The following is a 487,464-nucleotide window of genomic DNA, read 5'->3' as shown; positions in this document are numbered from 1 at the left end:
TGAATTTTAAAATTATAGAATGATCCATGCATCGTAAAAGTTAAATTATAAAATTGGTCTCTCTAACTTTAAAAGAAAGATTTTAACGGTTAGGTAAAATCTGTTTATGAAGATTTCATAAAACCGTAAAAAAATGAGGTTCTAGTTAAAATTTTCTGAATAATCTATAAAAATGTAGACGAATATATAGATATCAACGAAAATTTAATATCGAGTAAATATAACTTTATAATTGTTAAATAAAAATTTGTGTTAGAAAAACATATAAGTGTTTGGTGATTAAAATGAATAAATATGAGAAATCTTATGAACGAAGTTGAGAAGAAAAAGAATCAAAATGTAGCAAAATATATCGCACTCTATCGTAGATATCGACATCGACATTCATACTTTAAAGTAAAAGGTTGTGAAATGAATTTGGAAGCAACCAACTCATGCATTGATTGAGTGTGGGATTAACAAACTTTGTATGGCAGTGTGAGTTTGGAAAAAAGTTATATACAGCAATAATACTATACCTTTGAAGCTTTTTAAAATTTTGTAAAAGTACTTTTAAACTCGAGAAATTATTTTGAGTATAAAACTTTTAAAGATATTTACAAATACAACAAAAATATTATAATCTATTTTTGATATATCAAGATAGGTCAAGATTTACTATCTTTAGTTTTGTTTATCATCGTAAATAGATTGTGATATTTTCTATATTTTGTAAATATGTCGGTTTGTTTTGTTGTATTTAAAAAAATATAGCCCTATAAAAAGTTTTTTTACGAAAAGCACTTTTGAAATTTACAAAATCAATTTTGACTATGTAACAAAAAATTATATGTAAAAAGTACATCTTTAGCTAGGGAAATTGCATCAAATGACAAAAAAAATTAATAAAAAGCAGTTCATAGCATTATTTTTTTCATATTGCAAATATGACATTAGATAAATCAAAGAGCTATTAGAGAACTATCCATTTTTAAATTTGTTATTTTTGCAATTTAGAAAATGTAGTAATATGGGTTCTATTATAGTAATTTCTTTGTTATTTTTGCAAACGTCTCTTTTAGTTTTGTACTTTAAAATTGGTTCAATTTTAGTCTACCTAGTTTTTCTAAATTTTGTAAATAATTTACAAATATGAAAATTACTATTATTATTTTAAGAAAATAACTTTTAAGAACTAAAATTTAAGATTTATCAAGAAAATGAAGATTAAAATCGAACATTCTAAAACACATACTAAAAAATTGAACAAATTTAAGAAATTCTTATATTGTAATAGTATTTTGATATTTCAAAAGTGCTTTTCACTTGTTTAAAGAGAATGGTAAGAGAAAAAAAATATGAAAAGATAAAAAGAAAAAAGTCTACCTTAGCATAGCTCTAACAAGTTTAAACAAAGAGACTATTCGTTTGAATTTTTTGGTTAAATTATAACAAATACCCTTAACTTTTCAAAAAGTTTCCTAAAACAACATGATGGTTCAAACTTTCGTTCTTGTCACCTACACATCATTTCATATATCAATTTTCATCCAAACTCTAAAGATATTTTTAAAACGTTTATAAAAGTTCAAAAGAAATAATGTAACCTTTTAGAGCATAAGAGTATTCTTAAAACAAATAACGAAGTATAATTATGTTATTTAATTAAAACCCAAATTCTTATTACCACCAATTTTTTTTTCACAAAAAGATAAAATTTAAAAATAACCCTGAAAATAATATGGTAATGGTAAGTAAACCCTCAAACTTTCAATAATAACAACTAGACTCTCCAAGTTTACCATAATCACGTCGATTTTCCAATTTTACAAATGAGTTCAGCAAAAGTTATAAAAAAAATGATTACAAGGAAAGAAAGAATGAGAGGAGGAGGAGGAGGAAGAAGAAGAAGAAGGTGGTGGTGGTGGGTACACTTTTTAGAAAAGTGAAGTGTGAGAGTGATGGAGGGCACAAGTGATTTTTGTAAGTTCCTTTTTCTATAATATAAGTGGTCCAAAACTCCAAACATTTTAATTCAAAATTCTAATTTCTAAAATCTTTGAGCTGTAAATGAAGCCCTAACATTGGACAATGGACACACCATTCATTCAATGCCTTTGATTCTTCTCATGTTTCAATAATTCCTTAGTTTTATTGTAAAACTGAGCACTCAGTTCCCCTTTTTTCTTTCTTTTGTTGTATGAAATATGCTTATCAAACAAATTGAAAGGAATAAGCCTTAGGTTGGCCCCTCCAATTGCAAAGCCAACCCCCCACCCACATGATCCTCTAAAAAGCCATTGCCTTTTATATAATATCCCATTTTGTTCATAATTCATTCATCTCTTCAACTTTTTTTCTCTTCTTCTTTTTTACCTGTAGCTGAGGTAATGTAATAAATGGTTCATGTGATTGCGTGTTAGAACGTACTCGAGACAACAAACATCTCTCTTGATTGATTGAAAACAACAACACATAGCAAGAATTGAGGCGAAGTTTGAAGGGAAGTTCATGTGCTTGAACATGTAGAGATAGGACAATCACAACGACAACTTTCACAAGAAAAATCATATGGTTTAATGATTATGATCGAGATCGGAAGGGGATAGTTCCAGTTCCAAGTACTAACAAATTTGATGATTGAAGCTTTTTTTTTTTAGACTGTTTTGGTTTGCATTGTTTCAGAACAGCATCATCAGTAGAACCATATAAAGACAACATAACATAATTCAGAGAGAGACATATATGTGTGGCTGAGAAATTCTTCAGCAAATTCTTGGTGGATATAAGTGAGTTATTTTCATAATTAATGGGGTCTCTATGTTCTGCTACATATGTTATAACATGATAAAATAATATGGCAAGCAAATATACAAAAAAAAAAAACATAACAAATCTAACAAATGCATGTGTGGGTTGACATGTGATGAGTACCCCCTTAAGGAGAACAAATGAATAGCTAAAATATGAGATCTAACATGTTGTTAGGACTTCAAAACAGTTCCTTAAAACGAAAATATAGAATCGGAAATGGACGGTGAAGTTATAATACATTGTCGATGCTTCTTTGTCAATCAAACAAAATTACAGAAGTACGAATCGACATGACCGGGATTCCGATAGGAAATCCATCATCCATAGACAGAAACAAAAAGGAGAAGATAGAAGATAGACTTCACCTTGTAGAATTTTAGTTGGAAAGACGGTTATAAATGGAGGCTTTGTACGTATACACAAGAGAGGAGGGGGAGAGGGAGAGAACCTGACAGCCAGAATCTGCCTAAAGTTTGCTGCAACTCACTAATATTACTACCCAATTTACAATAATTCCAATTTATGTACTCTATTTCCGAGATATCGCAGAACTTCTACCATTGCTCAATCCAACGACGAACTGGTATCTTCAGCTTCGTCAACGGTGAAGCTGTACGGCATCTCCGTTATAGGCCTACATGACATGTGTTCTTTGTTAATATTTAGTTCATTGAGAATCTTCAAGGAGATGCAATCAATGCTACAGTACAGGAAATATATGTATTATGCAGCAATTTAAACCACATTATCTAAGTGTTTGGCCCACCAACTTCACAAGTCAAGTCGGTGTTAACTCAACTCCACCAACTTCTTCAATAGTGTTGAAGTTTGCACATTTATTAAGAAACTCCCTCTTTCTTTCTTTCTCTGTTTTGCACATTTATCAACAAACTTCAAATAAACAACTTTGCACCCTTGGTCAAAACAGAAAGATAAAAGCACTCTGAGGTGGATCTAGTTGTTTGCCTGTTCTATATATGACACTTCAAAGTGGATCTTAAGGAAGGTCACATGCAACAGGTTGGCAACAAAAGCTTCCCAACTTTCCAAAGAGATTCGATTGTTTGGGACCTGGGGTTTAGGAAAATCTAGATGCTATTTTTTTAAGACTTTTTGTCACTCATTAATTCAAGATAAAAACTCGCAAAGTGTGCCACCAAATCCATTTGAAAATGGTGAGGCCCTGAAAAGATATAAATTATCCATGCGGTCCTTAGTTCTAAGGAGTTCAAACACCAGATAACAGGATCCAAACAACTATTCTTATTGCTAGAGCACTGGTCCAGGTTGTTTTGGTCTCTATTTCATGCTTATCTGAATAGGCTAACAACCGTCTAGAATAAATTTTAACAATGGCTAAGACGGTTTGGGAGTATGTTCTGATGCCTTGCTATGAGAGAAACCAGATCAAAGATGGTAATGTCTTTGTTTTTTTCTTTTTCTTTCTAGTTTTAATTTTATTAACTTACACCAATTGGAACTCCTCTTTATAAAGTCACAAGCACATGGGATGATACCTTGTCTTCACCTTCTACAGTATGTATTCCCATTCAATGAAAAACTTCCCTATTCCAGAAAAGAAATTTTCTGACCACTAGCAACAAAAAATTGATCAAACCATCATCAAGATGATTTTTCGATACTCAATAAATTAGGGATTGGGTCATAAAAGCCTCAAACAAGGACAGTATAAACGAGAAACATTTGCAGATACTACAAATGCACAATAGTTTGCCTGCTACTAACAACAGTTATTTGAGCTGACCTTCTAGTAAGATTTTTCCGCCCTGGTTTTTCAGAAAAGGACGCTTTTGCTGCATAGTCTGACCGAGGAAAATCCAGCTGACATCGATTCACAACCTTGATATACGAATAGGGAAAGTGTAAGCAACAAACCACAATACCACAAATTAAAACATTATGCAGAACATGAAACCGCTTGAACTCACAGCCAATTCATTTGTTGGTGGGATCTTCCCTCTAACTGGATCACTACTTTCATTTATAGCCTTTTCTTCTCCGCTGAACATTTCCTAAACAAGCACAAGAGGATTAAAAAAATGAAAAATATCAAAGTTGATCCTTGGGGGAAAATAATTCGAGAACATACAATAAAAAGGTATGAAGTACAAACCTTTGGCATCTTTTTAGGATTATAGTCCAAATAGCCACTCCTATAAAAACTCCTTGAGGCTACACTACCGTGGTTATGTAACTGCATCTCTGTTGGTTCACTAACAATTTTTGAAGAATAGGAGCCATGATTGTTGGAAACAGAATCAGATCTGCTTCTAGGAAAGTTATAGCTGGGGTTCATTTTGTGATCTCTTTTACTACTACTTGAAAATGTCAACCCACCAGATTCCTCATACACATTCAAGGGAGAGTTCTGGCGGGGAAAAGTATCGGTTTTGTTGTAATAGTTGGAACCTTTCTTTAACTGGTAAACAGAATTCTTTTCCTGACTCTCAGGTCTACATGTAGTGCCGGTGGGAGCAGCCTCCTCCCTATATGAGTCCTGAGAACTCATATTTGAACTGTGCACTTCATACCTCTGTGGAGCAATCAAAAAGAGCAAGAAAAAATTAGGAGAAACTACCATCTTTTAAATCTTTTTATTTCATGATAATCTTTGATAACAGATCACAGGTAATCATGAAAGATCAAAATCATCTCAAGTGCAATGTTAAAGTATGATTTTAAACTGGAGCAGAATTTCAAACTTCATATTGAAGCACTAAAATACTAGTATTTCGTCATTGATGGTAATAAGTGTTGCATGTCTAAATAAAAGCACAAGAGAGAGTAAACTCTATTCATCAATTAATAAGAACATCATTGTTTTTCCTCATTTGTGTTTTCTTCCTTGCAAACTATGCTGTCAAAATATGAAACTTGAAAAGGACACCCTTTAAAGCTAGCAGAATAACTACATAAATGAGAGTTATTTCAACTCTCAAGTTTCTCCAAGTGTATGCCTTGATTCTTCTAACTTGGGGCCTTGAATGTTTCTCCAACAACTGTCACAACTTGTAACCAATGAAGGTTGTGGGAATTTCCCTCTTGGAAGTGACCAACACTGTAACTTCTCCGCACTCACAGATGAAGAAAAAATTCATTATCTTCACTTCAAAATACACGAATGAAAGATCCAGATTCAGCAAGAACACCAATGTGTGTACAGGCATGTACATATATCTATGGCTTATTAAATTGATTGCACGGTTGTCAGTGATCCTAAAATAAAAGCATATAAAAGAAATATATCCAGATTCAGCAAGAACACCAATGTGTGTACAAGCATGTACATATATCTATGGCTTATTAAATTGATTGCACAGTTGTCAGTGATCCTAAAATAAAAGCATATAAAAGAAATATTTGGGAGGAACTAGAGGAGATAGGAATGCGAAATAGCAGCATAAAACAAAGCCTCTGAGTTCCACACAGATCAAATCAAATAGATTATCAAATTCGATACCATCTTTTAACTCTTAACATTAGAGCCGTATCAAATAAAAAACCCATAATAAAACAACATATTAAGAAAGCTAATCAAGGTTCACTTACAGAGCCAACAGCTCTTTGTTTCTTCAATGTCAATATGTCTGGAGAACGAGGAAGTAGCGGATTTCCAACATAGTATGAATCTGTTGAGTATCCATAGAAAAAATGATGCTGAATGAAAGTTTGATGTAACAGAGATAAAAATCATAGGAGGTAAAATACAGAAGAAAATAATATTCTGATGCATGACAGATTCTGCATTGGATGAAACGCTTAAACTAAGAGTCATCTCTACTGACAGACGCACTGTAAGTTTATGACATTGTGTTCAGTAAAATCCATGATTATTACTTTAAAGTTTAAATATTACCTAATATTCTACTATCTTCTGATTCTACACCCTCTTCCTATTTCTATCTATGATATCCTCCAACCAGTACCCACCATCCTGCGTAGGAGAACTGAATTGATTACAATGTCACTGAATCTGTGATACTGATTATTCTTAGTGTCTCACTATAGAATCATCTTGAGTCCCATCACCACACACACACAAAAAAAGGAAAGAAGGAAAGGTAAAAGTGGACTCGTTATGTAATTTTCAATTCACTTGAATTTATCTATATTTTGCTTTTCCATGACAGGGACAAGGTTTCAAGTTGATAGCATGCCTCACAAATGTCTGTTCTTTAGATTTTAAATCTTCAGCAATCCCTAGAATAAAAAAAGGGGCATCCACACTTTATCAATCGCAAACTAATCTTATTGAAGTTTTTTTTACTCCATCTATCATCAGAATTTAGAAGCCTATCATCGATGACCAGTTTCACTAATGATAATACTAATTCAGAATAAAGGGGAGAAAAAATGGGAAGAAAGGGGAAAGAAAAACCTTAATAATGGTGAACCAATTAATATTATTCAAGTGCATAAAATAGTAAATACAATTTTTATTGAGCATAACAAAGTAAAAACATTTTCATTTACAAGTGCAAACTCATGTGCCATAAGAAAAAGACTACTGACAGAAACTAGGAACATACAATAAAATACATTTTAATGTTTACCATGGCTTGGACCTTTAGCAGGGGACTCAAATGCACCAGGAGGAAGTGGCTGGAATTCGACACCAAGAGGTGGACCATCCTCCCGATATTGCACACCTAACTGTCTCTTAACAGCAGTAATAGCAGCATTTTCAACTTCACCCTTCACTTTTAAATAGCCAGATGGTTTATATCGCAGAGAGCTTAAAGCCTTTGGATTTGATGGTGGAATAGCACCCTCGTGTGTTAAATACCGAGAAACTTCTGTATCGTATGGATTCTCACTTTGAGATAATAACCTATCTTTTAAAGAAGAACTGCTTTCCGAAGATGTATTTTCCATATTACTAACATTTTCTGTATATTGACTCCTACGCTCAAGGACGTTGTCTGTAGCTAGTTCATGACCATAGGGCTTTTGGCTTTCAACTTCACGTGGATCAATATGCCAATAGTCTCCATTTTTCGTGCTACCACATGAATCTTGTGCAAGCCCACTGCCATGATCTTGAATGACACCACTTGAACGATCCTGTCGTACACTAGTATATGTATCACAAAATCTTTTGTCTTTTAATCTTCTGTGGCAAAACCATCCAGATATTTGCTTTTCAGTCAAACCTAGCTCCTCTGAGAGCTGTGATTTCATTTCCTCTGTAGGATACTTGTGTTCTGGAATGGGCATTATAAACTTTATCAGATTAAAGGAAGAACAAAGAATCTATAGGACGAGTTGACAAGAGAATGTACTCTTACCATTATAGAACTTCTCTAAAGCAACCAACTGAGAAGGTGTCTTGAGCTTTCGTTTCTTGTTCTTCTCGGTAGAATCTTTGTTCTCCTCTGAATGCATAGCAGTACCCAACTCTGAGTTCAAGAAAAAAACAATAAATCGCTAAAAATCGGTCATAGAAGTGATGGTCATGCATGGTTCCAAGTTCATACAGTGGAAATCTACAAACAAGCCACAGCTAGAGTTGAAGAATCATATAGACCATGTATAAACATCAAAGCATCAAAGATTTAAATGTTTTTATTTCCTTAGACATCGATAATAGATGAATGTGGGATCATACAACATTAAAGCAATAAGCCTGTGCAAACACCATAATTTCATACTCGAGATACACTTACCATTTTGAATAAAATATAAAGATGTCATTACAATTAACACATAATAACATGTCTTTGTATGATTGTAGCAAATGTCAAATATACATCATTTGTATGTTTGATTCATGAGGTACAATCAATTGACCTTCATTGACTTCAATGAAAGGACATGTAAGTGTCAGTGGGAGAATTTGAAACAATGGAAACCTGGGCATAGCCAACACCTTCATGCTGTGAGCATGAAAATTATCGTCCATTTGCCACTGAATAGCTTTCTTTTTTTTCTTTTCTGGAAACTGAAAATATATTAGAAAGGAGGAAGTAATAGCCTAGGGGCAAGGAGCTGTGAACAGACAATAGATATTCAACTCAATTTTTTGGCTAATTCCAATAATTGATGAATCATATATCCCAACACTCACGACTCAGAAACGAAAGGTAAAGATAAAAAATGCAATACTTATAAGAATCAAAGAGAGGCAATTGAGATGTACATGCACCCTTTGTAACTAAATAAAAAGGATAAAGGAGAATGAGAACTGATTAGATGTTCTTCCATGCAATCTGATGGGAAAGAAATATTTTGCCTCAGTGACCACCATAACCACACCTAGCCAGGCTTCTGGCAGGACAACATTAAGCAACTGTCTGTTTGGTTGTTCGTTCAATTGATCAAATGTATTCTAAGTTTCTAAACTCAGTTGATACTTCCATTACCATGGAATCAAAGTTATGAAACTACAAAATGTCTAAAGTAACCAACTATTAAAACTTCTAAAAACGGAAAACAAAACCCAAAAGAGAAAAAGGGAGTCAAACGGGATTGATCCCTCCTTAGCCAAGCTTCTTGCAGGACAACACAAAGCATTTGAATGTAAATAAATCAACCCACCACAAAATCGATTTTCTATTTGGCTGTTCGTCCGATTTATCCAACCAAGACTAAGTTCCAGACGAAACAAAGCAGCAAACTCAAACTATTGCCACAGAACCAAAATTATGTACCCACGGATGGATACATCCCTAAAAGCAACCGTCTCTTAGAACTGATGAAAACGACAAACAAAACCCAAAAGAGAAAAAAGAAAGAATCAAACATCAAGAAAAGCAAGCATGTAAAATCATCTGTTCAACTCAGTTCTATTGTTAACCAAACACCCATTTTGCCATTGCAGAAGAAAACTTCAGCCCAAGCAAACAAAATGAAACATCCCAACCCCAAAACAAAACCAAATCCAATTCCAGGGTTGTGAAACAAAACAAGAAGAAACCCACAATGAAGAAACGAAAACAGAACCGAACCAACGATTAGAACGATCTGAGAAGAAGAAGAAGAAGAAGAAGAAGAAATACCTTCTTCCATGGCGAAAAAATTCTTCGATTGCTTATCTCATCCACCCCTGTCTCTCTCCTCTACTCTGTCCTCCTACTGCTACGTTTTGGCATCTATTGACCCAAAAAGAGAAACCCATCTTGTTAAGAAGATTGAAGCATAAGACAATGTGAGATGGGTTGCATAAATTTCCTGTTTTTGGTTAATTAACACATAATTAAAACAAAACCCAAATAGAAAAATGGGAAATTTTAGGATGAAGGTGAAGAGACAGGCAAAAGGAAGAATTTCTCTTTGGAATTTGCGTATGGGGTTTGTTGTTGCAATAACTATTTACAGCTAAATTTTTTCTTTTGCTTAGAATTAAATCCAATTTCGGGTCTTTTGTCATGTATATCTTCCTCCAATGTGATTCGTACGAGTATCTTCAGCAAAACAAAGCAAATTTTTTAAAGGAAAAAAAAAATAGTGACGATAATATATATCCCACCCCCCCTCCTTTTTCTTCAAGCACATCCAATTCCAAATTCCCAGTTTCTTCCAAAATTCATCTATTTGGGCTGGATTTTCCTCTTTCTTTGGGCTGTCTCCTCGTCTTTTCTTCTCATCACAGTGCCTCATCTTCAAATTCAAAAACCTTTAATTTTAGTTTCTCTAGTGCATTCTTTTCAGTTGTGGATTCATATTTTTCGTTTTCTTTAACCCTTTTTCTTCCATTTTTCTGCTCTCTCAAACTGTACAATCAATAGTGCACATATGACATAATATTTTCAAAATTTTAGTAGATCCAAAGTTTCGTTCTTTTATCCATATTTTCGATGGTCAATGTCAAGATGTAGAACTTTTACAAAAAAAAAGGTGTTATACCTTTTTCGAAGTATATCCTTTTGTTTTAGCAGTTGTGTCAATTCGATGTTAAACTTTCATAAATATAGAAGTTTATATCGCATTCTACAATTGGTTAGAGTGGAATTTATAATTTGAATCCATTAAATTTTTGTATTTCTATAATTCAATCAGTTTAGACTATTCATTGTAATTATCTTTAAAATATCATTTGTACTTTAATTCCAAAACATTGATGCATTTCTTTATACGACTATAAATAGGTTTATTTATGAAAAGTAGAAAGATTTAATTAATTACAAATATGATTTTTTCCATAATAGAATCATAAATTATGCCACTTATGAATTTTTCACGATTTAGATAGTAATTATTAGTTTGAATTTTAAATTGATACATTTGAATTGGGAGGATATAAGTTAATTTTTGAATTATGCTAAAATATATGAAAATCTATTGGTTTAATGTCAGCCTTGAAAAATGAGATTCTATATAAAATTGTTACTTAAATGTCTTTTTTTTAACACGTGGGTTTAATATACTCTTCAATATCGATTGTACAGTTTAATTGTGACCAACGACTTTATTTCATTTAACTGTGGTAGGACAGTTTAAATTAAAAATATCGCAGTTGTTAATACGTTATTATATCAATCAAATTGTGCTTTCGACAAATGTAGCATTGAGTTAACCCTAAAAGCCTGTAATAAAAATCGAAATGAAATATCCAATATTTATTTTATTTATAAAAATAACGTGTGAATGTGTTACGAGCAAAGTAGGTCTGCTATTTGATTGTTTTAATAGATCATTTAGTATGTTCTTTGGATAGTATCATGGAAGATAAGTATTATGTTGTTTATTTTTTAGTATAAAAAAGATGAATAATCAAACTCTAACTTTGAGATTGATAATAAAAGTTAAAATAATGTTACTGTTTGGTTTATGGTTTAACAACGTGGTGGAGTCCATTTCTTTAATATTTTGTGATAGTATAGTCTTGATTAATATATTATTAAAGTCTTTGCATTTTTAGTTTGATTACATCTTATACTTTCAATTTTACAACATTTGTTTGTATACTTTAAATACTACATATAATCTTTTATCATAACAATAAACTATACAAAATAACTTTAGGGTTTTGAAACCGTACGAGGACGAAAATATAACCAAAGCTAAAGTATAAAAATTAAAATAATATTTTATCAAGTTCGACGACTAACCCGACAACAATAACAAAAGTGGTAGAAGTCAGTGGATTCACCGTTAATGATACAATCAACCAATGAATTGTAATTTACTATTTCATCCCTAAGATTTATCCAACTAGAAATTACGAATTGAAGCAATAATATTATTGAATCGTCCCAACTACTTCATCTGGTCCTTTGTATTGAAATTATATTTCCAAAAGGTCAATTCAATCGGAAAATTGTATCTAATTACTAATTAGCTCACAACCAAAGTTGGCGTCGTACAATTATAACACAACAACCTAACATATTTGCACTAAACTTTAATGAAGTATGCATACACACATTTAAAACAAAAGTGAAATAAGTTAACTGCTAGTATAAACACAACTTAACCCGTTAAGATATATATTTAACTAACTACCACATTAGCGGTAGTGTTTTCCAATACCCTCGTACTTTCTGGTATTTGAAAACGTAATTGTAATTCTCGTGAATGTAGGAACTATTGTGCAAATACAATATGAGGTTTATAAACGGAACCATTTTCGTAGATTTATCAATTTCCAATTTGGGCCAGACATTAATGCCCGTAATTATAAACCGGGCCCAACTAATCATTGTCCATTGGACTTTCTAATGGCTTTTCTCGGACGTAAACAAGTTGAAGCGAGCCCATCGATAAAAGTTTGAAAAATCTGCCACAGTCCAAAACGGACCATCCTTCTTTCTATCCACTCTGTGGAAGATTACGTATTTAATGTTAGTTGAGTTATGATTATATCGTCCATTTTATTTTGATAACACATATTTGAAGAATGATTTTCAAATTTAGTCAAAGAAAAAAGATCTGATATCAAATAGATAACTTTATACATTCACTTTCTAAAATAGTTGTAGAAATAAACATAGTATTTATTGTTCGTCACTCCAACATATTTTTACAATTATTATGAGATCTATCGTCATTTAGTATTTGATAGAAACAAACTATATGGCGTGTATGATATTATGATGTTAGGTAGGAGTGCAACTAAAATACTCTAAACCAACTCCAAATAAATTAATAGGTTCGATTTAGTTTTGTAGTAGGAAAATTGGATAGGTTCATTTGTGTATAGAGGAAATAAAATACTAATCAGTTTGGTTTTAGATTTTTTATTATTAAATTCTATAATCAATTAAAACCGAAATGAACCAATAGTACATGTCAAACACCAAAAATAAAATTTGAGAGAGCGTATTACTGGGATTTTGTATCAGTAAAAGGGGCCCATTTTGTAAGAGGAGGACACAGCCCAAGAATACACGCGGCCCATTTAATACGTAGATTGGGTCCATGGCATTAGTAAACGGGCTCATTAGTGGGCTTTGACAACGAGTGGAATTCACAGGCGTGGGGCCATCAAATATTTCTGGAAGTGAAATGAAGTAGTAATCGATGGTTTCACAAAAATTAAAAAGAAAGAAAGAAAGAGAAGGGAATATAGAAAAGAGAGGAGGAGTTTGAGGAGAATGTAGGGGTGATTTGAAGTGATATAGGGGAACGTGAACACTGAACCTCGTCTCTACATAAAATTTAATCCTTTTTTTTATTTCTCAGATCTGGAGCTACCGTCCGTGACCATTCTAGATTCTCAACCACCACGCAAATCCCGCCACGTGTCCCCTCCCTTCCAAAACCCTACTGCCCTTCTGCACTCTAGGGTTTCCTTTTTACTACCCTAACCTAACCTACCACCCTACTCTCCTCTCCTCTCCTCTCCTCTCTCTCTTCACAACTTTTCTTTTCTTTTCTTTCATTTCTTCTAAACAAAATCCAACAGTTTTGTCTAAACACAACACAACAACCCCCTTTTTAATTCAATTAAGCAAGCAACCAACCAACCTTGAACTCATGTCCTACATAAAGCCAACACTACCACCATGGTCTCTTACTCGCCACCATCCAATGGCTCCTCCCTCCCACTTCTGTTTCCTTATTTCTCATGCCTCGTCTCTAATGTCGTCTAATCACACTGCTTCTTACTTACTTTCTTGCTTGTGTGTTATCGTTGCTGTGGTTGAGTTACTTCTTGTAGTTCTTCTTCTATCTCACGGTGGGGACAGCTTGCTTTCTGCTATATTGCTTTCCCTCAACTATTTTCAAGACGTTGATTATTACAAGTATCCATTTATTTAAAAAAAAATTACTTCATTCCATTTATTAAATAAAAGTATATATTTCCTAAATGTTGTAAATATTTTGTGATATTTGTTATTTTTTACAATTTTTATTAAGTAAATATAATATGTTGATATTTTTCTAAAATTTGAGAGTAAAAATGCTAATAGAAAAGGTATACAATAAAAGTTAGTATTAGGGACTAAACTTAAGATTAATTGAAAGTTTAAGGACTAAAGTTGAACATTTGAAATTAAAGGCACTAAATTGAATAAACACCAAAGTTTAAAGACTAAAATGATATATGTTATTTTTTTAATAAAAATGAAACCAAAACAATGGCATAGGAATTCATAATGTTTAGGAGGAGAAAAATTTAACCGTTCAAATTAATATTTAATTACTCCTACAAATTTATGAAATTATAATAATTTATTCTAAAAATAATAATAGCTCTTGAATGTGTTATCATGAAAAACACGTTTTATATACGAGCACTTGCAAAAATAGCAAAAATATTTATGATAATAGAATTTATATCACAAAATTTTTTAAATTACAAAAATAACAAATTTAAAAATCAATAACCTTATTATATACGTCTGATAGCCGGATGATATCACTACTTATTTATAATATTTGCCATATGTAGAAAAATATGTCACAACTGTTTTTTTTTAAATGTTTTTATCATTTGATGCAATTTTTCATTTTTTGAAATGCTCTTCTTATTAACATATTTACATTTAAGAGAAGAAAAATCGAATGCAGTACATTACGTGGTTTTTAATTTTCAACCAAACAAATAAATAAGAAAGAAAGAAAAAACTCAAAAACATTACAAATAAATCTTATAATGAAATCCCAGTGCACAATTATAGGTTTAAATTATTGCAACAAACCCAAAATGCATAACTAAATTGTCACCATCTTATGCAGTAATTAATTGATAATGATCAAAGCCATGACCAAGATAACAAAATGGTTTTTTTGGTGTAAATTAAACATTTTTACATTTAGAAAAGATAATGCTCAAAGCCAAATGCTTATAGCGTAAATGAACTTCTCACGGTTGGTTTTGATGTCGAAAGATTAATCTATTTTCTTGTAGTATATGATAACTAAAATATCAAAAGAACGAATAATGTAGGATGTGATTAATACAATAATAAATTTTATATTTTATATTTATGAAATTTATAGACTGATTTTCAAAAATAAAAAATAAACGTAAAAAATGTATTACATTAATGACTAAAATATTAAAAGAATAGACTATGAGTAATTTTAACCCAATGTTTAGAAGCGGACTAAAAGTTTGAAGACATTGTTACAAATATGGAGGTGATAAATTAAAATGAAAAGGAAATACTTTTTTGGTGACTTAGTTTTTTATATATTTTTTATTTTATAGTTTCTATATAGTTCTTATGTTTGAAAATAATTTAATTATGGAGTTTTTATTTTGGTTTCAATTAAGCCCTAATATCAAAATGTTACTTAATGGTTATTAATCAATTAATGTTAAGTAAGTATGTAGTAAAACTTAAATTTAATTCAAAAAATGTTAAAAAATCGTGAAATTTAATTAATTATCCTTAAATTAACTAACCTAATATAATAACAATGAAGATGAAAAACAAGTATTTAGTCAAATAATTAAATTTAAAAGATCTAAACATTAGAATACATTGACCAAATCAAAAACAAAATTCAAACATCAATACAAAAATTGTAACATTTTCAACCTAAAATTTAAATCCAATTCGAATTCATAATCTAACATTTTGGAAACCATAAACTAATTAAAAACTACTTCAAAAATTAATAGATCAAAAGTATTTTTCACTATTATAAAGTGGTTTTTAACTGTATATAAATAAATGGCAAGATAGATTAAAATATTAAAAATTATAGTAAAATTTTAAATTTTATAAAGAATATAAACTCATATCATTAGTGATTATCAATAGAATTTAAAATTTGTACGATAAGTCATAAATATTTTCTCTAATTTTTTACTTTTTTTATTGGTAATCTTATAGTGTAGGAGGGAAAATTATTTAAATTATTATTAAATGTAAAATTAAAAAGAGAGAGGGGGAAAAGAGAGCATAGAAACACAACATAGATTTGAAGAATAGAAAGAAAGTAGGAGAAGAAGAGGATAGGTATAGGGGAATGGCAAGCAATAGAGTTTACCTACTAACCCTACCCTTCACTTTATGTTTTATTTTACCCAACCAAAAAATCAAATAATAATTAAAATAAAGGCAATACTTGTACTTATAACTTTAAATTTTCAAATTTTCAAACTGAATTTTTACATTTCTCTCAATTTCAAAATTAAACCCTAAAAAACTGGTATAAATTGTGATCATTTATTGATTTTGAAATTTTTATTTTTACATATTTGTGAGTTTATTTTTGTTACAAGTATTATAAGTTGGAGAGTCTATTTTTCACATTTATAAACTAATTTTAACAAATTACAAAACATAACATAATTCATCCATATATATATATATCGTGCATTTTGTTTTGATGCAATTCCCTTCTAAAATAATTTCAAATTATCTATGATTGAAGTTTTGCAATTTGATGTAGAAATTAAGTTTTTTTTAAAAAGAATAAAGTGGGTCCCACACTTCCACGTAAGCGTGTTGCGTGGTAAGAACCCAAAAAAAGAAAGAGAAAAGAAAAGGCGAGAGAGAGAGAGAGCATAAAAGAACAAAAAGTACGGGAATTGAGATGAAGATCTCGGCCACCTCGCGAGGGGTGCAAAAAACTGCAAAAGTCGGTTTGGAGGGCTCGAGGCCGACTCCGTGTCCCACATCCTTTTACTTATTCTACACTCTCCCCCACCCACCACTCTCTCCTTCCTTCCTCTTCCTCTTCCTCTTCCCTTCCGCGTGTTCTCCACGTTCTTACTTTTCGATAAGCGCCTGCTTTTCACATGCCGTAGAAATAGAGTGAGAAGTTCCTGGGTGCTCCCCCATCACTGATGATTCTCACACCGCCGCTTTCCTTTTTCTCCTTCTCCTTCTCCTTCTCACCTTTTCTTTTTCTTTTTCTTTTCATTGTTTTTTTATTATAAGTGATAGATGTGAACCAATTATTGGACTCTTTCTTTTGTTTTGGAATAAAATAATAATTCCATTCCTTTTTTTAATCAACTTACATTCATTTAATTAATACAAACTTTTTAATTATATAATAATTTAGGTCCATGATTAAAATCTCCCTTTACTGAAAATAAGTTAGATTAATTCTATGACTTGTTGTAGTTGATTTAAGTTTAATGTGTGTTTCTAAAGAATTATATATTATGTATTTAGTAATATGAAAGTGTACAGCTCATAAAGCAGAAAGAAAAATGAGTGAACCGATAACAAAAAATTCACCATTTATTTATAATTACCATTATTGGATTAAGGGAAAAACAAATGCATTTACTTGACAAATAATAATAATAAAAATAAAAGAATTATAGAGAGGTTTCCGAGAGAGAGAGAGAGAGGAAAAGGGTGGGAGGGGCCATCCCAAGAAATGCGCAGTGAAGGACACAAGAAGCCAACACGGAGCTCGAGTGAAACAATTCAATTATACACACCATCGTGAATTCTTTTTTATTTTAAACATTTATGCATTATATACATCTAAACATCTTTTTACTTTTCTTAGTTTTTAATTTCTCAATTCAAATAAATCCTCTATGAATAAATTTAAAAGATTTAGATTCTTTTGATTTGTTTGTGTTACTAATTTATTCGTGATCGTTCAAATAATTAAACAGACGTAGTTGATTGTAAGGTTATTTAGAAAAGAAAGGAAAGGAAAAACTTGATGTGAGTTGGGGACTGTTGATGAGTCAACGATGAGGTTAGGTTGGGCGGTGATTAGATATGTATTTGTCACCTCTTTGATCTGACCGTTGATGTGACGTCAGACAAAAATCTCTCAATTTACTCACAAACTTATCATTTATTTGTTTTCTTATTTTTTTCATTTCTTTTCCACTCCATTAAATGACTTAATAATTAACATCATTATTTTCTATTCATTGTTACTAAAATATTATTTTAAAAAACCACTTTCTCAAAAATCAATTTTCAATCTTACTTAGATTCTAATAATCACGTTGTTATCACAAATAATATATTGAGATATGGCAGATGTTATAATAGGACTAAAAAAATATGTGTCTAGGGAGTATCTAGGTATTTACATAGAATTGAAAGGTGTTTTTACAGTTAATGTTTATTTCATTTTCGGGTAATTTGATATGCATTTCAACCCTTAGTAATATCTAGTAATCCTGATTATATTATCGCTCTTAACACACTTTTTTAGAGCCTACTGTTATAAGATTCGTGAAAATGGACTCTAATTGAATTAAACGTTATGATTGGTAGACCTCGACTAATACATGAAATAAAAACTTTTTTTAAAGTTATGATTTTCAATGAAAAGGTATATATATGATTTGTTGATGAATTTGTTGTAATGTTTTATGGGTTTCTAAAGGATGCTTTCTAACTATGTTGCTATCAACCTACCTATCTATCTATTTATTTTCTAAGACTTTTCATTTGTTTGTTGCAATCTTTGAGGGAGAGAAATGTCACTTTCTTTAAGCTAAGAGAGGCCTTTTAAGCTATGAGTTTGGGATCACAAAAGATTGAATTGGTAGGGTTGAACAACTATTTGATTTAATAATAGCTTTCCATTTAGGCCTTTCTTCTTTTAAGTGTGTTTAATTGGCCATTCAATAGATTAGATAATGACACTTGATTGTATTTTGTCACACCTATTTGTTTCTAATTTAGCTCCTATGTTTAGTTTAGTTTAAACCCTATTTTAAAACTACACTTTTTCTTTCTTTTCACTATTTTTACAGGTGGATGACTTTTATAAACAAATTATATTATTGACAATATTTAAATATACTAAAGAGTAATTACAACGGATATTAATTTTAAGGACAATAAAATTATTAATATTTTAAAAAAATACAAATATAGAAATTTAAGTTTACACCCACAGGCTCCTATCATTGCTAAACTCCTATGGTCAATCTATGTGATAGACTAATGTTTACTGCAATGTAGTTTATAGAGTTTGACAGGTTTTGCTATATTTATCACTAGTAGACTTTTAATCGATCTATCAATAAATTAATGTTTTTGCAATGTGGTTCATCGGTGATTGATTTTTATCGTTTATAAACTCTGATGAATTTTGCTATGTTTATAATTATTTTAAGAAAAAATTGCTACTTATGTTAATATATACTCTAAATATAATTGCTACATTTGCAACTGTTATGATATTTAAAGTGAATGTGCTATCTATTTCCTCAAACTTCCTTCACTAATTAATTTTAGCCATTTAAACGGTTCGTTATCTATCGAGAACTTTTATTTAATTAATAAAAACAAATATTTATTAGTGATAAAATCCAAAATTTTACTATATTTTCAACAATATTAGCATTTACGAGGAATTTTTAAAATAAATAAATAAATAAAAGATGCATTTTTATAAATAACAAAATAAATTAAAGTATTTACAAGCTATAACAAATTTTTGGATTCTATCACTGTAGCGACTATCAGTGATAGAATTTGTTATATGTTGTAAATATTTTTGAAAATTTTCGTAAATAAAACTATTTATCTCACACAATCCAAAATATCTTGACGTTAGGTTATTAACAAAACTTGTTTTAGGTTACAATTAGGGTTTAGATTATATTTTGATAATTAGCCTTGTGATACACAAATAAAGAATGGATACAAAGATGAAGCATTAAAATATAGGATTCTAAATGAAGCGCTATAATTACAAGTTAAGATTAAAGTAAATATTATATTTTAAAATAATGATGGAATTATTTTGATTAATAATAATTAAAGCAAATGGATGAAGATTTTATTAAAGTAATAATTAATTTGTTTGCAATTAGTTAATTAATCATAAAAGTAGATTTGCTTAAAATATTAAACAGAATCATCTCGTTTTATATTCTATTTTTTTTTGTGTATATATATATAATATCGTTATATACTTTTATTTTTTTTCTTATAGTTCCCTTTCTCTTTTAATATAAAAATGGACACTTTTCCCTCATTTGTACGGACACGCATTGGAAATGCACACTGTCTCGAACTCACACATAAACACCACTTTTCCCCTAGTCTTTTTTTTTCCCTTTTTATTTCACTTTAATATTATTATATGTATATGCATGTATGTATGTGTGTATATCTATGTGTGTTTTTAATGTTTAAATGTAGTTTCAATAATGACACGTCTTGATTTAACGGTGTTAGACGAGTATCGTTAGTTGGGTTATTCGTGACTCCTCAGGTCTCCTATCTTTGTCAATTGCAAGCTGAGAAGTTAAAGTCGTCTATACATATTTTGAAAGCTTTTGCTCTTAATGAATGAGACGTGTCTCTAATTGTCTTAGTTTGATGGTGTTATTCATTTTTTTCCAGTTGAGTTACTACGTTTGGACTTTGTTGTTTGACCTCACTCAGATAGATAGTTTTTTAGTTGAGATTAAGGGTTTGTTTGTTGCAGTTCTATAGTAACTTTCAGGTGGTGTTCGTCTAATGCAAATGGTATGGTCGTTGGGAGGTTTGTTTTGATTCCCTCCCCTTCCTAATTCTTCTATGGAGAGGTTAGTTGCGATAGGGTATGACATGGTTCCCCTAATCTACATATATCTCAAGAATCGATAAATAATATTGATTAGCTTTCTTTAACTTGAACAAAATTATAATTTAGACATTGGTAACTTTAATAACGACTACAACCGTAACAATTCTATATAAATATATGCACAATCCATTCAAAACTTATAATTTTATTTCTCACAATTTTAATAATTGTCAAGGCTTAGCCCACTTAGTAAAAAAAACTAATTTGAAAAGAAAAAAGTGTTGTAAATAGAGAAATTAGAAATAGAGGAAGGAGCATTATTAAAGCAAAGTTGACTTTGAGAGGAAATGCAATGATAGAAAGAAGAAGAACATTAGGATTTTGAAGTATACACCATGAGAGAAGAGTAGGCTAGTGGTTGGATGAATACCCAAAAATTGGAATGATAGAGAACCAATACCCATAAGCACTTCCATTGCTTCAAACAAATTATTTATACAACAAAAATAATAGTGGTCCATTTTTTGTAATTCTCTCAAAAGTCCCCCAAAATTGGACCCAACTTCCCCAAATTGCACCAAAAATATGTCAAATTTGTACAAAGGTCCTTTTTTATACCTTGTTAGAGGAGAAGTGTGGTTGATGATGTTGGGAATCTTTGGAAAACGACCACATCCAAAATTCCACACGCAATTCAATTCATATTTGTGTGTATGAAAAGTTTGGATTCCAAAATATATATCAATTTTTGTCTAGACATTCCCATATAGTTCGGTTTGGGTTGGTTTAGTTGCCAAACCGAACCGTTTCCATTTCTGTAAAGTAGTATTAAAAATTTTCTATTACTAGCTCCGTATTTTGCTTGCTACCTAATAAATTTTTAGAACTGCGATGTAATGTTGTGACACTCGAAGTTTTTCTACTACTTGTACGTACCTTATGTAGCGTTGAATCATTACTTGTTACGTAATGAGTTTTTCTTTAAAAAATATTTGCTCGACTGTTACAGGTATGTATAGATCACTTCACTCAAACATTATGATTAATATATTTTATACGGTATTCTTTTAAAAAAAAATTGTTGCTCTTTCTTGTCTTACGTTTAGTCTTGTATACGTGGTCGTTTGAAGCAAAGGCTATGCAAGATTATAACAACTACTCAACACTATTTCAAAACCTTCAGTTTGTTATAGTTTTTACTATTTGACATTTATAGTTTTTTTTTTTTTGTTTAGGGTTTACTACAATGTGTTTCCTATTTCATTTATGAACTAAAATAAACTACACTACGAGTACATACTATTATAACTCAAATTAAAATCATATATGTCAGAGCATGAACTATTATAACTAAACAATAATGACTTAAGACTATAATAACTCACTTCAATTATCCACTATAATTTTTTTGTTACAAAGAAAAAGAATGAGTTATTGATACATTGTGTTTAAAATAGGATAATTATTGTAAATGACAAAATTGTCGAAAATATTTATTCGATATAGAAAACTTTTAGTTCTAAGAGTCTATCAATGATATAAACATTGATAGACGACGTGTCTGAAATTTTGCTATATTTTGGTTCATTTTTTTTTTTTTTTGAAAATGATTCTTCATACTGATTAATTAACATGAAATGTTGTGAAAATGTATTTATATCGATTTTCATGTTATGTTTTGGTAAAGTGATCATTAATTTGAAGTGTTTGTGGTATTTTACAATACAAAGTTGAAGCTAAGTTTGGATTTTATAGCAAAGGGGTGTGGTTAATAAAAAAAATTGAAATGTTTGATTCAAACCTATGATATAGAACTTAGGTCATGAAAAGATATTGGAATAAAATGGAAGAAGAAATAAAAAAGAAAAAGAAAACCCAGTTTGAAGCATTGGTTTTCTTTAATAATGTGAAATTATTCTTGGGAGAAATTAAGAATTCAACCATATCTCTCAAAAAGTTGAAGATGCTCTACATATATGTTTGAAAGTGATGGGAGGGATTTTCTTTCTCTTTTTTTTTTGTTCATTCAATATTGAAAAATATAAATGAAAAATGATAGTTATAAACTAAGTTAAACTCTTTGATAAAAGAGAAATTGCATCTGATGATAATAAAATTTAGAAGAGAATGACAGTCTATACAACTTTTTTTTTTTTTTTTTTTTGCATATGGTGCATATGACAAATATGATAAGTAATTAATGATATCAAATAGTTAATAGAGGATTATCTGTTTTTAAATTTGATATTTTTACAATTTAAAAAATGTAGTGACACGAGTCTTGATATTGTAAATTTTCTTTTTCCTAACGCTCCTTAATAATTAAATTTTAAAAAATTCATTAAGTGAAGTGTCAATGGTAAAATTTTGACGAAATAAATGAGATAAAAAAAAGAGAAAATAATTAGGATTATATTAAAATCATCTTTTTTGTAAGTAGTGAAAGTATATACACAACGAATAAATAAAACAAAATAGACGATAACATTTAATAATTAACATAAAATATATATAAAAAAAAAAGAGCGTTTCCAAAAGCAACAAAATATAGTAAAATCCATCTATGTATCTATTTCTTTTTTTTTTTCTTCTATATTTTGTAAATAGTTTTTTTTTCTATACATAACAATTCCTTTAATAAAAAATTATCTAAAATTACAAAACAATATCATAATCTATCTATTATAGATCGAGATAGACTATTATAGATGTATATCTTACTGGTCTGATTGGATCTATAGTATATTTTGTATATATATATAAATTTGAAAAATGAAAGAAGTGGAAGAGAGGGAGTAGGTAAATAAATGAGGATGAGAAGTGAGAATAAAGGAGAAGAGAAGAGGAAGATTCGTGGCCCCAAAGCCAAGCCAAAGGCCCTAAAGGTGCGGCTAAGGTCATTAGAGCTTTTCAGCTTTCTCTTTCACGTTCTCCAACAATCTCTATTTACTCTCATTATCATTCTTCATTTTTTCACTTTTTACCTACATCAAATTTTCATTTTATCGATTTTAATTACTCTTTCACTTTCCATTTCTTACACGTTATCGTCATTATCAATCCGTCGAACTCGGTATTTCAATAATAAACATTCAAAAAACCGATCATTGATTGGTTGATTGGTCAATTTAAACCTTTGAAACTTTTTATAAATGTTGTTTGCTTGTACTTTTTCAAACCAACAACAACTAAACCGTCCTTATATCTTCAACCGACTATCTTCGGTTAAATCAATTTTGACCGATCAACTCAATTTTTCTGTCTATCATACTCATCCTCAATATGTATATTTGAATATTGTTTGAGAAGATGTAGTAAAAATTTTGTCACATTTTTAAAAATAGTAACATGAGTTATATTAAGTATTATAGATCTAAATTCAAAAAGGCATAACATTTAAAAGTACATTTTTATTTTTTAGTATTAAATAAATAGCAATAGTAAAAGATTAGTGTAAATTGGAAAGTGTGTGAATTTATAGATGGATTATAATAATGAGACATTGATATTTTTATCATTTTATATGATCATACCTTTAGTAAGAAGAGAAAGTGAAATCATTTCTTCCCCATAGGCTACATCCATTGTATGGACAAATATATCTTTAATGAATTGAGACTATACTTTTTAATGGTACACATATATTTATTTATTTTAAATGTTATTTAAACTAATGTAAACATGTGAATGTGATTCCCTTATAATATATATTAACTTTTGACAAATATAACTCATAATTTTTCTTTTGGGCTTATGCATGTTTGGATTATAGATAGTTGCAAATATAACAATTACATTCAAAATAATTAAGTATAGCAATTACATTCTTAATATTAATTCTAAAATACAAAAATCAGGAATATGGGAGCACGTGTCTCAATCCCTTGATAGATCCACCCGTGGTTAGAGTTACCGTGGCTTGATTATATACGAGAGATTTTTTTACTAGAAAATGTATTAACTTATACTTCTATAGATAAATAAAGTCTTATACAAGTAAAATAGTCCAGTGCAATGGTGAATTCTAAATATACTTTTTACAAATATTTATTTATAATAATTTAATGGCAAACAAGTTATATATTTTACACTTTATTTTTTAACTATATATAAATTTGAAAAAAATTATCATCATGGTTAAAACATTTCCATGGATATATTCATTTCGTCTCTTAATTTTAAAAATAAATATGAATAGACTCGTATTTAGTAGTGAGTTTTTAAAATGTACAATTTTTTAGTCCTCACCTTTCAAAATTATGTTTAAAATATTATTCAAATAACTTTATACCTTTATTTAAAAATATTACATGACATTTTAAATGAGAAAAATAACTTACAAAACTTTATATTCTCCCTAAACTATTTTTAAAATAATTTAAACATAATTTATATTTTTAAAAAAATCAAACATAAAATACTTTTAGGATATTGTAAACCTACTACTTTTTAGGGCCTGAGATTAAAAATGTACGTTTAGAAAGTCGAATTTCAAATAGTTCTATTGTTATAAACGTGAGGACTAAAAATGTCTATTTTTAAAACTTAATCGTGAAAATTTGGAGACTAAAATTTTAGTTTTCTCCGTAAGTTTTTTATAATTATAAAAGATTGGATTTATATAGATATTTTTAATAGTTTATTAAATTGATATTTTGTTTCTAAAATTTAAATAATTGCAAACAGAGAGTATCCATTTAAATTAATTATATTTTAGTCATACACACATATTTATATTATTGAATTTTAATACAAAAAAGTTAGAATGTTTAAAATGATTTAGCCACATAAATGTATCAAATAATTTTCTCTCACACCAATTTTAATTAATTTTTGTAGTCACCCCTAAAGTAAAAAATATCAATAATACCAACCCCTCGAGAAAACTCAATTAAAACAACATTTAATACCATAAAAAACAACCAACATGAACAACGTAGTATAAGACAAAAGTACTAACGTGACAAGACCTATTCATTAAATTTAGGCTAAGTTGGCACGACAATAAAACGATTGACCGAATAGAGTGCTGCATGCATTGATTTTCAAACGTGAAATACATTGAATAAAATACAACCAAAATCTCTTAGAACGAAAAAAATTATCCACACGAATCACATCATGTACACAAATGTGATAGATTACAAAAATAAGCGTGATCAACTCAAACATGTATACGTTTAAATTGACCTAATTGATCATTTCTAAAACTCTAGGGAAAAAAAGAGTGACACAACACAATCCCTAAACTTTGACAACGATATTTAGATCATTTTAAAAGTGGATCGAACGCAAATATTTTAAAAACCAGTATTATATGATTTTTAATGTATAAAAAAAAAACATTAAGAAAAATTGTCATGAATGACAAATTAAAATATTAACAAAATATAGTAAGATTTTAGACTCTATCAATATATCTGTCATTGATAGAACACTATGTTTTGTAAATATTTTAGTTCACTTTGCTACATTTAAAAATATCAATTTCTTAGTATTTAGAACATCATTTTAAATATATATATATATATATATTTATATTTATATTCAAGCCTATTGTTTACTTTAAAGCTAACATGAACATAAGGTAGTCGATATAAAACTTGTAGCGAATATAGTTCAAAGTTACAAACTTGATTCCTTTTGCTTCACGTAGCAAGCGGTGGTTATATAATCCTAGTACTCGCTGCCTCAAACACATATTCCTTAAAATTCATGAAAAAATAAAATGTAATAGATTTTTGTCTCCAGTGATATTTTTCTATGATGGATAGATAATTTATGTCTATCATACTCATCCTCAAAAAAAAAAAATAACCGTTTTTAAAATATAGTAAAAAAAAAGTCGAATGACTATAGAAAATTTATGGGGTGTTTGGCCTTAGGTTTACGAGGGAGTGCTCCTTGTTCGTGGGAATGATTTAAGATAGGTTTTCCATAATACTTATTTTCTCTCTTTTTCACTATTTCATTTGTTCCCTAATCCTCCCTAAAACATATACTATCATAACATTAATTTCATAATTCTTCCTCCAAACACATACTATCATAAAACTACTTATCATAATTCTTTTCTGAAATGCGTACTATCATGATATCATAACACTAACCCTCTCATAAATTATAGTAACCCGAACTCCAAACACAGATTATGATACCAAATCCACGTCCTAAATTTCTTATGAATGATTTTTGTTATAGTTTTAATTTTGTTGGTATATTTAAAAACGTGTTTTTTTTAATAAAAATAAATAGAGAAAGTAAATAAATAATAATAATAATAAAAAGCATATGTAGGGTTTGGGAGAAATAATAAAATGGAATGAATGGAGAGAGGAGAAGGATTTGGGATGACTTTAGCCGCTCTTCTGACTACCTCTTTTTTTTTTTTTTATAAACTTTCTCTTTCTTCCATTCTCATTTCTCACCACCCCCTTACACGACGTGCGTCTCCATGACGCGCCCATTTTTTATTCAACTTTTACTTTTTCTTTTAAAAAATTTGTATCATATTACAATTTTTTTTTTATAAAAATCCACAATTACATTTATTTGACTATAAAAATGTGAAAAAAATCATGAATTCGATTCATATAAAAAAACAATATATACATGTTAATTTTTCAAATTAAAATAGAAAATAATTTTATTTGTTTTTAATCGATTATAAAAAAAGAAACATACTTCATGAAATCAAGCATTAATTATGGAGGAGAAAAAGAGTAGATCTTAAGTGTGTTTTGAAAGTGATTTTAGGGAACCTCAAAATCATTTTAAACACATTTTTTTTTGTTTCAAACTAATTTATTAGAATGGATGTGAATTTGATGAGTTATTTTAGCAGTAGCAACAGCAAGAAGAGATTTCAAAGTCTATACTAAATTTTGTTATACTTTTTTATTGAAAAAAATTACAATAATTTTCATTTATTTAATTTAAAAATTGGTAAAAAATAAAACATTTGAGGAAGTATTATGTAATAAAATTTATTTTAGTGGTTTTGTTGGGTGTAATTAGTTTGTTTTATTTTTTTTTTAATTTTTAATAATTAAAAATATTACATAAAATAGAAACAAACATTATTTTGAAAAACACAGAAGTAAAATCAAAATAATTATAAAAAAGATATTAATGGTTTAAGAATAAAAAAGTGTTTTCGAAGGAGGGAAAATAAATAGCACAAATACCCTATATTCAATGCCACAATCATTTGAACCCTAACCCTTCAAATAAAAAATATATATTTAAAATAAATAATAAGTTTTCGCAACACTCATTCAAGTTTTTAAATTGTGAAACTAGTAAATTTAAAGGTCGATAATATAATTACTATCTAATAGTCATCGTGTCATGAGCGGACTTTTTTCTTTTATTTTCCTATCTCAACTCCTTGCTTAATTTTATAATTAAAATTTAGTTCTTAAACCTTGATAAAAACTTCATCAATAGCCCTAATTATAAGTACCAATTACCAATCGAGCTAAAACACTCATGGAGTATAATTGAAGTTATAATTTGTCATTAGTCTCACTAATTAACTCACAGATTATTAGTTTAATCTACTGTATCTAAGCAAGAGTTAAAGCTTTTTTCCCTCTTAATTTTCCTCCGAGCAATTGTGAGTATTATTATTGGAGAGAGAGAGAGAAAAACCCCACTTTCATATTCTCTTTCTAGCAAACATATTCACAATAGAAAGAGAGAAAAAAAGGGATTATTTTTAGTTTTTAATTTTTGTAAAAAAGCAGAAGAAGAAGCAGAAGAAATGGAAGGTGGAGAAGATGATAAAATGAAAGGAAAGAAATGAATCTCCTAATTAAAACTCCACTTTCTTTTCTTTCCCTCTGCTTCTCCTAAAAGCCAAACTCTCTGTCACACTCTTCAGAACCCAAAGCAGAAGCAACAGCAGCAGCCATAACAGAAGCAGAAGCAGAAGCAAAATTATAAAATCCCCTTCAAGAACAAAAAAAATTTTAAAAAAAGGAAAAGGAAAAGAAAGAAGAAAAACAAAATCTCCCTCTTCTTCCCTCCCTTTTTCTGTCTACAAAATCTCTCTGCTACAAATTCAGAGAAAGACCCCACTTCCCATATAACACCTACATAGATTGTGTTCCACCTCCCTAAATCTTTTTCCCTTCAAACCCCATCTCAGTTTAACTCCATTTCTATTCATATATTCTTTCAAAATTTAATTTTTTTTTGTTTATATACATATTTACATATATATATATTTCCATATTTAACCCCATCCTCCACCTTCAGTTGTGGCTACTACAAGGCGGTTACCTTCAGATTCCGGCGCTTTTGCAGATTGGGCGGCACCCTCTTCCTCAGCCGCCCGTGCTGCTCCTCCTGATGATCTTTCTCTTGGTTTCAATGCTGCTCCCTCCGCCGCACCTCCTCCTGGACCTCCTGTCTCCATGTGGTCCGCTGCTGCTCAGCGTTCTCTCAATTACGGCTTTGGATCCGAGATGGGAATGGTTGGTCTTCGTGATGTCTACGTCGTTGCTCCGGCTTCTTCTTTCAACCAAAATCCTCAACAACACGATGTTAATCTCCTCTCCGATCCTCATTCTCTCGCTGTTTCCAATCCTGCCACTGCTCTCGGCGTTGGTGTAGGCGTTGGGGTTATTCCGCTACTTACCGCCGGTCCCTGCCTTGGAGTGGAGGAGGAGAATTTTTTCGGTAATCGTAGTAACAGAGGTGGAGGGATTCAGTTTCAACAATCGACGCAACATTATTTAAAGAAAACGCCGTCGGGTTCTCTCGATCATGTTTCCGGTACTAATAACGAGTTAATCGGTGGTGGAATCGGGGGTTCTGGTGGTTTGGCTTCGTCTTCGTCGGCGACGACGACGTGTCAGGACTGTGGTAACCAAGCCAAGAAAGATTGTAGTCACAGACGGTGTAGAACTTGCTGTAGAAGTCGAGGGTTCGATTGTGCTACTCACGTGAAGAGCACGTGGGTTCCTGCTGCTCGACGGAGAGAACGGCAACTTATGGCGGTTACTGCTACCGCTGCCGCGGATGGCTCCTCCGCGTCCACCTCCGGCGCGAAGAAACCCCGGCTAATTCCCTCGCAAACGACTTCTCATACCTCCACTTCCAACACCACTCCTCCGAGAAGCCTCGATACGAGCTCCAGTCATCAAGGTAGAAGGAAATTCTTCCAAATTTAGGGTTTCGATTTTTTGTTTCTGTCGAAATGCCTTTCAATCTGTTATCTATCGGTTTCGTGAGCCTAACATTCGGCTAGTGAACGTGTGTCGATTCTGCTCTATTTTGTTTGTCAGATTCGTAACAATTTTCGGCGTTTAATTTTTCTTTCCCTCAATTTGCTTTGGTTCAGATGCTGGGAATAAAGAGGCACTGCCGGGGCAAATACGAGCACAGGCGGTGTTCAAGTGCGTGAGAGTGACGGCTGTGGACGACGGCGACGACGAGTATGCGTATCATGCGATGGTGAAAATTGGGGGCCATGTGTTCAAAGGATTTTTGTACGATCAAGGCGTTGAAGCAGGAGACGGATTTCCTAATGTATCAGAATTGCATTTAGGCGACGGTGGCGGTGGCGGTGGAACCATGAATAATCGGAATGGTTCATCTTCTTCCCCGCTTGTTGATCCATCGGATGTTTACAATACTGCCGGCTCCGGCAGCGGCGGCGTCCCGGGTTTTCTTGGTGGATCAAATTATGGTAATCAAATTAGTTGATATATATATATATTATTCTGATTTTCTTAACAGTTCAACATTCTTCCCCAAATCAATGGGAAGGGAACTAACCAATCTTATCTTTAGAAAATCTCATTTTATTTATGTCTAATCTGATTGTGTATAACTAATTTCTCTCAACTCTGATCTTGCAACTTTCATAATGAATCGAGTCATTTACAAATCTGGGGGCATCTGTTCTTGAATATGTTATGAGGATTGGTATCTGTTCTTGCATGCTTCTTATTCTTTTCTTGACTTACAAATCTTCTTGTCTATGCTAAATCTACAGTGTTTGTTGCTTATTTTATTGCTAAAAATTAAATGAAAATCATAGGGATGTGAGTCATCTTATCTCTTGTGTTCATATTTGTCTTGTGTGCTCTTACTGTTCACTCATGTGCCTAACAAATTCTTGTTTTTCAAAGCAATCTCATTTGATACTAGCTGCTTTTTTGTTTAAAAAAACTTGTAATAGTCTAGTTTAATCATGTGGGGGTTTCTCTTGATGGGTATGGAAATATATTCCTAACCTCTGTTGGGTTGGCCTTTTTCTTTTTGGTTGGTTCGCTTCTTCGGGAGCTGGAAATGCTGAATTTCATTGTTCGGTGATGGATTTAGTCTTTGGTTTTTTCAAGGCTGCTGAGGTGTCACAATCATAAGATGTTTGAGAAAACGATAACTTTGAAAATGATGTCTTTTTCGCCTTCACTATTCCACTTCTTTTAGTCCACTAACATGTCTTGTTCATTCTTGCTTCTGTTGTATATCTTTTGTGTCCAATTTTGATTTATTGATTGTAAGTTTATGTTTTATGTCCTAGAAAACTTTATAGTCTGGCTACTAATCTTTCTTCCCTCTCTTCATAATCTACTGTTTCTCTCGTTTTTCGTGCACCTGTTTCCATTTTGCTTCCTTGTTTACAATACCATTTTGCTGGGATCATTGCCATTATCATTTCATGTATATATTGTTTGAAGATACGATATTAAATCTGCTTTCTCACGTTAGCTGAAACTTTTACATGGATTTTATATATATGATTGATTTAGAATTAATTTGGCACACCATGTTGTGTATTTATTGTTGACATTTTAGCATCTGTTTTGTCTGATGCTAATAGGGCAACAGTCCTTTGAACAAATGCTGAGTAAGCCTTTTTGTTTGTTTTAAATAAAAAAATTGGAATAATCCATTGTTTCTTGCCATTGTTGACCTAATTCATTTATTATTATAAAGTGGGCTTCACATTGAATGCTTGCATTGCGCTTGTTTTAAATGCTAAGGAGTGGATAGATTTTCTCCTTGGATTTCTTCAAGTATTTTCCCAGTGTTGGTACCTTTGGGAACAATCTTAACATTTGCTACACCTGCACATTCTGATTGTTCTGTCTGTATTTGAGCATTGAGATGCCACTGCCACGCTTAATGGATTAGGAAGCTTAATAATCCAAGCTCCATAATGGGAGGATAAGTATTTGTTTTTCTTTTTTGGAGTTATTTTAAGTTAAGGTTTAAATATTTGATTGATCAGTTCCACTTGTGATTTCTTTATATTTTGTACATGCATAAAATAGTGGCATTATCTTTCCTGAATTTCTGGTTTCGGATATTAATATAGTCATGGGGTGAAGATTTTTCTTGAAGTATAGAAGAACTAATATTTATCAAGGAATTGCTATTTTTTCTCTTTATCTGTCAGTATTTGGGTTGGGTTAGGCTTACCTTAACTAATCTCTCTTGACAATGCAATACACGGTGTCAATGAAACCTATAAGATATTATTGACTATTTGGTCCTTTAGATCTTGATTTATTTGAATTTATATTTATAGGCTTTCAAAGATATTCCTCTTCGCTTTGAAGACTCATTTATTATACCCTTCCCTTTACATTTTATTGTTTATTTTATTTCTTGTGTGTATTTATTGCCTTTGGTGCTTCCATTTATTGGTGTGTTCAGTGTTTCCCAGTTTAGCTAGTCTAAACATTTCGCCTACTCAATAAAAAATTGGAGAGTAAGCCTTTTTGTGTTTTTAAAAATTCCTCTCTTGAACATAGGATGCCAACCAGTTTCATATCATATGGTTAGATATCAATTTCATTCCATCCCTTAGCCAAGGCCTATCGTTTACTTTGGTCTTACTCGTTTTTAATGCTCGTCTGATGGAAATTTCAGCCTGTAACGCATCTGCATTTCGTGTTATTTCTACCATGTTTAGTTTGTTATTTGTGATGCTTTGAGTTTTTGTTGCATCGTAGTTGTCTGAGATTTGATTTATATGATACTGGAATTAGTTTTTAAGTACTGATGTGATGATAGTTAAGTTTTGTGTGATTTTATGTATGTTTTTGAGTTATTTTCTTTCTTGTTTGTAGTAGAAGAATTGGGTTTATATTTGTTTCGTTTTTGATTGAGACACTATTTTGCTCTTAAAATGAGAGCTTTGTGAAAGTCTTAAAGAAAGGAAGAATGAACAAAAAAAAAACAAGAATTCCATATTTGCTTCTCTGAATTCTTTTTCCATCTTCTTACCTTTTTTGTTACCTCTTAGTTTGAGTGCAAAATTGACTCATTTCTAGCCTTCTATTCCCTAATTAAGATGAAGAATCTTTCTGTATTATTGATTATTACCCGTTTTTCGACTTTCAGATATTTAGGGTTTTAGTTGTTTAGACTAATCGAATCAATTTTGATGATGTGAAAATAACGTACAGCTTTTGGGATGTACTAGTAGTCAAAGAGTCGATGTTTATTAAATTATCCAAGGACTATATTTTTGTTTTAAGCATATGGGTTTGAAGGATTCGATTGCATGATGAATGGTTGATGTTGCATCTCTTTGTGAATGACTTTTGTATAAACTTTTAAACGTAGTCTATTATTCTCTTCTGTAGCTGAATTGACTATTTGCTATTCTTTTGTTTTGTGTTCTATGAAATTTCTCTGAACTTTTCAACTGTTGATAAAGTGTTATGGAAGACATTTGATTGATTTTTTAGGCTTTTGTTTTATTTTTATTCTCTTCTTGTATAAGCTGTATGTGTATACATATACTGCTTTTATTTATTGGTTTCTTTGTATTATTGTCTTTTTGAAAAGTGTTTTCATAAACAAATACCGCTTTTGAATAACATTGGAAAGTCTATCGAAGTTTATTTGAGGTTTGTGTGACCAAGTATTGTTCGTCTTAATTTGGATAATTTCACCTTTGGACTCTTCTCCTGAAAAATTGGTAGAAGTATAGACGACAATTTGGTTGGTTCAAAGTTCGTGGTCACACATAGCTCTAAAGATACACTAACTTAAAATCTTAAGCCTTGTTTTGTTTGCGATTCATTTCTTTTTTTCGTCTTCAACATTCAAAAAGTACGATAAAAAAGCGTAAAACATGATTGGTATGCTTGTTTTAAAGACGATTTAAAAAGACAACAAGCAAAATAGCTCATTTTTATTTTCGTTATTTCTAAATTCTGTTTTTCAGAAATTGTAGACATTGAATTTTCAAATTCACACCTAAACATAAATTTGAATGCTTTAAATGGAAGAAAACATGTTTTTGTATATTATGAAAAAGTAGAATTTGCTTCTGCTTTCCACTGAATTCTTTGTTTTTCAAAATAAATGTTGAATTACAATCTTGTTTTGTTTAGCAAGTGAAAGTAGGAGCGGAAGATACAAGCTACAAAGCTACAAATTTTCGTTACTAACACATGCTATATCATTAGAGCTATGTTATGAACGTCGTAAAACATTTACAAGTCGTGCTAACACGTAGGAGCATTCAAACGGTTCGGTTCGATTTTCTTACCTACATGTGTTTTGAAGAAACAACAAAGAGATTAACAATAAATTGTGCCCGCTTTTCAACGTAATATCATAGTCTTGAAAAGCCGCTTCTAACTTCAACATACATAAAGAAAAAATAGTATTATTCATTTATAAGAAGAAGAAGCTTGGGATAAAATTATATCAAACTTCAATTCGCTCGTATTTACATAAACCTATTCTCTCTCTCCCACTCTAACCCTACACATCCCTTCCTTCTCCCCACATTTCTCCGATTCCGTAACAATCTCCTCTTCAGATCCACTTCTCATCTCGCATGATCCTCATTTCCATCGCGATCTGTAACGCCAAGTCTCGATCTCACCGGCGAGCGGCGAGGTTAATTAATGTACTTTCCAGGTACGCTTTCTCACCCGCGCGTAAACATTAAGCAATTAGTATGTTCCATTTTCGAATATCGAATCGGTTTTGGAAGAGGTTTCGTAAGCGAGTAGAGCTAGTAGGAAACTAGGGTGAAAATGAAGTTGAATCGTCGGCAAAAGAAAAAAGGAAAAAAAAAAAGGTAGGGATGAGAAGAGAGGAGGTTAAGTTAAAGTAAAGTAGGAGTTGAGACTGAGAGAGAGTGTATAAGAAATTGTCTGTTTGTTTTGTTTTGTTTTGTTTTGGATTATTGGAATGAGATTGTCATCAAATCTGCTCCCTGACCATCAGAATCTTCACTGCTTCCCTTCACTTTAATTCATCGCCTGCACGCTACCATTAACTTTTTCTTCTTCCTCTCTCTCTCTCTCTCTCTGGAAAACTTCAATTATAACCCTACTCTACATGCATGAATCCGTAAAAGGTGTATGAATATATATATATTTTTAAAAGTGAATGTATAATGTTGTAGTTATTGGAGACAGATAAATTATTGTCTCTGTATACCTTCTTATTATATGGGTATCAAAAAGTTGATACTTCCCTTACTTTTGTATTTGGGTCTTTTTTTTATTGAAAACTTAAATAACCTAAATGCATTGGGGATGTAAAAGGGTTGAGAATGTCTATACCAAATAGTATTTTCGGATTGGTTAAGTCAAGTCCACAAGTCAGATTAATTAATATACAGTGTAAAGAGGTAGGTTTTTTCACGATCCACAAATTACATTTCATAGAATATACACTATTTGAATTTTAAATATTTTGTCAAACGCCATATCTTTTAATATTTTTCTAATATATATTAATTTGGGTTGAATTGATTTTTCTAAATGTATATTATTGTAACTCAAACATAGGAGTAAGTTACTATTTATCATAAGTGATTAATTTATGTTTGAAACATTAATTAAATACAACTGTGGGTAATTTAGTTACAGTTAAATATATAATTAAATACAACCATTAACTACAAAATTTAGACTAGATTAAAATAGTTTGCATCCTTGGTTAACTACCATAAATTTTTTTTGTTCATATGTTTGTTTGGATTGCTTAGCTTATATGTATCTTGACTAATTTCACGGGACATACTAACCGACTATATAATATATGAGTGTTATAAAGTTAATTTCTAGGCAAGTGGCTACTATAAGTTGAACCCATTAATTCTTCTTTTAACACTTGGCCCAAAACCTAATAATTTTAATAATCAATTGAGTGTTCTAAAATCTTCATAATTTTCTCTAAATTTTAGTTCCTAAAGTTTTAAAGTCTATTCACTCATATTTTTACAATTTAGACCCTATAACTAAGTATATAAAAAGCTGTAATTCTCCTTTCAATTATTTTGCAACAAAAAAATACAATATCTTATTAAAAACAACTTTGCTAAAAATTTGTTTATTTCATTTGGTGTTGTATGTTTGATTAACATTTTACTTTTATTACTTCCATTTGCATATATATTGTTCTAAATATTGTGTTCTCAAAATTTGGAAGTAAACTAAACGCTTTTACACGTATTGATATTATTGTGAAATGTATGAAAAAATTGACAAACAAATTTGTCTCATCGCACTTTTTTGTCAAACTAAGAATGTAATATCATGTTTAAATCTTAATTAAAAGTGTAAACATGTTGGATTGTGAATACTCTTAGGGTTGTCAAGACCCAATCCAACCCAAAAACGCCAAAATTTTAAACCCACTCAACCCTTGTAACATGAATTGAATAGTTTAGATTGTCGGATTATGTCGGATTATTATTACCCCTTTGGCTACCTTCGAAAGCAAAAAGTGCTTTTATTACTATTACCAGCAAAAATAAGATCCAATTCAGCAATAAAGAAACATCCAGAACCTCATTTCAATCCTTATTTTAATCCAAAATTGAAAGAGAAGAAACTTAATTAAGTCTAATAATTAAGGTCGAATCAACAAACAAACCTAAATTTAAACCACACAATCATCGAGATGAAACCTAAATTAAACTCCAATTTACAGAAACTATCACTAAGAAATTAAATGACATTACAAGGATGACTATTTCAGTAAACTCATCTTATCTGATAAAAGCAATGTTTGTAAGAGTCATAATTTATCCAAACACATTAAGCCAATAGATCAAAATTATGATTTCCCTCAATTATATTTCCACGGTTGAAACATTAATGCCAGTGAGCTCGATTTGCGCAGCCACTGTGTTGATCGCGTCTATGACATCCATTTTCCCCCGAGTCAGAGCTTCGTCCACCGGAGTTTTCTCATGGCTATACACAAAAGTAACATTTCAACTTTTACGACCCGACAAAGATTATTGTCACAATGTTTGAATTATAAATCATAACAACGTACCTGTTCAACAGGCTCAAATTGGCTCCTGCCAAGATCAACTTCTTCACCACCTAAAGAAATGAGTGAATACAATTAGGTTTGTGTAACAATTAACAAATCTAACTAATTAATGAACTTACAAAACTTTTATTTTTGAACCTATTAGAAGATCGATTAAATATCGACAGTTTATGAACCTATACAACGTGTTTAAGGGAACACTCCTAGTAGATCAATTAAAAGTTTGGAAGCCTGTGATAGATGAAAGCTTATAAACTAAAGCTAAAGTTATTAAGAAAATTGGAGCATTACCTCAATATGCCCATTCAGACATGCCCAATGCAGTGGTGTATTCTTCTCTGCATTCAAAGCATTCACATCCTGCGCGCACTCACAAAGGTTAAAGACATAATGGGAGGGTCCAGATTGCACAAGTAAGCATTTGATAAATCCAGCCAAAGTTTTTAAAATGAAAATTGCCAACTGACCCCTTCATGAAGCAGAAGCTGAAAACAGAACAGAAAAGTAATCGAGCTAGTTGGTGATGTTTATTCAAGCTAACAAACCGAAAGGTTAATTAAGTTGGAAAGCTTAATTAAGTTGAATTCAATCAAAAAGGGAATTGTAGCAGTTCAAATTTATTCATTTCATAGTTCAAGCAGATTGACGACAGGATCGATGATAAAATTGGATAACAAGAAGCTGTTTCTTGACAAAGACTCCTCTGTCAATTATTAGTCGGTGGGAAAATACATAGCCAAGCAGCAGATAAAATTACAAGAAGTAGATATCTCACCACTCCTCTATCTATGAGAAACTCCACTATTGAAAGATGTCCATTGGCAGCAGCCATGTGTAGAGCTACAATCAAATAACAAAGATTACAATAACGAGGAAAACTTGAATGCCATGTCTATGTATGACTTCATCTTCAAATGGTCTAGCATTTAAATTAGAAATATATTGTTAGACTTAGATCACATTTGTATTGATTCCCTACATGTTTATTAAAAAAATTTGTAGGACTTAGAAAATCATTCCAAATAGGTTCTTGTGCAAAAACAAAATCAATTAAGTTCTAACTTGAAATTTTTTACTAACTGTATTAGTTAATTGTAGATTGAACAACTAAAGATAGCAGGTGTGAGTATGGGTATGTTTAATAGAGTAATTATGCTTTCTTAATATGAATAGAAGGTTTCATTGAAATCTGTGTAAATCTGAAGAAACATATGTATACGTTGGAGACTAAACTCATAAAGTCTTTAAAATCCCATATCAAATGAGTGTGATTTATGATGAACACAAAATTCTTGTTACCAGTTCGGCTCTCAGAATCCGTGGAATCGAGACAAACACCAGCAGAAGCAAGCCTTTTTACATCATCCAAATCGTTATATCTAGCAGCCTGTCAAGTGACATGGAAAAACCTAAGTTCTTTATTGCTGAATCCTTAACTCCCCAATATATTGATCAATTTCTCAAGTATGATGTACATGAATGATTTGCTACCCGCGAACTTTTCAGAATTCTAGTTGTTCATATATTTCCATAGTCAAAATCACAATAGCAACGTAAGTGCAATCCATCACGTTAAATGACCTGATAATAACTTCAAATTGTAGAATGAATGCTTTTACAAAGGCATGACAGGGCAAGCAAGTGCTTAATTTAATTTAGATTCATCCGAATTTTCGAAAAATTTACTCGATATGATTCAAGCCAAAAGTTTCATTGAATCACAAACATTGTTCAAAACCTGAAAGAGACAACCTCATGCGTATCCCGATAAATGATTGGTATAGACATACTAAGCGAATTTTATAGCAATTTAAACATATGGAATAAAAAAAAAATCTATGGTTCACTGAACTTCAACACGATTTTATTGAAACGAACCATCGAAAAACTTTGTGAAAGATCGACAAGAAGATGAAAAGATGTTCTGCAATGAAAGGAAAAGTGAACAAACCAGAAATAGATGATTCAATAAAGCAAGAGATTGAAGATTGTACATCAACGAGATCCTCGATGTCATTCATCGTAGTTTCCACGGTGCTCTGCTCTTCTGATTGATTCGCATCCACCACCATCGTGATACAGCCGAAGACTCCACCGGAAAAAAAAATCCTTCAAAATCTGAACTGCAGCAGCGCTTGCCGATCCCCTTATCGCTCTTACAGTGTAAAGAGAGTGAACCAAAGACCACAAGAAAACCCCTAAATCGCCGATTGTAGCCGAAGAGACTGAAAAAGCAATTCCGTCCGGTGTTGCTTTATTTCTTTCGGGTCAATTGATCCAATTACCGACCCGAACACGTCGGCTATTACCATGGGCCTTGTTTTATTGGGCCCATAAATAATGGTCCTGGGCCGCAATTTGATGTGCCATCGGGACGCCCAGCCCAGTTTGGGATGATTTTAAGTTAAGATTTCGATAGTAAAATAATTAACTGTTTAGGAGTTTTGTTCGCACTAAATGTTGTACGATCGGTGGTTACTGGATGAATAAACGAATCTCCCATTAAAAAAACGATGAACATCAATAACTCAAATGGGTGTATACATCAATAACTCAAGACCGATTTGTTTTTTTACCTATTTATCCATTCATGTCTCGGAGATATAATGTTTCAATCAATTCTTCTATATGTATGAACCAATGTTATTACATTACAATTCCTTTTCGATACCTAAAATTTCGAATTGGATCCAAAATTGACGGATTAGTGTGAACTTATCCATGCGATTATGCACTCTTCGAATAGAAAATCCATTTACTGAAAGATTTTGGCTTTCGTGCTTCGGTGGGTCTCGAAATCCTTTCAATGACCTATGGTGTGTTGAAGGGATATATTGATTGCATAAAGTCCACGTTAGCAACAAAATTGAGGGAAGGATACAAAAAATACAATTCTTTTCTATTCTATTAGTATTAGTTAGTCATATCCATTCAATAATTCTTTTTTTTCTTCGGGATGAATTGTTGTCACAAGTTCTCTATTTTGTATGGATCGAGGAGGAAAGGGCTAGGTGGGAAAAAGATTGTGTAAAATTAAAAACTCATAAATTAAATTGTTAATAAAAAAAATTAAAACTTAAGAAATAAATGGTTAGTTATAAATAAAAAATCGTTTCGATATTGGATTGACAAATGTAAACTACGTACCCAAATATAAACCATCGTATTCCATATAATACCTCTAAACGATCGTATATAAAAAAATATTGAAAAAAAATGATCGTATAGAGAAAGAATAACCTTGTTTTCCAAATATCATCCATTTCAAATTCTTTTTAAATATTTTGTAGGTTTTGTTGTATTTTTTAAAAAATCCCTTAGAAAATAAAATAAAATAAAGTGTAAGGGCTAAAAAGTGATTTCCAAGAAATAAATTTATACGACCGAATGAAGGGAAAGAAAATCCCCTTTGGCGGTGAAGATAATGTACGCAACAAAGTTTGAATATAAAAAAGATAAATAAGTAAAAACGAGCCCTAGATTTTGTATAAAAGGGGACTTGCAATTCACAACTTGTAAATTTTCTCCTCAAGAACTCTTAGATCGTGAGTAGAGAATATTCTCGAGCATCGTTTCTTTTCTTCTGGTTCAGAATAATTCCCTTCAGCATCTCTGTTCATTTCAAACTTTTGATTGATTTTGTGCTGAACAACAAACTATTTGGGGTTCTTGTGTAATTTAAGAAGAGCGAGGAAGATCGGAAGGACAAACCCCTCGTGTACTCGCTATGTCTTCTTCCGGAATCTCTTCCCAAAGCTCCGAATTGACAGATGCGGTTCAAGGACTAGTTCTTTGCGATCAGGTTTTATTATTTATCTATTCATTTTCGAAGTTGATGTACTTTTACGCGCTTTCTTTATTCAAGAGAATCTTGGGGGTGTGTGAGAAATGGTTGTTTTCGATTTGTGTTGAGAGTTCTTATTGATTTAGTCTTGGTGTCATTTGCTTTTCAAGATTTGCGTTTCTTGGGGGCTAATTAAATAAGTCAGAGATTGTTGGGTTAGTCTTGTTTTTTTCATCATCGAGATTATGGACGTCGGGGTGATTGTTTTCTGCGTTTGGATATCTAGGGGGAATATGGTTCAATCGAATTGAATTGATTTTTGTGGTTGGTTGTATGGGTTTGGGGAATCATAATAATCAGAAGCTATTGTTTGTGTTCACCCGTTTGTCAGTAATGGTTGTTTTTCTTTCGCGAAATTGGTTGGTCGCCTGGGAATGAATTTCTTTATTCTTTAAAGAAGATAGTTCTTTCCTCTCTTTGAGTTCGAGTTGCATAGCCATGATTTTGTCTAAGTGTCTGTTTTCTAATTTGCTGGACTTGTATGTTTAGTTGGAAATGTAGATCTTTCTTGCTTTTGGTTCAGAAGAATTCTTTAGTCTCTCTCTCTCTTTTTTATAAGTTTTGATTTGTGCTGAACAACTATTTGGGTTCTGTGTTTTTTAGAGCGATAAAGATCGGAGGGCTATGGCAACTTCTTCCGGAATCTCTATCCAGAGCGCTGAAATTTCAGATGCTGTTCAAGAACAAGTAACTTGCGACCAGGTTTTATCTATCTATTCATTTTCGAAGTCGATCTACTTTCGCGCACTTTCTTTTTCCTAGAGAATCAAGGGCGTAAAACTCTGCTAGGAAATGGTTGTCTACAATTTGTTTTGATAGTTCTTATTGGAAATATAGTGTTCTCAAATCTGAAATCGTTAATCTAGTTTTGTTGCCCTTTGTTTTTCAAGATCTGTAACCGTTGGGCTAATCTTGTTTCTTTCATTGTCAAGATTACGGATATCAGGCCCTGCGATATAATATCTAGGGAGAATATGGTTTATTTGAATTGAATTTGAGATTGGTTGTATGGCTAGATACTATTGCTTATGTTCATCTTGTTTTTCTCTTGCGTGTGCTTGTTTTTCTTTATTCTATCAGGAAGATTTCCTCTCCTTCAGTTAGAGCTGCATATCTATGATTCTGTTTGATTGCTTGTTTTCGAATATTGAATATTCACTCCATACTTCAAGGATCTCTTATTTGGTGGATTTGTATGTTTAGTTGGAAATGGGAAAGAAAGTAGAGATTCAAGGAACGGGGCATGGTAGTCACGATGGGGCTTGTGCAATCTGCTTAAATAAGATAGCACTTCAAGAAACTGCTTTAGTAAGAGGCTGTGAGCACGCCTATTGGTTTGTTCCTATCGATTCATCTTTCATCTACTTATTAATATTTTCTATGGCATGACTTATTCATTTCGTTGTCGCTCTATGCTTGTATTGGAGATGGAGTTTTAAGTTGTTGCGAACGTATTCCTGGGAGTCCGCTAAACTTTGTAGGAGAAAATTCACTGTATCCATATTGCCTTTGGTGCAATGTTTCTAATTGTACTTGCGGTTGCTCGGATTTAATTGGAAGAGGTATGCTGTTTTAGATTTATAACCAAAACATCTCGGAGTTATGGAGTCGATAGATAATTTGTTATTTAAAAGATACATCATGAACTAGCCGAAGTCTTGTCTTATATAGTTTATTGATCGTTGAACTTAAAATGCTTGCTTTGTGGCATTTGGACCAAATTAGTTTGGATAAGGTGTTTGTATTCTGCATATGTTAGATTGGCAACTGCTGTTTAAATTATTATGACATGTTGGACACGCTTGTTGAACTTGACACATCAAACACCGTGTTGAATATTTGATGGGTACAAAGTACAATAGACACAGAATGAAGCACATATTGATGTTGCATTTTGGATTTTTGAACACATGTTGGAACAATTATTAGCCATTTGGATATGGATGTTTGAAAAATGGCATGTCAGCCTTTTTGGGAAGCGAGCTACCCTTTCAACTCCTCCAAATTATGTATTTACATGCTTGGATGCATTTTATTTTCTTTATTCTTTCTTTTACTTTCATGAAGTGCAACTTGCATCCTTCGATGGGCATCATACACTAAGAAGCCGACTTGTCCACAATGTAAACATCCATTTGAGTTCTTGATCGTTCATCGTTCTCTTGATGGGAGGTTCGTCCATTCATCATTCTATGGAGATATTTTATAGATTATAGTTTAGATTTGTGAACCCTGTTATCTTTTTAAATTACTGTTCTTATTATATATTTCCTTTGCATTGTTAGCATCCACGACTACATGTTTGAGGAGAGTGTATGCCTGCTTCTGAGAGCTTCGTGGTATAAACCTCCAATCATTGAAGAACGGGAGGAAACATATGATGATCCTGAGGATGACCAATACTATCCTTATGAGGATGATGATGAAGAGTTAGAGGATGCTTACTTGGGTGAATCACCATCTCTTCGCATTGGGAATCGAAGGTGGGGATACAATGGTTATGTGAGGGCAGGTAGACAGGAAGCCCGACCAGTTCTTAGGCAGGAGTTTACTGGACCTAGTTCATCGAGGGAGCCCGTAACAAAACAGGCTTCTTCCAAGGACAAAACAGGCCGACGTGCTAAAAGGGCCTTGAAACGAGAAGCTGCAGATAAAGCAGCAGCAGCCAAGCATCAAGAGCATCTGGCTAGGTTTGGCCGGAAGTGATTTTTATGTTTAAAACTCCTGTATAGAACTAAGCTCTGCTCTTTTCTATCTGTACAGCTCTTTGATTCAATCTTCTTTCCTAGCTGATGCACCTTACTAAAGGCTGGTAGCTCCCAATGAAAAACTAAGATAGAGATCATAAATGCTGATAAGGTTGTACATGAGGCCAGCGAATTCTTTGTATAAAATTTGTCTTTTCAGGTGAACAACTGAAGATGGCCTACATGGGTTTGGGTTCGGGTTGAGTTGGTGATCGATTTGTTTTTGCTTTTGTTTTTAATTTTATTTTGAGTAATTTTCTAATGTTAAAAAATTGTGAAATCAAATAGGAAAGAAAGCTCTCCTTCAAGGTCCAACACTGCAATTACAAGGGAAAGTCTTTTGCCTTTTAACGTCGATCCATCATATGGGTTAGTGGCTAAAATGTTAATCCACCATATGGTTCGTTCTAAAAATATAATTATATATGTATATGTTTTTTTGTTAGGTTAGTGTAGAAAACCTCTCTTTAAAGTTAGAAGTTTAATTTAGGTGTTGGAATTTGAACCACTTAAAACCTAGGAATGTTTTTTTTTTTTGGGTTATAATTAAGAAAATTAGAAATACATATATGTATATATATTGTACTTTTAGAATTTTTGGATTTTCCATTAGCCACCAACCAATATATACATCAAAAGGCAAAAGGTTAATTCCTTTAGCAGTTTCAATTTCCAGCTTGCTTTTTTCTCGATATCAACTTTTCCCATGATTTCACAATTTTCTAATGTTAGCTCATATTTTATATAACTAAAAACAGAAGGCAAAAAAATAAAAAACTCGACGTTCAATCCAAGCCGATTAGGCCTTTGTATAGGATTGTGATTAGGGTGGAAATTTTTGGGTTGGTAAAGGAACACAAACTCTATCAGATGTTGAATAAGGTATTAGATGTTAGAGTTGAATATTAGGTTTGTGATTGCAATTAGGTTTGGGTTTTTTAGGTTGCTTTAGGAACACAAACTCTATTAGATGTTAGAGTTGAATATTTATTAGATGTTAGAGTTTTTTTATGTTGGTTTAGGAACTCAAACTCTATTAGATGTTAGAGTTGAATATCTATTAGATGTTAGAGTTTTTTAGGTTGGTTTAGGAACACAAACTTTAGATGTTAGAGTTTTTTAGGTTGGTTTAGGAACACAAACTTTATTAGATGTTAGAGTTGAATAAGGTATACGATGATTAAGTTGGTCGAAAATAACACAAATTCTATTAGATGCAGAATAAGTTGCTAGCAATAACAATTCATAAACTTGTCATCAGCCAACAGTGGATTATAGTAGAGAATAAACTTGTCATCAGCCAACAGTGGATTATAGTAGAGAATAGTTTGAGTCTAGAATTTTGAAATTTTTTTATGCAAATTTTAAGATCTTATATTTATGCAAATTTTAAGTGCTTGCTGCTAACAATTCTTTTCATTGATTTTAAGATCTTATATTTATGCAAATAAGGCGATGGCAATCATTTAAACCTTCTAAGTATTTATGATCACTATCTTAAATTTTATTAAGAACTGCTAGACTTTCGTAGGATACATTAGCTAGGAAAGAAGATTGACTCAAAGAAGTGTATGTATAGAAACGAACAAAGCTTATTTCTACACAAGAGTTTTAAACATAAAAATCACTTCAGACTAAACCTAGTAGATATTTTTGATGCTTATTTGTTGCTGCTTTATTAACGGCTTTTCTTTTCAAGGTACTTTTAGCACGCCGACCTGTTTTGTCTTTGAAAGCATGTTTTGTTTAGGTTCCTTCCATGAACTACTATAGCAAGTTCTGGCCTAAGAATTTGTCGGACTTTTTGTCGATCTGGGCTCATGTAGTCAATTGAATCTTCCACCATCAATTGTTGTGCAAAGGTTTGATGATGTCCCTATGTTAGCACCCACAATAGAAGTCTCGACATTACAATTGTCTACTCATAAATAACGACATACTAAGCAATGGAACGGTTAAGTAAACAAAATAATAATTCATGTAACATTAACTCGATATATTTCCTAAGAAGTAACTTATATTGGATGGAGATCTAAGATCTTAATATAGAACTTAGACTTCTAACTTCAAATTCATTCTAACTTTGGCATCGGAGTACTTTTTTTTGTTTTGCAGGTCATCTCTTCTTCAAATTACATATTTACTATTGTTGTGTGAAATTCAGGTGCGTATTCTTCCATTTGGATTTTGTCATCAACAAATATTATATACCTATACATATATATATATGCCTAGTATACATGTTTAGACTGTAACACTTATCTTTGATCTTAGTTGTTTTACCAAAAGTTTCAACTGAAGTCCTTAAACTTCGTATTATATTTATCTTAGCTCTTATTGTTAAAGTTGGTCACATCGTGATTTATAAGTGAACTCAATCTATTTTTGCATGTGATGAGTTGTCTTAAACCACCAAAAAGCTTTTGCAACGAAAGAACGGAAGTTTTTCATGAAAATTAACCTTTGACTTAAATTCATATAAATTGAATGACAACTCTTGACTTGCAGTCAAATTTGTACGAGGGTAAAATTAAATATTTAAACTTGTATAATGGTATAAATTATAATAATTGCTATAAGTTTGAGTATTTTTTTAAATATAAGTTTGGGTATTTTTTCAATATAATTATGGGTATTTTTTTTTAACATAAGTTGTAGAGTTCTATTGCATCCAACTAGTTTGGGATACTTTCGTAATTTTTCGTTTTTCTTTTTAACGTCGATCTTCCGTGCAAACCAACTCCGAAGACTGTGTTTGGCCTTGCTCGGCTGCAGCCTTCTGGATCCTAAAAAAGTTAAAAGATTTTAGGCCAATTTTTCTGGAATTTAGAATAATTCCAAAGAAAGTCTTTCCTTCGCAGCGAATGGTCAATATACATTTCTGCTCACCAACGAGACCAACTTCTCCATCACCAAAGATCTAAATATCACCTGAAAATTCTTGTCTTGCAATCTACCTTGGTTGGTTCAACTAATAATCTCAAAGCACTCAATATCTGCATTCTCAGGCCTTCTTCTCTCTCAATGAGGCTTGTAGTTGTTGTAGCCATGGAAATCTCTGCATAAGCGTGAGCTTAACTTCTTGAGCCAACAATGGCGGTTTGCTTTCAAAAACGTTGCATTGCAGATGATACAACCACCCTCTTCTCAACATCGAACTCGCCGGAGGAAACCACGAGCCTTTCGTCCTCTTCTTCTCACCACCACTCCCCACCACTTGTCACCACTAAGAAACTCTCTGTCAGAAATGTCTCATTTTCTGTTCTTCCAAACAGATCCATACCCACTTCCTTCTCCGAGCTGATTCGAAGACCAAAACCCATTAATGTTCTTAAGTCTGTCTCATTCGTGGCAAGAAGTTCTCAAGTGCTCGCTATTGTTGGTCCAAGTGGAACTGGCAAATCTTCTCTGCTTAGGATTCTATCAGGAAGAGTGAAAGCGAAGGAATTTGACCCTAAAGCAATCTCCATTAATGGCCAGGGGATGAAAAGTCCTGAGCAGCTGAGGAAGTTGTGTGGGTTTGTGACACAAGAAGACAATCTACTTCCTCTTTTGACTGTAAGAGAAACCTTGATGTTCATGGCCAAGTTGAGACTCAGAGAATTGGGTTCAGAAGAAAAAGAAGAAAGAGTAGAGAGATTAATGCAGGAGCTTGGTTTGTTTCATGTGGCAGATAGTTTTGTCGGAGATGAAGAGAAAAGAGGAATATCTGGAGGAGAGAGGAAAAGGGTTTCAATTGGAGTTGAGATGATTCATGATCCCTCAATTCTTCTGTTAGATGAGCCAACTTCCGGCTTAGACAGCACTTCTGCTCTTCAAGTTACTGAGCTTATCTCTTCAATGACTAGAAGTAAACAAAGAACTGTAATTCTTTCAATCCACCAACCAGGCTACAGAATCCTCCAGTACATTTCCAAATTCTTGATTCTCTCCCATGGTTTAACAGTTCATTTTGGAAGCCTCAAATCACTGGAGAAGAGGATTGGTGAAATGGGAATTCAAATCCCAATTCAACTAAACGCACTAGAATTTGCTATGGAAATCATAGATAAACTGAAAGAAGATTCAAACCCCCCAACTTCTCAGGTTGAAGAAGGAGAAGAAAACCAGCTCTTCTCCGCCCCAATTTGGCCAGAAGAAGCCATTGAAATAGCTCAACAACAAAACAACAACAGCAAACAGATAGGAATCTTTTCCACATCACATTTCTTAGAGATTATATACCTTTGCTCAAGATTCTGGAAGTTATTATACAGAACAAAGCAACTATTTCTAGGCAGAACATTGCAAGCCATTGTTGGGGGAGTAGGGTTAGGAAGTGTTTACCTGAGAGTGAAAAGAGACGAAGAAGGAGTTACAGAAAGATTGGGCCTCTTTGCTTTCAGTCTCAGTTTCCTTCTCTCCTCCACAGTAGAATCACTCCCCATTTTCCTGCAAGAAAGAAGGGTTCTAATGAAAGAAGCTTCAAGAGGAGTATACAAAATCTCCTCTTACCTAATAGCCAACACCATCATTTACCTCCCATTTTTGCTCGCCGTCGCGATTCTCTTCGCCGCTCCAGTCTATTGGATCGTAGGGTTAAATCCCTCAATCCAGGCCTTCGCCTTCTTCACCTTCGTCGTTTGGCTCATCGTGATGATGGCGAGCTCGTTAGTGCTTTTCCTCAGCGCCATTTCGCCGGATTTCATCACCGGAAACTCCTTAATCTGCACCGTCCTCGGCGGATTCTTCCTCTTCTCCGGTTACTTCATTCCAAAACAGAACATTCCGAAATTTTGGATGTTCATGTACTACATTTCGCTGTATCGGTACCCTTTGGAGGCGATGCTGGTGAATGAGTATTGGAACGCGAAATCAGAATGTTTTTCATGGATGGATCAAGGGCAACGGCGGGTTTGTGTTCTCACGGGCGGCGATGTGCTGAAGAACAGAGAGCTTGATGGGGATCTCCGATGGATGAACATTGGGATTATGATTGGGTTTTTCGTGTTGTATCGATTGCTCTGTTGGATCGTTCTTGCTCGTAGAGCTTCAACCACAACTATATGAACTTTTGGTTAATTTTTCACATCAATTGAAATATAATGTTGAAGTTCATCAAGCAAAGGTTCTTTCTTTCCTTCAAATTACAAAAAACGTATTTGATATTTTTTTCTCTAAAATTATTATTCTTATGATAAATTGATTTCTACACAACCCAACCTCACCATCTTAATTTGTAACTATTCTAGACTTTGGCATTGGAGTTTCTTTTTTAATTTTGTACGTTTCCTCTTCTATAACTCACAAATTCACTTACCTTATTTTTTTTTTAAGGTTAGATGAGTTTCTCGAGTTCAAATTTTGGCATCATCGAATATCATGTTCATACATGTAAATAACATTTTATCTTTGAAATTAAAGAAAATGTTTAGGGCAAAGAGTTTGTTGTAATTTTAGGTTATTACAGTAGTCAATGTGAATTTAGCTCAACCAACACATGTATGTAGTAAGGACAAGAGGAATGAGTTTAATTCCTCCCACCCAAGTTGTATTACAATACCTTTTTAGAAAAGAAAAAAAAGATTTGAGATGTAAAATATTTTTATTTGAGAAGGGAATGGTAAATATAGTAAATTGTTATGATTAAGTTTTAACTAAAGTTCTCAAACTTGTACCAATATGGGTTAGTTATCTTCTTGTTATTAAAACGGATCAAATTATAACTAGAACGTATGAAACATTTTATAACTTTTCAATAAAGGAACATGGGATTTTTATGAAGATCAACATAAGAAACTCTACCTTTGACAAACTTTTTAGAAATATAGATAACTTTGATTAAACTTAAGTAAAAAGAAAGGGTTAGCAATTAAATAGAGTCTACAATTAGGTTAACAAATGGGTTTGAAATTGGATGGTCCATTGGATTTGTTTTAATATAAATGATGTGCCTAACTCTTGACTTTGTATTTTAAAATTATATTTAACTTCAACAATGGTCATATGAGCAACCAATTTGAAAATCATACAATTCTTTTTTTTGTAATTTATGTATATGTTTGACTTTCAACATTTCTACTAAGATATCAATAATAAACGACAAAATTAGTAAAATTTTAAATTTGATTAATGTTAAAGATAGACAACCACATACCTAATGTTTATCGATATCTTTGGTAGACATTGATGGATACTAATAAAAATTTATATTTTGTAAATATTTTGGTCTACTTCGTCATATTTAAAAATAACTTTTGCTTTATTTTTGTTTTACTTTCTTACTTTTACATAAATATTTACCATTTATTTTATTTATATTTGTATTTATAGTAAAACTCATTATAATTTTATTTCAATTGTTAGAATATATTGTAAATTTTACTTATATATATTTGGAGAATAATTTAATACATTAATTAGAGGATAAGATAGGGAAAAAAATTATTTACATACTATAACAAAAAAAAATCTTAAATATACGATAAATTTAATACACTAGTTAGAGGATAATTATTATGAATAGAAAAAAAAATTATTTACAAAATATAACAAAAAAAATGTTAAGTATACGATAGAGTTGAACGGATTTAACTCTACTCATATAATTTTTTTTTAATATATAGAGTTTAAGAATTTAATGTTTAACGTCTAAATTTTCAACTCAATTGAGTTATGCTATATATGTATGTATTACCAAAATGATGTTAAGGGTTGAATAAATTAATGATGGGGCAAAAGAAGAATGAAGCAATAGTTCAATTATTGTTTGCCAAACATTTTTAATGCCCAACTCAAGTTGAGGTTTGATGCTAATGAGGAGAAAGAGAATTCAATGAGTTTTGAAATTTTTGTCTCTCTTCTATTAATTAATTTATTTATTATAGTAATAATTTTAGAGAATTTCAAAAAATAGAAAAAATTGGTCTAAATATTTTGTCAAATATTATATTTTTTACTATTTTTATTTTTAAATTTTAAAACCAAAATCAAGTAAAAAAAATGATGTTTTTAGTTTTCAAATTTCTATTTTTTTTAGTGATAACAAAATCCAAATGAATTAGGGGTTGATGGAATTTTCACACTTTTGATTTTGATAAATTAAGTTTTTAAATACTATTTTTTCTATGATTTTTATTAAAGAATAATAAATAAATAAATGGAACAAAAACTCATTACATAATTTTGTAGATATTCTATCAACATTAGCATTCTTGATAATTCTTTTATTTTCTTTCGAAAAATGAATGATATGAACACAATTTGTTCGAGCTTTGAACTGAATCCTACATTTTAACGAGTAATAGACATTTTACCACTAACTTAACCTAAGTTGTTCATAAGCTAATTTAGCACAAAACAATGTAAAAGGCTTCACAAATTTATTAATTAAAAGTTTAAAAAATAATTCTTCAAAATTTGTAAAATCATTCGTTACAAATATTTATAAAATATAAAATAAGTTACAGCTTTCAAATTTTCACTCTATTATATTTCGTGTATATTTTAGACTATTTTGCTATATTTAAAAATGTGTCATATTTTTATTATTTTATTCTATTACTTAAATAAATACACAATAATTTTATTACTTTAGAAACCTCATAATTTTCTTATTGTCATAAATTTTGGACCTAATTAACGTGGGATTGAAGATTAAACAATACTTATAAGGGAAGAATATAAAATTAATGCTTTACCAAACACTTTTCAATGATACCCAAAAGTCAAATTATAGTTAGTCAAATAGAATAGGTACTTGCCATAATTTAAAACTTTTATGATTTTCAAACCGTTAAAATTACTTGTGTTATTTTTTTAAAAAAAACATATGATAAAAATATTTTTTTAAAAATAGTTAAGGATTGTTTTGCATATTACAAATATAATAAATATAACCACAACTATCGAAAGGTTATGGACTTTTAAATTTGATATTTTTTGCAATTTATAAAAAATAGTTACATGAATTCTATTATCACAATTTTTTCTTTGTTATTTTTGGAAACGCCTCTTTTTAAAACCTATTTTATCGAGCTATAAATGAATTGAGCATAATTAAACCTACATATGAATATGTTAACAATGTGAGATGTCCGTCGTTATCTATGTTTTATTTATTTTTAAATAAATAAATATTATATACATATAAATAAATTAAAATTGAAATTGAAATTGTGTAATAGACTTATGGAAGATAATTGAAATTGTATACTCTTATTCAAAGTTAGTATTATTAGTGTTTATTTATTTATAAAATATTATATATATATATATATATATATATAAATAAATTGAGTTATCGTCGATTCAGGAAAGGTCGGAATTAAAAGTCCACTAGAATCTTCTACTCGTCATAACTAAAATTTTCGATTCTATAAAATCGTACATATTTATTAATTAATTGAGTTGTGCGATGTTGATAAAAAAAAGTCGTTAGAATTAGTATATATATAACCCATCAAGAGAGTATTCATCGTTACTAACTATGTGAGTGATATTTCGTTACATACATGATCTTAAATTTTGATAGACAACATCGATCAAATTACTCGTATAATTATTCTCAAATTTCAATCTATATAACATATACATATTATTATCATGGTTAATAAGCTACTTCCAAAATTCCAACCGCCTTCATTTAATAACAAACAATAATTATAATCATAGAAGAAATATATTTTTAAATACAACAAAATCAATCCAAATATAACAAATTTTTAGATGATTTCTATTTAAATCCCAAATTTTTACTATAATTTGCAAACATTTTTAACAATAATTTTCCAAAGAAAAAAAAAAAGTAGGATAGAGAAAAAGAAACAAGAAAATGGATCTTAGAAAATGACAATAAAGGGTAAACTTTGAAGGGAACCAAAAGGATATTCTCAAATAAAAAGTGGCTTCAAAGATTTACTTTAAGTACATAAAAAAATGTGCATTATTATTATATATATATATATGAGGAAGAATGATTAAAGGCATAAAGGTATGTGGGGTTAAGAGCTAAACCATTGGATAACAAAGTTGGATATATACAACAAAAGTAATGGATCTTTATTATGCTCTCAAGGTCTCTAATGTGAAGTGGATTTCACTTTTTCTTCATTTTATAATTTACTTTTGTTATTATTATTATTTTAAAACAATAATCGTTTTTTAAAAGGATATCTTTAAAAATAGCAAAATAAATTAAAAAATATATAAATTATAGCAAAATTTTGAATTATATAAATAATAGTCATTGATAAATTTATATCATATCAGTGATAAAATTTAAAAAATTTGCTATAAGCTATAAATATTTTGTAAAATTTACTACTTTTTAAAAGAATTATATTTTAAAATTTTAATTTAGTTTTATTTGATTCCTAATATTTTAGAATGTTATGTTCTTAGTTTTTCAATTTGATTCGTAAGTTTTAAAATGCTATAAATTTATCTTAGATTCTTAAATTTCAGGATTTATATATTTTATACTCCATTTTATTATATTTTTAAAAAATGGGAGTTTGTAAAAATAGCAAAAAAAAAAAAAAAATTATGATAATAAAGTTTATGTCACTTATATTTTTAAAATTATAAAAATAGTAATTTTAAAAGAAGATTACTGTTAAATTATGTTTTTTCTATTTTTTTCATCTAATGCAATTTTTCTTTTAAAAAAATTACTAAATACTGGTTTTTAGTTTTTGACTTTAATGTTTATTATATAATTTAAATAATTATTTTAAATTTGATTCCAATAGTGATAAAAAAGAGAAGCAAATTTGATTTAATTATAATTTTTGTAATCTTTCCCACGAAAGATGAAAAGTTAACATTTAGTGAAAAAAATTAAAATTAAGAGTGAAATAGTATCAATTGAAGTAAAATTCAAATCGAGAAAGTGTTAAATTATAATATTTTGAGTCTTATAACCTAAAACTATAACATTTTAAAATTTGTTGGACGTTTCCAGCAACAACTATTGTAACATTGTAATACTCTAATAATTACTTATACACTAAATATGATCTCGTAGTTTTCAATTTACTATCATCAAAATTTTGTAAGATCCTAATTTACAAACTAAAATAGTTTACACTTTAAACAAAAACTATTATAATTTAATTATAATAACAAATTTATTATCTCAAACTTTTTATATAAGATCTAATAGAAATTAATATTTTTTTAAAAAATTATATATATTTAACTTTTTTATAAATGACAAAAAAAATCTAATAAAATATTTATCAAATATAACACAAATGTAAGATTTGATTGATAAAATCTTAAATTTCGTTATATTGGTTAAATATTTTGATTCATATATTATATATTTATATTAAAGAAAAAAGTTTTAAAATTGATCCATAGGAGTTTGTCGCAATCCAAAATGCGGCACCCGAAAGATGGCCACATGTATATTTATATATATATAACAAGGGACAAAGGCTGGCTACCACATCGATTTCCATAAAGATTTCGACCCACAACCTTATTTTTCCTTTTAATTTTTTAAGTGACTTCGAAAAATTTTGAGAAGCCCCACTTCCCCCTGAGTTTTTTTTTTTGTTTTTTGTTTTCTTCTTTGGTCTATAGGCTTGGCGTTGAAAATTCCCTTTTGAACCCAAAATCCCATTGCTCCTAGACTTTTGTTTCTCAACTTCCTTCTGGATTTCTGGGTTCCTTTGTTTTTTGTACGTTTTTTTTCTTCTTATTATACCATGAATCAATGTCGTTTCAGCTACCTTATGGTTCCCGTTTCTTGACTGATTGATTTTCTCATTTTCCCATTTCCATTTTCATCTGGGGTTGTGTTTTTTGTTTGTACTGTGTTGAGTTTTGACTGTTTCAGCTCAAATTTTTTAATTCCAGATCTGGGTTTGTTATTTCACATTATGATATGTTTATATACATGCTTGTCCTTCCTTTTTTGGTGCTGTGTTGTACTCTGGTATTCCTCTTCTTGTGTTGAATTTAGTTGAATGTTTGAGGATTAGTAGATTGTGAAGTTATTGTGCTGTGCTGTGCTGCCGTTGATGTAGCTTCATTAGTTTAGTTGTGGTGCTCCTTACATTTTATCTGTTTGATTTTCACATTTTCATATGCTTATATGTGCATGTTCTTTTTTCTTTGTTGCTATTTTGTTGATTGGTATTATTTTTCTTGTGTTGAGTTTTGTTGAATGTTTGAGGATTAGCAGACCGTGAAGTTATTGTGTGTGCTTCCATTGATGCAGCTTCCTTAGTTGTTGCGTTCCTTACATTTTTTCTGTTTGATTTTCTGGTGTAGAATTCTGTGAAATGAAAAGAAGCTGCTAAGGTCGAGAAATTGAAACCAATGATAGGGAGAAAGACTTCACCAGGTTTTCTGGTGCTTTTGGCTCTTGGGTTTTTGCTTGCTTCTTATAATTTGATCACCATGTCTGTACACTACAAAGCTCCGAAAGGAAGTTGGTTAGCAGAACGAGCAGGGAAAACCAATTCGAAATACCATGTTGCTGTCACTGCAACTGATGCTCCTTATAGTCAATGGCAGTGCAGGATCATGTATTATTGGTATAAGAAAGTGAAGGATTTACCTGGCTCTGACATGGGAAGCTTCACTAGAGTTTTGCATTCAGGAACTCCAGATAATTTAATGAAAGAGATTCCAACTTTTATTGTTGATCCTTTGCCAGAAGGATTAGATCGGGTGAGTTTCTGATGATTCATGTTCTATTTTTAGTAGTTTCTCCAGTGGTTCTGCTACAAACTTAACTTGTTTGTCTTAGTTTATGTCAGCATCGTTTCTTGTGTTCCTTTTCACTCTTCAAGTTCATTTAGACATTGGATTTTGTCTTGTTGATCTTATATTCTGTTCGGTTTTGGTTTTTTTTTCCCCGGTGGCTGAACTTAATGCATTGAATTTCAATGAAAAATTCAGGGCTATGTTGTTCTAAACCGACCGTGGGCTTTTGTGCAATGGCTAGAGAAAGCAAACATAGAAGAAGAGTGAGATAGTTTCTGAGTTTTTGCTGATAAAGCTTTTCTTTTCCTTCTCCCTTTGATGAAATCTGAGGACAGTTGACTATTTGACTGATGCAGGTATATACTAATGGCAGAACCCGATCATATATTTGTTAAGCCGTTACCAAACTTAGCCCATGGAAAGAATCCAGCTGGATTTCCGTTCTTCTACATAAAGCCAGCTGACCATGAGAAGATCATCAGGAAATTCTATCCTGAGGAGAATGGTCCAGTGACCAACATTGACCCCATTGGAAATTCTCCTGTTATCATTGAAAAGGTAAACTTCTGAATTAGTTTAGACATATGAACTTCCTGTCATTCATGCAAAGCCAGAATTAGAAGAACAACCAAGAGAATTACCTTGCATGAATTTTTTTTACCGAGTTGAAGTTGCTATAGTACAGCTTAAGTGATCATTATATTGACCTGCTTCTTCAACTTCTAAGATGATTGATAATACTGAATCCACTGACTAAGTTTTCTACATTAGACGTTGCTGGAGGAGATTGCACCGACGTGGGTGAACATATCCTTGAGAATGAAAGATGACCCAACTACTGATAAAACATTCGGTTGGGTGCTTGAGATGTGAGTTCTACTGAGATTGTTCATCAAATGGCACTTGGTAGGTCATTGTAACAGCTTTTGACATCTGTATGACTTTGTTCGTGTAGGTATGCTTATGCTGTAGCTTCTGCATTGCACGGTGTGCGGCATACGCTCCGCAAAGATTTTATGCTGCAGGTTTCACCTATTTTGATAGCTCTATCCATCCATTAGTGGTTATGTTTTGGAGCTCTTAACAGATTATTGACCTCCTGTGCTTAAGTGTTTCAGCCTCCTTGGGATTTAGAAGTTGGTAGAAACTTCATCATTCACTATACCTATGGATGTGATTACACTATGAAGGTACAGATTCCTCTCCAGTCTCCTGGCTACAGTAAGAAAAAGCTAGAATTGAAATAGTCATATCTTGCGATAGCCAACTATGGAAGATTCTTTAGTTATCAAAGAAGTTGACTTTGTGTTTGTTTGTTTTCTTTTTGTTTTTTTTTCTTTTGCTGTATTTGATGGTGTAGATGAGCATCGTATCCGAGTATTTCATCAGTTATTCTAAATTGTCTATATCTTAACTCATTTTTGATGGCCAGGGAGAACTAACATATGGTAAGATCGGGGAGTGGCGCTTCGACAAGAGAACGTATCTCAATGGTCCTCCACCAAGAAATCTTTCCTTACCTCCTCCCGGAGTTCCTGAAACCGTAGTAAGTATCTGTTCCTGGAATCCTATGCTCTCTTGATGTTTCTTACATCTATATTATCTCATTTTCTGTAGAATTTATTTGATAAACTATGAAAGAAATATGAATTAATAACCTGTTTCAAACCTATAGACATAACCGCCATGATCATCTGTGCAGTTTAGCTGAATAAATAGTATCATATGAAGATTTTATCTATGTTCTAGTCATAATCCTTCCATGATAAACCATAGTTTTTAACCATTGATGTATTTTTCCCACACAAGGAGAACAACTTAGCCAATTTAGACTATGCTTTCATCAACGACTCTATCTACTGGTGTGAAGTTTTCACTTTATGTTTACTTCTCCCTAATCCATAGCTTTCATCCCCCCCCCCCCCCCCCCCCCCCCCCCCTCGTCGATTTACTTTAAGATGTGCTTATGAAAACTCGGATGTGAATCAAAACCCTGTTTGTATAAACATTGTGTGCCTAGTCGGGATGAGATTTGCTCGATTTTTTTTTATCTCAACTAGGAAAATTGTGTGAAGTCTTGGTCTGATTTTGGTTTTGCAGGTAAGGCTTGTAAAGATGGTAAATGAGGCAACTGCAAATATACCTGATTGGGGGGAATCATAAACTGATATGGGAAGTAACAACAACAATCAAACCTCTTTGGGTTTTGGTAAATAGAATACAACTATGGTGGGTTTTGTGATTAAAGTCACCAAAATACCAATCAGCTTGAGCAGAGAAAGCAATACAGAGAGAGGGAAGTGTAACATGGGAAAATAAATGTATACTTTTTAATACTAAACTTTTGAGAGAAACTTAATAATATACCATTAGATTCTTTAGCACAAAGTATATTCTCGTGATTTGTAGCACGAAGATTCAAGAATTTTGTCATGTAAAAAATATACTATTATTATTATTATTATTGAAAGGTTGAATGCATATGTCAACCCTTCATTGCAATAGTTTGGGTATAATGTTAACTATATACCATTACTTTTGTTTTTTTGGGTTTGTCTTGGACATATCCCATTAATTCTACTTGTTTCTTAATATAAAAGCCATGCTACTTTTAGTTTTTATCATCTTTTAATAAGTATCAAGGATAAATAATGTTCCACTGGTTTGTTTGTAAATATAACAAAATAATTTGGTTTGTTTGTAAATATAACAAAATAATTTAAAGTATACCAAAATATCTTATATAAGTAAACATCCATCCATCTAATAAACTATTAAATTTTACTATGTTGGTAAATATTTATTAGTAGTTTTATTATTAAGAACCATTTTTCTAGATAAAGAAATGATATAAGAAAGTTAACTTGATGTACAAAAAAAATAATTATTTAAAATGATAATAAAGAAATTAAAACCTTCTTAAAAACCAAAACTAACAATAAACCTTTCAAGACTTGAAAACCAAACCAACAAAAGCAAAATTTTCCAAATATTCCTTGCCTTAATTTTCTCAAAATATTTCTTTTTTTCTTTAGAAAACCTTGACTTAAAGCAAGTTATATATGTTAGCATTCTTGCTTCTCTAGACATCATATCATAGAACGAAATAATGTTCAAACATCACCCACTACATGGCAACAACATGAGAAGAATTCAAGGATTGTTAGAAGAAAAGAAAAGATTGCTCGAGGAAATTCTCGAATCATGTCTTTCTCGTATGAATTTTGAAAAACATTTTGCAACCCTTATATAGACCCTTTTGTATTTCTTTTGAACATTTCATTCCTCCAACAAGAGAGACAAAAACAAAAAGGGGGAAATTCACATGATACTTTGGAAAGCAATAGAGTACTTACCATTGTTGCATATGTAACAAGAACCACATGGATCTCTTAAAATATATTCCTAGTGACAAATATTAACATAATCATACTTCTAAAGGACACAAGTATGAAGCAACGTGGTGTGACAATATTCAAATAATAAGATAATACCATAACTCTCAATTTTCATTTAACTAGGAGATTCTTACTTAGGTAGCAAGGATTCACAGAAGCCTTTGCCAATACTCCATACACAAGGATTCCTATGGTAGAATACGTGTTAGCTCTAGCAATTACCAGAAATTTAAAACTGACCAATTTACATATATGTGCTATACAAAATAAGCCATATGTATGTATATACAGGACATGGTTGCTCGGGTAAAATGTGGCGATGGGGAGAATAACTTGTATGGTACTGCCTATCAAATTTTGGGATGCTTTTGTTCATCTCTTTGCCAGTTCCAACCAAACCATTTCATATTGCTAAGCCATCCAAACTGAATTGCAGGTTGGTAAGGGAAAGATTGAAGATGAATAAGTTGCCTTCTATAAGGAATTAGCAAATTCTTCAGACCTGTCACATTCAGCATATATTAAAGAATTGTTCCAAAGTGCAATATACAAATGTTTTCCAAAAAACACCCCACCCTCCTCACAGAAAAAAGAAAAAAAACACACACTTAAGTCTCGTTGGTATGACTTCTACGTGCTTAAAAACATTTCTGTCACACTCGAGACTGTTGTTAAGTACTTCAAAAGTCATTCGAAATAAGTTCTAAGCTTGAATCCTTTAAACTTCCAGTGTGTGGAAATGTGGAATAGGAGAATATAAACACACAAACGAAATGTATTGGCATACCTGTGATACACATGGTTCGGTAAAGAGTAGCAACACGAGCATCTCCTTTCGTGACCATATTAGGCCTTTCTAAGCACTCAAGAAATGCCAAATCAGCCTTCAACAACTCTCCTTGACTATGAGTATCATAACCAATATCGTGGCAATAACAACAGAAATCCAGCCAATCAATTGGTCGTTTATCCCAAACGAGAGACCCGTTGTCTTTCCCACTAGACCAATTTGGACCACAGTAATGTCCATAACGTGGAAACAGCTGAGAAAGAAAAGCCCTTGCACCCGTATGCCATGGAACCTTACACACATATGGTTTGAACCGTAATGCCGTTTCTCCAACACCGCTCTCAATTGCTCTACCACGCTTCGCTTGCCTTCTCAAGTTTCTATTGATAGTTGTTTTTGCTAAAATGATATCCTCCCGAGCATTGGCATTAGCATTGGTTTCCCAAGGAATAAGTGAAAGTAGGGAAAATCCCCATATCCTGATATCAAAGCAAGTATTATGATGCCCTTGGTCCACAACGGCGGTAGAAGGTTTAAGAATTGGACCCAAATCATTGCTTCTTTGAGCCCTAAACCAGGAAATATTACGAAGAAACTCCAAGTTCATAGCTAAGATCTCAAGAACTCATTGCCAAATTAACCTGCCAACCATTGAACACAATTATCAACTTCAAATAATCAGCATACAACTTCTAATCCTTTTAAACGTCAAACCGTTCAACATTATCGCATCAAAAACAAAAATCTGAGTCTATATCGTCATCACCAGCTTCAAAATCCAAACCATCCCAAGAAAAGACAGTGTAAACATTTCAGAAGTAAATCATCACTTCACGATAGTAATAATTCAAAGAAATTAAGGAACGACCCAGTAGCTTTCAGAACTAAAATTGTTGAAATTCCAGTTCAGTAAGGTTCAAGCAACAGAAGAAGGAATAAGTATCACCAAAACTTGGTTTCAATTCACTTTCCAGCGCTTTTCTTGACACCCAAACAGATATAATTCCAATTGACCAAAAAGAAAAATGAAAGTTATGAACAGAGAAGAAGAATTACGTACAGAGAATCCAGAAAGTGGGGAAGAGACTTGAAGGAATCTGTCAAGTAGATAGAGAATATTTGCTAACAATTGAGGATACCGGAGAGAAGATTGAATGAACAAAAATTTCCCGAGATAATTCGGTTCCATGAAGATTGAAAATTATTGGTTCCTTCCAAGATTATCCCAATTTGCAAGCCCTACCGACCACATGCATTAATGGAAGAACTAGAAGTTACTGGGGCGGGTAGACCCCACAAGCAGCTGCTCTCCAAATTTAAACCCTATTTTTTGGTCAAATACTTAAATTGTAATTTTTCTAACCGAGAGAAAGAATAAAAATTGCGAAAAAAAACGTATAACATTAATTGATTTTGTTTATACATATTATATAAAAATAATAAGGTTGAGGAGACTCAAACTTCCATACCTATACTAAATTCGTTCGTGTTATCAAACACAGTAGTTTACTAAAAAACTAAAAGGAGAAAACTAGAAACGGAAACGTTAATTTTTAAAGACTATTTGCAACAAATATTATCTACAACTACAATAATCAATTCTTGTAAACACTATTTAAAAACTCCTAATTTGCTACCCTATTTACTATTTGACCTTCATGGTTTTTTTATTATGTGTTAAGGTGTTTATTATTTCTTTATTAAATTAAAATAGTCTATACACCAAACACATGCTATTATAGCTCGAACTAAATTAATCTACATCATCAAGTATAATAACCTAGTATTATAATACGTCGTTCTTTTTACCCTAAATGCCTTCTTAGTGTTTAGTCCCTATAATTCATAGGTAGGAATAGAATATTTGAATTACAAACTTTTTTTTTAATCAGAAACTCTATCAAGTATACTCTATAGGTTCAGTTGGTTGAATGAGATGATCATCCTCTCAATTTAAAGTTTTTTCTCGTAAGTTTTGACCTTGTTAACTATGACAACAATAATGACTATAAACTGATACATTTGTTTGATATTTGAGTTATGTGAGGCAATGCCAATTATTTCATAAAATCTAAATATTTTAAATTTTATTAGATCATATATCGTGAGATTTCATTGAGTTATCCAACTAATTTCAACTTGGAAAAATGTCCATTTATGTCACAGTTTTTTTCATTGTATACATTTAAATTATGAACTAATAGTTGCATTGATTTAAATGCAGTGTCTTTTTCTTTTCTTTTTTATGAGTATAGCAATTTATATTTTCCCTTTCGTTTTATGTGAATAAACATCACGTGAGACTTAAATTTATTAAATAAATTTCTATAGTTAATCAATTGATACTCTCAATTAAGATTTCATTTGATTTTTTTCATGCATCAATTTCTAATTACAACCCGCAAAGAAAATAATTGTATTCAGGATAATGCTTAAGTATGCCTCGAATCTCGAAAGGTTTTGAGGTTTTTTCTTTTTTTTCTAGTTATTTCCATATTTATGTCTTGTTAGTCCACTTTACACATGTTTGAATCTAAATATTATGTATTAAGTGTACTGTTCTAGCTGAGAGTGTATTCAATACATACACGCATGTATATTCATATGTATATGTGTATATATATATATGATAGTATTCAATACATACACGCATGTATATTCATATGTATATGTGTATATATATATGATAATTTTTTAATAATAATTGAAATTAGTATATTTGCGTTTAAAGCGTAGAGTTATAAACATGTGAAAAGTAGATAAAAGAAAGAAAGAAAAAAAGTTATTCCATAAATATAAAAAGTGAGATAGAAGGAACCAAATTCCAAACCATTTTGGATATCCCTTCACTCATCTTGGGCCCAAGCTTACAAGGGTCACCTCCATCAGCCATTTCTGTCAGCCCCATCCCTAGTTGAGTCCAAGTGTGTCACTTGGGCCAACTCTTCCGTGGCTCTTTCGGGTGTGGTTGCTTGCTATTTTCTTGATCTTGTTGCCTATGTTTTAACGAACAATACCAAGCCCAAAATCACACAAAAAGTCTATAACACCCTCCATGGTTCACAACTACTAAGTTTTGAAAATCTAAAGCAAAATACATAATTGGTTTCTTTGTTTCGGAAAATTGTCAAAAATATTTACATAAAAAGTATGTGAAGTGAATTTTTGGCGTTTTCTTTTTTATAATTTATTATTATTTTTAAAAACTTTTTTTATGTAATAAGTAGAATGAATTTCCGTGGCCATCAAAAGTTTAATTCAGCTGACACATGTTTGAATCCGAGATCGATCTCAAATCCAAATTCTCACATCTTATTTGTAATTAAATTAGAGGATAAAATGCATTTTTTTTGTCCTTGTGGTTTGAAGTTCAAATTTATTTGGTCTATAAAGTTTCAAAACAGACATTTGCTAAATACTTCTGAATGATCGAAAGTTCTAAATACTTCTAAATGATAGTAAGTTAACTTTTAATTTTGTTATTGAAACTTCCAATATCCAATGGACATAATCTAACCTTAAACACAAATACATTTCATCCAAAATTAAGAATGAATTTTACAAAGAGAATATTTTAGGGAGCATTGCAAAAGTAGCAAAAAAAAAAAAAGAATTGTGACAAACAGAGTCGGACTTCGTGTGTCTAAACATTTTCTAAATATTTATCGTCTTTTGCTGAAAATTTTCATTTTTTTAAAAAAGTTTTGTGGGTCCATGTCTATCCCCTATGGCAATCATGTAAAGACTATCTTACCCCAATTCCAATCATATTCTGCGTTCATCATCGCGCCCGTCGTGATTAAATATCTGACGGTCGAAATTGCACCCCTGGCGTTCCACGAAAAGCTCCTACCCCTGTGGATTATTACCACGTGTCCATCATGATCAATTCCTCGAATGATGACAAGAATCGCTTTTGAACCAACTGCGCTCGTTCGCATCTCATCGCTTTCCTCATATAATTATTTTATTATGGAGCGAAATTCGACGAGCCTTTAAACCATTCAAGGGAAGCAAAGAAGAACACAGAGCACCGCGAGAGCGATACAATTGAAACGCGGCTCCCCTCTCTTTGAATTTTCCGGCCATAAATTCACCGCTAATTGTATTATGACATCATGGTCCCACCGGTTCTCCGCCGGTACCGCCTCATTCGGCGGTCCTTTCCGACTACGGCAACGACCGCGAAGCCTCCCGGAGGTGAGCATTTATAGAAACGATGATTTACGGTCCGGGTGTGGATGTGTAATTCTACGTGCTCCGAAGCACCGGCGGCTGGAGGCGGTGGCGCCGTCCGGAGCTTGGGATCTATCGGATAGCGGAGAGGAGGATAGGGTGAAGCCCTGTTCGTATGCAGTGGGAGATCAGAGGGTGGAGGATTTAGCGGAAGGGAAGAGCGGCGAGATCTTGGAGAATATTAGGGCGGAGAAATTGAGGAGAAGCGATCGGAAGGTGGAGATAGTGGTAGCGGCGGCGTCGACGGTGATTTTCGGTGTAGCCAATCGGGTGTTGTACAAGCTCGCTTTGGTTCCTCTAAAGCACTACCCGTTCTTTCTCGCTCAGCTCGCCACTTTCGGGTACTTACCGTCATTTTCTCTCCATTTTTTCTCCTCTGAATCTTAATCAGTACCTTCAAAATTACATTTCCTATTCCATTAACTTGATTTAAACCTGATTATCGTCAATTTTAGTTAAACATATCTGGTATCTGAATTTAGTCCTTTGATTTGTGATTCTTCTTTGAATTCGGTTGAGTCATTTTCGGCGATCAAGCCAATTAAATCCACTTTCTGTTCTTCATTCCTTATCCTGTTCTTCAGTTTTCCAATTCAATCATTGACTGTAACAATGTGGTGGATAATTTTACAGAGTCAAGTTGCAAAATACGTTTCGAATTTTTTGAATACGACGGTTTACAATTTACATCATTTCGCCACATTTTTCAAATTAAAAGAAAATTGTTCTTTAGCGACTCCGTCGTTTTCTGAAAGATTTGTAATTACATTTTTAATTTAGTGCAAATTTATTCAAAACAGATGAATCTTACACAACTCTGGTTGTAAAAAGGAACTATTCGATTGAAACACAATTTCTGGTAAAATTCTCTAATTAAGGAATTGAAACTATAAAAAGCCGTGGCGGCTTACTGTTTGATAATTTTCGTCTTTCCATTCACGTTGGGTCCTTGAATTTTTGAAAACAAAATAGTAATAATTTGTTGAAGTCATTGATCTAAGAGTTTGTTTTATTTTAGTTATTTTCAATTAATTGTTCGATTATGTATTTTCCAAAAATTGTAAATCTTAAATTTGGTTGATTTTTTTGGGTTCTTTCAAAAATAGAAAAGAAAAACCCCACTAATATCAAAATTCTTTCTACTTTTGACAATTTTACTTTTCATCATAAATTTTGAAAACTTATTAATGTGTGGTTTTTTTCTCTACATTAAAGGATTCTTATCATTATTTAACAGTAAAGATTAGATTTGTTGAAGAAGTGTTAAGGATTAAAATTGAAATATGACTAAAATTGAAACAAATTCAAATATGAATATAAAAAAGGAAGATATTTTAACTTTAGTAAATAATCTTATTCTTTCAATTATCTTGTGCCTTCTCTGACTATTTCAAAACCACTTTTAAAAGTAGAAATTTGGAGGAATATAATCTTACTTTTATGTATCTTTAAATTTGAAGTGGATGGGTTTGAGCACTTTTTAAACATAACTATGATGGGGTTTATTAAAAAGAAAGAAAGAATAGGAATCTAAGAACTAAACAAAAAAATCATCCTGAATTCATCTAGTGGCAAAAGATGTTATAGGATGATGAGTAATCCATTTTCTACAAATTTTTCTTTTAACATCCAAATGTTTTAGGAATGGAGGTGATGGAACATTTGTGATAAAAGAAAAATTGAGACTCAAGAACTGTTGTAGATACTTATTTTAGAAAGGTGGAAAGATTAAGCTAAAAGTGGTTAAGTGTTTTTAGAATAAAGATACGCAAAGCATGACGATATCTTGCACTTTGGTTACAAATTGGGTTTTGGCAGTTGAATAGTTAATGTTGAAACTTAAAACTGACCCCACTTGTCTTGTACTAAAGGGAAAAGAGAATTCAAAGTGGGGTAATAAATAATGTGTTTATTTTCTTTGATCTATCACTATTAAATAATTGAAAGGTTATTCTAACTGATATTTAAGCAATAAACTATATATTATTATATTTATAAATATTTTAGTTCATTTATTATATTTAAAACAATTTAAAATATATAAAAGTTATCTGTAAATGTTTTTATAAGTCTATCTTGATCTATTCTAGTCTATCACAGGTAAATTGTAATATTTTACGATATTTGTAAATATAGTAAAATAATTGTATAGCAAAATTTCAATTTCTATAAATAATAATAATTGATAGACACTAATATGTTTCTATTTGTGATATTGATAGACAATGATAAAAGTTAGTTAGAATCTAAAATTTTAGAGTAACTTGTCAATATTCTAATTTATTTTATTATTTTTTAGAATGCATTTATTTGTAAATATTTTTAAAAATTTTATTGTTTAAAATAACTTCACTTGCAAAGAAAAAGCTTTATGTTTGAATGATATAGGGTTTTTTTTTATATAGAAAAAGTAAAGCTTTTGGCAAGGTTGGATGTATAATGGTGGGTCCAGTTTGAATGTGCATCACACTTTATATGCTCATTATCAATCATTAAAGGTGGAAACGATGTCGTGTTAGTAGTTTGCTTACACGAAAATATCTTTTTCAGTGATGCACTTTTCCATTTTTCTGTCACACCGAGGAGTCTTTGGCGATTTTTGCTTCTTCCAATGTGGTCCTGAGAAAGACAAATTCGCTTTTCATGTCAATTTCAAATCGTTTTGTTGCATAATATAGAAAACCTCCCATCTTGTTGTTGTTACTATTATTATAATATAAAGAAGATCCAAACATGAAAAGAGTTTTTAATTCATTTGCTTTCTAGTCCCACGGCTGCCCTCCAATTTAAATAACTTTAACTTTAATATAGCTCACACCCCACCATTTCCTTCCCTTTTCCCTTCTCCTTTTTCTATCTTTTTTTTCTAATTTAATTAATGAAAAATAAATGGATGAACCAACATATTGCAAAATTTCACTATCTATTATCATGGTCTACTTCTATCTATAGGAAATTTTATTATATTTTTAAATATTTATGGCAGTTTGGACATTTAAAACAGTTGATGAAGATTCAGGAGATTTTTCATTTTCGTTCCATCAGGAATCCACTTTGATCTTCACTGAACTTGTCCATTACACAATATATTTTTCTGATCAAATTAGTACACCAAGTTTTCAGCTTTACTGTTTCATATCATACCTATATTTTACAAACTACAGCAGCTCTGTATGGCCGACTGTGCAAATCGTAATTGTATTGGTTCATATCATACCCACATTTTATAAGTTGAAGAAACTCTCTATAGCCGACTGTTTTTTTTGCTGATTATCATATCACTGCTGCTGCTTCACTGAACTACATATATGCTTTGCATTTAAACTGTTTAATTATCTATGTATTGTTTCATACATTTGGCTCTTTGGTTGGCACTCATTTGTATCTGCAAGCGTCTTGATTGGTTAAATTGATTTCTTACGATTCTGTTCTTTTCCAGGTATGTAATTGTTTACTTTTCTATTTTGTATCTACGGTATCACGCTGGCATTGTTACGGATGAGATGCTTTCCACACCGAAGGCCCCATATATTGTTGCTGGTCTCTTGGAAGCTCTTGGTGCTGCGACAGGGATGGCAGCAGCAGGTAATGCCTTTTATAACAAGTTCCCTCACCTCTACGTTTCTTTTTAATATATATAGGCTTCTATTTTATGTATATATTAAACATTAGCTGTCTATTCATCTACTGTTAAGTTTTTGATTAAAAAGGAGGAGGTCATGACAGATAAAGATTAGTGATTAAATTGCCTTGGTCAACAGTATATCACATTACCATGAACCTTTCGAAGTTGATATTTTTTTGTTATAGTAAATTTACCTATTTAGTTAATTCCTAACATTTTTGCTCAATTTCAGCCTGTATATTACATCTCCTTCGTAATTGTTACAATTTTCAATTTTGTAATTAGATAATTGTATCCTTGTTTAATTAATCTAACTTGTGTTATTTTCCTTGGATTAGCCATTCTTTCTGGAGCATCTATTCCAGTATTGTCTCAGGTACAGCAGAGCAATCATTTCCCCTTTAATAATAAATCACTTCACTCATTTAAAAGACTGCTCGTCCTAAATTAATCCTAAGAATGGAGCGTGTACATTCTTTTGATCGGATTATTAAACAAACAAGAGTTTTTCCTCTATACATAGAGTCTTAAATATATAAGTCGAGTAAATCCAGTTACTACTATTATTACAAATATTTTTGCATAGCCTTCTCTTTGTTAAGCATGCAAGTAATTACAGTTCATTTTGTTTGCAGACTTTCCTTGTGTGGCAAATTCTCTTGTCAACTATTTTCCTTGGGCGGAGGTACAAGACCAGTCAACTTTTCGGATGCTTTTTTGTTACCATTGGTGTAATCATCACTGTTGCGAGGTAATTTTCATTATGGGCCATTAGTACTTGCTCAAAATAACAATATTATCTTAGTTGCTCTGCTCAGAGCTCGAATAAAAAGCATAGCCCGTTGAATATGATATGAAGGAATAAATTTGATATATTTCTGAACTCATTTGATCAGTTAGCACATCGCATGTAGCATCCGTTACTGGAACTATGTTCAATATGATATCTACCAGTGTAGCTTATGAGCAGGATATCTTTAATTGATGTTAAAACCACTTTCATCCGGTTAAGCAGTCTTGGTGTAACCATTGCTTGCACGAATTCCGTTTTAAAGTCATGCTGTCTTAACGATTTTTTTACAGTGGTTCCAACGCTGGGAATTCCTTGAAGGAAGCCGGTATATTTTGGAGCCTTTTGATGATAATCTCATTCTTGTTCCAAGCAGCTGATACAGTTTTGAAGGTAGTTGTTGCCAAAATATCAACTGGTGTCCCAACTTATGGTGCATTTTTTTCCCTCACTCTCTCTCTAATAACAAGCAACAACATCTCTAATATGTAGGAAATCATCTTCTTGGATGCTTCCCGTCAATTGAAGGTATATTGGGCAGTATCTCTTCTTTTCTCTTATTTGATAAGATACAGTTCTCCTTTCTGTTTAAATTTCTTACAGTGTTTTGAAAAGAATATTCTGTGTATGCTGATCATTAATTCTATATAAGAAGGTTTACCCGTAAATCTCTCATTATCCGAAAATCAGGCATAAGGCCATTCTTAAACCAATTTCGTGCACTCAAATTATTGTGAGAGCTTGGTTAAATTGCATCTCTATACTTTTGTTATCATAGGAATTTCAAAATGCATGCTGTTGTGGCCTGAGTTCATTCTACATATGATCCTTAACGCACTGAATTGCTTCTGTACAGGGAAGAACGATCGACTTATTTGTTGTAAATTCCTTTGGATCTGCTTTCCAGGTAGGCAATAGTTAACGCCATCCATTAAATACATCTGTTCTTGATCCCATTTTTCCATTTGTCTACTGTAAATTAAAAGATTAAGAATTTATTTATTTCATGTTAAGTGCAGGCAGTTTTCATACTCGCTCTCCTACCGTTCTTGTCTAAATTATGGGGCATTCCATTTACTCAACTGCCAAGCTATCTTAGAGATGGCGCGGCCTGTTTCCTAAATTATGGTTCTTTAAGCGGTAAGTATGTCTTCTTCTTTTATTTGTTTTGATTATACATATAGTACTCCTCTTTTATTTCCCGAATGCATGTCCATTTAAATAGTTTTTTAGGATATTTGCTCGCTTGAAATTTCAAATGCTGTCATACATTTATCATTTTGAATGTGGTTTGTTCATTCTAACCACTAAAAGGATATTCTGATCGCAGGATGTGATGGCGCACCATTGCTACCTCTTCTTTTTATTCTTGTAAATATAGGGTTTAACATTTCATTGTTGCATCTTCTCAAGATCTCATCTGCCGTGGTTTCTTCTCTTGCATCCACATTCTCAGGTATTTTCTCGCTTCTGTTCTTATAAGAAATCGAAAATAATTTCTTCTTTGATAAATGAAGGATCCTAACTCCCTGACGAACATTTCTTGTCTAGTAAGATTTTAATTCAGCTATAAGGGAAAGTTGGAAAGTCCATCTAAAATTGACATGTTCATGTCCTTCCACGTAAAGGTGGGAAGACATTATCAAAGTCTTTATGCTGAATTAGGCCTTCAATCAGCTCCCTTAACCATGTCCAATATTTTAACCAATCTTCTAACTCTTAGAAAGCTACCACCGTTTTCCTTACACTTTTTCTCATTTACACATTACTTGGATATCCTTTAAAGAAAGTCTGGACACTTTTATATCTTTGATAACATTTTCATTTTCACGAAAACAGTGCCAATATCAGTCTATATGTTCACCTTGCCACTCCCATACATCGGTGTCGCATCCGCTCTTCCATCAGGGTTCGTAGCTGGAGCTGTAATTCTCGTTTTGGGCTTGCTTATCTATGCATGGACACCATCAGGATCATCAGATACTAACAATGCCACCCCTCACGTCCCAACCACTTAAAATCAAAATATAGAATATCAACTTATGCATCACTGCCGTGAAGATGTGCAGTGGAGCTGGTCGGTGAGTTAGAACGAACATCGCGTTCTTCTTGTTCTCCCTTCTTACATTCATCCAATAAAAGGTCTAGTCCATTGCTCGAGTGGCAGCATTTGGGTGCATGTTTCCATAATAATGAAGTAGAAGAGGGTCATTTGTAAGTTAATTAGGATCGTAGAACAGAAATATATATTGTGATGTGATAGTCTGTACAATTAGTGAGTTCTTGTGATTTATGAAGAGCAAGAAATTTAATTTCAAGGTTTGATAGATTAAAAAGAACTGCTGGGGAAGCTATAGATATGTATATTGTACCATTATATTTGTAGGCACCACAATCCTCTTGAAGTTTTTGTATAATAAGTCATTTTGTAACATTAAATCAATATTGTGTACGTGATTTTCTTCTTGCTGATATTTTGCTGGCTTTACAATAAGAATAACACTTTAGCATGGCCTTCATTTGTGATAACTATTTCTTATTTTTTGTTCGATGTAACATGCTTGAATAAGTATTTTCAAATGAAAAAAGTGTTCTCATACAAATGAAAAGTCATCCAATATTAAAGAGCTTTTAATACGGCTTTTTGTATGTACAAGTCTTTTTGTATATCAACTAAGTTATACTTAATATATTTGACATATGTGCACTTTTTAAATAGTAAATAATATGGGCACTTTTTAAATAGTAAATAATACGGGCACTTTTTAAAAATTTTATAAATAGTAAATAATAGTAAAAGTCATCCAATATATTTATATAATATTTATAGCTAACCATCATGATTGTCTTCTACTATGGAAAACAGTCCTAATATCCAACTAAGAGATCATGAATTCAATACATGGTCGTCATCTAATTTTCTAGAAGTTCTTTTAACACTAAAATGTTGTAGAGTCCGACAGATTGTTTCATAATATCTATAGTTGATATAAATCATGTCAAATCACGTAGACTTATTATTGTATATGTGACATTTAATAAATAAGTGAGTATCACTACAACCACCTTCAAGTGTAGATAAATCGTTCAATAGCATCCAAAGAAATATGTCAACCTCGATCCCGTTCATTCAAGATTAAAGCTTACTACTTCTAATCTGCTACTATGAAACATTAATTTAAGCTTAGTTACACAAAAAAGAAAAAAATTGACCACATGTTTCTTGATTGCTAACATATTTTAGCTCTAACTTACTTTGTGGATAGATTCTTTTAAAAAAAATAAGATGAGAGATTCAAATTTAGGACTTTTCTGAAGGAACCAAAGACGCAAGAACACTAGAAGAATAATAAAACATTAGTTTATATAACGATTGGAAAATTATATGTACATATGCAAATAATATATCAGGCCTCGAATAACTAAAGCATTTCTTTATATAACTCAACTTTATCTACAAGCATAATGATATATAGAAAGAGACCTTATCAGTAGATGATATGCCGTCGTATGATAAAGGGGCATTGATCCTCTGTTTCTTGCAAACTAATTATGGTCCACATCTTCATCTCCAACTGCAATTCTTGAAACCATTTACGAGCAATACTCCACACACTAATGTACATGGCGTAACATGCCGTTTCGAATCAATGAATTGCTTGAGTATCCTAACGTTCCACTCGTGGACCGTTTGTTACTGAAGCGTTGAATTGGTATGTAGACCTTTAAATTTAGAGTCCTGGGTCAAGAGATCAAGTAGTATTGTCAAGAACAAGGTCAGCAGGGTCCCCGATCCATGGACGTCCTTCCCTCCACCTAAACCTAACTCTTACTTTTCCATTTGCATCAACGCCTACTACTTGCCCTTTACTAGCATGTGTTTCCATTCCCCATCCCCATCTAGGGATTTTTAATCCTTCTCGAAATCTCACTGTGTCCCCGACTCTAAAGGGTCTCACCTTCTCCATCTCTGAGTCCTTGCACATCCACAGCTGCTCCATAAAGCAGAAGGCAACCCAAAGCTCCCCATCTTCCATCTTGTGGATCACACCGACACTTTGACGAGTAACGTCACCCCAATGGTAAGCAGGCATTACAATAGATGGCTTGATCTTCACCCAGTCTCCGATGTTGAGTTGCTCTTCCTCTACCATAACAACTTCTGATGGATCAAGTATCCATAGCTTCTGAGGTGATGAAGAAGATACTTTAATTTTTCCATCCGCATCGATTGCTGTTATAGAAACAATGCTGGCGTGAGAGTGGCCTGACCAGCCGAACCGTGGATTTGGTATGGAAGGTTTCACCTTCACATGCTGTCCTATATAAAATCTTTCGGTCTTTTCAAGTTTTGAAGTATGTCCCACCCACAACTCCGGTTCTCTACAGAATCCTACCAGAACAGAACCGTCCCATTCATTTTCTTGATAACTTAATCCTTGTACGACACCAATACTCCCAGCTGGCAATGATTTTCGTCCATCGGTATAATCTTCTTTTAATTTCACCCATTCTCCTACAGCATACATTTGTTCTACCTCAAAATCTGCAGGATCTCCTCGCCACCATCCGGACAAGCCAAACAGTGAAACTCTTATTTCTCCATTAGCATTTACAGCAGTCACAACACCCCTTGAATTGGGATTAGCACCTCTCCATCCCCATCTCGGTATAATCAATCCAGCACGGAAATGCACATACTGGCCGATTTTTATCGGAGGAATTTTTTCGACTTCAGTGCAGTGTACAGGAAATTTCCCCTCACGAAAACAACTCGCCAAGTCTACATAAGAGTAATCTTGTATACTATAAACTACAGCTATATTTTCCTTCCCAGTATTGTTGGATTCATAATTTGATCTTGCTCCCAAACACTGCTTTATTCTGACCCAATCACCCACTGCCAATCCTGATAGCTTTTCGGCATCGCCCGGAGCAACTCTCCACAATTTTTTTCTTCCAGATACTCTCACCTAAAAATAAAAAATAATAAAAGTAACTTTTAACAACATTTTAATGTTCAATATCACTATCTCGAAAAATGCACAACTCCAGGAGAAAAAATGAAGTAGGAGAACTAACGTTTAGAGTTCCATCCATATCAATTCTTTCAAGTTTTCCTGAAGAGGCTGGGGTTTCATCTGACCATCCAAGTAACGGCTGAGTAACAGACGGCAGGATGTGAACCTCTTGTCCCACTTCAAAAGGTGGCACTTTTTCAATGTCTGTAACAGAGCAAGGAAAAGTTTTACTTCTGAAGCAAAATGCTACATCTACGTCTCCATCCTCTTCTAAGGAAAAAATTATTCCAATGCTGCTTCGAGGTACATCATCCCACCCATATTTTGGAGAGGGTACAGATGTTTTCACCCTAACCCAGTCACCGACCTGTTTGGGCAGAAGCAAAAAGAAAATCAAGCGACGCACATGCTTGACAAAAGTGTAAGTATTTATATGATGACTTTAACAAAAAGAAAATACCTTAAATTTGTCCACCTTCTCCATGTCAGATGGATCTACTTTCCATGGTCCATGCCGATTTGGTAAATCAATTATTAAGAGACCATTACTCTCAATATCACAAACTTTTCCAACACTATTATGTGTCTCACCATCCCAAGGGTATCTAGGTTCAGATATAGAGCGTTTAACACATACTTGGTCTCCAATCTACAGGGAAATAAGCATATCAAGTTCGCTAAGGATAAAAGAGATGAGGCTCAGTTTAAATTTAAACCATACAAAATAGGGAGAATGAAGCACTTGCCTTGAAGGGGACAACAGGTTCAATCTCCTCGGGCTCACAAAGCCAAGGGCTTTGCACGTAGCAAAACTCTATCAACAAACTACTGTCTGGCCTGATACCATACACAACACCAATACTCCCTGGAGTTACATCTCCAAAGCCATGTTTTGCAGCGGGCAAAGTATATCGTACACGAATCCAATCACCAACTTTGAATTCTTGAAGTCTTTGAAAATCTGCAGGGTCAGCTTGAAATCCTCTAGATGCACCAGTAAACCCAATCCGTATAATTCCTTCTTCATCATCAATACACAAGACAGTTCCAATGCTGTCACGTGATTGTTCAAACAACTTAAACCTGATACCAATTATGTAAATGATGAAACCTTTTTTGGGGGGAAGCAATGTTTCATTGATAAGAAAACATATGCATAGCACAAGGCAGGTCACAAAATGGAGAAGTTGTAGCATATTTATATAGTTTATGTGCCACTAGATGAAATGCTACATTATCTGTTTAGCAGTTGAAGAAGGTATCCTGGCAATGCAATGCAGTGCCCTAGTACAGTAGCACATTAACATCGTTACCAACACTACTTTCAAAAGAGGAATAGAAAGGGAAAAAAACCGTGCATCAACTTGAACATTTTACCAATAAGTGAAAACCTACAAAACATCTAACCTTGGCTCTCTCACGTCAGGTTTAAGTTGCACAAGCTGTCCCCGATCCATAGGAATGACTTTGATAATCTCATCTGCCAAGACATGTGCGACACCAGAGCAAAATGATACAGAAAGACCATCACTACTTTGGGAACCCTGCACAAATCCAACACTCCTGGGCCCTGCACCTTGCCAACCATATGCAGGATTTGTCACACATCTTTTGAATTTCACCCAATCACCCACTTGAAATCTAGAAGGGGGGAAATCCAAAGTTCATGTCGGTCAGTGAACTCAATGATTGCAGAAATTCTGCAATGTAAAGATCAGTATAGTGAAACTTCACTCACATCGTTGGGGACAAATGAATACCCTTCTCTTCTAGCGCATCCATAAGCTCTTCAAAAATCCATTCTCGGGGCAGCGCTTCCAACAGGTCACAAAATGTCTTACCACTATTGTGTAGTCATTAAGAGGGTGGGGTCATTGATAAATTAAATTAAATTAATACAACCTAACGTGAGTTATCCCAAGTACATCAATTGTATGATGTATTAGTGAAGAAAAATAAAATGAAGATGAAGATACTTATTAGAAGAAAAACTTAGCGGCTCTTAAAAAAATTCTTTGAAAGTAATATATTAAATAATTGTATAAACACAACACTTGCCTGTGGTTTCTTACGCCAATAGCAGCACCCGGATATTTTAATATCAATAAAATGCAATCAAGGCATTCACGTATGTACTTTGCTGCATCTGCTGCTAAATGGAAGGCATTGTCACCATCATCATCCTGATTACAATGACCCAAAAAGTTTAATAGGGTAGCTGTCCACCAAAAAATTTAAAGATGAAAATACACAAAACTTAGACATATTTATATTAAAGGCGTTATCCCCAAGTTATCTTCAACCATCCTCCCTATGAAGGAATGTCATCAAATCTATGGCCCACAAATTTAACTATCTCCCGTAGTGCTTCATCCTACGTATCAGAGTCTCACAACCTCATTATTGCACCTGAGTATGGATTCCACCTCTCAAAAAGATTCGATGTGATGGCTTCATTCACTTTTTCCTTCAATCCACCACAAATATCATGTGAATTAAGATGAGATATGATCCTGTGATTACCAAAATTTTCTTTTTCTTACTTCATTAAATTACTCGTTAATCAACTCATCAATCTTCTCTTATTCCTTTTTCCTCACCCTGTACCAAACTTTTACTCCCTTTCCACTATCTTCTCTTCTTCTGTTCTAAGTAAACCCACGTTAGTAATCGTACCTTTCCCACTCTGCTCAATTTTGATGGAACCTATTGTCATTGAGAATAATTTTTACCCTACTCATTTTTGTCAGTGCAAACAATGGAAGTTTCTACCAATTATTGGTCATCAGAATATTTTCACATGCTGGATTCTGCACATAATGAGTTGCATTTCATCCCTCAGATTCTTGTATATTCTTTAAATCCATTTTAGCATTTTTCATTCAACAAGGGTAGATACATCAAACAGCTAACCTTTTTCCTAGCATGTAATTTTTGTTTTCAAAGTCACTTTTGATATCCACACTGAACTCTTAATACTGCATGTTTTCCTTGTTTTCATCCCTTTCTGCCTCGTTCAAAATCAGTTTCCACTTTCAGGATCATTTGAAAGGTTACTGTTTCTCTACTGTATTATCTATTAGCTACTAAGCATTTCTACAGTTCTCCTAGTACAACACAGCCGTTTGAAACATTGTTTCAAGTTTTATTCAATTACATTAAATGCCATTTAGTAACGCACAAAGAAGGCCAACCTGTAAATTACAGTTTGCTCCAGCAGACAAGAGTAACTGAACACATGGTTTTGCACCTCTTGCCAGTGCCAAATGAAGAGGTATTGTATTGTGTAAGTTTGTGATGTTTACATCCACTCCAGCATTGAGAATAATCTAAAACAAAGAACGGGTAGCCTTAGAAACTTTAAGACACAGTTTTGCCAGTCTCCAGCAAGCTGCAACCATGAAATAAATTCAGGCATGTAAAAGATAAAATTGTAATATCACCTTCACCAACTCAACATCGTTAGCCATGGCAGCTGTATGCAGAACTGTTCGGCATTGTTGGGGATCTTGGGCTGCTGGGTCAGCTTTAGCCTTGAGCAGAACTCTAACAAGTTCTCTTCCCTCTACAGTGGATAATAAACAAGGAAGTCAGATAGCAACAAAAGTAGATAAAACAATTGATTTGATACTAAATGTGCACGTTAGTCATCTATCCAAAACCAAACCAAACATTCATTTGCCTACTCCAATTCCCTTCATGTGTACTCAAGTGTCAAAAGCATCGTCAGTTTTCAAAACTTTTCATGAGTATCATCCTCCGTGAAACCATTCAGAATAGAAGAGATTTCAAGATCAAACATCGGAATTGTCAGATAATGGAGTTATTTATGAGTTATTATAGAAAAAAGAAAGAAATGTTTTTAAACAAGGATAAGAATAGATGTCATATAAATAGGTTGAAATCTGAAGACGTGTCTTTATAATGTTTCTTTTCGTAAACTAATAATTGCATTGTCCATATCACCACCAACCTTAAAATGGTGCATGAATTTTATGTTTCTCATGAAAAATATGATCATCAAGGAAATCCAAGGGTGTATATAGCGGTTTTAGTAGATATAGTTTCCATGGTATTTTTATTTCTAGGTGGGATGAAACATAGGCGTCAGAACAGCCTCTAATGTTATGCCTCCTACATTGCAGAAATCATATAAAGAAAAGGCTGAAAGAGAGTGTGGTTAGAGAAATTCCTGGTGAACAGTTTACCTATCTCACGGTCTTTCTTAAGAGCAGCTGCCATGCATAAAGCGGTTCCTGTGGAACTTGGTATATCAATAGCTTCAGAAATCTCCTCAGGTGATGCAAGTTCAACCCACCTCTTAACAACATCTACGTTTAAGGATGTGATGCACATATGCAGAGGTCTGTTGATCAAAAAAATAGAAAATGTTTGGTAAGCAACACACTTATTATTAGCATGGACCGACAAAACTACAGCTTATGGGACAAGACCACTTCATATTAAGAACGTATCCCAAGAAAAGTTCGATAGTACAAGAAAGAGTGTCAGAGTTAGAATCTTTGCATTGCTCATTAAATTATTTTTAGAGGAGGTGGGTAAGAAAGTACCATCTAAATAATAAATATTTCATGAGATGCATCCTTATAAAAAGAGGAGTAATACTGAAATGTTTAAAGCAAAAATCACACATGTCAACTAATCTCAAGGCAGTGGTAATTCCAGTAGGCCACCAACCTGACCAGAATAGCCCAATTGGTTAACACATATGCCATGACTAAAAGGTCAAAGACGCAAATCCCCCCATCCCGACCCACATATCTTTGAATTCAGAGGAGAAAAGCAAAGGAATTATAAATATTTCACAACAGAAACAGTTTCAATCTTACGTTAAATTTTTTGAATTGAGAAACCCCATTGATTTGCAACCCCCATGCTCCATAATTACAATTGCACACGGAGTAAATTTCTTTGCAATAGCCACATGCAGTACAGATTCACCATTATCATCAACCGCATTGGGATCTGCCCCTGCCTGAAGTAGTTCCTGTAATCAACACAATACCCTGACTGTCTGACAGTATATATCAAAAAAGAAAACAAACAATACTTGCCTAAATGGTAGATTTGTAACAACTTACACGCATACAATCAGGTTGTCCATAATATGCACAAACATGAGCAACGGACCGACCAAAGCCTTCCATCAACCTAAACATACCATTAGCAGATTTCCTGATAAGAGCACGCACACATTCAGCAGATCCAACAGCTAATGCAAACACTATTGGTGGATTCCCGTTTTCATCAGGGGAATCTATATCTGCGTCACTGTAGTCCAAGATTGCATCAACCAGTTCTGGAGAACCCCTTCTACATGCCAAGTGCAAAGCAGTTTGCCCTTCCGAATTATGAGCTTCCAGCAGAGAGATGACAGAGCTGCTATTGTTCCCTGATGCAGACTTGGAAAGAAGATCTCTGCAGATGTGGGTTAAATGAGTCCAAGATCTTAACAGCCAAAAGTATTCCTAAAACATTTAATAGAATGGGAGAACCAACATGACAAAAGAGCCTAACCTGACACCGTTAACATCTCCTTCAGATACAAGTTGATGAAGATGGTTGCTTTTAACCTGAAGGATGTCCAAGACAGAGGTAGGGGATTGTTCCAACCTATCAATACGAGGAGAACTTGCCACCTCACTGTATTCCGAAAAAGCAAATGAATTAAAATGTACGTCTCTTTTTCTGTTAGATAAGTAACTGCTTCATTAAAAGCATGATAATAAAACATAAAAAGGTGAGGACTAGGAAATCCTTAGTACTAGCTAAGCAAGCTACAAAATAGTTTCCAATCAGCCTAAATCAAAACTATCTCTAACTCTAAGCTGTAGTTAAACCAAATATATATTTAAGCTTACACAAAGTAACAGCTACAAAAACTATCTTATAACACCAAAGAGAGAAGGATGTCTTGTCTCCACATCCCAAAAAACTTTTTTAGAGAGTGGCTAACCTTGTGAAATTGACACAGAACAGGAAATCTGAAGATAAATGCAGTAAAAGCCTTCATATGAAATATTAGGATTAAAAATCCACCTGAGTATTTAATGTGAAGATGAAAAACTGTTAGAATGTAGCTAACCTTGTGAAGTTTCATAGTCTTCATAGTGCTCTAATACTAATTCTTTTTCTAATCACTCTATTATTGAGATGAACGCTAAGTTGGTTTTTTTTTCCGATGAGGCTCCAGTATAATTTCCTTCTAGATAAAAGGTACAGACGTTGGGAATGATTCAACACAAGAAGGGGTAAAGGATTATAAATAGAACTTTCAGCTAGTCAAAAACAATAGGAAGGGTAACAAAATTTAATGTTATTACATGACCAAATAATTCTGTATTGCCAAAGAAGAAAAGAAAGAAGTGCTGTGACAAATTCAGGAAACTCACGCAGTAGGTCGAGTAGGGGGCCGGTGAATCCCCTGTAGATGTCTAAGAAATACGGCAAGCATTGCATGGAAAGTCGGTCTTTTCAGTGGCTTGTATTGTAGGCACTCACCAATCATCTTCCATAATTCTCTAGGAATCCCAACGCCTACAATACTAGCATACTGTGGAGGTAGCTTACCTTCTTTGACGACAGAACGATAAATTTCTTCTGTGCTCAACCCAGCCCACCTGAAGAACCAATCTTCCATTAGCAAAGAGTACAAATAGCGATAAAATATGGAAGTAAAAACTAAAAAGCAACATACGGAGTGGAACCAGTGCACATTTCAACAAGGGCACAGCCAAAGCTCCACACATCAGATTGAGTGGATATGCCAATTCCGTCATCCCTGAACAAATGCAATGGTCTCTTCAAAGGCTCCCATGCCTCCGGAGATCTATAATGTGGACTCAGAAACAGGCATTCCAAACACCAATGCTGTCTTGATGACTCATGTTCTGGTGGAAAAATGCCCGCTCTATGACAAGGTTTTTTCAAAATCAATGGAAGCCCATAATCGGAAACCACAGCATGTCCATTTGCATCCAAGAGAAAATTGGATGGTTTCAAATTCATACACAAAACATCAGCTGCATGAAGTTCAACTACTGCACGTGCAATATCTGCTCCAAATCTGAATTCATAAATACATATTACAAGCATGCACAGCAAAGAGTCTCTAGAATAATTACACATACAAAAGTTGATATCAGAATATCAGATATTGTGGTGAAGTGACTATTAGTCCAATTGGATTCCGTTCTTTATTTTAATTTCAGAAGAAGGAAGAAACTAAAACTCCTTAAACCAACAATAGTATCAATGTAAAGCACCAAAGAGGGTGCAGAATATTGCTATGTATTTAAAACCACTACCTTCTCATTTTAACTGTGGATCTCAGTGAGAAAATGGCTTTGGAGATTTAATTGTGAAGAATTTATGCTCTGAAAGCAAGTTATTGTGGCTAAATTAGTGTCCCTTGAGGCGATTGGTGCTTTAATCTTACAAACCAATGGCACTCTAAACGCTGCTGAAAATACATCAACAAAATGCAAGACCTTATGATCCCTATAGTGACTTGGAAAACATTATATTCTTCAAAGACATATGGTGGGGGAATAAACCTTTCCCTTTCAAATTCTCTAGAATTTATATGATCTCCAAAAGCAAAGATCCTCATAACAGTGAAATTTTAAATCTAACCTCCCCTTTGGGGGTGTACAATACAAAATAAGCCTCGCGGATTGGGAAACTTTGACTTGATATCCCATAAGACAAGGGTCTACCCTGGCAATGATACTAGGAACTTTAATTACAAATCAACAGTGAAAGAGCTTTAGAGTGACCTAAATTTAATCTCCTTGACAGGGATCATTTCAACTGAATTGGCAAGGAATTTTGACCCGAACTTTTTTTAGAAGTTTTCATTTGGGAACTTCTTACACTAACTACCAACAGCAGTAATAAGGTTCGAGGAAGGAATTATAAAAGCTGTCCATTTCTAAGTTTCCTGCTCAGAAAAGTTGTCCTTTTCTCAACTGATGAATCATGTGCAAAGACAACAGTGGAACCAAATAGTTGAGGACATTTTCTTATCACCGCCTTATAGCCTCCTGATTTGGAAATACTTCTTGGGAGTTCCCAGCAAAAACAGTAGTCTGCTTCCTTGTAAGACTAAAGCTAAAATATTGTGGCTAATTTCATCCTAGTGTTTTTAAGGACCTTGTGGCTAGAAAAAAAAAAAAAAAACAAAGTCTTCTTCAGAAAAAAAGAGAGACTCTTCTCTACTTTGGGGGATTGTGCATTGATTACATAGCTATGTCTTGGTCCATGTTGTCCAAACCTTCTTATAACAATGACCTACTTCTCTACGAACTGATTGGAAATTTTTTCTTGCCTAACTTCCTTAGCATGGCTTGAAACTTTTTTCCTTCTTGTATTTCATTTGATCAGCGAAGTTGTTTCTTATTAAAAAAAAGTAATAATTACAATTGAAACAGAGGAAGGCAATAACAATTTTTCTAACTAATGGGACGTGTCAAGGTAGCCTATCCTTCAAGATAAATAAGTTTGCGGAAAAACAAAAATCCAGAAAGAAAATGATAGTTTTCAAAATGCGTTTTGATGGCGATCTGGCAAGTGATTAAGTCTGAGCAGCTCTGTAAACAGAACGCTGCAGATTTGTGCTTCTAAGGAATACAGAAACTTCCTCATCCTTCTTAATGCAGAACAACGAGATGAGCATCAAATTCTGGAGTTCGGATAGATAACAGTTGCTGCAGAACAATACTTTTGGTGAATCTGGACATTAAACCCAAGCTTTACCGAAGCTAAAATAAATTATAAAGTAGAGTTCATCAAGTAAAAATGTACAATAAAATGAAAGCAAGCTCAAGACGGGGAGAAGGGTCACCTGAGAATCTGCTCGAGGGTGAGACGGCCGCCACTCCGCTGCATCTCCGACTGAACCGACCCAGGGAACCAGTCCATAACAATGCAAAGATAATCCTCCACTTTCATCACTCCAAGAAACGAGCATACATTCCTACACCAAATCGACGCACGCCTCAGCTTCTCAAGCTGCTTCTCCACCCAATCCAAATCCCCAACATTCCCCATCTTCACCCGCCTCACCACCACTCTATGCCGACACCCACCAACTCTAGACCTCAACCAAGCAAACCAAAGCTCCATCTCCTCCCTTTTCCCTCCATCGATCTTCCTCACCAACTTCAATTCATGGTCCCCAAACCCCTCTCCACAACCATGACAACCAGAACTCCTCCGTCCCCGGTCAGACTCATCAGCCCCATCCTCATCAGCTCCAGCATCGTCGTCATCGCTATCGGTAACCTCAGCAGAGTGAGAAACGGAGGCAGGGGAGATCATGGGTAGTATAGCAAAATTCTTTGGAAGAGAAAGCACGGAATTGCCGATGGTGGAAACATGGCGGCATTTGGGACATGTAAGAGAAGGTTTAGGAGAAGTTGGAGCAATGATTTGAGAAAGACAGTGTTTGCAGAAAGTATGGCCGCATTGGAGCAGAAGAGGGGATCGAGAATCTTCATCGAAGTGAATTCTGCAGATTGAACAGCTAGGGATTCCGACTTGCTTCCATTTCTTCGGCATGCTGGTGGTGATGATGATGATGATTATGCTATGGGGTTTTTGGTTTCTGGTGAGAGAAATGAAATGAGAATCTAAAAGGAAAGTTTTTTTTGAAGAGAAGGGCGGAGGAAAATGAGACGAAAAGCCGTAGTAGAAGATGGACTATGACATTATATATACATTATTAGTATTATTATTACAATTACTAATTTACTATTATTATTACAAATTTCTAATTCCAAATTCTCAATACAAACTCAATATCATTTATAAAAATATATCAATTATTATCACTATCTATAATCGATCGAATTTGAAAATTACCTTGTTATATTTTAAAATAATAGCTTTGTTATATATTTTAAGTTTTGTTTTTTCTTTTATTCATTTATTTAGCCTTAGGCTTTCTACGTTTCAAACTGACCGTTTGACTTTGGCCTACACAAAGGGATACGTGTATGCCACGTAATCATGACTCTTTAACAAATTATGGTTTTTCTAATTTATCTAATTTCTATGGGTTACTTTACTTCGTATTGGATTTCCACGTAGGCTCCGTATTTTTAGAGATATTTTTACAAGTCTTTGAATACAATAAGTTACGTGCCAACATGTGATTGATTTACATATTGGTTGAGAAAATTTTAGGAAATGGTAAAAAAATTATTCAAAATAGCAAATTTGATAAAATATTTACGAGCTATAATAAAAAAATTTAGATATTGATAGTCACTTATATGTTTCTATCCGTGGTTATTATTGATAAAATTTAAAATTATAAACTTGTAAATATTTTAGTTTATTTTTCTATTTTTAAAAATGTATAAAAAAAATATATCTAATTTTTAGAATCTATTTAAAATAAACATTGGTATATTTTTATCAATATTTATTGGTGACAATAATAGACAGTGGTTTAAGTTTATCAATATCTATTGTTAAAAAGTTTGGAAATTTGGATGTCTTTTGTAAATATTTATTGTTTTTTAACTACTTTAAATGATATAATTATTAAAATTATTTACAGATATAGGAAAATGTCACTACTTTTCATGATAAATTTTGATAGACTATTGTTACAAATCACCAGTGGTTACTAATAATAGTCTATTATTAATGGACGGTGACATCTTGCTATGGTTATAAGTGTGTTGATATATTTGAAAAAACAAACAACTGAACTAAACTGAATACTCAACGAAACCGAAAATTTTCAGTTCAGCTTGGTTTAAAGAAAATTGAAAACAAACAATTTTTAACTATTGTATAGTTTTTTCTAGATGTTTCTATAAAAATAAACTAAATAGTTTAATGGATGTAAATAACGTTATAACGTACGTCAATTCTTTTTCCCTCAATTTTTGTTGGAAGAAAAAATAGTGTAATTAATATTAATGTAATTGGGTATTAAAGTGACTCTACTCATTGAACCATCTAGGTGTGAGTTCACAATCTCACCAAACAAACGTTACAATACGTTAGTTGCAAATGATTGTGTCGGAAAATATCTAACCGCGATTGGTCGTGTGTTAAAGATTTTGTCACATACACGACAAACTATTCACTTTACAACCAACAACGTATTTAGTTGTAATGATTGTTAAGTAAGTTCCTGTATTAATCAAGTTAGATGATCGGATATAACAATAAATATAAACCGACGAATATCAAATTTGGAAAGGCAACATGTCATAAATTTAATAGTAATGCATTAATAAAAAGTAAGTAACTCTGAGCAATGTACTATTTCGCTCAAGTTATTTAATCGTGAATTACATTGTGACACGTCGATTGTTTACATCATAACATATTTCAACAATGTCACGTTGCACACTACTTAGATAAATCTTGTTATTTTAAATTCGACACGTGTTATTCAACTGTAGCATTTGCTATCAAATATATAAACTATCTACTAAAAACACACGTTTACCAACTATATTTTACCGTAACTCAGCTTCAACATTAATTAATATTGTCTTATATATTCATCGAAGGTTTTAGGTTTGATCTATATCACCATAAGTCGTTACACAAAAGAAAAACTGCCTTTCGTTTTTTTTACAACTTTCACCCTATACTAACAAATTTATATTTTAAACAAGTACGAATTTTAATATTCCCTTTTCCAAAGAGAAAAAGAAAAATGAGAAAATAGGAAGAATGTGGGTTGTTAATCAACAATTACATACAAAATTTCTCTTAGCACGATATTATTTTGTTTGTCGAGTTACTCCAAACATATTAAGATATTTATTATTGGGATTTTTCAAAGATTGATAAAAAAATACAAACTATTTTACATTTTATGACAAAGAACCACTAAATAACAAAAAAATGATTCATTTTGTCATAAAGTGTAAATAGTTTGTCGATTTTGCCATTTTTACTGTTTATATTAAATGTAAGCACATTAAAGTTAATATAAGTATAACTGATTATTTTGTTCATTTGTTTATTTTATTTATTGCTTTGATGAATGTCTAACTTGAAAAAGAAGAAATTATAATGGTTGCAATTTTAGGAACATTAGCATTTAAACAATATTGTAGTTATAGAAACATTTATCGAAAATAGACTTCTATACATAATAGATTTTTATGATGGACATACTATTGTTTGAAATATAGTCTATGTCTTCCACTAGTAGATATCTGACGAATTTTGTTATATTTATAATTTTTTAAAGCGTTGGTATATATATATATATATATATATATATATATATATATTAATACTTTAAATCTAATCTGTGTGTTTAGAACTGTTCCTAGATAAACCATGAGCTATCATAACCTTTATTGTATTTGGTAACTGTTATGTTTTTATTTAATTCATAGTAAAAATAAATACAAACAATTAATGTTCTATTTGGTAACTGTTATGTTTTTATTTTCTTACCATTATTGTAACGTTTTTAAACTACAAGGATTAGGTCTTTTTTAGGTAAGTTCGAAAAAGAAAACAAAAATTTAAAAACTATTTTTTCAAATCATAACCATTTTTTTTTTCCAAAAGAAACTTGTTTTTTCTTAAACACAATGATTTAATATTTAGCAAAATTTCACTTGATTTTTAAAAGGTTTGAAAAAAGTAAATAATAAACTTGAAATATATGTTACAAGCTTCAAACAACCTAAAAATCAAATATTTACCAAACCAAAATTTAATTGTATGTTTAGTATAATAGGTAAAATTTAGAACTTCAAACGTTACATTTTATCCCTACAAAATTATTTATTTTTGAGATAGCTGCAAATATAGCAATCAAATTCAAAATATGTCAAAGTATATAAACTAGGGAAGTTTATAGCTTACCACCGAAAGATAAAATTCAATATAATTTTTATTTTTATAAGAATATAAATATTTTATCAAATATTATATTTTTGACAGTTTTTTTAAAACGTCAATATATACTTGATTGTTATTCAATTATATTTAACCGTTACTTTACTCATTAAATTTCTTTTGGTTAATTTAAGTTAGAGTAGGTATCAAACTTATTTTGATTAAAACTATTAGTACTCATTAGCACCCTTTTAAAGGAACCAAATGATAAATTAAATTAAAATATTTATAAGCTATATCATAATTTTAAATACTATATAGAAACTGATAGAATTCTATTAATGTCACTCGTTAAATTGGCTGTTTTTTACAATTCAAAATAGTAACTTTTGCAAAAGTAGTAAAAAAATTACGATAATAGAACAAATGACACAATATTTTTTAAATTTGTTAAAGTAGCAAATTTAGAAGTGATGATTCCTCTCGTGGCCCTATGATTAGCGTGATAGTCGTATGATATAAAAATTGTGTTGTGAACTATTTTTTAAAATGTCTTTTAATTAAAAAAACCTAAAATTCAAAATATTAAATAATTTGAATTTGTTGTTTTTAAATATTTAGTTAAATTGGTTGTTTTCTACGATTCAAAATATTAAATATTAATTAATTACAGTAAAAAAAAAAAGCCGTAAAATTCAATGTTATATTGGATAGACATATTCACTACACGGCGAAGATTCACTCGCGAGTGAGGAGCTGCCAAACAGGAGCGAAATTGCATCCGCGGGCGCCGGCTACGGCGGCGATAAGCATTTTTTTTAAACTGAGACTCGCCGGAAATTAGAAGCGTCAGTGTAGTTAAGTGAAACATTCAATGATGAGGTGCAGTCGTTTGCCTCCATTAGCATCTCCGGTTTTCAACGCCTTCAGGCAGTGTTGGATTCCCGCTATTTCCATTTCTCATAACTTGAATCTTCATTCTGCATCAATTTATGCTTCATTTTCGTCGTATGTTAGCAAAAGCTTCAAACACGTTAAACCTCTCTGGATTCGTCCGATGTCTCTTCATCGTCCAAGCTTTAAAGTAACAGGTCAGTTCCGCTGTTTCTTCAGAGATTCTATCTATCCTTTGTTGATTTTAAGGTTTGTAGAAATGCGCCTGGAATTTTAGTTTGTTCCATCTTTGACTAGTAGGAGAGATGTGTGTGGAACAGTTTTATTTGTTTCACACTTGGTTAGAAGTGTTCGTTGTGTTAGCTCATTTCCAGAATTGCAAACATATATTAGTTTTTTGCGTTGACCTAAGGAGTAATTGATGAACGGATGAAGTAAAAAATATTGCATAGTGCTACTGAATTTAGTAGATGAGATATCGGAGAACAATATCAAGAAGATTAATAATATCTCTGCACTATCAGAAGAAGTACAATGAAGAGCTTCGTTAACATAAGATAAAACTATTTTTTACATTCAAGTTGTCGTCTTTAAAAAATATTGACTTCTGTGAGACCTGATGGGTTTGGAATTAGTTCACATTCATGGTCCGTGTGGAAATTCAAGCAACCTTCGATGAACAGTCTTTTTCCACAAAGAAAAAGAGGCAAAACTTCTTCTCACAGATTGAGTGGAGAACGGCTGGAAAAATTTATGACCACAACTAATTTTGTATTGGAAGTTTCTGAAGAAGTGCAGAGAAAATAAATTGATTATTAAATCGAACACTTATTTTGTTGATGCCATCCCGTCACAAGATTCCGACTATTAATGGGTTTGAGGAAATGGGAAGGAATTGTTTGGACTATAGACTTGTTATGATACTCTTCATCTTAGAAGCCTTAAATTTACATTAATTTGTCCTGCAATTTATGTAATGGAACGAAAGTGTTGTGGTAAAGGGAAATTTCCAAGAATTTGAGTATTTACTGGCAACGGAAAATGGACACTATTTGACTAGGAATATAATATAGTGGTAGGTTGATGAGGACATATTTCTTTAGGCAAAAATTTGTAGTTATTTTTATTATTGCTGACATTTTTTGTACCTGATTCTATTTCCGAAGTAAAATTGGTTGCTTATGAACTCCGTTTTCATTTAGAAGGAAGTGGCCAAGAAAGAAAGAAATTTAATTATTAGATTGTAAATGGAAACACAACAATAGTTTTATATTCATATTTTGATCACAATGGTGCCATCTAGCAGTTTAAGGTTCCAGTAAAATCGCATTTCTCTGTTATTTTTATTATGATTAAGCAAATTCAACTAAAGATATTATTATGTTTCAATAGTCAACTAGATTTCGTTGAACAAAAGGAATGACAAGAAATAATATGATTTGATTATTAACAAGGTTGACTACCAATTAAGTCAGTGTAAGATGGTCAAATTTATCTACTATTGTTGTGATTCTTTTAGCAGATATGTGTATGCTAGATGACTGTTTGTAGTATAATAGCACGTACGCTAAGAAGATCTCAGCTTGACTATACCTGCCATGCCCTCGCATAATAGTATCCATCCTTCAATTCATTTGTCTCAGTATTGTTGGATGTTTTTTGTTTATGAAAATTGAAGTCATCTCCTATAACATATTCCAAATATACGAGGAAAGTGAGTTAAATAACTAAAGTCAAGTGCTTAATTATTCGCTCGGAGAAATAGATGCAATGTAGATCGTATGATTTATTTTGGTGTTCATTTGCTTTATACTCGTCATTTTCAGCTTCTTTTAGTTCCGCTGGAGGCAGTGAAGATGGTAGGGAATTATTGGTCCAGCACTTGCTTGTTAAAGAAGATGACATTAAGCTCTTATCGGAACTTCAGCAAAGAATTGCCGGCGGTTAGTACTACCCTATATAAACATTATATAAATCCCTTCATCTTATCCCCTCCTAATAAGAGTACTGTCAAGAGGACACTCGAGAGTCTATATTACAAATATTACATCGTATGGACATAGTTTTTGATCTTTTACATAAAATTTTTGTTCAGACTAAACAATGTCTCTGTCCTTTTTTCCTTTGCTGCATTCAGGTGAAGATCTAAGCGATCTTGCCGTGGAGTACTCACTCTGTCCATCCAAAGAAGAAGGGGGAATGCTTGGATGGGTGAGGAAGGGGCAAATGGTACGGATTATGATGTCAAGTGATGATTTAATTTTCTGCCACATTCTTATATATTAAAGAACTTAAAACAATGATTATTTTTCAAACGATGTGTGGTTATGATCAATTCTTCCGATTTCATAGCTATGGTGAAAGAACACTCCAACGTAAGATTGTAGTTGGTATTTCCTATCCCTTGTGTTATAGAGATGGTTAAGCTTTTTACATTTTTTTGCTTTTTTTTCTTATGGGATTCTTCATCCATTTTTTTTCGTGTCTGAATTGCAACATATGCTGCTGCTCATTCTTTATTGTTTTTGCTTTATCGTTTTTCTTTATCCACAGCTTGATAGATCTTTTGTGATGACGTCTGTCCAGGTACCAGAGTTTGAGGAGGCTGCCTTTAATGCACCCTTAAACAAAGTAGTAAAATGTAAGACAAAGTTTGGATGGCATTTATTGCAAGTTCTATCTGAGAGGTATGCCATCAAGACAAATTTCTTCTTGAATTTCTTGAAAACCTAGACCGCGAGATTGCGTCATTGTATAATATTTCGCACATTTGCAAATCTTTCTCTTAGAGAGGGATCAGTACTTCTGGACATTCAACCCGAGGAGCTTCATTTGAAAATGCAAGATTCAAATTTCCTGAATGATGCACAGTTGATTGATGTCCGAGAGCCTGAAGAAGTGTATGTACTTATTCCTCTACATTTTTTATATCCGCTTTTCCTTGGGTTCATGTATTTTTTTAGGATCCCCTTTTGGCTTCCAACAAAAATGGAAAAGCGGCTCATCTAAATTCAAACATTTGATCTGACCTTAGTTGAAACAAATAGACTTCGATTACTTTATACCATAAAAATTATACTTGTCAAGAAACTATGGACTTACCAATAGGTTCGGGAGTGTTAGTCCGAAACCATGAACTTGGCCATTATTGAGAGTTGTGTGTGTGTAATCTTATTTTGTGTACATCATTATATCAATAAAAAATTCTCTTTCCGTTCTAAAAAAATACCTAAAAATCTTTACACACACAAAAAAATAAGACTATAGAAACTAAAATACTTAATTGCATCGAAGAAATAAAGCATTCAGACTGAGGCATTTGAATGAACCAAAAATGCATATACAACTTATTTGTGTAGTGCCATCTTGATCTTGCTAATTATGTCTGATATTTCTAAATTGTACGGGAAAATTTATTTTCCTCTCATAGATTGTCTCGTAAAAGGAAAAGAAATAAGAAGAAAAAGAGACATTAATTCCATATTATATGAAACTATCCTGAACTCTTTTTCTTTACAGGGACCAGGCTTCTTTGCCAGCTTTTCAGGTACTACCTCTTCGCCAATTTGGAAGCTGGGGTCCAGAAGTAGCTACGAAGTTCGATCCTGAAAAGGATACTTACGTGTTGGTATATGATATATTTATTTTCTTTTAGAAAAGTTGTCTTTTTTTTTTTTTTGTTTGAAAATAAATAATTGGCCCTGCATTACCTCAAAAAGATATCAGGAAAGCCCTCTTTGATGGTTTCATAGCTATAAAAAAGAATGAGTAAGAAAGAGATTTTCCACTATGTTCTAATTGGTTTCTGACTTTCATGTTACGAGGGACAGATAAGCAAGTGGACACGATTTCCTGGATTCCTTTTAAGTTGATGTTTGCATGTCTTGGTATAATTATGAACCATGTAAAATATTGGATGTGTTTTTAGGGTGAAATAGGTCAACACACCATCATTCTATCTTAGATATATTTGAAACTTGTAAATTTTTTTACTAAGTTTAATCTGATTGAGTTTCACTACGAGTTCAGGTTATAATCTATAAATTTATATCATTCAAAATCTTAGAATTAATACAGATAATTTTTTTTTTTTAAACCATCATGGGTAGGCCTAATAGTAAATATGGGGCATGACCTTCATTCATATAGGGCTAAGAGGTCATACGAGGATTACCTCCCACCCCTTTTTTGGCCTACTATTTTGAAGATCTATCGTTTCTGTATGAGTGAGATTTTTGAAACTTTGTTTGCCAATGAGTGCAGTGTCACCATGGAATGAGGTCGATGCAAGTAGCAAGATAAGTTACAAACGCAGGTAATATCAAAATTTCCCCTCAATGCATTGTAGAAGTTGACAAATGTCATTTATATACTTCATTGGTTGTAATTCTTTTTTGTCTCTCCTTCAAGCCTTGGAACAAATCACATTTCTCATAGAACCATTGAGATGTAATAAAGACTCGGAGGGAATGAATCAAAACTATAGTAGTCACCTACTTGGTATTTAATATCCTACGAGTCTCCTCGACACTATAGTAGAGTTAGACAAGTTGTTCAATGAGTTTAGTTGAAGTGCACCCAAGCTTCACTGTCAAAAAAATTAAAAAACAACTAAGTTTATCAGCTTCCTATTGCATCTCATAGTCTATGATCACAAGATATCGATAAAAATTAGGTATATGCTAGACATTAGCTATTTAGATTGTTACAACGATATTTGGTTATAAATAGCAAAGAAGAGGAAGGGACTTTAGAGCTAATTCCGCAAATTACTTAGGTTTATCTCAGTTTTTACCTTTTTATTTACATATATGTATATACACATAATACATATACATATATATGTAGATACACATACATACACATATTGAAAGGTATAGTAACTTTATTTAGTATTACTTCTAATATTCAGGGTTTCAAGAAAGTCTACAATGTGTGTGGAGGAATTCATGCATACTCTCTCAAAGTTGATCCATCCATTCCCACCTACTGAGATACTGCCCCTTTTCCTTCTCTCCAATTTATTTTTCAGTTTAATAATTGTATGATCTAAAATTTGAATATTCCATTTTGAAACTGTAATATGTCTAAAATATGTGTATTAACCTCTTTTTTGTCTCTATCATGTTAAATTCATTTGCAACTTTGTATTTCTGGGTCATTTCTTGATTTGCTTTGTTTTATATTGTATTTGAGTAATTGTTCTTAATATCGTATGCCTTACAACCTTGTTCTTAATATCTTATTATGCCGACCATAATGACAATGTTTTGTGTAACAAAATTGCTATCTTCAATTGATATAACTGATAAACAGTATCAGTGAACTATGTATATTTGTGTGTCAATTTCCTTTTGTGTTTCGGTACAAAATATTCATTAACAAGAAATTTACAATTCAATAAAAATAATAGGAAGAAAAATTGAAGGAGTTGAACTTAAAAGACAAATTTACCACTAAGCTAACTACTTGTATTGATATTATTTCAATTTATATGTATGAAGAACGTAAAGTTGGAGGTCGAGCCCCTGAGCCTATATTAAATTTGTCGACGTCTATGTTAGTGTTATGATAAACACGGGCTAGCGAGAGCACATGTCTCCCTTACATTATGGGTTTTTGTATTTTATTATCAAGGGATAGTTGCAAATTTAGCAATTAAATTTAAATTAATTAAGTATACAACACAATTTAAAAAAATTTGTAAATATAGCAAAATTTGTCAAATTTTATCAATGATATAAGTCTATCACTGATAGACCATGTCGCAAATATTGGTCTATCACTGATATACCATATGAAGTCTATTAGCGATACAAGTCTATCCAATTTTTTTAAAATGTTGCTATATCCTTAATTATTATTGTTAAAATAATAATTTCTCTATTATTAATTCTGAAGTGTCAGACTATGATATATTCTAAATAATGCTTTATTTTTGACAAAATATGGTTTAAATTCTACATTTGCAAATCTCAATATTTAAATCTTATTAGCACTCACTATATAAAATTTTTGGATCCACCACTAAAAAATAGATTGTGGTATTTTGCTATATTGGTAGATATTTTTGTTTAGTTTTTTATATTTGAAAACGACCTTATCATTTACTCCATGCCATTAAAAAAAGAAGAGAGACATTACATTATATCACAAAAAAAAAAAAAATTATAAAAAAAATCAATCCATAACACTTCTTCTTTTCATATTACAAATTTGAAAAATATAACTAGTAATTGCGGCTATCGGATGGTAATTAGATAGTAATGATTAGGTAATCAGATTTTAAATTTGTTATTTTTACCATTTATAAAATGTAGATAAGATGGACTATATTATTATATTTTTTTTACTATTTCTCTAAACTAAAAAAAGATAATCTTTAAAAAAGTTAATTTAAGATAAATGTAGGATTGACCCAAAACCCTAAACCAAAATTGAAGATAGAAAAAAGAAAGTTACAAATTTCAACATACAATACAACACTATATTTTAACCAAAAGAAAAAAGAAAGAAAGGAAGAAAGAAAGAAAGAGAGAAAACGTTAAAACAGAAAAGGGAAGAAGGAAAAGAGAAAAAAAAAAAACAGTTGAAAAGGAGCGGGAAAAGCTGAGAACCTTAGAAATGGAAATGGAGGAAATGAGAAGACAATTTCAATGGGTTCTTCCTAAAATCGCTCTCTATCAATCCTCCATGTTTGGATCAGTTTCTTCCAACCTGTCTTCTCCTCAATTTCCACCATTTTTCTTCCTTCTTTTTCTCTTTCTTTCTCATTCTCTATACATGGATTTTTCTCTCTCGATCACCTTTGGTTCTCCCCCAATTCCCCATTCAATCCTGTCTCCTTCAATTCCTCAACCCTAGCCCACCGCCACCGCCACCTACCCCTCCTCCCGCTCCTCCGCCATGGGCAACTGTTGCTCTCGTGAAAACCCAGAAGAGGCTCCTGCCACCAGCGTCAAGGAAGGATCCAACGACGCTGATAATTCGAAGGATGATGGAGGAAATACCAATCACGGAAATTCCATTAATAACCCATCTAATAAAACTCCTCCTTCTGCCTCTCCGGCGGCTTCCACCAAACCTTCGAAGCAATCTCAGATTGGTACTGTTTTAGGGCGGCCGATGGAAGATGTTCGATCTACTTACTCCATTGGGAAGGAGCTGGGAAGGGGTCAATTCGGGGTAACCCATTTATGTACTCATAAGGCTTCTGGGGAACATTTGGCTTGCAAAACCATTGCTAAGAGGAAACTTGTAAATAAAGAAGATATTGAAGATGTTAGAAGGGAAGTCCAGATTATGCATCATTTAACTGGTCAACCTAATATTGTCGAGCTTAAAGGAGCTTATGAAGATAAGCATTCTGTTCATTTAGTAATGGAATTGTGCGCTGGAGGAGAGTTGTTTGATCGTATCATTGCTAAAGGCCATTATACAGAACGAGCCGCGGCTTCTTTGCTCAGGACTATTGTCCAGATTGTTCATACTTGTCATTCCATGGGGGTTATTCATAGAGATCTTAAGCCTGAAAACTTCCTCTTGCTCAGTAAAGATGAGGATTCTCCGCTTAAGGCTACCGATTTCGGTTTGTCAGTGTTCTATAAGCAAGGTTTGTTCAATGATCTGATTGTTTCTATTTTACTTATATGTCATCTTGCAATGCCTGACTTATCACGTCCTTGTTCTGGTATGAATGTTGTTGTTCTGTAGGAGAGGTATTCAAGGATATTGTTGGTAGTGCATATTACATTGCCCCAGAAGTGTTGAAGAGGAGATATGGACCTGAAGTTGATATTTGGAGTGTTGGAGTTATGCTATACATTTTACTGTGTGGTGTTCCACCTTTTTGGGCAGGTAGTTTAATAGTTTTTAATCTCTCTGCTGGGTTTTTCTTATCAATAGTAATTATTTGATAAGTGAAAATTGGATGACAGAATCTGAACACGGGATATTCAATGCGATCTTGCGTGGTCACATCGATTTCACTAGTGATCCATGGCCTACAATATCACCTGCAGCAAAGGATCTTGTAAGGAAGATGTTGAATTCAGACCCCAAGCAGAGATTGTCAGCCTTCCAAGTTCTAAGTAAGTTCATTCTTGCATAAAGTCGAATAAGATGAAAATATCTATAGGATGGTTGAGAAACTATGGAGGAAATTTAGGAAGAGAAAAGGCAGCAGCTTTTTGAATTATGAGTCATGACCATCAAACAATGCCTCTCACTATATGACTACCAATTCCTTTTTCTATCAGATCATCCATGGATTAAGGAGGATGGAGAAGCACCTGATACTCCACTTGACAATGCGGTGCTCAATAGGCTCAAACAGTTCCGTGCGATGAACAAATTCAAGAAAGTTGCCCTTCGGGTAAGCAATAATGAACCCTTTGTTTCAAGCTAACCAGCCCCCACAATAGAGAAAGAATAGATGAAAAGACATTAACAAAGCATTTTAGGATTATAAATAATGTGTGAAATGGGGCAGGTGATTGCGGGATGTCTATCAGAGGAAGAAATCATGGGGCTCAAACAAATGTTCAAGAGCATGGATACTGACAACAGCGGGACAATAACGCTTGAAGAGCTAAAGCAAGGACTTGCAAAACAAGGCACAAAACTCTCTGAATATGAAGTTAAACAATTAATGGAAGCCGTAAGTCTTTTGTGTCTGTTCCCTCTCAATACAAAATGAGTTTTCTTGCTTGAATCTGAATTTTTATTTGCTGGTTTATATAGGCTGATGCTGATGGTAATGGAACCATAGACTATGATGAGTTCATCACAGCAACAATGCACCTGAACCGAATGGATAGAGAAGAACATCTTTACACTGCCTTCCAGTATTTCGACAAAGATAACAGCGGGTAACAGAATCACATTCAAGTCAACTATTGCTGAAGCTTTCACTAAGAAATGGATAGGAAAGTGGTCATTGATGATTTAACTTCGAACTTTGTTCTGTATTCAGATTTATCACTACGGAGGAGTTGGAGCAAGCTCTTAGAGAATACGGCATGCATGATGGAAGGGACATTAAGGAGATCCTTTCTGAAGTGGATGGAGACAATGTAAGTTACTAAATCAACAAATCAACATTTTCATACTGCTCTATGTCTAGGATCCCATGTTCGAAAAAAAAAAAAAAAACCTCACACTTCTTAGTAGTTCTAGATGAACTACTCTCATGATGAAACCTAATGCTATCCAATATGGTATCATAGCATAGAGACCAAACAACCATTCGGTCCAATAGAAAGAAATTGAAATCCGATCAAGAGTGATGAAACCCAAAGAAGACATCATCTTGAAGAACTAAAGGATCTCATATTGAGGATCTCATATTGAAATCCGATCAAGAGTGTTGAGGATCTCATATTAGAAAAACTAAAGGATCTCACACATCTTATAGAATAAATTTACTACTCCTCCCTTTGCTAATTGATTTTGAGACGGAGTTTACTATGCTAGAAACTGACCAAACATAACATGTATATGGAATAATTTGTATAGGATGGTCACATCAACTATGATGAATTTGTGGCGATGATGCGAAAAGGAAATCCAGAAGCAAATCCCAAGAAGCGTCGCGACGTTTTCGTTTGATTTTGGTTGTTGGGAGTGAAAGTGGAGGAAATGACAAGAACTACCACCAAAGTGTTTTGTTCTTCAGAGGAGAAATTGACGTGAAGGTGACGTTTACAGATGCTCATTGTACATTATTTATGTAAAGTGAAATGGGAAGGGTTGAAGCAAAAGAGTGTTTTTTTTTCTTTTATCTCGAGCATGCATAGATTTTAAGTGCAAATGGTGGTTCCTTTCAGAGATAGAAAATCGCCTTTACAAAGAAAAAAGAAAGGAAAAGGAAAAGAAAAAGGAAAAGGAAAAGGAAAGGTTGACATCTTACCTCTAATTCTTAGGATTTAATGGTGATTTTCTGATGTTTTTTTAACTGTTCCTGTCCACTATTAGACAGGATAATTATTGATCTTGTGATTGACTGACGGATTAGAAACATTAATTCGTTTGAAATTTGTCTAATTGTATTCATTCAACAAAGAAAGCTAATAGTTCCGAAACCAGTTTCTGTACAATATAAATATATAAAGATATCTTTAAGATTGTTCAGTTCAAATTCCTTTCTAAGAATGATGGGATGTATACGTAAAAATATATGGAAAGTATTGGATAATTGTATTGTGTTTTATATCAAACTTTTATTAATGGCTTGTGTGACGATGATTTGTTAATTCTACCTTTTGAAGAAAGAAACATAAGCAGTCAAACTCGATCAAATCTCCCAATGAATGGCCTTAAAAAATAGTCGCTAACCTTGATAATTATTATAGGGTAAAATTAAAAAGATAAAGCATTTCAAATATAGAACCGAAACATTTACAAAATATAACAAAATTTCAAATCTATCGTTCATTGGTTACTACTTGGATTTCTTTTCAAATCAATCACTTACTAAGTAAAGCACCAAAAAATCACTGCCATTATTTTCTAACATACATTAGCCCTTACAAATTACAACATATGAAAGTTATACATTAAATCTTGCAAAACAAAATAAAATTGAATCTATAAATTAGTTAAATATTAGTTCTAAATTTAAACTAATACAATTATCGACTTCTTTCCTAAATAATAATTGGGGATTTGGTGGTTTGTAGAGCAAATCATACACAATGAGGGGGTTTGGTGGTTGGTAGAGCAAATCATACACAATGAGCACATTTCTAACACACATTAGTCCTTTACAGGACGATCCCACAGATTCGAACAATATACTTTCTTTTACTAAAATATACTCGAGGATCTATCATAGTTGTTGACACTCTGAATGTGAAAATACAATCCAAATCCAAACACAACATAAACAGAAACTTCAACAAAATTGTAATATAAAAATAAACATGAAAGGGAAACATTTTAGGTAAGGGCGAAGAAGACGCCTTGCTTTCTAAACCATCATCTTCAAAGACACTCTTTTTCTGTTCAAATGGCCCCATAGGAATTCGTAACAACGGCACAAACGCCATTTTTGTACTTAGTATCTTCGAAACTTTGATACTTCTCCACAAGAATATGCTGAATGCAAAAAGGTATAGACTTAGATTGAAATAGAAGATAATGTCAACATAAGTGAGTGATAGATATATCCTCACTTTCACTCTTATACTATACGTAGTGTACTAGTTTGAAATGACTTTCTAAATAGTCGGACAGAAAACCAAGGAAACCTTACTCAATGCATGATTTCAATATAAAGCATCGATTATGAAAATAAAATTTAAGATACTTGATGTTGTGCAAGGGCTATTCAGATGGCAAGAAGCACATATCTTTACCTATCCCACCAAATTGTCTAATCATTAATTACCACCGTGACAAATTCCTCTTACTTCTTTATTTGAAATATTTTAATTCATTTTTCATGTGTAATGAGACTGCATAAAGATGGGTGTATCATCTTGAGAAGCCCTAAGAAAAATAGCATAAATCTTAAAAGCATATGAATATTGCAAACTAAAAAGTTTCCATCATAGAAAGTTACTTTAGAACAACCAAAGAATGAAAGTAGAGCTATAACAGATTCATACTGTCTACTCATAGGTTGGTCTCTAATTTGCCAAAACTTCCTCCATTATTACTCTCCCAACAATTACCTGTTGAGCAACAAACTAGATTTAATCATGCAAAATGCAAACAGATTTCCACAAAGACGGCCTGAATTTCAATTTCTAATGCAATATCATAGTCATTTCTTCCTAGCACACTGACAAGCACAAACAATGATCTACCATTTTATCAGCTTCTGAAAGAACAGATGATAATCCCAAAGTATATATTATACTGAATGCTTTATGCTCTGTTATTCCAATTAGATGAGAGCCACCATAGAGGGGGTGAGTGTGACAGACCGAAAAACTGAGACAACCAACTGAAGGAGGTTGGACGGAGAAGAAAGAGGTCGGTTGGTGTTGGTTTGGGAAAAAACAAACTGGATTCTTTTGGAAAATGTTTTAAAGAATATAGTTGACCGACTTTTACTTCTTGATGCTCGAGGTCGGTTTACTACCGTATTCGGTTCGGTGGCAGTTCGTGGTTGAAAAAATGGTTCCGACCAACGGCTGCACACCCCTGACAGATACCAAGCTTACTACACACTCACAAAGTAATAACTTCCACATTCATATCTTAGAACTTAACTACTACCCAAGCACTCCAACCATATAAGAGAATTGAAAAAAGCCAGATAGGTATTAAGAACAAATGCTTACAATTTAACTATAATTAACGGAAACAGATAATGACATGATCAAAGAATATAAAGACTAAGAAAAAAAAGACAATTTAAGCAAAAATAGTAAACCATTGCCCACTCATGACCAGCAATTAAAAACATCGGTACAGCTATTAAACCCTAAAAAGAGAGAACTTCAAGTAACAAACAATTCGACTCAATTCCAGGATTGCTTAAGAAAATCCTAAGAAAAATAAGTTCCATATCACACCTTTTACTTATCTTTCGTGGAAACACCGTACTTCTCCTGCATCCTAGCGAGTTCATCCTCTTTCTTCTTCTGGTCGAATTTTTTACTCATCTTGGCTTGCTGGTAGTACAACACGATCAGATACCGATTCGCAACATTGAAACCGGAGAGATGATCCACCGCCGTCTTAGCATCATAGATATCTTCGTAAACGACAAAGGCGGTACCTCTAGTATCCTTGTTCGTACCAATCCGAATCTGCCGTATCGCGCCGTATTTGCCGAAGATATCGTACATCTCTTCGCTGGTGATGTTGAAGGGCAAATTTCTTACGAACAAGACTCTGTTGACCTCCGGCGGCAGCCTCGTATTTCCCTTGCGGGGAAGGCTGAATGTTGCCATGGCGGAAGGTTTCTTTGGAGCCTGCTTGGGGAAAGAGAAACTGCGAGAAAATTCGAAATGCTGGAAACTGCGGAGAGAGGATGGTTTGTTTTGTTTTAATTTGGTATGTATCTACAATGGGCTTCTGCGGCAGGCCCATTCAATTTTTATGGGCTTGGATATCTAAGATAAGCGGGATGGGTTCTACTTCGGTCCATTTGGTAACTGCCGGTGGATGCATCTCGCCTGCACTCATTTCTAGGGTTCATTATCAGTCGGGTGCGGTTTTGTAAAAAAAAAACTGCAATTGAAAATCGACTCGATCAGTTTACAAGATCAGATATCGACCACCAACTGCCAACAGTTTTAACCGAGCAAACTGCTGATCGGTTTGGGTCCATTCGATTTTTCCCGTCGAGATGAAGGAAGAAGTGAAATCTCAAGCTAATATATATAATTATAAAAATTTTAAATTCCAATCGGGTTCTGTCGGCCAGAATATAAATTCGATCGGTTGGTTTATTTTTCAAAAATCTCTTAAAATGCTGATCGTTTTTCATAAAAACTTACCGTTGAGTATCGGGTTGTTTGGTTTCAGTTTGGATGTTAATGTTCACCCCTACTCATTTTTGTACCTCACTCAACTACCTAATCACACGTCTTTGTTGAAAAAGATTATATTTAATATTTTTCTTACCACAGAATACGAATTTACCATAGAGTGTATTTATGTTAAAATTGGAGAAAATAATTGAAGTATGTGTAGAAAACCAAAAGATGTTAGCCAAGTTCAAGCAACAGTTTTCTGCTCAAACCTCAACATAAAATGTTAAGCAACAGTGAATCAAAGATATACAACAAGACGAAGTTATGTTTAAGTTGATTTATTCGTTAGATTTTCATTGATATCACATAAAAAAAAACTATTATATAACGGTTAGATAAACTAGATACAAAGAAAACAAATATTACATGTATATAACAAGTGTACTTACTATAATGGTATTATTAGATAACAAAAGTCTATCCTTTTTTTGCCCTAAGAAGAACTCTCTCTCTCATACTAAATAAAGAAGAAACCTATTTTAATGAGGAAGTGAAATCAGAATTAGTTTTATCTTTTGGTTTTGGTTTTGGTTTTGATGGTGTCTAATTTGGATATCCCTATATTTGAAGTTGTTTGTATTAAGAACAAACATATATATGGTTTTTAATTAGAAGGATGATTTCTCACCTTCGTTTTCCCTTTCTGTTGGAGGTCTCCCACCACCTCCACCTCTCCTCTTTGAGTCCCCATGGCTGCTCGGAAGGAGGTAATTTAATTCTTCTTTTTCCCTCTTCATTCATTTATTTTATTATCATGTAATGATTATCCCATGAGTTTATTTAAATTTTAAATGTTTGAATTCTGGAGTCCAATCTGGGTTCCTTTTTTTCTTTTTATTTCTTATCAAATCTCATTTATGTTAAATAGTATATTTGTAGTAATGTTGTATTGTTATTAAGAAAAAAGAAGCATTTAGAGGATGGTGGTGCTTTAGTTGGTTAATTAAATATGGTGGTTTGGCTTGAAACTATGGGTGTCTTTTTTGTATCCAATAGTTCAAAATTTTAATTACAAGATCTTGAATCTTCTAACATTTTGAGCTAAAAAATTAGAAAGAATTCACTTTGAACGTCCAAAACGATTGCATTTATGAAGGATAATGATTAGGTGCATCTTCGTGCTCCCGATTCTTTACAAGAATAAAGAATAATGTTTTTAGTACTAGTCCAAGTTTTTTTTCCTTTTCTGAAATAGAAATAGGAAAAGTTTTCAGGAAAATTTTTGAATTTCTTATCCTAATTCAAGAGAATCATTGTATTTGATTCTCTTGCATCTGGAACAACTGCTGGCAAAAACAACCATAATGAATAAATAAGAAAGCAATCAAAATCATAAAAATTGGTGATGTGAGGAAGAAAAATATGATGAATCTATTTGAATATGCAACTAAAAGTTTGGTTGGTATATTTGTGTGTTTATGAAGAACAATAGGTGGAGGTCAGTTCCAGAATTTGGGGGTTGGGATCACAATGCGCCAGGAGCAAGCAATTATTCTGTTGTATTTACTCAAGCTCGAGCCGATAGAAAACAACAAAAAACTGATTTAACCGAGTTCAAAAAAACCAGCCTAGGGAATGAAAAGGAGTTAATGGAAGCTGTGGATAAACATCATCGCCACCAAAAACATCGCCATCATCGTCATCGCCATCGCCATCACCACCACCACCACCATGACCATGACCATGACCATGAACACCAACACCATCACCACCAACATCATCATCAATCACCACCAGGAGATGACTCTGTTGGCCCGGTAAGTACTTTCACCCATTCTTTTCTAAGTACAAAATATTGAGAAAATGAGGATTTGAGCCTCCGACCTTTAGAGAACAAGTACTTTTTTCATGTCAATTATTATAATGAGTTATGTTTATTTTTTGCCAGCATAAGTTGTACTTCAAATAGATTTTTTTTTTTTTGGGATAACCCTCCCGACAAGCAACAATTGGATGTCAAGAAAAAAAAACTTATAGAATATTAAACCCCATGCAAGTTTAACCACATATTAAATCCATTATCTCTAAGCTCTTTATCAAACCCATGGTCCTCCTCAAAAGCCTAATCAAAACTTTAAACTTAATGAAGAAAACCTAAGTTGAACAAGAATTCAATGTAATATTTGATTACAGAAGCTGAAAAAAATTTGTATAGAAGAAAGTACCTGTTGGATACTAAGGCTGAGGAACAGATTCTGTATCTATTCCTCAATGGGTGATTATTTTTATGCTATTCATGATGGTGGCAACTTCATTTATAGCCTTCTGTGAAGTTGCACTTCCAGTAATTAGAGATTTTCCCGAAGTTTAACCACAGCTGTAACTTTAAAGTAATGCGCGATAATCTTAAAATAACAAGACTACAGTTCTTATCTTACTAAGTTAGTATCTTGTTCTAGCATATAATGGACATAAGCATATTTGTAATAGCATGTACAATAAAAGGCTTTGTAACGATCATTTCAAGATGGATTCTATACTGAGCTAAAAATTTATAGTAAAATAGACAGCAAAAAATCTTATACAGTACAGTATAAGAAACGTGACTGATTGCAACATAAATTTTGTAGAACATATAAATTAATATAAAGATTGCAAATCTAATGCTTGCTCTTTTCTTTTTTCTTATCCAGGAGAAGAAAAAGAAGATTCTGACCTACATCAATTGTTGTATCAGGCCTTGATATGGGACAGAAACCCACTCCTCTATGTTTTAGTCATATCGTGCTGTTTTTCTGAATCCTTTTTTTTCTTGGCATGGTAATGTAAATGAGACACGTTCATCGTATGGATAATTTCACCTTCCCTGCATCTTGTTTAGGCTCTTTAGCTTATAAAACATGGAACCTTGAAATTTATTTTCTTACTTCACGGAGGAAAACAAAGTAAATAAACTATGTAATAACATGATATCCTGTCCAGTATCTTAAAAAAGAAGTTACTATAGATCTACATGGTGGATACAGGCCATGCAATCTCGGTTATTCCATCTGTAACAACTATCTATCGTCTATTCTACCCGGTTTCATAAACTATGATGATTGAAGGTTTAAGTTGAAGAATGAAAACGTTTCACCGGAGCACGAGTCGAGGACAGGTACTGAGCATCTGCCTTGTAAATTCCATCAAACAAATAATTAAAAGCTGGCATCTCTATGTACTTCCCAGCACCTGGAATAACCCTTAGCTCATCGTTTTCCCAAACAATCTTTCCTCCAGAAATTGTCACTTCAACCTTCCCCTGTGAAAAATATACACGTTCTTAAACATAGGCAGATTACTGTGTCTAGAAAGTTGTGTAAATATTCATGTGATGGTGACTAGAAGAAATCGAACTGTTCAAATACATTCACATGTTGTGTACACCAAAAATGATCTATTGGACAAGATTTGAAAAGTAAGCAATTATCTACAGTTTGAATTTTAAAATGCGTGCACGTATAATGTTGAAAATAGGGCCAATGCACAAGTATAATGTTCATCATCGCATGAATATTTACACAATTTTCTAGACACCGTAATCTGCCTATCTTCAAGTTGTTTGTTACTCCTAACTAACAAAGTATTTGCGCCAAGTTGTTAAAAGAAATCCACACAAAATTCTTGAGGTTATTAAGCAGAAAACCTAATTCAAACCTTCCACCATAATAACCTAGTGAAATGGTAGACCAACCAAAGGTTATTAGAAATGTCACATAAGTTAATCATACCAAAACTATGATTTATGACTAAGTTTTTCACGAGGACGTTGAAGTTAATTTAGCACTCCATGGTCTGTTGATTTAAAGGGCAGTAAAGAGGTTGTGAAGTTTGAAAGATCTTCCTTTCCATGTTATCCTCCTTACAGCCGAAAAAAAAAAGTCATATGCAAAGAAACATTTTGAGTTCAATTCAGATGGCTCTGCAGGAGTCCTATGTCTCTTCATAGAAGATTCACAGCTGGTTGACAATTTGCATCCTTTGCCTCTGGGTTCAAATTGTAGCCAATCGGTCATTAACATCCCAACATCAAATAATTCTTTTGTTAAAGAAGTTTGGAGTCATCCACCTCCTAAAAGCAATCTTTCTAGCTATGATTCTGACGGAGATTCAATTTGTCAGTGTTAGTAGTGAGGATATTGTGTACGCTCTAGCATAAGATGATTTTGTTGAGGAGAATTGAAAGATTTACTTTGCAGATGATTTTGATACCTTATTCAAAATGGTGAAAATGTTCAAGCAGAAAGTCACACATAATCCCTGTCAAATTCTCTGCTTTGAATAAAAATGTGGCTAGCAGATGAATCAAGTCTATCTTATTCACCATAAGTTAAAGTTTAGCTTAGTGGATTGGTCCATGACTTGACCCATTATTGCGGAATTCTTGTGTTTTTGCAACTTAGCCTTATTGTTTTGCTCTTAAGAAGTTGCAATTTTTTTTTTCATAGTTGCAAGCTTGGAGGCAGCAGTTTAGAAGTTGGTTTACTTTGTGGTTCGATCCTTGCACTTTAGGTCTCAAGGAACTTCTTTCTCTTGCCTGCTTCTGCTCAATGGTCTATAGTTCACTTTGGCTTTAATGTTTACATGTTTTCTAGATTTTGTTTCTTTTCTCGTGTTGGTATGTAAGGCTTTAAGTGTTTGCTTATTGGTGTCTTCACTTCTTTGTATTCCAATAGCACCGTCTTCTTTTTTCTCAATTTCTCTCCTCTTCAAGTCTTTCATTTATACGATGAAAAGTTATGTTTCCTTTCCCAAAAGAAATAGAGATATTGAGGCAGTATTGTCTCTTAAAGCCTAACCTTAACTAGGTACCCATCATCAATTCATACCTCTTAAAATTATGTAGCACAAAGTAAACATAAAGAAATCAAAAAGCACAAAATTATATTGTCATAAGAGAACTGCAGCATGGTTTTGAAGCTTCTACCTTCCCTTTCTTTCCTTCATAGACATTTGTGTCAGTTCTAGAATGATGATGCTTTGAAGATATTTCAAAACTTGCATTTGGATTGAGTATAATTATGTCTGCATCAGACCCAGCAAGAATTGCTCCTTTCTTTGGATAGATATTGAAAATCCTAGCACTGAGAGAATAGTAAACCTTACAACTCCTTGGGTAATGTAGGCAGCAAAAATTGTTTAGCAGTAAAACTTCAAAAATTGTATTTGACATTTTAGAGTGGTATTTTTAAGTTTGGCACTTCATCAAAGTAAAACAATAGGAGGTAGAAGGATTCAAACTTCTAACCTCTTATTTGAAGACATATGCCTTAAATAGTTGAGCTATGGACCTATGGTCGAGTTATCATGCGACCAAAATACTATACGAAAAAACTTAAAGAGTTCAAAAATTATACAAAGCCACACTAAAATAAAAATGGACAAGAAGTTCCTCTAGAAGTCATACAATAATTACAAGATCACATACCATTCTTACTTTTTCTTTTTGGACAAGAAACAGTTTCTTTTCTTTACATGTTACAAACCTTCTATAGATTAATGAAAAGAAAAAAAAGTGTTTCAAACAAAACCACATACCATTCTGTGCTTGTGATTCGAACATAATCACGGACAGATATTTGACCAGATTCCTGAACGTTAGAGATTTTTGGATGAGATTTGTAAGGAAGTTCAAACTTAATTGTCTATTCTAAAAGAAGAAAAAAAATGCACGTACAACTTACCACCATCGTATTCCATACCAAATGCATTCTTTCTTCGATGCCTGAAGATTCCAAGTTGTCAGACATCGACGCAAGAAAAGTATCATAATTGAATTGGATATGCATTATAATCAAGCTCTCAAGTTCTCACGTTGATTGCTAATATAGAACACCTATGAAGAAAAGATGAGGAAGAAAGAAGGAGAGAGGGTGAGAGAAGGTAGCTATAGCAATTACCATTGACACCATTAGGAATTTTTCGAAAGTCATCAATTCCTATGGATTTCTGTGTAGAATTAAAAACACAGTGATCGGTTCCCACAAGCTGCAAATTTAAGCACGTTGAGAAATAATCATCATCTTAACATGGAAATTGAAAAATGTTGCAGTAATGAATCCACCTATTAGAATTACAATACTAAAATAGTTTTTGGAGATCTTAATTTTTCATAAATAGCTCACACATGATACATACATTCACAATAAGAAACCAAAACTGAAGCTGTAAATAATTGCCTTCTGAAATTTGAATGATAGCATTACTAAATTGATTTGTCAGGAATTTTCAACGACAGTATGGCAAATGCTTCATTTTCTTAGTTATAATAACCTGCAGAACTCCAGTTGAAAGTGCTGCTTGAAGGGCCTTATCATGCCCCGATGATCTAATAGGAGGACTCATGACATACCTGACGCATGATACATAATGTATTAGACTTTTTACTTGAAAGACATAAAATCATGATAAGGATAAGGTTGTAAAAGAAATACTAGAACAGCTAGTTACTTTGCAGCGGTGACAAAGTCAGGATCCCAAAGCCCAGATTCATCTAGAACTAACCCAGACACAACTGGCTCTCCAATCACCTTCTGCCCTGCAGGTCAAAAGAAAAGTGATCTGTCTGCCCAGGAAAATAGAGTATCATATAGAAGAAGAATAAATCCAACGGGGAAGGATCATTACAGTTTGTGAGAAGGAAAAATAGAGTCAGTTACAGATGGCAGCAAAAAAATAAAGGAGTCAGTAAAGTTACCATGTGAGAAGACAAGTCAAACATTTCAGTCACGTGAATTGCATTTGATTCAGCGAACTAGGGGATAAAAGGACATTTTTAAAATAATGACATCAAATGCAAACACACAAAGGTTTCAAAAGGAAAAATATTTTCCTAGCCCTAAAAATGATATTTTTCCCTTCTTTAAAAGCCACTCTTTCACGCACAATGCCAGAGCCCTTAAGTGCAACACTACTTGTGCACCCTTTTGGAGAATTGGGTTGCACAAAATGAAAGAGCCTTTGAAGATGTTCGTAGACCCATTGGTTTCCAGCACTCATAAACCAATAGACAAGGTACACTATGATATTTCTGATTCATTAACAACAGTAAGTTAAGCAAACCATAAGAAGGCATTTTAAAACATAGAATAGAATATGGCACCTGCTTTTCGAGCTTTGGCTATTTCTTCCATTGCATCAATGCTCATAACATGAACCACATATAGAGGAGTGTTCACAAAACTAGCCAGACGTATGGCTCGGGACGTTGCCTCTCCTTCTAACTGCGTTAATTTCAAGCACACACAAAGGAAGAAATACCCATGAATAGAGAAGGGCAAGTGAATGACACAGACACAGACACACAAACATATAACAATGAGGAGCAAGTGGTGCAAATGAATTCGATAGAACTTTTTCTTCTTGTTTAATTACCACAGCAGGCCGTGAAAGAGCGTGTCCCTCTGGACCAGTTATACCAAGTTCAATCATTCTCTCCTGTCCTTCAAATACAGCATCACCATTTTCAGCATGTACCATGGCCAAGGCACCAAGAGATTTGCACTTCTTCAATCCTTGTAACAAGAGCTCATCACTGATCATTAATGCCCCCTTGTATGCCAAGAAAAACTTAAAAGAATTTATCCCTGAAAGTCAGAATATGTGAAGAATTAATATTGATCAGAAAATTTGTAATGATATTCAAGATGAAGGCAATATGATCAATGGTTTATTGGCTTAAGATGGAAAATAATAACCCTTCTCCTTCACCATGATTTCCATTTCCTGTGCAACAACTTCATCCCATTTTGTGATCGCCATATGAAACCCATAATCCATGCACGATTTCTTTGCTTTTTTCACATATGATTCAAACCCTGCTGATAGGCTTCCATTCACTGGAATAACAAAGTCAATGTGCATTGTGGTTCCACCAGCTAATGCTGCAGCCTGACCAGTGAAGAAGTCATCAACCGTCTCAGTACCCATGAACTCGAAAGCTAGATGTGTGTGAGGGTCAATTCCTCCTGCCAAAAATTTCAGGGGAAGAAAGTTTCGATCAACCACATCAAAGTGTACCACGTATTTTTCTGATTCTAACATTAGAAATTAAATAGAAAACTGAAAGTGAGCTGATTCAAATACTCCCGATGGAATAAAACATCTATTTTATGCATGTACTGAAAGAATTTACTAATATTCACAGGAAATGTTTGAGAATTAGGTATTGAGGACAAGATTCGTAACTCCTCTCTCTTCCCAGAATCCTATAGACTAAGCCAAAAAGTGCCTATAAGCATGCACGAAACTACATCATTACAACACCAGACTCACACTTTCACCCCGCTTCATGTCAAGCTAGGCATATTGCATTCATGAAACTTTAATGAGGCTATAAATTAATCTGAAGCAGTCTAATGAACAAGATTTCTTGAACAATTTACAATAAGAGAGGCATTGGGGATGCAATTCACTGCAGTAGCTGAGGGAGGTTGAAGTGTCTAGGCATGTCCTTCATTAAAATTGATGTCAATACCCATTAAGGCGTGTTTTACAAACTTAAAAGCAGGAAACAAGCATCGTTTGTAATTTAACCTGGCATGACATATTTTCCAGTGGCATCTACGACTGCAACATCATCTCCAACCTATTATTGACAATTAAACGACTTAACAGTGGATATTAAAACATTCAACAACACAGATCAAGAGCAACAGCGATTCATAACCAAAGCTTTTGAAGTCACAAACTCACACCACAGTGGAACTGCTTCACCGTATTATTAATAAAACTTACCTTGATATTACGCTTCACAGCAACAATAATCCCATCTTCCACATAAACATCAGCAACCTCCTGGTGATGAGCATTCACAACAGTCCCACCCTTTATCAGTAGCTTCGACGACGATGTTATACCACATGTTGACTTATCAATTCCAATACCGGCGTCACAAAACTGAAATATGATTGAGAATAGATACCGTAAGAATGGGATTCGTGTTTCCATAAATTAAAATCGCCAATCCAATCCATCGTAACACAAGGAAGATCGTATTTCTCTTCGCCGATGAATTTAACATCCCATATTTCTTCATTTTTTCTGGTATACCAATGAGAAGTCAACCGTAAAATGAAAGTCGATCAACGGTTCGAAGTACCTGATCGGATTCTGCGATAAAACAGAGTGAGGAAATGAGGATAATCAGGAATAAGATCTGAGGTCGCTCCATGAATTTCAGTGCACCGCTGAAGTGAAAGCTTCATCAAACCTCACAGAACTACTTGAGTGAGAAAGAACTGACGACAGCCAAAACTCTTTCCCGGTAATATCCCGTTTTGTAATATTTGTTGACTTAATAAATCATATTCTAAAGTTAACTTTTCGTTATTAAAAGAAAACGAATCAAAACATTTATAATATATATATATATATATAAAAGATACGGGCATTTCTAAAATAGAAAAAAATACAAAATATATAAAAAATACGGATTTTTTCTATGGTCGTTTGAAGAAATAGTAAAAATAATAATGATAATAAAGTTATGTCATGACACTTTTAAATTAACATCTTTAAATTTACAAAAGTAGAAAATTCGAGAGTAACATCTTATAGCCTTATGATAATTTATGATTAGCGATAATCGTTTGATATAACTAATTTTGTCGTATTAGCAATATACAAAAATAAAGTGGTGTCATGAGCTGTTTTTTTCTAAACTTTTTTATCATTTGATGTAATTTTTCTTTTTTTCTAAAATAAAAAAATTTAACAAAATACTTACACTCCCTATATAACAAAATCAGTAAAATATCAAATTTATTATATGAAGTGTACATATTTCATCAAATAATACAACTTTTTCTATAACTTTTATAAAAATAATATACATTACAAATAAAAATAAATTGTTTCTATCATAATAGACATAGATAACTGTCGTAAGGAGATTGTAACATTAAAATTCAACCGTGCAAATATTTGGGTTAAAATATATATATTTTGATTTTTTTCTAATTTTAGTTTATGTGTGTTTAATAATTCTTATTTTTTAATTTTAAAAAATTAATTGAGATTGATGAAATAAAATCACCATTATACATAATTAAAAAAAAGTAGAATGTGTTGAGTCATTTTTAAATATAGCAAAATGAACCGAATTCTAAGTATTTAGAAATGTAGTAAAGTTATTAATGTCTATTTGTGATAGACACTAATACACTACTACTATCATATTCTATCGTAAATAAACATTGACATTTTTTCGTTTGATTATATTTTCAAGTTTTTTCCATTTCTCAAATGTTTATATATATAATCTATAATAAAAATGTTTTGGATGATAAGAAATCAACCAAAAAAAAAGTCAGATTTAAGATTTATTGGATGGATATAGACTAAAATTAGATAATTAAAATGAGTTTTGGAGGTCATATAGACTAAAAATATAAAATTTGACAAAATTAATTTAAGATTGGAGGCATATTAACTAAAACTAGAAGAAAAATTAACGAATTTTTGCACTTTATATAGCAAAACAAAATTAATGTGTTATTTCGTTAAATGTTCTATTTTTACTATTTATTTGAATAAAAGTATAAAGATTTATTGTTTTAATCTCGTAACTAAGTTGACATATTATCAAACTATGCAAATAAATAAAAACATCTAACCTTTTATTTGAGAACTTTTTTTTGTTTGAAACAACTTTAAAAAAGAACATTTGTTAATTTACAAAGCACATAAAGATATGGAAAAACATATACATTTTTTAATAATTTAAAAAAATTAAAACTATTTACAAATATATCAACGGCTCTAAAAATTTATAATTCATTTAAGTTTTTTAATATGTAATCTGTGATAATACAAATTCAAAAAGTTATCAAACCAATATAAATGATAATAAAAATAAAATTGATCAAAATTGACAAAATATTTGAAATTAAAAAATACAACAAATTTTATTTTTTAGGGATTTTTTTATAATGCGTAAATATTATTTATTTTATTTTTTGCTTGAAAAACTTACAAAAATGTCACACCCCGTTGTAGGTTTTCCCCCCTAACCTAGATCGTGGCATGAAACACATTTTGAACACTTATCAACTTAGCATCTACAGAACTCATAAAATGAATTTCTACCAAAATTCATTTCCCCTAAAAATGGATTAGCCAAATCTGAAAAAGAAAAAAAATTCACTTCTATATATGTGCAGACAGACTTCATATTCCACGATGCAAAATAAGTGTGTCTCACCGCACACATCCAGACAGTTCCAGAGTTTCAAGCACAGATAAAATCCAAACAATATATTACACACAAAATGATCATAGACTAATGAGGGACCTCTCAAAACACACGTACTCAACATGACTCTCGATACTTCTAATCACCCAAATAGCAATACAAAATTTAAGTATATACATAAATATGTTTCATACTTTTTCAAGCAATTCAAAGCTAAAACAAAGTTTTTTTAATAAACAAACAAAACATTTTCACTGATGAAACCAGAGTAAACATATTATATCAACCCATTATAAAACAAAATTTGATCATAACTCACGCAGATCATAATTAAATAAAATTATGTTCAAGAATACATGTTACAATTTCACATTGTAAAGAACTAATGAAAAGCCAAAAACTTATTGTAAAGAACTAATGAAAAGCCAAAAACTTCCGTTAGAGATCATTATCGATAGTACACTTTTATAAAAGCAAGTTATACCAACACTTATACACAAACTAAGTTTAATGATACGTTTAAAACAATTTTCATATCAAATGTTTGAAAGTAACCACTCACCTTAATAACATGATCCCCTAAGATTATACGCTTTCCCGTTTCAATTTGGCCATGTCACTCGCATCAATTTCCATTTATGTATATAAATGTAATGGTATGAATCACCAGTAATCTCCACAAGAGCAACAACCCCCTTTAAAGTGATGAAACCGATTGATATCTCTAACAATGACTTCCCGCCCATATATCTCTGAAATGAACACCATTGCAGTGTGGCAGTCCCCACAAATTCTCAAGTTCTTTGTCACCCGGAGAACAGTTTCAGCAGGAGTGTTAAGAATCCCGAATGCAACGGCGAGCTTCTCACTGTGTGCAATGAGGTTGAATTCTTTCTCTTCCTCGCTGATGTCGTGCAGTACATAGCTTGTATCAGGAAAATAGCCAGCTGCCTTCATCTTCTCTGGCAATGCCTCCAAGAACATGTAGATTTCTTTGCCTTGAGGGTGAGATGTATCGCCACCAAGAAACATATGTGCTTTGCCATTTATCTCGATCCAACTGCAACCTGGACTTTTCTTTGTCCCTTGGGATTTCACAATTGCTCTCAGTTTGTCAACTTCCTGCCACCTTCCGGCTTCAGCATACATGTTGGAAAGTAGAACGTAGTTGCCGGTGTTTTCTGGTTCTAGGACAAAAAGCTTTCTTGCTGCAGTTTCTGCCATTTCCAGATTACGGTGTTTTCGACAGGCAGCTAATAGTGAACCCCAAATACTTGGTCCTGCAGGCATTGGCATTTCGCCTACAAGTTTACTTGCTTCAGCTAATCTCCCTGCTCGACCTAAGAGATCGGCAACACAGGCATAATGCTCAACTCTGGGATTGATCGAATATGTGGTGCTCATGTGATTGAAGTACTTTAAACCAACATCAACAAGACCTGAATGGCTGCAACCGGATAACAATCCTGTGAATGTAATATCGTCCGGTTGAATGCCTGCTTGGATCATCTCCCGAAAGGTTGACACTGCTTGAAGCCCATGTCCATAGGACGCATAAGCAGTTATCATGGTATTCCAAGCAATCAAATTCTTTTCATTTCTATTAAGCTTGTCGAAACAGTTGCGAGCATCGACTAAGCTTCCACATTTTGCATACATTGCAGTAAGCGCAATCAGCACAGAAGCATTTGAATTCAAACCCATCCGACAAGCCAACTCATGAATCTGCCTTCCGCGTTCAAGTGTCGATAATTGTGCACAAGCTGGGAGGACGCTCATTATAGTCACCCAGTTCGGTCTTACTCCTGAATCTTCTTTCACCATTTCATCAAACAAACTCAATGCCTGCTGTGCCAAGCCGCTCTGTGAGTATCCAGAAATCATAGTCGTCCAAGAGACAATATTCCTCCATGGCATTCTCTCGAAAATCGCCAGTGCAGCATCAATACACCCACTCTTCGTATAACCAGCAAGTAAAGCATTCCAAGATGAAACATCTCTAATAGTCATATTATCAAACACCTTACCCGCATCATTTATTTCACCACATTTCCCATACAGAATAATCAAAGAAGTAGCCACATACAAATCAAACTGCAACCCAATTCTCAAAATCAGCCCATGAACACATTTCCCCATCCAGACACTCAACAACTCCACAGAAGACTTAAGAACAAAAGGGAAAGTAAAGTAATCCCCTGTAAAGCCCCAAGAATGCATAGAAAAATAAGTGGCAACAGTTCTCTCTGCAAACCCATATCGAGCATAAGCTCGAATCATGGAATTAAACAAGAGAGAGGAAGGCTCACCAATCCCATTGAAAACCGAAACAGAGGAATCAATATCACCCGAACTGGCATAAAACGCAACCATCTTGGAGCCAACCAGCGCAGTGGGCTGAAGGCCGCGGAGAAGCATATGGGCGTGAACTTGATGGCCCAATTTCAACATGTTTAGGCCAGTAAGGAACTGGAAAACGGGGGCATAAGATAGAATCGGAGGTGGGCCCGGCGCAGAGAGCGGCTGCAGAAGGTTTTGAAGAGTCGCAGAGATTGTAAGGGGAGAGATTGAGCATTTGAATGGTGGAGATGATGGTGGAGGGACAGTGTCGATATGAGCGGAACCAGAGTAAGAATGAAGGATTCGAAAGAGGAGGTGACTAGGGGTTGGAATGGAGATTGATAACCGAATGCCATTGTGCATTGGCAGTCCTACGGTTCTTCCACGGTGGTCTTTGCAAAGGAGAGGAATGGAAGAAAAGGAATTCTTCGCTTTTACATCACTTTTTAAATTCCCAAATCAATATCAAAATAAAATTGCTTCTAACAATTTTTTCATAACAAGATTCAACCAATAACGAATTTACACTCAATTTTAAACTTGCTTTATACAACTTAGGGGAATTTTAATATACATAGTAGGAGAATAGAAGGACTTACCAAAAAAAAAAAAAAAAGTGTCTAAGAAAATCTTTATATATAGTTGGAATTTTATTTTTATGTTATTAGATTTTCAATGAACATAAACTTGGTAGATGACAATACACATTGGAGTTTTGTGGCATAATACAGATCTCTAAATTAGTTGCTAATAGTACATAATCAACTTAACATTCGGTAACTATACACGTTTATAAATTAATTATCAATAGTTTAATTAAGTATGCGAGTGAAATTAACTGAGTAGTTCGTGACTCATTTGTATCCCTCATCAGTAACTTTGAAATCATGCTCCAACGAGAGGTTTAAGTGCTTTTGTTGATAGCCTTGCTATTGGGTCTCATCCTTAATCTCAATTGAGTTTGACTACAATGATATTACTAGTGCTTTAACTCATAAGAACTTGAATACGTTTGAGTTGTCGGGCATTGTTGATTATATCGAAGTCTTGATTATGTCCAGTCGTATGTTTGTCTTCTGTATGGTACTCATAATTTGCAAATAGGTTAGCTCACTTGGACTACCTTAATGCATGGTATATGAGGATTTTAGCTCCTTGTATCTACGAAGAGAAGAGTGAGGTTTCTAGTGTTATCTTAAATAAGTTTTCTATATTTATTAGTGGAGATTGTGACTCTAGTTAGTTTTTAAAAATTTTAATTTATGATATTTTTCTTAAAAAAAAATACTATTTTAAAATTTATAAAACGAACTTAAATATTTACAAATTATAATAAATTGTTAGTTTTTAAAAGTTTTAATTTATGATTTTTTAAAAAAATATAAAATGAATTTAAATATTTACAAATTATAATAAATGGTTAGATATATCATTATTAATAGATTTTATCAACCTATATAAACTTTACAACAGATACATATAAAATTTAAAATTTGTAAATATTAACATATATAAACTTGTGTAAGATAGATACACATAAAATTTAAAATTCGTAAATATGTACAATCTAAGTGTTTTAGAAGAATTATAAAAAATAGAACAAGTAGAACAAGTAAAAAAATAGAATATAATGAATTTTGTATCTGACTGATTTTTGAAAATACATCAAATGTTTTTAGTATATTTTCAAGAATTTTGTGCTTTGCGTTAATTAAAAACAAAGAGGTTTCCCTCTTTCTTTTCATTCTTCACAATCCCCCGCGTCAAGTTCACAGCCGCCTGTGTTTCTTCTTCAACTCCGGAGATTCTCCATAGACCCACCATACCCTCCGCCGCCAGCAGTCATCAGTGCGACTCCGACCAGCGACCGTGTCTCACCTACACTATTGACGACTGTTTGCTGCTCTTCTACAGTAGCGACTAGTTGCTATTCTACACCCTTGCAGACGGAGACACACGGCGCACGACGGCGCAACATCCTCCGGCACCGAAACCACGAGCTCCACATTTTGAATTCTTCTGTTGATAACTTTGGACTGATCCAACAAGATTTAACGGCGAAATTGGGGTAAGAACTAGTCGGGAACCCTCCTGATTATCTTGTGGTTAGACTAATAACCATTGAATTAAGTTTCAGCAGTAATTTTAGTTAATATTGGAAATTTATTGTTCTCAAGGATTTTCAAATCTCATTAGCAAACGTCTGTGGGTAGTTGTTATCGGGTCGTTACATGGTCTCTCTGCACTTTCTTTCTACTGTTCTCTGCGCCATGATTTTACGTGAAAATACTAAGTTCTTCAGCTGCAGGTTTCGATGGATTCGCTGTTAGGATTTGAAGAAGTGCCGGGAGAGAATGAAGAAGAGAATTTGTCGACGTACAGCCGCAAATTGGTACCCTGGTCAACTTGGAACGAATGGCTTTTCGTTAGTCAGTCACTCTTCTCTGACTCTCCAGACTCCGTCGCCGCCGCTCTGAGCAGAGTAAGCTTACTTATCTCCCCCGCATGTTTATGCTCCATTGTGCTAACTTTCGAAGAGTGACTATGATGAACTTTTGTGATAAACTTTGAGCACCTTGGACTCTCCACAATGGCATGTACCATAGTTTCCTTGCCTCAGTACTTCCTATCCAATTCTATTTTTGTTGTCTGGATTGAAATTGCTTATTTTCTGTTTTTTTTTTTTTTTTTTTGCTTATGTTTTGTGATTTTGAATTCAGATATCAACATGGAGAAGCAAAGGATGTCTTCCAGTTGTCATTGAAGTTACAGCATCGATTATCGAAATCCAACAAAAGGATCCTTACTTCATGTAAGCTTCAAGTTCCAGTTCTTACTATCTTAATTCATGGTAATATTCACTGTATTTTCCTGCTCGAGCAATTTTTTCCCCTAGTTCTTCCATGCCGTGTTAAAAAAAAAAAGAGAATGAAAGTAGAAGCATGCATTCTGAGATTGGAAATTACGAGAATTTGAACTTCAAAAGATCTACAATCTATCAAATGGTTTGTTATCTTAAAGATCGCAAACAATCAAACTACGCATTGACTATTTCCTTCTATTGCATCTCTCACTAATATTAATGCTGCCATGTGTTTGAGTACAAATATTCTTTAATATTATATAGTGTGTTTTTTATGTTCAATATTTTCGTGTGCAAAAAAAACTCTTTATGTTCAATATTTTCATTTATTCATTCATTGCAGAAAGAACCAATCAATGGATGCTTCAGTTCGTGGTACAGAGAACCAATTAAATCTTGTTTCACTTTCAGAGGAAGCACTAGCCATGTTATATTGCATGGCCATTATGAGGTATATTTTCTTTTTCTTTTATGGTAAAGTACCATGCAAAGCTTTCTTAACTTGTTACTTGTTATTATAACCCTCTAAGCATGAATATTAAGATTGGTTATCATATGGTGAAACTACTTTTCTTTCTTTGGTATTACACATTTACAAAATAGTCTTGCCGTTGGTTTTGAAAGAAATACTGAAGTATATTTATTGGTGTAAAGTTCCTATTTCCTAGAATGTCAATGGCCATGTTCATTTATATTACTTAGTTTCTGGGATGCACTTACTATATTATGGCCTTGAACTGATTACATGAACTCAGGTTTGCCATATAGAAAAAAGGTTAATTAGAATATTGGAACATGCCTTCCACGTTAACCTATTTGCATTAACTGTACAAGTTTGAGGTAAGATGTTTTATAGCCTGGAAATACTCATTCCACACGCTTCATTATTTTACTGATTAAAGATCAGATGGAGCCAGCTAGCTGTTATGTGGACCTTTATATTGATTTTAAACAAGATTGTGGAACAGAAGTTAACTTCTTCCGAAGAATTGCAAACTGCTCACTATATTCTTGATTTGAAGGCTTGTAAATGGTGTTGTCGAGAAGACACGTAAGAAAACAGAAGTTTCAATTGCCGTGGCAGCTGATGCTATTGGTTTACCCCGTTTACTGATTGATATTCGTCATGGTGAGTATCATCAAACATCATTTTGTATGCTATCATTTTCTTTTTTCTAGTTTTATGAACCTTTTTTGTAGTCTGCAAGTTTTATCACCCCGAAGTTATATATTGCATTGAGATTATTTTTCTTTCTTTCTTTTAATATTGTTGGAGCTTACTATGATTGTGTGACAGTTTATTGTACATTTGTTCTCACTGCTGGGCTATCTTACATTGACTGATTGTAATTATTTTCTCGTTTCTCTTGGCATTGGTTATAGAGGGTTCTCATCGTGAACTTCCAGCTCTTCAGATGGTTCGGCATGCCTCAGCCAAGGTATGACTATGAAGTATGAACTCTCAACATTTTTGCTGGTTCACCATTTGATAGTTTTCTTCATTAGCGCCTTTTCTTTATAGTGATCTGTTTCTCTTTAAGATTGTTTCATTTGACATCATTTGAAAAGTGGAATACGATATCATTCGCGAATTTTCATCACTTGTCTATTCTATCCTTCACATATTTTGTTTACAACATTTTGTACTTGAACATAACACTTTGCCGTAGAAGTATTTTAAATATTATTAGATTAACTGAGTTGGGAGGTAAACTGAAACCTTCTTGAATTTGGTGATTTCAGGCGCTTTGTTGGTTGAAATCTTACTATTGGGAACCTCAGGAGAAAGCTATTCCGTTTCAAGGTGATATAAGTACTTCCATTAGAAAGGAAATCAAATCCAAACTTCGTGGTTTGGCTTTCAATTTAGAAATGAAACAAAATCCTCAGCTGGAATCTGCCGTGGTCAAGCCAAAGCGTATGTATTTAATTTCTCCCTTTCTCATGACCACATTTTATATATCCTTTAAACTTTTTTGTTATTTTGTGAAGCTGTCTTGTAAATGGTCTTGTTTCTATCTTTAACTAATTTGTGGGGGCATTAACTTTATCTTAAATGGAAGATCTTGAGATGAGACAGGTCATTCAAAGAAGGCTAAATTAATATTATGCATCCAACATAATAGACAGGATCGAGAGATTTTAGAACACGAGTCCTGCTTTCTAACATGGTCTTTTGGTTTTTAATTTTGTTAGAATAAGGTTATTTGCTAGGCTTTTTTTTCCTTGTTGAAATGAATTGGGAGTTTTCACTGAATAAGTGCAAATTAAAAGTTTAATCAAACAGTGCTTTAATAATCAAACCAAGAATCCTCACCTTACCTTCTGTGGGTAGCTCTCTTGCTTTCTTGAGAACACTTTGATTCCTTTCTATCTATAGACCCAAACAAAGCTTTTGACCATGTTGACCCATAACACTCTTGCTTTCCTTTTCCCAATTTGTCACATCAAGGACGCCGATTGTATTTATTCTTTTTGTCAATCAAATAAAATGCACCCAAACATCAAAACTTAACCTCCCAAGTTCTCATCTTGGAGGAATAATGGAAAAAGAGGAAACCAGGAATATCCTCCTCTGCAACCAAACAGAGCACATAACCATTGGTACTAAATGTCCAAAAAAGTTCCCCTTGTACTTCGATCACCTATCGAAGTCTTTAGTGTTACCTGACTAATAGGCGATCTATAGTTTGTCATTCGATTTTCTCTTAATCTCAATGACTCTGTACAAATAATTAAACGCTGTTTTACTATTCTTCCTCACTGTTGATTCTAACCGATAGATCTTTAGATTTAGCTGATAAAATGTAATACTAACAGATACCTTCCTGGTACCTTTTCAGGTTTGAAGACAAAGACTGGCAAGACACTGAAGGTTCTCATTCAGTTATATTCTACTTTCTCTTCAGAATTTGTCTCTGTATTGTTGGAATTCTTGCTAAAGGCGATGAGGTCATCAGACTTGGCATTTCCCAAAAATTCCAAAAAATCTAGCAGCTCTGTATTGGATGGTTGGAAGCTTACGGTTGCTAAGATCTCAAATAAGGAACCAGAATTGCTTTTAGATCTGCTTGAGGCAGTTCTTGAGAAGATTAAGACTCAAGTAGCCTTGGAATATGGTATGATTAAATTTCAACTTTAGACTTTACAGCTTTGTCCTTTTCTAATTTTCTGATCCTTGAGGCATATAATATACTTGGCCAGTGACCGGGTATAGCATTACTTCTAGGAGATAGCTATTGGACAATTATAGAACTACACGTATAACATATTTTTATTGGGAACTATTTACTTCCTTTTGTTTATTGATTCTGTCTTTGTCCTCATATTTTGATTTAGTTTGATTAATGATACCGGTTTGCTAACAAGTTTGTTTCTTCCCTCACTCTTCACGCTACTCTTTCGTATGAGCATGGTTTTCTTATTTGCTTTTTCTGGTTCTTTCAGAAAGTCAGTACTTCTTGCCCTCAGACCACAAAATGGAAAGCTGTCAAGTGGCACAACTTTCCTCTTTGTTTGCATGGCTCGTTGACAAACTTAATGGAATAAAACTTAAGCGCAAGGGAGAAGTCTTCTCCGGGAAACACATTCCGAAAGGTGTTCTCATGGAGTTGCTACGTAAATGCCTTCTGGTTTCAGCTCCTTGGAACAAGCGGCTTCTGGATTCAGCCACCAATCTTGCACAGTTATTGGACGACGATTCTCTAGTGAAGAAACTGAACAAGCTATTCTTTGTGAATGCACCGATTTCATCTATCCCAGATGAAGAAAATCCCAACCATTCCGCATCTGAGGACAGTTTTAATCAGGCAGAGTCGCTCCGTGAAGCAAGTCGGAAACTAGAGACGATTAAACTCCGCAAAAGAAAGAACAACTTGGCATCAAATCCAGTAGACGGTAATGTTGGAGGTTCCAGTAGATGGACTGTGGTAAGTTCATGGACTCCATGTCCAATTGGTATGTTGCCTCGTTCAATTGGCTGTTCTGGTCGGCCTTCCGTTCTCGATCTCAATCCCGAGAACGAACCAACTTCAGAAGAGCTGAGAAGCAAAGAGAAGTGTGAACTCAACAACTCTAGTCAGAAGAGGGAAGCCAGTTCTGATATTCATCATCTTGATAACTCCATTGTCAAGAAAATGAAGGATACAAATGATAAATCTCAGTTGGAGACCGAAGATGTCGAGTCACCTGAAGGTATCAAAGGGCGTTTGTTGATAGGTGGAATATGGAAGAATGTTGGGGAAGAAGAATTATCTGCCATTCAATCTGCGGTAAGGATATTAATATAAATTCTTCTACAATTTTTGCTTTTAAAATCCAAGTTCCAAATAGCCTGGATGAAATTTTGTTCCATTTATCTATGTTGAGAGAGAAAAGAACAGAAAAAGAAAGAAAAGAAAATTGTATTCTGTTCATCTCTGTTGTGAAAATTCATGCAGTTGTAATGTAACCATTTGAGTTTGATTATTTATATTTGAGTGTTCGAGGAGCTTTGTTGGACCAGATAGGCCCATTTCTTGATTCTATTTTGGGCTAGCATCAAATTTAGGCCCAAACTTGAGTTAGAAAATGCACAATTTGGGCGACCCGATTAGTTCAATCTCTTAGGACCCAATTGGAAACCTCTCTTGGTACGTTGTCGTACCAATTGAACTATGCTCATATTGATTGTTTCAATATTTTTATATAATTTATTTTGAAGATTAGGGATAGTAGTCACTTTAACCCGTATTTATATCACACCGAGTAAGTTTTAGGTGCATGACCTATAAGATTGTTAGTTGATTGCATGACCTAAGATTGTTAGTTGATTCTTGAAAATTGATTCATATCATTCGTTTAGGTACGAACCCTCAAATTCTAAGTATAGACGTATTTTTGAAGCCTCCACTTCATAGCAAAAAGATAAAGAAAAAGGGAATTATCTTTATCTTGTAATAATTGAGAGTTGAAATGGAAGTTAATATCCCAAAATTCTCTCTCTATAATATAAAGAAAGATAGAGGGAAAAAAGGTTGATGGCAATGATAGAAGTGATGTTTAAACTTTAGGAGACAAAGGCATTGGAAAGGAAGTGAATGGGTGTGTGATCATCCCAAAGCAAATCACAACCCAAACAAAATCTGCCAACTCCCTCTTCTTTCCTCCATCAACCATTATATATCATTCTCAATATTCTGTACCTTCTCTTTTTCTTTAAATAAAAATCAATTTCTTTTCTCCATGGTCCATGGAGAGAGAATTTATAATATATATATATATATATATATATAATTCATAATATATATATAATAGTTCATCAAATTACCAGTTTAATTCTTAAGTTTCAAGAATATAAGTTTTAAAAAATATGTGCATTTCAATCTTGACTTTGTCAAAAATAGAAAATTTGACCAAATATTTTAATAGTTTGTTGTCTTTTGATGGTTTTTTTCTCTATAAAGTGTAAATAGTTTGTTTTAAAAAAAATCCCTTTCATCATTATATTTTCAAAATATACTTCTTTTTTTATGGGTTGTTTTAAGAATAACAAGGGTTGGAAGATATTTTTCTGAAGAAAAAACTAGAACAATTGTATGATAAAAAAATTAGATAAAAGATATTTTAAAAGAAAAACTAATGATTTCCTATGATAAGTTAAAATAATAAAAATAAATATTCCATAGATCTTTCAAAACAAATTCTTAAATTTAAAGACTAAAAACATACATTTTATAACTTAAAATACCAAACACACCAATTATTAAAAAATCAAAGACTAAATAGTTATTCTAAAAAACAAACTTCACCATTATAAAAGTCATCATGTTCTCCTATATAAAAATTACTCAAATTAGTTTTAACACACTATCATGTAAGATGAATTTGGATCAAGTCAAATAAGGGTCCATATATTATTAATTACCAATATATATAGAAATGAAAAAGACTCACACACCAACATCACCCATAACCATATGCAAAGAAAAAGTACAAAATACAAATGATCATCATCCATATCATATACTACATGTACTTCCATTCAAATAGACATCATTGAAAAAAAGAAAAAAAAACCATTATTCAATGGTAGACTAAATTTATATACACAAAAGAAATAACTTGTTTAATATTTTCTTTAATTAAAAAATCATATCAAGATGAGCTGAGCCCACCACCTCAGTTTTCTGTGGCTGCTCAAATTTCTGGTGGGTTGGTTGGGTTTTCTTTTTCTCTTATATATATATATATATAAAAGAATGTATATGTGTGTATATATATAAAGCAATAAGAAATGCTTTTGAAAGGTGTGCCAATCTTAGAGGCCAATTTGTATATCAAAGGGATCTTCACCTTTAGCCACCACCACCAATCATTCCTTCAACCAAGCAACCTTCTTGATTGGACTCTTAGAATACATTTTCTTTATTATAGGATACCTCATCTACTTCCATTCCTCTTTCTTAGGGCTATTGGGTTTGGTTTCTTACCTTTCACTTTCATATCCTATTATTCTTTATTCTACCCAAATATATATATATATATATATACACGTCAAATAAAATAATCGGATTTACGTGATTCTAAAGAATGCATTACCATTTTTCGTGACTCTTTTTTATAGTAATGTAGTTTACATGATACGTGAATATGTGACATAATTGGTTGTTTCATGACACGTCATTTCAATCAACAATAAAGTTATTTGGTAACAAATAATATTTATTGTGATGTTTTATATGTCAACAGATTGGAAGTTAATCATTTTCTCTGTCGATTAAACACATAGTTTAATGTTGAAAATGTGATACAAAAACATTAATGATAATATATTTACAGTGTTAGTAACATGCTTTTGGTAATTGACGTTTATTTGTAAAATTGTAAAAAAAAAAACTACTTTTTTAATGATGGATACGTGTTTGTTTCATAAGTGTTATTAAATCTATGCTTTTTTTCGATTTTAAACTGTCTAATTACTTTTTGTATGTGTAGATTTAATTTTACTTCTTTTTTGGAATATGAGTGCATCCAAATATTACTCTTTTTTAAATTAATTTTTTTTATTGAATTTAGGATGTAAAGACTAAAATTGTAATCTAACTTTTTCATTATTTATTTGGGAAGAAATTATAAAATTTTATTATGTTTTTTAATATAATTTTCCCCCTATACACATAAATATTTTCTTTTTAACACCATGTATATAACGAAAATTACTTTAAACTGCAACACTATCGAAGATATTTATAAATATAGCAAAGTTTCTAAAGTTACAAATATAACAAAATTTTGGAATCTATAAATGATAGGTGTTGATGGACACCGATAAACTTATTAGTAGTGACAAATCCAAAAAATTTTAATAGAGTTTTTATAGTTGAATAAATATATAATATGACAACTTTACCACTAAACTAGCTTCAAAATTATTTTAGCTACACATATATAAAGAACATAAAGTTTAGGAGTTGAATTAATTCTAAATCCGTCGATACCTCTTGATGTCTATGTTATGAAATTTTGTTATATTATGCTATAATCGAAAACAACGGTTTATACACCTTTTTATTTGTTTCTCTCTTGTGAACTTAATGCTATATTTATAGTTATAGAATAGTTCTTATAGCTTTGAATTAATTAGCCATATATTAAGAGGAAAAATCAATAGAATACATGTGTGGTTAATTAAAGCTTATTAAATGTAAATTGATTGTATAATTGGGTAGATTTTTTTTTTTTGCGTTGGATTTCCCTACGTGTCGATTTAGTGTCGGATGAAAAAATCGAAACTTTTAATACATATTTAAAAAGCAAGATGAAATACTTACCATATATAACAAAATATCATAGTCTATTTACGATAGATTACGATAAATAAGATAGATTATTATTTGTGTCTATCTGTGTCATGATAGACTCGTACAACAGTTTATAATAATCTATCATGGATTGATTGTGATATTTTGTGAATATTTTTTTAGAAATTTTGTCATTTAAAATAACTTTCCTAACTTTATGTTAATTAACCTATACAACTAGATTTTTTTTTTCGCTCAAATTTGACATAAAGATTAAATTTCTAATTTATTTAGAGTTCATTTAGATTGACTAAAGAAAAAAAATATTTTTAAAAAATCGCATTTTATTTAAATTGTTTAGATCAAAACGGGTTAAAATACAATTCAAAAGCTATTTAGTAATGTTGTCAAACGCTTAATTTTTTTAAAAAAATTCCAAATGCACTTAAAAATAGTTATATATTTTCCATTTACTTTTTCTCTATACTTTAAGAATGGAAAAGATACATTTTAGTCGCTAGTTAAACTAAATATCAGCTCTTACAACGTGTCCAACAACGTTTTCTGTCATTTTTGTATTGAAATTGTCCACGTTTTTTTTAAACATCTTTCAAAGAGACACGAGACACATCCTAATAAGACAAAAAAAGAAAGAAAAAAAATCCTATTTTCTTAAATATTTTCAAATATACTTGTTTTGAATAATATCTTCTAAAAAATCTAAATATAACATTTTACCTCTAAAAAATAATTATATCGAATATTATTGAGCTAAACTCACCTTAACAAAATTTCAATCCGAACAAATTGGATCCAACATCCATATTATTGCCCACACCATGTTATAAAAAGGTCTTCAAATTCATCATCATTTGATACTCTTCCAATATAGTTTTTGAGGAGCAAAAACGAGAATCTCTTACATTTAATACACAAAAATGAGACAATCATGTCCAATGTTTTTTATATTTTAAAAATGTAAAATAAGATCAATATAACTTTATGTTAAATAATTAAATATGATGGTAACATATATGGATGTATTATGTATGATTGGTCATGTCAATAGATGGACATTGCTTATTGTTATTGTCCATATTTTTTTTCCCACATTTTTTTCAACACTTAAGAATATTTTTTTCTATAACTAAAATTTGGCCACTAATTCCAATCTGTCATTGTTAATTTTGTCCCACAATTAATGTTATTGTACATTTTGTGGTGAAGTAAATTCATAATATTATTTAAATAATCATTGGACCACAAGTTTATTAAAATGAAAATGAAGATTACATCGTCACATCATTTCACGAGAGTGTTATCAAATCATCGGGATTAAGGTCGTCACGTTTATTAAGCCGTGATGACAATTGATGTAACCACAATGAAACTTTTTATTGATAATAGGGGTGGACATGATAGATCGAGAAACCGAGTTGACTGACCAAACCGAAGTTGGTCGGTCGAAAAACAAGAGACCGATCGAGGTCTGTTTCAGAAAGTTTCAAATAGAGAATTTCTAACAAGTATTTATAAGTGTTAAAATACGACCGACCAACTCGACAAAAATTGACTGACCGACCAACCCTTATTTATCATTGTCGATGTCGGTTTGAACATTTACTAAACTGACTATGGTTGGTTCGGTGACGATTGTGTAAAAAGAACTGACTCCGACCGACCGATGATCATCCCTAATTAATAGATAACAATTGTAGTGAGTTTGAGTCACATACCTAATTTAATTGATTTCGACTGTAAATGATTTGTTTTATTATAAATTATTGAAAAAAGAAAGCAATATCATTTTGTTAATCTAATTACAAAAATGACAAATATTTTAATGGTTTGACATAAGCAACCACCTATTAATTATTACATTATCTTATTAGTTACAAATTACATAGTTTCCTTGTAGTTTCTTATTGTTTCAACGAAAATTAAAAAAAAAAGAGAGAAGAATTGTGATATCATATTAATTATATTTTTATCTCTAACAACTTTGGTTGAATGGGTCAAATTTAATTCTCTATGGATATAAAATTTGTTCCTTACATCTAGCCGTCCAAAAACACGTTATAGTTACAACAAAAATACGAGTTTTGTAGGGTGATAATTAACATACACTCGCTCATCCAAGGTTTAAAAGATTTGATCTCTCATTCATTTAAACAATAAGTTTTACCAATTGGTGGGACTCCATTTAATATTTAAAATATAATCCTCGTCTTTACGGTTATCTTACTAAAAATATTACAAAACTAAAGTATATTTAAAGAGAGTAAAGTTTTAGATTTTCAAAGATATTTATTGAATATGTTTTAAATTCTCAATTAAATGAATTAATTATAAGCCTTCGAGCACACGACTATTGAAATTAAAAAATATATTTTAAATAAGAAAAATTTTAAAAATTATTTATAAACACAACAAAATATCACCATCTACCTCTCGCTAATATTTTGTTATATTTAAAGATGATCTTTAAAATTATAAATTAACGTTAAACATTATTAAATATTTTATCTCAATCTTTTCTGAAATTAATAAATATGTATGTCTTGATGGGACACTTTTGGGATTAGAATATAAAATTGAATTATCATAACTAAAATATTAAACTCTTAATATTGTGTTTTATTTAAATATTTTTTAAAATAATTATAAATATAACGATTACATCCCAAAAGTATTTACAAATACAGCATAATATAAATGGTATTATTCATAGGAATATTAATATAGATCATATCACTGCTAACAATATTTCTAAAAGTGCTACTCAACGTCATTGCTTTTTTAGTCTAATGATTTAAAAATAATATAAAATAACTTCTATCCCAAATCCAAATTAAAATAATAATATACTACTCCTCAAACACATGTTATTACTATACCTTATAATGATGCGTGTGACATTATTATATTATCATTATCATTATGCATGCTTGTGACATTATTTAACAATAGTATATGATTTGATAAGATAGTTGCACCTACTACTATTATATATCCAATCTCTCAAATAAAATTATTGTCCCAAATTTTGCACGTGTATTAATGTGTCTTTTTTAAATAGAAAAAACAAATAATGTTTTTAAACTTCTCTTTAGAAAAATGGTAAAATTGGCCAAATATTTGTATATGAAAATGTATGTAATAAATGGCATAAATATTTGGTTTTTGTTTACTTATTATTATTCTTACAAAAGAAAAAAACTCCTTATTTTTGTAGAAAGTAAAATACTTGAAAACTTTATAATGTTTTTACTTTGAATTAGTAAAATATTTGCATCAAAATTCTATTTTATTTTATACAATAAATTTTCGTTGATCAATTTTATAGGAAAAGGGAATTTAAGGAATTCTTCGTAATATTATTTTATAAAAAAATCATAATAATTTTATCATACTAAAATTAAATATTCAAAATTATAGATATATTAAGATTAAAAAGTAGCTAAATTAGAGAATGTAAAGTGGTTATGAATAGAAAAAAAAACTATTTACAAAATTAACAAAAAGATTTTAAATGAGCTTTAGGAAATTTGGTGGATTTTGTAAACAATGTCGATATTTTGATATTTTTTAAAATGTTCGTTTTTAAATGTGCTAAAAGTAATTTAAAATCATAATGATTTTTCTAAAGTTTCAAAACTATCATTAAAATCCTCATTTTCTTGATTTATTTAACTAATTTCAAACAAAATAAACTATAAAACAACTTCAAACATTTTACATCCTGAATTTAACTCAATAATACATAAATCCAACCGTATCAAATATCTTGCAAACAATTAAAAGAAATACAAAAACGAACAGGACTATATGACCAATAGCTCTATTACATATTTCTTACCCTAAACTAAGTTCCCAAATCTCTAATATGAATAGAATAAAAAAAAGGAGAGATTTAGGTTAGGCATTGGCATCATTAACCCACAAATCAAAAAGGATGGGACTGCTGAGGTGTATTGACTCTGTGACATGTCAAGAGATAATTGGGTAATGAAGAAAGATTGCAATAAGTATAGAAGGAAGAGGAAAAAGCCCAAAACCCTCATAGCATCCAATAATATCACGCGATCGAAAATGTTAATGTTAGAAAGAGATGGAATCTTGGAAATGGTGCTGTGAATGAAAGAGAGGCATTGGCTTTTGAGCCTTAATTATGAAAATAAATATCTCATAACTTTGTATTTCTTTTAAAAATTACTCATTTGTCTAGAAATACTTTTATTATTATATTTATGAAAAAAATATATATTAGTTTTTTTCATCGAATAAATTAAAATATTTATAAATTGTAGTAAAACCTTTAATTTTATTAATGAAAAGATATCCGAAAAATATATATTAGTTTTTTTCATCGAATAAATTAAAATATTTATAAATTGTAGTAAAACCTTTAATTTTATTAATGAAAAGATATCACTCAGTGTGATAGTAAGTTTTGTTATTGAAAAAATATGAAATTTTGATATAACTTATAAATATTTTATCAAATTTGCTATTTTTTATCATTCTCTTTTTTTTATATGAAAAAATATTTGAGACATTTTTAAAATAGCAAATTTGACAAAATATTTACAACCTATAGAAATTAACAGACTTCTATCATTGTCATAAGTCTGAAAATTTTGGTATATGTTGTAAATATTTTGTCAAATTTACTATTTTTTACTGTTTTCCTTGCAAACAAAAATATAAACTATTTACAAAATATTGTAAAATGTATACAATTCTTTGTAGTTCATTTAATTTTTTTTTTGTTATATTTTGTAAATACTTTCAATATTTAATTATTCATAAGAATTCTACTCGATTCACATGCATTAATAGATAACTCAATAACTAACATTTAATTTTCTCAATCCATAGGATGATGTTGAAATTGACAATTTAATCATATCTTTTTAATAATAAATGAAAGAGTTTATCTATGTCCATCACCTAAGAATGAACATTCAGGGTTGACGATTAAACCGTTACTGAATCGATTATGTTCGATTTAGTGGATGTTCAAATTGATCCTAACTATAAAAAAAGTACAAATTGACTAGTAGATGTTTAAATTGATCCTACCTATAAATAAGTACAAATTGTCCGTGATTTAGTAGATGTTCAAATTGATCCTAAACGGTACAGAAGTAATTGATCACACGATTTAAGTCTGTTAAAGTCTCAATTTTAGTCGGTTGGTTGGTTTTTAGATGCATAATGCTCACTACGGCATCACCTCCTTTAATCAACAATCTCCTTTACTTCATTTAAAACTTTCTGGTTAAACGGATTTTGCTCACAAGTTGTTAGAAAGAGATGGAATCTTGGAAAGAGAGCGTAAGGAAAGAGAGAGAGGGAGAGAGAAATAGCTTTTAATAATTGAGTTTTTAAGGTTTTAAGGTTTTAAGACTTCCTTTGATTGATAACCACACAATAACACCCTCCAAAAATCTATTTCCCCTTCTTCTTCCAGCCTTGATTGCCTATTAAATACTTGGGTTTCTTCTTCTTTTGTTTTTGCACACAGCCTGTTTGATTATTTGCCCAAGAGAAGGATTGAGGGGGATTGAGAGCTCTGTGGGTGGTGGTGAAGGATTTGATGGTCCTTTATTGAAGAAGACGACATCGTTTTGAGGTGAGAAGAAAGGACCCCAAATTCTTCATCATTTTCATCATCATCCTCAAATCCCATCTCTTTCTTTTATCTCTTCTTCTTCTTTGCCACTAATCCAAGATCTCTCCCTGTCCTTGTCTCTTTGTGTCATTTCTAAATTTCTTACAATTTCAAGGTGTTGGGTGCACCTAATTGTGGGTTCTTATATATCTCAACAACCCCGATCTGTTTTTCCAACTTATTCTTTTGGTTTAAATCTTTATTAAGAAACAAAAATTAGAGATTTTGGAGATATGGGTCATTGCATCTAGACTCTTTAGATTCATTATCCTTAATTTTTTGGGATTCCAGGTGTCAGAAAACCACAATAGATTTGAGACTGCCCCACCCAATCGACAAGCTTCAATCGTGGGTTCATCCAATAGAACCTATTTAACTCATCTTCCCTGATTTTTATTTCAATGACAGCTGGGTTTTGGCTTCTGTACGTTTGAATGCTTTAAAGGAAGAAAGATTGAGAAACTGAAGAAGCTGTACTAACTCTCTTTTGGTTCCTGGATTGATTAAGCCAAATTTCCCCACCAAAGTTTGTCTTTTGAGGTGGCTTAAGGCACCTCTAGTTTGCTCTGTTAGAAGCTTTGACGAGGAGGCCCACCGTTGGGGTTGGTGGGCTTCTTTCAACCAATTAAAACCCACATTTGAAAGGTGCCTAAGGTTTCCATAACTTACTTTTTTTTTCTCTTTCTTAATGATATAGGAGTTTGAAGAAGTAAAAAGGATTTTCTTTCTGTATTATTCCCTTTAATAACCATTTGTATTTCCTCAATTGGTTCCTTCATTGATCTTTTCTCCTATCTTTTATTGCTAAATCCATTTTTTTATCCATAAGATAATACCTCGTTTGTGATGCTTCTTTGTTTCTTCCTCACATGTATTTCCTTCATTCTCTTTTTAAAGTCCCTCTCTCTCAAACCTCTCCCACTATGGGCAGATGAGATGAGGTTCTTGTCCCACTGGTTCTGGAAAGAACTATCATTCTTTCCTATCTACAAGGTGATCAAGAATAGTCTTTGTACTTATACTTTTTGTATTTCATCCAAGATGTCCTTCAAGAAGAAATATCTTTCAAAAGTAGAGAATGTTGAGGAAAGTGGTGAGATGTCGGTGTTGGACTTGCCAGAATTGGCCTTAGAATGCATTCTAGAGAAACTTCCACCTGATGCTCTTTGTAGTATGGCGGGTGTTTGTAGTTCATTGAGAGAGAGATGTATAAGTGACCATCTCTGGGAGAAGCACATGAAGAGAAAATGGGGTAAAGTTATTGGTCAAGCTGCTTACAGAGAGTGGCAATGGCATCTTGCTTCTAGAGCGGGTGAGAGTAACCTCAAGCAAAACAAACAGAAGAGCTTAATTAGACTTTTTTCTTTTGGTTGGTCTCTTTCTTGGATTAGATCAAAGGTTAATGAAAATAGCAACACGCCACGGACTTTTCTACCAGTCGATTCCATCATGGCTTGGTATCTTGCCCTTGAGACTGGCAGATTTTGGTTCCCGGCTCAGGTCTATAACCGCGAGGTAAACAATTCGTGGTCCTATGCTTCCAGTTGTAAACTAGCTTCTCTTTTATGTATTCAGATTTCACCCTTTCCTGATCTGAATACTATACAGTTGAAAACAGTATATTGGGCTTGTTTTTCAAAATTATTTTATCTGACATCTGAGGTATTCAATTGTGCAGAATGGCCATGTTGGTTTCATGTTGTCTTGTTATGATGCGGAACTGTGCTATGATCTCCGCACGGACACCTTCCAAGCAAGGTGATTAAGTAAACTGCCCTTGTCTAACTGGATGGCACTAGTATTGTGCTGTTACCATGCTTTCTTTTACTTATTTTCATTACTTCAGTAGCATATCAGATTTTTCATTCAGTTGAGTAAATAGAGTGTTGGTACTGTTAGTTGTTACTATCTTCCCTTTACTTGTTTTCATCATGGTAGTCAGTATTCGTAAATCTCTCATTCACTTATGTGAATGAATTGTTTGTTACAGGTATCCCCCACATGGTAGGCGAGCAATCGCAATCGAGAATGGTGTGCAATGGGAGAGGCTTCGATCACCACCCATTGATACTCCTCCACACGATCTTCATGTGTCCGACTGTTTGAACGAATTATGGCCTGGTGACCACATTGAGATACAGTGGAGAAAAAACAAAGATTTTCCTTACGGTTTGTTCTTGAGCTTTGATCTATTTGGAGCTTTTAAACTTATCTTATAGAATTTCTAACTGTTTTGAGTCCTAGGTCCAACCATATCTCTTTTGGCTTGTTTGCATATCAAGAGCTTACAATTTGATGAAAGGTCATAGAAGCAAAAGGAAAATATTCACTGTGAACTTGGAAAAGGAAGTACAAAGTAGCAAAATACTCAGTCAAATGTGTTTCAAAGTCTTTTTTATAATAAAAGAATTATGTTTACAATAAGACGATCTAGGCAAGTTAGGGGAAAAAAATCTGATGCCACCTAATTAATATACTTACAACTGGTGATGAGAAAAGTAACCACTCAGAGATCATAGAAGCCTCGACACCCTAAATGAAAAGATAAATAAGGAAGACTATTGTTGTAGTAAACTTTTTATAGTGCTGCTTTGAATGATTAATTAATTAATTAAGGTGTCGTAAAATGTGGCATGTGCACTGCAGGTTGGTGGTATGGAGTTGTAGGTCACTTGGAAACATGTGATGGGGATGCTAATCACTGCAGCTGCCATTATAGTGGTGAGTTTTATTCAGCACTTTTAGTTTATGCATTCATTTGGATTGTTGTTACTTGTTATGTGTGGAACTTAGAAGTGAAAGTAGATTCAGAATTACTGGAATCTTGATTATGTGATTCGACTCGAAATAGAAACCAACTACATGAAAGAATAAAGCATAAAGAAAAGAATAAAGAAAAACCCACAAAAAGAGTTGACGTAGCCAAAAAAAGAACAATACAAAGAACTTCAATATTTGATAATAAGAAACAGAGGTCAATCACAAAGTAAATTAGACTGAAGAACACAAGATTCAATTCTTCCCCCCCCCCCCCCCCCCCCCCCCCCCCCCCCTGTCTTAGAAGTATTTGTTATTTGAATCTTTATATTTGTAGAAAATTATTCTGATAACTGTAGGTCTAAGTATTGGAGACCCTTTCTATTTGCAAAATCTCAAAACCCGAATGCTGTTTAGAAGATTAGGCATTACTTGAAACGTGGATGAAATGAATGTCGACTTTACTTGCACTGGCATAGACTGAACCAGTTTGTCTGGGTTGCTGTTTCAGAACCCTATCAAAAAGCATCTCATTTTTAAAATGTGGACCAAACTTTTTATGCTATTTGATTGGTCCCCTAGACATTATTGTCAGTATGTTATAATTTCTACCAACATATTTATAGCTTTTGTCTGAGTGGAATACTTGTGTCCAACCACTGATCAATTGAATTGTCTTAGTGGAACATTTATGGCCAACCACTGTGAGGTAACTGAATGTTTCCCCAAGCCTTCTGTTATTGGTTTGAGTCGGTGTTGTTCTTAACAATTGGGAAATTAATGAATTATTGAACTTACTTTTATGGTGCACACTTTTCAACTGGATGTATATAGCACTAGATATTGATTTTACTGCCTTTTAGTGTTTTGAGATTCAAACTCCTAACCTTTTCGTCCAAAAAAAAAAAATGTTTTAACCAATTGAGTCATGTTTTGGTTGACATGGCCGTTTAGTCCTTTTTGTCTTCTTAGCAATGACTAACTTTATTGATACTTTTTAAAAAGAAACGCTACTAATCTATCTCTGATCTGATCAATTTTATGGGACAATTACCCTATGGCAATAGTTGATATTAAAAAACTAGTAGGATGTTTGATATTATAATAGGTTGCCTCTGCCTTGCAGTTTGAATCTATGACTTCAAAACCATTTAGGTCCCATCAGTTCAAGATTTGTAGAACATCATTTCTGTTGTGAATATTGACCAACGGTTGAAATAGTACATGGTTCAATTTTCTTCCCTAAATGATGAAAAAGTATGTGGAGATATAGATTATGAATGCCTCTTAAGACAACACGTCGTTCAAATTAGTGATTTCTTCCATCATCAAACTTTTCTTGCATAGTGTTCAACTTGGTTTTGTCATTATCATGTAGAAGATTAAAAGTCGTTTATATGTAAATTTTGTCCACAGACACTGTGGTATTGGAGTTCAATCAATACACCCCTGGTTCGAGATGGAGACTCGCGATCATTGACCGAAAAGACCATCGAGAGGAAGGCAACGAGGTTGATGGGTTCTACGGAGGAATCAGAAAGCTTTATTCCAACGAAGAAATTTCAATGTGGAAACAACTTTGGCCTACAGATATCTTGGAGTAGGTAGGTACTTAAGAGATAAAGTCTAGGGAGCTGGGTGGTTCTTTATAGTTTATACCTCTTGAACTTGAAGGAAGCCTATGCTTCTTCCATTTGTATAAACTAATTATTCTGTTTCCACTATATGAAAAGTGATTTTTAGAAACAGCAAAAAGATATAGGCTTCTGTTTAGATTCATTAATATGAAGACCATAGGCTGTCTACTCTCCTTTTCTTTTCTTTTTTGCTCACTTTGATATTCTAACCTATTGCTTTAAATGTTATTTTATTTCTTGTTCTTTTATGGTGGGAATCTCATCACTTTAATGTGATTTGTGGTCCTTAGTAAAAATTGCTTCCCACTGATGATGGCCTGTAAATTGATGTGTTGCACAAAGAAAAGAACCCATGATATTATACTACAAAGTTTGAAGTAGTTGAGAGTCTATTTCTTCCTTTTTGTTGTTGTCATGGGAGAATTTTGAAGGAATATTGTAGCTTTCCCAGTCATATGACTGACATCATTTAATCTCTCTTTCTCTCTCTTTCTCTCTCTCTATATAGTTCAAGCTGATGAAAGGAAGATTTAAGGGCTACAAAATCATATGCTTTTTTGAAATAAAAATAACAACATATGCTAAGATTCATTCTTATGATTGCTCATCATAATGCAGTGAAATCTAGCCTCTCGACATTAAGAATATATGCATAAATCGATCAATAATATCAAAATTCTATGACTTGATCTAGGTTAGCTTAGTAATAATAGAAACTAGCATATGAGTTTCAAATGATTTTTATTAATATTTGACTTGAACCACTAAATGATTAGATGATGCACTTGAAATATAGCTCAAAAAGTCAAGAGAATGCTTGGATAATAATTGGTTTATATAGAATCCTTTTCGGCTGTGACCACCATAAAAATGACATTACAATAAAGCGACAAGATAATATTTTCATTTATTAATTAAAAATGGTAGAATTGAGCACGATAGACTAAAAAACAAAATCAATTGAATAGGAGAGATTTGATTGGTGTCTATTTGAAAAAAATCCAAAAATTTAATTGACATAAACCGTTCAAATGATCAATTTTGTACTCCTTCAAACTTACCATAGTCAGTTCGATATTAGTTTTGGTCAGAAGACCATTAATTGACTAATGGTCACCCCTAAAAAGTGACGTGTCTTTTGAAATCAGAATGGATTTTTCTTATGTTTGTAGAGTTAGTTTCTTCCTCATACTTCAAAAGAAAAATAAAAGTAACCAAATGAAACTTACCATGACCATTATGGTCACTAATAACCATTTCGTTTAAATTTATAATAATTATTTCAAGATTTAAACAAACTTTGTATAGTAATAGTTATGTGTGTGAAATTAGGATCTCGCGAACTTAAGGCCGAGTTTCCCAAACAAGGATAAAACTTTCCTTAGCTTATTTCTCTTCCATGTAGAAAACCGTCTGCGATCTTTGCGGTTCCCGTTCGACTTCATAATGGGCCCTGACATTGTTAACCTGTTGAACCCCGTTCCGGTTTCAAGATCCATATTCGCAACTGCCCTTGCAAATGCCAATCCCTTGGGCTCAAGGAACATTTTTGGGCTTTCTATTGCCCCATTTTTTGAATTGGGCTGCCTATGGGATAATATAAGGCCCATCATTTGTTCTGATGAGTTATTCGGCCTAGGTGTAAATGATGAATGGGCCAAATCCGACCCATCTCTGTTTGCTTGCGCTTTTCCCGCTCCGTCTTTCTTCACACTCTGTAAGGCTACCAAGAAAGGATCAAATTCATCGTTCCATAGATTCTGATGAACAAATTTGATTTTGAGCGCCGAGACTGGCGATCGAGGCGACGACACGGTGGAGCTTTTGCCGCTGCGATTTTCGTTTAGACGTTCATGAGACGGAGGGATTTTGAGCCGAGGAGGAAGAGGAAGAACCTTTCCGTCTGAAAATAATTCATCGGCAAACGCCATTACAGGTAAAGATTCATCTTCGAATTGCATTCTTTTCTTGTTTTGTTGCTCTTTTCGATCCTCTAGATCGAAATCGACATCGTTGAGATTGAAACGGCAGCTAGTTCCGAATTCAAACTCGTCTAGGGTAGAATTCGGACGTGAATGTCCAATCGGAGACTTACACTGCTTTGGACTTGATGGAACACTATGAAATTCGATGTTCTTGATCTGCATTTTCATTTGGCAGAAATGATAAGGTTTTGGATGGAAAGTGTTTTAAAGGAGAATGAGTGGGTAGCTTAGAGAAGAGATTGAGTGTAGAGGAATTTGTCCAGAATTGAAGGATGAAATTGTGATGTTTGTGAAGAAATTGAGTTCTCTTCTTCGAAGCTAATCTTTAGAGATGAAATTATGGAATAGAAAAAGAGGAGCAAATTGCGAGTTCATCATGTTCATATGTTGTCAAATCATCCGGATTTTCTGCCTTTTCCATTATTCTATTTGCTGAATGAAGACTAAGACAAAGCCTATAACATTATTTTCCGTTCCAAATAAATTATTAAAACAACCTTCCCATTTAGAATATGTTCTACAGGAATAATACCAGACTTAGTTTAATGCATTCACTGCAGTCTTGAGTTGACTGATTGCAACTCTGTTATGAAATTCATTAGACTTCGATTCTTGATTCGGAACATAACATATTAGCTTGGTTACGGAAGTAAGGTCTCTTTCTAAACTTTAAAGACTAAAATTGGAGAAAATTTCATGAGAGAGAATTGCTTATGAAGCTCTCTTGTTCAAGTTAGTTAATTACGAAGAAAGCATATTCATTCATAGAGCCATACAAACTCTACATGAATGATCATATATCATTGATTCCAACAAAATATATCAACATAGTTAATCATGTTCATGTTGCATGTTTACTAAAACGGATGAAATTAACATCATGTTTATTAATATTGCTATTATTATTATTGTTTTGACATTTTAGAAGTTTGAAATATTGTTTAGACATGAGAACAATCAAGTCAAGTAAAGAATAAAAAAGATAGCTCTCATGTTTTTTAGTTGTGTAGTCCGTGATTTCCTTAGCAAAATTAGCAACTCCAACTTCTTTTGTCAAACACTCTATCTATGGGTAAATCGAGTCTTTTAGATGGAAGACCCAAACATTGGATATAAAATGTTGTATGATCCATTTTTCTAAATAGGAGGTTGACCCTTTACTTCCGTAAAATTTGAGAAAATTTATCAAAATAAGATCGTGTGCACGCTTCTGCAATTCCTTCCATCTCGCTCTTTCATGTCTTGTCCATCTCACTCAATCTTTCTTAGTCTTCTATGTTTGGTGTCGCTTTCGCTTAGTCTCACTTGGTTGGTATTGCCCTTGTCCATCTCAATTAGTGACGCTCGATGTTGGAGAAGAAGCTAGAGAAGAGAGAAGAAAGTCATGGGAAGTAGAGAAGAAACGTGCAACTGAGAAGAAAAAAACCTTAAATCAATAAAAGTGAATAATAATATAGTAATTCCACACTTCTAAAACAAGTCTTTTAGACAATTAAATCGGATAAATGCTACCACCAAAAGGAGCCATCAACAACACCAACTCTGCCTGTTCTTATACCTTGTTGGAATGTTTATCGTACATGCATTAATTCTTCCACGGTTGTAGTCTTTTTTTTTAAAGTCAAATTAGCAAAATATACTATTAAAATTAATCCATGAAATATTTTTCAAAAAAAGTTTAACTAACAATATAAATTGATTCATTTATCATAGTTTAGATTTTTGTTAATAAAATTAAAAGCTTTACATCATAATGTAGAGCAGAGTCCGTACACTTACGAAAGTTTAAAGTTTAAACTAATATGATCATATATTTATTTATGGTTTTAATCAAAAGGACCCTCAAAGTTGTGTACGAAAGTTTAGAGTTTAAACTAATATGATCATATATTTATTTATGGTTTTAATTAAAAGGACCCTCAAAGTTTAGGAATATGAACAATGTTTATTCCACGAATGTTTAATTTCTAGTGTAATAAGTAGATGTTTATTATAACATATCCTTCTTATTACTTGAACTTTTAAAATATGTGTTAAAATAAGGACCAACATACTATATTTAATGACTTTAAAAGTTCCATTCTCTCATCCTACTTATTTAAAAACAAAAATTCAAAAAATCTCATTTTAAAATCTTCATTTCAACTTTTATTCTAAACCTCTATAAAAATTGAAACATTTTTTTTTGGATGGAGTTGAAGATTATTAATCTTTAACTTAGATTTGTTATAACACTTTTTTTTTTTTAATTCTTCAAAATAAATGTGTATATAAAATTTACTATAAAGATAAAATTGGTAAGGAAAAAAAGACTAAAAATAACAAAATATCGAAATTAGTTTTATTTTATCCTTCCCTAAATAACAAATTTTAGAATAAATTATTTTTAAATATAGTTAAATGAAAAAAAATTATTATTATAAAATATAATTAAATTTTAAATTTTGTTAACGATTTTTAGAATCAAATTTTAGATTCCGATAATAATAAAATTTAGAGGTGGAATCATTTTGTAGGTATAAATACATACGTCTCGTTTGTAATTGGAAGTGAAAATTTTGAATTGATGGAAGGGCTTCCCTTGCAATCTCACTCCAACTCCTTCATGAACTCTCTGCCCTCTTCGAAGCTCAAACTCAAACTTCACCATTTCAGATTTCTTTGTACTTCCTCTTTCTCTTCAATTTGTTCTTCTGAAATCTCTACTATATCTTCTTCTTCCGTTCGGAAAGATAGCAGCGGCAAAGCTAAATTGGCAATCGCCCACGCTCAACTCAAGGACAACTGGTTGGCTTCTCTTTCCTGTCCTTTTCCTCTTGGTCACGATTACTCCTCCAATTCTTCCTCACCTGACCGAAATGCGGCTTCCGAATGTGTTATTGGCGTCGATCCCGATGTTTCTGGTGCTGTGGCGCTCTTGAGAACCGATGAATCGATTTCTTCGGCTCAGGTAGCTGGTTTTGTTTTCGCGTTTTTTGTTACTTTTGTTTAAGTTTAGGGATTATAGTGGTATGTGTTTGTTCTTATATGGCTTTGTTGTTCATGTTTGGCTATTGGTTGTATATACTTGGCTGATTTTGTCTTTATGATTGAGGGATTAAAAATAGTAGGTGACTGATAAGGGGGGAAAATTGGAAATCGTATTTGTAATTTACTTGTCTGCAAGCATGGTTGAAGTTTTTCCCCTTTCAGTAGTACTGTTAGTGCATAACTACATTGTTAGAAGCTTTCCAGATATGGGAGATGCTTATCCATCCAATGTAAGACTAAAGTGCTGATGAAATGTTAAACCTAAGTACAAAACAAGATCGATACAATTCTTCCTCTTTTTTTTTCGTCTTTTTATTTTGTTAATGATCGATGCAATTCAAAGTAAAAATAGTTATTACAGTTTGATTTCTTTTTAATCTTTTTTGTTTTTCAATTTGTTAGGTGTATGATTCTCCCCACGTGCAAATACTAGTTGGTGGAAGGAAACGGAAACGGTTAGATGCTAAGTCAATTGTCCAACTTCTTCACAGCTTTAATGCTCCCATTGGTACGAATATGATTGTATTTCTGTAGATTATTGTCTCTGAATACTTTTGCATACCGTATGTCTGTACTGGGATTGGGTGTTTTGTATAATTCTCAACTGACATAAATGTTTCTGGGTATGATGACTACGATCAAACGAAAATGAATATTTGGCTGTTTATAGCCAAAATAATGGTAAAGAAATTGGGTATGTCCTTTCATCTCTCTGTCTTTCCCCAGCAAATATTTTCATAGAGTTTACCTAAAGACAGGAAATGCTATACCCAACATATTGAGTTGAACTTCTTCACCCGAGGCTCTTTAGTTCCACACATTTGGCTGTTTATTTTTTTTAAATGTTGGTTTAGTAGGAAAATGTATCGATATCCTTGTTCCCTTTGTTTTCATCTCCCTATTTTAATGCATACTTCTATTTTCTTCATTTAACATACAACATGTGGGTCTGTTTTTAATGAGTTGATGATCCCAATTTTTAGGTACTACTGCATATCTGGAGCAGTCAAATCCATTTCCAAAGGATGGAAAACAGGTATGCCATTGATTTTAATTAGACTTCATTACAAGGAGGAATATAATTAGTTGGAGTATTTCTTGGATTATCTTTTTTTTATTTCTTTTCCCCACTAATTTCATTTTCTTTCTCTGAAGGGGTGGTGGGGTGGAGGATTTGGTTATGGATTGTGGATTGGCGTATTAGTTGGGCTAGGATTTTCTGTTGTTCCTGTGCCACCCCTTGCGTGGAAAAACAAATTTGAGCTATCGGGAAAGGATACTTCTAAGGTAAGTTCAGCCAATTGCCAACACTAGTCTAGGTAGTTGTCTCATTCACATATAGATCAAACACTTTATAATGTTCAATAGCCCTTTATCGTTATTACTGATCTCAATCTTTAGTGTGTCATTACCAATACGTAAAAAGTTAACCTAGTGGTAAACAAAGGGCGTTAAGTCGAGATGTTCAAGGGTGGGGCAGGGAAGGGGAAGTGGAGCAGTTCCCCATCCTTTAGTCATCGGGGAAAATTTTCTCCCCACTCCTTCCCCAATTCTCGAGGTTAAATGAACATCTCTAATATTGAGTTTGATAAAGGGCTAAGAGGGAATGAGTTCAATTCATGGTATATATATATATATTTAATATCTAATGAATTTTTTGACACTCAAATGTTGTAGGGTTAGACAAGTTGTCTTGTGAGCTTAGTTAAGGTGAGCTAAGCTGGTTCAAACACTTGCAAGTATCTAAACAAAATAAAAAAGTTTGTTATAGAACATATATTAGTGGCTAAAATCCGCGTTAATTTAATGATTTTATGTTCTTTAACTACCATCCCATGTTTCATTCTGAACAAGGGGAAAGGACTTCCAATCGTCTTATGCCACAAACATATTTATAAGACAGAAATAGCTGAGGGATAACAGATTCCTCCCAGAACTAAAAACAGAGCAGCCATTTATCTCAATAATGGTTATATTTCTGTTTAGTTTTAAAAAACTTGACTTTTGCTGATATGTGAAGAATTATACTCGTACCACCTCTCACACGGTTACAGCCTTTTCTAGCCGTGGCGATCCATAAAATTTATTGACAGGGGATTTTATAGTTTAATAAAAATAATAAGAAAAAATTGAACCTATGTCTAGTGGGAATCAAGAGATAGTCTTACCACTGGACAAACGTTTTGTATTGGTGTTTTTTCAGTTTTTTATATATATATTATATAAATAACATAAAGTTAAGGAGAGCTCGAGCCCTTAAATCTACCCTGTCTTCTTGTATACCAACTCTTATTGGAATTAATGTTTTAGAAAGTGATGGATTAATACTAGAAGTTAAAGCCAAAGGATACTGACTAAATGTGAACTCTATACTTTATTAGTTTACCAACGAATTGTTGGTTCGTCCTGCTTTCTGCTATTATTGTCTGCTCTATTGTATATTTTGTTATCTAGAAGTATTCTTTCTTATACTAATTTTATTTTGAATATTTTCATTGTAGGATGACAGTCGGAGGATTGCATCTGAATTATTTCCATCTCTAACCCCACTCTTGAAGAGGAAAAAAGATCACGGTATTTTATTACGTATTTTGTATGCTGTATGTTTCAAAAGTTCGTTAATTTTCAATTTTTATATTTGGACAAGAAGTTGGATAGATATCATATCTCACGTAACATACATAAATTTAGCATTTCTTTTAAAACAAAATATTGGGTGAAAGAGTCGAAACTCTTGACCTTTATGATTAAGTTCTATGCTCATTTTGATGACATTTTAGAAATGAAAGACTCGTTCTTTTAACTCATCTCTACAAAGTTAGGTTGAGGGCAATGATGAAGCTCTAAGTGAAACAAACACTTATTTTGTTATGGTTTTTCACCACTTGGAGGAGTTGTAAAATTCTTGTAAATGTACTAAAACCCATAAGCTTCTTCCAAGATTTGCATCTTCATTTCATTAACAAGAAGAAAACAGAGTTGGGTGTGATATAATGAAAAATTATTCTTTCATGTATCCCTTAAAAACATTTGTGCCTTTCCTCGTGTTTGCAGGGAGGGCTGATGCTTTACTCATTGCTGCTTATGGAAAAGGCTTGAAGTTGAATTCGAAAACACCATTGACTTAGAGGAGTCGATAGCTTTGGTTGGTATGGCAGATTGTCCTGATTCGATTCTTCCAATGAATTCAGGTCAAGGTTTGGCATTGAATAGAGTGAATGCAAGTGATGGGTGAGAGAGTGTATATTCCACATTTGATGAGTTCATTTGCTTTTTGATTATTTTGATTAAGGTTAACTAACCATTCGATCATGTTGCTAAATTAGAAATGAGCCTTGTAGCATTAGTAACTCGGTAACGAAATGAAATTGTTGTAGATTAGAAACCTTTGTATTATTAGAGATTGACATAACTTAACTATATTTTTTGTATGCAGAAAACGATTTTGGGTTGTGTTAGTTTTCTTTTGGATAATTGTAATGGATGGTAATTTGAAAATAATAATTAAGTATATAAGATTTTTAAAAAATTGTAAATATAACAAAACCTCCTTAAAAGGATTTTTTTTTCGCAGTTCAAATGAGACTCCTTAGTCGAGGACAAGGAATAGAACAAAACATGGCAAATGCATATTCTCTCTTTTAACACTTGAAATCATTAAGATTTAAAAAAAAAACTATAAAGTTGTAAAGCAAAAATAATAAAGGTTTCGAACTTTTTTTTTCGTGGACCTATTAAACAAAATATTGAAAGTTAGCTAATAAGTTTTTTTTAAAAAATCAAATATATTAGACAACCAAGAAAATGATAAAAAAAAATAGAACATTTTTTAAAAATCCTTAAAAAATGTATTGGACACAAAATAAAAAATAATCAAATACATAATTGTTAAAAATCTTTCAAACAAACATGAAATTTCATGAACTGTAGTTCCACCCAAAAATAAATCAAGTTACCACTTACCAAGCACGTTTCATTTAATAAAGAAAAAGTCACCACTTACCAAAAACATTTCATCTTCTTGAATTTAAGAATGAGAAATGGGAAACCTATAAACAAAAGTAGATTGTCATATCCATGGTGTGATTGATTAAAATTTTGAAATTGATATGAGCCATAGAAAAATTTATGCTTTTGAAATTTCAAAATCAAAAAGTTGGAGAAGAAAATAGAGAGCTATTAAATTAGAGGATGAATTTTGACAAGAAATTGTAGGTAACAGCAAATTTACCTTCTCCAACTCCTTCATTGGCCTGACATCTTCCAATAAAATTTGCGCCATCCAGCCTTGAAGTAAAAAAGATAAACACATCAAGTCTAATAAATTTAAGGCCATATGTCATCCTTTCCCAACAAAAAAAATGGTTCTTTTGGTAGTAAAAAATCTTGCAGTTATGTCCAAAGCATCTAATTAAGGGTAATCTCATAGATGACTCCTTGAAGATTCCCAACCACAGATCGTGTTCCATCTACTTCAATCATTCGCATCCCATGCCGAGAAGCTTCATCAAGTATCAGTGTATCCATGCTATAAAGTAAATGCATGAGAAACAACTTTTAGTAAATAGAACACAAACTAGCATTTGTAGTAGTAGTAGAGTCTCCTCTTATTGATTGTATCACTAAACAAACATGCATTTGTGATAGTGGTTTCCTCTTATTGATTGTATCACTAAAGAAAAATTGCTCAAAATCCATGGAATACCAATGATACACGAGAAAAAAGGTGAAAATTGTTGAGATCTTGTTTTGTAACCATTTAGTTTTTAGTTTTTGAGAATTAAGCTTACAAATAGCAGAATCCTCATGTTTGTGAAGTTCCAAAACATTTGAAGTTTTTTGTTAAAGAATGTAGGATAATTTTTTGGCTGAGTACTTGAAAGTAGATTTCTTTTTGTTCCTGCTTCAAAATTTTGTTTCTGGCAGTTTAGTGAGTTGGTTGTTTGCTTCATTATTTCTTGTTGTGTGCAAGAATGGTTTCCTCTTGTCAAAGAATTTAATGTTATTTCACAATTTGTTGGTTTGAAAATTGTTAGCAAGTCTTCTCGGGCTCAAGATCGATTTTGTGGCTTCTCATTAAAAAAGTAATATTTTGCTTGGTAGTTATTTCTCCATTTTTGTTTGAGTTATAGAGGATTTTGGCTTGTTTGTGTTGTCATTTTGATTGTCCTTTTAGTACTTTTTCTCCTTTTTCTCTTAGTATATTACTTTTACTTTGATTTGAGCATTGATCTCATTTATTATCATTAATAAAGAGGCTCGTTTCTGTTTTTTAAAAAAATTTAGCCTATAAATATCAATTCCACCCTTACCGATTGTTTTTGGAATTTGGAATTTGGCGAAGGATTTAAGTCTTTCACATAATAAATATGCAAATAATTGTTAAAATGAAAGCAAATAGAATTAATTTTTAAGAAACAAATGGGCCGAAGTCGTGAAATGAAAGGTGCTCATTCCAAACACAAAACCAGGAAGATGAGAAGAAATACAGAAGGGTAGAAGAGGAAGGAATTATGAAGCCTAAGCTAAATTTTGATGTTATACTTTGGAGAATGACATCCTATGGTCCTTGACTAAATTTCTAAGGTTCTTACTGTCTAGAGAACCTTCTGGAAATCCATATCAATTTATGTTGTGGTCTTTATCACAAAACAGACAAATTCTATATAGATGCAGAGAGATTATTCAGTAAAATGGTAAAGGAACAGAATATTCCTATTTCTAACTTTGTCAACAAAGTAAAAAGTTGAGAGGTTTCTTCAGATACTGGAAACATAAAATGATAATAATAGCACAAAGCCAAAGAGCAACTCACCTCCTAGCTCGGGATACATATGCTAGAATGAATTTGCATTTTCCTCTTCCTCTTACTTGGAGGAGCCGCTCAGCCGTTTTGAAAAGCAAAGGTACACTTGATTGTTGAAAGCTTAATAACTGTCAAGGTTCCTTAGAGACAAAAAGTGCAACATTTCCTGTACAAACAACCTATACCATATTTGCATGCTCGTTGCTTCATTCTTGCCTAAAACCGAGTGAGGAAGTGTTAGCCTCTTCTTTTGTCTTCTCGGTTAAAATTTAGTAAAGCTAAGAGACAACTTGAGCTAGCTAAAAACATATTCGAAGCTGCTTTGTTCTTATATTCTTTATATTTGGTAGATGCTATCAATTAGAGAAAAAGTAGAAAAAAATTAGTGAAACCAAACAGCTAAGAGTTTTACTTTCACTTCTTCTGCTATTCTATATCTGCACGGAAATTCTTAGCCCTGATAAAATATTCAATACAAAAGTAGAAATGAGGGAAAGAAAAGCTAGTTTATGTGAAGGGAGTAAAAGAATTAAAATAGAAGAAAACCAATTGTCTGACCTAATGTGGCAGGCAATTGCTTCCATATGTGGAAACACAATTTGATTACGATATGAAAAGTAAAACCATCATACCCTATCAGTATTGCTACTTCCTAGGAGGTTAGGATATGTAAACATGATTGCCCTCACATTTTTCATTTTACCAATTAGCAAAGGCAGGAATTTTTGGTGAGCTTTAGAACCTTAGGATCATTCTATATCTCTGCTGTTTAACACCAAAACTGATTGTCAATTTTACGTTTCATGAGAAAAATGAAGAAGAAAGAATCAGGATATAGATATCAGCACCGAGGATTAGATCAAATCCACCAGAATGTTTGTCCATAACTTGGGTTATCTGATCAGAATTTCCCCATTCAAGCTTCTCAGCTGCTAGTTCTGCATAAAATTTTAAATATCAGTACATCCAAACAAGTAACTTATTTTCCATCTTGTTTGCCTCACCAGCAGAATTTCCAAGTGATTCGGGAGATGCATGAAGCTCTATGTTTTTCTTCAGGATCTGTGACATAATATATACGAGGTCATCAAACAATAAATGGGGAATAACCTCTTGTTATATGCATATTTTAAATTTATCCAGATTTCTAATGACCTCGCCTTTAGAACTTCCTCATTATGGTCTGTCAACACCACTTTGTGGCAAAACTTGCTGCAAAGTATTCCAGTTATACCTGTATACAAGACAATCGCCCATGTCATAGCATGTAGAAAAAAGTGATACAATGCAAAAATAATGTTTTTGTTTCATCTTCATGGAATATCATGGACCGTCTTGTTAGTTATATTTACACCAGGATTTGTCTCACCTAGAGGTCTTCACTAAATCCCCGACTTTTGTTAACTTTGTTGACTTCATTTCATTTTTAGAATGAAATTGGTATCGTATAGAAAATTCAATCTCATTTCACATTAAATCAAGGTGTTTCTTTTAGAATTACCACTAAAACATTGTTTTCAGTTTTTAACACACTTTTGTTCTTAACATAAAAAGTTTATTTGGATGATGTTTTACGTTGGATTGTTCTCAAGGTCGTCCTTAACTTGAAGAGAACTCTCAGTTTTGAATTTACTCATCTCTGAGCCTTACAAAACAAGATACTATATCATTCAAAGCAAGTGCTTCATGCACGTTTTAAGTTGCTTGATTATAACCTAAGAATTATGCTCTCTTGTATCTGCAAATTTTTTTTATCTTACCAATTGGATTGAATTTTCATAATTTACTATAGTTTAGGAGCTTTCACCTCTTTCATACTTTTCGTAGTATCAACGAACAGCTGTTTCTTGTCCCAGGGGTCTGAAGTTTTATGTTCTAAAATAAATTTGAGCTAGTTTAATCTTGTGTTCTGGGTTAGAAGTATCGGGGACAGACAAAATGTTTGTCTAAACATAAAATATCAATGTATACAAAAGCGAGTTTTTTCATTTCTATTCTCTCTGTGCCTTCCTCTTATAAGTATGCTACCCAGTGAACATTACCGTACAGGACCTGTCACTCTGATTGACACGTGCGAACTATGCAATGTATCTCTGTTACAGAAGTCAGAAGGGGAAGGAATCAAATTCAGTCACAAAGTACATACCGACACCAGATCCTAATTCAATGATAGAACATCCTTGAAGCAGGTGAGCATGTTGGGACAGATAATTATTCATCAGCAAGGCACCAGGCCACACTAATTGCCCCGTTAAATCAAAATCAGCTGTTTCAATATAATTGTTAGTTCAACAAAGTTTCCAACAAGTCCTATAACTTTGATGTGCTCGTATTGAGGGAAAAAAGAATTGGAATAGTTCAATGAAAATAAATTTCAACATTAATATACATTATAGCATGTATAGCATCTTTTAGCAGCTAATGTTTAAATATTAACCAGGAGCAATTTTAACATCTAAGTTTTTAAAAGGTCAAAACACCAAATCTTTAGAGGTAGAGAAATACACAGAGAAATTCAAGAAAGACATCATATAAACCTATTCAAGACATTCTGGGGACACATTTGAGCAAATAAGGAACGATAGACTATATTTTAACATCATTGATAACTTTAAAGCCATAAAGGGGATTCTATTGTCCAACTAATACATGTGACGCAATAATTTAAATTCTTTGAAAAAACAATACTTGATAAAACCTTTTGTTTCATACAAAGAAAAGTTATTTGGTGAGCACATTAATTTCTTTAAGGGTTCAATTTTTTCTAAGATGAACATATCTATCTATGATCTATACTAATTAGTAATTACATAAAATCTAATGCATTTAACAAAATTTTCCAGACCACTAACTTTACATCCCGATGCCAATGCATACTAAATAGGTCTTCCCATGAACAATGGCACATGAGTTACAGTGATGAATATAAAGGGCAACACTAGAGGATGAGCATCAAAGAACAAAAAAGCGAGATGACCGAGTTTGGTCAGTCGGTTTAAGGGCATAATTGGTTGGAACAATTTTACATCTAATAAAACCAACCAATTAGAAGATCAGCAATCCAACAAGGGCTCAAATCGACTGATCGATGAAATATATATTTTTTATATTTATATAATATGGGATGTCGCTAGCACGTGCAACGCTGTAACAACTTTCCTTGGAAAGATCATTGCTAATGGACATCCCAAGGTATATTTACTTGTAATTAATTAAAAAAGCATTTTTATGTTTCTTCCAATATCTTTTTTTTCAATACATTTTTCCTTCATTCTCCGTTTCTCCCTCTCTCCTCCTGCTTTTTCTCCCTTTCTTCTCTTCTCCTTTTCTTCTTTTATTCTCCATTTAGTACTCTTTTTTTACCTTTTTCAGTTCATCTAATTTCCAAAATCAACCAAAACCAACAAACCACTGATGTGGTTGGTCGGTTGGCGTATGCAAGCTGTTCACAACCAACAGCGAATGACAGATGAAAACCCTTAGAAAACACTGATATTCTATTTTTGATATGACAGTTCAAACATCTTTCCCCTATAAATGTGTTTCAAGGTGTGAAGCGAGAGAAAAGTTAGGAGAAGTACATTTCTATTCTCTCTCTGCCGTCCACATATGAGTATGCTGCCCATTTAGTACATTTCTAAACATTTTACAAGTACTTCTCAATTAGCATTAACAACAGAGAGCACGGTTACAGAAAGCCTTAGTTCAAGTTTATCTTAACCTGATTTTAAAAATATCCAACAGGACCAGCATTAACTTATACGATACTTTTATTGTAATATCTATCAATTTCAACATTTGAATGAGTTGAAACCCTAATACTTCCCAAAAAAACCGAGACAAATAACATTGATCACTCTTAGAAATGATCTTAGTAATCTGATACATTTGCGAACTGATGTATAAATCTTGCTCCCAACAATCACTCGATAGTTTCCTTCAATTAAAGTAATTAATATCATCCAAATTCACATCCATAAACTTATCCGATTAGCCTAAATCAACTTATGCAAATCGTTTCATTCAGCATCGAAATGTACAGAGAAGTGAATCCAACAAGATTATGTTTCGAAAATCCTCAAGTAATCCGAGAAAAAAAAAACTTAGTATATAATAACTCAACGAAAAAATCACGTAAAAACGGAACATATTCACCAAAACACGGAAGTTGAAAAAGCAAACTCACTTGAAGCAGACTGAAGGCAGAAGAGTTCAATCTCATGGGACCCAAATGTAAAGGTAGTGAGCTGATAGCTGCATGTTCGTATACCAGAAACCATAAGATTCTCGAAGAAAGAAACAAAAAAGAAAAGAAAACGATAAATGAATTGATAAAGAGAGAATTACTCGTTGTTCATAAAGAACGAGGGATCTAAACAAACTATGTCTTCTTCTTCCTCTTCTCTCTCCATCTATCGCTGTCTTTGCAAAAGATTTGACGGTGGGAAGGTCTATGACTCTGCAGCTCTCGAGTTTGGGTTCAGCTCCACAGCACAAAAATGTCCGCCTCTGTTCAATGTGAGAAGAGAATCCCATTTCGAACTTATGTGAAATACAAATATTTTGAACTTTTTTGCTTCTTTTTTTCTCATTCAAATAAATCAAAATAAATCCAAATATTTAATTTATGAATAGAGCAAAAGTTTTCTTTTGATTTTATCCACATCACACTAATGACAATCAAAGATAGATATAGATAGTTTAGTAGTATCGATATTAAGTAAAGTTAGTTTCTGTGAATCGATATAATATGAAATTTTGTTGTATTTTATAATATTTTCATAACTTACAATAATTTTATTTTTATAGTTTAAATTAATTTTATGACATGTTATTGAAGTAAAGTTATCAAAATGGAACTTTGTGTTTATTGGTCTATTGTTTGCTTGGTTTGTTGTCTTTGCTCTCCTCACTCTCTCAACCTCTTCATTCTCTTGATTTCATCTCTCTTACTAGTCTCATCTAACCTACTCAGTCTTAGTTTTCATCTATCTTTATTGACTCATTCCACTAGATATAACACTCCAAGTAACGCTAGATGGCAAGTGACAACATTTCGATGGTCAACCACAAATAGAGAAAGAGAAAATGGAGAATGGTTGGGATAGGCCGAGGAAGGAAGATCGGGAAGAATAAGGGGATGGGCAAAGCAAAATGAGAATAATTTTATAACTTTGACTAATGTAAATGGAAAAAGTAAATTTGAAAATGCAAGAGTAAGTACCATTTCCGAGTTTGAGATAGTCTTTTAAATAATTATCTCATATATTTTATGCGAATAATAAAACATTCTACCTTAAAAAATATATTAATCTAACTTTTAGAAAAACAAGTTCATTCTAAAAATAGCATGTGGTACACTATAATATATATTTTAAAACGTATAAATTATGAATGAGAATAATAAATACAATCGTATCTCTGTACGAACTACTTTAGATGAGTTCTTATTTATTTACGGATCATTTTCAAATATAGCAAAATATGACAATTTTATACTATTATCATCCATAGATATATACAATACTCTATTTTGATTCATCAGTAATACATAGTGGTATTTTGATATATGTAAGAAATTTGGTTATTTATAATCATTTATATTTATTTACTGTGTTACTCAAATTGTACAAAGAAAGTTTAATATTTATGAAAACAAATGTGAAAGCAAAACAATATGATATGCATGTGGTACCTACTACTTACTACCTACTGAATAGTAAAGATTATTTCCTAAGATTTTTGTGGCTTATAATACGGACGGTGGTTCCATTCCAGCGTGTCGTTTTCGAAATAGAAGGCAAGTATTGTATTCACGTGTTGGGTTAATAAAGGCATTAAATTCTCACGCCTCAAAAATGGAGTGAAGCTGATTGACTCCACGAAAGAATATGGGCCAACCACTTGACCCACCGGCCAAATTGATGGTGCATCTACACCTGCACGCCCGAGCCATTCGTGTAGCCACCGTGTCGGGTTCGATACGACCAAAGCAGGATGCGCCACAACCCCTTCGACCCCACGCCACACTGATTCTGGTCCGCGTTTTATCTTCTCCATAATTTTGTTTGAAAAGAAAAACGATTAATTACGGATTGTTCTTAAAGATATAGAGAAACAAATAAAAAAAATTAAAGGATGATTTTTTAAAATAATAAAATAAATTAAAATATTTACTACTACTAAATTGTGAATTTTATATATGATAGTGACTAATAGATAAATATTTTGTAAAATTTACTAATTTTGAAAATTCTTCAAAATTGAAATTATTTTTTGTAATATTTTATAGAAAATATAAAACTAGTTTCGTAATATTTTATAGAAAATTTGCTATAGATATAGAAAAAATGAAATTGTTAAAAAGGGGAGTTGGATAAATTTTATTATATTTTGTAAATAGTTTCGATATTTTACTATATTTAAAAATGCGTATAAATTTATCTATTTACAAACGTGTGAAGACAAAGGTGAATTTTCAAATAGAGTAAAATCTATCCAATTTTTCGTAAACTATTTAAGTTAATTTTTTAAAATGAAAATTAATTATGCTTATTTATATCACCGTTTATTTTATGGAATTAATATTTTAATTATTGTGGTTTAAATCTATTCTCGTTGTATTTTGATTCATAATTTTTTAAATGTATATTTTAGTTTTTAAACTTTTTAAAATATTTTACTCTATTTTTGTTGGAATTTTATAAACTCTTTAATATTAAAAATATGATATTTCTATATTTAAATGACTAAACTCTAAACTTATCATATAAATTAAATTAATTTTTTTTAGTTTAATCTATAAATGTTTGATGTCAACACAAAAATATAATTAAATTAAATGAAATAAACTCAAAAGCTAATTTTGTTATTTATTTTCTCCAAAACTAAAGTCGTTCCCTTCCATCCTCGACACCCTCGTCCTTTATTTTTATTTTTCTTTTCAAACTACAATCTTGAAGCATATCATAAGGGCGTTGAATATAATAAAAGTAAAAAAAAAACTTACACACTCATGTTAACATTATAACAAAGTGAAAACAAACTAAAACAGTAATATAAGGACAGCTCATATAGAAAAATAAACTCTACAAAATTGTATACAAGTATTTCACACGAAGAATTAATTTAGTTGATGCAAAAGTCACCTCATTATTTCGATAAAGGCTTAATGTAATACTAATGCCAGAGACCCTATTAAGTTTTTATTTTTAAGCTTATAAACTAAAACAAACATTTATAAATGTTTAGGGATCAAAATATAGCAATATACACAAATTTATGAAACTAAAATAAAATGTAAAGCAGGACATTTATTTAGAAAAAAATGTCTCAAATGACAAAAATATTTAGAAAAAACAATTCATGACATAATTTTTTTTGCATATTGTGAATATGACAAAATCATTGATGTCAGACGCCTATCAAATAATAATCACATAGTTATTGAATCACTATTAGACGATAATCATAAAACTATTAGAGAGTCATCATTTTTAAATTTGCTACTTTTGCAAATTTATAAAATGTTATGACATATACTCTATTATCATGATTTTTTTTATTACTTTTGCAAAAGTTCCATTTATTTAAAGTGTATATATTTATTTATTGTTAATATGACTATAATCCCATGTCGGTTAGATAATTAAATTATATTGAGTATATAAGTGAGAACAACCATCTCCATTGGTTCACACCTCTGATTTTTGGAATGGTACCAAAATAAAGTCATGATGATGTATATCCAAGGTGGACAATATCATATCATTGTGGATATGTTTGAAGAGTTTTTTATTCTAACACACGTATATATATATATATATATATATACACGTACACATATATGTTTTTTTTGTTTGTCACTAATTATATAATTAATGAAATTGGTTATATTTTGGTTTGAAATTTCATGGGGTTTATAAATCCATCTACATGTGACTTTAGATTTTAGCATATAGATTACTTTCCTTGGAAGGTCTAACATTATTATTATTACTATTAGTTTTCTCTTTTTTATATTTGGAATAGGAAGTGTATAATGTTTAAATTTCCAAGTTGACAACAATATTTAAACTAAAGTTATTTAAAACGTTTCTTTTAGCTTTATAGCTTTATTGACTTTGAATTTTCATCCTATCAATTAAACTTTTTATCCATTCGTAAAAGATTGGGTTATATTATTTATTTTAAATTGTTATTATCAAAGTTGTTTTTAAATATAACAAATTAAAGTAAACTTTATAATATACTATTACACATATCGGCGGTTTAGTATAGGTCCAAGGAACGAGCCTCATCAACTTTATTATCTTTATATAATATGTATAAACAAAACCAACTAATACTCAATATTTATAAACAGTTTAGTGATAATTATGCTTGTTAGCCCCATTTCCAACTAGTGTTTAAGTTTTATTGTGTAGTTTTGTTTTCTATTTTTTTTTCTCCAAGTTACAACTCCAAACCCCCTGTCAATAAATTTTATGGATCCACCATTGATTATACATGTATACATGCCACATATAAACATAGATAATAGTTTATTGCAAATGAGTTGTGATATTTTAGTTGTATATATAAATATTTTGTGTAGTTTTGTTATTTAAAATAAGACAGTAGTACTACAGATTTGTGCATTTTTGTGAGACATGTTGATGAGTATACTTAGAGCCTGTGATGGATCCATAAATGTTATATGGGGGCACTGAACACTATATACACACTAAAAATGTTAACAAATATTTTGACGTTTCACTAATACTCTGATAACATTTACTACGTTATTTTTTGTAATGTAAATATTGTTGAGGGAGTGAAAGTTTGGATAATTGACTTTCTTGCATTTTTTTTTTTAAATTGTTAGATAACAAATGAGAGCTTTTACCTTAGATAATTTTTTTCCTCTTTTTAAAAAACTATATTTGTTTTAGGAAATCATTTAAATTTATGAAGAAAATTCAAATTATCTTCCTTTTAAGAAATCATTAAACTATCATACTTTTAAGAAATCACTCAAATTTAGGAAGAAAATTGAAAGGAAATTATTAAAATGGAATTTGATATTTAAAAAAATAAAAAAACTATTGATATTTATAATAAAAACTATTTCATAAAAATAATTGTAGTAGACAATATTTGAACTCAAAAGCAAAATGAAACTAAATTTAATATATATTGTAATACAACACTTCAAAACTAGTATTAAAATACAAAAATCGATAATGTTAGGGACACGTGACCCTAACACCTTAATAAATCCGTCCATGCTTATAGCCATACCCTAATCTATTTATGTTCAATAATATACATACAAGTTATTTTTTCACGTTAAATTAAGATTTGAACTATAATAAAAAACTTTTAAAAATCAATACCTTGTGTTATTGTGAATTAGTCATTTGATGAGAAGTGGACAGATTCAAAATTAAGAAAATCTATAAAAAACAATAAAATTTACATAATATTTACCTTTCATGATAAAATTGTGTACGGTCATTTTTTTACTTTAAAAGTGTAAACATTTTATTTCCTTTATTATTCTTATAAAAAACGTTTTAATTAACTGATACATAATTTAAAGTCAATATTACAATACCTTTTTAGTATTGATTGAACTTTAGGCTAAATGGTTTTTAGAGAAATTCTTATGAATATTAACGTAACATTTATAATTAACATATAATAGTTATTAAACTAATTCAAATAATTTCATCAATATTTTAATTAAAATTTATTAAAAATCTCACATTAAAAAAATAGAAAACCTAAATAAATATATTACTTCTCTAATTTGATAGAAATTCATAAATTAACAATAAAACAAATTTATTTACAGTTCAATGAAATAAATATACTAATTAGTATGTTAAAGTTGATAGAGATGAACATCAAAGACAACAAAATTAATTAATTAGCTATACATATACTTGAATTATTATAGAAAAGAAAACATTGCTTTTGGTTGATGAAGACAAATTAGAGATTATCTCAATGGAAGGAATTAAAAATTTAATATGAAGAGAGAGGGAGAGAGAGAGGGGAATGAAGAAGTTACCAACTTCTAACTGACAACAACCTACCACCTCTCCTTCTTTACAACACCATAAAGCATCCTTTATTAATATTGACTTAAATTCTAAAAAGAAAAAAAATACAATAAAAAGAAAAAATAAATTTTGTTCATATAAAGGAAATCGTTTGTAATTTTTTTTTCAATTTTAAAAAGATTATTTTCATAATATTTTCATCTTTCACTATTGATATTTAAAATAATTTTTAATATAAAAAGAGAAATGTTAGGAACCTCTACGCATTAACAACGTCCACCAACCCAACAAACATGGAAATTTCGATTTTCTTTGTTGTTTGCTTATTTAAGAGTGATTGCAACGCATTTGGTTGCTTTTCAATTCCAAATTCAATTCCCATATAATATATATTCAATCTCATCGGTTACAGTTTCATTATCTCCACCGCGCAATAGTGTTATTCCCTGTTTTCCCGCTTTAGGTTCGATTCTTTTCCTCTCTTCTATGGCTTAACTTTTTACTTTTGTTTTTGGATTTTTTTTTTTTCTTCTTCTGGGATTTCTCTTGCTTGTGTTTGGCTGTTCAGGAAGTATAGGTAAGATGAAAGGGCGTGGTATAGAAGTCATTGACTGTGTTCATAAATTGTGTAATCTGTACGATAATTGGTTTTTGAAGGAGTTATTAGTTGGTTTCTTTAATTTGGTTTTGTCTTTGAAAAATTGGGTTGTGGTAATCGCCTGCGAATTTTCTTTAAATCGTGAATTTCAATGGGTTCTTTTAGTTATTCTTTTTACATGTTTGTTTTGGAGTCTTGGTTGCGGCTGACTTTTCGGTTGAGTACTGTACTTGGTAACGGAAATTTGATGAAATTCAGTCATTATATGGGTTATAGTTATTCTTTTACTTACTTTGAGCCCTTTGTTGTCTGTTATCTGCCATCTCCTTTCTGGGTTTTGGTGCTGTACTGAATTTACTCAGTGTTAAAACTTGTGATGGATTGCTATAGGCTGCCCCTTTAAGCTGTGATTTTAGGGGGAGGGGGGAAATGAAATTTATCTCTCCTTGTATGGGGAAAATCGTGAGATGTCCTTGTTATAGTGTGTTTCAAGAGAACTATTGTGCTATTTGCTGAAATTGGCCGATGGATTTTACATAATATATCACGAAGTAGACATCTCTGCCCTGGCGATTTTTTGATGGCAAGAAGAATAGTTCTTCATGGATTACACCCAAGATCAGTACGAGCATGGCGGTGGGCCTTTGTCATTCAATTCTTGAGTGAGTTCAGTGTACAAAAAATTATAGGGAATAACTGTTTCTGTTGATTGGTATTTCTCTAAATGAGAGACGCTTGGGGAGTGCAATCTTGATATATCATGGTGCGTCTCAGTACAAGATTGAGTATTGGAGGAATGTGCATTTAGGAATCAAATATCAATGTGCAATGGAAGATTTACGAAAGAGGAAATTTTGGACTTCAATTAGGAAAATAAAGCTCATTTCAGAATTTGTGGCTTGGCTTCTAATTGTCCACACTGTTTTTTTTATAATAAACTTTTAATCTCATTGACCGATAAAATTTATCAGTTTCACTCTTACAAAAGGTCAACTATACTATTTAATGTGGTGGATGGTGTAGATACAAAATTATTAGAAACTCTTTTAACTATGAAGAGTAAGATCAATGAATACTTCAATATTGGTGCACCTACAACTTACAGACAATTCAGTAAGACCTGCATTTTGTCTGATGTTGGAGTCTGTATCCTGTTGATATTGGGAGAAGTATTTGAATCTAAATCTATTGTCTTGCTTTGCCTGCTAAGTTTTGTTGTTTCATAAATTTAACTTCATGATGAAAGGTAGTTAACCAAAGACATGGAACGGTGGTATTCTTCTATCCTTGCAATGCCTAATCTAGTTCTTACCTCTAAAAGATTTCTTTCCTTATTGACCTTCAGGAATTTTAATACATGAATAGGTCATCCACTGCATGAAATTTGGATACTGTGAAATATCATTATATATTGATCTTCTTTACTTATATATGAGAGGCTAAAAGAATAAATTTAATTATTGTTTGCTTCAATTTTCAATCAAATAATATTACATCGGTAGATAGAAGAAATTATAAAAATAGATTTGACTAGTCTATTATTAAGCTTTCATCTGTTATTGGTCTTCTGCAAGTGAATAAGCTATTCCACCCTAGATATGACAAAAAACTTATTTAGTTTTTTCTCAAACTCAGTTTTGGTTTTTGCTTCTTCCTCCACAATGTCGAGTTTGGAGGAGCCCCTTGGTCTTGACAAATTGCCAAGCATGAGTACAATTGATCGGATACAGAGATTTTCATCTAGTGCTTGCCGACCTATAGGAGATGACATGGGAATGGGGATCTGTTGGATTCAAGGGGGAAGAAGTAGCTCATCCAATAGTTGCAAGTAAGCAGAATATTAATTTCATTTTAATAGAAAAATTAATCATTCTTGATTTGTTTTCAGCTTGCTTTTGTGTATTTTGGTTGTGCAGTTCTTGGGCATATTGATCTTTCTTTAGTACTATACTGTTATTTTTGTAACTAACTCGGTACACTTTTCCCCAATATGACATAAGTAGATTTGTGCTTCTTCTTCTTCATTTTCCGTTTTTAATTTTTTTTAATTGTACCATTGTGCTATTTTTAAAATTTTTCTTTCAACAGGGAATATGATGAGAATGGTGGAGACACATTCCCTTGGAGAAGGCATAGGAAAAACACATCCCAAAATGGCTTCGTCAATAGGAGGACAACAAGTGCAGGCTCGAAAATATTTGCATCTGAAAATTTTTGCGAGTCACATTGTTCTCCAGGTCATGAATACAAGACTAAGAGTACTAGCGACAACATACAACATATGACAAATAAGGTGATTTGATTCTCATTAGGCCTGTATAGTGTAACCACTTCCTTTGAGAACCTTGAAACAGTCTACAGCTAATAGAGAGGTTTCCTTCCATTTTCATTTGATTTCCCTGTGTCTATGTGTTTCTATATCCCTTTAATTGTTTTACTTGCTCTTCCTAGTGCCTATATTCTAGATCCTTGTGAGCTTTCATCTGATGATTTGGTAATCTGTCAAATCTCTCTCTGAGTGGCCTTTTCTGATCTTATTTTCAACATGGGTCTGCAGTTTTTGAAAGATATACCAAAGTTTGTGAAGATAGTAGAAGTTGGTCCAAGGGATGGGCTTCAAAATGAGAAGAATATGGTTCCAACATCTGTAAAGGTCGAATTGATCCATAGACTAGTATCCTCAGGATTGCCTGTTGTTGAGGCTACCAGTTTTGTGTCGCCTACACGGGTGCCTCAGGTAATTTTGTCATAAGTTCCCTTTGACCTTTTTAGTCATGCTTTAAAATTATATTGAAAGTACTTGTTTGGATCTCTTTTAAGTTCATAAGGTATATACTCATTGGTGACTGTGTTATTGTGATGTTCAATTGGAATACTTTGGTGGGAACTACTTATGGAAATTGTGGGTGTAAATATTACAGGCACTATACTATATATATGGATAAAAAATCAAGCTTTTATTAAAAAATGAAAGAGAAATACAACATATTAACTTAATAGAAGTTACGAGGAAAGTTGCCACAAGTCTCCTAGATCGCATACACTAAAGGGAGATGTTAAACTTAGTGGCTATTTGTACTTCATCGAGTTCTCAACCCTTAAAGAGAAAACTTTCTTTGAGCTGAAGGTTCTGTAAGACAGCAGAAAAAATTCAGCAGACCGAATGGGCAACCCGTGTATTGAAATGGATGGTGGCATATGTTATCATCTTTCCACTTATGTGTTTTTGCCTTCACTGTTACATCACCTGCTTCCTACCAAACGGACTAATGTCATATTTCCTCTGTTTCTTATATAAAAAAAATTTCTTATAAACTTATCATTTAGGATTTCTAAGTTCGATATCAGATGATAACTAAATAGAGTGGGGGCTGGGTTGATGCTTTTCTCTCACCAGATGATCAAATGAAAACATTGTTCATCATGAATTTTTAGATTTAACCGTACTTTATATCACTAGTGCTCAAACATTATTCATTCCTTGTACAGTTATCTGATGCAGCCGAAGTGATGGAAGCTGTTCGGAATTTGGAGGGTGCCAGATTGCCTGTTTTAACACCTAATTTGAAGGTGGATAATCTTTTGAAATGATGTTGTTTTTCCCCCCACATGGACAGATCAAATTCTCTATTCTAAAATTTCACCTTCTTCCAGAGTTTTCGAGCTGCTATTGCAGCTGGAGCAAAGGAAGTGGCAGTCTTTGCATCGGCCTCTGAATCATTTTCAAAAGCCAACATCAATTGTAGCATTGAAGAAAGTCTTGATCGTTACCGTGCTGTAACTTCTGCTGCCAAGGAACTTGCAATCCCTGTTCGAGGGTATGCTTAAATAATACCCGTAACTCCACAAATATCTAACATTAAGGAAAAAGCATGTTTCAAGATGAAAGAAAATGAACTTTATTGATTCAAGCACGTTTTGAGAATAATTCCTGTAACATGCCCGAATCAGTTAAGTTCTTTTCTTTGTCATTATCGCTTACATACGAAACCTTCTCTTTGATTATAAAGAAACAAGACCAGTCGTTATTCATCTTATTATTATTTTTAAATAAGTTGAACAATGTAACTTAATTTTCTATTAGGTCTGCATGGCTAATAATCCCCAAACCACCGGTGACGGTTTCTAGAATCTGTTGCCACATTAAATAAAGTACAAAGTCAATCATATTGTTTTAGTGATAGTTTAGGAAGCTTATACCATTTACTTTGCGAATAACCACTAATGGTTATTCCCTCTGGAATTTGGTTTTAAATTTTGACCATGACTTATTTTCTTGAATTGTTCTCTACATTCTGTTCTTGAAGGGTTTTCTAATTGGTATAACTGGCTACGGATTTGTATAGGTATGTATCATGTGTAGTTGGTTGTCCAACAGAAGGAGCGGTTTCTCCATCTAACGTGGCTTATGTAGCGAAAGAGCTTTATGAGATGGGTTGCTTTGAAATTTCTCTTGGAGACACGATTGGAGTTGCCACGCCTGGTAACAATTTAAACCTTTTTCCTTCTCATAATCAACATATAGATTATTTAGGCACCAACAAATTTTGTTTTAGTTTTCTATTATGAAATTCATGCCTTTTTCCTTCTAACTTCTTTAATATGCTTTTTGCATAAACATTTAAATACTTGGTCAAATTGCAAATGACAAAACAAACTTTTAGAAACAACCTCTCTCTTCTTTTTCTTCTTCTTTTTTTATTCTTCTTTCATCTCTCTAAAACTTACCTTGATTTCTAAAAATTGTCAATAAAAATGGATAACAAAACAAAGAAATTTATGAGTGAAAATAGTGTCTATTACAAACTAAATGGCTATCAAATAAGGTTCTGATAGCTTGCATAACCCGCAAACTTCACGTTTAATAGCATATTGACAATTGGGTTATGTCGTTTGTATTTAATGCAAATGACCCAAGTAAACGTATAATTTTCTTAAATATTTGTGTAATGGATTCTACCCCTACTGTTTTCATCCTTTTCTCTCTCTTATTTCTCATGTATGTTTGGCACAGGAACTGTTGTTCCCATGCTTGAAGCTGTTATGGGTGTCGTTCCCGTCGACAAGCTAGCAGTCCACTTCCATGACACTTATGGGCAATCCCTTCCAAATATTCTCATATCCCTCCAAGTAAGACAACTGTTTGAAGTTGAGTTTTGAGTCTGCTTAGAATGACTTTCTAAATTACTTAAAAAGTACTTTTTACCACTTTGAAAATTTATTTTCCGATGCACAGCACAAATTATTTTGCAAGCTTGCAACATCTTCTCCGAAGACTTAACTAATGCTTTGGTTTTCTTCTTTTTTGAACAGATGGGGATTAGTACGATTGATTCCTCTGTTGCGGGTTTGGGTGGATGTCCATACGCTAAAGGAGCTACAGGGAATGTTGCAACTGAGGATGTGGTGTACATGCTCCACGGACTTGGTATAAAAACCAATGTAGATTTGGCAAAGGTCATGTCTGCTGGAAATTTCATCAACAACCACTTGGGGCGTCCGTCGGGTTCGAAGACTGCCATTGCCTTGAACCGAGTTGCAGCCGATTCTTCCAAGATGTAACACATCTTATTACTCATTTACTTCTTGCATTGATCAAGTAAAGAAGGGTTCCACTTCAAGAAACTTTCTTATAGTATATATGTTATGCCCTATCTGGCTTGATACATTGCAGCCATATACCGGAACTCAAAATTATATACAATCATAGTTTCAAATTTGTGAATCTGAATCCCCTCCATAACTCATAGAGATTTAGTGATGCCATCCATCGTTGAGAACTTTATTGTCTCCACCTATTCTATTTTTCAATAAAATCTTCTCTTGTAAAAGATATTCTCATGTCTATTGTATTGTGTAAAGATAAAAAAAAAAAAAAAAAAAAACCTTTCTCATACTCCAAATTTTCTCCTCACAATTAACTGTATTGTTTCTTTCATTTGAATTTTGTAATTGAGTTGTCTGACTTGTTTTATTTTATTTTCCTTTTAAAAATAAATATGCATTAAATCAAACTTATGCCTTACAAGCTGGTTTCGAGGCAAGACTCTAACATGCAACCTCCAGCAAAGGCTTACACTCTCAAAAACACATGGAGACTTGAAATTTCTATGTTTCGTTTAATGGTCAAATTTGTGTCATTCTTTAAAAATGTGTATGTTTGAATTGTAAAAATTTAAACTATTACTACTTTTTCCTAATTTCTGTGTAACTAACTATTATGTTCAATCACAGAAATTTAGGTTTTCTACAATGTTTTTAACTAAAACAAGCCTTGTATTTGCTTCATGTTTGCGCCTCGCCCCTTCACAGAAAAAGTCTGAAGGCCACCTTTAGCCTTCTAAAACATTAAGGATGGTAAAGTAAAAGCAATAAATGTGAAAATACAAATCTATTTATAATATTTAGGCCAAGTGGAAAACCCAATTTATCTGAAAGACGGTGTCTGCAATTCCCTCAAAACAAAACTTATCTGTTCCAAATCTTAATTGGTAATCGAATCAGATTCTTGCAAAAGGTGGTCAATAAAGGCAAAGATTATATATCAAATACAAGACCCATGAAGCAGAAAGCCATACTATTCCTCTGTGGAACTGCAACTGAATGAGTCCAGAAAGCTCCGGGCAGCATCCAAACTTAGTTCTTCGTTAACCTGTAGTCAAAATGATTATATGATTTTAGTTTGGAGGAAGAAAAATAAAATCTAATTGCATGATATCTTCTGAATGACATACAAGTTTATTGTGTATCTGTTGAAATGAGTTAAAGAATCTCTCTGCTTCAACCTTTCCCACCTGCGTGGAATGAGCCAACAAGTTGTGAGATGCAAATATGAACACTGTTCTATTCACATTCATACAAAATAATAATGCATGCATCATTAGGATGGAATGTTTTGAGAAATCTAGATATTTGCATCTAAGTTGAAGTGATGATTTAAACATTTATCTGTAATAAAAAATCAGAAACTGAATATACAAATGTGAGTCTTACAGCACCTTGAGAAAAATGTAAATAATCATTGTTTAGAATTCAGTTTGACACAGAACGGAGAAGATCAGATCAAAATGTGACGATAAATTAGGAAGATAAGAAGGCATGACAAGAATTTATGTAGATGAAAAAATTTGTTGGAATTCCATATCACATGAATTGTAACTACTGAGTTATAAACATAATCACGAGGACTTGTAACAGAAAAAGATAACTGATAAACTCTAAGGCGTTTATGCCCTAATTTAGACTAAAATTCCTTCTCACAGCCCCAGCAGCATATTGATCTCAAATGATTATCATACTTAAAAAAACATAGAAGTTCATACCTTCTGCTCAGCAGCTAACTTTAGCTTCGTCCAGAATGCATCTGTAAGCAGTCATCCAACAAACGCAACATTAGCTTAACTTCTATTTAAAAGTACAAAGGAAAATTAGAAGCTTTCCTTATAGGATTATTGAACAGAAAATATCTACTAAAACCAGAAAGGATAGCTTCATAAGCGATTTAAGAACCACACTGTCCCATATAGATAACATTAAGAAAAAACTAGGTACAAAGGAATTTCAACATATGGTTCCTTAAGGCTAATTCCAAATAAATTTTACAACCACGCCTGTTTAAAAAAGTTGATCAGGAATGAAATATAAGAGAGTAATATTTTAAAGATAAAATACGATGTAGGGCAGATCCTTGATCCTTTGGTTTTTCTCCATCTTCATTCCATGGCTCTTGCCGTTCATTTATCTATGAACAAGACAACATTCAGTATTTAATTAAACCAGCAAAAAGAATATGCAAGGACAGGAGGTAAGGGCAAAGCATTTAACCTCACTCTTGGGTGACTTGGATGTTGACTGTCTAGATAACTCTGTCTCCGCCTGAAAATTGTATGAGATTTTTAACAACCTTGATCGATGGGACGCCTATGCTACTAATAATTGCACTCTTCATGGGAAGAGAAACAATGGGACAGTTAAGTTCATAGAGCTTTATACATATCATTCAATGAACTTTTTGAACTCCATATTAGTCTCAGAGAAGTTATTGAAATAGAATTAAAACCTTCCCCTAGTCTCAGTTAATTCTTCTTCAAAGATTGGTAAAACATCGAAATAAAAGACAAAATATGAAAATGCAAGAAATTAAGGTCGTACTTGATCAGCTCTATAAGCCAAACCAGTTTGTATCCCAGTACAATCTCTTGTATTTCAATTATAAGTAATCAATCCAAGCAGATCCTTTCTTCAAAAGTAATCAATGACAATTTGACAAAAAATAATTTTAAAAATAATAACACCTCACTTTAGAACCCCACAACCAGTAATCAAGTTATCTCACAAAAATAAAAAGAGACCCATATAAACTTCATTCAATAAGGGCTAAAACCTACAGACACATATAACTCTGCCAAAAATGGCCAATAGAATTTTGCCATATAAACCATCCACCAAATATTTCCACCACTTTTAGCCAATATCTTGAATTAAATCAAAGAGAACAAAGCCAAAACAGACCTAATTCAAGAAAAGAGATTTATTCAAACTATGATGATCCAACCACTAACAAGAACACCCAAGTTTGTCCTAATCGCAACATTGTAGCGGGAAGAAGGTCTAAAAACATTAAAATCGAAATAGAGAACTCTTATAACAAAGAACAGATTAGCAATGGAATAATAACATGAAATGATGAGGAAAATTTCTAAGGTGATTAGCAGAAAGAGATGAATGGTACATGATAATCTCGAGATCGAACAACGGGAAATAATTGAAGAAGCCGATGAAATTCGAACTCGTCCATAGCTGTTTTTGGATCTACGTGATGGTGAAATGAGGTTTTGAATCCCTTACGCTCAGCAAAAATCGGGAATTGGGTTTCAAAATTCTGGAATAACAAAAAAAGAGAAAAGAAAAGAAAAGAAAAAAGCCCTCAGGGTTTTTCATTCATAGTTTCATTATTAGTTTCTTGTTAGACCGGTTCTTGGACCGGAATGGGATGTCCTCGATGTCTCTTGAAATAACAAATTACCTTTTTTTTTCAACCTCTCTCCAAGAAAAATGAAAAACACAAGATTGTATTTAGGCTTGGTTGTTGTTTAATTTTGTTTACATTCTTTTTTTTTTTTACAATCGTGAATGATCGGACTCGTTTAATGATCGGACTCGTTTATGTGCATGTTTACTAATTTCACGAAACAAATTATACGATACTACAACAGTTGAGTGTAAAAATACATTAATTTTTACTTACTCTTTGGTTGGTTACGGAGATTATGTTTCTTTTTTTAACCCTCAACCAATTCATGATTGTTAATTTATTTATATTCTTGATTATTAATTTGTTTATATTCTTAACGTTCATTAGCTAATTTGAATGAAGGTAAAAAAGTTAAAATATATGTAGCTCAATTAATAGTGCGGGTTAATTTTACTATCAACCTTATCAACCTTAAAATCAGAATTTAACTTAAGATTTTTTTTTAAAATTAAAAAAAAAAACAAACAATTTATATACTCATAAAAAAACAAACAATTTATACTTCATCTAAACTTTTACTGAAATTTTACTGTTGAGTAGTTTTGATTTCACTATGTTATATTTGAAAATGATGAAAATATTTTCAAATAGATGCACTCATAAAAGCAATATGAGAAACATGAAAATGCAAAATTTCATTGAATTACAACAAATGTGACAAAAAAAGATATCCATATTCTCATTGTAAAACTATAATGTTCAATTTCAATGGCGTTTCTTACCGCCACCCTTTTTCTTACTTTTGTTATTCTTCTTTTTTCCTCCTTTTCTTCTACCTAAACCGCCCATTTCATTTCCAAAGTCAGTGTTCCTAAAAGGATCACTATTCCTGGAATGGCCATTATTTCTAGAAGAAGATGGGCGTAGTAAATGCTTCACATCAAGCACACCATGTTTAAAAAAGCCTTCACTCGACTTTAGAACCTGCTCCTCCGGCCTACGCTTCCCCGAAGATTTTCTCGAATTGCTACTACTAGCCATCCCACCAAATTGTCTAACACTAGAGTGCTGCAAATAACAGAAGATGTAGGTTAAGAAAAAAAGAAGAACGAAAAAACATGGTTGAACTAATGCCTTTGAACTTTGCCATTAAACTCTTATACTTCCGAAAGTTGCATATAAACATTCCAAAAATACTCTTGGAGTCAGAAATTTTTAAAATCTTGGACAAAAATTTAGATACCAAATGGTGTGCCAACGACCGATAACGAAAAGTTTAAGGGTATAAACTGATATTTATCAAACATTTAACCACGGAAGTCACCTATCATATGGATTTCCTTACCTCTTGTACCATCTTTTGTTCTCTTTCCTTCTGCTTCTTCATGATTGGTCGTGCTACACTTAAAGGCAGTCTTTGCTTCTTTTGAGGCTGCAAGATGGTAAAACAAGATTGATGGTCTAAAAGCAATAGTTGTAAGACTTTAAAATTACATTCATTCAGGATCCCATAATCAATTGAGCCTACAGAATGCATATGACATATCCATAGTTGAGTTCGTACCTTTCCACCCAGAGAAACAATTTTTCTACTCTCAATCTCCTTTTTGTCTTTCCATGACATATGAGAGGAGGCTGAAATAAAGAATACAAAAACAAATAAGCTGCTTTATACTTTCACATTTTTTCTTCATTACCTTCTATTCAACCCTCCACACAAAAACACAACACACAAGAGAGATTTTCTAGTACTAGAGTCTATGCTAGTAGTGTCAATTTTTTCCATACAATCAATATTCGTTGCTTTCCATAAAGGAAGCATTTAAAAATGGATGGTGTGGGACCTATGAATGGATAATACATCATGTAATGACATGTCAATGCAAAATTTAAGGAGTATATAATACCATAGAACTAGACATTTTCTCCAAACAAATGGTGAGGATTAACCAACTAACATTAGTTAGACCAATCACTAAGACCTCGTTTGATAACCATTTCATTGTTTACTTTGACTTTTCGAAAAATAAGCATACAAACACTGCTTACACCTTAAAGTTTCTTTGTTTTCTTATTCATTTTGTGCCGATGTAATAAAAAATAAGTTCTTTGAAAACTAAAAGAAAATAGTTTTACAAATCTTGTCTCCAACGGGTCTAAATATTTTGGTCAATAACAATTGGAACAAGGCCTGAGGGGGAACTAAGAAAGCAAGGTAAACTGCCCTATGAGAAGGTGTGATCATGAAGATGGTCTAAAAGAAGTTTGTACACAAACAGAATCTGAAAGGAAATGTGATTATGCAAGTTCAATACAGTTCCAACCAATGGCGGATCCAAAAAATTGTTGACAGGGGCTTCATAATACAAAAAAAAATAATCTGAAAAAAATGTAAGAAATAGGCTTGAACTTGGGTCTAACAGAGGCTAGAATCCATATGTACTAGTCTAGCCAATGGTGTTGGTATTATGTTGGATTTATATACATATATATCATATAAAGAGCATACAGTTGAGGGGGGCTTGAACACGACTGGGCCTAGGGTAAATTTGCCGGTGTTTCCAACCTCTATTCGATTTCTTTGGAGCTTGACCTTACATCTCATGTATGATTGCTAACTAAAATCACACTACCAAAGCTCTTCACTATAATCCTCTTACACTACAATAATTAGTATAGACATTCATTTTTCACGGGCTCAGAGGATTCACTGCACTACAATTATAATAGAATGCTAAGATTTTTCAACTAAAAGAAAAATTACTCCGTTGCTTCAATTGAAATAAAGTAGTCTGTGTTTTGCATCAGAGAACACAAAATAGAAAAAGGCAATGTGGGTTGTTAATACAATACAGCATCAAGTTTTGTAGTACATTTTTCGCATGTAAAATTCTTTATGTATCATATATGCACAGATAAATAAGCTGAATTCTGAGGGAAAAAAAGAAATTACTGAGGAATTCAATTTCTTTCTTGATATTTCTCATTTTCATTTGAGTTTCCATATCTGTCGAGTCCCTAGATGATCCTGCTTTTGCCCTTTTATCCCTGGAATGCATCTTGTTACTGCGAAGCAAAGAACATTAAGAGGGGAAAAATAATCAGAAAAAAAAAGAGATAAAATTTAAGACAAATGCCGGAAAAAAAATAAACAAAAATTTTCCATTAAAAAAAGATCGGTTTTGGCAGGAATTTCAATCAAAATTCACCTGATAACAATGTAACCTACTTAAAATCAAAGTAAGTTGAATCAAAGAATTATTCCAATGAACCAGGCAGATGCGGAAAGCAACCTACCGATTGACAGAGGATTGCAGCGGAAGAAGGAGTAGGCGTGGCAGCCGGAGGTTGCAGCAGAGAGTGAGATAAGAAGAGGAGAAAGGAAAGTCGGTGAGGGCGTGACGGTGATAGGCGACGGCAATACGGAGGAAGATAAGATAGAAGAAAACTAAAAACAGAGCAGCTGATCGGACGTGCGGCCGCTGGTCGAGGGAGTAAGCACAAGTTGGGAAGCAAAGATGGAGCGTAGGGTTTGCTTATTCTTGTTAATATTTTTTAAATTTTAAGTTTTTTATTATTGTTTATTTAGCAAAATTGTGAAAAACATAATATTTGACAAAAAATATTTACGATTCAACGAAAATCAATTATTTTATGTTTTGTTTAAAATAGTTTGTAAAAATGTTTCTATCTTTAAAACTTTTATATTTATTGCTATTATTTCTAGATATAAATAGTAATTTTTAAATATAACAAAAGAACAAAAAATATTTATAAAATAGATTTATATTGTTATTTAAAATAGTTTTCTAATTAAATATGGTAAAAAAAGCGAAAGGTAAATATGTAATTTAAAGATGAAAGGCTCAAATATTAAACTATATGGACCCATTTTCTTTTTTCAAAATAGGGTGACTTTAGCTTTGGTTTTAAAAATTAGTTTACAAAATAGAAATACTCCCAAAATTAAATTTGTGATAAGCAATTCAATTTTAAAAGTATACTAAATAATTTCCTGAACATCTCCTAGAAATTTTTTAAGTAAAACGATGGGTAGTTAAATAGATCAATTTAGAATAATTTGATAAACAAGGTTAATTTGATTTTCAGTTTGAGCGTTGTTGGATTAATTTTTAAAAAATTTATTACTTAGTACAATTCGTACCTTTCAACTAGTATTCTCAAGCTCGTTATTTAAAAGTTCGGGTTAACACAACAATTTTTCAATACTATTAAAATAAATATTATGGTTTATAGGTTGAATTTTAATATTTAACATGAAATTTTAATTATCAATACATGTAGTTGACAAATTTACGTTAATAAAAAATATAATTACAAAAGAATTACAAAAGAAAAAATAAATAAATCTACAATTCAACCCAATCTCAAATTTAAGAGTTGAATTGGAGATCATATTTGGGTCATGATCATATTTGGGTCATTTAGGTTCAATTTGGCCAACCGTTGGTCAAAAAAATCTCCATAACCCAAGCTAACTCATTTACATCCCGATATTAATATAACTTCATCAAATTAAAAAAGAAAAGAAAAAAACCTTCATCCACCTTTTATTTTTAAAAATACAAAAATAATTTTTTGAGTCAATAAAAAATAATTCAAATATTTCCTGAGTTTGGAATTTATGTTATTTTTTAAAACTATCAAAAGTCGATCAGCAAACCAAAATTACAATTTATTTATTATTTTCCATTTTTTAAAGAAAATTCTCAAATTTAATTATGAATTTTGCATAAAATTAAAAAACCATATTAACAATTACACTTAAGTTAAATGTAACAAAAACTTCCCTACGACCTTGAAAATACATAAATTTTTTTTTATCAAATTCTAATATATTGAACCAATATCTTAGCTCAAAAATTGAGCTACACCTCGTATTTTTTGCTCTTGAAATCAAAGGTTTAATCTTCATTCTTGCAGGTTACAATTTTCATACTAAAAAGACATGTTCACACATACATATATACATACATGTACACGTGCATGTGTGTGTCAGTAATGGTGTTAGTTAGGTACCCTTTGGCCTTAGCCTTAGGTCCCTAGTTAATACCCAACATATTCGAAACTTCTTATATAGCATTGAAATTGAACTTTGTAATGGCTCATGACTGACTAATCTGTCTAAATATCTAATAATATAAATTCACAACTTCGACTGTTATCAAAGATCAATGAGAGATCCATAGCTTTACAATTTTACAAGACACCTGAGAAACAGCTCCCTTTCATTGCAAGAGCTGATCTTGATACATTTGGAGATAATGATCTCTAAAAGTCCAAGGTCCAAGCTCTAGTAAAACAAATGTAGTTATTAAAAATTCTAACTCTATGAAGCATTGAGATGGGAATGAGGGGCAAAACCTCAGTTAAAAATAAGGACCGACCCAGATGAAATGCAATAGAAGAGTTTAATCCGCCGCGTAAGATTCTTGTGTGGATAATGCAAAGAGTGGCGTCTCCAGCTTTGGTTCTCTGTGGATTGTTTTGTGTGAAAATGTAAATTTATTGTAAGAGTAGGAGAAACTATCTATAAGACTATAACCAACCAATTCTGTTGTGCTCAAGGGTAGCGAAGTGTCTAGTCTTCCTGGATCTTATCTTGATGGAGGTTTTCAAGATTCTCAATGCATGTCTTCAATAATGATTTGGCAACTTCATTTTTCTCAATCTCGGACAGATGAAGAAGCTCTGCTTTGATTCCGATGTCAGTCCGATGGACAGACGGCAAGTCAGTACACAGCTTTATGATCTCTAATAAGCATTCTGAAGCACTGATGTGAACCTAAATTAGAAATGAGATTAAACTATAAGATATATGGTTGAATTAGCATAAAATTCAAATTTTAATTTTTTAGAAAATAACAATAATAGCACACCTGAGCAATCTTAACCGTGGTTATGCACTGAACTACTAAAGGCGATACAGAATGAGATAACTGCAAATGAAAGAAATTTTTTTATTTTAGACGTTTTACAGTAAATTATATATTTTTTTTCAAAAACACAAGCAATCAGTTACCTCAAGTACAAAAGAAATAATGCTATCAAGTTCGGTTCTCCCTTGAGAACCATGACACAGGACCTCGTGGAACCTTGAGCAAAGTTCATTGACCGATAAAAAAGTCGAAGTTTTCACTGAAAGTAAAAGGTACAGTTTCAACATTAGTGAAGGCAACCACAGGCTGAAACAAGAAGAGAGACAAGAAGTAGATACCAGTCCATCGAAAGCCGTTGGACAACGATGTAGTAATCAAATACAGCAAGTTCTTTTGTTGTTCAACAACGTCATCTAAATTAGCCACTTTGATGGAAGATGTTAAGCAATTTAAAATTTTCTCTCGAGGAACTGAGGTTTCTCCTCTATCATCTGTGTCTGCATAAATTAAGTCAGATCACAGTGCAATCAAAACCTGTAAACACTCATACTCAAGTTGAAGAGCATAAATCTGTGGTCATATAAAGAAAACATGGGCAACAATATGTGGCAGCAATGATAGGAAGAAACCCTCCATTTGTTAGCTTTTTACTTTTTAGAATAATTTTGTCTTTCCTTGATCGATTAAGAAACTCATTCAAACTCTTTCGTAGTGGTTCCCTATTCAACAAGAGAATAAAACTAAGTGACTGAATTTAGCAAGCAAATTTGTAGAAAATTAGGTTGGAAAGAGTTGGAGGATATGTTCTAGGATAGAAACAGAAATACTAGCCAACCTCAAGGTATTAAGGCCTTAAGGCATATATCCTCGAGAACTAAAAAATTGGAGGATATGTTTGAATCTCCATCTCTGTATGTAGTTGAACAAAAAAATGTAGGAGTATTAAATGATGCTATAGTTATTGTAGTCTACCCTCCTCTAGGAGCTCCCATGTCATATCTTTCCTTTTTCTAACATATTCACATAAACTTGTCTCATCACAAAAACTTAGAATGTGTTTCTATCAAATATATACAGAATAATTATCTACATAGACAGAGGCACCAGAATAACGATCTGACTTCCACTCATGGCGGGAGACAAATTTATGAAACAAATCAACTTACTACAGAAACAGAAAATTTGGTAGCAAGTAAGAACCTGTTTTAGTGGCAACCCCTCCCAGAGATGCCTGTCCAGAATCCGCTGATTTACAAGTCTCAAATAACAATGGGAAGACCATATTGAAGAATTGGGGACTGCCAAAGGCCTTTAGAACCTGAAAAAGCACCGATGGAAGATAAGTGTAGGCTAGCCACTCTGTTTTAAATGCACTAACAATATTTCAGGACCAATGTATAACTAAAACAGATAAAGGTGCCGTTGAATAACGTAGGAACATTATGTGTTAACGTCTTTTGTTCTTTAATTGTTCAGCTTTTCTAGACAATAATTTTTAATAACTAAAACACAAAGAAAGATGCAGTAAGGTGCAATTAATGAGTTTGCCCAAAAAGCATTTGACCTTTTTGGTTCATAGAACATCTGACAAGTGATAGGGCAGAAAGTACTTATTCATACTTAATAGTTCTAGGTAGTTTTCCATCTACAGGAACTTCCAGTTCAAATGAAAAGGTCTGGTCGGAAGAATGGGGGTGAGGAACACTATGCACCAATTAACCACCACAGGTTACTACACAAACCTAACTCGACATTTTGACCCATTCCCATAATAGTCTGTTAGGACCCCAAACCTGAGAAACAGAAAAATCCCAACAAGCCAAAATAGAGAAAGTACCCTCTATATTGATATCATAAACTCAAAGTTCTAACAAACAACCAGAAATATCAAGCAAGGAAAATGAAGGCAACAAGGATAATAACTCAGCTCCTTCGAGAAGACTGGAAACATCTCCTAATAAAGCCTACAGCAGCGTTTCCAAAACAAAACCTAAAAATGTTAATCCCCAAAACATTCTCTTTATATGTCCCCTTACAAGTGGGCCTTCAGGTATATATCACTCCCCTCCCAGTGGCTCTTTCATTCCCCATCCAGTGCATTCCCCTTTTTGCCTCTTCCCTTATATGTGTGTAAAATTGGGGGTCTACCATTACCTCTTTCATTCCCCTTTTTGCCTCTTCCCTTATATGTGTGTAAAATTGGGCGTCTAACATTACCGGCTGGCTCAAAATGCACCTTGTTCTAAAGGTGAAAAGAGGGAAATTGCTAATGACTTTGTCTTCAATGAGCATTCGATCATGGTTAATGCAGGGTCTCCCTTGAGGATAACGGTTTTGTTTCCCATCATGAACACTAATTACTTTGAGGACCAATGCACCCCCATAAATCCTGTCGAGCACAGCCATGGGATTCCTAAGACCACATCCAACCTGCCCAGGTTGATGGCTAAGAATTCCATCCCAATGGTCAGCTCGGGAAGTTCCAACTCAATTCTTTGACACGTCTCTTGCGCTTCTATGACATTGGCCGTTCCATCTCCTATGGTCACTCCAAACTTGATTTATTGCTCTCTTCAAATTAGGTGATGGCAGCATAACTCTATTTTGGAAGCACCCATGGATGAACAATATCACTTTGGAGTGTAAATTTCCAATTAGGATTGCACTCAATCCAAATGCGTCAGTTTCATATCATTGGGACTCTTCTACCAGCTCTTGATCATTTATTTCAGAAGATTGCTTAATGATGAGGAAATAATAGACTTTCAGCCCTTGTTATTTTAGATCTCCTCCTCACAGCCAGCCTCCTTTCCGGATAGAAAATTTTGGTCCCTTGAAACCTTAGGTTCCTTCTCGATTAAATCATTGGTTAAACATCTTTCGACTTCTTCTCCTTTAGAAAGTTCTTTGTACAAAAGGCTTTGGCAATCTAATAGTCCAAGAAGGGTAAATATCTCCATATGGATTATGCTGTTTGAAAAATTAAACTGTGCTTTAGTACTTCAAAGTAAACTTCGCTCCCATGTCCTCTCACCTCATGCCTGCCCCCTTTATGTTGGTAACATGGAAAATATTCAGCACCTTTTATTTGACTCTCTTTGCATCTAAATGTTGGTTCTGTCTTCTCCAAGCATTCCATATTTGTTGGGCTTTTGATCATGATTTAAAGAACAATGTGACTCAAGTTCTTGCCGGTCCAGCCTTGAAGAAGAAGACATCTGATTTATTGTGGGTAAACGCAGTAAAAGCCCTCTAATTTGAAATCTGGTTTGAAAGAAACCAAAGAGTTTTCCATGATAAACCTTCAATTGGATGGAACGTTTTGATTCTTTGAATGCATCTTCATTGTGTTCTCTACCCAAAGATTTTCAGGATTACTCTTTGGCAGGAGATTGTGTTAAATCGGCCCGCCTTTACTACCTCTCCACCTTGAAATCCTTGATCATCAAAACTTCCAGATCAGCCCTTTGCTTCAAATAGTTTTTTGCTCAATCAAGGCTTATTCTTCTTTGTTCTCGGCCTGCTGTCTATGATTTATGATTTTGTTTTGGACAGATTATTTTATCATTTTGTTTGGCCTTGTATTTGTGGCTTTTTGTTTTGATCTTGTATTGTTGCTTTTTGGATGTGATGAGGACGCTAAGAGAGTATCAATCTAGTTGAGATGCCCGAGTGTGCCTGCTGATCCTCCCTCCCCCTATTGCTCTTTGTATAACCCCTCATGTACATTGAGCTTTATCTCTTTATTTTTCAATATTAATAAAAGTGATTTTTGTATCATTTTCAAAAAAAGAGTCACTCCAAACTTCGTTCCTTTTGTGACAGGTAGTTCAAGTTCCTTTACTATTTTTTGGTGAATGAAGTTGTGGTTGCCCTACTGTTGATCAACACCACTGCCTCTCTCCCTTGTATCTTCCCCTTTATTTTGATGGTTCCTTTCTCCGTGAAACCATGAAGGGTGCTTAGACCAATCTTCGTTTGATCTCCCACTTCCATCACCTTCAACTCAACGGTCTCAGTTTCTCCAGTTTCTTTTTCTTTTTGAAAAGGTATTGTAATACAACTTGGGGGTGGGGAGAATTGAACTTGAGACCTCTTGTTCTCGGATACATACAGTTGCCGGTTGAGATGAGCTCGTGTTGGCCAGTTTCCCTATTTCAATTGTTGGTTCTTCTTCCAGATCTCCTTCCTTGTTGGTAATGAGCAACACCAACTCTCTGTTCTCTCGAACCTTACATCTATGGCCATGTGACCACTTTTCATTGCACCAGAAACACAGTCCTTTATCGAGATGTGTCCTTAGTTCACTGTTAGATAACCTTTTGACCGCAGTTCCCTCTTCTCAAAGTTCCTCTGTGTAGTTATAATAACCTATCACATTTGATTCTTATTTCCCTTCACTCCACTTTTTTTTTCGTATGGGCCAACTAGGCCCTGTTGGGCTGGGCCTCACTCTTATTTGATCTATGGATCCCTAATTCACTCAAAGCCAGCTTTAGGGCAACATTATGGTCATTAACAAGTTGGGCTCTCTCATACACTCATCCAAGTTTCTTAGATGATTGCTAACCACATCTGCCTTCAATTCCGATGCCAACCCCACCACAAAGGCATCCATCAACACACTCTGCCATTTTCAGTTGGGAAGGGGGGATAGTTCAAAATTTCTTCATATGGCATAAGTCCCATCTTGCGTGATTCTGACCAATCGAGCTCCAAGGCTCCCTTCTCCCGTTGGTTGGAAATGATCAAACATCCTCTGTTTTAAGTCTCCCCATGAGGTTACCTTTTTCTGGTTGTTACTCCATTGGAACCCGCTAACTAACCACTACCACTTTCACTTTCTCATTGTTTGCTAGCTCATTGATCTCAAAGAAATTCCACACGGTATACCTAGAATTCACCCCATTGAAGATCGGCATCTCCAGTTTTCATACTCGCTCTTGTTCATTGACCCCTGCTCACCGGTCTGACCTGTTTCCACTTCCTCCGTTTTCCCTTTCATTTTGAGTACCAAAGCATCAGACATCCTCGATTCCTCCTTCCTTCCACTGGAGTTAGTCTCTTTCATGCCATCCACAAGCTGCTCCACACTCTTCTTCAATTCGAGTAAGATCTCTTTCAAGTTACTGATCTCTATGCAATATATTGATATAATAAACTCAAAGTTCTAACAAACAACTAGAAATATCAAATAAGGAAAATGAAAGCAACAAGGGATAATAACCCAGCTCCTTGAAGAAGACTGAAAACCTCTCCTAATAAAGCCAACAGCAGCCTTTCCAAAACAAAACCTAAAAATGCTAACCCCAAAACACTATCTTTATATATTCCCTTGCAAGTGGGCCCTCAGGTATATATCACTCCCATCCCGGTGGCTCTTTTATTCCCCATCCAATGCACTCCCCTTTTTGCCCCTTCTCTTATATGCGTGTAAAATTGGGGAGTCTAACATAGTCATGGTTATTGAGACCTTACAAATAGAAAAAATACATTTAGTAAACAAAAAAAGAAAAAAAAATCTCCACAACCAATTATCGAACATCTGTAAAACTTCATCATGAAAGTAACATCAATGCCTCATTTTTAGCCATTTTGGGTGTTCAAATTTTTGCTCTGGTTTAAAAAAACAAACAAACAAGTCTCCATTTCATTATGTATTTCCTATGAATTGAATTCCAAGCTAAATCTTAAGAAATTCTAACATCTGTAGATGACACAACACAAGTAATAACCAAAATGGAACGAACATAAGCAATACTTTTGAGATGTTGGGACCTCTATTAATAGAAATAGTATGCACCTTCTCAAGACAAGCAAAAGCGGCTTCTCGGAATTTCTTTGCTTTCTTGGAGCAGGAGGAAGATACCAGGTTTACAATGGCATTGGGCAGGGCAGGATCTGCAGTAGAAATTAATTTGTGGCAAGCAGTTGAAATAGCACCAAGTGCATCCAAGATGGTTTCTTTTCCCTGTCACAGCAAGAAACAAAAACAGGACCTATTAGCTCAGATTCTTTTTCCATTATTCTATTAAAATACCAGAACCCTCTTCAACCTACTCCCGCACAATGAAGTAATTTCTTGCTATGTTTGTCAAATGCAAAAAATATCCTAGAACTTTAAAATTTCATCATTAGTTTTCTTCAACATTGGACCTATTCCTGAAAATCAAACAGCATATTTCTTTTGCGTAATAAAGTAAAATCGTACAACTGTACCTCCCATATATGACCAGAAACTTCTTTCATAAGAGATTGGAGCAGTACTTGATGATAGGATGATATGGACTCCCCCAAAACTTCACAAAGTTTGGACATTGCTTGTGCTGACTGCAAGATAGAAGCAGAATGAAAAATGGAGAAGACAAAACATCAAATAATAAAAAACAAAAGAGAGTTACCGTTGAAAAGAACATTACTTACTTTCTTTTTACTGCTCCATGATGATGATGTAATTCCATTGCATATGAGAGAAACAATTTCTCCCAGATATAATTGAAGAGTAATACGTTCACCACTAGTACTTTCTTCCCACAATTCCTCGAATAATCCAGAAACATGCTTATCATCTTCAAATCTAAATAAGAAAAGAAATGATCATAAACTAACATTTTCAATCCCAGAGTAAATAAAACCTAAATGATTACAGGAAGGATGAACCCATCAATTTCCTTAATCAATTAAGACAGTAAATCTCTTATCCAAAAAATTAAGATGGTAAATCTTATGGCGCACAAGCACTACAATTTTTCTATTAAAGTAACATCACTCTCTTTATAATAAGAGGATATGAAACAAATAGCATATCCAACCAACCAAAAACGTAACTGGAAAGTAAATGGAGAAAACCTAAACCCTATTGTTTCTCTGATACAAGAAAGGCATAAACAAATAATACATATCGCATTAGCTCTATCATCTATGCCATAATAAATATATATATTGGAGGCCAAAAACTTCATAGTTAGAGCATAGAAAATTAAGGTTTTCCTTTTTCATTCTAAAATATTTGACAGAGGGGTCTACTGGTAAATTTGGGTTCATCCTTCAAGAGAAGGTATAGTTCTTCCTTGCTACAAAATTATTGAACCGGAGCAGTGACATATAGCTCCTTTAGGCACAAGTGTTGCCAAAATGCACCATATGAGGAATGAAATCCCTTGGCACTTCGGCATCCGTGTCCAAACAATACATGAAATGTAGAGTAAATTGAATACTGCTTCATCTCTCTATTTTTCAAAATTAAAATAGCGAGACTTGTTGCCTTTTAAAAAAGAAAGAGTAAATTGAATACTAGCATGCTTAAGGAACACTACCTGCTGGGTGATCGCAAAGGAACATTAGTTGCCATATTATGTCAAAAGAACATTGATATTCTTAGTGAGAAACAGCAGATGAAACTCGTAATAGGTAAAAATTTGACTAGGCTTCACAATATTTCATTTGGCAAACCAGTTTAGATAACTCCTTAATGCAAATTGATATTAGTCATCATTTAGATATTAAAGCAGCTTATTCTTTTGGCCAGGCATCCTTACAGATTCTCCAAGCAATGTTATGCTATGTACATTAGAGTATGAATTAACGAAACAATATGGAAAACGAAAACCAAGATGATGTTTAGCCAGGCTACTCTAATAAAAAAAAGTTTCCTTCAAACCTTGAGACAAAAATAACTGGAATAACTGCTGCAAGATATCCACTCATAACGTCTGAGGCCATGGATGAATAGCTTTTCAACAAAAGAGCACAGGAAATTTGGTCATTCCTGTTCCCTGTATGAAGAGATGTACTATCTTCGACTAACTTCTGAACCTGAGACTGTGCTGAAAATTTCATGATGACTGCACAGGCAGCAGCAAAGGCACGTTTTGCAGCAACACTCTTCTCCTCCTTGACCACCGGAAACAACAACCTCAATAGCATGTTTGTATATGGTTTGATATCAGGACCAACCTTTTGAACCAATAAGGTCATGAAGTTGGCAACACCAACCCTGTTAAAGAAAACCAAAAATTAAAAAAAAACACGCATGCATACATACACACACAACAATACCGAAGGGCAATGAAAATGACAAAGTTCAGTTTTGGGAATTGTGAACTCTTTATTCCTCCGCTATCCTCTATTATTCACCATACATTATTCAACTTCTTCCACACCCCTACTGCCATAACTTTATGTACAGATCTAGTTCACGCTTCTCATTCCATAATCCCATCCACTAGATAAGGTATTAGCGACTTCCAAGTATTTTGAACATAAGACTAGAAGGAAAAAAAAAAATGCACCAACTAGAAGGAAAGGAAAAACTCAAACTGTTCTTGAATAAAAGTTGAGATGTTTTGCATCATGCAGACCTAGTGTTGAGGCCTACTCCAGACCGAATCAAATGAGCAAGTCGAGGAATCAATGAGTTTAGTGATTCGTCATCCACAACTTTTATGCATGTGTCTAGAGTTTCCCACATAGGAGATCCCTTTGCAATTGAAATTCTGAGATTCTCAAGCTTATCTGTTTGCACTCCAACATTTGCTGCATGCAACTGTAAAGAACAAGAAATTGAGTAACGCTACCAAAAATGGAAAAAATTAAACGATCCTAGATTTTGACACTGAACTTAATCTATACCCACTCGAATATTTCAATAAAACAATTAAATTTTTTCTTTTTTCTTTTCTACAAGAAACAACTACCCAATAAAGAAGAGGAAATTGTACAAAAAAACTTGTTCCTCAATCCAACATTTTTCAGAAAAGATGTTTAATGTTAGAAACCAAAGGAAAAGGACTAGCAAGAAAATTTCCATAGAGCTTTATGTTCATGGAAACCATATTACCAAATGGATACAAGCTACCATGCAAGACATTAGAAAAGTTGAAGGATAACAAAATGGTGAAATCTGTGAAACTAAAGCTATCAAAATGAGTTTCCAGCCTTCAGAAAACTACCTGTTTCTCCATTGATATAATCTTAAATCCATTCTAGGTAGACAGAAACCTTTTTAACTTGAGATAATATCCAGCAAAAATTGATACGAAATGTACACTTCTTTTCTTTTTTTAATTAGCGTTATATTAAGTTGGTTTGTTACAATAAATGATGACAAATATAAATTTGGTGTAGCTAGGTAGGCAAATGTGTGTTTTGGCTTGTGCTTTGCTCAAGAGTCAAAAGGGAGACATAATTTCTTCAAATCAGTTGGGCTTTCATTTAGGTGCTGCTTGTTCTTATAGAAAATGATAAATTTAATCCTCTTTCACGTTTTCTAAAATATTTTCCCAAAAACGTGAGTGGAGGCTAAATCGTGTGTTAAGTTTGTCCGCGACTTGCGGATTTTGATCGGCTGACTTGTTGAAAGGATCGAACAAGTGCCGCACAATCGCTCATATCGTGTTTGGAAGGTTGCGATTGTGACAAGTGGCTTGTTCTTATAGAAAATGTATTATACACTGATAATCAGTAGGCACCCATGGTAATTGATTGATCTCTTGCAGTATAGACGACTTCTTAAATTTTACCCAAAGAATGTGTAACAGAAACTTTCAACTCTATTAAATCGACCGTCATGGATGCTGAGCATCTTTTTCAAAAAAACAGAAATGGATTTACTGACACCTTGGAATATCTGAACTTTATCCTAAATTCCTAATCTCTTCTGCTTCTGCTATTTTTATAGAAATAGCGACTGGCCAAAAAGCAAACAAGAGAAAACTCCCATATTATAATAGTAATCAAGGGGAAAAAAAAAGATTTTCCAACAATATCTGAGTAAAATGCAGCAATTATGAATAGAAAAAGGGAAACAACATAAAACAAATAAATGCAACATTAACCTCCAGATCTGTTGCCTTTCAGATGACCCCCTACTCCTAGTCTACTAATGCAAACCACCCAAGCATTCCAAAGGGAATACCTCAATTCTATAATCCAACATACACCAAGTATTTCAGCTTTCTAACCTCAACTTCTGAATTAATGCCTAAGCCACATATCTAGAGAAATAGAGCTTATAAAAGAATTCACAGTCATACATCTAAAGCAATAGAGCTTACAAAAGAATTTGTGCCAAACAATTTAACCAAACCAACCTCAATATAGTTGAGTCCCTGATCTTCAAGGCTAGATAAGCTTTCGAGCATGCAACAGACCAAATCAGATAACTGTGGACGAATAGCAATTCCTGCACCCTGCAAATAAGGAAAAGGGAACAGGGTCTTCAGAAAAGAAGCACAGCCTCACAAATGTTCAAGAATTAAAAAAGAAAAAGAAAAAAAAAAGAAGAAAAAAATAGCCAATAATATATGCCTTCGTTGAAATGAAGAATCAAATCCTAATCTTTGAACATTGACACATCAAGATCAACTTTTTCTTCCTAGGCTTAAACTTACGATACTGCTGGAAAAGAAATATAAAACACAGAAAGAGGAATTCAAGCAAAACTAACCTTTGCAAGCTTCATCACTACACCAATGGATGCTTTGCGAATGCTATCAACTTTGCTCATTATTCCTTCTGAAAGAAGAAAAGGGAGAACAGTGTTCATTGCCTTACTAGCATCTGCCAGTCCTGTTAAAGAGACATCACAGAGTCTTATTGTTAATGAAGTAATGGCACGACATAGCTTGTCTCCAGAGTTTCGAACAGTCTCCTTAATATCATCCATGGCTCGAAATGCTACTGACCATAACTTTTCCAGATGCTTCTCTACCTACATGTAAAAGAGTTAATAATGTATGCCATTTAAAATTAAAGAAGAAAAGAATGCCACACCTGCAAGCCTTAGAAAGATTAATAATGAGAAAGAAATTATCCATAGATCTCATATGACTAAACGGAATTTTTTAGATTGATGTTGAGGTATTTTGCTTGATCTTCAATGAGAGATTTGTTATATCCAAATTCTGAACCAAATTGTAAGCTAAAAAATTTGAAGAAAAACGAGTGTCCAAATCTAGGAAAATAATTAAAATGTTGAATAACACCAGATAAGTCGCTGTAATATATAAAAAAATTTAATTCATATGTCATTATATTCGTTAATATATGTTGTATATGCTATTGTCAAATCCTGCTGGAGAAGAAAACATAATTCACAAGGTAAAATCCTTTGTTCAGTTTGAGCGACCTGCAGAGAGCACCCATGGAACTTGAAGACTTTTACACCTCTGAGCTAAGAACCAAATTTCATCCACTCTCACTTTCCATTAAACAAGCATGCCGACATGAAGAAACTCATGTTGTCAACTAAAATGATTCTTAGGATATCTATAGCCAATATGATAGCTACCTGACTAAATTTTCGTCCTTGTATAATGTCCGCAAGGGCAAGACAAGATGCTTCTCGTGACCGCCAAAGCCTAGATCCACTTTGTGTTATTAAATCAGTTATTATAAGATCTAAATTTTCATCGATTGTTTTCTTCGAGTCATCCACTAGTGATTTCCAAATATGTGCCATTGCATCCTAGAAAATCACAAGAATAAAGATTATTTTATGCCAAACTTTTGAGGATGGTAACTTAATGAAAAAGTAGTGCACACGTTGGACTAATGAAACAACGTATGCTAGAAACATATTAACTTTCATCTCACCATAATGAAGTGATTTAAAAGAGGCGGCTTAAAGTCGATGCATTACCAAATATATGAATTTAGCATGGACAAAAGCAAATAGAAAACCAAATTCCATGTTATAGAGTCATTATTTTTCTTATAACTATTTGTGTAATTCAGTTCTTTTGTGAAACACGATTATAGAGTGAATGTATAAATAAAATTGAATTTCTTTATCATGATTTCTGCATTATCCAAAAACCTCTGTCCCTAATGAATTTAATAATAACAGGTGGCTATCTTTTTATACAGATACTATAAATATCTTTGGTAGGACTTCTGATGTAAAATGGAAACAAAGCTTTTTATTGAAATAATAAGTTCTAATTACTATTTTGTCTTAGGGTTTATTCTCTTTTTGTAATTTCATATCATCAATGAAATTGTTTCTTATAAAAAAAATTCACATAATTTGAAGTTTATATTTATCTTATTCATAAAACTTCAATAGCATAGACTTCTGTCCCTTATATATTGGCAAATATAAATTCTAAGGAATAAAACTCAATTTGACTCTACTAAATTAGCGAGTCCACTTCATCCTTTTAATTTCAGTATATTGAACTCGGACCTTAATATATTCTCCAATAAAGACAAAAAGTTACCTATGAACCAACTAACCAACAAATCACACAAAATTCAACCTACAACATACCAAACATCAAGTAACAAAATGCCCAACTACAACCACAATAACACTTAAACTTCACTATAAAATAAAGTAGTAAAAAACCCCCTACAATTCAACCACAACATGCCCAAATCCAGTTACGTTTAGTATAGGAGTGTATTAGTTTCAGATTTTATAAAAGGTTAGATAGACAAAAATGTAGTTCCAAAACTCCTACCCTAAAGCCCTTCCACAGATAATATATATTTCTATCCTTTAATAAATAATAAAACGATTATGCTATTTGCACGGTTAAATCATGTTGATCAATACTTATGTAAAATAATATTAAAGCATACACTTTGTTTAAAAAATTAACAACAGAGGTTTTTCTCATCATTAATATTTTAAAGTATATTTGCACATGAAAGAATACTGTTGTAAGCTCACACTATTTGTTAATATATATAGTTATAATAAAACTAAAAGGGTAGTTTAAACTTCAAATAATATGAAAATAGTTTGAAGGGAAATTTGTGTAAATGGTAAAACTTTTGAAAATATTTACAAATATAACAAAATATCATAGTCTGTCTATTTGTGATAAACCAAGATAGACCACTGTAGATGTCTATCATCTCAATCAATTGTAGAAATTTTTTCTTATGATAAAAATATTTTGGTTCATTTTACTATATTTAAAAATAGCCCTAATTTTAAAGCAACTAGAAATTTTTTCTTATGCTATTATTTTTTTCAAGTTTTGTTAATTACATCAAGAAATTGCACTACATAAACAAAAACAACCAGTTTGCTATATATTAACAGATGGGATGAAAAGAAAAAAGCGTAAAGCTTCCTGAGCAGTTAGTACCACATGTCATTCAACCCCCTGACCAAACAAAATTCCATATAATAAAGGAAAATTATTTTAAATGACAAAATTTCTAAAAATATTTATAAATATAGCAAAACATATAATTTTGATAGACCTCGATAGACTACTTGTGTGTCTCTCTTGATAGATAGGTATGGATAGTGGTTTATCTTTGGTTTATTGTGGTCCATAATAGATAGACTGATATTTTTGCTATATTTTGTAAAAATATTTTGGTTTATTTGGCTATATTTGCCCTATAATAAATCATAACATTGAATGAAAAACACTATGATCAATTGTTAACTCCTGAACTAGATTTATTGTTGATTTCATCAAAGGCATGTGAGGTTGCATATGAAATACCTGCACATTTTTGTCAGGATCATACTGGTATCGAACAAGCCTTGGAATCAATGAATGCAAATAAGGCTTCAACGCATCCTCAGCTTGCTTTGCTATCTTAGAGAACCCAAACGCAGCACCTCTCTTGGAGTTTAATGATGCTTGGTGGTTCGCTAGGTCCATAAACTTATAAATTAAGTCTGGTTGTCCCATCTCATTCGCCAAACTGCAAAGTTCTTTATAGGTGCTTATTTTTCCCCCACTAGGATTCTCACCGATTGATTCTTGAAAAACTTCACTGTCTTCAACAAGCTGATAAATAAATATGTGAGTCTCTGATTCACACCACCAAAAATAGAAAAGGGAGTACCTAAGGAAAGGAAAAAGAAAAGAGACAACAAATATAGAGATCAAAACACTGGCTTACTTTAATTGCTCTTTTTTTCTTCCCTGAACCAGTCAGAGTGCCGACAAGAGCATTTACCAAGTTTGTCTTCATTGATGAATCACCCAATTCATACACAATGCTCATTCCTTGTGAAGCCAACTCCTGTACAAGTTCATTCTGCTCACCCAATAGATGGAAGAAGGCTTCCTGCATACAGGTAAACACATATATCTTTTGAATCTGGAATGGACAAGATATTCTAAAATCATCAAGATTAAATTTTTTCAGTGCCAAGTCTAAAAACTAAAAACACGTCAGAGATGCAACTAATAATTCATAAATTAAATTTGCTGATTTTACTGTGACTTGAATTATTGCTTTCATTTCACAGGCCAGTTTGTAGCAATGGAATAATAATTAAATTGAAAAGTCAACAAAATCACCAAATTCAAATACTGTAGCGAGAAGTTCTACATCCAAACATCTGGAGCGAAAAAGAGATCTATCTCAACCCCAAATGTTCCCTTAAATATGCTTATTAGACACAGACCTGAATTTTTGGAAGGATTTGCTGGATGGCTGGATGATTACCACAATACATTGCAAGTGATACAAGCCAGACTGCTCCAGCACAGCGCTCTTCTTTCCTTGTACTGTATAAGAGATCATCAAACAGTTTTTTGGTTATCGAATCTCTAACCATAGCATGAAATTTTTCAGTGGTTTCATCTGTTCCTGCTACATTGCACTTATATTTTAGCAAATATGAGTTCACATCTCCCCCAAGAAAGTTTGATGCAGAAGAAAGAGATGCATAATTGGTTTTGAGAATCACATCAGCAGTCACAGGAACACCACCCCATAGAAAGGACAAAGCCTCCCCAGCAGCAAAAAGAATATCTTCAACCTGAAATTGGCAGTGCACGAAGTCATAATGTATAAGATTTGATCATATACAAAATAGGATGTTACAAGGAAGAACTTGCCATAAGTTGTCCTCAACTAACAAGGAGAACTTTACAGCACAACTATTAGCGCGGGGGAGAAATCATAAGAATCAAGATTGAATGAAGATTTGATTCCGACAAAATTTTACTTTTTCTAAAAAGGGAAACAACATTTTTTATTAAAGAAGAAAAGATTATCAGAGAAGAGAAATAATAGACTTCATAGGAGTAGACTGAGAAAAGAAAAAAAGAGCAAAATAGAAATAACACCCAAGAAATAAAAACAAATAAAACACAAGGATACAATACAAATATGAATAAAATTTGTCCTAAAAGTTTTAGTTTGAACTCCTATCTCATATTACTTACCTAAAAGTTCAATGTGATAATTATATGATCACATAGAATGGACACAATGAAGTTCCTACCTTTCTAATTAGATTAGGATAAAAGAAAATACGATTAAATTACACTAGTTGCCCATTTGCTAAAAATAAAAACAAGCTTAGGTAAGTAAAAATAACAGGTAGATCAAATTCACCTTGCACCGGCACAGATGGAAAATTAAATCCAGGGCAACATTTAGACATGTTGATGATGATTCCTTAAAACATATATGTCCAATGGATAAAAGAATCTTCTGAATTGCATTAATATCATCACCCAACAATAGCTTGCTCAACTTGTCACGTAAAGTCATCAAAACATCAACTGCATTCACTTTAGTCAAGTATATAAGTACATAGAAAAAAACCACAAAGCATGAACAACAAAACCCTAAAACTCCCAACTGGGATAACTATGATTACCTGTCTCAGAATTACTACTAAGTGGTGGCAATGGTATACGCAACCCTATATGACCAATGGCCTGCATTGCCACCGACGATATTACTGCAGTCTCAGAATTAACAATGCCAACCAAACACTTGAGCGTATCCTCAAGCAATGTCTGAGTAATCTGTGAAAATGTTAAGGTTAACGACTGCATCTCTAGCCAATAAATAAACTTGAGACGAGATCTAATTAACATAAATATAAGTAGAATCTATTGGTAATAATCTCTCTTATTCAAAATAGATATGGCATAGCATATGATATAATAAACGGGACCAATAAATATAAATATGACAAAATGGTGAAATTTATTGACGAGTATCTTGAATAGCCTTATCTGACTTCTGGTTCTAAGCCAGTCGTATATTTGGTTGGGGAAAAAATATTTATCTTTTAAGGATAATGTTCTGAAGAATTAAATATTGAGCACCATAAGCTTTTATTCTAATATCTGGGTTTCTCCTAGCAACTAATTTTCAAGGCATCTGTCATTTTCTTACAACTAAGGATAAACTTGTCAGATGGTTCTGCACCTTTTTGCTTGAAGGTGAAAGTGATAGCTGGAGCTGGAGCTGGCAATCTAAGCATTTTCAATTCCTAAATTAAAGTTAAGCTTTTCATGAAAAGAAAGAAAGAAAGGAACTAGAGAATATGTGGATATTGATGAGAATGTACAAATAACATAGGGCCTAACTAAAAACAAGGATTACAAAATGCAATAAGAAGTCCAATCTTAAAAGAAGGAGAAAAAATTAAAACAAACTTTCTATTGATTAATAAAGAAACTGAAAGAATATATTGACACTCTTCTGGAATAAAAACCCACGATACAGAGGTAATTTTATGCAACACGGAAAATTCATCTCCCATCCAGCAACAAAAATTTATATCTTCCTGTCAGAAGAAAGAAAGAAGGAAAGGGAGGAAAAGCGAGCGAACACACAGAATAAAATATTGACAAGAAATTTGGTAGGGAGAAAGAGAAATTAATCAACTTACTATCGGTGTTTTGGAAACACAGTCTGCAGTAACAAATCCTATAGCACATAGCAATCCATGCTGAGTCTCAAACCTGCAGAATAAACAAATCCAAGAATAAACTCAACATACAAAAGACAGAAATATAACCTTTTTGTTTCCTACATAAGAAAGAAACATGATTATTAAATCTCCATTTCCATCTAGTACTGCTTCCACCTTAAATTATGTGCTCCATTAATTGTGGTCAATAGTTCTTCAATAACAGATGATGATGCCGATGTTGTCAGTGCAGAAGAAGCTATTCCAAGTAAGCGTGCTGCAGATTCACGAGTATTGATATCTATGTGACTAAGAAAACTCTTTATCCAGGAAACCTTCGATGCATAATGTTTTGATATCACCTGTACAGAATAACCACACCACCACAAGAACATCAAGCAAAGTGAAGATGAATATGGCCGAAGATAGTTTTAAGAAAAAGCAACCCACCTCTGGTAAATAAGATCCAATGGTAATCAATGCCTTGAAAGCAGTAGAATGCAACTCAACAGAGCCCTCATATGCCATAGCATGTTCTAAAAATAAGCACATAGTTTCCACAGAAGACTCATAAGTAGATAACGGTTCAGAAGAATCATCATACTGCAACTCTGCCTCAAAGCATTCTAGCAAAAATTTTATCATTGCGATGTACGTTTGAGATGAAAAAAGAAGCCGTTGTTCCCTCAACTCAGTTGAACATAACAACAATGGCTGCTGCTTAATAATGTAATCTAGCATGACCCCAAAATTTGGATATTTAACGTCATGAGTTTGAGTTGTCGTTCGGGCTTCACCTTTTGCTCCAAAAAGACCCTCAAGGGCCATTTCCCTAAAACAAGAAAAGAGTAATTTAAGAAATTGAGTCCCATCAATAAACATCGAGAGAATGGGAAAAGAAAGAAGCTAAGAGAAAGGAAATAAAAAAAAAAAAAAGATGATAAGACAAGAATGTGAAAAGCGTACTGCATGAAACAAATGTATCTCTGGTTTTCGTTTGATAAGAGAGAAAAACATTCATTATAAAAAGAGTGAGAGAGCATGCGAGGAGGGAAAATGGGACCAACTGAACAAGGAATCTCCTCCCGAGCACTCAAAAATGGAAATTTACAAAAGGAACCAAATTGAAAATAAGGGCATTTCAAGGGAGCCTCAAAGAAGTTTGTGTTAGGAATTGAAGCCAAAACTCCAAGCCCACATTTTGGCCCAACTCGTTTACTTAACCAATAAGCTTGCCAATTAAAATTGAAGGTGATTTTTCCTTTTAAGTAAAAACAGATAAGTGTGGTGGGAGAAGAAAATAAAGTTGCTTATCTCTCTTCTAATAAACTTCCATAAGCAAGTATTCTAATGGGTTAATTTAAAGGTTTTAATTGAAAGAAGATAAATTTTAGAAGAAATTTTGTGTACATATTGTGTGTCATGAAGTACAGAGCGTAAGCTTTTCTTGCCTAAAGTTGAGAAATACAACCCCACCAAATTTTAATTCCAGTGTGTTATTTTAGAGATATCACCAGACTGAATTTTTCCAGTGTGTTATTTTAGTGTGGGAGTGAGAAATTGGGTTTAGGGTTTCTTTTATTGTTTATTTCAAGTTACCAATTTGTTAGTACTTGGTTATTGTTGGGTTATTTGGGAAGAGAGATTTGTAAGCATGTTTGGGGTGTCTTTTCAATCTGCATTATAGTAGAACCTGCAGTTGCAGAAGACCGAACGTAGTCACGATATAGTCGATTGCTTATTTGGCTCTAACCTATGAAATGGGAATTTGAAATATAATTTAGTCTATTCCGCATTTATTTATATCTCGTGTAAATTCCCAACAGTTTGGTGAAATGTTACTCAAGAGAAAATGATGTGCTGTACCACTCCTCAATACACGTTAAGCTCTCTTTCTATCTTTAAGAGCCTATTGATTCTTTTAATCTATAGATCACAGAGAATGGTTTCAGTTGAAGGAGTCCACAAAATGCTAGCATTTCCTTAAATACAGCAACTGGGTAAGAGTTTTGGAGGGGTAATATTCATATTATTGTGTATACTGTATACATTAAGTCTTATAAAAAACGTTAGAGTCTAGACCAACTAACTGAAGCCAAAGACCATCCCAGAAACAAGCGATCAGTGGATTCTTCCTCGCTACCACAGTTTAGATATACCTGGGAGAATAAGAATGAGAAATTTTCTCTGAGTCTATCTTCAGCATCTAAACAGAAAATAATGTATCTCCTCTTTGAAGCATGAAATTCTAAATCAAATGGTCAACTACAGGAAAATCAATATTTTCAATTTATAACAGTTCCGTGGCAGAATTGATTGGGCTAAATGAAGAGGAATTGGGTACTAGAACAGCTCTGCAAGCTGAATTGCTCAGTATTTACCAAAGTGAAGAGTGCAACTACATTTGAAAAACCAAACTTAATTGGTTGACTTTGGGTGATGAGAACACAAGTTTCTTCCACCGCTTTTTAAATGCAAAGAAAAGAAGGAATCTCATTACAGAATTAAAAGATGATAATGGGGTTGTGTCATTTTTGTTCCACAATATTGAAAGGCTGGTGCTAGATTTCTTCAAGACACTTTATAAAAAAATTCCAGGGGACAGATTCATTTCCATTAACAGCGAATGGCCTTCTGTCTCCTCAATTCGGAACGTAGCTCTTGTTGCTCAATTTTCAGTGGAGGAAATTTAAAAGCTTTAAAGGCACTTGGCAGCAATAAAGCTCCGGGCCCCGATGGATTCACAGCGGAGTTCCTTCTCAAACATTGGTCTATTTTCAAGGATACTTTCAAATCCTTAATGGATGATTTCCACAAAAATGGAAGATTAAACGCTTGCATTCAAAAAAATTTCATTTGTTTAGTGCAGAAAAAAGAGAACGCGACTCTAGTCAAGGATTTCCGCCCAATCAGCCTTACTACCTTAACATACAAGGTAGTTGCAAAGGTTCTCTCCGAACGTTTGAAACAAGTTATGGATGCAATTGTAAGTCCTTCCCAATGTGCTTTTATTGAAGGTAGGCAGATTCTTGAGCCTATATTAATTGCTAACGAGGCAATGGAAGACTACATGGCAAAAAGGAAAAAATGCTAGATTTTAAAACTTGATCTTGAAAAGCCTTTGATAGAGTGGATTGGATTTTTCTAGAAAAGATATTGTCCCTTAAAAAATTCAGTTCCACGTGGATTTCATGGATAATGGGCTGCATAAGAAGTCCAAAATTTTCAGTATTCATTAATGGTAAGCCAAGAGGCCGAATTACAGCATCTAGAGGTATCTGCCAAGGGGACTCCTCTCCCCCTTCCTATTTCTCTTAGTAAGCAAGGTTCTAGGAGGAATCATAAGCAAGCTTCATAGCAGCGGTCAGTTTGAAGGTTTCCTTGTTGGCAAAGACATTATCCATCTCTCTTTTCTTCAATTTGCCGATGACACTCTTCTAAAGTATGATGGGAAGATGATTTTTAAGCTTAAGGAAGCCATAAGTTTACTCAAATAGTGTTCAGGGCATAAAGTAAACTAGGAGAAATCTGCCCTTAGTGGTGTTAACGTGGGAGAGAATGATTTGATTCAAACAGCAAATCTACTAGGGTGCAAGGCATAAAAGTTACCGATCTTATATTTAGGTTTCCTTTTGGAAGGCTATCCTCGACAAAAGGTGTTTCCGCAACCAGTCATTGATTGAATTCACAAGAAACTAGATATGTGGAAAAGATACATCTCTAGAGATGGAAGACATACCTTATGCAACTCAGTTCAGGTTAGTCTTCCCACTTGTTACCTTTCTTTATTTTCAATACCTGAATGTGTGGCTGCCTCTTTGGAGAGAATCATGCGGAACTTCTTTTGGGAGGTCATGCCGGTAGCAAAATCAACCACCTTGCTAACTGGAACAAGGTTTCATCTCCTCTAGAAGATAAGGGTTTCGGCCTAGGAGGAATTAAAATTCACAACACTGCAGGCTTGCTAAATGGGGTTCAAGATACTCGAAAGAAGAATCAAATCTTTGGAGGAAAATAATTAGCAGCATCCATGGTAAGGAGATCTTTGATTGGTTCACTCAAGAGAAGTCCGATAACAGCCTAAGATGCCCTTGGGTCAGCACTGCTAGAGTTTGGAGGTTGGTTGACTCTTTAGCCTCTTTTAATCTTGGTAACTGTCATAGAATTGATTTTTGGTCAGATTCTTGGGTTGGTAACACCCCTTCAAGGAGCAGTTCTCTAGACTCTTTAGAATTGCTCTTTTGCCCTCCGTGTCAGTAGCAGCACATCGGGACCATGATACTTCATCTTGGTCATTGGCCTTTAAAAGAAGCTTGAAAGATGAAGAAATCAAGCTTGAAAGATGAAGAAATCGCAGAATTTCAGTTACTTCTACCCTCCTCTCAACTGAAAAAGTGGTTAATTCCAATGACTTTAGATCATGGTCCATTGATCCCCATGGACGATTTTCCATTAAGTCTCTTTTGGCTCACCTAAAAACAGCCTCCCAGATTGATAAACTTCTTTTTTCAGCAATCTAGAAATCAATCAGCCCTCGGAGAATTAACATTTTGATCTGGACTATAGTCATCGTGTCCCTCAATAATTCAGAAATTTTGCAAAAGAAATCCTCCAATAAATGTCTCTCTTCTTTGATTTGTCCACTATGCTTGAAGGCTAGTGAGATCCTTTATCACATTTTCTTCTACTGTCTCGTCTCTTCCTTTGGCAGGGAATGGATTTTCACCTTGTTCAATTTAGTTTGGACTTTTGATCGTTCTCTAAGCACTAGTGTGGTTCAGCTACTGTCGAGTCTGATTTTACCCAAAAAATCTCGAGGGCAGAAATTATGCGTGCAGTAGATCTTAATGCTGCAGCTTGGTGTTCCTTAAAAAAGGAGTTCGCTAATTATTCCATTCAAGATATTTACCTCAACCGAAATGCCTTTCTTAATCAAGCCTAACCGTTGCTGTATCAATTTCTCTGCATTGCAGCTATCACAGTCTAAAGCTTTGAAGCGTTGAAGTTTTGGCCTTGTTTAAAAAAAATTTTGAAAAGGAGACAAGCTTTTTTATTATTAATAAACTCAATGTACAAGAGAGCTATACAATGAGAATAATAGGGAATCCAAGAAATGAGGGGGAGAAAGAGAGAAAGGATCAGTAGGTGTGGCCATGTTTAAATTTTAATTTTGAGATTGTATTTTTGGATCTTTTCTGCATTTTCTAGTCATGTTTTTCCAGTTTTTCTAGACCCTTGTATTAGGTTGATTGTTATTAGGTTGTTTCTTTGTTGGTTTGTTTGCATTGAAGTTTATTTTTTGGGATGATGCTTGGCGCTACGGGGGTGTCAACTTAGTTGAGATGTCTGGGTGCATCTCCTGATCCCCCTAGGACTCCCCTGATTATTTCTTCTTTATTGCTCTCTTTGTATAAATCTCTTGTACTTAGAGTTCTTATTAAGAATCGCAAAACATTTTCCACACATCATTTAGCATTCCATGCCATAGAACTTTAATATTTCAAAATGGAGTGGTAAGGTACCTAATGTCCAATTTGGAATCTGCTGCAGCAAGCATACAAATAAACCGACTTGGACAGTGTTGCAAATGAAATAACCTTGTAGCCCATCTCACAGCACAAAACCTCACTTCACCTTCTTCCTGTTTAGCATTATAGAATTAGAAATCGATTCAGAAGCAACAAGAAACTAATGAGACTTGATTACAAGAAAGAAAAAAGGGAAGCAAAAAGTAGATGTAAACTTGTACCTCCTGACAATTTTTAAGAAGAAGGGTCTCTAACTCGTTCAACACTGTAGTTGGAGCCTCCTGTGGATCAGATACGGAATAATGATATGATCTTTTTTGTTTCTTTAATGAACAGCCACACTTTCAATGAGGAAAAGAAAAAAATATACAAAAGCATCCAAAAAAAACCATGCCACAAAAAGGTAGCCAAACTAAAGAAAATAGCTCCCGTCAACTAAAATGATACCTAAAGAGTAATTAGTCATTTCCCCATCAGACAATGGACAACAAAATCCTTCCAATAATGAAGAAGAGCTCCTAGAAAGATATATGAAAACTGCCACAAAATGATTTGAGCATAAGAGTTTATCTTTGATTCGAGCACAAGAGTTTATCTCCAAACCACTTATCGAACAAAATAAGTATCTCCAATCACTCACTTATGCAAGTAATTGCATGCTAAAGACTATCTAATGACGGACCATTTATTAATATCTTAGAGCAAACCTTATAAGCAGCAGCAAGCAAATTGGTCGCCTCTTGAACAACAAAACGAAGAGATGGGGCCTCCATTTTCAAAGCATTAAAAAGACGAACAGCCATGTCAATTTTATCTCTGCAATTAGTGAAGACGAAAATCAGCTTGTTAGGATACCTTCTAAATAGAAAGCTTCTAGAACACAAGAAATGCAAGAGCATCAAGTGGTGGTTGGGACATAAAGTGGACTTGTGAACTCTATAGAATTATGAAATTTAGAGAGTTGTGAACTCCTAGAGGCCCACTGGCTACGTAAAGAGTTAATATGGTATGAAATGATGTTGTTTCATGGTGGGACCTGCGAACTCCTGGACTGAAACTATGAGTAGAGCTCACAACTTCACTCTCCTAAACTCCCTACTTCCCAAATCCTTGGGCCAAACACCTCCTATAACTAATGAACCTAACAAACTCCTTGGCTAATTACTTATATGCCATTACTAATAACCATGCTAATAAATAATAATCATAATATTTCCCTAACTAGAAAGATTTATTCCGAACTGCTGAAATAAAATGCACAAAAGAAACATAAATGAAATTCAGACAACCAAGCACTAGACAGGGGCTAACCTAAATAGTTGAGGCATGCGCTGAGCAAGCAATCCAATTGCTTGAAAAGCAAAGGTTTTTGTGTCTCTGGTAGTAGAATCTGGTAAAATGCGTGGATCAGATCAATATAGTTATGGTTCTACTACAATATCAAATATTAGAAAGGTGTGAAAGACACAAAAACATAAAATATGATAGATAGCCTCATAAGTATGGACCTGATGCTGAATTTGAATACCCGTCAAGTGACTTCAGAATTCCGTTGAGTATAACAGGGCTCATAAGCTTAAGTTGATCGCCATTTGCCTGCAACATTTTCTTATACATACTAAATCGGACAAAATACAGTACAAATAGAGAAGCAATGAAGAATAAGAGGTGGTGACAGATTCCAGTATCAAGAGGTGAGAAATCAGTCTCTTAAATGACTCATCTTACCGTCAGTTGTTTTTATCAATTTAACAAACTTAAAATCCTATGAGTCAATCATTTGTTTCTTATTAAAATAAACAAATAAAATCACAACGGATGACGGATCCATGTTTCACAATGACAAATGAAAGGTTGAAAGTATAAGAAGTGCAGCTGGCGTTGTATACAGGCAGTACAGTGTGAGTGTCACATGTGAAGAGAAATCAGAAGTAGCGCTAAGATTCGAAAGGGGTAGACATGATCTACCATTTGTCTTGAGGATTGGAATCAGCTCATTGTTTTGGTAAAAGCATGGAGTTGATCTTTTCTTCTGACCAGTTGTATATGCAATTGCCAATTTAGACCAAACTATGTTTTTGCCTCTTGGACAGAAAAAGAGAATGATAGGAGTTATCCTAAAGATTTGTGAAAGTTTGTGGCAATAAAGCGCAAGGAAGAAAGAAGAACGGGAATACTACCTTCCGTTGGGGAGAGGATGAAAAATGATGGAAGAACTTAATCTATTAAAAGAATCTTCTGACAAACATAAAAAGATGTAAAATAAGATTAGGAATTAGAACAAATTGTTGTTGAAGTGGTGAAGAGAAGAAGAAATCTGCAAAGTTGTCTTGCTAAAATAACTGATTCCACTATGAGGAATGGAGTACAAAAAGGAGTTGCAAAAACCCAAACAAATTGAGATGTGAGAGTCACCAAAAGTCTGAGACAATATGATAGTTACTCTACATGAAAGTTTTTCAATCATGACTCGTTGGCACAAGAGACACCAAGATACTGCATAGATGATGGATCCTCTTTTAGACAGACAATATGGCACTCTTCAGCGTGGTGGAGAGGTTGTGGTTACAACACTTGATGTGAGTAAAGGTCGGCTGAATCTTAGAGGGTAAATATTAAGATGGCAAGATGGAAAAGATCTGTATGAAGGAGGAGGGTGGCGATATCTTCTAGGTCGGCAAGATACTGTATACAAGAGACACCGATTTTTTTTAATTTTCCATTAACCATGCTGCAAGATGAGCATTATTTTCCTGTGTTGTGTTCTTCTTCCCATGAATATTATTGAATTCCAAAAAAGAAAATAGAGAAGTGAAAACAAGCACAAACAATAGTCCCTATGTTTCTTTAAGATAAGAAACATTTAATTGACAAATGAAGTCTCTAGGACTGTATTTTTGGAGCCAAGATCATCAACTTTCAATAGACCCAACATATGAAATTTTTGTTGGAGAAACTTCAAACTATCATGAGTTGGCCTGGTGGTAAGTAGTAAGGCATAACCTTGATAAAAGGACTAAGATCGAGGTTATAGGTTCAACTTATGGTGGTCATCTATTTAGGATTTAATATCCTACATGTTTCTTTAACACCTAAGTGTTGTAGGGTCAAGCGAGTCCTCTTGTGAGATTAGTTGAGGTGCATGTAAGCTGATCTGAATACTTAAGAATATATAAAAATAAATAATATGAATAATAATAAAAATAATAATAAAAATAAAAATATGGCACAAACCTTAAATCACATAAATTAGAGTTTCTTTTTCTCTCAAATAAATTCCAACTTCTAAGATTTCAAGAAAAAGATCCTTACGTGTTTAAATACCCACACAGTGAATTCCATACCCAACTGCTTCAACCTTGATGTGGTGCCATCCCCTACATATGAGATTTAGAACCCGTAAAGAAATGAGTATCTTTTTTATTTTCTAAAACAAAAATAGAACTTTTCATTGATGAAATGAAATGAAAAGAGGTCAATGCTTAAAATAATGACATAAAAGAGCAACAATTCAGAAACATAGAAATTTGGAATCAGTAGATGCACCCAAATATCTCAACTAGGTTGACATATCTATAGCACCCTCAATAGTCTAGAAATGAATATATCAACAGTCTAGAACACAAAATCTAAGAGTGATAAATAACCAACATAACATGGAAAAACTATCAGGAGGCCAGTAAAAGTGAAAATGGAGGAAGTTTGAGGAATATGCAGATTGAATGCTTCTGTTTGGGTTTTTAATGTAGCGATAGTGAATATCCTTGAAAGTTCCTTGCTCTACTTCCTGGAGGTCATTCATTTTTCTTATTTTGGCCTTTGGGTGCCCGAATACATGACAAAAAATATACTGATATTATTGCCAAATGAGATGATTTAGAAAAATTAACTAATCAAAGATAGAATATCTAACCATATATGCAACCAAAAATGCACTGCAAGGTTGACGGGAAACTATTTGCTGCTGTTATTGATCGACAAAAAAGAGACATAAGTTTTCCTTTCAGAGCAATACTCCCAGGTTTCACCCGAGATTCTGAAGCACTATTTTCGGCACCTGTAGAACCTACATGTATTGGAACATGTATTTGTAGCTGATTTTAGCTCATCAGAAGAAATATAAAGCAGAAAACTAGGACAACATTTATAAAACAAACTATAATCAGACCAAAAAAATGCTTGCATGACTGTTCTTATTTTTAAAAATCATGTTTCATCAAGAAAAAAAATTATGTGGTATATTAGCTGGAATTACTAGTTGCAGCCGTCAGTTAATTCCATCTAATTGAACTAATAAACAAAGTTACTTCCCATACCGTTAAATAGGAAAAATAGTTTGTTTATAAGACGTCGATCATCCAAATTAGCAGCGGAACCCTTCTTCTTCAGAAGCTCCTCCCCTCTCTTGACAACTGCATCGTGACTTTATTTAGGCAAACAGAGAAACAAGGTCAGAGGAAACATGAATGCAAAGATAAAAACAATTACAGCAAAAGGACTAGAGTAAAATTAAGACTACAATCTGTTCCAAACTTTGCCTCATTTTTTTACCAGTTTTCTTGAACGCAGTTTCTCAGACCTAATAAAAATTAATTTGTAATATCCCAATTGTATTTAAACGAAAAAAAAAAGATCATTTATCTTTTCTTTTGAGGCTTGGTTTATCTGTTGAACTATTTCAGTGGATCAGAATTCAATGTACAAGATAATTGTACAAAGAGCGTAATAAAGAAGTCTCGACAAGCGAAAGAAAAACTAGGGGATCAGAAGGTGCACCCGGACCTTGACTAGGTTAACACCCCCTAAGCATCAAAACATATACATACCAGTCAATTCTTATAGGGAAACAAATACATACCAGTCTACACTTGCAATCATATATATGGGATAAACAAGCTCTGAAGCTGGCTCCATGGCTTCTAGAACATTCAAAATGCCCAACTGTTGGGAAAAAAATCATAAAATATCTTAGCTTCCTCATTGATTAGCAAAAAAATGCATAAATAAATGCATGGGTAGCCATGTAATTTTCAATTATTACAATAGGAAAAACCATTCAGGTCAACTGGTCAAGTTTCATTTAGACTAAACCACCTTTCTCAATAGAAGTGCATCGTTGTTTATAGGATTTTTTCCAGTAACACGTTTCATTTGAGCAATTGAAAGTCCAGGCGGGCATCCTTCACTATAAAAAATCATAAAGCATAAGTTTTATGTAATATTTCATTAAATTAAAGTATTTAGATGCATAAGTACAAAAACTTGACTCAAAAGATTTCAAACCTTTCAGAGTAAGGTTGATACATCATTGTGTGCAGACAAAAGTCAAGGAAGAGCAATTGATTCTGGGACATATTCAGCGCTCTATATTTAGCAGAAACTTCTTCGTCAATTTCACGGGAATGACATTCACCCATCACCTGAAAACAGGAAATAACCCTCGCTCAAGAGCAGAAATGTCTCAGGGGAACAATTCAAAGTACAAGGAAAACAAATTATGCCAAGTGGATTTTCCAATTATACCAATAAAGAACAATTTTCCACGGCAAGTACATAGAAAAGGAACGGAAAAAAGGACTAAGAAAGAAAAATAAAACCAATCCATTTCAAACGTGAAGAGGCTTGATCCCATCATAAACCAAAGTGAGCAATTCAACGAAGAAGCAGAAGAAACTCCTTAATCAAATAAACAAGATCACATAAAGCAGTAACATGGATTTTATACACACTTCAGCCATATTTTTATCTCATTCAAAAATACGTTGTTCTTAACCTTCCATATGGCCCAAAAATCTACAAGTGAAAAAATAACGAAATGCTAGGCAGTTGAAACAAGATGGATTTCTCCCCGAAAATCCACAAGTAATAATAGTTTCAATCATCTTGTCATGTAAATTACAATGTGGAAAACCTCACTAAAACTACGTTTGAAATTGAAAACAAGAAAAAGGAATGAAAAAGTAAATCAAATTAGTTTCCAACAAAAAAAGACATTTTTTTAAATTGACAAAAGATGATAAAAAGATTATAAATCAAAATATGGTAAGAAACAAATATCAGCCAAGAGGTCATCTTATTAATACAAAAATATAAAAATAAGATACATTTATAGATAATAAAAAACATTTAAAAAGATATAAATATGAACAGCAGTATATTGCTACAAACCCAAAGGTATCGATAGAATAGTCCACCTTAATAACAATCCGCAAAACAATATCTTGATGCTGAGAAGGTAGCTTCGAAATATTTGCCAAAACCATAGGGGCCATGTGCACCTTTTCCTGTGCAAGAAATGTCAGGAACTTGATAGCACAACTAATTCACCCAACTACCAATCAACAAAATAAAATTCGAAGTGTCGAATGGACAAGATAAATGCATATACCTTTGGACCTAGACGATCAAATGCCATCTCAATATACACAATGCAGAAATTCCTGACCATTGACGTAGAATTGGCCTCCAAATATATGTTCCACAACTCCAACAACGGCAAACCAATGTGAGATTGGTGTTTCACTCTCTTATTCACATGGCTCAAGATCTCCAGAACCTATCATGTTCAATAGGCAAAAGGGAGGTTAATACAGAAATGACAACTCAGAAGGAAATTGATATCACATGGACAACAGCTAACTCTTTGGGCTGTAATGTATCATAAACAAGAAAATGCAGCAAGGAAAAAGACTAAAACAAATGTTGATAAAGACTCTTAATATTTGAAAATTCTTTCATTTTTTGACTACCTAAAACCCTTCAAAAGAGAGACTAAAATCAACCACTTTCATTGAGAAAAAATGAAAGAATTTATGTTCATATAAAGCCCACGAAAAAGGGGAGCTTCCTTTAAAAGAATGGACTCCAACTAAGTGAAATCCCACTTATAAAATAGCTATAAAAAGTCTTCAAAATCAAAGCACAAAGAGAGACCTGAGAATGAACTACGGACCATAATTCCCAAGTCCCACATATCCCTCTCCACTCTCCTAAAAACCTTACAATTCCGCTCACCTCACAAGACCCATAATACCACGCACACCCTAGCAAACCATAAAAAACAACCTTTCTTTCTCCCTAAAAGGTGAATTGAGGAGGAACTCCTCGATCATAGCACTAATATCTCTGTGATGTACATACATCATAAAAAACCTCTATGTGACGAACATGTTTAAAAAATTGTGGAACCAAACGACCTTAGTAAAAGGGAGCCACAATGTGAGTTCACTCGATTACTAAATGTCTTTTCAAAACTATTTTAAAGAATCATCGCCTAGCTCGATATGGAGCAACACTCTGGCAGGTTGGAGAGTCACACGCTTTTGGCACCATAGCCCCCAACACAATCCTACATGCATCCTTATCCATGCCTCAAACCTCTACCACCTGCCTTAAAGCAAAAATTGAATTGAGTGTTGGGCAGCATTGCAACCTCTTGTATCCAATGAGGTTCACAGTCATGCCCCCATAGTACTCAACCTTAATCCGAACAGGCACATTTCATCGTCGTGTTCCCCACCCTCCACGGCCTCTAGTCATCGTCCACACCCCAAGTGTATGCCCATGTGCATTGCACTGTATTTGGGATGTGGGCGCACAACCACAGGGGTATCGCCATGCCCCAATTGAAATCAACACTACTGATACTTCTTTCTAAGCTCATTTTGTAATAAGAATACAAAATCCCAAAAGAAATTAACCTGGTTTACCAAAATTTCTTATATTAACGAGACTCGTGTATACAGTCCATTTGAATTTGGCTGCTCCAAAAATAAAAAAGAATTCGGTTGAAATAAATTCATAGCACTCACGAGCCTGAAGAAGAGTTGATAATGTGAAGATTGAAGGTATCTTTATCAAAACAAGATGATGTGTGTGCAAATAAAAGGGCCAATGAAAATTCATCATAATACATGCCAAATACATAGCTCATTGTCAAACGCCACATATCTCGTGAAGGGGGGAAAATCTAACTGTGTATCACACCAAACGCTTATAAACTAAAAAACTTACAATAACATCATTTTCAACAGCACAAACTTCAAAATTGAGCTCAACCCAGTAACTGAAAACACACGAATTTTCAAGAGAAATAACAGCTATAAACAATTTACAAAACCTTGTTACGGACTGAGATGGCCTGCGAGGAAAGGGATGAAATTGTGGCAGGAAGAACTTTCAAAAGAAGGGATTGAAGATTGGAGTCGTCGCACAAAGCCAAGCGCGTCAGTATTCGATCCAGCATTTCTTCTAATTGCAAATCGGACTTTGAAGTGGACGATGATTCCGCCATTTCAGAAGATTGTGGAGCTCTTGTGCAGTGATGGTTGAAAATAAATAACGCGCGAAACGTCGGGTGGTTGACACAGATTGCGCTTACACAGAGGAACAATACCTTTGTTTCGGCGCCGTACTTTTTTCTTTTTTCTTTTGGCCTTTCAAATGGTTTGTTTTATATTTATGGAGTGTGAGATTTTTCTTGAAGAAAAAGGTAAGGTATTTACGTGACTAACACTTCATTGTTTAGAAGTTTAATCTTCTCAAGTTTGTTTGCTAATTAACCATTTAAATTTTCTTCCTTTTTTATGTCTGAGAATGTGTTATTAAGTTAAACTAGTGGGCGGGGATTTGAATTGAGATCTCTTGTGCTCGTAAACATATTCGATACTCGATACTCTATAGATTAAGTTAAATAATTAAAAATTTAAATTTAAATATTTAGAGAGATGATGAAATAAAAAATTAACTAAAATATTATAAAATTAACACAGTATTGAAACAGTTTAAAAAACGTACCAAAAATCTATCCATCTTTTTATATTCAATTAAAAAGAATGACTTTGTTTTGTAATATATATATATTGCTATCCATAGAAATTTCCTATAAATAGTACAAAAAATGGAAATTGTTTTCAAATATAACAAAATGAACGAAATATTTATATTGCATTCTACTATTTATCGCGATAAACTAATATAGACAACTATTTGTTGCCAAAATATCTACTCAAAATAAACTTGTGATAAACACAGATAGTGGTGGTCTATCATAATAGATTATAATATTTTACTATATTTATGAGTAATTTTGTTATTTAAAATAAATTATCATTTTTTTAATTCTATTTGTTAAGATTTGAAATCCAACTTAATATTGACATGGTTTATGTTTTTGAAGATTAGAGATACAATCCTCCAACTATCATTAGTATATTAAAAAACTAGCTAAAGTTTATTTTCTCTAACTCCGTATGTAGATAATGAACCATGTTTTCATGTCCTTTGTCAAATATATATATATTTTATGGGTAGTTAAAATCGATAAACATTTTAGAAATAATAATAAATGATATAGCAACATTTTAAAAAAATTGCAGATATAGCAAAATCATCGTTTATAGACTTCTATCACCGGTAAATTTGTATAATCTATCAATGATAGACTTATATCATTGATAGAATTTGACAAATTTTTCTATATTTGTAATTTTTTAAAAATGTTACTCCTATTTTTATGGCTAAATTTGCAACCTTACCTATTTTTATTCATTTAAAAAAAATCAAAATTTGGGCCTATTTATTTAGAAAAAGCTCAAAAAGTATGAAGAAATTGGGCCTTTTGACTCACAGAAATGACCTAATGGCTCTAGTTTTATGGGCCCATTTATACATCCAAATCATTTCAGTCCAGCCCACAAATGCCGCTACAAGAACAAGGGATATGTAGATATTAAATGCATTTTCAAAATTGTCCAAATTTTGGAGTATTTTCATTAATAGGATTAGTTGAAAATACCTTTTTGCGACGGCGTTGAAGGTTGAATATTTCCATAATATTTCTAATGTTGGAGGGAAGATATATTCAGTGTAATTGCAATAATTAGTTGAGATTCATTCTTTAGCATTTGGAGAGAAACAACGTTATAGCCAATTTTTTCTATTTATGTTAGTTTTCTCTTCAAATCACTCTTCATTTGACGTTACATGATAAATTATTTTACTTTATTATTTAAAATATACTGATATAATGCAGGTTAATATCACACATTTATATTACATATATACTCTAATATTATTTATAACATATAGGGTATAATGTATCTTAGTGTATATTAGATGCATAACTGTGATATATTGATTTCATCAACCATATACCATACTATTTATTGTATGAAATGATATCATTTATGTTTTAATATATATCTAGGTATGTTGATTGTATATGATGGTCTTTTCAATGAAAGAGAACAATAATGTTAATTACAAATCTACTAAGATTATATGGTGTTGCATTGTGAAATGACAACGATTGAGTTCGAAGAATCAAATATCCTAAAAATATAACCCGAAAGACAACATATCCTAAATTATGAATAATGAATGTAGGTAGTAGATTACCTTCAATATATTACAATATATTAAAAAATCAAATGTGGTTTTGGTGACTATAGTGTATACCTTAAATATAGTGCAATGTATTTATAAAAAAAACAAAGAAAGAAAGTAAAGACAACTGCATTGTGATCAATTGTTTTTTTGGAAATAGTGAAAGAAGAATGGTAGGTTTCTTTGCAAATCATATTAATTATTTTAAAATATTCGAAGAATAACCAAATATATTTAAAATAGGTGATTTTCGAGTTTCTTAATTTAGTTAGAATATATATCTTTTAATTAATTGATTTTGTAAATTATTGAAGAAAGAAAGAGAATGGGTGTAACTAAAGTAAAACATAATTAATTGGATTAGATCTTGAAGTGTCTAATTAAAAAATAATAAATTGTTTTGAAATAAATTAAACGGTTTGAAAGCTACTCAAAATAGTTTTTTAAGTGTATTTTAAATAATTTTCACAAAAAAGCTTAAACATAAATTAGTTTTTTCACCAAATATTTTTTTTTAAGTCAATCTAGGTACGTTTCTTATTAGAGTCTAATGTGGAGAAAGCTCTAAGAAGAAACTGCCCCACACGTGTAGTTCCAAGTTGCTTGTAATAAACTATATGGTTTAATTGCACACTTGTTTTCGCCTTCATCTCCAACCACAGTAGAAAAAGCTAATAAAGCATTTTAAAATCAAATCAAGAGTTTGACACAAAACATGCTATACATTGGACCAAAAGTGTTGGCCTAGAGAAAAATGTACTATGGGATTCAAGTATTTTACACAAAGACATCGTCACATGGCATAAATGATGGATGATCCTATGTGTCATGTAATATATCCTCGGACCCTAGCAAGGATCCCCATATGACGTTTTAGGTCTCCTAAATATTATAGGTGATTTTAGATAAAAATATACATTTAACGTAAAATAAGGATGTAAGCAACATAGCCAATAAAATAACAAGATCACTTGTCCAAAAATAAGTATCCTAGGGGAAGGTTGCAAAACAGAATTAACTCAGGTCATGAAGCCCAAATCAACACGATCGACCTTGGTCGAAACCGAAACAAAATTAACAAAATAACTAATGAAGCATGTCTCGACCTAAAGCATCACAGTAGGACTAAAATGGGCTAGGAGAAGGTGCATGCTTAGTCGAGGCAAACCTTTGCCTAACATGAAATTAGATATACACCTTGTGCAGGGAGAGATTGTTCCTAAGCTACTTTGAAACAATATCTTAACAATATAATCTAGGTCATAACCACATAACTCCAAGGAAGATAAGTTCATTCTTCCACCCACAAATTGCACTTATACTACTCATACTTGTATATCAATTAAGCATCATACTAGTGTGCAAGTTTTACAAATAAGGTTGTACTAATCTTTCTCTATCAAACAAATTTATTGTTGCTACTTATACTTGTATGTCAAGCATCACATTGGTGTGCAAGTCTTACAAATAAGGTCGATCGTACTAAATCTTCCTCTATCAAACAAATTTACTGTTGTTATTACGTGAAACCATATATGATTTTCCTCTATATATACGAATTTTGACATCAAGTAATCTTATACATATGCTATTTTTTCTCTAAAGGCATAACCTCCCAAATAAATGTATTATCCTTCTTTTTAACAAATAACATATATCCATATATCTTAAATTAAACAGACATGAATGTTTGAAACATATATTGATTAATTAGCATCTATAACTTAAACCCTACAATTCAAGAAGTATTATTATTGATCACTCTAGGCTGTTTGACTCACAAACTCCATGAAGTCAATATATGTTAAATCAAAGAATAGTGTGTTAATGAAAGCAAAATTGAGAAAAATGATTAAACCTTGAAGAGAAGGTGCCAGTAGAGAGAGAGAGAGAAAAAAAAAACATAAAATGGTGTACTCACACTCTCAATTATATGATCAATCCATTATTACATTATATAATTTTGTATATAAATGCACAAAAAGAGTGAAGAAAACCCTAAGGAAAACCTACGATAGAGCTAACTATATATATATAGTATGTATTGCTTGAACACCAAGAAAAGAGAAAACCCACATTATTTGAATATTGAAGAACGTAACAATTAAATAAAAAATAAATATAGCAATAAAAACAAAATCACTCAGTACAAAGACAAAAAGCAGGCAGAAGCAATACCAACTAACAAGAACAAAAACTCATTAAACTTGAAGCAATAAATAAGCGATAACGAATTGGAGCCGGAAGATTCCTTATCGTTATTATTATCGGCCACATCGTTTCGAGGATTGTCGAAGCTGGAAGGGATAATGGTGTCTGGTGCAGATTCGGTTTGATCGCCGGTGTCAGGAACTACCGGAGCCGGAGCTTCCTCCGAAGGATCTCTCATGCTTTTAGGGAGGCCCTGTCCATGGGTGACATTTATGTTGAACTGTTGCCCATTTTGGCACTGCTCTCCGTCGTAGTTGCCAGAGAAGAAGTAGTTGGGGCCTTCTTTAACCAAGGGGACAGCCACCGTGACGGGGTAGGGAGTGGTTGCGGACGGATCAGCGGCAGACCATTCCGTCGTATCGTGATCTGATGCGTCGTCGTAGTCACAAAGCTTGTATGTGGTGACATTGTATGTTTGCACAACCGAGTGGTTGTTGTCCGTGTTGAAAACTGCAAAATAACGAATATCATAACGTTTTTGTAAATTTTGTTTTCAACCCTCAAATAATCAGTTTATCCAAAAGAAGAAGAAGATTAAGATTAAGCATTACTACTTTCTAAAGAATAAAATAAGCATATGATTATTAGATAACTAAAAAAATAAAAACTAAATGATTATGGGTTATGAAATAAAGCTTTTAATTTTCTCAACTTCACGATTTTCTCTCTCCACGCAATAGACATGAAATTTGATACAATCAATGAATTACTTTCAACTCTATTGGATTATAACTACGTGATTTTTTCTCTGTGTATGTGTGTTTGTTTTTCCTAGTTCTATATATTTTCTTATAATTTGTTTTAATAATAGTATTTTTATAAAATAGACTTTTTTTTAGTTTTCAAAAACTTACTTTGTTTTCAATAGTATCTCTATATTTTTTGTTTTTGTTTTGAACTAAGACTAGAGAGGGAAGTAATGTTGATGAATTACTAGCTTATTTCTGAAAAAACTAACTAGTTATCAAATATATTCTTCATATTTCAAATTCACAACACCTTCTTTTTAGTAGACATAAAATTTGATATCAAACACTAATAAAAACAAAAGCTATAAAATTAAACGGGGTCTCTATAATTGTAATAAAATTGTTTTAAATTATAACTTAGTTTTTTTAATTTGATAAAAGGTTCTTTTTTTTTTAATTTGATAAAAGGTTCTTTTTTTTTTTTAATGGAATTCATCCTCAAGTGTTTTATTTTTTAAAAAATGTCATATTTTAGAAAAATAGTGTATTTTAAGCGGTTGAACAAGAACATTTAAATAAAAATGAGTTTTTGAAAAATACTTTTTTTTTTATTGATTCCAACCTACCTAGATCTCTACGAGACAAAATTTGCAATTTAACCAAACAATTATTTGTAAGATTTAAAAATTCACTAAATGTTTGTACTTCAAAGAAAATTAAGGGATGAACTTTCGTACTAAAAAAAAATCAAAATAAGTTTTTACGGCATTCGAAGTTTAGAGCTTTACAACAAAGCGGCACATGGATGACACGCAATCACATGCATGTGCATTGCCGACATTTCTCTTTAACAACCAATTGTATCCCAACACGTGGTACAAGCTAGCTTAAGAATACCACAGTTGCGTGCATGGTGCAAACATTAGAAAAACAAAAAGTAAAATTAAACAAAAAATTTATTTTTTTTAAAAAAAGATAAAGTCAAATTAAAAATTTAGTCCACTAATTGTAGTCAATTTCTTTTCAAATATTAATAGACCTCTAAACATTTAAATTGATATTAAAACTATTTACGATATCTTTAAAAACTTTGAAATTGTATATGTAATTTAGAAACAAAAAGTAAAGTCCAATTACAGTTTTAGTCCACTAATTGAAATCATTTTATTTGTTTTAAAATATTAGTGAAGAATTGTGAAAAAAAAATATATCAAATTTGACAGAAAAAAAAGTTAAGCATATAGCAAATTTTAATATTCAATATTGATAGACTATGTGATAAAAATCTATGGATTTTTGTCGTTCTATATTATAATATAACATGTAGATATTTTATTTTATTTTATTAATTTTTAAAAATTTCAATATTAATAGTCGAAAAATTTTAAATCAAAAAAGTTCATTAAGGAAGTAAACTAACAAACTAATTTTTTATTCTAGATTAATTTAAACGTATATCAAATCGACCATAGTTTAGTTGGTTCGATGTGTGATTTGATAAAAAAATCGACTATAATCAACAAATGTTTACTCCTAATATTTATGATATGTTTAAAGTTTTGAAATTAGTATGAAATTAAGATACAAGTTCGAATGCGATGTTTAATGAAAGTTCTAAGCTTTTAATTAAAAAGAAAATAACATTGAACTATAAAGTTGGATGATTAAATCTATAATTTGAATAAAATCAATATGGAAATAGGCACCGTCATGTTAGTTTAGCTGTCAAAATCATTCTCCAAGAAAAAAAAACAACATGGGGTACGTACGGTTGGTGCTATCTATTTATTTATTTCTTTAATTTTTGACTTCGATAATATATATAAAAAAATTTAAAAACAAAATAGGGTTTCTCTTTGTATTATTGAACTTTCTCTTTTCAACCATTTACTATCCAAAACCAACTAAAATCGAAACTCCATTTTCAGAAAATAAACCATGTACTTTTTTTTTTTACTTACTACATTTATATTTAGAATATTAAATATACAAAATTCAACCTTCAAAGAAAAGTTACTCAATAAAGTTATTAGTTATTATGATGTTAAAATTGGTTGTGTGGATATGACGCAAACATTATAAAGTATAGAATTAATGCTAATAATAGAAATCATCATCGCGTTATTATTGTTATTTGATTATAACAATGTAATTGCATGAGTGGAAATTATTCAAATCAATGATTTAAAACCGCCAAATTTCACACGTTAGGTTAAAAAGTGACGTACCAAAGTCAAATTTGTTCCATTGTGATTTGTTTAAAATATTGGTTGAGTTTTTGTTATTATAATCTCAATCACTATGAAATTAATTTTTTTAAAGAAATGTACTTTAAAATTAAGAACATTATTGATCAAACTATATAAATTTTTTAGTTATTTACTATAAATAATTTTTTAGTCATTAATTATTAATTACTGTTACAATAAATGTGAATAGAAGTCTATTAGAAAAGTAGTTTATAGAATGATTATTTTTAATAAAAGTTGATGAATATGAATATAAATTTATTATAAACAAGAATATTTGTGTCTACCAATCAATTTTTTTTTTACTATATTGGTAAATAGTTTGATATTTTTTCTGTTATGCTAAAATTTATCATAGTTTATGATGAAAAAAACACAAAAGTTATATTTAGAGGTTTTTTCTAAAGGTAAAAACAATATATATAGAGAGAGAGAGGAAAACTAACAAAAATTAATTAATTAGGTAAGAATTATATCGATACAATAAAAAGAAAAACACACGAAAAAGAAGTAAAGAGATCGATTGAAACAACAAGAAAAATTGCACAAGGACCACACATTTTCGAGAAAACGATAAGCAATAAAAGTTTTAATTCAAAACCAAAAACATAGATGCTAAACTTGAACGAGAGGATTCACAAAATCGAATCACGTGAAATTTACGAGTTCTTAGAAAAACCGCGATCCGAATTTTCAAGTTCGTGAAAAGATGAATCAAAAATCAAAAACAGAGAATTCGAAATATCCAGAGAGAGAGAGTTTACGAAATCAAAACAGGAATTAACAGAGAGAGCAAAGAGTCATTGCGAAGCATGATTAATTAGAGAAAACAGGGGAATTAGAATAACTTACTTAGAAAATCACCGAGGCCGAAGGTTTTACCGGCGGTCCATTCCTGGTAATCGACGGCAGGTTTCTCCAATTTGTCGAACCAGCCGAGGGAATCGCCGACGGTGTGGTTTTTGTAGGCGTGGACGGCGGATCGGCCGGAGATGGAGAGGAAGAGGAGGAGGAGGAAGGCAGGTTTGTACTTTCTGAGTTCCATTAAATTCTTCTAGGGATTTGTGAATTATTGGAAGGGAATGAGAAGTACTGAGGAAATTTGGGTGTGCTGAAGAGGATGTATGTAGTCTTCACTTTAGTGAAATACCATGCTTCTCTTGTGCTGCCAGCTATATACCATTTGCTAACATACCCTTCATTTATCCTCTAATTGCTCTCGCTGATCATCACTTTTGCTGTTATTTTTATATATAATGAAATGAAGTAAAATAATAATAAATATAGTAAAATATCATAATCTCGATTGTGATAGATTATTGTTTCTTTCTATCGTGATAGGTAGTATGTTTAAGTTTATCATGGTCTAACATTTATAAATTGTGATATTTTGCTATATTTGTAAATATTTTCATAAATCCTCTAAAATTATATATATATATATATATATATATATAGTGGTAATGAGAGATTGTATCTTTTACTATAATATCTTGTTAATAATATTTTTTTAGTATAACAAATGTGGAACAAGAGGTTGGAGGAAAATTGGCAAAAGTAACACGTTGAAGGAAAATTGGCAAAAGTAACACACTTTTTGTTTTACATTTTAAAAGTAACATACTTTTAGAAAAACTCGTAAATTTGTATTTTATTAGTCAATTTCTGTCGACCTCGACACTGAGATTTTGGGTTTTTTTTTTTAATTTTTAAAAATAAAAGGTATTCTCGAATGACCAAAATACTCTAAACCCGAACGTTTGACATTTGTAAACCCCGTGCTCATTTTGACCGAGATGAAGCATGTTTGCTCTCAAATTGGATAGATTTGACTGATTTTTGCACGCCCAAATTTCAAGAGAAGTCATTCTCAACCTTAAATCTGTGAATTTAATTTATTTTGAACGACGTTATAGTTTATGACTGGATTTTAAATTTTGTTATAGTGCGCTTTTTTTGTGAAATGAGGTGGATGGAAAAATATGTAGTTGGATATAAAACTATATTTTAAGTCAATACACGTGGTTTCGTTTGATAAATCTTGACAATTTCATCCATCTATGTTCGTGTAGATGAAAATCTCAAAATGAAGTTGTTCCAACGATTTGTTACGTTCCATATGCATTTTGTATTGTATTCTAATTCAAAAAGCTGACAGAAATGACAAAATAGATCGACTATTTACAATTTATGGTAAAATAAGGTGTAACAAGTTTTTGTTCATAGTGGATTTTTTTATCATAAAATATAAATAGTTTGTATTGTTTTTATTATTCTTCCAACAAACTCATTTTAATTCTACGAATATTGTGTTTTTTTCTTCCATTGTTAACCCCAATACCAGTATTCAAACTAGCATAAAATAAAATATATATTGGGACATAAAAAATGGAGTATCAAAATTTTGTTTTTGAGCCCTAAGTCAAAATAATAAAATTGCCATTTCACAATATATATAAAAGTACATAAGGAAGTGTTTGTATCTAACTAATGCATATATGTTATGTTAATATTCCTTTGTCATTTTCCAAGGGATTTTAAAAATCTTTCCGTTTGAAGAAACATTTTACCAAAATAAACGTGTAAAACATTGACAAATATATCATATAATTCAATTTAGAATAAGAGACAGTCATTTTAGTGTGGTTTTGACATTGATTTATACCAACTATATCGTTTCATTTATTTATTAGGGTCGAAATCATATCATTTGTTATATTAAATTAGGTGTCTTGATATGTATTTTCAATACATATTTTGGATTATGTTCGGTCCATACATACTTTGGATTTGTTTAATTTTAATTATTGTATGGTAAGTTATAACTTAAATATTTTTCCTCAATGTTAAATTTAAACTAATCAAGATTAAAATTTATTGAAATTGGTTGAGGTAAATAGAGTGGTAGTTATGTCTATCATTTTCCTCCAACAAACATATGTTTAAAGCTTGGTCTTGGGTTAACTTTAGGAAAGTTTGTTTGGGTGATAGTTTTACTATCGGACTGATTTTGATACAATCTTGTTTACTAATATAAGTGTTCAAAATGCACGTGTATTTTAATTTATAAAAACCAAAATAGAAATCTATTTTTATTAGTGTCTACAAAATATTATTAATATTTATTTTAAAATTTATCTTAATTCATTATATATATTCTTATAATATTATTTTATTTTTTTAATATACTTAACCTACCGAGTGAAAATTAACAACCAAAATGTTAGGAACGATTATAATCTTCATCTTTATCTTCAAATTAGTTCAATTTCATCTTCAATCTTCAATCTTGAAATTAAATAAAAGATAGTATTGATCTACAACATGAAAAGTGTCAAAGAGTTTCGTACTTACCTATTAATTATTAGACGTTTGTATTTTAAATAAATTCCGATTTATAAATCAATTTACAACAATAATAAGTAATAACTCACAAATTTAACACATTTAATTTCAAACTTGTCGTTTATTTCAATTAAAACGAATGTATAAATTTAATTAATTAAAATGATGAAAAACAAAATTGTCTAGAAATATTTTTCTTCGATTTTAACTTTTTATAAAAAAATATATTCTATATATTATATGAAAAAGAATAAAGTCGAAGAAGGTTTCGAACCTCTAGACTTCTACCACCACCCTCGTATATATCTAAACTTTAAAAGACTTTATAAAGATAAATATAGAATTAATTATCAAAGAATGATATTGTTTTTTTCCAATAAAATATAACATTATATATAGGTGCAAATAGGGATACTCATTTATAATATCCAGAAGGGGTAATAATCAATGAACTATTGCCCAATTTTCAAAAAAACAAAAAACAAAAAACAAAAAGCTATTATATTGCTCACTAGTTAACCAGTCAATGAAGCAAACGATCTTAACTTGGAAAAAATACAAAAAAAGTAATTAAATATTCTGTTGTGAGTAAAGTAGAGTGGGAATCAAATTCCAAAATAAAAGAGAGAGAGAGAGAGAGAATGAATAGCATAAATATTTTTTTTCCAAAAATAAAACAATAAATAAAGAACATCTAATAAATAAAATAAAGCAAATAAAAAAATAAAAAAAAAGGTGTCGGTTGTGAGAATATGAAGATATTTCAATATTTATAAGTGGAATGTTAAAGTCTGATTATGTCGCTTAATCACCTCCTTAATTTTTAATTACTACACTTCTACTTCCACCAACTCCCATTATTTGGAGCAGTTGAAACACGCATATATACTATTAAAATTAATTTTACACAAAAAAATTAATGTAAATTATAAAATGTTAGTACAAAATATAATAAAATTTTAAATTTTATCAATAACACGTGAATCCTCTTTTGTAAATAGAAGTTTATTAACATCGACAGATTTAGTATAGGTCTAAGAGGCTTAAATTTCCTCTCAGACTTATGATCTTTATAACTAATTTAATATTAATACCAAAAGTTAGTCGAGTGGTAAAAACGTCTTCTAGTCCTATTGTATTATATTTCTTTTCATATTATTTTTACTAATTTATAAAGTTTCATTAATAATTTTTTTAGATTCATCACTGTTTATTAGTGTCTATTATAGATCTTAAATTTTGTTATATTTGATAAATATTTTTTGTTAATTTTACTCTAATTAAAAATGTAAAAGTAGATCGATTAGAATAGTATATTTTATGATAAGTCTTACATGATTGATATGCAGTTTTATTATTATATTCTATTTTAAATAATTAATGTTTATTTTAAAAGTAAATGTTTTTCTATTTCAGATTTGATAATATAAACAAAAGCACTTCTAATAATGAACCACATGAAGACATGAGTATATTCTTATATCTAACTAAATTTAAAAGTACTTTACATTTACATTTTATTAAATAAAAAATTTAATATTAAATAAGAAATTATTACAAGTCAAAGTATGTATAGCGTAGCTAATATACGTTATATTATGGGATCAATAGATCATCGATATAATATAAGTTCAAAGTCCGGAAGCTCCTTCAACTTCATACTCTTTATATAATATATATTTAAAAATCTGAAATAATACTCACACCACTAGCTAGTCTAATGATCAACCTCATATAAACTTAGGTTACATTATCGAATTATAAAGTCATTCGTCAACAAAATTTTTGGATTCACTACTTTAGATAATATAGTTTGTATCTCTCATTCCAATTATAGTTAAAAAGAAGGTAAGAGATCATATTTATTATTGATGTCTGTTGGATATTTTTGGCTTAATAATATAATCAAGTTTGTGGAGTTTGCAAACTATTTTTTTAAGAGAATGTCAAAAATCAAACAAAAAAAACACCATAAGGCTCAATTAAAAATGGAAAGAGGGAAGTTCAAGTCAAGTTCCAAATTGAACTTACTTGATCTCAGCTTGACCAAGAATGAGATCAACGTCAACCCTCACCGTTAGATGAATGAAACATACTACAACACATGTGGACCTCAAGAAAAAGATAGCTCGAGTCAAAAGCCCAAACCAACTCTCTTTCTCTTGTACTCGCCCTCAACTCAACTTGCCCAAAAATTTGATAAATAACACATGCATGATGCATTTGACTCAAAAATCAACCGAATGTTATGTGATTTCGAGAACCTTGATGTGAACACCAAAGATTAAAATTATGAGAAAATAATAAGTTTATTATAAATATATCGATAAGCATTATTAACGTGCATAAATTTACCATTTTTTTTTCTATTCAAATTTGTTTTTCTCCATTCAAATTTTGATATATGTTAGAATGCGTATATGTATAGTAGTCTATCGACGTCTATCTTATTTTTTAAAATAATTAAAATAAAATTTAAATATCTATGTAATATTTCGTACTTTTTTTCCCTTAAGAACACCATAAGCTAACCGTAAAGTAATTGGCAGGCTGCACGGCGACGAAATACACTATGTGCCGGCCAACAGCCGCAACAAGCTCTCTTGTTTTCATGAATTTGCCATATTCTTCACCTTAAATGTTAGAGTTTTGCATTCGAAGCTCAATCGTCTCACCATTGCCATTCCCATTCCCTTCTCAAATCATTCGATTCCAATACAGAAATTTCCTTCAACCCATACTCGTTTCCGCTTTACAATCCCCACTCTCTCCTCCAAGCAGCAGTACAGACCCAAATTCTTACATTCACATCAACCTCCTCACACTGTGCTCCAAGGTTCAATCACTTCTTCAAACAAAACAAGTCCACGCCCTTGGCATTCTCAATGGCTTTCTTCCTCGTAGCGTTTCACTTTGTGCTTCCCTTATTCTCAATTACGCCAAGTTTCAACACCCAGGATCGTTTTGTTCTCTCTTCAATCAAACTTTCCAGAATTGCCGCACTGCGTTCCTGTGGAATACCTTGATTCGGGCTCACTCCATTGCTTGGAATGGGACGTTTGATGGGTTCGAGACGTACAACAGAATGGTTCGACGCGGTGTTCAACTCGATGACCATACGTTTCCTTTCGTTCTCAAGTTGTGTTCTGATTCGTTTGATATTTGCAAAGGTATGGAGGTTCATGGGGTTGTGTTTAAGTTGGGTTTTGACACTGATGTTTATGTTGGCAATACCCTGTTGATGCTGTATGGGAATTGTGGGTTCTTAAATGATGCGCGAAGGTTGTTCGATGAAATGCCTGAGAGAGATGTCGTCTCATGGAATACGATCATCGGGCTCCTTTCGGTTAATGGGGATTATACGGAGGCTCGTAACTATTACTTTTGGATGATTTTGAGGTCTGTGATTAAACCAAATTTGGTGAGTGTTATTAGTCTGTTACCGATTTCTGCTGCGCTTGAAGATGAAGAGATGACAAGACGAATTCATTGTTACAGTGTGAAAGTTGGTTTGGATTCTCAAGTAACCACTTGCAATGCACTTGTGGATGCATACGGGAAATGTGGGAGTGTGAAAGCTTTATGGCAAGTTTTTAATGAGACAGTTGAGAAGAATGAAGTTTCATGGAATTCAATAATCAATGGTCTAGCTTGTAAGGGTCGTTGCTGGGATGCCTTGAATGCTTTCAGGATGATGATCGATGCAGGAGCCCAACCAAACTCCGTCACCATTTCGAGCATTCTACCTGTGTTGGTTGAACTGGAATGTTTCAAAGCAGGAAAAGAAATTCATGGGTTCAGTATGAGAATGGGAACAGAAACTGATATTTTCATTGCAAATTCACTGATTGATATGTATGCGAAATCTGGTCATTCAACTGAGGCATCTACCATATTCCACAACTTGGATAGAAGGAACATTGTTTCTTGGAATGCTATGATCGCTAATTATGCTCTAAACCGGCTTCCATTGGAAGCGATAAGATTTGTTATACAAATGCAAGAGACTGGTGAATGTCCCAATGCAGTGACCTTCACTAATGTTCTTCCTGCTTGTGCGCGTTTGGGTTTCCTTGGTCCTGGCAAAGAAATACATGCCATGGGAGTTCGTATAGGACTAACATCCGATTTGTTTGTTTCCAATTCTCTGATAGACATGTATGCGAAATGCGGTTGTCTTCATTCTGCTCGGAATGTCTTTAACACATCCCGTAAAGATGAAGTTTCTTATAACATATTAATCATAGGATATTCTGAAACTGACGATTGCTTGCAGTCTCTAAATTTGTTCTCAGAAATGAGGCTGCTTGGTAAGAAGCCTGATGTTGTTTCTTTTGTGGGTGTCATATCAGCTTGTGCAAATCTAGCTGCACTCAAGCAAGGAAAAGAGGTTCATGGTGTAGCATTAAGAAATCATCTTTACTCTCATCTTTTTGTCTCAAATTCCCTTTTAGACTTTTATACAAAATGTGGAAGAATTGATATTGCTTGTAGACTCTTTAACCAAATTCTATTCAAAGATGTAGCCTCTTGGAATACTATGATTTTGGGATATGGAATGATAGGAGAGTTGGAAACTGCAATTAGTATGTTTGAAGCCATGAGAGATGACACTGTGCAATATGATTTAGTTTCATATATTGCAGTTCTGTCAGCTTGTAGTCATGGAGGACTAGTTGAACGTGGCTGGCAATACTTCAGTGAGATGTTAGCACAACGTCTTGAACCAACCGAAATGCACTATACATGTATGGTTGATCTACTCGGCCGTGCTGGTTTTGTAGAAGAGGCAGCAAAGCTTATTCAGCAACTTCCCATAGCACCTGATGCAAATATTTGGGGAGCTTTGCTCGGTGCGTGCCGAATTTATGGAAATGTTGAGCTAGGGCGTAGGGCAGCAGAACATTTATTTGAGCTAAAGCCTCAGCATTGTGGATACTATATTCTTCTTTCAAATATATATGCAGAAACAGGAAGGTGGGATGAGGCAAACAAAATTAGGGAACTGATGAAGTCTAGGGGAGCCAAAAAGAACCCTGGCTGTAGTTGGGTCCAAATTTATGACCAAGTGCATGCTTTTGTGGCTGAAGAGAGAGTGGAGGGATTTGAATTAGGTGATTGGTTAGCAGAATCAGTTTGATTCGATAAATTATTCCGACGAAAAATTCATAAGTCACAATCCAAGATGATTAAGAATGACGAAGGCAATCCTTAGAACTCAAGGACACAAAACTACAACCTGTTAGACAGATCCCGTTCGAGGAAGGTTGTGATAGGCAGCTTCAAAGTTCATCTCATTACAAGGAAGGTCGTGATAGGCAGGTGGCAACTTCAAGATCATCTCAGTACTACTTCGTGAGCACTCAACAGCTCAAAAGTAGCTATGTACAAGAATCCAATCTCATCATACTGTCAATTTATTGTTGTAAAAGTGGTAAAACATAAAATGTCTATCGTTCAAATTCCCTTCTATTCATTTGTAACTTTGCGAGTCTAAGGGCATTTTGAAGTATATGCTTGCAGACAGACTTTCTATGGGAAATAAGATAAGTATTTAAGTTCCTGCAACATTACTGGACAAAAACCAATCTCTAAAATTTCTCATTGAAATAGTATCTTGTATAGAATTCATGAATATTGTTTGTGCATTACTAAAGATAGAATGCTACAATCCATTACAGTAAACAGCTTTGCAAGAAAGATCACCATCAATGATCCAAAAGCCCACCTCCTCAAGCCGTTTCTGTACGTCATTATTACTCGTTTCAGCTGGCCAAAACACCAACCTTTTTCCATCACCTAACGATGTGTTGGCAGGATTGTTACCAATATTCACACCAAAGCTCATCTCCTCAGCTGTTTTGAACTTAACACCATGTTTTTCTAATAATTTAGTTGCTATGCCTACAAAACTAATGCCGTCAAGTGACGAGGAACCTTTACTCATCAAAGACTCTAAAATGGCTTCGGCCTCGACGACCATATGGCTAGCCCACATCTTCTGAGAAGAGGATGAGCTTTTAATGAAGAAAAGTTCGTAGCTCTGCCCAGAAACGATATCATTAGCAAGACTCAAGTCTGTGAATGTATTGCCATTAACAAAAAGCATGTTTCCATCTACCAATCCAGGACTGTACCCAAGTTCTAAGCATGACTTAATAACGTAGAACTTTGCTAGAACTAACTTCACCAGTTCTGAGGTGGTACCTTCAAAAGTTGTAAATTTGGAAGTTATGAGAGTCTTCAGAAATTGGTCTGCATAAATTACTGGGTGTCCCCTCCTTGTTAAATCATTGAGCAACTCAGATTCGTGGCCCAACAAAATGTAGTTCTTTATGTTTAACCTCTCAAAATGACAAAGAAAATTCCTCATCGTGGACTCTGAAACCCCAAATACGCTCACAATGACTATGTTTTCATGTTTCTGAACAGAGTGAAGCACAGAAACAAGCTCGCTCTTGCTTTTAACAATTCTTTGAGGAACAACTTCTCTAAAGCAGAAATCATACCACTTCAGATTGCTTCGAGGCTTCATCTCTAGGAGATTGAAATCTAGTGAGCTTTCGTCCAGTAAGTGTGAATCAGGACCAGCTGTTTTCCCATAATTTACACCAGCATCCCTGTGAGAAGTACTCAGCGCTCTTTCATGTAAGAAATTGGTGTAGATATTGAAATAGCCACGAGAATGGATAAATTTAATAAACCAAGGGGTCCATATTCTTTCACCCAGCTTCTTGTACCATCCTGTTGTCACCTACAAATAATCCACGAACAAACTTGAACAGAGAATATCTTAAGAACAAAATATCACCTAATAAAGCAATAACTATGTTAAATACCATGCCGTCAAGTAGTGGCTTAATGCCCATCGCCTTGTGCTCATCATACCACAATCTAAACTCCTTCCAAGGCCTTGGAAAGAGAAGCTGGCCCCAAGTGCCAACTATTTGGTACAAAAACATTCTGGTTCCTTCATCCAGCTTTATTTTATTACCATGTTTACCTATGAGCAAAAAACAATGAGCATGGCTTAGGTTCAAAGGAGAAAAGTTGAACAAATGTTTCAGGAAACTTCCAACCATTTGTGCAGAAAAAGAAAACATTTCCTCACTTCTACTGAACTTCTATAACCTTGTTCTGAACAGTGGAATTTAGGACGCACAATTCTATTCAAAACCAATGGCACCTCACACGAGAAAAAATTTATTGTGGAACCTCATACAGATTTGTAAGATCACTAAAATGCTATCTGCATAAGCCTATAAAGAGCATGCAAAGCAATAAATAAATAAACTATGGAACTGCTCTCAGAAAGGGAAAAAAATCTCAGCATTCAGGTGGATTTATCTCTATATGAGGTTTTACTTTATAAAATTGATCAATCAAATTCTAAGGATCAAGCTGGAATCAGGGTCCACTTGGTATATTACTTGTTTAGGAGTTGGATATAAAAATTACAATTATGCAATTCATTCAGTGATGACAAAGGATCCAGAAAGCAATAGTTACAGTTGTGAAGTTTGCAGTCCCTTAACCTCCCATCTACACAGATTTATAGGCAAGTAACTATGTTGGAATTTGAATAAAAAAGAAAAAGGAAGGGGAAGAAAAAAGAAAAAGAATCCTATAATCTTAGAGTGTGAACAAAAGATTGGTTTATACAGGCTTCCATCCATCAAAAATCAGTTTAACCGCAAATCAAGCCCCACATGTGATTAGGAACCATCATCTTGTTACCCTCGTATCTTTCGCAGGATATCCCATTGAACCCACAAGATATTTGGACCAAGAGACAATTATAATATAACCAACAAACTTCTGTAACTAAGCGAAAACCTTAATCTGATATTCTATCATACATGTTACTAAAAATTTGATCAATTATTTAAATGAACTATCTAAGCAGCAACATATGGTCTATGAAAAAGTATAATTTGAATGAATTTCAATATGTACAAACAAACAAGCTATATCAGGTTGAGCCCTATTGTCGTCTCCTGAAAAATTATATCCGAAGAAGCACATAATTCTTAGAGAAATTAACCAGTGAAACGTACTACTCTCAGAAGGCATTATTTACAGTTATGGATGTTAATAGCAAGAAAGCTTTGAAACTTCAATCAGCTAAGAATTTCCCACTACTACTATATTAAAGCAGTAAAGAAAAAAGACAGTCAAGTACAACCCAACTATATGTACATATATTCTACAGATATTCTACAAATCCATACACAGCAACTTTGAGATTTAGTGTTCAGTTAGCGCACACAAACAAAAAGAAAGTGGTACCTGGCACAAACCTTGGTCGCTGCAGCGAAGCTCCGTATATCGAAGGATCATAATTCGAAGTATTATAATAATAATTCACAATTAAACTTCTCAGGAACTTATAATAAAGCGGCGACAACTCCAAATCATCCTCCACAACGAATGCAAACTCATTGTCAGAGCTCGGCCACCAAGCTTCCAACCACTGCGCTTGCAATCCCACGTTCCCCGTCCGATAATGCACTATCTTTTCCCCAAAATTCCAAGCAAATTGATCAACGAATTGCAAGATCCGATGCGACTCATTGAGCTTAATATGTGCATCATCGTTAGGGTAATGATCAATGTAGACATGGAGATGGACGCGGTCAGAAAGGTAATCCGCATTGGCGATGGACCGAAGGCATCGGGACACGGAATCGAGGCGATTGTAAGCAAGAACCTTCACGATTAGAGTGAAACCAGAGGTTTTAGGGTCGGTAATTCTCCTGGAGAGAGCGAAATCAGGGTTAGGGTTCGAAGGGAAGGAAGGTGGAATGGAGGAGTAGAAGTGAGTGAAGAAGAAGAGGATAGAAACAGAGACAAGGAGGAAGAGAGGAAGAAAATGCCTCTTGTGACCGACCATGGTTAGAGAGATGAATAGAGAGCAATTACAGAATCATGGATGATAAAGTGGCAGTTCCGTCCTGATATCGCCGGCGCTGGGGAAGACGATGAAAGATCCGGTGTCAGCTCGCCGGAGAGTGAGGGCCACGATACTCTCAAGTCTTGATTCTAAGAGTGAAATGAACAGAAGATCAGTTAAGTCGGGTTTTTGCCCAAAGTGAAATCTGACCCACCGTTCCAATCTTATAATAACCTTAGTTGGGTGCAAATTTTCTAAAACAATTCTTTTGAGTATGCAAGGCCAGTCACTTTATTTTTATTTCTCTTTCGTGAATAACTTTTCAGTTCCTCCTTCTCCTTCTCTATGTTTTTATTCTTTGTTCAATTTCTTCTTTCTCTTTCTAACTTCTGCAAAACCAAGAAAATTTTGTAAGTTTTTTTTATCCTCCTTCTCTATGTCTTTGTAGCATGACTAAGTCACTCATTTTGTGTTTTCAAAATTCTAAGATGAAATTGATTTTTCTTTTGAAATAATAGACATGTAAAAATGTTACAAAAGTGCTTATATTTTAGTCTTTACAGGTTCCTACTATATAAATTATTTATAAGAAAGTAAAAACTTATCTCCATATGAATTTTACTTGCACACACCTTAGCAATAACTCAACATTAACAAATTTCATACCAAAACGTAAGTTCACCACCTAGCTAGCTTTATGAGATTTAGTTTGTTTTGGTAAACAAATTTGAAACAAGAACGATGAAGGTACTATCCGACTTATGAAGAAAGTAGAGATTAGCATATAATTATTTAATAGTGAAGTGAGCGGAAGACTTAAGTATCGAAAAAGAAAGAAGAATTCATAATTAACCAAGACATGTTTTTAAGAATCACCATGAAGACATGATGCAAAAGACTCTCAAATGAGAAATTAAGAGAAAGCTTGTGACACAATATTACCAAGAACTCGAGAATAGTTAATTTGGTTAATAAAATTGACATATAAATAGCCAATCATAACGTACAAGTAGATAAAACAACGTAAAGATATAACATATAAGATCACATCACGTAGTCAATTAAAAACATATTCTAATTTTCTAAATCTTCGTGATTGGGAGGAGGAAGTAGCCATGTATCACTCTTCAAGTATTCAAGACTAACAAACTGCTGCACTTTTTCATCACTCAATTGCTTGCCGTATTGCACACGCTTGCTAAAGTTCGAACCCAGCCCCGAACACTTGTATTCTCCGAACGAAACCGTTCTGTAAAAGTAGAAAAAGGAAAAGTACGTATCATTCAATGTAACAATCCCCAAGTACTTTAAATCATATTTGTCCTAATTTTAATCTTTAGAAAAGAAATGAAGTAAAAAGAATGTGAAAGCTGTTACGTACTTGTCGTAACCAAAATTGTCCATGTCGTTCCAGCCTTTGGGATGAATAATATCAGCCATTGTAGTGTAGGCAAAAACAACTCTAGATCTTGGCCTCCAAGCTCTTCCCAAATAAGTGTTTCTTCCGCCAGTTCCTGTAATGCTACAATGCACAAATGAGAATCCACTGCACTCAGATTCTTGTTCTCTTGAATGGGCTGCTATCACTCCCAATCCTCCATCGACCACCACATCCAACTGAGTGTTCTGTAATGAATCATTTTCTCAAAACTAAAATTATAATATTCGTTTTAAATATCTATACAAGAACAGTAATTATAATATAATTAAATTATACCAAATAAAGGGAAGTTCCTCCTCCGAAAATGAAATCAACAGTGCCTTGAATGAAGCAATCTTTGTAGAGATGTAAACCCCGATCGTCGCAAAGGGTATCTTGAAATCCAATGAATTTGCAATTATAAATTGCGACTTTATTTCCCCAAATTCTTGCTGCTAATGCTTGCTCTCCTTTTCTTTTCCCATCTGGCCTTGGCGATGAATTCTGTTCATGTGTATTGTTTTTCAACAAATATGATTTTTATAAAAGGGTTATATTTAAGTTTAGTTATTGATAATTTCTCATTTTCCTATTCATCATAATGAAATAATATATATATATATATAAAGTAACTGCATATATAACTTCACAATTGATAAAATATTAAAAAGCTCACGCCTACCACAAAAACAAGTAATTGGTATTAGTGATAACTTTCATTTTTTACTACTATCGATTGCTCTAACTGATAACTGCTATTAGTGGTAGCTTTGATCAATTTGAAAAACGTACTATCAGTTGCTATCAATGAATATCACTTCATTTGAGAAATGTGTTTTCTGTTGCTATCAATGAATATCACCGATATAACTGCTATTAGGGTTAGCTATCAATTTGAAAAACATGTTATTAAGTGTGACTATCTATGGTTGCTATTAATGATGGACACACGTGCGCTAAAGGGAAAACTTAGAATTTCAAAAACTTTACAAATTGACTAGTCAATATTAGTTATATTTGGTAAAACGTGATAAATAATAGTATCTCTTCTATCCAACTACAAGAACTAAATTCTAATTTCTTAGAGTTATAGAAATAATTTTGTTAATTATTTAACCTTAAAACATATTTAATAAACAAATTATACCTCAATGATGAGATTAGCTGCAGTGAAATAATCAGCTTCAACCGTCAAGGTAGCACTATAAACGGTGCCGTATTTGCTAGCATCTCCATCGAAGGTCAAATTAGGCATATTATTAGGAGATCCATAAAGAGTAACGAAAGGCTTATTTCTATCAATCTTAAGCTTCTCTTTATAAACTCCTCCTCCGATCCAAATCACTACACGTTTCGTGTTACACGCTGGCACGCTTTCAATGGCTTCAGTAATTGTCTTGAAATCTCCACTTCCATCACCCCTTACCTTAATCACGGTGGCGTTTTCTTCTGCAGCCACCAGCTCCGAATCAAGCTTCATCTTATCACGTTTGTTAAACGACTTCACATGCTCTGAATACCAACCGTCTAGTTCAGACTTCTCGGTTGGAATCATATGCGATGCGGCGAGGATTATGGCTGCAGAAACTTCAAGAAAAAGTATCCATCTTGTAACTCGAAGAGCATTATTGCAATATGTCATATTTAATTTCTATGGGTTTTTCTTAACTTTTTTCTTCTTCTTTGTTTGATTGTTTGAAAAGGTTTGAGTGTTTGATTGTAATGGAGAAAGAGATGATTATATAGAGGAGAAGGGGATGTTAGTGAACCATAAGAACATACACATATGATATGATATGGAGTGGTTTAATTTTTGCTGTTTGTGTTTGGTTGGATATCTATTTTTAGGAACGATGTTTTGACTTTTTGTTTCAAATAAAAGGCTTAAATTTTTTTCTTTTAATAAATTATAATTCGGTTTTGATCTCAATAAAGAATGTTTTAGTTTTTTTTTGTTATTTTGTTAAATGTTTTCTGTTAATATTATTGTTATTGTTATTTGAATTCAATCATTTGATTGTAATTTTCTCTATTTTTAGTTTTTTTTAAAATCTATTTCTTTACATATATTATTTTTAAAATTCAACTAACTTAGAAAAAAAGAAACAAACAATTGACATTGAGAAAAGAATGTACAATAATGCCTTAAATTAATTTAGCTACTTTGTTTCCTCTCAAATTGTTTGGATAGATTTTCCACTTTTCTTTATTTGTTTCTCTTTTCCAAAAATTACCATTTTAGTCTCCACGTATTTACATGTATTTAGTTATTGCATTTTAAAAATAGACATTTTTAATCTTAGGTTTATAAGAATAGACTCATTTGGTTTTCGAATTTTCGATATGTACCTTTTTAATCATCGAGGGACATTTCAGAGAAGAGTTTGATTTATGTGAAAGGAGGGTTAGTGTTATGATAATTCTCGTATTATGATATAGTATGTGTTTATAATAGATAGTGTTATAATATTATGTGTTTAGGGAGGATTGGGGGAAGAGTGAAACAGTGAAAAAAAGAGAAAATTTAGGTTTTTCACGATCCTTCCCCCAAAACGTGGAGTAGGTTAACATAACCCATCTCACTCCTCCATAGTACTCGGCCCAAACGCCAGTTTTCTAAAATAAGTTTAAAAGACCATTCAAATAACTTTATGCTTTTATTTTGAATAATTATATGACATTTTAAATTAGAAAAATAACTTCTAAAATCCATACATTCACTTAAACTATTTTTAAAATTTTTATAACTCTTTATAAAATTAAACCTAAAATACTATTAGAAGGAACTTTATAAACATATCTTTTAAAATTAAGGAACTAAAAATGTACATTTTGAAAACTCGAGAATCAAGTGAGTTTATTATTATAAACGAAACCTAAAAACATATTAATTTTAAAACTCGTAGACCAAAAACACATATGGCCTAAAAGGTAGCTTTTCCTCGTGTTTTGTTAAGAATTAGTTAAGCACTCGAGGGCATGTCACGTTGTCCACTCAATTGGTTCGGTTTTTTTTCTTTAACAAAGTGAGACTTTATTGTTAAATTTAGCTATAATTAAGCTATGCTTCCCTGTAGTTCATTACTATTGAGCGTCTTTGCTTCAGTTGCTGTAGGTTGTCATAATATTATTCTCTTAGTTTGTGGTCATAGGGTTCTAAGTTTGCCAGAAGATATGTAGTTTTCTTCTAGTTAGTTTATAAGTTTTGAAAAGTGATTAATGTATAAATTCTTAAACCTTTCGATTTTGATTCTAACAACTCACTTAAAAATGTTCGATTCAAACGTTTAACTCCCAATTTTAAGTTTAATAGATCTAAAACGTATTTAACATGTTTAAGAACTAACCATTTTTATCAAAATTTTCTTTCAAATTTTCAACTAAATAGAGACATTTATCTTTAAAAAAATCTCAAATCATTTTTATAAGACGCAAAGTTAAGTTTAGTATTTACTAAACAATAATTTAGTTTCTAATAATTTGAATAGGCAAAGATTCATAGAATGAATATTTGATATTTTAGGCACAAAAATAAAATTTCATAGGTTTATTGGAAACTTTTTAAAGTTAAAAATAGATATAAATTAAAAAATTCATGCACTATATTATTTATTTATAATGTTATTTTGTGCATTCTTCCATTTTAAAAAACCTCTATGCCAATCTTTGTTTAGTAGTGAGTTTTTCTTCAATTGTTGGTAATTATAAAATGATAATTCTATGTTTTTTGTTGAATTTTTTATTAAAGTTCTTCAATACTATTAAGCAAAGTTTGCTGACTGAGACTGTTGCTCTCCTAAACGAGATTGTTAATAGTCGAGGTCGAAGAGATTTATACTTAATAGGTTGAAAACGTATTCTATGATTCGAATCTCTACTGCTTACTTGAACGTCAAGACTATTTCAACAACATAAGTGGTCCAAACCTTCGTAATAACATTTGAGCTTTTTTAGTATCATTTTCTAAAAAACATTTGAGCTTTTAATTGATGAAGCATATAGTATCTTAGGCTGTTTCAATAACAAATGTTATGTACTAGAATTTGACATATGATATTTTAGTAGGGATTGTTAGTAGGTATTAGTCCAATCTCAAATGTGATCATGGAACTACCGTTAAGAATATCCTAAAGTATCGTCTTAGAAGAACAAATAACTAAAATGCGATTTGAATTTTGAAAAATGAATGTTGATTTGTGTTCGAAAGGTCGAAATTTGTCAAGACAGAAAAATTGGTAAAATGTCGAAATGTTGAACACTTTGACTTTGACTTTTACCTTTTGTAAGTTAGTGGAAAAAATCGAACATATTGTTAAATAATTTCACTAACTCTTAGTATCCTATGTGGAAGCTCGTTGTAATGACGCTAAACCTACTAAGAGATAGTGCAATGTTGTATAATTTCACTAACTATCAATTAGTGGGTTAAGTAGAATTAAGCTCATGATGATGACACCAAACACACTAAGAATTAATGAAATGTGAGGTGATGGACTTGAGTGAGTTTAAGACAAGCAATAGTTGCATGAATTTTGTCTATTTAAAGAGATGATATTCACATTGATCAAACTTTTGAGACTTTAAAATATTTTTACTTTGAAATTAATTTCTAATTTTTTTTTTATCCAACTCTCAACCCTAAGACCAACGACCTCCCTCTCTCTCAAATCATTCACTCATCGGGTCCCACAACTCGATTATGAGTTTGAAGAATAGAAGGTCAACATAACACTAATGGTGGTTCGGTTCAAATTCGTAAAAAAAATCAAACAAATTAGGACCTACAAAAATATAAACACTAAATCCTAATTTGATTTTAGTTTAGGGTCAATCACTTAGTGTAATTAGGGTAAAAATTAATCCAATTTCCACTATACATACTTTTTCCTTCAAAATTAACCCTACGTAGGACCCGTGAGTGGGCACGGGGAGAGTTGTTATTATCATTACTTAAAAAAAAGTCATAAAATAATTCATTTTTCCCTTTTCTCTACTACTTTTTATATTAAAGATTATATTATCAATTTATTCTTATCATTAATGATCTTTTAAAGACATTAATAAAATTTTGAATAAAATATTTCAAAATTTCCCTAATTTATCCCTTCTTAAACATTTTGTAGCACAATACTTAATAAAAAAAAATAAATGCTTTTCTAGATGAAAATTATGTAATATTTTCTAGCTAAATGAAACAAAATATAACAAAATTTTAGGTATGTGTTTGAATATCATTAAATTTCAACCTTTTTGTGATAAATTAAAATAATTGTTCTAAATACTTTAATGATAAATAATGAATCAAGTTTAATCTTGAAAAAAGAATATAAAGATTAAAAGACTTAGTAAATTGGTTGCCTAATTTAGAAATTAGGTATAGTTTTATTTTAACAATTATCATCAACCAATGGGTGACAAAAATAGAAACCTAAAGAGCAACACGAAACTTACTCCAATTCTCACGTACAGATCTTATGGTTCACTATCATCCCATTTTCTCTATATAAATAACCCATCATCTCCATGATTAAACACACACTCAAACAAATTAAAAAAAAAAAGAAAAAATATATATATATATAAAAGAAAAAAAGATAAAAAGAAAATATGAAACTTCGCATGGATGCACTCGCCATTACAACATTGGTAACTTTCCTAGCAACTTTTACTGCCATCTTGGCCGTACCATCGCCGATGGTCCCGGTCGATAAGGCACAATTAGAAGCGTGGTTTTCAGAAAATGTGAAGCCGTTTGCCGACCGTAATAAGGCTGAGCTTGATCCAGCGGTGGTGGCTGCAGAAGGAAACGTGACCATAGTTAAGGTAATGAGTGATGGAACGGGAGATTTCAAGACAGTCACTGAAGCTATTGCGAGCGTGCCAGTGAACAACAAGAATCGTGTAGTAATTTGGATTGGAGAAGGCGTTTATAAGGAGAAGCTTACCATTGAGAAAAATAAGCCTTTTATTACTCTTTGTGGCACTCCTAAAAACGTACCTACTTTGACATTTGATGGCGTTGCATCCAAATATGGCACGGTTTATAGCGCTACCTTGATTGTTGAGGCTGATTATTTCGTTGCGGCTAATTTGATCATTGAGGTATAGTTTGTTCATTATTATGTTTTAAGGTTATATTAGCAAAATGGTTCCTATAATTTAAAAAAAGTATATATTGTATTAATTTTGTTGAAAAATAATATGAACAGAATACATCACCAAGGCCAAACGGGAGAAAAGAAGCACAAGCATTAGCAGCAAGATTTAGGGGAACTAAATCCGCGTTTTACAATTGCAAATTCCTTGGATTTCAAGATACCCTTTGTGACGACGACGGTTTACATCTCTACAAAGATTGCTTCATTCAAGGCACTGTTGATTTCGTTTTTGGAAAAGGAACTTCCCTTTATTTGGTATAATTTAATTATGCTGCTTTTTTTTTTTAATTATCATTGTTCTTGTATAAATATTTAAATGAATATTGTCAATTTTGTTTTTAATTACAGAACACCGAATTGAATGTGGTGGGAGAGGGACAATTCGCAGTGATAACAGCTCATTCAAGAGAACAAGAAGCTGATGCTAGTGGATATTCGTTTGTTCATTGCAGCATTACCGGAAACGGTAAAGACACATTTTTGGGAAGAGCTTGGATGCCAAGATCTAGAGTTATCTTTGCCTACACTTCAATGATTGATATCATTCATCCCGAAGGCTGGAATGACATGAAGCATGCCGGTTTCGACAAGTAAGTAGTAACTTTCAAATGATAAAAATTATAATTCAAAGTTACATTCAAAATGCACGGTGGTCACATTGAATGCTTTTTTTCTTGTATTTTTGCAGGACGGTTATGTTTGGAGAATACAAGTGTTCGGGGCCAGGATCGGTGTCAACTGGACGTGTAGCCTACGGGAAGCAACTGACTGAAGCAGAAGTGAAGCCATATCTTAGTCTCGAATTCGTGCAAAGTGCAAAGTGGTTGCTTCCTCCTCCCAATCCTCAAGCTTAGAGATCTTAGTAATGGCGATTGCAAGAAGTGGCGAAGAATGTGAATGGCACTCGGCAATCAATTGGGCTGATGAGTTCATTATTAGCTCATTGGTTTTTTATTTTGATTTTCAGTAATGATATATATTTTTTTATTTAAAACAATTGATGCAATCACACATGAGGTTGTGTATTTTGAATTTGTAATTTGATTCAAAATTTTCACATAATAATATTTCGTTTTTTAATTCGTTTAAGTACTGAGGTGTTGTGTGGAAGAAAATTAATAAAATAATTCTAAATATTGTAGGGGAAAATGTAAGTCAATAATAAAAAATACACGTAAAGCACCACTTTGGTCTTATGATTTTTTAGTAACATATTAATTTTGTTTCCATATTTTTAAAATCGTTCCTACTTACTTTTAGGTTTAATGGATTTTCCCATTTTCTTACCTTCTTCAAAGTCTTCTGGAACAGAAAGAAAAACCCTTTTGCACTTTGAAGAGCTTCTTCATTGTAACCTTTTCCTTTAGTAAAAATCTTATTTACAGAGTTGTATTACATGCGGAATAAAAAGAGAATTAGTGTAGAATATTATTTAATCACCCAATTAACCTTGATTATAATAGCCCACTCTTTGTTTCTACTCTTTGTTTCTGGGTCGGGTTATAAAAACCCTAAGGTTTCCATAATCCTTCTCGCTCCCCCCAACTCCCTCCTGAACCCCTTCTCTCAATCCGGTGTAATCTTCGTTCTTTTCTTGCCTTCTCGGCCGCCTAATTTTTTTTAGTTATATAGTTAGGGACTGAACATGTTTCATGGTGACTTTATGGGCACACGACTAGGTTGGATCAAGTAAGAGGGCATGAATGGTTCGAGCGGAAGCAAGAGGAAACAGGGAGGACAAATGGTTGAAACGACCGAGAACATTTGCAATATATGAAATTTGCAAATGACCAGTTGAAGGTCATTGCAGAATGATCGAGAAAGAGCAACATCAAGCGAATGGCGATAATACGGTGCAGAATGTGTGAAATAATTGCAAGATATTTCAGAATTTAGTAGTCGCGATAGGGTGCAACTAAGCGGATCATAATGCTCAGTGTCCAAGACATGAAAGTGATCGTGAGGATACCCACCGAGCTTAATTTAATTGGATATTGCACCGTGCTCTTGGAAGATAAGGCTTAACAGATTGTCGATCTTTTTTTTTTCTTCCTTCTGTTGGCTGGTTCTTATGTTTGTATGTGTTTGTCTTTATTTGTTAATGTATTGTAAACTCTTTTGTTGGAAAGCTGATCTATGTCAATGAATTTAATAATATCAATTTCGAATTATGAGTTTTTCTTTATATGTGTGAGAAAAAAAAATGTAGTGAAAAATAAAAATTGAGAGTAAATTTATGAAACGAATGTCATAGTTACGAAGATTTAAAAAAAACCATATATATGCATGCAAAAATACGGGTAGTGGAAAAGCAAGATATTATTGAAGCTAAATTTATGAAATGAACATCCTAATTAACAAGAATAATAAATAAAATCATGCGAAGATAAATGTTTATATAATGTACCATATGCATGGAGAAAAATAGTAGTGAAAAATTATGATCGAGGCTAAATTTATTAAGGGAAATTTTCAAAAGCAATCTATAGCAAAAATAAATTTAATTCTATCACTAATATGCTATAATGATAGATGTTTATCTGATCGATAGAATTCAAAATTTTGCTATAGCTGGTAAATATTTTAATTTATTTTGCTACTTTTAAAAACGTCACATTTATTAAATGAATATCATAATTAAAAATATTTAATAAAACAATTTTTTTAAAAAATGTGTATTTCATGTACAATATATACGTAAAAAGAATGAATGGTGAAAAACCGAGATTATAATAGTCTCCACCCAAACACAACTTATAATATAACACAGATTATCGTAGTCTACACTCCAAACATAGATTATAATAATACAGACTATAATAATCTTCACAAAAAATACAAACAATTATAATCCCTATACTATAAGTCACTCCTAACCTCAACGTCCACTTTGTCTTCTCACATCAATAACCAACTATACTTGTATGTGAAACTATAAGTAGAGTTGATTGATTGTTACCAATTTGAAGATGGATATAGTTAGACGATGACATTATCCTCCTAAAGAGAACACACATATGAATTCCATATGCTCGCCATTGATAAAATCAGATTTAAACATTATATCACACATCAACAGATTTTTACTTTGAAAAAAACTTTAAAGTCCATCATTGCTAACTATCAACAACACCCTACAAGAAGTTGGACACTATTTAAAACCCTCCATTTACAAGACATATGCCTAAAGTATCAGCCCAATTATGGACGTGATGATTGGACTGTTGTTATGAATATCCTAAAGTATCTTACGAGAAAAGGAGGACTAAAATGTAATTTAAATTTTGAAAAAAATGAACGTGGATTCATGCTCACGAAGATCGAAATTAATCACCGAAATTTTGGTAAAATGAATATAATAATTGTTCTAAATATTTTGATAATAAATAATTAATTAAATTGAATATCGATAAAAGCATAGGAAGATTAAGAGCTCATTTTGGTAACGTTCTCGTTTCCTGTTTTTTGTTTTTGTTTTTATTATTTTTAAGAAATAAAGATGTTTGGTAATGTTTCCTGTTTCTCGTTCTAAAAAAAGTTAAAAATGTTTTAAAAAAGTAGTTTCTACGGTTATGTTTCTCAATTATTTTTATTTGTTTCTTTTTCCTTTTCTTTTTCTCAATTATTTTTATTGGTTTTCTTTTACTTTTTCTCAATTATTTTTATCGGTTTTCTTTACCTTTTTCTCAATTATTTTTCTTGGTTTCCTTTTCATTTTTCTCATATTTTTACTGGTTTCTTTCTTCATTTTCTCAATTATTTTTCTATTTCCTTTTCTATTTTCCCATCTTATCTCCATCATCTTCCCCAAATAACCATCATCTTCCTCTTCGCCAGTTCTTAGTTTTCCTCTTCCTCTTCACTCGAATCTAGACTTTCGCTGTAGGTTTTCATCATGAATTTTCGTCTTCCTCCTCGCCAGCTCTATCCTTCAGTTCTCAATCTTCATAAGTTTAATAAGGTGGGTGGTGTAATGTTTAATAACGAATTATATGTGAATAAAATAACATGAAAAAAAAAAAAACAAGAAACAGTAGTCAAACACATTCTCTGTTTCTTTTTCTTAAACAACACTGATCAAACACATTAATGTTTTTTTGTTATAAGAATACAAGAAACACTGAACAAGAAATGGAGGAAAATGAAAACGTTACGCCCTAAAAAGTTCAGTAAATTGGTTGCTTAATACAGGAATTAGGTCTAATTTTAGCTTAACAAATCTCATCAACTGTTGGGCAGCTAAAATAGAAACCTAAAGAGAACGCGAAAATTACTCCAATTCTCATGTACAGATCTTATGGTTCACTATCATCCCATTTTCTCTATATAAAAAACCCATCCTCTCCATGATTAAACACACTCAAACAAATTAAAAAAAATTAAAAAAAATAAAAAAAAAGAAAAAAAAAGATAAAAAGAAAATATGAAACTTCTCATGGATGCACTCGCCATTACAACATTGGTAACTTTCCTAGCAACTTTTACTGCCATCTTGGCCGTACCATCACCGATGGTCCCGGTCGATAAGACACAATTAGAAGCGTGGTTTTCAGAAAATGTGAAGCCGTTTGCCGATCGTAATAAGGCAGAGCTTGATCCAGCGGTGGTGGCTGCAGAAGGAAATGTGACCATAGTTAAGGTTATGGGTGATGGAACAGGAGATTTCAAGACAATCACTGAAGCTATTGCGAGCGTGCCAGTGAACAACAAGAATCGTGTAGTAATTTGGATTGGAGAAGGCGTTTATAAGGAGAAGCTTACAATTGAGAAAAATAAGCCTTTTATTACTCTTTGTGGCACTCCTAAAAATGTACCTACTTTGTCTTTTGATGGCGTTGCTTCTAAATATGGCACGGTTTATAGCGCTACCTTGATTGTTGAGGCTGATTATTTCGTTGCGGCTAATTTGATCATTGAGGTATAATTTGTTCATTATTAAATATGTTTTAAGGTTATATTAGCAAAATGGTTGCTATAATTTTAGAAAAGTAAATATTGTATTAATATTGTTGAAAAATAATATGAACAGAATACATCACCAAGGCCAAATGGAAGAAAAGAAGCACAAGCATTAGCAGCAAGATTTAGGGGAACTAAATCCGCATTTTACAATTGCAAATTCTTTGGATTTCAAGATACCCTTTGTGACGATGACGGTTTACATCTCTACAAAGATTGCTTCATTCAAGGCACTGTTGATTTCGTTTTTGGAAAAGGAACTTCCCTTTATTTGGTATAATTTAATTATTTTATCAACATAATGTTATTTGTTTTTTTTTTTATTATCATTGTTCTTGTATAATTATTTAAATGAATGTTGTACATTTATTTTTAATTACAGAACACCGAATTGAATGTGGTGGGAGAGGGACAATTCGCAGTGATAACAGCTCATTCAAGAGAACAAGAAGCTGACGCTAGTGGATATTCGTTTGTTCATTGCAGCATTACCGGAAACGGTAAAGACACATATTTGGGAAGAGCTTGGATGCCAAGATCTAGAGTTATCTTTGCCTACACTTCAATGATTGATATCATTCATCCCGAAGGCTGGAACGACATGAAGCATGCCGGTTTCGACAAGTAAGTAGTAACTTTTAAATCGATATATTATAATTCAAAGTTACATTCAAAATGCACAGGGGTCACATTGAATATTTTTTTTCTTGTATTTTTGCAGGACGGTTATGTTTGGAGAATACAAGTGTTCGGGGCCAGGAGCGGTGTCGACCGGACGTGTAGCCTACGGGAAGCAACTGACTGAAGCAGAAGTGAAGCCATATCTTAGTCTCGAATTCGTGCAAAGTGCAAAGTGGTTGCTTCCTCCTCCCAATCCTCAAGCTTAGAGATCTTAGTAATGGCGATTGCAAGAAGTGGCGAAGAATGTGAATGGCACTCGGCAATCAATTGGGCTGATGAGTTCATTATTAGGTCATTGGTTTTTTATTTTAATTTTTTTAATAAAGTAATGATATATTTTTAAAATTTAAAACAATTGATACAATCACATGAGGTTGTGTATAGTGAAATTGTAATTTGATTAAAAAATTTCACAGAATGATATATCATATTTTAATTCGTTTAAGTACTGAGGTGTTATGTGCAAGAAAATTAATAAAATAATTCTAAATGAAGGAAAAAAGTAAGTCAATAATAAAAAATACACGTAAAGCACCACTTTGGTCTATGACTTTTGAGTAACATATTAATTTTGTTTCAATATATTTAAAATCGTGCCTACTTACTTTTAGGTTGAATGGATTTTCCCATTTCCTTAGCTTCTTCAAAAACTTCTCTAACTATGTGAAAACCCCAAAGAGAGAAATACTGTTTTGCAGTTTGAAGATCTTCTTCTAATTTGTAACCTTTTCCTCGAGTAAAAAATCTTATTTATAGACTTGTTTTAGGTTTTCCATAATCCTTCTCACTCCCCCCAACTCCCTCCCTAACCCCTTCTCACTCCCTCTCTCAATCCAACGTAATCCAACTTAATCCTCCTCCTTTTGATTCACGCGTAATCCCTTGCCTTCTCATCTCTCGTCTTCCTTCTTTTTTTTTTTTTTTGTTTTTATCTCCGAATTAAATCCCAGCAAATCCCTTGCCTTCTCATCTCTCGTCTTCCTTTGCTAATGTTGGGTTCAATGGATTTCCCGTTGATGATGCCTAACTATCCAGAGATCCCTATACATAGGCACATGACCAGGTCGATCGAGTAAGAGGAGAGGAATGCTTTGAGCAGAAGAAAAGAGGAAACGAAGAGGACAAATGGTTGAAACGATTGAGGTCATTCACAATGCAATGGAATTCGCAAATGACCAGTTGAAGGCAATTGCAAAAGGGTCGAAAGAGCAACCTCAAGCAGAGGACGAATACGGTGCAGAAAATGTGTGAAACAGTTGCTTATGATATTTTGGAACTTAGTAGTCGCGTGCATTAATGCAGACAGATCATAATGCGTAGTGTCCAAGACATAAAAGCATTCTTGAGGATACCCACTGAGCTTAAATAGAAGTAATGCACCATAAAATCATCCTTGAAGATACCCACTGAGCTTAAACAGAAGTACTGCACCGTACGTGCTCCTGGAAGATAAGGCTTCACGAATTATCGATCCATTTTTTTGTTTCTTCTGCCTACTAGCTAGTTCTTATGTGTCTTTATTTGTTAATGTATTGTAAACTCTTTTGTTAGAAAGCTGATCTATGTCAATGAATTTAATAATATCAATTTTGAATTGTGGGTTTTTCTTTTATGTGTGTGGGACAAAAAAAAAAAGAAATAGTAAAAAATGAAGATGGAGGCTAAATTTATGAAATAAACGTCGTAATTATAAAGGTTAAAGAAATCATTGGAAGAAAAATTATTAATTCATGTACCATTTATATGCATGCAAAAAAGAAAAACGGATAATGAAAAAGCACGATTGAAGCTAAATTTATGAAATGGACATTACTAATTAACTAGAATAAATAAAATCATGTGAAGATAAATTTTTATCTAACGTAACATATATATGCATCGAAAAAATAGTATTAAAAATTAAGATTGGGGTTAAATTTATTAAATGAATATCATAATTAAAAATATTTAATAAAATCAATTTAAAACAAATGTATATTTCATGTCTAATATATATGTAAAAAAATGAATAGTGCAAAAATCAAATTATAATACTCTCTACTCAAACATAGCTTATAATAACACAGACTATCATGAGCTACACCCAAAACACAAGTTATAATAACACATACTATTATAAGTCACTCTTCGCCCAAACACCAATTTAGTCTTCTACATCAATAACTAACTATATTTATATGTGAAACTATAAATACAATTGATTGATTGTTACCAATTTGAATGGAAGATGGATACTTAGACGATGACACCAACCTCCTTGAGAGAACACATATGTGAATTCCATATGTTTACTATTGATAAAGTCAAATTTAAACATTTAAATCACATATAAAGAGTTTTTTTTTTCTTTTAAAAAAATGTAACTTTAACTAATTATCAACTATACTCTACAAGAAGTTGAATATTTAAAACTCTTGCTCTACATTATATATACCTAAAGTATAGTTCAATTATGGACGGGATAGTTATGAATATCCTAAAGTATCTTAGGAGAATAAGAGACTAATGTGATTTGAATTTTGAAAAAATGAATATTGATTCATGCTCGTGACATCGAAATTAGTCCAAACTCAAAAATTGGTAAAATGAATACAATAATTGTTATAAATATTTTGATAATAAAGGGTGAATCAAATTTAATATTGATAAAAAGAATATGAAAATTAAAAGATACAGTAAATTGATTGTCTAATTTAGGAATTAGGTATAGTTTTAGTTTAACAAATCTCATCAACCTTTGGGTGGCTAAAATAGAAACCAAAAGAACAACACGAAAATTACTCCAATTCTCACAAACGGATCTTATGGTTCACTATCATCCCATTTGCTCTATATAAATCCACCTTCTACAAACAATTAAACACACACTCAAACATTTTCAAAAAGGCCCAAAAAGAAAAGAAAAAACGTAAAAAGAAAACATGCAACCTCGCATAAATGCACTCGCTATTACAAGATTGGTAACTTTCCTAGCAACTTTTACTGCCATCTTGGCCGTATCGCCGCCGATCCCGGTTGAGAAGTCGCAATTAGCCGGGTGGTTTACAGAAAATGTGAAGCCGTTTGCCGTTCGTAATAAGGCGGAGCTTGATCCCGCGCTGGCGACTGCAGAAGAAAACGCAACCGTAATTAAGGTAATGAGTGATGGAACGGGAAATTTCAAGACAGTCACTGAAGCTATTGCGAGCGTGCCAGCGGACAACAAGAAACGTGTAGTGATTTGGATTGGAGTAGGCGTTTATAAGGAGAAACTTAAGATCGATAGAAATAAGCCTTTTGTTACTCTCTATGGCTCTGATCCTAAGAATATGCCTAAGTTGACTTTTGATGGCGATGCTGCTAAATACGGTACCGTTTATAGTGCTACATTGATTGTTGAAGCGGATTACTTCACTGCGGCTAATCTGATCATTGAGGTATAATTTGTTCATTATTAAATATGTTTTAAGGTTTGATTAGCAAAATGGTTCCTATAATTCGAAAAAAATTAGAATTTAGTTCTTTTGGTTTGATCCGATCGTTGTCACAACAACAATTTTGATAGTAGAGATTATCTATGTTATTTTTTTACAAATCAAAATCTAAGAACTATTTATCATATTTTATTGATGACCATTTATCATATTTTATGAATTTAATCCATTAAAAATTATCAGGCACGATTTAAATTTATTTCTAACTAACTATTTATTTGAATCCTTATGTATGATAGATTATCATAATTCTTTATCCAAATGGTTGAATTCTTAATTTAAAAAAATTAAATCTTTTTAAGTTTTCTGAAGTTGAAAATTATAACAAATAACACCTAGAAAAACAATATAAAAACAACTTAAAATTATTTAAAAGAAATTAAATCCGTAAATTTTTTAGAATTTTATGATTATTAATGAATAGCAACCATCAACCATAACCACATTTTTCAAATTAAAAATTATTACTAGCTATGGAAGGTAACTATTATATATATATATATATATATATATATATATATTTCAATTATTATTTATTTTATGGTTGTATTATATATTGTGTTATCTAGGTTATATATTTGTTGAAAAATGATATGAACAGAACTCATCACCAAGGCCAGATGGGGTAAGAAAAGGAGCACAAGCATTAGCGGCAAGATTTATGGGAACTAAAGCCGCAATTTACAATTGCAAATTCCTTGGATTTCAAGATACCCTTTGTGACGATGACGGTTTACATTTCTACAAAGATTGCTTCATTCAAGGCACTGTTGATTTCATTTTCGGAAAAGGAACTTCCCTTTATTTGGTATAATTTAATTATCTTATTAACGTAACGTTGTTGTTGTTTATTATTATTCTTATATAAATATTTAAATGAATATTCTAAATACTTAATTACAGAACACCCAATTGGACGTGGCTGGAGATGGAGGATTGGCAGTGATAACAGCCCATTCAAGAGAACAAGAAGCTGACACCAGTGGTTATTCGTTTGTTCATTGTAGCATTACTGGAACTGGCGGTAAAAACACTTACTTGGGAAGAGCTTGGATGCCAAGATCTAGAGTTGTCTTTGCCTACACTACAATAGCTGATATCATTCATCCCGAAGGCTGGAATGACATGAAGCATGCAGGTTTCGACAAGTAAGTAGTAACTCTCAAATTCTTTTTACCTTTTTTCAGACTAAGATTACATTATGCTTAGTAATGACATGAAGCATGCTAGTTTTACTATGTTTGTTATTCTTAAAAGTTATACTATTATGATCAAAATTATAATTAAAAGTTAGATTCAAAATGCATGGGGTCAAATTGAATGCTTTTTTTTCTTGTATTTTTGCAGGACGGTTATGTTCGGAGAATATAAGTGTTCAGGGCCAGGAGCTGTGTCGACCGGACGTGTAGCCTACGGCAAGCAATTGACTGATGTAGAAGTGAAGCCATTTCTTGGTCTGGAATACGTGCAAAGTGAGAAGTGGTTGCTTCCTCCTCCCAGTCCTCAAGTTTAGAGATCTTAGTAATGAAGATTGCAAGAAGTGGCAAAGAATGTGAATGGCACTCGGCAACCAATTGGGCTGATGAGTTCATTATTAACCCATTGGTTTTTCATTTTAATTTTTAAAAATAGAATATTGATTTTTTTCTTTTAATTTAAAACAATTGAGGTTGTGTATTTTGAATTTGTAATTTGATTCAAAATTTTCACATAATAATATAGAATTTTTTAGTTCGTTTAAGTAATGAGGTGTGATGTGCAAGAAAAGTTAATAAAATAATTCTAAATGTAGGGAAAAAGTAAGACAATAATTAAATAAATAAATATATATATATAATTTACGACAATTTTAAAAGTAATAATTAAATCTCTTTATAAAAAAACACAAAGAGAAAAATATCACGTTTTGAGGGGAGTGAAGTTGGCTACTCCACTCTTTGGCACACAAACTATCCTAATCCTAGGGGTAGGTTTTTGGTAATCCTTCTTTCACTCTCCTCTTCTGGAAGTCGGCTGCCAACCCCTTCTCCACTCCTCTTCGTCATTGTTCCTCACTCTTTCATCACTTCTTTTGGTTTTTTCCGTCTAGCAAATCCTCTCCATTTGACAAATCTTTTTCATCGTAGTTTGTGTCTGACCTCTTTTCACTATAATATTCTACGCTTCAAACGTTATTATAATACACTCCTTGCCTACCTCTACGTGAAACTAGAAAATAGATACTTGGACGACGACAACAACCTCCTCAAGAGAACACACGTGAATTCCATATACTCACTAGTGATAAGTCAAATTTAGACATTATACATATATCAAGAGTTTTTTTTTTAAAAAAAAGTTTAAACTAAGTCAATCGACTGACTAACGTTAACAACACTTTTCAAGTTGTTTCACATTTAAATTTGTAACTTTTGATAAGATATATATTAACTACCAAAAAGTTAAATATTTGAAACTCTTCCTTTAAATGTTATTGAATTAAAAAAAATCCTACTATACATAAGATTAAATTAAAAGTGTCATATCAAGCTTAGTTGAATTGGAATATAAGTACGAATAATCTCAAATGCAGACCATTAGTAATTTAATCGAATAATTGGTCAATCTCAGAGTTGAAAAGTGAGAGAATAGAAAACAACGAATGCAATGGCCCAAGGCAGCCCGTTCGATTGGCGCTCTTATCTCACTGGGAATCATAGCCCACACACACCGGAAAAATCTCTACGGGCCGGATGATAGTGGATTTCGGATTCTTGCAATTGTAGAATCATCTTCATCTTCACCGCTTATTGCAGATCATCCTAGTTTTTAATTCGTACGCAGTTCAGGTATCATTTGGATTCGAAGAACCGTGGTTGCTGGATTTCATGGACCGAAGCTCAGAGTAGAGAAGATTCCTTTCTTTTCATGAACTGAACACGATCAGGTTCGTTTCTATCTTTGATTGTATCGCGTTTATGGTTGACTTATCTTTGAATTTCAAGTCAATTTTATATTTCAATCGGTTTTTGTATCGATTTTTACTCTTCTGAGTCTCCGTTGCCGGGTTCTCGTCCATTTCTTTGCTGTCTGCTGAGATAAGTATCATGCAGCAATGTCTCGGAGTCTATTCGCTATACATTTTTATGGTTTATATGAACATTCATCGATTCGGCTTCGATTCAATCGAAGTCCGAGTGCAAACTTATCGTGTATCGATACACCTCGGTTGTACTCACTTTCCGATAATTTCTCCCTCGATTTTTATAGTTTGGGATATTTGATTCAATTGATTAATTAATAACTGAATCTAAAGAAGAAATTAGTACTTCTAACTCCGGACGGCGAAGAAGTTTGATGTCGATTTCTTCTATGGTGAAACCGGTTTATTGAATTTACAGTTGGAGTTGAAAGAAATCATAGCAGATTTGGTGAACAATGACTTCGGAGGAGAGAACTTTTGTTGAAATTTTGGAAGATAACATTCCAATAGACATGGCCAAGTACATCACGTTCGTTAGTGCTCCCCAGGCTGGCGCTATCTCTACATTTTCAGGTACTACTCGGGACAATTTTGAAGGCAAGACGGTGGTTGAATTGCGGTATGAGGCTTATGTACCAATGGCTATTCGGAGCATCAAATCCATATGTTCATCAGCTAGATCGTCTTGGAACCTCCATTCGATTGCAGTTGCCCACCGCCTAGGTCCTGTTCCTGTTGGGGAGATTAGCGTTTTCATTGCCGTTTCAGCTGTTCATCGTGCTGATGCAATGGATTGTTGCCGTTTTGTGATTGATGAACTCAAGGCTTGTGTGCCAATATGGAAAAAGGAGGTTTATGATAATGGGGAAGTTTGGAAGGAGAATTCTGAGTTCATGGATAGAAGATTGGAGCTTGTGAATAAGGAAGGAGATGATCACAATGAAAATGAAACTGCAGTTGTAAGGCATAACAGGAAAAGCTGCTGTGGCTCAAAGGTTAAGGTGATGAATGAAGAACCGTCTAAGTGTATTATTAGTTCAGATCATGAAGAAGGCAACCACCAACACAATGTTAAAAATGAAAATGAAAATGAAAATGAAGAAGCTCAACTTCAAAGGAATATCAGGAAAAGTTGTTGTGGTTCAAAGGTTAAGTTGAATGAATGAAGAAACTTAGACATCCGATGCATTAACTGTTATGGGGTCTTTTAGGATTTTATTGTATTTAGTTACACTGTTAAAACTCTTGTTATTCTGTTATTGGTGGTTTTTCTCTTGCCACTTCACTTACGTGTAATCCCATTGGCTATTTATATCGCCCATTCACAAAAAATAAAGTTTGAGCAAGTTTATTTACTCTATGAGCAAGTCTAATCTTGTATTCAATTGAATTTCATTAGAAATACTCTGAGAATTTTACCCTTCAATGGCCCAACAACGATGAAGAAATGCTTCTGCCCAACCCACCTCCATTGAATTCTCTTCACTGAATTCTTCCGCTCAATCTACCGTTGAACACTGTGCCAAGCAAATTCATATTTCCTTCTTCATTCTGATAGCACCTACCTAGTTCTTGCTTCAAATCCTCTCACTGAAACAAACTACACCTCTACCCACGATGAAGAACAAGCTTGGAATTGTTGATGGAACAATTACTTGGCCTACAATCTTGGATTATTTGCAATAGCATCACAGTGATGTCATGGTCTTGGCTTGACCTACAAGAACGTTACAAACGCAAGAGTCTGTAGCGACAAGTTTATCAGATTGGTCGTGAATAACTACTCTCACACTTAAGATCAATTCACTCGCAACCTATTATGCCAAACTCAACTAATGTGGAATAGAGTCGTATTGTTCAGCTTTGCTTGCTCTTGCGGAAAGTGTACCTGTGGTGGAGTAAAAGATGCAAGAGAATTTCTTCTCTCTTTCTCATAATGAGTTGTTTTCCTTTTCTGATTCAAGAGATTATTTGTTATTCCATTTTAAGGGTCACAAAGGGAAGGCAGGAGAAACCTTTGTTTGAAGAAGGATTCTCTCTCTCCCAACGTTACATTTTGGAGAAGTATTTGAAGTATGAACAACATCCCAAGGACAAAAATATATTTAGTGAAATCATGATGTCTTTTCTTCACACAATTGTAAGAAAATGTTAAAGGAATCAATAGAGCAAGAATTTAGGAGCTCTAATAATACACAGAGCTATAGCTAAAGCCTAAAAGAGATCATTAACAGTAAAATGATCTCCAACACAAAAGAGTTAGAAAAAGAACCCAACCCCCAAAAGAGTTAGAGAAAGAACCCAACCCCCAAAAGAGTTAGAAAAAGAACCCAACCCCCAACACTACATTACTAATCTTCATACTTCTGGACTGCAATCTGGAGTTGAACTTTTGGCTGGGGGAAGAAGAGAAACAGCACGACGATCTGGACTTGTATACTTTCTATACACAGCCTTGAGCTTGGAATCTACAACTCCACGGTGCAGGTTCACAAGGAGTTCTGCACATTCCCTGTCATAGAAATTTACCATTAGATCATATTTTGAAGTTACTGCTGATTTAGACAGAAAAAAAGAAGGAACTTCCAGGGAAGTTTGTTAATATACTTCAACTCCTCTTCAACATAGCCTGTATGGTGATGCAAAGTGGCTGTCCAAATAGGGTTCTTTTCAAGTGTACATCGTGCAACATAAACAGCGGCTGAAGCAATCGTTGAAGGGCTATATGATATAGATATTTGATAGTTCATCAAACCAAGCTCAGCCAGAAAAAATACCATATTCTCCATCTGCACATTCGGAGGAGAAGAAAAAGAGAAAAATGAAACCAATTTATTCCATACTGACATTTCTTCAATCAAAGAGAACAAAAAGTTGTAGAATCCCACAACTCACCTCATCATCAGATGGCTCAGAAGCCTTTACATATCGAACAAGAAAAACATAAGGTGTAGGAACTGTTAGAAGCCATTCCAGCCTACCCAAGATTACTTTCTCCATCACCAGAATTTGTTCTCTTTGATAAGTATTTGCAGATATACTTACAAAGTCATTGACCTACATTTCCAAAGTCCAACTCTTTAGGTAGAACAAACCCAATACAGTCAAGGCTACTCTAAAATGCTAATCATTCATGTCAAAGAAAGAAAGAAAAAAGTTTACCTCTGGGGCCCAAATCTCTTCATATTTGCACGCTATCAGCATAGAGCTGATACCTACCAATTGAAGTTCCTTCCTTGGTACAGTCTTTAAGGAAAGAAATCGATCGACGATGTTTACAGCGAGATAAAGGGTTTCCGGCATCAATTCAAACTTTCGATGGACTTCTATCAACCAATCTATGAGAATGGATCTCATCTTTGCATTCAAATCTGGTTGTGTTCCCATGTAATCTGATACTATGCTCTCACCCTGAACCCAAATAAACTTCAAAGGTTACAAAAAAGGAAGAAGGCAACATATACAAAGATGAGAGGGCGCAAAAAGTGGCCTACTTCTGCAAGCTTGTAAAACTTGTACATGTCATCGATGTATTCAACTACGGCCAATTCATTGTTGGCATCTGCTTCATCAATATTAGTTACTGAAGAATCCAGCGGTTTATTGGTGATTCCACAAGCAGCCTTTTGAATCAAATTAAATTGACATTAAAAACTTGGCATAAGATTAACCAACACAATATTACAAAGAACGATTGAGAATAGGGTTAGAAATGGATGTTACGATTACCTTGCTTCTAGCACTAAGTGTTGAAGTCAGAGATTTCTTATTCTTGTCCTTTGATTTAGTATCTTTGATGTTGATTATATGTCCCTCATCGGCCAAGCTGAGTAGAGTCTTCGGTTTCGGTTTCTGTTTCTCAGTAATTGCGGCCTTCGTTACATTAACTCCCTTCCCAACTCCTCCATTTATTTTTTTGGTGATTGCTCTCTGTAAAATGCAAATATAGTTATCTCGAGGATTTTCACTGAATCAATATTTATATGGAATAAAATGACAGAATTTACTAAAGTTACTTTATTCTTATCTGGTGGTTGGGGCCCGTGTTTCCCTTCTACGGCTTGATCAGGCACGAGATTGCCTATGTCTTTGAGAATTCTTCTTGTTCTTCCTTCGGCTGCTACCACATTCGGCTTACCTTCATCTTTCCAAAGCCAAATAATAAAATGATAAGTGGAAAGTTCAAAGAAATTTCAAAACCAGTTTCAGGGAATCAAGAACAACACCCTAACGCTTAGAAAAGATTGAAGAACTGAAATCTAGGTAAATCTACAACATCAATACTCGTGAAATTAACCCATTGAAAACAAGAAAGTTGAAATTTCACAAAAGGAATGGAAATGGAAGAGAAAAGGAGTAGATTCGGACGAGAAACACACCTCTGATTCGTAGTTGTCTTTGAGGAACAACAGCTCGAGCCGCCATTGATTCTTCTTTACCACCGAAAACTCCTTCAAGACTTGGAAACAGAGTGAAAATGAAAAGTTGGAGACGACTGTTGAACGTCTCTCCTTCACTGTTTCTTGTCGCCACTTCGTCAATCACATACACTCCTCTTCTTCTTTCTTCTCTCTTTCACGATCCTTTTTTGTTTGGTTTGCTCTGAGAATTGCGCTGTTTTAGTCTTTGTTTCTGTATCGATTACTCTCTCTACGGCCTGTTGTGTTTCTTCTTTAAAGCTGCGCGGATGCCCTCTCCAACGGTCTACTTTTTGTGAATTTATGATCGTTGGATTATCATCGTATCCAACGGCTGAGTGCCGTTTCATTGTAATTTGGAATTTTGTAGCCGTTAGGAGTACTTTGAGGACAGGTTGGAGTTGGACGCTCCAGTTTGTTTAGTTTGGGCCTATTTACCCTTTTATTGGGCCGATTTGGGCCAGCCGTTACGGTCCGACATCCCGGTCCTCTTTTTTTTTTTTTTTCTTGTTAATACTGATAATTAATGTTTTTATATAAAAAATTAAAGGTTCGTTTCAAATACAATAACAAGAAGAAAAAGATAGAATACACTTTTTGGTCCCTAAAATTGAATCTATTTGGTAAGTTTCAAAGCAGATATTTTGGTTCCCACTTTAAGTGCTCAAATAGTGAGTTAACTTTAATTTAACTGCTTGTTAAATCATTAAATACTGACTGGGTATATTTGATATTCCTAAATTATATTGATATTTATAATAATATTATTTTTCTTAAATTTTCATAAATATAACAAAAACATAAAATATTTATGCTCTATAACAAAATAAAAATTCCATGAAGCCAACCATTTTTTTTATAAATACTAAAGTTTGTTCTTCCTTACAATTTCTTTTCCCTTTCCCTTAAGAAAAACAATTTATGACCAAAACATTTAAAAAAGAAAAACAACTTATGACAACAATTTTCTTGCGTATTGCAAATATGACAAATATACTACTGATGGTAATCGTATGACTACTAGAGGATCATCACCTTTAAATTTGCAAATTACTTTCAAATTTGCTACTTTTGAAAATTTAAAAAATATGTAACATAGGTTCTATTATCATTTTTTTTTTTTTTGCAAAAGCCCCTTTCCTTTACTTTTTTTTCTACACGTTTCTTAACAAAAAAAATAGTTGGATATTGGTACATGCTACAACCAAATCTAACAAATATAAAAGATTTTGAAAAAAAAGTATTTTGGTAGTCAAATCTAAACTCAATTTTCTACCAAATATATTAGATGTTCTTGGTTTTTTTTGTTTTCACAACTGTATAAATATATTTTGTGGTTTGGTTATATTTTTGACAAACCCCTAAAATTATCTTTCGTTTTTATATTTATATTTAATATCCAGGCTTTCTCTAACACTCCTTGAGGTAAGTATTTGAAAGAGAGAAAAAAATTTAAAACTATTTACAAAATTATTTTTTCTTCCATCCATGATAATGCTCCACTAAAATGTGGTCTACTTAGTTTATTACGAGTTTATGACTACTAATATCAATATCTATAATTTAGTTTCAGAGTAATAAAACATAAATCTAAATAAAATTTATAAATTTCATAACTCAACATATCCGTAAAATTAAAATTTTGACACCAATATTTCGATTCTTTTGTTGATTTTTTACCCCTCCTAGATGCCTTTCATGAGGTATTTTTAAAAAAATAAAACAATAGAATAGAAAAAGCAAAGAAAAAGTAAATCCCTCTCTAACCTAATTGCCTCCCACAGCTTCTCGAAAAGGGTGGGAAAAAGAGAAGTCTCCACCCAAAGCTTACATATCCGTATCAGACAAATCATTGTTTATGGTACACCCAATTTGGGCGGCGGCGATGACCGCGTTTCTCACCGGCGTCTGATTGTTCCGACGCTCTAGGTTTCATCACCACCATGATGATCCTTTCAACTCTATAAGCCTTTAAATAAACGCACCTATATTTCAACTCATCAAGATACACATTTACAGAAATATCCGTCGCCGGAAGAACCACCGCCCCGCCGCTTCTAAGAACACGGTCAACAAATCGGGCTCCGATCTGCCCTACCGTGAACACGATATCGAATTCATTCTCAAATAATCCCCCTGGCAAAAAACTGTTCTCTATTACTACATCGGCTCCCATTCTTCTCAAATAATCTGCATAATCATTCGGAGCATCATCGGTGTTTAAATACGAAGATTCTGGAATGAACACAAGGCTTTCTTTATCCTCTGTGAGAATTTCGGCGGTTTTCAGCTCGTCGATTAAGTCATGGAATTCTTGTTTGGTTATGGAGTCAGGGTATTTGGAGTCGAATGTGATGAATTTTCCTTGGTCGTTGAATACTGGAGTGATTTGAGGAATCAAGATGAGAATCACACCGAAGAACAGTGATCGAGAAATTACTCTTGCGATACTTAATTGAAGAGGTGTCAAAACAGGTGCGTTTTGGTTTAATCTTCTTCCGTTTAATTCACTTTGAGTTCGATTAGAATCCATGGATGGTTCGAGTTGAAGCTTCCTCCTTTGAGACTTTTCAAACGAACACAACTTTGATTGGACGGAAACTTGAAGATGGAATCACACCTTGAAACTAAACAGTAATTTGAGACCTTAATACAAAAATTTAATAGATTATGATCGTAATCTAATTTGTAAATAGTTTAATATTTTATTATTTTTAAAATATCTTACCTAATTTTTTTTAGAAAAGTTATAATAGATTATGATCGTAATCTAATAGATTATGATATTTATAATAGTTTATGATATTTTGTTTTAGTTATAAATCTTTTTAAATGGTATTGTGCTTAAAATAACTTTTCAATTAAAAAGTAGAATAAAACAATAATAATAATAATAAGACTCTTCCTCTCAGGTTTAGGAATATTCAATTTTTCTTATACTCTCAACAAATATTAGAAGCGAGATTCTTTTTTAAATCTAAATCGGTTAAATAAATAATTATGATAGTTTCTCTGAAAAGATATACAATATTTTAATATATTTCACATATTTTTCAAAGTTTATTGTAAAAGTACTAATGGATAGCAATGGTTTGCGTTTTACATCATATTATTCTATTTGTTACGGCACTTCTTTTTATTTGGATTGATATTTTTTTTTTAGTCAAATCCAATTTATACTCTTATTCATTTAGTTTTGGAAGCACTTTTCATAAAATCTCACAAGTTTTGTTCAATCCTTGGTAGAACAAAACATTATTTCAAACAATTTAGTTTATATTAATTTTATAAATATATCATTTTATCAACAAAAAGAAAAAAAAATCAAATTTTATAATAGAGTATAACTGTTGTAATTGGTATTAGAAGATTTGAATACAATTAAATAATTAACCTATGATTGCTAGATTTTGAGTATATTTAAACAATCAGCCTACTCATCATGTCATGAGTCCCTCCAGTCTACTCAACACATTCACTATCTCTAATCCCTTTATTTAAAAAGGGAATTTAAAAAACTATATGTATACGTATACAAGTATAACTGTTATCATATATTAGGATTAGTTTTTTTTTTAATCTCTTCTCTCAACTAATCACGAACCACAATCTATCTTCCCACCTTCACCAGTTAGCAGTCCACCTATGTCTCACATCTGTTACTCTCATCTTACTCTTAGACTCATATTCACTACTTCATGCCTTAACCAGCTAATGGTCCACCTACGTCTTGCATTTGTTACTCTTATCTTACTCTTACACTCATATTCAAGGCTTTACGCCTTCACTAGCCAACACTCTCACCTACATCTCGCACCTCCAATCGGCGGTCACACCACGTTCAATCTTACAAATCTAGTTGTAAGTGATCCACGTCATAAGTTGATAAAAGGTGACCTACATCTCGCACCTCCAATCGACAGTCACACCACTTTCAATCTTACAAATCTAGTTATAAGTGATCCACGTCGTAAGTTGATAAAAGGTGAACTGAGAAGCCAAACCAAACCACATAATGCAATTCAATTTTGGTCTAGTTCGATTCTCCAAACCAAACCGTGAACACTCCTCGGGTAAATTTTAGTTTAGTCTCCTTTTTCACTTTTTTTCCCCCAAAATATTTAATAACAAATTCTAAGTTATATAAGGAAAACTATCGACACTATTAGGTCAACCAATAATAATAGCAATAAAATTTATAGCTACGTGATTTTATATATCAATAATTCATCTAACATATTTGTGCAACCATAAAATATTGCTTATGTTTATGGATGTCTCTTGGCAATTGCCAAATAACATAGCTAATTAAGCAATAATTAAAATCTCGTATACGTTCAGCGAGTCACTATAATTTTTTATCCAAGGAATTTGAAACTTCTGTATTGAAACAAAACAAAGGCAGGTAAGTGTCGACCATCAATAACTATGGAGAGAAAATGTAGTCCATGAAACCCATTGCTTAATCAAATAATTTATAAATACACTAAAGTCTAAGAAACTATGAGAATTCTATGGTCTTACAAGGAAACTATATGCACAAGGATTTGATAGTAAATGTGACGCTGAAGATGACACAGAGAATCTTCTTCAAAGCGAAAAACATATCATAATCCTTGCGGTCTATTAAGTTCGAGCTGTGGAATGTCGAACAAAGGAGTTCAGTATTACTGGATCTCTTTACTTGAAAGAGTCGAAGAAACTTACGGTGTCGTTTAGAGCCTGGATAAAGTAGTCCACATCCTCTTTTGTGTTGTAGAAGTAAAGGCTAACTCGAGCACTTGAGCTGACACCGAGAGCCCGATGGAGGGGCTGCGCACAGTGATGTCCCGATCTGATGGCTACACCATGCTGCATTAAAATATTTTAAGAATCCAATCCATAGAAAGTAGATGATTCAGTCTAGCTACAAAGTCAAGTACTGATATTAGCTCAAGTCCTTGAGACTGAAAAGGGTTAATGAAAGGAATTAAATCAAATTCTACTTTAGTTAGAAACTTTCATCATTATTTGATTTTGGTTCCTTGGCTCTTAAAGATTTTGTTCAAGGATTAAAAAAAAATTCATAGGGACCAAATTCTGAGACATACCTGTTGATCGAGAAATGTTGCAATGTCCGTTGGATGAATGTCTCCAATATTGAAAGAACACAGCGCGGCACGTTGAACATGTGCTGTGGGAGCTGGGCCATATATCCGAATGTTAGGGACCGCACGAAGATTTTCATATAGATAATTCGCCAATTCTTCCTGTTAGCAGACAGCAGCTCCTCGTCGTTAGACTAAAGTCTCAAAACTCGTAAAACATATTTATCATCTCATTCTAAATTTTCAGGACACCAGGTAACCAAGTTGATAGAAAACCAATACCTAAATTCTTTGATTAAAGAAAAAATTCCATTACTAATTTACTATGAAGGTATTTAGTTGAAATCCTGATTTAGTTGCTTCACACATTATTGACTTTTTCACCGCCCAAAAATTCTCACACAAAGAGTTATTTATATACCAAATTTCAATCAACTCACTTCATAACTATGAATTTTTTGCATTCCGATCCCGGATAAATAATCAATAGCAGCTCCCAAACCAATTGCTTCTCCAATTGCCGGTGTCCCAGCTTCAAATCTAACAAAGGGGGAAATGAGTAATTAGTAGAATTAAGGACAAAAAATTGTCCTCCAAAAGGATTTTTTAATGTAAATATCAAAAGGCATCTGGACAGGAAGAGCTTACATAGAAGACATAAAATGATATGTAAAAGGGCATCAATTAATGAATAGTTCAAATAAAAACGCCATCACAAAATTTTAGCACCATTCAAGAAGTGATTTATTTAGATCTCATAATGACTCCAAAAAAATGATTGATTAAGTGTCAAATACTATGAGAACAAATGAGCAAACAAATAATACTAAATAAACGGCAGTTATTTAGATCTCTTGCGATTCTTGAGCCCTATATATTGAACGTTCTAATTTTTCAATATCATATAAAATAGATACAAAGAGAAGATTGTCATTTTTAAGTAACAAGAAAAGGACAAAATTGCACCCTTGCAGTCCACTAACCTGGAAGGAGGTTGTGCAAATGTAGAATGGTCCAGAAATACATCTGAGATCATCTCTCCACCACCTAGAGCCATGTAGGATCAAATATGAAAATAAGATACTGACTTCCTAAAAACGAACTGATGCAATTTTATTTTCATAACCTATTTTTTCGTCGGACATACCTAAGAATGGAGGCATTGCAGACAGCAGATCGATCTTTCCATACAAGAATCCGATGCCTGTAGGCCCACACATCTGAAGCATGTTTATTCCTTAACTTCATATGCACAAATGTAAGGCTCACCATTTAATTAATAAGAAAACAGCCTAACCTTGTGAGAAGAAGCAACAAGAAAGTCAGCATCAAGCGCCTGGACGTCAACAACCATATGCGGAACACTCTGGCATGCATCTACAAGCACTTTTGCCCCAAAACGATGTGCCAAGCCAACTATTTCTCCAATTGGAAGAACAGAAGCTGCAGAAAAAAATCAAATCAAGCTGAATTCCACTATGTGCATAGAGTTATTATTAGAAAGATATCAAGAGTGACCGGACACAGATCAAGAGAAGGAAAAATGTCCGAAAGTTTTTTCCGTTCTTCATTCATTGGACTTTATTATTTTTATTCAGCCGCACACCTTTCCACTTGAAGTGGGATAACTGAAGTAATATGATAACACTTCAGTTTCAAATATTCACCTACTACTTGTTTCATTTGAGTAATGTTTACAAATTGAATGGTAAAAAAAGGAAATAGATTATAAAAATGCTAAGTATCAAATAGAAGAGTGTACCTAGTACATTTGAGACATGATGGGTAACCACAAGCTTCGTTTTTGTTGAAAACATTTCCTTTAAGTCTTTCAAGTTTGGGACATCATGTTCACCTAAATTTACAAACTTCAGAACAGCACCAGTCCTTTCAGCTACAAGTTGCCAAGGAACAATGGCACTATGATGTTCAGCAACCGTAAGTATGATCTGCACTGAAGGAAAAGATTGTTACAGTTAGAACTTAAAGTTAATGCAAAATGAGGCTACACACAGTTAAAAAATAATGGATGCAACTTCATGATGTAGGAATGGAAAACACTTTTATTAACTTAATTAAATCTGACATCAGAATCTACACAAAGAGAACCCTGAAGCCTACAACTTAGACAACCCTGAAGCCTACACCTTAGACAATCAACAAGAATACAAACAAGTATAGAATGTAAACCCATTGAAATTTACAGATTAGAAATGAGAAAGACAACAAATAGTCCTGACGGTTCGATAAAACTTCATTAGTAGTCCCTATGATTTCATAAAAATTTCATAGATAGTCCCAACATAGGACTGAATTCTAACTTTCTTCCAACCATAGAAATTAAATCTGCAATTTAACCCCACGTGGAGAATACCATATCCCACAGAGTCAGTGCTTATACATGCATTAAATAGTACATATATAGAAGAAAATCACTTGCGCTAAACTACTAAGATCGATGCAGTAGCCTAAGACGCTACGCACCTCATCTCCCGATTTCAGATTCGCTAGGCCCCAAGAATAAGCGACTAGATTGATAGCTTCAGTTGCATTCCTGGTAAAAACGATCTCTTTAGCATCTCCAGCATTGATAAAGGACGCAACTTTCTTCCTTGCCCGCTCATACTCATCAGTTGCTTTCGCACTACATTTACAAACGGTTTCAAATCAGATAGACATCGTTTTCTTTCACGTTTCATACCAAAGTCTAAATAATCTACCTCAAAAAGTGTATGCCACGATGAACATTTGAGTTGTAAGCCTGATAATAATTCTGCAAAGCATTTAAAACAGAAATTGGTTTCTGAGAAGTGGCAGCGTTGTCTAAGTAGACAAGCTTGGAGCCATTTACTTCCTGCAGATAGCAATACAGCCATTAAAACCACCACATGAAACGCCAATAACAACGAAACAGACGACAAATGGGTTAACATAAAAATCGGCCAAATTAGCAAAGAAACAAAAAAAATCAGAGAATAAAAAGTGAAACAAGAACCTGATGAAGGATGGGGAAATCAGGGCGAGTTGTGTGGCCAAGCGAAAGAGAGTTGAGATGCAAGCTGTCGGTTTCCTTGGCGGTGGAAGCAGAAGCAGAAACTGAGAAGTGAGAGGGAAGTCTGGGATTACGGAAGCGGAGAAGAGGAGAAGAGGAAGCACGAAGGGTGGAAGAAAAACAAGAAATGCAACGATTAGGGTTCATGAATTGGAAGTGAAATTGGGAATGGAAGGATGGGGACTTCAGAACCATCCCTTCCATCATCCTCTGTGGTTCCCTGAACTTGAGAATCCAAAAGGCTTTGGAATAATGGATTTGGTATCGATGACCGTACCAATCATTCCATTTCATACCGCTCCCTATAAATACATTTTTTTTAGAAATGATAAAAAGACAGCAAATTATATCAAATATTTAGTAAAATTCTCCCAAAGTCTATCAATTTTTATTAGAAATAGAATTCAAAATTTGACCCATAAATATTTTAATTTTTTTGTTGTTTTAAAAAATATTCGCTTTAATTACCGTGAATAAATTAAAATATACAAAATATCACCCTTCGATGCCATACATAGATAGGTAATTTATCCTATTACATATACATGTATTTTATTTTATTTATAAATATTTTGAAAAGTTTTGTTATTTAAATAATTAAATGTTTTTTCTTTAATTTGAAAACGATGTATTTGTTTTTCTAAAACAATGTCCGTAAGTTAAATTCGAACGGAGGGGAGAGATGGAATTGTGAGGGGAGGAAGATCTTTTTTTCTTTTCATATTTCTTTAAAGGAAAAAAGTACTAAGTTATAATTTCGTTGCATCTCACTAGATTATATAGTTCTAGTTTATAATGTACCATATTATTCCGACGATGTATCATCGTGAGCCTAACTTTTACCAAAAATACACTTAATTTTTTTGCCCTCTTATATTAGTTGTTGACCATAGGTTCATCTTAGAGGTCATGGGCTCGTAAAAAAGAGAGCTCAATGGAGAGGAGGGTAGTGAGAGCAGATTAGGATCTTGGTAATTTCACATATGATGGAAGCAGAAGGTTTCAGAAAATAAAGAACTTTATTTTTAAAAAGTACGACATATTTCACTCATTTTCTAAATTTTTTGATGACCTATGATATGGTTTGAATCGTAGATATTTTGGTGACTAAAGCAAATAATCAAACGTGTAAGTGTAAGCCACTGTACTGCAAGGGATAGTCAGTAAAAATCTGTGTGAAATTCAATAAATTGTTCATGGGAAATACAAGGCTACCGTAACTTTTAAAATTTGAGATGTACAGACCACTCGAAGAGAAGGTATAGTTCTATCAAATACCAATTTGGCTTATAAGAACAGCTTATTTCGTTCCTTTGAACTCTTATAGTTGATTGCTAATATTGAAACCTCGGGAATCACAAACCATTTCTCTAGGCAGTTCGTTGGGCCATGGGGGGTCTGCAAAATTTCACTCCTGCCTCTACTTGTTCAAATGTATACAGAAAAGGATAGAGGTAATGACTATATGCAAAAACACGAACCTCCGGTTAAAAATCGAAGCTTCGAAAAAGTGTTCAGAGAGGTGAAGACTATGATGTGATTTCTGACAGGTAACAAGTAAAAAGAGAAACTGCATCCTGCAAGTGACTTGAGCGAAGATCCTCTCGCATTGGGGCAGAAAATATAGTGTCAAAGCAACTCAACTGAGCATCACGAGTAGAACCCTCCCCAATATCTGATAGAAGTAATCTACTTATCTCCTCGGCCATCTTGGAGTAAACAACTCTGTATAGATTAATAGATTACTTAATACTAATCCCTTGATGTTACGATGCTATAAAAATAACTAAAGTAACCAAAAAAAAATGCACATATGAAGTAAAAAGAAAAGGTCTTGTCTAATTGCAGTTCATAAACAAGATATATGATACACACAGAATATAAACAAACTTCTTAAATCTCTGTATTATATATACTGCCGTATAAAGCTTGAAATACCTTCGAATTTCACATGAAAATTTCCTAGTGAATTTGTCTACCTTCACCAAAAATAAATACATTCAAATTTATAACTAATTTTTCTATTTTACTTTTACTCCAGTAAGTACGTAAATACTACAAGGAAACGCTTTGTAATCCCTGTATGTCTATCTTTCATCTAGTTGGATAAAAGCTCAATTCACTCTTCTCCCAACCTAAAAAGCACATACATTCCATTTTAGGCTGGGTGTCCATGTCGGAAATGAACAAGCTCTTTTCGTGTTTATTTTTAGTTTTAGATATGCGGAGATATTTTTTTATATCTGAAAGTGTTTGTGCCAGCTTACATGCACCTCAACTAACCTCACGAGACGACCCACATAACTCCACTACATTTGGGTGTCAAGAAAACTAATTCGTCGGTAGGTGGTCATCCATAAATTGAATCACTGACCTCTTAGTTGGTTATTGAGACTCCTGTTTTTCTTTTACCACTAGGTCAAATCCATGATAGTTGCATGTGAAGACATGTTTAGACACTTGGACACATCTAGGATTTTTTTTTTCTGGGAGAGAAAATCGTCCAAGCTTTTATGTTGGACAGAAATTTAAAGTTCAAATCAATTATATGTTAAAAGAATAAAAAATAAAAAACCAAAAGGAAAGCCTTTTTTTACCAAAGATAAAAAACATAATCATAAAAAACTGAAGTTAGAAATCTAAACGTTTCATCTCTTATAATTGTCAAGTATTTTGTGTTATATATATCCTAAAATAATGATAAAAAATAGTGAATCCCCAACATGTGTAGCCTAATCTTTTTGAAATTGACGCATCGCCGTGTAATGTCATATCTGTGTCCATGTCTTGTGTTTGTGTCCACACTTCTAGCTCCTAATTTAAGTTTATACAAATAATGTGTGTGTGTGTATGATACTTTTATATGCATAATTCTAAATATTAAAGAATCCAAATCAGGTTTGTATTTGCATTTTGTCTAATGACGTTGTGCAAGGTTGTAGGACTTTTCAAGTAGTCAAAGTGCAGAAATGGGTTGAAGGATAGGAGTTTGATGGAATCAATACAACCCAATAAAAAATTAAGAGATTGAGCATTTTATTCTAAACAAGTCAGAAATACAACCGAATTAAATAAAAGATCATATTTCAAGATTGAAATGTCGTAGCCCAGGATTCTACATACCTTGCCTGAACTGGTAATCTGTCACCCCAAACTGCCAATGATTCATTAAGTCGACCAAGAAATTCCCCACAAGCAGCATTTCTGCTCTCAAGTGAATCCTGCAGTATCATTATACCTTAATAAAAAGGAAGACGAGAACATAGAGCGAATTCAAATGACCCAAAATTTTGGATCTAAAACTCATCACCAGAGTTAGAATATTAGAAAATAAAAGCTTGGGCGGGCTTACCAGTTCACTCCCTTCAGTGTTTTCCTGCAAAGAACTCCTCAAAGAGTAGAAGGATATATAAATTCCAGCACCGAATTCCCAATTTTCTATTTCAGACTTGTGCATCTCCATTGAAGTAGCAAACTTCCATATATCTGAGTGCTCAGCTGCATCATTGGAAATAAAAATCAACAGATTTTAGCATCAACCACTTTTCCCATCATTAGAAAAGAAGACCTAGTATCACGTGACTTATAGATGAAATTTAAATCTAACATAAAACATTAGGAACTACAATTTGTTCTAAACCAAAAAACCTGAATTTTACATTCCTGTCACATTAAATAGATACAACAATGGCAGATCTGAAACCATCTTACGATTTTCACATGTAAAAATCCAAGCTACGTAATGAAAGCGTACATTGCAAAAGCAATGTGAACAATTACCTGAAAGGAATAATTTATGAGCAACTGAAGTTGTAAAAATAGTATGAGCTTTATGCCAATTTCTACATTCAATGAAATGTTCGAGGGCCTCTGGTAGATTCCCAAGGTAACTGAAAAAAACTGCCTGAAAAAGTAATATCAATAAATTAATTTAGATTGTAAACGGACATTTAAGACAACAATTTTAATTTCCAAGATTATATACTGAACAAAAGCAATGGGGAATTATCACCACAGAAAATCAGTGACTGAAAATTTCAGCCAATTGTTTTTCTTATTCTTCAGCAATACCGTTAACTTTGTAAGAGATAGCAGAACACAAGCACATATATATACATTAAAGATGACAAGCCCCTCTAAAACTAAGGCCAAAACAGTGATAACAACAAACCATTAATTTCACCAGCATAACTAAAAGGCACTATATTTCAGTCACTTGGCAGCCTGAAATTGTTATATAACTTTTTTTATATCTGCAAGTGCATGGCCAGCTTATGCACACATAATATAATCTCACCAGATAACCCCTTTTGTCATTAAGGAATGAAAAGAGATTAATGCTTAAAATACAATAGAAAGTAGCAAAAAAATTTAACAACTAAAAAGCCTTAGTACAAATAAAAAATACAAAGCAAAATATCCCAACAAAAGAAATAGGTAACATAACATTAAAAAGGGAAAATGAAAGCTCCCCCACAATGAGAAATATGTTGAATTGAAAAACCACCCAAGGTCTTCGATAGAAAACACCAAGAAGAAATGGATAACAAGGCTTTCTTTTGGACTCTTTGGTTGGCGAGAAATAGGTGAGCTTTCAACAAGCACTCAAGTTTTGATTATTTGATGGATTTTTTTTAATTAAATCATGGTTTGTATTGGTGTCAATGTAAAAGAAGAGAGAAAGAGAGGAGGAGAAGAAGAAGAAGAAGAAGAAAGAAAGAAAGAAAGAAAGAAAGAAAGAAAGAAAGAAAGAAAGAAAGAAAGAAAGAAAGAAAGAAAGAAAGAAAGAAAGAAAGAAACAAACAAACAAACAAACAAACAAACAAACAAACAAACAAACAAACAAACAAAGAAAGAAAGAAAGAAAGAAAAGAACCCAAAATTACCAATATTGTAAGCTTAAACCAACTTAGTATGTATCAAACAGATTATTTCACAGAAAATCTAATATAAATGCCCCATTATCAAAGGATAATTGTTAGTGATAAAATTTAACACAATGATCTTAGTGGAATATCCAAGATTTGAAAAGGTCCCCAGACATCTCAATGAATTCTTCCACAAAGAGTCAAGATAATAAACAAACAACACTGACGGTAAAGTTTCTTCAGATGAATTGTACAAAAAATATGGAGTTCAGGAACTTTTTTTGTCTTGACACTAGAACGCACAGTTCACAAGAACGAGCCATCTGGCATCCAGGAAAAGACAACTATTTACTAAGAATTTTACAGAACTTATGACATGAGACCAAAAACAATCAATTGGTCAGTTCAATTATTTTATTCCAGGTGCTCCTCAATAGTAACAATATTTGACCATGTGACTGGCACAAAACAATTTTAACAACAGCAACAAAGATACATAGTCTAGCAAATATTAAAGAAGTAAATTCATGGTACATGTAATAAATCTATAATTGAAAATCCTATGCATGCAACTCCAAACCAATAAAAGAAGAAGAGCAGTTTTGAGAAGTAAAGATAGCAACCATGGGAAAGGGAGAATATAATATACCATAGCCTCATGTAGCCATATTCTTGGAACACCCAAGTTCTCAATAAATTCAAATTGTGATTCCTGTGAACTCCATATTTCACAGTATTGGAATAGTATTTCCTTGATTACTTTAGCCTGAAGGTGTGGAAAATCATCACGGAAGGGCATATGAAGGACCACATAGATGGCCCAGTGACATTGCCCCAAACACAGCAATTGAGAAACGAATCCCATATCAAGAATATGCAGATCTTTAGAACTGATTGCACCAATAGCTTCCAACACTGCACGCTGGTGCCAGATCATGTGATAATCAAGTGGGTCATCCGTTGATGAGAAGGCACTAAACATGGTCTTAAGAAAGCCAAACTCAGGATCTTCATTAGCATGAAGCAGCATGAGAAAATATGAGAGGTCAAGACATTCATTTGTATTAGACTTCAAAACCAGTTCTTGAGGCCCATCAGCATAAACTGGAACAGGGAGTGGAGCCCTTCCACTCTTAAGAAGATGCTGATAAGAGTGAAATATTACAGGAAGAGTGGTATCTGGTGGTAGACGATACCACATCAATAGCCCTAGAAATCTCTTCCAGTCAAGGTCAAAGTCATGCAAAGCATCAAATATATTCCCTGCCAGCAGCTCATATACCTGTGTCCGTTCCTTCTCAATAAAGTTGAAATCCAATCCATTCCTTCTCCAAATATCAAGTTGTAGAGCAACATCATTGCGCTTCACGGTGGATCCAACAGTGAATCCACCAGCCTGGCTCAGCAAACAAGCAAGTCGCACATCACCTTTAGAAGAAGCAAGTTGCACGGCTGCATCCAGCTGCCGCCCAGTCATGAGAAGAAATATATGTTCAAGATAACTGGAATCCTTTAATGAACCTAATTCATATTGCACCTGAGGAAAAACACTCTCTTGTAGCCAACAGCTGAATTCAGCCCTCCGGATAAGAGGGAGTGCTTCCAAGTCAAATTCCGGTGAATCTTCTTTTATATCCTGCTCCTGCATCATGTCTTCCTCATTATCACTGTCCAAACTATTCCCAACATTTTCCCTTTCAGAAAAAAGAACTTTTATCAATTCCCAGACCATTATCTGGTGTGTCAAGACTAAACGAGCGGAAGAAGATAATCCAGGAACTTCAAGCTGTCTTTCAACAATATCTATATAGCTCCTACAAATATCTGAAAGCATTAGACGATTGAAGACAACCTTTTGAAGTTTCAAATTGAAGGATCCCACTTCTTCTTCGAATTCATGATTCATTTCCTTGTGTAAACTTAAAGGAAGATCAAAAGCATATTCAACTAATTCTTTACGCATTTTACGATTTTCATCTCTCACCACATTGTCGATGGCAACTTTCTCTACATTTATTATGGAAGAAAGGACCCTCTGTGAATTCTTACTCCCCACCAAATTTCCAGTATGAACTAGGATGCCATTAGGGCCCCACCCTACTCGAAATGACCTACCCATAAACAAACCTGCATCAACTATGTTGCGAGAATGATCTAGAGTAATTGGAGTTTCATGTGTGAGGTCTAGCTTGAAACCTTCTGCTTTCGAGCGCTTAACAGGAGTAACCTTTTTTGGTTGGGACATCAAAATGGAACCAGGAGAATTTGAGTCAAGGCTACCTTGATTGTATTCAAGTAATGCTAGTGGAGTCTTTCTGACAACTAGAGAATTTAATTTTTGGTTTGTCCTCTGAGAAGAATCCTTAAAAGGAGTTGTTCTCATATATTCTCTACCTGTAAATGATTTTTGAAATTTAGGAGATTCATTATAATCCTCAAATTCCTGCTCGTTTTCAGGAAATATAACCATTCTCATTTCTTTCATCTTTACTGGATCAAGCCCAAGATGTGCAGGAAGGGAATGACAAAGCACAGATTCGGTGAAGTCCATAGGGCTGTTTTCATTATTTTCAGATATCTCGTTGCAGTTGATCTCTGCAGGTTCTTGCACTGCATTTGGATCGTCCATTACAACATCCTCTTCTTCATCTTCTGTCAAGCCAAACCGGCTGAAATGGTTAACTGAGAACTTCCATTCACAATTTTCTGGTTCAAATGAAATGAAGTGAGCTCCCTGTCTCTCAGTAAAGTATTTCAATTTCTTCACAACATTATCAAATTGCCTCCCTAAAAAGCTGGTTGTTATTGACTGGAGAACCAAAGTAACTTCAGCAGGCTTGTTAAGGCCTTGACCAACTATAGGTTTGGTAGTTTCATCTTCATACACAATTACTTCATTCTTATGAAACTTGACAATTTGGTCTAAATCTAAGCATCTAACGTCAGTCTTCCCAAAAAACTTAACAGATCCATAACCACAACGTCCTATTGTAAAATCTAACACTTGACTAGTATAATTAGGATCTTTCAGAACATGGATAGACATCTCCTCCAAGCTTGGAGAAATATAATAATCAGGAGACTGCAATGTCGGAAAGGAATTTTTGTGCTCCTTCAAATGATCGTGAGATGAAAAACCAGCATCAGAGGCAATTTTTCTTCTCTTGTGTTGTAAAGTAGCTTGATCTTCAGAGGTCATAGCATCAAGATCCGGCCTCGAACTCATAAAGGGTGGTAGGTAGCTTTTTCCATCGTGATCTTCACTGAAATTCTCTGAAGTAAAACATATCAAAATTAATTTTGAACGAATATACAAGCAGTGCAATTCGTCAAGTATTAAACTGGAAGACAAAGTAAATAGTTTGCATTACTGAATTTGTGGTGAAAAAGAAAAAAGCAAAAAAAAAAAAAAAAAAAAGAACTGACAAGAATGACAGCTCGGGATTCGTTGAGACAAATGAGATATATAGTTCGAACTCATTTTAATGTCATTTCGGCTACTACGAGTAGACGTAATTCAACCCCAGTCTAGTAGCATTAGAGAATATTCCATGAAAACCATTTTCCCATACAAAACAAGCCAGCATTAACACAACCAGTGATACAAGAACTAACCCAACTGTACAAATATCCTAAAATCCCTTCAAGCACTCAAACAGAATCAACAAAAGCACAAAAATCAAAGCGCCCAGTGTATTAGATGGAATTACCAGAAACCAAAGGAAGACAAGAGGACGACGCCATGGGGAAGAGCTAAGAGAGAAAGAAGGGTTTAGGGTTTTCGCGAGGAAGAAGATGCCAAACTTTCCGCACCAACTCAGCAGTAATTGGAATAAGGAGATTTGGCCCCCGATTTCACAAAAGTGCCAATCCCCATTTTTTCACTATAGACAAAAATAAACTTCATCAACGATCATCATCAGCTTCAAATCTCCACCGTTGCGCCGATGGTTCTTATTTCTCCGACAAGCTTTCTCCGGCGAAGAGCCCAAAAAATTTCCCGCTTCCTCCGTGTGCGCTCCTTTTTGTCTTAAATAAATAAATACATTTGGAAAACTAAGACCCCACCACCCACCGAGCCACCATCTTTGTAACAATTCTTTTGAAAAATAACTCGACGATCATCGGTCTAATCAGTGCTAAAATTATGAGAAAAATTCATTTTTAGTTCTTCAATTTTAGGTCTACTTTCATTTCATTTTTAGTTCTATGATGTTATATTGTCACTCTTTGTATAGTTTCAAGATTCACATGTTTACTATTGTTAATGAAGTACTCGCTTTCAATTTTTTTTGTCTATTAATAAATTTTAAATGGTTGTAAAATGAGAAAAAAAAAGTTTCTGATTATAGATGAGTTTGTCTAGTTGGTGGATAATGCATCTCTAGTTAGAAGTGTTCATTCTCGTATAAGTGGAATTTAATTGTTTGGAGGTGGCCAACCTGATAAATTTTATAATCTAAAGTATCCGACTTTCATTAAAGAAACTTTTGCAACAAGGATCTTAATTGAGAGATTTTTTTATATTCTACTTTTCCCTTTTCCCAATGATTTTCATTACTTATATCTTGTGGTGTTCTATAGCTTCTTCTGTTATCTTGTATACAAAAAAAAAAAAAAAATGGAGACTGAAGTTGAACCGTAATTTAATTATAGGATTAAGTTTGTGATTCACCTCAAATTAATGAGTTATAGCAATTTTCCCAAAAGCCAAATGTTATGATAGCCCAACCAAGTTATGGAACCTCCTTTTGAGACATGTATGTACAAAAGTAGCAGCACGTGCATTCTTCATATCACGCGTGCAAGTAAAAACGATCTAAGCCGACCAAAATTGTTGATCTATTCGAGTTAAAACTTGATTGTTTTTTGGGTTCGGATTGATAATATATAAAACGAGCTACTTGGTCAGGTCCAAGTTAGGTCAAAAAAGCATATTAAAAAACCGAGTTGTCCACTAGTGATAACATTTAATATTAAAGTGCTTATGTTGTGGTGAGTAGGCGCAATTGGGACATGAGGTCATGAAATCAATTTCATTGTTAATATTTTGTTTTATTTTCAGAATTTTTGATAGAAAGTTTATCCTAACCCATAAAATTTCACACGTGGTTTATTATTTCGTAAATTGAGATTTAAACCATCTAAGTTGTAGGTTTGGACGACACAATTTATATATGATTATGATTCAGTTTCAATTGCTCGGTTTCACTAGTTGTTTAATCGATTTGATTTCAGTTTTCTCCAAAAATTAAGAAATATTTGTTTTGATCACGATTAAGTTTTTAAAAATGTCTTATTAAGTTCAACCTGAGGTTGAAGATTTGAACCAAAATCTTATTCTCAAGAACAGAATGAGAGTTAAACTGAGCTCATGTTGACAATCATGGTTAAGTTTGATCTACAAACAAAATCAACTGAAGCTCACAAATTGTTTAAAAAAACAAAACGAGTATCTTTTATAATTTGTTGAACATATGATAGAATTTTAAACAAAACAAGTACGTTTTATAATTTGTTGAACATATGATAGAATAGAGTGATCCAATTACACAAAATCAACTGTAAAATAGCAATAAGTTACAGTTAACTAGATTTATCTTACCTAAAACTAACGAGACATCCAATTTAAGTGCCAGTAATATGAAAAACATAACTATTATGCTAGGCTGAGTAGCTTAATTAATAGATTAAGGATACAAAAAAACTCATTTTTATTTAAATTCTTATAAGAAAACTTACTTATTTTAAGTAGTTGTTAAGTATGCCAATTGTTTCAAAATAATTTTATATTTTAGATTAAACAGTTGAAAATGTGTTCCAAACACACCAACAAAGTACAACCAAGCAAAAGGAGGGCTCGAAGAGGGCTTTAAGATTACTTTGCTATTGGTGGGTTCCTGAGATTATTATCTTTCACAAAACCAAGTATAAAAACGAAACTACACTTCTTTTTTCCTAAAAACAATTATTTTCTATAATAGGACTAAGGTTGCTAGATACACTCATGAATCCATCAATGAATTTGAATTTCAACAGTTCTTTCATTACTAAAGAGTATTCTTACAGAGTTCAAAACTGATACGAAGACAAAAGTTATCAGGACAATAAAAAGAAAAACGCCAGACATCATTGTGCATCTTTCTTTCTCAACAACAAAAACTAGGTGGTTTAACTGAGGCCGAAATGCAGGTTGAAAAAAGCATTAGGCTTGGAAGTGGGAGCAAAATACTTCCATTCAGTAAATAATAATAATAATAAATGTTCTGGAGAGTTGAATAGAAGAAAAAGTTGATCGTTATGAACGTTTCAATGCAGGAAGTAAACAATCGTATACCCGTTCCATGCGCCACGTAATTCTGAGCTTATCTCTTGTTGGAAGACTGGGCTTTCCCAGGTCCAAAATATCCTGCCTCAAACTGTTTATCAAGTTAGATATCAGCTTACTGTAGATGTACTACATTATGGAAAAGCACAATAACCAAATTTAATATTTTTACATTACAAGTAACTATTAAGTGCTCAATTTAGTGTGCACAACAACAAACAACCGCTTGCTCTGTCCATTTCCCATTAAAAACTCAAGCGAAGAGCAGAGTGAATACAATCTTAAGATGTGATTTATCTAAAAAAGCAATAGCTTTTACGTAAGGTCAAGACCAGGATTTTGAGAATGAAAATTCAATAAACCACAAAAAGAAAAAGAACACGAAAAGGGGGTTGATAAAGAACGAGTGCAACAAGGAGATGATAATGATAGACGATGGTCAAAGGATTCCTTGTTTTAAAGAGGATATTTGCTTCTTCTTTTTCTTAATGATAAACTAAGTTTTCATTGAAAAAAAAAAGAAAGAATAAAGGACATAAAAAAAATTCACAAAAAGAGGGAGAGCCAAGCAACAAACTGCAGAAACAGGTTTCAAAGAAGATATTTGTTTCCTACTTCACGTGTTCTCTTAATCTCATTATGTGTCCGACTTATTATTCAACCCAAAATTGTTTGATGTTTTGTAAAATTTCATCAAATTGCTCCTCCTCTTAACTTATCTTGAGTAAATTTACTTTGATACCTTTCTTTAGTTAAGCATATTAAAAGTCGCCCTGTGAAGTTCTTCTCAAGTAAAACTATTTCCCTTCATTTAATCTCTACTCCTATCTTTTCTAATCTCATTGTGGCTAAAGGTTCCAAAGATACTAAGTTTTGAACTCCAATAATGGCTCATGGGAATGATCCATAGTACAAAAGTGATTTCTCACAGTTTTGTCATATCCCAAGATCTGTTCCTAGAGTGGTCCCAAGGAGATGATATTGATAAGTATAAAAGAAAAAAAAATCTCACTGCTACCCTTTCTACTATCAAAATCTAAAACAAAAACCTTCTGTTCTTCAGCACGTTTAACTGCTACGAGGGAAGCAACCATTATGAGAGTTTTGAGCAAAACAAGGTCGTTAAAATGACATAATTTTAAATTTACCTTCACCCACTAGCTTAAGCTTTTGGGTCAATTAGTGCATTTGTAGATGAGGATTTATGCAAATACGTACTAACATCCCTTTAATTTTCAATTCAAAGGATGGGATGTTCAGATGTATTTGGTTTTTTGAGGTTTGTTCGAAGTTTCAAGTTTGGTTGAAACTTGAAACCTTAAGCTATTTGCAAATCTTTCGGTTCTTTTTTTCGGTTTTAGGCACTTTTCTTTTTTATTTTTCACTTCTGGTCCTTTTTCCCTCCCCTATAGTATGCATATATTTCACCATTAGTATCTTTTCATTAAAAAATCTAATTTCTTCTTTAATGTAGAAGGTGTTTTGAGGGACATGTTAGGATTGTTTTAGCCCCTCCTTACTCAGAAAATTTTTCTCTTTAAAATAAATTCCTGGTTAAGATCAGTGAAAAAAGTAAATATATATGAAAATGCTATTCCTCATGACCTAGAAGATTGTCACATGTTTTCACGTCAATTTTCAAACGATTATTTTCTATATAATGCAGGACATGTTATTGCATCTTTATCTTTCTGGAACACATGCTGATCGGAAGTATTCCCTAGAAAGAGAGAAGAAAAGCCGAACTAAGACTTACTGTAGCCATTCACCAGTTGCTTTGGCATGCTTCTCGGAAGCATGGTACAACCGACCCAAACTATACAACAGTAACCCAAATCTACATTCAGCATCTTTTACCTGCAAATCAGAAAAATGGGAACATTTTCATTCTTCTCTCAGGATACTAAATGCCAATAAAGCAACGTGAAGAAAAACAACTTATTCTTCTGTATGTTGTGTTTGCCTTTTTAGGATAGAGAAATACCTATTTTATATACCCATGACTGGCCAAATGAGGAACGCTACGATATTTCTTCCGCTATCTTTCATGATTTTCTTATGTTTTCTATACCATGTCTGAGATGGTTTTATTATGAACATATTGTTTTCATTGTTTTACTTAGGGCCTGAACAACTAATTCCTTTTAATGGTTTTTTGGTTACTTCTGTTTTACAAACATCGTTTTTGAGGATTTGGCATTGTTTTTTACTTTTGAAAACGACCACAACTTAGTTTAGAAAAGCTAGGTCGTTACATTTGTTGGCTTCTCTTCAAAGGTTATATGTAATATTTGGAATGCCTTGTATCTTTCATTGTAACTGTGGATCGTTATTTTTCTTCTTTTATCACTTTTCTTCCTCACTCCCGTGTAGAATCTCCATCTTTTGAAGATTAGTCTCTTTTCATTTTATCAATAAAAAGTTCTGTGCTTGTTTAAAAAAAAATTAGAGGAAGTGAAATTACAAAAGTTGAAACACAGGACCTCTGGTTCTAATATCATATTAAGTCACTAATCAATCTAAAAGCTTAATTTGGTAGATTATAGTAAATTTAATTTTAATAATAATAAAAAAAAGTCAACTTAAAAGAACCAAATCAAGAGAATAGTTACAAAAAGTCGTAGTCATTAATGGCCAAAGAGAGATGCTAAACCCAACATCGACCACAACTCCACCCAAGTTTTTTCAAGCTCTTAAAACTTTTTCCCGTTTCCCTTCAACCATAAAAGTAAAAGAAAGAAAATGCCACGCGGCATTGCCCCTTGTTGTGGAAGGTGGGGATGGAGGAGCACCTCCTCCCTATCAATAATCCTACTCTAAAGAAAAAAGCCAGGGTCACTAGAACAAGTTCAATGTTTTACATTTTGTGGGAGATTTACCCAACCCTAAACGCAAAGCTAAATCATCTAGACAAGTGCTATGTTTTGACTATTGACATTTTGTAGAAATTTAGGATAGTAAGAAAGAGGGAACTTTTTTCAGATAGAAAAGATTTCTACTGAGCATGCGTTGGCACCTCTCTCTAGGCTGCGAATTAGTATATATTTTCTCTACCTTTGTTTGATTAGAACCAATGGGAAGTTCTAATTTAATCCCCTTAATTTTGAAGGTTGATTTAGATCACTGGTCCGTTCTCCTCTTATTTGATATTCTCTTTCCTAACTAGTGTATTGTCTAATTTCTATAGCAAATAAAGAGTAAAAACTTGTGGCTTAACGTACTAGGTTTAATTATTCCATAACGTTTACATTCACATGCTGATCTGCAAACTAAAAACAATTCTTTTATAGCAACAAAATGTCAACAAACAGAGAAGAAACATGTTGAGAAGCCAACAAGTAGAATGAATGCCTTACACGTCCTTGGTCAACAAAACTCTGGTATTGCATTATTGCTTTCTCCACTTCCACAACTAGTAGTCTTCTCTGAAGCCGAGCAGCTCTTCCCTTCCCTTCAGCTCTAGTATCCTAAATGTCATAATGAGTAAATAAACTGACTTTGTCTCCTTTTATGCAAATAAATTAACATAGAGTGATATTAGACAAAGAAAAAACTAAAAACACATGTGAAACAACCCAAAATTAATCAAAATGAAGTTACAAAATTAATGCTTCATTTAGTAAAATTAAGGCAAATGTTGATCTAAAGATTCGATTGGAGAAGGGTCATCTTCAACATGAGTGTGCTATGGACTTCCTCCTTGTTTGTTTCTTGAACTTGGTCGTTTGGGACCTGATTTTTTGGGCTTTCTATCGTCTGTCATATTCCAACATGTGCTTCCTTGTGGTATTACATCAGATCCCCTGTGGTTTTGTTTTCTATCTTCAATTTGGTTGTAAATCTTTAGTTCATCCCATTTGCTTATTATCTTTATCGGTTGTATCTTTTCCTGTGTTTTGGGCATCTTTTGATATTTGGTGTACCCTCCATATTGTGCTTTTTGGATATTTCATTCATCAATCAAATGTTTCTTATCCCCGTATAAGTAACATTAGTTTGTATTTATTTTTTTTAAAGAAATTATTTTAAATTACAACTTCTAAAAATACTTACAAATATAGCAAAATATCACAATCTATATGTCATAGACCACGATAGACTACCATCTGTGTCTATCAAATAGTAGTTTATCTACTAGTTGGTCCATAGCAGTCCATCGTAGATAGACTATGATATTCTATTGTATTTTGTGAATATTTTGGTTCATTTTGCTATATTTGAAGATAACTCAAAAGGTCATGATCCTCCTCGCACCACCCTTAAGTTTCTTTGTTTTGTCATCTACTTTCTAATAAGATTTCAAAGTTCATCCCAATTTTAAAAATTGTGTACAAATATAGATATAGTTTTTATAATCTTGTTTTTGCTTTTGAAATTTGGCCTAGATATTAGATGTTTCATAAAAAGAGGGGAAAATATAATAAGAGGATAGAGAAAACTAGCACAGTTTTCAAAAACAGAAAACTAAAATTGAAATTGTTATGAAACAGGGTCTAAATAAATATGTATTTGTATTTTTCTTTTAATATCCATGAGTGTCCTAGCTTACGCGCACCTCGACTAAAATAAATACGTATTTGTATTACTTTCAATAGAAAATAAATTTCAACTAAAGGATGCTCAATTTTAGCTTTTGGATTCTTCTGGTAGATGAATTGTAAAATTTAACTTTGTCTGGTTTCTTTTGGGTCAAAGAATTATTAAAGCTCAGATGATTTAAGGCAATTTGGAAAATATAAAATATCTAAACACCATAAAAGAATGTTTAAATGTATTGTGGGCTTGGGAGTTTCGATACTTGACCAAGTTTAAGAGTAATCTAAGTAAGTTGATAGCCCCACTACCCACTCAACTTAACGACTATGTAACAGATGAAGGTATCAGCACTCTAGTGTGACTGTCATACTACAACATCTTTCCGGAATGCACAACATCAAACTTTAATTTAACTTTAAAAGATATAAACTAAACTTGCTTTTAGTGCACATACCTGTTTATACCACGTACGCAAAAGCATCAGCAAAAGAAGTGAGAGAAAGAATGCGGGCAATGCAGCTAGAACAGCAAAGTTGATTTCATTTGCCTTGAGAATCTGGTCAAGCTCAAGCATAGCCCTGTTTAAAAGCCATCATAATATGAACCACAAATGGAAGATGAAGATTTAAAATGTATTGCGTGCCAAAAGTTGCAACTTATTTAACTTACGTCTCAATATCTAATTTTAGCTTCTGCACCTGCAACAACACAAACAGAATACTATCAAGTATAGTGTATCCGTACATATAGAGATAATAAATGAGCGTGTAACAACCTGGATAAGCAAAGCACGGGCCAGCTCTCCGCTAAGAAGATTTTGAATGGGATGCATCAGTTCTTTCTCATACCTATATAGGAAAAACAATTGATATCCATCACTGAAAAAAATTATTCATTTAGATGAACGTTGACATTAGAGTATTACAATGTTTTTTCATAGGAAGCATGATTTTAGATATCGCATTAATATAAGAATAGTTGTGAAATTTAAGTGAAAGCTCTCTGTTAGCGACAAAATACACGCACACACATAAAAAGGTTTCTTTGTAGAATTTCTGAAAATATTTGTGTTTTTCTAGCAAAGCATTCACATGACACTTCTAATGGTACAGCCAAAGGACTTGCCGTTCTATGTATACAGATTCCACAAAACAAGCTGTCTTTTCGTTTACCAAAGTAGGAATAACCAAACCAACACCCACAGAACCTAACTATCTTCCACGAAATTTGCAGAGAGAAAAAGTGAGAAAAGAAAGGTGTCTACTGTCAAACAACATTTGAACCCCCCACATAAGAGAGCAATGAAGTAAGACGAAACATGCGTGTTGATAAATATTACCCAAGCTGTTGATATAAACTTCAATAGAGCAAACAGCAGTGTCCCAATGTGATTGAAGAACTCATTAGAAAACCAAGAGGAGAAAGTTGAATTTGGGACATAATATGAAGAATGACACAATATTCGATGTTTAGACCAATTATTTGTGAGATCAGTGTTCAATTGCCAATCCACTGATTACGGAATCAAGAGAAATATGGTCCAAAGAAGATCCAATAACACTGATTATAAGAAATGCCAGCCCTATTCAGTTTTCAAGAACAAATGCATGCACCTTGCAACGGCAGATAAAACAACAAACAAAATATGAAGGATAACCTGGTCATAACTATTGCAAGCATTTCTTGATCCGATGCATCATCTGGAAACTTCTGGCCTTTTGTGTGCTCACTGAAAGCAAGTAACATTCTGGAAAGAAGAGAACAATTCTTAAATTTTTTTTTTCTTCATATATATGTGTGTGTGTGGATGTTGCCGTAAATCTAGGGCTTGTATGAGAATTGTTTAAAAAATAGTTTTGTTTTCCACAAAACATGCTAGTGAAACATGTTTCTGATAACTATTTTATTAAGTTTATGATTAAATATTAGTTTTGTTTAATGTGTTCCAAATTACCATTTCATAGAACAAGTAAAATTATTCTTTCATCCAAATTATAGGCTTATGAATTGCAGTTTCAATATCCGCAGAAATATTTATAGTGCATCACATATCTTTGAAAAATTTAGGGAAACGATCACCTACAGCTGCAAAATTAACAATTTTTCAAGACAAATTCGTAACTTTATCAACTATTAGTCTAAAGAAAAAATCAATGTGAGAAGAAACATCATATGGAAAGAATAAGTTAACTAAATGTCATCAACCTCCACCATATTGACACGGATCAAACTCAACCCAAATGGGTTGGTGACTGAGGGAGTGTTTGTTATGACAGAAGATTCTGCGTTGTGGCGACCTTATTCCAGAAACTTACCCTTCTGCCATTACAAATCTTGAAAGGGGTCAACATTTCCACCTTATTCCATTCTCTAGATATACTGGTCCACGGACTTCTTAAGCTATTTCCTGATTTATTTAAGGTCTGCCACTCAAACTTTTGGCAGCCATGAATGCTTTTAATTACTTGTCAACATGAATACTTTTAATTACTTGTCACCACAATGCAGAATCTTCCTTCATAAATCTCGCTGCACAACTTATTTCTATCACCAACGTAGGATATGAAGCTTTTCATTAAAACAGTTTTTCAAAAAGTTCTTCATTTTATGATTGGAGATAGAAATAAGTTGTGCAAGACTGACATTTCTCATTTCCAACAATAAACTGGAGCTCAGAGTTGGAGAAACATTAAGTCAGTGAACGACAATCACCTGTGCAGCGAGATAGCAGTTAACTGAACTTCTTGAACCTCCATCACACCTTTATGCCTCTTTCTAAATGTATCAAAAAGTTCATCTCTAATTGAAATAAGCTGCAAAATAGGGAGTTGGAATATCAGTTCCAGGAATTTTTTAATTGTCACTTCAGTTAGAAATCAATCACGATTAAGTTACAATAATGTAGATTTCATTGCACCCTAGCATGGACATCAAACCTATTTTGGTAACCATTTTAAGGGTTCATCTTAAATCAACGATTGACCCAAAAACTTAAGTTGATAGGTGAAAGTAAATTAAATATTATATCATTCAACACCCCTCCTCACTTGTGGGCTTGAAATATGTGAAAGATCCAACAATGAAAATCAATTTTAATTGGGGAGGAAACAACATTTGGACTTGAACACATGACATCCTGGACCACATCTCTTTGATAATATCTTAAATTATTGATTGAACCAAAAGCTTAAGCTAATAAGTGAAGGTAAATTTAATCTTATAACACTCAACATATCACTTCTTGGAAGGATTGAATACTAACAAGCGGCAAGCCTTGTGAACCTAGTCTATGGAGAAGCTCTAGGGAAACAATCCTCAAACTAATTCTACAATCCCTAAGATCCAATGCATAAGACAACCATTTATCAAACAGAAACCAACCAAGCCAAAGACAACCACAAGCATCAAGAAATCGCCCAAGAATTCAATATTTCTAGTTCTTCAACCATCATCAAACTTCTCAACTCAACCGGCATGTTTCATCCATCAATCCAAGAGCTCAAGCTGATGGCTTATGATAAATTGTAATTATATCAATATTTTAACGATCTCCTTCACCTGTGAACTTGAAAATTTGTAAGGTCAAACAAGTGAAAATCGCATTAATTCGAAAGAAATGACATTAAAAGAGTTCGAACACAAGATCTCCTACTCTAATAATATATTAAATTGGATTATGAAATTTTTTAATTATATCTGCTACTGATTGGCCATCCATTCAAAAACAAAAAAGAGGCCTTCTGGTGCTTCATTGTAAAAGCCTTCTTTTGGCTCATCTGGAACGAATGCAGCCATCGTACTTTCAAAGATAAGGAATTCGACTTCACTCACTTTTTCAATCATCTTTTGTATACAACCTTGGTGTAAATTCACCCCACACTTATGTGATTACAACCTTACTTCTCTTATTTTCACAATGAAATAGTATTTTGTAATTTCATCCCATCAATGAAATTATTCACAAGTCTCTCATTAAAAAAGATACTTTAACAAAGCAACATTAAAGACCCTTGACCCCTCCAAGAAACCAGTAATAATTATTAGCATGCCCAAAAGTTCTCTAAGCACACCCATAGATCCTTTATAATGGATACATATGACAAGAAAGGTCATTGTGCATAGAAAATTCAGTAGGAAGAGAATACCCTTGATCACCTCCTTGGCCAACAAACACTCAAAACACTCATATTGGGAAACAAAGCACGTCTTCTCACAGTTGATAAATTAAAAAAGTATTCATTATGACATGAAGAGAGACTTTAAAGTTATTTAAGCCTAATAATCAACCATACTGAAGACCAAACCCAAGAAAAGTAAAATACAGTGGTAAAGAAAATAAACAAAGGTGCTCCAAATTTCCAATCATGACAAAGGAAACCAAATTCAAATAGTAAAAATAGTACCGGTTGTTCTACATGATCCTTGAAAAAACTAGCTGCTGAATTATGTGCTTCGCGAACCCAATTATCAATGTCATTGCTCCCCATTAAACTACTATGTTGAACAAGCCAAGCAGAACAGATTGAAAGACCAATTGCACCACAAGAATATCCAAGCCAGTATTGAGTTAGTTTCCTTGGCTTTCGATGTTTACAAACCTAAAAAGGAAGATGAGTACACATCAGAACACAAGGAAAAACACAAAAAGAAGCATCAGCATACAAGGAAGACACACATAAATGAACACTTCTTAGTGAGTATTCATAAACTATAAAAAATAAACACATCACTGTAGGGAGTAACTCATGGTGCTCCGTAACTTCGTTTTCAATACTGACCTGAGGAGGGCATAATAGTATTTGTATTGGTATTTTGTGTTGAACTATGAATAAAATTATGTTTAATGTCACCCATCAGCTTAACTTTGTTTAGATTGGTTAATGATTTAAAATGGCACAAGAGTCCATATATTCAGACAACTATCTTGAAGGTCATCTCCTGCCAATTAATATTCATAACCACGTTCTGACCCTCATCGCCTCATGTCAATTTCAAGCCCAAAAGTGAAGAGTGTTGTAGTATGACTAAAAGGTAAATTTACCAGAAATTCAGGGGTGATTTACACTATGCCCTTCATTAGCTTCCACTACTTACCTTAGATAATCCTTGTACATGTGTCTATAGCATATGAATTCCGAAATGATTGGAATACAATATATTGATTCTCCCAAATAATCTTTAGTGATTACGATCCATATACAGAGGTGTGGGGACTGTTTTTCCTAAAAGGAGACAAGACTTTTCATCAAATTGATTGATAAGCTTTTTCACTTCAGAGGAGTGGGCACTGTTCAGTCAAGTTTCCACTAAACTGGTAGTAATAAATGAGGTGAAAATTTGACTCAACAGTGCCTTATCACCCTAGCTTTCTCATGACCATTCCTGACGAAAAACGATTACTTGGCCCCTAAAGTAATGCTGATATTCGATCCACAAACGAGTGAAGGTGAGACTCAGCTAATGAAAGAATCTTGTTAACTTCCACATCTTCAACGAAAAACCACCCGAATCAAACAAAATTCATAACTGACCGTTCACCTTGCAACTGACCACCTCCATAGCTAGTGACTATTATGTGGGATGAGCGAACCACTGGGGAGGCAGCTGAGTGTATTGAAGTAACTAATGGAACCGGCAAACGGATAGAAACCCAAGAAGGAAAGTCACCAGAGGAAATTGTTCACAGGTGGAAGGACGGGGTGGGGAGAGGAGAGAGGAGAGTTCCTATAGACTCTCGTCCTCAAAAGCACCAAAGAGAGCTCGTTGAATCTTGTTGGTATGAAACCCTCATTTCTTGTGGTCTTGATTCAAGAAACGAGGGTTTAGTGAAAATTTCTCCCTCGCTTTTTGTACCGTTTTTTTGTACCTTAAGCATTATTGTCATTTTGCTACTTCAATGAAGAGATCGGTTTCCTTTTAAAAAATAATAACATTATTAAAATAAAAATATATAAATAAATAAACTCAGTGCAAAGAATTTTACGTTGTAGGTGATAATACTATTTCTTAATCTCAATTTATCAAGCTGTCACCATAATGGACAGAATCATGACAACATTAAATGAGCTATATTTCCAGCAAAATGATAAATGTGCTTATATAGTGCAGGCTTAAAGGTGAGTTGTAAATCATCAAACGGTTATGAATAGTAGTAGCAATATATTCCCTTTGATCTGAGAATTCGTGGCCACAGATCTTGAAAATCAAATTGGAAGTATTCTTCTTGACTACAAAATTTTTCAGGTTGTGAAATTAAATTAGTAATAATAGGAGCTCTAAAATGAGATCTTACAAGATTGGAGATGAAAGAGTCCAACTTATGAAGGTTCTGATAAAGCAAGTTGATAGCATCACCAATTTCACAACTTGTCCACTGAGATCCCTCCTTGTTCACATCTGGTACTTTTTCAAATAGAGGAAATGAAACGCTGTCATCAATAAAATCCATCTGCACAGTCAATTACAAAGTAAATATTGGGAACTGAAATGTGAAATTATAATAATTTCTGCTTCAGCATTTTTCACAATAAAGTTAACAAATAATGTCAAGTTACATGAGGTGTTGCATGCAGTTGACAAATGGATGCCTCTAGATCGAGAAATAAGCCATTCAATGTAACCAACAATGAAGGTAAGGAATTTTCTTGACCATCCACTGCCTCTGCCCCTATTTTGTCAATTTCCATAAAGACCTACAAGAACCATAAAAGAACAAAGTCAAAATAACCCAACAAGAAATTGAGAGAGAGCTAAAATTCAAATGTGAAGCAGTTAAACTGTTATTATACCGCAGGAGGGAAAGGCAAAAGACAGGGAGAGATGTTCTAAAGCGATCAACAAGTTTTTATATGAAACACTTGCCAAATGAAAATATGAAAAACCTCATTAAGTGTATGAGTGAGCCAACTGTCTTTTCAAGGATAGAATAGAACCACAAAAATGATGAGATTGCGTTTGAAAAAGTAAGTATTGAAAAGGGCAACCAAACCTGAGCCACAAAAACTGCAAGATGACATCTTAGGTTGCTCAATATACTTATCCGGTGAGCTATGTAAAGAGATGCCTCACGAGCTACATGTTGCAAGGAAAAACCATCCCTAAGACTTTGGCGCATTAACTGCACTGTTCCACTGAAAAACGCCCTTGGACCTCTCTCACAAATCAAAAAGTAAACCTTTTGAGCATTTGTACCCTGAAATTTTCATCAAAATAATGACATAAGCACACACAACCTTTCATTCAATCATATGCTTTGCATTAAAAAGTCAGTGAGCACAGTGAACTGAAGAGGATGGCAGGCCCCTTTCATCAAATCATGAAGGAAGGACTTTCAACAAAAGGAATTTTCCTTGTAGTTCCTTCTTCATGTTCTTTACTTTAGATTACAAAAAATTGATTTAGATTTCTTATAAAAATTCATTACTTAGATTTCAATCAATTTAACCCCTTGAGCATCGCTCAGAAAAAGATTGTTACTGAACATATGTTGCAGGAAAAGATACCTCTATTATTTGTCTCCATGAAAGTGTGTGGAAAAAGAGGGGAAGCTTTCATCATTGTTCCTGACTACTCTTGGGGGGGGGCACGTTGTTCTCAGTTTTAACAATTTTTTGGTACTTTGGGTAAACTAAAGCCCATCTACACTCATTGGATGTTTGTGGAAGAAGATAGAAACTTAAAGGAACAACTGGAGTATGACTGATCAGTCTAATCTTGGTTGTAACGTTGAGATAATCTAATTTTGCATTTTGAAAGAAGGATGTCGCTGGATAGCAGCTCTTTTGAAGACACAAAAACAGTTATATTGGACCTATATTTTCTTCCACGCATCTTTGATATATGCATAAAATAGATTGGTTAAAAACACAAGGGAACAAAAAGACTTGCCTCCGCACGAGATTGCCAGAATTGCAGGTTCTTCCAAATGCTATGTAAATTTGAGAAACAGTGCTCTAAGAGATTTCCCAGAACATCGTACAGTCTAGAAGCCTCTGCTGGTTCCCAGCCAGTTACTGTTAAACTGTTCACAGTTTCCATGAACGGATCAGATAAGCATACAATCTGAATATCATAAAAATTTACCAAATGTTACTACTAAGATGGGTTTCGGGTAACTGGCATTATGACTTGAAAGAAAAGCTCAAGCAATACCAAACATTTGAAAATCAGGTTATAAATAAAGCGGGCCAGATTTACGAATGATCCTACTTGCCTTCTGGCAAATAAAAAGTAACCTTTCATTGAGCGTTAAGCTAATAGCATTGGGGGAGGGAGGGGGGACCATTAACACCTGTATCTACTTTTTTTCTTATGAGAAATCGTATGTTCATATCAAATTGAATAAATAAATAAAACAACCTAGTGAAAGGGGTTTTGAAACCCCACGAAGGAAACCCATTGCAAACAGAACCTGCCAATCAAGCTGCTGAACAAAAACAGGGTAGTCACCGAACAATGCTTTGTGAAGGCCTGAAGGGCACAGTCGAAATGCCATAAAATGAACAAACTCACAATATTTGTATCTAATTTGTGTACACTCCTTGGTATTCACTTCCACAATAACTAGCAAACAATTACAGAGGCAAACCTCATTGATCGTCTTCAATGGCCAGATGGCCTGAGTGTGCAACTTGAGAAGAATTAAGAGCATCCAACAACCAATTAAGATTTGGCATAAGAAGACCCAGACAAACCAAGCTCCCAAGTTGTTTTGTTCAAAATAATTCACCCATGTAGTAGAGAGTGCAAAGGGCAAGCATAAAAATGTTCACAGTGCTCAAAGCAAGTCATAGATAAGAGACCGGTGATAAAATTTATGCAAAAAAAAAAATATACAAACACCACGCTCTGTAAATTCTAGAAATCATGTGGTTCCTCAATAGGAACTTGTGTCATTGACATTGTGGTTGACTTTTATTTTTTTAAGAAGAAAAGGAGCTTTCATTTAGGAGATATGAAATATTTACAAGGGCATACAAAGACAAGTCTACAAAAGAAGTCCATTGCTAAACAAGAAAGGACTCCAAGCTAAAAGAATAACACCAGGCTGATAATTATAAAAAGACTGGTCAACAAAAGCGACTATTCTTCTCCATCCACACTTCCCATAAACATCCGAAACGAATGACTTCACAGGAGAATAAGCAAACTGGCAATAGAAATCCCATATGAAGGTGGTCAAGAATCAAGATCCTCTTCCTTCCAATGACACAGGGCACACCAATGCAGACATTTTTTTTTATGAAATCACACAGCTTTCATTGAGAAAAAAATGAAAAAAATACAAGGGCATACAAAAAAAACATCCCACCAAGCCACCCCACTTATAAAATGGGGGACCAACTAAGTAAAATATTATCTATGGAGAAGTTACAAAAGTTCTTCGAAATCGAAGTCCAAAAAGACACATGGAATCTAATTAAGGACCAAATCTCACTAAGATCCCTCTCCATCTCCCCCGGAACACCCTATCGTTCCTCTCACCCCAAATGTCTCAAATAACCATGCACACCCCGACAAGCCATTAAAAACAACCATTTATCTCTTAAAGGTAGATGGAGGAGGAACTCCTCAATCATCACTTTGATGCTACGTAAACCAGCAAAGCTAACACCGAACACCTTAAGGAAGGAGCTCCACATGGCCCTTGCAAACTGGCAATCCCAAAAAAGATGAACAAGATCATCCTCCGCCTTCCAACACAACATGCAACAAAAAGGCACAACAAGCAAAATTCTTCTCCTATCAACGATATTAACCCAACCAAGAAAGACGTGCCAGATAAAGACCTAACTTTCTTAGGCACCTTAGTCCTCCACACCACATCAAAAACCAACTCTTTAGGGAGTGCGGGATCCAACAACAGACTTAACATAGACTTACAAGAGAAACCTCGACTAAGATTAAGATTCCAAACACGAATATCCCTTCTCCCCTCTCTAAAAGAGCATCCCTCAAGTAAGGATAAAAGAGAAGCCACCTCCGTCATCTCCTTATTGGTCAAATTACGACGGAATCCAAAAGAGAAAGACATGGAATTCTCATATCTCACCAAAAGATTCGAGGTAGTGCAATTTTTGGAAGAGGATAAATGATACAGATGCAAAAAAATCGAACATAGGAAGTTCTCCCCTACCCACTGATCCTCCCAAAAATAAGTGTCCTTACCATCCCCCACAAAACAACTAGAAAACTCAAAAAAAGAAGGGAGCTCGAAAGAGATCCTTCCAAGGATTTAAAAAAGTGTCTTTAACCCCAAAAGCCATCCATTCAAAAGGATGAGAGCCATGCTTGCTCACAACAATCTTATGCCAAAGAGAATCGGATTCCAGATAGAAACTCCAAAGCCACTTTGCCAACAAAGGTTTGTTCTGGATTCTAATGTTACCAATCCCTAACCCTCCCTAACTCACAAGATGCCCTACCAACTCCCAACTAAGCAGATGGGAGCCATGCCCCACCAACTCACAGGCCATGCTTCTCTTTCATGACACTCCCCCACACCAATGCAAACATAGAGCGAAGGAAGAATGTCGTTGCAAATGATCTCGAGTGTTCACTCTTCCATGTAAGACTGGCAAACAAATAATTTCACTTTCTTAGGAACTTTCACCTTCCATAAAGAGAAAATTTTGAGTTTTCTTAAATGGGAGAAAGGGAACAAAAACAAATAGAAAATAGTGATATGAGAAACGTTTGGACGGATTAGGAATCCAAAAACAAACATCCCTTCTCCGTTCTCCCAACAAAAATCCTCTTATTGAAAATAATGGAAATAAGACTCGCTATCTCCAAAGACTCATGATCGGTGAGAGGACTACAATGATCGGACAATACTACGCGATGTGTGGGGGGGGGGGGGGGGAATTCATATCTAGTTGTGGTGGCATTGTGAATTTCATTCCATTTCATACAACATCATAGCCTCAGCCTTTTATGAAACTTCAAATTAAGGATATCTCCATATCCATTTCACACGGCACAACCAGACGATAACTTCTGCCACTAAAATAGTTGCAGTTGTGTAGACTGTAAACTACGAGACAAATATAGACTTCCAGAAAAATAAATATGCTATGTAGAATAAAATGGAACAAAAGATAAAGGAAAATAAATAAAAAGTGTAGAACTAAAGCGACTTACACAGAAGAGTTTATCGAGTTCAAAGGTAGAGGAAGAGGAAGACCAGTCTTGCGTCTCTTTCGACGAAGGAGACTCGAAAGCTTCCAAAGAAAATTGGAATCATGACGAGATGGCAAAAATGATACAATTTGGTTCCATAAATGAAAGGAGTATAATGAAATTGAGGATCCGATTCCCTTGTCTTCGCTTTCGTTTGGCGTTGCCTCCATTGGAGCTGTGCTTCTCTTCTTCAACAAATTACTGTTGAAAAAGATATTGATGGAATTCCAAATAAAGAAACAAATTTTATGCACAGTGTCTTTTCATTTCCCGTTAGAACTCTCCGCTTGCCATTTTGTCTGCTAAATATTAGGATCATGGTGAAGTTCCTCAATATACATATAAATACACATAGATATACATATACTCGTAGATATGCATATATATACACATACATATACATAGATATCTACACATACATAGACATACATACATCTATATATACACATATACATATATACAGATACATATGCACATATAAACATATATATACACACACACATACACATACGAGACAAATGAGATATATAGTTCGAACTCATTTTAATGTCAGTTCGGCTATTACGAGTAGACGTAATTCAACCCCAACCTAGTAGCATTAGAGAATATTCCATGAAAACCATTTTCCCATACAAAACAAGTCAGCATTAACACAACCAGTGATACAAGAACTAACCCAACTGTACAAATATCCTAAAATCCCTTCAAGCACTCAAACAGAATCAACAAAAGCATAAAAATCAAAGCGCCCAGAGTATTAGATGGAATTACCAGAAACCAAAGGAAGATAAGAGGACGACGCCATGGGGAAGAGCTAAGAGAGAAAGAAGGGTTTAGGGTTTTCGCGAGGAAGAAGATACCAAACTTTCCGCACCAACTCAGCAGTAATTGGAATGAGGAGATTTGGCCCCCGATTTCACCAAAGTGCCAATCCCTATTTTTTCACTATAGACAAAACTAAAATTCATCAACGATCATCATCAGCTTCAAATATCCACCGTTGCTCCGATGGTTCTTATTTCTCCGACAAGCTTTCTCCGGCGAAGATCCCAAAAAATTTCCTGCTTCCTCCATGTGCACTCCTTTTTGTCTTAAATAAATAAATACATTTGGAAAACTAAGACCCCACCACTCACCGAGCCACCATCTTTGTAACAATTCTTTTGAAAAATAACTCGACGATCATCGGTCTAGTCAGTGCTAAAATTATGAGAAAATTTCATTTTTAGTTCTTCAATTTTAGGTCTTAGTTCTATGATGTTATATTGTCACTCTTTTAATAGTTTCAAGATTCACATGTTTACTATTGTTAATGAAGTACTCACTTTCCATTTTTTTTTTTTTTGTCTATTAATAAATTTTAAATGATTGTAAAATGAAAAAAATTATATAGTTGGTGATTATTGATGAGTTTGTCTAGTTGGCGGATAATGCATCTCTAATTAGAAATGTTGATTCTGATATAAGTGGAATTTAATTGTTTGGAGGTAGCCAACCCGATAAATTATAATCGATTTAGATCTAATCTAACTAAAGTATCCGATTTTCATTCAAGAAACTTTGCAATAAGGACCTTAACTGAGAGATTTTTTTTATATTCTACTTTTTCCTTTTCCCGATGATTTTCATTACTTATATCTTGTGGTGTTCTATAGCTTCTTTTCTTATCTTGTTGTATACAAAAAATAATAATAATAATAGTGTAGACTGAATTTGAATTGTATTTTAATTATAGGATTAAGTGTGTGATTCACCTCAAATTAATGATTTATAACAATTTTCCCAAGAGCGAAATGTTATGGTAGCCCAACCAAGTTATGGAACCTCCTTTTGAGACGGGTATGTACAAAAATAGCATCACGTGCATTCTTCATGTCATGAGTGCAAGTAAAAATGATCTAAGCCGACCCAAATTGTTGATCCATTCGAGTTAAAACTTGATTGTTTTTTGGTTCAAATTGATAATATATAAAACGAGCTACTTGGTCAGGTTCAAGTTAGGTCAAAAAAACATATTAAAAAACCGAGTCGTCCACTAAATATATATTATTAGTGATAAAATTTAATATTAAAGTGTTATGTTGTCAAGATGGTGAGTAGGCACAATTGAGACATGAATTTTTTTATAGAAAGTTTATCCTAACCCATAAAATTTCACATGTGGTCTATTACTTCGTAAATTGAGAATTAAACCATTTAAACTTGTTGTGGGATTGGATGACGTAATTTATCTATGATTTTGATTCAGTTTCGATTGCTTAGTTTCACTCGTTGTTTAATCGATTTGATTTCAGTTTTCTCCAAAAATTGAAAATTTTGTTTTGATCAAGATTAAGTTTTTTAAAATGTATTATTAGGTACAACTTGAAGTGGAAGATTTGAACCCGTGACATATTGTCCTCAAGAACATAATGTCAGTTGAGCTGAACTCACGTTAACCATTTGATTCACGAACAAAATCAACTAAAGCTCACAATTTGTTTTAAAAAAACAAAAGTATGTTTTATAATTTGTTGAACATATAATAGAATAGAGTGATCCAATTACACAAAATCAACTCTAAAATGGCAATAAGTTATAGTTAACTAGATTTATCTTACCTAAAACTAACAAGACATCCAATTTAAGTGCCAGTAATATGAAAAACATAACTATTATGCTGGGCTGAGTAGCTTAATTAATAGATTAAGGATACAAAAAACTCATTTTTATTTAAATTCTTATGAGAAAACTTATATTAAGTAGTTGTTAAGCATGCCAATTGTTTCAAAAATAATTTTACATTTTAGATTAAACGGTTCAAAATGTGTTCCGAACACACCAACAAACTACAACAAAGCAAAAGGAGGGCTCCAAGAGGGCTTCAAGATTACTTTGCTATTGGTGGTAAGTTCCTAAGATTATTATCTTTCACAAAACCAAGTATAAAAACGAAACTACACTTCTTTTTTCCTAAAAACAATTATTTTCTCTAATATGACTAAGGTTGCTAGATACACTCATGAATCCATCGATGAACTTGAATTTAAACAGTTCTTTCATTACTAAAGAGTATTCTTACAGAGTTCAAAACTGACATGAAGACAAAAGTTATCAGGACAATAAAAAGCAAAACGCCAGACATCATTGTGCATCTTTCTTTCTCAACAACAAAAACTAGGTGGTTTAACTGAGGCCGAAATGCAGGTTGAAAAAAGCATTAGGCTTGGAAGTGGGAGCAAAATACTTCCATTCAGTAAATAATAATAATAATAAATGTTCTGGAGAGTTGAATAGAAGAAAAAGTTGATCGTTATGAACGTTTCAATGCAGGAAGTAAACAATCGTATACCCGTTCCATGCGCCACGTAATTCTGAGCTTATCTCTTGTTGGAAGACTGGGCTTTCCCAGGTCCAAAATATCCTGCCTCAAACTGTTTATCAAGTTAGATATCAGCTTACTGTAGATGTACTACATTATGGAAAAGCACAATAACCAAATTTAATATTTTTACATTACAAGTAACTATTAAGTGCTCAATTTAGTGTGCACAACAACAAACCGCTTGCTCTGTCCATTTCCCATTAAAAACTCAAGCGAAGAGCAGAGTGAATACAATCTTAAGATGTGATTTATCTAAAAAAGCAATAGCTTTTACGTAAGATCAAGACCAGGATTTTGAGAATTAAAATTCAATAAACCACAAAAAGAAAAAGAACACGAAAAGGGGGCTGATAAAGAACGAGTGCAACAAGGAGATGATAATGATAGACGATGGTCAAAGGATTCCTTGTTTTAAAGAGGATATTTGCTTCTTTTTTTTCTTAATGATAAACTAAGTTTTCATTGAAAAAAAAATGAAAGAATAAAGGACATAAAAAAAATTCACAAAAAGAGGGAGAGCCAAGCAACAAACTGCAGAAACAGGTTTCAAAGAAGATATTTGTTTCCTACTTCACGTATTCTCTTAATCTCATTATGTGTCCGACTTATTATTCAACCCAAAATTGTTTGATGTTTTGTAAAATTTCATCAAATTGCTCCTCCTCTTAACTTATCTTGAGTAAATTTACTTTGATACCTTTCTTTAGTTAAGCATATTAAAAGTCGCCCTGTGAAGTTCTTCTCAAGTAAAACTATTTCCCTTCATTTAATCTCTACTCCTATCTTTTCTAATCTCATTGTGGCTAAAGGTTCCAAAGATACTAAGTTCTGAACTCCAATAATGGCTCATGGGAATGATCCATAGTACAAAAGTGATTTCTCACAGTTTTGTCATATCCCAAGATCTGTTCCTAGAGTGGTCCCAAGGAGATGATATCGATAAGTATAAAAGAAAAAAAAAATCTCACTGCTACCCTTCCTACTATCAAAATCTAAAACAAAAACCTTCTGTTCTTCAGCACGTTTAACTGCTATGAGGGAAGCAACCATTATGAGAGTTTTGACCAACATCCATGGTTACGAAAGGAGGTGAGAAGGTAATTTCGGCTGGGGAGGAGGGAGAGATGGGATATGCCACTTTTCTTCTAGAACTTGCCTAAAGACAAAAAAAGTGCCTCCTGACATGTCATATTGGCTGACATTCATTGCAAGTTCCTATATGTCAAAGTCTATCCCTCATTAATTTGAAGATAGAGCACAACAAGGTTGTTAGAATGATATAATTTTAAATTTATTTTCGCTCACTAGCTTAAACTTTTGGGTCAATTGGTGCATTTGTAGATGAGGATTTATGCAAATAAGCACTAACATCCCTTTAATTTTCAATTCGAAGGATGGGATGTTATGATGTATTTGGTTCTTTGAGGTTTTTTTGAAGTTTCAAGTTTGGTTGAAACCTTAAGCTATTTGCAAATCTTTCGGTTCTTTTTGTCGGTTTTAGGCACTTTTCTTTTTTATTTCTCGTTTCTGTTCCTTTTTCCCTCCCCTATAGTATGTATATATTTCAGTATTAGTATCTTTTCATTTAATTAATAAAAAATCTAATTTCTTGTTTAAAAAATGTAGATGGTGTTTTGAAGGACATGTTAGGATTGTTTTAGCCTCTCCTTACTCAGAAAATTTCTCTTTAAATAAATTCCTGTTTAAGATGAGTGAAAAAAGTAAATATATATGAAAATGCTATTCCTCACGCATGTTTTCACGTCAATTTTCAAACGATTATTCTCTAAATAATGCAGGACATGTTACTGCATCTTTATTATTCTGGAACACATGCTGATCGGAAGTATTCCCTAGAAAGAGAGAAGAAAAGCCGAACTAAGACTTACTGTAGCCATTCACCAGTTGCTTTGGCATGCTTCTCGGAAGCATGGTACAACCGACCCAAACTATACAACAGTAACCCAAATCTACATTCAGCATCTTTTACCTGCAAATCAGAAAAATGGGAACATTTTCATTCTTCTCTCAGGATACTAAATGCCAATAAAGCAACGTGAAGAAAAACAACTTATTCTTCTGTATGTTGTGTTTGCCTTTTTAGGATAGACAAATCCCTATTTTATATACCCATGACTGGCCAAATGAGGACCGCTACGATATTGCTTCCGCTATCTTTCATGATTTTCTTATGTTTTCTATACCATGTCTGAGATGGTTTTATTATGAACATATTGTTTTTATTGTTTTACTTAGGGCCTGAACAACTAATTTCTTTTAATGGTTTTTTGGTTACTTCTGTTTTACAAACATCGTTTTTGAGGATTTGACATTGTTTTTACTTTTGAAAACGACCACAACTTAGTTTAGAAAAGCTAGGTCGTTACGTTTGTTGGCTTCTCTTCAAAGGTTATATGTAATATTTGGAACGCCTTGTATCTTTCATTGTAACTGTGAATCGTTATTTTTCCTCTTTTATCACTTTTCTTCTTCACTCCCGTGTGGAATCTCCATCTTTTGAAGATTAGTCCCTTTTCATTTTATCAATAAAAAGTTCTGTGCTTGTTTAAAAAAATTTTAGAGGAAGTGAAAATCTAAAAGTTCTAATATCATATTAAGTCACTAATCAATCTAAAAGCTTAAATTGGTAGATTATAGTAAATTTAATTTTAATAATAACAAAAAAAAAAAAAGTGAACTTAAAAGAACCAAATCAAGAGAATAGTTACAAAAAGTCTTAGTCATTAATGGCCAAAGAGAGATGCTAAACCCAACATCGACCACAACTCCTCCCAAGTTTTCTCAAGCTCTTAATTTTTTTTCCTGTTTCTCTTCAACCATAAAAGTAAAAGAAAGCAAATGCCACACGGCTTGCCCCTTGTTGTGGAAGGTGGGGATGGAGGAGCACCTCCTCCATATCAATAATCCTACTCTAAAGAAGAAAGCCAGGGTCACTAGAACAAGTTCAATGTTTTACATTTTGTGGGAGATTTACCCAACCCTAAATGCAAAGCTAAATCATCTAGACAAGTGCTATGTTTTGACTTTTGACATTTTGTAGAAATTTTGGATAGTAAGAAAGAGGGAATTTTTTTCAGATAGAAAAGATTTCTACTGAGCATGCGTTGGCACCTCTCTAGAGTCCTAGACTGCGAATTAATACATTTTTTCTCTACCTTTGTTTGATTAGAACCAATTGGAAGTTTTAATTTAATCCCCTTAAAATTTTGAAGGTTGATTTAGATTACTGGTCCGCTCTCCTCTTCTTTGATATTCTCTTTCCTAACTAGTGTATTGTCTAATTTCTATAGCAAATAAAGAGTAAAAACTTGTGGCTTAACGTACTAGGTTTAATTATTCCATAACGTTTACATTCACATGCTGATCTGCAAACTAAAAAAAATTCTTTTATAGCAACAAAATGTCAACAAACAGAGAAGAAACATGTTGAGAAGCCAACAAGTAGAATGAATGCCTTACACGTCCTTGATCAACAAAACTCTGGTATTGCATTATTGCTTTCTCCACCTCCACAACTAGTAGTCTTCTCTGAAGCCGAGCAGCTCTCCCCTTCCCTTCAGCTCTAGTATCCTAAATGTCATAATGAGCAAATAAACTGACTTTGTCTCCTTTTATGCAAATAAACTAACATAGAGTGATATTAGACAAAGAAAAAACTAAAAACACATGTGAAACAACCCAAAATTAATCAAAATGAAGTTACAAAATTAAGGCTTCATTTAGTAAAATTAAGGCAAGGTCTAAAGATTCGATTGGAGAAGGGTCATCTTCAACATGAGTGTGCTATTGACTTCCTCCTTGTTTGTTTCTTGAACTTGGTCGTTTGGGACCTGATTTTTTGGGCTTTCTATCATGTGTCGTATTCCAACATGTGCTTCCTTGTAGTATTACATCAGGTCCCCTGTAGTTTTGTTTTCTATCTTCAATTTGGTTGTAAATCTTTAGTTCATCGCATTTGCTTATTATCTTTATCGGTTGTATCTTTTCCTGTGTTTTGGGCATCTTTTGATATTTGGCGTACCCTCCATATTGTAATTTTTGGATATTTCATTCATCAATCAAATGTTTCTTATCCACGTATAAGTAACATTACTTTGTATTTAGTTTTTTAAAGAAATTATTTTAAATGGCAAAACTTCTAAATATACTTACAAATATAGCAAAATATCACAATTTATATGTGATCACGATAGATTACCATATGTGTCTATCAAATAGGAGTTTATCTACTAGTTGGTCCATAGCAGTCCATTGCAGATAGACTATGATATTCTATTATATTTTGTAAATATTTTGGTTCATTTTGCTATATTTGAAGATAGCTCTTTTGAAAATTAGGTCATGATACTCCTCGTAACACCCTTAAGTTTCTTGGTTTTGTCATCTACTTTCTAATAAGATTTCAAAATTCATCCCAATTTTAAAAATTGTGTACAAATATAGATATAGTTTTTATAATCTTGTTTTTGCTTTTGAAATTTGGCCTAGATATTAGATGTTTCATAAAAAGAGGGGAAAATATAGTAAGAGGATAGAGAAAACTAGCACAGTTTTCAAAAACAGAAAACTAAAATTGAAATTATTATGAAACGGGGTCTAAATAAATATGTATTTGTATTTTTCTTTAATATCCATGAGTGTCTAAGCTAGCTTATGCGCACCTCGACAAAACTAAATAAGTATTTGTATTAATTTCAATAGAAGATAAATTTCAACTAAAGGATGCTCAATTTTAGCTTTTGGATTCTTCGGGTAGATGAATTGTAAAATTTAACTTTGTCTGGTTTCTTTTGGATCAAAGAATTATTAAAGCTCAGATGATTTAAGGCAATTTGGAAAATATAAAAAATCTACACACCATAAAAGAATGTTTAAATGTATTGTGGGCTTGGGGGTTTGGATACTTGACCAAGTTTAAGAGTAATCTAAGTAAGTTGATAGCCCCACTACCCACTCAACTTAACGACTATGTAACAGATGAAGGTATCAGCACTCTAGTGTGACTGTCATACTACGACGTCTTTCCGGAATGCACAACATCAAACTTTAATTTAACTTTAAAAGATATAAACTAAACTTGCTTTTAGTTCACATACCTGTTTATACCACGTACGCAAAAGCATCAGGAAAAGAAGTGAGAGAAAGAATGCAGGCAATGCAGCTAGAACAGCAAAGTTGATTTCATTTGCCTTGAGAATCTGGTCAAGCTCAAGCATTGCCCTGTTTAAAAGCCATCATAATATGAACCACAAATGGAAGATGATGATTTATAATGTATTGAGTGCCAAAAGTTGCAAGTTTTTTAACTTACGTCTCAATATCTAATTTTAGCTTCTGCACCTGCAACAACACAAACAGAATACTATCAAGTATAGTGTATCCGTACATATAGAGATAATAAATGAGCGTGTAACAACCTGGATAAGCAAAGCACGGGCCAGCTCTCCGCTAAGAAGATTTTGAATGGGATGCATCAGTTCTTTTTCATACCTATATAGGAAAAACAATTGATATCCATCACTGAAAAAAATTATTCATTTAGATGAACATTGACATTAGATTATTACAATGTTTTCTCAGAGGAAGCATGATTTTAAATATCGCATTAATATAAGAATAGTTGTGAAATTTAAGTGAAAGCTCTCTGTTAGCGACAAAACACGCACACACACATAAAAAGGTTTCTTTGTAGAATTTCTGAAAATATTTGTGTTTTTCTAGCAAAGCATTCAAATGACACTTCTAATTGTATTGCCAAAGGACTTGCCGTTCTATGTATACAGATTCCACAAAACAAGCTGTCTTTTCGTTTACCAAAGTAGGAATAACCAATCTAACTCCCAAAGAACTTAACTATCTTCCACGAAATTTGCAGAGAGAAAAAGTGGGAAAAAAAAGGTGTCTACTGTCAAACAACATTTGAACCCCCCACATAAGAGAGCAATGAAGTAAGAGGAAACATGCGTGTTGATAAATATTACCCAAGCTGTTGATGTAAACTTCAATAGAGCAAACAGCAGTGTCCCAATGTGATTGAAGAACTCGCTAGAAAACCAAGAGGAGAAAGTTGAATTTGGGACATAATATGAAGAATGACACAATATTCGATGTTTAGACCAATTATTTGTGAGATCAGTGTTCAATTGCCAATCCATTGATTACGGAATCAAGAGAAATATGGTCCAAAGAAGATCCAATAACACTGATTATAAGAAATGCCAGCCCTACTCAGTTTTCAAGAACAAATCCATGCACCTTGCAATGGCAGATAAAACAACAAACAAAATATGGAGGATAACCTGGTCATAACTATTGCAAGCATTTCTTGATCCGATGCATCGTCTGGAAACTTCTGGCCTTTTGTGTGCTCACTGAAAGCAAGTAACATTCTGGAAAGAAGAGAACGATTCTTAAATTTTTTTTTCTTCATAAATATGTGTGTGTGGATGTTGCCGTAAATCTAGGGCTTGTATGAGAATTGTTTAAAAAATAGTTTTGTTTTCCACAAAACATGCTAGTGAAACATGTTTCTGATAACTATTTTATTAAGATTATGATTAAATATTAGTTTTGTTTAATGTGTTCCAAATTACCATTTCATAGAACAAGTAAAATTATTCTTTCGTCCAAGATTATAGGCTTATGAATTGCAGTTTCAATATCCGCAGAAATATTTATACTGAATCACAATTCTTTGAAAAATTTAGGGAAACGATCACCTACAGCTGCTAAATTAACAATTTTTCAAGACAAATTCGTAACTTTATCAACTATTAGTCGAAAGAAAAAGTCAATGTGAGAAGAAAATATCATATGGAAAGAATAAAAGTTAACTAAATGTCATTAACCTCCACCATATTGACATGGATCAAACTCAACCCAAATGGGTTGGTGACTGAGGGTGTGTTTGTTATGACAGAAGATTCTGCGTTGTGGTGACCTTATTCCAGAAACCCACCCTTCTGCCATTACCAATCTTGAAAGGGGCCAACATTTCCACCTTATTCCATTCTCTAGATATACTGATCCACAGACTTCTTAAGCTGTTTCCTGATTTATTTAGGTCTGCCACTCAAATTTTTGGCAGCCATGAATGCTTTTAATTACTTGTCACCACAATGCAGAATCTTCCTTCAAAAATCTCGCTGCACAACTTATTTCTATCACCAACGTAGGATACGAAGCTTTTCATTAAAACAGTTTTTCAAAAAGTTCTTGATTTTATGATTGGAGATGAAATAAGTTGTGCAAGACTGACATTTCTCATTTCCAACAATAAATTGGAGCTCAGAGTTGGAGAAACATTAAGCCAGTGAACGACAATCACCTGTGCAGCGAGATAGCAGTTAACTGAACCTCTTGAACCTCCATCACACCTTTATGCCTCTTTCTAAATGTATCAAAAAGTTCATCTCTAATTGAAATAAGCTGCAAAATAGGGAGTTGGAATATCAATTCCAGGAGTTTTTTAATTGTCACTTCAGTTGTTAGAAATCAATCACGATTAAGTTACAATAATGTAGATTTCATGTATGCACCCTAGCATGGACATCAAGCCTATTTTGATAACCATTTTAAGGATTCATCTTAAATCACCGATTGACCCAAAAACTTAAGTTGATAGGTGAAAGTAAATTAAATATTATATCATTCAACACCCCTCCTCACTTGTGGGCTTGAAATATGTGAAAGATCCAACAATGAAACTCAATTTTAATTGGGGAGGAAACAACGTTTGGACTTGAACACATGACATCCTGGACCACATCTCTCTGATAATATCTTAAATTATTGATTGACCCAAAAGCTTAAGCTAATAAGTGAAGGTAAATTTAATCTTATAACACTCAACATATCACTTCTTGGAAGGATTCAATACTAACAAGCGGCAAGCCTTGTGAACCTAGTCTATGGAGAAGCTCTAGGGAAACAATCCTCAAACTAATTCTACAATCCCTAAGATCCAATGCACAAGACAACCATTTATCAAACAGAAACCAACCAAGCCAAAGACAACCACAAGCATCAAGAAATCGCCCAAGAATTCAATATTTCTAGTTCTTCAACCATCATCAAACTTCTCAACTCAACCGGCATGTTTCATCCATCAATCCAAGAGCTCAAGCTGATGGCTTATGATAAATTGTAATTATATCAATATTTTAACGATCTCCTTCACCTGTGAACTTGAAAATTTGTAAGGTCAAACAAGTGAAAATCGCATTAATTCGAAAGAAATGACATTAAAAGAGTTCGAACACAAGATCTCCTACTCTAATAATATATTAAATTGGATTATGAAATTTTTTAATTATATCTGCTACTGATTGGTCATCCATTCAAAAACAAAAAAGAGGCCTTCTGGTGCTTCATTGTAAAAGCCTTCTTTTGGCTCATCTGGAACGAATGCAGCCATCGTACTTTCAAAGATAAGGAATTCGACTTCACTCACTTTTTCAATCATCTTTTGTATACAACCTTGGTGTAAATTCACCCCACACTTATGTGATTACAACCTTACTTCTCTTATTTCACAATGAAATAGTATTTTGTAATTTCATCCCATCAATGAAATTATTCACAAGTCTCATTAAAAAAGATACTTTAACAAAGCAACATTAAAGACCCTTGACCCCTCCAAGAAACCAGTAATAATTATTAGCATGCCCAAAAGTTCTCTAAGCATACCCATAGATCCTTTATAATGGATACATACGACAAGAAAGGTCATTGTGCATAGAAAATTCAGTAGGAAGAGAATACCCTTGATCACCTCCTTGGCCAACAAACACTCAAAACACTCATATTGGGAAACAAAGCACGTCTTCTCACAGTTGATAAATTAAAAAGTATTCATTATGACATGAAGAGAGACTTTAAAGTTATTTAAGCCTAATAATCAACCATACTGAAGACCAAACCCAAGAAAAGTAAAATACAGTGGTAAAGAAAATAAACAAAGGTGCTCCAAATTTCCAATCATGACAAAGGAAACCAAATTCAAATAGTAAAAATAGTACCGGTTGTTCTACATGATCCTTGAAAAAACTAGCTGCTGAATTATGTGCTTCGCGAACCCAATTATCAATGTCATTGCTCCCCATTAAACTACTATGTTGAACAAGCCAAGCAGAACAGATTGAAAGACCAATTGCACCACAAGAATATCCAAGCCAGTATTGAGTTAGTTTCCTTGGCTTTCGATGTTTACAAACCTAAAAAGGAAGATGAGTACACATCAGAATACAAGGAAAAACACAAAAAGAAGCATCAGCATACAAGGAAGACACACATAAATGAACACTTCTTAGTGAGTATTCATAAACTATAAAAAATAAACACATCACTGTAGGGAGTAACTCATGGTGCTCCGTAACTTCGTTTTCAATACTGACCTGAGGAGGGCATAATAGTATTTGTATTGGTATTTTGTGTTGAACTATGAATAAAATTATGTTTAGTGTCACCCATCAGCTTAACTTTATTTAGATTGGTTAATGATTTAAAATGGCACAAGAGTCCATATATTCAGACAACTATCTTGAAGGTCATCTCCCGCCAATTAATATTCATAACCACGTTCTGACCCTCTTCGCCTCATGTCAATTTCAAGCCCAAAAGCGAAGAGTGGTGTAGCATGACTAAAAGGTAAATTTACCAGAAATTCAGGGGTGATTTAACAATATGTATTATTGTTAATATCTTATACACTATGCCCTTCATTAGCTTCCCCTACTTACCTTAGATAATCCTTGTACATGTGTCTATAGCATATGAATTCCGAAATGATTGGAATAAAATCTTTAGTGATTACGATCCATATACAGAGGTGTGGGGACTGTTTTTCCTAAAAGGATACAAGACTTTTCATCGAATTGATTGATAAGCTTTTTCACTTCAGAGGAGTGGGCACTGTTCAGTAAAGTTTCCACTAAACTGGTAGGAATAAATGAGGTGAAAATTTGACTCAACAGTGCCTTATCACCCTAGCTTTCTCACGACCATTCCTGACGAAAAACGATTACTTGGCCCCTAAAGTAATTCTGATATTCGATCCACGAACCAGTGAAGGTGAGACTCGGCTAATGAAAGAATCTTGTTGACTTCCACATCTTCAACGAAAAACCACCCGAATCAAACAAAATTCATAACTGACCGTTCACCTTGCAACTGACCACCTCCATAGCTAGTGACTATTATGTGGGATGAGCGAACCACTGGGGAGGCAGCTGAGTGTATTGAAGTAACTAATGGAACCGGCAAACAGATAGAAACCCAAGAAGGAAAGTCACCAGAGGAAACTGTTCACAGGTGGAAGTAACTAATGAAACCCTCATTTCTTGTGGTCTTGATTGAAGAAATCAAGAAATGAGGGTTTAGTGAAAAACTTTCCCTCGCTTTTTGAACCGTTTTATTGTCATTTCATTACTTCAACGAAGAGATCGGTTTCCTTTTAAAAAATAATAACATTATTAAAATAAAAATATATAAATAAATAAACTCAGTGCAAAGAATTTTAGGTTGGAGGTGATAATACTATTTCTTAATCTCAATTTTACTTACCACCAAAATGATAAATGTGCTTATATAGTGCAGGCTTAAAGGTGAGTTGTAAATCATCAAACGGTTATGAATTGTAGTAGGAACATATTCCCTTTGATCTGAGAATTCGTGGCCACAGGTCTTGAAAATCAAATTGGAAGTATTCTTCTTGACTACAAAATTTTTCAGGTTGTGAAATTAAATTAGTAATAATAGGAGCTCTAAAATGAGATCTTACAAGATTAGAGATGAAAGAGTCCAACTTATGAAGGTTCTGATAAAGCAAGTTGATAGCATCACCAATTTCACAACTTGTCCACTGTGATCCCTCCTTGTTCACATCTGGTACTTTTTCAAATAGAGGAAATGAAACGTTGTCATCAATAAAATCCATCTGCACAGTCAATTACAAAGTAAATATTGGAAACTGAAATGTGAAATTATAATAACTTCTGCTTCAGCATTTTTCACATTAAAGTTAACAAATAATGTCAAGTTACATGAGGTGTTGCATGCAGTTGACAAATGGATGCCTCTAGATCGAGAAATAAGCCATTCAATGTAACCAACAATGAAGGTAAGGAATTTTCTTGACCATCCACTGCCTCTGCCCCTATTTTGTCAATTTCCATAAAGACCTACAAGAACCATAAAAGAACAAAGTCAAAATAACCCAACAAGAAATTGAGAGAGAGCTAAAATTCAAACGTGAAGCAGTTAAACTGTTATTATACCGCAGAAGGGAAAGGCAAAAGACATGGAGAGGTGTTCTAAAGCGATCAACAAGTTTTTATATGAAACACTTGCCAAATGAAAATATGAAAAACCTCATTAAGTGTATGAGTTAGCCAACTGTCTTTTCAGGGATAGAATAAAACCACAAAAATGATGAGATTGCATTTGAAAAAATAAGTATTGAAAAGGGCAACCAAACCTGAGCCACAAAAACTGCAAGATGACATCTTAGGTTGCTCAATATACTTATCCGGTGAGCTATGTAAAGAGATGCCTCACGAGCTACATGTTGCAAGGAAAAACCATCCCTAAGACTTTGGCGCATTAACTGCACTGTTCCACTGAAAAACGCCCTTGGACCTCTCTCACAAATCAAAAAGTAAACCTTTTGAGCATTTGTACCCTGAAATTTTCATCAAAATAATGACATAAGCACACACAACATTTCATTCAATCATATGCTTTGCATTAAAAAGTCAATGAGCACAGTGAACTAAAGAGGATGGACAGGCCCCTTTCATCAAATCATGAAGGAAGGACTTTCAATGAAAGGAATTTTCCTTGTAGTTCCTTCTTCACGTTCTTTACTTTAGATTACAAAAAATTGATTTAGATTTCAATCAATTTAACCCCTTGAGCATCGCTCAAAAAAAGATTGTTACTGAACATATGTTGCAGGAAAAGATTCATCTATTATTTGTCTCCATGAAAGTGTGTGGAAAAAGAGGGGAAGCTTTCATCATTGTTCCTGACTACTCTTGGGGGGGACACGTTGTTCTCAGTTTTAACAATTTTTTGGTACTTTGGGTAAACTAAAGCCCATCTACACTCATTGGATGTTTGTGGAAGAAGATAGAAACTTAAAAGAACAACTGGAGTATGACTGATCAGTTTAATCTTGGTTGTAACGTTGAGATAATCTAATTTTGCATTTTGAAAGAAGGATGTCGCTAGATAGCGGCTCTTTTGAAGACACACAAAATCGGTTATATTGGACCTAAATTTTCTTCCTCGCATCTTTGATACATGCATAAAATATATTGGTTAAAAACACTAGGGAACAAAAGGACTTGCCTCTGCACGAGATTGCCAGAATTGCAGGTTCTTCCAAATGCTATGTAAATTTGAGAAACAGTGCTCCAATAGATCTCCCAAAACATCGTACAATCTAGAAGCCTCTGCTGGTTCCCAGCCAGTTACTGTTAAACTGTTCGCAGTTACCATGAACTGATTATGATAAGCATAGAATTTAAATATCATAAAAATTTACCACATGTTACTACTAAGATGGGTTTCGGGTAACTGGAGTTATGACTTGAAAGAAAAGCTCAAGAAATACCAAACAGTTGAAAATCAGGTTATAAGTAAAGTGGGCCAGATTTACGAATAATCCTACTTGCCTTATGGCAAATAAAAAGCAACCTTTCATTGATGTTTAATCCAATAGCATTAGGGGATGGGACCATTAACACCTGTATCTACTTTTTTTTTTCTTATGGGAGATCGTATATCCATATCAAATTGAATAAATAAATAAATAAGCTTAGTGAAAGGGATTTTGAAACCCCACAAAGGAAACATATTGCCCACAGAACCTACCAATCAAGCTGCTGAACAAAAACAGGGTAGTCACCGAACAATGCTTTGTGAAGGCCTGAAGAGAACAGTCGAAATGCCATAAAATGAACAAAATCACAATATTTGTATCTAATTTGAGTACACTCCTTGTTATTCACTTCCACAATAGCTAGCAAACAATTACAAAAGCAGACCTCACCGATCGTCTTCAATGGCCAGATGGCCTGAGTGTGCAACTTGAGAAGAATCAAGAGCATCCAACAACCAATTAAGATTTGGCATAAGAAGACCCAGACAAACCAAGCTCCCAAGTTGTTTTGTTCAAAATAAGTCACCCATGTAGTGGAGAGTGCAAAGGGCAAACATAAACATGTTCACAGTGCTCAAAGCAAGTCATAGATAAGAGACCAGTGATAAAATTTATGGAAAAGAAAATGTACAAACACTACGTTCTGTAAATTCTAGAAAGCACGTGGTTCAACTCAATAGGAACTTGTGTCATTGACATTGTGGTTGACGTTTATTTTCTTAAGAAAAAAACGAGCTTTCATTTAGGAGATATGAAATATTTACAAGGGCATACAAAAACAAGTCTACAAAATAAGTCCATCGCTAAACAAGGAAGAACTCCAAGCTAAGAGAATAACACCAAGCTGATAATTATAAAAATATTGATCAACAAAAACTGACTATTCTTCTCCATCCACACTTTCCATAAGCATCTGAAACGAATGACTTCACAGGAGAATAAGCAAACTGGCAATAGAAATCTTGTATGAAGGTGGTCAAGAATCAAGATCCTCTTCCTTCCAATGACAAAGGGCACACCAATGCAGACATTTTTTTTTATGGAATCACACAACTTTTATTGAGAAAAAAATGAAAAAATATAAGGGCATACAAAGAAAAAACAGCCCACCAAGCCAACCCACTTATAAAGTGGAGGACCAACTAAGTAAAATATTGTCTATGGAGAAGTTACAAAAGTTATTCGAAATCGAAGCCCAAAAAGACACAAGAAATCTAATTAAGGACCAAATCTCACTAAGATCCCTCTCTATCTCCTCCAGAACACCCTATCGTTCCTCTCACCCTAAATTTCCCAAATAACCATGCACACCCCGACAAGTCATATAAAAAACCCCTTTATCTCTTAAAGGTGGATGGAGGAGGAAATCATCGATTGTCACTTTGATACTACGTAAACCAGCAAAGCTAACACCGAACACCTTAAGGAAGGAGCTCCACATGGCCCTCACAAACTTGCTATCCCAGAAAAATGAACAATATCATCCTCCGCCTTCCTACACAACATGCAATAGAAAGGCCCAACAAGCGAAGTTCTTCTTCTATCAACGGTATTAAGCAAGACTTGACAGATAAAGACCTAACTTTCTTAGGCACCTTAGTCCTCCACACCACATCAAAAACTGACTCTTCAGGGGGTCCGGGATCCAACAACAGACTTAACATAGACTTAAAAGAGAAACCCTGACTAGGATTGAATATCCATTCTCCTCTCTCTACAAGAGCATCCCTCAAGTAAGGACAGAAGAGAAGCCACCTCCGTCATCTCCTTATTGGTCAAATTACGATGAAATCCAAAAGAGAAAGACACGAAATTCTCAGATCTCACCAAAAGATTCGAGGTAACGCATTTTCTGGAATAGGATAAATGATATGGATGCAAAAAAATCGAACATAGGAAGTTCTCCCATACCCACTGATCCTCCCAAAAATAAGTGTCCTTACCATCCCCACAAAACAACTAGAAAACTCAAAAAAAGAATGGAGTTCGAAAGAGATCCTTCCAAGGATTTAAAAAAGTGTCTTTAACCCTAAAAGTCATCCATTCAAACGGATGGGAGCCATGCTTGCTCACAACAATCCTATGCCAAAGAGAATCGGATTCCAGATAGAAACTCCAAAGCCACTTTGCCAACAAAGGTTTGTTCCGGATTCTAATGTTACCAATCTCTAACCCTCCCTAACTCACAAGATGCCCTACCAACTCCCAACTAAGCAGATGGGAGCCATGCCCCCACCAACTCACGAGCCATGCTTCTCTTTCATGACACTCCCCCACACCAATGCAGACATAGAGCGAAGGAAGAATGTTGTTGCAAATGATCTTGAGTGTTCACTCTTCTATGTAAGACTAGCAAGCAAATAATTTCACTTTCTTAGGAACTTTCACCTTCCATAAAGAGGAAAATTTGAGTTTTCTTAAATGGGAGAAAGGAAACAAAAAACGAATAGAAAATAGTGATATGAGAAACGTTTGGACGAATTAGGAATCCAAAAACAAACATCCCTTCTTCGTTCTCCCAACAAAAATCCTCTTATTGAAAATAATGGAAATATTACCCGCTATCTCCAAAGACTATGATCGGTGAGAGGACTACAATGATCCAAGGAAGACAACCCAGAGGACAATACTACACGATAGAAGCCACCGAATGTAAGATCGGACAAAATAGGGGAGGAGGGAATTCATTTCTAGTTGTGGTGGGCATTGTGAATTTCATTCAATTTCATATAAACATCATAGTCTCAGCCTTTCATGAAACTTCAAATTAAGGATATCTCTATATCCATTTCACCCGACACAACCAGACGATTACTTGTGCCATTAAAACAGTTGCAGTTGTGTAAACTCTAAACTACGAGACAAATCTAGAATTCCAGAAAAATAAATATGCTATGTAGAATAAAATGGAACAAAAAATAAAGGAAAATAAATAAAAAGTGTAGAACTGAAGCGACTTACACAGAAGAGTTTATCGAGTTCAAAGGTAGAGGAAGAGGAAGACCAGTCTTGCGTCTCTTCCGACGAAGGAGACTCGAAAGCTTCCAAAGAAAATTGGAATCATGACGAGATGGCAAAAATGATACAATTTGATTCCATAAATGAAAGGAGTATAATGAAATTGAGGATCTGATTCCCTTGTTTTCGCTGTCGTTTGGCGTTGCCTCCATTGGAGCTGTGCTTCTCTTCTTCAACAAATTACTATTGAAAAAGGTACGGATGGAATTCCAAATAAAGAAACAAATTTTATGCAGTGTCTTAATTCCAAATAAAGAAACAAATTTTATGTCGTGTTTTTTCATTTCCGGTTAGAACTCTCCGCTTGCCATTTTGTCTGCTAAATATTAGGATCATGGTGAAGTTTCTCAATATACATATAATCACACATAGATATACATATACTTGTAGATATGCATATATATACACATACATATACATAGATATCTACACATACATAGACATACATATATATATACACATATATACACATATACATACGGATATATATATATATATATATACACACACATATACACATACACATATATGTATAATAAAAGTATTACCTAGATGAGTTTAAGTCTTGAGTTTCATTCCATATGGTGAAAAAACAATGATAGAAAGTCAACTTGAAATTAACTCAAGGGTGATACATGTATATTAATTAAGAAGTTATAACTCAAATGTTTTATTAGAATAACCTAAATGAAAACAAGACTAAAGGAATATTATTTGTAAATAAATTGAAATTTTATTTACATATAGCGGAACTTATTAAGGTTACGGTCTTTTATGACATATCAAGAACTATTGAAGATGACCATTTTTTTTTCTTATGTAGGTTGAAACACTCTAAAATCATTTGAAACCTACCTCGTAGGAAAGCAAGACATATTAATGAGATTCAAACTCTTGTTGATCGATTCAAATGAATGCATTATCGTTGGATTCTTTGGTATAAATTATCAACATAACTTAGGTACATGTTGGCATTCTACTTGGTGGTTTAAAGGTCGTTCTCAATAGATTAATTATTCCCTACATTTTGACTTATTATGTGTCTGAGTTATATTTATTTGTTTGTTGTACTTCTTTAAGATAATAGAATAATACTATACCAAAATAATTGTAACATTTATGTTTCAAAATAAGTTTATTCTTAACCCTTTCGCTATTTTAAGCAATTTGTTTCCAACATTTTCTTTCTCACTCCCTCTTTTTTCCATAGTCTTTGATATTTTATTATCCCACACTTTTAGCATCCTCGTAAATTGAATACTACAATGTTGGTGTGACAGAAGCAATTGTCAAGTGTGTATCATTGTTTGTTGTTAAATCACATTATGATATATTTATGGATGATGTCGCACAGTACACTTAGATCGATACTATATATGATATTTTATCAGACTTGCATACATGTATCGATACTATATACTTCGTTTTATCAAAGATTTGCACACATGGATCATTGTGTGATAGAAAGCAAGAAGGAAGGAGAATAAGAGATCGGCAAGTAATAATGAATGTTTGAAAAATCAATTGATAAAGGAGCACATTTAGAGAAATCAAAATGGGATCAAATTTGTTGGTCCAAACAATCAACCATATCAATGTCTAATTTAGAGGTACCATAACCTCACACTATTTGAGTTCCTTTTTATTGATTATATTAAAAAAACCAATTCTTAAAAATTGAAACTCCAATTTTTTATCTTTTCATTTGAAATATTATTATTTAATATAAAAAATTGAAATATTATTATTTAATATAAAAATAAACTAAAGAAAAAGTAAGAAAAGCTTAACTTTAACATCAATATATGTATTAAAAGACAGACTTGTAGTTTAAATCTCTTGCCCTATTTGTATCAATATATGTATTAAAAGACTTGTAGTTTAAATCTCTAGCCCTAATTGTACTCAATTTAAATATATGTATTAAAAGACTTGTAGTTTAAATCTCTTGCCCTATTTGTACTCAATTTAATATATACAGAGTTCACTTGCTTTGCTGTGCTTGAAAAAAGAAAAAGGAAAAAGAAAAAGGAGAGTACATATACTTATCCTGGGTAATATTGTTTTGTCCATCAATAGTTTGAAAGGGTATGTCTTGAAAGGTAAAAGATTAGAAAGAAAAAAAAAAGACTATCCATAAGTAGGTAAAAGAATCAACAGACTATACATAAGTAGGTAAAAAATCAACCAAAACAAGTACTATTCATATTGTATTGATGATTGGCACACAGCCAACATGCACACTGACCATGTACACGACTCAGAAGATCCAACAAGATTTTGAATCCAAAAAACTACAATCAACTAAAAATTATGCTCCCTAACTATACATTTTCTATCTGTCACGACTATCTTCCAGCTACTTCATATACTTCACTAGGGGGTAAAGTTAAATTGCTGATCTATAAAAAGTTGGCAGCCAGATGGTGGAAGAAGAGGTTCCTAGACTAACCCTCTTCGTCATAATCTTCCTCATCGTCTATAGTCTCATTTATATTCGCTAGTTGAATTGGATCAATAGCCATCTTTTCCATTTCAGCCACTGACCAACCAGGGTATTCATCATGTTTTGAATCGGTAGGGGGCTTTACTGGTGAACCTGTAGAAGCAGCCACTGGAATTGAAGTTGAATCACCATCTTCGTCCAAGTTTACGTTCAAGTCAAAGTTTCGAACTGATGGTTCTAAAGCTTTGTCAACCAGAGTATTATCGTTCTCTACTCGAGCTTCTGCTACACCATTGTCAGGCTCAGTTTTGTGGAGGTCATCATCGAGATGATCAGGGATTTCCAAATCATCCTCGAAGTTATCATAATGTATGGCTGTATCCTTCTCCAAGTGTCTACTACTACGCCCACGACCTCTACCTCTGCCCCTACCTCTTCCTCGGCCACTAATGCAATGCCCAGCTTCTGTCTGCACAGAGGTGAGTCATAATGAAATGAGAAATGTGTTTTCTATATGGGTTTTGTTTTCCAAAATGAAAACTTTGAAGAAGCAAAAATTGAAAGTATAGCATCCTAATGAATTTGTGATGTAAAAGAGCACAGAGAAGTCCTATAGAAAAAAAGAGAGAAAACAAATAATATATAGTTCAGTATAATATTTCCTTTTTCTCCCTATATCTCCTATAAGATGCCAGCCAACCACCCTTGTAACATTTCCTTTCTTAAAAAACTTCATTTTGTGGTTCAAGAAGATGCAGAATACATGTAATTCTTACCATCTTACTCCTTTTGGATTCTTCATCACTATCGTTGCCACCATCTTCATCTGCAACTTTCCTGGATAAAAGAAAACCCATCAACATTATCAGACATATATACCTCATAACAATTCATTCAATTAGAGAGGCATTTATTTTCCGAACCTTCTTTTGGAAATATGCCGGTCCTCCACAGCATCAGAGCCACCTAAATCAGGGACCTTGCCCACAACATCCCTCAAGAAATCAAAAACATTAAACGTCTGAATACATTGCTTTCTGCCAATTCAAAGAAATGTAAGAAATTAGTGTAAGGCAGCATTGGCAAACTATAATCTCAACAGTTTCTCATTCATAGCACTAAGAGTGAAATGAAATAATAAAAGAAACATATTTCATTTAATGCAACGACAAGATTAATTTAATAGCTGGAGCCTAAAGGCTTGAAAAAGTCATAGATGGCTTTCCAAAAGATAGTCCGTAGTCATAATTAATCATGTCCTAATTCCAAAATTTCAGAATGTGCAAAATCCAATCCAATTGAGAGTTTACTTACAAGTGCAAAGAGTTCAATGTCCTAGCCCCCCTCTTCAGAGTAATCTCATACGTTCTGTTACATAAATTTTGTAAAAATAGTTCCAGTGCCTTTGCTGAACAGAAAATAGCAAGTCAACAAAAGAATAATCAACATACTACGAATATACTGTTAAAACAACATTTTAGAGAAGAAATAAAAACAAGCCAGCCACCATTTATGCTAGTAGAGGGGATTAGGGAGTTTGAAGATTGGACTGCCGACAGTCAGTAGCTTGGCACGGCAATTTGAGAGGGTGATCATGCAAAGAGAAAATAATTGTTTTGGAAAAGGATGAAATGGCTAGGTACCCTATACGGTGATCTTCAAGAATATCTAGCATACTCCTAAGCAAGTAATAAGCTCCAACTAAAGAATTATCACATTATTTGGAAGTTGGTACTTACAGACTAAAAGTGGGACTGCCATAGCTATCTTCCCTACATCTTCATCGGCCTGCATTATCTTCTTAATCCGAGCCTGTAAATAATACAAAATATTCAGGTTATCAATGTCCTCAAGGGACGACCAGCATGCAGTCACTTGGGAGATAATCCAGAAACCTATCTGAAGATGTACTTGTATTCAAAAGCATAAATGAGAGAGTTCCAACTTCAACACAAAAGCAAGAGACAACCAGAAGAACCATTACATAACCAAATAAAAGGATCACTGTGCACAGGGTATGGTGCAAAACTTGCTCAAGGTGACCGGAAAAAAAAGATATAAATTATTTGTATAACGATATTTCCATATTCATAGATCACAACAAGTGTCCTGTCCGATAAGTAAAGAACTAAGGTAATCATTATCCTAACTCAAATATGATAAAAGAAAACAACAAAGTATTACAAAATACACATCAAGACCAAAAATCAACTAGTGTATTGGACCACTGGCGTGATGCTTTATTGGTATTGAAATGAGTCTCAGGATAAAAGCGAAAACCAACCACCAAACAGGCACGCAAAACCTCTACCAATAGTGCATATCAAGTGCATTTGTGTGCCTGTGAGAATGAAGGAAGAAATACATCTACCACTTGCTAGTTGAGTTGTTACCTTTTGGCTTCTAGGGTTGGTTGAATAAAAAGTGAAGGGTCATAAAAAATAGCCAAAACATACATGTGTGTTACTGTTGATGGTTATCACCAACGGTAGACTCATGAGGTTCCAAACAATAAAAATATTTATTAGTCTATTTCAACTACTACCTTTCCAACAGCTTCTGGAATGCACAGACATTAAAGCAGCATGGCATAGGAAAATCAAACTCATAAAGCAAAAAAGAAAAGGCATCGTGCTTTCTCAAACAATTAACTGACTATTAACCAACTAGCAACTAACTCTGGAGAATAGATTTTTAGAACAGACACTGTATCGTGTATATGTATAGTTACTGTTTTTTCAGTGATTTTTTTAAGCACAAATTGGGGTTGGAGGAATTCAAACCATGGACCTTATATTCCTTAGCATACAATGATGCCAATTGAGCTAAGGTTTTGTTGACATTTTTTCGGTGCATTATCTTTTTAAAATATGATGTCAAATTATGGGTTATTTGAAAAAACAAGAACAACTTCAAAGATTCCAAAAAAGATACATAAATAAGTAAACAGCACCGTGAAGTCAAGCTCTAAAAACTAAAACCTATATGGTACATCTTCCGTATGCATAATTCCTTGAACGATGGTGGATATTCTATACTCTACAGACTACAAGTAACCAACATCGTTCTGTACAGTAGAGATGCACCCAAAAACAACTCATATAAACTCGCACGTTTCGCAATAGAGTTCATGGATAAACTTCACATTCAAACTGTTCTCCATATTTGTAACAACTATTTCTCAAAGCGACATCACTTTAAACATTTTGACATCCAAAACTGTGCGTAAAGTAAAATATTTGAGTGACAGAAAAAAAGAAAAAGAAAAAGATACCACCACACATGAGACATGATGACCTAATTAAAATTCCATCCTCAACAAACAAACATACAATAACAGAACAAAAAGTCGAAAAAATCCCAACCCCACCATAGCCAAACATGGAAACTGTTGCTACCGTACACTTCAACGTCCCAATTATAAAGAGAGAAAAAACACAAACAGTAGCGCTCGATTCAAGAAATAGAATCACCAAAAGATAAATAGCGCGAGAAAAAAAATAATAACGAAAGCAACATGAAAGAGATAAAAAGAAAACGAACTCACTGCCGGAAAACGGGTATCGAGCTTCTTCTTCATGTTGTTGAAACACTTTCAAGAACCAGAATGACACCGGAAGACAAAAAAAGAAGAAGAAGAAAAAGAGTAGAACAAGAGAAAGATGAGGGGAACCCCTACGGGCTACGAACAACGAGGAAGAAGAAGAAGAAGAAGAAGAAGAAGAAGAATAGAAACCCTAGAGACGAAAGGTTTGGTTGAGAAAACTCTGAGAAGCTGTGATGACACCTTAGCCAGCAAAAGAGACGCACGGCAGCGCCACAGCCGAAAAGCTCTGACGTTGAAACAGAGAAGCAAAGCGGAAACCAACGAGGGAAAAAATAACAAATTTTAGCGCTCATAGCCCGGAGACTTTTTATGTCGGACAAATCACAATTAAAATACTTCATTATCATTTAGCCTGCTTGCCTACGACGTCGTATTGTCCTAACACAACCTTATTTTGTCCTTTGTTAAGTTACAACAATTTTGTCATTTAAGATAATTTTTTATAATAATAATATTTTTTCGATTTCTCTCATAAATTTATGTCTACAATGGTTGTATTGACGTAGTTTAATGTCTACTCGATAGTAGTTGTACATAATTTTGTTATTCACTTTTAACCTATGTCATATGAAATCTAGTCAACTTTTTGTAGTTTATTTTTATAAGTTATCTAGAGTTTGAACATTCTTTTACCGAGTTGAAAATTTAAAATTAAACAATGAAATTGTTATCAAACGAACGTTTATAATTGATCTTCTGAACTTCCCGACGTAAATAAATCTACAACTTGCAAAATGTCTGTGATTTACTAGACAATAAATAAATACAAGTTTTTTTTGTTAAGATGACACTTATTACTCACCAACTTTGAGTTTGCAAGTATCTATTAAATCTATAATTGGAAGTTCAAATATTTATTGAATATAAAGTTTATGGACAGTATTTAACAATTTGGTGAGTAAATAGTCATGTAAAAATTAAACTAGCAGATAGGTCTTTAGCCAAAGTAACTATGTTTGACAGTCTTCGAACTAATCTTATGAATAATATTTTCATCCATTAATTTGTATGTTTTTTATATCACAAATTGAATTTAAAAAAAGCAAGTTTTGAAAAAGAATAAAAGGAAAACATATTTCAAAAACCTGTTTCTTGCTTTCAAAATTTGACTCAGAATTTTCAAGTTTAGTAGTAAAATTCATAATTAAAAGTTTAAAATGGAACAAACATATACTAAACGAAAATCGTTATCAAATAATATCTCCATCACACGTTTATATCACTAATTCAATAAATTCCACCCTCGACAATTTTCTTTTAATATAATTTTTAATGTCCAGTTTAGTAACTATTTAAAATTTTCATTTTCGTTTTATCTATATTTTAATTTTTTTATATTCAAAACAAGAAACCACCTCTATTTAGTAATTGATTTAGAAACAAAAGCATTTGTTTTCCATTTTCAGCTGTCCTTCCTAATTTAGAAAACAAAATGGTATATGAATAAAAGTAGGACCTCCAACGTCATAGCCAATGTTATTGTATGATGTGATTTATCAATTGTGAACTCGAAGTCTTAGCAAATAAGGTGAGACTAGATATAAAATTCATGACTTTCTCTTGCAGATATGCTATAAGTTGATAGGATGAAGTGTATATGAAAGGTGGGAGAACTCAAAGTTCATAAAATTTCAAGAATTTAATCGACTTTGGTGGCTGCTTGTAGGAGAAAAGGGTTATGTTGCTTTTGCCATTTTTCTTTTTCCAAATTAAATGTTTTGAAGTATATAATATAAAGTTTATTTTGTATACCTTATTCATTGTGAGTAGTGGAGGTGGGGATTGGTAAGTTGAGTCTGGCCAAGACTTATAGGCAGGTAAACGTGCAAATTCTGCCTCAGTAATAATTTCAAATAAAATGTGCTACGATGGAGTTTACCAAAAGAGAAATAAAAATTCTTTGTAAATTTGTTTTGATTGGAGTATCTATCTAATCAACATTTTCATTTTAGAATACATTTGGCAAGGGTTTAATTTTAAAAAATCAACATGTGATAATCACTTAAAATAACTTTTGAAATGTATCATTTCAAAACAATTATCATAAAGTGTAGATAAAAATTATTTTCTGAAAGATTATTTTTCTTTTAATGTGTAAAGACCATGATAAAGGGACGTTTGATTAAATAGCAAAATGAAAAATCACAATAGTCCTCCAATAACGTTTTGCATGCAAAATATAATATATATATATATATATATGTATGGACAATTTTTTTTCTAAATGTTTTTGTATGCAATTTCTTTTTGATTAAATAGATAGAAAATTTCCTTTTGATTAAATAGATAGGAATTGTCTTATGAACGACTAGTACTTATAGAAAAAATACTTTTTAACAGAAAGGCAACTTTCAGGCCCCTTAGGAACCACCTTTTGTTTTTAAAGGCTACGTTGGTTTTCTCTGGACACAATTTCACTTTTACTCGAAGAAAAGTCATTCAAAATCTAAAACAAAAAAGTTTTTTCAATTTTTTTATTTTAGTTATCAAAATTCAAAACTTTGACTTTGATTTTTAGAAACATGGATTGAAATTAGATAACGCAGCGTTAAAACTAAAACTTAGAACTTAGAGGTGAAAGTGAGTTTATAAACTTAATATTCAAAAACAAAAATAGCATAGTTACAACTTACAAACAGGTTCTATTTTTTTCCTTTAATAATTATTTGGTTGAAAAGATTATTTACCTCCAAAATCTTTATGGACAGAGTCAGCAAAATTTTCTTCGTTTGGTTGAAGGGAGCCAAACGTGTGGTATGGAACTCACTAAAATGGGAAAAGCTTATTACAATTATTATTTCATAACACAAATCCAATAGAGATCTGTTACTTGGTCATTATTTGATGACCCCAAAGGGTGGTCCTGCATGGCAGAATATTCCTTACCAAAGAGAGAAAGAACAACCTATAAGCACTTACTAAATAAGCAATAACACCCCATGGACGATTCTTAAAGATTGTAAGCCTTGGAATGTTTGTAACATACTTCCCTCCATCTACAAGTCTCCACTAATTTCTCTCCTAAAACTGGCCAAGTAGTACCGAAGACCTTCTTGAAGATTATTAGTGAAGATAAGGCTATCAACAATAATGTAAAGAGCATAATTCAGAAACTGTATCTAGATTGTTGATCAAACACATAATTTGTAGACCTAATGAATCCAAAATCGTAAAACAAAATTCAAACTACCTATCAAATTGCTCCTAGAAATGGCATAATTTCAATAAAACCCAATCTCATTCTTAGAGTGAATTGACATTCCATATGTTGACCCGTTCCATGGTGAAAACACGGTCTCATTTCTATTGCAAGTCAAAATGGTTGATACAAAAAGCATGTTTCTGTTATACGTCAAAAAGGCCCATGTAGCATGTGGCATATACAAGGTTATGTATTCTTCTAGCAGTTCAAAACACATTAACCAGCAAACTTATGCATGCATAGGACGAAGGTAAACATAACATTACCCGAAGTCTCGAAGCGTGTTATTTCATCTTTTCCTCTTTGTGGCAGATCCTGAACCTCGACCACCTTTCTTCTCTGAAGCTTGAGAAGTTCTACCTCCTTTTCCTCTGCCACCGGATTTCTTGGCGCTTGAATCTTCCACACCCTTCAAATCCAATTGCACTTGCATTCCTAACGAAATACAAAAAATATAAAGTCCATTTGAAAGGAAGACTACACGTTTTAAACAAATTAGAAGCAAAGGAGAAAGATCAGCTACCTTTCTTATTCAAGCTTTGAAGTTCCAATTGCAGCTTCTGGCCATTTGTGGAATTTTCTATAATTGCAAACAAGAAGGAATGTGTTAAGGATACTCCTAAAAATAAAAAAAGACTTAAAGAAACATGAAGAAAACCAAGATAAAACTATATTGCAATATCGGCAAAAGAAGTTATGATATAATAGCCTTTCGAGAGGACTCTCCTAAAATTTTCACGTGAAAATTTCTACCAAAATGACTCACACCCTCTAGGGACCCTAACACGCTATATTTATCACCCAGACACTCTTGGTTAATCACCCTTATTATTATCCCACCAATAATCTTAATATATCTCAAACTAGGGCTCTAACAAACGACTTTCCCAACAACCAGAACTCATTTGCTAACAGTTGGTTTAGAAAAAGTGAACCAAATCCTACCTTCGCCCTCGTTGTCCACAGAGTTTTCATCATCACTTTCCACCAATGTCTCTCCCCCAGCACCTTCAACTGTATCCTCAGTAGGTTCTAGAATTGCTGCAATTCGCTTCTTAGGGGCTTTTTTCATTCCAGGAAGTGCAATAAGATCTGCAGCCCGCACCATGTGTGTCTTGCTTGCTTCTTTGTATGCCTTGGTTAGAGCAGCTTTGACTGCAGGGGCAACTCCATCTAGTGGATTCTTACGACCCTGTCTTGGAGAATTGTCTGTAAGAAAACTACACGAAAAAAAAATATGGCCAGAATAGAAGGCATGATATCACTAAACAGAATGAGATGTCAATACCTGAAATTTTGACAACTCAAGAACAGTATCAAAATCCTCTTGACTGATTGAGTATAGACTCATAAATTCAACCACCGTTTTAACAGCCTCATCCTGGTGATCATATCATTTGAAAAATAATTAAGTGCATCATGGTGAGTGCCTCGAAGAATTACCATTCCCATAACTAAAATCAGACAAACAAAATATACTCTAACCTTAGGCAGCGTGTGCAGTGGTTCAGTCAACCTCTTTAGAAAGAGAGTAAGGTTCTCAACTCGTAGGTGTTCCCTGTATTATTTTGTATACAAGTGTTATAGCTTGCAACTAATGGCCCACACATCCATGTGAAATGAGTGGGTTTAAGAAAAATGAAAACAAACCTCTTTATTAGTAAAACGATACGAGATTAATGCTCAAATTACAAGAGAGTTATACAAAGAGCATATAGCGAAAAGGCCTAAGGATGTGAAAAGAGTAGGGTTAAAAAGCTTACATGTGTATTCCAGACAATTTGATGAAATATTATTAACGAAATGATTCTCATCCTTTATAAAAAGAACATATAATTGAAAGATATTTAATTGAGAAGGTATCTAACACTTCCAGGTGGGACAATATGCATACAGGACATATAATATGCTACCACAATCGAAAGAACAAATACAGCAAACAACAAATTACCTCCCTGAACAGGATTCCCGTGAAGCAAGAATGTGAACATGCAAATCCTCCAGAAGCCTCATATTTTTTCCAAATGTTGAATTTTTTCCCAGCCATGCACCAAATCTATTAAAATTACGCTCATACTGCATGAATGATGCACAAGCTCAGTATTACTAAAATGCCACTATGGAAAACCGCACACGTTCCTTAAAAGTAGAATATCAAATTCTCCCACATTATCCAAAATACAGTAATTTTACTCACAGGTGCAAGATTGTAATGATATCAAATACATCAGGTTTATGGCTCACACATACTGATACTATAAACAGAAATTATAAGAAAAAATTTCCCACTTAAATTCTACCAGCTAAATGCCCTTAACACCCACCCCTTCAAAACTCATTTTCTGAGGAACCCCCCACTCAACAGCCAACCAAACCACCCAGAAATACACCAAAACAAACAAAACTGAGAAAATACCCAGAAAGAAAAAAGATCAAAACTAACGATATAATAAAGAATTGGAAATCGTTTTCAAATAGCCCAAATTTATCATGCTTTTCTGTTTCTGAAATTGATGGTACTACTCAATTTAAGGCAAAGTCGGTATATCCCAACAAATCTCATCTTGGCCATATCGGTTTGTTGGGATATGAGGACTTTGTATATAATTTGTATTAATCAAGGGAATCTAAATCTTTTCTTGACAAAAGCTATTTTCTCGTACCTCCAAGGTTCCAAACCATTATCAAATCACTAAATTTCCTAACTGATAAATCATTAAAAGAACTAAATAAGATTTCAAAACCTTACAACTTGCATGTACAGAATTTCATCACCTGCTCAAGCGTTTCTCTTTGTCCATGCAATAACGAAGCTCTATTACAGAAAGAATTATACAAAGATTAATAATGAATGGCAGTGCTAGTTAAGAAAAGCATCAGCTGCTTAGGTGACACCATGAAACTTACGGGATTATACAAGAAGCAACACAACTACTTTGAGAAAGTTGCCACTGTCGATGCCTTCGAATCTGTACATTGATTATATCCCCATCTGCAATAGATTCAGCTGCACGAGCGATCAAATCCATCCGTTTGATCCCAGTGTCATCCTTGCTAACAGCACTTGGTCTATAATTAATATAATTTTCCTGCAACCAATTATAATGCTCAGATTCCTCCAGTTAAGCCCACAGGATTCTTCATTAACAAGATGGAATAAAACAAACATGGGAGAAGTGGAAGTAAAGACCAAAAAGAAAGCCCCATAAAATAAGTTTCTTTAACTAGCCGCAAGTGAAATACCGACTCCAATCAAACATTAAAAAATACCCAAATTTATCCTAAAAATAAAGTTATTCTACATCTAAAGTAGAGGAATTATTGTAAATAGCACTAACTGTTGAAAATATTTTTAAAATATGACAAAATTTCAGATTCTATCACACAGTATCTATCAGTGATAGATCTGAAATTTTTCTATATTTTTCTATATTTTGGTTCATTTTGCTATATTTGAAAATGCCCCTCTAAAATATTATTTAACAATTCTTTCTCGGTTTAGTGCAGATAAAAAGTTGATACATGCATCTATTAAACCAAAGTAAAATACCTGAATAAGAAGAGGGACTAGATCAAGATCACTCATGCTGAGATCAATCCTTTCATCCATCCTCAACTTCCCAGAATTAAAACCAAACAGCCTACAAGTGCAAAGACCACGATAAATACATGCAGCCAAAAAATGAAATCCATGAGCACCTGAAATTCTAACATCCAAGAGGATTCCTCTTTTTTAATTATTTTCATAAGCAACTATGTTTCATTGCAACGATGAAACATTCAAAGGCTTCCAAGAAATTAATAGATACTTTTTAACTAAAAGGGCAGAATTGGAATTCCAAAATACACCCACAAAAAGTATGTTCATCGGCAAGGCAGGGTTGGAGACGGCTCAGTACCCATTGCCTCTCCCATTTGATTCCCCATCAGGGTGATGACTCCCCACAGAGAAATCACAATGATCGGATTCTCTAAAGAGAATTATTCTCCATTTTTTTAAACTCAAAAAGTGGATTTTTTAAAACAGATAATTTAGTTAAATGATTAATTTCCCCCAGGAATCCTCATTTAAGGAGAATATTCTTAAAACCTTCAAACAAACAAAAATATTTCATATCAAATTACCAAGTTTGTTAAACTTGTTCGAACATGTCAAATTATTTATATAGTATTATAAGTCATTAAAAAATAGAGACCATAAATTTAAAAATTACAATTCATTAACAACAGCATACATACTACATACATGCATACATATATAGCAAACCGGATGGATAGTATTAGCCTACAATTCATAATCAACAATACATATATATTGTTGGTATATCACGAGAAATGTACTTTTTATTATTATTAGCATTACTTTCTTTTTTAAAAGAAACCAATAAATATACTAAAAATTGAGGCCAAACAACCTTAGGGCAGTTAGAAGAGAGCATACAAGCAGCCTTCCAACCCAAACTAATCATGGGTAAAGGGACATTACAAAAGAATTTGCTACAGGGTCATCAAACAGGTCTAAGAAGAATATGAAAATTGAAAAGAGCATGCAAAAATGCTAAATAAGAAAATGGTATGACACCAACCAGCTTAAATTGGAAACACAGCATGTATTATATATTATTGCTCCACAATAGTCTTCCATGAACTTGACAGAACAAATACAGCAGCCAGAAAGGCTTAGCCAGATAGAAAAGTTAAGAAATGGGGTGAGGAATTAAGATCAACTCGTGCATACTTGTCAACAGCAGTGAATGGTGAGATGTCTTCATCTTTCTTACTGCTCAGAAGCCGTTGCCGAATATCATCATATTTAATAACTGACATAGAAAGACTCAGGTACTGCAACTGATTTAGTGCCATACGCATATCCCCATTTACTCTTTCTGCAAGTTCCTCAAGAGCAATCTGAAACCATAGTGTATATCAAGAATCAAGCTGCTATAACCAAGCATGCATACAACCCACTCCAATAAATGAGCAACCATACTCGAAGTCACATAGGAAGTGCTTACCTCATTAACTTGAAGGCCTTCTGCATTTGCAACTTGAACTAATCTTTTTGCCATCTAGAACAGGTAAAACTAACATCTATCAAAATTTTATAGTATTATCCCAAGAATGTAAAAAGATAAACAAAAAAAGGGAGACCAAGACAAACAACAAAAAAGGAATCCAACAAAACCAAACTAAAATAATAGTTACAAAAAGGCCTAGTAGCTCACGCCAGCAAGGAGGCATTAAACTGTGCCACCTTTCAAACCTCATCACACATCTCTCCACCTCGCTAAAAAGCTAATTGTTTCTCAAGTCAAGTTCTCCACAAAAATGTAAAGAAACTGAATTTAACAAACTGCCCATACTTGAGAAGTTGAGAGTATACTGTGTGATGACATAATTTTTTTTTCCTTTTTGGTGAAGACTAAAAAGAGAAACATAGAGTTCACTCAAAGAGAACAAAAGAGATACATGCAGAGGCAAGAAGATAAGGCATCTCCTTCTTACTGACATAACCTGACCAAGAAAAGGTCCCTAATCCAATTGGATGACAAAGGGTTTTGCATTGGAACAATCCTTTACTTGTGAATTATTGCAAAGTTTTGGAACAGCTTGGAAAAATACAACAGAGAAAGTACTGATCCCTAGTCACTGTAATTCAAACACAGGATATCACCCATGACGGAGGCAGGAATCATAGATAATCAACCATAAAAAATCCTTGAACCTGTTGTTTTGTAGGTTTCCTAAAGCTGAGAATAAGACAATAGTTCACGAGGCTTTTCAGTTTCTGGCTGTAACGGTCATTACAGATGCAGATAATTGGAATTTTGGACATCTTAATACTCGCAATCAGATCGGCAACCCCACCCCTATCTCCAGCAGACATTCCATCTACCTCATCCATGATCAACACAGTTTTGTGATGTTTTGGCCTGCAATTCAATTTAATTACTGTTCCACCTTTCAATAGAATCAATACCTAACACAACCCTGCAATATTAACTTAATGTAATAAGTTCAGCAAATGCATTATGCACACTAACTGATTCATTTTGAAATGAAGTGATTCATTGCTGATAAGCTCCTTTATAGAATTTGCATTGCTTCCACCAATTCCCTTTTGAATTTTGGCATCTGATTTACCCCTATTGTCGCTGGCATTAACCTAACATACAATGCACACGTGAGGGAAGTTGCATTTGAAATTCTTCCCAAGAATAAATAATCCAATGCTAGTTTAAAACAAATGAAGTACCTCTATAGCCTCAAAACCAAGCATCTGGCTAACTAACTTAGCCGATGTAGTTTTACCTATGCCAGGACCTCCACATAACAAGACAGCTTTTTTCGCACCAGAATCACTGGCCTTTTTAACCTTCTTTTTGCTTCCAACATCTAGGAAGTTTTCGTTCCAATGTGCCAACCAATCATGAAGTTGCTTGACCTACAATTGTAAAATGCAACAAAACTTAGTCGCAATGACATTAATATTTGAATTGTGCACATGAAAACTGAAAATATAATACGTAATATAGCAATAGCAAAGGAGAAAACAAGAGATTGAGGTACCAGTGACTGATTCCCTATAATGTCATTTGGAACCTTTGGCCTATATTTTTCTGTCCATGTTAGGTTAGAGAATTCAGCAGTTCCACTTTTTTGCTTAGCAGGTGAAGCACCAGCAGCCAAATCTTTGTGGGCTGCATCCAGAGTCAAGGAACATGTTAGATACCCTATATCAGTGTTCTAACAGAACACTTGTCAATATAATAGCATACTCATCAAAGTTGTTAAAATTATATGCAATACAATTAAGACGTGTCCTTAGTTTTTTTCTTTTGCTTTTTTTTTAAAAATTTAAACAGTTTCTTGTTTCTAATCAAAATACCCAAACACTGAAAAAAGTTGAACATGTTTCAGGTATTTATAGGTGTAGATGAAAAGAGACTACATAAATTTTCAGACGAACTCAGAATTTTTGGCACCAGAATCATGACTCTACAACATCTGGGTGTCAAGAGTTAGACAATGACGATCATATTGTTTGACAACGACGATTATAGTGTCTTCAGTCTCTCAATCAGATAGAATAAGCAAGAGCCAAAACTACAAGCAACTTACATTTTGCTTGCACTTTCTGGAAATTTTTCTTTGTCGGAGATTCCTCAGATTTAACCACAGATTTTTTAGGATCTTGCCTTGGAGGAGCTTTTTTGCCAGATGCACGGATCATGTCAAACAAGCCATCCTCAGTGAGAAAACCAGTTCTACAAGAAAGAGAGAGGCACAGGAAAAAAAATGAAAAATTGGAAAGAGGTAAAGGAAGAAACAGGACAAGTGGATTCCATTTCAATAATGAACAAAATAAAAAATACCCCAGCTCTTTTGCTTTGGAAGATTTTCGGCCACCGATATCTTCATCACATAGTAGATAATTCTGCAAACATAACGATCTATAATTTGCCTCCCCAAAGAATATTGAATGGCCAACCAAATCATAAAAAGTGTGCAAGGACTTCTTCTATAGATAAGTAGAAATAGTATAATGATGAATTAACTGTTTTTTTGCTGACAGATCCAGTTACTCGGCCACCATGGCGTTTAATCAAATCTTCTGCTTCTTCTCGTTCCAGACTGTAAAATGGACAAATATTCTTACACCAATGTTTATAGGATGTACAACAATACCATGAAACACAAAAGACATTGAGAAATGAAGCATATTTCATATATGATACAAAGACTGTAAACGTTTATCCATTGTAATCATCTTTAGGTGCTTTGGTGTCACCCCTTATTTCATTTATTTCATAAAATGTTTCTTATCCAATGAAAACGTATATAAGAGTTTACAGATGACCAAATAACATGAACCATGCCTCTTGGAAAATCATGAATTCCTTTCAAAAGAAAAAAGTGGTGTAATGTAACTAAATTTTTTGTATCCTTTTAAAAAAAATGTAACTAAAATAGTTTAGAAAGCAATGATGCATTCCACATCACATTCAGTTTAACAAAAGAAAAGAATTTGTTCAACTATATGCTTCAACATTCCTGGTCCACTAATCATAAATAAGAAAGTGAGAGGAATAACCTGTCAAGGGTTCCACTAATTACAAAAGTTAAACCAGCTAAACAGTCCGGAGCACCTTCAGGGACTTCCTGAGAAACAAGCAAGGAAGAAAATAAACAATGCACAATGCATTCAACCACAGTTTTTTCTTGCAAGTCCAAATATTTTCAATAAATTTTCACCTTTTCCCCTTTGTGTGGAGGATCTTTCCTTTCCCCAAAATTCATAAATCCACCCCGCCCACCACCTCTGCCTCTACCACCAATGGTTGCAGCAGACGAACCTTTTCCACCCCTACCCCTTCCACTGGGCTTTAGAGAAGAATCGGTGCCCTTAGTTTCCTCATCATCACTCGCTTCAATTTCAACAGGTTTCTGTGTAATTCCCTTTCCAGAACCACTCTTCAACTTTTTGTTGGGAGTGACTTCAGACATGTTCTTTTTAGAACTAGAAAGAACAGCATCATCATCATTGTCATCAACTTTGTTTGATTTTTTTAAAGGTGAAGCTTTCGGTGATTCCTCGTTATACTTTTGAAACTTTCTTTTGGCTGGTGATTCCTTAGTATCCCGTGGGGACTTCCGTATGATCGGGAGTACCTCTGTTTCTTCTGCATCCTTGGCCTCCTGCTTTTCTGATGCAAAATATTTGCTAGTTATCTGTCTGCCAGCACTTTCTCCACCACTCGGTCCCTGCAATATCATTTGTCAAACAAAACGTATTGAAGTAGCAGAGCAAAATAAGTAAAAGAGACATCACAAATGTAGTTGCACATAGTATTATCTTTTCCAAGGCATTCTGAGCTGTTAGATGATAGGGCAAAGAAAGAAAAACATGTATAGTACAAGCAGCAACCCTGCGTATTCACACAAAGTCATTCCAATGAAGTAGATTTTTGTCATGATCGGTCTAGAAAATAAAAGTCAAGTGAAAAAAACAATAGAACTTATGACTATTTGAAAAGTGAAAACGAGTTCAATCACTGAATGGACATTTTTCTCCACTTGAAGAAGTTAATATAACTTGTAGGGATTGAGACTCCTTCCTCTCTTCTTCTGTAAGTTTCAAACATCATTGAAATTATTTCCTAAAAAAGATCAAGAATAGCATTTCACAGAACCAATGTGTCGAGCAATCCTGAAATCTGGGCATCTACAAGCTGTCTACTGAACAAGATACCCTGTTCCCTAGCATCCATTCCAGCTGTTACCATAAGGTGAGGCGATCATCAAATCTTCGCATACAAGCTTTCTTTCGTTGGTTGGTTGATCCCTCTCCCTTAGGCGACTTGGTTTTTTCACCGAGTCAGTGGTTTGGAGGATTAAGGTCCCTAGGAAAGTGAGGTTCTTAACTTGGCAGGTTCTTCATGGTGGTTAACATATTGGACAAGCTTGGCAGGAAGACCCTCTGCTTTTTGGGCAGATGCTGTATGCTTTGCCAGAAGGCAAAGAAAGATCTGGACCATATTCTTTGGACCTGTGATTTAGCAGGCATTGTTTGGGAGTCCTTTTTCAAAAGGTTTGGTATGATGAGTTCTTGCCATAAAGATGTCAGTACTATGATCGAGGAGTCCCTCCTCAATCTGCCTTTTGGAGAAAGGCCACTTTCTTTGGCCTGCCAATGTGAGTGTGGTGTTATGGATATTGTGGGATGGGAGGAATAAGAAAGGGCGTTTAGGGGAGTGGAGCAGAACCCTTGGGAGCTCTGGTCCGTTGTTCACTTTCATGTTTCTCGCTTCTCTAGGCTTCGATTTCAAAGACCTTTGGTGATTGTTCTTTAGGAATGATTTTGCAAGTTGGAGCCCCTTCTTGTAAAGGGTGTGTCTCTCCTTTTTGTGGGATTGGTTTTTGTATGCCCATCTATTCTTTCATTTTTCTCAATGAAAGTGGTTATTTTCATAAAAGTTAAATAAATAAGAATCGCCAAGCATGCCTAAAACATAAAGAATGGTTGTTTAAGATCCACTCTTTCTAGAATCCAGCATGATTACAAACCCCACCCTAATATGAGAAAGCCACTGTTATCCCACCCCCTTGTAAGAATAAGTTGTTGAAAAACAAAATAGGTTCAGATATGTTGTCTCCAGCTGAGTAACAGGACTCCAATCATCAGCATCCCAAAATTCCATTAAATTGACTTTTGACTCCTAGCAGCAACAACTATTAATGAGAAGACTAAATTTTCATCTTGATAGGGCATTTTATTTCTAGATTTCTGTCTCCAATATTCATCCACCCTCATTGACACCTCTAACACCTCAATGTCAAGGATTACAAGAGGCAGTTCACCTGTAGTAACCATAACCACCTTTTTTTTATCTCTCTCTTTGTTTCAGGATCAAGCCAAAAACTAGATACAATTGACATTAAGATAATGTGCCTTTATAGCATCTCGTCTCAGAAATGAACTCAAGACCAGGTTTTAAATATAGCTCAATTTTCTTTGAGAAACCTCAGATACACCACCTCATATACGAACCAAGGGTTCCAGAAACATACATCCATAATCTATCCACATAACAAGGAGTTAATATAAAATAAAGAACCAGCGAAATATACAGCTAGAGAAACTAGAAATACATCAATAATATAATGATACTTGAACATGCCATCTCAACTACTAAGAAGAGTAGGATCAGAAAACTCACTGTTTTTCCAGCTGAAGCGGATTTCTCTAAGCTGCTTGGAGCAGGTTTTGCTTTCTTTGACCCACTGCCGTTATCTTTGTCGTGTGCTTTCATGAACCATTTTCTAATATCCCCCTGTTTACCACATCACAATTTAAACAGTAAAGAAGACACAAACAAGCATTATCAAATGCGAGATTGTGCAAATGTAATTCTCGATAAAACTCCAAACTCAAACGAAATCCCAGTCGAGGAGAAAAATATATTTAAAAACTTCCTTCATTTGTGACTATTAAAGAATGAATGCCAGTACCACGGAAAAAGCAACCAAACCGAAAACCCTAACTCACCATTGTAAAATGCAAAGGGGAGTGCAAAAGGCAAGAAATGCCACTCCACTGTCTACTTCACCTTTCACCTATGGTCTGAAAGAAAGTTCGTCAAAAACCAGAATCGTTAATTCTTGATGATGAAACACATAACAAATTTCCCGATTGTCACAATCGAGTTATTCCAGTACGCTATGATCGTCAACGAAATTGGCAAGTTAATAAACATCCGTCCTCGATAAATGAGGGATAAGTAAAGTAAACTCGATATTTAGGGTTTTTCAACAACTGGTTCGCAGCCAAGGTAGAACAATATACTGCGAGAGAAATTTCCACCGCTTTGTTTCCGAAATGTGGAGAAGTTCGAACCGACGTAGCAGTTTTTCACAGAATGACAGTCGAGTCAAAGGGAAGAGAAAGCGATCAACGGAAGTAATTAAGTTCCAGAGAGTGAAAAGATTGAAAGAAGTCGAATATACCTTTCGGTTCGTGTTGGTTGAAGATCGCCGGCGGCCTCCGTGCCTTGGAAGCTAGAAGGAGATTGCAATGGCTCGAGGATTCTGGCGGGTGAAGGGCCGTGTGTCGTACAAAAGTATCATGCCACGTCATCTTCCTAGACCCATAGAGGCGGCCTTGTCACTTGTGAACTTTTCCTTTTTCTTTTTCTTTTTTTCTTTTTCTTTTTTTCTTTTGGGCCAAAAACTTAAAATATTAAAAAAATATCAAATTCCTTCAGGTGATATTTTCTTTCAACATTAGAAAAATAAATCATTGAAGTAAGCAAAAAGACTCTTATAATTGTTTGTTTCGAGTTAGAAGAAATAAAATTCACAACAGCTATAGCATGTATAAAATGGTCACCATAAAACAATTATCGCTCGAGCGAGTTTACCTAATAGGGAACATCGTTGCCCTTTCTTAGTTACCCTGTGGAGGAAATCATTATCCCAAAGGGAATTGACACCTACATCTCTCTCACATTACTCGAATATGTAGACAAAAATAACATTAAACCAATTTCTAACAACACTGGAAGGATTGAACTCAACCACAGGGAGAATCGGAGTACACAAACAATGTGAATTGTTTATGAGCCAAAAACACATTCATCCCTACTCAAAGATCTTGCACAAATACAGTCGCTCATATCAAGATGAGTAATCGAAACAAGTTCAAAATACATTATAAATTTTGAAACAAATTTAATTTGATATTTAATCATACCTTTCTAAACTTAATTTTCATACCCTTATATTTGTTATCAAACTTTATTTCAAATCTTTGGAGTAAAATTATTTTAACATATTTTAATCATCAAACCCAACTACAAGTACTGTACGTATCAATTTAATTCATAAATTGACAAACACCCTTTAAATCTATAATTAAAATACAATATTTGTAAGGATTTTTAAAAAATATAAAAGATTGACAAACTATTTACACTTCACGTAACAAAATACAAAATTTATTAAACCTTCATTTTTCTATAAAAGATAAATATATATTTTTGTTAAATGTTCTATTTTTTTTTTAGGATTTGTTATACTTTAACTACAAATTAAAACTAGTTTGTAGAAAGTTGTCACGTAGAACCAACTATTAGGATTTTTTTTTCTTCGAAAGTATTATAGGGAGAAAGACAATTTCATGAAAATCAAGGATGTTTCACGTGATTTTGAAAGAAGTCAAGAGTTAATTTTAACAATTTCTTCTAAAAAGTTGAGCATCTTCAAAAAAATCAATGTGCAAATGTGGATAAAGTATTTCTATAAATGGGAGGAATCAAAACAAATTGATTTATGATGTCAATTTAAGGTAAAGTTAACATTGATTCATACATTAATAATTTTAAACTATATATTATCTTAAATAATCAATTTAAGGAAACGTTAATATTGAAAATTTACCACTAATTATTTCAAATGAGATGATCCAGTGGTTTGTGAAAACGGGGGAGGGAGGCAAGTTTTGAGAGATGTCAATGGTGTCGTGGTTTAGCATATGGCTAAGGAAGAGACGAGGTGGTGAGATTTTGATATTAAAACATCAACTCACTAAAAAAACTTAAACTAGTGGTTGAAGTCAGATAGGTTTAATTAAAATTATGTATCACTAGCATTTGATGTTGCAGAGGGCGTCAAAGATGAAGTTGAAGGAGAAGCCGACGGTGAAATTGTTTAGACACTAGTAGTGATGCAATGACATTTTGTTTTGATATTTGTAGTTGGTATAGTTATCCAATCATCAATGAATTGTCTTTTCGATGTACTCCCCTCGTTTATCAGGATGTACTTTGGAGAAATAAATAGAGTAGTCTATTACGAAAAAAATTACTGCACCAATTTACTTTACCGTCGTTTGATTTTTAATTGGATATATCTAATATATACTTTTAAAATTGTACGAGTAATTGTGTTTGTTTTTCTTTTTCTTTTGTCGTTTTTGTAAAAGTAGTACCTTAATTTAACAAAAATAAAACTATTTACAAAATACAGTAAAATCTATCAAATTATTCTTAACCCATTTAAATTGTTTTCTATATTTTGTAAATGGTTTCGTTTTTTTTTTTTTTTTGCTAACTCCATACTTATTTTGCCAAATTTACAAGAAACTCAAAAAAAAAAAAAAAAGGTTGGACTAATATACAATTGATATATAGCTACAAATTGTGTCATCATACATTTATAATTATCTAAAAAAAAAACGTTGGTATACACTCGATTATTAATTCTAAAAATATTATTTATTGCAATTATACCCAATATTCAAACATCCAACTTTTTAATCGATAATATTTGACTAGATCCATCGAGATACTCTGCTAAATGAAAAGATAATATTTTTAGTACAATAAAAGACGCTAAATTCAAATTAAGTACCTACATTTTGATTGTCAATATATACTAGGGATGAACATGATAGACGGAAAAATCGACCCAACTGACCAAACCGTTTGTCGATAAGAAAACGAGAAGGGTCGATCGGGGTTGGTTTTAAAAAGTTTCAAATCGAGAAATTTCAAAAATTACTTTACCCAACAAAAATCGTCTGACTTGCTCATTGATGTCAAGATCGATTTGACACTTTATTAAATCGATTATAGTCAATTCGAGGTCGATTTTGATTAAAAAATCTATTCCGACCAACCGATGATCACCCTTAACTAGTTAATACGTATCTATGTGCATTTCGATAAAACAAAATATTTTTTCTCTTTTTTTACAACATATTGGATTAAGAAATTAGCAACGGTGGATAATGAAGCAAAAAGTGGTTGTGTTAACATCATAGTGTCGAATCATTACTAAAGTGATTCCTTAATAAGGGAGAAAATTATAAAATGTAACAAAAGGACATTAAATAATGACGTCGGCATACACTATTAACTAAATAATTAGCGAACGACATGTCGGTGAAGCGAACGCCGCAAATCGCAAAACTCTAGAGAGATTTGATGTATGGCTTTTCAATTTTCATTATTCATGCATTTGCATGCACACAAATTGACACCTTCACGACCTTCTAATATTCTTATTCCCTTCTTCTAATCTACACCATCACACCATTATTTTCTCAACCCTAAATTAAAATTAAATTAAGAAATATAACTTTAGTATGTAACCCTTTTCAATTCTATATCAATTTAGTTCTTAATTTTGGTATGTAACAGTTTTGGTTATTTTTTTTTTTTTTTGTATCTCGGCGTTGTCTTTTATAAATTTATCGAGCTTTTTAATTAGTTCATCGATTTATTAATGCTAAAAAATTCATTTACATTTTCATATGGTAATTAAAGTCTATGGACTAAGTTGTTACAAAAATTGAACGATGTTAGGACAAGAAACCCTCCAAATATTTCCACAATTGTATGATACTGTCCACTTATGATATTCCAAAATGTCTCATACTAATAGAGATAGTTGTTATCACTTATATACTCAAATAAAGATTATCATCTTATATAACCAATGTGGAATTTTGATCGTATAATTAACACATTATAAACCAAAATCTAATAACTAAATTGTTACTTTTACGAAAGCTTAGAAAAATGAAAAGTTGTTTTTCTAAACCATAAATGATTAAATGTAACAAAAATATTTATAAAATATAACCAAAAAAAAGAAAAAAGAAAAATTAAAGTAATTGGGAAACAGCTTAGAATGCAGTGACTTTATATGACAAAAAGTTCTCTTTTTTTTGGAAATTAGAATTACACATATATATAATATAGTTATAGTATGAGGAAAAAGTTAAGGGGATAAAGATGTGTATGTCTAATCTCCAAAATTGTGTTTGTTAATGTAGATGGATTGTGACGTATTAGGTCAAACCAAGCTCTCTGATGAGACAAGATGTGATTACTAACACAAAGGTTGAAACCATTCATTTTGTTTCCTTTCATAATTTACATTCGTTTTTCGAAAATTAAAAGTTTAGTGGGGAAGCACTCTTTTAACCAATACCCTTTTGCCATGTCAACACATTTTCTTTAATATATTTAGATTTAGATTTCATATATATTCACGTGTGTAACGATGTCTTTTCACTTTGCTACATGTCTTTTAAAATGGTGTTTCTTTGAGTTGCTCGTTCTAGTGTAAACAGTTGTATAATTTATGTGCTTCTTAAGCTTGACGGTCGTTTTAAAGATTTTTCAATTGAAAAAAAGTTGTTTGGTCAAACTTATATCAAGTATGGTGCAATGGATTTAAGAGTAGTTTTGTAAATTGACGCTTTAAAAAAACCAAAGCCTATTTAGGTAATGATGATGCCATATTACAAAAATGTGAGATTGATTCAATTTTAAAATCAATTATTAATAGAATTTTTTTATTTTTTTCAATGTGTGATCGTTATAGTTTGAATGAGTTTTTCTTTCTACAGTTATAAACCGAATGGATTAAAGATTACGAGTTTAGTTTTTCTTTTCTAAGATTTTTGAGAAAGAATTTCAGACGTGTAGATGACTCTAAAGTTTCTATTTTGCCTAACTGTTTGGTTCAAACATCTTAAACGTTTGGTTATTCATCACTGGATAAATAAATTTAAAAAAATTATATATCTTTTAGATCAATTTTAAAAAATTTATATCTTTTAAATCCAACTTTTAAAAAGAAAAAATACGTCAATTATCGAGCTAAACTAAGACATTCAAACGTACTTTATTTTCTTTTTCTTTTTCTAAAGGTAGCTTTTAATAATACATTGTTGAAACAATATTATAAAACAAACAGTTTTTTATTTTATAAACTTGGTTAATCAATACAATTCTAATGTTGAAAAGAATATATTTTTCAAAAATTAAAAATGAAATTATTTAATAAATTAAGTCCTAAAGTTCTTCTTTTTATAAACAATTTTTTCAGCTTTAACTTTACAAAACAAAAACTATTCATTTTGAAATATCACTCGAAGCCAAGAAGATAAAGTAAACTGTAAAAGTAAATAGTCAATTGAATGATTTTAAAAAGTTAAAGTTGTCAATATTGAATTACAATAATAATAATAATCAAAGAAATTTTCATAAATAAGTAAACAAAAATTAAAACAATTTAAAAAACTCAAAGAAAATTTGATAATTTGTTTGTGATATTTGAAAATGTTCCTGAAAATGATTATAAAACAAAACCCACTTTAAAATAGATTTTTTATTAATGGTAAATTAACAATCCAACAATTTAATTTTAATTTTCACTCAAAGGTATACAAGTGGGAGGGTGAGATCCAAACTCGATGACGGATACCTTCAAACCAACTTCATCAAAAGCGCACACACTTTTATGATCATCTCTCATTCATACGGCCCATCTCTTCATTTTGTATGCTCATTGCATGTATCCTCAACTAGTTGTTTTAATAAATAAAAATCCTCAACCATAATAAAAATATCATCAATATCAACGAAATATATAGCTCAACTGACCTCAGATATATATTATCAACCTCTCCATGTTAGAGGTCGTTTGATCTCCTCATCTCACAGGTGGTCAGATAAGAAAAGTGAAAAAAGAATGCTTACGAAATGGAATAAGATTATTTCATTTAATTAGTGGACTTATCCTAGCTCGTTTAGATTGTAATCTGCAAAAAATGCTTTGATCGAGTTGGGAGATTGAGGAAGTAATTGATCCACACACTAATCGTCCTAATTTGATTATGTTTCTTTGACAGAGAAATCAGTTTTGCTAACTTATAGCACATATTTAGAGGACCAAATAGATATTCAAAAACCTAGTTCATTAAAGGAGATCCAAGTTTGGCTCTATTTATGTATAACGAACATAAAGGTTCAAGTTAATATGACAATTGAGCATTGCTCGGCTTTAGGAGTGTGGAGATGCTAACTCAAGTCTCTATTTTATGAAAAAAAAAGTTCTGTGGACGAGTCTCACAACTTAACACACACAAACTTTATGATTAATTATTAATGAACTTATTACACATTGTGGGTTCATCACTTAATAACAACTTTCCCATTTAATAAAGAATCCCGGCTTATTTCTAAATATTTCAAACTTTTTTCTAGCTCTAGACTCTATATGACTCCTTTTTTTTTTTTTTTATGAATACACATTATGTGTTTTGAGTATGATGAAAACGTTAAGAATATGTCAACCTACTTCAAATGCTCGGGTGATCGGCATCTTGAATCACATTTTTTAGAGACTCTACTCCATACTCAAACATACTTAATTACAAAATTAATAAATTGTGTTCACAGCCTTAAATCCCAAATACTCATTATTTAACAACCTTTTGTAGAATTTTAAAACGAAATACTCATTATTAATTCGACTTTTTCCTATTCCTATCGCCCCTAAATATCTCTATATTTTTTCATCTTTTAAAATCGTTGGATCGAGAGAAACACTTCGCACTTTCAAAGACATATGTATGTAGCTGCAACTTGTTTGGTTGATCACTAAATTAAATCTCCTATGTTTATCGACTTCGGTTAATTGCATTAGTTAGGGTATGTTTTACTTTATTTCACCTTGTTATATTCTAATTCCAATTAATAAGTTAACGATCATAATTCATATGTTCGTACCATAATATAACACATTATTCAACCACGTTTAAAATATGAATTGTCAAAAAAAAAAAAAAGTTAAGGTCATTGGGATATACAGGTTGAATTGAATTTGTTACGATCGATCGGTAAAGTGTTTTTGAGGTGAAAGGTTTGGAGAGATGCACGTTGTTGTTTGATGTGTTGTTGTCTATCGTATATTTGGTTCGAACAATATAATGACGTTTGTGCCCATAACCATGCAAAAAGGTATGAAAATATCAACAAAAAAACTTAAATTTAAAAAATAGAAAATCAACATAATTAAAAATTTATCTGATTGATTGATAGTCAATTAGCTACACGCCAACAAATAAAAGAAGAATAATTTAAAATAGTGAATCACAATGTCTCATTAATTAACATAGTCTAGTTTTTATACAACACTCCTATAAACTAAACCTTAGATTCAAAATATATATTTTGAATATTACAACTAATCAACTAGACTCAATGATCGTTCAGAGCATCAAATTAATCACATGATTCAATGCGTTCCAACGTATATATCTATTATCATAATTTCTTTCCCTAATCAACGCAAGATTTCATTTGCACACATCTACTTATAACGATGGATAATATATATCAAACACACAAATAATAACCAACATCTTGAAATGTTATCCAAGTATATTGCCCTAACCGCAGTATTCGAAGACCTTACGTCAACACATTCACATTGAGAGAGTTCTTAAAGATAATTAGGTTTTGTAAGTAGTTATAAGGAGAGATGACAGACAAATAATGACACACAGAGCTATACAGAAACAATCCTAAACATCCCAAAACTAAACTCTCCCCCCTACCCCCTCCCCCCCATCCTCCGCGAACCCAAGATCTCTCTCTCTCTCTCTCTCTTTCAATAAACCTCAACCCTCATTCCCACCCACTCAATCCTTCAATCATAACACACCCCACAACCCACTTCCCTTTGCCCCACTCTCTTCCCTTCATAAATCCCATTAAAAAAAGCCCCACCCTTTTGTTTTTTACCATGGGTTTAAAATACTATAATGGAAAACAAATGCATTCCAACATCTCAACTAGGTCTTACATACATCCTTAATTCATACCCTAACTCTAAAAACAAGTTGTATCAATCAACAAAAAGTAATAATATACTAACTTTTTAACATATAAAGAAATACGTGACTAATAAGTGTACACCATCATATCTCAACTAGTTTGACACATCCATAACACCCTTGTCATATTATTCAATTGAATATCGATGCATTCGTTCAAAATCAACAATATAGCAATACATACACATGAGAAGCTAGCTAGAAATCTTCTAGCTCGAGAGATTGAAAATGGAACAAGAGAAGGACTAGAGAAAAACCTTCCAATTTAACTATAAGGTAGATAGATTTTTTTCTCTTTTTCTATCTTTCTATTTCTCAAAATTCTATTATTAAGAAAAAAAGAAAATTGTCCACTTACCATTTACATTATAGTACTACTTCTTCTCTACTCTCTCTCTCTCTCTTTCTTTCTCGACCAGACTAGTCCCATCCTCATCTTAATTTTAAGATTTTTGTACACATTCTATTTCTTTTTTAATTACTTCTTTCTTCAAAAAAAGAAAAAAAGAAGAAAAAAGAAAGAGCATCTTTCTCTTATTTCTCTCTTATTTCTCTCTTTCTATCTAACCCCATTTCTTTTCTCTTTTTCCCTTTCTTCTTCTTCTTCTTCTTCTTCTTCTTCTACTCACAAAAACAGAATTTAGGTAGGTTCCTTCATTCTTTTCTTTCCCTTTTCCTTCAATTTCATTCCAACAAAAAATCTCTTAATTACTTCTAATCTGTGTTTCTTTTCTTCTTCTTTTTTTTTTTTCATTTTTAATATAAATTATTCAAAAAATATATACATATATTTGTGGATTAGAAAAGGATTATAAATCAAAGCAAAATGTCACTGGACATGATGGCTTCAGAACGTGTTTGTTATGTTCACTGCAACTTCTGCAACACCATTTTAGCGGTACAAACCCCCCCTTCACCTTTCTATTATTTCTTCTTCTTTTTTTCTTTTTTCTTTTTTGATTTGACAATAATATCTCTCAAACTTAATTTCTTTTTAATGAAATTTATGAATGTTTTTGTATTAATATATATGTCTCTTTTTCTTTTTAAATGACTGGCTACAGTACTTTCGTTTTCAGCTGAAAAGACCAGCAAAATTTCTTCACTTTTTTATCAGTTCAGACTGTTGGAGGAGGAAATTTAAATATATATATATATATATATATTTATATATATATATATTCTATTTTTATAATATATACATGTGTATGTGTGTATATATATTTCAAACCAAATCATAATTTTGTTCTTTTTACTGTTGGAATCTTGAATACTGATATAACAAAATTTTGAGATCTCTTTCTATATTTTTCTCGATAAATCTGCCAAGAAATAAAAGAAATTATATATATTTTATGAGGAATTTCACCTGGGTTTCCAATCAAAACCCTCAGATCATTTGTGTACTATTTTTTTTCCTTCCAAAAGTGTGGTTGAAAAAATTACCCAAATTTTGCATTTAATGAAAAAAGTTTTTATTTTGGGATTTTTTTTAGAGAAATTGAAGTGAATTTCTAGCTTTAAAAGGAAGTGAAAGCTAGGGTTCTTGATTTTTCTTTTTCTTAGATCAAAATTAGGTCATGTGTTGTAATTAATTACATGTGATGAATGAGGATCTGATTTCGCTCTTCTCTCTCCTCAATTACAACATAGAATGTTGTTAAGATGGAAATTTTTGAAAATATTTAATTAAACGAGGTTATTGATGTTTTAATCCGTTGAATTATGTACGGATAATTGTTTGATCATATGATCGTGGAATAATCTCTCTTCGATTATTATATCAAACATCATATTCCAATTTTTGCAAGCTTTCTACCTCAGATTCTTCTCATTCTGAAAATCTGCTGTCTCTCCATTTTTGGACAGATGGGAAGAAAAAAAAAAAAAAAAAAAGCCTGTTGATCTCTAAAGCAACGTTTACCCGATTTTCTCTAAAAAACCAAAATCTCGTATTCGAGATTCGAAAGAAGTGCTTGGGAAGTGGAGTAGTAACACGGAATTTTTTAGGTCTAATAGTTATTTTTTACTATGGTTTCCGTTCCAGTCATGTCGTTTTCTAGTTTTTAAAATCTCTTTCCTTCTGTTTCTTTAATCTAAGTTTTCTATCTTTTATCTTCTTGCTTGCGGTGGTGTCAGATTCTTTTGATAGTCAGTAGCAGCAGCCACCATTGAAAAACATGTTTGAAGAGATCATTATTATTATTATTATGGGAAGTTAATTAATTAATGAATAGGATGAAAGATTAAATATGAGAAATAATAATAATGTGTGAATGCTTTTTTTCTTTTTGTTGGAGAGATATAGGTAAGTGTTCCATGCAACAGCATGTTCACATTGGTGACTGTGAGATGTGGGCATTGTTCAAATCTGCTTTCTGTAAACATGGGAGCTTCTCTTCAAGTTGTTCCTCCTCAAGATTCTCAACAGGTACATTTTCACTTCATCATTTCTTGTTTTATTATTACACTCCTATTTCAAATCCTTCCGAGTTCCATATAGGTTGGTTTTTATGTTTCAAAATACCGTTCGTATATAACTTTTATCAGTTCTTAAAAAGTTTAATTAAGTTTATCATCTTACATGTTTCCAAATTGTAACTCTGAGATTTGATTTTTTTTCGTTTCAATTTTGTCTTTAGAAAACTTTGATATATATTTCACTAAATACTAAGTCTTTAATATTAATTCAGTAGTTTTCACTGCTGCTAAAACTAATCTCAAATTTTCACTTAATGACGTTGAAGACTAAAGTAAAATAAATCTCAAATCTCAAGAGGGTAAACTCGTAACATTTCCAAACTAAAGTGCAAAGTTCAAGTTACTCAAAAAACTTTTTTTTCTTTTAACAATATTCACCTAAGGATAAGAAGGTGTACACCAAAACATCTAACCTAGATTGACACTACTCTAACACTCTCATTACGTCCTAAAACCAATTTCGACCTCAAAACTTTAAGAACTAAAAGTATAAAGTTGAAATATTCAAGTGTATGATAGGATGTTAAAGGTACGTGAAGCTATAAGTGACGTTTTGAGACATTTTCTGTATGATTTGTGTTGTTTTAGTTATATAGGAATGAAATAATATTGTTTATTATTATTTTCTAAGAGTGGTAAAGTAAATAAGTATGGTTTAGGTATATCTAGTAAAAGTATTTGTTTGTGTGTGTATTTTAGGGTCATAAACAACAGCAGGTGAATGCTGGGGATTCAAGTAAGGACAGAGCTTCTTCTTCTTCTTCTACCAAATCCACCAAAATTGGTTCTCTTGATTCTTCTGCAGAACGTGACCAACATAGAATCCCTCCTATTCGCCGTGAGTTTTCTTTTTTTTTCTTTTTTATGAATTAATTGAGAATAGATTAATTAATAATAACTAAGATTTAAGAAAAATTATTATAAGTTAATCACAAAACTACTAAATAAAAATATTAACAATCGAATCGAACTATCTATTGGCCGAAAAGGTTGGAAACGAAATATTCAACACTTACTTTAATTTAATTTAATTGCCAAAACCAACTACCAAACTTATCTAATTTCTTCTCTTTCTCAATATTAATTAGAGCACAATATTTGGTGAAGTTTTATTACTTTACTATCACTCTTTTTTATTTTTGAAAATGATGCTTGTTTCTTTTATCCTATTTTACAGTGAAACTATAGAAAAATAAAAACAGTTTTAAAATTATTTTAGTTTAGTAGTTTTTAAAATTTATTTAGATTTTAATTATATTCATTAAATGTAGTTAACAAAAAAAAAAAAACCAATATATATATAGGACTAATATCATTATTGTTTTGTTTTCTAAGGAAAAAATACTAATGTTTATAAATTTAACGTTGAAAAATAAAAAAAAATCAAATAATTATCAAGTAACCGTGTTATTGTTTTTAAAGTGGTAGATTTGGAATATAAATACTAACATATTGGTAATAATTAAAAGTGTAATATAATAATAACCACATGAAATTTATGGTACCATAGACATAAATTGTTTCTCCTTAGCTACTTAAGAATGAGTATTTATTTTTTTTATTTTCCAAACTGAATTTAACACTATTTTATCAAGTAAATAAACTATAAGAAAATATTGATAATCTTTTTTATTTTTTTGGTGTGGAAACAGAAATGTGAGAGAAAAAAAAAGGTTTCAATCTTAGTTCTTAAATTTGGAAGCAATTTTCATAAACTTGGTTTTAGTTCTAACTTTCAAGTTCTTTTTTATTTCAACGATGAAAATGAATGTAAGTGGGTATAATGAAAATGTTAAAAATGTATAAATTTGATTAGAACATTCGATTTCTCTCTTTCTTTTATAATATAGTTTATTTAAAAGACAAATAATAAAATTAACTTCTTAAAATGTTTGGTTGCGTCTGTCTATTAAGTATTAGCCCTTACAAAAAACTATAATAGATGTGGAAGTTTGACTAACATAAGATGTAATAATTAACTTTCCTAATGCAATTAATTAAAATGAGATATATTGTAAAGTTTATTGGATATGAATTGTTACATGCATATCATGAATTAGGTGGCCCTATCTTGGATGGTGACCATACATGCATAATAGAATATGACCTATCAATATCATGGGCCATTCTTTATACATATATATGTTAATCCGTATGTATTTATGTACATATGCTATGTATTGGTTACTTTGGTTATTAACACACTTAGCACAAAAATATGAAAAACAACTGTAACCATACCCATTTTCATTGAATTGCCTTTCATTCATTTGTCACATGTCATTGATTCCTCTCTTCTTCTTCTTTCTCACTTTCTTCATTTTCCATTTTCTCCCCCTCATAATTACACTGCTTTTCATTTTTTTTTTCTTAATATGCTGGTTAATTATTATTTATTAGATGCTTCATACTAAAAACATAAGTTGATTTTAGGTGGATTATTAAGTTAACTAGAAATGTCTAAGTTAGGTTGACAAATTCGTAACTCTCATCCTATTCTAGTTTCCATTAGTTGATAAACCAATAAGCCCTTCGAATAACTTTTCGAAAATGCATTAATCAGAGTGAGTTAGACTCGGTAGTATTGACATGATTTTTGTCGTCCCTGGAGGTCAAAGGGTTAATTGTCTCTCACCTCATATTGAAAAAAAAAGACTAGTTAAGATAAACTAATATACTTAATTTGATTAAACATTTGAATATTTTGGATGTTATATAGATACAAGATAACATTGGTTGGTATTCTTTTAGGGTAAACTCAAGGTAGCTAATCTATATAACACCTGTGACGATTTATGTATTAGATTTAACCAAGCTTAGATGTATTGGTTCTTGCATTTAACATGACTCATTAATGTTTAAGAAGTTAATTAGCATCATAATAATAATTATAACATAAAGTGGGGATGTTTGATAATAGAGAATTTCAAGAGTTTGTTGTTAATTAATATTACTAATGTTTTGAGTAATTTAAGAATGGGTTTTGGATGATATTATTGGCAGCACCAGAGAAAAGACAACGTGTTCCATCGGCATATAATAGGTTCATAAAGTAAGTATCATTTGCTCAATTAATTAGGGGATTAATTACCCATAATTAGTTTTCATGACTAATATAATTAAGTATATTTTGGTGTTACAAAAGTAATTAAAATGTGGGACTTTGCATGTGTGTAGAGAGGAAATCCAAAGGATTAAGGCTAAAAATCCTGACATAAGCCATAGAGAAGCCTTTAGCACAGCAGCTAAAAATGTAAGTACTTTTAGCTTTTGCTTTTAGCTTCCTTATGTTAATTAATGATCTTGCATGCATGCTTTCTTTTTTGTTTCCATGCTGTCTTTGTAAAATGTTTGACATAATCCTGATTTGTTATATTGTCTAAGAGTAATAATAAAAAAAAGATATATATGTATTTTTAAATAAAATACGGAAGAGATGGCAAATGCATCGAAACAACAACTTTATCCTTATCGATCTCGTTTGTTCGGTATGTTTATTAATGAATTATCCACTTTTTAAACAAGATATTGGACTTTTTTATTATTATTATTATTTTGCTCTCAATAATTGTCATAGAAAGTTTACAATAAAAGATAACTCTTAATAAATATATATGGATGAAAATTACTCTTTTTATTATTATGTATAGGTAAGAATACGATAAGAGTTGTAATTAAGATGAAGATTAGATTGAAAAGTCTCCATTATGATATAGATAAAGAGTTTATGAAATAAAGTATGATTTAAACGGTATTTGTTTTCTTTCGTGTATCTATATATATACTTTTTGGTTTTACACGTAATTTTTTTTATAGAAAAAACTAATAGTAGAGTGGAAAATTTTAAATTGAGATGATTTCCATTTTGATTAGGATCTAATCCCAATCATTATATGTTGATATATATTAAATGGATGGATTAAAGTGAATAATCTTTTCTTTTCTTTTATTTTTTTGTAATTTTGCAGTGGGCACATTTTCCTCACATCCACTTTGGGCTGAAATTGGATGGAAATAAGCAAACAAAATAAGATTGAATTTGACAAGAAATCATCATAGTCCATCTCAAATCTCCAATGGGTTTCTGCCACCTGTTAATTCAAGAGATGATGACGTGTCAATAGATCATAAAATACTAAATAAAACACCCTTTTTTTTATTAAAAAAATTGATGTGTATTAATTTTTAGAATGCTATTATTATATTATTCCAACAAGCAAGCAAAAAAGAAAAAAAAGAGGTTTATGATCAAGTCCTCCTGCCTTGACCCCCCAAAATTCTATAGGAAAGGGAAATTACTTTGACAACCTCACCCCCCTCAATGTCCTTTTTAATTATTAATAGGTGTGATGTGATTTCATTCCCCCTTGGCTTTCTCTCCTTGTTAACAAGTGAGATTAAACTATATATATATATATATATGTTTATAAATCTTTTTTATTATTATCGGATGCATTTATGAATGATCATATCCAGCTACAATAAAAAGAAAAGTTAGAATGAATTCTCTTTTTATTGTTTATTGAATTGTGCATGCTCGAATGACAGAAATGGAATGGACCACTCTAGCATTGAGAAATCTATGTAGAAGGGAAAGATTGATGAGTTTGTTTTATTTTCTTTCTTTCTTTCTGATTGGTCATGCAGAAGATAGAAGGCACTTTAATTTGAGTGTGGATTTGGAGGGTTATGTTATGTATATATAAAATCTAAGGCTGGTGAATGATGGATATTGATCATTGCAGCATTTTTGGCAGAATTCAAAGCCAACCCACAAACAAGACTCATTTTATTTATATATTATATATAGATAATGAAGGGATATGATATGATGGAAACAGTTTCTTGAGTACTGTGTGTTATGGGTGTCAGTGTTTAAGACAGCAGCTTCATTCATTTTATGTAACGAAATTCGATACTACTAATATATATACATACATATATTTGATGCCATCAATTTTCATATCTCTAAACTTTAACACGTTTATAAATTAATATCTATTTAAAATCGTTAAGAATCTATATTATGTTCTACCAGTTATATCCAAGACTTCTCTTCTTGTCAAAATGGTTTAATTTTGAATATATTACTTTGAAATAATGTATGAATGATTTCTAAAATTTAATCGTAACGAATGATTTAAGTGATGGATTGATAAAAATTTTGAGATTTAATTAACTCAAACTTTAAGTTTCACATAACCCAATGGTTGAAAAAATATGAAGAAATAAACAAATTAAATCATGATATGCTCATGAAAATTAATGATTCAAAACAGAAAATAAGTCAACTATTTACAAGTCAAATTTTTTTAACGTTTATTATAGTTCACGTAGAAGTCCATTAACCATTTTAGTGTTTGTTAATATATATTGTATTTTTGAAAATAGGTTGAGATTTTTTAAATTTTTATTTGAGATACAGTGATATGTAATTAATAGTTAAGAATTTATATATATATTTAGGGAGGGAGAGAAATGGAGGGAAAAGGAAGGGATTTTGTTGGGACCGAAAAGACATACAGAAAGATATAAATAAAGGCATTACGTTGGGGTTACAAACAACAGCTTTTTGGAAACCAACCTCTTTAATTTAATTTGCATATATTCTTTTTATTCTTTTTATTTTAATTTTGCACAACATCTTAATGTTATATATTATTCCTCTTTTTTTCATCACTATCATTCAGTTTTTAGCCACTAAAAATCTATATATTTTCAATTAATTTAGGGTTGTGTATGGAATAATTCTAGGAATATATATATAGATGAGTAGATATCAATATCTCAAAATAACGGTATTGAAAATTTTCTAGACACACACATGTGCCAAACACCCTAGCTACTTGTACTAATTAAATAAAAACCCTACCTTTCAAGGAGTTGGTATTGGATGGTTGAGCGACTAGCCATATTTAGTTCGAACATTTTGTTTGTTCTAAGAAAATATCTCACTCTTGAAATAAAACAAGTATTTTTTCTCTTTTCAAAATCTTACGGAGTTGAAAAATTGGTAGACGAATTTAAACGTCTCAACTAGATTGACACTTTCTAATTAATGTTTTTGATATATTTTAGTAAAAAACTCACTTGAATTGTTTTGATTTTGAAAATTAATAAAAGAGTAAAACTTTTTTTTGGGTAATAAATTAGGGTTAGGAGTGAAATTTATATTTGGTAGGTGGGGTTTGCTCTGTTTCTAAGTTTATTAATTGTACAAATATTATATTATATAAACACACAAAAAGAGACAAAAAGTGAAACTCTCATCTCTAACTCCAAGTAATTAATCAACACAGATCCAAATTAGGGTTTCTCTCACCCTTTTTGGAATTTCATTTAAAGACATATATATATTTATCTAACCTCTAAGTAAACCCTAATTAATCACATCATTCAAAAGTGCACCTATGAAAGTAACTAAAAGCACTTTTTGAAAGTATATATTCGTGAGTTGACCTAATCGTAAATAGGAAACACATAACATTGATAAAAGGACTAAAAGATCATGATTTAAATTCATGAATGTCTATGTATGAATTTTCTCGACATCTAAATGTTATAGGATTAAATTGGTTTGTTTTGTGAAACTAGTCAAAGTGTGCATGAACTAACACGAAGACTCACGGATGTAAAAGAAAAAGGTATATATATATATATATAGAGAGAGAGAGAGTGAAGACATTGGAAGGGGTTTGATATTATATGATATTAAGAGATGTGCTGTATTCCATATTGCAGAGAGAGAGAAGATAGAAAAAGAGAAGAAAGCATAGAGCGAGAGAGAGATATATGGGAGTGATTGTGTGGGGCCATTTTATTATGTACGAAGCAACTTAAGGGTGGAAAAAATGGTTGGCCTTTTCAATTCATCTTAGATTCCCACAAGGACAATCACATAAATTGCATATTTTGTTGTGTTCTCCCCATTTATTATAACCCAAAATACCCACATCACCCTTTGCATACACACTTCACTTTCGATGCCAATTGTGTGTGTGTGATCACGAGTACTGAATAAAGGAGGGGTACGTGAATAAACCGACATTATAATAACAATATCTACATATACTGATTAGTAATAACAATGTTTTTTTAAAAATAAATACTAAAGGTTGAGTACGATCAGTGGACGCACTCATACATCTCAACTAGGGTTGACACATTCTTACTGCTCACATCATAACTTGATTCAAAGGAATGTATTGATAAAAAGAGAAGTACATATAACAAGAATCCAAAAAGAAAAGTAAGGAGAGTTTAGAGGAAAGCGTTCTAATTTGAAGCTATACAAAGATGCATCAAAATTACAAAAGAAATTACACCTAGTATTCCATAGGGAAACAAGATTGATGAGATTTTCCGATCCCAAAGGTGTCTCGAGGTTTTAAAGTCCTCATTGAAAGTTCTCCTATTGAGTTTCAGCCAAGGAGTCCACAGGCAAGCTCACACCTAAAAAAAACATTGTAATAACGATATATTTTTAAATAAGATACCAAAGGTTCGAGAGAAATCACAATAAAATACACCTTGGATATCTCAAATTAGTTTGACACAAACATATCTAAACTATTAATTATCCATAGTGGGTACACTATAGATGTGTATCAAACATAGTGTGTGTGTGTTGGGATCGAAATCGTTGTTATATTGTATTTAGGGTTTAAGATGAGGTGCTATATATATAGCTTTCTAGGTAGACTAATGTGTAATATATACATTGTTTTTCAAAATTTTACAACTAATTTTTTTCTGTACGTTGATAAAGATAATACACTGTTAATGAATAAAATAAATCTTATATGTACGTTGTTTATGTCATAACAATCAAATCTATATAGATTGGTTTGTACAACAAACTCTTAGGCAACGTAATAGCATACACTACATATGTAATAAGTGATCTTAAAGGCATTTTTGTATTACTGCATATGGGTATTATCATCATGGTAGCTTAATCATAGTAGATGAAAGGTTTTTGTTTAATTAGTTTGATAAAACTAATAACAATAAAATGAATAATAAGAGGAAGAGAACACAGAATCTGAAACGTCAAATCATGTTGTTGTTGGAGGTTTTGGAAGGGATGTGAGAAGAAGAGGGCTTCATGAATGGGTCTTGTCCAAAAGATAGAGAGATGGATTTTCCTTTTTTCTTTTGAAATATTTAGAATTTAGATTTTCAAAACTCATATATATATATATATATATATATATATATATATGTATGTATATGTCCTGTCAGTTCCTTCATGTCTCTTTCTCTCTTAAAAGAACATCTTTTAAACAGTGTTTCAACTCCCTCTCTCTCAAACTAAAAAGTAACTACACATACATCATTCAGGTTTCCCCCTTTAAGTTTTTCATTTTTAGTTATATTTAAATCTCTTTTTTTTTCTTTATTTCCAACAATTTAATAAATCAAATACTAATAATATATAATCCAATCCTTCTCATTCTGATATATATATATGTATGTATAATATACTGTTCTTCAATGATCACTCAAAAACGTAACCCTCATCATTTCCCCTTCACTTTATTCTCTCTTTTCTTTTCTTTCATACTTTTATGTGTGTGTGTGTGTTTCTTTAAATATTTGAACAAAACCTACATATTGTAAATTTATGTGTAGAATTGTGCTTATTAACAATAACTTGTTTCAAGGAGTTTTGTAACCCAAAAAACTAGGAGGGCTTTTGTTATATGTGGATTCTAAGTTTGTATTTATGGAATTATAAAGCTATGATCATAGGTAAGAAGCATATATAACAACAAACAACAGTTTACTGTATGAAAAGATCATAGGGTTATAACTTTGTTAATTAATCATTTTTAGGTATTATAGGTTTGAGGTAGACGTTACCGATGTGTCAATTTTAGTTAAAAACTATCTTGTTAAAAGAAAAATGTACGTTTTTTGGACTTTATTTTCTAAGTTAGGGGTTTCATTTTAAATTATAAATTTAATGACAGTTTATAAACGTCATAAATTGGTGATAGTTAAAAATTGTTAAAAATGTATAAAATTCAAAAAATTCTGTTTTCTTTCTCGCCAAAAACACATTTTCAACTCTTTTTTTTTTTTTATGCATAGGTGGTGATAGATTTAAAAAAAGCAAGCATTTTATTTATTTTTATTTTTCCTTTTTAATTAGTACATTACAAATAAAAAGATTCAAACCCTAAGTTTTTTTTTTTCGTTTGTGGCTACGTTATCGCGAGTGTTTAGCGTACCAAGTTAATTATACAAATAACTTTAAGCTTTTGGCAAATTTAGTTTTAGGTTTTTATTGAAATTATGAGGTAATTGCTGATAAAGAGTGTGGTTATTAGTTAATTGTGACCTCAAATTATGCTTTGATTTATGTTGAGAATTATTAATCTATGTATGAAGTAAAAGAGAAGAAAATAAATTACCTGTGTTTCTGTTACTTTTTGAGAGGGGAAAATCAAAGGAATTAGGGACTTCTGATATTAATTCTTACTAATTAATTTTATTATGTTAAACAAATTAACTAATAGTGTATGCAAGTTTAATTTATATTTCTTGTTTCTTTGCCATGAAGTTATCAGTTTATAGTATGGCTTAGGTGAAAGTTTAATTGGAGGGTTTATTTTTTTGTCTTCTACATATTTTTAAGACTATTTATGGGAATAATGTGACATTTAATAATCACTTTAATTCACACAAATAGGTATTTAAAAACAAATAACAAAGGAAAATCAAATTATTTGATTTATTTTCTAAGACTATTTTAAAATATAGCAAAATAAACTAAAATATCTATAAATTATAGCAAATTTTCAGTTCTATTACTCGTATACTTCTACGAATGTTTATCAGCCGTATTGATAGAATACGAAATTTTGTTATATTTTTGTTACATTATTCTTTTCATTCTGTTAATATCTTTCAAAATTTTATTATTTTACGTTTGAGATTTGAAGTTTGTTTTAATTAGGTCAATATTTCAAGATGTGTACTTTTTAACCTAGTTTTTCACCACATTTCTGCTAATTAATTAATTCAAGATAATTATGAAGTCAAATTACAGATTAAATTTTTAACTTTAATAAAAGTGAAATTTAGTTAATTTTAACACTAAATTTAATTATTAATTAAGTCTAATTAATAAATAAAATTAAAACCTAAAACTGAGTACTAGTGAAAAAAAATTGAAAATAGCACCAATATATCACAACTATGACCAATATATACTAAAGGGCAAAATCTTGAAATCTACCAATTAAACAAAACAAGAAAAAAAAATTGTAACTATTTAAATTCAAATCCAACTCTAAACATAAACACAAGTACACAACATTCTAAAACTAAAAGTTTCGTAAAAACGAATCAAAATATTTATAAAATAATATAATTTAAAATTTTGTTATATTTTGTAAAGTATTTGTCATTTACGATAATTTCTCTAATTTTACACGTAAAGGTTTTCGTTAGACATATAAAGGCTTGCTAGTTAGTTCTTCGTTGTTATTGCTTTTATACAAAGTAATTTTTAAACCGTAACGAAATTTCTATTACAAATTAGAATTTCTTTGGAAAGCTATATTGCTAATTTGGGAATATTTTGAAAATTAGTCTTATGTCTTTTGATTTCAAAACTAGGGTGATTATGTTGTAATTAAGTGGCTTAATTGCAAATATTAACTTCTTTGAAATCATGTTAATGATCTTTTAAACCTAACAAAAACCTTAAAATTCTTCTAAAAGTTGAATCGTTTTTAGAAAAAGGAAAAATAGTTTCACAAATCATAACCTTGCTTCATTTTTTCGAAAAAGATATTGTAATTACATTTGATAATATTTTTAGGGAAAATTATCAAATGTATAACAACGTTTTTAAAAACTTACAAATACACTAAAATGTATATCAATGAAAATTTTTATCGTTTATAGACTTTTATTGGCTGTTATATGATCTATTATCGGCACTCCTACTAATGGTATGATCTATCACTAACAAACGTTAACAACTAGATATAATATTTTACTATATCTTGCAATTATTTTTGTATTTAGGTTATGGTTACAAATATTTTGGAGGAATTGATTGTTATATCTACAATTATCTCATAAATATATATGAAAATAAAATCGATCATGAAAAAATATACACCATCTATAATTTGTTAGAAGTATAATAATAACACGAAAATTTGAATCAATCCTTATGATAGTTGAATTATGCCTATTTTATCCTTTCTTACCAATATCACGTTTGAGAATTGACACTTAAAGATTCACATTTCAATGAAAGATAGAAAAACGAAAGAAAAAACGTTTACGAAACAAAGCATTGGAAATAATGTATACGTGATGGTGAGTATAATTTTTCCAAAAAAGTACAATGGTTACATTTTAAAACACATCCATATTCATATATTCAATACACGACATAGCACAACACGTGTTACTTTATTTTAACAATGACATTAATTTCTTTTATAAATTTTGATGGCCGAAAATCACCCGTTCATTTTTTAAATGATAATTAATAATATTTTATGCATTGGGATTTGCTCGGATATTGTTGCTTATTGTTTTTTTTTTTCTTTCACTCATTATTGTACTATTTGAATTATAGGAGAAAATTCCACTTTTACCGCCTAAACTTTCAACATTTGCATTATGAACTTATATAATTGTTACAATCAGACCTCAAAAAGCTATTCTCGCGTGTTTTCAATTATTGTTTGAATATATATATGTGTTGTATATAACAATATATATCAAAGTTTATTAGCAATGAACTTCTCTGTATCACTGATTGACCTGACATATTTTACTACAATTTTACTATAATATACCCATACTTTGAATCTAATGATTATATTTGTAACTGTTCCCAACAGTTAATATATATAAAAATGAAAGTGAGTACTGAGTAGAGTGATCAAATTTAACCAAACTATATATAAGTTAAAACCGAATAGAGAATTGGAATCCAGTTTATATCAACGTTTAAGATGATAATTTTTATTATTAGTTGAAACTTGAATTCACGGTGGGAACTAAACTGAAAGGAAACGAGAGAGAGAGTAAATTAATAATTTAAGGGAAAAGGAAAAGGAAAACATAATAATGATGAGAAAATTGATGGAGGAGAAAATGGAAAAGGGAAGTAGGGTTAGGAGTGGTCCTTAGAGGGAAAGAAAAAGGGAAGGGTTATAGGTTATAGGTTACCTGAGGTGAAAACAAAGAAGGAAGAGTTGTCACATCTCACACAACCAAGAATGGAAATATTATTAGTTGTGGTCCAAACTACTAAGCAATCACTTCTCTCTTTCCTATTCTCCCAATCCCTCCATTACCCAAATGGACTTTTTTCTTCACCCCTTTTTTTGTTGTTGATGTTGGTGGTGTTTCCCTCTCTCTCTCTCATTCTCATCGTCTACTCATTCCATTTATCCTTTACAAATTTGTTCCTATAGTTCGTAGAAAGTTAGAATTTAGTCTATATGATTTGATACAGATCGAACACACATAATATAAATAGTATTGTACCGTCTTTTTAATAAAGATACGTTAGGTGATCAGTTGGGGTGCACCAAAAAGTGGATACTTTACTTTCATAGCACCCTCGTCACCTCAAGATAAGAAAAGAAAAATGGAAGTTAGGAGAGTATAGATAGGTCCAAAGATAGATCTTCACAATGGTGCGTGATATTGTCCATTTCGAACATAAACTCTCCTTTACCTGAAAATACCTTATACGTATAAACTCAGAATTATGTAATTATAATTTAACCGAATTAGGACTTTAATTTGGTTAGAGAATAGAGACTATTTAGGAAGATTGTTTATGAAATGAGATAATTTTGTCAAAGTAAAATGATTAAATTTTAACTTTTTGTCTTTGCAATATAGTAAGGGTTAAATTTGTAATTAATTTAACTCGAAAAAGAACAAACAAAACACCCTCCATTATTTGAGGTGATTGAAGAATGGGTGTGTCACTGATCATATTCAGAATCTTGACTAAGATTTATTTAGTTTGTGAGATGAAATCAGCAAATGATCATCTCATCATTATTATTTGATCATAAAGGTTTTATTAAATAAAAATATTAATGAGGAAATGTGTGTTGTTTTTGAGATGATTTATCTTCTTTGATGTAAGGATTCTATTTTTGAGTCTACAATGGGGAGAGTGAAGAAGATGGGAATATTATATTAACTGCATATGATTCAGTGTGTGCACAAAATGGGTATCTTTCTTTCTTTCTTTTCTAGAGAAATATACCTTTTTACCATCTCTAGCTGTAATGGGTTTTGTTTTTCTAAATTATTAAAAATGAGTTTTGAGATTATATATATATATTGACAGCAATGTCATTGCCTATCACTCTCATATTTGACCCTTTGGTTTGTGCATCTGATCCAATACCCATATTCTTCTTGTGATCAGTTTGATTATTTTTGTGGTGGGATTTTGGGTTCTCTCCTCTCTACTTCTTTAATAATTCAAGTGGATATCAAGTGGTTCTATAATTTTCTTCCATTATTGAATGAGGAATTTGAATCGATTGTGACGACTGAAAGTATTGTTATTCATATTAGTAAGGAGAGAGTGTCGGAGATATTTGATTGTTATGGTAGATTTTTCTTTTCTTCAATATGTTGAAAGTATAAAGACTTGAATCACTAATCTTTTGAATCTAAACATATATACATATGTGAGTTCAACAAAACTCTTATTGATATTGTTCCTATAGATGTTAACCTATTTTATTTACGTGTAACAAGAGGGGTACAGATGAATCATATCAAATTTAATTTGTTGTATAATATATATGTCTGTTAATTAGTTTATTTTTGGTAGAACATAGTCAATCAATGATATTGTAAATAGTATGTATTGTGTTGAAGTACTATAGGATCATACATCAATAATTATTTTAGAAAGGTTCTTGAAGTATCTACCACATATGAAATAAATAGGTAGATTAGACTTCTCTAGAAGATGTACATAAATCTCGAAGAAAATCTAAAATTATATTAGATTATCTGACTTAGATCAAAATAAACCAATAAACATCTAGAAATTCATAATTTAAGAGTTCTGGAGAGATCCTCTGTCTAAGACTCTTAGAATCTTTTATCTATATAGGAGCCTACGAGGTGTGGTCTCATGTGTGAGGCGAGCTAGGTGAGGAGAATAAGATAGGACAACAAAAGAGAGAATAAGATAGGACAACAAAAGAGTTAGAGAAACTTTGAAAGCGAGTAAGTGTGTATTGAGAAAGTAAAATATTATTTTCTTCGAAATAGTCCATAATTTTTAAATAAAAGCTTCTCTTTTTTTTTTTTTTTTGTGCCAATTTCTTCCGATGTCTCATTGGTTACATTTCTTTAATAAATTCGCAATTGACAAACACAATCCAATTATGTGAAACCCTCACGTTTTTTTTTTCAAATACTTTTGAACGTTTTTATTTTTCAATTTTTGTTTTCAGATATTGTTTTCATTAAAGAAACTGTTAAGATTATAGCATGAGAATTACGAATATGTTGCACTAACTGTTATCATTCATATATAGATATCATACCAATCGACACTCGACGGTAAGGATAAGAAAGAGAATGATATCAAATAATCTAGAGTAAACAATTTCGAATGTAATAAAATGCCTCAATAAATGTTCAATTACCTTCACATACGATTGAAGTCGTTATACCAATTTTAATTATGGATTAGTAAACATAACCCTTAAAAGGTATAAATGAGGTAAAAAAAGAATAGAAATGGATTTTAGAGTAAAAGAAGGGTCATAACTCATAGTGATGAGTCATGAAATTAGACTCTTAACACAGCCCACATTATATGTAAACTCATCACTGATCTGTGCCACATCTAGAAAAAAAAATTACTAACTATGGAGAAAATATCAACTTTCGAATCTTATTCGATAAATATTTCGCCAAGTTGCAAAACCTACCGACATAATATAGTAGTAGTTGCAATTACATCCTCAAACTTTCAATAATAACAATTAATCCTTTAAACTTCTAAAAGTGTTAAAACTAGACAAAACTAAATCTTCAAACTTATATAATCAAATTACATCAGCATCTTCAAACTTATATAATCAAGTTACATAAGCATGGGAATTCAATTTTAAACATGGATAAGCTTGATTCTTTTAGTTTTTATTTTGAAAGTTGAGGAGTAGTTTGTGCAAGTTGGGCTAAACATTTTATTTATGCAATTCCAACGTCAAATGAAAAAGAAAAAGAAATCTAACTTGGTTTACTCATACTTCTCATATTGATATGTTGAATGTTATAAAACAGATAAATAGTAAGAAAGAACTCTTCTTCATATTTATTTGGATTTAGGATTCGGTTTGAAATAACTTTCAAGTGGAAAAAAGTGTTCTGAAAAGGTTATTCCCATGGAGATTCTTTTTCATTTTAAGTTGTACTCTTGATTGTCCAAATTTCTCTTGATTGTTCAAATTTTCTCTCCTTTTTGTGGCTGGAGACATAAGGAATATGTGCTACATATTCTGACTCAAAGCAGTAGAGAGAGAAAGAGAGAGAGAGAGGGAGGAAAAAGCAAAAACAAATGAAGAAGAAATCATTAGTTTTTGAGTCAAGAAGTGCAATGCCCCCTTGTTAGCAGTATCATGATATTCATACATATTGCCTCAAGAATCACATTACTAGCTGTCACGGGCATCGCAGTTGCTCGTTGTTAGTTTTGGGGATCTCACACTACCCCAGTTTAAAATTAATACAATGATCTTAGGGAGGAAAAAAAATGGGATCAAAATCTATGAATTAGTACTAACAAAAGAATCACAGCACATCAATCTTAACCAAAATGAAATATTCAGGAATTTCCTATAGAAAGAAAAATTCAATAACCTAACTGTTGGTAACCCCTAAAAATCTTCAAAAGAGTTAGGCTTGACTCGTACGCTAATGCCTTTCCTTCAAAGATGGTAATGCCAATAAATGTAATTAGTATCCCTAAGACCTGTCTGTGATCTCTGGTATATAAGCATCAAGATGATGGCATTGGTGCGGAGCCGTCTTTAAGTTTGAGAACTCTGTTCAAGTTTCTCCCATACTTAGAGTCACTTGTGTGGTTAAACTTGGGTTGAGAGAAAGACAGATGATCTTCATGGTAAGAGATAATTAGCATCAAATTTGGAGAAATGATCATGACTCAGCTAATTGGAAGTTTATCAAACTACAACTCTTCTGTAGAAAAGAACATATGCAGCGCAAGATTTTATCTTATCTAAGCCAATGGGATAAACATTGCTATCATCGAAGTTGTACCACTGGTCGCCACCTTGCTAGAATAGAAGAAAGAGAGAAAACAGAGAAACAATTAGCACGCCGATAGTTAAGGATATAATCTACAAGTGATAATGTTGATGGTTGATGTGAAAAACTGAATAAGTAAACATGTAGAAACCAGACAAGTGGTTGGCAATAGAACTCTGACTGAGGTGGGCTTAAATTTAAAAGAAAAATAAATTAATAAAAAGACAATAGGAGGGAAGGAGGAGAAAAGAATGGCCAGTAAGGGGGGGAGACCGGGGAGAGGCTGAATAGATGAAGGAGATAAAGCCGGAGATTAGAAGAAATAGAGCAGGGCGGGAAATTAGAGAGAGATCTTCAATTTCAAGGTAGATGTAATTTCATTCTTGCATGCAATGCAATCACCTTTGCCACCATGAACTCGTGATCATGATAACGAAATGCCAACAATCAAGAACTTGCTCCGTGGTAGGGTGCATGGGGCATAGTGGGTTGCCACGCAAACAGATGACAATGTGAGTCTCTATATGAAGAAATTTATCAATTATTTGTTTATGTAACCTCAAATCTAGGGCGCCCTAAGACTAAGAGAAAAAACAAATGAGTCCCAACAGTTACACTCTGCTCTACTGTTGCATGCACATCAAAGAATGGACTATTGACCGCCCAAATCTTCAAGCACAAAAATTCTCGCATGAACCAACCCCTTGAAGTTCTTGAGCGATCCATTAGCTGGTTATTTCCCAACAACAAACGATGAATTGGAGAAGAAAAAAGAAACTAGGACTCAGTCTTTCTATTGACCAATGTTTTTTTTACTAGAACAATCTTGGTAACCGAACAATGTTCAATGACAGGACAATCAGATTCTCAGTCTGCACGAGTACTTCAAGGTTCAACTGTCTATATGATTACATATTCAACTGAATTGAGGCAGAAATCATTGCCCTGTCATTTCTTCTGCCAAACCTTTATAGCAGCAGCATACTATTTCGTATGCAAGCAAGGAAAAGGATTAGCAAACTAAGAGTTATAATATCTGCTTTGAACACACAAGATGAACTGATGCAGCAGAACATTAATAATGTGCTAGTTGATTTTAGCTTCCAATTTATTGATATAGAGAAAAGGTAGAAAACCAGAAGAAATGGTGAGATATCTTGGGAAAAGAAAGAGTAACATCACTTACATGGACAAATGCTGTGTAATGGCCACCTCCCATGCTCCCATAGTGATTGCTGACTGCATAAAGCACGTATCGAGTACAAGACTGGCCATTCTTATAGGCAACGTACATTGATAAATCCAGATCATCAACAGGAAAGTCAACGTATGCCTCTAGCTTGTTCTTCATGAACCGGCTATATGAGAACCTCTTCAAATGAATAACTAAAATTTCCGGTAATCTCCAAAGATCTAACTTTTTACTGGCTTGACAGTGTTTTTTGCAGCTAGGACAATACCTGAATGGTACATGATATCAAGAAATCAGTACCAGATGAATGCAACAACGAGGATAATTATTAAATTATGAAAAGAATGGATTTTCAGATCATATTGTTTTAACTTTTATTTTCTTCTTTTTTTTTAACAAGAAACAATAATTTCTCATGGTTATAAAAAAAAGGAATAAAAATTTAGAAGATACAAGCTCTCCAAAGGAGAAAAAAATATAACAAACATAACCAAATAGATATGAACTTTCAAACTTCAACTGACAAAACTATTAAAGAAACCTAAAAAACGACCACCATCCGACAGAAGAAAAACAAAAGGCAAACTAAAAGCTCTTCAACTTCCGAATTCCAAGCGACCAAACCAGAACTATAAAGTTTGTTGTGCATATTCTTTCCTTTTTTTTTCTAATAAGAAAAGTAAAATATAAATGAACTGACCACATATCTTCGGGACCAAGAGGCTCCTCCTGCAAGAAAGCTTCAAGGCACTTGTATAGAGAAACAGATTCTTGAGGTCTCTTTGCAAAAAAGCTGGATTTGAAAACCTCGGGTAAAGAGGTAAGAAGGTGAGTGTCATAACGCTCAATCTGCTTTTCCGGCCAGGACACGAGCACATATAACCGCTTGCTCTTTTCCGACCCCACTACAAATTCACCAACTTCAATTTCAGAGCCCCTAATAATTCCCTTATCGTCCGTTGTGTAAAATTGTAAATCAGCATCTGATGGTGAATTACAATTAACTCCATCTTCGATTGTTAATGGGTCAATTACACAAGCCGATGTGGAACTAGTTCCATTCTCCACCTCGGTTTTCTCCGTTGTATCAACATCAGAGGTATGGTTTTCTTCTAAAGCATCTGGTGCAGAAACCTGGTAAGGACTGAGCAACTTTTTGTATATGTCTTTGATATCAGATCCATTAAAGCCACCAGGCAGCTTAGCCACGAGAGGAAATCCAAATGCCTTAAGACTTGTAGTACGTTTCCCATTGATGTACTGCCTGACCAGACAAGAAAAATTAGATTCCAGGCAACTAAGGAAATATGCAATATGGTTACAGCATTCGTCTACTTAATTGTTGCTACAGTCTCGTGGATACCAATTTGCCACCAGTAGATTAATTGTTTGCTAACAAAATTATTATGAACGATCCAGGAAAAAGTTTCTCAAATTGTCTACAGTTATCCAGTAAATTCAAATGCAAAATTAAATTTTCAGGAGGGATATCACATATGTTATCCCAGGAAATTTTAGTCATTATTATTGTTTAATTTTCCATCCTATATTGAAGGGGGAAATTGAACAAACTTTATTGGCCATGGTGAGAGTATCCAAGAGTTAAGTTACAGTTGAAAAGTAGAAATTCTTATTATTGGACATATCTAGTACTTCTTTGTTGAATGATATTTAACTAAATTTACCTTAACTTACTAGCTTAAGTTTTTTGGTTGAATTGGTGATTTAATATGATATCAAAGCAGGTGGTCTAGGAAGATCATGTGTTTAAGCTCCAGCAATGTCATTTCCTCCCATTTAATATTGATTTCCACTTGTTGGGTTCATATATTGACCCCACAAGTAAGGGAGAGTGTTGAATGATATATAATTAAATTTACCTTAACCTACTAGCTTAAGCTTTTGGGTTGAATTGGCAATTTAAGATTTTTCTATGAAAATGACGACTTTCATTGAGGAAAAATGAAAGAGTCCACGTGTTTACAAAAAATCAAGCCCACAAAAAGAAGAGTTCTACATTAAGTGAAAACAATACCTTCCCCTAGAGGTCAAAATTAGTTTACAATAAACTTCATGCACAAATTTTAAATATTAAATATGAAGTCATGTGAAAACAAGATCAATCAGTTCAGAAATATAATCCACTTACTCCTCAATCCTTTGATGCATGAACACAGCCAAGGGAACTTGTTCCTCATCTTTTGCTAAGCGATAAGCAACCAATCTGTCACCATCTCTTATCAAGGACAAAGAATCAGCTGGCTCCTCGAGATACCGTATGATGCGGTTGTTGTATACCTGTAGAGAAATTCATGAGAAGAGAGGTCATTGAGAATAAAGTAGTTCTGCTCTATTATGAAGAAATTAATCCAAAGTCATCCAACTGCAGCCAAAGTATTACAATTACAAATATATACCTCAGCAACCAATAAAGTCTCATCGGCTTTTAGAGAGCATGCAATACTAAGGGCTTTTATTAGGTCTTCCCATTTTCCGGACTTGGGAACTGTAATGGTATATGGAGCTGGAGTACTTCCATCAGTGCTCACAACTGTTAAAGTCATTGTTCGCATTGTTGTTGAAGGCAGAGGCAGTGACAAATACATGAATGGATCAAAGGTAGTAGAGACCTTTTTGCAAATGGGACAAACTAATGTTGACTTATATTGACCCTGCAAGGACGCATTCAAACAACGAAAGCCTTGATGAGACAAGTTAAATGGAGAAGTTTACTTGCCAGACAAAACTTAGGCATTCAAATAGAAAAAAAAAAGAAGTAAAACTCATATATAAGTCTGATACCTCATTAAACATAACTAATAATCCTATGAAACAGTAGATTTGATTTAGCAAAAAACGTAATTTGTTATCGTGCAGGATTTAAAAGAGTATGCCGCTACCATAGGTGAAAGAAAAGTAGTGAAGGTTATACAAGAAAAAAGAAGTGGGGGAGCATACTTGGCACACATCAACAATGATGGAGTCATTGCGAGCCAAATGGTTTTGCCAATATTCATCTGCTACTTCATTGTCAGATCGCCCATCTCCATCCTTGGCTTCTACGTAAGGCTTCTTTTTCACACGATTGAGATCCTCATGGAGCCCATCCAACAAAAAGGCAAGGAGCTCCTGTAAGAAGTATATTGAATCAGACTACAAGACATTGGATTAAATTCTGTACCCAGAACCCCTTCTCCCAGAGGAAGGAAATCTAAAACCCTACTTCTGATAGCAAGAAACTTCACTGACTTGAGAATCATGTTGATTGCATCCACTGAATTGAGGAGCAAATCTAGCAAGCTTAGACTTGAACGTTCGTGGTGCCACAGGACTTGCGCCAGGCGCCCATAATTTCCTCAACATATCTCCAAATGCCAAAGCAATCTCCCCCTGAAAAGTTACTGCTTGTTATGAACTTCAATGCTGTGTGGGTGGGGGGACTAATGAAATGATACTCATAGTTGGCAGATATAATTTTGATTATTACCGTCTGTAATGAATCAGTCACCCTAAACTACAAATTATGTTAGTGGGTTATACTGGTAACTTTTACTCGCAGTATCTAATCAGCTTTTAGCATGCTTAGGATGCAGGATTGATAATTGAATAAAATTGTCAAAAGGAAAGGGATTTGATGAGATAAAATGGATCCAAGAAGAATTAAAATCACAGAAAGCATACATTCATGCCCAATGGGTTGTCATGGTTTATTTCTCTACCATAGTCACCAAGAAAGTAGTCGACAAGTTTCGGAGTGTGCACTAAGCACTGCAGAGCACTGTTCATGAAACAGGTATTCCCAAGATTTTGCAAGCCTGTCAATCCTAAAGAACCAGCTTCACGAGAGCTTCCAGAAAAAACTGAAGAATTTACACGGAAGCAGCTAGCACTCCCAGTTCCAGAAGCACCATTCATCATAAGTGAAGTAGCAGATGAATTTCCAAGGATAGAATTTGCCAATTCATCCTTTTTCCCTTCTTTGCACTTTATGAAATCTGACAACCCATAAACTTGCAATTCAAGTAGAACCTGTGTTGAAAATAAAATAAAAGAAACAGCATTTCAGAAAGAAACATTTATTATCATCTCGTCAAGTCCTATCTGAAATCACAAGGCATGCTTATGAAAATTTCACCTCACGCTATTAGGGACTGGGAGAGGGAAAGAACAGCCAAGAAAATTATTTCTAAGAATCATCTACTGTAATTTTATTTAAACAAAAAAAAAAACACTCCTGATCACATCTAAAGTATGTTAATGTCAGATAAGTTGCAATCAATTCTTTGCTCACAGATTGCATGTCTACTAGAAAGACAGTAAAAAAGTCCCTGCATCGCAGTGTTAGAAATGAAAAAATCACAATGTTTTCTTCTAAATTTCTTTTTCCGTCCCTAAAGAAACCAGTGGGTTAAATGCAAAAAATAAATGACTCTTGCCTCCTAGGAAACCCCTAAACCACTCTTACATTTCTACGATGCCATGTTTTAATTACTTTCTTTGAAACACCTTGTTACTCTGTGTGCACTTCACAAACAAAGAAGTTTCATTAAGAACAGTGGAAGTCCACTCTCATGTAGGCATGGTACATGAAATAAAAATAGAAAAGAAATAATGTCAAACATCTCATAATTCTGAAGTTTAGATATTATATTATATTTTCAGAAAGGTATTCGTGTATTGAAAACATGATTCTAATGGAAACACGATCTGACTGTTAATGACTCTTAGACAAACACGTGAGGAAGGAATTTTTTATGACTACCTCTTGATCCGACTGTCGTTGCTTATTACTGTTACTAAAAAGGGAAATTGTATGGCCCGAGAAGTCCCATATTCGCAACTGCACGATACAGCATATCATATTATACATATCTTGATCTTAAATGTTTCCTTTTAGAGCTTAAGAAAGCTAGTCATGCTAAAAGAGAAGAAAGATTGTTACCAACTCCGATTCAACATTGAAGAGTTTGCATGCTCTCCTAAATAACTCGACTACATTATCCTGCCAGTATAGAAGAAAACAATAAGATTTGACTAGCATACATTAGGAAAACATTTTCCTTTTTTCATTTTTAAGAAAATAAGACTTGAATTTGATCACTTGTGAAGAGAAAAGATCGCAGGTAAATATAAAGACCAAGAGAGAGACTAAGATGGAAATGGAGTTTTCTCTCCTATAAAGTTCATAGTATCTTTCTTTCCAATCACATTACAAATCAGAGTTTCACTTTAAAAGTCACCCTGGAACTACGAGATGAAGAGGATAGTCCTTACGGAATGGCAAAAACAAAAGACAAATGGAATAATCCTTTTAGAGGCTTAAGACAAGAGGACACAGAAGTGAATATAACGGTATTCAAATGAGCCAAATTCTGTATTTCTCCTAACGGAAACTCAAGCAAAAGAGTAATGGCAACTAAAGCCAAGGGGATTTTTACCAACCTCTTAGGAGAACTGAGGTCTGAGAATCAGCAACCTAAGATATAGAAACAATACTCTTTCGTCGAAATGGCTATCAAGATCTCCTAAACAGAATTAAAAACTAGAGAACAAAGTGGTAGTAGCCATACAAAGGAAAATAGGACAACAAATGGTTCTCTAAAAGAAGGAAAGCTGACTGTATGCAAGGCTCCGGGAAAAAGTTATGAAAATTAAAATACAACTTGTCACATCATTAAATTCTTAACAATTATCTAGGAATCACAAACACTTTCGAGAATGATATTTTGGTGGGGGCTCAACCATTATGCCAAAAAATTTCAAGATTCCTCGTGGTGTCGTAGCTTCAAAATTTAAGTATCCAAGATGAGTAGGAGTATACACCAGCTCAAGGATAGTCCTTGCTCAAAGAAATCTGATAGAGGTAGAGATAGAGGTTCAAATGCAAATCAATGTGCTAAATGCAATACAGCCACAGAGGGGAAACAGCCTAAGGGCTTGTTGAGACCACAAAGCACGTCTTAGAACGTTAGTAGGAAAATAGTGGAAATATTACTGGTCGCATACGTGAAATTACATAGAATTTGCATTCACAGTTATAAAAAGAGGGCAGGCAATTTCTAGAAATAGGTTGTGGTGAAATCCATGTTCTCAAGGTGTTGGGAAGCTTGTAATTTCTGTCTCAATATTGATACAGTTTTCTGTCCATTTTCATTTCAATTTTTTGTTCTATCAAAATACCCAACCACAGTTTCAAAGCCCAAGTTGCTCCACCTAGCGCATGGAAGCAGAGGGTTTTAAAGAGATTCATTTTGAAACAGATGTTTCACCACCTACTTGAAAAAACGCTCCTTCAGCATAAAGAGGTTACATGTAAGACCCACACAAAAGTCCACCTGCTATGGTGCTATAAACTAAGCATTTAATCAGTTGAAATTTATTAAATAATTCATTTACCCCTAAAAAGATATACCATCACATGATGCAAAATAGTATAACTGACTTGAAACTTATTTTTTTAAAAAAATGTGCCAAGCATAACCAGAATTCAAACTAGTTTACACGCACCATGAATTCTCATGGAACAACTGTTGGCATGATAATGTTTCTGAGTGAATGAACTCATGAACTAGTAAACTTATAGTCCTAGGCAGGCAGCTACTAAGATGTAGATTGAACCCCTCATAATATTTGAGATTAGAATTTGCCTTTTAATTAGTAATTCAAAAAATAATTGTGAATGCTAAACGGTCCTCAAAGGCTCAAACTATACTTATAGTCCTAGAATCAAAGATTAATAAATTTTGATATGGTAATGAAGTGACCTTTTTGCTTATTCTCACTCCCAATAAATTTGCCTCCCGTTGAATAGAAAGCCTTAGTTGCAAAGGATAAACATCTGCTATATTATCTTCTGCAACGGAAAAGCTACCACCATTCCTCGTTGAAGACTTGGAATCACTATGCCTACACCACAAACCGTAAGGAATCCTTAAATGGTCTTTCATGATGAAATTCAGCCGTAAAGAAAGCATCTGTGCATGAATTTGATTCGTGGTTGCAAGGAAGAGTACGTCATTTATTTTTTTTTTATGTATGGGATAAAGAAACCAGGAAACAATATATTCATAACAACAAAAGGGGAAACAGCCTAAGGGCTTGGGGTTGAGGAAACCCCTATTCAAACAACAAAATTGAATAAAAACAAAACCTTCCAATTTCTAATAATCAGACTATAACTACACCCGGAAATCTTTGTGACTTAGAGCACATCATTTCTTAATAACGTGATTAGCTAACAAGAAACAGGAAACGCCTAGACTTAAATAGCTAACTAGAATAAGTAAATAAGTAAAATTGATTTTAGGGGAACAAAAGAAATCAAGTAAAGACAACCCCGTGTAATCAGAAAGCTCACAGGAATCTAAAGTGTTAATAGCTCCAAATATATTTGGCAAAGAAAGGTACCTAAAGTGCTACTAGAATAGGAGCTTTTTTAGGAAACAATTTCATAGATACATGAAAATGCAGCAAGTGTTCGAGGTCATGGAGCTCGAGAAAGCTTTTTTGTCTTTTGGAAAACTGAACTACCTACTCTTCAATGCATAACTCAGTTCGATATGAAGAGATAATAATATATTCCATTCAGAATAATACAATTATTGTTTTTCTAGAGACACAGTAATTATTGATTGGAATGATTGAAGATAAGCAATCCAATATCCGCTTTTCAAGATATGCAATGTAATCAACTCAACTACCCCATCAGAAATAATTCAAATATTTAAATAAGTCGTGGCATAGCACTCACCATTTAAGTGCCTCCACCCACATTTCTCCAGACACCAATGCGTAGTCCCTCCCTGAAATGCCCACTTCACCATTTTCACTATTCTGCGAAGAATCCTCCTCTCTTCTCAAATTAAACACAAGATCCGAGCTGAAAATGCTGTTAATGATCTTCATTGGTCCAGCATACGACGAACCCGGCGATGCCAAGAATGAATGTCCTCTCTTCCCATCAGCATCACCAGTTAAAGAATCCTGCGCATCCTTCCACCACCTGAACAATTCAAATCGCAAACACTCTTTAGACACAACGCCTTCCCATTCTTGTCACGAGGGCACCCTTAAAAACAGTTCAAAACAGTAAAAATCTGCTTCATCTAAGCTAGACTACATAACTTAAAACATCAAAACGCACTCGGTATCCAACTACTTTGACATTTCGGTAAAAAATTCTCAACTAAACGAATAGATTAGACAATGGAGTTAGCGCAATTCAAGTTTCCAATAGAGACGTAATTCAGATTTGTACGAATTTTTTTTTTTAAAAAAAAGCAGGAATGGAACAATGAATCTACCTGTATGGAACGAAGTAGACTCGCTGATCGGTATCTGAGTGGAGATTCAAGGAGGATGAAGAGAGATCTTCGGACAAAGCGGCCATGGCAGAGAAGGGCGAGAAGGAGGCTGAAGAGGAGAGTTCAGAAACTAGTTGGGGAAAGGTAGATCATTGCAGAGAGAGAGAGAGAGAGAGACGCAGACAGAGGAAGAGAAAATGGCGGATTTGAAGAGAAACAAGTGGAGCTTTTGTGTGAAGAGGATTCGAGGAGGAGGAGGAGGAGAGGAAAATTAAAAAAATAAATATATATTTCTTCTTTGCACAAACGCAATTTTCCAATCTTGTGGTGCCAAATTGTAAACTTTTATTTATATATATTTATTTATTTATTTATACGCGGAAAAGCGGAATTTATATTGTCTTATATAAACAACTCATACCACTTTTTTCTTTTTTTATATTACGAATATCATCAAATTAGTAATATCATATGATTATCGTCAGACATTAATTATAGGTCTATTAGAGGATTATCATAGAGTTATCGACTTTTTAATTTGTTATTTTTGCAATTTATAAAATGTAGTGACATGAGTCCTATTATCCTAAATTTTTTTGCTATTTTTACAAGGATACAAACAAAAGTTACACACACTAAGAAATCAAATTCTCGAATTTTCACTTGGTAAAGTTGGGTGTAAATATTTGTCATTTTTTTTCTATTTTAAAAGACCTCGTATACTTGTATAGCAATTTGATTGACTTTCATCAATGTTCATCAATGTATTGATAGACACTGGAAGAAGTTTATTAGTTACTACATGAAAGAAGTTTATTAGTTACTACATCATTGATATAATCGAAAATTTTGCTATATTTTATAAATATTTCTGTTTATTCAACTATTGAAAATATTTACGAAATATAATAAAATTTTAAATTTATCAACGTTAGACTTTAGTCTAGATAGAATTTGAATGTTTGTTATATTTTATAAATATTTTAGTTTATTTTGTTACATTTAAAAATACTCGTTATTTGGTGTGTATCATGTGTCATGTATGTACATAACATGGTTGAATAAATAATGATTGTCTTTCATCATTTATAATAATTGTTTTTCAGGTTAAAATATTATTTTAATTTTCGTGTCAATGGCAACTAATAAGAGAATATGGTAGCTTTTGACTAATACAATAAATTGAAATTTGTCAAAAATAAACGATAAATTATAAATTTTTTTAACAAAGTTTGAAACTCATTTAAAATTTTTATTACATTTAAGAGGAAGTAAATACTAAATTTAATTTTTACACTCATTTTGATTAGACAATTGTGTTTTCTCTTTTACTTTTTTATAAAGATAATTAGATGCCATTGTATAAGAAAAATGAAACCTAACAAAACAAAAAAATCACTATTTCATTATATTTTAAAATATCTTGGACGATTTTATCATTTTAAATCATTATCGTTCAACATAAACTTTATGTAAAATTTTATTTTCTTTAGTTTACATCTACTTACTAACTTTTCAAGTGATAAAATTTAATAAATGTAAAATAGATTTTATAGAATATTATATTGTTCTTTTTGAAATAGATAGTTATAAGATTTATATTTTTTATTTTTCAAAATAAGATATTAGGAATTTGTTTATCATTAACTCATAAAATCAATCTTTTATTTTCACTCTCATGTATATTTGAGGAAAAAATATTCATACTAATAATATTTATAAATATAACAATTCATAGTTTATGAATGATTGATGGTAATAGTTAGAAATAGACATCTATTATTGATAATTTTTATACTTATAAATATTAAAATTTATCGAAAAACTATATTGTAATTATTTTTTACTCACAAATTATAGAAATTTTAAAATTCAATTAAAAAAAGTTGTAATTTTGATACAATCATTCAAAAATAAAATTGATAAAAATCTATATAAATCTTAAAAATAAATATGAAGCTAACACACTCTCTTTTATTGTTAATCATAGTGGGAAATTTCCTAAACTTATTTTTTTTTCCTATTGGAGGATGAGACATTGATGTAGTGTAGTGATTAAAATTTTAAAAAAATTGACCATCATTAATTTATGAACAAATTAGGGAATGAACATAGGATTCTATTTGGCTTCTAATACATATAGTGAAAGAAAAAGGTGAATGGCATCCAATTGTCACTAAATCAAAAGTCCAGCCATGCACACTAATAAAGCTAATAACCAACACATACCATTTATGTTTTCACTCAACTTTATTCAATCTTAATAATCCTCCTAATAATTAAAAAAACAAAAATCTTAAATTTATTAATCATGTTTTCTAGCATTTGTACTCCCGAAATTACATTACATGATAAAAAATTCACATAAAATAATTCATAACACCTATTTTTTGCATATTGCAAATTTGACAAATACGACGATAATATGCTTTTAAATTTACTATTTTTTGTAATTTTGAAAATGTAGGTGACATGAATTTTAACTCTTCTGTTTACTCTAAATTTTGAAAAGGATTAAAATATCATTTTGGTAAATTTTGATCGATTTACCTTCAAATATCCAATTTAGTCCATAAACTTTTAATAGGTTTGAATATAAAACTTAAGATTTACTAAAAGACAAAAACTACTACACTTGATTATTTAAAAGTACATGGACTAAAATTGAACAAATTTCAAAGTACAGAGATCACAACCATATTTTGAACTGCATACAAATTGAACAAAGATTAATATTAAACAACTAAGTTTAGGATTGGTTAAAAAATACAAAAATTAAAATCTAATAAACAAGAAGATATTTTTTTTTAAGGAAATAAGAAGAAAGAGAAAAGTGAGACCACCTGGTCAAGATCTGGAGGCAAAGCAAAATGTACAACCACATGCCACGTGATGTTGCCATTGGAACCTAACCTAAAGTAACAAACAAAGAATATTTATACGGAAAAAACAAATCATTATACATTGAATAAGTGCTTTCCTAAAAAGATACTCATATATACATATGCATAGTCTTTATACTTATATTCATATTATCTTCTAATTCACGTATGTTATGCGTTATCACATGCAGCCTTTAATATTTTAATTCGTACATGTAAATAGATTCAAAAGACTAATCAAAATCAACAAAAGTGGTATTGCTGAACTACTAGGTCATACTATACTCGAACTTGATAAATTCATAGAATTAGCAAAATTGTTAATTATGTTTGAAGAACTGAACTAGGAAAGAATTTTTAAATGAAGACAGTTGATATAACATGAAGTTTTTGATTCAAAACTTCATTCATTTCTTAAAAACTGTGAAGTCTCTCCAATCTTTTCAAGATAATCTCAACAAAATAGAGATAAAAAGTGGAAGAACAGAAACATATAATTTATAAACTAATTAAGAGAGGAAAACAGAGTTATTTTTGCAATCATATAAACAATGTATTGAGCCTTTTCCACTCGTAACTATTTTATTAGGTAAATCATCATTGAAAAAATGGTGTAAGAGTTTGAAGGATATTTTCAAAATAAAGTAAGAAAATTATTGCAAATTACAAAACAACTTAAAATAAATCAAAATACATCAAAATTTTGGACTATTCTATGATAAGCACTCATATTTTGATTCATAGTGCCATATTTGAAAATGTCTCAATGAAGTACCTAACTTAAACGATATTTGTTTGCAAATCAATAGGAATATACCAAAACAATGCACACTCGAATAAAGTAAACTTTTATGTAAAGCATTAAAGAAGAAGCTTTTATGTAAAGTGGCAACGTAATCCCAATAAAAGCTCATCGATCAGATCATGGAAAGGCCACTGTTTTCTAACTCCAAAGCAGCTAAAAAATGGAGGATATGCTACAATTTGAACGTTGATTGGTTCATCAAGTCGACAAAAACTGGGATCTAGAGATATCGTAGATCATGGAGCTTTATAGAGAGAGAGGACATGCAACATAAAAATGCACAACTTTATGTTGAAAAATACAACTAACAGGTGTTAGTTAAGGAAGCCTAATCGAACAAATTTCAAAATGCGTAATTTATAGTGAAAATACAGCACTATCATTAGTTATGGGAGCCTATTCCACATGAAGGATAAAGCAACAAGCATATCTAATGAAAGCAACTTTGATTAGTAGTACCGTGAGGCAGTGTCGTAAACTCGACCCCCTGGATAGGAACCTCTAGGATCCAAATTAGGATCCCGTGCAGAATTCCCAAGAAATCGAGCTCGTTCTCTGAAGGAATCAAAGTGTTCTGATTCATAATTTTGATGTGCTTGTCCAGAAGCAGCCAAGTTTGTAACTCCACTATTGCCACGAGGATCGCCTGGGCCAATGCCCCCATTTGGGTAATGGTCCATTATTCCCTTCTGGTATTGATGTTGCCGTGCAGTTGATTCCCTTCGTAGTAACTCATCACGACGACCAGCATGCCGAACTCGAAGTGCTGCTAATTGTTCCTCATATTGAGCATTGATTGCCAAAATTCTCTGAAGATATGCATCAAAATGAATCTGATCAGTAAAGATGATTGAAAAACGAGAATGCAATTAGTGAATTAGGAACATGCAAATGTACCTCTCTATGTCTAGCATTTTCCTCGTCCTCTGCATCATTTTGCTCCTTAGTCAATTTAATGATATCATCAATAAATTTCTGCTCGAGACCGTCAAAGTTCTGTGGCAGTGGACCGTCTCCAAACCTACTTTCCATGTTTTTTCCATGGGATTGAGATCTGGGATCGTTGTTGCTTCCTTTCTCGAGACCCAATTTTGGGTTAGGTCTCTGACCTTGAAAGTATGATCTTGTGGCATCACCCCCTTGACCTTGACCTATGTTAAACAAACATATTTCTCAGTACAGAAATTCCAAAAACTTCGTTTAACAAGAGAAAGCAGAAATCCTTCACATGGGAGAAGTGAATAAGCATCTCAATAAAGGGAAGTATATAAGAGGAAAGGTGAAAAAGAATTTAAGACAACAATGATTAAAAATCTTCTCTATCAATAAAGAGTTAAACGCTTGATATTATGAGGAATATCACAAATCACCCAACCATTATTATAAAATGGATATATTGTTTTGGCATCAATCAATCATTTTATTTTTGATAACCACATGTGTGGATCCCTAGCTAATTCAACTATCTACAGATCATCTTCTGACCTCGGCTACAAATGTATTTTTTGCAATAAATCCTACAGTACTTGGAGTAAAAACAATTCATATTTCAAAGTAACATTAAAAAAAAGAAAAAAAAAGGAGGAAATGCAACGACAGATCAAATTCACATGCCCACCAAGTATAGCCAACAAACATTAAAACCATTCAATGGAAAGGTTTTGAAGGAAAACAGAGTCTTTGTAGCTTTTGAAATGGGGAATGATGTATCTAACAGAATAATAGTTATGTTCCTTTTTCCTTAACAGTCTGATAATTCATCTTATATCCAAGAACTATATCATGTGAAAGTAAAATTTATACGAATGTAACCCAGTAGACTAATAGATGGGTATTGAGTATGGACCCAACAAAGGGACAAAAAATACAAACCTAGCACAGCTCAACTAGATAGAACATTGTACTTGACCAAGAGGTAGAAGGTATAAAATCTTCCTGCCTCTCAATGTTGTGTTGAATTTTTTATTAAAAAAACAAAAGAATCAAAGAAGCTTTAAACGGATTTCAAAAAACACCTAATACGGTTTATATCACATCGTCTAGAAAAAGGATGTTGTGATGTACAACAGCAAAAAAAAACTTATGAGGAAAACAGGTGCAAGCAATAAGTGTCAGGAGTAGCTATATGTTAATGCTTGCCTTCATTGAACATGTGAGAGGTCATAGAATTTGGCATCTTCGACTCATCTCTTTCCCATCTCCATTGATCCTCATTTTTTGAAGCTACATACGAATGCTCTCTCTCGGGAGTGAATGCTTCCAACCGTCCTTCAAAAGGATCAGGGTGGCTTTGTTCCACCATTTGACTGGGAACATGATGCATTTGAGAAACTGAATATGCGCCTAGTCCTGAATCAGAATATTGCCCCTGCTGTCTCATAGTTACGAAAACCTGTAAAAGCGACAAAAATTACAAGATCGTGTCAATCAAAATTTGAAAATCAACCATTCACGAGTTTCAGTCACATTTTCAAGAAGATCATACATATCAATCAAAATTTGAAAACAAACCAATCCCAATCCCAATACCAGCACCACTCAAAACGAACAATCAAAATGAATAAGCTTTGAGTAAGCTCACGTGAATGGACTTGAATCCAGATAACAAATTACAAAAACATCATAAAAAGCACTTCTCTTTCGATAATGGGACGGCAGAATAACAAGAACACGTACCGTTTATGAATGTGATAGCAAAATAACTAATTATAGTTCGTAAGTGAAAATTCAAGAAACACAATTTCAACAAGTGGGAAGGCACAAACACATAATTAGGTCCTTCTGTGTCTTCAAGAACCCTCCAATTCATTAACTTCCCAATACTCGAATAAAATATTATTCATTTCCAAGCTGCCAAGCAACCTATATACTTCTAGAACATAATTCTCAAACTCATATAATTTAAACCGAACCAAAGTAACTAAAAGGCCAAAATGTTGAGCATTCCCGAAACTGAAGTGGCCGTGACGCCATATTCAGATACTTCAAAGCTAACTCACTCTCATAAAATCATACACACGAAATCTTGCACTAACACCAGTTTCAAAATCTTGAAAGATAAAAAATAATTAAATAAAAAACGCGAATTCATAGAGGAAGAAGCTGCATATGACCAACTACAAGCCCTAATCATTGTTTTAGAGCAATAGCGTCTCGTGTAGAATGAGAGGAAACAGTTTCGATCAAAGAGCAGAGAAAATTACAAAAACGGGATAGCTTTGTACCTAATTGATCTTTTTTTCGTAATGGTGGAATTATCCTCTCCAGATTGGAATCAAAGCTCGAAGCGTCTTCGTTGAAATGAGATGGCAGATGAGAACGATCCAGTTCGGGTCGTATCGGATCCGAAATGGGCCCGAGATTGTGACCCGATATAACAAAACCCTCGGCCACGGAGCACTTCATTTGTTGCACATCCCTCGGCGTCAATATAATTTCTAGCAAGTCCTCAAATTTGGCTAAATTGTAGAAACTTTTCTCAAGTTTGAAAAATATCTTTAATTTTTTTAAAATGATTCAAAAATATCTTTACCTTAATATTAGATGAAATTTTGTTAAAATGTTTTTAAATTAATTTAAATAGTTTTGTAAATATCCTTAAACTTATAAAAAAAATCAAAAATAATTTCATTAATCCAATTTAGTCAAATATATAAAATTGTAATTTTAAATTTACATGATATATGGATATTTACTATTTTCACTTTTTTATGGATTTGATATTAATAAAAAACAAAAGGTGAATAGACATTTCCATTGCACATTGAATAAATATGAAAATGACATTAATATGACTATAAGATAAATATCTTGACATAATAAAATATTAATTTACTAATTTAAAATTATTTTTTGAAATTGTTGTTTTATAGTTTTTTATAAGTATTTTATCGAAATCGAAATTTCTTAAAATTAAGACTTCGATTTATCGATTGGATCAATATTTTAAATATTTATATATGAGTTTTTAAAAAAATCTTAAAACATACTAAAAACAATAACCAATCAAATAAAAAAAATCTCACTTATATATCAATTATACTATCACTTAATGTTAATACTCAAATACATTTTTTTAATTTTGGTTTTAACTTAATTTTTTTATATTTTGATTTTAGTTGGCGAGAAAATTGGTTTACAATATTTTTCAACGAGAGTTCTTTTAGCTAAGTGGTACTTTTGATACTTTTCAACAGTTCACTATATTATTTAAACATAAACTGCCGTTGTGTTTCCACTAAAACTAACAACTTTTTAAAGTTTAAAAACATTTTTTAAAACTCGTCATAATAGCATCTCATCACTAACAACTATTGGTATCTATCTTCTTATAATGGTAGATAACAATATATGTCTAATAATGCATATCACACGCACTTCCACCAAACTAGTGTAATTTATTTTTTAGGTGAATCTAGATAAGTGTAACTTATACTTAACAATAGATTACATTTCTAAACATACACGTGCTTGTAATGACATTGTCTATACATACTTTAATAGGTTTTGATTTTTACGTGACAAAAAAATGGACCATTTCTTCATCCAAAGGTCCTTATTTCATACCTATCATTCCTCATCGCTACCATCATCTCGGACGAACTCTGCTCTAACTCCATTTCCTTTCACCTCGGTTTCTTCCTCTCCCTACTATCATGGTTGGCCATTTCTATCATAGCCTCTGCCACCTCCAACAAGGAACTGGAGACTCTGTTTTCTTCTTGCTTTGGTTCGACGAGATCGCTTTCTCCTTGGAATATGAATTCCATTGATTAACCAAATTTCCATTGTTTGAAGTTGAAATCATCCAAGAAATTGAAGGAAGAAATGGAAGTTAAGTGAATGAAAATGGAAGAGCATACTTAGCATATATGTATATATACTATGTTTTCTTGAAGCAGAATCTCTCGTTTCTTTTAATAAATAAAATTTCAATTTTTGTATAATATTTGATATTCAATGCATAGATTGATAAAATCAAATTAAATATATTTATCTTTCATTATTTTGAGAATTTCTTTATTTTTTTTATGAAGAATCGTAAAAATGACAAATTTGACCAATAGTAGACTTTGACAGTGACAAATATATACTTCTACGAGTGACATTGATATCTATTAATAGTGATCGAGAGAGGATTCAAAAATTTGGTATAACTTGTAAATATTTTAATTTATTTTGTTATTTTTAAAAATACTCTTATTATTTTTATCAATGGAAAAGATAACTACAAGAACTAACACAAAAACCCAACCACCAAATATGTGAATAAATTTTAACCCAATAGTTTCTAATTTTGAGTAAAAATGTTGTTAATATTAATTACCAAAATATTCACAACGTAAATTACAAACTAAAAAAAAGAACATTGTACTAAAAATATATTAAAAACTCAACTTACTGTTAAATTAAATTATCAATTGATCCAAAAACTTAAATTGACTAGTCTAACATATCTAATTAAATCAACTTGACGTTGTAGTTGACGCCATGAAACAATGGAATGCACAAAGTTGAGAATACATGGTTTAAATAATGAATTCTCTAATATCACATCCCAACAAAGCATATAGTTAGACTTTTAATTACGAACTTATGTTGCCAATCGGGAGACAGACAAGGTGGCTCTTAGTCACGAAGCCAGATCCATTAAGGCAATTTGATTGAAGAAAACACAAGTTTGAACACATAGTGCATAGCCTTGAAACAAATTCGTTTTCGATGAGTTTACTCATATGAGGAAGAACAAAGATAAGAGTGATAAGGATGAGTTTACTCATCTGGTTAGTAAGGGAGAAGTTACTGGTTTTCTTATTAGCTTATTTGAGTTTCAAACGAAGAGCCTAATTAAATAAACGGAATAAAGAAAACTCATTGAATCACATAAAAGCTCCAAAGTTAGATAATTATCAACCTCCACTTAGGGCCAAATCCTTGCATTTTCTTCATTTTCCCACATCCATGAGAAAGTAGAAATTCAAACGAGTTTGCTTCCATCTATCTAAACTTTCTTCCTGCATTCTACGAAACGAAATAACTAACTTACAACTTTAATTTGAAAACACACATGCGAACAAGAAAGAATGAAAGAGAAAAACATTAGAAAAGTGTTAGAACATTACAATGGTGCAAAAGTACCATTAACTATTTAGAAAGAATAGTATAGTTGAAGCCAAATCTAATCCCTTTGTCATGGCATGAGATTCAATAATAGCTGCCACTAATTCTTTATTTAGAAAATGTGTTTTTAGAGAAAACATATTTAAAGATAAAAGATGAAAGCCAAAGGTAGAAAAGTAATTGACAAACATACATAAGTGTGTATTATTTGATAATAACAGCACATCACATTCAACAATTAAAAAAAAAGATTATGATAAACAATAACAATTATAATCAATGTTATTATTGTTACGTTATTTAATGATCATTAAGAGGCCTATAGTTTAGGGTAAAATGATTTGAAAAATAGGTTGTGTATTAAGTTAACATTATTAATTGAGTGTTTCCATAAAAGATGCATAGATTTATAGGAAACTGAATTAAATAAACAATGCTGATTTTATCATAACCTACTTTGTTGTGGTTTTTATTTTAGTGTTAGTATTCTTCTTTTTTCTTTAATTCGTTAGGTTGATAGTGATGAGACTAGAAGGAACTAAAAACTAAAATTCTCGACCATCAACGGATTAAGGGGTGATCTTCTGGTCGGTTACAATCGGGTTTTTTCTCTTCAATATAACCGCCATTGAACTAATTGTAGTCGATTTTTTTATTTAGTAAATGTTTGAACCGACCTTGGTCATTTATTTCTTTTAACTTTTTCGATTTGAGATTTTTCTAGACCAACACGGACTGTTTTCTCTCATTAGGTAACCGTCCTAAAGTTTGGTTTTTTAGTAACCTTTATTCAAGATGGGTAGATTTTTTTTCTTTTTTAGAAAACTATAACAAAACTATCATTAGTAGTGGTCAAAGAGGTACATTATGTGTTAGGTGGTAGGGGAGGAGGAGAGGAGTCAGTTTGGAGAAGTTTCAAATCGATCATTTTCAAAAAACATATTTCAAAGAATTAAACGGATGGACGGACTGTCATTTATTCATCAACGGTCGAGGTTGGTTTGAGCATTTAGTAAATAGTCCATAATAAGTACGGAGGCAATTTGGTGGAAAAATTAACTCCGACGGACTGAAAAGCACCTATACTAGATAAAGTAAAAATTACGGTGAAACAATTCTAACCAGTTGGGGTGTTTAATAAATTTGATTATTTAGAGTGTGTTTGATAGTGATTTTGACATAGACAAAATCATTTTTTCACTAGCCAAAATCAAATTTGCACAGAAATACGGTGTTTGGCAACATAAAAAAAGCGATTTTAGAAATACAAGAAATCACTCAAAGTTGATTTTTGAAACCTCACATATCCAATGATTGAAGAAAAGTGATCAATCGAGAATTACCAGTTTTTTAAATACATAAAATACCATTTTCATAGTAATTAAATATTTCAAAATCAAACCAATTTTAAATATATAAAAAACAATTTAATTTAATTGTTTAAAAATCAAAATTTCCTTCTAAAATTACTATTCCCAAACACACATGTAAAATCACTTTCCAACTTAGTTCACAACTATGTATTGAAACAAAAAGAAACTCAATATTAAAAAGAGACTTTGGGGTGGTGAGAATATTAATTATTACATCACAACAAGAAAAGGTTGGAGCACAAAAGTAAAATCTAAACGCTATATTAATTAACGTCGTCGCATAGAAAGGGAATAATTTTCCCTTTTGCTTCCAAAATACATTAAAATTAATATTTCTACTTTTTCTACTTTATTCTTTATTAACTATTACATCTATTTAAATATCCAACTATCCATCTATATGTTTTTGTAAGAAATTTCATATACTTCTCAATTTTCATAAATAAATTAATTTAGATTTTTAAGCAAAAAAAAATATATATAATAATTTGGAAGACATCCGTGTATTTACTCTTTAAACATATATCAACTTCTACCAATGATACACTTGTATTGGTTATTAAATCAATTATGTATGAACGGTAAAAAAAAGGGCATTTTTGAATATAATAAAATCAACTAAAATATTTTCAGAATATAGCAAAATTTTGGATTCTATCAATAATATACACTAATATGCTTAGATTATCGGTCGGTCGAAGTCGAATTTTTTTATTTACAAAATCGACTCTGTATCGATCATAGTCAGTTTAGCAAAGTGTCGAACCGACCTCGACATCGATGAGTAAGGATTGATCAGTCAATCGATTTTTGTCCACATTTGAAAATATTTTTTGAAAATTTTTTATTTGAAACTTTTCAGAACGGATCCCTCTCATTTTTCCACCAACTGACTTCGGTTTGGTCGGGCGGCTTGGTTTTTTGGTCTATTATCCTCAGCATCGATAGAAGTTGTATCAGTTTCTAAACTCCGTCAATGTCTAAAATTTTGTTATATTTTATAAATATTTTATCGTTTTTTTACTGTTGTAAAAAAAATGAGAAAATTTAGTTATAAATATATATTTAAAAAAAGCAAGAAATAAATGACTATTAATAGAGAGTTTAGGGGAAGGGAAAAGTTGTGCGCAAAATATAAAGTTAGAAAAGAGACAGAAGGGATTTTCTATTTTTTCTGTTAATGCCCAGGTCAGGCGATAAAGCGTGCAATTTGCCCAACCGTCTATAAGAGAAACTCCCACGACAAAATGGAATGTGGCAATCTTCATTATGCCGGAGAAGAAGTTTCATCTTTATTGAATTCCCCCCCGCCAGGCTTCTCTCTTTTGCCTGTCCCATGGATCCCTGGATTCACAGGTTCAGGCATCGTCTCCTCGCTTGGTTTCACCGATCTCGTTCTGGTACTACTCATCTTCAATTTCTTCAATTTTACCCACATTTCCAAACAATTCTTCATGCTTCTGCTTCAATTTTTAATAATCACGCTTCTTTCTTCATGCCTTCGCTGTTAATGTGATGTGGACCTCAATTTTACTACTATACTTGCTACAAAATTCTTTACTGCTTTAATTTTGCTGCATTGATCGTTTAAATTGCTTGAGGACGCATTTCCTTTGAGGAATTCGACGTTTTAAATGGATTGAATTCTTGTGTATGGGATTTTCTTTACCTTTAGTTTAATCATCTCCTCATGCGTTCTTAAACGTGATGTGGAGCTGAATTTTACAAGTAAAATTGCTAAGGATTGTTTACTGCTTTAATTTTGCTGCACTGACCGTATAAATTGGTTAAGAACGCATTTTCCTTACTGATCTCATAATGTCTTGAACTTCTCGAATTTCAACGCCTCGTTTTCTAATTTTTGTCCGATTGGAGGAGTGAGTTGGCTAAAGGCGGCGTTGACGAGCGGCTCTTGTTTATGTTAATTATTAATGCCAACTAATCTAGTTGAATTGTGTCTTATCATACCTAATCATTCACTAAGTAGCATTATGGATATACGTCAGGAGTTTTTCTTTTTATGATTTTGTGATGATTTGTTTGTCTGTTTCTGTTTCTGTTTTTTTTTTCTCTTTTCCCAATGCTCTAAATTCCTACTGCTTTAGATCACATCATCTGTGTCCTGGAATGGAGTTATTTTGCTCTTGTTTGTATGGAAACAAAAACAAGTACCTAATCTAATATAACTCAATTGACTTTCTGTTTTAGTGCCCATATTATACGTGAGGCGTTTTTCCTACAAGGAAATAAAAAGGGCAACTGGTGGGTTCAATAGAGTCGTGTACACCAATCCTCGGAGTGCTGCTTATAATGCTAAATTTCAAGATGGCAGAGTTGCATTGGTAAAAGAACAGAGAGCTTTGAATGACAATCTTTTTTATACGGAAGTTCAGCTCCTTGGACGCTTGCACCATCGCCATCTTCTTACACTGCGAGGCTTCTCCACGGCAGGCCATAAGAGGTTTGATGACTCTTATTTTAAATCGTAATTTCCCCCCGCAATTGTAGAAGTTACTTGCATTTAACCTAGCTTTGGGAGAAAAAATTGTGTTTTGAACCCTTTATGCACATTAGGCCCTTTAGAGAAAGGTGAAACCTCCCCCTATCTTCCTTGTGCATGATGATATGATGATATTGAATGAGTTTAGTCTTGACTCCAGCTTTATTTGTCAGAGAACTTCTCCTAACTCCCAACATGCACAGTATGAAAAACATGATACTGTAAAAAAAACAAAAGAGGGAATGTGCAGTAGTGGATATTGCTCCATTCGCCATCAAGTGGTTCATATAGTTGAGCTATACTCTGACTTGAGCTAGTCCTAGGATCCTATTGGGGCTTCAAATTCTATGCAACTGTTCGAGTGTATACTGTGAATTGTCAACTCGCATTGCGTTCCTGAGAATATAAAGGTTGGGTAGAAATGTCAAATATAGTATCACTTTTCCTGATGCAGCAAAAAATGTGTGAGATGCCTAATTATCTCAACACTCTTGCACATATTTGTTTTCCCGTTTCTTTCATATCACATCATGCATGCTTGAGTGGAATTGAGTAGAATAAGCATGAATGACATAAATCTATCATTCAAATGGTTGGATTATTTGAATAACACGTTGGTGTATTTTTTAAGTTAAACAAGTGGGCATGGAGTTTCAAACCTCTAACTTTTTGGTTAAGTATGTATGCCTTAACCAGTTGACTATTTGGTTAACACGTTGACATATTTTGATCGAGGGAAAGAACTTGAATATAGGTTTTGGAATGAGATCGGGTGTGTGGGGTAGATCAATTGTGAAGTCTGATCATTAGGAAGAAGAGCCAAACCCCAGTTGAAAACTTTTCGAAGGCTCAAATAGAAGTTCATATATAATCAGAAAGCCCCTGCATAGATTTGTATACAAGAAAACAATGTTAAAGCAACTTTATCGAATGACTATTTTGTCCATTGATAAGTTTATGTCATCTAATATACCAATCTCCTTTGATTCTACGCAGATTGCTCGTGTTTGACGAGATTGGAAATGGAAGCTTGAGGGATCTTCTTAATGGTATCATCAAGAACCGTGTTATTTAAATGAATTGCTCTCTGTATGTCTGTCATATATGATTGAATCACAATGGTCCTTCTGTGGCAGATCCTCTCAGGACTCCCTTGAATTGGAGGATGAGGCTACAGATAGCCGCAGGTGTGGCTGCTGCACTGGTGAGTTCTCTAACCTTAACAATATTATCACAAGTTCCCAAGACCTCCACTCAAAAAACACGTTCAACAAAGGGCTTAAAGCATCCATTGTTAAATTATCGTTGATGCAGGAATACTTGCTTCTTTTCACCCATCCCCCGATGTGTCACGTATCAATTAGCTCAAGCACTATTATGCTAGACGAAAATTTCACTGCAAAGGTACTGAATCAATCTTTTCGAGTCTCCTTGCTCAAATTTCCATAAAAGCAAAGTAGAACTCAAGCATTTTATGTTAAATCCTTCCTTTTACCTGCTTAGATATCTGATGTTGGCTTTCTATGCTCCCCCGTAAACATCACTGGCTATTCAGATGCAACAAAGTCAGATGGTTAGTTTTCTCAACACAGAGTTGCAATATAGTGCTAAAAATGTGTAGTGTCATTCTCTTCATATTTAACTTTAGGTTTATTTCAAAACCAATTGCCAATAAATGAAATGTTAGGTTCATCTTTTGGGTTCACTATTCTTAATTGGATCATAATTTCTTTCTCATTGGAACGAATATCGCTTTGGACTTTAGTTGCTCCAATACCCTATGTTAGATAACATAGGGTATCAATCAAAAAAGAAGAGAAATGTGACATCCTTTTGATTTTTCCAGATTTTGTGGATGAAAAAAGCGGAAACATCATTTACCAACTTGGAGTGTTGATCCTGGAACTGATAACTGGACAATCATCAGATGGAACAGGGGCTGATCTAATCAAGTGGATCCAAGGGACAAATTTTGCAAGATCAATGAACAAGATGATCGATCCTGATCTCGGGAATAGTTTCGACTACAAAGATGTGAGGAACCTTCTATCAGTAGCAAAATTGTGTATAAAGTCAAGAGAAAAGCCAAGATTCTCGATTGCTCAGATTTTCCGGTATCTGCAGAGTAAAGTAGATTTGTCTAGCTACTAGCGTTGTTTCTTTCACCACTCTATTCCCAAAATTTCTTCTTCTTCTTCTTCTTCTTCTTTCTTTTTTCGGTTTCATTCAAGACTTTCTTTTTTATATCAACGTAAATTAAATTGCTTCATTAGGAAAAAGAAAAAAAAATTGTATTGTTTGTTCTTCTAATACCTTCATAAGCTCGCATATGGTTACTTTTTTTCTTCTTTTTTTGTTTTTTTGAGCTGCATTTTTGTGATCTATTCACATCATATTCTTGTAATAGACATTGGAAGTACATATTAGATTGTTTATTTCATTTACAGCTATTTCTATATGACAAATATATATCTTTTTTCTTTTTTCTTTACTTTTCTAAACATATTTTGCTAAACTTACATAGCAATTTGCACCCTACTTTGGATTAATAGTTACATCCATGATTCTATTTCTACATGCACAATAATTAAATGCTTTAATCTAAAAGATGATGGACATCTATGATTTTGTTTCACATACAATAATCAAAATATTATTTGAGTAAACATGCTCATTCAAAGATGTTGGATCTATGATTATATATATATATATATACACAATTATTTAAGTTATTTACATTCCCAAGGAACAAACTGTCCCTAAGAGTAGTTTTAAACTATTTTGAAAGTTAGGAAAGCTTTTAAAATTTAAAGGTGTTTTTGGCCTAAAGTACGACGTTGAAGAGCAATTTTTATAGTTCAAACTTTTTTATGTTGGCTTTAAAGTTGTCAATAGTGCCTTGTGTGAATTTTATTTTATACATTTAAGTATTGGATAATTACAATATAGGGTGATTTTATGAATAATAATTAAGTAATTAGAAATATTTATATAGTAAAATCTATGGGTCCTTGGAAAAATAGTAAAAAAAAAACAATTATGATAATATAGTACATGTGATTACATTTTCTAAATTACAAAAATATTAAATTTAACTGTCGATAACTCTATGATTACCATATGATAGTATACTATGATTACCGTCTAATAGCCGTTTGATATCACTAATTTTTCTATATTCGCAATATGCAAAAAAAAAAAAATGTCATGAGCTTTTTTTTTCTTTTCTATTGTTCTTATCATTCGATGCAATTTTTCAAAATCTATTGGTGATAGACTTCTATAATGTATTAATAAAATATTTATCAATATTTGTAACATTATCTATTAGGGATAGATTTTGAACGTTTTGTTATCTTTGCAATTTTTAAAAAAATGTTGTTATATACTTAATTATTTTGAATCTTATTGCTATATTTGCAATTATATATTTAATGTTCCTTTAATGTTTACGAGGGTTTCTTTGTTTTATAGTCATTTGAAAAAAATGTTTTCAAAAGTCAAGACAAAACAACCTAAAAAGGTTTACATCATTACTGATAGTTTGCAATGTAGCAGTAGATTTAAAATTATTCTACATTGGTATATCACTGATAGACCACAAAAGTTTGTTGGTGATAGAAGTTTATCACGACCATAAGAAACTAAGAGTATTCAGATTTTTCTATATTTATAATTTTTAAAAAATGTTACTATATATTTAATTATTATTCATCAAACTATTATTCGCTATAATTACTTAAATTCCTATTTTGGTTTCCAAACGTTGTATCTTGATCTATTTTGGTTGTTAAACCTTTTTAAAAACTTGTAGACTTTTAAAATGAGCTTACTTTGGTAATTGTTGATAGTATTTCGTTAACCTCCTTAATGGAATGAAAAAATGATACGGTGTCTTTCAATATTTTGATAACCAGATTTATATTTATCTTATTAATTAAATCGATAAATGACAACAAAAAATCTTGCTATTCATTTTTTTTCTCTAAAACTCAACTCTCTCACGTCCCTCCACGGCTCCCACACCCTTTATTTTTAATTTTTAAATTGGAATCTGAAGCAAATCATAAGAACATTGAAAGTAATACAATAAAACTGAACTCTCTCACACACATACACATGTATATTTTGAAAATGTATTGTAATACAACTTGGGGGTGAGGAGATTCGAACATAAGACTTACTGACATTTAGTACATACATGTGTTGGTTGAGCTAAACTCATGTTGACATAAAACTCACGTATTGGTATTAGCATTCATGACAAAGTGAAATAAAATTAAGAACAACTCGTGTAAAAAATAAACTCTACGAAATTGCAGATAAATATTATCACAATTAGTCAACTTAATTAATACGATGAATCTATAACATAGTCATCCAAATATAGAAATCAAATCATCATTCCATCAATGAGTTAGTACAATCATAAAGATAATCACAAAAAGTAAACTATATTTAAAAGTTTAGGAATCTAAACAAACTTTCTAGTACAACAAGATACGTAGTAGTATAATTTAAATATACATACACGTATATATATATATATATTGACATTTTGAGTTGTATACTCGAGCTATATTGGATGAGAGAGGAGAAATACGCGAAGACAAAAGGTAATCAAAGAAGATAAAGATAAGAAGAAGATACAAAAGAGGATAGGGATGAGAAAGGAGGGAGAAATTTTATAGGTATGGATGCTTTTTGTAATACAAAGCAAAAAAGAGAATCACTCTAAAGAAAAAAGTTACTTAGGAAATCACTTTCTACAAAGCATGCAACTTTTTTATAAAGCTAACTTTTAGGTTACTTCTAACCATTTCTCAATCAACAATAATTAGGTAAAACTAAGTTGCATCTAATCTCTAGTTACAACAATGTTTTCATACATAAGATCAAAATGTTGAATAAAAATATCAATATATAGGGATGAAATGTGGTGATAGATTATGCTATCATCATCAACGTACTTTGTTTTACATTTAAAGTTCTTTAGTATTTATATCCTCTCACCTCTTATAAAATTTTCAATTTGGAACAAAAATGTGTATTTTTATCATATTCGCTTATAGGCTTAGGCTCACACGTCATTTCCAACCACATAAAATAATACAAAAAAGATAATTGTAAATATAACAATTATATTCAAAATAATTATAATTACGTATGTAACAATATATTTAAAAATATATTTATAATTGATAAATTTTGCTATATTTATAATTTTTTAAATGTTGCTATATATTTAATAATTATTCTTTAAATTGTCGCATGAAATATTTTGTTAGACGTTTGATATAGTTTGAGCAACCATCAACTTTTTAATTGGTTAGTATTGACATTTGAAAACAGTGTAATTAACGTTTTATTATATTTAAAGAAATTAGCAAGGCGTAACGAATCATCGAGAATATAATATATATAAAGAAAACTAAACAATACTAATACGAGAAGATAGTGTAATGGTAAAATTTACGAAACCGAGACGATTTAATTATATTTAGAGGGAAATTTAAAATAATAAAAAGGAAGGTTTCCGTAATTTCCCCCCTCGACATAGATTTGGCGGTGTTGACGCTTGTTTAATTGTTATTAATAGTAATCCACATTACTTACACAGTTTGTTTTTCAAATCCTTTAAGCTTCCACTTCACTTCTTTCAATCCTTTCCTTATGATTCCTCTTCTAAGGGCCTCCGAAAAGCTTCCAATAATGGCGACGGTGAGACTCTTCGCAACACTGCCGAAGAAGCTTCTGCTGTTGCTAATGGCGCTGATAGTTGTTGTTCACTCTGAAGCTGCAAATACCAACAATGTATACCAACCTTGTGCGGATACTAAGATTCAGAGATCCGATGGATTCACCTTCGGAATCGCATTCTCTTCCCGAGACTCATTCTTCGCTAACCAGTCTCATCAGCTCTCTCCCTGTGACCGTCGTCTTTCTCTTGCTTCGCTTAACTCACAGCTCGCAGTTTTTCGACCTAGAGTAGACCAGATCTCACTTCTCTCCATCAATACTTCCGATTTCTTTCCGGTACTAACTCGATCTTGATTTTATGTGTTTGATTGTTTCCGATACTTGTACAGATCAGTGTTGTTTAGTTTCTAATTTAGTCGATGTTTTTTCTTTTCATTTGTAGAAGTTGGTAGAATTAGGTTATGTTGTTGTTTTTACGTTTTTTTTAAAAAGAAGATTGAGAGAAATGAATGGTTTTCAGTATATTTGTTGGTGAAGAACTTGAAATTACACAATAGAGGTGAGGTAGATAAGCCTCTTAAATATACAACTAATTAGCCGAGGATTAGTTACTAAACTAACTCTAATAATGGTAAGTTAAGATGAACAAGTAAAGTTACTAATGGTACTACTAATAAGTACAGTAAATAGATAAATGATTATGTGCCTTAGCATTATGGATTCTTGATGTTACTTTATTCCCTGGATTGGATGGCGCTCTCGTGAAATCATACATCACTTGGTTGTAATTTTAGCAATATTATGCCATAGTGTACTGTTTCTTACTAACAGATTGCTTGGTATGACTTTTGAGTTTGAAATCTTGTTTGACGAAATGTAGTAGACTTTAGTGAATGAAACTAGATTGATAGTCTACTTGTTCTTCATTATCGCTTCCTTCTCTTACTTGGTTTGAATTTAAAATATTGTTTAATTAGATGTGTTCGTGGAGAAAATTGGATAGATGTCATCTTCATGGTCTTCATTCTTGGTTCCATCTCTTACTCGGTTATAACCTTACAATCTATGCCATTGAATCTTGTCCATGAATGTAGTATCTCATTTGACAAAATATGTCCAATGTCCATTGTGGAAAATAGATAATGAGTTATGGTACTCTTCATGTGGCATTTATTGAATGACGAAAATTTACGGTTATATTCATAACCAATGAATTCATTCTATATCAATTCCCCTCAGGTTGCAATTGCAATTTCTCAGAGTTATTGAAGTGCGATGACCAAGATCGTGCAATGACATTTTATTACTTAGGAATGGAAGTTTTTATGTTAGCCACTTAACTTAAGATTTAATATTTTACAAGTTTTCCTAACATCAAGGTGCATAGAAGTGACTCAAACACCTATTGATATAAAAAAGAGGGGAAGGAGGTTTCTTATAGTGTTGTTAAATGCTGATCCCTACTTGTACGCATGCCTAGTTGTTTCAAAAGAATTCCCTGCTTCTTAATGCAACACCACTATAATTAGTAGAAATGGCCATAATGCTTAATGCCTTGCAATTTTCAGGATGCTTTTGGTGGTTACATGGTGGCTTTTGCTGGAAGAAAGTACGCTGCAAGGTCTCAGCCTGCATTTGTTGCTAATAGCACATTCATAGTGACGAGTTTCACCTTGGTAAGGTTCAAAATTTGGTAACTGTAAAGTAGATACTAGACAAGTTGTAGGTTTTGTTAGCAATCAAACCAATCTGTGACGAATTCCTACTAAAAAAAAATTAAACATTATGATGAATGAAATGGAATTTGGTGGGAGCAGGTACTTGAGTTTCAAAAGGGCAGGCTGCAGAACTTGTACTGGAAACGAGATGGATGTGCTTCATGCTCAGGTAAGTCGAGATCTAGTTATGTCTGCCTTAATAATCAGGATTGTGCGATCAGAACATCGAGTTGTAGAAACCGAGGGGGCAATGTGGATTGTAGTCTGGGAATACAGCTTACGTTTTCAGGCACGGATAAGCATCTTTCAGCACTGAACTCCTGGTATGAAGTAAAAAATCTTCGACAATATTCCCTCTACAATGTGTATTCAAATCTCAGGGATTCTCTTACTGGCCAGTACAACAGGTTCTTCTAATTACTTATTCATCATACTACTCTCAAGGTCTGTTGATTTATAACTTCTATACATTATACTGTTTATCATGGTCTCCTTTCTTGGCTTTGTTATACATCCTTTTTGGCTCCCTTTTCCTTTGTATAGGACATCCCATTTGAAAATCTCTTTGAACTAATGATGTTAGAAGAATAGGCTTAACTGGATAGTTAGTTAATATTATAGGTTTTTTTTCTTAACCCCCCTATTCTTCTTACCTCAACTGATTATGTTTTGTTAGATTTTTTTTCCTTGAAAGGGGCCATTGAGAACCTCTTTGATATTCATCTAGGCCCCGTTTGGTAAGGATTTTTTTTTTATTTTTAAATTAAGCCTATTTCTTCTTGATTTTTTAAAACACTGATGAAACTAGAACAAAAAACTAAATGGTTACCAAACCACGTCGTAGTTTTTGAAATTTGGTTTTATTAGGAGTTCTTTTTTAAAAGTCAATTAAAATTTTGAGAACAAAGAAAATAATAGTTTTTGTTTATTTAATCTGGACTAAGAAATTGAATTCAAAATCGAGTTCTCGTAGTATTTATGATGTATTTGATATTGAATTTGAGAGTGATTTATAAAAATGCAAGTTGAGACCAAAATAAATTGATTTTGAGACTTTTCAAAAGAAATGTTTGAGTCGTATTCTTAAATAACAGTGGACTTTTGCAAAAATAACTAAAAGTTGGTATTTGTGTACATTTTACTTTACATTTCCTCGTCCTGAGACGATTTCCAATTTTTTCTCTTTTGCCATCCTTTTTTTACCTTTGGATTCAAAATTATATTGAAATTTGAAAATATACATTAAGATAATTGGGTTTTGAAGGCTATGTCAGTTTACTTTTTCTTTTCTTCCCTAGTCTATCTCTTAGTACACCTCTAACCTCAGCGGCGAATTCAAAAGTTTTGAGGTAGAGCTTGAACTTAAGTACTTAAGTTTAGAGGGAAAAACTAGAAAACATTTTTTTCACTCAATTGGTTAGGGATATATATATATATATAATGAGCACAAAGTTGTTTAGGATTTTTGTAGTTTATAGAATAGTCTATGATAATTGTGCTTTTAGAATAATAAGTTGTGATTGTGAAAGGACATAAATAGTGTTTAATAAATTTTAGATATATTATAGTAACTGACCCGGTTAAATTTGATAGTAGATGAATAACTCATCTATTTTATATGGAGTATGAGTCTCATTGGTTTTTTCAATGTGGACTCTCAACTTCTCCAACATACCTTGGTAAAATTTGTTATAAAAAATAATATAGCATACGTCATGAAAAATTAAAAGAAAAAAAAAGGAATTGATAGGTGAATTTATATAAAATAAATCATACATACGAAATTGCAAATAAAATGAATTCCAAACCACCACCTCAAAAAAAAAAGAAAGAAAGAAAGAAGAAAGAAGATGGTAGAATAACTTGGGAGGAAGTGATAAAAAAAAACACCCTCACAAAAGATCAGAAGTTGAGGCACAGATCAATTTGTACGTGGATGAAATTACATTTAACATATAAATTGAAAAAGTAAAATAAAATATCAATGTGTTAAAATGGTTGCAATTAAAATCTTGAAGACAAAGTTCTTGAATAAACATCAATCTGTCATTCAATTTTTAGATTTTTTTAAGAGCCATTATCTTATTTAGCACTATAGTCGTCCAAATATGAAAGTCTCTTCATCATTGTGATAAAATGGTTATAGATATCAAAATATGCTATTTTTAAAAGTTTAAAAACTAAAAAGGCATTAAAGTTTAATGACGAGTATAGAACAAAACACAAAGTTTAGAGATTAAAATAGAATTTAACTTGTAGGGATGAAATTTTGTTGGTTTATAATTATTTAGTTTGAAAATTTTAAATTTTTAAATTTTAGTTATTGTGTTATTTAGTTGTTGAGCTTTCTTTTTATTCTTTATTTATAAACAACGTAAAGATAAAAAAAGACTAAAGCAAAGTAAAAGTATTTTATTCTTTATTTATAAACAACGTAAAGATAAAAAAAGACTAAAGCAAAGTAAAAGTATAAAATCGATGGTATAAGAAAACAAGTTATTCATTCAATTATGTGATTTTCAAACTTATAGATTTAGTTTGAATTCATCAGATTTGTTAGTTTGAACCCTCAAGTTTGCGACATTCATAAAAATTGAATTATTAAAGATTTTTTCAAATTTTTTTCTTTTAAAAATAGATTAAATTTATTTTTTGTGAAGCCTAAATATTTTGTTCGATAATTTTTTATTTTTAAAATAACTTAAATAATTAATATAAATTTGAGAGTTTAATTTTAAATTTGGAATTTACAATATAATTTCATCACCAATCATACTTTAGAGGATTTTTTTTTTTTTTTTTTTTTTTTTTTTTTTTTTTGCAATTTACACAAAATTTAAAGTACTTAATAGATAATTTTGATGGTTGGCAAATCAAGTGTTTAGTCCAAAATTGCAATATAAGTTTTATTCCATTTCAAAGGCTATTAAATTAAGTGAAGTTGGTTTGATTGCGTTATTCCAAATAAACAAATTACGACAAACTATTCCTCAATCTTTGACTATCTCAACCTACATATCATAATATTTTTATACTTTCCCTAAGGAATTTTTGGGATTTGACTCGTACTTAAAGATATTGATGCTTGCCATTGACCTTAATTATATATTAGTATAAAATAATAATTTAAAAAACAACAATTGATTCTAAATATAATATAGTTGTTTTAAAAAATTACAAAAATAGGATATGTAGCAAATTTATTTTTAATATAAATAAATGATAAAAATAGGACGCAGTGTTTGAAAATAGAGGTGGACAATTACATCATAAATAAATTTATTAATCACACTACATTACATATATATATATATACACACACGCTTAGCAATATGTAAGATGAGGCAGTTACAATGTTGACCACAAAAAACCAGTAAGCCAATTATACCTTTAAAATTTATTTGGTAACAAAATTTACATATCCTATATGAAAATGGTGGACTAGGTCCTCAAGTTCTAAAGAAAATAAAATCATGGACTTGGATCACAATTTCCTTTCTCTTCTCTAGTAATAAGAGTGAAACGTGGTGTCATGTAGGGTGGAAATCGTGGACTAGATCCACGATTTTGACACATATTTTTATCAAATATTTTTACTCCACTATTTTTGTTATTATTTATTAAAATAATATATTTTTTAAAAAGTCGATAATATCATTTGGGGCGTTTATTCAACTTATGATTGTTGTTGTTTGTATAAGGGCATTTGTTCTACTAATGAAATTTCGTTGCTTGATTTTGAGTTGTAAATACCAACTCTAAGAAGTTTCAAAAAGGAAAAAAACAAAAAAAACTAAGAATACCCTACTACTTATAATTTTTAGTAGGCACTATTTATAAATAATATTTTTTTTTATAATTAAAATGAAATTTGACCAAATTTTTTAAAAAGAAAAATTATTGTAAATGACCGAGCTTTAAAAATATTTACAAAATGTAGCAAAATTTTAACTTCTATCGGTAATAGACACCGATATATTTGGTTTATTTTGCTATATTCAAAAATTTCAATTCTAAACATATATGATTTTTTAAAGTTGGGCTTAAATTAGGAAAATGATTAGATTTTCTCCCTTAATTACAAAAAGCCACTCCAATATTATTTCTTTATTCTACACCATCTCTCTCCTCTGTTCTCCCATGGAATAAAAAATGGAGTAAAGCAAAGTTTCTTTTTTCTTTTTTTCTTTTGAGAGAATGGAAGATGGAAATCAAATTTGAACGAGAGTAATGTGAATTAATTAATGAGATTCTTTTAGTAATTTCATTCAAACGATAACTTAGGCAAAAGACAAAAAAGTTTAGAGTCAAAACTCTTATGAGTTTCTAAAAAAGAGTCATTTATAAAAAAAAAACTCAACTCACATTTTTAAAATACAAAACATAATGGGAAAATGACTTTTCTCATCCAACTAAGGGAAGAAGAAGAAAAAAAGAATCCAAAATTTATTTATACATACATACAAAGATACTTTGTGTACTTTGGAATTGTTAAAAGGTGAATGTTTTGAGTTTGCATAAAAGTTTGAGTTTGTGTGTTTGTTGGGTTGTTTGTAGGGCATACAATGTCCCCTCAACATAATGGAAAAAGAAAATACTTTGCTATCAAAATGTTACCCCACACTCACTACCAAATTCACTCTCTTTCTTTTCACTTTCCCTAAACCTCTTTCTTTCTTTATATTTAACTTTACCAATTCTAGGTGGCTAATTTCATCTATTTGCTTTTAATTTGTTTACGATGATGATATTATGAACTAGAGAAAGTCGGTACACGAGCTTCAAATTTGTAGAGAGGAGAACCAATTAGGCTATCTAATAAAGAATCTTTATCGACTTCTTTGGAGAAAAGGAAGGAAGAAGGTATCTTAACAAAACTACCTCTAAGATGATTGAAAGTCATCGCTGCATGAGCTGGCAATGTGCCATCTCATTCATTCGATCTTGGACACTATAGAGACGTAATAATTTAGTCGTGTTCTTGAATCATTGTCATAGATGTTTAGAATCTGTTGTATGATATACTTTGATCAATAATGACCAAGCATGATATGAGCCGTTGAGACATCAAATTATTAAGTAAATTGTGTATTTGATAATTTTGATGTAATTTTAACATTTTTCAATATTTATCGTTTTTATGACATTTAAGTATAGTTAATTTAGTTTTTTTTTAAACGATGCATTAGGGTTTTGTTGGGAGGTTATTTAAGCCTAGTAGGTTGTTTTAATCGATTTTTAGGATAAATCAAATTTAGCATTTGTGCTTGTTTTCTAGATTAATATTAAAACTTCTTAAAATTTCAAAAAACATTCAAATTGGATTGATCATCCTAATTTGCCGAGTGTTTTAAATATTGAGATAAAGAACCTATTATTCTTGTTTCAAGATTTTGATCTTAAAGCAATCCACGCCTAATCCAATCCCTAGAGTTGAAATCGTATTGATTTGTTGAGTTTAGTGATTGGAAATCAGTGGTTCTCATTTCAAAATGGTTCTTAATTCCATTTCATATCACAAAACACGATAGTCTTTTATTGACTCTAGGTTTTGGAGTAGCACACTATATAATGTCCGTCTTCTATCTCCCTTTGAGAACTTTAGCTCACGAATTGTTGAATTAATTATCAAACACGATTCTTTTCTTCTATCGTTTTCTTAAAGCAACATACAAAACAAACTACAATATTGTATCACGAAACACCAACAAGCTAAGGTAAAGTACACATGAAGAACCGAAAGACTCATGTTATAGTATAAAAATAATAATATATATTTGAAATATTGTATTAATTAATTAAACAAAACCCTATAGATTTGGATGTTGTAATAAACAAAAACAACATATACTTCTAGAGGGTAAAACAACAAAAAGTCCAAGATTTGAATGTTGAACATCCAAGAACATTGCCATTAAATGTTGATAAAAATAAATTAATGACACCTTCAAACATGAACTAACAACTTCATTGACTAACCTTTTTGTTTTGGTATCCATTCAATAATTTTTGTATATCCCTAATGGAAATTCTGAACTTTTTTCAAAAAACTATTTTCTGCCCTTTCTGCCACAAAAAGTCACAATTTCATTTCCAAAACATTACACCTCACCAATGAAAATTTAACTATTTTGTAACTTTATATAGTGGGGTTTTGAATGAACTTTTCAAGGTATCCACACACATTCATACTTTTCAAAATTACCAATTCAAATATTGGAATTTTCAAAATCTGATATACACAAAAGACTCCACATTTCTTCTTCTTATTATCATGTAATTAATTCATTAACAAATTAAGGAGAAAAAAAAACATTTTAAAGACTTGAAACAAAGGAGAGAGACGACATTGAAGAAAAATAAACGACTAACTACGTCTACCCTAAACTAAGGTTTGAAAACACCTAGAAATACTAAAAAGAGTACTTTCTAAATGTGATTTTAAAGAGAATAAGTGCTTTTAATTAAAAGCACTAATTTCAAAAAGCAACTCCTAACCTCATCATAGTTTTTGGGGAAAAAATCAGTTAGTTTAGCAGAGAGAGTATTGAGAAAGAAAGAAAAAAGCCAATTTTAGAAAGAAAGCATTGAATTCAAACATAGTGTGATAGGGAAAAGAAAAGAATCACTTTTAAGTCATTTTTGCTTTTGAAAAAAAGTCTTTACATTTAATCTAAACAGAATAAAGAACACACATGGTGGTGGCACAATGCATGCAATCAACTTTTTAATTCTCATATTTTTATAACTATATGTCCATTTCTCTCTCTCTCTCTCTCTCTCTCTCTCGTGCCGGCCTATTCAAACACTCCTTTCTATGTTCTTAGTACCTTATGGACAAAAGATACATTCAAAGTTGCATTACTATCTAAATATGTAATTGTTTCTCTCGTGTATATTGCTTTTAAGAGACTATTCGGTGTTTATCGTTAATGGTGGATCTAAACTTTTGTTGAAGGGGGAATGAGATTTGAACATGATCAGTTTGAAGGAGGTTGGAAGAGATAGTTCTACATACCACTAAACTCTAGGCTTCCACTGTTGCTATTATTTTAGTTACATATATGTATTAAAAAGATTTCAAAGTTGAGGGGAGGCTCAAAGCTCAACCTCTTGAACCTATACTAAAACTTTTGGTGTATGTTGTTTATAGGATATTGGTAGAATATGAAATTTTACTACATTTCAGAGAAAAAAATTGGTTCATTTTAAATTACAAGGAAAATGTTCTTGGAACAAACACTATTTATAAATAAAGTATGAACGAAGTAAAATGTGTAGTTGATTTTTTTTCTTCAAAAAAAAGCAAAATTTTGATGAAAGAAAACGTTACTTTGGGATTTGCATAGTTCTTGACACAATTTTCGTGTTGTTAAAAAAAACCCTTATTCTAAATTTCCCCCTTCCAGCTTCTTACGATACCCTCGTGAAACATTTGTCATCGTGCCTTCTCTCAAACCCTCGTAAAACATCTCCATCCGTCCATCGTTGTCTCACAGCGCCGTCCTCCTCCGTCTGATGCTTTGTCGACGTTCCCTCCTTTGTCTGATGCTTCGTCGCGGTGAACACTTGAGTTTAGATTTGAGTCTCTAGGTGTTCCCTCCTCCTCCATTTTGACCTCTATAAGTGTTCTTTCAGTGCTTTGGCGTTCGATGATTCATCGCAGTGCTCGTCCAGCACTTCGTTGTTTCCTCCTACAATAAAATGAATGTAGGATGAGGTCTATTAACGTAATTTCCCAAAGAAAAATGATTAAATAAAAGTATAACATATTTTTTTAAATAAAGTTTTTCAAATAATATATATATATAAACACACACATACACACACACATTGGTCAATTTTAAAATAATTATTTAAAGAATTATAAATTAGTTTTAGTTGAAAATAAAAACAGAATATTTCATTCAGCTTTACTTTTGGAGTTTGTGATGAATCTAATTTAAATGAATTATCTCTTCATCAACCAATGGGAAACTCCCAAACTGACACCGTGGCATTAATTAATATAAATTAATTTTCTAAATATCTTACTACTTAAAACTACAAATTCTTATTTTATTAAATGCCTACAAAAGTTAAATTATTAAAAGAAAAAAAATCACATTATATAAATATATAAAATTGAAGAAAAGGCAGCCAGCTCCAACCTCATGTGCAAACACACACCCAAACGTCATTCTTCCTTTGCCTTTTATTTTAATGCCATTTTGATAACAAAGGAAACTTAAAAGCTATAACTATAAGTTATACTAACTAGAAATAAGCTATAATGTTCCAACCTTTTAAGTTTTTCAACACATGTTATAAATGTTATTTAATTTCTCTAAATCTTACTACTTGTTTTAATTACTTTCCTATCCTCAATTTTGGTTTTGGGTAAAACTATTTTCATTGTTATTCACTTGTTTGGTGGTTTGATGACTAAACAAGTGGATTCAAAATCAAACATTATCAACCCATATTGAAAACATCAGTCAATCCAAGTAAAAAGGTTTTGAAATTATTATCTACAGGTCAAGATTGACAGTAAAGGAAACCTATTTATAAACTCAAGATTCGAATCACACTGATGAGTTGTTTATGGTCATATATAATTAAAAAAACACCGTTTCAATAAAACTAGACAAAATCAACCCTAAATTTGATATCTTTGTTATTTTATTGTTACAACATTCGAGGCTTCAATACCGTAAAGAACCACTGACAACAGTAACTTAAAACAACACGCAAAATTAAAAATAAACAAGTGAAGTATACAATAAGATTTATGGTAAATTGGAAATTTCAAACGACCATATAAGAGCAGTTGAAGCTTCTGTTACCGTAGCTTTTAGTTCATTGAATTAAACTTAACGTGTAATAAATAAAACTTAAATTTATGGTGAGTGATATAAATTATTATTAAATAAGTTTAAAATTAGAGAATTAAAAAAGGGAAAATGTAATCTGAGATATGAGGATGGGAAGTAATTGAGAAGTGGTTAGTAAAAAGGTATTAGTACGGAGCTAATGATTCCATTATTATTCATCTATCCCTACATTCCTACTTAACACTCACTCACCGCCGTTACCATCACCGCCACGTACAACCCACGCGCCACCACCTCGCGCGTTTTCTTTCTAAAATGCAGAAAATGAAAAGAACCCATTGGGATATCTGAACCGGTAATCACCGTTTATAGTTAAACCCATATTAGCCGGTAATGCCGGTCTCTACAATGCGCCGTCAGAACTTAGATCCGACGACTCAAAATTCATCTTCCGTACACACTTAAACCGGACCGTCGAGAGAGAGAGAGAGGGAGAGAGAGACATTCACATATCATATCGCATAATTCGCATTATATGATACACAATTTTTTTTAGAGAGAGAAAAGGGAATTTTAATTTTCTTTTCTTTTTCTTTTTCTTTTTCTTTCTTCAAGGTTTGATCGTTGTTGATGGAGCTTTGAAGATTGTCTTACTGAATCTACTTCATTTTGAGAGAGATAAAGCAGAAAGAGAAAAAGAAAGTAATTTTGTTGGTTTCTTTTTCTTTTCTTTTTCTTTTTTTTTTTGTTTTTTTGAGTAAAGGAAGTTTTTCTTTCTACTGGTGGGTGTTTTTTTGTTGGGAATTTCTTTTTAGTTCTTTTTTAGAATCGGGAAATCGAGGATTTCAGTTAGGGTTTTGGGTATTGTTGAGTTGTGAACTACTTTGGAAAGTCCGGTATTGGACTTATGTGAAGAATCGAAATGCCTGTTTGGAATTGTGTTTCGTCGGAATTCTAAATCCGATCTTGAAGTTTGTGGTTTCAATTGAACAGCTGATTAAATGGAAGTTGATTCGTCGATGGTTCCGGAGCCTGATCACGATCCGGCGGTGCAGAATCACTCTACTGTTTCTTCTACTGCTGCTGGAGTGGATAGGGAGCAGCCTCAAGCCGGCGGTGGAACTTCGCCGCAGTCTATGTCGTTGCCTCAGCAGCAACAGACCACTGTGCAGATGCAGCAGACCACGGTCGTAGGGCCTAGGTTGGCGCCTGCGTACTCGGTAGTAAACGCGATAATTGATAAGAAGGAAGATGGACCGGGGCCGCGGTGTGGGCATACCTTGACGGCTGTAGGGTCTGTTGGCGAGGAGGGAACTCCGGGATATATTGGACCGAGGTTAATATTGTTTGGTGGTGCCACTGCCCTCGAGGGCAACTCTGCGGCTTCTGGAACTCCATCATCAGCTGGAAGTGCTGGAATCCGTATGTTAATTTTGCTAACTATACTCTTCAGTTGTTGAATTTATTTTCGGAGAGTGGTTATGGGGTGTGCGTTACATCGTGAAAGCTTCCATTTCTTCTTGGTGCTGATGGCGTTGGTGGGAGTTACTGCCTCTTTTTAATGTTCGGTTAAAACCCTAGTTTCACTTGACCCAACCAGATATAATGTATTAATGTATCCATAGGAGTTTATCGTTTGCAACACTCTTCTACTTGAATTGCTTTCTTCTGAAACCTGAATGATGTGTTTCTTGCCAAGTTGCTATTATACCAGTCAATTGGGAAGTTAAACCCTACTGTTTTATTGAGGACGTAGGGTTGCTGATTATATTTGAATTTCAGATCCGTTTTTCCTGCAATTTCGTTGTGTTGATGTACAAAACAGTTTGTATTGCTCTGAAGTTGTTTCTTTTCATCTATGGCCTACGTTTTGTTGTATATGTCTGTGATAGATACTTTAATCTAGTGGAACTAGAGGTGCAAGTTTTCTAATTCTGCTTGCAAAGTATTCAAAAATTGTGGCCGAGTACAACTCAAGATGTTTAAACTCTTTTTTTGGTATCATAAATTATGTCAGCAAAGCAGACAACTTTAATATCACTTCAGTTTTGTGAGCTGCAGTTTGATCTCATGGGAGCTAATAGAACAACTCTGCATATGGTTTTTGATCCAGAAGTTTGTATTTTTATTTTTAATGCTGTAAACTATGCTTATTTTGTAGTTCCTTTGTTGCAGGGCTTGCAGGTGCCACTGCTGATGTGCATTGTTTTGACGTCTTAGCTAATAAGTGGTCCAGGTAAGTCCTGGTCTTCATCCCATCTCCTTCCGCTCCCCTTGTCTTCATCTGACATTGGTTCCCTCATCAAATATCTTCAGAATTACCCCACTTGGAGAACCGCCTACGCCAAGGGCTGCACATGTGGCAACTGCTGTTGGAACTATGGTAGTCATTCAGGTCAGCATTGTGGAATTTCTGGTTAAGTTCATAAAATTTGCATGGTCAGGGTTCTGTTAGGTCTTCGTTACGAATCTCTTACCTTTCTTATGACACAGGGTGGAATTGGACCAGCTGGCTTGTCTGCTGAGGATCTTCATGTTCTTGACCTTACACAGCAGCGCCCACGATGGCATAGGTTAGACTTTGATGATGTGCTTTGTTCATTTTTGGATGTTTTTATAAGATTGCCTCGTATGACTATTTTCCTATAGAGTAGTTGTGCAAGGCCCTGGTCCAGGACCACGTTATGGACATGTGATGGCTCTAGTGGGGCAGAGGTACCTCATGGCAATTGGTGGTAACGATGGTAAGCCATACTTTTTTTTTTTTTGTAATTTTTAATATGTTCATCTAGTTGGAGTCTCACTCCCTTCTTTAAAGAGTGCTTCTTTCTTTTGTGTGCGTGTTTTTTTTTGGATGCTCTTGTGTTCTTTCATTTTTTCTCAATGTAAGTTGTTTTCGTAAAAGAAAAAATATGCTCATCTAATGCATCCAATGGTTGCTATTTCAGAAAATATCAATTTTGTTCTTTTTGTTTATTATTTTACACAACATAAAATTTGGTCTATGTTGTAGGCAAGCGGCCTTTGGCTGATGTGTGGGCACTAGACACTGCTGCTAAACCTTACGAATGGCGGAAGTTGGAACCAGAAGGAGAGGGTCCACCTCCGTGCATGTAAGTCTCCTCCTATTGGCTTTTTATGTGGTTTTTGTCTTGGCAACATCTCTACTTCTCTTTGTTATCATTTGCTTTAGTGGTTTAGCCGTATTGGCATAACTTCAATCACAATTTTGTTATCCTTCCCAGTATCGATTTTTACTTCTTTCCAATAATTACTTTTTTTCTGATCAGAATTTGAAAGTAACTCTTCTTTCACTAATTCCAAACAAACCACCTCTTTTATGACTAGAAAATTTCACAATTTGAGTTCACCTATTTGGATTTCATTTGCTTTTTTTGTTCAAATCCTGTGGAAGCAATTTTCTTTTTCAAAATTTTATGAATTTCAGTCATCATTTGACTCTTCTGATATCAATAGGTATGCAACTGCTAGTGCACGATCTGATGGTCTTCTTCTGCTATGTGGAGGGAGAGATGCTAATAGTGTGGTGAGTAAAAGAGTCGTTGTTGCATCACACTTGACTTTGTTTAATGGTTCAATATGGTTTATGCTGTTATTCATTTAATCCTGACTTGAATAGATCCTTAGCACTTTGCCAAAGCTTGCTTTAGGGTTCATCACATACTCTCTATGGTATTCCTCCTCTTGTAATCAAGCTGTAGATTTAAGTTGAATATTAATTTATGTTATGAGGTTGAGATTAATGCATTGACACACTTGAATAGATAGAAATTCCCATACTATTCAGTACTCTGGTAAAATTATATTAAAGATAATTATTTACTAAAGATGACCAGATGCATGCAATTAATGTATATCCTAGTGCAATTAATCAATAAGCCAAGGTCATAAAGTATAGCATGAAGCTTCTTAGCTACATTTACTTTTGCGTTGAATGCCTTCATTTATTCCAAGTTTTGGAAGACTCACGTCATTGCAAAGAATTCATGTGGCATTTAACTATTTGGTTCTTCAAATGAAGAAAAGGGGAAATAGTCTTTACCTTAGCTAAAGCTATATTATTTTAGAAACACTTAAAATTGGTGCTGAACTAATATTCTTCTTACTACCTGTCTTCATTTCCTGCAGCCACTAGCAAGTGCATATGGACTTGCTAAACACAGAGATGGTCGTTGGGAATGGGCAATTGCTCCTGGTGTCTCTCCATCTCCTAGATATCAGCATGCTGCTGTGCGTCCATCCATTTTTAATTTTTCATCTTGTTCTCTCTCTCTCTCTCTCTCTCTCAACCTTTAATGTTAAAAATATTTCTGCACTTCCTCTTATTTCAGGTATTTGTTAATGCACGACTCCATGTATCTGGAGGGGCCCTTGGTGGTGGGCGTATGGTAGAAGATTCATCAAGTGTGGCAGGTACTAAATGAGTATTATTGAGAATGAGCAACCTTCCCCTTTTCTCAACGTATTCTGTGAGGTTGTTGTTATGGGTTGCCCTTGCAAAATATGTTAGCATGAATAGAGGCTTTTATAAATCAACCTAGGTTGGGAAGAGTACATGACATAGGGGCTCAAGTTGAGAGGCCAAAGCATCATGAGTGGTTGTTTTATCATCACTTCATCTTCACGTGTGAGGATTGTTTTTCATAGTGCTGGTCTGTTCTGGGGTTTGGATGATTGTTGATACTTGTATATGTTATTAAGCCAACAAACGTGGACATGATTAAAAATGAGGTGGATATTTACGGTTGTTATATTTATTTATTTCTGATTTTCCTGAAATAAGCCTCCTCCCACCATTTTTGCGTGCGTCCCCTCACTTCATCTTAACCCTCCCTCCCTCCCTCCGTTTATGATTGACAAAGCTTTACTTAGTCCCTTTTTCTTCTCACTCTGTTTATGATTGACAAATCTTTACTTAGAAATGAGGATGGAAAACCTGTGAGTGGAATGGGTACACTTGGGAAGTGGAAGTTCTTGAGGCAGTTTCATTTGAAAATCGAAAGGTGGTCCAATAAAAAGCATTGGTATCTAGAATTTACCTTCACAAAGTTGGGAAAGACTATTTTTGAAGCAATAGGAGAACATTTTGGGTGGTCTTATTAGTATTTCCTTTATAATCAAGGCGCAAATTTGTTTGATTGTTTTGCAACTTATGCTGAAGTAATGAAGACCTTACGTGTATTTATTCCAGCATTTATCAAGATAATGGATACGGAAAAAGGTGATATAGCCTAAGTAGCCTCAAGGAGTAATCCTTCAAGAATTAAGATTGTGAATCTTTTATTAGAATGATAATGTGCTTCATAAAAGAAGGAAAGACTCCCATTTATAAAGTTAATTGCATGTGGGGGTAAAAAAGGAATTAACTTAGAATATTACCCAATTAACCCCATTCTTCCTACATCAAGAGGAAACTCTTTCATGATGTAGATATTTTACCTTTGGATCCCCCCTGAAGCATTTATAGAAGATTTTTCTCCAGATGACTTTTTGAAGCCTTTGGACTTAATAAGAAAGATTATAATCCTACGAAGATATGTCACATTCATATGTTTGGTTTTCGGTGAGGTTCCATATTTCTCATTGGGCATTGACTCTGAAAACTTTTTTTTTTTTATTATGCCATATGCAATATTTTACTTAGTTGGAACCCCTTTCTTAGTAGGGTTTTTGTGGGCTTCTTCTTTTGTATGACCTTACTCTTTTTTTTCTTTTGAGAAACACTCAAATTTCATTCCATTGAGGTTAAGAAATCATAATCGGGAGTCATTGCCATGAAAGATTACAAAAAGCAAGGCCAATTTGTTACGATAGATGTAAGGTTATAATCACAGAGGTATTAGGGAACATAATTGGCTCCTCAGTTTTGGATACCTCATTTTAGAGAAAGTTTGGTTGCTCCTTTGGTCTTTCATTGTTTTTTTGTTGGTCTTTCTTATAGATTAGAAACATTTTGTATTAGCAAAATTTTTGCTTGTTGTTTTGTTTATTTATTTATGTTTTCCTTCACTGTCTCAATGGGCCGTTTGGGCACCAACTGGAAGTTGAAGTGGGTTATTATAGCTCATTTGCATGTTTGGAGGACCAACTACAATAGTGGTCTGTACAGCTGTTTATAACCTACAATTAAGTATACTAAATACTATTTCAAAACCTTCTTTGCTACAATGTTTACCATTTTTACCCATCGTTTCTTTTCTTCTTTACTATAGTGTTTGCTATTACTTACTGGAACAAAAGTAGTTTAAACCTCAAACACCAAACACTAACTATTATAACTCCCTAACTATAACTAACTTAGCGCCCCAAATACCCCCATAGAGTTTTGTCATTGCTTTCTCAGCTTGCTCTAGTTTTTGTTTAAAGAAGCTTTTATCATTGATCAATATATTTGTACTTCTTGGTGTTTGAAAGTCATTATTCTTTTTTGGTGTCCTTGCATTTCTATTCTCTTTATTGCAGCAGTTATTTTCAATTGGTGTTTCCATTTCAAGGGTTCAAGTTTTTTTTCCTATTCATTATTTTCTTTCTCATCCTTTGGGAGATGGTATCCTCGAACATTTTTCTTCTTTCTCATCATTCAATAAAAAGTCTTGTTAGAAAAATATATTTTTTTCCGGAATTAATACAAATAGATGTCAGAGGCTTCTGATCCTTTTTCGGTTTTGCAACAATAGCAAAACTTTTCATGAAGTAGAATAACTGATTTACATCCAAAAAGGCAGAAGAGGGGCCTAAGGAACTGGAAGTTATAAAAAGTGCTATTTTTATAAAGCTTAAGCATATTTACAAAAAGATGTGTTAGCACTCTAGTTGGGAGTAGTATAAACAAGACCAACTATTTCAAAACATTGAACATTCTTCTCGTTGGGTTTGGCCGTTTGGTTCATCTTGTATCTCCTTATATTCTGTGGATATTTCATTTGTTAATGAAATTGTTTCTTATCCAAGAAAATAGCAACCCTTGACTTCTCTATTGTTTATTTCCTTCCATAATTGCCAAAGGCCCATAATGGGATTTTCCCGAGAATTCTTGCTTTCTCTTTTTTCCCTGGTTTTCCAAAGTAAGATTTGGTCCATGAAATATTTACTGACAATGGGAGGCTCACGTAGATGTTGAATCTGTTAACAATGTTTCATGGAGAGTTTCTTCATTGTTCTGGTTATTTTTCTGTTCAGCTTTGACTTATTGCGTTTGAATGAAAATCTTAACAGAATTTGGTTAATGTTGATTTAACAAAAGAAGTTTGTATTCTTTTCAAGTGGTGTTAGCATCAATTTCTTTCTTATTCTTTTTCTTTTTTTGGAATTGTGTTGGCCCTTCGGCTAGCATACAGCTTTTGCTTCTGTCTTTATGTTAACACAATTATTTTATGGCTGCTAATCCTAGGATTTCATGCCTCTGGAAGTCTTACAAAGTTCTCATATTACTCTATTTACAGTGTTGGATACTGCAGCTGGTGTCTGGTGTGACATAAAATCTGTTGTTACCACTCCCAGGACAGGGAGATATAGTGCTGATGCAGCAGGTGGTGATGCTTCCGTAGAGTTAACTAGGCGTTGCAGGCATGCAGCTGCTGCTGTGGGTGACCTAATTTTCATTTATGGTGGTTTACGCGGTGGTGAGTCAAAAGCTTTTTATTTATCCACTTGCATTACAAATTCTTGTTGTTCAGATTGATAATAAATAGGGGTTTTCTCTGGAAGACAGATGGTATGCCCAAAGAATATATAATGAAACTAGCACTGTAGTGACGCAACCCAAGGGGAGACACCTTTACTTTGTTGTTTTTAAATGAAGATAAGGTGGATTACTTAAGGCCCCAAGTTGCCAATGAATTCCACTTTCCTCTGACAAAATTTGTTAAAGTAGAATACTTCCTTTATATTCTATTAAAGAAGTAGAATACATCCGTTAAAATATAAAGCCTCTTAATAATGCTGTAGTGAGGAAAAAAATGCTATCAGTGACCTTTGGATGTTTGGTTCCTTGTTCGTTTTCATATTTCTTTGTGGCTTCAATCTCAAGATTTTTGTAATTATTGTATCACCATGATTATGCATAGTTAGAGCCCCTTGTTGTAAAGGGAATTTCCCTTTTTTGTTGGTTTGTTATTTTTGTTTGTCAGTGTATCCTTTCATTTTTTTCTCAATGGAAATTGTTGCTTTTTCCCCCACCCCACCCCCCCCCCCCCCAAAAAAAAATCAGGGATCTTCCTTACCTGAACTTTAATATTTTACATTTTTCATGTATATGGAAATCTTAGTTCGATTATCTTCTGGCTGTGCATTTTTTCACAGTGGATTACAGTTTAATTTTGATGAATCATAGTGGGCAGAGTAGGTTTGCTGTAACTCCAATGGGAGACATGATCTTATTAGCTACTTTAGATAATCTGGGAAAATGCATCATTATGAGTTGATATGTTGTGTATTCAATGATGCTGAGATGATTGATGAGATTATAGCTGTGTTAAAATTTTTTTTAGGAGTGTGCTATTCTAAAAAAGTGTTTATCTTCTTAATATTTGCCGTGTCTAAATCTTGTCCATAGAAACAGTAGACTTCTGACTGTCCGAAGGGCAGAACTTATCATGCTGATCAGTATTTTGTTCATGAGATTTCACAGAGCATCTGTACCTCAGAATTCATAATACATGGTGCGATAATATTTTTTCACATATCCTGCAGGTGTTTTGTTAGATGACCTTCTAGTTGCTGAAGATATGGCTGCTGCTGAAACAACAAGTGCAGCTTCACATGCAGCAGCAGCAGCTGCTGCATCTGTTCAACCTGGACGATTACCACCCAGATATGGGTTCACTGATGAAAGAGCTAGACAAACGATGCCAGAAGCTGCTCCTGATGGTTCAGTGGTGCTGGGAAATCCTGTTGCTCCTCCTGTGAATGGTGACATGTACACTGATATAAGCACTGAAAATGCGATGCTTCAAGGCCAACGGTTAGTAAAATTTCCCTTAGACTAGATTCTCAATTCGTATTTCTCAACTTGTATTGAAATGTCGTTAATCAGAATCCTGGAACTGAATCTACAATAATACTGTGCAGGCGAATGAGTAAAGGTGTTGAATATTTGGTTGAGGCATCAGCAGCAGAAGCTGAGGCTATCAGTGCTACATTTGCTGCAGCTAAGGCAAGACAAGTCAATGGGGAAGTTGAGCTTCCTGATAGGGATCGAGGGGCAGAGGCTACTCCAAGTGGGAAACAGATTTCTAGCTTGATAAAGCCTGATTCTACTGGATCAAATAGCATTGCTCCTGCTGGAGTTAGGCTGCATCATAGAGCTGTTAGTATATATTATAACTACTAAGGATGTTTGGCGCTTATATATGCACATATATATTAATAGAAAGGTGGCTGTGTACTAAAAGTGCTGTGCTATGTACATTTGCACTATCAGGTGGTTGTTGCTGCTGAGACTGGTGGAGCTCTAGGTGGCATGGTCAGGCAACTTTCAATTGATCAGTTTGAAAATGAAGGTCGGAGGGTAAGCTATGGGACTCCTGAGAATGCAACTGCAGCAAGGAAACTATTAGATCGTCAGATGTCCATCAACAGTGTGCCCAAGAAGGTATTCAAGGATTAGTTCATTATTATTTAGTCCTATGAAAGTTGTGCAAAATTATTGTGTTGAATGTTCGTTATATTTATACCCACAATGATGCATAAAGTATCTTCCAAGCATATCTGCGATAACTTGTAAAAGAGCTTTGGTATAAGTTTATGGTGAATTCTACTCTGATATGTGAATTTTTTGTGCCACTTGTTTCCCTAAATTTATCTTTAAACATGACAATTTAGGAAGCCTTCCAGAATTTTAATTAGGTCGTCAATTGCTCACTTCTACAAAATAACGAAATGTCAATTTTTATCTTTAGATTGTAAAAGCCTTTCCTTCAAACTTGGAATCCCGTCTATCCACCATCCTACTCAATCGACCCAACATATCTGTCAATATCCCAAGAGAAAAGGGGAGGAAGGGTCTCTTCTCTGAACCTCTTTTGATGCAACTACCTTTCTAGTAAGTTTTATAGAGAATTTGGTTTAGTAGGTACACCCCTTTATCCACATCAGCCTTCAATTTCCAAATTATTTTCTTTTCATGACTGTTAGGAACAACTCCCACCTGACCATGTCTTATGTTTGAGCTCTCTTCTATTCCTCCACTGCCCAACTGCTCTCAGAGTCAGCATTGTATCGAAGCAAATAAAATCCTCTATTAAGGAATCATTTAGATGTCCCTTCCAATTGGAACAGATCAAAATTCAGCTTGAACATGTTTCAAAACATTTTTCAAATAATTGTTTGTGAATATGTCTAGTCTAGAGGATTTGCAATCTATCAATATTTTTTAGTTGCTGCAACAGTTTACCTTCTCAACCAAAGATTGTCTTCCGCAGAAATCAGGCTCCAGTATCACCCATTACCCCAAGTTCTCTAGGATGTTGCGCAATCTTTTTCCATTGTCTCATTCTCCTTGATGAAAGCTTTGCCAATTGCCAGGTCACCAACTGGATGGATGAAGTCCATTATCTCAACCTCCTTCCTTTTATAATGATCTTCTTATCACAGTCAACTTTTTCTGGTTTCCTAAGAGTAGTGTTAGAGGTCTCTGGAATGACGCAGAATGGGTAATGAAAAAACTTGTTTTGAATCCGAGTATATGTCATTGTTTCTCCCCCCTCCAGAGATTACTCTAGTTTCTTTGTCCAACAACATTTTCCTTTTGGCACAATCATTCCTCTCTTCCACAGGACTACTTTGCTTCAAGCCCATTTCCTTCTTAGATGTAACATATTAGTTTTCAGTGTGGATATTTTGGTCAATTTAAAGCAATATTTTATAAGGCCTTGCAATGCAGACTTAGGGGTGCAAATTTAGTCTTTATGCACAATGTAAGGGAATGACATTGGTTGCAATTTTCTTCTTTTTCTTTTATTTATTTATTATTATTATTTAGTTTACTTATGTATTTAATAAAAAGAATCTCATTTTGCTTACTACGTTATCACCCAGGATTAAAATTCTTTGATGATAAATTAGAGAAAGCCCATATTAAATAAATGATAACAATAACGATGATGAGAATGACCTTGAACAAATTTATATTATATTTGATACATGAGATTTCTATCCTTTTCATATCTCTTGCGTAATTAATAATGATTTTGTGCATTTATTTTTAATTTAAATCCATCGCTTACACTTCATACTGTTTGAGGCCATGCCTCGTCTCCTTTCAACAAAACCCTGAAGCTGGCCGTTAATTGAAGGAGGCAGATGATACTTTCACTTAATTGCTAGCGTTTCACTATGCATTTTTTTCTTTGATTCCCGTTATTTTTTTTGGTTTGATATAGCATGCTTTCTTTTTTTATCTTTTCAGGTGATCGCACATCTTCTAAAGCCTCGTGGTTGGAAGCCTCCTGTTCGCAGACAATTTTTCTTAGACTGCAATGAAATAGCCGATCTTTGTGATAGTGCTGAGAAAATATTTTCAAGTGAACCTAGCGTTCTTCAGCTTAAGGCTCCTATAAAAATATTTGGTGATCTACACGGTCAATTTGGGGACCTTATGCGCCTATTTGATGAGTATGGTGCACCTTCAACTGCTGGGGATATTGCGTAAGTAAAGAATTGTTTGGTTCTATACATAAAGACAAATATGAATCTTCAATAATATTTTATTCAGTCTATTTCCGTAATATCTTTTGATGAACAACTGTCAGATATATCGATTATCTCTTCTTAGGAGATTATGTTGACAGAGGTCAACACAGCCTTGAAACTATTACCCTTCTACTTGCTTTAAAGGTACTTGAGGAATGTGCTTTGTGTTAGTTAAATATCAATCTATCACATACTGTTCCTTGATTGGCTGATTTTTTATACATTTTTACTGCAGGTTGAGTATCAGCAGAATGTACATTTGATACGTGGAAACCATGAAGCTGCTGATATCAATGCTCTTTTTGGCTTCCGGATTGAGTGTATTGAGCGGATGGTATTATTATTGTATACACCCGTATATTTTCATGTTTCATCATGTAAAATGGTTATAGCTACTCATTTCATTTCTTACGGAACAGGGAGAGAGGGATGGAATTTGGGCATGGCATCGGATTAACCGATTATTTAACTGGCTTCCTCTAGCAGCTTTAATTGAAAAGAAAATAATTTGTATGCATGGTGGTATTGGTCGGTCAATAAATCATGTACAGCAGATTGAGAATATTCAACGTCCAATTACAATGGAAGCTGGTTCGATTGTCCTCATGGATTTGCTGTGGTTAGTGCATTTCTATGCAGTTGTTTTCAACTCTTTTGACTAGCTGAGTAATGATCTTAATACATATCTGGTATGCTGTTCTCTTCAACACTTGTAATCATGCCAATGTACTTATTGCATGTATTGATATGAAATTTTACAGGTCCGACCCTACAGAAAATGATAGCGTGGAAGGACTGCGGCCAAATGCTAGAGGTCCGGGCTTAGTCACTTTTGGGGTGAGTGTTAAATGTGTCATAGATAGCTCACACTGTCTTTTGCATATTACCGATTACATTTGGTTTTCAGCATTAATAACATGCGAACTCTGGAAAAAAGATCATGACAACATCAACGCTTTCTTAATATGAACGAAACTAATCTAAATAATAGTTGAGGACTGACCTTTTGATGCAAAACAAATACGATGTTGATGGGGTTTAATGAAATTAAGGGGACTACGAAGGGAAGTGGTGGTATTTACGTTGGGGAATAGTGACGACAATTTTTGTGCTTCTGCTTTGGAAAGTTTTAGGGAAAGGGAGAGAGATTACTAGCCCTCTATATTTGGTTGGGAGCATTTTGTATTGCCTCGGGAAATTTTCTTTACTTGATATCAAATTATCAATATGATGTAACATTCTCTTTCATCCTTGATTAAAAGATATACTAATATGCCTTTCGCGTAATGGCTCGTGAGCAGCTCCATGCATCATCCTTGACTTGTTAGCACATTCACTGTTCTGACAAATGTTTATTCAATAGCGTTTCAAGTACAGTGAATGAATTGGCCGCTATGGTAAAATGCTCATATGGAATTGTTGTTACTGCAGCCTGATCGTGTCATGGAATTTTGCAACAATAATGATCTCCAGCTGATAGTTCGCGCCCATGAATGTGTTATGGATGGTTTTGAACGTTTTGCTCAAGGGCATTTGATTACGCTTTTCTCAGCCACAAATTACTGCGGTATTCTTCTTGCTTGGTCTTATTTCTGGGGTCTGTGAATACTTCGCTGATATAATTTTGGTTCTTGCATACAGGCACTGCAAATAATGCTGGAGCTATTTTAGTTCTCGGTCGAGATCTTGTTGTTGTTCCAAAGCTAATTCACCCTTTACCACCTGCAATGACTTCCCCAGAGGCATCACCCGAACGTCATTTAGAAGATACGTGGATGCAGGTGCTGCGGATCTATTCATTCATAATGATTTCTCTTCCCCTTTGTTTGTATGTTGTCAATACTGATTCCATTCTATTGGTACTCTATGAATTCAGGAGCTGAACGCCAATAGACCTCCAACGCCAACTAGAGGCCGTCCTCAAGTAACCAACGACCGGGGTTCTCTTGCATGGATATAGCACATTGCTTGACACGTCGCTTAATTTATATCAAGTCTAGCCCTCATGCTACTACCACTATGGCAGTTCTGGTGTAATGTATAGAACACACGCCCCTCCTTCACCGAGTACCAGAACTTTGTGATAGTTGTTCCAATGGATATACGAAGGCTGGAGTTCCAATATTCACACACCTTCAATAAGCCACCAAATGGATTGTATAGATTCAAGAATCAGGTTGCTGGTGGCAGTGATGTTTAGAATGTTTGATGCGCGCTACAACTACAAGATGTCGAGTCGACCCTTGTATCATTCAATATTGGGTCACAAGCACAGGTGGTAGATGTTCTTTGTTGTTATTAATTTTTTCTTTTTTGGTCCTATAGGTATTTTACCATTCTCCAATGGTAGTTTTACAATTTTTGTTCCTTGGTGTCTATTATTTTCCCCATTTTTAGTGGACTTGAAGATATGATGGTGGGGTGTGATTTGGTAGTGAAAGTAAAAACGTCTATTTGTATCATAGAGGTTGTTGCTTTGTTTCTTTGTACAATGTAATTGTGTGGAGAAAGAAACATACTTTTTCAACTTTGTCATGTCAAGAGAGTTACCAAGTTTTGAGTAGTGAATGCCATTATAATTTTTTTTTTTCTTTCTTTTCTTTCCCCCCACCCCTTTAATCATCTTAATGTACGTGTAAAAACTAAAATGGTTCAAGTTTGGAAAAATGTTAATGTAGAAACATGTTAAGTTAGACTCAAGTTTTTATAATATATGTGCAAGCGAGTATCATACAAATGCCTTCGTTTGAGGATCCTCACTGAACAAATACATATATATGATACAGAATAAATGAAAACAGTTACTCTATTAGTATCTCGTTTTCTAGACTTTAAAGAATTAGCAAGAAGAAACAATTAGAAAACCTCTTAACTTTCATACACCTTTGTTTTTCTCCTGTGTCAAATTCTTGCATTAATTTCTCAACAATTGAACATAAACCAAATTTTTTTGAGTTAATGCTTAAAATCCCACCAAATTTCACGAAGTTTCAAAAATCCAAATCTCTTCTTCCTACTCAGTAAAAAGATGAGTGGCCAAAGATAAAAAGGACAGTCAAAGCATTATCATTTTCAATCACCGAAAACCTTTCATAAGTTATCACATCAAATAGACTAATTTGAATATAAAAAAGATCAACTAATTTTGATCTATATTTTCCCTCCTACTAATTCTTCTCAAAATTCAGCCAAATTCTTAAGTTGTCTTTACTTTTGTGTTTTAAACTCAAACTAATGTATTAACACACACTCAATATTATTAATACATACAACCTTGTTATAATATTTTCTAAGATCGATTAGCTTATCATTCTCTCTCTTTTGGCTATAACTTATATATCTTAGCGATTAGAGAAGGGAAGAGGAGAACGAAGAAGGTATAAAAAATGACAAGAGAAAACGAAAGAAAAAAAAAAGATTTGAGGTATTTTTTAAAAAAAGAAAGCACAAACAAAACCTTATGGTATTTTCTCTTATTTTCCTTGTTCATAAAGCTAAATCTGAGAAGAATTTTGCAGTAAAAAGATCAAATAGGGTATTTAGAAACGAACCCAAAAAAGATGATGTGTATGAGGTATACCTCAATATATACGAACATAGTGTGCGATATACGATATAATAATATATTAGTATTATACATTGAAATACGATTATATCTATACTTTTGCATATTGCACCTTTGCTTTTAAAGCGAGATAAATGGTCTATGATACAAAAGCTGAATATTTACGCTAGGTTTGATGTATTAAGTAATATAGAAAGAAGAATGAGTGATGAAAGAATAGAAAGAATTAAAGAACAATCTTGTGATACTTTCTTAGAACTTAAAATAACAAAATTTTCAAGTCCGTACCTATACCTTATTACGCGAAGGCAATGCAGCATAATAACAAAAGAAGATGATTTTGAGAGAAATATAGTACACCTTGGAATAAGGGAGTTTCATACAATAATGGGACTAAATTGTGGGTCATTGCCAACATTAGACATGAAGAAACTTGAGGGTGGGTTCTTAAATAGATAGATACTTTAATACTAAAGAGCCTATACCAATGTCCTTTGTTTCTTTCCTACTTATAGACTCACAAGAAATCAAAGATGAGGATAAGTTAAAATGGCAAAACTATACTTTATGTCAAACTTTGGACGAATGTTTGGAAAGGGATTGAAACTAAAAATACCATACAACGTTTATATTATATATATTATCCATTTACAATAATAATGATTATTTTTTACCGTTTCAAATATTCAACGTCGAATCAAAATTGGTTATGAGAACAAGATTATACACGACACAACTCAACTTATGATTGATAGATTTTGAGGTGATTATATGAAACGAGTTTATTATATGGTATGTATGAAATAAGTTAAGTTCTATAAGAAATGAGATATATAGGAGAATTCAATTTTGTAAGTTGTATGATTTATAACAATATTTGAAATTGTGGGGACGTGTATGAATTAATTTTGAATTAATGACTGTATTCAATTTGTAACTAGCCAAAAAATTTCTATCAATTGATAGAATTTTCATATTATCTTTATTTAAATGGATTGACACAATAATTTGACCATAATTGATGAATAAACGGTTGTAGTATTTCCATATCATTATTTTAGTCTTTTAATTCAATCAAATACAAACTTTAGGGGTTTTTTTCTTGTGAATTTTCTTCTAAGAAAAGAAAAGTTTAGGATTTTATATCATACAAATTATTAGTCAAGAGATATAATCAACTTTAATTTGCTTAGTTTAGGGGTATAAATGATTGTTTTTTCTTCACGTTTGTTTTCATTGATTAGACAATTTTTTGTATTAAAAAAGAGACTAAAAAGGAATTTGATTAACAATAATTAAAATGAAACAATTCAGTAAAATTCTTAAAAGTTGAAATCAAATTTGATTTTGTTGAGTTTTCTGTCCATTTTTTCAAATTTGGAGTGCTCAACTCATTAAATAAACAAAAGCATTATCTTTTCATATTTTTGAGTCATTATTAAGTGCCCATTTTCAACAATTTCACTTTCATATTTTTCTTTAATCTCTTTCAACTTCAAATATTTTCTTTCTTTTAAATTTTAATAACATTCTTCTTAATCATTTTGAATCCATTTTGAACTTGATAAAAATACAAGATGAATTTCTTTTTTGGAGCGAGAAATTAAATTCAAATTTTCAAATGGGTAATTCATACATTACTATTATAATTATATTTAGGTTAAAATTAATGTAATTATTTGGAAGGAAAATAGAATTGGTAGTTTATAGATATTTATTTGCATTAATATAATAAAAATTGGTAAAGAAAAAAAAGGATGAATTCAAAAGGGAAAAACCTTAGTATAGGAAAGTAAAGCAACCCCATAATCAGTGTTGGATTATGATGTTGCAAAAATGGAAGACCAATTGATACAGACTTGACTCATAATTAAACCCCATTGGTTAGATCATCATAACCAAAGGCAAAAAAGAAAGAAAGAGTTATTAGAAAGAAAAGAAAAAAAACCCATAAAAATGTATGGGACAGACAAGAGGACAGTCCACTGGGTCAAAGATCAGCCTATGATTTAGTTCAGCTTTGAGACATCTCACAAACTTAAAAATCAAATCATAATGTACACTTTTTTTTTTTTTTCCTTTTTTTTTCTTTGCTCTTTTTTGGGTCATTTTCTGTTTTTTCCCACTTTGATTTCTCTAATTTTGTAAAATTTTGCTAATAATTTGAGATAATTTTCTATCGTCTTCTTCGATAGCCTCTCTGTTATTGCTTTTTTTTGAGTGAATAGGTAAAGAAATGGCTGAGATTTAACAATTTTCAGAATTAATATGTATGGAGGATTTGGATAGGGGTTTTTCCGGTGAACGTTGATGGTGGTTTAGGTGGTGGCAATGCAACACGGCTCCCGGAGAAGAACAGACCTTCTTGGAACTTTACAACCATTCGACAATGGAACTAAATAATCTCCTCTGTTTCCTTTCAGAACTAAAATTTGTTGTTTCTCATCCGCCATTTGGTTGTTGGAAGAAATTAGTTTACGGGTTATTTGAGTTTGTTGTTGGCCATTTGGGTTTTGAATTCCGGCTGATTTTCCGGTGGGTTTTGATCTCCAGTAGTATTCGTATGCATTCAGAAAAGTTCCTGCTGTTGCAGCCGTGAGCGACGGCGGACGCGGTGGAAGTGATTGGGAGAGTGGAGTAGTTGGTGTCTCTGAAGCATCTTTTTCTTTTGGCCATGCCGGATTCCGATTGATTAATCCATTAGTCTTCTTCATCATATTCGTTAACCGGTGGAAATTCATAACAGAGCTCGACAATCTCGGAGTTTTCTCTATCGGAATTTCCAATTCCTCGACTTCCAAAACATTCTCATCATTACCCACTTCAACAATCTCCGATTCTTTCACTTCCTCAAACTCCCCAGCAATCATTTCTTCCAACTCTTCTTCTTCGTTAACCAATAAATTTTCCGGAGTTCTAAACAAAGAGAGAATTAAACGACCATCTCTCCGTTCAGCACGAAAGTTTTTCCTCGACGGAACAGAGACAGCGTCGAGCATCAATCGACCATCTTCCCGGCGAGACTGAATGCAGATAGACACACCATCAGGGGAATCAAGAGAAGAAATTGGCGGCGGAAAAGACCTCGGCGGCGATTTTTTCCGGGAAAATTTGACAGGCTTCCATTCAAAAGTGTCGATTTCAGAGTAGTCCGTTTCCGTGATGAGTCTATCAAAATCTCCATCCTCAGAAGAAGGGTAGGAGGAGAAGCCATCAGAGCCGGTTTCAGAACCAAGAGACTCAGTACAAATCTGAAGACTGATATCACTAAGAGAGTGAGAAGTTTTTTTGAGAAGAGGATGAACATAAGGAGCAGCAACAACCGGCGATTTAGGAGGATCATCAGAAACAGAGTTGTGAAGGAGAATTGAAGACCAAGGAACAGAATCATGAACCCCATGTTTTGAAGAGTCAATCTTGTTGTTGTTGCTGTTGTCATGGAATGCTTGGGAAGAAGGAATCTTTTTGATGGGGGAACACCATTTGGTGGAAGACATATCGGCGGAAAGAGTTCTCCTCAAGGAAGGGGGAGGAAGTGAAGGGTAATGGTGATCGGAGGAAGGGAGAATGGTGAGAATGCCTTGTTTTTGAAGGGAATTGTAGTTGTGAAGAGTTTTCATAATGGAAAAGAGAGTGAAGAAAGAGGGATTATGAAAAACAGAAGGGTTTTAGGTGTGTTTGTTTTTTTTGTTTTTGGGAATTGAAAAAACAGGAATGAGGCTGAAGCTTAAGAGGGCTTAGCAAAGAGATGGGGAAGGGGGAGACGGTATTTGTAGGAATTGCAAAACGGAACCATGTCCCCTCGGACCCACATCCACAACTATTAAATACTCTTTTCTTTCCATTTGCTTTATCCATCTATCGACTCCCAAACTCATTCTTTCTTTCATATTTTCACGTTTTCATGTATTCGATATCAAAACAAACGATGAATTGTTGTTTTGAAATATACAATCAAACTTAAATTGAGACGTTGATACATTTGTCCATATCGATATTTTAAATCTTGTTTCAATTTATTTATTTTTTTCTTACATTAATTACAAATCTAAATTAAAACTAAAAGAATCAAACTTCTAAAACCCTACTCTTCTTATATGTCTTAACTAGTTATAATCATTATTTGGCGGAACCATTTTTATTAGAAGTTGTCATTACTATTTTCTCTTCTCAATCAATTGTATTAGTATTTTAGTAAAGCTTACACACATTGTATTTATTTATTTATTCTTAGACTTAAACTAAAAAATATTTGAATTCAAAACCTTGTTGTTAATTATTTTGTCTAATTTAGGTATACATCATTCTCATTTATAGATTATTTATATAAACTAAGAAAATTTTTGTAAGGTCATTTAACATGCAACAAATCATACACACGATAGTCAATAGATATAGTTTTTGTTGACTAGCTATGTCAATATATTGTTTGAGATTGTATACGTTCAAGATCGAGTTGTTGTTTTTTAAGAAAAAAAAGAACCCACCGAAAGTACACTAAGAAAATGGCCTAAGAACATGCAATAATAATATTAATGATACTTACAAAAACAATCAACATGTCTCCAACAAAAATATAATTAAGGAAACTAAACTGATTGAAACTGTTCATTTAATTATTTTGTTTAAGTTTAATATAACTTGATAAAAATGAAGATTAACGTTTATTCATTCATAACATTCTTTGCCAAATTATAGAATTAGCTATTGTTGCAATGTGATTATTATCTTTTATATCACTTTATATATATGTGTGTGTGTGTATGGAAGATCAAGATAAAGATAGGTAAAAAAAAAAGTTTATCGTAATAATGGTATTTTTTTATATTTTAATTCATTTTTTAAAAATAGTCCTAATTTACCAATGTTAATAATTATTTTACATATTTGTAAACAATTCATTAGCTATAAACAAAAAAAAAAATTAAAAAAAATGTTGAAAACTGACCATCTCAGCACTTTGTCTTTTTAGTATTGAATTCTCCATATACATATTGATTTAAGATTTTTCTAGAAACAAAGTTACATAATTTTTAAAAAAATAATTAAGCCAAAAGAAGAAAATTGTTAATTATCCAATATCACTAACACAAATAATTAGTGGTTGATAAATTTATTAATTAAGGAGTTTGCTAATGACAACCAAACTCATATAATTAAGCCCATACACAATCCAACAAATTCAATTGTTATGTTCGGCTAGTTCAAATAAAACAATTAAATTTAAAATATTAACGTAGATATAACATTAATTTAAAAAATAAAAATAAAAATATATTATCGATAGACTAACGACAAAAGTCTCACATTATTTTTAAAATTATCACACGTTAGTATTATCGTAACTATATAATTAATTACAATAATTATTATTATAATAATGTTGATGCTTCTTAGCTATAATGAATATTTTTTCATATATAAAAAATATCATTTGAAAAAATGATGAACCTACTAATCATATAATTAATACTGCTGCTAAACTATATAGTTGGAATATCTAGGGTTTATATTTTTTAGAAATCATAATTAAACACGAGCCTAACAAAAATCCAATCTTATAATTGGTTGGCAAATGCCGATATATGAATATAGTTTAACTAGTTTAGATGTATAATTTTAATTATATAATTTGTTATTTTAATATGGTCGAGTTATAAATAAAATAATTTTGAGACAATTATTCAATATAATAACACTTTATTTTTAACAATTGAGAAAAATGAAAATTAATATTTAAAAAGATAATATAATTTAATAATGATTATATATTACTTTTGTTTGAAATAACTGTGGGTGAAAGATTCGATTCGAAACAATGCGATTATTATATATACTTATCAATTGAGTTAGACTGGTTTTGACAAACTCTTATTGAACACAATAAATTTACAATCTATTCAAATTGTTTTCCTCTCTTTATAAACATTTGATTTCATGACATTTGTTGATATTTTATATTTTGAAATAGATTTGAATTTGTTTAATTTTTTAATTTAAAAATGTTAATTATAAAACAAAAGGTCAAATTTACCTTTCCATTTCTATATGAATACGATTTTTCATGGAAAAGGGAAGGAGAAAAGCAAATTTCTACTTTGTTGAATTTTTTAGGGAAAGAAACTCACCTTTTGATTTTCAAACAACATATTATACCTTTTCATTTTTATTTTTATTTTATTTTCTATAAGAAAACTCTTTTTGTATAATTACAAAATTCATAATTTTCAAACTCATGTTTTGACTTTCGCTATTAATTTCTTAAGCATTAAACAAAATTGATGATGATACTTAAAAAGTCTAAAACATACTAATATAAAACTATTTCTGAATTCTATGACTAGTCGTCTTAAACAATTATAACGCAACTGATATATATGTATGTATGTGTTAGTGAAATATATTATATATGATTATTATTTTTTTATTGATATTTATGAGTTGTTTATTGTATATTTTCACTATATTTTTAATATTATTATAATTGACCTATCATACGTCCATACATGACTCTAGCGATCTACTTGAATTAATAAAAATCGTGAACCTTTATTCAATATATTTGATCATTATACAGAATTACTAAAATAATTAGTTGCTGTGTAATTACTTTTTCATAATTCGAGCCTACTTTAAGGAATAAACACATTTATTACCATGTATGAAAAGTCAATGGGTTCGATCTTTCACCTTCTATAATCACATGCTGAACTCTAGTAACGACATGAGAGAGTTGAGAGTCGAGAGGTAGAGTTTCAAACCTTAAATCATTTAAGAGGCATTTTACAAAACTATAATAACCACATATTTTTAAACAAATACTACTAATACTCTCCTATTAGCTACAGACAACACTGTTTCAAAATCGTCTAATTTACTACAATTTTTGATATTTGTTGTAGGTTTACTATTTTCCATTCATCATTTTTTTAAAAAAATCTACAGTGTTTACTATTTTCTTTCAAATCTAAAATAGATTACCCTTGAAACACGTTACTATATTCAAAACTAAAATGATTTGTATCCCAAGTTCAATTAAGCTCCATTGACCATCATTCCTATCAAATTGAAAGTAATATATAATTTGAAGAAAAAAGAAAACAAAATAGATTTATTAAAAATGGAAAAAATAAAAAGTATGGTTTATTAATGTGTGGAAGAGTGAGATTGGGATTTGGGTTGGAGGGGGGAAGAGGATGTATAATGACTTTATTGGTTAATGTGATTGTAAGCATCCATGATGGATAGTAAAATTAAATGCGTCCTATTACATTCATGGGTTCATGCATACAAAAGAAATATAATATAAAGTTTCATATATAACTTCATCATCCATTATAATTCTTATCCACTTTACCCTTTTTCTTCATATACTCTCCTTATTTTATTTATGAAAATGTAACAAATTAAATATTATAAGAGTGTGTCTCGGTATTCTAAGTGTTACATAAATATAGTTTATAAATTATAATTATCTCTTTCTATGAATAAATTTTACTACTTGTTTTATATTTTAATATTAACTTTAAATTATTCGAACGATTGCGATTCTTTTCTTTTAAAAAAATTAGTATAGTTATGAGTGAGAATTGAATATCTGACCTCTACGATGTTAGATGACACTCAACTAATTAATCTCAACGTAAAATTTTTATTCTATTGAAATAATATAATAATAAAAAAACAAGTTACAAGTTTTATCATTGAAGTTTTAATTAGATTTTGTTTGTTTAATGTCGTAGTTGTTTAAAAGTTTTTAATGTGATATTCAACTTTGGTTTATATATATGTATTTTTGTTTTTAGTGGTTTTTTTAAGAGTGTAAATAGTTTAATTTTTTATTATTTTTAAAAAATCTCTTAAATTAAGTATGTATTGAACAACTTTTCACCAACAAAAAAAATTAGAAAAGAAGAACATATTTTATATTGAAAAAAGATTTTGGATTTTAGTTTACATTTGATTCGTGAATTAAAAAATGTTGCATTTTTAGCGTTTAATTTTGAGGTTGATTTCAATCAATTTAACCATTTAAAAATGTTAAAAAAATTCTTTTTTCTTTTATAAAAACTAAAAAATGGATAACATTTTAATATATAAGAAACTTAATATATAACATTTTATAACCTATAAACTAAACACAAACTAAATCCAAAAGAAATTTAGTTAACGTTGAGTGAAATATTTAAAAGTGCGTTGGATAGTTTCATTTTAATTAAAAGGGTATATTTAATATTTTTTATTATTGTGAAAAAAAATTAAACTTAATGGTATGGACTAACTATGGGTATGGAAATTAGTTTTGGATTTTAATTATTTAGAAAAGGAAAAAAAAAGATTATGAATAGATAGTTTTGTGGAAACCAAAGGGATAGTGAGACAGAAAGTGTGGCAGACCAAGACGCTCCTCTCTCTCTTTCTCTCCCTCAACTAACAAAACCCACTCTTCCATTCATCCATAATTAAATCTCTTTTCTTTTCATTAATTTTACAACACCTAAATATCCATTTCTCTCATTTTTTTAAAAAATATAATTAATTCTAAAAATGGTGATGTAGATGTAACAAAAGTATTAGGTTTAGAATTTTAATTAGAAACTTAATTAGTTATATTAAGAAAGGCTTTCGGTATGTGGTTTATATATATATAATATAAAGTCGAATTTTAGACAGTAAAGTGCTATTTCACATCAAGCAGCTAAAAGGCATATTAGATGAATCATACACACAAATATTCAACTTTTTGCTTAAATGGTCCACTGCACATTTAATTAATTAAAGTAGTTTTTTTCTTTTTTTTTTTCTTGTCTTTTTAATAATTTCAAAAGCACTTCTTTTAATTGTCTCTCTATGTTTCCCTCTATAAACAATTATTTCATCTATATACATCATTAAAAATGCAACTACAATTTATAAAACACCCCCACTACATTAAGCTACAATAATATATAGTTTCTCCATTCTTAAGTCAACTTAATTACATAAATTAAATCTCAAACTTAGGTTAGAAAATAATTAAACATTAATGATCATGCTCTCTCGTTATTTGTAGTAATGTTAATTTTTCTATTTAGTATGGTTGAAGGCTACCCTTTGACAAAACTCAAAGTCCACCCACGGGTCCAAGTTCAATGATACCTAGGAGTCCGATGTGTAGAAATGTACCTGTCGAATGAAAATATATTGAAGCCTCGAGTTTTGAGCCGATCAATTGAAATCATTAGAGAAATGCATGGTTTGATACTTTATAGTCTCATTCAATGACATCAAAATGGTACGTAGAGTAAGTAATCTCGTATGGAGAGTTTAATCATCAGAGTTTAGTAGACTTAGTACCGTACACTGACTGAGAAATTTTTACACACGATAATTTGAAAAGCGAGATCAAATTAGAAGAAGCGAGTCGACAGTTCAGTTTACATAAAAGGCCTATAACAAAAGGGAATACGTGCTAGGTTTTGGAGGAAGAAGTATATTAATAAGGCAGTACAACTGGATGAATTGATTCAAAGTAATTGACTCACATTCCAATTGATAAAACAAACTTCTCAAGGAATAAAAGAAAAAGGTTAATAATTAATATTCATTATTTTTGTCTCAAATATTTTTATTGGTATCTTTTTTAGAAAAAGGAAATTATGCGATGGGCCAAATGGGGTATTATTGGAAGAATATGTGCAAATATATATTTAAAAAGAGAAAGGAAAAAAGAAAGTGCAAGCGTGTGGCTTTGCTGCAATGGGCAGCATATAAGCAATCAGCAATGGGCGTTTGTGGATTGCACTATCATTATCCTAATCCTTAATCACCTCTCTTAATTAAGCCTTTTTAATTACTTTACCTAAATTACTCCATTTCTTTTTTTATTCCTTTGCATGCAAACATAATTCATGACTGATATATTCTATTCAATTCATTAATATATGATTAGTGGGACTTTGTAAAGCAACAAACTGTTGACTAATTTTGTTTAACCTTTAATTAATATATGTATATTATCTATAATACAAAGTCTTGTCAAGATTTTTCTGCTTTGGGTATACAAACTAAGGAGGAGGATTGTGAGTTATTTAAATGCTTGATGATGGTCCTTTTAAGAAATATAATAGTTTGATTGAATGGAATGAGTTTTGACATTCGTTTACATTAAACTATTTGGTTTAAAGAGAGTGAACGTAAAAGAGACAAAGAATGTAAACTACAATGTATTATTATTTGTAATGGTTTATAATCTCAAGCAATTATGTTCGGTTCAATTTGTAAACGAAATCACGTTAGAGTTTGAATATTTAATTATATTAATAAAAGGGAAACCCTAATTACATAGGAAGAGGCTATATTGATGCCTGGGTATTAAAAAAAAGAGAGAATTAAAAAAAATAGGGAAAAGGGAGTATATGGTCCTGTGTATGATTCCCACTTGTAGAGACAAAAAACTGAACTTTGCTTTATGCACACAAATTTAAATAAGCAAAAAAAAATCTATAACACTGTCCTACTAATATTAGAAAATTGATTTTGCATAAAGTTAAAGCGACGACGTAATGGGGCATGCAAAAGGACAAAACTCAACCCTACGTCTTTTGACCTAATCTTTTTTGCTTGTGTATATATATGTATGTATGTATGTGTATGTGTATGTAAATATTTAAACCATTTTATAATTCTTAATGAGATTTAATTTTAGCTCAACTGTCAAGATGTGAAAAATTGGTTACTTAAATCATTTATCCATTTATATTTAAGAAAATGATCCTACAATTCTAAAAAGAGAAAAATATTATTGAGAGTAATGATATTAACTACTAAAGTAGAAAATATGTTGTAAAATAGTAAAGAAAGAAAATGGAAAAATCTCTTTTGGTACTATATGAATGTATGGGTAGGGTTTTTTTTTTTCTTTTTCATTTTAGAAGATTCAGTGTATTAGTCTCACAGAATTATAATATAACTAACGGGATAAATGTCTATTTAAATAATATGAGGAGTGAAGTTTGGGTATATATATATTGAGTGATAGACTTCTATCAGTGATATGATCTAATACTAATAGATATGGAGAACTAAATCTCTTTTTTTTTTTTTTCAATTTATAAATATTACGAGTCTAATTCCTATATTTATAATTACTAATTTTTTAGTATAATAATTATGTAAATTAGAGATTGAACTTACTCCAACCTCTAAGGTGGAAAGTCATGTAAGTTATTGCTAAGCTAAGCTCACTTTGACAATTTTGGGAGTAAAGTTACACGGTTAACTTCTTTTAAACTCATGTGATCGTTACTAAAAAAACATGAATTAACTCTTTACTTTCTAGACTCTATATCTAACTAACTTCTTATATTAATCATATACTTTCATTGGTTTTCGTAAACACTGTTTAAAAACATATTTTGTGCGCAAGAAATTGAAAGAATTAATCCACTGGTTGTTTGGGTAAGATGTTTATAGCCTCACAAGTAAAAGATATTAGTTTGATGTTTTATTAAGTATTTACATTTTACACTATGGAATTTAAAAAGTTGATAGACTCTCCCAACTTTATAACTCGGCTTCTTCTTTCGTACGTGCACTAAAAATAATTATGTGGTATGGAAATTTTATAGAAGAATGTAGGGTTGTGATGACAAAATCATAATATTAGTTTAATGGAGCCTAAAATTGAGGAATTTAAAAGGAGATGAGAATTTGGTAAGAAATAGACGGACGTCAGCAAAAGCGATGGGACCAATGCTGGTTTGAGACAAAGAAACTTTTCCAAGAAATTTAAAATTTAAAAAGATTTTTGAATGAATGGAATGGAAGAGGATTCTTGTCCAACAAAGCATATAATATATAAATATATATGTTTATTATTATTATTATTATTATTTTGGGAGGGGGGGAGGGGGTGATTATTCCCATTTCCATCATAAGCCTTCTGCTTTCCATTATTACATTGATTGGACCTTACATTTACTCTAAAAACAAACAAACATGGAATGAAACCAAACATATGCCAAAAATCAAGAATATTGTTTTTAGAATCCATCCAATAATAATAACCATCGTTTTTACGAGTCACCTTTTGCCACGTGTACGAGCCATTTTTACTCGAATATCTCCCCCTTATGGCTAAGGCTAAAACGATAATGCCCTCCCTGGTGCGGTGTGGTCCAGACCCTTTTAACCGAGCCCACCATGATGGCGAGACCACCCCCAGCTCGAATTTTGGGACAGTCACAGCCTCGTGGATATTGCTTCCCCAAAAGAAAAGAAAAGCGTCGTTCAATTCTTAGCTAGTTTGTACGAATGTGGAAATTCCACGTGGAAATGGAAATTGTCTAGGAATATATAGATAATAATATTGATTTCGTTCCTCCTCAATAAAAGGAAAAAACTAAAAAAGAAAATATAAAAGAAAGGAAGGAGGCTGTGGTGTCATCCCATGTCCTTTGTCTCTGTCCAATCCTAGATCTCCACAATCTTCTCCACCCTGTTTTTCTTTGTCCGTACACAAAAAAAGGAAAACGCTTTCTCAATAGTTTCATATTATGAGAATTATGAAAAAAGATTAAATCTTGACGATAATTATTAGCATATATTCTCTTTTTTTTAAAAGAGGTTTTTATTTGAAATTGAGTTTATATATATATACACACATATATATTGAAAAACTAGAGAAGGAATGAAGTATTTATTGTGAATTTGGTTATGGATAAAGGAAGGGTGTGGCCGACAGTGAGAATGGATGCGCAGTGTGAGGAGAAAAAACATCCTTGAAAAATCACCAACATAACACACAACTAATTTCAGATAAAATTGGCAGAAAGAAAAAAGAAAAAAAGAGGACCAAATGTCTGACCCAATATCCAACAAAATCTTCCCAATAGTACTGTGATACAAAAATCACTTTTGTTAAAAGTTAGGAGGTCTTAATCTACGTTTGGCAGTGGAGTGGGTGATGAGAAATAAAGTTCCATTTTCTCCTTATAGAGGCAATGGGAAGAAAATTGAGATCGGGGGTCGAGGCGGTGAGGTCCAATTGGGAGTGGGTCGGGTCCTTGTCCGTTCGGCGGCCCTCCTCTAAACGTGGGCATGATTCAATATTTTCACGGATGAGACACCACTTTACTTGCTTTGCTTTGTACAATCTAATCACATCATTCCCATATACCATAAAGTGCCCTCTTCATATGATCAGAATCATCTCGCACTCATCTCCTCATCACTTGGGCTTTCTACCTAAACACAAACACAACACTACTTGGGCCTTTCTTCTTCTTCCGCCTCTTTCCAAATACTATCCCAATTTTTGTTCGGCCCGTTTCACAATAAAACAGCCAATCATTCTTCAAACTTTCACATGCCATCAAAGTTGCCTAATCTCAAATAAAACCTACGAAAACAAAACACTCGAGACATTATTTCAGAATGTGTAAGCCGATGAAGTCATCGAACTAAAAAGGTCCATCTCGACTTCTAGACCAATCAACCAATCCTTTGCAAGTCCATTATGAAAGAAGATGTGAAATGTCTTCCCTACAAACTCTACGCTTTAAGCATCAATCTATCCATAATAAACATGAAATCATAACTCTCTATTGACATATGAATAATATGATTGAGCTAGAAATCGTAATATCTATCATTCAAATCTACTAACCCTTAATTAGTAAAAAAGAAAAAAAAAAAAACTTTTCATGTTCATTTAGATTTATAATTATTATTTTTATATTTATCGATGTTTTATACAAAATTAAATGTAGACATGTAAACAAGTCTTATATAGCTGTATTTAATTGGGAGTCCCTATCAAGAGTGGGTCCATATTTTACATTCAACTTTAAAAAAGTGTTTAAAGAAAATTTCCCTCTACTTCTCCATTTCTTTGACCAAATTCCAAACTTTGCTCTTTTTTTTTTAGAACTTTTTTTCAAGTTGTTGTATAATTGGATTGAAGTAAATTGTCTCCTCATTCATAAAGTTTTTCTTTGCTTGATGACTTTTCTTTTATTTATTTGATATATACTTACGAAAACGATATTACTAAATCAAAACATATATATTTATAGCATACAATCAACTATATTGTTGCATAAACTTAATTTACCTTTCATTATATTTAAACCATCTATGAAATTTGGTTGTATCAAAATATTTTGAGTTCATTATATTATATTTGAAAACAAGTTTTACGTTTTAAAAAATAAATTATAACGATCATTTTTAGTTTTATAAAATTATTTTAATTATAGATATTAAATGATTTGAAATCATGTTGATTTAGAACCATTTGTAACCAGGAAAAGTTTAGATTCAAAATTAAATTCAAACCTCACAATTATGAATGAATTTGGTTTAATTTTGTAAATTTAATATGTCCAAATTGAGTGTTCCCAATAAAGAATTAATCAATGGTGGACTTAGGTTTCCTTTGGATGATAATACACATATTAAAGATGTAAATTTTGTCACTCATCACTGACTTTCAATTTTTGAATAATTATATAATGTGAAAGCTGAGGACCGACAACTGTGACCTTTCTTCATTTCTTCATTTTTAAATTTTCTAAAGTCAATAACTTTGTACAATTGATCATTTTATCAAAATTAAATAAGAAAAATGGCTCCACCTATACAATACTATACTTTATTCAACTCTCTATACTCTACCTCAAAATTAATTCTCAATAAATCGTTTACTTCACTTTTAAATCCTCTACTGTTTAATTTACTTTAATTTTCTCATTCAATTTATTTGTAATTGCATTATTATAAAAATATATATACTTTTGATGAATTAATTATCAAAAGAGAGATATAGAATTATACGTACCTGATTAAATTTTTTTCGTCTTAATTATATTCCCAAGGATGGGATTTTGATTCATATAATAAAATATAGGTCTTTTTCATTATTGGAGTTTTCATATGCTGAGTTGGATTATATAATGTGGTTTTTAAAATATTGTTGTCAAATCTGAATGATAGTTGGCCAACTTAAAATGATGTTATATATATATATATAGATTGATGATGAACTCAATTCAAATGTAAATAATGTAATGGATTATATAAAAGTTCAATTGATTTGAGTTGCTTTTAGTGTTTTATTTCAAAACGTATTTAGAGATAATTGAAGTATTGAAAAGCTTTTAAGGATTTCTATTTGTTTACTTACACACATTAAGTTAATTAAGACAGTAATTGTATTTTACAATTTTTTATAAAAGAATAATATTTTATCGAGGGTTATTCTAGTAAGACCTAAAGCCTATGGATATGTCAAAGTTCAAGGAAACTAAGAGGCGACATGGAGAAACACGCACGAGTTTCAAAAAGAAAAAACAGAGTTTTAATTAGCTGAAGACTGATCAAATAATCGAGAGCACATCCGTCCAATGCTAAAACCAACTCGACAAGCTTAATGTTGGCAACGACCCCAACTTATCGAACCTAGAATCAGTATGACACCATCGACAATAATACATGTACGTAACTAGAGTATGGAACCCTTGATTCAAGCAACCATCTTCATACCGCCAATGTTACAAATAACCAAAGACAAGTGTTAAAGGAATAACCTACATAAATAGTATTCATTTGACGATTTTAAAAGAGAGTGAATAATCTCTAAAAGAGAATCATGATCTTATTTCTTTTATATTTATATATATAGTTAAACCGCATCAAATTGTGATATGACTCAAAATATCTATTATAAAGGTCAAGTCCGATCCAAACGAGACTAACAATAACAAAATAAACGCATATGAGACCCAACTGCCACTCAATTCCAGAGTTGAGCTGATTATTTTGTATAAATAACTTCACCGTAGGTGTGAAAATAGAGTTTATTATCAATAAAATAAATGAAAGTTTCTTTCAATGTGTATGATTTTCTTTTAGTGCAGTTGCTTTCCTAATCCATTCAAACAACTAAATGTATATATATATTTGATAATATAAAGAAAAATCAACAAAGCCCAAGTCATTGATAAATAAAAAAAGGGGTTTAAAATTAATAGAAAATCGCAATCAATCGAGAATAGAACAAGAGATATGGATTGAATCAAAGACTACTAATAACTTAATTTTGTAAAATAACGAAATTGAAAAGGAAACCCTAAAATGATAATGAATAAAAATTAGGAAAATGAAGCCATTTTGGTTGACCCAATAAATGCGAAAAAATAAAATAACTTAAGAAGGAAAATAATAAATGCATGGAGCCATGAAATGCGTGGGTGAATTATAACCTCATCAGAGATGGTCGGCGCCAGCCATGCAAACTACACGCATCGTTTTTGACAATTTATTTTTTTCCTTTTCATCTAACCAAAATTATATATATATATATATATGAATTCTTTTTAAAGTATATAGGGAATTAAAAACATTTTTTTTCTCCAAATTTACATAATGTCTAAGGTCTCTTTCGATCTTAAACCCTAACTAATCTCATTTACCAAGGTTTCTTTGCTCATTTTAATTTACTCTCATTATTCTAATTTCCATTTTATGAAGATTTAATGGATTTTAAACATAACATTTCAATGATTATCAAAATTATATTTGTGGCTTCCAATTACATTTGGTATTTACTTTCGTTTAGAAAAATAAAAATAATAACTTGTGAACACACTCCAATGAATTAATAGACAAATGAATGCACAAGGTTGACACCATTAAATACCCATCTCAGAACTTATTCAAATTAAAAAAGATAAGGAAAATAGGTCCAAAAAAAATTTACCCTCGATTGATTCTAATTATTCTTTTTGAACAATTTTATTTTGGTTTAAGATTTATATGGTGAATTAGTTGGTTTTGTATTTTCCAAGATGTTGGGAAAGGTTATAGTTTGTCTTTGTGCTTTTAACTTCAACCAATTACATATAAACCTCTTTCATTCATTTCATATCCTCTCCCCAATGTTTCTCTTTTTTCCGTGTTTTGACTTTTTTTTTTAAATCTCGAATTTCCGTGTGTTGACCTTTTTTCTTTATTGTCATCATCGATATCATCAACTTGTCTTTACACCTTCTCTTCCCTCATTTATATTCTTCTAAACTCCCCATTCCCATCTTCAAGAATTCCACACACAGTTCCTCCATTTTAATTCAGTTCAGTTCCAGAAAAACAAAGAGATCAGATGAAAATGGAAGATCATTTAGAAGAAAATGGTGAAATTGAAGTCCCTTCCTATTTCCTTTGTCCAATTTCCCTTCAACTCATGAGAGATCCAGTCACTATCTCCACCGGTATCACTTACGATCGTTCCAGCATTGAAATGTGGCTTTTTTCATTCAACAAAACTGTTTGTCCCATTACTAAGCAACCCTTATCATCCGATCCTGATTTACTTACCCCCAATCATACTCTTCGTCGTTTGATTCAATCTTGGTGTACGCTCAATGCTTCTAATGGAATTGAAAGAATTCCAACTCCAAAGTCTCCTATTGACAAAACCCATATTGCCAAAATCCTTAAACAAGCTCAAAGTTTCCCTGATTCCACCCATAAATGTCTCCTTGCTCTTAAAGCTATTGCCTTGGAGAATGAGAGAAATCGCAATCTTGTGGCTCAATCTGATGGGGCTTTTGATTTTCTAGCTATGGTTATCAAGAGTGGTGGTAGTAATAATATTGCTTCTATTGAGTTAGCTGTGGAAATTCTCTTTCATATCAAATCCTCTCAAACCCATCTCAAGAATCTCGTAAATGGTGATGTTGATTTTATTAACTCTCTTACTTTTGTTCTGCAAAATGGGAATTGTCAATCTAGAGCTTACGCGGTAATGTTGCTTAAATCAAGCTTGGAACTTGCTGATCCAATTCGTTTGATGAGTATTGAGAGGGAACTTCTTAGAGAAATTGTTCGTGTGATCCATGATCATATTTCTCATCAAGCATCGAAATCGGCGTTGAAGGTTCTCGCTGAGGTTTGTCCGTGGGGGAGGAATCGTGTGAAGGCAGTCGAGGGTGGTGCAGTTGGGGTGTTAGTGGAGTTGCTTCTGAATTCGACCGAGAGGCGGTGGTCGGAGTTAGGATTGGTGATTCTGGATCAGCTTTGCGGGTGTGCGGAGGGGCGGGAGAAGCTCGTGGCACATGCGGCTGGGCTTGCGGTTGTGTCTAAGAAAATACTTAGGGTTTCGGCCATGGCGAGTGATCGTGCAGTGAGGATATTGTCATCGATTTGTCGGTTTTCGGCATCGGCGAAAGTGATGCAAGAAATGTTGGAGGTTGGGGTGGTGGCAAAGCTGTGTTTAGTATTGCAAATGGATTGTAGTATGAAGACAAGGGAGAAGGCAAGAGATACACTAAAGTTGCATTCTAGGGTTTGGAGTAATTCTTCTTGTATTCCTCCACATTTGTTGTCTGCTTATCCATCCACTTGATCCCTTCTTTGTTCTTCTTTCTTCATTTTTCTTTTCTTTACATGTAGAAACATTGAACACATAGATTATTGATATGAGCAAAAATTGCTTACAAATTAGGGATTTTAAAAATATTTGACAATTGAAAAGAATTCATATACCATTTAATTTTCCGTTTTCTATTCTAAGTATTTTGAATCATGTTATGAGTGAGTATATGGGTAGCGACTATGTTGGTGTTAAAATTTTAACAGTAAAAATATGTATACAATCCTTTCAATACAACAATTGTAAATTTGTAATGCAAAGAACAATTGTAAATTTGTAAATTTGTAATGCAAGGAGAGGTTGTAAAGATAATAAAAAGATCAACATCAATGTGATGCTTACTACATAAGTTTCGTGGGTTACTTAAAGTTAGCGGAGAAAGCAATGTAGCAAGTAGGAAAATTTTGGTTGTGAGTGGACCATCCTTTCTGTAGAGCCATGTAGAGCCATCATGCATATTGGTATTTATAAGTATAGTTGACTTGTGGCCTTTTTCCGATAGCTCCCTAGTTTTATTAGGATTAATGTTAAATTTTGATTATGTCCTTTGGTCTAAGATCATTCCTAGCAAATTTTTATTCTTAGAATCATAGGCAAAATTGTGTACATTTATCATAAAAAATATCTAGATTATTGTTCTTGTTAGCATATGTGGTTAATTATATACTAAATTTTTGTTTGGTAAATTCATGGTATCACATCATATCATAAGTTATCTAGAACACGATATCTATTCTAGTGTATTCATTAGTTAACCATACTATTGTTAAATAAGTGTACATATACAAAAGCTATAAATCATCTAAAATGTCATATTTTTGTGTTCATCTAATAATCACCACTCTTCACCTACAAGTCCAATCCATAAGTATATATCAATATTTTGGAAGTACTCTAAATATAGTAAAACTTATTAAACTAAAAAACGTTGTATCAATGGTATAGTCTATAACTAATAGACATGCTAAATTTAAAATTTATATTGTGTCTCTACTACTATATTAGACATAATTGTTATGAGTTATTTCTATTCGGCTCATATAATCTCGTTAGTTAGGGCCCGTGTAAGCACTGAAGAATGGGCCGGCCCAATTTTGGCCGAATAACTGAAGTCCAAATGTAAGACACTCTCTACTTTCAGTTTTAAACCCATCAAGCCCATAATCACGGCCCGGTTTCTGATCCACAAAGAAAATGCAGGTCCAATTCCGCTACGACCCAATAAGCCAGCCCATTAAGAGAAAAAGAAAAAAACAGTTGTAATGTCAAATTTTCAAATAATAATTTAACTCTCCAAACAACAATTACCAACTCAACTCAACTAAACGCTATACTTGCATCATACATTAAACACCCGTAGAATAAGTAGCTAAGTTTAAAATAGATGTATAAATATGTGTGTAATTTCTTTTATATATATATAGAACTATACAAAGACAATTGCTCAATTTGAATTTGGTTTAGTAAATAAACATACACATCACCATACTTATTTAAACCACAAAACTCAAATGTATGATTCTTTCGTATAAAGTATTAAATATTATTAATTATAATTCATCACTTAAATATACTAACAATAACCTTACAAACTTTTAACTTTAAAGTGTTATCAAAATTATAACCGATGAAAATTTTAACATAAATACTTCAATGAAGCTTACCTTCCTGTAACTTTTTTCAATTGAGTGAGTTGCATAAAGATGAGTAGCGTCACATAAGCGGAGTATTGTAATGTAAGGTTAGTTTGGAAGGGAAGGAGGGGGTGACCCTCCATGTGAGGATGTAATATAGTAAGAAGGCAAAGGAACAGATAATCCCCACATTATTGAATGTATATTATTATGTTTTCTTCCAATGCCAATCTGTCAACTCATCAAAGTTGAATAAAACCCATTTTTTCTTCACTCTCGATTCGACTTCACACCCAAATCCCCACTTTTTTTTATTTGTAATTTTTCGTCTTTTTCCATTTCTATTAACCATATATATCCCTTTGCTTACTCATTAATTATTAAAATTTGTTACAACGTATTATCACATCCATAATCACATTATTAATCACTTTAATTATATTCATTATTAAACATAACACAGTACAACTCCCCCACTAATAATAATACTCTCTCTGTCGGCCCTCTTCCCTATCTCATCTCATCTCATCTAATTAATTCTTAACAAACCACTTATAAATCAATTAAGAGAAGACCAATTATTGTTATTATCATTGTATACATACATATGACTAATGAGTGTTGGATACAATTTTCATTTCAATTTATTCCACTTCATATATAATTTGTATTTGGAGATGCAAAATTCTAAGGATAAGTCCTAATCAAAATCATTCTCTCTATTTTTCTTTTCTTATTCATATTTTCTAAAGTATCAAAAAATAAAGAGAAAAGAATTAAGAGTGAAGAAGGAAGGATGACCTATACTTACCCCAATGTTGGTGGTCTCCCATTGATATTAGGGCATGTAAAAGTTAAATATAGAAAACATATTGTCTATCAAAATGGTACTTGAATCATGTGTTATACGGCATAGGGTCTCTATACATGAGGTCAAAATTGTTAGTATAGTTTTTTCTTTTTGTACTTTTGATATAGTTGTTAGTTACAGCGGTGTGTCTAAAACAAACAAAGTTATTATCCGGAATTTTGTACTCTTCGGTCGAAATAGTATAGGTTAGAATATCATTTTATTTATTTGGTTAAAATTTTTTAAGAGTTTAGTTCTAAGAAGCGAACTTCAATTTAGAAAAACTTCTACAAGCTCTCAACTCATAAGTAGTCATCAAATTTAAAATTAATACTTTATGGTTTAACTTTTCAAATTATTAAAAAGCTTCTATATTAGCAATTCCTAAGATCTAAAATGTACAAATCTAACATATTATTTTCTATTCTTTTTTTATAATATGTGGGATGGAAGAACAAAACCACGTTAGAGTAACAATATATATAACATTGTTAAAATTATCAAGTCTTTAATAACTATTAACATCATAGCTCTTCTTTTGTTCAAGTTATATGCTCATTGCAATTTTGGAATGGTATCATGTTAAAATTACTTTAAACCAAAATTAATTGCTGGTACTTTTAGTTTTTATATCACTAACAGGTGCTTGGAACAACGATGTAAAATTATAATAACCACATCTTTTCGCAATGAATATTATTTAAAAAAATTCAATTACTTAGCGTAAACATTATTTAAAAAACTCATAATTTGTTACCGTTTTATTATTTGACATTTATCATTTTTTTTTAAAAAAATTTGTGATAGTATTTATTAATTTCGTTATCAAACTAAAGTAATTTAATTTACACCTCAAAACATACTGTTATAATCCAAAATAAAATAATTTATACCCAAACACAAAATATTGCAACTCAACTACAATAATCTTAGACTATTAATAGCTCGCCTTTTACCCTAAACACTCCCCAATATGTTAATGGAAAAAAACCTAAGTATGCAGTTGGGATACATCAATATATTTTATGTGCATCTCCAACCTACCCTAGCGATATATTGTCACGTGATAACTTGATTTTTGAAAAAAAAACAATAATAATTCTTTTCAAGAAGGGGTGTTGAGAATCCTGTAATAGAAAAACTAAGGGACCTTAAATTTCTTACAAGATAGATGAGTTATTTCATTTATTGTCAGTTAGTATTGAGATGAATCAAACCTCATACTATCACATATGGTCTTAGAGTCCAAATGGGTATTCGATTCAATAAAATGAAATTGAGATTCAATCAAATTGGTGAATCCAAAAAGAAGCGTCATTTTACTCAATGTTATTTGATTTTGAGATGAAAGATGATGCTATTAAATAGAAAATATATAATGAGGTTTTGTCTAGGCTATACCTAATTATTTCTCTATGTTGATATTAAATTAAGATCATATTAGATGAGATTAAGAAAATACAATCTTAATGATGTAATTAGAAAAGCTAAGGCCATAGACTTCATCTCAATACACTACGAAACTACCATATATAAAAGGAGTTGTGTGAGAAAAATCTTCACACACACTCACTTTGTCTCTACATTTTTAGTAAATATGGTTGTTTTTTTTCCTTTGATAGAACACCCTTATTTAAAAGAAGGTTGTTTTACGTCAAATAAGTACTAGTGCATCAATTCACGTATGAGTTAGGATAAATTCAAACATTGTATCAATAAATTAAAACTTTCTTTCCATTTTTGGATTTAAATTTTGTTGAAGATCCAACAAATTAATCGAATTCAATATTAATTAAGGAATTAGAAATGGCTTCATAGTGATTTGAGTCTTTGTAACATCTTGCCCTAATTCCATTATTAACTCACCAACTGATTAACCTAAAATATTTTGCTAATGACTTATGATATAGATTTAATAATATATCAAGACACTAATATTTGAATTACATTTGTATCCACAAATGAGTTGTGGTTTTGATGATATGTTCTAAAGGTACATACAAAAAAATCATATGAAAATGTTGGAGTATATGATGTTTTTTTGTATTTTATGTTAGGTTATAATATTCATCATTTCATGAAACTTTACTGTTAAATACGGTATCAAAGCTCATAAAAGCTCAAATGGATATCAAATCCAATAAAAAAAAATGAAAACGGATCAAGATCATTGAGACACCATAGAATATGTTGAGAATCTCACATTAAAAAAAACAAGAGAACTTACGCCCCTAATTTTCTCTCGTTGCTAATTCATTTTAACACAAAACCATATACTATCACTTTGAAAGAAACAAAAAAAAAGGGGGGTTTTCTTAGAGAGAGTTACACAAAATTTAAAAGAAAATTAAAACACATGGTGGTTGAGACAAGAGAGACAAAATAAATCTAAAAAGAAAAAAAGAGGAATTTTCATTTAGAAAATTTAGAGATTTGAGACATAAAATATTTCAAGATAAATGGTAGATAGGAATTAAATAGATGTATATTATTCCATAAGATCGATTATAATTTAAAATTTTTGTTTATATCTACAAAAATATCTTTGTGTCTACCTTTTATAAAACTAAAAATGGTTTATGTAATTACTACCTTAAAAAAATTTATGAATACAAAAAGTTAAAATAATATTTGTTTATTATGAAGTATGTTTACATTAAACATAATGACTAATTTTGATAAAAGTGATAAGCAGTATGATTATTTCATAATGAACATATGATGAGTAGCTTTTAGCATTATTATTGGACGTTGCATGGTTTCATACATATATATGCATGTGCATATACTCTTTCTTTTACGTCCCTATAAAATAAAATAAATCAACCAAAAAGAAAGGAAGAGTACAAATGATTAAACTAAAATTAATTAATGATTTCTCCACACTAATATTTATTTGTTCTTTCAATATCTACTTAATTATTACTGAAGGTGTGTGTGACATTTTATATATATAGTACAAATTAAGTTCGTCCCATATAAAATATGAAGAAGTAAGCAATTAAAAGTGTATATATATAAATACATACACATAAAAATATATGGTCCTATATACTGAAAAAGTATGCTTTTTATAGGGTTGACGTTCATGCAACAAAATCAGGCAATAACTGGGCGGCGAACCTTTTGGTGGTTTGCATATCGACGTGGTCGTAGGAGGGCGGGGCAGTGGGATTGACGTCGGAGAAATCGGGTGGTCCAGGATGATGATTGGTGATATCAAGCCTTGATGATCTACCTAAGTGAAGGTTTTGGTTGGAAGAGAGATGATGGTAATTTGTTTGGTTGGGTGAAAGTGAGAGATGATCTGAATTGTTATGAGGAAGGGCAAGAGTGAGAGAGACACCATTTGCATGAAACCTTGGAGTTAAAAGCTCTGAATTGAAAGTTGATCCAATTTCACCAACTGGGAATGAGTTGGAATTAACAATATCAATGTCTCTTAGAAGCATGGATTCTGAGGAAGGGTTTTCTGAGACAACGTTGTTGTTGTTGTTTGTCGTCGTGATGGCGGCGGTGGTAGTGGTTGTTCTTGGTTTTTTGGGAGTTGAAAGGAGGATGTTATTGTCAGAGGACGGTGGTACGAGGCTGAAACCGCCACCCACGGTTGTCGATCCTATTCCTAAGATTGAGGAGGATGAGATCGAAGAATGGGAAGGGTTGTTGTTCATCAAATTTTCTGTCTTGGAATACTGTGGATCATTATGAGTACGATTATTGTTGTTGTTATTTTGATGTTGTGATCCTCCTCCTCTAATCATGTCTTGGGAATCCCCATTTTGCTCTTGCTCTTTGATTTCCTCCAAATACATTTCCTCAACCATTGGCTTCCATAGACGAACTCTTGCATTTATAAACCAATTTGATACCTGCCAAAAAGAATTCAATACACATATATAAGATTCAATTTCACTGTAAAACTCAATTATATGAATGAATGTTTAGATGCATCTTACATCAAACTGTCAAATTACAAGTTGTTAACTGCATAACAACTTTTTTTTTCTTTTAAGATTTTGTCTTATGTGAGTGAAGAGATCGAATATATGAAAATGAGTCCAATACAAACGGCCTGTAAGTATTATCCAAATTTGAAATATTTTTTCGTGAGTGATTTTTGACATGCATGCATCCAACAATTTACAACTACTACCTCACAAACTTTATCCATTTCAAAATGGATTCACAATTGAATTTTCAATGTGTAGTTTTTACATGTATTGTTTCAAGATGTTGAGAACGTACAAATGAATTAGTACATTTTTGTATAAAAATTAATTTAATAATTTAGTGAGATGCACGTAGATAAATATTTTTTATAGACAGTTTAGAAAACTCGGACGGATTCTTTTTAATATATTTTCACAAAGGAAAACAAAAATTGAACATACATACTTGGCTTCTTGTGAGACCAGTTTGTTTAGCAAGAATGATCTTATCAGAATCCTTAGGATACCTAAAAGAAATAATATAGAAACTATGTTAGTAATTCATATACAAAAATATGTTGATTAAAAAAGAAATTAAAAAAAGAAGACTTACGGGTGAAGGAAATGTTCAAAGAGCCAAGCACGAAGAACAGAAACAGCACGTTCAGGCAAACCTCTTTGAGGTCTCCAAGTATTATGTTGAATCATTCCCAATTGTTGAAGGGCTCTTTGTTGCCTTAAATGATGATCGACATATCTCAATCTTGATGATGATGTTGTTGATGATCCTTCCATTTTTGACGAACCCAACCAATTCTCTTGATCTTCTCCTAAGCTTTTTCCTGTTGCTTTGATTTGTCCACATATTGCATCTTTTAAGCACCTGAACTGCTTTGAAATCGTTTCGAGGGCCAGTGATGCGTACGATTTCGCTGACCCCAAACCTGCTGCTTGCTCGAAACAACTCACTACTCCTCGTATTTGTTGGTGGTATTGTTTATACTTCTGCTCCACCTAATTCATTTTGAAAATCAATGATCAGTATGAGAAATAATATACAACTCATCTTTCTAAAATTAATCGTCGAATCGCACGAAATAAATATCATGAAGAGTTTTACTTTACGGTACTTGTTTTGACATGACACTCCAAAAAGGGTTCAAACATGACTCTTTTTTTTTTTATGTAATAATTCTTAGTTTCGAAATATTATTCAACGAGACAAAATCATGTTAGTTTAATACTCTATTCTTTATGTTTTACTTTTTACGATGGTAAATTTTATCATTAATTAACCATGTTGGAAGGAGACTTTTTTGTGTCACTCACTTTAACTTTTAGGTCTAACAATATCAAACACTATATAGTTTGAATCTTTTTTAGTGTAAAAATTGAAGTTGAGAATGAACATACAAACCTTAATAAACTATGAAGTGATTTGTTTTTAATTTTATGCAATTGGATGAATGAGATGAGGGAATTAGTTATTGAAAATGAAAGGATCGGACTACCATATTAATTCATCCAACACCAAAGGGTAGAAGTAATTAGTTAATTAAAGATGTTTAATTAACTAATTACGTCCAACATTCACAATTAAGAAAACAAAACAAAATGTTCAATTCTTTTAGAATAATAAAAAGAACAGTTTTTTCCTTTTTTTTTGTACCTCATCAAGCATTCCAATAAGCTTAGCTTTTTTCATCTGAAGGTCCTGTCTTTGAGCAGTACTAAGCTCAGCAACAGACTTGGAAGTAGTTTCACCGCCACCGGTGGTGGCGGAAGAACCTCCACCAATGGTAGTCGTTGATTCTCTCTTCATCTTCATCTTATCCTTTGTCCCATCCCCAAATTTGTCGGTTTTAAAATTTGCTTTACCAACATGAACTACTTCATCCAAAAGTTCTTGAGCCGCTTTCAAATACTTAGACCCCAATATCACACTCTGAACCCCCGTTATCCCACTCGACACCACCGACACCGACGTCCCCGAATTCCCTGACACCCGAATTTCCTCCCCACTCGGAGCACCACCGCCACCGCCTCCGCCTCCGCCACCGCCTTGTATCTCCTGCTCAGCCGATAACGTCCGATACAAAGACTGTTGGGAAGAGAGGCTTAAGGACAAACTCTGTTGAGCTGTCGGGCGACGGAAGGTCAAATCGGCGGAGTCGGCATGGAGGGGTTGTTGGTGGTGTTGGTGTTGTTGGTCTACAGGAGCCCATAGATTGTAGTGGAGGCGATGAGGATGGAGGGTTGTTGAGATTTCGTGATAGGAAGGACGGAGAGGGTCGGTGGTGGGGAGAGGAATTCCGACGAAGTGGTTGTTGGAAGGCGGGGGGTGAGGGAGAGTGGAAGGGTTAAGCGCGTGAGTTGATGAAGGGTTGAGAAAAAGCATATTATGAGAAGATTGAGAGTGGGTGTCAGAGTAAGGTACGTAGTTTGGGTTCATAAGGTAAAGAGTGTGAATTCCGTCAGAATTGTTTTGGATTTCTGAACCACCGTGGAAGTACGTCGCCATCTTAATCAAAGACTGCGGCGGCGCCGCCGGTGGCGGTGTCAGCGGTGTTCTTTTCCAGAGAATTTGTCAGTTCTTCGTACAAAAAAAAAAAAATCTTTCTTTCTTCTTTAAAAATAAAAAATAAAAACCCAGAAGAAAACTAAAAACCAACAAACCAAAAACACAAAGAAATAGAGAGAAAAATCTTTTCTTTCTTTTTTTTTTGGGTATAAGAGAATATAATTGACTTTGATGGGCTTTACCCCACGTTGCTTCTTCACAAATAGATGAAGTTTGTAATTGTAATTAAGAGTCCTGAAAAATGAAATTAGTTAAATCAAAACAAAAATTTATCATAATAATTAATTAGTAATAAAGCACATAAAAAAAAATGGTTATCATAAGAAGAAGAAACGGATCTAATATTATTCTTCAAAAAAGCAACTCTTTAATTCATTCAAAGAGAAAAAGAAAGAAAGGAAGAAAGAAAGAAAGAAAGAAAGAAGAAGAAGAATATGAAGCTTAATGTTCTCTGATTATATATAGACAGAAAAATTAAATTAAATTAAGAGAAATTGAAAAATACAACAAATATACACACACACACACACACATATTTTCCTTACCCTTTGGCAATAAAAAAGAAAAACATACCTAAATATTCAAACTCTCTATTGTCAGAACTCAATCTTCCTATCAGCTTTAATTTTCTATATTATTTTTTTTTTTCTTCACTTTTATGAAAACGATAACACAATATTATATTTATTGTATGGGAAGACAGATACATGGGGTTGTTTTGTTAAAGCCCCACACCCACCATAAAGTAGTGAGATTGTTTTATCTTTTTAAGAAATTAAGATTAATAGAAATTTAATTGATTCCTGATCAATAGTTTACATTTTAATTAATCTAGATTAGATGGATATGTTTTTAATCTTAACCATGGATTTTTTTTTTTCCTTTTTTCTTTTTGGGATTGTCCAGGTGACTTGACCTCCATTTTGTGAATTGATTTGATGCAAGCACGTTTGATGTAAAAGTATACAGAAAATAATTTGATATTAAGAGAGAGAAAGGGAAAGAAGAAAAAAGAATAGTAAGGAGAGAAACGAGGAAATGTCAATTTCCACTAAGGCCTAATCATGGAGATAAAAAAAAAAAGAGAGAAAAGAAAAAGAGGTCCTCTTGGCTTTAATATAACTTTAAGATATATCTTTCATTTATTCATTCAATTTTCTTTTTATAATTGTGTGGTTGGAGAGATGGGTAAGAGGTGGCCCTAGATATACCATGGGAAAGAGGCAGCCAAAGCCACTCCTTACCCAAAAAAACCCCCCTTTTTTTAATAATTACTACTCTTTATTTATATATATATATATATATATATATATATATATAATATAATATCAACTGCCCTCTTGATCTCTACTCAAACATTAATTACATTATTGATTCTTAATCTTTCACATCTCAATATAGAATTAGACCTTTGTGTGTATATGCCAACACTTTATAATGGAACATAAATATATGTATTTTGTTATAAAATTGTCAAATAAAGGCTGTAAGAAATTATGATGAACAGTAAAGTTAAGATTGAAATCTAGTTTAGTTTATTAATGGTGTGGTAATTACGCTTATGTACGTCTATACAAAGAGAAGAAGCTTAATTAAATAACCATGATTGTAAAAATTTTCGTAGAGTTAAATGGTTTTAATTTAACGAGAAGATGTGTTAAAAGAAAAAAGTGGGATCAAGATGAAGTGCATCGAAGTATATGTATTTTGTTACAAGATCAATACATAAATAAGAAAAAAACTTAGTAGAGATATAACAAAATTTAGGGACGGCTCGTTAATAATGCATTAGTTACGTCAGAAAAACAAAAATAATAGTCAATTTAATTACTATTAGAGAGAAATTCCAAATAATTGATAAAGATTACACAAATTTCTTCAATATGATTAGATGATTTTTTTAAATTAATATGACACTAAAAACGGAATTAAAAGATACATCCACACATCTTAACTAATTAATTAACACATTCTTTAACACCCACCTTTAATGCCAAAGTGAAAATTCATTTATATAACATATTTGAATAAACTACAAAGGATGATAAAAGCCTATGGCTGCTGGTGTAGCTTCTCCCCCCAAAAAAACTATTTTTAACCAAAATAGGCAATGGGGTTTACACAATTGTACTGTGTACTAAACCTCAACCATTAAAAAAGGAAAAAAAACATGAAATAATTTAACCCAAATATCTCTTCGTAAGTATATTGGCCATTATTAGGGTTTGGATATATTCTTCGAAGGTACTCTGACTGTGGATGGACTTTGTTAAGTATATAAAAATCTTTTCTTATGTGTTTATGTCTCTTCTCTTCTCTCTCTTTTTCAATTACATTATTTCACAACAACGTTTGTGAACACTTTTTCATCCGACAGATACTAATGGTCAACAGTTCATAAACATATGTTAATGTAGGGAAAGACTTGTTATCTGTTATGTTAATTATATGTGTCACACCCTCATGATCTCAAGATTTATTTATTTATTTTCAATTTTCACACTATCAATAACTCATCACCCCTTTCCTTATCATTTGAAAAGCTGCTGTCTTTTTACCATCTTATAATAATGTAAGTTTTTTTGCATCCTTTTTGGGATTGTAATGTACTATATATGTCCTTGTTCTAACTAATGATGCCTCTTATGGGTGGAGAGTTTTAAAACCTCTCCTTGATGCCTCTTATAATATCCTCGATATATAACTTTTTGTTCTACCGACGATTGTTTAAAAGATCTTTAGGAATTGTCAAGCATTCTCCGACCTTCGTTTATTTTTATTGTCTCTCCGTTGTCATTTTTTTAAATCGAAAAAGACAAAACTTCTTGCAGAGGAAGTATGAGGATGAGGTTAATGGATTTGAAATATGGAAGAAGGGGGAAGGATATAATAATTTTCTAAAGGGTTTAATTTAAGGACTAAATTGATGATTAAACTCAATAATAATATGGCATGATTGGGTTTACTTGAGAAGGGCCAAAGCAATATTTTGGCTTTAGCTAGTGCAAGAATCTTTAATGGATATGCCTTTTTTAAAGGGCCATTTTTTATGGTTGGAAACAAATCTCCAACTGAAAGAAAGGTGTTAAAGGATAACCTAGATTAGGCCTATTTATTAATTGACCAAATTCTTAAAAATCAGACAAAAAAAGTGGTTGTTTTAATTAATTAATTATTTCTTCCTCTCCTTTCAATGTGTATATATATAATTATTAGACCTTTTAAATAAAAAATAAATAAAAAAACACAAAGACACACACTTTTAATTACTGTTTTCTCTATAATGATTAAAATAAAGTTTTAAATCTTTTTGACGTGTTAATTAGTTTGTTAATTTGTGTGTGGAGTAGCATTAGGGTTATCTGTGATCTTATCCCAACTTTCAACTAATTATTTATTATAATGTTCAGTACTTCACTAAAAAGGCATACGTGTTAATTAATAATTGAGTTTAATGTATATGATTAAATTAAGGATGACAAGTGTGCATAGAGTATTGTATTATTATTATTAGATAAAAGAAAGATAAATTAATTAAGTGAAAAGGATTTGAGTTTGAAAAGTTAATTATGTTGTCGGTAGGCTGATTAAACAAATAATACTTTTAACCTTCTTAGTTTTAGGATCAAACGGCAGTGATGATGCAACAATGGTCGGAAGATCTGATGGCACTTCCAAAACTACGAACACAGCACATGTTCATAATAATAATAATAATCATATTACCATTTTTGAGTTTGATTTTCTGAATGACTAACCAAACATGTTATAATCTTCTCTTTTTTGTGATTGTATATATATATATATATATATATATATATTCATATCATATATATATTGTCAAATGTCACAACCATATGATTTTGATCTCCAAAAAGTACCCACATCTTTTTTTTTTTAAAAAAAAAAGAAATAAAATCGTATGTGACAACATTTTTTTATACTACTTATTATATTTATTTTAGGTTTTTAAGTATTTTATTGGTTAGATTAGACTTTAGTCTATAAAGCTTTATGTTTTTGTTAAGTCCTTGAACCATCACTGTTATGTTAAATAAGTCTATTTGATTAAAAAATTGAAATTAAAAGCAAAAAAGAAATTGAAATTCTTGAAGATCTACTGGTTAATTAGTTCTTAATTACCATTGTTTCTTTCACTCATTTATAAATAAGTAGTAGACATGTATGGTGGGGTACATGTTTAAAGGTATAAGTAATAGGTTAGGTGTTAGATTTTCAAAGAAAATGATACATAAAGATTGAGATAGCAAATATTAAGACACTTTTATATAAAATCTTATCATTTTTATTTCCAATGCAACCATATTTGAGGATGAAAAAGAAGTATTGTTTTTATAATATGGATAAAGAAACTGAATTTCTAACTTCAAAATCGATATTATAAACTTTATAGTAATTAAGGTAAGCTCTTGTCTCGTTAAATTAATAAATGTATGTCGTTGCATCTAGGATAGTGCCTAGTTTTTAGGTGATCCCACTCATACAATCATTGTTTACCAAATGAGAAAGTATCTTTGATTTTGTAAAAGAAGTATTTTAAATATAGGAGTGTGTGTTGCAATTGCAATAGCAATAGAGATAACAATAATTTAGATTAAGCTTAAATATTGCTAACAAAACTTATCCATAATTTTGATTATAGGGGTAGTTTAAACATCACATCAGACAATAATTAATAACAAAATTATAGATGAATTACTTTGAACATTGATAAAATGAACAAAACTATTGAGGAATTAATTAAAAAGAGTAATGATAATTTGAGGGCAAAAAGGAAGAAAAATAAAATGGTGTGTATATATAAAAAAATATAAAAAATAAAAAGGACCACATTTTGGTAACCTTTTTTTATCCATTTAAGAAGTAGATAGTGGGAGAGACAATGATGCATAAAATGGTCCACAAAAGACTTAGATATATATCACTCACTCATTCTAACACATCCCTCTTTACAAAGGCCCCTCAATTCAGTTGCATTATCTTTGCTTTTTGCACTATCATTCTCTTCAAACTTAAACCTACTTAGCCTAACCCATTATATACATTATATTCCCACTTTTTTACACCACATCATCTTATAATCCTATACCAATTTGTTTATGTTAAAAATTATCTTTTCAAACCGTGATAGGCTGAGTTTTAGCAAAATAGTAAAAGTGTAGTTATTTCACGTTGAAACAGTTTGAGAAAATAAAATGATAGGGTCCAAACACTGCTGTAAAAAGAATATATGTGTGTCTTAGCTAGGTTTCTCATTTGAAAAGTTTCGAGAAAATTTAAGTTAATTTGTCTAGTTTCAAAGTGGAGAAACAAGCGTGGAATGACACAAATTCTAAAGAGAGTGTTTTAATTTGTAGAAGGGATGAAAGAGAGATATTCAGATTATATAATAACTTTTCATATAGTAGAATTTCTCTAAACGGAGGATATATTTTCTTAACCTAATCCAAATCTTAGGTTGTTTAATCGGTTTTACTAATTCTCAAAATATTTTTCTTTACCATCCCTAAACTTGTGATGTTCAACGTTATATTAGTAGGGTCAAATACAATTTATTTTTCTAGGTTAACTTTTCATATATTCAATCTTTTCATTATTTTTTTATTAGAAATTTATTTTTAAAAAGTAATTTATGAATGTTAAGGTATATTTTTATAGAAAATATGTAAATGATTGAAGACATATTTTTCAATGGTGCAATAATTATAGATGTAGGGATGCGAGGAAGAAGAAGAAGAATTCCCTATATATAAAAAGTTGGTAGCTAGGTAGCGGCAACTTGCAAAATGGTAGATATTAATTAAAAACAAAAGAAAAATGTTTAATAATAATAATGTAATTAAATAATACATGAAAGGTTGTGGTAGGCTCACAATGGTCATAGCCTATGTTTTGTTGAGCTACCAATTAAGCATCATATAGACTTTTACAACAATGTGTTTGCTGATTAGAGCGTATATGTATATATATATTATAAAGTTTTATTATTATTATTATTATTATTATTGGGTCAACTCATATATATAAAAACCATATGTATACAATATTGCTTTCTAAAAAAGGAATGCTTGAAATAACACTATATATTAGGGAGAGTATATAATGAAGTAATAATAATAATAATGCTTTTGTATTGGGGATAAGAATTTAGAGAAAGAAAAGGGGAAAGAGAGAAGAAAGTGGGTTATGTATATGATAGACATTATTATTGTTATTTTGGAGGGTTTGGAAAAAAGAGAGAAAAGAAGAAACATTGGGGCTCTCAATTTTTGTGTCGTTTTGCTTATGGGAAATTCTCGTGGCTTAGTTGATGCTAAAGTTTTTTTTGTTTTCCTTTTTCTTTTTAAGTTTCTAATAAATAGAATTGAGGACTTCCCTTTTCTTTCTGCCCCAAAACTTTCAAACCTTTCTACACGTATTTTGGAAAACAGTAAGTAATCGAACATGGAACAATGATAAGATTAGTAAAACGTAAAAATATGTTGTAAATAATATGATAAACTGTCGGAATGAAATGAATTTTGTATTATAATATTGGATCTAAAACGTTCAATCTAATTAAACATATATAGATAGGTTTTGGATTATATTACAACGTAAACTTATTTGTTGGTTTTGTTTAAAGGAAGTGGTGACTCAAGTTCTACCTAAATACATTTAGGTAAACCTAAACATGTTAAATTTGTTTCCATTCATCAACTTAAATTTTGAGGGTTAAATTGATGATATTAATGTAAATGTCTCGCTTAAGGTTTAATAAAAATCAATAAATACATGCACTAAGAAATTTCAATTATAATTTATATATATCCCAACTTTTTTGATAGAGTTTCTATTACTTTTTTTTATGTTGTTGTTCCTACCTTAGCTTGTTTTTCTTTCCTACTTCTATATTAAAGCCAACCCACTTCCACTTTTTCTTTTTCTCTTTTTTCATCGTCCATATAGTATGTCTTCCTCTCTAACCCCACAGCTCCCTTCTCTCCTTTGAAAATAATGTTTCACTGATAAATTATTTAAAAAACTACGAACAAAAATAATTAAGATCGAAAGAAATTTACTACGTAAAAAGTTATTATGATTACGTAAAATATTTATCATAGACACCCATTGTTAGAGTAATCCCTCAAAACATTATATCACTCACACACTTAATTCAGCTAGTTTATTTCTTTTTCTTTTTCTTCTTTTACTATAATATAATATGATTAATTGTTAGTTTTGTCAAAGTTATAATTTAGAATAATACACCAGGCAGGTAATTGTTATTATGAAGTAGGACACATCCAAGAGGGTCTTATTGAACAAAAACATCAAGTTTTTATCAAAACAAAAACGAATAATAACAATAGTAGTAACAATGGACCACTGTGTTTAAAATTTCAATCTACTATCAATTATGATTTTTCACAAATTATGAAGGAAAAAAAAGTAATACTAGAGTGTAACTTAAAAGCTCATTTCTGCCATCTACACGTAAATATAATATAATATATATATATATATATATATATATATATATACCTGTCAAATATTGTTTATATTTTCGAAGGGCTCTTATTCTTTTCTTAGGGTTAGCCGTCTCATTAGAAAACATTGTAAATTGAACATTTTGAGGTTAGAGTTTGTTTAAGTTAAGTCTCAACCTTAATGCATTTGAAAATCATATGCTTTTTCGTTGAGAGATTTCGGTTTGGTAGTCACTATAAAACTCGGGAGAAGTTCAATGTTAATATTGTGTATTTAGGGGAAGCCTAAATATGGAAAACGTGAGAGGATATCTTACACTTAGATGAAGCCTAATGATAGGTCTCATACATAAAACTTAAAGAAACATATTTTTGCGAGGAGCTCAAATTTAGGGGAGCCTAAGTTAAAACATTGAATATAGCAAGATATATGAAAGTCACTTGAGAAAGAGTCTATCAAATAAGTGCTTAAATTACATTAGTGAAGTTTAATTCCACCATGCACACTATGTCTCTAGAGACGTAGGTGATTTTGCACTGAAGTGGGTTATTATCAATCTTTATGTCGTTATTTTTCTGTTTGCTACAGTGACATCCTATTTGTCGTACATATTGTCTGTTAATTAGATCTACTTTTATATCAAATATGACGTATGCACGTAAACAATACAAAGTTATATATTTTTTGGATCACATTACAACATTAGTATAATTGATTGTTTTAATGAAGAGTGAATAACACTTGGGGTGTCTCTTAAATAGTTTTATATATAGTTCAACCATCCCATTTTTTATGATGATTTGTTGGGAATCAAGTTGTCTAGTCTTCCAACTTGATAGCCTACCAACATCAAAGGGCTATATATGTTTTGGACCACAACACATACATGTTGCTATATAATTTTTTTCTTATTCATAGTTCTAAAAGAAGAAGAAAAAACAAGTCACAATCAACAGATTTAAATGCATAGTGAAATTAAGTTTCATGAACAATTTTGTTACAAATTAACTTAAGTTATATACTAAGATCTAGTATGTGTTGGTATTTATATTTGAGTACATGTTGAAGTCAAATAAATGGGAATTGGAGTACTACACCCTATGTGAAAATAATTTTATTTTTGTCCCTTGTATATTTTCAACTATGGCTAGCCTAATTAATTATTAGTGTTGGGATAAAATTGAAAATAATGTAAATCAATAAAAGCACTTCCCTATCTGCTTTTAACAAACTTCAACCATTGATATTAACAATCTTTTATCACACAAACTTAAGGACCACAAGCATCATCATAGACAATCAATTCATATGTTTGAGATTACCTCCCATCTATCTTTGTCACCTCTCCTTTTTAATTTCTAATACATTTTCTACTTAATAAAAGTTTGGCATATATTATTTGTCATCATATATAACATCAATAATAATAATAATAATAATAATAATAGACTTGTCAACAAAATAAACGAAAGTGTAAATTACAATAAAGATCATCCGATAGATAATTTGTGTGGTTTGTGCTTAAATCTGGAATTCATAATCATATGCGTATTATATCCGTATGAATTAATAGTATGTCTGAAATGTATTTTCGAGTGTTTATTTTTAAAATCATTCTTTTTAAAAAAAATCTTTAACTCCTAAAAGTTGGATATCATACAAATGACTTGTACTTCAAGAATTCCAACATTTCCTCATGAAGAATTAATAAACCATTCAATTATTTGATCACATATTATTGAACATTTACTCACATTTAGGGTATCATTGATGGTGATCTCACTTACAAAAGTTCCAATTCAAAATTTCAAATTATTTGAACTTAAATTCTGGCCTACTAATAAACACTACAAAAGAAAGAGAAAAAGTCGATCTTTCGACAAACAAACTAGTCTCCGAAAGATTAGGTGTCAGGAGAGATAACATCTATATCAACAGACTATATAGAGAGTATCACGGTTGGAGTAAGCTATATAACTTCTGACGATGTATAACGACATCAAAACTTAGGTATTTAAAATATAATCTAAAATATGGAGGGTAACTCTTGACGCCTTACTCAAAAGCATCGAAAGTTTGGAGCGTAACTCTTGACATATTTATGATACATCGGGAGTTCTCATTTAAAACACTCACATATCTACATTTTCGCAATTATGTGAATCCCTTCCCCTAGAATTGATTTTTGGTTGCAGCTCTATTCGCACTTGGATTTCATTTTCACTACTTCTTTCATGTTTTATGCCGTTTTGGGATATAGGTTGTGAAAAATTGGGATGCAAGGAACTCCAAACGGGCGTCAAAATTCATCAAGAGTTATCCTCATCTCTTGACAACCATAGTCACATCAGAAAATTGGAAGCAAAAATTGTGATGAAACGCTCTCCGGACAACGTTAGATGGTATCAAGAGTTCTTAACAACTCCCAACGACATCCTTTAGCCCGTCGGGAGATGGTCTCCCCGAGTTTTTTTCCCAACCAATTCTTCAATGACTTTGTTCATCGAGAGTACATGTACCGACGCATTTTCATATATTTTTCGATGAATTTAGGAGTAAGAAGATACATATTTTTGTAATGTAACCATTTATCGAGGATATAATTTAGTGAATAAAATATCAATTAATTCTTATTTTAAAGATTGATATGATTTTATCTCCTATCAAATTAATTGTTGAGCTAAATTAAACAAACTATTCTTTCCTATGCTAAATTTGTATCAAACATAACATATATTTTTTTCTAAAGAGTTAAACGAAATTGAATGAAATAATTGCTTTTACATGTTCTTGAATTCGTTTTTTTTTATAAAAAAAAAAAGTTACACACTTTCATGATCATTAAACTAATTGATGTTTGGTCAACTAAATTTTGTTTTTGTTCTATATATTAGAGTTATGATTGATTTTTTTGAAAAAGATAGCTAAAAGTAATTTCAATTATGTAAATATGAGCTCTTTTTTCTTTTGTAATTTAATGTTTAAAAAAGTTTGAGATAAGAATGGTTGATATTTATTATTTGGGTGTTTCTCTATTTCCTTCACTTTTTGAGTAAAGGAGGGAAGACCAAATAAAAACATTTTGAAAGAAAAGAAAACGACAAGTTTTCAAAAGTGAGAAAAAAATTTCATTCAGATATTTGTTATTTGTTCATCACTAAACGTCAATAAATAAAAATTGATGCAACATTCCAAAAAGTTCAAGATACAGATTAGAGTAAAAGATTTCTTTCCCAAATTTATACATAAAATATCTTCACTATAATTTCTTTTCCTTTTTTAAAACGACATCTCAAAACCTCATGTCATGTTGCTAGCTATTTGTTGATTTGTTCAAAGTAAAATTCAAACTCACATAACGCGCCTCGTAACCATGTTAGTAAATACATACCCTAAAACTTCTAGGTACAATAAACAATCCTAACCTCGTTGAAAATATACATAGCCCATCTCTCATTAGATAATTTCATTGGAGAAGAGTAAGCAAAACATGCCTCCAAATGAGATGATCTCTAGCTTAACTTTTCGTATGCTTAGCTAAACTATGTAATTAGTAGATACTAATACAGTCGTTAGAGTATGTAAGTGTAGTTATTAAGATTGACCCAAGTTTACAAATAGGGTAGAGGGATGCCTAAACGTAAGAGTAAGGATTTGAGGGTAAACTGCAAAAGTAACAAATTTAAAAGCAACTAAAGAAAAATCAATTTTATAATCTACGAGTAGTTAATAACAAGCCACGTCATGAAAACCTCTTCTAATTTAATAATAATAACAAAGAAGAAGAGGAAGGAGAGGAAGAAGAGGAGGAGACCTAATTATTGGGGTGCTTGACACGCTCACGTGACTTTCCTCACCCAAGGGTGGCTCCGTCCGTACGACTTTCTTTTTTGTGAACTCTCCTTTGGACTTTTGCGGACTATCGTCGCCCCCACATCGTACGATACCACTATACACGTGTCAGTGGCCCCCGCAGAGTGTTAATCCATCGGCTCCTACACGCGTCGAGGGTCGCGCATGGTGTCTCCGCCCTGGGTCCCTTCCCTCCAAGATTCGGCGTATTCGACCCGGCCCGATGCGGGGCCAACCTCAAAATTGAAAATAAAGAAATTTGAAGCTTCGAGTGGGAAATTTTCATTATTGGTTTAAATTGTATTTGTCAAGGAATAATTGGTCCAGGTGGCAGAGGGAAGCGTTTTTCTCTTTTACGCATTGCAAGAGAAAACCCTAATTAGTTTGAGTCAGTATCCGAAAACGATAGTTTAACCCCTTTCATTACACCTTTATACACTTCTTTCATAAACATACAAATTCACTTTTATAAACATGATTTGGATTTCAAACTTTTTTTCATTTTAACTTTGTTGCTTCTTTATAATAAAACCACTCAAATTATTATTACCCTTAACCAAAACAAAGTACCACTGTCAATTTGTATATATGTGTGTGTGTATATATATTTCATCACTGTCAAACAGACTACGATGGAAAGATATACCTCAAAAAGTCTTTGAAAGTGAAAGTGATTTAAATTATCTTATCACTGTACGCCTGTTGCCAACCAGATTGGAATTGATTTAACCCCATGTTTACCCTAACACTAAACGTAATAAATGGGGATCATAATATATAAAAGTTGATCTATCTTGGTGTAACGTTAATTGATATATCGTGATACTCACTTCTTAAAGGTCCAATTTGATTGAGGAACGAAATGTACTCAATCTTATCGTGTTTGAAAATTACGTAAGAGTTTTAAATTCATATTATTTTTAATTTATTGGAGCAAATATTGTTATACGAACATGATGAAAACTATGAATATGTCACATTTAACTGTTGTTTTTATTATTATCGTTGTTGTTTTGTTACGGTCAAAGGGTAACTTTAATAGTAAAAATGAGAAATAAACATAATTAAAATACAAATCTAATTACGTCTTCAATCAATGTAACTTACCGTTGATTCATGAATGAATTCTTGTTACGATTAGCAAATTGATAAACGTGTGACGTATGACTTCATATTCAAAACCACACGTATACCTAGCAAGATGGGTATAAATGAAATAACAGGAGGGACTTGAATTGAAAAGAAAAGGGAAAATAGAAAGAAAGAATGGTGTGTTTTGGGCAACATATATTATGGAAAATGATTATGATTCCTAAAAGTAGAATTTGGTGGGAATTGAATAACATAGGAATAAATCCAAAGAGAGGTTAAGATGGATATATGATATGAATGATTTGAAACAAAAGAAGGTGCATGAACCTCTTTCCATTCAATTATTTAAATCTTAAGGTGCAATACAATGTTTAGTTTTTTCATTCCATTCTCTTCCTTTCTAAGACATATGTTTAATGCTTTTTATTTTTATTTTTTTTCTTTTCAGCTTTATAAATATAAAACGTGCAGATTGGTCGATGTTGTTTACGAGAACTGGGCTTTGTTTTATTGGGCCCATTGAAGCCCAATAGGTTGCCCACTCAGCTCGGACTCGCTTTATTTTATTGGGCCCAATGGTCATACAAAACCCTAAACCATAAGTTTACAAACCCTTCTATTCCAATTCCTATTCCTATATGGTTTGGTTCGATTTAAAGCTAAAATTATATCGAATAAAAAAATAAAAAAATAAATCTTATCTGAAATCAAACCAAACCGCTCATCTATGTCAAATCAAATCGAAACCAAATCACTTAAGTATAAATATTAAGATCGAAATCCTTTACGAACATCATACGTTAATAAAAGTCCTACAAAGTTACAAACATAGATTAAATTAATTCTTACAAAGTTGCACTTATACCTTACTCTAAGTTCTACTTATATATTTAATTATTTATTTATATATATACAATTCTTTTAAAAATAAAGTGGTTCGGTTCGGTTTTAAAATCAGTTTAATGTCTTAAACCGAACCGAACCGCATAAGAATCTGTTTCACTTTAACACAAGTCGAATTGGACTACATGCATTTTTTTTTGTTCGATTGCGGTCTGATTTTCAACTACTTTTTAGCACCCTTCATTTCTATCACATGTTCTCATCTTCTTTAATTTAAAAGAAAAGTGTTTTTTCATTTTTTTTTGTTTTAAATGCTCATGTGATTGATTGAGTTTGGGAGTTTTGGGTTTGAAATTTGGTTGTTATTGTAAACTCTTCTCCACTTGTTTGAAGAAGTTGGAGGATTGTTTCTTTTTTGCTGTATCCCAGTGGTTTTCTTTGTTCTATTTGTAAGATTAGAATGATTTCAAAGTTGATAAATTCTCTTCCAAAAGAAAACATTTGTTTCAAATCAATGATCATCTAAGCATGAAATTAGAGCATAGAGTTAAACACTCGACATAAGATATTACACTTTCATCCCCCAAAAATTTAATTAGTTCATAAACCCTAACTCCTAAGATCATATGAACTTTTTTTAAAAAAATTTTGGACAAATGTCTTTTCATGCATTGTAAATTCATGAATTTCAGTTTGTACGAAAAGAAAAACGTTTGAATGAACTAAACATTAGTTCATTGGTTGATTTGATTCTATTATTTTAAGTAAAAAATCGTCATTTTCACATTATTATCTATTTGATCAAATCAAATAAAGAAGATTTAATACAAAAATTGTGGTTTACAATCATCGATCCTAAACTCTTTTTTCATTTTCAAAATGAATCAGTAGAGTGTTGAATTTGATTGAGGGATGAAAGTGAAATGGACCCATTTCTTAAGCTTTTTATTTTACCATAATGGCTCTATTCATTTGTCCTATTCAACTATTAATTAAACCCCTTTTGTATTGTTCTCTTCCTCCTTATTATCCCATGCAAATTAAATAATTAAAACCTATAAATTTTGGTTTATTTATGTTTGGTTCGATAATCTTTTTTTTTGTTTTTGTTTTTTAAAATCAATTCAATACACATTCTTACTTCTATCATTAAATTTATTTTTCCTTGTTATCTACTATTTTTTTAGTCAATTTTTTAAATTTTAAAATTAAAAAAAGTCGCTCTTAAATTTATATTTTAATTTGACAAAGATTTTATTTTGTAAAATCGAACCTTAATTTTCAAACAAACTAAACGAGAAAATGAAATAATATCAAATTGTGTTTTTTTTTAAATAAAAATAAATGTATAGACACTGTTTATGCCAAAATTTGAAAATAAAGAAAAATAGTTTTTAAGGTATGTGAGATAAGAATTTAACTATTATACTCTAAAAACAATATGTAAAATATGGTAAAAATAATGAAAAAAATATGTACTTAATTTTCAAAAATAGAAAATAAAAAGGCAAAATTATTACTAAATGAACCATAAATAATAACAAATTATTTATATCATACTAAAGTTTCCACGACATTCGGAGATAAAAGTGAATCAATATTTTCTCATTTCATCCTAAAAAAAATCATAAAACAATAAATAAGAAGTAAACACCAAAATATAAATGTTAATACAATATATAAAGGAATTTTTATTCATACATTAAAAAAAAAACTATTTAATATATATAATAAAAAAAGAACTTAAATGATATATAGATTTTGCTTAAATAGTTTCAATTTTTTTTACTATATTTAAAAACTAAAAAATTTCTTTCTAACTCAAAATTTAGATTGAATAAAACTAATTCAATGAATGGGTTTATACTTCAAATCTATAGTCAATTTTTAAAATTGGTTTTTGTTTAGAGTTTTGAAAGACAAAGGTTTTACAAAAACTATAAACAAATACTCATTCAAGAGAAAATAAGACGTAATTAATTAATTGAGAAGTGTAAGCTAAGTGCAAAGCCAAAAGCATAGAAACACTTCAAATTGTCTTAAATATCAATTAAGAAGTCTAGTAATTAATTGTGATTGAAATATTATAGTTTTTATTATGACATTTGAATATCTTTTCCTTTGAATAATAAACATTATGCTGTATTTTTTTTTAATAAGCTCTCATGCTCCACATTTTTTCCTAATCTCAAGTAGTATTTATTTTCTTCACATATTAATATTAATATGGAGTTGAGAAATAATAAGTGGGGTATTAATTTGCACTAAAAAGGGTGGACAAATTAAAATTAATTATGTTTGGGGGTATGTCCAAACCCAAAGGTTAATAATTAATTAATAATGTAATGAAGCAAAGTTAGGGCAGGGTGCAAAGTGATGAGTGACATTTGACTAATAATAAGAATAAAGTTAATACATTTTGACCCAAAGTTTTATCAAGGGGAGACAACGAAACTTAGATAGAGGGATTAATAATAATAATAACAACAACAATAATGATCACAATAATAATGATGATTATGAAAAAGCCATGTGCGCATCCAGGTGGCATGGCATCCCACCATTTGTGGGCCAATATCACCCAAAATTTTGCTATTGAAGCAATAGAAATTTTTTAATACACTTTGATATGATATGATATATTAAACAATATGAATATGGGGGATGTGAGGAATTATTATTATTATTAGAAGTTAGAAGTACTTCCACTGATCATCACTTTGATATATGTATATATATATTGGACCCAAAAATGAAAATGCTGAAGTGTTTCCTCCCTTGAATTTAGAGGGAACTATTATTGTAAGTACTTATGTAGTTATAAGGCCATGGTCCTACGCAAGGGGGATTGTTTTGGGGGGAGGTGGAGAGGAACGACGTCGTGTAGTGGGGGAATGGGGGGGCCACGTGGGCATGTGAGGCCAGCGTGGCAATGAAGTAGAGACAGCGCAGAATATTTGAAGGTAAGGAGGCAAAGGGCATGTGGGCTTTCTTTTGTTGTTTCATTGCGGGTTGTACGCATTCTCATATACGGATATTCCCACTTTATCACCATTGGAAAAATAAATTACTTTGCTATGTATCTTCATGAAGAATTAATATACAAAGGTGTATGAATGATGAGTTGGTTTCTTGTTACATTTGTTTTCCAAAGTGGTAATTGATAATCTTAATAGGGGTGAAGATTTATTCTAAGTTTTGATTTTATCTTTAGAGACGGTATATTGAAAGTTTAATGAAACTATTGTACATGTAAGGAAGTGAATGATTCTAGGATTGGATAGCTGGAGGTGCGGGTGGCACGACAAACGGCTGAAGGTTGGGAAGCAGAACGGTGGACGACAAAATGACGTTCAGCTTTTTACGACATGCAGTTGGGTGTTTCAGTGTGGGAGAGAGAGTTCGTGAGTAGAGGGAGAGATTGTTTAGATGTTGAGAATCTCACATTAAAGAGATTAAATTAACCAAGAAGACTCGGTTACTTCTCTCATTGTCAATTGGTTTTGAGATGAGAGAAAAATGGAGAATTTTTTAGGAAAGTAAAAAAAAATGGGGGAAAATCTAAGGAGGGTTTTAAAAAGTTGGGTTATTCATTGCACGTCGACAAACATTTAAAATATTTGTCCACACACAATACGTATAGAAATCCAACTTAAAAATTTTTCTTAAGACCAATAAACTTTTTGCCAACGCAATGAAATTAGCACATTCTACTATTTGTCCACATTGTTTTACATTGCGAGAAAAAACTGTCGGCAGAGACCAAAATTCTTGTAGTGTAAATAGTTACTAATGATATCTTAAAAATATTGATCAAAGTAGATTGGATGACGAGACCTATTAGAGAGTTTAGAGTACCAATGGAGAGAACCTTGATAAGACCTAAGAGTCATTGACGGAAGAGCATATATATATATATATAGTAGTTTAGATTTAGTGATTTCATAAGAAATTAGGTTAGATTGAAGGTAGTTAAAATGTTTGAGGAGAGAATTTAGAAGGATAGCTTAGTTAGAGGACTTGTGAAGTAGCGTACAACCATAGAGGTCTTAATAGTGTCTAGTGATCATATCATGAAGATTCTAGTAATACTCTAGTGATACCATGCAATAGCACGCGATAAAGATCCCATTAGTTTTTAGCAATGTCATGAAAGTCCTAATGTAGTGCCTATTGGTATACCATGGACATCCTTTATATATAATAGTACCCAAGATAAATTTTAGTAATGTTTGGCGATACCATAAAGGTCATAAGAAGGATTGCATGTAGTATAGAGTATCTAGGCCATAGCAATATTCAACGTTCATTCAAACCTTCATACTAGGTCGGATTGGTAATCATGTCAAACGTCCATAGCAAACAATTTATAAGAAAAGTCAGGATGAAAGTGAGAGATTTAGGAGTGTAATTAAAGTGTATATATATTGAAAATTGAATGATTATATTATAAGATACGATTAATGTGATTAGGTCCCATAGAGTTGTATAATCAAAATTGACCACACAACTTGGCAAAACATTGCTAGCCACGTGCTTCCCCAACCTGCCTTCTCTTATTTAAATATTTATTACTTCAATAATATTAAAACTATATTATTATTATTCATTGTATATAATTATTACCATTATGACGTCATCTCGGCTTTTATTATTCTCTAACCTACCATACTCTAAACTACAAATTTCATTAATTAATCTGTTAGTTTAATTGTTATTTGGTTAAGCTTAATTCGTCATGTGTACCGTGAAAATATCTCAATTATGTATTTAATATTTGACATTAACCACTAAGCTAAAATAAATTAACATCTAAACTCCTTCCAACTTTTCCAACCTATTTATATTGACTTCTTTATTACGTCTTCTTCTTAATTCCCTTAATTTCTCTTCCTACTCTCGTTTATTTAATTTGGTTGTGTACGTTATATTTCAATTTCAATTTAATTAACCTATACGATTCTAGTTACACGTCTACTTTTCTTTTAAGAACGACTACATATAGAGTTAAAAGAATTCAATCTTATAATAAATATATATATATAGAAGTGAGCATCATGATTTAGGTTTTAATTTCGCCTATGTTCACTCTAAAATGTATATTTATACTTTTTATATCACTTGAATTATTGTCATACTCTTGAATATTAGGTTTTATGTAGTTTAATTCTACTATGTATATGTACGTGACCATGAAATAAAACAAGTAGACTTGGACGTATACAATATGTTGCATATTAAACACGTTATCTTTTTTATTTTGTTATTACATATATGGTTTGAGTCTAATATAAGACTTATATATATATATTTTTAAGGTAACATGCATTAATTTTCTTTTCGGTTTTTGATTATATATCTTACTTTAAACCAATGTTCTTAAAAACCCTAATATTAAAAAAATCATTTTATTTTTCAATTTTGGAACATATTACTTCATTAGAGAATAAAAAGTTCCTTTTAATTAAAACAAATGAAATCAAAATAAAAATTAGAGTTGAAATTAAATTATATATATTTATTTTAAGAATTCAACCATCTTTACAAGTTACAGAAATGAATAATGCTTCCAGAAATAAGTAGAAATGTCAGAAATTTCCATATTTAGCTTTAGAAACAATCAAAAGGCTTCTTAGTGGTTAGCCTACATTTTCCTCTTTCTCCTTTCTTTTGAAACTTACATTATTACATCATCATATACATAAAACCACTCTTAAAAACACTTTTATCTCTAAACCTACACTAAATTGATCGAGGACGAGAATTGATCTTTTAGAAAGAATAAAGAAAAAACTTAGGGTAAAGTCATGCATTTATTTACTTTCTACGTCAATTCAATTTAATTATACATTTTTAATATTGACGTCGCTTCAATTAAATTAATTTAACATAAACGGTCCACGCCGGTTAATATATTCGAAAGAGTTTTAATTAAGTATTTCAATGTTATATCAACTTTCATTTATGATAAAAATTGGTTGAGATCTAGTGGTAGGTATAAATATAGTAATTATATTTAAAATAATTAATTATCTAATAATATTTTTAAAAATTTACAAATAGTAAAATCTGTTAAAGTCTATCACTAATAAACCACACGTTAGTTTAGGGCTGATACACCATAAGATTCTATTATAGATAAATTTTACTATATTTGTAATTTTTTTAAAATGGTGTTTATTATAATTACTCTTCAAATTCTAGTAATTCAATTCAAAATTTTTATAAGGATAGAGAAAATTTTAATATGATTTTTCATCTTTTTATATAAGTAATTTGTTAGAGTGAACTTAACCAGATGGCAATTGACGTAATTTTACATTACCAAAATAAAAGGTTCAAATTCCTTGATTCTACAATTGCTATATTGAACTATTTTTGGTATATTGAACTATTTTTGGTATTGAGTTGTAAAAAGTTTAGATTTTAGGTTATTAATTTACATAGTAGTGTCTATATATTTTTTTCTATTTTGAACGTAATTCAATTAATAAGATATTAATTCATTCGAAATTTACTAGTTCATATTTCTACACATACAATATTGTCAGGTAAAAAAAAAAAATCAATAATGGTTTAAGTATATATATCTATTTGGTCAACTAAATTTTAAATGATGTAATGATTTTGAAGTGAAAGTTGAAAGATACATTTAACAAATTTCAAAATTCATTAATCAAATAGATACGTAAACTTGTAAAATTCAGCTTAAAATTAACAAGAAATAAGTAAACTTTGAGTGATGAAGTAAAAAAGATGAAGTTTTTAGTTGAATTAAATCAATGAAAGATATTATTCAAATAAAATTGAGTATAAGAAAAAGAATTAGTAAAGCAGTGTCGGCGAAGGAAGAATGCATTATCAAAATACCAATTTAGTTCAAAGAAAAATATCCACTAAACCCTAAACACAAAGTCCCCACATCCAATTTCCCTTTTAACATTCATATGGATGGATATAAACAAACAAGTAAAGATTATGGATGAGTGTGATTAACCATTGTTGGACAATATTTGAGTTATTTTGAAAGTTGACGTGAATAATGAAGTAAGAAACAAGTGAATCAAAACTCTTTCAAACTGTTAAAGTTAAGTTTATAGAATGTGATTTGAAAGTTGGTGAGAGGGATGGAAAATCCTATTTTGTAGAGTTGGGATTTTGGAGGTTATTACCTATGACTTTTGTGTCAAGTTTGTGGTAGGGCTAAAAGTAGTTTGATCTTTTAACTAAAAATTAGTAAGTGAAGGATTGTTCATGTCATGTGGGGACTGACGACTGAGGTACACTACATCCTAAAATAATCAAAGAGAGAAAAAGAAAAGAGAAAGGAGCGTGGCTCGCTTGAAATAATAACTAGAAGAAAAAGTACAAGAAGGGATTTGTGTATTTTTGTTCAAAAATTTCTTTTTTTGGGGTAATGAAAAAATTACAACTTTTGGTTGTGATGGGAGGTGGATCGTGGGGGAAAAAAGGACTTGTCATACACAAATCCCATTTGGGTTTGGCGGGGAAAGCAAGATCCCAGAATGTTTAATCCTTGAATCATTTCTTTCTCTTTTTTGGAGATTGCCTTTTGATTTCCCTTAACTGCTCACACTCTTCGATCTTAACTTCCCAGTTCTCTTTTCTTTTTCTTTTTTTTTTTTGAAAACCGCTTCAGTTTTCACCAATGGAGTGGTTAGTAGTGGAATGAACTTGTTCAAACTTTGGGTTTCGACTGATTTCGAGTTGGGTTTTTGTTGGAAGTGTTAATTCATTAACCCAAATCGAGAAAATTAAAGTGGGATGGAATCTCGTATGGATCAGTATGAGATCATGGAGCAGATCGGTCGCGGGGCTTTTGGAGCCGCTATTCTTGTCAATCACAAATCCGAAAAGAAGAAGTGTGTTTCTCTTCTTCTTCTTCTTCTTCTTCTTCTTTACTTTTTGTTCTGTTGATATTTTGATTTCACATTGATTGATTCGTTCATTTGGGATCTTCAGATACGTTTTGAAGAAGATCAGGCTCGCTCGCCAGACCGAGCGATGTCGAAGATCTGCTCATCAAGAGGTTTGATTAACATTCTACTTCATCTCGTTTCGTTTTCCCAATTTGAATAATGAGTTAAAAACTTTATATTTCTTTTTCCATTTCCTGGTTTAATGGCAGATGGCTTTGATAGCCCGAGTTCAACATCCTTATATTGTTGAATTTAAAGAAGCTTGGGTTGAGAAGGTCAGTATTCGTTTCTTCAATCTTCTTTCACTTCATGATGCTAAGCCTTCTCCAAAATTGTTGATAGTTTTTGATCTCCAAATGCAGGGGTGTTATGTTTGTATTGTTACCGGATATTGTGAAGGTGGAGATATGTGAGTTAATTTCTCTTTGGAGACTTTCCCGATCAATGATTAAGAAGCAGAAAGTGGAGTTTGAATCATTTTTATTTTATAACTTGTCTTCTATAACAGGGCAGAGCTGATGAAAAAGTCAAACGGGATGCACTTTCCTGAAGAGGTGCTTTCATTTTGTCTATTCTTATTCTCACTGCTTTTTTCTTCTTTCTTTTGAACAATTGATTATTGATAATATGATGAAAATAGTAAAACTTGGTAGTTGGGTGCTTATGTTTTATTGTTGACCAGAAACTCTGCAAGTGGTTTACACAGCTTCTATTGGCGGTTGAGTACCTGCATTCAAACTTTGTTCTGCATCGCGATCTTAAAGTATGCATTTCGCTGTTCGAAGATATTGTAATTGTGTAATGCTTGTACTAATTTTAGCTTCTAAGGCTCGTGTCAACTTTGCTTTGCAGTGTTCCAACATCTTTCTCACTAAGGATAAGGATGTCCGTCTTGGTAAGTTGTACAACTTTCTTCAGTCCTAAATTTCTAATTACGTTAGTACTTACTTTTGAATTGTCATGGTGACTTGGCTTGCTATTGCATTACCTTAATGTAGGGGATTTTGGACTTGCCAAGACATTGAAAGCAGACGACTTGGCTTCTTCAGTATGGCCCCTACACTTGAACTGCATTGTATTCTGATTCACATTTCTCTGAAATGGGAGGATTTTGTTGTTTGATAGTGTCCTTTTTTCTGTTATGTTAGCAGTTGGCTGATGTTAACATTATTATTTTCCTGTTTCTGTTTGGACTCTGTTTATAAAATTGATGCTGATATGTATGTTGAAGATTAAGGTTTTGACTTGTTATATAGGACTATTGTTTTGATGCTTAAAGAAAATATAATTTAGCTTTTAATTCCTTCACTGAACTTACATTTCACTGTTCTAGTTCCTATATTTTAGTCAATTGGGTTTTCATCAATCATATTTGGCTAATCACCTTTTGCAGCTAACAGATGGTGGATATTAATGAGAACAATACATTAGCTGATTATTTTTCTTGTTTGATTTGTAACTTCCCTCCAATATTTTATGGTCGTTGGACTTGTACAATTTTGATTGATCACTCATTTAAAAAAAAAAAAAAACAGTTGAAGGATAGTAACTTGGAGTAATATGTTTGCGGATTATGTCTTATTTATGCTGCATATAACATTGATTAGACCTTTATCTATCAGATCAGATTGAAGGTTTGCCAAGTGGCCATAGCCTCCATTTGTAGAGAGATGAAGATACTTAGGCCTTTATTCTATAAAATTAGTTCTATTTCATATTGGGGATGCTATTTCTGTAATCCTTTTTTATGCTAACAAATTTTAATACTGGACCGTAGAGATCAGAAACTACTATTCTCATTTGTCAATGAAATTAAACAGTGAAAATAGAAGTTCCTGTGTGTGACTGAAGATAATGGTTATATTGTGTGCATTTGTGATTAGGTGGTTGGAACTCCCAATTACATGTGTCCTGAACTTCTAGCTGATATTCCTTATGGCTTCAAATCTGACATTTGGTCTCTTGGTAAGCATTCTGCAATCACACTAAACTACCTTTGGCTTCAATTTTCCATCACTAAGCTGTTATTTTTTCATTAGGTTGTTGTATGTATGAGATGGCCGCACATCGCCCAGCATTTAAAGCTTTTGTAAGAATCAGTGCATTTTCACTAATTATATCTAAATTTTGGTTTGAGGGATGTCATAGCTTTTATGCATCCTCCAAAACTTGCCTGGCTTTAAAGTCTCATTTGTGCATATGATGCTTAAACTACAGGCATTGATCTTCTTCTTTACAAATGATTAATTTGACATTGGATAACTGTTTTCAGGATATGGCAGGACTCATTAGCAAAATTAATCGCTCATCCATTGGTCCCTTGCCATCCTGCTATTCTCCATCCTTGTAAGTCTAAAATTACAGGTCAATCAAGTTTATTGCATTATGATATGATGTTGTGAAAAATCAAATATCCCTAGAATTTATTTATTTTGTTAAGCAAACCAAGCTGCCATTGAAAAGGATGATATAATTTACAAAGGTATACAAGTAGGCGAACTCACAAAAAGAGTCCTCATCAAAATTAAAGATCTGATTACCAAACTTTCTTTCTTTCTTTCGTTTTTTTACAGTTTGTTTTTGCTTGCGTTCTTTAGTTTTTGAAGAACCTGATTCATTAATCAATTTCACTTCAGGTTTCTTATTTTCCACATTGTGAACAACTTTTATTGACAAGTGGATAGGGTTTTCTGTTTTAGATTTTCGAAAGTTTCATTTATTATTGTGCATTTATGACCTTAGCTGCACGTTATAGCCAGCATATGTATTTTCTTAACGAAGAGATAATATGCTTGAAGAACTAACTTCGTAAATTGAGACGACTTAATTCTTGATTTCTTGTGCAGTCTAATTTTGAAACCCTTACTCTTTTCTACATGCAGGAAAACACTTATTAAGGGCATGTTACGAAAGAATCCAGAGCATAGACCAAATGTTAGCTTTTCCTCGTATTTACATTGTACAGACTTTAAGATTTTTCTACCAGCAGGATTTGACGTTATCTATTTTTATTTCTCAATTGGTCAGGCTTCTGAGCTTTTAAAGCACCCGTATCTGCAACCTTATGTTGAACAATACCGTCCTTCCATTAGTCCTAATGTAGATTTTTCGCCAGATAAGCCTAGGTTGACGCGTGATTCTCGGAGGAGTATGGCAGAGAGTCAAAACAGTAACAGTTCAAACAGTGATAGGGACAGTTTGTTCTCGAGTGACAAAAATACTCCAGCGATGACAGCAAACTGTGATGAAAAAGTCACCGATAGTGATATGGCATCTGTTGATGATCATGAGGGATCTGAGCCCCTCCTTCCTTGTGAAGAACAAACTCATAATGTATGCTCTCTAAAAGTGAATGATCCAATGCATCCCAAGCCTTCTCAAGAAGACCAATCTAATTCCGAATCAAGACGACCAAAGACCATTCGAAATATAATGTTAGCTTTGAAGGAAGGAAAAGCTAGGGAAAATTATTCACCAGTTCGAGGCAACCGTGCGAAGTCTGGAGTTGCATCAAACCAAAAAGCATTTGCTGACGTGCCACCTAAAGTCATCAAACCTCCCATGGCAGTGCCTGGTTCTAAGTCTAGTCCAGATACACCTATCACTGTGTCTACAAAGGCAAATATTGAATCCTCAAGAAGAAACCAAGCTGTATCTACTCCAAAGCATCAGGTAGACGTAGAACAACTAAGCTTCATTTATCCAAGTTTATTTCTGTTTGGTTTAGGAGTCATTAATATTTGATGTTTTCTTGTTATATAGCTACCTGTGGTTGATCCCACACCAAAGACTAGACCGAGACACGACAGTTCTCCCCCTCTTTGTCGCCCGGTGAAACCAGTGGAAGATGGAGTTTCTTCCAAGTCAAGACAAAAAACCCCTCCTAGTTTGCTTAGACGACCTTCATTTCCGGTACGGACGAGGCAAGTTGGGCAGCAAGATGTTCCAGATGCAGTAAGTTCCACAGAAAGGATTCGTCAAAAGGAAACACTTCCAGAGGAGAGGACTTGTCATAAAGTGCACAGTAGCCACCAAGATCATGTCGTGTCTGTGGAGTTAACAAAAGAGACACAACATACCTCTTCAGAACATTGTTCTAAAGGAATGCAAACTGACAGTAGTAATTCTGTTTCATCTTCGGTGTCGATTCAGGGATTTGAAATTTGTGATGATGCAGCAACTCCATTTGCTGATATAGCCGAGCCAGTTTTTGACCATCAAAATATTGAACATGATGAAATTGAAGAAATACATCCTCCTGTCTGCTCACCTTCTTTGCAGTATGAGATCTCCGAACATAACCTATTAGAGGACAAGGGAAACCACGGAGTTTATGACAAATCAACAACAAAATGCTCCTTTGAAACCTCCAGCGACAATGTTAATCTTCACAATACTGAGGCTGGTATTAAGAAAGAGAGTCCCAGTGTGGAACTCGATCATCCACTGAGATCTGAAGGAAGATTTATCTTTAAAGACGATATACCCATAAGCATGCCAACCAATGGATCCAATATGGTATCAGAGCAAATTACAATCTCTTCGCATGGGGATGACAAATTCACGGTAAGGGAACTTCTATCCTCCGTTGCAGAACCTGCTACACCCTTGGTAGCTTCTCCAAGTTCATCAACCCACAAGTGTTTGCTACCAGATAAAGTAACCACTTTGCACACTTCCTCAGCTGAGAAGCTGGCCGGTAGCCATCTTCCTGCAGCTTTTGATGATGTGATACATGTCATACGACATAGTAGTTTCCGAGTTGGAAGTGAGCAGCCAGTAACAGAAAACTTGGAGGTGGGTGTTCAGAATGTTGACGTGGGTAAGTTAGTTACTGTGGTGAAGGATGAACTAGAGTTGAAGAATGGAACCACCACCACACCTTTGACTCTCAAGTCCAGTAGTTGCTCTGATGCCCTGTGTTCGAAGCCAAATACTTCTGAGCACTCGGCTATCAAAGAATCGACTGGTGCAAACCCTCCGATGTTGCCAACGACAAACTCTGATTCAACTGAGCATACAAAACCCGTCACTCCTGTGGTTGAAGAGGAAGTGCCAGCAAAGGAAACATTGGATGTGAAATCTTTTAGGCAAAGGGCTGAGGCACTTGAAGGGCTGCTAGAATTATCTGCAGAGTTACTACAACATAATAGATTGGAAGAACTAGCAGTTGTTCTGAAGCCATTTGGGAAAGACAAGGTCTCTCCAAGAGAGACAGCAATCTGGCTAGCAAGGAGTCTCAAAGGAATGATGATCGAAGACAATGCCAGGAGTTCATGAATCTTCATTCAGTTTTTTCTGATTTCAAACTTAATTATTTGGGGAATCGGGAGTGCTATTTGTATTCTAGACCAGTGTCCATTTTTTTTTCTTTTGCCTTATCTGTAGTTTCTTTAATGCAATCTCATGTTGTACATAGTGACAATACAGATTAATAAACGTGCAATTCTTTTCAAGTGACAGTAGTCGTTTTGTTAATATTATAGAATCAAGTGTTGGAGCCAAAAATATTTTCACAAATCAAGGAAATAAAGCAAAGTTTCAAGTAGTTCAACGCTGGATGAATATATAAGTATTCGTGAATTGGTAAATTAGATAGCAAGTGAAGATATTTGGAGGTGTAAATGATGTGTATTGAATTTATTTTCCAAAGAAAAATGATTACCAAACAATACCTTGGTTGTTTAGAATCTTCTTCTTTGATATTCATGCATAATTGATTAATCTATATAATTTGATTACAATCACATCAATATATATGGAGATGAGTACTGCTTTCATTAATTGTTCGTTATATTAACATTGGTTAACAATAATATGTGAGGAGGATGATAAAAAAGAGCACAACATAATCTCCAAATTTATATTGGCAATTCAGTTAATGAGTTATGGAGCAGTTTAAATCTCTCAACTAGAACCGAATCCAAAATTGTATTCATCTTTCATTCCTTCTACAATAATATCTTCTTTTTTGTCGGTTTAGATATGGAAAATAGCACAACATAGAGCAAGAATTTAAATCTTAATTATGAGTGTTAATAATTTGTCTTTTAGTACACTAACCGAATGTTAATGAGATTAAATCTTCAAGTTCTCGAATTTGAATGTAATGACACAAGTTTGAACGAGTAACAAGGAGATGAAAATGTGATGCACATGTAAACTATATAGGAAAGATTATATTCCTCGTTCATATAAACCTATTCTCACCTTATTGCCTCATCTCAAATGAATGAATAAATAAATAATTTTTGTAATTAATAAATAATACATATCCAGTATTTAATTTTTAAATTTTAAATCATTAAAAATATAGAAATCAAATTTAAAATATTAGTTTATATAATAATATTTTTTTAAAATTAAATAGTTTACAATGTCTATAAGATACTTTTCCATACAAGTCCATCACTTGTATACTTTACTGTATGTGATATTTTTTAATTATATACTTTACAATTATTCTATTTTTAATTATATATTTGAACATTAAATATTATTGATAAGTTTACAGTGATTTCCCTTTCTAAATAAAAATATAATAGAAAGGATTGTTTAGTATTAAAAATTAAAAACTATATTTAGTTGATAATAAACTTTTTTAAAAAATTCTTAATAAAAAAAACGGAGAGTCTTTCCCTCAAATTGGAAAAATAATATATTACGTGGATGTTAACATGCATGAGTTCACCCATGTGGCCGAGTCAATGGTCAAGAGAGAGTTGTTGTGATTGAATAAACGATGATGGTTACTCGTCATCAAAACTTAGTATGTATAAAACATACAAGTTTTTTTTTGTTGCAAATTTCAAAATAAGAATATTAAATTAATGCATATGCAATAATATATAATTTAAATATTCTACTTGTAGCTAAAATGTATCTTCTTCTACACTTAGTGTGGGAATGAGGTCCATTTGAATTGTCTCCCTTATTCTCGGAGATCGAGACTCTTGTAATGTCGGCTCAGGTGGTTTCTTTTCTATGATGAGGCTTGTTCAATGATTCGCACTCGCAGTGGTTGATTTCGATAGGTCGATTTTGTGAATTTCTCAATGCTAACACAAACTTTTCTATTTCAATGTGCACTCATCCAAACAAAAAATAGAATCAAGATGACGTACAAGTTGAAAACAAAATTAAAAAGTATATTTTTGGATATCCAAATCTGGATTAAGGAGATGGTAGATAAAAAGAAAGAAAAGAAATAGATGGGATTTTGTTATTTTTAAAAATCTTCAATATTATATTACTTCATAAAATTGATTGATTAAAATATTATAAACTAATTAAAACAATTTTCTTTAAAAAAACGAGAAAATTGAATGGATATTAATATTTTGTAGATATTGTGATATGTTATTTAAAATTTGATAATAACTATGCTTTAGAGGAAACATCGTGACACCTTTATTTTTTATTATATATAAATTCAGGAAATTGGTGGCTTAATTACTAAGATTTCCCTACACACCGAATTCCCCGAAACATCCTTCCAAGAACCCTATACTTTCCATCTTCTTCTTCAACCTCTCTTCCTCTTTCTTCACTCTCCGATCTCTCATGGCTGACCCCTCCCGCCCCGTCACTGGCTACCCTGCCTACCCCAACGGCCGACCACCTCCGCCCCCCAATTCTCACCCTCAGGCTCAAGCTTATCCCTACGCTGCTCCTCCTTATTCCTATCCTACCCAATACGCCAACCCCTACGATTCTACCCATCACAATGCTCGCCTCTCATTTCTTCGAGCCCTTATTGCTGGAATTATCGTCGTCTTCATCATCACTGCTGTTATTCTTTTCATTATCTGGCTTGTTCTCCGTCCCCAACTCCCTGAGTTTCGTGTCGACTCTTTTCAAGTTACCAACTTCTCCACTGCTGCTAAGACCCTCTCCGCCTCTTGGTTCATTGGTTTTTCCGTCTTCAATCCTAACAAGAAAATGACCGTTTCTTACGACTTTATCGATTCCACCCTTTTTTACAATAACGAGTTCCTTACCGACACCCGAGTCCCTCCATTCGCCCAGGAGAAGAAGACTCAATCGGTTGTTAATGCTTCTTTCTCCGCTCTTTCTGCTTACGTCGAAGCTTCTTCTCTGAATAAAATTAATGATGACCGCCGACGAGGGACCATCAAATTCAATGTAGGGATTTCGGCTCGTGTTGGGTTCCGAGCAGGTTGGTGGAGGACCAGGAGGCGATTGCTTAGGGTGCTTTGCGAGGACCTCTCGGTTAGCTTCTCGTCGTCGAATAGCAGCGGTTCCGGTAAGTTGATAGGTGAATCAAGAGCCTGCAGAGTCGGCATATGAGTGATTTTCTGCTTTTATAGTTAGCTCTTGATTTAATACCACTTAACCCCATGTTTAAAAGGGATTTAATTTTACAAAAAAAAAAAAAAAAAAAAAAAAAAGAGGAATTCATGTAGGCGTAAATGTACATGGATTTTTTAGGCTATGAGTGAGTTGTAGTACTAGTCTTTAAGTGGAGGTTGTATAGTTTATAATACAATTTTTGCTATCTGATTCTGATGTTGATTTCTTATCTCCTCTTTCTTGGAATAAGGTAAATGGTTTCTTCTTCTTTTATTGAGATGTATCAATCTAGGATCCTGAACTGAGGGAACTGTAACGAAGTTAAGAATTTATGTTTGTGTATGCAGGCAGGATATGGACACCATTTTTTTTGTTTCTTCTCTTCACTTGATGATATTCCAATTAGTTCATTGCAATTCAGTTCATACCACGGTTGTTAATCCAATTATATTATTGCTTTTAGTTCACTCCCAAGTTAATTGTTTCTGAATTGATTGGGTCATGGTTGTACTATAATACCTGTAGGTGCTTGCATAAAACTTGATTTTGTTGCTTATTTTGTTGTCGGGTTAAATTTTACAAGTACATAGGTATATCCATTGATTGAGGCAATTAGTGCTCTGTTCACAGTTTCTGCTACAGAAGTTAGGCTGCAATGTGTACTTTCTACATATTTACAATGCGTATCAGTTCATGAAAGTAGGGGGTTTCTTTGCAGGTTATTAGTGACTAGGAAATTTTGTAGCGGTTTCAAATGTTCTTTGGGAATTAGTTCCATTCTCTAGTAATAAAATTTTCACAATGTTTTCCACTGATTCAGTGAGTACCTCTTATTTGTCGTTGCTTAAATTCAAAATTCTTACTTCTGAAGATCCTTATGAGTAGTGGGATAATGGTTCCTATTGACTCAATAATCCTCCTCGGTTCATTCTTCTCTTGTTTGAGTAGTGTTCTCCAATGTAAGGCCTGAAAATTAGTAGTCATCCAAACCAACAATGTCAGCTTGGTGGAATGTCTTGTTGACTGAAAACTTTGTTTGTTTTGGATTAAGAGGTGAGCTGAGCAGATGGAAGTAGGATATGAGGGATCGGAGTGTGGGGCATGTGTAATGAGGTTTTAGAGATGAGAGGGAGGATAGGCATGTTCAGTAAACGAAGTTGGTTGTTGGTTATTTTTAGGTACGCTTGTAGGCTTGGGTTGAGATTGTTGATTTAGTTTTTTTAATTAACTTCTCATATCTCTCTTTAAATTATTTCCTCCCACCTCGGTCCGAATGTGCTGCACTCTAATCATGCCTGGCTAGTTTCAAACTTCAAATCAAGCAAGATAGGTTGAGTTTCCCACATCAAAGGTTCGTTTAGTAATTGAGTCACACGGTTATTTCTCTTCTTAGTCTTGTCCTCTTAGCTTCATACATTCACTATCTCTATGCCACAGACAGAAGAGTAACACAGAGAGGTATGTTAATGTCGATTCAAACTATTGAAGTACATTAGCTCTTTTAACAAAAATTTCTCTGATGACAATACTAGGCAGAAATCTGACCCGGCCATGTTCCATTGGTTCTCTTATTTGAAGTGTGGTTTCCTACACTACGATATAATGTTTGATATTGTATTTGCGTCAATAGTTGGTAGCAGTAAGAACAGAACTTTTGAAATGTGGGGGATTTTCTTTATTTTTTCTTTCGTGTCTACAGATGTGTGATTCTGTGATAGATTGTCTACCAATCCACTGAGTTCGAGTTAGAACTTAGGGATGGTGGTGTTTGCCACTAGTGCCAGTCAATATAGGAACGTGACTTAATTAAATGAAATGATACTTCTGTCAGAATCTGTAACGTTGCTGCCTAGTTTTTGAATCAGTCTTATAAATCATCACCCAAGTAGTTTGTATTATTGAAATTAGAGGAATTAATGATGGTGATGTGGTTTTGTTAATTGTAAATGCTAAATAGGAATCTTTTTGGGTGACACTACTAACCAATAACAGCAAGCTACTTAAAAGCTTCTGTACTGTCTGATTGGACGCTTTAGGGAGCCTTGGAATGAGTGCTATGCTGTGGCAGTTTACTTCTTTCAGCTAGAAATGGACAACTCTTTGTACTATAACATGATTCATGCCTATGTTTGTTCCACAATTTGAATCTTTAAATAGATTTGCTCTCTAATATTGCATTTTTGAAGGACAAACCCATGTGAGATTTTGGAGTATTTGCATATTCATGTAGGGGTGGAATAGATTATTGTGTGTTCACTCTTTGTTTGATAATCCAATTATAAAAATAAACGTTTACTTACCATAGCTATATGTATACTTTTCATCTTTCTTGACATGTTTTCTTTAATCTGAAATATTCTATACTCCAAACCCGAAGCACCCAAGAGACTTTTGCTGTTTTGTTTTATATTAATTCAGTCCACGAATTTGGAATTTGAATTTTTTTGCTTGTAGTCGAGTTTATTGTATTTGTCATTATTATTAATTTTTACTGGTTAGAACTATGTTTGAGCTTTTTATTATGTTAATCTTTATCCCTTGTTTTTTCTTCTCTAAATTTTCAAGATTTGAATACTATGTGAATGCTTTATTATTATATTTCGAGACGCAAACTCTTACTTATATATATCCCTTTCAAAATGTTTTATTATTGTATATCAATATTTTTAGTAGTTTTGTCATTTATGGTTATTTTTTATATTTTAATTTTATCAAATAATTCTTTATGGTTATTTTTTATATTTTAAATTTTATCAAATAATTCTTTAAACTTAAACAAGTGCTTTAAGCTGGTCTTATGATTTTTCTCTCTAATATTCTTTTCTTGAGAAGTGGTTAAAAAAAAAAGTCATATACATTTATTTAAATTTGAGTTCTAATTGTTTTCTCAAAACTTAGATTTTTGTTTTTTTAAAAAAATCAACGAGTTTATAGAACTTTTTACATTTTTTAAAAACGTGAGTGAATATTAATGGTAAAATTGTGACATGGCTTGATTTAATAGTAGGGATTGATCTTTCCTCATTAAAAATAAAAATCTAAAATATTCTTACTAGATTTTTTAAAAAGAAAAAAGAAAACAGGATTAAATCTTTATAAAAGTTTCACAATATCCCATATACTGTAATAATTATTTTTTAAAATTACTGCATTAGTATCAATTTTAACACAATTTTAAACCTAATCTGATCATGAAGATTCTTTTCTTGCTTTTTATTTATTTATTTTTTTACATATATATACAGTATAAATTAATATCCTTTTTCTACTTTATTTTAGTTGGGAAAATTCCATCTGTGGAATCTGTTTGACGGTGAAGAGTTCTCATCTTCTTCTTTTTGTTCACTTTATTCCTCTTATTGTCTTTCCCTTTCTCTCATTTTTTATTCTCTCAACTCTTCCTCTCCCATTTCAATTACTTCTTTTCTTTTCTTTTCCTTCCTCGTAATTACAAATTTTTAAATTTAAACCAAAGTTTTATAATCCACAATCGAAAAATCAACTCATACGCATGCAGTTAGGGAGGGACTGTTTTCTATATCAAAAAAACCAAACCCATAAGTAATATATCACAAAGGTTTATTATGTTTCATAGCGGACAATCTCATATACTATTTTCCTAAAAGGTTGTTATCTCTACCACGTGTGAGTTTAATATATAGCATCTATGTTAAACCTTAAACATAATAGAAAATTGATTAATAATCTCATACAACTTAGCTTAATTAGGTTCAAAAGTAACGTAAAATAAATTCAAGTCAATTTAGTAGGTAAACGATAGATCACTATTGAACTTTTAAATATCGTTTTTAACAAATTCTTATCTTATTATTCAATATCTAAAGAAATGTATACACATTCAAAATTCAAGATATACCTTAATTAAGAACAATTTTTAATATTATGTCTCGACACATATTTGTTGACCCTAAAATGCATCATTAAATACAATATTTTAAAGCTTTTTTCTCAAAAATATATATATATTTTGTAAAATATTTACACTTTCATAGAACAAAACCACGGTAGAGTTTTCTACCTCTCTAATTTAAATCTATCTTAAGCCAATAAATTTGTTCATATATAATTAAATTACATTTTTATCTTCAAAAACAAAAAAGGAATTTTTTTTTATAATTATTTTAATTGGATACTAGTAGGCTATTTTATCTTCTTCTATATGGAATATAATAAAGTCTATAGTTGATATCACTTTTTTGTTTGCTTTATTACCAAAAAGACCTTCAAATTTTATGTTACCAAACATTTTCAAATGTCATTAATCAAAATAAAACACCAACTTTTATGGAATTTGTCACCAAATTATTACCAAATATTTCTTCAATTGGATCCTCAAAATTCCCACTGTCCTTACCAACTTTCTAAACCTAACTATTAACTATAAAATAGCATTTTACACATATATATGCATGCATGGCTTTCATTATTAAATCTCTTCTCAAAATCCACACATTACCCCTTAATTACTCTTAATTGCTACTCATTTTATGAACATTATTGTTATCATTAATATACATTATCATTCCCTCTTACCTATGGAAGTATTTACTTTTGTATCGTCTTTTAAGGTTTAACTTTAACAATTTAGATGCAACTTTATAAGGTCATGCTACCATTTTATTGAAATGTAATAAGGTGGGGTTTTTTTTAATGATTATTTTGTTTGTTTGGCTAGAACTTATCTTCTACTTTTTAGTCACAATACACCTAATTTTGTTAGAGTCAATGATCTATGTGTATACCTTTATTTATGTTTAGTTTTGTTAGCTTGTGGGAGTGGGATTCAATTTCCTTAGTGAATGTCTTAATTGCTTGTCGAGGGGTTATATATGGCCCAATGTTAGTTCAACACTCTTTATTCTAACTTTCCTTTTATCTTGTTACTTTCTTTCAATTACTATCTTTAATCATGTTAGAATAGGAAAAAAAAGTTTTTCAAAAAAAAAAAAATTATAACAAAATATAACCGTTTATCTATGATAGACGTGACAGTAAATTGTTTATCATTATAAACTACTGTCTGGACTTATATGTATTATTGACATATATAAAACTCTAAAATTGTTTATCATAAATAGATAGAAAACTTTGTTGTATTTATAAATATTTTGATTATATATTTAAAAAACACCATCTTTAAAAAGTAATACAAATCTTATTTATTCAATGAGATTTTAAAGTATAAAAAGTTATTGAATGAGATCGTCACAATGTAACAAACATTCTTCCCTCGTTATATACTAGAAATAAACTATATATCAACTACATCTACCGATACAAAGAAAAAACGTTGTATAGTAGTTTAATCTAATAATGTAAAACTATATATTATAAAGTATATTTGGCATCTTTCCAAGAGGGAGATAAGGTAAGGCACACGCATATACTCTCATGTATCCACCAAAAGGAAAACCAACTGAATAATGAATATACCCTTTTCTTCGTCCTCTTCTCCCACTTTGGACCCTCCAAACTTTATCACTTTACACATCTCTTCCCTCTTCTATTTCTTTTCCAAATTCCCTTCCAAACATTGTTATAAATACCCCTTTCCCCATCTTCACCATCTGTAATCACATTGTTTAATCATCATCCCAAACTATGAGTGCCAAAGATGACAAAGATTGTGGCCACCACGAAGACGACTACCAACAATTCCTCCGCCGTCTCGGCATCGTTCTCTTGATTTTAATCATAATCGTCGGTATTATAATCTTCATTGTCTGGGCCGTTCTTCGCCCGTCAAAACCACACTTCATCCTCCAAGACGTCACCGTTTTCGGCCTCAACGCATCTGTTACCCCTAATCTCTTATCCCTCGATTTGCAAGTCACTATCTCTTCACGTAATCCCAACGATCGCATTGGCATTTACTATCTCACAATGGATGTGTACGGCGCTTATCGTGGCCAGCAAGTTACACTTCCTACGCTTCTCCCTTCTACGTACCAAGGTCATCGCGATGTTGTCGTTTGGTCTCCGTTCCTTAGTGGTGATGCAGTTCCTGTCGCTCCCGACGTCGCTATGTCGTTGCAACAGGACCGGAACGTTGGAGCTGTTTTGTTTAATGTGAAGATTGATGGGCAGGTTAAGTGGAAAGTTGGGACGTGGATTTCGGGCAGGTATCATTTGAATGTAAATTGTCCAGCGTTTATTAAGTTCGGAAACCCTGATCGTGCCATTGCTATTGGTTCAGCTATGAAGTTTCAAATTGTTCAAAGCTGCAACGTTGAAGTTTGAAACTTTTTCTAATTAGAGAAATTGTTTTAAATTACAAAACTCCTTGAACAAAAAATATTTTAAAATATAGTAATCTATATTTTAAAATATTTTTTGTTGAGTAGTTTTGCTATATTTAAAAACAATTTTTTTAATTAATTAATTCAATTTTTTCCGAGTTGGGAAAGAAAATATTTTATGTCGGTATTTTGGGTAAGCCAGAGAGAAGCTCTCGGGATATTGATTAATTAATATAATGTAATCTAAAGTACTCTCATCTACTTTCTTTGTCTTTGGATTAGAGATTAATTAATAATATATTATATCATGGTTTTGATTTATTTATTTTCTTTGTGTAATTATTTATGTGAAAGATGTAAGATTAGGGTGGGAGAGAGTTTGGTATAGCAAACAAGTTTGAAATTTGACATTTTAATTAATATACGAAGGAAATGTATAACAAATCATCATGTTTATAGTTTGAATTACTACTTTTATATTATGCTAGAAAAATGGGAGATCATCAAGTAGGATTGGTTGTTGAAAATTAGGTTGTATTTGTACCATCATTGAATTGGAATGAGGTTGTCATAATATATACATGTAATTGCTTCATAATATGATCGTAGTAGGGTTTTGGAGTCTCGTTTGATAATCTTTCGTTTTTTTAATTAAAAAAATTAAGCTTATGTTTCTCCGTTTTTCTTCAAATTTTTTGCTTTGGAGTTATATACTTTTAGAAAAAGAAGAATTGTTATGAATAGCAAAGTGGGGCGGTGTGCTTTTTTCTTTTTACCTATCTTAAGTTTTCGTCAAGGTGATCTTAATTAAATCATAGAATATGATCATAAAGGAAAGTAATTGATTAAAGGAACTATTTGCTTTATGGAAATATATTATAATCAAATTAATACATTTTATATCATATCCTTTCGAAAACATGTCTACAACTCCAACATTTATTTTCATAGTTTAATTAACTCGCACACGATTGATATTATCTTATAACTATGAAATAATGTTCAAAGATACTTATAGACGATGTCCATATCTATCGGTTTCTATCACTTATAAACTATAAGGTTTAGCTATATTTATATACATTTATTTTATCGCTTAATTATTTTATTTTATTTTATTTTATTTTTGCTTAAATTTAAGATTTGGTAGAAAAGATAGACATAGAAGTGGTTGATAAGGAAGGGAAGCTTCTGTTCTGTTCATACCAAAAGGGAGATAGGGCAGATAAACAAATTTAATTGACCATTTCTTGATGTGTATATACTTTGAAAGAAAAAAAAGAAATTAGTTGGAAGATACATTGCATATTCTTTGAAAAGGTTTAAAAGTTGAAAGAAAATGAGAGAAAGTTGTCATAAACTTGTAGGAATTTTACCTTTAATGAGTCATGCATGGCTATATAATTACCACACCATCTCTTCTAATCACAAATGTAACGCAATTCATCCACTATACCAAACTATCTACAAACTAAACACATGAACAATAATAATAACAACTTTGTACCTAAGGCAACCGATTTTCTTTCATTTTTTTTTTTTTTGTATTGCAAATTTGACAAATATGACTATAATTCATACTATAATAAGATGGTAATCTGCTTGTTATTTTAAAAGTGTAAGTAACATGAGTATCATATTTTTTTTTGCTATTTTTGTAAACTTTCCATTTTTAATTGAATGTATCATTAGTTGTATCCAAATTATTTTTCAAAGGAGAAATTATTTTAAATGATATAACTTTTGAAAATCCTACCGTTTAGATAATGATATTTTGTAAATATTTTAGTTCATGTTGTTCTATTTAAAAATAACCATTTTAAAAAAATTGTTTTTCTTACAAAAGTTGGTACGACAAATTTTGATCCGACAAATGAGTAAGATGTATCATTAAAATATATTTTTAATGCTACACCTAACCAAAGTTTGCATTTTCAAATATAGCATAAAATATTTGAAAATATGACCATTTTCTTTTTTATATTGTGGTTTATAACACCTATTTTTTATATATTGTAAATATGACAAAATTAACTATATAATGCGACTATCGAATTGTTATCTATAATAATTATAAGATTTTTTTTTTCTATTTTTGTAAGGACTGTTTACCAAATATATCGTAATGAATCAAAGGGTGAAATGGACTTTTCGCGTTTCTCGTTTATTTGCAATTCGAACAGATAAAATTGGCGTAAAAATTGCTACCGTACGTCGTCCGTTCACGTCACTTCGATACCGTCAATCCGGCTACGAGCTACGGCGAAGGTGAGTACTAAGTTATCTTTCTTTTTCCGGCCGTCCTCCTCGACGTGTTCTTTGGTTTTACTGTTTTTTGAGTGTGCCCCAGTTCGCCGATTCTCTCTCTTTTCTTGTTGTCATGAATATTCAAATGGCGAAGAAAAGAATCCATACGCTCATTTACAAGTAACCACTGTTTGTGCTATCTGCCAGAAAATTCAATTATTCAGTATCATTCTCTTTTTGGGTTGTGTTTTCTTTTTCATTCCAGTGAGAATCCAACGTTTTCTAGGAGAATTTAAGTCTATTCAACAGAATCCAACGTTTTCTAGGAGAATTTAAGTCTATTCAACTGTTTTCTCGTGCTTTATTTCTTCTATCTGGAAATTCAGCTGTTGTATCAAATTAATTAGATCTAGAAGGAATTCGATATGAATGGATTCAGAATTTTGTGCCAATTATAGTTTATATACATGTAGTGATGAGAATTTTGGCATTGGGTTAGGGTTTTTGAAAGTTAGATTTTTGTTGGTTGGCTTTGGGTCTGTGGTGTATGCTTGTAGGCTGTATGACTTCAAGTTATTTGCATTCTGTTTCTGCTTGGTTAATCATTCCCCTTCAACACACTTTCGAGAAAATTATTTGTACTCTGAATTCTGAATCATCTGCCTTTATTGTGGTTCATAATTCATATCTGTAAAGTTATGAACTGGAAGGCAAGCTGGTCTTGAGAACTCCATCTGACTAATTACATGTTTGTTTGAAAATTGTTGAAAGGTATTGCGGGCGTTGTCCTTTTCTTGATAATTGCCTATTTTCCATCTGAACATCTCTTGAATTGAGATGTACTTCAGTCTGCACCCTTCATGAGTTTGTGTTATTTCTGTACTCCATTGTTTATGATTGCCTTTGTATGTTAGTAAAATTTTATTTTTACTTTTAGCCAGATTTTGAGAACATTATTTATCTTGCTGATGTAGTTGGTTTTGCTCTTAGCCTGCTATTTAATATTTTGCTCTTACCAAAATCACCAACAACTTCAAATGTCAAGTCAAGTGGAGGCCTGAGCTGCTGTGAATTCTTCTTTTTCTAGATACACATACGTGGAAGCCTTCCGTGTTATTTTGTTGTCATGCTACTAGTTGCTATTATTATGAATGACTAGCAACTAGCAAGAGAGTTTGGTTCTGTGCCTTGGCTTTAATGTTCCTCCATGCTAGTGCATGGATATATCATATATGTATGTGATAACTTCACACTTCTTTGCTTGTTCAGATGCGTGGTTCAGTTTTAAAGTAAGTTTATTCTAACCATCATTAGTGTGGACAGGTTATCAAATTATTGAGAACTTTCATCATATGAATATGGAAAAAACAATAGTCATGAGTTGGCCTATGGTAAATAGGAGTATGACATTGATAAAGGGTTAAAAGAGGATATGGATTCAATTCACGGTGGCTAACTACCTATCTAGGATTTAATATCCTACAAATTTCCTTGACATGCAAATGTTGTAGGTTCAAGTGGATAGTCTCATGAGATTAATCGAGGTGTGTGTAAGTTGGCGTGGACATTCATCATTCTTAAAAGATTGAAACATGTAAAAAAAAACCTTGTTTTGAGAATCTAATGTCTTTGCCATAGGCTAATCTCTTATCTTATTTGTTATTTCCTAATTGTTTGCAGAGACTTTGCTTTGACATGAGTTTTGTGTTTTCAGCTTCTTTGGCTAACCCTACATGGGAAACAAACCCGTGAAGCAAAGGGATGAAATTTTCGTGAAGGTAGCACCTCCTTTGGACCAAGCATTTGTTAGATGGCTAGCTCGTGATCTCGAAAGGATTCATGGCTTCCCCCCGAGAAATCCCCGTGCCGTGAAGCCTCCCGATCACTACATAGAGTTCATGCGCTTGTATGGATGGTTGGACGTGAGCTTAGATGATCCAGATCTCGCACGTTTACTCAAATAGCCATGTCTTACAAACTCAAAACTGCATCATTGTGGACATCTATCCTCTATCTTCTTATAATGTTAGTTCAAACACTCTCCAACTGTCTTTGGAGGTAATCCAGTTTATGTCAATCAGTTGTCTGTTAGTAATTTCTGTCAACATGAAGTATGGAATAAAATTGTATGGTGTAGCCAAACCATTACCGAAATGGGATATTTGTAATGTCATTATTTACTTCATAAGTGAACTTAAAACAACTAAAGAAATTTACATTCTCTGCTAGTAAATTTTCTATTTCTTTTTACCGTTGGAAATATTTACAAAATATAATAAAATCTCAGTTTATATCAACAATTTATTGATTTAAATTTTTGTTATACTTTAGATGGGTAAAAAGTGGACAAAGAATATTTGAAATAACTTTTTCAAAAAGAAAAATCAAAAAGTGATTCCATGTTTCGGAGTAATTACGTGGATGCCTTCTGAAACAGCCCATTTGAAAACTGGGCCAAGGATAAGATTCGAGAAGCCCATTTAGGAGAGCCCAAATAGTGGGGCGTAGTGACGGTAGAAATGAGATTGGGAAAGCCGCCGAGTTTATTGGATGATGGGGACGCGTTACGCGCCAAATAATCGCCACTCAATTTGCCCAACAAAAGGCGCGCATCGGCGATTCGAACGTTTCTTTTCTTTTTTACTCCCATCGAATTCCAGATATACCCTTCTCTCTTTATTTATATCTCTCCCAATACTAATATTCCATCCATCCATCAATCCTCCAAAGTTTAGCTTAATTAATCCCTTCCTAATTATAATTAATAACAAACAAACTCAATCAACTTAATTAATCTTCGGTAAATCTAAATTCCTATGCAGCAGAAAGTAAAATATAATGTTATATTTTATTATTTTATTAATTTATATTTGGTTTTTTTTCTTTTTTTCTAATAAGCGCTTCCCTCCACATCTATATCCGAACCAAGTTCCCTCCCTTTCAACCTTCCCTCGTTTTCTTCTCTCTGAATCTCTCCGGCGTTTCTCCATTTCTTCTGAGAATCCAAAACCTCAGATCTCTCTCTTCTTCTTCTTCTTCATCTTCTTCTTCTACAAATTCTGTTCCTCTTCTATTTCCATCAATTTTCCCCAATTGTACCTAAAACCCCAAAACTCCCTCCATTTCTCCCTCTCTTTCTCTGACCTTCTTAACCCATATCCGCAATCACTCGATCTTTGCTTCCTCTTCTCTTCTCCCTTGCTCTATGTCGGGTTCTCGACCTCCTAACTCCTCTGGACACCTTCCTGACCAGATCATGCACTCTCTTAAACGCCAACTCCCTTTCTCTTCTATGAAACCACCATTTGCATCTTCTGGGGACTATCACCGCTTCACTCCCGACTCTCGACTCGCCGATCAAGAGCCTGATGCTATCCTAGTCAAATCTCCAGTGAGTTTGTTTTTCTTGTTTTTATTTTACATGCATATTTCCTTCATTACTCTTGTTTCGATAAGTAACATTTTAGGACCTTTGTGTTTGTGCTTCTAGTTTGAAATCGATAACTCTCTGCTTACTACGCTTTTACCGGATCTCATCAATTTAAGTAGTTGGGAACTTGGGATTAGTGAAACTAGTTAGTTACAGTGATTTGGTCGTAATGAGGTTGAGACTGTGTAGACCTTCAATTTTAGCTTAATTTTGGTTACTTCGTTTTCTGTTTGGTTTTTTTTCTTTGGGGGGGGGGGGTGTTTTGTGTCAGTGAATTAGATGAATTATGCTGTTATCACCTTCAATTCGTGTCTTTCTGCTCTACCTAATAAACTGTTATCGAGTGTCTCAGTCTCCCTACATTATCGATCAGTGTTCTTGTGATCATCATAACTCATTCTCTTTCAGAACTTTCTAATGTTCACTGAGCGAACTAATTTTCAGTTTTCACTGAACTCATTTGTTTCTTTTGGTCATTGGGTATGTTGATCAGCTGCAATGTACCCTTCTTCAGTTTAGTCTTTATGAGCTCGATGAATTACCATTGTTAACCAATATTAGTAGTTGCCGTGGAAGATACCCCCAATTTTTCCTATAGATAGGCAAGACAAGTTGATAGCCACAATGTTAGAACCTTGATGCAAATAGATGACACTCGGTGAGATTGATTTTGTGAATTGTGAGTACTTTTCTAGAGATAATATGCTCAATCTGTGGTGAAGGATGTTCTTCTTCAATAGTAAGTTCTCAATTATGATTATAGTACTTTACCTATTCTGGATACTAATATATGATGAAGATAACTACCTCCAAGGATAAGATCATAATGGTGTTAGCTGACTCGATCAAGTCGTGCAGTCGTATTTTGAGTTGATCTTGTCTATCTTGGATATGGATATCACTTAAATTATTGTGGTTCAGTAGTAAAAAAGAGCCAGCAAGAAAGACATCCCATTTCCTTGGTTGTAGGTGCTCATTCAATTCTTCAAAGGCCTAAATCTTCTTATCATCCTTGGTCAATAATTTTGTATCGTTAGACTACTATCATATGTTATATAAGATTCTTCTGAGATCTTGATTGAATTGCTTTTGTGCATGGTTTGAATAACCCAGGCTCTAGTACTCATTATGGTGGACTGTATAGTTTCAAGAATATCCTCTATGTATGTTGAAACAAGATTCTAGACATTTGTGGAATGCCAGGGATGTGAATCATTTGAATGTCTCAAACTATTACACTAATAAAAAAAAAGGATGAGTGATATTTTATTTTTATTTGTTTGTTTATACTAAATTAGGATTTTTCATTTGAGGTTTTTGCTAGTGTCTAAAATATGGAAAAAGATGAATCACCTTTCATGTTCATTCAACAGCAACAGAAAAATTGAGCTATTGAGAACATAACAGAGAATTTTCCTATGAGAACTGAACAGTCGAGTACTTCCTAATAATTTGTTTATATCTTCAAATATGATGTTTATGTTTTATCATTTCTCCTCTATTTATTCTTCTCTTGTTTCTTTCCCTTCTTTCCCTTTATGTCCAGGGATATTCGCTCTTAAAATTTTGAATCTGAAGAATGTTAGAGGTTATTTGGAAATTGTTCTAAATGTAGTTTTCTTTCTAAAATATATATTTTTTAAACATATAATTCTAGATAACTGCTTTAAAAGGATTTTTTTTGGTCTTCTTTTTAGTGTTCTTCCAAATGATCCATTCCATAAAAAAGATATTTGTTCAAAATCCTGAACTTGTTAGTCTTGATTTGTTGTATCACTTTTGCTAGTCCTTTGATCACAGTTGTTCATATGATAGTTTTGAAAACTAACTGAGAAAACTGTTTTCACGATAGTGTTTCAACTATGATATTTGCTTGTAGAATATGCACTCTTTAAAGACCTAATTGGCAAATATACCCTTGTTTTCCTATGAGATGATGACAATCCGATTTTTTATGAACAATTGAACATTTGTCACTTTGCCTAATATAACCTTGATAGAAAACTAGTAGCATTAACAGGCTTAGTGGCAATCGTGGGAATCTTTAAGTGTTTGTGGTTGTTGTAAATTGGGGTAGTTTTGATGTTGTGGTATTTTAGGGCATTTATAAAAAGTTCTTATGTGGGAAGGTTGGTCAAGTGAAGATCCCCATTGGTGGAGTATTTGCGTGTCTCACCCTGATCCTTCTCATTTATTAGTTTTTACATTTATAAAATGTGGTACCCTCAGCGTTGATCAAATTAATAACTCTTGAGCTCAGCTACAAATGATCCTTCCATACACTGTTAAAGATTTTATTGTTTATTGATCATCCAATTGGAGACAAGTCTAATAGATATTTTCTGCCCATGCTTTCTTAGCGAGTCTTTGGAGGTTTAGGAGGAGGGATTCTCAAGGTTAAAATAGGTCTTGCTAGATCTTCAGGATTTCATTTGTTTTGAGAGCTTCCTTTTGGACTACTCAAACTAAAACCTTTGGTAAATGGTTTGTTTCCTTCAGTTACACCAGTTTGAGAATGCTCTTACCAAATCTTTGAATGTTATTTGTTCGAAAGGCTTTCTTTGGCTTCGGTTGGGAGGATGTGTTGTACCTACGAAGAACATGGACCATTGGTTCTTAAAGCTTGGAAGCAGTTATGAAGCTCAAGATTATTAACAAAGTTGTGCCGCTGCTTGATAAGCCCACATGCTTTGGGTTCCATGGATGTAACAGATGTTTTTCAACTTTTTGGATGTTTTGCTAGGTGGGATTTACTTTAGCCTAAATAGACAACAATATGTATCTGAGAAGCCTCCATTAAATGTTAATAAAGCAACTGAGATCGTATATGTATTACAGGATATAATTTTCTAGACTTAATAGTCTGCGTGGTGGTAGGTGCTGTATTTTTTTTTTCTTTTTTTTTTTCTTTGGTCTCTAAAGTAATAAGTGAAATTATTTCTTCACCCAGTTTGTATGGCACTATATTTTGTTTCTTATTAGACCTCTATAGTAATAATTGTTTTCTTGTATTAAATGTGTGTTCTCACTTTACGTATCAGTACAGTATTAGGTGCATATGTTGCTATGTTTGTTTGCGTAATCTTGGATCCTGTTTATCAGCAATTGAAGCGGAAGAGTGAGGTAGCAGATTATGAAGCCGAGTCAACTGATAGAGCAATTGGTCCTAGATTTGCTGAGGTAGTTAACAGTCCCCATCAAACACCTGCATCTGTCAAAGGAGGAAAGGGAAGCAAATCAAGGCTTACAAAATGCAGTAGATCAGGGCCACAGACTCCCATGTCAAATGTTGGTAAGTTGTACATCATACATGCTGGTCTCCTTGGTTTTAAGTTAAAAACTCTATATGTAAAATACCTTCTTCAATTCTTGATTCTGCGTGAATGAGTAAGGTGAAGCTCCTTTGCTAAAGAAATTGCATTATTTGTTATTTAGAAAAAAAATTCCGACTTCTTCCACTCTTTCTTTCACAAAGCTATTACATTAATGAGAAAATGTTTTAAGTTTCAGGTTCACCTTCTACGAACAATCTTACTCCAGCTGGTCCATGCCGTTACGATAGTTCTCTTGGTAGGTTGTTACTCCTGATGACTTTGTTGTAACTGTCATATATTTCCTACTATTATATGTTCCTAATTTTAGTGATTTTCATCTAGGTCTCTTGACAAAGAAGTTCATTAATCTGATTAAACAAGCGGAAGATGGTATTCTTGATCTTAATAAAGCAGCCGACACGTTGGAGGTTTCTGTGTTTCTAGAGCATTACAGGCTTCTATTGTGAAGTTCAAGAAGCTGACATTTATTTTTGCTTTAATAGGTACAAAAAAGACGAATATATGATATAACAAATGTCCTAGAGGGAATTGGTCTCATAGAAAAGAAGCTTAAGAACAGAATTCAGTGGAAGTATGTATCATGCCATAATTTTTTTTTTGGTTTTCCATGGCATAATATTAATAAGCATCGCCTTTCCTGTAAAGCTACTTATTACTTGAGTAATTGATTGATTAGGGGGCTTGATGTCTCAAGGTCAGGGGATGTTGACGACAATTATGCTGATCTACAGGTATGTGTTTATTTACAAGAGTTGCTATTGAACATTGCTGCACTATTATATGAATGAATTTTTATTCTATGAGAAAGAACAAAATTGTGTTTGTTGGGTGGAACGCAAGCATGAAATTTGCTAGAAAGCAAGTAATTATACTGTATTTACATACCGGTATAATTGTTTATCTAATTAAAATTTTCAGCTTATGTGGGGATATGCTGAGTTATCAGCAGCATTATTTTTCATAAACATGATGACCACTGTAAACATATTCAATTATGCCCATTTATACCTTTTAATTAATATTCTATCCCAATCTTGCTCTTGATGTTGGTAAATTTCTCTTTGGTGAAAGTCTTTGTTTACAAATCCAAAAAAAAAGAAAAAAATCACGCTTTCAGATAAGTTTCAACTATAGTTACATGTGCAGGCAGAAGTAGAGAACCTTACCATGGAGGAGCGTGGATTAGATGAACAAATAAGGTGGTTTAAGTGAATCTTTAATTCAGTCTTTGAATGGAAAATTGTGTGCCCTTGTTGTCATTCCAAGGCTTTTAATAATTGCAGAGAGATGCAGGAAAGATTAAGGGACCTCAGTGAAGACGAGAACAACCAAAGGCAATAGCTTTCACCCAAATTTCCTCCATAATGTTATTAGTTATTATTATTACTTTTTAATGTAGAATTTAAAAGCGGTATGCTTTATCTAATGTTCAGGTGGCTTTTTGTAACCGAGGAAGACATCAAGGGTTTACCTTGTTTCCAGGTTAGTTTATCAAATATGGAGGTGATTGGCAAAGAATTTGAATTTTTAAATTTAGAAATGTTGCTCCGTTTTCTAATTGTGGTGTCAATATCTTGTATCACCAGAATGAAACTCTTATAGCTATTAAAGCTCCCCATGGAACCACTTTAGAAGTCCCAGATCCTGATGAGGTAATTTAGAAGCTTAAGGAAAAAGATGTATTCATTTAATATATCTTCCAGTCACCTCTCCTGCCATCTATCAGGCTGTTGACTACCCCCAAAGGAGGTACAGGATAGTCCTCAGAAGCACCATGGGCCCCATAGATGTTTACCTTGTTAGGTAACGTTTTTTTCTTTCTTGGTTGAGAAATGTTTGGCACTGTACTGAAGCATAACACTATCTATGGCCTATTAATGAAACAGTATTAGGAATTGGAACTGCCCAATATTCACAATATCCTCTTCCTACTTCACCTAAAGCTATGACTTGAATTTCCATTTTACAGTCAGTTTGAAGCGAAGTTTGAGGAGATAAATGCTGCGGAAGTGCCCCCAAGCTTGCCGTCAAGTTCAGGATTGAATGAAGCACCTACAACAACACTAGTAACAGAGGATACTAGGGGAAAGGAAATTGAAACGCGGGAGCAAGACGTACACAGAATGTGCTCCGATCTAAATGCATCCCAGGACTTCGTGGGTGGAATTATGAAAATTGTCCCCTCGGTTGTAGATGTAAGTCTAATTTTTCAAAAAAGAGGTTGGGGGGAAGGATGAAGAGTGGGGCTAATACATCTAACTCTATTTATAAACAATAATTGGTGGATTGGGTTATGGAGAAAACAAAGGCACACGCAACACATTAATTTCTAAGAATTGGTTGGTTCCGTTTGAGAGAGGACTTCATGCATGGAAGCATGAACATCTTTCCATCCGTTTAAGTGAGTCTAGATTCTAGAAGATGCAGTCTCTATAAAAGCATAAATTAGGAAATGACGAAATGAAGGATTTCCGAGGGGGCAAATGTTTCTCGATTTCATTATATAGTTTATTTAAATTAAGGATGTAAATTTTGTGGAAGCATCTGACGTTTTTGTTTCTTATTCAGAGTGATGCTGATTACTGGCTCTTGTCTGACGCTGATGTTAGTATCACTGACATGTGGAGAACTGAACGTATCCTCACAATTTAAATCTATCAGCCTTCGTAACACTTTTGACTTTTTCCCTTCTAATTAACATTCAAGTGATATTGCATAATACCTTGACCCTATATGTAGCCAGCGTTGAGTGGAATGAATTGGGTACATTTCATGAAGATTACAGTATTGGCACTGTCAGCTCACCCCAAACCCAAACTCCACTTCCCAACGATGCACCTGATTTGCCTTCTACTAATCCTTCTAGTAGTTGAAACTGTAAAAGGTATCTGATGATCAATGCTATGGTCGTGCAAGAACTTGTATGATGATGTATGATCCTCGTGATCCTTACTTAGTCTCGGGGACTGGAACCAATGAACTCAGTTAGGAACCAGACTCCATGATAATTCCTAGAGAAGCTCCTCTACCCAGAAAAGCTAGAGAAGGAACTGCTGGATGGGAAGGGCTCCCCTGTACAGTTTTAGTACAAAAAAAATGTGTAGTAAATAAAATAGTCATTTCTATGCATTGTACAATTCTTTGTTCCATGATATGAATAGCATGTGCAGGACATTCATTCGACACAGACAACTTTAGTTTCAGTTCAATTTTACGTCTCATGTGCAAAAAGCTGCATTCCAATTGAGTTTAATTATTTTTCTTAGTTTCTTTGGGGTCTTGAAGTAGATACTATTCAATTTTCTATCGTGTTGGTGTCGAACAAGTTCTTGAATTTAAAAGCCGTAATCACAAAGTTAAATCTAAACACGAGAGATTGGGTTTTTTTTTTTTTTTTTCTTAATGTTGAATATACTAACAAATAGATGCGAATTCTAAAACCAATATAACTACAAGATAATTGAACAATAGAAATGGTTTTTGCCCCTTTCTTTGACACTTGGAAGAATTTTGATCTTCTATTTACATCATCATTAGCCAAAATGACTCTTAATTTTCTTCTTTTTCTTGATTTTCGTTTCTTCATTCTTCATTAATGTCTCTATTCTCCATTTTACTTAATGACCAAGTGATTGTGTAAAATCACCAATCTTATAGACTCCTAAATGTCGGAACCATTAGCTATGATTCAAAAAGGATGGGCACATTATAACTCATTGGTATACAATCTACATGGGATTAGGATTAAACCCAATATACACTGTCAAGTAACTTTATATAAGAACTCTAACGAATAACTTTGTAGTCTCAAAGTAAGACATTATACTAATTCTCTTTCTCTACTTTCTTCCCAATCCAACTTGCAACAATTGGAGTGAGAGCGACTGTTGGAGGAAACCTTATTGGAGAAGCAGCTTTATGTGCTGCATATGCCAAAGCAAATGTTCCAACTTTCTCTCCTGTCTCATCAATTGAAATTCCTACCTGCCAAGTTTGAAAACAAAAACAATTTCTCTTATGAATCTTTCTGATCAAACATCCAAACAACCCTTCCTAAATTTCATTACCTTCTGCAGAAGAACTTGAACGTCAACACCAGCACTGATGAGCGCGTAACATAGAGAGAAAGAAATCAAGGATAGAGTTATGGAGGTGGCTAAGTATGCACCTCCATATTTTGCTAGCAACTCTTTTGCTTGATCACCCTTTGATTTGTTTGTCCCTTCACCCTCCTCCTTAGAGCTAAATATCTGTACAATCAACATTCATTTTCATCTAAGCACTAACAAAACCAGTATCTTTCCTATCTCATGTAAAGAGACCAAAGGATAAAGAACCCTTCAAATTGCAAGAAATGTGAATGTAGATTATTCTCTGTATTCTTCTTAACTTCTTTGGATTTTCAAATTATGTTCTAGTCAATTGAACTTTTTGAGGAATCCAAGGTTTCCTTCTTTTTATTTCTTTAGAAAAACCTTCATTGGCAGGCATTTGGAATTCAAGTGGTAATATTAATTAAAGCCATGACAGAACCAGCGGAATTCTGAACAGAAGATGAAAAAATTGAAACAACACCATTCGTCAAACTACAAACAGACCCAAAAACTTGATTAATAGAATGCTCAATTAGTGAAAACCAATATTACTACTAAGGTGGTTACAGGACTTACTTCTTCGATGCAATTTTGATCTAATGATTGATCCAAAAGCTTAAGCTAATGGAATATTGTAAGTTTAATTATATCAATACTTCCTAAGGTCACTTCATAAAGAAAGAGCGAGGAATATGAATGTGTTCTAAGTTATAAGTTGCAATAAAGTTGATAAGATATGGATAGAAAAGAAAAAGAAGAGAAAAGGTACCTTCCAAAGACCAGCTTCAAGTCCGTATTTTTTGGTAACTTCATCTGCAGAAGAAGAGGAAGAAGGAGATGGGCGTTCGATTTCGCCGGTTTTCTGTTTAAGGGCTTGAACCCTGAAAGGTTTGGAGTTGAATTTGAGAGGTGGGTTAGGAAAATTGAAGTGAAATCTGAAATTTGGATGAGTAAAGGAAATGTTGGAAGAAGATGAGAAGGCAATTAGAGAAGAAGCAATTGCCATTATCAGAAAACCAAATTAAAGGTTGGAATCTCAAAATCTATTAACGAAACATAGGCTCTGAATTGAGAGTTTGGGTTTTAGAGAGAAAAAAAAACAAGGATCCCACAAAATCAAGAGAGAAAGAGAAATTTATGTGAAGCATTATAAGCCAGATATTTGCTTCCAAGCTTAATCGACTGTCGTCACCACCGTTGTTCTTCACACACTTCCAAACACAAAAAAGTTAGCCAAATAGGTGTTGGCAATTATACATCAAATTCAAGTGTATAACTCTAATACCTTTATAACAATTTTCTCTAACCTCTTCATTTATTTATTTTATCCTACCATACACTTGTATGAAAAATCACAACTTCAAATTGCCAATGAGCTTGTTAACGATAATGAACGTTTACAGCTCAAATCTTCCTATCTATAATGTATATCATTAATACGAATTCATCTAGTAGTCTGTCACAAACAAATCTCAAATAGATATTTGAACGTCTCTAACGTCTTTTATAAGTTAGATGTAAATTATATTATACTTGTAAGTAGAGTACTATTCTATTGTGCTATATTTACTATTATATTAAACCTAATTGTTATAGAGTAATTATAACATAGTAGCAATTTTAGGAATATTAGTTGAGTATATAACAACAATTAAAAAAACAAAGTTTATAAGCTTATTGTTTATAAACCAATATTTGCAATAAATATATAATGGATTATTTTGCAATTATATTTGCAACCACTTGTACGAAAAGCCCTAGGGTGAGTAGACGGGCTTTGGTCTCTCTCATGAGACTGGCAACCCATACATAATGTCTGGGCCCAACCAACATTCAGCCTCAACGGAACAAGTCCATTTATTCCATGGGCCATAAGCCCAATAAATGCACATTCAGTACAAAAATATTTCATGGAATAATAGTAATGATGAAATAATAAATTGAATATTATTTATATATGTATATACTTAATTAATAATTCAATACAATTCTAAACCAAACAAGACGCCGGCGTGCTTGTCCGGGCCATCCTTTGAGAAGTAAACATCACTCATCTTCTTAAAAGCTTGGAATGTGAGGAGGGAATCAGAACCGGCCTGATGGGATTTCCCAACCGCCCGGTCCAAATCAAGCGTTTTAGCAAGGCGGTCCAAACCCCCATAAAGCCCATCACAGAACCGCATCATATGCTTCACGTCATAAACCTTTTTCCCAAACAACCCCTTGAGAATGTTCAAGAAATCCTGAAGCCGAGACGGCAGTTTGGTCCGGGTGAGAATCTTAACCAAGTAACCAAAGTCATAGGCGCTGTGAAAGGTAACCCAAGTGAGGGAGTCATTGCACAAAAGACCGGATGACATCACCAAGTCGGCGAACCGGGAGGAGCAAACCCCATGAGTTCTGTTCCGGTGGAAATCAATCCCCTGTTGTTTCAAGAGCTCGATGGAATCCGGGGCGTGGGGGTCGCGTGCAACGTCGAAATCCCTGAAATTGAACTCCCAGATGAAGGAGTTTTTGGTGCCGAGTGTGGGGAGGTTGCCGTGGGCGTCGGAGAGGGTGAGACCGAGTTGGATTAGGTTGAGAGCGTCGACGTTGGACTTGAGGAGGAGGTAGTGATCGGAAGGGCGGAGAGGGTGGCGGTGGAGGGTGGGGCGGATGAGGACGCCTGGGAACTCAGTGTCGATGGAGATGAAAGGGTAGCGGTGGAGGAGTTGAGTGATGAGATTGAATTCATGAAGGAGATTGAGATCCCAGACCTGACGGGTTTGGATTAACATAGTTTGAGAATTGGGGAGAATTGAGGATATTATGTGGTGTTTATAAAGATTAGAAGATGGATGGAGAAAGGAATTGAAAAGGGTTTAGTTTGATTGTTGTTGAGTGGAAATGGAAACTGTGGGATGAACGTGTTTGAATGCTCAAATGGAAAGGAATGGGCGAAGATGCTTCTCAATGTGGCTTTGCCGTCTTTCCATTTCCCTTCCTCTCCTTTTTCCTTTAATCACGTTTACCTTTTCCAATGCTTCGCTCACTACTTTGTCTTCTTCTTACCTAATTTCCTCTCTTTCTTTTCTACTCACTAACTAAAACTCCAAATCCTAAATCAAACAAAGTTATGATTAAACACAAAGGTTTTTTAACTTTTTCTAAAGAAAAACATTCCTAACTTCTCGTTGAATTCTATACATAAACTTGTGAATATGTATATAAGCTTTAAATTTTTCCTATTTAGTGTGTTTGAACTTTACTTTCAATGTGGTAGATTGTTAGCATTCCTAATAATATTCTTAGTTACTATATTTTAGAAAGGTAGGGATAAGGGTATTGAAAAAATGGTGCGCGTGTGTGTGTGTGTTAAGTGTTAAGTGTTAAGATGGGAGACACGTGGAGAATGTGCTCCATCTCAAAGCACCTTATCTTAATTCTTTTTCACAAGCCCAAAAGGGCATCAATCAATTATATATATTAAAAATAAAAATTAAGAGCATAATTAGATAATTAGATGGGTTAATTAATGTATTGATTTGATTTGAAAGTTCAAAAAGAGTTGCCTCCCAATTCACAACTGGGAAAGTCAAGTCAATATAGCTTCCTATATTACAATTCACCATTCAATTGACCTTTATATATATATATATATACATACATATATGATTATGATTATTTAAAAAGAATGATATAATCCGCAGCCTACCATTATATAATAATAAATAATATACAACACGTTTTTTTGTATTCAATTGTTTTATATATATAATTTGGCTTCCACTTGCTCCGCTGTTTTTTCAGCCCACAATTATTCTTTTATATATATTTTTCCTTTTCATATATTTAAAATATATAAATCATTTTCATTCATTCATCCCTACAAATCTATTTATATCATTTAGCTATACTTAAACTATTTAATCGTGAGAATAACTAAGGAAATAGAAAAAACTAATAAGACAAAAGACTTTGTTAACCCAACTCGATAAATACCACCTATGTCTGGAGAACAAGCAACAACAACAACAATCAATGACAGGCTCCTGTGAGTTTGTATTTGAATATACTTGAAGATAAACTCATACTCCATTTAAATTCATTAACTGCAGTTCAACTAGGTTCAATTTTCTTTCATATTTCTTATCAGTTGGTACACAGTAAGATTACTTGTAGATCTTTAGTAATTTGTCATCACAAAGAAGATAATTGATATACCTTTGAAACCTTTCTCTTGAAAGAATGCTTTCGAATTGAATGTTCAGTAAAGTGCCTCTGAACCAAGAGTGGAGCTTCCAATATCTAAAGACTTTATCAAATCTTTCGGATTTTTTTTATTTGAAAGATATAGATAAAAGATTAAAAGATTCTTGTCAACGAGGACACAATCTTTTTATCTTTTTATATGAATATTACTTTATCCAATTTTGTAAAGTAACCCCGATCAGTATATAATAAAAAGAATTCTTAATAATTCTTATTGACAAAAAATCCAACATGATTTGTTCCAAGTTTGTACTTAAATGGATTTTCATTTAATTAGAACAACTTCTTTATCTATCACAATAAGTTGGATAGCCTTTCCCCAAGGGGCTATCGCACATTAGAGGAGAAGGAAAATCACAAGAGAACTTACCAACAACAGCAACTGACAATCGAATGAGTAACGTGGCTAGGCAAATGCTAGTATAGTGAAGGGCAGGAAGCTCCACAGATTGAGATACCATCTATTTGTTCTCATAGATATCTAATCATTGATCAACCTTCAAACGTAGCGGTCTTCGTCTACAACTATCGTTGTCACGTTCAATCTCTTTGTGGTTAGTACGTTGTTGTTCTCATTGTCATTGGTTTGTCGTCATATAGAGTTGTTGTAGCTTACAAAGCTAATATCTCAATAATTTATCATATTTTTAACACACTAATATAAATTTTCCACCCAATGCAATTTTTCAAAAACTAGAATCCAACACACATCAAACATCGATCAAGAAGATACCTTTCATTTGTTTTTTCCTTATAAAAATTCAACCATCAATTCCTTTTCTTCTGCTAGATAAAATCACATTGCTTTTCTTCTAAAGTTTTCTAAGAAGAATACATAAAAAACCAAGCAAGAGCTCATTACAGAATCACAAAAATCCATCACACACAAGTTGATGATAAATGGTAAATATTTTATCAATGACATCATTGTTGACAATTCCACTTTTCTTTTTTGAATAATACATACATTATATATGATGATATGATGATATGATGATAGCAGTAGTGAGTAGTGAGTAGTGAAAATGATGGCCGAAGCTTCTTTCCTCCCTCCTAACCTCCCAGTTTGATTTCAAAATATTTATTCCCTACAAAGTTTGAGATCACCATAATAATATTTATGGTCAAACTATATATAACTGCATACAACCAACTTATTGAAAAAATAATGAGTTGGTATAGTTATGAAGAAGAACTTATGAATTAAATTATTATCGTCACGAGAGATATGGTCCAATCCAAAAAATAAAACCCTAATTAAAGAGGTAGATGCAACACACACCCATCCTCTTCCCCATCAGTTACGCCACTCACGGTTTCTCACTTCATTCATTTAATGTCAATACACATTATATCAATTTTCTTCAGCCATTATTTTTATATTTATATATCAAAAGTCAACAATAATTTTATACTTTTTACTATATATCTTTTTTCACTTCTTCTACTTCTCTAAAAGAAAGAGTAACTTTCATGAATTTTCATGTCTATTGTCTACTCAATCCTCATAGTAGTTAATAATTGAAAACTTCGTTACTACCCTTCTAGAAGGAAAACTGGGATTCTGTACCTTTATGTGTGTATATATATTTATTCCTTTCCTTTCATTTTAATTTTAATTTATACTCTTTAAATTAGTTTTAAATAAGTTTCGCAGTTTCTTTTTAATTAAGAAAATAAGAGATTATTTATTTTGTTTGACTAACGTCATTTGATCATTCTCCAAAGGATGATTCTGTTGTTGCATGCTAAGCTCTCTCCTCAAATAATTTCAAGAAAACATATATATGTAATTAATAAACTATATTTCAATTCATGTCGATGCTTTAATTGACATTGATTGTAAAAGCATGCACAAAGTTATTGGGAGTCGTGGATGGTATCAAAATTACGAAAACCCAGTTCTTCATGGTCCTGTAATAATATCAAAGAATGAGTTGGTAAGGATACACATTATTCTCTCCCTCTACTTTGACTTACATAATCAAAGTAAAATAATTAAACACAAACTTCAAAGGAAAGAAAAAGAGGGTGGGAGAGATGGAGTGAGAAGCAGAAGCAGTGGGTGGGTAGAATTTAACGGTATAGCAGCGGTAACAGTTAAAATGGCAGTCTCTGTTAAACACTAACACGTGCTCCCTCTTCTTCACTTAAAACCTCCCATTCAATATCCCTTCCCTCTTCCAATTTAATACCCAACTCTCCTCTTTTCTCTCTTTTCTCTTTTTGTATGTATTAATTGACTTGTACGTATCTAAAGGAGGGGTGTTTGTTTGAGTTGTCTAATCGAATCTCAATTTCATTTTATTAGATAATCAAATACCCATTTGGACATGAGAATCATGAAAGGATCGAGCGTGTCTCCTTAGTTTTAAATTTTGAAGGTGAAAATCTCAACCACACCCAGCATGGGATTATGATTGGAGTGAGGATGTTACCTCTCTCTCGGGTCTTTTTCATATGCCTCAACCACCTTCTTCTCTTTCTATTCAATACCCCTATCTATCGACATGTATATCTTCATCTAAACCTCAAGTCACTACAAGATATATATTCATGCATTTCCTTTTTTATGTATATATTTATTTGTTAAAGTCCGAATAAATAAATAAATAAAAATTGGACGTTATAGCATTTTGAAAATATGATATAGCAATTATAGTACATTGTTTTATAGTTTTGTAAATATGACAAAAAAGATTATAAACTACCTTTCAATGACTTATTTCTCGTTCATCTTTGTAATGCCATACTTATTATTTATTTATTCTATTACTTTTTAAAGTAATAACTATTTGTTTATCTTATACTAGAAAAATTATTTATTCTTTACGTCTTAATCTTAATTTTAAAATATCAATAGTATAATAATTGCAATATGAAATATAATATAATGATTGTTGATCGGAGTAATTTAACTTCATTTGCGATTTTTTTTTTACTTTATTCGATATATATTTTAAGTTGAATCTGTTTCCAAATGATTTTATTTTATATTTTTACATTAATTTTTTTGTGTTACTTTGTCTCAGTTTCGTATCTTAGTGTTGTAATATACTTATTACGTGATTTTTGTTTTTTCAAACTTTATGCAGTTCATTAGAGTATTATTAAGTATATGAATGATGTAACTCAGTGTATCATTATCAAATATATCAACAATATATATTGTTAAAAAGCAATATCAGTAAAGTGATCAATCATTGTCAAGTATATGAATCAAGTTTACAAGTGTATATCAATACTATATCAAGTGTATAAGTAGGACTTCAAGCATATCAAGCTGCGCATTTAATCAATCAATTGTATAAGTGAAGGCTATCAAATGTATATGCATTATATCACATGTATCAAACATATATTAGTAATGTTTTAGGTGTGTATAAGAAGATATCGAGTGTATCAAAGAGTATCATGAGCATTAAATATATCAATCAAATGTATCGGGTGTATAAAAAAGTATCAGAGGTATCAAGGGGTGTATTAGGTGTATCGGACGTCTATAAGGTGTATCGAACATAGACTAGTGACGAGGGCATTTGTGACATTTTACGTATTGATATATGGGTTGAGTTTCGTTTTTGTCATTTTCACAAATAATAAAGTGTATATACTATGGACTTAATTATTATAATTTATTTGATATTTTTAGAAGTGTGTCGTAGATGAATGGGAATCTTTCATTGAGTTTATACGTGGAGAAGATGGAGCTGTTTAATAATGTAGTTCTGATTCAAATAAACATGAGTCAACTGTCATGGATATTTTAATATTCTGTCATCAATAATCAGGGAAGCAAGAAACTGTATACAATTTTCAATTCATAATTCCTCATAACCTTCTTTTTTAAAAAAATAAAAATGTAAGGTAAAGAGTATTCAAACCTAATACTCGAGAAAGGAAGAAACTGCACTGTTGTACTAAAATTACACCACTTATGAAAAAAGACTCACATTTACTTATTTATTTGTTCATGAAAATTAGATTAGGACAAGAATTGGGATATATAACAGTTGTGTTATGGATTTGGATTGACGAACAAGAATTAAAATATTAAAAAACAAAAAAGAATTTGTCAATTACCCAATTTGATAATATATATGCACAAATACATAACTAGTATAGAGATAGTTGTAAGCACATAAATGTGTGTGACTTTTCTCTTAAATATGTTGGATGCATAATTGAAAAGTTGAATGCTTCCCATAACTACCACATATATTATTTGAGTTATTTTTTCAAATAATTCACCTAACATGTAGTGTTAGTATTGTCAATTTTGAACTCAGAAGTTCAAATCTTCTGCTGTCAAAATAAATATGATATATAGTGTGTGTATATATATATATACACTCTCTCCACCTTGTAACCAACTTTTCAATTGGTTTGTTCTCGAACAATGTGTATGGATTTCATTATCCACACACATGAAAAACTCAGAAAGACAGCTACATGTTAATTAATGGCAGCAAACATCAAAGACAATACCATATGGAAAGAGAGAGAGAGAGAGAGAGAAAGATCAGATAGAGAAATTAAAGTGAAAATTTCAGCCAATTCATCATACAAAAAGTTAATAATCCATCCTAGGTTTCATGGTCGACGACATTTTAATTTATATATAATAAGATCTCACACCAACCAAAATGCCAAAAAGAAAAGAAAAGAAAAACAACTTGACTAATTAAAGTTAAGAAATTTGATGAGAAATAAGAAAGAAAGAAAGAGAGAAGAAAAAGAGTACTTAATTATAGTAACTAATAATAATTTGGATATGTTGGGGTAACTAGGCATGATGTGGTTGTTGCTTGAAGAAATCAAGAAACACGTTGTTCTTGCATTTTGGGCATTGAGAGCTCTTTTCTGTCAGCATCACATACATGAAACACCCTGGACATCCCACCAACATCATTGATCTTGTTATAATCTCTTCCAATCTCCCACCATGCTCTTCTCCTTCACATGACAAGCACGAATTCCCCACTGATATCTCTGACGACCCCGATCCTGATCCATCAAACGTGCTCACCGACGAAGACGAAGACGAAGCCGTAGGTGACCGGTTCAAGTTCACTCTCAACTCCACCTCTGCCTCGCTACTTCTCGATCTCTTGCTCATTTTCTAAAAACCAAAAACAAAAGTTAACAAATAATGAAAACTTATTGACACTTGTAGGAATGCATGTGAGAGATGAGAGAGGCTTACACAGCACAGGGTTTGTGATTTGAAAAAGAAAAAAAAGGAATGAAGAAATGAGGGGAGAGGGAAAAGGGAATTAAAAAGGGAAGGGAATTTATGGTGAATTTTTCAAAACCTAACTGCATAACACAAACTAATTAATAATAATCAAAGAAGGAAGAGGGGCCCTTGCAAATTTATTTCATTCAAAGTTATGTCACTTATGCTATATGGGAGATCATGGCATATATATATATATATATATATATATAGATAGATATATATATATATAGATAGATATATATATCCACATTATTGAGATATTATTATTATTATTCAATAATATAATATCTTCAATTATATATTGGATGTTACTCTCCATGCTTTCTCCTAATATTTCCCTAAAACCATTACTCTTTCTTCTCAATAATAACAATAATAAATTATTTTTCTTTCTCCTTTCAAACTTCACCTCAAATGACAATATCTAAAATAGTTCCATTCATCGATAATAAGATGATGTAAGAACAGCTGAAGTTAAATTAAATATAAAAAGAATGAATCCAAATAATTAGATTTATAAGTACGTCTACTAGTTATGTTTACATTGACTAACGATGATATTTGGTAATTTTGATTAATTGTTTGTGTTTGCAGTACTTTTAAAATGATTTTCCTTAAGCATATTAAATTATATTATTGTTGCAGTGTTATTTTAGAAACAATATATATTAGTATGGTAAAAAATGGATTGAGGTTAGTAAGAATGTTAAAGAAATA

General features: G+C 32.6%; 53 protein-coding genes and 2 long non-coding RNA genes across 82 annotated transcripts; 26 read left to right on the top strand and 29 right to left on the bottom strand.

Annotated features, from left to right (window-relative positions):
* Positions 1 to 2,970: 2,970 nt before the first annotated feature.
* LOC101207235 lies at positions 2,971 to 10,516 on the bottom strand. 2 transcript variants are annotated; one of them, XM_031887477.1, is made up of 9 exons: positions 10,283 to 10,516; positions 9,813 to 9,905; positions 8,103 to 8,213; positions 7,368 to 8,018; positions 6,364 to 6,443; positions 4,928 to 5,347; positions 4,743 to 4,826; positions 4,559 to 4,653; positions 2,971 to 3,427 (listed from the first exon to the last, which is right to left on the bottom strand). In XM_031887477.1, exons 2-9 carry the CDS (start codon positions 9,820 to 9,822, stop codon positions 3,358 to 3,360), a joined length of 1,521 nt encoding a protein of 506 aa, XP_031743337.1. In that variant the 5' UTR covers positions 9,823 to 9,905; positions 10,283 to 10,516; the 3' UTR covers positions 2,971 to 3,357. The 2 variants fall into 2 exon arrangements, with proteins under 2 accessions (XP_031743337.1, XP_004140200.1); XM_004140152.3 differs by lacking the exon at positions 10,283 to 10,516 and having other exon boundaries at positions 9,813 to 10,259.
* A 17,805-nt stretch (positions 10,517 to 28,321) lies between these two features.
* On the top strand, positions 28,322 to 30,618 carry LOC101207487 (protein LATERAL ROOT PRIMORDIUM 1). The gene is made up of 2 exons (XM_011659315.1): positions 28,322 to 29,820; positions 30,017 to 30,618. Exons 1-2 carry the CDS (start codon positions 29,088 to 29,090, stop codon positions 30,379 to 30,381), a joined length of 1,098 nt encoding a protein of 365 aa, XP_011657617.1. The 5' UTR covers positions 28,322 to 29,087; the 3' UTR covers positions 30,382 to 30,618.
* A 5,828-nt stretch (positions 30,619 to 36,446) lies between these two features.
* LOC101206995 (ankyrin repeat-containing protein P16F5.05c) lies at positions 36,447 to 39,176 on the bottom strand. 2 transcript variants are annotated; one of them, XM_004140151.3, is made up of 6 exons: positions 38,943 to 39,176; positions 38,248 to 38,335; positions 37,724 to 37,788; positions 37,240 to 37,308; positions 36,949 to 36,998; positions 36,447 to 36,863 (listed from the first exon to the last, which is right to left on the bottom strand). In XM_004140151.3, exons 1-6 carry the CDS (start codon positions 39,018 to 39,020, stop codon positions 36,740 to 36,742), a joined length of 474 nt encoding a protein of 157 aa, XP_004140199.1. In that variant the 5' UTR covers positions 39,021 to 39,176; the 3' UTR covers positions 36,447 to 36,739. The 2 variants fall into 2 exon arrangements, with proteins under 2 accessions (XP_004140199.1, XP_011657616.1); XM_011659314.2 differs by having other exon boundaries at positions 38,900 to 39,142.
* Positions 39,177 to 40,414: 1,238 nt separating this feature from the next.
* Positions 40,415 to 43,735, top strand: LOC101206609 (E3 ubiquitin-protein ligase RNF13). 2 transcript variants are annotated; one of them, XM_004140149.3, is made up of 5 exons: positions 40,415 to 40,750; positions 41,396 to 41,494; positions 41,996 to 42,126; positions 42,860 to 42,964; positions 43,078 to 43,735. In XM_004140149.3, exons 1-5 carry the CDS (start codon positions 40,676 to 40,678, stop codon positions 43,496 to 43,498), a joined length of 831 nt encoding a protein of 276 aa, XP_004140197.1. In that variant the 5' UTR covers positions 40,415 to 40,675; the 3' UTR covers positions 43,499 to 43,735. The 2 variants fall into 2 exon arrangements, with proteins under 2 accessions (XP_004140197.1, XP_011657615.1); XM_011659313.2 differs by lacking the exon at positions 40,415 to 40,750 and adding an exon at positions 40,926 to 40,947.
* Positions 43,736 to 45,019: 1,284 nt separating this feature from the next.
* LOC116404409 lies at positions 45,020 to 48,193 on the bottom strand. Its single transcript, XR_004217256.1, has 3 exons — positions 48,058 to 48,193; positions 47,866 to 47,970; positions 45,020 to 45,415 (listed from the first exon to the last, which is right to left on the bottom strand). It is a non-coding gene; the product is annotated as an uncharacterized LOC116404409 (long non-coding RNA).
* Positions 45,413 to 48,645, top strand: LOC101206371 (ABC transporter G family member 23). Its single transcript, XM_004140148.3, has 2 exons — positions 45,413 to 45,703; positions 46,548 to 48,645. Exon 2 carries the CDS (start codon positions 46,633 to 46,635, stop codon positions 48,586 to 48,588), a length of 1,956 nt encoding a protein of 651 aa, XP_004140196.1. The 5' UTR covers positions 45,413 to 45,703; positions 46,548 to 46,632; the 3' UTR covers positions 48,589 to 48,645.
* Positions 48,646 to 53,936: 5,291 nt separating this feature from the next.
* Positions 53,937 to 57,814, top strand: LOC101207236 (hydroxyproline O-arabinosyltransferase 3). The gene is made up of 9 exons (XM_011659312.2): positions 53,937 to 54,206; positions 54,802 to 55,203; positions 55,435 to 55,502; positions 55,596 to 55,797; positions 56,011 to 56,108; positions 56,195 to 56,264; positions 56,358 to 56,429; positions 56,672 to 56,785; positions 57,340 to 57,814. Exons 2-9 carry the CDS (start codon positions 54,850 to 54,852, stop codon positions 57,400 to 57,402), a joined length of 1,041 nt encoding a protein of 346 aa, XP_011657614.1. The 5' UTR covers positions 53,937 to 54,206; positions 54,802 to 54,849; the 3' UTR covers positions 57,403 to 57,814.
* A 793-nt stretch (positions 57,815 to 58,607) lies between these two features.
* On the bottom strand, positions 58,608 to 60,678 carry LOC101206135. Its single transcript, XM_004140147.3, has 3 exons — positions 60,488 to 60,678; positions 59,425 to 60,068; positions 58,608 to 59,139 (listed from the first exon to the last, which is right to left on the bottom strand). Exons 2-3 carry the CDS (start codon positions 60,032 to 60,034, stop codon positions 58,988 to 58,990), a joined length of 762 nt encoding a protein of 253 aa, XP_004140195.1. The 5' UTR covers positions 60,035 to 60,068; positions 60,488 to 60,678; the 3' UTR covers positions 58,608 to 58,987.
* A 2,719-nt stretch (positions 60,679 to 63,397) lies between these two features.
* LOC101205897 (protein CLT1, chloroplastic) lies at positions 63,398 to 70,580 on the top strand. The gene is made up of 10 exons (XM_004140146.3): positions 63,398 to 64,004; positions 67,103 to 67,248; positions 67,627 to 67,664; positions 67,924 to 68,039; positions 68,372 to 68,471; positions 68,571 to 68,606; positions 68,935 to 68,985; positions 69,098 to 69,218; positions 69,409 to 69,534; positions 69,918 to 70,580. Exons 1-10 carry the CDS (start codon positions 63,538 to 63,540, stop codon positions 70,094 to 70,096), a joined length of 1,380 nt encoding a protein of 459 aa, XP_004140194.1. The 5' UTR covers positions 63,398 to 63,537; the 3' UTR covers positions 70,097 to 70,580.
* Positions 70,581 to 71,417: 837 nt separating this feature from the next.
* LOC101206996 (E3 ubiquitin-protein ligase KEG) lies at positions 71,418 to 82,814 on the bottom strand. The gene is made up of 16 exons (XM_004140231.3): positions 81,966 to 82,814; positions 79,818 to 80,186; positions 79,513 to 79,740; positions 78,638 to 78,763; positions 78,202 to 78,538; positions 77,950 to 78,107; positions 77,308 to 77,465; positions 76,543 to 76,664; positions 76,294 to 76,428; positions 75,158 to 75,282; positions 74,838 to 74,942; positions 74,507 to 74,740; positions 73,846 to 74,182; positions 73,560 to 73,748; positions 73,161 to 73,466; positions 71,418 to 73,051 (listed from the first exon to the last, which is right to left on the bottom strand). The coding sequence occupies exons 1-16, from the start codon at positions 82,679 to 82,681 to the stop codon at positions 71,831 to 71,833; spliced, it is 4,866 nt and encodes a 1,621-aa protein (XP_004140279.1). The 5' UTR covers positions 82,682 to 82,814; the 3' UTR covers positions 71,418 to 71,830.
* A 3,847-nt stretch (positions 82,815 to 86,661) lies between these two features.
* Positions 86,662 to 92,054, top strand: LOC101205664 (rhodanese-like/PpiC domain-containing protein 12, chloroplastic). Of its 2 annotated transcripts, none has more exons than XM_004140145.3 (8): positions 86,662 to 87,042; positions 88,672 to 88,788; positions 88,983 to 89,074; positions 89,432 to 89,532; positions 89,635 to 89,745; positions 90,365 to 90,469; positions 91,109 to 91,160; positions 91,758 to 92,054. In XM_004140145.3, the coding sequence occupies exons 1-7, from the start codon at positions 86,826 to 86,828 to the stop codon at positions 91,122 to 91,124; spliced, it is 759 nt and encodes a 252-aa protein (XP_004140193.1). In that variant the 5' UTR covers positions 86,662 to 86,825; the 3' UTR covers positions 91,125 to 91,160; positions 91,758 to 92,054. The 2 variants fall into 2 exon arrangements, with proteins under 2 accessions (XP_004140193.1, XP_011657611.1); XM_011659309.2 differs by having other exon boundaries at positions 90,365 to 90,473.
* Positions 92,055 to 93,264: 1,210 nt separating this feature from the next.
* Positions 93,265 to 96,930, top strand: LOC101205429 (calcium-dependent protein kinase 34). The gene is made up of 8 exons (XM_004140144.3): positions 93,265 to 94,457; positions 94,559 to 94,702; positions 94,783 to 94,935; positions 95,104 to 95,219; positions 95,337 to 95,504; positions 95,588 to 95,715; positions 95,820 to 95,919; positions 96,362 to 96,930. Exons 1-8 carry the CDS (start codon positions 93,752 to 93,754, stop codon positions 96,452 to 96,454), a joined length of 1,608 nt encoding a protein of 535 aa, XP_004140192.1. The 5' UTR covers positions 93,265 to 93,751; the 3' UTR covers positions 96,455 to 96,930.
* A 696-nt stretch (positions 96,931 to 97,626) lies between these two features.
* LOC101205187 (splicing factor 3B subunit 6-like protein) lies at positions 97,627 to 99,840 on the bottom strand. 2 transcript variants are annotated; one of them, XR_004217623.1, is made up of 3 exons: positions 99,370 to 99,834; positions 98,455 to 98,520; positions 97,627 to 97,942 (listed from the first exon to the last, which is right to left on the bottom strand). XR_004217623.1 is itself a non-coding variant. In XM_011659308.2 (2 exons), the coding sequence occupies exon 1, from the start codon at positions 99,748 to 99,750 to the stop codon at positions 99,373 to 99,375; it is 378 nt and encodes a 125-aa protein (XP_011657610.1). In that variant the 5' UTR covers positions 99,751 to 99,840; the 3' UTR covers positions 97,627 to 97,942; positions 99,370 to 99,372. The 2 variants fall into 2 exon arrangements, 1 of the variants encoding a protein (XP_011657610.1); XM_011659308.2 differs by lacking the exon at positions 98,455 to 98,520 and having other exon boundaries at positions 99,370 to 99,840.
* A 1,843-nt stretch (positions 99,841 to 101,683) lies between these two features.
* On the bottom strand, positions 101,684 to 109,600 carry LOC101204944 (dihydropyrimidinase). Of its 4 annotated transcripts, none has more exons than XR_004217620.1 (15): positions 109,415 to 109,600; positions 109,051 to 109,212; positions 108,850 to 108,901; positions 108,012 to 108,281; positions 107,689 to 107,900; positions 107,417 to 107,537; positions 106,765 to 106,852; positions 106,588 to 106,666; positions 106,215 to 106,302; positions 105,999 to 106,039; positions 105,853 to 105,905; positions 105,242 to 105,398; positions 102,992 to 103,576; positions 102,501 to 102,600; positions 101,684 to 102,116 (listed from the first exon to the last, which is right to left on the bottom strand). XR_004217620.1 is itself a non-coding variant. In XM_004140142.3 (13 exons), exons 1-13 carry the CDS (start codon positions 109,484 to 109,486, stop codon positions 103,385 to 103,387), a joined length of 1,587 nt encoding a protein of 528 aa, XP_004140190.1. In that variant the 5' UTR covers positions 109,487 to 109,600; the 3' UTR covers positions 102,804 to 103,384. The 4 variants fall into 4 exon arrangements, 1 of the variants encoding a protein (XP_004140190.1); XR_004217621.1 differs by having other exon boundaries at positions 101,684 to 102,111; XR_004217622.1 differs by having other exon boundaries at positions 102,501 to 102,597.
* A 2,211-nt stretch (positions 109,601 to 111,811) lies between these two features.
* On the bottom strand, positions 111,812 to 114,334 carry LOC101206760 (pentatricopeptide repeat-containing protein At3g62890). Its single transcript, XM_004140230.3, has one exon. The coding sequence runs from the start codon at positions 114,209 to 114,211 to the stop codon at positions 112,172 to 112,174; it is 2,040 nt and encodes a 679-aa protein (XP_004140278.1). The 5' UTR covers positions 114,212 to 114,334; the 3' UTR covers positions 111,812 to 112,171.
* Positions 114,335 to 115,560: 1,226 nt separating this feature from the next.
* LOC101206515 (pre-rRNA-processing protein las1) lies at positions 115,561 to 121,214 on the top strand. 2 transcript variants are annotated; one of them, XM_031888243.1, is made up of 9 exons: positions 115,561 to 115,916; positions 116,151 to 116,330; positions 116,569 to 116,660; positions 117,055 to 117,162; positions 117,734 to 117,840; positions 118,095 to 118,150; positions 118,455 to 118,629; positions 119,555 to 119,830; positions 120,159 to 121,214. In XM_031888243.1, exons 2-9 carry the CDS (start codon positions 116,163 to 116,165, stop codon positions 120,998 to 121,000), a joined length of 1,824 nt encoding a protein of 607 aa, XP_031744103.1. In that variant the 5' UTR covers positions 115,561 to 115,916; positions 116,151 to 116,162; the 3' UTR covers positions 121,001 to 121,214. The 2 variants fall into 2 exon arrangements, with proteins under 2 accessions (XP_031744103.1, XP_004140277.1); XM_004140229.3 differs by having other exon boundaries at positions 115,562 to 115,916; positions 116,157 to 116,330.
* Positions 121,215 to 129,865: 8,651 nt separating this feature from the next.
* LOC101204530 (F-box protein At2g32560) lies at positions 129,866 to 134,963 on the top strand. Its single transcript, XM_004140140.3, has 5 exons — positions 129,866 to 131,684; positions 131,848 to 131,927; positions 132,160 to 132,338; positions 132,816 to 132,890; positions 134,343 to 134,963. Exons 1-5 carry the CDS (start codon positions 131,016 to 131,018, stop codon positions 134,528 to 134,530), a joined length of 1,191 nt encoding a protein of 396 aa, XP_004140188.1. The 5' UTR covers positions 129,866 to 131,015; the 3' UTR covers positions 134,531 to 134,963.
* A 1,415-nt stretch (positions 134,964 to 136,378) lies between these two features.
* On the top strand, positions 136,379 to 143,036 carry LOC101204284 (Holliday junction resolvase MOC1, chloroplastic). Its single transcript, XM_004140139.3, has 7 exons — positions 136,379 to 136,499; positions 139,065 to 139,498; positions 139,981 to 140,086; positions 140,562 to 140,614; positions 140,734 to 140,865; positions 142,080 to 142,152; positions 142,633 to 143,036. Exons 2-7 carry the CDS (start codon positions 139,115 to 139,117, stop codon positions 142,704 to 142,706), a joined length of 822 nt encoding a protein of 273 aa, XP_004140187.1. The 5' UTR covers positions 136,379 to 136,499; positions 139,065 to 139,114; the 3' UTR covers positions 142,707 to 143,036.
* Positions 143,037 to 143,517: 481 nt separating this feature from the next.
* On the bottom strand, positions 143,518 to 149,923 carry LOC101204043 (protein N-lysine methyltransferase METTL21A). Of its 3 annotated transcripts, XR_004217890.1 has the most exons (9): positions 149,732 to 149,921; positions 149,571 to 149,638; positions 147,531 to 147,650; positions 146,545 to 146,618; positions 146,389 to 146,446; positions 146,221 to 146,322; positions 145,394 to 145,505; positions 143,810 to 144,106; positions 143,518 to 143,627 (listed from the first exon to the last, which is right to left on the bottom strand). XR_004217890.1 is itself a non-coding variant. In XM_004140138.3 (8 exons), exons 1-8 carry the CDS (start codon positions 149,794 to 149,796, stop codon positions 143,986 to 143,988), a joined length of 720 nt encoding a protein of 239 aa, XP_004140186.1. In that variant the 5' UTR covers positions 149,797 to 149,921; the 3' UTR covers positions 143,735 to 143,985. The 3 variants fall into 3 exon arrangements, 2 of the variants coding, with proteins under 2 accessions (XP_004140186.1, XP_011657607.1); XM_004140138.3 differs by lacking the exon at positions 143,518 to 143,627 and having other exon boundaries at positions 143,735 to 144,106; XM_011659305.2 differs by lacking the exons at positions 143,518 to 143,627; positions 147,531 to 147,650 and having other exon boundaries at positions 143,735 to 144,106; positions 149,732 to 149,923.
* Positions 149,924 to 155,701: 5,778 nt separating this feature from the next.
* On the top strand, positions 155,702 to 161,916 carry LOC101203798 (hydroxymethylglutaryl-CoA lyase, mitochondrial). Of its 3 annotated transcripts, XM_031887253.1 has the most exons (10): positions 155,702 to 155,896; positions 156,587 to 156,693; positions 157,667 to 157,859; positions 158,120 to 158,324; positions 158,589 to 158,768; positions 159,521 to 159,601; positions 159,686 to 159,849; positions 160,378 to 160,514; positions 161,046 to 161,161; positions 161,345 to 161,916. In XM_031887253.1, the coding sequence occupies exons 2-10, from the start codon at positions 156,612 to 156,614 to the stop codon at positions 161,591 to 161,593; spliced, it is 1,407 nt and encodes a 468-aa protein (XP_031743113.1). In that variant the 5' UTR covers positions 155,702 to 155,896; positions 156,587 to 156,611; the 3' UTR covers positions 161,594 to 161,916. The 3 variants fall into 3 exon arrangements, with proteins under 3 accessions (XP_031743113.1, XP_004140185.1, XP_011657606.1); XM_004140137.3 differs by lacking the exon at positions 156,587 to 156,693 and having other exon boundaries at positions 155,703 to 155,896; positions 161,345 to 161,708; XM_011659304.2 differs by lacking the exons at positions 155,702 to 155,896; positions 156,587 to 156,693 and adding an exon at positions 155,989 to 156,010 and having other exon boundaries at positions 161,345 to 161,708.
* A 487-nt stretch (positions 161,917 to 162,403) lies between these two features.
* Positions 162,404 to 164,984, bottom strand: LOC101203554. Its single transcript, XM_004140136.3, has 6 exons — positions 164,763 to 164,984; positions 163,856 to 163,906; positions 163,703 to 163,772; positions 163,354 to 163,394; positions 162,766 to 162,825; positions 162,404 to 162,683 (listed from the first exon to the last, which is right to left on the bottom strand). The coding sequence occupies exons 1-6, from the start codon at positions 164,826 to 164,828 to the stop codon at positions 162,609 to 162,611; spliced, it is 363 nt and encodes a 120-aa protein (XP_004140184.1). The 5' UTR covers positions 164,829 to 164,984; the 3' UTR covers positions 162,404 to 162,608.
* Positions 164,985 to 165,676: 692 nt separating this feature from the next.
* On the bottom strand, positions 165,677 to 168,550 carry LOC101203308. Of its 2 annotated transcripts, none has more exons than XM_031887254.1 (5): positions 168,215 to 168,550; positions 167,959 to 168,071; positions 166,570 to 166,640; positions 166,351 to 166,437; positions 165,677 to 166,073 (listed from the first exon to the last, which is right to left on the bottom strand). In XM_031887254.1, exons 2-5 carry the CDS (start codon positions 168,062 to 168,064, stop codon positions 165,771 to 165,773), a joined length of 567 nt encoding a protein of 188 aa, XP_031743114.1. In that variant the 5' UTR covers positions 168,065 to 168,071; positions 168,215 to 168,550; the 3' UTR covers positions 165,677 to 165,770. The 2 variants fall into 2 exon arrangements, with proteins under 2 accessions (XP_031743114.1, XP_004140183.1); XM_004140135.3 differs by having other exon boundaries at positions 168,303 to 168,548.
* Positions 168,551 to 170,085: 1,535 nt separating this feature from the next.
* LOC101206280 (proteasome adapter and scaffold protein ECM29) lies at positions 170,086 to 201,516 on the bottom strand. 3 transcript variants are annotated; one of them, XM_011659300.2, is made up of 36 exons: positions 201,192 to 201,516; positions 199,461 to 199,628; positions 199,267 to 199,356; positions 198,356 to 198,492; positions 198,167 to 198,257; positions 197,931 to 198,013; positions 197,389 to 197,495; positions 196,986 to 197,138; positions 196,385 to 196,449; positions 194,581 to 194,668; positions 194,384 to 194,462; positions 193,780 to 193,888; positions 193,294 to 193,353; positions 193,067 to 193,185; positions 187,995 to 188,376; positions 187,722 to 187,906; positions 187,524 to 187,596; positions 186,498 to 186,648; positions 186,230 to 186,408; positions 185,292 to 185,648; positions 184,781 to 184,948; positions 184,375 to 184,665; positions 182,196 to 182,372; positions 181,353 to 181,616; positions 180,997 to 181,095; positions 179,266 to 179,450; positions 178,566 to 178,901; positions 177,329 to 177,482; positions 177,125 to 177,235; positions 176,709 to 176,876; positions 172,106 to 172,223; positions 171,244 to 171,402; positions 171,049 to 171,164; positions 170,906 to 170,965; positions 170,576 to 170,811; positions 170,086 to 170,501 (listed from the first exon to the last, which is right to left on the bottom strand). In XM_011659300.2, exons 1-35 carry the CDS (start codon positions 201,363 to 201,365, stop codon positions 170,608 to 170,610), a joined length of 5,460 nt encoding a protein of 1,819 aa, XP_011657602.1. In that variant the 5' UTR covers positions 201,366 to 201,516; the 3' UTR covers positions 170,086 to 170,501; positions 170,576 to 170,607. The 3 variants fall into 3 exon arrangements, with proteins under 3 accessions (XP_011657602.1, XP_031743091.1, XP_031743092.1); XM_031887231.1 differs by having other exon boundaries at positions 170,086 to 170,811; XM_031887232.1 differs by having other exon boundaries at positions 170,086 to 170,811; positions 186,230 to 186,399; positions 201,192 to 201,515.
* Positions 201,517 to 205,351: 3,835 nt separating this feature from the next.
* Positions 205,352 to 209,781, bottom strand: LOC101203070 (cucumber peeling cupredoxin-like). Its single transcript, XM_004140134.3, has 2 exons — positions 209,460 to 209,781; positions 205,352 to 206,119 (listed from the first exon to the last, which is right to left on the bottom strand). Exons 1-2 carry the CDS (start codon positions 209,650 to 209,652, stop codon positions 205,602 to 205,604), a joined length of 711 nt encoding a protein of 236 aa, XP_004140182.1. The 5' UTR covers positions 209,653 to 209,781; the 3' UTR covers positions 205,352 to 205,601.
* A 4,703-nt stretch (positions 209,782 to 214,484) lies between these two features.
* Positions 214,485 to 217,520, top strand: LOC101206039 (pentatricopeptide repeat-containing protein At4g14170). The gene has a single exon (XM_004140227.3). The coding sequence runs from the start codon at positions 214,591 to 214,593 to the stop codon at positions 217,090 to 217,092; it is 2,502 nt and encodes an 833-aa protein (XP_004140275.1). The 5' UTR covers positions 214,485 to 214,590; the 3' UTR covers positions 217,093 to 217,520.
* A 6-nt stretch (positions 217,521 to 217,526) lies between these two features.
* Positions 217,527 to 221,141, bottom strand: LOC101202835. Its single transcript, XM_011659298.2, has 3 exons — positions 220,242 to 221,141; positions 218,792 to 218,955; positions 217,527 to 218,706 (listed from the first exon to the last, which is right to left on the bottom strand). Exons 1-3 carry the CDS (start codon positions 220,843 to 220,845, stop codon positions 217,618 to 217,620), a joined length of 1,857 nt encoding a protein of 618 aa, XP_011657600.1. The 5' UTR covers positions 220,846 to 221,141; the 3' UTR covers positions 217,527 to 217,617.
* A 660-nt stretch (positions 221,142 to 221,801) lies between these two features.
* Positions 221,802 to 223,802, bottom strand: LOC101205808 (putative pectinesterase 63). The gene is made up of 4 exons (XM_004140226.3): positions 223,413 to 223,802; positions 222,563 to 222,769; positions 222,227 to 222,471; positions 221,802 to 222,094 (listed from the first exon to the last, which is right to left on the bottom strand). The coding sequence occupies exons 1-4, from the start codon at positions 223,743 to 223,745 to the stop codon at positions 221,920 to 221,922; spliced, it is 960 nt and encodes a 319-aa protein (XP_004140274.3). The 5' UTR covers positions 223,746 to 223,802; the 3' UTR covers positions 221,802 to 221,919.
* A 3,993-nt stretch (positions 223,803 to 227,795) lies between these two features.
* Positions 227,796 to 229,503, top strand: LOC101205575 (putative pectinesterase 63). Its single transcript, XM_004140225.3, has 4 exons — positions 227,796 to 228,367; positions 228,475 to 228,678; positions 228,772 to 229,013; positions 229,112 to 229,503. The coding sequence occupies exons 1-4, from the start codon at positions 227,873 to 227,875 to the stop codon at positions 229,275 to 229,277; spliced, it is 1,107 nt and encodes a 368-aa protein (XP_004140273.3). The 5' UTR covers positions 227,796 to 227,872; the 3' UTR covers positions 229,278 to 229,503.
* Positions 229,504 to 232,824: 3,321 nt separating this feature from the next.
* LOC101205339 (putative pectinesterase 63) lies at positions 232,825 to 234,509 on the top strand. The gene is made up of 4 exons (XM_004140224.3): positions 232,825 to 233,341; positions 233,453 to 233,656; positions 233,765 to 234,006; positions 234,104 to 234,509. Exons 1-4 carry the CDS (start codon positions 232,847 to 232,849, stop codon positions 234,267 to 234,269), a joined length of 1,107 nt encoding a protein of 368 aa, XP_004140272.3. The 5' UTR covers positions 232,825 to 232,846; the 3' UTR covers positions 234,270 to 234,509.
* Positions 234,510 to 236,934: 2,425 nt separating this feature from the next.
* LOC101205095 (putative pectinesterase 63) lies at positions 236,935 to 239,281 on the top strand. Its single transcript, XM_011659297.2, has 4 exons — positions 236,935 to 237,479; positions 238,138 to 238,344; positions 238,440 to 238,684; positions 238,884 to 239,281. The coding sequence occupies exons 1-4, from the start codon at positions 236,985 to 236,987 to the stop codon at positions 239,047 to 239,049; spliced, it is 1,113 nt and encodes a 370-aa protein (XP_011657599.1). The 5' UTR covers positions 236,935 to 236,984; the 3' UTR covers positions 239,050 to 239,281.
* Positions 239,282 to 240,131: 850 nt separating this feature from the next.
* Positions 240,132 to 241,858, top strand: LOC101223106 (molybdopterin synthase catalytic subunit). Its single transcript, XM_004140132.3, has 2 exons — positions 240,132 to 240,462; positions 240,917 to 241,858. The coding sequence occupies exon 2, from the start codon at positions 240,954 to 240,956 to the stop codon at positions 241,662 to 241,664; it is 711 nt and encodes a 236-aa protein (XP_004140180.1). The 5' UTR covers positions 240,132 to 240,462; positions 240,917 to 240,953; the 3' UTR covers positions 241,665 to 241,858.
* A 707-nt stretch (positions 241,859 to 242,565) lies between these two features.
* On the bottom strand, positions 242,566 to 245,162 carry LOC101222873 (G2/mitotic-specific cyclin S13-7). Its single transcript, XM_004140131.3, has 8 exons — positions 244,878 to 245,162; positions 244,515 to 244,642; positions 244,228 to 244,428; positions 243,993 to 244,121; positions 243,661 to 243,909; positions 243,394 to 243,555; positions 243,106 to 243,287; positions 242,566 to 243,010 (listed from the first exon to the last, which is right to left on the bottom strand). Exons 1-8 carry the CDS (start codon positions 244,921 to 244,923, stop codon positions 242,857 to 242,859), a joined length of 1,251 nt encoding a protein of 416 aa, XP_004140179.1. The 5' UTR covers positions 244,924 to 245,162; the 3' UTR covers positions 242,566 to 242,856.
* Positions 245,163 to 249,322: 4,160 nt separating this feature from the next.
* LOC101222630 (cysteine desulfurase 1, chloroplastic) lies at positions 249,323 to 253,352 on the bottom strand. The gene is made up of 10 exons (XM_004140130.3): positions 252,999 to 253,352; positions 252,724 to 252,857; positions 252,488 to 252,647; positions 251,766 to 251,952; positions 251,301 to 251,446; positions 251,151 to 251,223; positions 250,987 to 251,050; positions 250,444 to 250,543; positions 250,007 to 250,165; positions 249,323 to 249,767 (listed from the first exon to the last, which is right to left on the bottom strand). The coding sequence occupies exons 1-10, from the start codon at positions 253,347 to 253,349 to the stop codon at positions 249,597 to 249,599; spliced, it is 1,545 nt and encodes a 514-aa protein (XP_004140178.2). The 5' UTR covers positions 253,350 to 253,352; the 3' UTR covers positions 249,323 to 249,596.
* Positions 253,353 to 254,212: 860 nt separating this feature from the next.
* Positions 254,213 to 262,068, bottom strand: LOC101222392 (nuclear pore complex protein NUP96). The gene is made up of 6 exons (XM_004140129.3): positions 261,634 to 262,068; positions 258,573 to 261,196; positions 256,836 to 256,959; positions 256,408 to 256,553; positions 256,179 to 256,276; positions 254,213 to 254,780 (listed from the first exon to the last, which is right to left on the bottom strand). Exons 1-6 carry the CDS (start codon positions 261,665 to 261,667, stop codon positions 254,585 to 254,587), a joined length of 3,222 nt encoding a protein of 1,073 aa, XP_004140177.3. The 5' UTR covers positions 261,668 to 262,068; the 3' UTR covers positions 254,213 to 254,584.
* A 1,871-nt stretch (positions 262,069 to 263,939) lies between these two features.
* Positions 263,940 to 281,127, bottom strand: LOC105436014 (protein DGS1, mitochondrial). 2 transcript variants are annotated; one of them, XM_031887459.1, is made up of 15 exons: positions 280,740 to 281,127; positions 279,930 to 280,270; positions 276,675 to 276,807; positions 275,776 to 275,979; positions 275,342 to 275,479; positions 275,080 to 275,235; positions 273,191 to 273,385; positions 271,500 to 271,600; positions 270,445 to 270,534; positions 269,563 to 269,635; positions 269,457 to 269,485; positions 269,242 to 269,365; positions 267,608 to 267,718; positions 266,008 to 266,108; positions 263,940 to 264,342 (listed from the first exon to the last, which is right to left on the bottom strand). In XM_031887459.1, the coding sequence occupies exons 2-15, from the start codon at positions 280,136 to 280,138 to the stop codon at positions 264,222 to 264,224; spliced, it is 1,785 nt and encodes a 594-aa protein (XP_031743319.1). In that variant the 5' UTR covers positions 280,139 to 280,270; positions 280,740 to 281,127; the 3' UTR covers positions 263,940 to 264,221. The 2 variants fall into 2 exon arrangements, with proteins under 2 accessions (XP_031743319.1, XP_031743318.1); XM_031887458.1 differs by having other exon boundaries at positions 279,930 to 280,267; positions 280,740 to 281,125.
* A 1,855-nt stretch (positions 281,128 to 282,982) lies between these two features.
* LOC101204845 (protein DGS1, mitochondrial) lies at positions 282,983 to 298,458 on the bottom strand. The gene is made up of 14 exons (XM_031887603.1): positions 296,230 to 298,458; positions 295,705 to 295,837; positions 294,830 to 295,033; positions 294,396 to 294,533; positions 294,134 to 294,289; positions 292,374 to 292,568; positions 290,681 to 290,781; positions 289,653 to 289,742; positions 288,771 to 288,843; positions 288,665 to 288,693; positions 288,450 to 288,573; positions 286,813 to 286,923; positions 285,222 to 285,322; positions 282,983 to 283,381 (listed from the first exon to the last, which is right to left on the bottom strand). Exons 1-14 carry the CDS (start codon positions 296,463 to 296,465, stop codon positions 283,261 to 283,263), a joined length of 1,812 nt encoding a protein of 603 aa, XP_031743463.1. The 5' UTR covers positions 296,466 to 298,458; the 3' UTR covers positions 282,983 to 283,260.
* A 2,695-nt stretch (positions 298,459 to 301,153) lies between these two features.
* Positions 301,154 to 305,370, bottom strand: LOC101204606 (dr1-associated corepressor). The gene is made up of 6 exons (XM_004140221.3): positions 305,029 to 305,370; positions 303,221 to 303,293; positions 302,796 to 302,889; positions 302,405 to 302,518; positions 302,258 to 302,318; positions 301,154 to 301,950 (listed from the first exon to the last, which is right to left on the bottom strand). Exons 1-6 carry the CDS (start codon positions 305,059 to 305,061, stop codon positions 301,483 to 301,485), a joined length of 843 nt encoding a protein of 280 aa, XP_004140269.1. The 5' UTR covers positions 305,062 to 305,370; the 3' UTR covers positions 301,154 to 301,482.
* Positions 305,371 to 307,855: 2,485 nt separating this feature from the next.
* LOC101204361 (replication factor C subunit 1) lies at positions 307,856 to 319,992 on the bottom strand. 2 transcript variants are annotated; one of them, XM_031887445.1, is made up of 24 exons: positions 319,799 to 319,992; positions 319,341 to 319,415; positions 319,012 to 319,125; positions 316,547 to 317,056; positions 316,386 to 316,453; positions 315,850 to 315,925; positions 315,667 to 315,728; positions 315,413 to 315,558; positions 314,861 to 314,991; positions 314,547 to 314,735; positions 314,335 to 314,456; positions 314,016 to 314,223; positions 313,306 to 313,359; positions 313,029 to 313,198; positions 311,841 to 311,931; positions 311,198 to 311,379; positions 311,066 to 311,105; positions 310,242 to 310,366; positions 309,776 to 309,848; positions 309,579 to 309,671; positions 309,236 to 309,482; positions 308,814 to 308,870; positions 308,557 to 308,725; positions 307,856 to 308,166 (listed from the first exon to the last, which is right to left on the bottom strand). In XM_031887445.1, exons 2-23 carry the CDS (start codon positions 319,341 to 319,343, stop codon positions 308,580 to 308,582), a joined length of 2,907 nt encoding a protein of 968 aa, XP_031743305.1. In that variant the 5' UTR covers positions 319,344 to 319,415; positions 319,799 to 319,992; the 3' UTR covers positions 307,856 to 308,166; positions 308,557 to 308,579. The 2 variants fall into 2 exon arrangements, with proteins under 2 accessions (XP_031743305.1, XP_011657597.1); XM_011659295.2 differs by lacking the exon at positions 307,856 to 308,166 and having other exon boundaries at positions 308,308 to 308,725.
* Positions 319,993 to 327,968: 7,976 nt separating this feature from the next.
* On the top strand, positions 327,969 to 334,412 carry LOC101222154 (putative axial regulator YABBY 2). 2 transcript variants are annotated; one of them, XM_004140128.3, is made up of 7 exons: positions 327,969 to 328,129; positions 328,288 to 328,383; positions 329,794 to 329,916; positions 330,666 to 330,804; positions 332,970 to 333,018; positions 333,144 to 333,219; positions 333,935 to 334,412. In XM_004140128.3, exons 2-7 carry the CDS (start codon positions 328,312 to 328,314, stop codon positions 333,995 to 333,997), a joined length of 522 nt encoding a protein of 173 aa, XP_004140176.1. In that variant the 5' UTR covers positions 327,969 to 328,129; positions 328,288 to 328,311; the 3' UTR covers positions 333,998 to 334,412. The 2 variants fall into 2 exon arrangements, with proteins under 2 accessions (XP_004140176.1, XP_011657596.1); XM_011659294.2 differs by having other exon boundaries at positions 327,986 to 328,129; positions 328,293 to 328,383.
* An 11,142-nt stretch (positions 334,413 to 345,554) lies between these two features.
* Positions 345,555 to 356,045, bottom strand: LOC101221915 (ubiquitin carboxyl-terminal hydrolase 8). Of its 3 annotated transcripts, XM_004140127.3 has the most exons (13): positions 355,764 to 356,045; positions 355,211 to 355,462; positions 354,225 to 354,366; positions 352,403 to 352,462; positions 352,223 to 352,300; positions 351,142 to 351,489; positions 350,710 to 350,850; positions 350,419 to 350,589; positions 349,878 to 350,132; positions 349,610 to 349,758; positions 348,161 to 348,724; positions 347,455 to 347,728; positions 345,555 to 346,297 (listed from the first exon to the last, which is right to left on the bottom strand). In XM_004140127.3, exons 1-13 carry the CDS (start codon positions 355,847 to 355,849, stop codon positions 346,184 to 346,186), a joined length of 2,634 nt encoding a protein of 877 aa, XP_004140175.1. In that variant the 5' UTR covers positions 355,850 to 356,045; the 3' UTR covers positions 345,555 to 346,183. The 3 variants fall into 3 exon arrangements, with proteins under 3 accessions (XP_004140175.1, XP_031743174.1, XP_011657595.1); XM_031887314.1 differs by lacking the exons at positions 352,223 to 352,300; positions 352,403 to 352,462; XM_011659293.2 differs by lacking the exons at positions 354,225 to 354,366; positions 355,764 to 356,045 and having other exon boundaries at positions 355,211 to 355,348.
* Positions 356,046 to 358,402: 2,357 nt separating this feature from the next.
* LOC101221687 lies at positions 358,403 to 362,835 on the bottom strand. 3 transcript variants are annotated; one of them, XM_004140126.3, is made up of 5 exons: positions 362,675 to 362,835; positions 361,590 to 361,842; positions 360,348 to 360,601; positions 359,910 to 360,259; positions 358,403 to 358,676 (listed from the first exon to the last, which is right to left on the bottom strand). In XM_004140126.3, the coding sequence occupies exons 2-5, from the start codon at positions 361,828 to 361,830 to the stop codon at positions 358,571 to 358,573; spliced, it is 951 nt and encodes a 316-aa protein (XP_004140174.2). In that variant the 5' UTR covers positions 361,831 to 361,842; positions 362,675 to 362,835; the 3' UTR covers positions 358,403 to 358,570. The 3 variants fall into 3 exon arrangements, with proteins under 3 accessions (XP_004140174.2, XP_031744069.1, XP_031744068.1); XM_031888209.1 differs by having other exon boundaries at positions 358,403 to 358,671; XM_031888208.1 differs by lacking the exon at positions 362,675 to 362,835 and adding an exon at positions 362,564 to 362,588.
* A 5,233-nt stretch (positions 362,836 to 368,068) lies between these two features.
* On the top strand, positions 368,069 to 371,908 carry LOC101221446 (probable receptor-like protein kinase At1g49730). Its single transcript, XM_004140125.3, has 7 exons — positions 368,069 to 368,343; positions 369,152 to 369,404; positions 370,440 to 370,492; positions 370,580 to 370,647; positions 370,758 to 370,847; positions 370,947 to 371,016; positions 371,290 to 371,908. The coding sequence occupies exons 1-7, from the start codon at positions 368,196 to 368,198 to the stop codon at positions 371,592 to 371,594; spliced, it is 987 nt and encodes a 328-aa protein (XP_004140173.1). The 5' UTR covers positions 368,069 to 368,195; the 3' UTR covers positions 371,595 to 371,908.
* Positions 371,909 to 375,035: 3,127 nt separating this feature from the next.
* On the top strand, positions 375,036 to 377,496 carry LOC101221211. The gene is made up of 3 exons (XM_004140124.3): positions 375,036 to 375,479; positions 376,712 to 376,819; positions 376,961 to 377,496. The coding sequence occupies exons 1-3, from the start codon at positions 375,117 to 375,119 to the stop codon at positions 377,276 to 377,278; spliced, it is 789 nt and encodes a 262-aa protein (XP_004140172.1). The 5' UTR covers positions 375,036 to 375,116; the 3' UTR covers positions 377,279 to 377,496.
* An 8,710-nt stretch (positions 377,497 to 386,206) lies between these two features.
* On the top strand, positions 386,207 to 399,977 carry LOC101220980 (serine/threonine-protein phosphatase BSL3). 2 transcript variants are annotated; one of them, XM_004140123.3, is made up of 22 exons: positions 386,214 to 386,376; positions 386,668 to 387,096; positions 387,850 to 387,910; positions 387,991 to 388,069; positions 388,168 to 388,247; positions 388,324 to 388,418; positions 388,688 to 388,787; positions 389,152 to 389,221; positions 389,824 to 389,925; positions 390,027 to 390,108; positions 393,138 to 393,317; positions 394,387 to 394,657; positions 394,765 to 395,002; positions 395,117 to 395,287; positions 397,103 to 397,341; positions 397,446 to 397,530; positions 397,622 to 397,720; positions 397,806 to 398,005; positions 398,148 to 398,223; positions 398,818 to 398,953; positions 399,028 to 399,167; positions 399,263 to 399,977. In XM_004140123.3, the coding sequence occupies exons 2-22, from the start codon at positions 386,676 to 386,678 to the stop codon at positions 399,344 to 399,346; spliced, it is 3,009 nt and encodes a 1,002-aa protein (XP_004140171.1). In that variant the 5' UTR covers positions 386,214 to 386,376; positions 386,668 to 386,675; the 3' UTR covers positions 399,347 to 399,977. The 2 variants fall into 2 exon arrangements, with proteins under 2 accessions (XP_011657594.1, XP_004140171.1); XM_011659292.2 differs by lacking the exons at positions 398,818 to 398,953; positions 399,028 to 399,167; positions 399,263 to 399,977 and having other exon boundaries at positions 386,207 to 387,096; positions 397,806 to 398,075; positions 398,148 to 398,204.
* A 2,732-nt stretch (positions 399,978 to 402,709) lies between these two features.
* On the bottom strand, positions 402,710 to 404,712 carry LOC101204122 (protein FAF-like, chloroplastic). The gene has a single exon (XM_004140219.3). It carries the CDS (start codon positions 404,569 to 404,571, stop codon positions 403,270 to 403,272), a length of 1,302 nt encoding a protein of 433 aa, XP_004140267.1. The 5' UTR covers positions 404,572 to 404,712; the 3' UTR covers positions 402,710 to 403,269.
* A 13,207-nt stretch (positions 404,713 to 417,919) lies between these two features.
* On the top strand, positions 417,920 to 419,497 carry LOC101203877 (E3 ubiquitin-protein ligase PUB23). Its single transcript, XM_004140218.3, has one exon. The coding sequence runs from the start codon at positions 418,092 to 418,094 to the stop codon at positions 419,334 to 419,336; it is 1,245 nt and encodes a 414-aa protein (XP_004140266.2). The 5' UTR covers positions 417,920 to 418,091; the 3' UTR covers positions 419,337 to 419,497.
* Positions 419,498 to 424,689: 5,192 nt separating this feature from the next.
* Positions 424,690 to 429,015, bottom strand: LOC101220747 (BEL1-like homeodomain protein 1). 2 transcript variants are annotated; one of them, XM_031887552.1, is made up of 5 exons: positions 428,931 to 429,015; positions 427,446 to 428,591; positions 426,390 to 426,790; positions 426,243 to 426,303; positions 424,690 to 425,716 (listed from the first exon to the last, which is right to left on the bottom strand). In XM_031887552.1, the coding sequence occupies exons 2-5, from the start codon at positions 428,295 to 428,297 to the stop codon at positions 424,934 to 424,936; spliced, it is 2,097 nt and encodes a 698-aa protein (XP_031743412.1). In that variant the 5' UTR covers positions 428,298 to 428,591; positions 428,931 to 429,015; the 3' UTR covers positions 424,690 to 424,933. The 2 variants fall into 2 exon arrangements, with proteins under 2 accessions (XP_031743412.1, XP_011657593.1); XM_011659291.2 differs by lacking the exon at positions 428,931 to 429,015 and having other exon boundaries at positions 427,446 to 428,826.
* A 19,870-nt stretch (positions 429,016 to 448,885) lies between these two features.
* On the top strand, positions 448,886 to 455,037 carry LOC101220506 (serine/threonine-protein kinase Nek5). The gene is made up of 14 exons (XM_011659289.2): positions 448,886 to 449,518; positions 449,619 to 449,685; positions 449,785 to 449,850; positions 449,938 to 449,984; positions 450,084 to 450,129; positions 450,258 to 450,338; positions 450,428 to 450,470; positions 450,574 to 450,623; positions 451,459 to 451,540; positions 451,615 to 451,664; positions 451,848 to 451,921; positions 452,458 to 452,509; positions 452,603 to 453,247; positions 453,338 to 455,037. The coding sequence occupies exons 1-14, from the start codon at positions 449,421 to 449,423 to the stop codon at positions 454,853 to 454,855; spliced, it is 2,919 nt and encodes a 972-aa protein (XP_011657591.1). The 5' UTR covers positions 448,886 to 449,420; the 3' UTR covers positions 454,856 to 455,037.
* A 1,987-nt stretch (positions 455,038 to 457,024) lies between these two features.
* Positions 457,025 to 458,264, top strand: LOC101203638 (uncharacterized protein At1g08160). The gene has a single exon (XM_004140217.3). It carries the CDS (start codon positions 457,139 to 457,141, stop codon positions 457,883 to 457,885), a length of 747 nt encoding a protein of 248 aa, XP_004140265.2. The 5' UTR covers positions 457,025 to 457,138; the 3' UTR covers positions 457,886 to 458,264.
* Positions 458,265 to 463,333: 5,069 nt separating this feature from the next.
* LOC101220278 (NDR1/HIN1-like protein 1) lies at positions 463,334 to 464,473 on the top strand. Its single transcript, XM_004140120.3, has one exon. The coding sequence runs from the start codon at positions 463,511 to 463,513 to the stop codon at positions 464,147 to 464,149; it is 639 nt and encodes a 212-aa protein (XP_004140168.1). The 5' UTR covers positions 463,334 to 463,510; the 3' UTR covers positions 464,150 to 464,473.
* A 1,787-nt stretch (positions 464,474 to 466,260) lies between these two features.
* On the top strand, positions 466,261 to 468,628 carry LOC101220037. 2 transcript variants are annotated; one of them, XR_004217755.1, is made up of 2 exons: positions 466,261 to 466,416; positions 468,110 to 468,628. XR_004217755.1 is itself a non-coding variant. In XM_031888052.1 (2 exons), the coding sequence occupies exon 2, from the start codon at positions 468,129 to 468,131 to the stop codon at positions 468,357 to 468,359; it is 231 nt and encodes a 76-aa protein (XP_031743912.1). In that variant the 5' UTR covers positions 466,447 to 467,939; positions 468,110 to 468,128; the 3' UTR covers positions 468,360 to 468,628. The 2 variants fall into 2 exon arrangements, 1 of the variants encoding a protein (XP_031743912.1); XM_031888052.1 differs by lacking the exon at positions 466,261 to 466,416 and adding an exon at positions 466,447 to 467,939.
* Positions 468,629 to 469,295: 667 nt separating this feature from the next.
* Positions 469,296 to 476,425, top strand: LOC101219318 (transcription factor E2FB). 2 transcript variants are annotated; one of them, XM_031887140.1, is made up of 14 exons: positions 469,296 to 469,786; positions 472,928 to 473,117; positions 473,330 to 473,395; positions 473,482 to 473,567; positions 473,643 to 473,731; positions 473,837 to 473,891; positions 474,307 to 474,359; positions 474,444 to 474,494; positions 474,594 to 474,642; positions 474,747 to 474,812; positions 474,887 to 474,963; positions 475,130 to 475,355; positions 475,729 to 475,795; positions 475,900 to 476,425. In XM_031887140.1, exons 1-14 carry the CDS (start codon positions 469,601 to 469,603, stop codon positions 476,031 to 476,033), a joined length of 1,395 nt encoding a protein of 464 aa, XP_031743000.1. In that variant the 5' UTR covers positions 469,296 to 469,600; the 3' UTR covers positions 476,034 to 476,425. The 2 variants fall into 2 exon arrangements, with proteins under 2 accessions (XP_031743000.1, XP_004140164.2); XM_004140116.3 differs by having other exon boundaries at positions 469,297 to 469,786; positions 473,336 to 473,395.
* A 367-nt stretch (positions 476,426 to 476,792) lies between these two features.
* LOC101219558 lies at positions 476,793 to 478,744 on the bottom strand. The gene is made up of 3 exons (XM_004140117.3): positions 478,024 to 478,744; positions 477,228 to 477,410; positions 476,793 to 477,144 (listed from the first exon to the last, which is right to left on the bottom strand). Exons 1-3 carry the CDS (start codon positions 478,258 to 478,260, stop codon positions 476,986 to 476,988), a joined length of 579 nt encoding a protein of 192 aa, XP_004140165.1. The 5' UTR covers positions 478,261 to 478,744; the 3' UTR covers positions 476,793 to 476,985.
* A 219-nt stretch (positions 478,745 to 478,963) lies between these two features.
* Positions 478,964 to 480,216, bottom strand: LOC101219801 (probable CCR4-associated factor 1 homolog 9). The gene has a single exon (XM_004140118.3). The coding sequence runs from the start codon at positions 480,029 to 480,031 to the stop codon at positions 479,234 to 479,236; it is 798 nt and encodes a 265-aa protein (XP_004140166.1). The 5' UTR covers positions 480,032 to 480,216; the 3' UTR covers positions 478,964 to 479,233.
* Positions 480,217 to 486,032: 5,816 nt separating this feature from the next.
* Positions 486,033 to 486,893, bottom strand: LOC101219684. The gene is made up of 2 exons (XR_969834.2): positions 486,712 to 486,893; positions 486,033 to 486,627 (listed from the first exon to the last, which is right to left on the bottom strand). It is a non-coding gene; the product is annotated as an uncharacterized LOC101219684 (long non-coding RNA).
* Between the last annotated feature and the right edge of the window lie 571 nt (positions 486,894 to 487,464).

The sequence above is a fragment of the Cucumis sativus genome, chromosome 6 (assembly GCF_000004075.3).
Source record: "Cucumis sativus cultivar 9930 chromosome 6, Cucumber_9930_V3, whole genome shotgun sequence".
Classification (NCBI taxonomy): domain Eukaryota; kingdom Viridiplantae; phylum Streptophyta; class Magnoliopsida; order Cucurbitales; family Cucurbitaceae; genus Cucumis; species Cucumis sativus.
Note: the sequence above shows the minus strand (reverse complement) of the source record. Positions and strands in the feature narration are given on the sequence as shown.

Coding starts and splice junctions, on each gene's coding strand:
- LOC101207235 (XM_031887477.1), bottom strand. Junction 8,019..8,102: donor TTTAGAGAAGTTCTATAATG/GTAAGAGTACAT, acceptor TGCCCATTCCAG/AACACAAGTATCCTACAGAG. Junction 5,348..6,363: donor AACAAAGAGCTGTTGGCTCT/GTAAGTGAACCT, acceptor ATTGCTCCACAG/AGGTATGAAGTGCACAGTTC.
- LOC101207487 (XM_011659315.1), top strand. CDS start 29,088: ATGTGGTCCGCTGCTGCTCAGCGTTCTCTCAATTACGGCTTTGGATCC. Junction 29,821..30,016: donor TACGAGCTCCAGTCATCAAG/GTAGAAGGAAAT, acceptor GCTTTGGTTCAG/ATGCTGGGAATAAAGAGGCA.
- LOC101206995 (XM_004140151.3), bottom strand. CDS start 39,020: ATGGTGGTGGATGCGAATCAATCAGAAGAGCAGAGCACCGTGGAAACT. Junction 38,336..38,942: donor ACATCGAGGATCTCGTTGAT/GTACAATCTTCA, acceptor GTCACTTGACAG/GCTGCTAGATATAACGATTT. Junction 36,864..36,948: donor AATTTGAGCCTGTTGAACAG/GTACGTTGTTAT, acceptor TTTTGTGTATAG/CCATGAGAAAACTCCGGTGG.
- LOC101206609 (XM_004140149.3), top strand. CDS start 40,676: ATGTCTTCTTCCGGAATCTCTTCCCAAAGCTCCGAATTGACAGATGCG. Junction 42,127..42,859: donor GGCTGTGAGCACGCCTATTG/GTTTGTTCCTAT, acceptor ACTTTCATGAAG/TGCAACTTGCATCCTTCGAT. Junction 42,965..43,077: donor CATCGTTCTCTTGATGGGAG/GTTCGTCCATTC, acceptor TTGCATTGTTAG/CATCCACGACTACATGTTTG.
- LOC101206371 (XM_004140148.3), top strand. CDS start 46,633: ATGGCGGTTTGCTTTCAAAAACGTTGCATTGCAGATGATACAACCACC.
- LOC101207236 (XM_011659312.2), top strand. CDS start 54,850: ATGATAGGGAGAAAGACTTCACCAGGTTTTCTGGTGCTTTTGGCTCTT. Junction 56,265..56,357: donor GCAAAGATTTTATGCTGCAG/GTTTCACCTATT, acceptor TAAGTGTTTCAG/CCTCCTTGGGATTTAGAAGT. Junction 56,786..57,339: donor CCGGAGTTCCTGAAACCGTA/GTAAGTATCTGT, acceptor TTGGTTTTGCAG/GTAAGGCTTGTAAAGATGGT.
- LOC101206135 (XM_004140147.3), bottom strand. CDS start 60,034: ATGAACTTGGAGTTTCTTCGTAATATTTCCTGGTTTAGGGCTCAAAGA. Junction 59,140..59,424: donor CCGAACCATGTGTATCACAG/GTATGCCAATAC, acceptor TGAATGTGACAG/GTCTGAAGAATTTGCTAATT.
- LOC101205897 (XM_004140146.3), top strand. CDS start 63,538: ATGACATCATGGTCCCACCGGTTCTCCGCCGGTACCGCCTCATTCGGC. Junction 67,249..67,626: donor GACAGGGATGGCAGCAGCAG/GTAATGCCTTTT, acceptor TCCTTGGATTAG/CCATTCTTTCTGGAGCATCT. Junction 68,472..68,570: donor CAGCTGATACAGTTTTGAAG/GTAGTTGTTGCC, acceptor TCTAATATGTAG/GAAATCATCTTCTTGGATGC.
- LOC101206996 (XM_004140231.3), bottom strand. CDS start 82,681: ATGCCGAAGAAATGGAAGCAAGTCGGAATCCCTAGCTGTTCAATCTGC. Junction 78,539..78,637: donor GGAGATGTTAACGGTGTCAG/GTTAGGCTCTTT, acceptor CCACATCTGCAG/AGATCTTCTTTCCAAGTCTG. Junction 74,741..74,837: donor ATTCATTTGTCCCCAACGAT/GTGAGTGAAGTT, acceptor CCCCCCTTCTAG/ATTTCAAGTGGGTGATTGGG.
- LOC101205664 (XM_011659309.2), top strand. CDS start 86,826: ATGATGAGGTGCAGTCGTTTGCCTCCATTAGCATCTCCGGTTTTCAAC. Junction 89,533..89,634: donor TTGCAAGTTCTATCTGAGAG/GTATGCCATCAA, acceptor TCTTTCTCTTAG/AGAGGGATCAGTACTTCTGG. Junction 90,474..91,108: donor AAAAGGATACTTACGTGTTG/GTATATGATATA, acceptor CAATGAGTGCAG/TGTCACCATGGAATGAGGTC.
- LOC101205429 (XM_004140144.3), top strand. CDS start 93,752: ATGGGCAACTGTTGCTCTCGTGAAAACCCAGAAGAGGCTCCTGCCACC. Junction 95,220..95,336: donor TCAAGAAAGTTGCCCTTCGG/GTAAGCAATAAT, acceptor GAAATGGGGCAG/GTGATTGCGGGATGTCTATC. Junction 95,920..96,361: donor CTGAAGTGGATGGAGACAAT/GTAAGTTACTAA, acceptor TAATTTGTATAG/GATGGTCACATCAACTATGA.
- LOC101205187 (XM_011659308.2), bottom strand. CDS start 99,750: ATGGCAACATTCAGCCTTCCCCGCAAGGGAAATACGAGGCTGCCGCCG.
- LOC101204944 (XM_004140142.3), bottom strand. CDS start 109,486: ATGGAGCGACCTCAGATCTTATTCCTGATTATCCTCATTTCCTCACTC. Junction 109,213..109,414: donor TTATCGCAGAATCCGATCAG/GTACTTCGAACC, acceptor ATCATATTTCAG/TTTTGTGACGCCGGTATTGG. Junction 106,040..106,214: donor AATTCCTAATGGTGTCAATG/GTAATTGCTATA, acceptor TGGAATCTTCAG/GCATCGAAGAAAGAATGCAT.
- LOC101206760 (XM_004140230.3), bottom strand. CDS start 114,211: ATGCACAATGGCATTCGGTTATCAATCTCCATTCCAACCCCTAGTCAC.
- LOC101206515 (XM_031888243.1), top strand. CDS start 116,163: ATGGATTCGCTGTTAGGATTTGAAGAAGTGCCGGGAGAGAATGAAGAA. Junction 117,163..117,733: donor TATTGCATGGCCATTATGAG/GTATATTTTCTT, acceptor CTTGATTTGAAG/GCTTGTAAATGGTGTTGTCG. Junction 118,151..118,454: donor TTCGGCATGCCTCAGCCAAG/GTATGACTATGA, acceptor TGGTGATTTCAG/GCGCTTTGTTGGTTGAAATC.
- LOC101204530 (XM_004140140.3), top strand. CDS start 131,016: ATGCTTCTTTGTTTCTTCCTCACATGTATTTCCTTCATTCTCTTTTTA. Junction 131,928..132,159: donor ACGGACACCTTCCAAGCAAG/GTGATTAAGTAA, acceptor TGTTTGTTACAG/GTATCCCCCACATGGTAGGC. Junction 132,891..134,342: donor CTGCAGCTGCCATTATAGTG/GTGAGTTTTATT, acceptor TTTTGTCCACAG/ACACTGTGGTATTGGAGTTC.
- LOC101204284 (XM_004140139.3), top strand. CDS start 139,115: ATGGAAGGGCTTCCCTTGCAATCTCACTCCAACTCCTTCATGAACTCT. Junction 140,615..140,733: donor TTCCAAAGGATGGAAAACAG/GTATGCCATTGA, acceptor CTTTCTCTGAAG/GGGTGGTGGGGTGGAGGATT. Junction 142,153..142,632: donor GAAGAGGAAAAAAGATCACG/GTATTTTATTAC, acceptor TCGTGTTTGCAG/GGAGGGCTGATGCTTTACTC.
- LOC101204043 (XM_004140138.3), bottom strand. CDS start 149,796: ATGGAGAGAGAAGAGGAAGAAGAAGACATAGTTTGTTTAGATCCCTCG. Junction 146,619..147,530: donor TGAATTAGGATCTGGTGTCG/GTATGTACTTTG, acceptor TCTTGTATACAG/GTATAACTGGAATACTTTGC. Junction 145,506..146,220: donor AATCCTCGGTGCTGATATCT/ATATCCTGATTC, acceptor GACAGTTATTAA/GCTTTCAACAATCAAGTGTA.
- LOC101203798 (XM_031887253.1), top strand. CDS start 156,612: ATGGCAAGAAGAATAGTTCTTCATGGATTACACCCAAGATCAGTACGA. Junction 158,325..158,588: donor TACAACATATGACAAATAAG/GTGATTTGATTC, acceptor ATGGGTCTGCAG/TTTTTGAAAGATATACCAAA. Junction 159,850..160,377: donor CTTGCAATCCCTGTTCGAGG/GTATGCTTAAAT, acceptor GGATTTGTATAG/GTATGTATCATGTGTAGTTG.
- LOC101203554 (XM_004140136.3), bottom strand. CDS start 164,828: ATGGACGAGTTCGAATTTCATCGGCTTCTTCAATTATTTCCCGTTGTT. Junction 163,907..164,762: donor TTCGATCTCGAGATTATCAT/GTACCATTCATC, acceptor TACAATTTTCAG/GCGGAGACAGAGTTATCTAG. Junction 162,826..163,353: donor AGTTAGCTGCTGAGCAGAAG/GTATGAACTTCT, acceptor CATTCCACGCAG/GTGGGAAAGGTTGAAGCAGA.
- LOC101203308 (XM_031887254.1), bottom strand. CDS start 168,064: ATGCATTCCAGGGATAAAAGGGCAAAAGCAGGATCATCTAGGGACTCG. Junction 166,641..167,958: donor GAAAGAAATTGAATTCCTCA/GTAATTTCTTTT, acceptor TCTTTATTTCAG/CCTCCTCTCATATGTCATGG. Junction 166,074..166,350: donor AACAAAAGATGGTACAAGAG/GTAAGGAAATCC, acceptor TGTTATTTGCAG/CACTCTAGTGTTAGACAATT.
- LOC101206280 (XM_031887231.1), bottom strand. CDS start 201,365: ATGGCGGAATCATCGTCCACTTCAAAGTCCGATTTGCAATTAGAAGAA. Junction 198,493..199,266: donor TTTTGCGGATTGTTATTAAG/GTGGACTATTCT, acceptor TCCTGTTTTCAG/GTGATGGGTGAATGTCATTC. Junction 181,617..182,195: donor AAGGACGAAAATTTAGTCAG/GTAGCTATCATA, acceptor TTTTACATGTAG/GTAGAGAAGCATCTGGAAAA.
- LOC101203070 (XM_004140134.3), bottom strand. CDS start 209,652: ATGGAACTCAGAAAGTACAAACCTGCCTTCCTCCTCCTCCTCTTCCTC. Junction 206,120..209,459: donor CGGCCTCGGTGATTTTCTAA/GTAAGTTATTCT, acceptor GTTATTTTGCAG/TTTTCAACACGGACAACAAC.
- LOC101206039 (XM_004140227.3), top strand. CDS start 214,591: ATGTTAGAGTTTTGCATTCGAAGCTCAATCGTCTCACCATTGCCATTC.
- LOC101202835 (XM_011659298.2), bottom strand. CDS start 220,845: ATGGTCGGTCACAAGAGGCATTTTCTTCCTCTCTTCCTCCTTGTCTCT. Junction 218,956..220,241: donor GCGACCAAGGTTTGTGCCAG/GTACCACTTTCT, acceptor TTTTGCTCATAG/GTAAACATGGTAATAAAATA. Junction 218,707..218,791: donor AGCCACTACTTGACGGCATG/GTATTTAACATA, acceptor GATTATTTGTAG/GTGACAACAGGATGGTACAA.
- LOC101205808 (XM_004140226.3), bottom strand. CDS start 223,745: ATGAAGCTTGATTCGGAGCTGGTGGCTGCAGAAGAAAACGCCACCGTG. Junction 222,770..223,412: donor CAGCTAATCTCATCATTGAG/GTATAATTTGTT, acceptor ACACATGAACAG/AATTCATCGCCAAGGCCAGA. Junction 222,472..222,562: donor GAGGAACTTCCCTTTATTTG/GTATAATTTAAT, acceptor GATTCATTACAG/AACACTCAGTTGGATGTGGT.
- LOC101205575 (XM_004140225.3), top strand. CDS start 227,873: ATGAAACTTCGCATGGATGCACTCGCCATTACAACATTGGTAACTTTC. Junction 228,368..228,474: donor CGGCTAATTTGATCATTGAG/GTATAGTTTGTT, acceptor TAATATGAACAG/AATACATCACCAAGGCCAAA. Junction 228,679..228,771: donor AAGGAACTTCCCTTTATTTG/GTATAATTTAAT, acceptor TTTTAATTACAG/AACACCGAATTGAATGTGGT.
- LOC101205339 (XM_004140224.3), top strand. CDS start 232,847: ATGAAACTTCTCATGGATGCACTCGCCATTACAACATTGGTAACTTTC. Junction 233,657..233,764: donor AAGGAACTTCCCTTTATTTG/GTATAATTTAAT, acceptor TTTTAATTACAG/AACACCGAATTGAATGTGGT. Junction 234,007..234,103: donor AAGCATGCCGGTTTCGACAA/GTAAGTAGTAAC, acceptor GTATTTTTGCAG/GACGGTTATGTTTGGAGAAT.
- LOC101205095 (XM_011659297.2), top strand. CDS start 236,985: ATGCAACCTCGCATAAATGCACTCGCTATTACAAGATTGGTAACTTTC. Junction 237,480..238,137: donor CGGCTAATCTGATCATTGAG/GTATAATTTGTT, acceptor TGATATGAACAG/AACTCATCACCAAGGCCAGA. Junction 238,345..238,439: donor AAGGAACTTCCCTTTATTTG/GTATAATTTAAT, acceptor ACTTAATTACAG/AACACCCAATTGGACGTGGC.
- LOC101223106 (XM_004140132.3), top strand. CDS start 240,954: ATGACTTCGGAGGAGAGAACTTTTGTTGAAATTTTGGAAGATAACATT.
- LOC101222873 (XM_004140131.3), bottom strand. CDS start 244,923: ATGGCGGCTCGAGCTGTTGTTCCTCAAAGACAACTACGAATCAGAG. Junction 244,643..244,877: donor AAGACAACTACGAATCAGAG/GTGTGTTTCTCG, acceptor GGCTTTGGAAAG/ATGAAGGTAAGCCGAATGTG. Junction 243,011..243,105: donor TATGTTGAAGAGGAGTTGAA/GTATATTAACAA, acceptor TTTCTATGACAG/GGAATGTGCAGAACTCCTTG.
- LOC101222630 (XM_004140130.3), bottom strand. CDS start 253,349: ATGAAATGGAATGATTGGTACGGTCATCGATACCAAATCCATTATTCC. Junction 252,648..252,723: donor CGTGGCATACACTTTTTGAG/GTAGATTATTTA, acceptor TTGTAAATGTAG/TGCGAAAGCAACTGATGAGT. Junction 251,953..252,487: donor ATCTGAAATCGGGAGATGAG/GTGCGTAGCGTC, acceptor CCTTCAGTGCAG/ATCATACTTACGGTTGCTGA.
- LOC101222392 (XM_004140129.3), bottom strand. CDS start 261,667: ATGGCGTCGTCCTCTTGTCTTCCTTTGGTTTCTG. Junction 256,554..256,835: donor TCATAAATTATTCCTTTCAG/GTAATTGTTCAC, acceptor CCAATGATGCAG/CTGAGCACTCAGATATATGG. Junction 256,277..256,407: donor ACACTGAAGGGAGTGAACTG/GTAAGCCCGCCC, acceptor ATGATACTGCAG/GATTCACTTGAGAGCAGAAA.
- LOC105436014 (XM_031887459.1), bottom strand. CDS start 280,138: ATGGAGGCAACGCCAAACGAAAGCGAAGACAAGGGAATCGGATCCTCA. Junction 275,236..275,341: donor AACTGCATGCAACACCTCAT/GTAACTTGACAT, acceptor TTGACTGTGCAG/ATGGATTTTATTGATGACAG. Junction 269,636..270,444: donor CTTGCAATAGTTATGACCAG/GTTATCCTTCAT, acceptor TTTCCTATATAG/GTATGAGAAAGAACTGATGC.
- LOC101204845 (XM_031887603.1), bottom strand. CDS start 296,465: ATGCTCTTGATTCTTCTCAAGTTGCACACTCAGGCCATCTGGCCATTG. Junction 295,838..296,229: donor TTTGTTCAGCAGCTTGATTG/GTAGGTTCTGTG, acceptor AACTGCGAACAG/TTTAACAGTAACTGGCTGGG. Junction 289,743..290,680: donor ACTGCTATCTCGCTGCACAG/GTGATTGTCGTT, acceptor TCTTCTTTCCAG/AATGTTACTTGCTTTCAGTG.
- LOC101204606 (XM_004140221.3), bottom strand. CDS start 305,061: ATGAAGAAGAAGCTCGATACCCGTTTTCCGGCA. Junction 303,294..305,028: donor TCGATACCCGTTTTCCGGCA/GTGAGTTCGTTT, acceptor TATTATTTACAG/GCTCGGATTAAGAAGATAAT. Junction 302,319..302,404: donor CGGCATATTTCCAAAAGAAG/GTTCGGAAAATA, acceptor TCTTTTATCCAG/GAAAGTTGCAGATGAAGATG.
- LOC101204361 (XM_031887445.1), bottom strand. Junction 317,057..319,011: donor CCGCTTCAGCTGGAAAAACA/GTGAGTTTTCTG, acceptor ATGATATTGCAG/GGACCGAGTGGTGGAGAAAG. Junction 309,483..309,578: donor TTGAGTTGTCAAAATTTCAG/GTATTGACATCT, acceptor TCTCCAAGACAG/GGTCGTAAGAATCCACTAGA.
- LOC101222154 (XM_004140128.3), top strand. CDS start 328,312: ATGTCACTGGACATGATGGCTTCAGAACGTGTTTGTTATGTTCACTGC. Junction 329,917..330,665: donor CTCCTCAAGATTCTCAACAG/GTACATTTTCAC, acceptor TGTGTATTTTAG/GGTCATAAACAACAGCAGGT. Junction 333,220..333,934: donor TTAGCACAGCAGCTAAAAAT/GTAAGTACTTTT, acceptor GTAATTTTGCAG/TGGGCACATTTTCCTCACAT.
- LOC101221915 (XM_004140127.3), bottom strand. CDS start 355,849: ATGGCCGCTTTGTCCGAAGATCTCTCTTCATCCTCCTTGAATCTCCAC. Junction 349,759..349,877: donor AGACTTTATTGGTTGCTGAG/GTATATATTTGT, acceptor ATTTCTCTACAG/GTATACAACAACCGCATCAT. Junction 347,729..348,160: donor CTTGGTCCCGAAGATATGTG/GTCAGTTCATTT, acceptor TGTACCATTCAG/GTATTGTCCTAGCTGCAAAA.
- LOC101221687 (XM_004140126.3), bottom strand. CDS start 361,830: ATGAGACAGCAGGGGCAATATTCTGATTCAGGACTAGGCGCATATTCA. Junction 360,602..361,589: donor CTCTCACATGTTCAATGAAG/GCAAGCATTAAC, acceptor TGTTTAACATAG/GTCAAGGTCAAGGGGGTGAT. Junction 360,260..360,347: donor AAAATGCTAGACATAGAGAG/GTACATTTGCAT, acceptor GCATATCTTCAG/AGAATTTTGGCAATCAATGC.
- LOC101221446 (XM_004140125.3), top strand. CDS start 368,196: ATGTGGCAATCTTCATTATGCCGGAGAAGAAGTTTCATCTTTATTGAA. Junction 369,405..370,439: donor TCCACGGCAGGCCATAAGAG/GTTTGATGACTC, acceptor GATTCTACGCAG/ATTGCTCGTGTTTGACGAGA. Junction 370,493..370,579: donor CTTGAGGGATCTTCTTAATG/GTATCATCAAGA, acceptor CTTCTGTGGCAG/ATCCTCTCAGGACTCCCTTG.
- LOC101221211 (XM_004140124.3), top strand. CDS start 375,117: ATGATTCCTCTTCTAAGGGCCTCCGAAAAGCTTCCAATAATGGCGACG. Junction 375,480..376,711: donor ATACTTCCGATTTCTTTCCG/GTACTAACTCGA, acceptor TGCAATTTTCAG/GATGCTTTTGGTGGTTACAT. Junction 376,820..376,960: donor TAGTGACGAGTTTCACCTTG/GTAAGGTTCAAA, acceptor TGGTGGGAGCAG/GTACTTGAGTTTCAAAAGGG.
- LOC101220980 (XM_004140123.3), top strand. CDS start 386,676: ATGGAAGTTGATTCGTCGATGGTTCCGGAGCCTGATCACGATCCGGCG. Junction 387,911..387,990: donor TTAGCTAATAAGTGGTCCAG/GTAAGTCCTGGT, acceptor AAATATCTTCAG/AATTACCCCACTTGGAGAAC. Junction 398,006..398,147: donor GTCCTCATGGATTTGCTGTG/GTTAGTGCATTT, acceptor GAAATTTTACAG/GTCCGACCCTACAGAAAATG.
- LOC101204122 (XM_004140219.3), bottom strand. CDS start 404,571: ATGAAAACTCTTCACAACTACAATTCCCTTCAAAAACAAGGCATTCTC.
- LOC101203877 (XM_004140218.3), top strand. CDS start 418,092: ATGAAAATGGAAGATCATTTAGAAGAAAATGGTGAAATTGAAGTCCCT.
- LOC101220747 (XM_031887552.1), bottom strand. CDS start 428,297: ATGGCGACGTACTTCCACGGTGGTTCAGAAATCCAAAACAATTCTGAC. Junction 426,791..427,445: donor TTATTGGAATGCTTGATGAG/GTACAAAAAAAA, acceptor AAAATGAATTAG/GTGGAGCAGAAGTATAAACA. Junction 426,304..426,389: donor TTTGAACATTTCCTTCACCC/GTAAGTCTTCTT, acceptor TATTTCTTTTAG/GTATCCTAAGGATTCTGATA.
- LOC101220506 (XM_011659289.2), top strand. CDS start 449,421: ATGGAATCTCGTATGGATCAGTATGAGATCATGGAGCAGATCGGTCGC. Junction 451,541..451,614: donor ATCTGACATTTGGTCTCTTG/GTAAGCATTCTG, acceptor TTTTTTCATTAG/GTTGTTGTATGTATGAGATG. Junction 451,665..451,847: donor GCCCAGCATTTAAAGCTTTT/GTAAGAATCAGT, acceptor AACTGTTTTCAG/GATATGGCAGGACTCATTAG.
- LOC101203638 (XM_004140217.3), top strand. CDS start 457,139: ATGGCTGACCCCTCCCGCCCCGTCACTGGCTACCCTGCCTACCCCAAC.
- LOC101220278 (XM_004140120.3), top strand. CDS start 463,511: ATGAGTGCCAAAGATGACAAAGATTGTGGCCACCACGAAGACGACTAC.
- LOC101220037 (XM_031888052.1), top strand. CDS start 468,129: ATGGGAAACAAACCCGTGAAGCAAAGGGATGAAATTTTCGTGAAGGTA.
- LOC101219318 (XM_031887140.1), top strand. CDS start 469,601: ATGTCGGGTTCTCGACCTCCTAACTCCTCTGGACACCTTCCTGACCAG. Junction 473,732..473,836: donor AAGAACAGAATTCAGTGGAA/GTATGTATCATG, acceptor TTGATTGATTAG/GGGGCTTGATGTCTCAAGGT. Junction 474,643..474,746: donor AGGGTTTACCTTGTTTCCAG/GTTAGTTTATCA, acceptor TTGTATCACCAG/AATGAAACTCTTATAGCTAT.
- LOC101219558 (XM_004140117.3), bottom strand. CDS start 478,260: ATGGCAATTGCTTCTTCTCTAATTGCCTTCTCATCTTCTTCCAACATT. Junction 477,411..478,023: donor TTGAAGCTGGTCTTTGGAAG/GTACCTTTTCTC, acceptor TTGATTGTACAG/ATATTTAGCTCTAAGGAGGA. Junction 477,145..477,227: donor TTCAAGTTCTTCTGCAGAAG/GTAATGAAATTT, acceptor CAAACTTGGCAG/GTAGGAATTTCAATTGATGA.
- LOC101219801 (XM_004140118.3), bottom strand. CDS start 480,031: ATGTTAATCCAAACCCGTCAGGTCTGGGATCTCAATCTCCTTCATGAA.